Source organism: Ictidomys tridecemlineatus, chromosome 9 (assembly GCF_052094955.1).
Source record: "Ictidomys tridecemlineatus isolate mIctTri1 chromosome 9, mIctTri1.hap1, whole genome shotgun sequence".
In the NCBI taxonomy this organism is placed as follows: Eukaryota; Metazoa; Chordata; class Mammalia; order Rodentia; family Sciuridae; genus Ictidomys; species Ictidomys tridecemlineatus.
The window spans coordinates 4,458,741-4,939,449 of record NC_135485.1 but is presented as its reverse complement, the minus strand read 5'-3'; the positions used below and the strand labels follow the sequence as shown (position 1 = coordinate 4,939,449).

Genomic DNA, 480,709 nt, shown 5'->3' with positions numbered 1-480,709 from the left:
GAGAAAAATGGTCTACCTGCCCCTTGTCCCCATGACCACCCGGGCCACAGGAGCTGACGCCCCTCCTGAGCAGGCGCTGGACTTCATGCCTCCTTGCCTTTCACCCCTTCTCTCTGTAGCGATGACTTCTGGCTCTGGCTCTGGGTGGACACGGTCCAGCATTCGTCTCCTGAAGGCCATCTGCTCTGTCCTGACCTCCCCGGATGAGACCTCTCGTGAACTCCTTGTGCCTTGGCCACAGAGTCCCTGGGCCCGACTGCTCCTCCCTGGTCCTCTTCCCTGTGCCTCCCCGCCTGGCTTTCAAGCCCCCCAGGTCCCGGTGCCATCTCCCTCCTTAACGCACCCGCCCTGCCTGACGGTGCCCATCTCCTGAGAGGCCATCAGCAGTGCTTAAATGTTTGTCCCGGGAGTCCATGTGACGCCCCCATGGGACGGCCAGCTATGGACGCCCTCCTGTCTCCTCCCTGCTCCACTGCCACCCCTGGGCTCTTCCTCTCCCAGCCTGAAATCATCTCAAAAAGGTTTTGAAGCAAAAGCTAGGCCTTCGCCACGCCACGGCTCCTCTACTCACCCCAGGACAGCTTCCTCTTTCCAAGACCCAGATCACCGCTCTGCTTCCTAAAGACACAGAGGTGCACCTGGGGGGGAAACTCCCGACCTCATCTGGGCAGAGGAGTGCCACCCTGTCTGTCAGTCCATCTGTGCAGACCAGCGTGGCTGACAGACCCCCCCACAGGTGCAAAACCTGCAGCCAACCTTCCCTTCATGGGCAAAGCCAAGAGATCAAACCCAGTCACGGGAACTCGGCAGAGACCCACAGGGCCACCTGGGCTCTCGGCTGGATCCCATGTTGAAAACCTGGAGGTCAGGCCAGCACGGTCAGCCATGGAGGACAATCAATAGCACAGGAGAAGGGTCCAGGGTGAGCCCAGACAGCAACCCCCCGCCAACAGAAGAGAACGTTAAAATATTAAATTCATAGCCTCAAAGAGATTGAAACAGATACTGCAGCCATAAAACAACAGGGCAAGCCACTCTGGAAAAAAGAGAAGAACAGGAAGGAGTTTCCTGGAAATTAAAAATTATGGCCAACATAAAGCCTCCATAAAATGGCTGGGGAGACAGTGGAAGGAATTTCACAGACTGGAGGGAAGAGCAGGGGCCAGGTCTGACCATCCCTTCATGCTAGCCATGAGCGGTACTGAGCGCTGGTCTACACCCAGCTGTGCACACTCATTTCCCCGACCCCCGACAGGGCCAGTCAGGGTCCCCATTTCATAGAGGAGGAAACAGGATGAGATTGTGACGTGGCTGATGGAAGCCAGGGGACGGGCGAAGGTGGAGGGGACTGTTGGCAGGGCCCACAGCTCATTCCTCACAACGGGGAGGAGTCTGCAGGTGACGAAATAAGAAGGCTTATCCTCCTCGTCGTAGCCCAGGGTTGTATCTTAGTGTCGTTCGGTAGATGTCACGAAGTTAGGGGGCAGATCTAGATTCTGAGGGATTTTTGAGCATACATACTCTGGGGACCTTCTTTAAGGAACTCAAATATGGGTTGCAAGTTCAAAATTAGCTTCAGGGCCTTGGAAGGAGCCTGAGAAACTGAGGAGCTGGAGGCATACGTTGATTTCTGTTTATAGTCAGTTTACCTCCAACAAAGGCAGGCAAAACCCAATCAAGAGAACCAGGGAGGCCCAGGAGGGGCCGTGTGGGCAGAGCAGACAGACCAGGGACAGAACAAGCGGGTACCACCCAGAGCCACTCTGCACTTGCACACCCAGTCACAAACGCTCACAGACCTCACGTATAGGTTGGTTGGTGTCAGGATAAAGAGCGGCAGCCAGAGTCCAGCCCTGCTTCTGCAGGACACCCCGGGGGAGGGGCAGTGGCTCTGGGGCCGGGACTTCTCCTTCCTTCACCCCATTCAGGGCTGTGTGAACTTTTCTATCATATTTTTCAAAAGTTTTTATAATCACAAGAGATGATGCTGGAGACGTAGGGACACTGCCTTGTGCCCTCTGTCACCCCACACAGCAGACACATGTGGCGGGTGGGTGGGCTGAGCCAGGAACACTCAAAGCCCAGCACCCCGGCCTCCTGCACTGCCCCCCTGGACTGCTTACCGCCCAGGTCAGGGGCTTGCGCTGGCCCACTCCACACTATCCTCAGAGCAGCCCTGGTGGTACCCAGTCCTCGGCCCTCGGAACCTTCCAGCAGCTCTGGGTGCACAGCCCGTCACTCCATGCTTTGACGCTCAGGGCTCTGTCCCTGTGACCCTGCCCTGGAGCCTGCCCTGCAGAGCTGGGCCAGCCTAGGACAACCCTTGCCACCCTCCAAGGCTGCAGCCAGTGCCCGAGCAGGGCAGGAGGACAGAAGCCCAGCACCTTGACCTCCAGCCACACAAACCCTGAGATGTCACCTCCCACTCCTCACGGTCAGCAGGCTGAAATGCCACCAAGACCACACGCTCCCTGGGCTCTCCCCGCACCCCTCAGGTCTCTCAGGCGTCTCTCCCCCACCCCGTCCTCCCGCACCTGCCTCAGCCTCCTGAGTTCCCAGAGTGCGCCGCCCTCCCGGCTTCTTGAATAGTTGCTTGCACTGAATCTTTAGCTCAGGACCTGCTCCTGGGGAAATCCGACCTACGGTGTGGACAGCACCCGGGAGCGCAGCAGTGAGCCGACGGCTTCAGTCCCCACCTGGTGAAACCCCTGGGGACCCACCCACCCCCGGGCCCCAAAGAGGGCTGGGCTCCCTGAATTCAGAGACAAATTCTGGTGGCCTAAGCCCGGGCTGCTTCAGCCACCCTCTGGGGTCGGTCTGAGTGTTTTCCGAAGGTCCAGGGTGGAAATTTAATTCTGAGTTATCAAGAGGGTGGAAGCTCAGTCCAGCTGTGGAGGGTCGAGGGACTTTGGAAGGTGGCTGGTGAGATGAGGTCCTCAGTGGAGCCCCTGGTTGAGCCCTGGAGATTCCATGGGAAGAGGGAGCACACACCTCTGTCCTTGCCACCTTGGGACTCCGCCAGCAAGGCCACCACCAGACCCAGCCTTGGCTCTCCCCTCCCCGAGCCAAAATGAATGTCCTTTCCTTAAAATGCTCCCCGTCCAAAGTGTGAGGTGATGGGCAGCTCAGAGCAGACTGATGCCCACGGAGGGGCCTGCTCCCAAAGACACTGCCACCTTCCCACACAGCACTGGGGTCCACGCTGAAGGGCAGGCGGACAGCAAGCCCTGGAGTGGCCTCAGCAGCCTGGCCTCTGAGCCACTGCTGCTGGAAACAAGCCCATGGACACGTCACACAGCCCAGGCCGCAGGGCACAGCTGGTCCCACCCCACTGCCGTCTCTGAGGGTGGTCTCCTGGGCAAGGCGGCTGCTCTGCTGGCCCTGCCTTCTCAACGGTCTTCTGCTGCCATTGTTCTGGGTTTTCTCCTCCCTGAGAAAACGGCTGAGCCCCCAGAGGCTGCAGGACAAGCACCTGGATTAGAAGCAGAACTGCGGAGCGCGACCGAGTTCCTTATGACTAAATCACAAACATCACAGTGTGTCATTTGTCATCTCCCCGCTGCACTTTGGAATCGAGTCCCAGGAGGGTTCCATGAGATGCTATATGCTAAGCTCTTTAACCAAAGCCTGGGCTGAAAGAAACCCTCACAGCACCTCGCTCTGCCGCTGCGGCCGCTGCTGGGACCTGAGCTGCTCCTGCTGCTGCCCGTGTTGAGGCCAGAGACTGGTGCTGGCCAGCGGCTCCTGAGACTGGGACCTAGTCCTCCTCATTCAGGGACGAAGACAGAGGAGACCCAAGGAGACCCGTGTGACCTCCGCCTGGGGGCACGAGCCCACGCGGCCTTTAACGGTGGTATTTCCATCTCTGCCTGTCCCTCTCCTCTGTCTCTCCCAGGGAAGCCCCACCTCATCTCTAATCCACGGATTGCTCGCGCCCAGGAGGGTCCGGAGCTGGTTACTTTTTACTGACATCGACGAAGGCAGCTGGACTGCCAGCCCTCCAGGAGACAGCACATCGCTGTATGTGGTTTTTTGAGGGTAGATTAAGGCACAGTGGTCGTGCGTATTTATGGGGCGCAGCACGATGATTCAACACAGGTACACAATGTGCCACGAGGTGGACGGGCACTCGGCATTGCCATCCCCTTAAACATCTTCCCTTTCTTTGTGCTGGGGACCTCTGCTCTCCTGGTTCTTTATAAAAGAGGCCACGAATGGTCGTGGAGCGTTATCACCCACCGTGCTGCAGAGCACACCTGGACATCCACACCAACCTGGTGTTGGGAACACAGTAGGTGCTCAATTAGTGTTTGTGAAGTAAGATCGGAGCTAAACACAGGGTGTCCTCATGGGGCTGAGGGTCTGAATAGAGAACACTGATTGGAAACACGTCTTCCAGGACTTCTGTGGGATTCCCGATGGGGCGCTGGAGGCTCTGATGGGCCGAGCCTTAACAGCTCTACACAAAAAATGGCCCTCGGCCAGTCTGCTTAAATGCTTCCATTTTAAAGATCTGTTGGTTGATATTAATTGTCATTTCATATGCAATTCAGTAAACTGTCGCTGCCCGCCACGTGGAGGCCTGGCTAGGCATCAGGCCTAAAACTGCCTGCGAGAACCCCAGGGCCCCAAGGTCATCAAGTCTCCAAGGCTTGAATTTACAAATGAGGTTGTGCCTGCAGCTTCAAGAGCCTGGGGACCCGAGCAGGACTTCCTGAATCATCCTGGGTTGAGTGTGTGGCTTCGCTTGCCCCCAGTGTCCTGTCCCTAGGATGCCCTGTCCTAGGTGTTTATCTGGTAGAGGTGGGAAGTGTAGACATGGCGCTCTGCCACACACGGCAAAGGGACTGCCACAGTCGAGCACATTAACACGAACCTCCTCACACAATGGCTGTCCATGTGTGGGTGTGTGTGTGTTCGTGTGCATGTGCTTGTAAGTGTGTGTGTGCGCACATGTGTACTGTGTGTGTGCATGGGTGTGCATGGACGTGTTAGTGTGTGTACTTTGTGTGCATGGTGTGTGCACTGTGTGTGTGCATGTGTGTGTGTGCGTGTGAGAAGGGTCTGTCTGCAGCTCCTGGTCTATAGTGCAGGGGTGTTAACCTCGGTCCCTGTGCTGTGAGTTAGCGCCCAGGAGTCTTCATCCCTACGGCCAGCAGTCTGTGCCCTTTGACCTGCCGTCACTAGGACATTTCTGTTCCTGGATTTGCAGCCAATTCCCCTGATTGACGCTCCCAGGCATCTGACCGCCTGACGAGAGAAATTCTTGATTGAAAAATAGTCTTGGCTTCTCCTGGGCCTGATTAAACCCAGACTCAACTCAGAACGAGGCTTTGCTGGCTTACAGATGACAGTTGGGTGGACAGCGCACCCAGCAGGCTCTGAGGACCGCGCCTGGCCCCATGGCCCGCCCGCTGGCTGCTGCGCTAAGCGGTTCTGGGCATTTTGCCCACCCCCTCCCTGCCCTGAGGAAACCAGCCCTTCAGCACTCAGGGCACCCGTGTGTGGTCCTCGTGGTCACCCAGGTGGGCACCGTGTCTGTGTCAGTCCAGCCAGCGGAAGCTGGGGCACAGAGCAGCCTAGTGGTTTTCCTGAGGCCACAGAGCTACAGAGAGAGCGGGCAGTAGGTGGCCCAGCACCCAGGGCTGCGCCTCTGCCCACAACCCTGCTGCCTTGCGGTGATGAGTGGCGGACTCTGGGGGTCACTGTCATGCAGTGTGCAGATGGACTGGTCAGGGTTCCCCAGAGAAGCAGAACAGTAGGATGGGTTTGTACCGAAATAAATTGACCCTCAGGAGGCTCGGGGTCGGCGTCTGAGCCCAGGCAGAGCCCTCGTGCACTCAAGTTCAAAGGCCCCACTGCAGAGCCCCTCCTCCCCGGGTGCCCGGCCTCTTCTGAGGCCCTCACTGATGGACGAGGCCCCTCACGGTGGGCAGCGCCACCTGCTTGACTCACAGCCCACCGACAAGGGCTCTGTCACCCACAGGCCCCACAGATGCCCAGAGGAAGGCTCCCCCAAGTCTCCCGGCACCATGGCCCTGCCACGTGGACACGGTCAGCACCCACCACCACTGCCAGACTCCAGAGGCCCGGCCCAGGTCCGGAGTGTGGAGAGCCCTCCGCTCCTGCTCTGACGACAGAATCAGGGAGCTCCCGAGGTCACGGGCCACCCCCCCTGCCAGTGAGCCAGGCGCTGAGTCTTGTCCTCTGAGCCCCTGTCCTCATCCTCACTGCCCTTCGGCCACCCAGTGTGGCCCCTGCCACTCCCGGGGACCTTCCAGCAGAGGGCGCAGCAGCGGTGCCCCTGGCTTGTCTCGGCACAGCCCTGGGGACGCAGGAGGTGGACCCTGGAAGCCCTGGGCTGCTGGTCCTAGTGGGAAGTCCAGCCTGTGAGCGGAACAGGGAGGAGGCCCAGAGGACCAGCACCGCCGGGCAGCGTGCCCAACCCTGTCCTGATGGCATTTCGTCATCCTCACGACCCTGAGTCAGGAAGGGACTTGGCCTTCCACCACGAGAGGCGGACTAGAGGCAGCGGAGATCCCGCGCCGCAGGCCACAGTGGACACAGCAGGCCTCAGCGCAGACCCAGATCCTCTCACAGAGCCAGCATCGTGGTGGGGAAGATGGACAGAAAGCCAGGAAACAAACACTGCAGCCTGTGAGAGCCAGCGCACAAATAAGCAAGAGGAGGTGGAGGGCATCACGGTTTTCAAAAGGGTCACTAGGGAAGCCACAGCGTGGATGTTGGGAAAGGTCACTCCAGAGAGAGAACTCATCAGGTGCAAAGATCCTGGGGCAGCTGGCTGCTCAAGGTAAAGCAAGGGCCCAGGTGGCTGAACAGAGAGCAGAAAGAAGTGGGGTTCAGGGGCTTGTGGGGCCAGCACTCTGATTTCACAGGGCAGAGGAAGGAACTTTCTCTCTGCCTGAGACAGGAAGCTCTTAGAAGCTTTGAGCAGAGGATAAAAAGGGGAGGCCCCCAGGCCGTGGAGCTGAGCCCGTTCCCCCTCGGCACTCTATCAGCTGGAGTCTGCTCTTCCACGTTCAGGTTGCTTCTTCCTAAGAAAGCTGCCTGATACAGGGACGTAAGAAACAAAACAGGCTTCGGGGAAGGCCGGATGAGCGTGCTCTGCTTTGATAAGGTGGACAGGTCCAAGAGAGCCTCCCTGCAGAGGGGACACTGGAGCTGAAACCTGACCACAGGAATGAGCTGAGGGCTTGAGCTGAACACTATGGAGACAGTGTTCAGGAATAGACAGTGCAAAGGCCCTGTGGTGGGGCCTGGCTTGGAGGACTGAATAGCAAAGAGAAGACAAATGCTGCTGAATCATGAGGAGCACGGATGGGAGAGGTGCAAGATGAGGTCAAATGGCTGCTCTATAGAGAAGAGCCGGGGAAGGGAAGGCCTGGCCAGCTCTCCCCGTCTCCCTGTGGAATGATCCTGTCCTCAGGGCCCTGCAGAGGCTGTGAGGAGATGCCACTGGTCCAGGAGGGGCGGGATTTCCAGGTGCTGGCACAGCTGCGTCTGCGTCCCAGGTCAGCGCCCGGCAGGGGGCGCCCCCCTAACCCTGGGCAGGGTTCACAGACTCGGTGAGGGGCGCGTAGGGTCTGAGCACCTCGGGGCACCCTGTCCAGTGAGGGCCTGGGGTCTTCACTGCCCCCCTAAAGCCCGGCCCACAGAACCTACCTCAGCCACGGGGGCCAAGGGCATCTGGAGATGTCCCCAGTACCGTCACTCAGTGTGCACATTGTGGCTTCCCATGGGTGGCACCAGGGGAGTGACCTCTGCCAACTCACCCATCACCAGGTTGGGCTTCCCGTCGGCATCTCCAACCTCCGCCTCTGGAGGCTGCGTGGGGTCTCCAGACGGCTCCCGTGTGCGGGGGGCTTGGGCCGGGGGTCCCACTCCCTCCTCTCCCGACAGCTGGGCGTCTGCCGCTCAGGACTGTGGCGCCCTGGTTTGAACCGTCCCCATCCCCCGGGGAAAGCGAGGGTCTCTCTCCCTGTGTCCCTCTTCTCTTGACCTCTTTTGTCAAGGTGTCCCCTGGCTGAAGCTTTGCGTGACAGGCAGCTGTCAGCACCAGGTTAAAGGGACACTCCAGGCCCCCCGAGGGCTTGAGGACCCCTGTGGTGGCCACTGGAACCAGAGCAGTGCCCCGTCCCTGCTGCTGACCCCAGAGAAGACCACGGCTGCCCTTCCCTGAGCTGGGACCGCGGCTCCCAGTGCTGACGGACTCTGCGCCCAGAGCCTCGGCCCTGCTGCCCTCCTTCAGTGCCCTGTCACTGTCCCTGATGGCCAGCGTCCCGGTGCCCCCCTCCTCCAGTCACTCTCCATCCAAACCAGAGCTTCCTGTGGGTGAGGATGACCAGTGACGCCTGTGTCACCTGCCCAATCTGGGACCCCAGGGAAGCAGGGAGAGCGGGTCACTGAGGTCCATTGCCTCCGTCCCTCTGGGCAGTGTGACAGGCTGGGTGGGGCAGTGCCCTCCCTTCTCACCATCCTGGGGCGGCAGGTCTGGGGTGGAGGCTGGCTTGTGAGGCTCCGGCCTCGTTCCTGGGTCCTCTGTCTCTTCCTCCTTCATCACGGCACGGACCCCAGGGGGGCCTTGTCCCGTTGTCCAAGCCTGTCACCTCCCGGGCCACCATCTAATGCCATCGCATCAGCCATCGGGGACTTGACACACAGATTGAGGGCGGGCAGACTGAGGGGGGACGGAAACCTGCCTCCCGCAGCCTGAGTCTAAGGAGGGAAGCTGCCCGAGGCAGCGGGGTTTCCTGGGACAGCGCCCTGCACAGGGCCAGCCAGGCAGCAGGTGCTCAGGAAGCGTCCTCCCCCAGACACACGTCCATCTGTCCTCCTGGGTCCCTGTCTGCCATCCTTCCCACGGCTGTCCCACGGCAGCTCCACTGAGGACAGGATTCTTAGGAGACGTTCGTCCCCTCGTCCAGCCTGGAGGCCAGGCCCTGCAGAGATGGCGCCAATACGCAATGCCACCTGCCTCTGCGACACTCCTCTCTAAGTCAGCGAGGGTGTGGACGCCTCCCTCCTACCTCAGGGGCTCAGCGTCCCTCCCCGGGGGACTAGAGAGCCCCTGAATCGCCTGGTTCCCATCTAACGGGCTCCTTCTGTGAATTTCTTAAGAAATACATTTAATAATTTAGCAGCAATAAGGTACAGATTTCTCACATAATAACTCTCATTTGCAAGACAAAAAAACATAAAATTCAGACAGACATTGCACTGGGGGATATTTGGGATTTAAATCACAATAATCACAAAGAGTTATTGTCTCTAATACATAAGTCTCCATAGATGTTTCCAAAATCATGGGGAGAATAAAATCTCTAGAGAGAAAAGGAGCTAAGAAGTGAACAGACAATTCACAGAAAGAAAAAGTCTTGATTCTGATAAGATGCGTGACCCTGCAAGAGAAAGGCAAGTCAAGAGGACTCCTGGACCTCCAGCCAGTAACTTAGATGAACGAGCAGATTCCTTGAAGGACAGACAGCCCAAGTTTATTCAAGAAGAAACGGATGAGTTCTACATTCCAAAGAAATTGAATTTTTAGCTAAAAACTTTCTGATAAACAAACTCCAAGCAACAAAATTTACTGCTAAGTTTGCCCAAATATTTAAGGAAGAAATGATAACAATTCTCTTCATACTCTTCCATCAGTACCCGCCAGCAGTACCCTGCTTCCAAAACCAGACGGAAAGCTACAGATCAATATCCCTTATGAACATAGATATAAAAGTTAACAGAATTCCAACAAATAAGACCAATGATGCTATTTTTAAGAGGAAAATATATCACAACCACATTGAGTTTATCCCAAGAACGCCAAGTTGATTTTATTTTTTAAAATCAGCCAATGCAGTTCACATTACAATGCAATTCACTTACAGAAAGGTGAGGAAGGAGAACCATATGGCCATCTCCATAAATGAGTGAGCAAACCACTTGGCAAAATCCAGTATCCATTTTTTTACTATAATGATTAATGAAGTAGGAAGGGAAGGAAAAGCCTCCACATGGTAAGTAAAGGCATTGGTGGAAACTCCACAGCTAACAGACTGAAGGGTGAAGACCCAACTGAGGACTGGCCAGCTCCATCTGCTTCAACCGAACCTCTACTAAACCTCATTCTAGAGTTCCTAGACTGTGAAATAAGACAAGAAAAGAAATAAAGTGCATAGAGATTAAAATGGAAGACATCAAATTGTATTTATTCAAAGACACCCTGTCCATCTAAATAGAAACCTAACGGAAGATTCAAGAACACCACTAAAACCAATGAGGGAGTTAAGCAAGCTCTTAGGATGGTAGGGGGAGATGAGGGACAAGGAGGAGGCACGGGGAAAGGAGGAATGCAGAATGAAGTTGACCAAATATGCTGTGTACATATGTGAATATGCCACAGGGAATCCACCAATTGAAAGAAACAGACAGATAAATAGAAGGAAGAGAAGGGGTGGGCGGAGGGGAGGGAAAGTGGAAACATTGAGGATGAAAATGGAGCAAGTTATACTCCATCGTCTGTGAATATGTTTAAATGAACCTCATCATTATATACAACTATATCACACTGACAGAAACATAAAAATCTATTGCATTTCTATATATTAGCAATGAAAAAAAAACCCAGAAATTGGAATTTTGAAAATCAGCAATGGTTGGCAGATAACCCTGACACAAGTACACACTGCAAACCACTAGACATGCTGAGAGAATCCTAAGGGACTGAAGCAAAGGAGGGTTCCACTGTTCTCAGGAGTTGGGATACTCGATGTTTCCCCTGAGGTTGATCTACAGATTCACCACAATCTGAATGAAAATCACAGCAGGTATTTTTGTCAAAAGTGACAAGAAGTTCTTAAATTTATATGAAAATGCAAAGGATCAACTTACTTTGTAAGAGAAAAAAATCATATGTACAACACTACCTAATTTAAGACTTACCATAAAGCTACAGTAATCAAGACCAACACTGGTGTCAAATACACAAGATATCAATAGAGCAGAATAGAGAGTTGAGGAATAAATTCATTCGTAGGCATTTAATGACTGTTGACAAAGATGTAAAGAAAATTCAGTGGAGAAAGCCTTTTTAAAAAATGATGTTGTAACAATTGCTTATGAAGAAGAATCTTGATCCACAGCTTGCTCTATACATGAAAAAAAAAATCTCAAAAAGGATCATAGATGTCAACATAAAACCTAAAACCATAGAACTTCTAGGAGAAAAGATGGGATAAACTCTTTGTGACCTTGGGTTGAGCAAAGATTTCTTAGATGGTCCCCAAATGCAAAATCCATAAAGGAAAACGTTGACAAATTAAGAACTTCTGCCCTTCCAGAGACACCATTAGAAGAATGCAGAGATGAGCTTCAGATGGGGGGACTTGCACACCGTGTGCTGATGGAGGACTGAGTCCAGGATACACAGCGGATCTCAAAACTAAAGCATAACGAAGCAACTCAATAAAATATAACCAGCTGCATCGTCAAAGCTGTGTGGTTAGAGAACAGACGTGAAATTCCAACTTAACCTGCAATCAGAATGGCCTACTGGAATGACTGCCGTGTCCCGGGCTCTCACGGTGGTGAGGATGCGGGGGACCTGGAGCTCGCGCTGCTGGTGGGGCTGTAAGTGGCGTGACCTGCTTGGAAAATGGATGCAGATTCGTACAACATCTGCTCTAACGCGCCACACGAGCTACCCAGCCCACTCAGACGCATGGCCAAGAGAGGAGCCGGCACACGTCCACATGAAGACTCACACCAGGGTTCCCAGCTGATTTCCCTGAAGGGCCACAGCCTGAAGCAACCCCAATGTCCACCAACAGGGTCATGAACGACTACTGTATATCCACACTGTTCTGCAATAAAAGGGATGAACCATGGATACCTCCAACCACTTGGATGAAGCGCAAAATACTTACACCCAGAGAAACTCAGCAAGAGTGCAGGCTGGTGGATTCCATCTACGTAAAATGCTCTAAAATGCATTAGGCCCGGGGCTGCCTGGGTGGGGGTGGGAGGCCGCCTTGCAAGGAGGGCTTGGCCAGGCCACAGCAGCCCGTGTGGAGGAGGCGGGTGTCCGTGTCTTCATGGTGGCTGGCTGCACAGCGGTTGGCGGATTTCACAGGGCATCAGATATCAGTTCACCTCAGTGCCGCCCTTCAACCACCCCGACAGGCGATTTCTCACTGCCCAAGTTCAAGACCTGGGCAGATCGTGCTGCTGGCAAAGTTGCTGGGACCTTTCTTCCTGGACACTACCTGCCCACTGTGTGACCCCTCCCCTCTCTAATGGATTTTTACATTGTGACTTTAGCTCTTCCAGCTGCTTCTGGCCTCTCCAGACAGCTGAGTCTCAGTCTCCCTGAGCTGAGAGCATCCCTAGGAAGAGCACAGAGTGTGAAGGGAGGAATCGGGGCCCACACAAAGCGGGTTCCTCCCTCAGTGTGCCTCATTCTGCGGCCACTGCGCTCACCAAGGGCCCTCTGGGGTCAGGCACTGCTGCAGCACTCCGGGGCCGCCGTGGACAGCCCCTCACAGTCCCTGCTCCCACAGAGCCGACAGCCCAGCCAGCCCAGGCTGCAGACAATGACCCACCATCAAGTAAACAGGTGTGTGACAAACCGCACGTGTGCAGCAGACCAAGCAGGGGTGGGAGGGGAGGGGGGGGACAGCTCTTATTTCAAGGAGGGGCTTGGGCAGGTCTAGTGGAAGGTGGCGCCTGAGCAGAGGAGAGAGTGTTGGAGTGGGCTCTTGGGAAGGGCTGGACACCAGCTCCTGTCGAGCAAGGGGCCTCTCTTCCCCGGTGCCCTCCAGGATGCAGCAGTGGCTCCCGCTTCCCCCAGCCTGTCCACAGTGCTGTCAACCAAGCTGTGGAGGCTTTTGTCACTGAGAGCACAGAGGCCCAGGGCCTTGCGGTGCCCACTCTCAGCAGCCAGACCACGCCAAGCAGGTCGCTGCTCGTCTCTGAACTTTGATCTTCTACATATAACAGATGATGGGGAACTCACAGATTCAACAGGACGCGCCGGGCAGTTCCACGATTCTGGCCCTGTGCTGGGTGGGGGACGGAGGGGTGGAGGAAGGCCTCTCCGTGGCTGAGCCGACGTCTGGCACATGAACTGGAGGGTTGTACACTCCCAATCCCAGTGTGGGGCATTTGAAGTGGGCCCTTGGCAGGCGATTAGACGGGGGGGGGGTGGAGCCCTGGTGAATTCGGGTAGTTTCCTTATGAGCAGAGGCCAGAGAGCCGGCTGCTCTTCCCACCACCTGCTGACACAGCGAGAAGTCAGCAGGTGGCCACCGGAATCCTGAGCCGACCTTGCTGGCTCCACGATCCTGGGAGTCGGGCCTCCGGAACCGCAAGTCCAGGGCACTTCTCCACAGCAGCCCAAGCCGGCTGTGACATCGGGGAAGGCACATGGGCACACTCCTCAGCAGGGTGAGGCGTGTCACCAACAAGACACACAGGGCACCGGGACAGAGAGGGCAGATGGAATGGGGGGCAGACTGAACTGGAGGCCAGAGAACGCGGCCCCAAGGTAGGGCCACTGAAGATGATCCCTGAAGGTGGGCCAGAGAGGAGAGTGCGTGGCGCGTGTGCGCATGTGCCTGCCCAGGAAAACCAAGGGAGGGCCCAGGAGAGCTGCTGCCGCTCCCAGGAGCAGGCTGTGGGCCAGGGATGTGGAGGACGGGAAGCCGTGGCCCTGCTCAGAAGGAGGCCTGCGGGGAGCTGCCCCTGACTTCCTATGCTGCCAGGGGTGCGTGAGGAATGACCCACTTAGGCCCCACCCCAATACCACTGCCACCATCCCGTTTTATCGATGGGGAAACTGAGGCCTAATGGTTCAATCCTGTATTCAGACCCACAAGCTTGTAGGTGTTGGGCAGGATCAGAGCCTGCCCCACAGGCCTGCACCCTCACAAGACCACGGGGCGAGCGCTGGCCCTGAGGGGTAAGCATGTTGCTCCTCAGCCTCCACAACAGCTGCAGGTGCCCTGCTTAGAGGGGAGCAGAATCCCCAGCGTCACTGACGATCCTTGTGGGAACAGAGGCTCTGAAGCCCAACAGCTCTCAGCTACGCTGGGGACAGACTTGCAGGTAAGTTCTCATTTTTCTGAAATCCACCCACAAAATCTCTCTGCAGTCACCACCAGACTCCGGGGAAACACTTTTGGATACTGAACATGAACAGGGCACAGCCCACAGAGCCAGGACCTCCAGCCCCCGCCCCTCTGCACCTACCCACCGCACTGCACCACTCCCACCGTGGTTCCCGTCTGAGTCACACATTAGGACCAGAGTCGGACTCCCAGCCACTGACTTCCAGGGGCTCCCTAGGAACCCACAGAGACAGTTCTGAAGTGCCAAATGCCAATGTCTCGGCTTGGCACAGAATCACGAGCCACCACACAGCTTTGTAGGTTCAAACAGCAATTCTTTATTCCCGATCTCACACCGCCTCCACACAGGTTCAGGGGCAATCCCATCTCCCGCACAATTCACGTCCTAAATACTTTCTCTCCACGAGAACTCAGCGCAGCGGGAACTCAGGCAGCAGGCACGCCCTACTCCCAGCAGGAATAACCTTCAACCTGCAACTTCCCTAAACCCGGATTATTTTAAACCGGGAATGCCCTGAACCCAAATTGTCTTAAACCCGAATACTTCCTAAAACCTGCAGGATACACCCTAATCCTGGATCCACCCTGGTCATTGAGCAGGGTCACCTTTCTCAAACACGCATGCAAGGTCACAGCAAATTTCCAAGGCAAGTCCATTTAACATGGGGTACGCTGGCAAGGATTTCGATGCGTCATTCCTACTTGGCAATGGCCCTCAGCACTGAAGCCCGGTGCCTCCCACGGCAAAGGGAGAGCCCCAGGGGGTCCAAGTGCTTCCCCATCCAGAAGGGGGCAGAATCACGCCACCATCAACAGAGTTGGCAAAAATACATTTTGAATAAAATCCACTTTTTCAACCTAATAGAAGGTGATGTTCTACGGGGAGGAGGGAGAGAGGAGTGGGGAAGATGCTAAGGAGAGAATATTCCAGAAGAAGTACACGACAACCACCACCCCAGGCAAAGTTCTGGGTGGGGAGTCTGTGGGGAGCCCAGATGAGGTCACCAGGGATCCCAGAGAGGAGAGAGCCTGAACCGTGATTTGGCACGGTGGCTGCAGGAGGGGCCTGGGCAGGTGGCCTGGTGGCAGTGTCACAGTCCACCCCTCCCCTGCCTGGTGTGTTCCCGCATCACCAGGGGACCCTGAGGCTCCGGGGCCACGACAAGGGGACACCCCACAGGTGGTGGCATGTGCGCCCCTGCCACCAGCTGAGAGGGAGGCTGGCACACACCAAGGGGCAGGAGAATGGCACGTCCTAGGCACTCACCAAGGGGCCCTGGACCAAAATCCCACCAGCACAAAACCGGAGTGTCAGCTGCAGGAGGCAGCCGCTCTGAGACAGCCGGGGTTTAGAGGGACACTGACTATGAATCACCTGGTCACGGCTTGATTACGTTTCTTGCAAGAGGAATATCAGCCAGAAATGCAGATGAAGTTGTTACAGAAAAAGAGGCGATCACGTTTCTGCAGCCGAGTCTGTGAGGTGTCAAGTGCTGGACCCAACCCGGAAGGAAACGGAGCACCGGGCTTTCCTGAGCCGCCTCCAACTGAAATGCCCCACTCCCACCCCGCCCCACACGTTACTGTCCCAAGGAAGGCCTGGGACACCGTATTAGTTAATTAACCTTCAAAACAAACACTGCCCAAGGAGAGGCACCGACCAGAATGGAGGTGGTGCCCCAGCAAGCCCCTGGTCATTCTGGCTCCCTGCCCAGCTCCTGGTTTTCCAACAGGGAAGAGTCAATCGCATCATTGAAAAATGAAGTTGGAGCTTGAAGACAGATCACCTGGAAGTTCTCTTTGTAAATCCACACGGGATCACAGGGGGGTACGTGGAGGAGAGTGGGGTGAGGGTCAGAAATGCTGGGTGGGAACAGGAGTGGACCGGCTGGACGCTGGAGGCTGAGGTCCACAGGCTGAACTCATTTCCTCATCTGGCCGCCCCCCAGGTCAAAGCCGAGGGAGGGTCCAGCCCAGCCGCCCAGACCTGCCCTGCCCAGGCTCCCCCAGCTCCAGAGCCCATCTCCCCAGCTCCCCAACAACGTGAACCCCTGGGGGGCTTCCAGCCTGAGCTAACCCTGACCCTACAATCAGGTCCCTGTGACGTTTTCTTGGGGTGCTCCCAGGAAGGGGCTCCTTGATCAGTGTCCACAACACCTGCAGGGGCTCTGCGATGCCTGATCAAGGACCCCTGCTCTGCAGAGAAGGAGCTCCGCCCAGGAGGCGCCTGCCTTAGCCGCCACTCATCATGGAACAATATTCACAGTATCTCCTCCGCCAGTCCATCAAGGGCTCCTAGAAGTGGTTGAAAGGATGAGTAAGACTGGACTTTCAGAGGAGCCAAGTCAGGGTGCCGTAATGGAAAGGGGAAGGCTCTGGGGTCAGACAGGCCGAGTGAGAAACCTGGCTCTGGAACCTTCTGAGCTGGGCGAGTCTGCGTGATATTCAGTCCGTCCTCACAGGTAAGAAGGGGCTCACAGCCTGCTCCCCGCATTCCTCCCCTTACTCCCTGGGGAGGAGGGGTGCCCGAGGCCTTCTCCCCCTGCAGAAGAAGCTGGGCTGTTTCTGGGCGTCACCTGGGAATTTGGCAGAGAGGTTGAGCTGGGCCCCCCGTTTCTTTCCTTCCTTTCTGTCCTCTCAGAGAACCCCGATCTGCAAGAAGCTGGTTCAGAAGGCATCCCTACCACCCCGTTTGCAGCTGGAGGTCATGGGCCCACTTCAGGTCAGTGATGCCCAACAGATATCACTAGGGGCCAGGGGCTCTGGAAACCTCTTTAATGCGGACTGACACTGCTGACAGGGTTTGCTCTTTCCCTTTCTCCTTCTCTTGGCCTGGAATAAGGATGTGATGACTGGAGTTCCAACAACCATGTTGGGACCACAGGAAAACCTTGAGGGTGGAAGCCAGGCACTTAGGGCAGCCGAGTTACATTATGAAATGGAGTAACTCCTGCCCTAGCCTGGACTGCCCGCTTCTGTACTGCACAATTCATGAGAAAAAAACCTAAAAAACCTAAACACCCACTTATAGAAATCACCACTAATGCCTACAGGCGGAGAAGCTCAGTCCTTACCTGCACCAGCCACAGGTCACTCAATCTCCCCTTCACAGAAGCACAGAGAGCTGATAAGAACAGTTGTTCAGAGCTTCTCGCTGTTGAGTGAAGTGGGCTTTAGAGACTCCTAAACCAGGAACGCAATCACCAGATAAATACGGAAAATGAAAAACTGCTTCCTCTATTGCAAACTTCAGATTCTATATGACACTTTTGTGCCTTATGACAAAAACAATAGACATTTTTTCAACAAATTTGGAAGTCACTGAAAAACACGAGGGAAAAATACAAAAAAATCACCTGTGGTCAGCCCTCCAGAGTCAAGCAGCGCTGAGGTTTTGCTCTGCTTTCCCCAATTTCCTTTTAATCTGCACCTTAAACACTAGGCCTGCCCCTCCCCCTCCCCCTCCCTCCCCTCCCTCCCCTCCCCCTCTCTCCCTCCTCCCCTCCCTCCTCCCCTCCCTCCTCCCCTCTCTCCCTCCTTCCTCTCCTCCTCCCCTCCCTCCCTCCTGCATCCCCTCCTCCCCTCCCCCCTCTCTCCCCTCCTCCCCTCCCCCTCTCTCCCTCCTCCCCTCCCTTCCTCTTCCTCTCCTCCTCCCCTCCCTCCCTCCTCCCCTCCCCGCTCCTGCATCCCCTCCTCCCCTCTCTCCCTCCTCCCCTCCCCTCCTCCCCTCCCCTCCTCCCCCTCTCCCTCCTGCCTCCTCATCTAATCCCCATTCTTTTTTATGCACCAGCGTTTTCAGAAGCCTTCTCCTCATGACATTAACTATTCATTAACGTACCTAAAAACCTGGAAGCAACAGAAATCTAACATGGGATTTGTTTTGAGCTATGTTATCCCACAGGATCACTCCATCAACAGTGCAACCCACCACCAGCCGTGGCTGACCAGGAGCTTCCCGCATCCAGAGTGCCAGGCGGGTGCTTTCTGTGCATCCTCAACGCAATCCTACAAGGAGTGGACCCCAGATCCTTGCTCAGTGAATGCCCGGAGTGAGGAGGTGGGGACTCGTGCCGGCCCCAGCGAGGCCGAGGGGCTACCCCAGCCTCCAGCCCCGGCCCAGCTCCCACAGCCTCACGGCCTCTCTTCATGGTCATTGAAGGCACTTGGATTTTTCATACGCTGCCCCCAACTGGGGACACTTGGTCTGTCTTTCCTTGAAGGGTCACTGACACCGTCTTCAACTGGCAAACGGAAACCCTGAAGCTGTGGGAGGTTCAATCGCGGGCCTGGGTCAACACCCAGGAGGTGACAGAGCCAAGGAACCGGAGCTCTGACTCGGAAGGCCACGGCCCTCGAGGTTCTGAACAAAGGCAGTGCACGGGCCAAGTGTCAGGCGCAGCTGAACGCATCGAGGATGGAGCCGGCAGACCTGTGGGCTGTTCCGAGCCCTGACTTCTCCCAAGAAGCACCTACAGCCGCCCCTGAAGTCCTTGGCTCCCCATCCCCGAATCCAACCAACTGTGGACTTAAAATATTCCCAAAACTGGGTCTTTATTAAGCATGTTCAGATTTTTTCCCTTCTCTTTGTTCCCTGGACAATACAGTGTAGCAAGGATTCACCCAGCTCACTGTACTAGTGTGCAGAGTCATCAAGAGGTGACCCAGAGCTCTGGAGGAGGTGTGCTGGTCCATGCCATCTGTGGCAGGGACCCAAGCAGCCTGGACTTGGGTGTCTGCTGGTGCTGGACACATTCTCCTGTTGATCCCAAGGGGTGAATGCAATTTTAATTGTTTAGCTGTTTCTTATGGTATCACCATTTGTATTTCTAAAGGAACACATTGCAACTGCTCGATATTTACTACCCATGTGTTATCCTACACCTAGACCTTCTACTGCGGGAGACGAGGAGTTAGCTCTTACACACAAGGGTGCACACACACACACACACACACACACACACACACATACCCCTACCTTCCCTTCCCTTCTCTCACTATCTAATAATGCTATTAAAGCCTGATTTTAAGTAAATACTTGGCATTTGCAATATTATGACCAATAAAGTTTTATTTAAACCTGAGCCATTAAGGGTATTTGAATTAAATTTCCTTCATGGTAAAACTTTTTGTTTGCCTTAGGGTTAGTAATTGGTTCACGCTGTGCTAAATGCTAAAAAGGACTCCATACCCTCTGGAGATGCGCACTGAAACATTTATGCATGAAATTATAGGATGACTTGATCTGCTTCAGAATGGCCCCGAGACACGGAGGCTGAATTCAACCTCCCTCTGGAAACAGCTGGGAGCTAACCACGTCCCCGCCCCCCCCAGCACCTCGCTCTTCCCAGATAAGGACAGAGGTCCACTGGGCGGGCATCTGCAGGAAGGGAGGGCAGAGACTGCCCTGGGCTGCCCTTCCCGCACACAGCTGGGAGCCTGCAGACCAGGAGGGACCCCCAAACACAGGCCAGCTGCCTGATGGGTCGTGGATTGACCTTGAACGTCCTCCAAAAGCCCTGTGTTAGTACAGAGGTGAGATGATGAGATGATGAGGGCTGTAAGCTCATGGGGGGGGACTAATACATTGGATGGATGACCAATTTGAAAGGACCAGCTGGGTGATAGCTGTAGAAAGGTGAGTGTGGCTGCAGGAATCAGGTCACTTGGGGTGTGCCCTCTGACTGTAGTTTGTCCCCGACGTCCCTCTCTCTCTCTCCCTTTCCCTCCTTCTGCTTCCCAGCTGCGGTGAAGGAAGCAGCTGTCCCCTGCCAGGCCCTTCCCTCACGATGGGGAGAATGTGCCTCACCTCAGGCCCAGAGCCGTGGAGGCAGCTGACCGTGGACTGACACCATGAGCCCAGGCAAACTTTTCCTCCTCTGAGTTGACCTTGCCGGTGTCTTGGTCAGTGACAGAAAGCTGCCCCACACGATGGGTTGTGACTGCGGCCTGGCTCAGACCCAGGAGGAGCTATCCCGGCCTGCTGCAGGCCCTCCACACGCTGACCGACCGGCTGGACAGCTCGCAGCACCGAGGAAGAGCATCCTCACATAGTGACTGATTCCAAAGGATAAAACTCAGAAGAGCCAGATGGAGGAGGGCAGGGGCACGGGGAGGGGCGGGGAGAGCTCCCAAAGCCTGTCAGGGGCCACGGCCTCCAGCAGCCCCATAGCTCCCCAAGCTCCTTGTTCCAAGTCTCTGTCAAACTCCGTCTCCAGCCGCCCACCCCCTGCTGCTGTGTCCAGGGGCCTCAGGAGGTGAAGGCCCAGCCTTCTAAGCACTTGGTCTTTCTGGCCCCACCCAGAAGCTATCTAGGGCCCCTACATCAGGTGTGACTGAAAGGAGCCCACTTTGGAAATAGAAGACACTCCTTGCAAGAGACACCCAGGAAATGCCAAGATCTCCAGCAACTGGAACTGGAGACAGAGACTAAATATAAACGGGTGGAAATATGACTCTGCACTGAAGAAGGACATCATATATTACAAGTATTTCATAAACCTAAGATTTTATCCCATTTTTAACCTCTTTAAAAGATAACTGAAGAGGGCTGGAGTTGTGGGTCAGTGGTAGAGCACCTGCCCAGCACATGTGAGGCCCTGGGTTGGATCCTCAGCACCCCATATAAATAAACAAACAAAATAAAAGTATCATGTCCATCTACAATTAAAAAAATATTTTAAAAAGATAACTGAATACTGAAAGTAAAACAACACCAGAATATGTGGGAGTTATAGCAGAAATGGCAAAAAGAATCACATCAGCTTTCTGCTGCTGTAACAACAAAACTGAGGGAGCCCACTTATAATGCATAAGGGCTTATTCCACTCATGCTAGTGGAGGTCCAGTCCCTGATCAGCTGGCCCTGTTGCTTTTAGGCCTATGGGGAGGAAGCACCTTATGGTGGGAGCTGTGGAAGAGCAAAACCACTATGTGGCCAGAATTAAGAGTAGAATGGAAGGGACCAGGTCCACCATCAGCTTCAAGGGCATACCAATGACTGACTCCCCCCTAGGCCCCGCCTCTTAAAGGCCCCGCCTCGTCTCCCAATGGCACCAAGCTGGGAACAAGACTTAAGTACAAGGTCATTTAGGGACATTTAACACCCAAACTACAGCAACAGCAGATGGGGAAATGGACAAAACTGTTCTCACATAGTCTGAAGGAATGCAATGCCCCTGAAGGTAGGGTGTGAGTTAAAGATTCACGCTGAATACAAAGGCAGACACCAAAGAAAGCGGGTAGAGAAAATGTGCCAATGATGGGATCATGAAGACCTGAACTAATGTGACAGGAAGCAGGAAGGGAGGAGGCAGGGGCCAGCACCAATTGGAGTGGGTGGAGAGCAGCATGGCAGGCTGGGTGGAAGCCATCCGTCCCCACGCCCCAGCTGAAAGGTGAGGATGGTGACCACGGCCTCACACCCCGTGAAGAAGCCGAGGAGCAGGGGGTGTCCATCTCTGGGGGTCAGGAGTCCCCACAGGGCCGTTCCCTGGACATGGTGCTGTGAAGTGGGCAGAGGGCAAACGCCGTTGGGCTGGGCAGAAATGGTGGCTGCCGCCCACAGGTGGCCATGGGCCAGGCGTCTCGCAGCTTGAGCCCATCCAGTCACACCTCCAGAGGGTGCCTGAGGGTCAGAACACGGGTCACCTGAGCAGCATGGAGCCCACCTCCTCCCTCCCCTGCAGCTGCCCACCATCCGAGGAGGGAGATGGACTAGAGGCCCAGCTCACGGTTTCCACCTCCCCTCCACCCACCCTCCTCAGGGTCTCCAGAGTGACCTTCCCGAAGTGCAAACTCCACTGTGCTCTCCTGTTTGAAACCTTTCCAAGACCAAGCAATGCCAGCGGCTGTGCCACGCTCCCTGTGCCGGGCCCAGTGCAGGGTCCACCCACTGACTCTGTCAAGCAGGTGGGGAATCTGGGTCCGTGGATGCTCCATGGCTGCATGGTGGCCCCTGGAGGAGGAGCTTCCCACCCCACAGCTGGGAAGGTCCTGGGGGCCACTCGCGGAGGGTGGGCAGGCAGCAGGCGGCTGGAGGTCTTGGACAGGAGACAAAGGGGCTGCTGTGTTCAGATGGGGAGCTGCCCGAAGGCGCCCGGGGCCTCCAGGATGTCAGTAGAAAGGGGGCGTCTGTGGCAGACGAGGGCTCCAAGGTCAGGAGGCCCAGGTTCCACGGGCAGAGTGACTGAGGGCAAGTCACCCGAGCTCCCAGAGTCCCAGCTTCCTGGCTGTGAGATGGGAGTGGCGCTACCCGCCTTGCTGGGTATTAGTGGTGACTGAAGCTGGAAGGTTCTGTCGGCAGCTGTCAAGAAAGAGACATGTCATCCGTGATCCCTTTCCTCCCCTCGCTGGTGACAGGATCCGGCCTGGTCACCTCCACCCTCAGCAAAGACCCTTTGTACTGTACTCCTCCTACAGTGACCTGGCCAGCCCTGAGCAGACGTCACTGGCCAGGGCCATGGCTGTGAGAGGACACACCAAGGCACCACGTCCTCCTAAGACTGATGCAGGGAGCCCTGCAGGTGTCCCCTGACCCAGGCCCAGGGGAAGGACTGGATTTGGGCCTGGAGAGCACGTTGAGCAGCTTATTAGCTGATTCTGCCTCAAGATCTAGAAATCACTTCCCTCTGGTTTCTGGATCTCTTCACCTTGCACAACTGGAAAGACCACTGAGACGTGAACAGGCGGTGCATTCTGGCAGCCCAAGGGACAGGGCAAAGCCCTCTGCTGGACACCACGATGGGGAATCAGGAACAGAATCAGGAACAAGGGCCCCACGTAAGGCAAGTGGAGAGCTCTGTGTAAATGTATTTATTTTCAAAAGTTCCCTTTATAAAACCAGAATATGTAGCAAACACAAAATGTGAGAACAGCGAGGCCCGTCCTCAACACGGACCACGTCACACAGCCAGGCACAGGGGTGCGAGCTGGGGCAGAGTGTCCTCCAGGTCCCTGGTGACTCGGGACCAAAAGAAAGGAGTGTCCACATCCTCATGGTGCGGAAGAGAGCAGGCCAAATGGGAACCCATGAGACCGCGCTGAATCGTCACCGAGGCCAGCGTGAGCAGGGGACCCGTGTCTTCTGCGTGGGAACGGGTACTCTGCAGGCTGAGCGTTAGACAGCAGCACGCACGGGCCTCCCCTAGTCCAAGCCCAGGGCCCTGCTGGCCTTCTTGGCGTTCAGGAAGTTCTTCTTCCTCCTGGGAGGGATGTGCAGAGAGATCTCCGGGTCCTTGGGGTTTCTGAATATGAAGAGCTTCTCGCCTGTGTTTAACACGTCGAGGGCTTCCGCACCTAGGATGGGGACAGGGGCCGGTTCGCCAACGGGCTCCAGGGACAGGTGCGGCCAGCCTTCTCCGCAGAACGCCATCCTCTCCCTGATGGGGACATGCGTCTTCTTTAATATGCTAAGGAGAGAACAGGAGGTTGAGCTGACAGGTGGGACTCACTCTGACCTGCCTGAGCTCTGAGTTCTCCAGGAGATTCCCAGCCACGTGCCATTGAAAGACCCTTCCCACCTGTGGGCACCAGAGTGCCCCTGAAGTCAGTGGAGGCCTGTGGCAGCACTCCAGCCATACTGGCCTGTGACTCAAGATCTCAGGAGTCTTGTGGGCTCGTTCTCATGACATTGTCAGCTGGGGCTCAGCCTGGCGGGGAGTTCACACCCTGGAGATCGGCAGGGCCCCGGGAAGGCTCACCCCCCACCACCCCACCCAACCCCCCCTGGCCGACTCTCAGACATTTACAAGGAGACCCTGGGCCTCACTGTAAACCAGCTGAGGAAACTGGGTACTAAGCAAAAGTTCCAGGCCGGGCAGACGTCAGCAGAGGGTAGCACCTTAGGGAGGGTCCTGGGACAGGACTGCTGCAATCTGCCCCTGAGCCACCCCCGAGTCCCCAGCTGCTCTTGAGAGTGCTGTGGCTACTGCTGAGAGCCCGTAGGGCCTGAGAACCACTGGCGCTCTCTGCCCAAGCAGTGCAGGACAAGGCTGCAGCCTGGATCTGCAGGGGACATCACTGGCCAGTGGGGTGCTGGACCATCTGTCCCCGGCCTTGCAGCTTGTATGGGCCTGAACGAGGACTCCCAGGTGGCTCTGGCTCATATCCTACGTCCCTTCTCACCGTAGATCCTGGTGCCTCTGGGCAGGGCCAAGGCTACCACAGTGCGCCAGGCGCTGTGACCATCACCCTCATGTCACCTGCGGCACCCGGGTCAGTGCAGCCCAGGAGCGCTCCCAGGGGAACACGCTGGTCACACAGCTTCAATGTGGACTTAGTGGCTTCTCCTGACCAACCTCCCGACCTGATTTCTTTGGGACGACTTTCTGGTACCCCCATCACAGACAGCCCCAAGCTGTCACCATGGACGATCAGTGACGGGCTCAGCACCTCCACCTGAGCTCTGGAACGATGGAGGCAGGGGGCTCAGCAGACCCTCCCCCTGGACAGTCACTGCTCCCCGAGGACAGGGCGCCTGCCACTTTTTAAGCCCTGATGAGCTCACCTGATGTGACTTCCCTAAATCCCTCCTAGCTGGAATCCAGGAGACACTTGGTCAACAGGTGGTCACATCTAACCCACTGTGCCCCTCCGTCCCTCTGATCTCCAGGTGTGCAAAAACCACAGGCCAGAGATGCAGGCCTTGGGCACACAGAGCACGCACAGGCCTGGAGTGTTAGGCAAACACAGGGACTGTTAGGGTCCACGTCCCAGAGCCACCAGGTACTGGGTCTTGGGGTCCCTGGACTTCAGGTCTATCATCTTCATTTTCCGGAAGGTTCAATGCAATGAGAAGCGAAAGGGCTTTGGGAATAATAATGTCTGAACAGCTACAAGGAATCATTCCTTTTCTAATTATAGCCCTTAAAATAGCTATTAGCTAAAATAGATACAGAAATTAAAATGCTAATAATAATGTTATAACATTCTCCTCCTGATAGCTGCAGCTTATCTTCAGCTTCTAAACTAAGCCCAGGGAATAAAGATGTGTGGCCTTCAGGGAGGACCCTGCCCCGTCACCGGGCACCTCCCCACGCTCTCGGGCAGCATGGACGGCCCTCCTGCACCTGCGCCAGCGCCTACCTCGCCTTCCTCTGTCGGGCCCAGCGCACCTTCTCCAGGCCCCTGGCCGTCAGATCGCCTCGCAGCTCCCTCTCCAGGGCTTGCCACCAGGCCTGGTGTTTCCTAACAGCAGAGAGAGGCTCGGGTTAAAAAGGACAGCCTTCAACTCCACCCCTGGTGACCTCTGCTGGCCTCCGTCCCCCCGTGTGACCTCCGCCGACACAGGACCCCTGGTCTCCACGCCTCCTTTCCCTTGCTCAGGACACACCCATCAAGCAGGCTCTTGGCCTGGTCAAGGAGGAATCTCTGCCCTCGAAGGGCTCCCAGTCCGGGGGATCACAGCAACAGGGGACATCAGTGGAAGAAGGCAACACAGAGCTGGGGACATCTGAGCTCAGGGGGCAAGGGAGGCGTTCATGAAGGGCTGTGTGGCTTGTGGGGCCCGCCTTGGCCGGGGAGGCATGGCGGGTGTGGGCGGGGTTCCGTCTCTTGGTCCTTCTGCCTGAGACAGTGGACGCACCCGGAGCCGGGTCAGCGTGTCCTGAACATGCGCGTGCAACACAGAGAAGCACGTGGAAGCCGGGAGGGTGGCGGGCAGGGTGTCCTCAGACCATGGACGTGTGTGACTCCAGACCAAAGGCGAGGGACCTTGTCACACTGTCAGGGAGACTGAGAAGAGAGCTCGTGGGCCTGGGCCCCAGTCGGCAGAGGACAGCATGGGCCAGAGAGTCCAGCCCAGGGGCACTTTCCTCTGCGCCGTGCTCCCACCCGCCCACCTGGAGGTGGGCGCAGCTCGTCCCTCCCCACAGTGGGCCAGGGGCTCTCCTTGCCAGGAGACGTGTCTCTGACGACAGCACCCCACAGCAGCTGCCCGCGGTGCTTCCTGGGCCTGTCCCTCCGGGGCTGGACACAGCTCTCCCCACACCCACAGGTCCCTCAGCCACCGGCTCCTGTGCAGCCAGTCAGCTTCCACGGCTTGAAAGCCAAGGCCTCGGGGAGGGGCTGCCAGGCCCCGGGCGGGGGACCAGGAAGAGGGCCTGCCCGCCCTCAGGGACTCTGGGTGGCCTGGGTCGGGAGAATCCTCTACTCCCCTCGGCTAGGAGGGTAGACAAAGTGCAGGCACTTGCCACCCGAGTCCTCCTGCTGTCCCAGGCCCGCAGGCCCTCTGGACTTGCTGGACCGCAGGACACGAGGACCGCTCTTCCTCACGGCTGGCCTCACACCCTCCCTCCCCCTCCCCCAGCTCTGCCCATGTGTCCTCAGCAGTGCTGGCAACCTCCGGAGTCAGACCCCTCCTCAGCTCTGACCAGACAGCCCCATGTCAGGAAAGCAGTGTCCACGTGTGTGCCCACCATCGCCATTCCAGGACCCCCAGGCCCCCGCCGTCCAGCCACAGCCTCCTACAGGTCCTGGATGAGGCGGGCTCTGGCAGCTGGGGCCCTATCCTTGCCAACCTAGTCCACGTTTCCCTTCCCAAGTGACACTGCGGGCTGCCCCCAGACCCACCCCAGCCCCGCTTCCTGCCTTCCCTCTGTGGACCCAATTCACCCTCGACTCAGAACCTAAAAGAAAATATCTGCAGGGTTGTAACAGCTGAGGAAAAGTGGCCCCAGTGAAGACGGGGACAGCCACCGACCTAGGCTACGCCTGTCAGGAAACGCAGCTCAGCTACTGGGACAAGAATCGCCCAGGAGCATGGAGAGCTGCCCCCAGCTCAGGCCTGTGGGCACAGCGTCAGCACCGCAGGCGCCCGACACCCACACACAGGTGTGGGCCAGCAGGGCAGCTCCACGCCACAGTCTCGCCTGGGGCGGGGCCGGAGCAACGGGTTCAGTGGAAACAGCCCTTGGAGCTTCGAGTCGGGGTCTTTCCCCAGGCGGCCCCTCTGTGGCCCAGGCCTCTCTTGTATGCTGGGCAGCAGCAGCTCCCAGGCACCGCAAGGCCACGAGGGCCTCCCCACTGTCCCGGGCCGTGCTGCAGTGGGGTGTTCTGCCCGAGGGGTGTCAAACACGCTTCCCACCCACACATTTTCCACCAAGGATGGGTTTATGGGGACGAGAGTCACGACCTCATGGTCAGCACACACCTCAACCACACTCAACACACGCACGTGCACTCAGAAAGCCTGTGGAGGGAGAAATGTGACCGACGGACAGTGAGCCTGACGGACATTTTTTCCAGGTGGTAGGTCTGATCCCCTGCCCCAGGCCCATTACGGGTCACCCTCTCTCTGGTTTCCAGAGGCGGTCACCACAGGGCACTCACCTCCTCCTGCCAGGGTCGGCCTGCTCCCTGCCCTCGTGGTCTGCCGCGCGGTCCGAGTGCTTCTCACTGACCGAATCCAGCAGGGCTAGCAGCTGGGGCTGGGAGCCCGCGGGCAGCAGCACACTCAGGAGGCGGCACAGCGTGGCCCCGGGCACCATCGCCATCTTGCAGAGGTACGACGCCAGCCTCAGCTCCTAGGGCAGGCAGGGGAAGGGGAGCTCAGCCCGCGCCACCTCTAGACTTGACATGCGTCAATTTTAAATTTATTGCATTCTTAGGGCTTTTTGTCTAAGGGGAATAAATATTTTAGTAGTTAGTCTGGAAAACAGCTTCTAAATTCACAGAGCTGTCAAAAGAATCCATTTGGTGAGCACCTGTGGCACCATGGCATTCCTGAGGCTGCGTCCCTCCCTGTGACTGTTCTCGGCTCTGTCGGCAGCGCCCGAATCACACAGCAAAGGCCCTGGCCTACAGCAGGGACACTGCTCACCTTTCTCCTCCTGTTCCACTTCTGTGAGGCCACACGGCCCTGAGGACCATTCAGGCTCCAGAAACAACTAAAGTGTCCCTAAACCAGGGGACAGAGAGTGTCCCAGAGACACTGTGCTGCGTCCTTACCATAGAACACTGTTCTGCAATAAATAAAAGAGCTGGAAGGGCCTCGAGTCTAAGGCTGCTTGACTCCAGGCACACAGGTCTGCGGCCTGGACAAAACTCAGAGCTGGGGCCAGGGTGGGCAGCAGGGGGCAGCACTGGGAGGGCTCTGCCGGGAGGACAGTCCTGCATCCCGACGGGTGGGCCCTCTGTGCTCAGGTGACACAGAACGGTGCACGTGCTGACACCGATGTCAGCTCCTGACTGTGACGTGCTCTGGGCAACAGCAGCGGGAGACACGAAGCCCGGTGGACGCTGGAACGCCCCACGCTGGCTCCGCGACCTCCTGTGCATCCGCAGGATTTCAGAACAGAATCTTTGTGGAGAAACCAGCACAGACCTGGTGTTCCAGAAAGCTCCCTGGCGCCCAGCAGCACTGAGCAGAACAGAGAGGCGTTGGGCCGGTTTTTGTCTCTCTCTGCCTCTGCCTCCTCATCTGTAAAATGGGGATTATGACGACACTGTGGCACAGGGTTCGGTGAGGACAAATGGAGCTAGAGCTTGTCCCACTGTCCTGTATCACACAGGCACAGCACTTCTGGTCAGGGCAGGCACATCCCCTGGGACTTCAGCGAGGCCTAAGACTGCCACACAGCAAGGCTGGGTGGGGAGGGCATCGAAGGGCCAGGAGCCCAGGGCTGCCAGCCACATGTCCCTCTAGGAGGCGGTCATTCATGTGCACTAGGAAGCAGGGGAGGCCTGCAGAGGCAGAAGGACCCGGGGAAGTCCATTTGGAGTTTGTACCCCTCGGGCTCAGCCCGGCTTTCCTGGGGGGTGGTCAGGGGATCCAGATGTGTCCTTTTATATAAAACAGCATCAGGGATGGGGCGTGGCTCAGAGGTAGAGCACTCACCCACCATGCGTGAGGCACTGGGTTCCATCCTCAGTACCACATAAAAATAAATAAAGATATGTGTCCACCTACAACTTAAAAATGAATATTTAAAAATAAAATGAAATAAAAAAGCATCACATTTGCAGATACTCTGCACACGGCCTCTCATACCTTCCCATCATCACCCAAGACACGGGACACCATGGTGACCCACCGGACACAGCATTGGCTGGGGAATGGTGGGTAGGAGAGGCCCTCAGTGTTTGGTAGAGACACGGCCCTGCCCGACCAGCTGCACAGCACCTGTCCACAGCAATGCAACTTATTTTGGATCCACAGTTGGCTGAATGTGGGGACATGGAACCTGCCCGAGTGTCCCCTGCCTGCCACCTGTGCTGGGACCACTCATGACCTGCTCTGAATTTCCTGGGCCAGCTTCCTCAGCCCACTCAATGGCTGAGGACAGGCAGCTCTGAGGAAGAGGAAGAGGTGTGTGCAGGGGACAGAGGCAGGGACAGAGGCAGTCTGGGGTGGTGTCTCCTCACCTGGCCACACAGGGTCATGAAGGTGTCCGTCTCCATGTTCTCCAGCAGATCCTCCAGCACAGCGCTGTCCTGCTGCTCTTGTCTCCAACTAGAGGGAAAACAGGGCCCAGTGAGGCCATTGTGAAAAGAAGGGACACCATGAGGCCATCCAGGCTCCAAGTAAGGAAGAGGGATCAAAGCCACACCGCCGCGGGAAAAAGAAGTATATGGACATATGTATGCGCACACACACACACGCACACACACACGCACACGTACACAGATACATGAAGAGATGGTGGGAGGCCTGTGCCTCTTGTTGCCTAGGCCACTTCCAAGGACGGTGGCCAGGAGAGGGTGGCTCGAGGGAGGTTCTGTGGGCCCCTGAAGGAAAGGTCTGACTTTGACAGAGCTCTGTGACTCTCTCTGAAGGCTGGCAGCGGTCCTCAAGGCCTGCACCAAGAAGACCAAGACCTAGTCCATGTGCCCTGTGCTGAACAGACCCAGAGCCACTGTCCAGGGAGGGCCTGGCCCTGACCGCAGGACCAGCTGGCTTCCCTTCGCAGGAGCCTCCTGTCCTCCACGGGAGCAGCTCTGCTGGCCACATGGCCTGCCCACAGTCCTTCTAGTGGCCACACCCAGTGTGTCCTCAGGTGCAGCTCAACGCCTCCAGGGAGCACGTGAGCACTGCACCCCCCAACGCCCAGCCCACCTACCCACGCTTCCACGAAGCTCCTCGGCACCCGCTCAGCCCTTCACGGTCACCTCAGAGCCCGAGCCGTGCTCTGTTTACACAGCATCTCACCACCCGGAAATCATGCCCATTGAACTCCAGTCTGTCTCCTTCCGACTAACTCGAGTCTGTTTTCAGGGCCCATCACACTGCCCAGCCCAGATGGCCTCACGTTCCCTCCACACCAACGCCACGTTCACAGCGGAAGCGCCAGAACTATGAACCATGTTTTTCTAAGAGTCCCCGATACCACAGGCCAAGCTAACTGTCCAGTGTTAGTTGAAAAATAATTCAAAGAACAGAGAAAGACGACGGGAGCTCGGCTTTGCAGTCTTGATAAAGCGCCATGTTTACAGTGAGATCTGAATGAGGCCTGAGTTCTGCTGACGTCGGCCCATGGCTCGGTCCTGCACTAAGATGATGGAGAAGCCGGTGAAGAGGAACAAGACCTCTCTCTATTATTTTTCCAACTTCTTGTAAGTCTGTGATCATTTAAAAAGTCTAAAATATTAGTAAACCTCAGTGATATGAAAATAAAGTATCTTAGAAGGACATCAGGGAACAAGGAAGCCGATTCCTGCCCAGCTGGGTGGCTCGTGCCACGTGCTGGCTGGCACCATAGGCGGGAGGGTGAGAGGCAGGTTCCCTAGGCCTGCAGGGGACATCACCCCCGGGACTATGGGCCATGGGCTGTACCTCTGCTGGTGGAGATCCAGTAACTTCTGGCCCTTGCCCAGGGCCTGCTGCAGGACGGCGGAGACGGGCCTTTCAGAGTCCTCCTCCCCAGGCTCGCTCAGGAGCCCAGGCCCCCCAGCCACCCAGTGCTGCCAGCTGGCCAGGGCCTGCTGCTGCTGGGCTGCCTCCTGCTGGGCCAGTTGGTCCTCCAGCCTCCTCTCCAGCTCCTGGAGCTCCTGCACACAGAGGGGACAGGTGGTGAGTCCCACTACAAATGTAAATGGAGCAAGGACAAAGTCTGACCTCCCGGCACGCGCTGGAAGCCTGCTGGGCCCATCTTGCCTGGTTCCCCTGGTAGCGAGACCAGCTGTAGGATGTGCCTACCACCGTCACAGCTCCACCCAACAGCACGTGGTGCTCCTTCCTCTACAGGGACTTCCCGACTGCCGACCGACCATACCTCCTGGGTGGCAGGCTCCCTAGTCCCTGGGGGACAGGGATGTCCCTCCTCACATCCCACTGACACCCTCCACATGCCCTTTTTTGTAGCCACCTGCATCACTGTCATGCACCCTTTGGCTACAGCGTGGGCTCCCTGAGGGCAGGGGGAGCCTCCTGCTGCCCATCTGCACCGTGCCGGGCAGCTGCCACCTGTCCCTGGATCACTGCAGAGTTCCTGCCAGCATCTGCCACTGAAGAAGCCACGGGACGCAGCACCACGGTCCCTATCAACAGTGCCTATGGCACAGCGGCACACCAAAGGGCTGCTGGTCCCCAATGGCACCAACTTAGGAGGCTCCGTTTCGACTTCCGCCTTCGCCATGGTGTGCAGGCAGAACACACGCAGGGAAGACGGACGCTAACTCTGGAATTTGGATGGTGTCCCAGGCGGGTGACACGCAGTACAATGTTTTCTTGCCGTAGTGGACCGTGGTGGCGGCACGGTCCCCAGCCAGCCCCAGGTGCCAGGATGGACAGCAGCGCTCCAGTGTGTGCTGAGCTGCCGGGCAGGCCAGGGCTGCAAGTGAACTTGAGTCTTATTCTCAGTTTATCGTGAACTAACCCTGGAGGTCGGGGGGCATCTGTGGGAAGATCTCTGTCCTTCAGCGACCCTAGACCACACGCCCCCTTCTCTGAGTTTATGGATGAGGAAATCGGGGCAGAGTGGCGGTGATGTTCCAGGTGACGCACTCACTGAGAGGCAGAGTCGGGATCCGAGCCCAGGCCAGCGGACTCCAGGCTTGGGCTCTCACTGGGCCACGCTGCCTGACACCGTCACAGGGCACCTGCCTTCCCAAGTCAGCAGAAAATCTCAGCAGAGGAGTCTGCCAAGGAGGCCACGGGGTAGGTCGGAGGCCCCCAGGCCTTCAAGGTGCATGCGGGGGAAGCTGAGGTGGAGGACAGTGGCCCCTGATCCTCCTAAATATGTACAAAGTACTCTGATTTCTGCGGAGGGAACAAAGTTTGTATCAAATTCTCCAGAGTCTCACAGTCCCCAAGGCTCAGAAATACAACCCGAGAACCAAGACAGTGGGACAAATGGCCGAGAGGAGCCCTGAGGACACAGCGTGGAGAGACTGACCGCCTGGCCACGCACTCCAGCTCGATCCAGGGCCTGGGAACCTCTGAGAGCTGCAGAGCGGCACCCCACCCACTGGGGTCCGCCATCCTGACCACTGACCACGCAGCACCCTGAGGGGGAAGACGTAGCCCTACGTGGTTTCCCACAGTGTCCTGTTGAGCTGAGAGCATGGCCAGCAGCCTGTCAGAGGCCAGACCTCTGCTGGGAACAGTGTGGGATGGGAGACTCCAACCCGAGCCTGTCGGGGTCACCCGAGAAGTGGTGGAGCACAGAGGCCATCTTTTCTAAGGAGCTTGAAAATCCGGGTCAGGAATGGAAGGCAGGTGGACATGGCCTGCAGCTCAGCCTTCTCTCATGGGACCTTCTCCAGGGCTTCAGGCCTGTGCCCAAGCCTGCTCCCCCTCCGCACCTGCCTGCTGGGTTCCAAGCTCCGCCTGGGCCTACCTTCTTTAGAGCTTGCTCTGCTTTAAATACAAGGACCATGAATCCTGGGCTGTGGTGACCTGTCTTTCTCCCCAGCAGTGAGAACAGGGCCCAGCTCATGGAAAAAGTTAATAATAATAATAATAATAATAATAATGGCAGTTAACATTTCCTGAATGTCTACACTGGGTCAGAGCATTTATACAATTTATTTAATCTTCATAAAATGACACAAAATTGGATTTACCATTATCCCTTTTTATAGACAAGGTGACTGAGGCACACAGAGTGTAAGTGAAACTCCTGAAGTCACAGTGTTGGGCAAAAACACAGCTGGAGAGAACTGAGGTTCCTCTGGTCTCTGGTCCCATCTCTCAGTTCAGCGGCCTCAGAGAGCACCACCAGGTACCTGCCTGGTGCATGAACAGAGTGACAGCTGGTGACACCGATGAGTGGTGGAAGGAGGGATGATAGGTAGACAGGGACAGAAAGATGGATGGACGATAGATGGAGGATAGAAAGATGGTAGAAACAGATTAGGTAGAGAATGGATAGACAGACAGACCGACAGATGGATGGCTGGACAGAGGATAGAGTTCCTTTTTGCTGGGTATTTGTTGGGATTCAGAGTGAGTGGGGCATGTCTCTGGATCCTGAAGACTCAGTGTGGGGAGGGGGCAGCCCGTATGCAGAGACAGAGACAGAACACCATCCTCGGTGATCACAGATTCGAATGAGGCTCTGGGAGCACAGAGCGGGGACAGATGGTGCCACCGGAGGGCATCCTGGGTGGCTTGATGGAGGAGATCCCTGGGCTTGTCTTAGAATGTAGACAGGAGTTTGCAAGGAGGTGAGGCAGAAGTCTTCTAGGTAGAGGTCCCTCTAAGGAACAGATGCTTGAATGTATCTCAGGGCTCAGAGCAGCAGAAAGGTCTAGGGCCCTAAGCCCGGGGTCTGAGGGAGGAATGGTAGAAGGTCAGTGTTTTGTTTTTGTACCAGGGATTGAACTCAGGGGCACTTAACCACTGAGCCACATCCCAAGCCTCTTTGGGTGTTTCATTTAGAGACAGGGTCTCGGTTGAGCTGCTTAGGGCCTCGATAAGTTGCTGAACTGGCTTTGAACTTGCCATCCTCCTGCCTCAGCCTCCCAAGCCATGGGATCATAGGCAGGGGCCACTGCTCCCAGCTAGGAGGTAAAAGTTTAAATGTGGACCTGGCGGGTGGGCTGTGCATGATCATTTTATTTTTCATAAACATCCCTTTGGCCACAGTGTGGAGAGGAGACTAGAATAGAGAGGGGGCCAGAGGCATGATCTTAGGACAGGAGGCTGCTTTGCTGCTGTGGGCCTTGGTGAAATGACCATCCCTCCCTAAGCTCAGCCTCTTCCCCAGAAGAATGGGACTAGAAATGCCACCAGTGGAGGGAAGGAAGGGGCAAAAGCACAGTCAGTGCCTGGGCCTCATGCAGAGCTTGGCAGGTGCAGCCAATAGTGACGCTCTCTGCCTTTGAAGCCCAGATGGCTGGGAGCCATGAAGCCAGACCACAGAAGACCAAGTGCAAGAACTCAGGCAGAATCAGCAGAGGGCGAGTCCTGGCACAGGAGAACCAGGCGGAGGGAGGAGGAGGGAGGAGGGAAGGGAGGTGCCCATGGGCCTGGAGGTGCGTGCTCAGTTCAAACCGAATGCAGATACAGTGCGTACAGTTAGTCTGGGGTCACAGATCTGCTCCCCGGAAGTCCCTCCTGTTTAAATCTGCCCATCATCACCATTTTGTCCCGATCCAATTACACTTTGCATATGTTCCAATATCACAAAAGGAGTCTGAACCCTTCCTCAATGAGTGCACTCACCGTCACCCTCGCAGGAGTCCTTTCTCCCACGGCACTTCATTGCATACTTTTTTAATCCTCCTGAGTGTTTAAGAGCTTAAAAGCCCATTTCCAACAGGAGAGCGGTCGATGCAGATGATCAAAGGCAGAATGGAAGTCCAACATCTGGAGCACAATGGCCATCTCCTGCCAACTGCAGACTGAATGAAACAGCGGTCACCCATCACCTTGGCCTTGAGGATACCACGTCATCTCCACTCAGGACCCACGGCCTCTTCCCAACAGACCAGCAGTAGAAAGCTCTGTCCTACTCAAAGTCTCAAGATGGACAGGGTGTTGTGGTCTCAGTTACCAGTGGACACAGGTGATCTCGGCACCATGAGGGGCTTCCAGGCCGCACTGAGGTGTTTCCCGTGCAGGTAGAGGCAGCAGGTAACTGAACTGAGAGCCAGGGGTCCTAGTGTCTCGCTCTGCCCCCGACTCCCTGACCTTGAACTGTCCTTCCCTGGGAAGGCTTCATTCCCTCCATCTGGAATCCAGGACAGGGCTCCCTCCGTGCCAACCACTCCGAGTGCATCCCGTGCTGTGTGTTTGGGTAAGTGCTGGGCCAGGCCTCCTCCCGTTACCAGGAGTCCACCTCGAGTGGGTGTATATGTGGAAATGAGCGTCTGGGTTGTTTCCCCTGTTAGCCGTTAGGTGGATTTTCAAAATGGTGTTCTAGTTTCTCCTGAGAGACCAACCGTATACTCCTGGGGGAAACTCAGCCTGGCCACAATGTATTGATTGACTTCTTCTCATAGATGGACGGGTCATGTTCACATCTGGTGACTACAGTCACAACTGCCATTGTTCCTTCTGAGACTGCTCGTGTCTGGTTTCAGTATCAAGGTTCGCTGAGCAGCATAAAATGAGCTGAGGAATTCCATCTTCCTGATCTCAGGAATAATGTGCACCTGAGGCCAGCGGAAGACCTTAAGGTTTGGTGGAGTCCGCCTACAGAACTGTCTCGGTTGGGTGTTTTCTGTGAACAGGGAGGATGCTGAACCTATGCACCACTTTCTTTCATGGCATTAGGAATGTACATGTTTTTTCCATCTTGAGTCAACCTTTCAGACTTTTCTAGAAATTTTCTCCTTTCAGTTCAGTTTTCAGATTCTTCAACATAAAGCTGTGCACGGTATTCTCCTATTTTTAAAAACTGCTGCATCTACAGCTTCTTTCTAAACTCTGGCATTATTTACTTGTCCCTCACCTCTTTTTGTCATGGCAAGTCTTACCAGACATTTGTATATTTTATAAGTTTTTTTTTTAAAGAGAGAGTGAGAGATAGAGAATTTTTTATAATATTTATTTTTTAGTTCTCGGCAGACACAACATCTTTGTTGGTATGTGGTGCTGAGGATCGAACCCGGACCGCACGCATGCCAGGCGAGCGCGCTACCGCTTGAGCCACATCCCCAGCCCATATTTTATAAGTTTTTTTCCCCCCAAAATTAAACTTTCCACTTCCCTGTGGCAGTTCTGTTTTTATTTTTATTTTGTGGCAGTTCTGTTTTCATTTTTATTTATGCTGTGTTCCTTCCTCTGCTTTCCACAGGCCAATTACCCCAGTTCCCCCACCCCAGCTTCCTACATGGTCAGCTGTGGGCCTTTCTTTCCTAATGTAGCTTAGGGTATAAAGTTCCCTCCAAAACCTGCTTTAGCTGAATTCCACATTGTGATATGTCATAGGTACATTATTTTTCTGCTCTGTTTTTTTAAAATAATTTCCATTATTTCTTTGACCTAGGAATTATTCAGAGGTATGTTCTGAAGTCGCAAAGTATGGACTCTTTAGCATTCATCTTTTTTAGCTGTTTTGAGGCTGATTGCCCTTTGTTGAAAGGTAGCCAGAGTGACACGTGGTGATTACTTGTCACTGCTCCGGTGTGTGCCAAGGACACATTTTGGTTTCCTGTTTGCTGTGAACCCTGGGTGCACTCAGGGCGGCTTCTCGGATGCTCCTCTGCGTGCCCTCTGATCACCAATCATACTGAAGCGTGTGGGCCGAGATTCTCACCTTAACCTGACTTCTCCCTATTCTTCCACTCTTCCTTCTTCTTATTTTCTTTTATTAAGTTCACACAAGTCTAGAACCACTAATGCTCCAGGTGAACAACGTTTCGACATCATTTTTGTAGGACCTTTATTTTTTCAGTAAACTCACAAATCACGACATTCTGCTGACGCTTTGGGTCCCAAATGTCTTTGAAGGCCCTGGCCTGCTCACACAGGTCATCTCCCCTGGCTTCTCACTGTCCAGTGACTTCTTGCCCACAGAGAGCTCACCTCTGGCTGCACTCAGGCTTTAGAAATCCCGATGTGTCCTCTGCAGACACCCTGCTCTGCACCAGGACTGGAGACCAGGGAGTCCTGCTGGCTCCTTCGTCACCTGGGGTGTCCTGGCTGAAGGGCTGTACACGTCTGGTCCCTTCTCGTCTCCGCTCTGCTGAGGCCTTTCCTTAAATCTCATAGGGCAGCTGCCCCCGCACATGCAGCAGGCGGGAAGGCAGGGCCTCTGGCCCCCAGCCTGTCTGGGTGTCCTGTCCCACGGACACATCCCACAGCCTCCTGCCCGGGGCTCATCCCAGCCTGGGTTCCAGGTGTCGGTGGTGTCAGGGCAGTGCTGGCTCCCCATCTGCTCTCAAGGCTCCCTGCAGCTCTGACGGGGACACCCGCAGCCAGTCCCGAAGGACATCCTCCTGTGCTTGAGCTTTACGGGGGCAGCACTGGAAGCTCAGTGCTGGAACACCCAGAGACCCTACTGAAGCTCTGTCCTTAAGACACCTGTCACCACGCAGCGTTCACCATGTGGCCAGAAAACAGTCTTGGACTCTTCAGAGTCAACTGTGATTTGCCACCTTTTAAAGAATTTATGGGACTCCCATCTTGATGAACTCAGCTGGGACAGTCCATCCACCAAGGTGACAGTGCACCAAGTCAGGGAGAGACTCTGGCTCCTGTCACTCACCAGCCAGGCGGTCTTCATCTCTCTTTCCCTGAGGAGTGAGCGTGCTGACAACACCCACTTCACAGCAGGGCACAATGATCAACAATGTAACCCACAACAGAGGGCGCGGAAGGGCACTCAGTGCTAATCACACTTAAATGATAGTCTTCGGAAGCAGAATAGAGCTGCCGAGGCTCAACTGGCAGCTGGTCCGTTCACGACACTCGAGCACCTGCCTGCCCCCACGAGCTACTCCACACCTGGGAGGGCCTCCCCCTGCATGCAATTATCACAGTAATAAGTGACACATAAAATTCTGAAGTCCAGGCACAAAGGACCTCAAATTAGTCCTCAAAACAGTGATTACCATAGCTCTCATGTTATGGATCCCCTTCTTCACCCTGAAAGAGTGCAGCCTGCAGGCGTAATGACAATTTAGAATTACAAAGATAAACAATCCAATATACGGAGACATTCAGGATGCCCTTAATTGAAATATGCACTTTGTTCCCCCTTACTGCATCTTCATTCAAACATGAACTTCTGTTGTTTGAGAGAACACTAATGTCACTAAAATGTGGTCCCTGCCATTGACCAGAAGAGTCACCAGTTCCCCACAGTCTCTCCCCAGAGGCAATGCTCTGGAGCTGCCTGGGCTGAGAGTTGCAGGCTGCTGACCTACAATGCACCCCACGTGGTCCTCGGCCCACCCCAGGGCATAGACCAGCCGGGCGCTCATGGCCCATCTGCAGCTGGAGGAATTGGTGGCTTTAGAAGGTGCCGGCCCCTCCCGACCCCTCCTGCACTCACCGGGCTGTGGGACTGCAGGATCTGGCCGCAAGCCGCCTGGCTCAGTGTCTCCGACTCCCTCAGCTCCTCCAGCAGCAGACCCTGGATGCTGAGCAGGGCAGTGAAGGCCGACAGGGTCTCGGTGGCCCGGGCCACCTTCTGGAACTGCACAGCAACCAGCGACTCCGTGAAGCGTCCCTCCTGGGCCTCCAGCCGCTGCACCCTCTCCCGCAGCAGCTCCCCTCGCACCTGGGGGACCGGCAGCACCAGAGGGCAGTGAGCGGAGGGACGGGGAGGAGAGCCAGCAACCTCCCAGAGACCAGAGCCGTCCCACAGAAGCACGGGAATTCACAGGAGCCACTGAGAAGTGTCCAGCTTCTGAGGACCACACCTGTCCTTCATGCTGTACTTACCACCCTCCAGGGTGAGCGGGCATGTTGCCGTCCAGCTCAGGCCCTCCCGTTCACTCTCCCTGCGCAGCTCCCAGGCCCCTCCTCCCTGCGCAGAGCCTGGCACCTGCCTGACTGAAGTGCCCGCGCGCTCTCTGCCTTTGGTCTCCAGCTCCCGACTGGCCCTTGGGCACCCTCACTTCTGGGAGCAAGCGCCTGTCCTGCTCTTCTCTGCTCGTCCCCCCAGCTCCTCCTCCCCTTGGGGGCACCTGGAGCTCTATACGTGTCCTGCCAGCAGACCCGACCATGGCCACTTGGCTACAGTCCCTCAGCGTCCACCCGTCTTCTCTTCTGTCAAGGCTACAGGTGTGACATCAGTGCCTCTCACCTCACCCGAGCCCCAAAAGGCAGGCTGCACCCTGTGCGCCCCACTCTCTGCAGGAGGAGCAGAAGTGTGACCCGGAAAAAAAGCTGCACAGGCACCGTGGCTCCTTAAAGTCACCATAACCCAAAGAAAGGCGCACACCCAGCGTCCACGGGTGGGCACCTGGACAAGGAAAATGCGGTCCACCCGGCCTACGGCCTACACAGGAAGGGAATCCCGACCCTGCTGCAGCAGAGACAGACCTCGAGGACACCAGGCTGTGTGACATGGGCCAGTCCCAAAGGACAAGTGCTGCATGATCTCCCATCTGAAGTCCCTGGGAAGTCAGATGCATAAAGGCAGAAAGCAGAACTGTGGGCACCGGGGACGGGCAGGAGGAAGAGTGGACACTGTATGATGCATAAGCAAGACGGAAAGTTCTGGAGTGGGATGGTGACAACACTCATGTGCGAGGGTACCTGGTGCCTGCTGAGGGCTGAGCCTGGAGTGTCCCCAAAGGCTCCTGTGTTGCAGGTTGGGTCCCCAAGGCAGCAGGAATCAGAGGTGGGGCTTTGGGAAGGTGATGGGGTCCTGAGGGCTCTGCCCTCGTCATGGGTGGACCCACTGACGCAGTCACCTAAATGAGTGGACTGTTGGAGGTGGAGGAAATGCAGGAGGCAGGACCTCACCGCAGGAAGAGAGTCCTTCAGGAAATGTCCTTGGGGGCCATATCTGGTTCCCAGCCTCCCTCTCCCTCTTTCTCTGCTTCCCAACCACCAAGGTGGGCAGCGCGGCTCCACCACACCCTCTCTGCCATGACGCTCTGCCTCACCACAGGTCCACAGCATTGGAACCAGCTGACCATGGGCTGAAACCTCTGAGACTGGGAGCCAAAATACCTCTTTCCTCCTTTAAGTTGTTTTCTCAAGTATTTTGTCACAGCAATGGAAATCTGACTAACACAAGTGAGTTGTACATTTAAAAATGATTGAATAGGTGTGTTTTGTGTAAAGTTAATGTTTTAGCACAATAAAAAGATGAGCAAGAAATGAACAAGCTGTCTCCTTCATCATGCACCTGCATGAGCTCAGTTTTACAGGTTACACCGTATGGTCTCGATTTTCCCTCTTGGGTGAGCAAGCAGTGGTCCAAGTCTTACAAGGGCCAGTCTCCTACAGAGATGCAGGGCAGAATGAGTTGGCCACAGGGCTAGCTGGAGTTCTGTTTATGCAAATGTAAACTTAAAATGTGGGGGAACAATTAGCTCTTTGTATATACCATAAGAACAACATGGACTACAAAATTTAAGATATTCCAAAATCCTTTTTGCTTCTTTGGAAAGCTTAATTTATTCATTCCAGACTATGAAATTATGTCTCTAGAGAGGGTTCAAGTCCTTGTCTAAAAGGACTCCTAGGAAAGGACAGATTTGCATTTCTATGAGGTTATTAAGGACAGGCTTCATTAAATATTCAAGCATCTGAAATAATAATAATTCATTTGCTGAACAATATTATGCTAAATTCCCTTATTTTAAATTGGAAGTTTGACCAACTTCCTACCAGTTTTCCCTGCAGCACGTGGAGCTCAGAGGAGGAATCCCAGGTACGCCCTGTGACCCGCCAGCCAGCAGAGCCACGGGAACTCCGGGGATTCGTTAAGTCACGGTCCGCAGGTCTGGAAGCCAATGCAACCAGACGCAAGGGCCAGCCAGACAGAGGACGAGTCAGGTCAGCCTCAACACTCAGGGGAGGGGGTTCAGGCAGGTCTCCAAACAGGAGGCCCCCTGGGTTCAGCACACAACCTGCAGAGAAGGGGCCCCTCAGGCCAGGGGCGCCCAGAGAGAGGAGGAGTTAACCGCGCCCACCCGCTTAGTCTCATCCATCCCATAACACCCGGGGGAACAGGGGGCTGGAGGGAGAGTCCAGTGGCTGCCATGGAAAGTCAGGCCAGCAGAGGCCACATCAAGAATCCCCCGTCCACCAGCTGGAAGAGGGGGCTGAGCCATGCTCCGTGAGCACCGCTGCGGCTGGAGGGTCCCTTTCCAGGCGGATCCTCCCCTCAGTGGCTCAAGGTGCCCAGACAAGGTGGGAAGACAGAAGGTGAAGAAGACTCTCCCGCGTCCTCCATCAGGAGGAAAGCGGACCCGTGAGGTCCACTGCATCAATATGTGTTGAACAACACGACCTTGCCCAGTGATCCTCACTTCACTCCCGTTTAGATTCAGGATCATTCATTTCTACTCCCGGAAAGACACGACCTCTGGCCCTCACCACGATCAAAGCAAAAATGTCACACGATCCAGGGACGTGGCTGCCGCAGACCACGCAGTGCGGCTCTGCCTGGCCACCTGGAGTTTAAGGCTGGTCTGCCGTCTCTTCCCTGCAAGAAACCACATACCACCCAACCAGCTGTGTGACCCAGCCAAGGTGTTTAACCTCTCTGAGTCTCAGGTTTGTGTGTGAAAAGGAAACAAAAGTGCGGGAGGTACCTAGTGAGCACCAGATGAGCAGGAGCTGCCAGTCTCCCTCACTGCATCATGGCCGTTATCACCACCTTGACCGTTAATAAACAGGACCTCTCTAAAGTCGAGCCAGAAAAGACGGGAAGAATGGGTCACAATATTGAAGGACTTTCCCCCTCTAGAAGGGAGGTTGTGGTTGTCTGTTTCTGATTACAAAATCCAGTACGAGGTACAGAAAGGTCAACACTGGAGGTGGCTGATGACAAAGGGACTTACAGGGTGCACCTACTGTGTTAAGAAGGAAGGGAAGGGTGGGCGCAGAGGGAGCAGAATCTAAAAGCCAGAAATTGGACGACAGAGTGGAAAAGGACTGGATGGACGCCCGGAGCCAGCACCCCCCCGGGGGGGGGGGCAGAGAAGCAACAGGACCCACACCACAGGATCCCTGCCTTAGAAACTGCACCATCAGATGCACCTAGAAGTGCTGGTAAAGGAGAGGGCGGCCAGCTAACCAGGGAGCAGGCCCCGGAAGTCCCCCCACCCCACCTCCGTCCACAGCCCCTGCCCTTCCTGCCCAGCAGACAGCTGGGGTTTGCTCTCTGGGAGTCTGACCCGGGAGGAGGAGACCAGGCACGTCTGGTGGCAGAGGCCCCACGCTGGAGACTGGGCTGAGAGGCCTCCATCCCCAGCTCTCTCCCCACTTGGCTCCGCAGGAGCTGGGCAGCCAGGCTCTGCCGCGTAGGCAGGGGGCTGCGTGGCCCTCGTTCAGGAACCCAAGTAGCCTGACCAGGGTCTGAAGGCACTGACCTCGGGGGTTCCCCAACAGAATGGCCCAGTCTCGTCACACCAGAGTGACGGTCACAGTCTATGAGCCCCACCTGGAGGCCCAGAGACTCCCGACAGCTTTTTACTACCCCATTCTTAAATATGAGCAGACCACCAAGGAGGACCACAAGCCTGGCAAGACTTCTAATGAACCCAGAAGTATCAGTGAATACCCAGGAATTAAAAAAAGAAAATCATTCTCAGAAAGAGGTAGAACGTTAAATGAGTCTTAACAACAATAAACATGTTCTTTTTTAAAAAATGGGCTTAGGCCTGGGGATGTGGCTCAAGCGGTAGCACGCTGGCCTGGCATGCGTACGGCCCGGGTTCGATCCTCAGCACCACATACCAACAAAGATGTTGTGTCCGCCGAGAACTGAAAAATAAATATTAAAAATTCTCTCTCTCTCTCTCTCTCTCTCTCTCTCTCTCTCTCTCTCTCTCTCCCTCTCTCCCTCTCTCCCTCTCTCCCTCTCCTCTCTCACTCTCTAAAAAAAAAAATAAAATAAAAAAAATAAAAAATGGGCTTAAATTTTTTTTAGTTGACAATGGACCTTTATTTTATTTATATGCTCTACTGAGAATCGAACCCAGTGCCTCACACATGCTAGGCAAGTGCTCTACACTGAGCCTCAGCCCCAGCCCCAGCCCTCATGGTCTTTTTTAAGGAAGAGAGTATGGAGGAGAGTATGAAGATTTAGAAACTGAAAACACAAGAGAAAAACTCAAAGGTTTGTAAGACCTTTGAATGTCTCACAAGTAAAGCAAAGGACAAAGAGAAGGAAAACAGTGAAAGAGGAAAATGAAGGGAAAGAGGTCAGCATCTGGGTATTCACAAGGGGAGGGATCCTTAATACACTTGAAGGAAGTTTCCAGAATCCCAAGATGGGTTAGACTGAGGTCAAGCACAGGGCAGAACAGAAACATTTTCAGTCTTGCAAAAGTTCAAAGTATTAACTCCTTTCCTCAGAAACTAACAGAAGATGCGTTTCATTATAACAAAGAAGAAATGAGAAAAGAGAAGGCTGAAGAGGGTTGGCAGCATGACCCCAAGGGGGCAGCAGTGCAGAGGCACAGAGATATGTCCTCAGGGAGATGGGATTAATAGAGACGATGGTCCTGGTGGGAAGCCTGGCCAGCTGTCAAGAAGTGGACCCAATTGGTGGTAAGTAACCCAAGAGAAACTAAAGGATGATAGTAACTCCAAGAAAAACAGAAAGCTAACGCAGAAATGAAGAAGATCCCAGTCTGCTCTGTGATTCACCTAAGGATACCATTCAGGTGGTCGTGATAATAGAAAATGTAAAAGCTGATCTAACTATGTCGGGGCATGAGGGGTGCAGGTTGAGAGGACACAGAGTAAATCTTCACCTTCCACAAAGGAAGGCAAATAGGTCATCCTTTTTTTAAGTTTTTTTTCCTTAGTTGTTGATAGATCTTTATTTTATTTATTTATACGTGGTGCTGAGAATCCAGGCAAGTGTGCTACCGCTGAGCCCCAGCCCCAGCCCGCAAATCAGTAATCTTAAGGTGGAGATCCAACAGCAAGACAAGCGTATTAGAGACACCAAGGTCAAAATATCAAGCAAAAAGTTAGGAACTATTAACCTGAGGAGTCAACAATATGTGTGTGTGTGTGTGTGTGTGTGTGTGTGTGTGTGTGTGTGTGTGTGTTGGGGGGAGTGGCTCTTTTTTAGCCCAAGCTTTGTAGAAAGAAGCATTTGACTATTTACAGGAGGGTTGATGAAGACAAAAGGGAACATTTTAAATGAACAACCAATGAAAGTAGGAAAAGGGCAATCACGTCCAACCCCCCTGGGACAGCCTGTCATCTTCAGGAACATGAAAGGTAGAACAGATCAGAAAGGCGAGCTGAGGTCTGACCACCAGGCCCCGTGCCAAGAGGGGGGCAGCTGGAAGCCACAGACTCTCAAAAGGGAGCTTCAGGCGGGGAGCTTGCAGGGGACGAGGAGGACAGTGTGAGCAGAGCCCTGTGGAGCCTGGGCCGTCTCTGCGGATGGGGGAATGTCCCCTCCCCTGCCTAGATGGTCCCTGCTCACGGCACCTTTGTGTCCCAGCTTTAGGAGGCCCTGGCCCTCCATCCCCCGCTGCGGGCTCTGCTCTGCCACTCGCCCGCTGTGTGGCCTGGGAGGAGCCTGCAACCCCCTGAGCCTCACTTCTCCACCCAACAGAGGCAGCTGGTCCACCTGCCTCCCGTGGAGGGCGGCGGAGGCTCCAGGGCCTTGAAATATGGAGGGGCTGAAGACAACCTGCCGGCTGAGGGCTCAGCTGCCGAGCCGAGCCGCTGTCGAAGGCAGGAGGACGCTTGTGTCAACAGGGAGTCCCCAAGCTTTAGCTTAAGCAAGAAGCAGAAACGGACCACAGACAGATGACAGAGTTGGAAAGAAAGAGAGGAAGGAGGAGAAGAAGAAAGATAGGTCTATTTTCAATTAATGGAAAGTCAGAAAACAAGCCACGCAGCTGTGCCGCAGACCTGCTCCGCCGTGGGCTTGGCCTGACACTGAGGCGGGGGCAAGACACGTCCTATGTCCCCTGGAGCTTGGCCAGAGCCATCTGAGCAGGAGCTTCCGTCCAACAGATCTGGCCAACTGCCCCCACCGGGAAGTCTCCCAGGCCAGGTAGGCACCCCAGAGCCCCTCTGCCCACCGGGCACTGCAGTCCACAGCCTCCTCTGCTGTACTCTCAGGGAGGGTCGTGGGCCGACAGGAAAGAGCATCATGGACGGCAAGGTGACACGTGCACAAAGGGACCCCACCCTCCTGTGCCACAGAGCCTGCAGCTCAGAGACCAACCCATGTCCCGATAGGAAGTGCCCTGCTGTGGCCGCACGCTTGGGCCAGGAGAGGACGCCCTGCTCCAGAGCCAACCAAAGCAGTGGTGAGGAGCACAGGAGCAGCCACAGAGGCCTCTTACAGCGCTGCAGGTGACCCTGTCCCCCCGCCCTCCCCAGGGCCTGCATGGTGTCCACTTTACCTCGGGACGTCTGTGCTCTCTGGGGCAGTGCCCTGCCTCCTGGGGCCTGGCTCCCCACCCACCAGGAAACCTTAGTCTTTCTGAGGACAAAGGAAGTAGTTTTTCAGATGGGCCTAGGATACAGCCACGAGGAAGCCCCAATCCACTTCAAAGTCGATCCCACCCACACTTTTTCCTCTAAATGATGCATAAAATTAGAATCCAGGGATGAAAGATGGGTTAGAAATGCAGCTTCTGGCCAGGACGGAGCGGCAGTGAACAGATTTGCTTTCCACCTTAAACAACCAGGTTCTTAGGAAAAGTCTAGACCAGAAAACGGCAGGTAGCTCAGGGCCAGGTGGGCTGCACAGCTGCCCGCTCTGCTCAGAGGCAGCGGAGGGAGGCGGGAGCCCAGGGGAGCCCAGCGGCAACGCAGATTCAGGAAACCAGAGTCAAGTCTGGGGGCCGCTGTGTCCACAGTCTGCGGAGCAGAGCCCCCCAGAGGAGGGAGCTGCAGAGACAGAAGCCCACTGAGATCTGCTCAGAAGAGCTACCACAGGCCCAGGAGGAGCCGCCAGGAAGCCCAGGCCGGACGTGGCTGGCTCGGGTTGCCTCGTGTTGTCAGAGTGCACACCTCACACACAGGACTCATGTCACCAGGGCCCTCCCAGCCTTGCCTCAGTGGTGGGGACACGTTAGCCTAGTCCAAGGGCAGCCCTGGGCCCAACCTCACAGAGCGCAAAAGCAAGTCTTGAAAGGACACAACTGACCCAGAGGGTCACATCCGCTCTTGCTCTTGAGGAAAACCTCAATAAAATCCAGCGTCTAACGTGTACGATTCACAATGCCCCACCCCTGAGGAAACGACCCAGTAGGCAGAGAAGCCAGAAAGGGATCCAGAGGGCAGGGGACGGAAATGAGAGAGAAAGTGGGACAAGCAGACAAGGACCCCGAAGCAGCAAGTAGAGAAAGGAATGAGCCTAGATATCACAGGGGAGGCCCCAGGCCACAGTGACCACGGTGTCAGGCCGACTGCGCAAAGTCAACAGCACCACAAGGGATCTTCACAATCATCCTGGGAAGCAGAGGCTTCTCTATCCACACTGGAGAGACAAGAACACTGAGGCACAGAGAGGCCCGGTAGTGGCTCAAGGTCACACAGTTGAAAAGTGGCAGAGCTAGGAATCTCCAGCCAACAGTTTGGCTTCCGAGAGAGAATAAGGGAATTGGAAAGACTTATTTAGTCACATTTATTAATATCAGATAATATCATTGAAAACAGGTTATTATTTACAATTATAACCAAACCTATAACACATCTGGAAACCATCCCCAAACACACAGCACCTTATGGACACTGTCACTCCGCGACTTACTGCCCAGCCGAGTGTGAAGGGGGCTCACGGGAGGGAATGTGGGGCAAACAGGAAGTCACCTGTGTGGACAGCCTGCTTATGGGAGTAACTGCAAAACTGTTAAGGTCCTAGAAGAGCCGAATAAAATAAGAGACACCCCCGCTTCTGGACGGACGGCTACTCTAAAACTCACCTGCAGGGTAATGACAGAAATGCTAAAGGAACTTGGCTAACGTTTTCTAAAATGGGCACGCGGCCTTCCGGGTTTCCAAGACATATCTGTGAGTCTGCATGGAGCCACCAGCAGGTCGTCAGGGGGCCTGGAGTGGGGTGAAGCGCCTGGCCCTGACTGCCCGCTCGGCCCTCTGGTGCTGCCTGACACCAGCACTGCCAGCGTCCTCCATCGACCCGTCAGCTGTTCAGAAAGCGGGCGGTCAGGAGGCCCGCACCGGTCTGCCCGTCCCTCTCTGTCCCTCCCAAGTTCACCTACGGCCCTGGATTCTGGGTGGAGCTTCAGACTGGCCCGGTGGGTTTTCTGAAAGCAGAGGCGGACTTGCAGGGGTGAGGGACAAGCTGCGCCTCTGCACCCATGAACCCCAGAGGGGCCCGGCCCAGGGAAGGGCACAAAGCAGTGCTCCCAGCAGGAGGAGGGAGAGCCAGGAGGGCAGGTGGGAAGGAGAAGCAAAGGAACATGGGAGGAAGGGCGGGGCAGGGGGGACAGAGAGTCCCCAAGAGTCTTCCCAGGAAGGTGACACCTTCCAGCCCTCAGCTCGCTGCTGCACAGCAGGACAAGGGGGACGGCGGCCAGCGGTTCACCCCAACCCTGACCATCACTGTGGTGGGTGAACCATCCTCCTTCCCTCCCCAGACCCCACTTCCCCTCAGCCACTCGGAGGAGTCCAGACCAGGGAGTGTCAGTCCAGGGCTAAGGGTGGACTGGTGCCTGCAGATTCCAGTCAAGGAGGGGCCCAGCGGTGTCCCCAGCACACTCCGCTGTCCCAGGTGAACCAGAGACCAGAGCCGCCCTGGAGGCACCCCATTCCCACCAGGCCATCCTCCCCAGGTCTCCTGGGCAGCTGTCAGAGGACCTAGCGCCATCTCCACAGCTGCACAGACCCTGAGGACCTCCCTCCCCTGAAACGTGACCGTGAGGGTTGATTTTAGTGCCACCTGGCTTGTGCTAAGGGATGCCCAGAGTGTTGTTTCTGGAAGCGTCTGTGAGGGTGTTTCTGGGTGACAGCAGCATTGGAATTGGGGGACTGAGCAAATAAGATCCTCCCCAGTGTGAGCAGAGGCCATCCAGCCTCGGGAGAGCCCAGCGGAACAGAAGGGAGGAGGAAGGGGACCCCGGGCCTTCCCCTGAGCAGGGCCGTGGTTTCTTTGCCCTGGGAGACGTCGGCACCCCTGGTTCTCGGGCCCTAGACTCTGGACTTACACCGCAGCCCAGGCCCAGGCCTGTGGGCAAGACTGAGCTGACCACTGCCTCGGCTTGCCCAGCTCACAGGGGCGGATCGTGGGCTCCCGGCCTCCACACTTGCTGGAGCAGATCCCCGTAATAACCCTCCTGTCGGTGCCTACCTGGGTGTACATCTGGCTGGTTCTGTATCTGCAGAACCCTGACTGTGACAGTGACCTGGCAGCCCCTCAGCAAGTGGGGGCCGTGGCTGCCCTCCACGATCACTGTGCAAAGGAAAGGGAGCAAAGTCCACCTGCTGAGCAGGGAGGCCCTTTAAGCTGCTGTCAGGGAGCGCCTGAGGTGGGCACCTGCCAGGTGGGAAGGCAGGCTGCAAGGACACCTCTCACTGAAGGTCACCGCTGATGATGCCCTGGGTCACGTGGCCCGGGAGCTGCTCCCCCACCGGTCACCGTCCAGCCCTGTCCTCCCCAGTCCCGGCACTTCTGCCTGCTCCTCGTGACTGCTGATGGTCAACCCCTACACACCCTGAAAGGAGCCACTGACCGTGCCCAGAGCAGGTTCTAGGACCCTGCACAGGTCCAGGCATCTGTCTTCTGAGACGAGGTACACCTACCTTAAATTTTTTTTAATTAAAAACAAAACTAGGCGAGGACACGGACAGAAGACAGGGACAAACACAGCTGCTTCACACGGCGCAGCTGGGGGCACCTGAACACAGTCCTCTTGGGAGCCCCCAACACAGGGCAAAGCACAGGAGACACGGGCACAGGCAGCCCATGTGGTGTCCACTCTACGCGACCCCGCGGGAGCCCTCTCCTCCCGACCCACCAACAGTGCACCTGCCTCCTGCTTGTTCCACCTGCCGCGGCCACAGCACCTCGATCCTTCCCTGAGGAGCATTTTAAGAGAGAGACAATTCTAAGTGTTTCTCATCAGGGTCCCCAAGTAGAGAGCAGGAGCAGGACCACCTGAATCAGGCCAGAGCTCGGGGACACGGTACCAGGACGTCACTGTCTCCTCAAACACTCAGGGAGCCAATGAGCAGTGCCCGAAGCACTGCTGGAAGGGGGCTGCGCAGGCTGCGGGGAGGGGGGCGCCAGGTGTAGAGGGGGACGTCCTGGAGAGGACACCCAAGCACAGAGGCAACGCCTAAGGACAGCAGAGGACGGAGCTCCGCGTCCAGGAAGTGACCTGAGAGGCGACTGCAGGAGCGGGCAGAACGCAGCCTGGAGAGCAGGAGCCCGAGGGTGCGCCGGACACAAGGACCAAACACGGTGACAAGGAGGGGCTGGAGGGAGCGGGGACGTGGGAGCACAGCCCAGGACTCACGGGTAAAAAGGAGATGGGGAGAAAAGACGACGCAATGCCCCAGGACAGAGCCAGGCATACGCACAGCGGGACCAGGGCCACGAGGAGCAGAGCCTGAGGTGACAAGATCTCCCAGCAGACACCCGGGGAAAGAGGCTCAGACAGAAGGCCCAGGGAGCGGGGGAGGGCCCAGGGGAGAGGGGCCACATGTGCAGGACGGTGACTTCCAGAGCACGGTGCTTGGGACAGATGGACGGAGCAGCCCAGGGGAACTCCACACACCTGCCAACGGCCAGCGTCACCTGCTGGGTGCAGAGAGAAGCCACCAATGAAGCAGACGCACCCACCTTTTCAACCAGGTCCTCAGGGGCCTGTTCCTCAAAGAGGCGAATCTTGTCTTCGATGCACTTCTTCAAAAGGTCTACCTTGCTTTTACTCTTGGACCGCGGCTTCCTTGTCTTGGACTGTGGGTGGAGAGGGGTCAGAGAAAACACTGGCATCAAGATGGTCACCAGCAAGCTCATGCAGCCCCAGGTCGCCCCAAGCCAAGGGAAGACTCTGGCTCACAGAACTGGCAAACTCCACCTGAGGCCAGCAGGATGCGTCTCTTCCTGGATCGTGCCAGGTGGTGGCCTCGTGACAAAGCATGCCTGGGAGAAGGTTACTTTACATGGGCACTCAGAGAAGGCCTCTTGGTGGAGGTGACATTGAACTGAGGGGTGAAGAGACTACAAAGCATGCTGCAGGCAGGAGCAATGGCCAGTTCAAGATCACGTGCATTAAGGAGGCGTGGCCCCAGAGGTCTACAACAGCTAGTTCAAGATCACGTGCAGGATCAGCTGCACCAGACTCATCTGCCCTTGAGACACGCAGGTGGTCCCCCAAAAGCAGCTGTCAATCATCATCCCAGTACAAGAGACTCTTCTCCAAGCCCATTAAGCTGAGGTGAGCAACCCTCCTTGGTGCCACTTGCAGAGAGGCCTTTTGTACACTGAATCAGCCACTGTCCACGACTATGGGAGAAGAGAGGAGAGCCACATCTCAGGTCAGGTGCCTCCCTTCCACCCAGCACCACACTCAGGAGAAGAGTACAGAAGAGTGTGGCTGCAAACCACGGGCGGCTGCAGGTGGACACTGTACCAGCTGGGTAAGGGCATCTGCATGGCCTCAGAGCTGTCCCCAGACCTTGAGGTCAGGACAAACCTGGGTGTTCCAAGAACAGTAAGACCTACCATGGCTGGAAAGGAGAGGACGGGGAGAGGGATCTGGGTAGGGGACAGAGACACAGGACTCCACAGGGTCAGATCCTGTGGGGTAGTGGCCAGTCCCTGCCGTTGAGAGGCCATGTTGTCCTGCCTACCTGCAGCTCGGGTGCAGCCAGGGCCTGGTCCAGCTTCAGGACCTCTGCTTCCCGCCAGGAGGTCTGGAATCTCTGCAGCAGGACGCGGGCCCGGATTTTGGGGAGGGCCAAGCTCCTGTCCATCTGGGCGAAGCAGCCGTGGACCTCCTGCCTCATCCTGAGCAGCTCCTCTTCAGACAGTGAGAAGGCCCAGCAGCAGAGCCGCCTGTGGAGGGGATAGTGGCATGTTCCACCAAGAGGAAACGCAGGTGTGGGGTTGGGGCGGGAGCTGGGACTTCACGGCCCAGGAACTAAGTCTCTGCATGGGGGAAAGGCATGGCTCCTCTGGGCATTCAGTCGGCAAGCCTTTGGTGCCTAATGTATGCGCTGGGTGCCTGATGTATGCGCTGCTGGGCACAGGGTCCTGTGGAGCTGAGACCTAGAGCTCAAGGAGGCGCCCAGGAGGAGGTCTTCTGGCATTCACGCCCGTGACCACAACCTGGCCCCGCTGGAGAAACAGACAAGAAATGAAGCCCTGTCCACCGACCCCAGGCAGCAGCACTGTGAGCGAGCGGCACCCAGGACAGGTCGGGGCAGGGAAAGGGTCCTAAAGGATGGAAACTGGCAACTGTCATTTATCACAGACCTACTCCACGCCACAGACCGTGCCGGGCAGTTTACTGCTATGCACTGAATTATGTCCCTCGGATGGGAATCTAAGGTCAGCACCTGTGAATGGGGCCATTTGGAAACGGGGTCTTTGCAAATGAAGACCCACTGGAGTGGAGGGGACCCTCACTCTGACATAACTGATGTCATAGGGTGGGACAGGCGAGGAGACCATCACGCGGGGCAGGAGCCATGTGACAACAGAGGCGGAGGTGGGAGTGACGTGTCCACAGACCAATGCAGAAGCTCAGAGAAGGGTGAGGAACGGCCTCCCCAGAGCCTCAGCCGAGCATGGCCTCCTGCACCCCGAGTTCACTCTGGCCACAGAACCGGGAGACAATCATGTGCCTCTGGTTTGAAGCCACCTGGTTGTGGTGCCCCCTTAAGGATCCCTGGGAATCAGAGACCGTGACCTACATCATTGCTGACCCTCGACTGACACGAGAGGAGACTGAGGAACATCCCCGGCCAGGCCCGCAGCCACTCCCCAGGGAGAGTGGCCACACGCTCACTTTCCCAGCTTTGTGGGTCCCAGGGTGGACGTCTGGATGGAAGTCCCTCCTTGACTCGGGAGGGGCCTGACCTCTCGCTCCTGCTTCTGACAGGGTCTGTCTGTTTATTCATCCACTTATTTAATCTCTGCAGAGCGACCCGGGTTTCTCTGTCACTCTGTCACTGTCAACAGGCTGCGTGGGAGTGGCTCTGTGGGAACATTTGCAGAATGCTTCCCAGGGAGGCCAGGGCAAGCCTCACACACCCGGATCTCTACATCCCGGTCACCAGGGCAGTTCTCCTGGGGAAGTGCAGGAGGATTCAGGATGTCCGGGGCCCTCCGAGGAAGACAGAAGGCCTGAGGGTCACATCACAGGCCGCAGGCAAGGGCCCCGGGGCAGGGCACCCTGTCATGGGGTCCTCACTCCAAGGGCCCCAGTTTCTAGAGCACTTCTAGCGATGCAGCCCGCCCCTGGCCCTCGCCCCCTGCACGGCCTCTCCCACTGTCTGCCGGTGACCGTCCAGAACCAGAGCACCCTGCGGGCACCTGGGTCCTATCGTGCACCTTCCAGCAGAATGGCCCCTGTGGCCTGGTCCTGGTCCTCTGCTACAAGGACCAGGGAATACAGAAAGACAGGAGGCAGGTCTTTGCCCTGGCAGTTAAGGTCAGAGTAGAAACCTAGGAAAGAAGCGTCCAGACACACCTTCCCTGGCAAAAAACAGGCCCTTCTCAATCCCACCTCTGGCTGGAGAGGCTCACGGCACCCCGTCTTGTGTGCAGATGGGAGGCTCATGAACCGTGTCTCCAAACAATGGTGCCAAGCCATCGTTACACAACGCCATGGAAACTGAGGCCGCAGCCCTGGGACCTTGAATCAGCCACGCGTAGGAGCAGCTCACGCCCCTCTTCAATCCTTGGAAAAACCTTGAAGAGCCCCGACAGCCAAGCCAGATTTCTCTTTCCCCGTTGGCGGCTAACTCAGTGGCGGTTTTAGTAATGGTCCCTGCAAAATGGACCCAAATGAAGTTGAAGAAAATGGCCACCCAGTAACGGGAACGCCGCGTCTGATTCACGTGCTGCAGAGTCCAAAGCCCGTGGACGAGCAGAGGCCTGGGCGGCATCAGTGCTGCCAGGGCCACTCACGTGCTCGAAGGGCCCGTAAGGGTCTGATTTGTGTGGCTTGGAGAAGACAGCGTCTCGGCTCCCGTGTCAGGAAAGCAACAACTAATGAAGATCAGGGAATCCATGAAGCCAGGAGCACAGAGAGAGGTGGGAAGAGCGGAGTCACTCACTGAGAACCAGAGGACATCACTGTGCACGCACACCTGGGGACCGACTCCCCACAGCAAGGTCGGTGCTGGGGAGGAGGGCTGGGAGGGGAGGGGCATTAAGTCCTTCAGGTCAGCAAGATCCTGCAGATGCTCGACCACCTGACACCCGTCCAAGGGTCCCCACGTAGAGCCAGGCTCTTACATAAACATTCGCTTCACATGTTAACCCACCTGATAGCATCAAGTGCTATAAATTATTTAATACTGTCATCCCTGTTTTATAGGCAAGAAAGATGAGACCCAGAGAGGTCAAGTAACTTGTCCACACCCACACAGCACCACCACAGGTGGTGGGTGCTGGAATTTAAAGCCTGGTCTTTTGTTCTACACTATCTGCATCTCTTTCCACACTGGTCATATCTGGGGCTCCTAGGGTTTCCAATGTACACCCAAATCTTTGTGGGTCTAATATACCACTGATGCCTCCCTCCTGGGCTGAGCTAAATCTCAGTCTGCACAAAGAACCGGCAGTTGACTGGGGCAAGCAGAAGACTCCCCAACTAGAGCCGGCTCCAGCTGGTCCTCACACTGGGTCTCTCCGGGGGCTGGAAGACATGGTGCATGGTTCACGCACTGGTTTCCAGTTCCTCGGCAGGAGTGCGGGTCGGCTGTGACCAGCACTGTGTCCCACTCTGGAGCGGGAGTCCTAGTGGTTCTGGTATTAATAAGAACCAGTGGCCCAATGAGCCAGCCGATGAAGGAGCAGGGGAAATATGGTGTGGCAAGGTGTGAGAACTGCACCAGGGGCCAATGTCAGTGCTGCCTGGACTCTTGGGGAGACCACGGGGTGGCCATGGCCTCACCCAGCCTTCTCCCCACTCTGCCTCACTTCTTATGGAAGGGACAGGGGGCAGTCTACTTCTCCCTGAGCAGTGGGCCGGGCCCTGTCAACCACTGAACCACCCACACTCCCAAGGCACCCAGGGCCCCCGTCCCCAGAACCCTCCTCCCCTGGCCCCAGCGTCCACCCTGCAAGCTGTGAGTCTGGGTGGCTGAGCACCCTCATCTGCTGGGTTGGTGCCCCGTGCTGGGCCACCCTGGGCACCGCAGCCCGGGCTCCCTCCCTCAGCAGCTGGGTGCAGGGCAGCGGTGGGGGCAGAGGGGACCTGCAGGGCCACTCACAGGAAGATCAGGCGCTCCCAGCACCTCAGCTCCGCCTGCTCCTCCACCGAGGCCTCCAGGGCGTCCTCCTGCAGCCTCTGCCTCACGCTCCGGACGCCCTCCTGGCCCCGCTCCCTCTCCTCGGCCTCCAGCTGCGCAGCGCGGGCGGCCGACTCCTGGCCGTGCTCCTCCAGGATCTGCTGCAGGAAGAGCCAGGGCACGCTGCGCTTGAGCAGCTCCTGCGTCATCCCCGAGCTCTGCAGGCGCCGCAGGGCCTCGGTGGCCTTCTCCGACAGCGCCAGGGTCAGGGCCCGCAGGTCCTCCAGGGCGGCCTGGTCCAGGCCCTCCTGCAGCTCCTCCAGGGCGGCGCTGTGCTCGGCCACCATGCTCCTCCACTGGCCCAGGTACTGGCCGGCGTCTTCAGCAGCCCGGAGGGCTTCGCCAGTGGACAGCTGCTGTCTCCGCTGCTCCTTGTGCTGGCAGGAAGGTGACAAAGGACGATCAAATGGGGGCAGGGTGGTAGGCACAGCCCTCTGGGAAAACACTTCGGAAGTTTGTGGCAGAGGACACGGAAGGTTTAGCGACTCCCCACTCCTCCCTGACAATCTCACATCTGGGAAATTATCCTTCAGAAGATCAAAGAAACTATGTTGAAACTTCATGTTTGATGTTCACTGAACAAGACTTATTGAGGAGGTAAAGTCAGGAGGCCGGCCATCTGGATTTCAATCCTGGCTCCTCCATTACAAGCTGAGTGACCTGAATGAGTATCTTAACCTCTCTGTGCCTCCACATCTTGCTCGGTAAGATGGGGATGTGATGGGACCTCTACACTGTGTGGCTGTGGCGATTACGGGTGGCCTGATATGACACAGCCTCAGGAAAGCCCTGGTGCAGATCAGGCCAGGCCAGGACTGCACATGGTGATGTTGTAAGGGAAAAGCCAACGCGAGCGCCACGTGAGAGGGCTCCAGGAGGAGTCAGAAGGGGCCTGGGGAGGGGGGAGGCTTCGCCGTGCTCAGGTTAAGAAGTGGGAAGAAGAGGCCGGGGAGAAAGAGCCGAGGGCACGTAGGCCTCGTGGTGGGAAGCCTGACGGGAGTGAGATGCCACGGGTGTCCTTAACAGGCGTCCACAGCTGCTCTCGTCCTACTTGACCAGAACATGAGGCGGCCTGCCTTCTGCTGGCGGTTCCTGGTGACCAGAGAGGGTCCACTCCTTCCTTCTCCTAAGGAAGGCCCCTGGGAACACGAGAGCAGAGTCTGCTCGGTGACGCTCCATCCTCACCCTGGGCCACTCAGCCTGCAGAGGACCGGAGGCTCTCTCCTGGGGTCTGCAGTCCTTCTGCTAGTCACTAGCCCTGGCTGGACAGGCCTTCAGAGCTGGGGCTCGGGCCTGTTGTGGTCCTTTAACCTGCGGCTCAGAGAACAGGCGGCGCCCCGATGGCGTACACTGCAGTGACGGAGGCCAGTCCCAGGCTTCACACGGGGCCCAGCACTCGGTAATGAAAGGCATCATCGTCCTCGTCACTCACACCAGCCGCCACTTCCCTCCCCAGGCAGACACGGCTAGTCAACCACGGCCTCTGATGCGCCACCATGAAGCGGCACTCCAAAAAGTCACCACCCATCAACTGCAGATGGCACAGGCACTGTCTGCCCAGGTGCCCTGGCGGACCCAGGGTGGACGGCAGCCGTGACCTGGAGGTGCTGGCAGAGGTTACCCAAAGAGGAACGGCGCGGCACCTGACGTACCTTCTGAAGCAACTCTCGTCTTCTCTTGGTGACCAACTTCTGGTGGAGCTTTTTCTTTTCCTGCTTTAAGTCGTTTTCCAACTTCTGTTTTATAGAAAAGACTTCCGTCTGAGCCCGCTCCAGGAGCACTTCCATCTGGTCTTCGTCCAGGTACCCCGCCCTGCGGAGAGAGACCAAAGCCCGTGAACCCCGAGTGGCCGGGGCTGAATGTGCGGCTCCTCCTTGGTTTGGTTCGGATCAGAAAAGCCTTTACCCTCCAGGAGGAGCATCGGCGGCTGAGACGTGACGGAAACGCCAGCTGACCAGCTGACCAGCTGACTGAGCTCAGGGTCAGGTGGACGGGTGGGAAAGCTCAAGGCAGGACGGACTCAGCTGTGAGGGCAGGAACGGCGGGATTTCCGGAAAGTAGCCATCGCAGGGCCAGCGGGGCGGGGAATTTCCCAAGAGGAGACAGTGGACCAGGAATCCCGGTGTCAGCAAGGACAGGAAGTCCAGGAGACGAAGGCCAACGAGAGTGGCCAGATCACACAGGCTCGGGGTGCACGGGCTGCGGTCTTTCCAGAGGACGTCAGCCGTGAACAGGTGGACTCAGCCAAGGTCACAGAAATTGAACTGCCACTGTGGCGCGCTAAGCCCTGGGATCCGAATTCAAGAGCTGAGCAGTCCTGAGGGCTTCCCAGGCACCATCACTGAGGACCAGGGGGGCAGTCTGGCCCCTTCCCCTCCGTCCCTCAGGCGCCCCTTCACCACATGACACCTTCTGCCGCGACGTGAAGTGGCCCTCACCAGATGCCATGAGCCAGATAAAGCTCCCAGCCCACTGTCTACCCGGCCGTGGCACTCTGTCCAGCAGCAGAGGGCCCTCCCTAGGGGGTGGCATCATCCAGGACGCTGACTCATGAAGAGGAGAAGGCCAGGAGGGAGGAACGCGTCCCTTCAGCCTCACGCCGTAGAGCACACACCCCACCCTCCTCCGGCCCCTGCTGGAGCTGACACTGCAGCTCCGGGGTTCCCAGGCCTCCACCTTGCACTGACTACGCCCCCAGCTCTCCTGGGTGTCCAGCTGGCAGAGGGCAGGTGGTGGGACCTCCCCACCATGAGCACGTGAGCCAATTCCTACACCCAATCTCCCACGGTCTCCAGTTGCTTCTGTCACTGTGAAGACCCGACTGCGACAACCTTCTCCCATCACCACCTCTACTCCACTCTGTCTGCACCCCAGGGCTGGTCCCCAGCCAGCACAGGACAGACCCTCAATGGAGGCATCCTGAGGCTGTGACCTGGTAAAGGCACGGGCACTACACACTTCAGAAATCTCAATGTCAGTCCTTCAAAATAGAATTTAAAAATCAGAGGCAAGATCTCGATCCCCAGCCACTGCTCACCAAGGGCACCCAGCTGTCAGGCCTTCAACTCAAGACAAGAACGCTCCCTTCATTGGAGCGCAGATTAACCAGGCATGACGAGCCCACTGCAGGGATGATTCATCAGCATCTTGGGGTGGGGGCGTTCACATAATTTATACCTCACAGAATCCTCTTTCACCAGAGCAGGAAGCTGTGAAGTCCTAGTAAAATGACCCAAGTCACAGAACCAATTGCTAAGCCACAAACTGTGGTAAGAAAGCCAACCTCACGGTCACGTTCCTGTTCACTTTAGAGCTTCTCATATCCTAAAGAGAGCACATCTCATTGTTTACAAGTAAGCTGCCTGAAAGAAAAGCCAAGCAGGATGCCAGAGAGGGATATCCCACGTAGAGACCGCTGCCCACCACGTTCACCTGACCACGTGGAGCCCAGGTGCTGCTGAGAGAAACTAGCCAAACCAAGAGAAGCATCTCTGTGCCTTTACACTTCACGTCAAAGACAAATGCGAATGCCAGGGCGCACCAGGGCCCGTGTGGGCTGTTCCCCCACCACCCCATGGTCATCTTTTTCTCCAGAAAATGGAGCTGGAGATTTGCTCCAAAACATCCCAGGATGGGGGGACATGTAGCTCCACCATGACTGGCAGCAGGTTAGTACCTGAGGAAGCAGAAGGATGGGCACGTGGGGTTCATCACACGACTCATCTACCACGAGTGCTTTAAAAAACAGTATGACGCACGGGGTTTTTACAACTGAGGACTGTTTTTAAGAACAAGTAGAGTGATCTTTGCATATTATGAGCAAATGGAAAGAAGGGAGCACTGGACGGGGCAGGTTGCTTGGGGCTGGGCTAGGCTGGGGGGCTGGGCTAGGCTGGGGCGGGGCTGGTCTAGGCTGTAGCGGGGCGGGGCTAGGCTGGGGGCGGGGCTGGGGGCGGGGCTGGGCAAGGCTGGGGCGGGGCTCACCTCTCGTGTTTCTGGATGAGCTGGGTCAGCTGCGCAGCTGCAGTGCTCAGAAGGCCTTGCACCCGGGTCTCCGTGCACTGCAGGTTCTGGACCAGGTACTCCCTGTGGCCAAACCTTTTACTTAGATGATACCTCTTAGTAGCTTGGAAGAAATCCATCAGCTCTTCTACATTCTCCTGTTTAAAAAAGAAAAAAAAATTTTTTTTGAAGTATGTCTCATTAAACGTTAGAAAAATTGTCAGAACTTAAAATATTAATTTTCCTTTCAGAAGAAAGCACAGGAACAGAAGCAGTGATTGACACTTTTATCTTCCTTGCTCGGGACAAAGTCATATGCGAACCAGAGAGCTGAGACGTGCATTAGACCTGGCTGCCAAGGGCAGTCAGCACGGTGGCCCGCGCACCAAGCAGGACGCACGTTCATGGCTTGGGCTAAGCATCCTTCCGCCACTGCAGAAGCTCTGGTGAGTCAGCCGCCAGCCCACCCCCAGGGCACTCCACCGATGCAGGTGACACCTCAGGCAGGCATGGGGCACATGGTGGCAACACGACCCTTCATCCCAGCATGAACAGATCCACACGCAGGAGGGACAATGCCTGGCCCACACTGGGCTCTCCGCCGCCTGGTGCTGGACCAAGAGCCTACACGCCTCATCCCTTAATCTAGGCGGAGAGGACATCGTTACATTTCCAGTGAGGAAATTGAGTCCACGACACACGGCCGTGGGCACTGAGCGGGATGTGCAGGCCGCCCTCTGAGTCCACCCCGCTGTGCTGTCCTAGTGGGGCCGTCCCAAGTCCAGCTCCACCAGCAGCACTGGAAGGAGACCCACCTAGCTGCATCAGCTGGTCACAGAACAGCGCCTGTCCCATGGTCTTGTCCTCTTTTCCCCACCTACGGGAATACCATGCACAGCAGGGATTACCAGAGGGTCCCCACTGCGTTCAAGGGGAGACCTGCGATGCGTGGACCTTCTCCTTTCCATGTAAGAGCCGTGTCATCTCTGGGCACTAGCACCGTCCACACAGGGAGCAGCTGGGTGTCCACAGAGGTGGCTTAATACTGCCACTTCCTGGGGTTCCTGGCACCGGAATCATCGGGACATTCCCATTCCTCCTCCTCGGAGCTGGACCTGAGCTTGTAGGGGACCCAGCTGGCCTCCAGACTCCCTGAGGGCTCTGTGCCAGTCACCTCCTTAACCACGACATATCCCGGTGACACGTGCTCTTCTTAGTGAGGGCTCTGCACAGAGGGTCAGCACTGCCCGTCATGGGAGTAAGATGACAAGAAAACCCTTCCTATACGTAAGGTGGTGAGTCTGAGTCCTGCCCGTGGACCTGACAGAGTTCCTTCTGAATCTCACCAAAGGTTTATGAGCAAACACTTAGATCAAATGTAGAGGCAGTGTCTTCCCTTTCCATTCTGGGGTCTCCCCAGGGTGGCCCTCCCTTCCCCACATGCTCCAGGTGGTGACTTGCTGTCTTCCTGGGTGCCCGGGGCCATCTCAGCCCTACTCCCTGTGCCTCTACCAGGACCACACAACGCCCAGGCATGGGCATGCCGGTCTGTCTGTGGGTGGTCAGGGGAACGCCAAGTCCTGTGGCCCCATCGCTGGGACCTGCTCACAGGCACAGGTGTGGCTTCCACGTCCACACCTTGTCCAGTGGCTCTATTTTTCACCACTGCTTTGGCAACAGCCGTAACAGAGGCCAACGGCACACCTCCATGTCCCCTCCCTGTGCCCTGGGCCTGCCGAGGTGTCCCACGGCATGTTCCAGTGTGGGCAGAACCTGCACTTCTGCCGCAAGTAGAGAATTTTAAGGGGGAAATCAGCCAGCAAGCTGACCTTCTGGGACGATCTTCACTTGTGAAGCTAAAGCTGAAATAGCAGAATGACTGCTCCATCAGAACCACAGTTTTGCATTCTTCAAACGAACACCGTCATGGACCAAGGCACCGTGACACCATCAGCCCCTGCAGACTTGAGCAGGCCCAACGGTGCCCCAATCTCTGGCACCATTCAGAGTTGCTGCTGTATACACACAGACTGGCTCATAAACTGGAAGAGGCGGCCTCTCTAAGGATCGATGGCCACATTTCTAGTCCTAGTCAATCCACAAGATTTCGCAATAGATAGGGGTTTGCTCTCAACCACCATCACCACCACCTGGAGCAAGTCACCAACACCCGGGAAGACCTGGGAGCAGAGCGATGAAGGCCATCCTTGCGCACCAGTGACTGCGCCCAGTGCCTGCAGAGAGCCTCATGAGGCCTCGCGGGACCGTACACGGCAAGGCCGGCAGGCTGGGGAAAATGACTGGCCCGTCATCTAAGAATCGGGTTTGGATTAATAAGATCCACACGCACGCTTACACACCAGAAGACACGCACACCCAAGCACAGCCAGACACTGACCCGAAAGCCTGGGCTGGCACGGGGACGTGAGTAACGCCGACACACCATGTGCACGTCCACTCTGTCACAGACCTGCACGTCATACCAGCCGGGCAAAGCACTGCCTTCAAGGATCAGCTCCTGACCTCCTCCTCCGCCCTGTGAGCACAGGCCTGTTATTCCCACCTCACAGGAGAGGACACTGGGCCGGGGCAGCCGGCTCAAGCTCACTCAGCTGACCGGGGTGGCACTGGAATCCGGTCTAGGTCAACCTGGTCCACGGCCTGCGCCCCAAGCCACCATCCCCCTGCACACGGGACAGTCACCCCCACAGCAGGGGCCGAGAAGAGGAAGGAGCTCACAGGACAGAGCACAAACCAGAGGTGGGGCTTAACTCCAGGAGAGGAGCGGTTTAGGGAGGAGTTGGGAAATGACGCCTCGGTCACAGGGAGCCGAGCGGAGGCCTTACCTGCAGTTTAGAATAATCTTGCAGCAGCATTTTAGCGGCCTCTGGCTTCAGGTCCCCTTTCAAAATAGCACTTTTTATCTGGGCAAAAAAGATACTGTGCAACTCGTTTCTCTGGAAAATGGCCAGCTGCCTGTGAGCCTGTGCGAGGTCTTCCTCCTGGTGCAAAGCCAGGGCGCTCCTCAGGTGCTCCTGCTCCAGGCCGTGGAGGGTCCGCAGCAGGCCCCGGCACTCGGCAGCAGACTGCGGAGAGAAGGGGCAGCAGTGAGCCTGGTGCTCTGAGCACAACCAGCCCACGTGGACACGGTCACACACGTGGACACATACACTCACACATGTACATTTAATACATAAGGTGCACTCAGCAGTGCTGTGTGTGCATGCCATGCATGTGCACACGGTGCCCAGAAAGGCACACACATACATGTTCACAACCACAGATGCAATCTGCACACGCGCCTTGTGTGTGACAGTCACACAGTACACACACACACACACACACACACACACACACACCCAGAGGTGCACACAGGCACAAACCAGAACACACATGGAACTCACGTGTGTGCACGGGCACGCACACACACCCTGTCCCAAGCTGTCATGATAGGGCTGGGAGATGCCCTTCCAACCTGTCCCCACCCTGTTATCTGAATGATTTTCCAGAACAGTCACAAAGCAAAAAATTCACAGGGTGGAAACCTGCACATCAAGCTGCTTGAACAGAGCCTGTGACTAACGGAGTCTCAACGGCCGCACAGCTCGGCCCACGAGATCATCGCGTCATCTTTCATTCTCAGCTTAATTGAAGACAGAGATGCCAGCAGCCAGGCCTCAGCTGGAACCCTTCGGGTAAAGGAGGCAGAGGAGGTATCAAGAAGTGGCTGCTGGCCCACCTGTTTGTTGGGGGTCCCTTGTGAGGAAAGGAGGAAGTGCACCTCTGCTGAGCCCTAACGCAGCTGTTCTCCAGCGTCTCAACAAGACTCGAGCCCTAGGAGGGAGCTGCCCTAACCCCACACGCGTGGTCAGGATCCTAACAGGACCCCAGGACCCCCCTCTTCTGTAAATGTCACATAAATTCCCGTCCCTTGAATGGGAGTATAAATTTGAACATGATGGGATGGTCACTCCTGTGATTAGGTTTTACATGACATGGCAAAGATGAAAGTGTCCTGACAATACAATTAGGTCCCTAGACAGTTGACTTTGGGTTAATCAGGGGAAACCATCCTGGGTGGGCCTGATTTCATCAGGTGAGGTCCATGAAAGAGGGACTGCCCCCCCCTGAAGAGAGAGACCCTCTCTCACTAGCCTGGAAGAAGCCAACAGCTGTGCTATGAACTCTCCATGGCAAAAGGAAGCTTCCAGAAGCAAGGAAGTGAATCTGCCAACAGCTTGAATGAGCACAGACCAGGACCCTGAGTTCCACAAGAGACTGGAACCCAGCAGAGCCCTTCCCAGAGCAGAGGGGTCAGCGGAGCCACGCCAGGGTCCTGGGCACAGAGACCCTGAGGTCCCAGGGAGCACTGCTGAGGTTGCTCAGGGCGTGTTCTGTTGCAGCCACGGAAAACAAACAGCCTGCACCCCACAGAGGACCAGGGGTGCAGAGAAGCTAAGGGCCCCTCCCACAGCCCTCCCTGCTCGGCAGGACGCTGGGCTCCAGGCTCCATTTCTCAGCCACACGTGGGGAGGGAAGGCAGGGACGGGTGCACCTGCGTGAGGCAGGTGTGGGCCCTGGTCACGGGGAGGGGCTGTGCCCTGGCCAGCAGAGGCCGGGAAGGCGGGAGGGGCTGTGCAGCAGAAGCCAGGGCTGGGCTCCTCCGGGCTGAGTGGAGGCTTGGAAGCTCCGGGGGCCTTAGGTTCTCTGTCCCAGGAACATAGCCCCCCTGGTGGCAGACCGGTCACCTCTGCGTCCGCTCACTCACTGAGCACCTGGCTCAGTCTCTCCAGCCCCTTTCACTGATCTTCAGCTGGTTCAGGATCCAGGAGGAAGGGAAGCATTTACCCAGGGCCCCTCAGAGAAGCCCAGCAGTCAGCGCGCAGCAGCCCTGGGGCCGGGGAGACCAGAGGGCAGCCCACCTCCGCTGCCCCCGCATCCGGCATCCATCTCGACAGGAGGGCTTTGCTTCAGCCACCCAATCACAGCTCCACCTTTCTAAAAAGCAGGCTCTATAGAAAGGATGGACTCATCCTGAGTCCCTCTATTGCAGAGCAATGGCATTTACAGGCGACTGGATCTAAATCAAAGAATGCAATTCACCAACAGCAGAGAGAGGGTCAGGGCCCGACTCCGGGCATTCCGCTAGGGTGAGTAGCTGGGCAGGTTCAGGAGGTGGGGGCTGCGGACGCCAGTCTCCAGGCTCCGACTTCTCAGCCACACGGGTGGGGGACAGAACTGAATTTTACAAGCCCCAAACCTCAGTTTACTTTAATTAACAGGAATGAAGTATGGAGTAAAACCCACTTAGTTTCTCATAGCTGGGGCAAGAAGCAGTCAGACAGACAGACAGACACACACACACACACATCTTAAAACACAAATTTCCGTCCTGTTTAGCATTATATTTCTGCACCCTCATGCCATAGTGAACACTCCTTAAAATAAATATGGACAGAACCCCACGCCTACTTCCACAGGCACCGCCCCTCTATTGGGAGTTCAAGGCCTTGTGGAAATGTGTCCCACAACTAATGAAGCTCAACATCCTGCAGCAAAGATGAGAAGACTCAGCCAAGAAGCAAGATGCCCACCCCCAGGCCAGCCAAGCAGGGGGCTGTATATGCAAATGGGTGAGGAAACCTGTCCTGGAAGGCACCAGGGAGTGGTAGGGAGTGGGGCAAAACAGAAAGGGCAAGTCCTCCTGCAGGAACAGGAACAGCCAGCTCACCAAAGGGGTTTTGTGAAAATAAGGACCAATGTGGTCAAATTTTCTCATTCTTTAAGAGAAGCTGAAAATCTGTATTTTTAATGTACAGTTTTATATTTTAAATATTGTCCACAGATGTGTATTTTTAAAGGAGCATTAAAGTAGTGGTCATTTACCCTAATCTCCCTATTGAACTTTCTAATTAAAAAATGGACTTTTCATGGAGAGGAGGCGTGGACAGGAGAGGCCACTGCAGTTCTGATTTGAGAAACGGCCCTGCAGTGGGCTGTCCCGGAACAACCGCCTCGTCGTACGATGTCGAGTTTATACCACGAAAAAATGTAAAATCGTCCTCAGGAAATCATGACTACCAGATGACGCTCCTTGTACTCAATTTAGCAAGATAGGCAAACTGTGAAATCGTTTCATAAAGACAAATCCACCCGAGATGGTTAAGACGTACGCCTTCTCGCACACGAGGAGTCTTTCCCCGAGGTCTTCCCGGGGGCTGAGGGGGCCTGGGGGAGCCAGCGCAGGACGCGTGCCCGATTCCTGGCCTCAGATGGCTGGGCACGCCTGGGTGCAGGAGAGACAGGAGGGGACGCAGCCCCCGCTGCCCGCGTGGCTGCAGGAAGCCGGGCTGCGAGGCGCTGCCTCTCTGGGCCTCGGTTTCCCCACCTCCTTGTGCAGACGGTTCCCACTCTGCTCCCTTCTGGGGTCTCCGGGAAGATGACATTGAGCCATGAGCCACAGTGCACATGCCCACGGGGGGTGCTGTGCTAAGCACTGGGGTCCTCTCCCCTTTTCTGACATTTAAATTGATTTAACTGACACAGAACATGGCCCTTAAGCATGGTACTGGGGACCACGTGACGTCGGGACACACACACACAGTGTGATGTGGATGCACATTGAACACGGTTTCTCTATCTGAAGACAGGCAGATGCTGCTTCCAGCTTGGGAGTCACACAGGACCTCGTGGTCACCTACAGCCACCTATGGGCAGCGGCACCTGGCTCTGCTCCCAGGCCACTCAGCCCCATGGCCCGCCTCTTCCCATCCGCCCTGAAGCTCTTTGCAAGTGTTGACTGCCGTCTCGGGACGCGGCAGGCGTCCTTATCATGCCATGTCCAGGAGGGGAAGGAGACCAGGGGACCGGGCCCTGTGCTCTGTGGAGCCGTGCTTTGAAGCCATAAGGAATTGCACGGGCTTGGGAAGGTGAACAGGTCTTCCTCTGTCCTCACTAGAGTTCCTGACTTTAAAAAACTGACACCGTCCACTTTGCTCCCCTCCCCACCTTAAACTATCCTGGGTGGAAGGATGAACTTTCCTTTGTTTTATTTTCAAAGGCCTGCAGGACACGCCAGGTTGCTTAGGGAGCCTTAGTTCCTGGACGGGGAGCCCTGCAAAGACCAGGAGGAAGGAGCTCTAGGCCCTTTCACAGCACAGACGGTGTTTCTGGGAGCACACAGAACAGGTGACCTGCGAGACTCAGGGTGTCCTCCCTGGCACGCCAGCAGGTGGGGCGAGGGTGCGGGAGGCTGCTGCCAGCCCTGCAGATGGGAGCTTCAGGAAGCCTGGGGAGGGCCAGTGGGCCTCAAGCAGAGGCCAGCCCCGCAGCCCAGCAGCTGCCCTCCCACCCCCACAGGCAGATGCAGCAGCCCAGGCAGCCACTAGCCAAGCCCTGGAAAGCCAGGGACACCCAAGAGGGCGGGTGCCTGTGGCTGGCACAGCAGGGGAGCCACGTGCCACTGCAGCCCTGCGGCGTCCTGGCTGGCAGCATGCTGCGCGAGTCACGGGGCCGCCTGCAGGTCCTCGGGTGGTGTCTCCATGACCCACCTTCCTCCCTGCCAGAGCGGGACCCTCCCACTCCTAGCCCATGAGCCAGTGAGCTAGGGTAACGGGGGACGTGGGGCGCTCTAGCAGCGCCCGCCCCTCGACCACAAGCGTGAGCTTGGACTCGCAGCCTATGTAATAAACAGCACTTCATAAGTTAACGTGTGGTTTATGTGGCGAGATGAAGCGAAAGCAAGCCCGACATGCAACTAGATGAACTGCATTCCCCCACCCACCCCACAGCCAAAGGCGAACACGCGGGCATGTGGGGCAGGACGGGGCTGAGCTGGCACAGTGCCCCGGGGGAGCCCAGTCAGTGGCCTCTATGAATGCATACAGTAGGAGCTCAGTCAGTGGCCCAGGCCCTGGCCAAGCCGTGGTGTGGGTCCCACCTTTTCCCCCAAGTCCTTTCTTTTGGGCTTTAAGGTGAAATGGGCAAAGTGCCATAAAGGACCACACCAGCATCTCAGATTTCACAGCCACACCAGCCTGGGGCCCTTGGCCATTTGTTTTTTCTATGACTCTCATTCTGGGCCCATTCCAGGCCAAGCAGAGTCAGGCGGGCAGGCGGTCAGTCAGGCCTGCTTGCCAGCTAGTGCCCTGCAGCACTCTTCAAGCCCCTCCTGGAGCAGGTGTGATTCTCATGGGAAAATAGCTGAACGCATTAGCAGAGAGGGAGGGGCAACGAGAGAGTTCAGGGGCCCAAATCCCAGAACGGCACACTCAAGGCCTTCTTTCCAAGTGCCAGGGCTCAGGGGGACATGGTGCTGACCAGCAAGGTCGTGGACACAGCAGGGTCTGCAGGCAGGCTAGAGGTGGCTCAATGACAGCACACCCATCTGTGAACCATGCTCTCTGCAGATGGAGCCCTCTACCCTCCATGACCTCCCACGGCACCAGAAACGAATCTTTATGGTAACATGGCAGAACGGTGTCTCATCTTTTCATATGTGAGGATTCCTCATGACACTATGAACTTAATGCAAGAACCATGTCTCACTTTTCTTTGAAACATCAGTGCCTAGCCTAGGCCTGGGAGACAGTAAGTGGTCAATAAATACTTGCCAAATGAATTCTAGATGAGTGGATGGACGATGGGCGGATGGGCGGATGGATGGATGGATGGATGGATGGATGGGTGGAAGGAAACATGGATGGGTCGGTAGATGTTTAGATAGGTAGGTGGATGGGCAGGTGGATGGATAGAAGCGTGGGTGGATGGATGGGTACATAGGTAGGTGAGTGAATGGATGGATGGATGGATGGATGCAGTCATGGTTGGAAACTGGGTGATATGTGGATGGGTGAATTGGTGGATGGAGGCATGGATGGATGGGGTAGATGGATGGTGGATGGGGAGGGATGGACAGATGAGTAGACTGATGGGTGTACTGATGGGTGGGCGGAGGGTGGATGGACACGGGAGTGGGCTGGTGGGGGACGGGCAGGTGATGAAGGCGAGGAGTAGTGAGGTGCAGACCTCCGGGACCTGGCTTACCCGCTCGCTCACACGCTTCAGCAACTCCTCTACTTCCTCCGTCGCCAACATCTCCCGCTGATACTGGTTTTCTGTCTTCTTTTTAGTTTCCAGGTCACACTCAGCTGTCAAGGCCAGCATCTTCCGGTCATACTCCTCTTGTACTTCCTTTTCCAGGAGTAGAAACTGCTTTCTGAAAACAAGAGCCATCCTTCTCTCCGCCTGGGGGGAAAGGTGGCCGCCACTGGTCAGGCTCCTCAGCAGAAGGGCAATGATGTCCTTGCTGATTTGGGTGCGACAGGCCTCCAGATCTGCATCCGCCTGGTTCAGGGTGGCGATCTCCAGCCTGGGAGGCACAGAAGTCAAGAGAGCCCGTCACACCAACCACAGCAGGGCCACGGCCCACAGGGCACCAAAGCTTGACTCACGGAGGCCACAGCCTCCCTTCCTTCTCCCACTCCTTTTCCTTCCCCCCTTGGCTCTGCTCCAACCAGCTCCTGAGGGCCGGTCATGGAGTGAGCAGACCCTATTCAGCAGATTTGTCAGGTGCCATGCTAGGAACAACTGGGATGGGAGCCATCTCAACAGGGTCTCTGCCAACAAGGAGGAGACCAAGGGGAGGAGGCATAGCTGACGTACTGAATGGTGTAAAAATAAATTTTATTTTACTTTTTTTCCAATTAAAAATTAATTTATGACAACTAAATGTAATGCTATATCCTGGAAGGGATCCTGGAGCAGAAGAAGAGCATCAGATTAAAAATTAAGGAAATCTGAACAAAGCGTGGGCTTTAGTTAACAGCAGCATATCAATATTTGGTTCACTAACCGTAACAATGTACATAAATGAATAGACGTAATGACTGTAAGAAACATAAGAGGTTAATAACTGGGGAACTTAGGTGCAGGACTTAGATCTCAATGTTTCTGTAAATCTAAAACTACAGTCTACTTGAGAAGTAGCGACGAGGAACTTCCCTAGGCCACTAACGGTGAGCTCTGTGGGGGGCGTATTACACCTCACGGCAGCTGGAAGAAGATCCATGGGGAACGTCGACTCATACTCATGATTTAAAAATCTGGAAATCAGCCAGGCACAGTGGCTCACACCTGCAATCCCCGTGTCTTGGGACGTCGAGGCAGGAGGATGGCAAGTTTAAGGGCCTAACAACTTGTACCTTAGCAAGACGCTGTCTCAAAATTTAAAAATAAAAAGGACTGAGGACGTAGCTCAAGGGTAAAGCATCTCTGGGTTCCATCCCCAGTACCACAAAAGAAAATCTGGAAAATAAGGACGAACAGAAAAAGACTTTATTCAGTGTGCATCCACCGTGCAATCAGAATCACTGATGGCATTTTGCTACATTTTCTTCCAGTTTTTCTTCCTCTGAATATCTTTTCTACAAATGTAGACTATTTACAATTTTACCCACTTTTTTCCAGTTAACATTGTAACCCGCACCTTCCTGGGGTTTCTAAAAATTGTAACCTTCCTTGATAACGGAATAGGAACATTTCACCCTGTGATGGATGCCATTCAATGAGCCTCTGTCTACTGTATATTCAGGTTACTTGCAAATTGCAAGATCTAAAATAACCCTGAAATAGACAACTTTGTACAGAGCTTTCGATAGGCACAGCAACAGCCTTGGTACAGATTCCTACAGAAGGAATCTTAAGGTCAAATGAAGCAGTGTCTCCAAGTCCCTCGGAACATGTCCCAAACTGCTCCCCAGATAGCTCCTGACAACACATTCGGGATCTTCCCACATCCCAGCCAATGCAATGTTAAAAATCCTTCATAATTTGATAAGAGAAGATGGCATGCAGTTGTAAAAAAAAAATGCAAGGTATAGAAGACAGCTATTAGAGAAATTTCCAAGCACCTAGAAGCGGGGGGAACAGGACGATTCCCACATTACCCAAATTCCAACACTGCCCGTGTGCACTGACTTGTTTCATCTACTCCCTGCACTGAGCATTTTAAAGCAAATCTCAGATTTGTCATTCCACCTGTTGACGCCCCAGCACGCTCCTGTAACCGTCAGGGAGGGAGACAGACACAGAGAGACCCTGGAAATAGATGAGCTTGTGTCGGCTCACTGATCTGCCGACTCTACCTCCCTGGCTACTGGCAGAAGACGCCACCCAAAACACCCTGCTCTGTTGTATTATTTAGTCAAAAGCACTTTAGAGACATAAAATTCAATAAATGACAGTGGGTAGAGGAGCCCTCTGACCTTGCCACACCTTAAAAGCAGGTAAGGTTTGCACCTGGGAGACGCCCTTCCTGGACCTGAGCCTTCTGACAGACAGGCCTTGCTGACCGTGAGCTGCTTCCCCCTCAGCCACCCCGCCCTGCCCAGCTGCTTTTTCTCAACGTGCCACTCGTCATCCAGGGCGATGCGTTTGGCTCTGCTTCTTTGTCTCCTTCCCGGGGGGACCTTCAAGTCACATAAAACTTCTCCAAACGATTTGCCTTCCCGTGACTCGCTCAGGTCAACTCTCCCCCTCCCATATCACACTGTCGTATTGAAAATATCGAAAATAATTCTAATAATTAAAATCATGCCACGTCAACAGCCCGCGAGCCTGAGCTGCAGTCACCTGGAAACCACACAGGACAAGACCATCAAACATTCCCGGACAATGGAGGCGTGGGAGAATGGTGTCCACTGGTACCTCCCTCTGGACAGGTGGCCTTGTCAATGAACCTCGATGCCTGACGAGGAACTTCTTCCCTGAGCAAGGTGACACTTGGAACTGGGCCTGTCCCTTGTGGGACGCTGAGAATCCTTTGAACTCCAACAGAAACAATTCTTTAACATTTCAACAAGATATTTTTGGGGTTTTTTTTCCCCTGTTTAATTGTGACTTAATGGTTCATGGACATTTACACATATGCACATGTGTTGTTTTTTCACTTCTAGCATTTCTGAAGCTAGTTGTTCTTCACAGATGGGTAGGTTGAGAACTAGGATGTTTGATTGGTATATTTCAGTCTTCTTTTTTATTCATTTTCTTTTATGGTCATTTTTAATTTTTAAAATTTTTACTTTATATATATTTTCCTCTCACTTGTCTGTTTCCCTTGGTTCTTTTCCTCTTCTAACAGCCAATCCATATTGTTCTCCCTTTCACTCTTCCTTTAATTTTTTTACTTCTATCATCTCTCTTCCTCCCTCATAATCAATCATAAACACATCTGTTCTCTCACCATTCAAAATTGTAAACCCTTTTGCAAACTTGCTATTTTTATCACAGGCAATATCTAATCACATCATTTCTGCTTATTGTGACAATTAATATTGTAGGCATCTTAGCAGGAACTATTTGATTTAGTGCTCTAATTGTTTTCAAGGGTTGTTGTTATGACTTGTCTCTGCCAAATCAGTGAGGTACTAGAAACCTTCAAGGACACTGTAAGTCTGCAGGGTAGAACCTACTGCCTCAGATCCACACTGTCATATGGGTAGACACACAAACAACATGAAAAAGCAAGGGAACAAATCTCCACAAACAAACCAAGATACTCCAATAACAGAATTCATCAATATCAGAGTGGAAGAAATGGCAGAGAAGGGGTTAGAATGTACATGGCTAACACTGGTCTGTGAGGTACAGGATGATGTAAGGAGTGTAATCAGGAAGAAAATAGAAGTGAAAGATCCCTTCAATAATAGAAATTCTGGGGAAAAAAAAGAAAAGGAAAAAAAACAGAAATTCTCAAAGGAATCAATAAACCAAGTTAACAATTCAAGTGAAAGCATCTCTAACAGACTAGATCACTTAGAAGACAGACAATAAAGACAAAATATATAACTTAAAAACAAAGTTGACCATTGAGAAAAGATGTTAGGAGACCATGAACAGAACTTCCAAGAAATATGGGATAACCTGAAAAGACCAAATTTAAGATCTTTTGGGATAGATGAAGGTGCAGAGATACAAACCAAACAATCTTTTCAATGAAAGAATATCAGAAAATTTCCCAAAATTAAAGAATGAAATGGGAAATCAAGAACAAAATGTTTACAGGACACCAAAAATACAAAATTATAACAGACCTACACCAAGGTGCATTATTATAAAAATGCCTTACAAAATAAGGATAGACTTTTACCACAGGAAAAATGAAAGGTCATAATTAAAGGAAAACCAATCTGGATCTCAGCTGATTTCTCAACCCAGACCCCCAATGCTAGGTGGTCTTGGAATAATATATACCAAGCTCTGAAAGAAAATGGATGCAGTCAAGAATACTATACACAGCAAAATTAAGCTTCAGAATTGATGATGAAATAGAAACCTTCCATGATAAGCAAATATTAAAAGAATTCACAACTAGAATGCTGGCACTGCAGAACATGCTAAATAAGATATTTCATGAAGAAGAAATGAAAAATAAAAGTGAAAACCAGCAAAGGGAGAAACTATACTAGAAGAACACTCAAACAAAGGAGAGACTAATTCAAAGTAAAAACCAAAATAAATCAAAATTACAGGGAACAAAAAGCATTTTTCTATAATAACATTAAATGTAAATGGCCTAAACTGATCAATCAAAAGACATAGGCTAGCAGATAGAATTAAAAAACAAGACCCAACAATACACAAGAAACTCACCTCACAGGCAAAGACATTCACAGACTGAAGATAAAAGGATGTTAAAAACATATCATTCATAAGGATCTTGTAAACAAGCAGGGGTGGTTTCTATCCTCATATCAGATAAAGTGGATGACAAACCAAAGAAAATCAGAAGGGTCAAAGAAGGACATTTTATATTACATAGGGAATTATACATCAACAAGACTAACAACCATAAATATTTATGCCCCAAACAATGAAACATCTACATACATCAAGAAGACCCTTCTCAATTTCAAGAATCAAATAGACCACAACACAATAGTACTGGGTGTCTTTAACACATCTCCCTCACCAGTGGATAGATCCTCCAAACAAAAACTCAAGAAACTATAGAAATAAAAAAATACAATTAATAATTAAGACTTAACAGGTATACATAGAATATTTCATCCATCAATGAATGAGTACACTTTCTCTACACAGCACATGATCCTTCTCTAAAATAGACCTTACCTTAGGTTACTCTTAGCAAACACACACAAAAAAAGAGAGAAAATACCTTGCATTCTATCAGATCATAAGGGAATGAAATTTGAAATCAATGATAATTTTTTTTTTAAAAAAGCTACCCTAACACCTGGAAACTAAATAATACATTAGTGAATGATTAGTTGATATCAGAAGAAATCATGATGAAATATAAAATTACTCAGAGACAAATGAGACTAGCAATACAACATCCAAATCTCTGGGACACCATGAAGGCAGCTCTAAGAGGAGAGTTCACTGCACTGAGCTCATCCATTAAAAGGATAGAAAGTCACCAAATAAATAACCTGTCACTACATCTCAAAGCCCTAGAAAAGAAGAACAAATAAACACCAAAACAACAGAAGACAGGATATAATTAAAAATCAGAGCTGAAATCAATGACACTGAAACATAACAACCTCAAAAAAAAAATAGACTATTTGAGAATCAATCTAACAAAAGAGGTGAAAGACCTGTACAAGGAAAACTACAGAACTCTAAAGAAAGAAATTGAAGAAGACCCTAGAAGATGGAAAGGGCTCCCGTGTTCTTGGATAAGCAGAATTAATATTGTCAAATGGCCACACTACCAAAAGCACCATACAGGTTTAAGGCAATTCCCATTAAAATTCCAATGATTTTCTTCATAGAAATAGAAAAAGCAGTCATGAGATTCATTTGGAAAAACAAAAGACCCAGAACAGCCAAAGCCATCCTTGGCAAAAAAAAAAAAATGTGAAGCAGGAGGCATCACAATACAAGACCTTAAATCATACTGCAGACCTACAGTAGCAAAAATGGCATGGTATTGGCCCAAAAATAGACATGAAGACCAATGGTGCAGAATAGACACAACCACAGAGACAAGCCCAAATATATACACCTGCCTCCTACTAGACAAAGGCACCATAAACATACACCGGAGAAAAAAAATGGCCTCTTCAACAAACGGGTGCTAGAAAAACTGGAAATCCATATGTAGCAAAATGAAATTGACCCCTATCTCTCACCCTGCACAAAACTCAAAGTGGATCAAGGACCTAGGCACTAGAACAGAGACCCTGCGCCTACTAGAAGAAAATGTAGACACAGCTCTCCATCCTGTCAACTCCGGACCCACTACCTCAACGAGACTCCTAAAGAACAACAATGGTCCACACCAAACAGCTTCTTCTCAGCAAAGAGATTAATCAAAAACATGAAGAGAGAGCCTACAGAATGGGAGAAAATCTTTGCCAGCTGAACCTCAGATAGAGATCTCTAGGATATATAAAGAACTCAAAAAACTTAACACCAAAAAAATAATAATAATAACCCAATCAATAATGGGCAAAGAACTGAACAGGCACTTCACAGAAGACATACTGGTCAACAAATATATGAATAAATGTTCAGCATCCTTAGCAATTAGAGAATGCAAATTAAAATTACACTGAAATTTCATCTCACTCCAGTCAGAATGGCAATCAAAAGAATGCCAGTCACAGTCAATGTTGGTGAGGATGTGGGGGAAAAGGTGCACTCACACATTGCTAGTGAGACTGCAACCACTCTGGAAAGCACTATGGAGAGTCCTCAGAAAATCTGAAATGGATCAAGCATTTTGACCCAATTATCCCACTTCTCGATATATACACAAAGGACTTAAAATCAGCATACTATAGTGACACGGCCACATCAATGTTTACAGCAGCTCAAGTCACAATAGCTAAGCTATGGGACCAACCTGTGTGCCTGTCAGCAGATGAATGGATAAAGAAAATGGGGTACACATACACAGTGGAATATTAATCAGCCTTAAAGAATGAAATGATGGCATTTTCCAGTAAATGGATGGAACTGGAGACTATCGTGCTAAGTGAAATAAGCCAATCCCCAAAGCCAAAGCTCAACATTCTCTCTGACATGCGGATGCTAACACACAATAAGGGGGCGAGGGGAGGACAGAAGTTCCTTGGGTTAGACAGAAGGGAAGGAAGGGGGGTGGGGATGGGAAAGACAGTAGAATTAATGGGAATTAACTTTCCTGTGTTCATACATGAGCACACGACCAGTGTGACTCCACGTCATGGACAACCATGAGAATGGGAAGTGACACCACACTGACGTCTAATATGTCAGAATATGAATATTGTGAATGTATATCTTAAAAGGACAAATAAAAACAGGAAAAGAAAGAAATTAGAAAAGAAAAAAGAATGAAGGATCGGATAAAAGCCATAGTTGGAGCCACCAGAGCCAGATGGGGGGGCTCCTGGGTTAGAGGGGGACTTCCCAGGGTGGAAAGAAGAGACTAACCAGCAGGAGTGTCCCGGGGAGGCCTCACATGGACCAACAGCAGGCTGACAGCCTTACGTGTGGATGGGGGGGCCACCTTGCCCCCTGTGGGGTCCCCCAGACCCTGGGCTCTGGAGCATGGCGAGCCTTATTCTCCACTTCAGAGCTGCCATGTGGCTGGCCTCGGGGCTGCCCTGTGTTTCTGTGAGCCAAGGAGACCCAGAGTCCTTGTCCTCGGATTCCTCGGTGTACTCAGCCGGCTGCGTGGCTCATGCCAAACCCACGTGAGTGTGCGCAAGCTTAAAAACAAAAGTCCCCTCTACTCTGGGACAGAAAACAGACTTCACACCTTCAGGGAAGGCTCAGGTGGCAGAGAGAATACGGCTCCCCAGAAATGGCCATGTCCACTAAGGGTGCAAACAGAGTTAAGCTGCTCGTCCGCTGACCTCGACCAGGGAGATCAATAACAAGGTTTTTAAAATCAGAAGAGGGAGGGAGAAGAGGGGTCAGAGTCAGGGTGGGCCACGTGAAGAAGGCGGCAGAGGCAGGAGTGAGGACCAGGCTCTGCAGACAGGGAAAGGGGTCGGAGCCGGGCACACGGCCAGCCTGCCGAAGCTGGGGGACAGGAAGGGGACCTCCCCTAGAGTGGACACCTTGATTTCTGCCTGGTCAGACCCACTTTGTACCTGACCTCCAGAACTGCAAGATGATATGTTCCTGCTGTTTTAAGCCACCAAGTTAATGTGGTGAGTTATTATTATACTGAAGCAGAAACTCAAACCCTGCGTGACTGCTTCCTGCATCGTCATTCCTTACACTGATTAACTCACACAGGAAGGTGGCTGTGCTGTCCACAGACTGCAGGTGCTTTCCAGGCACTTTACTGGTGGTTTGCTGCCAAACCATCTGCCAGCTGAAGGGCTTCAGTGAAGGACTTGTTTCCCCCACAGCATAATGGAGACCTCCTCTGTCGCTCAGCTATCATGGTTTAGATATAAGGTGCGCCCCAAAAGTCCATGTGTCAGACAATCCAAGGATGTTCAGAGGTGAAATGACTAGATTCTGTGAGCTTCAGCCTCACTGGTGGACTAACCCACTGACATGGACTAACCGGGAGGAAACCCTAGGCTGCAGGAGATGGCTCCCTTGAGGTGGGACTCTGGGCTCTCTACCTTGTCCCTGGGTACAGCAGCTTTCTCTCGGCTTCCTGGTTGCCACGTCTCGAGCTGCTTTCCTCCACCACATCCTTCCACCAAGATGCTCTGCCTTGCCTGGGGCCAGAGCTATGTGGTCAGCCGACCATGGACTGAAGCTCTGAGACCATGAGCTGAAATAAACTCGTCCTCCTCGGAGCTGCCTGTCAGGCCTTCTGGCCCCAGCGGTGCAAAGCTGACCAGCGTGCTAAGAGTCTTGCACCTCGCAGCAATGGTGCAGGGACACTCTCTCTCGGGACACGGGCTGCACATCAGAGCCCACGGCTCACCCGTCCCATTTGCCTGGGAAGGGGCTCAGAGGCAGCTTGGGTGGCCTCAGTGTCAATCACTGTGGCTAAGCTGTCTGCAGTGTCACCAACAAAAGCTGTCAGTGTTCCAAAGCCACAAAAGAATGAAAACGGCCCATATTAACGAAGTCGACTCTCATCTGTTAATTTCCCAAATGGCCTCAGAAGAGGAAAGTAAATGCTAGAAATTCATCACCTACAGGGTCAGACTCACCGGTAGAGGCAGATTTCCACACCACCCCTGCGCCCCCTGCCTCCCAGGTGGCATTTTAAATTATTCAGACAGCAGTGAAATACGCCTATTTTTTCCATCACCCAAAACAGCCCCTAATGAGTCCAAGAGGCAGAGACACGGGAGCCGCAGGTGCTGGGCTCTGAGGCTGCACTTCTTTACTACTTCAAACACTGGGCACAGTTGGCAGAACTCACACGCTGCTGTCCTGGGGAACGTTAATTTTTTTTTTTTTTTCAGGTTACACAGACATCATCTTGTGACTGCACTTCAAAGACGGACATGTTTGCTGGGACGAGGTGTGCCGTGCTCACACTCTGCTCAAGGGACACCTCGCATAGACGGCCTGCTTCACCCGGGAGTCTGAAACGTGCTAAGCTCACCCGAAGCTTGGAAGCAAAGCCAGCCATCCACACCCGGGGACAGGCTCGCCCACGACAGCGTCCCCTGAAGAAACAGCACTGCCGAATCACCCAGGGGCCGGCTGGTACTTTGATCAGCTGCTGCTGGTAACAAAGAGAGTGACACTGGAGTCTTTTTTCCTTAGTTAGTCCATACAAAAATTAATCAAGTTCTCACCAGATGGTGACCAAGGTGTCAAAGCAAAACGAGGACACAGCGTGGAACAAAGGCAGTGATGACAGTAAATGTTGTTCCAAGGACTGGTTAATCTACATAAAGGGTCATTAATTTGGAAAATACCTAAATAGCTGCCACAGTCTGGCCGGGCACAAATAACTGAGCCGCCACGAAGCACTTGTAGGTTCAAACAGGAACTACTTTATTGCCCAAATTCTCACGGGCATTCCACGCGCAATCCCCGGGAACTCTCTCAGCCCTGCTCCTCGAGAACTCAACGGGAACTCTGCTGAGGCAGCAGGAGCCGCCCTATTACCGGACAGCAAGGGTCTATATACAACTGAATACACAGCCTGTTTCAATCCAGCACCATCCAGTCACAGCAAATATACACAGCTTAATTTAATTATCAGCATCTTAATGGCTCACTGGCGTCACCTCTCAACCCCTCCTTCTGGCAAAATGCCAGGCTCCATCCCGGGCCCTCCTGCCTCAACGGGATGCAGTGCAGACAGATGTGTGCCAACTCAGATGTGTGCCAACTCTCTGTCCCTGCCCTCGCCTGCTGGCCCGCACCCACAGGAGTCGGCTCTGGAGCAGACAGAGGGGGAAGGGAGCGGTCCTCTGTCCACTTCCAGCCCCCATCAACAGCCCTCCTCACCTGCTTTGAAGTGTGTGCCGCCCCCTCTCCTGGCAGGGGGTGTTTTATTGGGTTTGGAGCCTGGGCCTGAGAATCACCCAGTACAGCTCCGATCCCAGCTTCACCCCTCAGGAGACGGGGGCGCGCGGGGGAGTCGTGAACAGCGAGCCTCCTCCCCTGTGGGTTAAGTGAGAACAGAGTCGCCCCCTCAGTGAGGCGACTGACAGCGAGGCCTCCGTGCTGGGTGGGTGTGTGAGTCAGCTTCTTCCCTCTGGGACCCAAAGACTGACACACACAGTCAGAGGAGGAAGCGTTTCCTCTGGGGCCCATGGTCCCAGAGGTCTCATCCGTAGCCGGCCGACTGCCTTCCTCAGAGGTGAGGCAGGACACACGCAGAAGACCGTGGTGGAGGGAAGCAGCTGGGGTCCTGGCACCAGGAAACAGAGACTCCACTGCCAGGTACAAAGTCTATGCCCCAAAGGCACACCCCAGGGACCCACCTCCTCCAGCCACACCCCACCCCCTTCAGTTACCACTCAGTGAGTTCCCATCAGGGGCCGATTCACTGGTTGGGTTGAAACTCATTACCCAATCATTTCCCCTCCAACCCTTCTTATATCGTCTCACATGTGAGCTTGAGGGGGCACCTCCTATCAAAACCATAACAGTAAGCCTTCGTCCTAATGGCTTCATACGTCTCACAGCATTAAATCCTTCCAGCAATCTTACAAGGCAGGTGATCAACTCCCTGGTTGAAGAACCAAGGCACAGAATTTTTTTTAAAAAAGAGAAAGAGAGAGAGAGAGAGAGACTGTGTTTTAATATTTATTTTTTTAGAGAGTTTTAATATTTATTTTTTCGGCGGACACAACATCTTTGTTTGTATATGGTGCTGAGGATCGAACCCGGGCCGCACGCATGCCAGGCGAGCTCGCTACCGCTTGAGCCACATCCCCAGCCTGAAAAATTTTTGAAAATGTGTTCGGGGTCTCAGAGGTACTGAGTGGCAGAGCTGGGATTCGAACCCATCTCCTAGGGCTCCAGTGGCTCTACCCTCTCCCCACGGCCTCCTAGCGGCAGGCAGGAAGCACTGAGTCCAGTGCCCGGCACAAAACAGAAACTGATAAATGCTATTTTACATTGTTGATGCTGTTGTCATGTCTGTCACAGTCTTTCCTTGTGTCACTATGGGAAGGATGAAGGGGACAGGTACCAAATGGATAGATGGATGGATGGATGGATGGATGGATGGATGGATGGACAAACGAGGGGTAGAGGGTGGGTGGTTGAGTGCATGGATGGGCAGAAGGATGGACGATGGATGGATGGATAGATGAATGGATGAATGGACAGATAACATTTCAGATTCTCACTTGGAAAGACAGACTGCCATCTATCTGAAGATTCAATGGTGTCATCTGGTTTGAAAAATTTAACGATGGATTTGGAAATGAAATACACCTGCCTCAGCCGAGTCACCTTTCCCAGCAGCTCTCAGAGCTCCGTCCTCCCAGGCAGGTGGCCCTAGACTCCACTGCCCGGCCCTGCGGTGAGGAGCTCGCTGCCTCTCCAGGTGGCTGCGCCCTCCGAGCTCAGTGAGCAGGGTCTTCCTCATGGCCTTCCTCCCTACAATGTGCATTGTGGCAGGGTCCCCCACCCTGTCCACCGCCTGCTGACTGCGGTCATGGGAACACGAAGTACCTCAACCCGGGCTCGAGAGCCTTGAGTGGGTGTCTGAGACCCTGCAGGCCAACGTGGGCTTAGGACCGTGCCCAGGAGCATCAGGAAGCGGGGAGGGTTATTTATCAGCAGGTGACCCAGGACACTTCCCACAGGAGACCCTCTGGCTGACGAGTGAGTGGCCGTGAGAGGGGAAGAGGAGAGAGCTCAGGGAGGGACATGATGGGCTTGGTGCAGGGCCAGAGAGGAGGTGAGAAGGGCCGTCAGGACATGACCACCCAACAGCTACGTGAGAACTCTTTAAGTGGATTCAGGCTAAAGACAAAAGGGCCTTTCTTCCACCCCCAGCTTAGCTCTGCACACGCCCCCCCCCCTCAGATGACATCCAAGTGTCCCCTCCAATCCCGGGAGCAGCAGCAGTGCTGTCCTGGAACCAATGGGCACACGCGCCGCCACCGCCGGGCACAAGCTGCTTTCTCCTACACCCCACGCTGTGCCTGGAGCTGGGACAATCTCACTGATTCTGATGCTGAGGAAACGGGAACCCAAGTATGACTTGGGGACGGATCCATTCTCCACCGTCTGAGGCAGCCCCAGATGAACTACTGCTAGGGTGACCCCTTTGGCTGCCAGTGACCAGAAGAGGCAGTTGGGGACAGAGTGAGAAATGCACTGGATTTCCCAGGACCTCAACTCTGGGTGGCAGGTCCTCTCTGCTGAGCCCCTGTGGGGAGCTCACGCCCCTCCGCGGTGGGCATCTTCACTGATGATTTGCTGGGGGTTGATCATGTCAGATTGACTCTCTGCTGAGCTTTATGATCGCGATCAGTGTGAAATGGGGAATCAGAAGTGAAGTTTCAGCTCAGGTTCATCTTGGCCTCAAAGTTAAATCAACGGATACCTCATTTCCACCTCTTTCAGAATCTCCTAAAGTCAAAACTGACCTGTCCCCTGCTCTTGGACATGAGCCACAGGAGGAGTGGTGGCTAGGGAAGGGCCTCGGGAAGTGAACCGGGTGCCCTGACACCTGCTGGCCTCCTCCCCTGGAGGGACGCAGGATCCAAGGCTCTGGGTTTGTGTGTCTTGCCCTCTTCCTCCCTCAATCCCAGGGAGGGACACTGTCCTCAGGCTCCTTCCTCTCCAAGGCCACCTCATCAGGATGCTGTTCCCAAGTCACCCACTTACAACTCCCACGTCCTGCGAGATCTGCATCACCCCTCCCCACCTCCTGACGTTTCATCTTCCTGCTTTTTGTCCCCAACTAGGACAGCTTCATGGGGACAGGACACTGCTATGGTGCCTGCTGTAGGCACACATTCAGAGCAGTGCTGGACCAAGTGTCCCTGGATGGGTAAAGCTGGATGCCTGCATCTGCGGGGCCACACTGCTCCGGTAGTCTCATTCCCTTGCTCTTCCTCTGCTTGCTCTGCCTGAGCCACATCTGGACGAAGCCTCCCTGGCCTCCTCAGACAGGACTGAGGTCCCCTGTGCAGCACTCTGTCCCCTCCCCCTGCACCTCACACCCACCCTCAGGACCATGAGCCTGGCTTCCAGCAGCTGTGCGTTCCTGGGCCACTCTGCATCCAGAGGTCCCTGCAAACCGTCCTGGACAAAGGAAGTGCTCAGGAAACACTGGCTGAAGAGGGAGGGAGGGAGCGAACGCAGGACAGAGGCTGAGAAGGGAAGGGAGATGGCGACAGCCCACTCCTGTCTCAGCAGCTGGGGTGACCGCTCATCCACTGGGAGCTGATCTCCAGCTCCGAAATGCAAGAACGATTTGGGGGCTTCCAGGGACGTTCCTTCCTCCACACAGCATGGTCAGGAAGGCCCAGCCCTGCAGTGACCCTGGTGTCCATGAGTGTGAGCTGAACGCCATGGCTATGCGCATGCCCACAGAAAAAGGGGCAAACGACAAACCCAGAAGACAAAGGCTGGCCAGGAAGGGAGGCTAGACCCCGGGTGAGCATGAGACTGGCAGAGACAGGCAGAGAGACCCTGCTGACACCATTAGGCAACTGCTTCTCACTAGGCGTGTCTCGGACCAGCAGGCCAAGGGCGAAAGAACAAAAGAGCCTGGGGTGAGACACTTTCCCTGGGCTTCAGGCTCCTCGAGACGAGCACGACCACGTCGCTGCAGAATGTTTGGAAAGAATAAAAAAGGGGGTCTACCACCCGGCCGGCACAAAGCTCAGTGCGTGCAGATCAAGTTTCCCTTCAGCCGCACGCACCGCGCTGCACACTGACAAGCACAGGGCCGGGGGCGGTCTCCTGAACACAGAAACACTGGACTCCTATTTTCCTTATCTTCTTTGCCCGTCTGCAAACTCTAAGCTCAGATTAGATTTACAAGGCTCTTCTCTCAGTATAACAGTGCACTAGGTAGCAGGCAGGCCTGCGTCCCAGTCCGTTGTCACCCATGGACCTTAGCAAACCTGCCTGAACCTCAGATGTGGTCCGAAGGCGTGAGGGCCTGGCAGTGGTCAGGCCGGAGCAAGGCCAGAGCTAGACAGCAGGGGTGCACCAGGCCTCCAGACGCTTCTGGGATCAGCCAGTCCTGCTCAGTTCCTCCTTCCCCCCCAGTCCCAGGCTGTGTTTGACCTGAGCCACCTCCACCGTGGCAACAATCCAGCAGCCTGATGAAAAAGCAAAGAGCCCCCCCAACCCCAGTCGTCCCTGTAAGAGGCACCTATGAATAAATGATGTAAAAGCCAAATAACCAAGTAAAGAGGAAACGCTCCGTCAAAAATAAATCAGCAGGAGAAATAAAGATAAGGCTCTGACGGGCCGTGGAAATGAGGTGGCAATCAACTCACCTAAGCGGCAAGTTCAGAACCCAGCTAAAGCTCAAGCAAGAGCTACAAACAGGATAAACGTCTGCTGGAGGAAAAGGCTATTTTTAGCGGTAAGACTATCAGAGATCTCCATGCATACTAAGCCCCTGACATTCTGAGTGACATTCGCTTTCTGGGAGCTCCTAAGCCTGACTATAAGCCAAGATAGAAAGATTAAAAATAATTGACAATGCTACAATTTAAAAAAAAAAAGGACCAGATCCCCCAAACTAGTGTCCAACCACAGTGCCTGACACAGAGCTGGCCTTCAAGATACCAAGTGCCAGGAAATGGAAGGAATTTAGCCCACAGCTGAACAATCTCAGGCCCTGCGTGATAATCAATGTTAGACAGTCCTCATGCAAAGTCAGATTTGCTCCCTAGGAGCAATGCATCCAAACTCCAGGGCCGCTGAGTTCCTCATAAACACAGACATCCCACTGCATCTAACACCAGGACCCATGAACCACAGCAGCCAGCTGTAATCTCACATGACGCAGGGACACAGAAGTGGGCTCTTACCTTCCACCGATTTCCAAATCAAAGACAAAGGCAAGAGGGTTTATGCTTTGAAGTACCACTTAATCTGATCAAATGGTTACAGAGAACTACCTACTTGCAAATTAAGTATCCAGGGGCTAATTGCAAATCCAATCATTTTACTCTATTTTTCATTTCCGAGTTTTGGAGGAAAATGACTTTTATTTAGGAACCAAGATGATCATATCTGCTTAACACACTAAGTGACATTTATGAATCTCTGTCAGAACTTTTCTCCCCATTGCCCACATCCCCAACTTTGGACAGGGGGGAAAATGTTGCCTGTCAACCTTGGCATCCTACTTAGGGAATTAAGCTACAATGAACACAGGCATCTGAATGGACGCCCAAAGCTGAACGACCCAACCCTGTAAGAATGATCAACAGGCCCACTTCCCACCTTGGGCAAGGCCAGTCTGCACCTGGAGGCTCAGGCCAGGCTGTTCACAAAGGCACCTGGTCATTGGCGGGGGGGGGGGGGGGGGGGGGGGGAGGTACCTTTCAGGCAGGATGACAGTCGCTCTCCACTGAAGACTCCAAGTGGCATAAGTCACACAATGTAGGGCCCTTCTCCAGGCAGTAAGTAGTCACTCCCAAGAAGGAAGAGGCAGAGCTGCTCTGGCCCTGCCTGGATCCATGGCCATGGGTGACAGGACACTGTCCCCCGGCCATCATTTCCAAGGGGCAGGATCAAGGAGTCACTCAATTTTCAGTCCTCTAGTTTTCAATGTTTTTGAGAAAGTGCCCGTCACTTGAACACTTCTCTTTTGTATCCACCAATGTGACCCATGCTCAGCAGCAACTATCCCTGTAAATATGCTCTACCTGCCAACGAGTGTCCTCCAAGTCATCAAATGAGTCCCCCCCCAGCAGAGAGAGGAGGATGCTAAGGCTCATGGAATTTTGCAAAATCTAATGTGCCAAACGCTAAATAAAGAAAAGTCTGTTCTCTCTCACTTGGATGTATAACAATGGATAAACCTCTTGGGCCTAGTAAAGTCAGATTCTTCAACTGTCAAACATCAAAAATAAGAAGGCCTATCAAAGAGCATTATCCTGAGGACGAAATTAAATGAGGTGTGTGAAAGAGACTGCACATTTTAAAATTTAAAATAAATGTTAAAAAAATAAGACTTATCAGCATTATAATTCTAAATCCATAGAGATTACTCCTCTGTGGGCATTGAGTGCGTGAAACTAGGAATCTAGAACCTAGAATCGGAAAGGTTTCCTGTAAGTGGCCTCCAATTTGAGAGGTTCCACGTGGTCCTATTAGTAATGAAGAGCAGTGTCACAAGAAAGGGAAAAAAAAAGTCAGATATAACAAAATGAAATCCAACACGGAGGAAATGAAGCCCTGACTAGTAGTAATCTTGATTGGATTAAGGTAATCTGTAGGCACACCCTAGCTGCCTACAAGAACAATATCATCCTAGTCCTCAAATTATCACCTCAATTCTCACGTATAATGTCTGCTACATGATTAAAAATACTCAGGCACATGAGGAGAAAAGACAATATGTACAAACACTAAGAGGAAAACAGATAAGAGAAAATGAGTGTATAATAATGAACTTCTCAGAAATTTTAAATGAATCATGCTGACTATGTTCAAGGAAATAAACAATAAGATTTAAGAATTCTGACATACAACTGAGTGACTTAAAAAAGAGAACATACAAAGAAGTCATCTCAAAAGCTCCAGTTGATAAACCTGATCTAGTGACAGTCAGCTATGTGGCTGTGACCCATGAGTGTGGCCAGGAGAAATCCTGGGCAGTGTAGCACCCTAAGAGCCTGGGCCAGGGAGCTAGTCTGGGTTGAAAACTTGACCCTATTATTTACTAGTGGCCTTTGGGGAGGCCAAGATGGCTATGGTTAAGCTCCCTGGCCAAGGCTCCAGGAGGCTGTTTTTAGTGTGTGGCCAAAGTCATGAATACCCTGATGCAGTGTAGGCACTCGGGGGCGTGAACACCCTTACACAGTGCAGGCACTCGAGGGCGTGAACACCCTGATGCAGTGCAGGCACTCGGGGGCATGAACACCTGACACAGTGCAGGCACTAGGGGGTGTGAACATCTGACACAGTGCAGGCACTCGGGGGTGTGAACACCTGACACAGTGCAGGCACTTGGGGGCGTGAACACCTGACACAGTGCAGGCACTCGGGGGCGTGAACACCTGACACAGTGCAGGCACTCGGGGGCGTGAACACCTGATACAGTGAAGGCACTCGAGGGCGTGAACACCCTGACACAGTGCAGGCACTGGGGGCGTGAACACCCTGACACAGTGCAGGCACTCGGGGGCGTGAACACCCTGACGCAGTGCAGGCACTGGGGGCGTGAACACCCTGATGCAGTGCAGGCACTCGAGGGCGTGAACACCCTGACACAGTGCAGGCACTCGGGGGCGTGAACACCTGACACAGTGCAGGCACTTGGGGGCGTGAACACCTGACACAGCGCAGGTACTCGGGGGAATGAACCCCTGACACAGTGCAGGCACTCGGGGACGTGAACACCTGACACAGTGCAGGCACTCGGGGGCGTGAACACCTGACACAGTGCAGGCACTTGGGGGCGTGAACACCTGACACAGCGCAGGTACTCGGGGGAATGAACCCCTGACACAGTGCAGGCACTCGGGGACGTGAACACCTGACACAGTGCAGGCACTCGGGGGTGTGAACACCCTGACACAGTGCAGGCACTCGGGGGCGTGAACATCTGCCTGTGAGCAGGTGCCCACTTACCTTCCTGCTGGTTACCTAATAATGTGCCTTCTTTGTCTGGGCTGCATATATATCTAAAAGGCCCATGGAAGGACTCAGGGGGTTGGCTGGGTCTACTGCCCCACTGCATCTCACTTCTTCGGCCACCTGCCGGTATCCTGCATGTTTCCTGGGCCCGAGCCTCCACCCAAAGGTGTCCTTGGGGAAGTTACTGAGCCTCTCTCAGGTGCTCATCTGAGAGATGGTAGAAGCAATACCTGCTTCACAGGGTGGCTGTGGGGATTCCATGAACAGGGTCTGTCAAGTTCTTACACCAGAATCCACAAGGTGTTCTACGTACCAGGAAGTACAGCCTAAGCCTTCCTTAACTACAGAGAATGAGTTCCCTCCAGCTGCCACTGCAGCCCTGCTCTGGCCTCCCTCTCCAGATGCCTCTTCTCTACCTCTGTCCTCAGGCCCCACTTCCCACCCCAGGCACACTCTCCCTCCGACACCTCCCCAGTCACATTTGCTCACTTCCCGTCCTCACCTGTCCTGTCTCCCCTGTGCCTGAAATGCCCTTCCCTGATTAGCCCATTGGAGAGCTTCTACTCCAGCCTCAAGAATGTGCTGCACCGTCAGCTTCTCTGGGAAGCATTTCTACGGCTCTCCGAGAGGTAACTACTTCCCCTTCCGCACTCGGCCAGCCTGAGTTCCCCTTAGCAAACCCTGGGTCAGTCCTATTTGTGTCTGTCTTACCCACCGTGGGGGGGGGGGGCTTGCCTCTGACTGTGCCTCACAGTCTCTTCTCCTGAACGCCGAGTCTAGTGTGCAGTGCGAGCAGCGTTTTCATGTGGAGAGCAGGCCGTGCCTTGCTCTGAGTGCCTCCGCTGTGAACAGGAGAGCGGTTTCCAGGCTGTGCCTGACCCCATGCTGCTCCACTTCATAAAGCAGTAGTTGGCCATTCTGAGTATCTCTGCACCTTGTTTATGCAAGTCAACCACCACCCTCTGCTTAGCACAGCCACAGGCATAAACTAATAAAAATGTAACTGTGCTAATAAAGAGGGCCACCTGTGGACCTGTCGAAATAAGTCAGAAGCACACAGCTTCAAACCTACACCACAAAACCCAGACCAGTGAGCCACACACCAGACCAGCAAAGGAAGCAGCCCCTCATCTGAGACCCATCAGAGGAGGAGCACCCCAGGCTGGACACAAGGGCACCCTGACCTATAGCCTTGTCACGAGCCTGGTCCAGAAAAAAGCACCTCAATGTCAAAATTCTGATTCTCTGTCCCTGGGCCTCAGCTCAGTGCAGCTTTTCCAGACTTGATGTCACACATGGCCCACTCCAAGATGACACTGAAACTGCCATCAGTCTGGACCCTCACCTGGACCATCTATAGAACGGCTCACCTACAGTGACTCTCTGCATCCATATCTGCTCTCCGCCCTTGCTCGGGAGAACACATCCTGTAACCCCGAGGCCGCCTTCACCCTTTCTGTAAATACAAAAGCCTACATATGAACACACACACGTTGTACAGTGTGCAGTGTGACTTGAGGGTCAGACACAGAAGTGATCAGGAGTAGAGGATAGAAACTGTGATTGCCAGGCTTGTGGCTGTCAGCTGACCCACGAGCACGGGCTGAGTGGCCACTGGTGGAAGCAGTGTACCTGTGAGCTCACTGCTATTCAATAAATCCTGCCGTCACAGAAAGACGCAAGCACGACTGGTCCATGTTAACAGCACGTCTCGCTCACAACATGGGGTGGTGACGACCGAGTGATGCGTGACTGAGCGAGTGGCAGACGCCTGTTTCCTCCCCTCCCCGCAGCTCAGACGCTCTCGGCCTGGATGGAAGCAGAATGGGATTCGGGATCCTTACTCCTCTAAGGCCTGCAGCATGCTCCCGGGGTCCTCGGAAGTCAGGATGTCCACCATCTGGTCGTTGAGGGAAAGGTCCTCGTTCACTCCGCCCGCCGAGGTGAAAGGCGAGGGCTCCAACTTGCTCTCGGCTCGCTGAACCTTCAGGAGAAAGGCAGACGCAGCAACTTAGTGGGCCTCCGCAGGACCTCCACACGACGGGAAGTCAGCAGGGAAGGCTGGCGGTCGGCAGGCAGGGGACAGGGCTGGCCTGGCCACCCTGGGCAGGTGAACTCGGGCAAGCGCTGCTCTTCCTGGAGCCTCCACTGCTCAGTGGAGAAGTGGGATCATGATTCCGACGGCCTGCTCCCGAGGGCTGTGCGCCTACGGCACAGCAGAGCTGGGAAGGCCTTGGGGACCCACAGAGATCTGTGCCGGTGTTGTACCACCCTCACCACCATCGCCAGGGGGGGGACCCACACCTGGCAGTAGGACCCCGCGACACGGTTCTGGCACGTTTCTCATTAGAACATGGAATTGAGGTGGAAGTGACAGTAGACATCACTAACCCCAACGCTGATGGGACAGAGGAGATATTGTTTTGTCCCCAGGGTCGTTAATTCCACAGAAACGGGCAGCAGCTCTAGCTGACATCATTCTGGGAGCCTGGCACGTGTGATGACACAACACTCAGTGCCCCACTCGACAGATAAGGAAACTGAGGTTCAGAGTAGTGAACAGCACATGATGGCCACACAGCTCAAAGGAGCCAGGCAGCCCGAGTCCCAGGCTGCTCCACTGGAAAGGCACCCCCGTGTTACAGCACATTGTCTCCTTGGTTACCACCACTGGCAGATACATAAAGAAAACGTGAAGAAGGCTGGGGCTGTGGCTCAGCGGTAGAGCACTCGCCTGGCATGTGTGAGACCCTGGGTTCGATCCTCAGCACCACATAAAAATATATGAATAAAATAAAGGTATTGTGTCCAAATACAACTCAAAAATAAATGTTTTTTTAAAAAAAAGAAAAAGAAAACGTGAAGAGACTCCACTGCGTGGTGCTGGGTGAGTGCTGCAGGGCCTTCAGACTTCACCTCTCTGCTCTCCGCCCGCAGCTGCGCTCAGGCACAGCACGGCACATCCGCTCCCCTCGGCAGGTAGAGCTGGGCCTGTGACACGAGGTGCCATTACGTGGGCCGCCTTCCTCCTCACTTCTGCCACCAGGAGACAGAGGCCAGCCTCGCTTTGTGATGGCGCCTCTCCTCCAGGAGACGGAGGCAGAAAGACAGCAGGCCCCCTCGGCTGGACAGGACTTCTACCTCCAGGAAGACAGGTCTCCAGACACTGGGTCCTGGCCGGCGCTGGGCCACCTGCCGCTGTCCAGACTCACGGATCTCAGTTTCCCACACAGAGGAGGAGGGGGATGGCAGACGTTCCTTCCCAGGGGCTGCAGCTAGGGGTGGCGCTGAGTCACAGCGGCTCCAGCCCTCGATGGCCCTGCACAAACCAACCCAGAGCCCAGGGGGTGCCCTCCCACCCCCGCCACCTGGTTTTCCTTCCTGTCTGTCCACCCATAAACTGGCCAAGTGCTCACTCACCCCTTGGGCCCTGGAGGGGTGCCTCAAGCACAGGTTCCACCCAGGCAAGGGCCACACAGACACCACCTGGCCCCGCTAAACCCCTCCCCGACCCTGCAGTGGCCACCAGACAAGCGCCACCAGCCGACACATGACTCTTCCCTGGAGGATCCTGCTGGCCTTCAGATCCCATGCCAGGGCACAGTGTCATCCTTTCTCCTTGCCTCCTGGCCCCAAACAGTCACTGGTGGGACTTGGGGATGAGCACCCTGGGCTGCCTCGTGCCCTGGGCAGGAGTCAGCTGGTGCCATGTCCCCCGCCCTCCCCCCTCCCCCCTCCCCGCGTAGCTGCTTCCCACCTTCCCCCTCCCTCACCCCATGGGGATCACTTCCATGTAAACCCTAAATCCCGGCCCCAGGATGTGCTATGGAGCCCAGACCAAGAGACGGAGGGGTGCGGCCAGGCTACGGGACTGTGACGAGCGCTGGGTGGTGTCCAGTGAAGGCAGGGGGAGCCCAGAGAGCCCCTCACCTCCAGGAAGTGACCAGCGATAACTGGCAGGGGAAGCGGGTGCCTGGGGGCAGACTGCCAGGGAACAGCACGGAGCACTGGGCAGATGAAGCGTGGGCGCAGGAGTTCGGCCTCCCAGGACGTGTGTCCCAAGGAGCGGCAGAGCAGAGAGTGCAGGGAAGGGGCAGGAAGCCAGCCAGGAGCCTGGGCTCCCCCAAGGACGACAGCAAGCACCAAGGCCACCAGCAGGCAGTGTGGACCAGGGCCTGAAGTGGGTGGCGAGGACACACCTGCCCGCAGTGGGTGCTGGACTGCAGGGCCCTGAGCCCAGCCACTGGTGGAAACCAACCAAGGAGCCAAAGACAGAACCAGCCTAAGTGACCACGAGGGGTGAAGAGAGGAAGGAAAGGTGGCACACGCCCACGATGGAACAGAGTTCAGCATCAGCAGATGATGTCCTGTCACAACCTGGGTGACCAGGAGGACGTCACGCTGAGTGACATGAGCCAGGCACAGGAGGACATGTGCCACATGCCCTCCCTCACGTGCGGGAGCCTTAGAGGCTGATGGGATAGAGGCAGAGGGAGCTCGGGCAGCGCTGCCGGTGGACGGGGTCTGCTGCTAACTGCACAGCCAGAGGCTGCAGGCGACCGCACAGACAAAACAGAGGACGGACAGGATTTTCAATGTTTTCCCCACAAATAAATGTTGCGTGTGTGAGGCAGTGATGTGCTCAGGACCCTGATCTGATCACTGCACACTCTCCACAGACATCCAAATACCACGCTGACCCCATGAACTCATAGGACCATTCTGTCAATTAAAAATAAAACGAAAATAATTTTTTAAATGAATCACTCAGGGAGGGTTTTAAAAGCATTAGTGGTGAGGAGGCAGTCCAGGACGCACGGTCAGTGTCTGGAGGAGCCGGGGGTGAGACACCCACAGATCTCAGCCGGCTCCCATCTGGTGCGCATGGGGGCCACCAGCTCGGCATGAACCTCGTCCCACCACCAATCCACTGCCCCAGGAAGAAGCTCACCCGGCGTCTGGCCAGCACGCCTCCCTGCAGACACTGGTATCGTGCAAAGAAGAAGAGTACCGTCCAGCTCAGTGCCAGGGAGACCAGGAAGGCAGTGAAGAAGGCCGCGGCATGGAGACCATGGTTGGGTAGAACCTGCAGGAAACAGGGAGAGCGAGAGTCACCTGCGGTCACACTTCCCATCTGCCAAGGTCAGCAGATGACCAAGAGTCTCAGCAGAACACACAGGGAGTCAGGAGAGCCAACTGGGTTTGGACCAGCTCTCCCAGGGCCTGGCTGGTTGCCTTGGGGTCCTTGCTGGCCCTCTTGGAGCTTGAGTCCCTCCTGGTGTTAAGGCTCGCCACTCAAGAACGTTCATTTCCAAAGTCAAACACATACCAAACATCAGGCAGCACTGGAGACCTGGGTATTTCCTAACAGTAAGGGGCAGAATCTTGCAGGGGCCAGTACCTCAGTGCACTTGAGACCCTCACCCCAGGAGGTCCACCCATCAGGGTTGTAGCCAGGACACCGAGGAGAGGGGGAGGATGCCCAGGGCAGCAGACATTCCCACAGGAGGTGGGTGGGCACTAGGCCATCCTGCCACTCCACGATCTGGGCAGGAGCTCGCCAGGGCTCAGCATGACTGGCAGACAAGGAGCCGCACCACCCAGATGCCTGTCAAGAGGGACTTGGTGTGAAGCTGCGGGTATGCAGGCAGTAGACAGCCCCTGGCTTCGAGGTCAGAATCAGCGGCAGAGAGCCACCTCACTTGATGTCACAGTCTTTCCAGAACTGCCTGCACCTAGCAGCAGAGCACAGTAGGGCGTGACGGCCAGCAACTGCCACCCGACGAGGGACACCCTGATGGCCACACAGGCTCCAGGGCTTCCCCACCAGGTTGGCTGAGGATGGCGACCCCACCTCCTCCTCTGCCCAGTCCTGGCTCCTCCTTATCCCCCTCACTGGGGGCATCACCTACAGGTCTATAATGACCACAAAGATACAAAGCAAAATCAGAAGTGGAGGAGATGCACCCTGCAAAGCCCCAGGAAGACAGCACACGTGCTTCCAAGAGCCCCCTGGGTGCGGCACGAGGAGGTGCCCAATCCCAGCAGGGAGTGGGGCTGCTTGTGAGATGCTGGCTGCCTGCGAGGCTCAGTAAGACGCAGCGTCCCAGTTCTCACCCAGGGGTGGGGACGCAGGCCCCTCTGCTTGGCATGAACAGAGTTCCTGAAGGAAAGAAGGTGTTCAGTACCAACTGTGGATGTGTTTGTGAAGCCAGCCTAGTCACAGCCAGCCACGCTCACCAGCCTGGCGAGAGGAGGAACCCTCCTAAGACCCAAGGAATCAGACGCCAGCTCGGGCTGACCCTGCAAGCCAGCCTGAGAGCAGCCCCCAGCCCCAGGGGCCACCCTTTCTGCAACCTGGAAATACACTGAGCCCTCCTCTGTCTCAGCAACTGCTCCAGAGAAGCCAACCCAGGAGGACAAGTCTCATTCAAAACAGCTGCAGACAACAGGGACACTGACAGCTCAGGAGCCAGCAGACAAGTAGCCCACCCCTCATTCCTGCAGCCGCATGCAGGTGACAGTCAAGGGCAAGTCCTCTCAACAGACCAGGCCACCCCAGCCATCCTGCTGTCAATGCTGAGCCCCATGCAGGGGTTCCCCTAGACCCTGAGGGCAGCTGAACCAAAGCACAATGGCAGGCTCACCGCCCCGTGGCTCAGCCGTCTACCAAGAGGGAGGACAGCCACTCTGCCTCCCACTTGGACCTCCTAAATCAGGACTTTGACTAACACCAAAATGAAACCCAGGGTCTCCTACATTTGTGCTGGAGTATCCCTCTGAGCCCTAATTGTGTACCCACTGGACAAGAAAAACGTCACTAAACTGGATAAACATGAATAGTATTCCATGGAGGTGACATTAAAATATTGATAAAGAAGAGACCCCCCCCCCAGTGTCTCTAAAGAGGCCAAGGCACTGGGGTTGAGCTTACCAAGGGGTCTGCTCTTGCAGAAGGGGCAGCCTGTTTCACAGCTTTAGGAAGGAGGGAAGGATCTGGCACAGGCCCTGTGGACCGCCTAGACAAGGTGTCCGGGCGAGGCGCCAGGCTGAGCTGATCTGCTGTCAAAGCTGAGCCCACGCTGAAGTGCTAACTCCCAGGATCTATGCGGGATCTTATTTGGAAGTATGCTCTATGAAGATGTGATCCAGATGTGGTTGTGTTGAACTAGGGTGGGCCCTGAGTCCCCTGGCCATGTCCTCATAGGAGAGGAGATGGACAGACACAGGACACACAGAGAAGATGGGCCTGTGAAGACAGAGGCAGAGGCCAGTGTGCAGCTGGGAGCAGGCGAAGGCTGAGGGCTTCCGGGGCCACGTGAAGCCGGGGGCACGAGGAAGGTTGCTTCTCCAGGACCTTCCCAGGCAGCGTGGCCCTGCCAACGTCTGAGACTCCCGCCTCCAGCCTGAGAGAACAAGAGCCTGCTGACTAAGGGGCTGAGCCGTACAGGTCCCCCAGGGCTCCCAGGACACGGAGCCAGTGTGTGATTGACCTCCTGGCACTCAATGCCCAGCAATCCTGCAGAGACGCCCAGCAGACCAACAGATGAGCAAAGAGATTCAGTAACTCATGTCCTCGGCTGAAAACGCCAGTTGGGCTCTGCTGGCCACCAGTGTCCATGTTCTCCCCTCAGGTCACACCAACCACCGTCCAGGTTGCTGTGAAGTTCCTAGTCCCACTCTCCTAGTCCAGGGGAGAAGCTGCTTGACTGACTGGTGAGAACCACAAACAAGGACTGGGCCAGAATCACAGGCAGCAGGTCCTGTGCTGTGCACACACTCCACACCCCCTCTCCTCCCTCCCCGTCACCCTCTCTCCTCTTCCACCTCCACCTTCTCAATCCGAATCTGAGGTCCCACGTTCCTTTGGCCAGGAGACCGGCAGAGGTAACTGGAAGAACAGAGGTGCCAGGCAGTTCAGCGAGGCGGGGTCTGGCTGGACGTGGCATACAGCCAGGATGCACGTCCACACCGACAGAGCAGGGCGGCTCTGTGGATCCTACTGTCTTCTCACTTGCAAATTTTACTTCTGACACCAAACAACAGGCACATCTTGTAGGCAGAGCCTGCCTCCTGGGGTAAGACCACCTTAACTACCATATTCATCTATCTGCAGTGCTAAATCACACTAGGCCCTGTCCTTTCCCTGCCCACAACTTCCACCATGAAGATGGACAAAGAAGAGCTAGGTCTCAAGATGCAGCTTTCTGGGAAGGAGAAGAGGCCACCCAATCACCACCATCATCATCATGCTCACCACCACTGTTGTTATGGTGTGGATACGAGGTGCCCCCAAAAGCCCATGTGTGCAATAATACAGGGATGTTCAGATGAAAAGATCTGACCAGTGGATTAATCCACTTGTGGGATTACTATTCTGAAAGGATTCATGGGTGGTGTGGCTGGAGGAAGTGGGTCACTGGGGACAGGCCTTTGGGGCTTAGTTTTGTCCCTGGAAAGTGGAGTTCCCTCTGTCTCTCCCCTGCCCCTTCTCTCTGTTTCCTGACTGTCGTGAACTGAGTAGACTTCCTCTGCCATGGCATTCCACCATGATGCTCTGTCTCATTCGAGCCTAGAGCTATAGTCGGTCAACCATGTACTGAAGCTCTGAAACCATGAGCCAAAAATAAACTTTCCCTCCTCTAAGGCGTTCTTGTCAAATATTTTGGTCCCAGGGATGAAAAGTTGTCAGAGACAACCATCAACATTCATCACTACCACCATTATCCTCACCATCATCATCACCATTACCATCACCATCTCCATCATCTCTGCCACCATGACAACTACCACCATCACTATCATCACCATGACCACCACCATCATCACCATCACCATGACCACCACCATCATCACCATGACCACCACCATCATCACCATGACCACCACCATCATCACCATCACCATGACCACCACCATCATCACCATCACCATGACCACCACCATCATCACCATGACCACCACCATCATCACCATCACCATGACCACCACCATCATCACCATGACCACCACCATCATCACCATCACCATGACCACCACCATCATCACCATGACCACCACCACATTGTAGCTCAGTGATTCCATGGCTTTACATATTTTAATCCGTTTGATCCTCACAATACTATGATGTGTATGCTATTTTAATTCCAATTTCATAAAGCACGATACCAAGGTCTAAATAAGTTAACTAAATGGCCCAGGTTACGAGGTAGTAAGTAGTGGCTCTGACATATGCAAAAGACATAAATCATTTGTCTTTTGCATACACTACAAATTCTTTCCCAAGTTTCTCATTAATCTTTTTTAGTGCTCTTTTTAAATGTCAAGTTTTCAATTATTTCCAACTATTTATATACGCAAATCCATGGTTTTCTTTAGACCACATAATATTAGCTCATATTTACTTTTTACAATAATTTTAGCTATTTAGACTTTAATCTCATTAGGAAATTGATTTTTGTTTTTCTTCCAAAAGATCTAGTCATTTCCCCAAAATTTACACATGGCATTCTCCCTATGATTTAGAATGCCATTCTACTGCACACACTAGACCTTTCTCATCCTCAGTGCTACCCACAGCGTTACTGTAGTTCTGTGGTATTTTTAAGGTCTGATAGGGTATATTTTCCCATGTTACTCTTGCTTTTCAAAATCTTCCCATCCAGCCTCGTGAACTCAGATTTTCAGGCGAACCTTGACTTCATCACATTGCCCACAAAGTCTCATGGGAATTATTATTGGACTCGCAGTGGATGATTCTGGGTACCATAGCAACTGCTGTAAACGTCTCGATTGGACCTGAGATCCTTGCAGCAGAACACTGCGTCTGGGTCTCTGGTGCCTGGTCAGGTGCTGGCACCTTCACCTGCATGTCAGGGAGACAGGGCACAGGTGAGGGCTCTTGGTATCCGAGCCCTGCCCCCCAGGTAGGGCACAGTGTGATAGTCCTTTTCCCTCAAAGACTACTCACCCTGGAGGAAGACAGGGTCAGACAACATCTTGACAAAATGGAAAGAAATTCCTGAGGCCTCCTTTTCCTTGAGTGATGTGTCGGTTTTCACGTCAGGAGATCAAGGAGATGGAGGGTCCTCCGCATGTTGCAGGAAGAGCAACTTCCTGTCTTTACTGTGTTTTTCACCTGCCTGATGAAGACTCCAGGGGAGCTGCCGGCCTCCCTGGGCTCCTTTTCATGCACTTGCAGCTTCCTAGTGTAAGCTCAGCGTCTCTGCAGGTTCCAGGCAGCCCTGTGGGGCACACCTGGTTTCCAAGGGCCCTGCCCTGGGTGTCTCCCCAGTGGACTCTGGTTCCATCCAACCAGCAGTTGGCCTGGGCTTAACCCTGAAATCAACCTTCAGCTCCACACTTCAGAATATCCCTCCGTCTTTAAGCCTCACCTCCTCCAGGAAGCCTGCCAGTCTACCCAGCCAGAGCTCTCCTCCCCTGTTGGGACCCACAGGACAATTTATACTCAAGTCATAAACTCAGAAATTCAATCATAACTGTGCACCGTTTGGTCTTTTTTGTTTTTCATTTAATGTCTCAGTGTGATGTGGGGACAGTGGCGTGAAGAGGTTGAGTCCCCAGATGGCCCCAGACTCCATTGCTACTTAAGATCTTGCACTGGGCCAGACCCACTCTCTAGCACCGTGTGGGCACCTGAGCCTGGGGCCCTGGGAAGCGGCACACATTCTCAGCCATCGCAGATCACCTGGCAAGGCTGTCGGAGTCATGTCATACGTCAACAGTACCGACACCCCCTGCAGGTGTGTGCTGAGCACTGTGAACTGCCAGGCCCTGCACGGGGTGCCCACCTGCCATACACCTGCCTTGACAACCACCCAGGAGGTGGGTCCAAGGATCACTCTCATTTACGACTGAGGTAAGCCACCCTCCTAAGACCACAGTCAGTGGAGGGACAGGGACTCGAGGCCAGGCCTTCTGGTCTGAGTGCCCGCTGTGCCCACAGCAATGTAGGGTGCCATCTCTGTATTCCTCACATCAATAGGGTACTGCTTGAACGTGGCCCCCAGCCTGCGGGCACCTGGGCAGGGCAGGCTGCACCCCAGAGGGGCACTGCTCCTGCTTCCTCAGAAAGGCAGCCGTAGGCCCTGGGAGGGCTCAGCGCCATCCTCCCAGAGGGCTGGGCACGAAGCAAGGACAGCCGTGAAGTGGATGCAGCCACGCAGCAGCCAGCCCTCTCCCCAGAGCGGCGACCACCACTGGCGACAGTCAGCTCAATCAAAGGATGCTGACCTATTCAATGCCACCAGCAAGGTAAGGCACTGGGGACACAGGAGCTCACAGCCAACAAGGAGAAATGGTCACCAGTGTCCCTGAGGCCCACTAGACTGTGGGCTCGTCTCACTCTCCATCTCGTCTGCACAGGGCTCCAGCTCACTAGCAGGTGATGTGGCCTGCTGCCCGGTGACCTACCTGGCTTTGACTGTTGACCTCCACCCACTGGCCATGCAGAAGGGTTAAATTTCCAACACTGCTAGCCTCAAAGGGCTGCCTGAGGGGCTGGGCCGTGGCTGACCTCTGGGGACATGGGCTGGTGGGGTCCTGGCCTCTGGGGACACGGCCTCCCACCACTCACTGGTGAGCATGGCTCTGCTCTCAAATGCCCCACAAACAAGGGGGTTTGTGCCCAACCCTGTTTTCCTGCAGGAGCCTGGAATCCTGGTACTTGCCGGGCAGAAGGTGCCACGTGGCCAGCCCCCGACACCCTGCCAGCGAGACCCTCAAGCTTCCCTAGTGGATGCCACGCCCCACGTGCACCCCACGCCGCCCCGTGCGGTGGTCTTGGTGGCTTGTGGCTGGTTTGCTCCACCCCCTCCGCCTCTCCCCTCTGCTCCTCTTGCTTTGGGTCCTGCCCTGGAATCACCTGTAGCCCTGTATGACTCCGTAAGTCCTGCGAGTCCCACGAGAGAGCATCAGGCCTGGAGGTGGCCTGGGGACCACAACGCTCCAACCGTGGGACCCTGGGCAATCACCTGACCCGAGTTTCCCTGGCTGGGCAATGGGGTGATTTCAAGCCAGAACCCATCTCCCAAGATGGTGGTGAAGATGATGGGAGTCGGTGTCTGTCAGTTGCTTAGGACAGCTGGCACCAGCAGACACTCAGGAAGTGCTACTGGAGAGGGTGGGGGGTCAGGTAGGTGACCTCGGTGGGATAAGGACACCCAGGGCAGCACTGTTTTGGAATGTGACTGTGAGGGTGATTGGGGGCAGCTCTGAGTGGATCCAGGAGGGAAGACCCACCCTCAGTGAGGGCAGGCACCATCCACCCTCCTGCGTCCCAGTCAGAGAAAGAATACGGGGGGCACACACACACCCCTCTTCTCCTGGACATAAGAACTCTGGATCTCTGGGCCTGGATTGAGAGGACCAGCAGTCCTGGGTCCCGGGACGTGGGGCCTTGGACTGAGACGCATGCCATGCATGGGTTTCCTTGGTCCTGACCCTTCAGATCTGGACCGTGTCATGCTACCAGCACGCCAGGGTCTCCGCTCGCTGACGGCCTGCCGTGAGGTTTCTCTGCCTCCACGATCCCGAGTCAAGCTCTCTAACGAATCCCCTCCTGTAACACCTACACGCGTCCGTCCGTTTTTTCCCTCTGGAGAGCTCTGACACGCTTCAGGACACAGTGCTCTATGAACACATGGATGTGTGCCCCGGAAGCCACCAAAATGATGAACGGAAACGGGACAGTGAGGGTGGTGATCAGCAGAGGCAGGAGCCAGCTGCCAACCACAGGGCTCTGGGACGATGCGGGAAGTCACCAGCAGCTGGTGGCAACGTGAGACCAGGATTAGGGGCAGCACAGGGGGACAGGTGGCACCTTGGCCTGTCCAGATGGCGGCTGCCCCTTGGGGTGTCACCTGGGGAGGCCAGCCAGACAGCCATGGCCACTCGGAGGAGCCGCAACACCACACAGTCCCCAGCCTCCACCCCATCTGGGCTGTGAGGCCCACAGCTGGTTCCTCCCCTGGCTCCCAGGACAGGCCAGAGGCCGACACCGTGGCTGTGAGGGACATGGGTCACGTGTCTCTTACCGTTACCTTCTCTTCTGCTGTTATGGTAAGAAGGGCTTTCAGCTGTGTCCTGTTCTGGAAAAGAAAAAAAACACTCTGGTCACTGCTCCCGGAGTCTGGTCCGCAGGGTGGCACTGGTGTCATGTTCTGCCCACCAGGCACCCGGCCGACAGCTGGGCAAGGAGGAGCCCGCGGGGTCCTGCAGTCCCTTGCTGGGAAGTCTGTGATTTTGGATCCTGCTTTCTCCACCAAACGCTCACGCGCAAACCCAGCACCAGGTTCCTAGACCCAGGAGAGCCCGCAGCACGGCGTGTGGGAAACACAGGTGGGGGCCAGGCCTCCCAGAGAGGGGTGGGCCCAAGGCTGCCAGATGTGTGTCCAGGGGAGACCACCCACTCTCTGCCTAGGGTCACCTCTCACGGTGACACACCCTGTGGGCCCACCTAATGGCTTCAATGTCCCTCTGTTGAGAAGACACCAGACCCATGAAGGGTGAGTGTCCACACCCTCTGCAGCCATGGGGCACCCAAGAAAACCCACCACGGGACAGGCCTGCGGGGTGGAGGCAGGACCCCCCACAGCTGGAAGGGCACAGGCCAGAGCACAGCTCCATGCCCAGCAGGGGCAAGGCACAGCCCAGCAGGGCTCAGTGGGGAGGTGGGGGGAGTGGAGAGAGCGGTGGTGGGAAGACAGGGTGAGCGTCCCCGATCCGAAGTGCTTGAGTGAGAAGTATTTCAGAGTGTTTTCATATTAGGAATATCTGCATGTTCATGAAGAACCCTCTTGGGGCTGAGACCCAGGATAAATGCAAACTCCAGTTAAGTTCCGCAGACGCTTTCCGCACACACCAGAGAGGAACTCTGTACAACACAAAGTGCAACTGCATTTGACCAGAACCCGTGCCCTGAGGTCAGGTACGGAATTCGGCATTTGCGGTGTCATGTGGGTGCTCAACCAGTTTGTCAGCATTTTGGATTTGGGGGTCGGGGATGAGCAGTGCTCCCCTGTGGAATCCCGGCACGTCACCTTGGGCCTGGAGCTTGAAGTCCCGTGAGCCATGCGCACTGTGCAGCGGTCATCAGGGACACTGCTCTCTAACCTGACCTGTGCTCCAAGGCAGAAAACCCCCTGGCCCGTGGGCCCCCACTGTGACAACAGCCCAGGAGGCATGCAGCATGCCAGGTCCAGCTCGGGCAGCAGGCAACCTGTCAGAGGCTTTGAAAGAAACCAACTACCATGGCTCATTTTCTAGGGGCTTAGAAACAAATTTAAATATGAGTCTTAAAAGAAGGGACAACTAGAGGGCGATCACCCTGCCCTTTCTGCTTGAGCAGCCGCTGCTCTGGTGCATTTATGATGCTCTGTGGGTTTCAGGTCCCCTGAGCTGGACAGCTAAGGCTAAATTTGGAAGGCAGCACCTGGAGCTTTCTGCCCTGCTCTCGTCCCCCACAGCACCCCTGCCTCCTGTGCTCCCTGACACACAGGCCTAGGCAAACAGGAGTGTCCCTGTGCCGTGGAGCTCGGATTCAGACCCTAACCCCTGGCTTACTGCGTAAACTCAAGGCTGGGAAAGATGTTTTGAACCTTAGCACAAGTCAGAAGACACGGGCCAGGGGACTGAAGCGATGGCTTTCCAAAGTGGCCGTGACGTTTACATGACACACTGACCTAACTTTCTCCTTCCTGATCTGCCTTCGTCTAGATCAGTGACCTAACCCACTTGGATTTGGGGTGTGTGTGTGTGTGTGTGTGTGTGTGTGTGTGTGTGTGTGTATGCACCCGTGTGCAAGTGTGTACGTTTGACAAAGCATTTCTGACGCTTCTCCCCTTGCTCTGAGGGTCACACATGCCTGGCACCCAGCAGGCTCTCAGGAAGTGGAGATTATTTTCATTCTCTCCTCTGTTGCTCCCAGATGATTCTAAAGTGGCGGAAATAGACGAGACTTGGGGAATCTTCCCACTGCTCTCATCTTTCAGATGAAGAAACTGAAGCCTGGTGAAGTCCCACTGAGTGTCTGAGTCTGAGTGAGCACGCAGCTGGCACAGTGGCTGCAGCCCCGAGGCACCGGAGGTGGTGCTGGACAGGCAGAGTGACCCTCATGGGGAGCTCACGTAAGTCTCACTCAGACTCAGGATCTGATCATTTTCAGTCCCAAAGACACACTGACTCTCCATAGCATTTAGGAAAGCCCAGGAGTCACCCAGACTCTCAAGTCCACCCAGTGGAACAAGCTGAGAACAAGGGACGGGGACCTTGCCGACTTCCAGCACTATTCACTCAACAAACACTGACCAAGCACCTTCTACACTGCACTTCCAGAACAGGTCTGAGGCTAAGAGCTCAAGACAGCAGCAGGAGGGAGCCCGGAACTCAGCTCGTGAAGCTTGGAGCTCTGGAATCTTCTGGCGGGCAGGTAAGTGTGCTTTCTGCCCTGACTGTCCACAGAACTGCCTCGTGCCTTAAAGGCTCAGAAAGGGAGGAAACTGCAACCCAACACACACGCACACACACACACACACACACACACACACACACAAAGACTGCAGACATTGATTCAATGATTTCCTCCTACAGATGAAAAATCTGAGGCTCAGGGAAGTTAAAAAAAAAATGCCCAAGATTCATTAGCTCATTGATCTGTTCATTCGCCTGCTCTGTGTAGGGTTCTTTCTGGCACTGGACACAGCTAAGATGAGGACAGAGGAGTCCCTGGGCTCATGGAGCTGACATGCTAGTAGAAGCAGGAGACAAGGGGCAGAGTGAACGTCACAGACAAGGACAAGCAGTACAGACAGGAGCACAGCAGGGTGTGGCAGGGCAGGGACAGTCACTCAGACTCAGTACCCGCACCTCTGCTGCCCCAGCCCCGTGCCAGGTGCACAGGAAGCCTAAGGCTACACTGCGGCCCTGGCTCGAGGTCCTGATTTTCCTGCCAGAGGACAAGGAAGAGTCCAGTGTCATTTTATTTTGAGTGTCTGACTCTTTTGTCTTAAATTTTTATGTTAGCTGACTTGTTCCTATCCTCTGAAATTGTTGATGGCATTCCTTCTGGGCCATCTGAGCCTTATTTCTTATCTCTCTGTGTCCTATTTTTTGACTTTGTACCTAATTACTTCCTGACGGATGGATCTGTTCCGACAGCCTCACGGTTTTCTCGCTTCTGGTCTTTATCCTCCAGCATCTTTCATCTTGTCCAATTTTATCTGCAGCTTTTCTTTTCTTTCTTTTTTTTTTTTTCATTTTCCTGTTGCAGCAGAAATGCTGCCCAGGCTCTATGGCCTCAGGGATGTAGGAACTCCCGGAAGTTGCCAGTGGCTGCAGCCCCCCCCCCATCAGTGACCTGGGGCTGTCACAGTAGCACTCTAAAGCACATTTTCCACATCTATGAAAAGGGACTTTATCCAGGGACTAAAATCACAATAAAATGGCAGAAGGAGCCAAAGCATCCTAAGCTCCCTGAGAGCAAGGCCATGCCTCCTCCAGCTTGTACCAGGGTGCACAGTGTGGCCCAGGACTTCCAACCAGGGTGCTCACTGCACAAGCGGATCCACAAAATGGGGAGTGAGCAAAGGAGAGACCAAGGATAATGGTGTTACGGGCTGAATCACGCCCCGAAATGCAGATACAGAGGTCCTAAGCCTTAGTGCCTCAGGAGGTGACTCAGAATGTTACGGGGGCTTCAAAGTAAAATGAAGTCATTAGGATGGACTGTGGGCCACCTTTAGGGTGGCCTGGTATCCTCCTAAGAAGACAGACATAAACAGAAGGACAACCACCATGTGAGGACACAGGGAGGAAGCCCTCTGCAACCTGGAAGCGAGGCCTCAGGAGGAGCCACCCACCAGCCCCTGTTCTCAAGCTCGCGGCCTCCAGGACCTGCATCAACGTGTGGTTTTCTCTGGAAGCCATTCGGTTGGTGCTGGGTTTGGCAGACTCACACCGAGGGCACCCACTGGGGAAGTGCCCACAATGTGAAGAGTCAAGAGCAGTTCAAGCTGCATACCACTGACGGCACACCCTTAGGGTGAGCCTGGGTGAGGCACTAGGTGACTGGCCCAAGAGACAGGAGGTTACTGACCAGAAGCCACTGCCCTGGGTGAGGTGCCACTGAGAGCAGGCAGGCAGGCACTACTGATCTGTGCCCTTCGTGTCAGTGTTCCTAAAACCTCCCACCAGTGACAAGACAGAAAGCCAAGTAACAGAGGAGATACCGGTGAGGAGCTCTGAAAGGTGAGCTGGGCAGGAAGGGTCAGCCTCTCTCCGGTCCCCACAGCTTCCGAGTCCAGCCAGGCCGTGTAGGTCACCCAGTAGGAGTCTCCAACTGCAAGGACAAAGAAACCGGGCATCAGGGAGGTGCCGGCCACGCCCCCTAGGCAACCACGCCCACCAGGCCACGCCCATAGCAGGCCACGCCCTTCGCAGGCACCCCCTACACCCCCCACACAACGCACTGTCGTGCTCAGCAACTGGGTCTGTGGGCTCCACGGGTGGGGCGGTCTGGGAGTGGTCCGCTGGGCATGGGCTAGCCTCCCTTGCTCCTGGACTCCCAGCCATGAGCCGGTGCGCCCCACCCACGACACGGCCTGCACCCCTTTCTCCCTCGCGCTGCACCTCATCTTTCCCGTGAGCGTGGGAGTGCAGTCCCCACCCACTGGCGGCAGCCTTCTGCCCTCAGGAGCGCCCGGGCTCCTCCACACCGAGGGGCACTCTTCCCACCTAAGCCTACCCTCCGCCTTCGCCTTCATGCCCAACAGGACTGGAGCTCGGCCCTAACACAGCGTGCTTGCTTCCCAGTTCCGGGCGACCTCAAAACAGTGTGAAAAAGGAGGAATTGAGCACTGATCCTAGGAACCTCGGGCTTTTGTTGTTTTTAAAATCTTCAACAGGTTCATTTTACTTTTACATAAGGATGAGAGACTTATGAAGACAGGTGATAAAGGGAGAAGACCACCACAAACATTGTCCAGAAATGGCTGTCCTGGCCTGACCCTGCCTGGCATAGCCAGTTACACTCTCCATGCACTCCCAGACCTTGGCCTGGCTCATCCCCAAGTCCCTGGAGGCCGGTGGCTAGGGAACAGGTTATTTTCTGCAACACTGAGGAGAAACTGAGACTGATCTGTGTAGGAATGATGAGTGGACACTATCTTGTCCCTAAATGATGCTGGCTTTCATAAAAGAAAAGCAGCACATACTACCACTACTCATCATCATCATCATGAGGTCAGAGTATCAGAGGACTCAAATCTGCTGGTCATTTGATTTTATCATCATCTAATTATTCTTTGAGAAAAACAAAGTTGCCTGTCCCCTAAGTTGAAAATCACTGCCACCTTCCCTGGCACAGCGGACTTCACAGTAAGCGCTATCAACATGCTGACCGGAGGGAATGCAGGGTGCTGGGCAGAGTCTGGACATGGGCTTCAGAGCCACAAGAAGAACCTAACAAGAACAGAACAGCACGAGATGCCCACCAACACCAGGCACATCCCACGGCCTGGCCATCCTGGAGTTTTTCAGGGATTAGCTTCCTCAGCCTCACCATGACCTTGACCTCGTGTCCTGCTCAGTGCAAGGATGAGGAGATGGGCAGGAGGCATCCCCAGAGCAGATGAGATGGGCTCAGGTGAGGAAAGCGCTTGCAGTGGCCAGGGCTCCCAGCAGTGAAGAGAGGGACAGGTGGGTCCCTGCAGGGTCTGGGGGCAGGAGGATGGCTTTGGAGTAGGGGATCAGGTCATACTTCCTGGAAAAGGTCACCCCAGGACCAAGCCCCAAAGGATAGAGGAGACGTGTGCATTCAGAGTCAGAACAGGAGAGCTCTCAGGTGGGAAGCCTGGGCAGTGTGGGAGCTGGAGTCGGTGGCAGGTTTGTCTGGAAGAGCATGGACAAGGAAAGACAAGGGGAAATGGAAGACAGGGCCGGAGGTGTGGTGGGCTGGGGAGGGCTCTGCAGGAGCCCGCATCTTCCCCTTACAGGCGGAGTCCAGGCCACAGGATCTCCTCCACTCAGTCCACAAGGAGGCATGGGAAATGTGGGGATCTCAGGACAATGCCTGGCTCAGTGGAGCAAACCCAGGGCTGTCTGTGCTCTGCTTGCGGCCCCATGCGCCATTCTCTGAACACGAGCTTAAGAACTGGGGGACTTGTTTTTATATCTTTGAAGGATGGAAAACCCTAGGGGTCACTTTTAGGACATCAATGAAACCAGAGCCAGCAAAGAAGTCACAACTTTTGAATCAGCTCCACTAGTAGATTCTGTCAACAAGACTGTATTAAGAAAGATTCTGGGTGGGCTGGGGTTGTAGCTCAATGGTAGAATGCTTGCCTTGCATGTTTGAGGCACTGGGTTCGATTCTCAGCACTGCATATAAATAAATAAAGGCCCATTGACAACTAAAAAAAAATATTTTACAAAAAAAGAACTGGGCATGGTGGTGCATGCCCGTAATCCCTGCAGCTCAGAGGCTGAGGCAAGAGGATTGCAAGTTCAAAGTCAGTCTCAGCAAGAGCAAGGCGCTAAGCAACTCAGTGAGACCCTGTCTCTAAATAAAATACAAAAAGGACTGGGGATGTGGCTCAGTGGTTGAGTAACCCTGAGTTCAATCTCTGGTACCAGAAAAAAGAACCTGCTTCATCAACCAATGCCAGCTCCCTCAGGAACGGGCCCCTGACAGCCAGCCCAGACAGCAGCACCCCAAGCAAAACAGCCATTCAGCAGCGTCCCAGGGGAACATGCCAAACACCGTGAACCCGCTGGAGCAACCTGGACATCTCATGAATGTGCTTCCAAGGCCAATGACAACATCCTCCCACCTTGCCCAGCGCACACAAACCTCTGCCTTTCTGAGTGATGGCAATTTTGGTCATCAGGTGATGGGGGCACCAGAGTCATTGGACTGCATCACTGGCTGAAATTTTTCAAAATTCAAATTGAATTTGTAATTTTTTTTAAAACAACACAGGATTCTGCCATCACCTTGCAGAAACTTCTTTCTGAAAGCCTGGAATCCATCCTGGGTCTTGTTCCCGACCGACTCCCTGAGGGTGAGGCCTGTGATGTCATCCAGCACGAGCAGTTCTGAGAGGTTGGCTGACGAGGGCGTCTTGGTATTGTTCACGAACAGGTGAATGAGCATCGTCTGTGGTTCGCTCTGCCCCGACACCTGGGACAGGAGGAGAGGAAGGGAGGGCCCGTGGCTCAGGACCAGCCTGACCTCTGCACGTCAGGTCTCACGGGGACCCTGAGGATTTACCAGGCTCCTCTGGTTTCCAAGCCCCAGAGGGTGTTGACCCACACTGTCAAGCTGTGGCCTAGAGACAACTGCAAAGGAGTTAGGACCCTGAAGTGCAAGGAAGTCATCCTGCTAAGTGTCCTGGAAGGAACACTACCCCAAGGTCAGGCTGGGGAGAGGCACTCAAAAGAGCAAGCGACAGCTCTTTGTACTGAGTTATTCTAAAGATGCTCCCCAGCTCAGAGCCCAGGCAGAATGGCTATTTGGTCTCCCAGGAAAGACCTGAGCTGGTCATCTGTGTCCTGGTCAGTCTTCTCCATCCACGTTCTGCCTGCTGTAGGATATGTCCATGGCCCATGTGGCTGGTGGACTCGACAACCGTGCCCTGCTGCCCTCTAGCCTTATCTTCCACCACCCTGCACCCCCTCTGCCCAGCCCTGCTGAAATAGATGCGGGAGCTGAAGGGAAGGAAGCAATGTATGTCCCGAGCTGAGTGACAAACAAGGTTCAGAAATGCGTGTTTAGTATTCCACCACGTACGTGTACCTGCATGCACACAGGCGCGCTCTCTCTCTCTCTCTCTCTCTCTCTCTCTCTCTCTCTCTCTCTCTCACACACACACACACACACACACACACACACACACACCTGTGCATGTTAGAAAACACCTCTAGAAGGAATGTGAGAACACACTGCACTGAGTGCACCCAGGAAGGTCAGCCAGGTGGCTGAGGGCCCCGTGAGGGCAGTGCAGTGAGCAGGAGCCCGCAGGCCTGGGCTGTCCAAACCCTGCACGATCCAGAGGGCTCGCCTTTGACCTGCTTGAGGGAGATAACCTCTCAGGCTCCTGGAATATCCTGCCTGATAAGGAGGTTTTACACCTGGGGCCTGGGACCACACCTGCTCATGGAGGTCAACAATGTGATCCGTGGTGGGTGCCATGGGCCACACAGTGGCAGTGTGGCCTCCAGGGGGCAGAGGACTGAGCATAGAGGTCAGTCTTGCAAGGGCCCATGCCTGACTGAGCCCTGAGGAAAACTCTGGAAGCTGGTCTCCAGTGAGCCTCGCTCTTGGCCAGACTCTGTAGATGTTGCCACACACGTTGCTGGCCTCCCGGGTGACTGGGCCACACCACGGCACCGCACAAGGACACCAGAAGCACCTGCCTGGTCTTCCAGGGCTCCCCATTCGCCTCATTGCTTTCTCTGCAATACAGCACATCTGGGAGCAGCAGGGCTCCACTGCCTTCTGAGCCCTTCAGCAATCCCTGAGCCGAGGGTGCTCCTGGGGCCCAACTCAGGCTGGTGTAAAACTGTCTACCGGGGTTAGTAAGATGGAAGACCTAAAACAGTAAGCAAATTTTTGAAACTATCAAGAACCATATTTTTGTAATCTGAATATAAATATATATTTCTTCCCTATTCTAAATGATCACTGTTATTTTTTTTTTTTTTTAGTTCTTGACAGACCTTTATTTTATTTATTTATATGTGGTGCTGAGAATCGAACCCAGTGCCTCTCACATGCCAGGCAAGTGCGCTTCCACTGAGCCCCAGCTCCAGCCCTGATCACTGTTATTTTTATAAACAAAAATTTAAGTGTTCCCACCCACCCTCAGTCTCAGCACTGCCATCTAGGGATCAAACCCCTGCTGTCTACAGCATCACCGTGGGTCCAGACAAGAGCGGAAAAGCCCACGATTTACAGCCCGTGGGCCGACTCTACCAAGTAACCTGGGAAAAGTCCACTTCAAGCATAAGTGACTCGTGGAGACTCACCAGTGCACATTTCTGAAAAATTACTCCATTCTCTGAAGTCCCTTGAACTTGTCTTGAAATATCTCCATACTAAAATAAAAGAAAGAAATTGTTTGAAAGTGAAGACTATTCCACGCCACACAATTTAATAAAAGCACGCGATGGTAGACTTTTTAAAGGAGGATAGAGGGATTACTTCGCAGCTGCCGCCACCCAGGGAGCAGGTGCAAACCTCCCCCTGGTGTGAATCCTCTGTCGTGCACAGGAAGAGCACCGGGGAGAGATAACTGGGCTGTCCCAGTGACGGTCACATTTAGGGAGAGAGAGGGAGCACTTTGCTGGAGGAACAAAGCCTGTGACAGTCAGCCCAGAAGGGTCCTTCCACCCGCTGACATTCGTGAGGAGGTGCTGCCTCGTTACTCACCAGGTGGGGCGTTGCAGCAGACTCTCTTTTAAAGAGGTTCCTCTTGGGCCAGGAAGGTGCGAAGGCAAATAAGGAATGAGTCCACAGCCCTGGGGAGGCTGCCGAGGTCGGGACTGGGCTGGGGACATCAGTGTTCCTGTTGGGTTTCATTCCAAGTGGGACTTCTATGCAAGACAGCCAAGCGCGGCAGGACGGGAGCAAAAGGCAGTAAAGACAGCAGTTAAACTCTGAGAGGGACCTCACGGTGTGTGGAGGGCACTCGGAAGGGGACCCTGGGTGAGGGGCTGTGCTCATGAGTGAGTGGATGGAAGAGGGGATGGATGGGTGACTCACGCTCTTCGCCAGAAAAGCGGGGCAGGATCATGGGAAGCCCAGGGCTTGGGAGGGGTGTTTGTGAGCATAGTCTCCTTACCTGGGCCCTGTGCAGCAGTGTACAATCCCGGGCCCTGGCCACAAATCAGAACCACTGGACTATGGACACTCCCTGGGTGATTCTCACCGTGGAATAAGATAGTCCTGGGTTCCAGTCCTGGCTCTGCCACTCTTCAGCTGTGAGCCCTTGGGCAAGTCACCTAGCCTCTCTGTGCCTGTTTCCTTAACTGCTCTGGTCACTGTGCTTTGCCCCCAAAGGCTCATGTGCTAGATACATGGCCCCCAGCACTGAAAGGTGGTGGGAACTTCAAAAGGTGAGGCCGAGGTAGGGGCGACCGGTCATGACCTCCTCAGAAGGGACCAGTGCTGGTCTCAAGGAGCAGGTGAGGTCTCCCAGGAGTGGATTCCTCCTGCCAGAGCCAGTCACTCCTTATAAAGGGAGCCCAGTCCCTCTGGTCTCTGGCTTTCTGTTTTGCTATGAAACGTTGTCAGGTACACCCCTGCCAGGCCATCACATCGCTGTGCTGTGTAGCCTAGAAGCCCTCATCAGAGGCCCACCAGATGGGCTGTCCCCTTTTGGACTTTGAGCCTCCAAAACCGTGAGCCAAATAAACTTCTTGATCCAAGTACCCAACCTCAGGCACTTGATTGCAGCCATGCAAAAATAGACCAAGATGTTAACTCTCAAGAAGACAGAGTAACTCCCGCCTCAGAGGAACCCCCCGAGCCTCCACCGACTGCAGCACAAGCTCTGGTGGCCATCATCAGGAGGCCAGGCACAGGCTGGACACCAGCACTGGCTGAGCCAACCAACACAGGATGACTCCCTCGAGAATCTGCTCCACCTTGAAATATTCTGAGAGTTTATGAGCATTGTGTGCATAGAAATGACTCTTTCATCACCTGAGCTGGGTTCAGGAGTCCCACTGAGCAGGTGCTGCTTGGCTGCTAGTGGGCTGTGGGACTCTGGCCAGGGGAGCAGAGTTCTCTGAGCTTGGTCCTTCTCACCCGGGATGTGGTTAAGACCCCCATGGGGCGGGGTGCCTTGGGAGCCATTGAGCCACCACAGGTCACATGCTTGAAGTTAGAAATTTAACTAGATGGGCAGGTAGAAAGACAGACAGACTGACTGACTAGGCAGTGTGGAGACAAGTCACACTGTGCTGCCCAGGCTGACGCAAGTGATCCTCCTGCCTCAGCCTCCCAAGTAGCGGGCACTACAGGAGTGCCCACCACGCCTGGCAGGAATCTGTACTTTCACGACGACCCAGACTGTGCAGCTGTGCTTCCTTTAACATCCATCTCTGTCCAAACACAACTGCAGGGAGCCTGCAGACGCACCCATCCTGGCTCATTCTCACTGGGTCCACAGCAAGGTCTTTAATAGTGCGCTTTAAACCTACAGAATTTCAAAATGTAGGTAGGGAAAAATTTTTAAATTGAAAAAAAAAAAGATGTGGGATGGGCCCTAGATAAAATCAAGGTCTCTTTTTCCTTGGACAATGTCTGGTGGATTTGGTTCGCGAAGCTGCCGTGAGGATCAGGGTCCCCACTGCACAACTCTTCACACTGAGAAGCTGGCACCGGGACCCGACAGCCCTGGCCACAGAACCACCGGGCTCTTTCCCAGGCCGGCCGCTGAGTTGGCCAGAAAGGTCTGGGGAATCAAGTGGGCTCAGTGCTCTCTCCAGACCCCAGCCCCTTGGGCTCAGGGCCTCGGCTCGCCCGCACACCCACTGGACGTAAAATCTTATACTGGACATAAAGGACCTACATGAGTCTCAGGACTCATCTCTGGGCACCTGTTTGTGTCCCACTGGCTCCTCCCGTCCTCGGGAGCCCCCCTCAGGAAGGCCCTCTCTAGTCAGTGGGAATCCTGCTGGGTCTCCGGAGCGGGGGCCACCTGCGTCCCACCTGTCTGGGTCTCAGGATGCCACAGTTAGGCAGAGAGCCCAGAGAACTCCAACCTGGCCTCAGTGACAGGCTCTGGGACACACATGACCAACTGAGCCCACTGGTTTCCCTGAATTTACACGAGGACAGTGGAGGAAAGCTCTTCACTCTGCAAGGCCAGCCACGGGGCTCGGATCCCAGGCCTGCCACCGCCTGGAAAGGCCGCTCGGAGAAGGATGCCCGCCAGAGGACAGCAGCTGGGCAGCACCTGGGTCCCATGGGGACCTCGTCCCTGGGGCCAGGTTCAGTTACAGGAAGATGAGTTTCCTCTCGCGGACAGAGGTGTGATGGACTGGATATTGGCCCCAACGATACTCGGGTCCTCATCTCAGGTAGCAGGGACTGCGCAGAGGGAGTACACTGAGGGCCCTGTGAAGGGGTGAGAGCTGGGTCGTCCAGGTGGGCACTGAATGTCAACCCAGGGGTCCTAAGAAAGAGCCCAGGGGAGACTTGAGGGGAGGGGGTAACGTGGCCACCCAGCTGGCTTTGAAGAGGTGGGAAGGGCCTCTATCTGAAGAACTCCAGGAGTGGGCTGCAGGTGCCACCAGAGGCAGACCCTGCCCAGATCCCCCCAGGGCGCGGCCCTATCCACCCTCCACTTCAGCCCGGGGAATGGAGTGTGGCTCCTGGCCTCCAGAGAACAGTGTGGTTTAACAGGGACGAGCAGCTTCTGAAGCTGTCACAGCAGCACAGGTCACCAAGAGCCTGGCACTCAGCATGCTGTTTCCCTCAGCAGGCTCCTGCAGGTGGCATCCAGACAGCCCGGCCTGCCCTGATTCAGCACTGTGTCCTCAATACCACTCAGGCAGGCTCTCTGTGTTTTGTTCTGTGAGTTCAGGGAACAACCTGTTTGCCCAGGTGGGGGGACATCGCGAGGACCCACAGGGTGACACAGATGAGGGTGGGCTCTGGGTGCTGCCAATCAGGGTCAAAACAATGAGAAACCACCCAAAGCAAAACTCACCTGCCATCTTCAGATGAGAGCGCTCCACGTGCAGCCACGTCCTACAGAACAGGCCCTAAAACACACGACAGGCCCAGAGTTGTGAGCTGAGGAGCACACTCCTAGGGAGCGGGCCACAGTCACTTTCCTGAACAGCTCCCTGGAGAGGAGCGGCACCTCTCTTCCAAGTCTGGAAGCACCTGCCCAGACACACTGCACTTCTGGGAGCTGTCTAGGGGACAGCACGGTGTGGATGAAATGTCACAGACAGATCTGTGTTGGAATCCCAGGTCTGCTTCCACAGGCGGGGGCCTGGGCAAGCCCCAGGCATCGTGATCCCCAAGAACCCACAAGCTGCTGGGGTGGCAGTGAAACACCGGATGGGGAGTCGGAACTGGGTTCTAGTTAGAAGCTTTTACTCACTGGGTGTCCTGGGCCAAGTCTCAGCTTCTCTGAGGCCTGCTCCCTCTCTGAAAAGGGGTGACTCAAAGCTTCCCCCCAGCTTGCCTAGCCTCAGGTTGATGAAATCGTGTCCAAACTGCACCCAACCAGACCCTTCCACTCCATGTTGTGAACTCTGGACCCTGGAAAGGCCAGAGCCCTCTCTTGTATGCTCCTAAGGGCTGCCCTGGATGGGGCCCCTTCAGCGTGCCAGGTCCAGTGCTAGCTCTCCAAGCCTGCGGTACAAGAGCGCAAAAGAACCATGGAGTATCAGCCTCATTTTAAAGTGATCTCCCCAGACTCAGGGTAACTAGGGAACTCCCTCCAGGTCTCACGGGAACGGTGGTGGAGACTGGCTCTCACCCAAGCAGCTGCTCTGGACTTGGGCTCCCACCATCCGCTCCCGCTGGCTTCTGTGTAATTAAGGAGGATGCATGAGCAGGAGGGCTGAGCAGGACACTCAGGCCTGGTCTCAGGTCCAGTTCCAATGGCCACACGGGAGTGGGTGTCTTCACTTGTTCGTGCTATTATAACAAAACACCTGAGACTGGGTAATTGGCAATGAACAGAAATTGGTACCGGGGTGCGCTGTTGCTGTAGCAAATACCTAATACTAGGAAGCAGCTTGGGAACTGGGTAATGGGGAGGCTAAACTGTCACAGGCGTTCTCGAGGGGACTCGGGGGTTGGGGGCCATGTGTGTATAAACCATGGTTGGCTCAAGCCATTAAGGCAGGGAGGCCACTCTTTCGGGAACTCCTGGGTGTAACTCCCCAGACGCCTGGATGGAGCCGGCCCCGTCTTAGCTCACAGCCTTAGGATTAAACAGCCTCCCAGAGATGGGCGTAGCCCACCAAATGCCAAATGACCTGTCTACTGCCAGACCCCTGGCACACGGGCAGCAAGCCCCTAAACAAGACTCCTCCCCCACGGAAACGTTTATCTGTACCTCGTTCAATAAAGCAAGTACGGGCTTCTTCTTTACTAGAAGCCAGACCCCTCTGGTCCACTCAACCCGTCACGCTCCTGCTTTAAAAATATCCTTGCCTTTTGTCTTTCATCCTGACACATGACCTTCATAGCTTTTATCTTGCAGCCAGCCCATCCCTCCGGTGGGTGCCCATTCCCTCGCCCACACCGGACGTGAGCCAGGTTCGGCAGGAGGAGAGCTGTAGGGAAAGTAGGGACTCCCTGCCGATGAGTCAGGTGCCCAGAATGTGGGTAAGGATACAGACAGTAAAGCCAACCTGATGCAATCTGAGATGAACATGGACACGGGAAGAGCCATCCTTGTTATAAAGTGGCAGAAGTCGGGCCTGAATCTTGTCCTGTGATGCTCTGGGAAGGCAGAGCTTGCAGAAAGGCACAGGGGCATCTGGCAGAAGGAACCTCAGCAGAGCCAAGGGTGCACCTTGACTGCTTGTAGCAAAACCAGAGAGAAAACAACAAATGAAAGAGAATTTATAATCAGAAGAGCGGCCTTACTATCTGGGCAACACTCAGGCAGCCACGCCCTGAAGACGGAAAAGGGTTCCGGAGAGGATCCCAAGGCAGCGGCCAAGGGGGCTCCCGGAGAAAGATCCGTGTGGCCCTGAGGAGGCCACAGGCTGTTGATCAGGACAACGGAAGAGGGACCCTGACTGCATTCTGAGGATCCTCAAGACCTTCCAGGCTGCTCTCGCATCCCAGGGTCTCGGGGGCAGAAGTGCCCAGGATGCCCACAGGACCTTGGCGCTCACGGCCCAGGACACCTCAAGCCTGTTTCCTGAATCCCAGTGAGGAGCTGCCCCGCACCCTCTGGAGGCCACAAGCAGAGGCTTTGGCGGTGTCCACCTGGCACCAGCTGTACAGGGTGTGACACTGCAGGAGCTACAGAGGCATGGCTGTCCCCAGCTGGACTTCACAGGGTGCCCTGGAGGGGCTTGGGGCCCGGATGAGAATGGTCAGTGGGGTGAAACACCACAGGGACCCCATGAGAGCAAACAGCAGTGAACTGTGGGTGCAGGGCCGCCCCCAGACCCAGAACAGCTAAACCTCCTAGGCCAGCCTGGAGGGTCACCGGCGCCCAGCCCACCCGTGGAGGCTGCTCTGAGTGCACCCAGCAGAGTGGGGCCGGCCCACCAGGGCCTCCGGTGCCAAGGCCCGCCCTTGTGTCCAGAAGGCAGGGGACACACAGTCCAAGATAATTCTCCAGCCTGGGGCGTCAATGTTTCCCTGCAGGTGTGGAGTCTGGTCGGACCCCTGTCGTCGTCCTCCCCACTTCTCCTGTTTGGGAGGGAACGTCGATTTGGTGCTGCTCCACGACTGTTCTGCAGAAGCTCCTAACCAACTGGACCTCCGGGATCACGACGCCAGGGACTCTGCCTCAGCTCCCTGCTCTCCCCCAGCCTGTGTCTCACCCAGGTTGACGTAGGGGAGCTTCCTGGGAGACTTCGGACTCTCAGGTCCACACGTAGGGTTACGGGGGCAAGGAGTGCACCGTGGATGAGAGCGCTGTGTCCCTCCGACACTCAGGATGAAGCGGGCACCCAGGTAACAGTACTGAGGGGTTTAGGAGGTAATTAGGCCACGAGGGTCTGCCCTCACAGACATGGTGAATCCCCCTAAGACACGTGGAGGGCACTAGCTAGGCTTCTTCTTGAGCTTTTGGCCCTGCCCCTTCTAACACATGAGGACACCGCCATCTTGGAGGCAGAGACTGGACCCTCACAGGACATGGAACTTGCTAGCGCTTGACCTGGGACCGCCCAGCCTCCAGGACTGTGAGCACTCTTCCACTGCTACACATGGCCCCTGTGGTACTCTCTGGACCAAGACTCTGGGACACGCCAGCTGAGACCACACTGGACACAGAAGGGGCTGTGTGGCTACTGTCTCTGTCCCCTGAAGAGCCTTCCCTGTGTCCTGTCTCGTAGTCAGAGCAAGCCACCCTGTGTGGCTGTGGGTTCCAGGCCTGGTCCTTGTGGGCCTCCATAGCCCTGGACGCTCCCCTCTGGGGGCAGCCCTACTGGAAGGGCGTGAGCCCCACCATGTGGAGCCCCCGCCAGCTGTCCCTCATTCCACTCCACTTGCGGCATCTGTTCCCTCCTCAGCACCTTCCCTGACCACCCCATGGCTCTCCATCCACTCTGCTCAGCCCTCGGGGCCCACCACACACAGCAGTGCACTGCTGGCTACTCTCCTCCGACTCTGGGAATCCAGAGCAGGCATCACCTGGGTCTGCCTCGTTCTCCCACGCAAGCTGTGGGACAGAGCCAGTGCCTGGCAGGCATGCCGAGGCCAGTGTCTGGTGGGCATGCCGTGGGCAGGGGATGGGGGATGGCTGACTGGGAGGCCTCCTCTCCAGCACCCTCCCTGCCTTCTGCCTTCCGTGAGCTCCAGCAGGGCCTTCTGCAGTCAAGGAAATGTGCTAAGACAGAACTGTCCACGGAGCAGCCTCCAGACGCGGGGGCCATTCTGCACTTCAAATGTGGCTGACACACTGGCCATCTGGGAGACAGCTGAAACTGCCCGGTAGGAAGGGACAGATGCCAAACGAACCCTGAGCACTGATGCCCAGGTTTACTCCTCCCTTTCCTGTGGAGCCAGCCACTAACAGCAAGTGCCAGGGGAGCACAGGTCTAGATGGACAGCCTCCCCACACCTGGACCACTGTGGTCACAGCCTCCTTGTCTGTAAGATGGAGATGAGTCCTTTCATCAGAACTACCTAAAGAATTAAGTCAGATAATGCACCTAAGGCACTTAGCGTGGCCCAGCACACAGCAATCACCCGGGGAATGCCCCACACCACTTGTGCCCTCCCTCACTGCACTACTGTAACTATGTCATCACTGCCACTACCGTGTCACCTCTCCATCATCTGCAATAAAACTGAGAAGGAACCAGAAAAATTGCTGTCTTGTAAATGAGAAAAAAATGGGGCTTGGAGCTGGACCGAGCCTCTTGTCAAGAACAGATGGGGGCCGTGACTATGGCGCAGTGGTGGAGCGCTCGCCTAGCGTGGGGGAGGCACGGGGTTCAGTCCTCGGCACCACATAAAAATGAATACATACAATAAAGATTTTAAAAAGTGTTGTATCTGTTCAGAAAAAAATTTTTTTAAAACAAAAAAGGAGACAGATGACGTCTTGGTTACCGCTACTTCCTCTGGAGCAGGCGAGGGAGAATCAAAGACGCACAACGACGCCCTTGATCACTACCATGTGCTGCTTAGTAAATGGGGTCAACCCCGGAGAAGGCACAGACGTCCTGCTCTCAGGAACAGGAGGAGTGTAAACAACAATGTGCTGCGCGTCCCAGGCTCTCCATGGACAGGGAGGGGAGAGGAGGAAATTAGAAAGTCGTCAGGGTGCTGGAAGAAAACCGGGGAAAGGACAGAGTGGCTCCCAGCCTGAGAGGGGGACGTGGTGAGGGAGGGCTGGGCCTCTCGGGGAGCAGCCTTTGGGCTGGGGATCCCCTCCTGAGGGTGTGTGCCTGGAGCGGTCAGGAGCAGCAGAGGCCAGGGTGCCAGAGCAGGGTGACTTGGCAAGACAGACCTGGGTGAGGTCACAGTGCAACGGGCGATAGAGGGGCTTTCAGGCCACCTGGGAACTTGCCTCTGCTGAGTACTAGGGGGGCGGGGGAGGGCAGGTGGGCTGCCCTGTGAGGGTGGCAGGAGGAGGCTGTTTCCAGTGGGACACCCGCCGGGCTGCTCTGCTGACAACGGAGAAGGTGGGCAGGGGTGGGAGGGGGACGAGCTGGAAGGCTCCCGATGGTCCCCGAGGGCAGCAGCCAGGACCAACAGGGTCATCATGCAGAGTGAAGGCCACACCAACGTTCTGAAATGGAACCCTTGGGACCTGCTGGCTGATGGACATTGGGAGGAGCCAGTGAGGAGGCCGAGGGCAGTGCTGAGGCTGTGGCCCAGCACAGGAAGGCCGGGCACCAGCAGCAGCAGGGTGGCGAGGGGCAGTCCACGACGTGCGCAGGCCTGTGGCATGCCCCTGGGCCTCCACGGAGACTGGCAGGCGGATATGTGCTGGACTTCCTGGAAGTCACCCCTGGAGGTCAGAATTTGGGGCTGTCAGTGGACAGATCACCCCAGGCGTGCATGGCCACAAAGGACAGAGGGGTCCGAGCTCTGCCGTGCTGCAGCCTGCAGGTGGAGGGGAGCCCAGAAGCCCCCAGAGACCCCGTTTTACCTGACCAAGCTCTCAAGAAGTACTTGAGGATGCTTCTCTGTCTGGGAGAGCTGCTCAGAAAGCCAAGATCAGTGTACCTCGTAACAGCAATGTGGCAGCGCCCGCCGGCCTTGGCTGTTTTGGTGTTTCGGGCTGGAATTTCTTTCTCTTTTTCCATTAATTGATCCAACCTGAGACACACCCAGTGCATTCGCCTTAACCTCACAGCTAACCCAGATCACCGCTGTTTGATATTCAAGTAGAAGAGCAAAAACACAACAATACCCGCACAAACAGTGATGATGTGGGCCTCGTTCTGAAGTGTACATCTGTCCTTCCCTAAGTCCCTGGGCGTCAGGTAGGGCTTGCATACAGCAGTGCTTCTCAAACGTGCTAGTCTCAGGAACCTTCACACCCTCCACAAGTATGGAGGGCTCCCAAGAACTTTGCTTTGTGCAGACTATATTTATTTTTTTATTTTTATGTGGTGCTAAGGATGGAACCCAGGGTCTCGCACGTGCTAAGCGAGCACTCTACTGCTGAGCCACAACCCCAGACCAGAATCTATTTATTAATATTTAATTAATATTAATATTTTCTTTTTTTCCCTTAGCACAGAGAAATCATTTTTACTATATTTCAAATTAGAGTTAGAATATTTTCGAGTGTCACGCTGGGCACATACCTGTAATCTCAGTAACTTGGGAGGCTGAGACAGGAGGATCATAAGTTTGAGGCCAGCCTGGGCAACTTAGTGAAACTCAATAATAAAGGAGGCTTAGGGTTTAGCTCAGTAGTAGAGCACCCCTGGGGTCACTCCTCATTAAAAAAAAAACAAAACACTAATTCCCTTTTAAATAGGAATAATAATCCCATCGCACATCTACATAAGCAGCATATCTTATGAAAAATAACTACATTCTCCAAAATAAGAGTATGGATGGCAAATATGCTTCTGCAAATCTCATCTGAGTCTGGATTAATGAAAGAAGCTGAACTCTCAACTCTGCTTCTGGGTTAAATCTTCTCCTATACACATATTGTGTCACTTTCAAAAAAGTCCACTGTCCCCTGGTAAGGAAATGAGTGGGAAACGTACACAATGTCTCAGTATCACTATAAAAATTGCTCTGACTCCTCTGACCCCAGATGCAGTCCCTGGGCCCCACTTTGAGAACCACTGGGGAGTGAGAGGCAATCTCGGTGAGCATCAGATGAAGAAACCACAGAAGACGACACTCCCACAGGAAGGAGACAGGCGAGGGCCCAGACAATGAAGCAAATGTTCCAACCAAGGGACGCAGGGCATCACGGGTCCAAAGACAGTGGAATATGTCACAGTGCCTCCCACCTGGGGCTTCACCATGAACTTCTGTGCACACGGGATGTTCTCTCTTACTCCTTCCCTAGATAAACCCACTTATCCTTTGAACGTTAGCTGAACGATTTCATCTGACCACCTAACTGAATGACCCTCCTCCCTAGCCCTTCCTCATAGCTCCCCACCACTCTGTTCAAAGTACTTAATCACTGCGCGATTATGGACATACTTCCCCAGCCCCCGGCACACAACATGGCCCTCAGCAAAGATGTAATAATACGTATGAACATGTGTATGTCTGCGTATACACATGTGTGCATGTGTATGTGTGTATATATACATGTATGTGTGTATAAAATGAATGGAGGGAGGGAAGGTTTCAGACAATCACAACAGAAACAGCTTCAGGAACTAGGATCGTGCTCTGGAGAGAGTCTTCCACCACTGTGGGGAACCTGGCCCCAGGCCCCACAGAGTGGGGTGAGTGCTCACGGCAGGGACATCCAAGGCCCACAAAAGCCACAAGTTCTTTACTGTCCAGCTTATGGAAGGATTGTCTGAGACAGGTCCAGAGTGATGCAGGAAGGACTGGCACGGGCAGGGCCAGGACCCAGGTGAGGCAGGTGCTAGAGACACCGAGGGCACCTGGACACAGGTGCTCACCCGCAGGTTCCTTCAAGGGCAGGAGATGACTTGGACTCACTCTGGTCCTGCATGGCCTCAGGCACTTCCCAGAGGGCACTGTCCCTCCTCTCAGCAGGCCCACCCTCTGCACCTGCTCTTGACAGAGGCCGACATCCACCTCAATGTTCCAGCACAGGTTTTCCCAGAGCTTGGGCAAAGGAGCAGGGCTGGCCCTGGAGCCCACCCCACACCTGCAGGCACAGAAGAGCAAGAGGCCAGGGCCATGCTTTCTTGGGCCTTGTTTCCCTCCACAAATGGGCCAGATAATTTCTATTTCCCTTGGCAGAAGCGAGTGAAAGGACCCAGTGAAAATGTGCTGTCCTTGGGCTACCTACAGCTCCAAGTTCACAGACACAGTGCAGTGCCTTCCTGAAACAGTGAAACCGAGAAGCATCAGAGGCATTCTCAACCTCTGCAGCCATGAGGGAGCCCCGGGGCATGCATCAGACAGAGCCCCAGGACTGCATGCTGGCTCTGGGGGAGAGTGCAAGGACTCCAAGGGCATCAATGATCCAGCGCCTGGTGAAGGCGCTCCTGGAATCTCTGGGTTTGCAGCCAGGATTCATGAGACAGCCAGGAAGGAAGAGGGAAGTGGTGGGACACAGACCTTGGACAGATCCCCCTAGAGCCTGGGGGAAGGGATGGGACACAAATTAAGGAATGAAATCTAAGATGGATCTTCACCAAGGGCCAGAGGCAGACAAGGGACCTGATCAGGGGGAGAAGGCATGAGGCTGGTGACCAGCTTGGGGAGGAGGAGGGAGCTAGGGTGTCCTGTGCCTTTCCAAGTTTGGACACAGAGAAAGACCAGGGTCAAGGCCAAGTGGGAAATGGCCAAACTCACCAGCGAAAGTGTAGTGCGGTAAAAATACAGCCAATACCCCCGAAGCCCATGTCACAAGCTGCACCTTCCCAAGAAGAGCTGGCCACCGCTTTAACTGACGCACAGTGGCCTCTGGAGGAGTCACCATTAGGCAGGGTTGAATGTGCAAGGAAAGAGAAGTGAAGTGATTTGCTCCGGGACACAGAGCTCCTAGACCGCGGAGCAGAGCGGGATTCCAACCTGGCCGCTCGTCGTGGCCAAGTCCTCAGCGCCAACCCAGAGCCGCCCCCTCCCGTCGGGGTTCTCGCTCGGCGATCGGATCCCCTCTCCTCTTCCTAGTCCTCTGCCCAATATTAAAGGCTCCCGCCCCGCCTGCTGACCGTGGGCCTCGCGGGTCCCACCCGAGCCCGGGGTGGCGCTGCTCACCTGTGCTCTGCGCTCGAGCCCTGCCCTGCTGGGTGCCGAGGGGGTCCCTGGGCAGTACCCGACCTGGGGCCCCGCGGGCAACGCGCGGGGAGCCTGCTCGCCGAAGGGGTGATGGAGCGGGCCGGGGCCCGCGGGGAGCCAGCCTCCGGCCCCCAGAGCCAGGGCCGCGACCAGGACGCCCCCGGCCAGCACCCACGTGGCGCGCCACCCAGCGCCCACGGGACCCATCGCCCGACGGGGTCCCGCGCCCCCAAACCGGCAGGCGCCAAGGAGTCGCTGGGCTTCCGGACCCCAGGCCCGCCCCGCCGCCGAGCATGCTCAGTGCGAGCCGCCGCGGAAAGTTTTCTGGAACAAACACGGGCATCTGGACTTGGCGGGCCGGGAGGCGCCCGGGGTGTGGGAGGGAGCCAGGGAGCCAGGCTGGTGAGGCTGAGCGCTGCGCGGTCACGCCCGGGTTGCTCGCGCTCTGCCGGGTGTCCCATACTACCCAAATCAGGACTCCAGAGATTACCAGGGCTCCTCTACGAAAGCCCACCCGTTTCTCTGGATCCCAGCTCAGCCTCATCTCCTCTAGGAAATCCCTGCTACACCGGACTAGATCCCCACGCTTCCCCCACCCACCTATTAGGAAACCGAAAGGCCTTAGGGCATTTGCAGAGAGCCTGCGACGTCTCTATCAGAGGAGCTGGCAGGGAGCAGGCAGAGAAAAAAGGTGACCCGCACTTCCTGTTGGGTTCAGTATTCACTGGATTAGCCCCTGGAACTGCCCAGGGGGGCACATTCCCAGGGAGAGGCAGGTAGTTTCTGATTCTCTCAGAAAGAGGGCAGAGCATGTCTGGAGCCTGGAAGCCTTTGAGCAGCTCCTCTGAGCCCTTCTTGGGGACACGTGGAGACAAGGCTTTGCTTTGCTTTGCCCGGGGGATTGGGGTGGGGTGCAGTTTGTCTGCTTCCTGCTTCTTTTTCATCCCCTATGGGCACAGCTCACGCCTGATCACTGGGGAAAGAGTTCCTCTCCTGCCAGTTTTCTTGCTGGGCAGCCCCTGAGGCTGGCATTTTACCTCCCAAACACACACCTCCAAGGACAGGCCTTCTTGACCTGTTACGCATAAGGTGATGGGTTAAGGATCTGAGAGAGAGAGGCCAACATTCCCACAGTAGGTTTGCTGTCCTAGGTGGTACCTGGCTGTGTCACGAGTGAGACAAGGCCAAAGGCTAAATGCCAAGCATCCTATTGGAGCAGCAATGTTATATGGCAGTGAGTAATTTAAAATGACATTTTAATATTCAAACAACCTTGTAATAAAGTAAAGTGCAATGAACATTACATGATTCCCTTTTTTTTAGACAGGTCCTGCTGTGTTGCCTGGGCTGACCTTAACTTTGAATCCCTGGATGCAGCCATCCACCTGCCCCTCCTCCTGAGGACTGAGTAGCTGGGACTAGAGATGTATGCCACTGCACCAGCTTTTACATTTGGAAAACTGAAGCCTGAGCATCCCATGAAATAGCCAGCATAAAGCACAGGGTTCTTGTCCCTGAAGATGTGCCCAGGAGCCTTGGAAATTCTTCTGAGGAAACATTTAAGCAGCTAGCAGAGACTGTGTGCCCTGAAGCCAGACAGGTGCAGGGTTGAGTGTTGCACTCCTTAGTTGCATCTTGAGCAAGTCACCTCTCCTTTCTAGCTGTAAGTTTTTTCACCGTAAAAAAGATGAGGAATTTGGATAATAGTTCCCACCTTGCCCACCTGGAAGGGTAGAGGGAAATGATGAAACAGACTGGAGAGTTGAGCCTGATCTCCAGGGCAAGAAACTCAGCACAGAAGCCCTCTCTGTTGAAACAGATCCCTGGAGTACCTCCAGCCCTCCTCTCATGGGGAATCGACATAGGAGCCGGCACATGCACACATCTGGGAGCACTCATGTGCCCCTGGCTGCACTCTGGCTCCCAGGAGGATTGCTAGCAGGCACTCTGCATTCAGAAGGAGCAGGACGATGGCATCGCCTTGTGTGTCTGCACACAGCCTGGAGATCCAACCAGCCTGAGCCTCAGCAGGCTCATCCCTGCTCCAGAAAGACACTGCAGGTTCTCTGCAAATGCCCAGCAAATGGAAGAGCTCCCACTGTCTCAGAGCTAGTAGGGCCAGGGTGTGGCAATCTGTGTACACATTGCTTTAGAGAAAAGCACTGGCCGTAGGATACGGGATGAAAACGGGGAACTTCAGGGTAGCAAATTTGGGGTAGTGGTAGGTTGTGAGGCCCCAGGAAGGCCAGCCCTTAGAGGAAGGAGCAAGAGCTGAAGTCCAGTCTGCTTGAGGCTACTGAACTGCTCTGACCTTGAGCTTCCTCCTCTAGAGGATGGGCAGTGAACAGCACCCTTCACGGAAGGTTAGTGGGAAAGTTAATGAGATCATCAGATTAAATGCTTAGCTTATCTAAGCGGTCTATCAGTTTAAAGGAGCAAACCTCCCGGGTGCTTGGGGCACCCTTTCTCCACCGGAGCCCAGGTTGCCTGGTGTAAAACAAGACCCCCTCTTAAAAGTCCTGCGGGCTGGGAGCGCGCCTCTGGTGGGCATGCTCAGTGCACCGGCAGGGCCGGGGGCGGGGGTGCCTCAAAGTTTTGGGCGGACGGCCCAGGCTCCTCCCTCCTGCTCGGGCGGAGCTGGGAAACCAGAGAGGAGCAAGGGGAAGGCGACTTCACCCACCGGAAAGTGGGCGAGCGCCCCGCGCTCCTGGCCGCCCGGGCTCCGAGGGCCGCATCGCGGACGCCGTGGGCACCTTGAGGTGGGCCGCGGGCCGGGGCAGTGCGCGGCGGCGGGCGGGATGCGGCCGGTCCCCCGTCTGAGCGCCCCCGATGGCCCGCGGCGCCGCGGCCTGTGCGAGCGACGCGCGGCTGCTGCTGGGCCGGGACGTGCTGCGGCCCGCGCCCGCGCTGCTGGCCCTCGCCGTGCTGCTGGGCGCCGCTCTCGGCCTCGGCCTCGGTCTGTGGCTCGGCTGCCGCGCGGGCCGCCTGCGCCCGCGACATCAGGTGAGTTCAACGAGCCCGCAGCCACGGGGCGAGACTCTTGGGGCGCGGTCCTTCACGGTCCAGGGTCGGAGCCCAGGCTCTGTGTCCTGGGCTTTGGCGTGATTGCCGGCTTTGAGTTCCCCTTCTGCTCCAGGAGGGAGTTGGAAGCAGGGATTTTGGAGGGAGGGTACAGGGCATTGGCCTGGCGTCCTGCTGAAGTGTCTACTGCATCCTACTTTGCTGCATGATCTTAGCCTGCAGGCCTCTTTGGGCCAATTTTCTCCTCCAAAGGACCACGAGTTTGAACATAATGCTAGCAGATGTGCCCAGTTCAGAGGGGTGCGCAGAGGCCTGGATGTCTGCTCCTGCTTCTGCACTTCCTGCGGGGCCCTGTGAATTACCCAGCTTGATTCCCAGCTGCTGTAGCATTCATGGTTCAGTTCACTCATCCCTACAGCAACAGGTGGCTGAGAACCTTGTACAAGGAGCCAGTGGCCTAGGGACTCGGATGGAATTCAAGGACCAGGAAAGACCTTGCCCTTGTCAGCTAGCAGGAGAAAGACACATTGCAAGTAAACATTTGGTCATAACACATGGGTTCTGTGACAGAGAACTCAGGCTAGCATGCCTTGAGTGCCAGGGAGCCGCTGAGCTAGACCCTCTGCCTCAGTCTCACTGAGTCCCGAACAGCTTTGATTTCCATTAACGTTTCCATTCTGCAGATAAGGAAACTGAGGCACAGAGAGGTTAAGTAACTTGCCACAGTGAGCGTGTGAGCCTAACCCCGAAGCCACTGTGTTCTATGTGGATGAGGCTCGGGTGGCTGCTGAGAAGACCAGCAGATGCTGCACACCACAGCTGTGCTGATGAAGTGGGCGTTGTGGAAACACCTGGCACACAGTAGGTGTGGGTCAGTCATAGTCAAGGAGGTCCTCGTTCTAGATCCTTTCAGCTTCTGCCTCCTTGAGGAGTGAAGCGATAGGATTGGAGATGAGGTGATGTTGTTTCCCCCTCCCACCTGCTCCTGGTCCTTGTGAAAAGGAGACGTGTCTGGCCTGGGCACACAGGCTCTTTCCCAGTGAGCTGACCTCTGGGAGTGTCGCATTGCACAGGAACAAGGGCTGAATTGGAAACAGTGCAAGGTGCTGCAGGGAGTTGGGGGCTGTCTGCACCGCCCGTAGGAAACATTAAGGGAGTCTGGCTTCTTGTGTGGAGACAGAAAGGTCTAAGGAAGGGAGACTGCCAGGCCTGGCCCTGTGCAAGGTTTGTGGGCCATTGGTTCTTTATCCTCACTGGGGCCTAGCAGGCGGGGACCTATCAGCAGCCCACTTCACAGTGAGGTGATGGAGGCTCTGCAAGGTTGATACTTACTAGTCCAGGCTCACACAATAAACCAGCATGGGGGCGGGACCCAGAGCCAGAGCTTGAACCACCTGCTACCTGGTAAGGTGGTCGTTAGCATCCTGTTTGGTAGCTGGGTCAGCTGAGGCTCACAGTCTAACAAAAATGTGTGGGTTGGCACAGCGGGTCAGTTGAGGGTGATGGTGGCCAGGCTAGCATGGTAGCCACAGAGGAGGCTCTGGCTCAAGGGCAGAGCCACGGGCTCTTATGGCTTAAATGTGACCTATGCAAAGTCCTCCCCTGTCCTTCCTGCAGTCTTTTTCTAAAACACACATCCTACAGTATGGCTGTCTTGATGAAAACCCCGTGCCCCCTGTTGCCTCCAAGATAATGCCAGGCTCTTCGCACAGTGCGTTAGGTGGTGCACCTTCCCCTGCACCTGCCTAGCACATCTCTGCACCCACAGAGATGGCCCGGGAGGCCGCATGCCCTCTCCTGCCACCTGCATGCGTGTTCTCTTCTGTTCCGAGTCCCCCAGTCCAGAAGTTTACCGTGCATTACTCTCCTTTTCTTTTGCTCCTTTATTTATCTCTAGAATTTTTAACTTTGAGTCAAGTTACCCTTGCATGCCGTGTGAAGTGCTCCTTTGAGAGCAGCACCCCCGCCATCCCCACGTCTCAGAAGCCAGGGTCCTCAACTCTCAGCTGCTGCTTTTGGTAACTTATTCCCATTTCTAAATAACATGGCTGTGTTGCTGGCCTTAGCAGCACGCGCTGAGTTCCCTGGTGGGAAGGAGGAGGATTTAGCTCTCTTCCCCCTTCCATCAGTACATTCACCCCCAATCCCACCAGTCCTCTTATTGCGTGGCTAGAGGGGAGCTGGGGTTAAATAGTATTGGTTCCCTTACGATGATGTTGTAAGCATGACTCACTCTAAGTCAGGGATCAGTTATGGTCATAAATACTTTCCTTTCTTGCAGAACATTTTGTTTTTCCTGAAATTAACGTGTCAGATTTTCTGTTAGATTCCACGTGCTTATCTCTCCTTTGTTTGTTGTACATTTCTTTTCCAGACTTTGGAATACATAAGGCATTTGATCAGTTTTATCTTCTTGAGAAAAACATCCTGACATGCTCCAGTTTGAAATGGCTGCTCTCTAACATGTAGAGCAGACCAGCAGCATCAGCATCACCTGCAGCATGACAGGAGGGCAGACTCTGGGTCCCATCCTAGACTCACAGTATGAAAACCTCTAGGGTGGGTCCCAGCAAGCCATGCTTAATAATCCCTCACAGTAAATTTTCTTAGTGTTTGAGAAACAGCTGCTCTGGGCTTCCTCTGTCACCGTGGAGACTTCACAGGGCCACCCTAACAGGACTCCTTACCTCTCTCCTGGTTGGATCCAGGTGCAGGATCTGGAGCACTTGTCTTTCTCTGACTGATTTCCTTGTGTGGGTGGAGGGCATCCTGAAGTAGCTTTCTGAGATGGGGTAGATTAAACTATTTTGAGAACTCCTCTGTCTGAAAATGTCTGCATTCTTCCATCTTTATCCCCTATTTGGTTAGGTCACTTAGGTATAGAATTCCAGGTTGAAAATAGTATTCCTTCAGGATTTTGAAGGCGTCTTTCCATTTCCTTCTACTTCCTTTGTTGGCGTTGAGAAGTCTGATTCTGTTCTGATCTTTGGTACTGTTCATGAAGCCTCTTTTTCTTTGGCTCCTTGGTGGCATCTTGAAGAATTTTTTCCCTTGCCCCAGTGTTATGGTTTAGATACGGGGTGTCCCCTCACGTGTGAGACAAGGCAAGAAAGTCCAGAGTGAAAGGATGGGTTCTGAAAGCCTGACCCAACCCTGGGTCAGTCTCCTGATGAGGATTGGCTGGGTGGTGACGAGGCCAGGTGGGGTGTGGCTGGAGAAGGGGCTCCGTTGGCAGTGTGCCTTTGGGGTTCTATTTTGTCATGGTGAGGGAACTCTGTCTCTCCTGCCTGGTGGCCATGGGTTTCCTGAGCCACTTTGCTCCACGAGTCCCCTCTGCCGTGATGTTCTGCCTCACCTCAGGCCCCAAAGAATGGAGTCAGTGTATGAGCTGAGCCCCTGAAGCCGTGACCCCAAATGGGCTCTTCCTCTCCTTGTTGTCGCTGGTCTTTTGATCCCAACAGTGAAACAGCTGACTGAACCCCAGGGAATCAAACTGTGTCGGGACGGGCCTTGGTGGCATCTGTGCCGTCTGTTGTACGGTCCTTTGGTGGCTCTCTCAATCCAGGAGCTCCTTTTCCTTATTTGTTTGAAGATTCTTTCCTTTCGTATGTTCACTTTCTTCTTCCAAGAACTCCATCATGCTCAGCCTAAATTGACCTCTGATTACTGATCCCCCCCACCATATCCCATCTCTGGGTGTGTGTGTGTGTGTGTGTGTGTGGGTGGGTGTGTGTGTACTTTCTGGGAGACTTTTCTCAATTTCATGCTCACAGTTGATCTCCCTAGTTTAATAATCAAGCACTCTGTTTTGTTCTAGAGCCTGTGTTTACAGCGGTGCTTTCTTACCTTGTGAATGAGCTACCTCCTTTCATCGGAGGACAGTGCACTGTTTTTGTGCAAGTTTTTGTGCAGCCTCTGACTCCTGCTTGCTTTCCACATTAGTGTCTGTCCACAAACGGCTGGAGGTCCTTGTCCTCGCTGGTGGTCCTTGTCCTCGCTGGTGGCCCTTGTCCTCAGAGTCATTTTAAACAGGGAACTAAACAACTGATGCTCCTGGGGTGGGGGAGTTTCTCCTGGGGTGTTCCCTGTGGTCCAGTCTGGCTGAGTCCTTCCACTCAGAGCTCTTGCACTGGTCAGCTACAGCTGCTGAGCCAACAGTCCTGAAGTCTGTGGCCGTATCATCTGCCCTCTCGCTACCCCAGGACACCCAGACTTCTCCAGGTGCAGGGACCTCCCCAGACAAGCTGCACCTGTGCCTGGCACAGGGCCTTTGCACGGGCTCTTCCTCTCCCTAGAATGCCCTTCTCTGAGGTATCTCAGAGCCTCACTTTCAAGTTTCTTCTCAAAGCCACCTTGTCTCTCCCCATCGGCCCAGGCTCCACAGCTTTCTCTGTAGCCCTCCTCACCACACTCCATATTTATTTGTGGATCTGTTTAGCCCTTTCTCCTTTCTGTAAAGGCGGCTCTGTGGAGGGTTTACATTTGTTGTTTGTGACTCTGTTCCCAGGACCTAGAATAAATCCCAGACTAACACAAGGCAGTGCAAAGCGTGAGGTTTCTGCAGTGGAGAGATGGCGTTCACACGCAGCTAGTGGTCACGGGGGTTGGGAAGTGTCTCTGCTGTGTCTGAATTTAAATGCAGTCTGTTCCCCTTGCTCGCGGTGGTTAGGCTAAGTTCATGGAGATCGTGAATTGGTGCCTACTGAGCCTTGGTCCCCAGGGGAGGTGTGGTGAGGACCTGGGAGCCTCTGCTCGCGTTTCCAGTGGCCAGTCATCGGGGTGCTGTTCTGCCTGTTTCTGATTAGAGATCCCTCACTTAATACCTACTGTCACCTGGACCTCAGCCAGTGGCCCTTGTTTTCCTTCTGCCTCCGCTGGGCACATCACAGCCCCTGCCCGCCAGGGGGCACAAGAGGGCCCTTCAGCGCCACAGCTGGGGCCATTGCCAATAGCAAAAGTGACAATGAAACACAAGATGGGAATTTAAAAAATGCATTAAGAGGGCTGTGGAAAGGACACTTGTCTGCAGAGTGGGTGAGGAAGGGGCCCTGCCTCCCTCACCTGCACCGAGGTCTGTGGGGCAGCCCCCTCCTTCCCACTAGCCTGGGTGCACGTGCGGCGGGGAACGGAGAACACCCACAGGCATGGCTTGGCTTGACTTAGCAGCCAGGGAGTTTGCAGATACAGGATCGACAAGATCTCAGTTCACAGCAGGAATCGCTCTGTAATCTAAGGTGGCCCAAGGGCTTTTCTTTACCATCATCCAGTGGCATTAATGAAAAAGGAAAAAAGAACCAGGGAGGTTAATTTTGACAAGCACCTCCCCGCAGAGCCTCGTCCTCAAGGCTGTGGTCAGCAGGGAGCACCAAGCTGCAAGAAGCAGGGATGAGCTTTGCCCCAGGCCTGTCCTTGGGGTCCTGAGGGGCATGGAGGTGGGACTGTCGGGTAGGAACCCCTGGGCAGAGCCCGACTGACTTCGACATCCTGTGTCCATCCACCCCTCGGGGTTTTAGAAAGACGACACTCAACGTCTGCTCAAGAACCTGGAGCCTGGTGCACAGAGCCCCTCGGAGAGCGGCTCCCCATCCAGGAGGAGGAAGAGAGACGTGCAGCCGTCGAGGGACGCAGAGGCCCCAGATGTGAGTGCTGCCTGTGTGTCTGCCCGGGTGCCGAGGCGCTGCTGCCCACCCGGCAGGGATGGCGTGTTTCCCCACGGGCTTCTCCTTTGAGGGGTCACTTATGTATAAAATGCAGAGTTCTGGGCCAGCCTCTCGCACACGTGCTCCCAGAGGGGATGCCAGCTGGCTGCCCATCGCCAGGCTGCCCCTGCGTTCGGGGACTTTGTGGGGGGGGGGCGCGTCCTGTGCTCTCTGTGCTGCGTTCCCACCAGAGCAGTCTCGAGACTTCCCTGTCCCATTGTCACCACTCAGGAGTCCTGGGCCCAGAAGTGCCCTGGTCACCGTCCACCGGCTGCTGGGTGTCTGGTTGGCGGCCTGGCTTGCTCCTGTGTGGCGGGCACTAGGCTCCGCCCTGTCTGTGGCCTGGTTCCTTCTAAATGGACGTCAGTGTAGGGAGCGCGGGCCATGGCAGAGGTGTCAAAGGGGATTCTCCTGCTCCTTCCTCTCACCCTTTCTGAGCCTGCCCCAACCAAGAGCATCGCTGGTGAGCCAGGGGACAGGCTATGACATTTCCAGTCTGTTCCTGTGCCCAGGGAAGGACAGCGGGCTTCATCTCCTGGGGGAGGGGAAGACTGAACTGACATTGGTCAGCGCCTATGGGCACCAGCAGTTGTCCGTGTCCTCTCTGGGTGACATACGTGCTCCTGTGAATGACCTCACCCTTTTTCCAAATGAGGGATCTGAGTCCTGCAGCCGGGGAGTGGCCCGGCTTGGATTTGCGCCTGGGTCTCTCTGGCCCCTGCCCAGCAAGTGCTGCCATCCCCACATCCTTCTGTCAGCTCAGTGGCCCAGTGACCACAGGAGAGTGGCCGGGTGTTTTCAAACAAACCCACCGAAGCCTTGAAACCAACAGGGGCAGCTTCTGGTTACACTGAAGAATCGGTTTCCAGAAGGTGCCCAACCCCTGCACTTCTCAAGGGTTCCCGCAACCTGGCTCCTCTTGCCTGCTGGCAGAACCCTGAGGAAGGTGGGCTGTGTCCCCAGGGCTGACCCAGGCAGGTGGAGGAGACAGAGACCCCCTCTGTGACCCCAGGGCAGAGTCTGCCCTACGGGCGCACGCTGTGCGTCTCTGGTTCGTCTCCTGTCTCTGTGTCGGTATGCTCCTCGCTGCCCTGCCTGAGTGTGTGTGTGCACCTGAATCTGCGCAGCCTCTCTCCACCTGCACCTCTGGGCTGTGTGTGCTGGGGTGTCCATGTGACAGCTGAGTCTGGGGGCATGTGTGCCTCCCTATGTCTGCCTCTCCCATCTCCTCTCCTCCCTCTCTCCACTGCCTGCTCACCCCCTCACACTATGAAGATCGTGTCACCAAAAGGCAAGCCTATGTGCACACAAAACTTGTACACAACTGTTCACACCACATTATCCACGACATCTGAAATGTGAAACAACACAGAGGGCCACCGGCTGACAAATGGATACCTGAAATGCAGTCTGTCCACGCAGCGGAATATTATTTGGCCATTGAAAAGGAACCAAGCCCTGATATGTGCTGTAGTGTAAACAAACCTTCAAGTTGTCGAGCTAAGTGAAAGTCACAAAAGGCCACCTAGTACAGGACTGCATTGGTAGGAAATAAACAGGACTGAGAAGGTTATGGAGACAGTGGATGGTGGCTGCCAGGGACTGGGGAGGTGAAGCCAGGGTGGAGGCGACGGCCCAGGGCCCTGGTTTCTCCCCCTTGTGATGAGGATTTCTGCAGCAGCTGTGGTGATGTTCTGTGTGTCTGTGCAGACATGGAGCTATTACATCCTTCACCAGGGCGAGTTGTGGTGTGTGGACTACACCAAAGCTGTATACAGAAAACAGCCCTGCTCACACAGGGGCAGCTTTGGGACCTAGATCCTGCCCAGTGCTGGCTCTGTCACGTATTTGCTGTGTGATGTTGGGCAAGAAGCATAAGCCCCCGGAGCCTGGGGCTTCTCACTTTCACGGTGGCAATCAAGAAGGCTCCTCCCTGGGGAGGCTGAGGGTGCGGGTGGGGGCTTCGCCCCAGGATAGGTGTTCCCTGGGTGTGTAGGGCCCAGTTTCCTGCCCCTGCAGGGTCGGCTCACTTTCCTGCCTGGTGTTACTCGCTGACTGTTGAGCTAGTCCTGGCAGATGCCCGTGACCAAGCTAATAATTGCCCAGGGTTAAGTTAAAGATCTGCCTGTTCCAATGACTGCTTGCTGGGCTCCCTGGCCTTCGGTGGACTCCACATGTGTGGACAGGGCTGTCAGGGCACGACAAGCAGAGTCATGGCTGTTGTCCCCTACTGCACAGAGAAGGAGCTGTGCTGTGCCCCTCCGCAGGTGAACTCTGTTTAATGAGTAGCTCCTGTCAATCATTAAAGCCAGGCAAAATTCCAGAGAGCTCTGAGTCCACCCTAGGTCTCCGTCCTGTCCCTTGCTCTAGAGGGAGGGCGGGGACAGAGTCTTTGTGATGCGCTCATGCACTCGCTGGGAACACCTTTATGGTAGTGAAATGGCTTTTTCTACAATTATGCTTTAATTTTCTGAATAATTGCATTGCTTCAGCTGAAGAAGTTTTACTTTGTAAATCTGCATTACAACCAATTTTCTGAATAATTGCATTGACTCGGCTGGGCAGGTGGCCAGAATCCAGAGGACTCCCAGACTTAATAAGGAGAGCTTTAGAAGCTCAAGTTGGTGGGTTCCCTTTGGGTGGCTGGAGCCAGGCTGCCTCCTCCTCGGTTCCACACGCCAAGGGCTCCTGGGTCTTTCACTTCCTGGCCAAGGCTGTGATTGCCCCCCCGCCCTGTCCTCCAGGGCACTACCTGCCGCAGGTTTTGGGATGGAAAAGACAGACAGCTACACCGTGAAGCCACACCTGCAACCAGGACAGTGTTCGCCAGGCTCCCCGTCCCCGGGGCTCTTTCCACAGGTCTGGGGTCCTGCCCCGGCACCCTGTTCTTGCCCTGTTTTGCACACTAAGTGCAGTTCCCTGTGTCTGTGCTCACTCCCATTCTCCCCGCGTTCTTTTCATTCCTCCCACCTCTGTTTGAGGGGAGGTCAGAAGGCCCAGGGCTTTTCTGCCTCTGCATCTTTCCCTTGAGCAAATGTGTCCCCCTGGAGAACCAGCCTGGGCCAGCGTCCTGAGCACGTGACCTGTGCAGTCACCAGGCCCTGCTGGGAGGGGCCCTGGCCTTGGCTGCTGGGCTGTGCTGTCCCTCCCTCTGACAGCTTTCACAAGAACCCTCTCTCTGTTCTGCACTAGGCCCCCACTGTGGTGAGAGCAGGCTGGGTTCTGTCTGCTAGTCTCACCACTGTTCTTGGCTCTTGCACCATTTCATCAAAAATGCTTCAGCAAGGAGTGGGTCAGGTGCTGGGGTGGACAGCAGCCCTGCTCTGGCCCTCAGGTCAGAGGGAGGCCAGGAAGGTTTTCAGATGAGCAGCAATAGGAAGTGCATGTTTAAAAATCATTCGCTTCCCACATGGAGACTGACCTGGGAGGTGCTCACCCCTGAGCCTTAGTTTGCGCCTCTGTGAAGTGGCTGTGACCCTGGAGTCCCGGCCTCCCGAGCTGGCTGCTATCTGGCAACTGCCTGAGCAGATGGGCACACCGTGGCTGGCATGCAGTTGGCATGCATGGCGGGGAGCCAGGAGGGAAGCCGTTGCAGCCCTTCAGGGAAACGGGTGGCTAAAGGTGGGTCTGTGGACTCCCGAGGGCTTGGGGAGGGAGATTAGTGGGACTGTGGCTGGTCAGACCTGGGGAGTTGGGGTGCAGGGAGATGGGGTGCCTCGTGTCTGGGCATGGCAAGGCCACGCCTGGGGCCTTCTCTACTGAATTCCCACTTCCCTTTTGATTCCCTGGTTCTTGCTCTTGTTCTTCCCTCTTGCTATGTTGAAGGAACTAGCATGGTGTCAACTAATTGCACTTAGTGTGCAAAACAGTGCAAGGGATGCTTGTCACCTCAAGAGGACGAACCTGGAGCTGGGAGATTCGCATTCCCATCCTGGCTCTGGGGTTCATGAGCTGTGTGGCCTTGACCTTGGGCACGTAGCCTAACCTTTCTACATCCCGTCCTCTCCATCTGGGAAGTGGAGACGGTTACTCCTGTCAGATCCCAGGAAGCTTCGTGCACCACCCGGTTCTTGACCTCTGGGCCTATGTTTGTGAGTTGTGAGGTGCAGACAGGAGGCCAGAACCAGGGCCTCCACACATGGCTGCTCCCGGTAAAAGTGGAGACCATGGGTCACAGTGCAGCTCGCTCAGGAGCATCCCGTCCCCTCCATCATGAGCAGGTGGCCAGACCCTCTGTGAGCCCCATGGCAGGTGTCCAGTTGGGTGAGTAGAACAGTTGGAAGGAAGCTGGTCGTCTGTTCTGGGTGCTTCCTCCAGGATGCACAGGAAGCAACAAAGTGGAAGAAGAGGATCCCCCGAAGCACCTCGTTCCGGGGCAGGTCGCCCAGGGCCTGTGAGCAGTCCCCTGCGCCTGCCTTCACTCACTCACCCGGTGTCCCCAGCACGTTTCCCGAGCCAGTCTTCACTGCCTGGGCCGCGCACAGGAGGGCACGCCTACCGGCGGACAGGAGCAGAGGAGGTCGGGATACTTCCCAGAGAAGTCCTTCCTGCCACAGGGGATGGCTTGTCACCACTGCACCGGGGGCCCAGAGCTGAGGTTCTCCCCTGGTCCAGAGACTCACCTGGGAGCTTGTTCGTGTGGCCCTTGTGGGTGGGTCTCCTGGACCTGCTTACTGCCTGGGAAGACGGGGCTCAGACAGGTTGCTTAAGGGTCCAATCCAAGTCTTGTGTGAACATGTGTCATGGGTTTATACTATTGACCGTGCAAAAATTATTTTTTTCATTTTTAAAGAAGTTTAATTGGCTCATAATGATTATACCTACTCATGGGGTGCAATATAATTCAATATGTGTAAAGATGTAAGGTTCAAATGAAGGTCATCAGCATTTCCCTCTCCTCAGACAGGTATCATCCTGTGTTAAACTTAGCTCTCCTCGCTGTGTTCAGATGGGTCTCCAGCCATCGCAGGCTGTGCGCCTTCTCTGCTGCAGAGCACAGGCTGAGTCCTCCTGTGTAAAGTCATTCCTTGCTTTTGTTCTTTTCACTTATAGATTGTTCAAAATTATGTAGAAGACACTTTTAATTAGTCTCTGGTTATTCGAATCCTTACTGCTTTCTAAGCCAAAGAGTCAGAATTAAGTGATCATATATTTCTGTCCATATACCCTCCACCCATCCATCCACCTGCCCATCCGTCCACCCACCCATCTGTCCACCCACCCTCCATTCATCTTTCTCTCTACTTATTCATGCACACACATATATCTGTGCCTCCACCACCCATCCACCTTCTGTCTGTCTGTCCTTCTATCCATGCACCACCCACCCGTCTATCTATCCATTCTACCAAGAGAGACTTGCCGGGATCTGCAGGTGCCCATCACAGTCCCTCTGAGACCACTCCCCCACTTGGATCGTGGCATTTTGGACTCGTGGGGGTCTGTCTTGTTCTGCAGAAAGCCTCCAGACCACTTGTGTGAGCTTTTCTTTGCTGTGACCAAACTCCCTGACAAGAACACCTGAGAGAGGTTCATTTTGCCTCACAGTCCAGAGGTTCAGCCCATGGCCAGTGGCTCCGCGGCAGGAACGTCCTGCCAGAAGGGCATGCCTGGGGAGAGCTGCTCACTCTCGGCAGCAGGAAGCAGAGAGAGGCAGGAAGGGGCCAGGGACCAATATGGTCCAGAGACCTGCTTTCTCCGGCCACAGCCACCTGCCTAGGTCCTCACCACCTCCCAGTGGGCCTGGTCAGATTATTAATCCACCAGTGGGCTAGTCCACTGACGGTCCAATCACTCTCCTCTGAAGGTAACCACGCTGCCCCACTCGTGAGCTCTGGGGCTCGTGCCAGGTCTGAACCATGACGCTATTCCTTCTCTTTCCCAGGAGTATGAGCCGTCCTTCAACAGCAACATCACAGCATTCGCCCTGAAGGCCAAAGTCATCTATCCCATCAATCAGAAGTTCCGGGTGAGAGCTCTGAGCCTCGTCTTATAAGCGCTGTGATCTTGGTGACAATTAGGGCTTGGCGTGGGGTGGGGGGTCCAACGTGCAGCTGAGTCCCAGTCAGGGTGTTAGGCCAGCTCTTCCCCCACAGAGACCTTGAGGTTGAAAGCAAAACTTGACGGTTACTCCATTTATGACAGGATTGTCAGGGCTGGGGCAGGCCGCGTGTCAGGGAGGGAATGACCACAGTGCCTGTGTCCCCAGGGACACAAGTGGCAGCACAGTGGGGCAGCATCCCCCGCCTTCCCACACTGACACAGCCTGACGTCGACGCGGTCACCCCTCTCCTCCTCCCTCACAGAGCCTGGACTCAGGCCAGCGTGTCCTTCCCATGAGCGTCTGAGGGGCTGGCATGGGTTGTTTGTCACAAGCTGGGCATCTCAGCTTTGCAGTGGTGTCTCAATTCACCCATAAAGGGATTAAGTCCCAGGGAAGCTGCTGCCCTGTCCGTGGCCCCCCCGGCAGGACCAGAGTCCGCCACACCTGCCGACCTCACCCCCGTGACTGGCGCTCCCTGCTGGAGGAAGGAGTTTGCAGCCAGTACCTCTGCCACGCTCCAGGAGCCCGCGCCCCCTGGGGGCTCTGGAAGAGTTTCCTGGTCAAGTGTGTGTGAGTGTTAGGGGGACACGCTCCAGGGCACATTCCCACTCCCATCTCGGCCATTTACTACTGCTGGCCTCTCCCGTGCGGCGGTTTCCTCATCTGTAACGTGGGGATGATGGGTTCTAATGCCTCACCTGGTTGTTTTCAGGACTGTGGCATCAGCCACTCGGCACACGGCAGGATTTTAGAGTATTACATGCTTTTTTATTCCTGGTGCTGGGATTGAACCCCGGGCCTTGCGCACACTGGGCAAGTGCTCTGCCCTGAGCCACGTCCCCAGCCCACTAAACGATGTGCTTTTGAAGAGAGCCAGAGTGCCCTGGAGGCTCTGAGACTTCCCACACCACGGAAGTGACTCCTTGTTCAGTGTAGCATTTCCCAAACTGATTCTCCACAGAACCCTTGGGATGAACAGTAACAGGATAGAGTTCATGAACTGTTCCCTGGAACACACTTTGAGAACCACATCTTTCTTGCGCTCTCTGGTGGGTGGACGAAGGGCATTTATACAACAGCAACACCCACTGCTGAGTCTGTCCAGGCGGGACTGACCTGTGGTGAAACAGGCTGTGAAGACATGACCAGGAAGCTTTGGAACCCAGGACAGGACCCGGGGTCAGTTCATTCCAGCAAACAATGAGGGAGGGTGCTCAAGATGGGTGCAGAGCCTGGGGTGGCCCAGAAGCAGGAAACAAGGAGAGGTCGGCCACCAGAGCCAGCTGGCCTTACAGCTTGGGCAGTACAGTAGGGGACAGGGCTGCGCAGAGGTGTGGACATTCGCTGAACTCTGCAGCTGTGCTGGGCACCAGGCTGTGGCCTGGGCAGTACTGGTCATGGGTGGACTGCCTGGAGTTAGAGCTTGGGCCTGTCAGAGGGCAGTGGGGGCCACCTTGAGGGCCTGGGCCTGGAACAGCTCCTGCCTCCATGGGCTTCGTGGCCAGTACAGGTGGGGATCTGAGGCAGGGGAGGAGGGGAGGAGGGCAGGGAGGCCAAGTTGGCTGTTGGGTGTGGGGTACAAGTGGTATTTAAGGACAGAGCCAGGTTACAGCTGAGATGGGGCCCAGCACAGAGGGGACAAGTCCAGGGACAGAGAACATGAGTGTGAGCCAGGTCCCGGGGCAGACGCTCTGTCGGGTCACCAGCACCCTGCAGCCTGCCCAGCCAGGCCTTCCGGCGAGCTGCCCCGTCCATCAGGGAGAAGTTGCTAGACACAGGGGGGATGCACCGTTGATGCTGACAGTGTCTCTGCCCTTCTGCCACCCAGCCCCTGGCTGATGGCTCCTCCAACCCGTCCCTGCACGAGCACCTGAAGCAGGCAGTCCTGCCGCACCAGCCCACCGAGGCCTCCCCGGCCAGCAGCCTGGGCAGCCTGAGCCAGGCCGAGAAGGACGACGGCAGCTCCTCATCCAGCCTCCACTCGGCCAGCGACGACGGGTTCCTCGGCCGCAGCTTCCTGCGGGTGAGCAGCTTCCTGGAGGTGCTGGCCTGCGAGAGGTGAGGACAGAGAACGAGGCCGGGGATTCCAATCTCAGGCCACCAGTGCTCACACCATTGTCAGAGGAGGAGGGAACAGAGAGGTTAAGGGACTCGGCCACAGATGCACAGAGACCCAGCAGGAGAGCTGGGACCCCAGGTGGTCTGTCACCTTGTGATGTTGGCCAGCATTAGGGTTGGAGTCAGGCCTGAGCCCAGGGGACAGATGACGGGGGCCTCACTCAGTCCCTGTTGTGCTCCGTGCATTGCACAGTGGCAGCTAGCACTGATCAAGTGCCCCCGAGTACTGGGCAGAGAGTGCTCAGCAGCCAGGTCCCTGCTGTTCCCATCGGCCATTAGCAGCATCCAGCAGCTCATCGAGCGCCTCCTCATGACCCCGGAGTGTTGGGGTGAGTGCAGGAGGCAGGTGCACGCGGCCCGCTAGGAGCAGCAGGGCCGTGTTCTGGTCCTCACCGCTCTGGTCAGATGTGCTGACGTCTGTCCACCTTCTCTTGACTTCTCAGTGTGGACATCGACCTGTGTGTCTACAGCCTTCACCTAAAAGACCTGCGGAGCCTGGACACGGCGCTGAGGCAGGAGAAGCACATGGTATGTGGAGATGTCCATTTTCCTCCCCTTCTCTGTCCAGGGAGCGTGGACACCTTGAGGAACAGACTCAGGACAAGCGAAGCTGCCCTGGGGAAGGGCCCGGGGGTCAGCCTCCAAGTCTGGAAAGCAGCCGTGCCTGGCGGTGGCTGGGCCTCCCTTAACCAGGGTGCGTCTCCTGGTAGAGGCAGAGAAGGGGCGTTCCAAGGTCTGTGGGGTGACACTAGTGCTGAGAGTAACCATGAACACTAGTTTCACTGAACACTTACTGTGTGCTAGGCCCGGGGTGTATTAAACAGGTGATTACACTTAAGCATCACTATAAACCAGAGAGGTGGGGCCATTAGCTTCCCCATTTCACAGGAAACTGAGGCACAGAAAGATGGACTCACTCAGTCATAAAGCTTCAGATGTGGAGCAGAGACAGGAAGTTCAGTGTCCCACAGGTGGTGCCATCTGGGCCATGAGTGAGACAGTGGAGCTGGTCGACTGGGACAGCAGGACTGGCTCTGCAGAGGCGCCAGGCTCTGGCTGAATCTTGCCTGGGGTTGGGCTACTGGGAGCCAGAGAGGATGTCCCCTCAGCCTGGCACTGAGACCACAGGGGACAGAAGGAGCAGTGGTTCTTCCTTGAGGCATATTCTCTGGGCTGTTGAATGAGTCATAGAGAGGCAGGGGAGAGAAAGCGTCTGGGAAAGAGAGAGTGGAAGAGCAGCAGAGCAGTGGACTCAGACATGCAGATGCACCCACAGGCCTCTTGTCTGTACACTGGAGACGGCGAGGGTGCCCGCCCAGAGTGCACCTGGAGGAAGTCTGGCTCTGTGTGAGCAGGCTTGGCCTCATAAGCAATGCCAGTATGTGAAGCCGTAAATGACACCAGAAATCGGGACATAGAGGTTTCCCTGCACCCCGCTGCCCTGCCCCACATAGGTCCCTGGGTGCAGAGGCACCTGTGGCTGTAGCCTGCTTTCCCTGGGCCACACCCGCCCGCCTTGGGGGCTCTGTGCTCCTGGGGTGGGGGGGGGCTCCTATTCTGAGAGTGCCTCCAGCCAGCAAAGTGGTCCTGGCCAGCCCCGCCCCCCAGGGCAGCCTGCAGGCATGTGGGGCAGTTACTCACCACCAGGGAGGTGTGGCCTCTGCCCCCTGCAGGATGCAGTGGCAGACACCAGTGGCAGCCCCTGCCTTTGTGGAGCCCACTTTCTGGTGCAGTGGGGACAGCAGGAAACACATCCTACAAAGCACAGTGGCAGTCAGCATAGCACAGAGATGACAGGGTGCTGCCCAGGTGTGCAAGGGCCACCTGAGCAAGTGAGGGGGTCAGAGAACGGGCAGATGTCCCCGGGAAGACACACAAACAGAGTCTCCAGGGAGTTCCTGGAGATGTGCCCTGCACCTAGTGGGTGCTGCACAGAGGAGTCTCTGACACATGATTGACAAGCACACGGCCTCACTCAGTGGAACTTGCCCTCCTCCAGGGCAGTCCCCGAGGGCCTCCTGGGAAGCCATGCCACATCCTTTCTCCAGCAGAGATGGGCAGGGCTCAGGGTGATTCAGGCCAAGGGCAACTGATGCTGGGGACTCCCTGCTGGCCCTCGCTAGGGGAGAATGGGCCTGGACACGGACAGGAAAGACATGGGGACACGTTGCAGCTATAACCTCTGAAAGCAGAATGGCAGAGATGAAGGCAGATTCTGGGAGGTGGGGTGCTAGAATAAGGGGTGCGCCAGGACCAGGGGGTTTTCTTCTGGTGCTGGGACAGTCTGTGTCTCAACTGTGGAAGTGCTGCCTGGGTCTTTACCTGTGGTAACGCTGTATAGAACCACCCCCAAACACGCACACACACACACACACACACACACGCATGCACACGCACACACATATGGATGTACGTGGCTGGGGTGAAAACGGCTCTAGTTTGGTGTTGACATACTGAGCTCAGGGCAATCTCTTGCTTGACAGTGTGCCCCTGTGATCTGCAATGCCGTCCTGGGCATGAGCTCCTAGGCCTGTTTGTTTTTTGCACCTTCTCTTGAGTCTATCATTATTTCAAAATGGGAAGTTTTTAAATGGCCATCTTAAAAGCGACAGGACCAGGGTACGTGCTACTGATTACACTTGGGGTCAAAAAGATGCATTTGAGGCTAACATCTTGGGGAGAGAAGGTCACCTTGCACACCCGTGGCTTTCAGATTGTGGAAAGCCAGAACACGAATCTTGGTGCTCGTTACACGGGGAAATGGAATGAAGGATGTGAGAAGAGATCCAGGCTCGACCCTCAGCAGGAGGATCCCTGTGGCCATGCAACAGGGGGCACCTTGTCCCGCTTCCCAGCCCTAGGATCCTGTGTGTGACATGTCAAGACGTGCCCACCTGCCTGTTGCCCTGGCAACCTGGTGGTGACGTGTACTATGTGAGCCTGGCAGCTGAGGGTGTCTGGAACCGAACCCATTCAGAAACTGGCCCAGAGCTGCCTACTCCTCTAGCGACCTCACACTGAGGCTGCAGCTGGAATAGGGTGCTGTCTTCTTCCAGGGGCTCAACATCCACCATTCAACCAGCCACCAATGGAGATTAATCAGAAAAAAAGAACTGTGCCTATATCAGACATGTTGCTACTGCTCAACAACACAGTACAACTGTTGGCACAGCATTTGTGCTGTACTGGGCACTGCAAGTAATCTAGGGAGATTGTGGTAAGCTATGCATTGGTTAGTTGCAAATACAACTTACCAAGGGTTGGCTAGTTGCAAAAGAGATGACATAATTATACAATTATGCCCAGCAAAACAACCAAAAGATATTTGCTGTTGGGCTTTTATAGAAAAAAAAGTTGCTAACCCTGGGTCAAAAAATGCTTTATAATATGAACAGATCCATGTGACCTTTGACAAAGATGCAAAAACAGTTCAATGAAGGAATGAGAAACTTTGGGATACACGGTGCTGGAACAATTGGACAACAACTTCAGCCTCACATTTTATACACACTTGAACTCAAGTGGATCCTGCATGTCAGTGTAAATGTGTAAGGCTTTCAGACAAAAACAAAAGAGAAAATCTCCAGAGTCTCCAACACCACCAAGAGTTCTTACACCAGACACTAAAAGCTTGACATCATTAAGACTAAAGACTGTGGCTCTGCAAGAGACCTTAAGATGAAAACCCAAATTACAGCGCGAGGGAAAAGCTTCCAAGCCACGACGATCCCACTCCAGGACCATTGCCTAGGACATGAGGAACCCCGAGGGCCTCCTGGGAAATGAGCATCTGATCAGGACTTCACCAAGAAGGAGCTGGAGATCAGCACCATGAAGCCATCAGGGAAAAGAAAGTAAAACCACAGTGAATGTCGCCCCACGCCTGTCAGAACGACTGGACACAACACAGCCACACCACAAATGCTGCAAGGCCGTGCGGGGACTGGGCTGCTGGGTGGGCTCCAGTCACTGCCTCCTGGGCATTCGTCCCAGATGAGCTCACGTTTACCCCCCAACCTGTACATGCGTTCAAAACCCCATCTGGAAACCACCCCGAGGTTCACAAGGGGCAGATGGCCAAGCGTGGGGTGGACGGAGCAGCTCTGGGCTGTTGTGGGGGTCCCTGCTCCTAGGAGGGCTCTTTGGGGTTTAAGGGACATGCCTCCTTTGAGCAGGAGGCTGGAGGGATACTTTGTCCACCCTGGTTCTGGGAGACTCTTCTAATTCTCCCCGTGAGGAAGCGGCCTCCCTTTGCCATTTCTATTTCCCTGACACCTGTGGAGTGGGGACCGTGCGGAAAGTGGACACCTGATAAACACTCGAGGAATAAGTGAAGGTGAACATCATTCAGAAAGAAGATGGCCATCGTCATGAGGTGTCACCTGAGGTCTTTTCCTGCAGCCAAAAGCACGTGGAGGAGGGGGAGGGAGGGAGGGAGGAGAGCGGAAGTAGAGACGGACGGGAGGGAGGCCTGTGTCTAACCCTGTCTCCTGTTGTCCTTCCTTTTTGCCAATAGGTGTTTATTCAGATTTTTAAAATGTGCCTCCTGGACCTTCTTCCTAAGAAAAAGTCTGATGACGAATTATATCAGAAGATTCTGTCAAAACAAGAACAGGTATGTCTTGAACCTGTATTTCAGAGAGCTTAAAAAATAGTTAATTACTATATGATATTACAATAAATTATTTTTTGCTTTCATGTATAAAAATGATCTATTAAAATATAGATGTCTCCACGTCTTCATAATAATATCCAAAAGTATGTGTACAAGCACAAAAAGAACAATGCGTGTTATTAAAATTCAGGAGAACATTCAGAGCAGACAGAAGAAGAATGTTGGTCATATTAACTACTCAGGCACAATCACTGTTAATGTTGTTTTCTTGCATGAGTTTCAATATAAAGAAGTAATTTTTGAATTTATATTGTTTCATCCCACGTATAAAACTGTCTTTTCCTACAAAAAAAAAGAAGGCATGTGTTTATTGGTTATAGCTGTTTATTCTGCTTTGTATTCTGCTCTTCTTGGTCTTTTTTCCATCTGAGAAAACTTACATTTATTTTATGTGCAGCAAAAAGAGTCAGGGCTCGGAGTCAGGCTGGGTGAACTCGGAACCCTGGCTCCACCTTTTAGCGGTTTTCAAAATCCTAGTAATAGTGATATGTGAGCACTGCCATCACCTGTCATTACCGCCCCCATGTCACCGCCATCTTCATCACCATGGCCATCACTGCCAGCGTTTTCTTTTTATTACCACCACCAACACCATCACTGCCACCACCCACCACGACGTCATTGCTGTCACCACCGCCACCATCATGTGTATCAACAGCAGCATCACCATCCTCCTCCTCATCATATCGTGGCCACTCTTCACCATCATCACTGGGTGGTCATCAGCACTGTCATGTACTGTCACCACCACCATCTCTTCATCAACGTCACCAAGATCACCCTGCTACCTCCACTACTGTCCTCTCTGTCCCAGTGACCAGATGTTACATCATCTTCATCGCCACCCCCCACGACCCCCCCACGACCACCCCACTACCCTCCTCTTCATTGTCGTCCTTCTCATTACTACCACTGCCACTGTACTGTGTCATTGTCACAGTCGGCCTGGCTACCCACCACCATCTTCCTCATCCTCATCACTGCTCCCTGTATCTTCATCGTCATATCGTTGTTGTCATTGTCACCGTCATCGTCATCCCTGGTCCCACCATGATACTGGGGGCTTGGAGAGACTGTCTCCTCACCACTCTTCTGGATTCTACGGGAAGACTTCCTCCCTTGGTCCTGGGGAGAGGAGTGGCTCATCTTCCTCACTGCCGGCACCTTCACCGCCATCCTCACCCTCAGTACCACCACGAGCACCATCAGCAGGCAGGGCTGGACCTACATTATGCACCTTTCATGACAGTCCCACGAGTGACTGTTATTATCTTTGTTTTATAGCTGAGGAAACTGAGGCTCGGTGTGCTTAAGTGGCTTTCCAGTGGTAAAAACAATGATAATGGCAATATCTGTAATCATGTACGTAGGAATAAAGTAAGACACGCTGTCATGGAAGGAAGGAGAGATCTGGAGTCGCAGATCTCAGATCACCCTCTCCTGCTCACTCAGCCGTAACCCTGGGAAGCATCTTAGTTATCGCAGTGGCTACTGTTTACTGAGGCAGTCTGGCCAGGTGCCTGAAGGTGTGATTCAGTTTAATGCTCACAGCAGAGTTGAAACCTCTCGAGGAGGACAAGAAGTACTTAGAAATGTCAGTCGCCCTTTGGAGAGAAGCAGCATGACATATGAATGTGGAAGGGGGGACGAGCCTAGCACTGCCACTTCCTGCCCAGGAGTCTTAGGACAGAATGTCTGACTTCCATTTATCATGGTCCTTCCTCATCAGGAGGAAAGCTGTCACTTCCCTCTGTGGAGACGCTGTGAGGATTAGAAGTCCCATGTGGCCTCAGCGGGCCCAACCATAGTGTTCTGGCTCAGTGTGAGTTTTCCTGGTGAAGCTGGGCCCCCCCAGTGTTGGTCACATGGCAGTTAACACAGCTCTGCAGAAAAGAGACCCCTCCCTCGCTCCACGGTGGGGTTTGAAGGAACCATGATACAGGGGACTCCCGCGTTTCTTCCCAAGTTCCGGACCCATTCAGACAGAGCCAGACATTTACAGAGACGTGGCTTTGCTACTGATGGAGGCCAAGGTGGCGGATGGGACTTAAGAGACGCCGCAACCTCAGGTGGCTTCTTGCCACTGAACCCCAGAATCAGCCCCGTCACCTACCTCGTCACCAGCAAAGCTGACCGCTCCGGCTTCCCCACATGCAGGCAGGGCCTTTGCTGCGGGCTCGCTCCGTGCTGAGACCACAGCAGAGCAGTGTCCTCCCCGGACGGTCCGTCCCACAGAGACAGCCTGGTCTAGCTAAGCCAGGCGCTCACTTCCCGCTCGAGCCCCAAGGAAGACGCAGCAGTGTTGCCCAGAGGGGTCGCTGTAACCCTTCCCCACGGAAACCAGAGGAGTGGGAGAGAAACATTCCCTCCTGCCTCTGACGCCGTGATCTTTTCTAGGACTTTGTAATGACTGAAAAAATAGGATTTCATTGCTTTTAAAGGATGGCCGGTTATTTTTGAGGGCAGAATATAGAAGAAAAGAGTCCTTGATTCTTGATGTTCTGTGTTTAATGAGGAAAATAGATTTTTATCATCAGAACTGAAGTAGGGCAGTGCCCTGAACATTTCATTGCCAGTAAGAATAACGTGGTGAAGAATAAAGCACCTATGTTTCTAGAATTTAAGATACGGTCGATTTTGTCTTTATTTGCTTCCTTCCTATTCCTTCAGGATCTGGAGGAATTGGAAAAGGCACTTCAGGTCAAACTGTCGAGCACAGAAACGCCGGGCACCAGCGACTCTGGGTACGTCACCCTGGCAGACGTGGAGAAGAAGGAGCGGGAGCACAGCGAGCAGCTCCTAGATGACGTGCGTGCGGTGACCCTCGCCCTTATGAAAACCCTCGTCTCTGGGACGGTGACACCGGCTGGTTAGAGAGGGTGCTGGGAGCAGGTCTAATCCTTGCATTCTGGGGTGCTCTGCCCTGGAGGCAGCGATTCAGTTCTCAGGTTCAGACACAGAGAAGGGGTGATTAGGGAGCACAGATTTACAGAGAGGGATTTTAATTTAGATTTTAGACTGACCTTTTTACCATTCAAGGCAAGGATTGCTCTGGCCCTCAATGTCACAACTGCCCAGGGGTAGAGCAGAGGCCAGCTGCCGACTTCTCAACCCCCAGGCCGGCCTCGGGAAGCATGTCTCTAATTCCAGAGGGGATGGCTGCCTGAAATCACTCTTTTTTTCTTTCTCTCTTTTTTTGTGTGTGTGTGTATGTGTGTGTATGTGTGGGTTTCACCTCCCCCTACCACAAATCATATATCAAACGACATTTTCCTGGCTCTTGATTTTGGCCAGTCACTTTGCTGGGCACTGAGGACTCAAAACTCACTTCCATGTGGCTCTGCACAAGAGGTGTCGGGAGACCCACGGTGAGCAGAGGAGAACTTTGCGTTTCCCAGAGCTGTGACAGGTGCACAGGAAAGACCAAGACACCACAGGGCCGGGAGTCCTTTCACTCCAGGGCTTGGGGTGTATCCCTAGAGGAAGGGACTGAGAGGCCAGCTGGGGACAGTGTGGATGCTGGCCAGCGGGCATGCAGAGGGGGAGCCAGAAGGAGCTGAGAGCCAGGAGAGCAGGAACAAGCCACAGAGGTCTGGCTGGGGGTTTTTCACACACTAGGGAGGTGGGAGTCACGGAGTGGGAAGCAGGGGTAGCTTCGTCCTCCTCCTGTGTTTAAAGGACCACCGGGTCTGTGCAGAGGATCATGAAGAGCTGTTGGGCAAACCCAGCAGGACCTCCATGGGGCCAGTGTAGTCAGGACAGAAGTAAGCAAAGGCCCGAGAGCTGCTAGGTGATGCATTGCCGAGTGGCAGGTGGGAGGAAGCAGGAAGCGGGTGTCCAGCTCAGCTCTGCAGAAGTAAGGGTCCCAGAGCAGCCAGCTGGGAGGGAGACGGTAAGCCCCGCTGGGAGGTCTCCTGTGGGAGAGGCCAGCATAGAGGGGCTCTGAAGGCCCATGTAAGAAGATGAACGTCCCTGGAGCTGTGGAGAGGCGCTCAGCCAGGTACTCAGCCTGGATTCCTGAGTTGGTGACTCCCCAGCACTGAGTAGAACACCTGGAGAGAGTTCATAGTTTTCATAAGATTCTTGGTGGCGGCACCAACACTGGGTGCTGCCAGTACTTAAGGTGGAAAGAGAAGGACCAGGAGAGGCAGGGGAGGGGTGTGTGGGCCTGGGAAGAACTGCAGCAAGTCTCATCACAGATGTGCAGAGAACCACGAGAGTTTGGGGAGAAGCCAGTGGACAGCTTGGCCACAAGGGGGTGGAGGGAAGAGGCCGAGCGGAGGGCGTGGGCCGTGCCTGGGCGTGCAGGGGTGTGGCGGAGGGTCTGTGTTCGCCCACACGAGCTGGGCAGTGTGTCATCAGAGAGGTGAGGGGTGAGAGCAGCGAGAATGGGAGAGTGTTGGGGAGGTTGAGGTCCCTGCTGGGGGTGCATAGGAGGTGACCAGTGGCAGACGACAGGTTTCCTAGCTGCGGCCAGGCCCCTACGGTGGCAGGCTGCTTCACCAGGTGCCGGCTCTCTCCTGGCAGGGCCAGGCTGACTCAGAGCTCAGGGTCCCCAGGGTTTGGCCCCTCCAGCAGGAAGTGACACGTAGGCATCTGAGAGGCCCAGCCGAGATGGAGAAGATCCAGGCAGTGGGCTTAAAGGACCTGAACCAAATCCTGGCTCTGACTCTCCCGATCTCCAGGACCAGAGCCCCTTCCTCCTAGTGCGTGTTATCCAGAAACAAGCCTGTGAGGCGGGCAGTCTGGCCCAAGCCCGAGTGCCACGCAGCACAGCTGGGATCATCATTCTCAAAGCTTAGAGAGGCTCCCAGGTTGCAGATGAAAGCCCCCTAGTTTCTCAGCCATGTGTTGGTTTACACCCTGCTCCTGATAAGATGGAAGGCAGAGAGAATTCACAAGCAAAATGTCACGATCAGCATCATCTCTGCAAATTGTTCTTTCGTACTTTAAGGATAATAACTAATATTTAAATGGCCATTCATGTTTTTATCTCCAACGGTGTTTAATTCCTTTTAAAGACCGGGAAGCTCCCAGGAGCACATTGTTGCGTTTCCTGTGTCCCCAGCTCGTAGTCACAAACAGTGGAAGAGCCCTTAAGTGGGGTGAGCTCATAGCTTTCCTTCCTGATAGGCAGCTCACTGGTGTGCTCTGAAAAGCCACCTCGGAACTGACTGGCACCTGCCACAGGCCGGGGAGGACCCTCGGTAGAGTGCGATCATTCCAGGAGAGACTCGCTGGCGTTGCGGAGTGGCCCAGTCTCCGCCTGCGAGGAGGAATGAATTGCAGTTCCCAAACCCGAGCTGTGGAGCCCGCTTAAATAAGTTCTCCCCCCCGTCACTTCTTCTCATGCTCATTTCACAGATGGAAGCTTTCTGGAAACAGATGGAAAACATCCAGCACTTTCTTGTGGACCAATTTAAATGTTCCAGCTCCAAAGTGCGGCAGCTCATGACAACGCTGACAGAGACAATGATTGCAGCCGAAGGGCTCTTGTGCACGTCTCAGGACCTGCAGGCTCTGGTAATGTGGGGCCGGGCACTAGGACATTCAAGCTGGAGGTGGGGAATCCTGTGGCCCAAACACCTTAGGGAGCATTATGTTGAACACCTCCATATTATAAGTGGGGATGTAGCATCCCCAAGGAATCCATCCACCCCCCCATCCGTCGACCCGCACCTTTATCCACCTATCCATCCATCTACTTAGCCATCCCCTACCCATCCATCTACTCACCCACTCACTCATCCATCTCCTCACCCATCCACCCACCCATTCATCTACTCACCCATCCACACATACACCCATCTATCCACCCATATATTCACCCACCCGTTCACCCATCCATTCATTCCCTCATCTATCCATCCATTTACCTACCCACCCACTCACCCATCCATTCATCCTCCATTAGCAGAGTAATAGAAGCTCAGAGAGGTTAAGTTTTGTGTTTAAAATCATACAGGTCCAGGTGGCTGAGCCTGGATTCAAAGGTGGACCCGTAGATTCCTCTAAGCCAGTGGTTTGCATCTCAGCTACACATCAGAGTCACTGTGGAGTTTTAAACCCCAAGATGCTAGTGCCTCCACTCCAGACCTGAATCCCTGGGGGTGAGGCCCAGGCCTAGGCATCTTTTAAAGTCCCCCAGTGACACATAGGCAGTCAGCAGGGAAAGCTGACACTGTATCCATACCAGTGGGCATCATCCCTGCTGCTCTGCATCACCATCTGGGGGTTTTAAAACCTGGTGCCAGGTTGCACCGCAGCCTGATTAAGCCTGACCTCAAGGTGGAGACCACCTGGGACCAAGCATCAGGACTATTGCAATATTTCCAGGTAATTTCAACATGTAGCCAGGTTTAAGAACCAGCACTTAGGGCTATGGACACTCTCAAATTTGCACATTAATCAGGCTCCCAGGTGTGCTCTGTGGTTCAGGAACCTTCTGTGTTTTTCTCACCATGTACATGTAAGGTCTTTGGGCCGAGCGGGCGGGTGCTATGATTGGCCCAGGGCCTCCTGTGTGCTAGGCAGGGGCTCTACCACTGAGCCACCCACCACTGTCTCCTTGTTTCCTTGGCACCAATAAAGAGAGAGCAGATATTCACAGCGAGCAGGAACAGAGCCAACTAAGTAGCTATGTGACGAACCTAGGATCCTGCCCCAATGACATGGTGGAGTCCCAAGCTTCCCAGTTTGCCACTCATCAGCAGGTGAAGCTGATATGAGCAGATCATCATAACGATGAATGTAAAGGGTTACAGGCTATGACTGTGCAGAAGAGGGACACGTCAACTCCGTCCCCTGCATCCTGGTACCAAGAGGAAATATGTAGCCGGGCTCTCAGAACTCGTTCTTGATGAATTCTGGGAGAATCCAAGTTCTCAGGCTGGTGCCTGAGTGGCTCTGCCCAGGCATTTGGACCTGGAATGTGTCACATAGCATCACTCAAAACTGGAAGAGCCCTTAAAGTGGACCCAGAGGTTATCAGGTTCAGTCTCTTGAGACAGACAAGGGGGAGATGGCCGTGGATAATTATAGAAATGGTGGTTGTTCGTGGAGGATGAACTTCTCTGGCTCTTATTCCAAATGCCTGGCATGTTTTATTTAATGCTCTTAGTGGTCAGGTTAGGAAGCCGTGCCCAGGTCAGCAGCTCTGAGGGACGAGACAAGCTCCAGCGGCGTGGACTTTGACGGCTCCACTACAGCTACTGTTGAGAACAAGGTGGCCCCCGTGCTCCTGCACACTGGTCTCCATTCTCTTCTCTCCTTGAGTCTAAACCCAGAGGTGGCATTGACCTGCTCTGGCGAGTGCGGGTCTCTCCACATCCTCCCACTGCCAGAGGCCAGCCTCAGCACCAGCAGCCCTGCTTCCTCTGGAGAGCCGCTTGTCCTCGCGCGCCCCCTAGGGGTCCTGGCCGCTGAGCGTTCACAGCAGTGTGGGCCTGGGAATGAACCGCGGGTTCCCTGCATAGCTGGATAGCTGGGGGGTCTCTCTCCTTACCCCTTCCACACCTGGTTAGATCAGAAACCAGCAGGACCACGCAGTGGGGACACCGTGACTTAGGTGTGACCCTACCTTCAAGGTCTCAGTCCAGCCAGGTACTGCCCTTCTAGCTCAAAGACCTGAGTGGGCGGTGCAGGGAAAGTGAGGAGAGGACCGGTCAGGCAGGGAGCAGGAGGAGGCAGGGAGAGTGTCCCACGACATCACTTGCATGAGCAAAGCCCTGAGGAAGCTGAGGGCGGGCACCCATAGCCAGGAGCAGGGAAGAGTGCAGAACAAGTCCCCAGAGGCCTGTGTGCCGTGTCTAGGAGATTGGGGGGTTTGGGGCTCAGGGGTGACAGCCATGTTGGAATCTCTGGAAGACCCCCTGTTGGTGATGTCCGGGCAGAGCAGAGGCAGAGGTGGGAGGGGGGGGAGAAGAGACCAGAAGTGGCCTGCAGTGCCAGGCCAGTGGTGTCCCAGCCTGAGCTGGGTGTGACAGTGGGCAGGAGGGAGGGAAAGGCAGATCTGGGCTGAGTGGCGCCGTGGTCCCCCGTGCGTTCTGTGCCCCTGCACCTGACCAGCTCTGTTCCCGCAGACGTCAGGACCCACGTTCGCCTCTAGTCAGCCTTTCCCTCCGTCCTCTTCAGGAGTCCCGTCCTGCTAATGGATACTGTGGGAGGCCAGGCGGGAGCCTGCTGTGAACTCAGGGAGCGGGGCCACTCTTAAAGCCAGCCTTGCCATTTAGAATCCCCGAAACCCCAGGACTCAGCTCTTCGAGGCTCCAAACCCGAGATGTCTGTAGCTTGAATTCTTGTTTTTTTCCAGGGCTGTGGAGGCTGCGGGGCCACGTGCCCTGGGGGCAGGGTGACCAGAAGGAACATGGGTTTTCCTCCCCTGTGTGTGTAGGTTGGTCTCCTGCCCCTGAGGGCAGCCCTCTAGAGAGCGCTCGCCAGGTGCTAAGTGCATAGTCACCCGCGGGTGCCTCCGTGCCCCCTGCAGAGGCGTTTCCACCCCTACCTGGGCATCGGGCGCAGGAGGCTCCGAGAGGGTTCAAGGCCGGTGCTCTGGTGGTAGGATCGGAGCCCTAGCCTCCTCCAAAGCTGGACGGAGACTCATGGTGGAGCACTGAGGCCTTGACTGTTGCACGGGTTTCCCCTGCAGGACGCCCTGGAGAGAGCCATGGGGCGGGCGCACATGGCAAAAGTGATCGAGTTCCTGAGGATGCAGATCCAGGAGGAGACCAAGTGCCGGCTGGCCGCCATCTCCCGCGGCCTGGAGCTGCTGAGCGTCCAGGGCAAGCTGTCCGGGCGGCAGAAGGAGGAGCTGCTGACCCAGCAGCACAAGGCCTTCTGGGAGGAGGCAGAGAGCTTCAGCAGGGGTGAGAGGGTGGCCAGGCCCCGGGGGCCAGGGTGACACTGGCGTAGAGCTGTGGCCGTGTGGCCCATCATACCAAGTGCAGGCTGCCTTCCCGTCCTGCCCGGGGCTTGGCTTCCCTCTCTGGAGAGCAGTTAACAAGGCTCCTCCTGAGGTCAGGGTCACCTTCCCATCTAGTTCAGGAGGCAAAGGGGAGGGGAGGGCCTCGACCAGAAATGGATGTAGAAGTGCCCAGAAGCCAGCTACGCGCCTGCTGAGACCACCACCCTGCAGGCCTGGCTCGCCAGCCACAGGGGTGGGGGGAGGCCAGCATGGAGAGGGGGCTGCTGTGCCGAGCTGCATGTCCCCACACCCGCACCTGCCCCAGGGCTGCCCTGGGGGGGGGGCAGGGCAGGGGTGGAGCTTAGAAGGCATCCCGGCTGTCCTTGAGGTAGCACAGTAATAGGACCCATTTGTAGAAACCCAAGTCTGTCCCCTGCAGACACCCGGGGACCATCTCCGCCAGCAGCCCCAGCTTCCTTGCCCCCTTGGCAGAGTGGCCCACTCCAAGTCCTGGCTAGAGAGTCACTTCCTGTCCTGTGGCTCCTTTCAATTCCAGTGTTTGTCCAGAGAGGCAAAGACCTGGTCAAGGCGTCCCTGGCTCACCAGGCAGAGGGGACAGCAACGCTCATGCTGGCCCAGGAAGAGGAACGGAGGGGCTTCCTGGCCAACTCCCGCCTGAACTCGGACCCCGAGGAGTTTCTCAAGGTGACCTGCCCTGTCCCCACCTGGCCCTCGGGTGTGGGGGGTGAGGCAGGTATGGGCTCTGTTCTTCCTCGGGGCCTGGGAGGCACAGGACTCGTGAGGCGTGGTGGCGACTGCCTCCTGTTTGTCAGCCGAGTGGCCATAGCCTGGACCCTGTGCCCTGCCTGCTCCCCTGTCACGGAGCCACGGAAGTCGCAGGCTCCTGGCTGGCTGCTAAGGACAGGGAGGGGGAATCTGCAGGAAGCGCGGCTGTGGGTACATCTCAAGGCTCCTGGGGTGGTGGCCCTGTGTGGTGGCACCAGTGGAGTGTTGTACGGGTCAGAGGGGACAAGCCTGTGCCCATGTGTGTGTCAGGCCCTCACCCAGGATTGGCCCAGGGACAAGGTGTGGGTGCTGGGTCAACCTCCCCAGGTGTGGGTGCTGACTCTGCTGCCAGGTAGCAGGGAGCGTGGACACCTGCCTACCCGCCCCTGGCCTCGTGTCACAGTGTTGTTAGGGCTGAGGCAGGTGAGGGGCAGCCCCGGCCCGGCCGTCTCCGGGTCCCTCTGCCCCACATTAGCACTGGCCCAGCTTGGCTCAGATCTGCTCAGGGGCTGGCGGGACAGTGTCTGGTCCAGCCTCAGCCCAGAACCCAGGCACAGAAGTCACTGGGGGCCAGCAGCACCTCAGTGAGAGGCCTCAGGAGGGGATGCCCCAGAGAGCAGAGGCCCCCACTGCAGTGTCCCCTCCCAGGGCCATCTCGAGAGGGGTCCACCCTCTGTCCTTGCCCCACCAGAGCCTCTGTCACATCAGAGGCCTCCGAAGCCCTGCTGGCCTTCCCATTTCCCCAAGCTGTCCTGCCTGATAGCTGACCACACTGACCGCTCACGGTCAGTATCACCCCCTGCGGGATCCCTGGGGTAGTCCCTAGCAGCATGAGTCAGAGAAAGATGGCCCGGGACAGGAGGCCAGGACAAAGAGTGACAAGGGTGACCAGTGGACCTCTGCACGTGGGGAATAGCGAAAGCCAACTCTGTGGTTCCCTGGAAGTCAAATGTGCTGGTCCCGGCCTCAGCCACAGTTTGTAAGCCACAGAAGCTGCGTGACCATTCTGGGCCTCAGATTCCCTGTGCACAATTCGAGGTGAACATCCCTCCCATCTGGAACCACCAGGATAAGTTGAGAGTTTTTCTAGAAGAAATTAGGGCTGCATTTTCCACCAGACCCAGTTCCTGTTTTAATCACAGGCCTTTCACGAGGTCCTGGAGCGGCAGAGGCTGATGCGAAGTGACCTGGAGGAGGAAGAGGAGGTCAGAACCACAGAGGCCATGGCTGCCCTCTGCCAGGTGGGTGGCCTCAGCTACTGGCAGAGAAACCTCAGGTTTTGTATGGCAAGAGCTGCACATCCTTGGGCAGGGACCCAGGCAGGCTCAGGGTGACCAGGAGGTCACATCCCTGCTGGGTGCTCCTGGGCAGCTGGTCCAGCCCTGCCATCTGCTCACTGATGGAGCCCTGCCTGAGGGGCTGCCAGAGCTATGGGAAAGCTGTGTGAGGGCCAGGGCGAGTACCCCAGGGGGTGGCATGGTCGGGGGGAGGCAGGAGTCAGGAACTGGTCAGCATCCGGTGTCTTCTCCGTCCTGTTAATGTGGCACATTGGATTGATGCCGGTAATGGCAATTGCATGTGAATTTAGAACTTCTTCATTTTCTCTGGTGAATTTAACTGTTCCAACTCTCCCTTCTCTTTGGGACTCCATTAAACTTTTAGACGTTCTTGTTCCTTCTGTACCACCATCTACACCATATTTTCCATCCTTTAGGATCTCTTTGCTTTGTTTTTGGTAGTTTTTTTCTCCCAGTGCATAATTCTCTCTTCAGCTACATCTAAACTACATTTAAACCCATATGCTGAGTTCTTAACACTGGACAGTGTTTTTCAATTCTAGAGTTTCCAGTTGGCTCTTTTTTAACTTAACACTATTACTTTTTATAATTTCTGGGTCTTTCCTTAAAGGTTCAAAAGCAGACTTTAGCACAATGAGTACAGGAAGCATTGGTACTTGAAGTCTGGGTCTTGTATTTATACTTTGCACTACCTGTGGGCTTGCTCTGCCTGTCTACTGTTTGTGTGGCTTTAAGGTTAGAGCGTCCCGCCTCCTCGTGTTGTCTTGTCTTCTGGGTATTTTGTGTAGATATTCCAGGTTTGCACATTTACTTGTAGGAATGTGCCAGTATACAATGGTGTTCTCTTTCTCCAAAGGAGAGTTTCTCTGGCTTCTGCCGTATGGTCCGGCTTCTAATGACCCAGTGTCACCTTCATTTGAAATCAAGGCTTGAAATGTCCTGGACGTGCCAGTCAGGTTTTCATTTTGTAACAAACACCTGAAAACAAACAGCTTTTAAAAAAAGGAGACGCATGTCTTGGCTCCCAGTCCAGAGGTCTCGTCTGTGGTCAGTGGGCCCCATTATTCTTGGCCTTCGATGAAGCAGCACCTCACGGGAAGCTGGGAAGCAAGGAAGTAGGGAGAACAGTGTCCCACGGTCCCCTTCACGGGGACGTCTCCAGTGACTTAACACATGCCCTGAGGCCCACATCTTAAAGATGCCACCGCCTTCCAAGAGCACCAAGCCAAGGACCCAGCTTTAACACCTGGCTCTTTGGGGGCATCCCAGGTCCAAACTGCTGAGCTGGGCAGCCGAATGACCAGTTGCAGGTTGCAGCCTGGGGAGGTCCATGTGGACTGGTTCCTTCCACGTCACCCTGGTCTCTCCAGTGCCGTTTCTCCAGGTCCCAAGCCTAAGCATGAAGGGCCAGGTCCACATGATGGGCCACCACTCCAGCCTCTTTCCCCTGCAGCTCAGGCTGTCCGAAGGCCTGCCAGGCAGCTCAGCCAGCTCTGCTGGGCAGGCCCCGGGGAGAAGCAGTTATCCATGTAGCATATTAGCTAGGAGTATGAGTTCCAGAGTTCAGTGGCCAGGGCCCACCATCTGCACACTGTCCATTCTTTGCCTCTGCTTCCCCATCTGTGAAATGGTGGAACTATAACAGAGCCCCTGCATTAGACTGGTGTAAGGATTGAGTGAGATTCTAGATGAACAGGGTTGACGACATTCTTTGGCAGTGGTAAAAGTTCATCAATACTGATGACTATAATTATCGCTGGCCATTTGCCAGTTACTCTGCTGGACCTGCACATGAAGAGGTAGCAAGAGAAAACTTTGCACAATGGTCCCTGCTCATCTTCAAGTCTACATTTCAAGAACCCACTGGGATGCCCAAAACCTCAGATGATGAAGAATCCTATATATACTATGTTTTCTTCTATACATACACACCTCTGATGAAACTTAATTTATAATTTAGGCATAGTAAGAGATTAATAACAATAACTAATAATGAAGTGGAATAAATTAGGCTCAGTAAGAGATTAACAACAATAACTAACAAAAAAGTACGATTATAAAAACATACAGGAATAAACGTTTTATGATTGTACTCTTATTGCACTATCATCATCCTTCTCCTCACAATGATGTGAGATGACACAGTGTCTATGTGAGGAGCTGAGTGACACAGGCATTGTGACATAGTGCTAAATACTACATAAAGACTACCTGAACACAAGCACTGTGATTCTGCAACAGTGCATTTGATAAGAAAGACACTGATGGACTGACTGACTGGTGGGAGGGTAGCATATACAGCATGGATACACTGGACAAAGACATGATTTGCATCCCAGGCAGAATGGAGTTGGACAGCATGATATTTCATTATAATACTCAGACCAAAGTGTAATTTAAAAACTACACATTGTTCACCTCTGGAATTTTTCATTTGATAATTTTGACCCATGGTTGACCACAGGTAATTGAGACTGTGGAAAGGAAAACTTAAAGAGGGAGTATGGTACTTCAGAAGGTCTAGTCCATGAGAAGGATGATCAACCAGGGGTTAGGAGGGGTGTTAAGTGCTGGAGGGTGGCAGCAAAGAGAAGTGCCCAAGACCACCAGGTGGGTGATTCCCCAGGACAGCTCACACAGCTCAGCGCGTGGTACACCCATGGCTGAGATTTGTTAACAGTGAAAGGATTCAAAGCAAAACCAGAAAAAGGGAAGGGTATGTCGGTAAAATCCAGGGGGACTCTGGTATGAGCTTCTGAGTCCACTCCCTGTGGAATCTCATGGCATGGACCCCATTCCCAGCAGTGAACTGTGACAGCATGTGCCAGGTGATGTCTACCAAGGAGCTTGCCTGCGCCCTCTGCCCGGGGTTCACCACAAGTGAGGTGTGTAGCTCAACCACTTGCACCCTGTCCAACCTGTGGCCAGGGGTCTTGCCAGTGAAGGGAACTTGGAAATGAGCTTGGGAACAGATGAGGGATTCCTGGATAGGGAAGGGAGTGGACATAAGTCCTGTTGGTGCATGAAGCATTTGGGGACTGCAGCCAGCTGCTGGGTTGGGGAGGATGCGAGACACAGCTGCAGACCTGAGGAGGACCAGCCTCTGCTGACCAGGAGCTGTGGTCCAGGGAGGGTGGTAGTGAGATGGTGGTTCAGATGCTGGTAATCAGAAAGCTGTGGGAGCCCAGAGTCAGAAACGTCCATGTTGGTCTCCGTGGCCTAAGGAAGGCTCCGTAAAGAGAGTACTGTGTGCAGGGGAGCTGCAGAATGTGTGAGGGGCCTGCTCCAGTTGTGCGGGGCCTGCAGGCGGGGTGAAGGGCGTGCATAGCAAAGCCGGTGGTGAGAGGCCCCTTATGTGTGAGCTGACACGCAGCATGCGTGTTGATGAGCATCACACCCATGTGGTTTGATATGATATGGAAGTGGAGAGGGAGGCCAACATTGTAGAAGTGGCCATCTTTGTGCCGGGAGGGTGAGGAAAGATGTTGTCGGGAGACCTAGTGCCTTCCAGCAGAACCTGTGTGGTTTGGTGTCTTAAATGTGTTAAAAAAAAAAAAAAAATCGGAGTGTGAATTCACAGGGGCTAAACATACTATTATCTGCAGTGTGAGGATTTTTCATAACTTAAAGGAATGCATTTTCAGAAAGTGACTGGGGTCAGGGAGGTAGGACGAGGCAGCAGAGGACCCCTGGGGCTGGATTCAGAACTGCCTGGAAGCCCCGCTGGGTAATTTCCACCGTGAGGAAACGAGGGTCTTTCAAGTTAATTGAGCCTGGAGGCTCATGAAGATCTGAGGTTCTGACTTTCTGTGCCTGGAGGGGGAGGGGGAGAGGAAGGGGGAGGGACAGGCCTGTGAATCTAGGAGGGGACTTGGGAGGCCTGGGTGGGGGGTAGAGGAAATGCAGAGACTAAGGGCTCTGGGGGTCAGGAGGCAGGCTGAGGCTTGTGGGGGTGGGCAGAGGGCGGGAAGACTGGGCTTGTGCCTGCGTGTGTGCCCACGCGTGTGTGTATGTGCGTTGGTGTGTTCACATGTGTGTGTGCGCACTAGTGTTAACTGCAGGTGGAGACCTACGTGCATGCCTGTGTGAGAGTGCATGCGTGTGTTCGTGTGTGTTTGTGTGCACATACGTGCACATGCGATTGGAGTCTTCCCAACTCTGGGTCTCGCGGGCATGGGAGGCAGAGGCCCACAGAGGCGGGCTGGGCCGGGGCAGGGCAGGACGTGACCCCCTCCTGGTGTGGTTCTCTCTTCAGGAGCTGTACCGTGGCACCATGGGCACTTTCCAGGGCTGTGTGGACGCCCTGTTCCTGCAGACGCTGGGCGCCCGTGGCCTCCCCAGGGCGGAGTGTGAGGCCCTGCGGCAGGAGGTCCAGGAGGACGCAGCCCGGCGGCTGGGCAGGTCTGATCGCTTCCGGAGGCGGCAGTGGGGACTCCTGCAGGAGCTGCTGGAGCGAGACCAGCAGGTGGGCACCCTGGTGTGGGATCGGGGGTAGTTTTGAACCAGGAGGGATGGTGGGCTGGGTGTGGGCATCCCCAGCACGTCCTCAGGTGCTCCGCAAAGACCCTCGCTAGTCTTGGCCACACCCACCCAGGGGCAGTGTGAGAGCCAGAGCCAGCTCCTCTAGGCAGAGTCGGGAGACGGGTGTCAATCCTGAGGCTTCAGGAAGAAAGGCGGGCATTCAGTGGTGGGAGGGCAGCTCATCAGGCATGTCCACATCCCAGTGCCAAACCGTGGACCTGTGTGACCTCACATGGCCAAAGGGACCTTGTGGTTGTGATTAATGATCTTGAGACAAGGACGTCATCCTGGATTGTCCAGCTGGACCAAGGTCACCCCAGGGCCCTCGTGAGAGGGAGCAGAGCGTGAGGACCAGAGGAGGAAACAGGAAGGCGTGAGCAGAGCTCTGAGTGGCACAGCGTGAGCCTGGGGACACTGGCAGCTTGTCTAGAAGCTGGAAACGGCAGAGGACAGGTCCCCCACCTCAGGAGCTTCCTGCCCAAACTGGCCGTGCGGCACCTCGATTTCAGCCCGTGAAGACCCGTGTGATGACTCTGACCTCGGAGCGCCTGCTGCAGCAGTTTCTACGGCTCTAAGCCACAGAGGCGGTGAGCCACAGCAGCCATGGGAAACTCACAGTGGACATTTTTATTTTTAAAACATTAAAAACTGTTAAATGAAAGAAGGAACCCCTGACCTGGCCGTCCCCAGCCACCGGCGTTTCTTTCTCCCTTGCTTCCTGCAGCCTGGGGGCTGAACGGCTCAGGTGCTTGCTACCTCAGGACTCCAGGAGTCGGCAGTGGCCAAGTGACAGCCCTGACAAGGTGTGGCACCACGAAGAGCTTCTTGTCCCCAATGCCAAAGCCAGGTTGTCCCTAATGCCAAAGCCAGGTGGCTGGTGTTCCTGTTCTTCCTGCCTAGGACATGGACACTCCTTGCCCTGACTAGAGCCCTCAGCTGGGGCCCTCAGGAGTGAGCAGGGGACAGCTGGGGTCCCTGAGGAGTGAGCGGCAGCCCTGCCCTGGACCACCGCCCCGGGTGCTTGTTTCCACTGGGTGTTCAGTTGGGTGCCAAAGGCCACAAGAAGGGATGCCTGTGACCGGGGCTCTCTGGAGAGCTGCGAAAGTGCACGGGAAACACAAGAGCTGGGCGGACATGGCCTCCGGCAGCCACGGGGCAGCATGGGGCGGGTTTCCTGCTGTCTGGGTGGGTGGACCCTCTGATTCACCTCGGCCCTGCCAGCTGGTGGCCGTGTTGCCCTGCGCCAGGCACCTGCCCCTCTCCTGCACTTGGCTCCGAGTCCTCCGAGGACCACTCCCCTGGTTTGTTTGATCGCTCTGATTCAAGGCCCGGTGGCCTGGGCACTCTGGAAGGACTGTGTCCATCTCCAGCAACAGCAGTGCAGCTCTGGTCACCCTGACCCTGTCTGTGTCCTGCCAGGGATCTAAATGAAGTCAAGTCATCCAATTCACCAAACCCAGACCTTTCTGTTTCCAGTCTGGTGAGTGGGGAAGCCAGGCCCTGGAGAGCTGGCAGGTGAGTCAGTGTCCTCTGGTGCTCACCACGGTTGAGAGGGCCTGGAGACCACCAGGGCTTTACAGAAAGGCCCCTGACCTGGAGCCCAGGGTGTGAGTCAGAGCAGACACACCAGGCTGGAGATGGCCAGTTACTGACCTCCCAACTCTGCTATTGCATGGCTTACAGAATGTCTCAGAACCCCAGCTTGTGTGACAACTAGGACCAAAACACCCAGCAGGTTGCCATGAGCTAGTCATGTGAAGAGCTCTTGCAGAGCGTCCCTGTGGTCACCTGATGACGTGGGCACGGAAAGAATCCTGAATTTCATTTCCCACAATATGCCCACGATTCGGCCACCACTCTCTGGTCACATTATTTAAGTACCAGCTTACGACTGGCTCTTTTTTGTCTTTTACGAATTTATTGGTGACTTATGATAGTGATTCTCCCTGGGCTTGTGGGGAAGTTTCTCAAGAGGAGTTTTGCATTTGAGATGCAAGTGGAAGAGCTAATGCTTTCGTCAGCTGATTAAAGTGTGACCTCAGCCAGCTGGCTCAAGGTGTGGATGTCATAACTAATTCACTGATTGATCGCTTAATTGCCTTAAATTACCACCAGGCCTTCAGAGACCCAAGTGCTCTCCACCTGTCATGTTTCCTGGTTGATGAAAACAAGTGAGACGCGAACTCTCTGTTGCTCAGATGAGGATTCGTCTCGAGGAGACCCAACAAAACTATGTGTGGGAAACAAGCACACCCAGACCACGAGGGCCTCTTCCACATCATACTCTGTCCCACACACCACGGTGGCCCCATGACCTGTGCCTTATGGAAGTTGGTGAATTGTGGAATCTGTGGAATGCACAGTTGGAGCGGGTAGCGCATGGTGTTGTCAGAGCCTGATCCACTGGGGCACATAGGTTCTGGGCTTCTCCGGCACAATGGCCACCCAGGGGTCCACACCCTGCTCCCTTATACCAAAGTCAGGTTCAAGGCTAAAAGTACTTTGCAGATGTGATTATGTCGGGGGCCTTGAGATGGGGAGAGTCCCCTGCTTAGCTGGCCAGGGCCAGTGTAATCACAGGGGTCCTTGCAGTGGAAGAGGGAGCAGGTGTCAGAGCACGGTGGTGTGAGGAAGACACAGGCAGCCATCATTGGATGCCATGATGGAGGAAGGGGCTCCAAGCCCAGGACAGCAGGTGCCCTCCAGGGGCTGGGAAAGGCGAGACGTATAGTAATGATTCACCCCAGACAGATATCCAAAAGTCTGAGATAATCAATGTGTGTTGTTTTGAGCCACGACGTTTGTGGCCATGCGATACAGCAACCACAGGAGCCTAATACACCACTGCATGGAAATCTGTGTTTTTAACAAGGGGTGTGTGGCAGGTGTGGCACTTTGTGCCCGACATAAAACTCTCCAGTTAGAATCCTGGTTCACTCACCTGTCAGCCTAAAGCAGCCTCATTTATCACAGAGTGTCTGTGGCTCAGGCATGCCAGGCCAACTTGGCTGGATCCTCTCTCCAGGCTGCAACCAAGGCAGGGTTGGGGTTGGGGTCTGCTCTGAAGGCTGGACTGGAAAAGACTCTTATCCAAACTCACTTCTGGGGTTCTCGGCAGGACTCAGAGCCTTAGGAGTTGTCACTGAGGACTAATTACTCCCACATTTTTACTGGAGTTTGGAACCTGTCTTGAACTTGGCTGACTGTGAGGTCTCTTTCGGGTGGTCAGTAGGCATGTCATCTAGTGCAGCCCAAACAGCACCTCTGCCCTTCCTGCCAACCTGCCCATCTTACTCTCCCCTTAACTGGGCAGAAACCTTGCTCCTCTTTCTCTCACACCCTACGTCCTGTGGACAGAACACCCCACTGGACCTACCTCCAGCCTCACCCAGTGAACACTTCCTGTCATTTCTGTCCCAGCATGGTGGTCACAGCCACATGCCTCTTGTCTAGCTCACTGCAGCAGCTGGCCACTGCCTTCCCTGGATTCTCAATGCCCAGCCAGAGTGAAACTTTCAAAACACACCACAGCCACGCATCTTTAGGAGGCATGTTTATGAACTCACACTTTCACATCCCTGAAGTTGAAGTGCTTCTTAATTTAACTGGCAGTGACTTTTGTGTCTTAGTGATATCTAAAATAGTTGGGCACCTTACAATCCTCAGCACTATAGATGACAAAAGACTGAAAAACCCCCAGTGGCCAGTGGCCTCATCATGTCCTGCAGGACCTGACCTGTCAGACCTGGTGCCCTCTGACCCCACTTGCTCCCTGCCCAGGCTCCTCCATGCCTCACTGGCTCTGTGCTCCCCAGGTCTTTCTCCTGGGTCTTTCTCACAATGAGGCCTAACTAGTCTAGAGCCCCTCTCCTGTAGCCTGTAACATGTGGAAGTTTGGAGCCAAAAGAGCAAAGCCACAGCACGGCCTGGTAGCAATGTCCGGGGTGGGTACGGCGGCCCTGTGGCAGCTGCTGCTCTGAACGGAGGCACGGGCAGCCTACATGGGGTGATACCAGGAGGCTGGTGTGACACTGCAGGCTCCATCTACCCTGCCATCCCGGCCTTGTGGCCCTCGAGTCCTGCTGCTGGCCTTATCTGCAGACTCAAAAAAACAGCAGAGACCCCCATAGGCTCTAGAGATGATGTCAACTCACCTTTTAAAGAATCAAGATGGGGTAGAATTTTCTAGAATGTTCTGTTTGCCCTTAGATTATTGTAACTCCTCAAAAAAGGACTCAAGAGACTGATCTGAAGAGCCCATTCTGGGTGACGCCATGTCATTTGGTGAGATCGGCTGTGTTAGGAATCACACGGCCGGGAACTGGGTGGGCACAGGCACTTCAGCCCCCTGTGTTTTGTGGAGCGCGGTGGGAGCCCCGCCAGGCTGCTGGGCAGAGAGCTTCTGCAAAGCTGCGGAGTGGGACAGGTGACGGACTCCTCTGGCTGGCTGAGTCCTCAGGTTCGCCAGTCTTGCCAGAGGTGCACGTTTCTCCTGCAGATATGAGATGGCCAGGGAGGAGCAACGTGGAGCTAGAGGTTTTAACAGAATCCAGGAGAAAGGGGTTTTATGGCAAGATACAGACTCAACCCCACAGCTCAGGTAGCTGCTGGGCTCCCGCCCAGTAACCAACGCCTACGTTCTGTTCCCCGGCACAGGTATGGATGGAGGAGTGCGCGCTGTCCACGGTGCTGCAGGACCAGCTGAGGCACAACAGCCAGCGCACCTTGCAGGGCGTCCTGAACAGGCTGGGCGGCCTCACCGAAGAGTGAGTCGGGCGGTCCTGGGATCAGGGCTGGGTGTCCAGGGCTCTCAGCCCTTGTCCTGGGTCTCCTCCGCACAAAATGGGGCCAAGGACCCTACTTCTCAGGGTCATGTTTTGTAGGAATTCTTCTCAACAGCTTTTATGGGATGTGATTTACACATGTTATTTTAAGGATTCAAATCAAAGATGTTTTAGTAAATCTCTCCACATCCATCACCACAATTCAAATGAAGATTTCCATCTCCCCAAAGAGACCTCTCATGGCCATTTACAACAAATTACAGCTGATCCATTTTTATATCCACTTTTTAAATTTTTGCTCTGTTAGGGCAATAGGATTTCTCCAATTTGCTGAAAAATGTTTTCTTATTTCTCCTGATGAAAATGGCTGATATGTTTTCCTAGTTGCCCAGCCTTTCCCAGGCACCCTGTCTGTGTTAGACCAAGACACGGGGGCAGGGCTGAGGCCTGGTAACCCGGAGGCTCCAAGCCAGGGAGGGGCAGGTGAGCAGAGTGCAGCTCCTTGTATCTTGCTCCTCTGTGCTTTTGGTGATTCGGAGATCTCAGATGGCATCCTTGACCCACCAGTATCTGCGGTACAGTCAGCCATTACCCCTTCCTGAGCAGTGCGCATGCACAACCCGCTAGTCCTCTCCGAAGGTCACTCTTCTGTCGAGTGTGCTTTAGCTCTCTGCATTCCCGGTCCCACAGGGCATGGCTCTATCGTTTAGAGTTATTCACACAATCGCCCTTCCTGTGGCTCTTGAGTCTTTCCTCTTGCCGTTAAGTTTCCCTCTGGGATCATTTTTGCCTGAAGGCTCCTTTGAGTTCAGATCAACTCATAAAAATTTCTCTAAGGTTTTTTCTAAAAATGACTTACCTTCATCTGTAAGTGATGCTTTCCGTGGGCACGCTCTCAGCACATGTGCACTACTGTTGCGACGTGCCTGAGACTGGGTAGTTTATAAACAGTAGAGATTGATTTCTTCCGATTCTGGAGCCTGAAAGTTCAAGATCAAGCACCTGCAGCTTCTGTGCCTGGTGAGGGCTGCTCTCGGCTTCCAAGACGGCGCCTCTCTGTGTCTCCCATGGCAGAGGGGAGGGCATGAGAGGGGCAAGCTCTGATTCTGTTCTCATGAGGGCACTAACCCAGCCATGGGGTGGAGTACAGGGCCCCCCTCCTAAGGACAGCACAGGGGGACCCAGTTCCAACACTCAGATCATAGCACACATACAGTCTTACTTTGGTTATTTCTCAATACGTGTGTGGGAGATCGTGGTGCTCTGCATGCCACAATTTGACAATGGATCAGCTCTTCCCAGGGCTCACCCATCAGCGTTTATGGCCCCCCTTCCATCCTCTGCCCGCGCTCCTCCAGGGCTCCCGCTCCCTCCAATCAGTCACCCCTCCACACCACTTAGTGCTCCTCCCCCGTGGCTCGGCCTCAGCGGGTGCTTTCTCCGAGCTGTCTCCAGGTCACTTCCTCTTTGGCTGGGTCTTCTTTGCTCTGAGCCTGTGGAGCTCTGAATGTCAGCTGCTGTGCTGTGAGTTTAGAATGTTTCTGTTTCTCTACATACTTTCTGATGATGCTGAGATTCTTCATCTTATCCATTTCTTGGCCATATGAGTCATGATTATTGTCTTGCTTGCCTGATTATTCCAAAACCTGGTATCTTGTGGTTATTTCTCCAGTTCCCATTTCATTCCTTTTATTTTTGGTTAATTTCTGTCTCTTTGCATGTCTGGTTATTCTCATTGACTGCTGGATATTATTCATGACCAATTGTAGAGGGAACATAAGACTCGAATGATGCTGTCTTCCAGAGACGATTTGTCTTTCTTCCGGCAGGAATTTCAGATAGTGGTGGATGAGCTCCACCCACTGGGGAGTTTAGCTGATTCAGTGCTAGGTCCTTGTGAGGGCCGTTCCTTTCTAGGATGAGCCCCGGCCCTGGCCGATGGCCCTGGTGATTGCCAGGCCTCCCTCTGCCATGCTGACTGCTGATGCTCTCTCCAGCCCTTCGGCCTCTTCCAGCACCACACATTATAAAACCAAATGTCAGGCCTCTTTGGTTGACCCAGGTTTCTAACCTCTCGAGTCACTGGGGTGTGAACTCAGACGCGGCTCACGGCTTCAGTGGGGGGGGGGTGGTTCCACCCACTCCCACTTGGTGGGCGCCAAGTGGTACCTGGGGGCTTCTTGTGCGTCAACCCCGGCCCCCGCTGCTCTCCCCACAGGTCCACGCGGGGCATCCTGCAGGGGCACGAGCTGCTCCTGGGCTCCGCCCTCCGGAGGCTGGCCCTCCGCGGCAGCGCCATCGCCACGCTGGCCCAGATGAGGCTGTCTGGGAAGAAGAGCCTCCTGCAGGAGCTGCGTGAGCAGCAGGCGCTGGAGCAGGGCTCCTCCCACTGTCGGGACGAGCATCAGTGGCAGCTGCTCCAGGCCTTGGTGAGCCCAGGGCCCCCCTGAGCACGCAGGAAGTGCCCCATCCAGTCGCAGGCCAGCCGTGTCCGCCAAACCCGGATCCTGCCGCCCCCGTCATTGGGGGTGCTGTGTGAACCTGCTGGGGCATCGTAACGAGGTCACAGCCACAGTCCACATGGCAGAGCTGGAGTCTGGGGGGCTTGGAGTGGCAGGGCCAGCTCCTCCTGGGGCTGCTGCCCTCCATTGTCACATGGCCGTCCCTCCATGCATGTCTGGGTCCCGACCTTCTCCTCACTTGAGGTTACCAGGCTTATTGGATTAGGGCCACCCTAATGACCCCTTTATGTCTCCTTAAAAATCCTGTCTCCGAATCTGTCAAATCCCAGGGCCCTGGGGCTAGAACTTGAACATGTCAACTTGGGGAGGACACAGTTGAGCCCATGACAGTACCCCCCGTCGGTGCTCTGTGGCATCATGCCCAGTGAGGATTGCACCAGGAGACCTAAGCCAAGTCTAAGGGGGAACGAACAGTCAAGGGTGGGAGGAGGGCTTTGCAATGTCATGGAGGTTTCCATAGATCAAAGGGAAGACAACGGGCAGGCAGCAGACCCGGGTTTAAACCCAGCCGCTTGTCCAGCTCTCACGCCTGTGGCTCCTAAGCCCCAGGAGCAGCCAAGTTTCAAGCCACTGAGGCAGAGTTTCCCAGCAGCTGCAGCTGGCGTGGCCGGGCTTTGCAGCATAGGGCAGCAGCTGGGCCTCGTTGCAGGAGACGCGAGTCCTGGAGGAGGCCGGCCGGCTGGAGGAGGAGACGCAGCAGACGCGGCTGCAGCTCCAGCAGCAGCTGCTGGCCGAGGCCCAGGAAGCCGGGCAGCTCCTGCAGCAGCACTTGGAGCGAGCCATCGGGCAGGCACTGCTGGGGCACGCACGGAATGCCGCCACCAAGAGCCGGACCAAGGACAGGGATGACTTCAAGGTATGTGCCAGGGGCAGGAGGGACTGGGTGGAAGGGCCGGACACCTGGGCTGGTCCTCGCTGTGTCCTGCAGGGACCCTGCAGAGCTTGCAGCCACCCAGCCTTGGTTCCCCATCTGTAGGTGGGCTGCCCGCCTTCGAGGGAGTTGGGGCTCTGTCACACCGACGGCAGGTTTCGCTGCCGCCAGCCCCGTGCTGTCCTTCCAAGCAGTGCTACTGAGGTCATTGACTTGACTGTGGTTCCTCCTCTGCTGACAGTAATGGGAAGCCAGCGGTGGAGAACTGAGAAGGGAGCCCATCTACCCAGCACCTTCTCCAGTGCTCTGCCTGCCCTTCCTGGCCAGGTCTCCCACAGCCCTTGCACAGTAGGGTCATTCTCCTTCCCAATGCACAGATGGGAAAGCTAAGGCTCATGACTGGGCAAGACAGGTGTGAGTCCTCCGGATAGAGGGTGACCGGGTGGAGGCCAGAGCCGAGACTCCCAAGGCTGAGGTGGGTTTGCAGACCTTTGAGCTGTGGGGCTTGTGGTGGGACGTGGCGGCACCTCAGCTCCTCTTGAGAGTCCTTCCACCTGGGCAAATGAGTTGCCCTGCTAGTCCACTCCTGAGGTTGGCCCCACCTCCTGGTCCTTCAGAGGCTGGGGCAGTGCCCCGCAGGTGACATTGGGAAGGTCGCTCCCATGCCCTAAAATCCCCCTGCCCTACCTAGTGAGTGCTGCTGTGTGAACGTGGGCGGGGTGATCTGCAGGCGCATTTGGTCCTGGTGTCCAGAGTTCTGCTTACCCCAGAGGATGGCATGGTGCTGGGTTTCTAGAGGAGGTTGGCTGGCTCTCTGGGTGGATGGGCCATGTAGCAGGAAGGCAGGTGGGTGGCTGACCCAAGCAGAGACGGTAGGGGACTTCCTGCCTCCCAGCCACAGGTCCAGCTGGGCCCCGATGTGGATGTGGAAGCCTGCGGGGCGGTGGCAGGTGGCAGGACGGGGAGGCCCACTCAGCCCTGCTCCCCACAGCCCAGGTTCCGCACCTGCAAGGTCAGGCGCCTTTCACAGACGGTGCTGGGGAAGGAGCGCAGAGCGCAGCCTAAGCAGAGCACAGCCTGAGCAGACCGCTCAGTACTAAGTGGGCGTCATTTCTTGACCAAAACCCAGTCCTGCCCATACATGTCTGTCCATGAGGACACTTGAGGCTAACTCCTGCCTGCTGCCCGTCATCTGAGGAAGAAAAGGACGGTGACTTGGTCAGTGCACGACCAGCACATTCCCTGGGCAGGGCTCAGCACGTCCCTTCCTCTCTACTTTGGCCTGAGGGTATCACTCAGAAGTGTCATAGCTGCAAATGACAGGTGCCCTGCAGTGGCTCATGTGGGCAGAAGTCACACACCCAGGTGCATTCGTCCCTCAGCATCACACAGCACATACCCGGGCTCATTCTATAAACACAGGGCTGGGCCAAGCTCACAGTCTGGGACGCTGGCATCCTGGCTCAGGCTCTGGCCACGCCACACCCTGGCCGTGTGATCTCGTGGTGGGTGGCAGTGGAGGCAGTGCATTGTGGGGGAGGAACCCCGAAAGAGGAATCCATGGCCTGGGGAAGGAGCTGGGCTTGCTCCCTGAGTGCTGACCCTCTGGGAGGACTAGCTCAGGCTCCCACACGACCTCCCCAGTCCCTTGCAAGGACAGGTCCCCAGTGACCAAGGACCCTTGGCCTCCCCTCCTGTGGTTTCACAGCTCAGTGTTCCCACTCTGGGACCACACTTACAGACCATAGGCCTTGGGGACAGACCACGGGCCTTGGGAGACAGACCACAGCCAGTCGACAGTACCGCGTGATGAGAAATGTGGAGGGAGCGCTTCCAGCCAGCAGTGTCTGTGCTGGGACCCAGGACTGGGCTCTTTCCAACTCATGCTTCTGGCCGTTGTTGTCACTGTCATCATCATCCTCATTAGCGTCCCACATGACTGTTGCTGCTCCAGGTCTGCATTCCAGACAGGAGGAGGGAGGTGGCAGAGTCTCCCCCATCAGGACTCTGCCTGTTCAGAGAGGCAAGGCCCCCAGCAGACTCTGCCCGACTTTGCATCTTAGGACCAGAATGAGGCCATCGCGCCCATAGTAGGCCATCCTGACCTGGGATAGTAAGATTTGACCAACCAAGCGCCCTCTGCCTGCTCCCTGCCACTCCAGGTTGGGAGTGAGATGTCAGCCAGGCGGGGAGGCCAGCCCCCCACTGGGCACGGCAGCTGCACCTGTGACTTCCTGACCGCTTCCTCCTTCTCTTCTGCCCACAGGGGACGCTGGTGGAGACGGTGGTGGAGAGCGTCTATGCCACCAGCGCTGGCGTCGGCCCCCTGGTGCAGGCCTATTACCAGCAAGTCGGGAGGGTGATGCAGGACCAGGAAGAGAGGAAGCTACAGCTCCTGAAGACCCTGCAGGGTGCGCAGCTGGCCCCGGGACCAAGGTGGCCCACGTGGGGGGACGAGCGTGCCAAGCTGGGGCTAATTCTGAAGTGTCTTTATTTATTCACCCCTCTTCTTAAACCCAAAATGATTTTTTAAAGTCACGTAAAGAAACATACATGAATACAATAAGGTTTATAAAGCAGAGAGTCGGCGGCGGGCAGGACCCCGAGGTGACAGGGCAAGGTCATCGTCTGGACCAGCTGGGGGGCCTCCTTGGAGGTGAATGATTCTGTCTCTGGGTTCTTGGTGGCCAGAGGTGGAGCCACTCAAAGGCACTCCCATGCCCAGGGGTGAGGAGAGGGCAGCAGCCACTGTGACATTCCTGAGACCCTGAGACCCCCTCATAAAAGGCCACCAGGTGATGGAGCAGACAGTGTCCCCATTGCAGTGACAGCAGATAATGACATGCAGAGCCAGCTTCTCAAGGGCCATCCTCACACCCTCCCTCCTGCCGGCGGAGCTCAGGACAGGGCGGTGCTCCTAGATCTCGGACACTCTGCCTTTGGGAGCTGCTCTCGGCTGCCCTGTCCTGGGGACTCGGGGGAACCTGGCCCACACCCAGAGACAGGCAGAGGCTCTGGATTCCCCGTCATGGCTCTCCAGAGACAGCTGGGTTCCTTTAGCAGGAGACACATGTGCCTGTGAGCCACCGCAGGATGGGGGCACGGCCCCTCCCTCCCTGGCCTCAGCTCCCACTCTGTGGAAGGGGGCTGGGCTGGCCCCAGGCACCTCTGAGCTCTCCCTGCCCTTCCTGACCCCTGACCCTCACACAGTGAGCGCTGGGGACCCTGGAAACCCCTCCTCATCCAGCCCACCCTTCATGGGAGCCACAGAGGGTGGCCCGAGCTCATCCCAGGTCAGCCTCTCTGGGCTCCCACGCAGGTCCACGGCCTGGAGGGGGACCGGGAGGCAAAGCACCCATGACCCCCCAGAACTACTGCTGGGCATTGGGCGACTTGGCCAGCAGGACCTTGAAGCAGGTGCCCATGGCTGGAAGTGCAAACCTGCCCCTGCTGGGGTGGGGCGCTGGAATAACTCTGCTGGGGACAGGTGTGCACTGGGCTGCCCTCGCACTCCACCTGAAGTTTCTATCTTACCCTGTGTTTTCTGAGCATCTGAATCTGCAAACAGGAAAGGGCTGGGGGAAGGGCGCTGCTCCAGCTCCTGGGGGAGCCTAGGCCCGCCCAGCACCCCGGCTCCCTGCTGGGTGCGTCCACCTGCCTGTTCTCCTCCCTGCGCTGTCCCCAGGGTCCTCGCACACGCCTGCCTGTCCCAGCGCTGGGGCGAGTGGCGCACTGTGGGTGCAGGTGTGTCCTGCTCGGCCTCGGGCGCGGCCAGCCCAGCCCGCAGAGCTGTGCTCTCCCTGTGACATGACCCGCCTCGTGTCTCCCATGATCCAGGCCACAGAATGGACAGCTCCAAGCTGCGGAGGAAGCAAGAACTCGGGGACCCCGGGCTGGAGGACCACATGACAGGCGGCGCTCAGGGAGCCTCCCAGGCTGTCCACCAGAGGTGAGGCTCACGGTGGGCAGGGCGTCCCCCACGCAGGGATGTCCTCTGCCCCCCACACCCAGTGTGGAAGCCCCTGAGCCTCTGCCCACACCCTGTTCCCAGCGGCACCCGCACTAGCGCCCAGCACAAGGGAGGGTGAGTCAGGGTGTGGCGGCCACCCTGGTCCAGCTTCAGGTGGCAGCTGCAGCCCTAACGGGGCTCCTCCACCCCTGCTCATGCTCTTGGCTCCCTCAGGAGCAGACCTCGGGGTGGGGGTGGGTGTCCACCTGGAGGGACCCAGGGAGCCAGAAGGGAGGCAGAGGCAGGTGTGTCCCGTGACGGTGGCCGTTACCGTGGCCACAGACTCACAGGCGGAGGCCACTGCGTGTCCTCCCATGGTCTGTGGTCAGGAGGCCAGTTCTCTGCTTCTCTGGGTCTCGAGGGGAGGCAGGGCATCACCGCGGGGCTCTCCCTGGAGGCCGTGGGGGGGTTCACTTCTGAACTTGACGGGGTTGCTGTGGAACGAGGTCCCATTTGCTGGCTGGCTGTCACATGGGCCACCCTCACCCCCAGGGCCTCTCTCTGGTCCTTGCTCGGGCCCCAGGGCCAGCAATCAGCAGCAGTGACAGCACCTGGGGTCACGCCTGCGGGCCCTGCGCCTTCTTCCCACCTGGGAGAGGTTTCTCTGCCCTCAGGGGCTCAGCCGATGTGGACAGGACCCACCCGGTCACCCAGGCTCATGCCGGGACCTTGCAGCCTGTGGCCCTGGTCACACCTGCGGATCTCCCTTGCCATCTGCAAGGGCTCCGGGATCTGAGCATGTTTGGGGACACGGCCTGGGATGTGGCCAGCTCTGGGGACGTCGTGTGGCCCAGCACAGTGGAGGGGAGGCCTTGAGGCAGCGAGGCTGTGCCCACCCTGGAGCTTCAGAGAGCTGCGCAGACAGCGCTTTCCAGGGAGGCCACGGGGCCAGGGTCTCCACTCCCCTCTCCAGGGCTGGGGGTCCAGCCTGGAGGGCTGACTCGCCTGCCCGTCCAGTGCCCCGGCTAGGCCCCACACAGCCTTGCGGCCAGAGAGAGCCCTGGGCCACAGGCAGGTGCTTGGCGTAGGGTCCCTGGGCCTTGGGGAACTACTGTGGCATCAGCAGCCTCCTGTGGGCTGTGGGGTGGAGCCCCTGTAAGTGCCCGCTTTTTTCCTTGGCCACTAGGTGGGTACCAGGGCAGTTCCTGCCCTCTGTCCAGGAGCTCCAAGCCTGGAGGGAGAGTAAAGAATCAGTGATCAATCAGTGGGGGTGCCAGGGGGCAGGGCTGGACCACAGGGGAGGATCCCTTGCCTTGTCCTGCCACCAAAGGTGGTAGAAAGACAACAGCCATGCAGTCGAACAGAGGGAGCCTGTCACAAGCACTGTCTGGCCCCTCCGCACGTCGGCAGCCCGTGTAGATGACGAGCACTGCAGCACCTGGATCAAGCTGAGCCTGACACTCCCACTGTGAATTCTCCAACTGGTCATTAGCCGTGGTCAGCAAAGGCCCTGCTATTGCACTGCAAGGTCTGGGCTTGCCCCGACTCTCCACACCGTGCTCGGCAGTGCCCGGACTTGGGCACAGGAGCATCAGGGGGCTTTCCCACTAAACCTGCTACACCTGGGACTCAGGGAGCCGGAGGGGAGCCCGGGCACTAAATTGTTCACACATGCACACAGACACGCCCAGGGACTCAGATGGCTGTGGCCCAGGGACTCCACTATGACCCAGGTCATCTAATGGGGGGGGAGGCCCTGGCCCAGCCCCACCTGGTGTAGGGAAGAGGAAAGTCAGGCCTGGTGTGCTGGGGTGAGCGCTGGCGCAGCCTCTGCAGGGTGGGGAGGGCCTGCCTCCTTGTCAGGGGCTCCTGCCTTCACCTCCCGCCCTCCCCACCCTGGGCAGAGCTGGGGGGGCGGCCAGTCTCCCATCTCCCCGTCTCCCAACCCAGTGCCTCCTCAGCGGGCAGGAGAACAGCGAGGGGCCACAGGAGGTGGATGGGACAGATGGCGTGTCACAGAGGAAGGACGGGGACTGGCGGGGCAGTGGACAGACGGGGTGGACGTTGCAGCAGACAAGACATGAAGCCAGGTGGCTCTGTGTGCCTTGGGGGCCCCCATGTGGACAGCTGCTTGCCGATGCTGCAGGTGGCATCTGCCTTCAGTTCCAGAAACTCAGCCCTTTCCAAAAATCCAGCCTGGGAGATGAAGGGGGCGGGGGTAGTGGAGCCGGGGGTCTGAGTGAGCCTGTGGGCCGAGGGGAGGCAGGAGTCTGCGCCCCAGAGGGAGGTGGGCTCAGGATCAGAGGGAGCCTCGGCCCCAGCTGTCCCCCTGCCTCTCAGGGTAAAGGGGCTGCCTTATTCCGGATTTCTCTTTTTCCGGAGGAAAAAGCCTCCTGTTTCACAGGGAGGGGCCAGGGCCGTTCTGAGATTTAATCAGGATGCAGCCGGGCCCTGGCCTTTGAGGAGAATGTTCCTCCCTGGGTAAGATGGTTTGCTCCGGAGAAGAGGCCACTTCCTGCCCAGCCCTGTGGCAGCTGTGTGTCCACAGGCAAGCCGCGCCTCTCCGCCTCTCTGCCTCTTCCTCTCTGTCCTGCTGATGTCCCCAAGCCCACCCCAAGGATCGAGACAAGAGTGCCTGAGAATCTTGTCGACTCCTTGGTGTTGGGGGCCTTGACAATGTCCCCAGTGTGTGGCTGCTGGACACTGGGCCCATGCTCCTCTCGGGTACCCGGGGCCCAGGCGGTCACTAATCCCACGGCACGGTGGGCCCTTTGGGAAGGTTCACGTGGGGGCTCCGAGTGACTGTGGCCAGGGCAGCACTGACCTTCTCCCTCCCCCACCAGGCTGCTGTCGCAGCAGAGGCGGCTCCTGGCCCAGTTCACGGAGCACCAGCGGCTCCGCCTGGAGGCGCAGAGGCAGAAGGCCCGGGTCCTGGACCAACTGGAGGCCCAGCTGGAGACGCAGCTGCAGGTGAGAGTCTAGGAGCAGCCAGAGATCTCCCCACAGTGGGCAGCGATTAGAGGGCAAGGACAGGTGTGCCCAGGTTGTGTGGCGCTGGTGCCAGGCGCGAGGTCCTGTCCTGCTGCCACCACCTCCCTGCAGGCCACCATGCCTCCCACCCTGTGTCATCTGTGAACGGGCTCCACAGCAGAGCTGGAGAGGATGCCCAGTCGCCTGGCAGGAGGTGCCCACCCTGCCTTCTGCCCTGCTGGGGCCTCTCCAGGGCACTTCAGGAAACCCTCCTCCCTGCTGGGGACGCGTCTGCCAGCCTCCTGGACAGCGTCAGGCCCTGTTGGGGGAGGGGCTCGGGGAGGGGCTGCTGACCCTCCCCCACTTGCACATCAGGACGCGGAGCAGACCTTCATCTCGGAGCTGGCAGCGTTGGCCCGCGTGCCCCTGGCAGAGAACAAACCGCTCTCCAGTAAGCGCGGGCTGCCAGGTAAGTCATGGTGTCCCCGCCGCAGGGGCAGAGCCTCTGCACTGAGACCAATGTCCACCTCCCGTCCACCGCTGACCAGCTCTGGGGCCTCGGGCTCAGCCTCTCTGGGCTTCATGTCCGTGTCTGTAATGGGGCAGGCTCAGGGCACCCGGGACCTGGTTCTCCAGCCAGGGCCATCCCAGCCCCTGGGTCGGCTGCCCCCCAGCTGTGTCTCCGACTCTGTTCCTACCTGTTTAGTGGGAAGATGAGTCCCCTCCCCTGCCAGTGAGGGAATCAGGGACGTCCCAGGCGGTGGTAGCCTGGTCGTGGGAGGGTTGCTCTGAAGGCCAGCACACGGACCCCTGAAGGCAGACGCTCCGTGCCAGCTGATCTCGGCACCCTAAGTCCCGAAGGCCCCTGGGTGCAGTAGGAACACGGCCTGGCAGGACTGGTCAGGTCCCAGCTCTGCCACTGATCGGCTGTGCTGGCCTGGGAAAGCACGTGGCTCCTGGGCCTCGGTTTCCTCGTCCGTGGAGTGGGTACCACGCAGTGACGCAGCAGGGCCCACTGGCCACCGGGTGCTCGAGAACAGTCAGGCCTGGTTGGCCCAAGGCCGGAGGAGCTGTCCGAAGTCCCAGACCAGGGTCCTCTCTCTTCCGCAGAGAAGCCTCTACGGACCAAAAAGAAGAAGCCCCTGCCTCGGGAGAGAGGGGACCCAGGACTGCCCAGTGATGGTGACCCTGCCTCGGGGGACCACGCCTCAGGGCCCCTCAGGTACAGCAGGTCCCCATCTCTCACCTCTGCGCTCCCTCGCCACCCACTGTGCCTGGTGTCTGGGTGGGAGGCCGCCCCTTCTCCAAGGCCCTTGGAGGCCCAAGAACAAGGGGCGTGAGCGTGATTGAGGGCAGGAGCCGGGGCCACTCGGTGGCAGCTGGCATCACTGCGGCTATCGCTTTGGCCCATCTGGCTAGGAGGGGACACGGCCTCCAGGCCCTGTTGGCATCCAGCCAGAGCCACACACCCTGCCCTCCTCCTCCAGGGCCAGCACAGGCCGCCACCTGTGTGAGCTGCCGTCAGCTGGCAGCCCCAGGGTCGGAGGAACCAGTGTGTGTCACCGTGTAGACGACCTCGGTCACTGCTGACACCTCATAAGTGGCATCACTGAGCCTGGTGTCAGGCAGGGCACTGACCGCTGGCCTCTTCCCACTTTCAGCAGCCAAAGGCCAGGTCAGCAAGAAGCCGAGGCTGGTGTCCGCGAGGACGGGAGGCAGGTGCTGAAGAGGAGCCATCTGTAGCTCCAGGCTGCTGGGCAGGCCTGTGCCTGGGTGTGCAAGGCCTGTCCCCGCCACACCCCGGGGGACATGGGGGCAGTTGTGAGAGAGGACGGAGTGGGGGGAACTGGCCAGACGGCCACACCTGAGATGGTTGGGAGCTCCTCCTAGCCGTGTCCAGCCCGCTCAGCTCCCTGACCGGGGCGACTCCTCCTGAGAGGAGGCCGCCTGTGCCCAGCTCTACCCGTGTCCTGAGGCTACCAGAACCTGCCTCCCACAAGCTGAGGTCACCTGGAACAGCCCAGGCACTCTGCTCCCCAGCTTCTCCTCCCAGTGCTCCCAGGAGGGCCTCTCAGACTTGCTGTATTTCCTGGATCTGAGGCCATTCCCTGGTCCCTCCATCCCCCTCCACCCGCCAGTGGCTGCCCAGCATGCCCATCAGGACCACGTCCTTGCTTGGTACTTTCTGTCCTTCGACTCAGCCAGCACCAAGAACTGGTCACCAAGACAGTGTCTGCATCCCGGGGCCAACAACCCAGGACAGGCGGCTTCCTCAGCGCTTCCCGCTGTGACTAAAAGACCTGATGAGAACAATTTCATGGGAGAATTCATTTGGGGCTCACGGTTTCAGAGGCTCAGTCCGTAGACACTGGCTCCACCTCGGGCCGCAGGTGAGGGGGACGTCATGGGGAAGAGTGTGGTGGAGGGCAGCAGCTCACACGATGACCGGGAGGCAGAGAGACTTCGCTCTCCAGACACAATACACACCCAGCGCCCCTCCAGCCGCACCCACCTGCCGACAGTGAGCACTCACCAGTCCCCTCAGGTGGGTGATTCACTGATGGGCTTCAGGCTCTCATAACCCATCGGCTCTCCTCTGCTCCTTCCTGCATTGTCTCACAGTGAGCTTTGGGGGACACCCACCTCCAAACCATTACACGGACCATGGAATCCTGGTCCCCAGGCCTCTCCTGACCCATGTAGGCCCAATGTCAGGGACACCTGTCAACCACAGCAGGGCCTCTTCTTCGGAGCACAGGGAAGCACACAAAGTCTTCCTTGGGCTTCACAGGGGAGGGCTGAGTTCTTCCCCCTGACACAGACCCCAAGGAGAAGTGTCCCTGGGGGATGGATCCTGAGAACATCCAGAGGCGCCCAGACCAGCCCCACATACGCCATGGTGGGAGGCCTGCTCTTGAGAGGTTCCCTCAGTTCCACAGTGGACACTGGTGAGGTCACCCCTTGTTTGGGGTTGAAAGCTGCTGGTAGAAAAATGGGGTCACGTGTTTCAGACCCACATCAAAGCAGAGCCAGGGGGCCATGGGTCAGGAGCTGTTGCTGGCCCATCAGAGGAGAGATGGTCTGTCACAAGGCCATGCAGCAGGGAGCCCCAGGCCAATGGTGCTACCAACCAGCAACCCAGCTGGCTGGGCACCTCCATGACCAAGGAACGTGGTTCTCACGGTGCCCAGGCTCCACCTGCTCTTCACAGCTCTCCCAGACCTTGACCTCCCTGGATGCGTGTGTGACCGTCCTAACAGGTGTGCCCAGGTCACAGTGTCCTGCAGTCCTGAGTAAACCCATGGATGTGGAGAGCAGCTCTGCTGTGTCACTCTGGGCTGGTGGGCAGGTGCTGTCCTGTGCATGGTGGGGTGTTTAGCAGCACCCCCGGACTTGACCCATGAGACCACAGGACCAACCCCAGGATGTCTCCAGCACTGCCCAGTGTCCCCAGGGTCGTTGTCCATGGGCTAAGGAAATGGGTGCCTGTCCTGGTCAAGCCCAGGACGTGACAGCTGTGTTTCCACAAACTTCCAGGACATGATGGGCTCTGGTTTGGGGACTGGGTGGCTCAGGGACCCTGACTGGGGGATTTTCTGGGCTATGAGTTTTGCTTTCTCAAAACCTAAGTTAGACTCTGCTGGTGCAGGTGCGGCTCCTTCCTGGAAGCGGCTGCTGAGTCCTGTTAACTAACCGGGAGGTGGAGACCCTTGAGCCCTGGACGCGGGTGGGATTTCTAACGTTACCCAACAGTGCCCTCTGGTGGCCTGAGGAGACGCTGCGTCGGTCTGCAGGGTCCTTTGTGCCGCGTTCTCAGGGCACAGTTTGCAGACATCACTTCTGTGTTATCTGTCACAAGGGTCCTTGCACAGAGGTGCCCTAAGGCAGATGGTGCCTGTGTCCTGGATGCCCAGTTTGGTGGCAGGTGTGCCCAGTGCAGACCCCACCCCCACCCCCATAGCAGCAGGACTGGCCAATTAACCTGAGATTAATTAGGTCTTAGAAACATGGCAGGCCAACTGTGAGTGCCAATTTCAGGACATCAGGCTCAGCCACACCTTCCCAGCTGAGGAGGCTCCCGGCTGCTCCCCACCCCACCCTGCAGGTGGCCTTCATGGCTGCCTTGGGTCAGCAGATCCTGGATTTGTTCTCAGGTGTGGCTTCCTCGGCCCCAGGGGACGTGTCCTGCCCCACCCTACTGCCCACCTGTCCTGCTTGGCATGGCTTTGGCCATGTGACTCCACAGACTTGGGGACACCCTGAGGGGAGGGGCTGGAGGGGTGGGCTGAGTCAGGCACAGGAGGACGGGCAAGGAAGCCCCAGGATGCCCTCCACGGCCCTGGCCCCGCCGTGGTGGCCTCCAGTTCTCAGTATGGGATGCAGGTGGCTATGGTGGTGGATGGAGGTGGAGCTGGCAGGGGACGTGGGTGATAGCGTCAGGGGCTGGTCACCTTCTCTGACGGTGGTGACCTAGGACCTGAGCTGGGGACTCCAGGGTGTGGCCAGTGGGGTTCCCCTCCACAGACTCCTCTGGCCTGTGTGGTGCCAGGGCTGTATTTGATTCCTCCTGAAACCAGGGCCAGGAGGGCCGGCGGCCGCTGCTCCAGAAGTCTCCCCCTGCTCTTTTCTCCCCCCACCCTTTCCCCTTGGAGGAAATTCCACCTGATACATTCTTACACACACAGAACCCAGCCTTAGTGCTGGTCACCGAGGACCTGGACAGGGCAATGGCCATCCCAACCTCAGCAACCTTTTGGCACCCTAGAACCCCGGGCCTGGCCCATCTGGAGAGCAGCCCCGCCCGTAGTCTAGAAGCCACCTGTGAGTGAGACCGTCCCCCTGTGGCCAGGGGCCACGGCCTGGGTCCCCTCCTTTGGGAACCTCCGCAGATCTGCAGAGAAAGACGAAGCCCATCTGCTGAGTCCCTGTGGGTTCACGATGCTCTTTTCTGGCCCTTGCTCCCCTGGTGGACCTGACGGGAGAAGCTCTGGGTGAAGGACCTTCTCAATGCACATGGCGCGGCCCACGCCTTCCCTGGGAAGAGAACGTGGAGGGTCTCTGTGCTTTTGTGGGGACAGTAGCTCTGCTCAGCTGTGACATCTGACAAAAGGCTGAGCAGCAGCCTTTTGTCCATGCTGTGACTGAGGTGACCCGACGGCCTTGGGGTGAGCAGCGAGCTGGGCGGCACGGGAACCCGGGGGAACCCGGGCGCACGCAGTGGCGCGCACCAAGGAGGCCAGTCTGCCTCGCTTTTTCAGACTCCATGTTCTGTCTGGGGGTGAGGAGACACGCAAACCAACCCAGGAGGGCCGGGAGTGGCCTTCCTGGGACAGCAGAGCTGACTCGAGTGTTAAGGACTCCCAGCTGGTGGGCCTCATGTGGGTGACATGGCTGTGGGGAGATTGCCGCCGTGGAAATCGGCAAACACTAGGCCAGGGCCTTCCGGCCCCACCTGCAGCCACATCTGTTTTCCTGCAGGTCCCTGACCACCAGGTCACAGAAGGCCCCTGTGGACTGACACGTGTATGTAACATTTATCATGGTGATGGACGAGAGAGTCATTGCCACTGACTGGGGAAATGTGAGGGGTCCAGTAACACTGTGAGCTCTCGCATGTCACGGGAAAGAATGACCCTGGGGACCCGCCCCTCAGTACACAGGAGCATCCTCCAGGCGGGGCTCATAGGCCTCAAAGCGAAAGATAAAACCTCAAGAAGAAACCTAGAGGACTACCCGGTGGGCAGCTTCATGCCCGCCCCTCTAGCACCCAGGGCCAGGGCCCTGCTCCCCGGAGCCTGTGAGGCGCTGGCTGTGGGGAGGGAACCAGTGGCAGCTCCTGCAGCTTCCTGAGAAACTCAGGCCCCAAGACCCAGGAGACACAAGAAAACTGCGTGCCTTGAAAGCCCTGCTCAGCTCAGCCCCCAAGAACTGCCATGCCTTGCCCGAGCCCATCCCCTGTCCCCTGCAGCGGGGCCCCTTGGAGGGGCAGGTGGTGGGCTCCAGGACCAGAGGGTCAGGAAGAGGCCCCACCAGTCTTCTAGGGAACAGGATGTCAGGACAGATCCTGCTTCTGCTTCTCCCCCCGGGGGACTCGGCCTGAGGCCACAGGCAGGTGCACACCCCTGCCCCCAGCTGCACTCTCCAGAAGCTTCCTGTGCAGCCCTTGGACAGTCCAACTGGGTCAAGACCGAACACCCGTAACGCCTACGTCCATTCCTGGCCTCTCTGAGCCTTTAGCTTTGTCTCAAGAATCCGCCATGGGCCAGCGTCAGCACCTCTCTGGACCTCACCAAGGTATCCTCACCAAGTTGAGGGGCGGGGAGAGCAGGGCCACCCAAAGCCATGGCCTCCAGGGACAGTCAGGCTCGGGAGTTACGGGCAGGAGCCTGGGCTCTGACACTGGGATCTTGGAGAAGCCATTGAGGTCCGACTCGGTTTCCCCACTGTAAATGGGGTGCTAGGGTTTGGTACAGTTTGGGTGTCCCCAACGCTTCAGGTGTTGCCATGTAGGCCCACTGTGAGGCACGGAGAGGGCGGAGACCGTCCCACCATGGAGTGCAGAGCCGGGGCCATCAGGAGGTGATGAGATGGGAGGAGGGCAGGGACGCACGTGAGCTTTATAGGAAAAGGCAAGAAGCCAGCAAAGCGTTATGTCCTTCCAGTCCCTGGCCACGAGATGCCTGGCACCACCTTGGGCCAGCCAGTAGGAAGGCCATCGCCAGAGGCCCGTCAGCCTCGCACACCCCACTTGACTCAGGAGAGAAATCCTAAAGTTGATTGTCGGAGACATCCCATTACAGTAATTAGAAGAGACTCATTCACGAAAGTCACAGTCACACTGCACACAGCCCGACTCGGAGCAAGCGCAGACAGGTGCAGCCTGCGTCCTCATCGTCATCATCCTCTACTTACAGCTCGGGAGGCAAGCACCTTTGCCAAGCTTTTGCTCCTCCTTAGAACGTGTGTGTGTGTGTGTGTGTGCGCGCACGTGCGCGCATTTCCTGGGAATGGAGGGAAGAGCCCAGCCGCTGGCCATACCCTGTATCTTCCCATCCAGGGCTCTGTCTAGACTGAAGCCTTCGGAGACGGCTCTCCTCCCCCCCTGCCTCCCCCAGTATCCTGAGCATCGTCCACCACTCAGTTATCCCAGGGCTGCAGGACCCCAGCGCTTCACCCACCCCAAGCGAACACGCCAGCCAGGTCGGTGGGTGGTTTGTTTTATTTTTTCACAAGCTTTGAATTCAGAAATAAGAGCCACGATTAGTCAGTTATTAAGTAAAAATGGGGGTGATTGATTACAAAGGAAAACTGTACAAAACTTTAAAAATCTGACTGCCCCATGGACCTCCTGGAGGGACCAGGTGGCAGGCAACCCGGGGGCAGCCTTCGGTACACCGTCACTGGCCCCGTGGGGACGCAGACCCCTGTGAACCTGGCTGGGTCTCAAGCCCAGAGCTGGCTGAAGAACACACAGACTGGAAGGGCATCGTGGTGAGTCACAAGCGTCACAGAGACCGGCTGACGCAGGACGGGGAAGGTGTTTCTCGTGACCAAGGGGAAGGCTTCCCTGCCGTTCTGAGAGCCACAAACCTCGACGGGGTGGGCTGGGGCGGACGGGCTTCTCTCTGGTGGGCTCGGGCGGGGGCAGTGAGGACACAGCTTCATCTTGGGAGTCCGGGAACTGCCCCGAGGGCTGCGGTCCACATCAGTCCCTGGCGGTGTTCCCGCGGACACTCTCACGGGCTCGGGTGCAAAACTCAGCAACATGCACAGACTATCCTAGAACTGCTACAAGGGCGCAAAGGAACCACCGCTCAGGGCATTGCAGAGCCGTCGGAAGTGGAGGGGACAGGACAAGAGGGCGCCACACCTGTGGTTCACTAGGGAGGGGAGGAAAACACCATGCTGAGGTGACTCGGAGGGACGCGCAAACACACCACACTAGTACCACTTCTTCCTAAATAAAAAAGGGAAGAACATCATTCGGTTTCCCCCGTATCAGCACCAACTAAAACCGTGGGCTCCAGAAACATGGACAGGGAGAGGATGGGCACGATTCCAGAATCCTTCACTCGCCGTCCGCCCGTCCACGTCAGCCCAGGCTGGTGATGTTGGAGCGGCCGCCAGGGGGCGCCACGATGCGATGGCCAGTACGCCTGGGGTTGTTGTCATCTATCTGGGCACCTACAAGAGACAGAGTCATCACTTCTGGACGAGATCTGCTAACCTCAGCTCAACTTGACGATTCTGAAGGCTGAGTGTTCTGCACTGTACCCACCTGGTGCACACTGTGTTCTGTCTTGAAATGTCCAGGTCACCTCTGGGCAGCCTCCTGGGCCCCCAGAGCAGACCACTCTCTCCTCTCCCCTCTCCGTCCCTGGGTCACCCTCCTACAGCCCTGTCCACTTGTGCGTGAACAGGAGAATTTGACATTCTTGAAACAGGTGAACATCCACTTATTGTCAGCCTACTGTATGCAGACACAGGCTCAGTGCTTTAGCAAATATCACTGTGTTTGGAGCACATGACAATACAGGGAGGGTGTGTTTTGTCCCTCTGTAGAGGAGGAATTGAGGCTCAAGGTGCGTACCTTGAGGCATAGCTAGCGGCAGGGAAGCCAGGATTCAAGGCCTAGCTGGTGTGTCTCCAAAGTCCCCACTCCTCTGCATAGTATTCCCTGCTCCTAAAGTACTCCATGGATGGCGTGGAGGGGTGGCTACATAAGTGTGCATGGGCGTGTGCAGGAGCACATTCATCATCCAGAGCTGGTTTACCCCTTCATTTGTAATGGGCAAATCTGCTTGTGGGGAGCAGTATTTTGTTTTAAATCTTCAAAGCCAACTTCTAATATTATGCATTTTCTTTCAGTCAAACACAGATTTAAAACTCCAGCAGCAAGCCCCATTCCTGGCAATCAATATTCACTGAAAGAGAACAGTGAGCAATGTGTAGGCTGACATGTGGGAGCTGTGACGCAGGCCTGAGGTCCAGTTGGAGACTCAAGTTTTAATACAGATGATGCTTTGACCTTGGGTAATTTGAAATAAATCATCCCCCCCACCCCTTGGCCTCATCTTCTTTGCTGAAAAACAAGATCATCAGGCCAGTTGAGGCCCCTCCTGTGACATTCTATGGCCTCTCTGTGTAAGCCACGAGGAGCCAGGCTCAAGAGTACTGATTTTGTCTTCTCCCGTGGTTCCACTGGTGGACGCTTGTCTTCCTGGTAATTCGCAAATCTGCTCGAGGGTTAGGAATCAGGAGTCAGTCAGCACGGAATACACCTTTCCTCCTCATGACCCTCTGTGCCTCGATAGCTACACATCTGGGATCTGACAATACTCACTTGACAAAGGACAATAACAAACCACGCTACGTCTGTGTAACAAGACGCTCTGCCGAGCTGGGAGGCCCTCTGTGATTCCCTCACTCTGATTCCATCACTCATCAAGGTGCCAGGGTTTCAAAGAGGACCGAGAGCACAGCAGGGAAGGGCGGGTGTGGCGGGGCCCTTCCACAGCCTTCTAATCTCTTTGCTATCCTTATCTAAAAGGAATCTCCTCCGCCTGTCTACCTATAGTTGTCCAATGTCTCATTTCCTCTCTTGAGAACAGAGGTCCAGTCTGCCAGGTCCTCGAGACGTGTGCTGTCCTCAGTGGCTCTTCCCAGCATCAAAACAGTCCCTGCATGTGGACCGAGCACCCAGGGAGACCCTGGACAGGCACCAGGGTCCACACGGTGCATCAGTGACTATCTGTAAACCCTGGAACCTGTGTGTGGGCAGCTCTTCCCTAAGAGGCTCGTGGACAGGGAGGTGGCCTTGGGGCCCCGACGGCATCACCAAGGAGACCTGCTCTGGGCTGGGAGGCTCTGCCCCCACAGTTTAAACTGATAACTCATCGTCTCCCTCCGCCCTTCCACTGCTGCCAAGCTGGTCCCCTTTCCGGACAGGAGTCGCACGCTATGCCTCGTGAGCCCCATTCAGCCCATTCGCCACCTTGTTGTTTGTTTCCTGGGTACTGGGGAGGAAACCCTGGGCTCTGCACACACTAGGCAAGCGCTCTACCATGAAGCTACGGCCCAACCCCTTTTTATGTTGTGTTGAGACAGGTCCGCCCACTGCCTGTGTCTATAGGGCTCATGAGCGTTTTTACATCTTTAAAAAAATGGTCACAGTTTTAGTGGCTATTTAATACAACCACTGGAGTTTTGCCTGTGACTCACAGAGTCGGAAATATTTCCTATCTGGCCCTTTAACAGAAGTGTGCTAACTCCAGAGCTGAGTTGTGGCTGTCCATTTATCACCACCCTGGCTTCCTGGCACCCACACAGCGGGCGCTGACACCTCCCAGTCTGTGGACAGTTCCCCTCTTGGCTCCCAGCGTGCACGTGGGCGCCCTCATGTGGCCGGCTGGTGAAACAGCAGGCACATGCCCCAGGGCCTTAAGGAATAAACGCCCACGAGTCTTGATTTTGGAGCACTGAGTTCTGGGATCTTGACACCAAATTTTCTGGGACCTCAGTTTCTTCTCTAAATAGGAAAAAGATCATGGACCACACAGGCGATTGTGAGGATAAAATAAACCCACAGAAGATGGAACTGCTTCCTCGCCACGGCAGACTGCCCAGCCCAGCCCTGCGCCCACATCTCACTCACAGGGTGCAAACGCTCACAAACAAGGCCAGAAACAACCTGCTGGCCCCAAGGACCTCCCTGCCCACGCTGCCTGCCCAGGACAGGGGAAGGGTGCCCCTGCGCTGCTCGCCTGAGGAGCAGGAAGGTCCCGGTGACCGGGGGACCGCGCCTACCTGACAAGCTGAAGTTGGACTGGTGGAGGTTCCTGATGGGCGGCGGCTGGTGTTTGGAAGGCGAGGATTTGGCAGAAGGAGCCGGAGTGGCATATTTGGGTGTAGCTGGCACCTCGTACACAGGACCGTCGTACATGCCCCTGGAGACCCCTTGCAGGGCAGAAACCTAGACAGAGGGAGAGGTGACCCCCATGGTGAGCACATGCCCTCCTGTGTCCCCTGCTCAGACTGGGCTGTGCCCTGCCGCAGGACAGGAACCTGAGATCCCAGGCCTCATGTACGCGTGTGCACACACTCACCTGAGCCCCACTGGCCACACACACACACCACACTAGTGCACACACATAAGACAGCACCCACATGCTCCTGGACACGGGTATGCTCCCAGGCACGCGAACAGGCACTTGCTGGCTCTGCCTCGCTGCTTCCCCAGGTCCACATTCCCACCTGATGACAGCATCTGTGCAATGTGGTGTCTCTGAACTGGCACGGCCCCTCCTGGGAGACGCAGGGGGCCAGCAGGTGGATAGGGAGCATCCCTGGGTGCTGGGGGTCTGGGAGGAGGGGTCCGGACTGTTCCGTGGAACAGCAGTGGCAAAGCCACTGGTAATGCCATTGATAAAGACCAGGGAGAGGGGGAGCCCGCACATCCCCAGCACATTATGCACGATGCACGCACACACACGCATGTTCACACGCACAGACACACACAACTGGCCCTCCTGGCGCACAGCCTTTGCTGGCTCCTGTGGGAAGCAGGTTGCCATGGTGATGGGATGTGTGGCAGGGAGGGTCCACCTGGCTGTGAGTTTCCCCTCTGGGCTGCACAGAGGTGGGGACAGAGCCCACTCAGTGCCTGTTCCAGGACCTCCCAAAGTCAGGGCTGAGTCTTCAGGACGGAGGGAAAGGCAGACGCAAAACCTGCCAGGAAGGGGCGGAGGAGCCAGACCCAGAAGACACGGGGCTATTTATGCCCAGCAGATGGCCTGGCCCGAGGGCTGCCCAACTGTGTCCCTGGTGAGTCCTTCACGGCTCTGGGCAGCAGGGTTCTGAGAACTGAGGCTCCCGATACCTCCAGCAGGGGCGAGAGTCCCCAGAGGACGCAGGACGGAGCCCAGAGCAGCTCAGGAGTGTCCCTCCACAGCCCTCCCGTGCCCACAGTGCACACCTCTTTACAGTCTGCACGGCCTCATCTGGACCTCACTGCTGTCCTGAGACAAGAACCCGCCTGGATGAAGACAGGGAGGCACACGTCTGTGACCTCGCTCAACTCCCCAAGAAAGCGTGTCGCTCTGACCCATGCTGAGTCCCCCAGACCCGCTCACCTTGTTCCTGATCTTGACGCGCTGGTAGAGGTACTCAGGGAAGGGCTTCCGCGGGATGAAGCGGCCCACGCCCTTGTTGACGTTGATGTTTCCGTCTTCAAAGACGATCTTGCCCTGGCTGATGACCACCAGCGGCGAGCCGTGGCACTCCATGCCCTCGAAGATGTTGTACTCCACGGCCTGCGAGCCAAGAGCACAGCTGTACCCACTGTGGCTCCGAGGGTTTTCTCCACGGGAACCCGTCACGGAACAGCCAGGTTGCCTAACCTTAGGTCCCCAGCATTTCCTGGGGTCCTCCCACTCCGGAAACACCCCTGTCAGGGCTGGGCACTGTTCCACCCAGTCACACAGCGTGTGTGACCTGCACCTTGTCCCGGGGCACTGGGCCTGCTGGTGGCCTTGTGTCATCATCAGTCCTATGGTCCTGGGGCTTGGTGACTGAGACTAGTGTCCTGGGAGTTGGCCCGGGGCAGCTCCACCTACAGTGGGCGTTCTGTGTCCTTTTTTAAATTACTTTTTTAGGATCGCTTTCTAAAATTCAATTTACTAGATCAAAGGACTCAGGATGCATATCACCACACCATTTTCCAAAGGGGTCAGACCAGGTGACACCACCAGGGCCATGGGGAGGAGGCCGCTCATGTCACTCCGGAGCAGGGTGACGTCATGCTGTGGTTACCAGGTAGAAACGCCCCTTGCTCTCCCTCCTCCTGAAGGGAGCCTGGACCCTGCTGGCCACCGCCTCCAGCCGGCTGCTGTCCAGCGTGATTTTAAGTAGGTCATGTGTGGGGTTGAAAAAAAAGAATCAAGCAGGGCAAAGGGAATTCATGGCAGTGGTTCTCCAGCGCTGCTCGGAGGCCAGCGCCTTGGGGCGCTTCTCCGTCCCGAGACGTCTCTGTTCATGAACCCCTGCCTCACGCAGGTGCTCCATGACTTTTCAGGTGCGCCTCGATTTTTCTCCTGAGCCCAGAGACCGTCCCACATGCGCACGCACGCGGTCTGAAGTGCTCCTCCTGTGCTGTGCACCGCCACACCACCTCCCACGGACACACCCAGGTCCCACGGAGGGACAGCATCATTTCTGTTTCTGCTAAAGCCACAGTGAAATACCTCGCTGTACGTGCCCCACCCACAGTGTGCCCATCTCCAGACGTGGAGCCCAGGGCCACGGAACGTGGGTCTGCGCCCTGGCGGATCTGCCTTCCAAGAACAGGAGCACTGGGTCCCTTCCCCACCAGCACCCAGCCAGCACCCAGCCGGCTCGCCAGTTCCCAGTTCCACCACTTTGGTACCGTGAACTCCTGGTCAGGGTCCCTTGACATGCTAGTGCTGTAGGCAGGTGGGATCAGGCCTTTCTAAAGAGCAGACTCCGTTTCTACATCCCTCACGGGGCCACTGCTGTCTTTTAACGCTGCTCTGTGGACCAGGGTCTTGGTATTTTCCTGATTTCTAAGTACACATTAGATGGTAAAGAGTCTCTCCTGCATTATGTGTGGGGCACTGGCCACTGTCTTTTTTTTGGTGTGGGGGGGGAGTGGGGTACCGGGGATTGAACTCAGGGGCACTAGACCACCGAGCCACATTCCCAGCCCTATTTTGTACTTTATTTAGACACAGGGTCTCACTGAGTTGCTTAGTGCCTCGCCTTGCTGAGGCTGGCTTTGAACTCGCCATCCTCCTGTCTCAGCCTCCTGAGCCTCTGGGATTACAGATGTGTGCCACGGGCCTGTCTTGCCCATTATCTTTGGTTCTCATATAAAGCAAATTTTGGGGGGCCATATAGAAGGTTATTGGTTTGGGGCCATATAGAAGGTTCATTTTTATGTTGTCAGTGGTCAAAAAGACCAATGTATTCCTTTATAATTTCTAAGTCTCATGTCTGATTTCTTCTTCAAAATTATCATTTTTAATAGGGATGCTTTCTTTTTGTTCCTTTCAGTTTTACTTCGATCTTTGATGACTTTGGAGGTTTTTTGTTTTTATTTTATTTTTTTTTGTGTGATAACAAGTGCGGCAGAGGTCAAACCTTCTGAGCTGCTATTCTAACAGAATTGGCTGATAACTATTTTCTCCTAACTAATTTTAAGTGCCTCCTTCATTGGAAACCAATTTCTCATCTGTGGTCGGTCTACTTCTTGTCTCTCTCCCCTTTCACACAATTCCATGCTGTTGGGATCACGGTGGCTTTGTAACATGTTTTTATACCTGAGATGACTGACGGCCCTACATCAATGTCCCTTTGTCCAGAAATACTTTGATTTCTCTAACATCTACCATCAAGAAAAAATAACCTGCTGAGATTTCTGATGGGATTACTTCAAATTTATAGGCTACATTAGAAAGAACTGCCGAGCCCCTATATTGAAGCTTCTTAGCGTACAAGTCCTTGCATTTACGCAAGTCTTACAGCAGTTTTTTTTAATAACGGACCACCTAATGATAAACATTTTTTTAATATTTATTTTTTGGTCTTAGGTGGACACAGTATCTCTATTTTTCTGTGGTGCTGAGGATGGAACCCAGTGCCTCATGCATGCTAGGCAAGTGCTCCACCACTGAGCCCCAGCCCCAGCCCCTAAAGCCGTTTTTCTAAGATAATTTTACTTCTATCAGAAGTAGGAATTTCATTTCCATTCTATTTTCCAAAGTGGTTTTCAATTATTTCTAAGGAAAGCTATCGATTCTTCATATGGACTTACCATCAGCTGACAGACTCTCCCATAGATCTGAGGTCTGTGGGGGCTCACAGGGGGTTCCAGGCCACAGTGGCCCCTCCACACAGCTGGGAACGCGCGAGGCGCTCTGGGACGACCACTGTCCCCAGAGACAGGCACCTCTGCCTTTGTGTTCCAGCTGCTCCTCCAACTCTTCCCGGCTCCCAAGCGCCCCTGCTGGGCGGTAGTTCATAACCGCAGAGCACAAACAAGGACACTGCCGTCACCCAAGAAGCCGGCCACTCTCCCACCGGCTGACAGTGGCCACCTACACCTGCACCCAGAGGGGTCCACTGCTCCCACTCAGTCCAAGGAAATGACCCGCCAAGGCGGTGTTCAGGCAGGGATTCTATACTTTAGGACTGCCCAGAATTCCGCCTGCTGCCACTTCCTAGCCTAAGGCAGTCTGTGAACAAGTTTCAGAATTCGCATAGTACTAAGGACCATCACAGAAGGTTCGCCTGCCCATCAGAGAGCCCCAGGTCCCCAGAGCCCTCCTATGGTGCCTGTTGTGAGGGGTCTTCTACTTCCCTTCACAAGCGCCGTCTGCTGATGGACACTTGGACAGAATGTGGAGCGGCCAGGTGCCAAGAGGATTCACCTTAAACAGGAACCAAGTACCCAGCCAAGCCTTGGCTTGGATGAGCCCCTAAACATGCCAAGCAAGAGCAGCCGGTCCCAACGGGTCACACGGGCACGATTCCATTTATGAAGTGCCCAGAATAAGAAGATCCATACAGAAAAAGTAGGTTAGTGGTCGCCGGGGGCTGGGAGAAGGCAGAACGGGGAGCCACCATTAATGGGCACAGGGTTTCTTTGGAGCAAAGAAAACATTCTGGAATTAATAATGACTGTAGAACCTTCTACATATAGTAAACCCACTGCACCAGACACTGTATCTCCATTGTCAAGGTCTTGAGACCCACACTCTGTGGGCACGCAGACGCGCATGTGACCCTGTGACGTGCACTTGGAAGCAACCACATTTTGTACCAAGGTATAAACAACAGAAGTTATAGTCTTTTCATAGGAAAGATTTTAAAAAGTTGATCGCTGTGGTGTGTAAAAAGTGGTCTCTTTTTAGTTGGAAAGAGTAACATGTTTTTTAAAACCTAAAAATAAAGCTAGGCGCTGGCCCGGCACTTCTCAGCCCACGTTCTGAGCAGCACGCCCTTCCTGTGTGCCTGAGTGTCCTTGCCTCAGAGAAGGGGACATACAAAACCCTCGGCCAACTGTCCTGGAATCCCGAACTGTCCTGCTGTGAGGGAACTCGGGTCGGGCCTGGCACAGGGAGGGGATGTGTCCCCGAGTTTACCTGCTCTGGACCACACTTCCCAGGTGGGGAGCCCCAGGCACGTGACTCACTGCTGTGAGTTGGACAGGGAGGTAACCTCATTGGAAATGGGGTCGCTGGGACGTGACTGGTTGAGAGATCACCCTGGAGCAGGGTGGGCCCTGAATCCAATGGCTGGTGCCCGTGTAAGGAGATGCCTTGTGGGGACAGAGGCTGAAGGTGGAGTAAGGACACACCCCCATGCCCAGGAACATGGAGGACAGCTAGGGACACCAGACGCTCAGGGCAGGGCAGGGTCCTCCCCAGGCCTCGCAGGAGCACAGCCCTGCCAACAGCTTGATGCTGCACCTCTGGTCTCCAGAACAGGGAGAAGACATTTCTGTCGAGTAAGCCACCCCGTTGTGCCACTTACCAGGACAGCCACAGGGAACCAACGCACCTCCCCTGGCTGTCCCTCTTCTTACTTATGAGTGACACGCCGTGAGGACAATGAGACGATGCAGGGAAAGCACAGGGCACAGACCAACGGCAAAGTCACACTGGCTGGGTCACGACCAGGCTGGCACCCAGCCACTGACTGGCATGACCTTGCGAGAACCCAAGGCCTTCCTGAGCCGCCGGGTGTGCTCCCGACAGTCCTCACCACGGCCTGGGGGAGGCGGCATCCTCTCAGGATTAGGATCACCCTGGGCAGGAAGTGGCAGCTCCAGCAGTCGGGAGGAGGTAGGGGTGGAGGGTGCACGCTCTCGCCTGTGAGACCTTCTGGAACATTCTCCCACGGCCACTACAGTGTGCACAGCCTAATAAATGAAGGTACATCTGCATGCCCTGCATGGCCGTGGGTGTACAGAGCAGCACGCACTTCTCCCAGCAAGACGACCTCAGCCTTATTTCCTCCTGGCTCTGATGCAGGGAGCTGGAGGGGGAGCCCAGGGGGCACTGCTTATCTTGAGAATAACCCTGCGTTGGTGAGCTGGACAAGACTACGATCAACCACCCAAACTTCTGCTTTCCACGCGATGCCTCTAGCAGCTGAGCAGGGACCTGGGGCTACGCCACGAGCTGCTGCAAGTGGTTCCTGTGGCCTCCTTAGGAGACTTGCCTGTGCTGCTGTCTTGCCCCCATGCACCTGGCCTCATCCCTCGCCAGGGAGTCACCCGGAGGCAGGGAGGATCCCACGGCAGACCAACACTGTGCCCAGCTCTGCTAACGGCTTGTGCCTCTAACCGACTGCAGTGTGCCTCTGAGTGTGCCCCTGGACTGGAGACCACAGAGGGTGACTCAGACTGGGTGCTGGAGGCAGTACCCTACTCCCCCTGAGTGGGTGTGCTGGGTGAGCAGAGAAATCCAGGGCATGTAAGATGCAAAACAGAGACAACCCAAACCACAGGCTTGGGATGCACACAGAACACGGTATGCACCCTGAGGCTGTGCTCAGACACGGTGCCCTGGGCCAGCCCTTCCTGCTGCCGAAGCAGCAGGCCACGAGGCTAAGTGGGAGGTTCTCATGCACCTGGTCAGCTCCTTCCCAGTTTGACAGTGGAGTTGGAGAGAGGATCATGGGCCTAGTAGTCCCCCTCTCTGATCCCAGTGGCGCACCACATGGAATTAGCAGCAGCAGCGTCAGAGGGCTGAGAACGCACCTGTGGGCAGGGGCTGGGGGTAGATGACCCCGAGATCTCAGGAGCAGCCTGCTCAAAGCCCTCCCTCGATCTCTCCAATGGAAGGGAAATCTGAGTGACAGGGTCATGCTAGAGGACAGATTTGGAAAGTTCACCATTCATTTTTAACCAGACGCTTCTAGAACGATCGTGGGGACGAACCCCTCAGGCAGCCGAGGCGTGGCGGGGCCAGGACTTACCGACTTGTGACTCTTGGCTGTTATGGTCTTCACCTTGTCGGGGTCCCAGATGACCACGTCAGCGTCGGAGCCCACGGCGATCCGCCCTTTCCTCGGGTACAAGTTGAAGATCTTGGCTGCGTTCGTGCTGGTCACGGCCACAAACTGGTTCTCGTCCATTTTGCCTGTAGCCTAAAGGAAGAGCCCCCCGATAAGCAGACAAGCTGACGGGCGGGGGGAGGGCAGATCTGAACCCGCGACAGGGTCCGCACGGGCTGGCCGAGCTCTCCTCCCCCAATGAGAACACGCCGCCCTCCGAGAGGTCAGGCCTGGCCTCAGAGCAAACTGAGTGATGCTGCCGAGAGCCTTGTGACAGCCATCAGTGTCACCGGGCCCCGGGTTCAGTGAAAAGAAGACCTGAGTTCAGGTCACGGCTCACAGTGACCCGGCTCCCTCTGCAATGAGAACTCTCGACCCCCACTCGGCACCCCAGCTTCCAGCCCCACGTGCACACGCAGAACCTGCAGAGCCACCTCTACGGAGCTACAGTGTGGCTCACGACCAAACAAACCTTCCTCATCGTCAGTGTGACACCGGGAACGCAGAGGATCCGGAGGACTTGTGCTGCTGCTCTCTCATGAGCAGGTGTCCCTGTGCCCTGCACATCTGCCCTGGTCTCCAGTAAGGAGGGTTAAGAGTGCACAGCGCCCTGAGCCTTGCTGGGCCAGGCAGGGGGCTTCTAGAATGTTCCTAGGGAAAGGTGGGGGCACCTTACCACTGCCTTGTCCCAGACAACTGTCATCCGCTCCTCGATGCCGTTGACGCCCTCGGGGATCAGGGTGAAGTTGTCCTTGCCCACCGCTTTCTGGGCAGTGCTGTAGGGACAGTGGCCGCTGCCTGTGACCTGCAGGTCTCCACTGACAAGGACACAAGAGGGTGGGGTTCAGACCTGGGTTCACTCCCCAGGGCCAACCCCAACTTCAGTCACCAACGGAAGCCCCGGGAGGGACCTAAAGCTCAGGAGGCTTTAGGAGGAGACCTCTGAAGGACGCGCCAGAGGTGGTGAGCTTTACCTCTGTTGAAAGAAAACCCTGGGCGACTGAGAAGCAGGTGGACACACAGGCGGGCGGTGAGCCCAGAGCCCGTGCCAGCCTGTGTGTCAGGAGCCCCATTCACAGCCCTGGCCTCGCGTCTCTGCCCCACAGGACATTCACCCCTGCCAGGGACTGACTGCCCACCTGAGCCACTGGCCACAACAGAGGCTCGGGCCCCACAGCCTGTCAGGAACCACACTGTCCCCAAGGAGCACCACGCCCAGGCCTGTCCACGTAGTCTGGCCCAGTCTGTGCCTCCCACCCAGCCACTCTGTCCCCAAAGGCCCCTGGCCACACCCGGGCTCTCACCAGGCCAGCAGGGAGGTCAGGTAGTCAGGCGTGGTGGGGTCTGGGCTCAGGGGCGGGGAGGTGACAAACGCCGCTGCTTTGGCCCAGTTCTTGCTCCAGTAGTGGGTGCCGTCGGTCCCCAGGCTGGCAGCAATGGGCTCCCCGAAAACCAGGGGACCTTGGGAGGGACGAACACAGCGAGCATGGTTACCGCGAGCAGTGCCCACAGGACCGGCTGGTGCAGGGGGACCCTGTCATGGCCACCCCTGCCAGGCGCCACCCCGCACTGCCAAGCGCTCTACAGAGACTCAGTGGCCGAGCCGCCCAGAACACGCTCGGGGGCCGTCACCGACTTTGGCATCTGAACACTGTTATCTCCTTTCACAGAGGGACAGAGGCACAGAGGTCCTGGGGCCACGGGACCAGGGGTTTCAGGCCCACTGTGCGATGCCCCGCCCTCTCCCTCCTGTCTGTCCCTCTGAGCCTGGTCCCCAGTGTCACAGTGTTGACATGGTGGGACCTCTGAGAAGTGTGTGGGGCCGTGAGGGACCCGCCTTATGCACAGAGTAATGTCTTCCTGCAGAGCCTGGGCTGGTTCTCTGGAGGCCAGAAAGGGTCTCGTGGCACTGGACTGGATACCACGAGAACCTGGAGCTGGCCAGGACATGGCCTGACACCTACTCAGCACTTGGACATGCCAAGGCTGCTGCCAAGGCTTCACTCACTGGCTTGAAGGGCCCCTCTGAGAGGAGGAGTCAGAGGGTCAAAGAGGTGAAGGACACCCACTCTCAGAGCTGGGCAGCTGTCCTAAACCAACACTGTTCATATGCCGGCCATGCTGTTCTCAGGCCCCGGCCCTGGGAAACGACCTTCCTCCTTCCCCAGCCACAGCTGACCCTCTTCCTATCCCCGTGGACCCCGGGGGTAGGAGCCAACCATGAGGCCCAGCCGGGGGACTAGGAGGCCCACCAGCGTGACGTGCTCAGGAAGTGGACCAGGAGGTCAGGCAGGAGGCAGGGCCTCTACCACCAGCTTCCGGAGGACAGCTGCCAGCGCTCCACCCCCGGCCTCCTGCCCTGACAGCCAGGACCATGCCCAGCCCCAAGTGAGGAAGCCGAGGCTCAGGACATGCCAGGGACTTGCCCAAGGTCACCCAGGTGGCACCTGGCACACCCAGAATCACACCTAAAACTGACTGCACGCACGGGGTTCTGCCTGCCCCTCCCCATGTCCCCTCCACTCCTGAGTGAGCTGGAGGCCTCAGCTCCTGGCTCCTGTCTGGTCCTGGATGTGGCTGGGCCTGTGGGACACGCAGGGCCCCTTAGGAGGCCCGTCCACCGCATACCCTTCTTCCTGGCCAGGGTGATGATGTCCGCCGCGCTCTTGCTCATGACCTTGGTGATATACACGGGGCAGTTGATCCGGCCGGCAATGGTGATGGCCCGGAATACAGCCTCGGCCTCCAGCTGGGGACAGCAGACAACACAGGGTCACGAGAGGGAGGCGGGGGAGCCTGCCCCACCCCAAACTCCCAGGGCTCTGTGAACCCGTGTGCTCTGACTCTCCTCAGCCAACTGTGGCAGAGGGAAATCTACCAAGTCAAGGGTCAAGGAGAGCAGCTGGTCTTAAAAGAAGGCAGAGCGAGTCTGGGTGGAGGGTTGGAGGCCGACGTGAGCCCCTGTGTGTTTGGGAGAGTTCTGCACCCACTAAGGCGAGAGGCGGCAGACAGAATCGGAAAGCTCGGGAGGTGGTCTGTGGTATGCAAAGGCTGTGCCAAGCACATGCCCATGTCCACCCACCCCCTGCCCACCCTGCCCACCGGCTCATTCCCTCACCAAGTAAACCCGGGAGCACCCGAGGTCTCTTCAGTCTCCACACCCTCCAGCCCAGCCAACGCGGGTGGAGTCAGCCAACCCGAGGACTGGTTGGTTGGTTTTTGTGGTACTTGGGACCAAACTCAAGGCTATACCCTCAGCTCTTTTTATTATTCATTTTTAATTTCTAGAGGGGTCTCGCCAATTTGCTGAGGCCGGCCTCAATTTGTGATCCTTCTGTCTCATCCTCCCAAGGGAAGATCACATGCACGCGCCCTGTGCCCAGCTGTACTTCTTTTTCTTTTTAGGGTGGTGTGGCTCCAGGTGGGCCCTGCTGGAGTCTGACATTTGATGGGGCCCCACCTACTCTCAGGGACAAAGCCATTGGTCACAAGCTCTGATGTGGCAGCCACATTCAGGTGCTATGAAAGCTTATAAATTGTTCCTAATCCTGTCCTGATGTCCCCACGGGCCAGGACACACAGCTCATGGCCTGCTCACTACTCCTGTGTGTCCCCAGTGTGGAGAAGGGCCAGGGCTGGGGGAGGTTCAGGACACTTGTTCGTGACTTCCTAGGGGCAGGGAAACACCCTCAACCCGAGTCCCGAGCGGGTAGGGTGGCTGTCTCCTGGGGCCAGGCTTGGGGCCCGTGGCTCCCCGTCCCTGACACCCAGGGCACAGTCCTTGGCAGACTCTTATCCAGTTTGGACACTGAAGTGTGCGCAGGGCCCGTGTGGAATTCCTGGCAGGGCCTCTTCCTGGCCCTCGCTGACTGGCCTGCGGCCTTCCCAGGAGGGAAGGGAATAGGAGGAGCTGGACACAGGCTGGGTGCAGCGGGAAGGCCATCAGGATGAGCACCCAGCAACGCCGGGGACACGCCAAGTCCTCACCTCTTCAGGTCTGCTCAGAGCGTGGCCCTCGGGGCCCGTGATGCCCATCTCCAAGATTCGCTTTTGTTCCTACAACAGAAACAAATGAGTCAGCGATGATGGACGGTCAGAGCCGGACTAAGTTGCTCTTCTAACCCCCTGCTAGAGGGACAGGGCAGCTGAGGCCCAGCAGGCATCCCCTGAGGCCTAAGAGCAGGTGGGGTGAGCCACGGCCCTCCCACTTCATCCATCCTTTCACTTTGCAATAAGGCTGCCTGGCCCCACCCCCACACCTAGCTCCGCCCCACACCTGGCCCCACCCCCACAAGCCTGGCCCCACCCCCACACCTGGCTCCGCCCCACAAGCCTGGCTCCACCCCCACAAGCCTGGCCCCACCCCCACACCTGGCTCCACCCCACAAGCCTGGCCCCACCCCGACAAGCCTGGCCACACCCCCACCCCTGGCTCCGCCCCACAAGCCTGGCCCCACCCCCACACCTGGCTCCACCCCCACACCTGGCCCCATCCCCACACCTGGCTCCGCCCCACAAGCCTGCCTCCTCATGTGCTTTAATCTCCCAGGATGTTTGAAGGAAGCAGGGTGCTGTGGTGGGAGTAGGGTTTGTACCACCAACACTCGCATAGAGACTTGGTCCCCAACGCGATGGCGTGGTGAGGTATTGAGGTGATTAGGTCCCCAAGAGACATGAATGCTTTTCTTGTAGGAGTGGCTGCCGCTCTCAGGAATGGCTTCATCCTTGCAAGGAGGAACGTTATCAAGCGAGCCTCCCCAGGTGTCCTGCATGCGATCTGGCAAAGGCCCGGTCCCCATTCCAGTTTGCCACCCTGCACAGAGGGGCATGTGGCCCGCAGCAGAAGCTGAGTAGTTGCCGGCACCATGTTCTGGCTTCTCTTTGTACCCAGCCTCCAGTATTTTGTTACCACAACAGAAAATGGCCGAAGAGAAAACCAGTACCAAGAAGAGGGGTCACTGCTATAACGATGCTGGCAAATGTGGAAATAGCTCTGGAATCAGGTAATGGCCAGAGAGTGGAAGAGTTCTGAGGAGCCAAGACAAAGACACCGTAAACACTGTGTTTAGGTGACTGACTCTGTGAGGAATGGGAGCAGGGGAAGGCGGGGAAGGTGGAGCCTCTAGGGGACATGCTGAGGTCGTGCCTAGACCCCGTCCATGGGCACTGGGCGGTAACAGCCACTCCAGGGAAGCCTCACATGGAAATGAGATGGCCTTGGCCATGGAGCAAGGCCACCCTTGCTATGAGGGAGCAAAGCCGCTGTCTGATGGTGTCCGTGCCCCAGGCCTCTACCCAAGACGACCCAAGGCACAAATGAGAATTTCTGGCTGAAGAATTTTCTAAGCCAAATTAAAAGGAGCTGTGAGGTTCCTTAATCTCAACCACTAAGCTGAGATCAGGAAGAAGAAAAAGAAGCTCTTTAAAGACTTATCACTCTAAAGGGAAGAGAGCACAAAAACTTGGAAAATCACAGATTATGTGACGAACTAAAAGCAGGTTGGAGAGGGCAAGTGTGGCCCAGCTCCAAGACTGGCACCAGGAGAGGGGGGAGGTGCCCAGCCAGACCTCGGGAGGGATCTCAGCCAGATCTCAGAGATCTCCTGGGAGTCCCCTCAGCACAGGCTCGGACGCTAGGCCCTTAATGGCCGCAGGGGTGAGCCGTCCAGGGCAGCAGTGTGCCCAGGCCACCGCTCCAAAGGGTGCAGGTGGCAAGCCCCAGGGGTCTGCAGATGTGCAGAGTGCAGGCTCGGCAGGGTCACGGCGGCTCCCAGGGAAGTCAAAGACGAACCACCACAGGGCCCGGAGGAAACCGGCCCCGAGGACTGAGCGCCACAGAGGCTCCCCACAAGGCAATGCCCAGTGAGCCTTGGGATGGGCCTTCACCTCTGGATCCCGGCACGGAAGTGCCAGTGGGGACCTGTATCATGCCAACCCCAGGGAGCAGCCACAGGGCAAAAGGGACTGGTGTGCCTAGGAGAGGGCAGAGTGGAAGACTATCTTCCAGTTTAAGATTCATCATCTTCCCTGCCGGTCTGGATTTGCTCTGAGCCAATGACTCCTTTCTTGAAAAAAAAAATATACATATATATATACATATACACATACACACATAAATATGTATAATATTACGTGTATATTTTATATATACTTATATATGTGTATTACATATATATTTTAGTTGTAGTTGGACACAATACCTTAATTTTTTACTTACTTATTTTTAGGCGGTGCTAGGGCTCGAACCCAGGACCCCCAAATGCTAGGCAAGTGCTCTACCGCTAAGCCCCAGCTCAGCCCCCGTTACTCCTTTCTTTTGGAGCACTTCCACCTTGGGCCAGCAATGGAGAGGGCAAGTGTGCCACCTGTGTCACCACTGGATCTTGGAAGTGGAGGACTGGGTGTTGATTCTGCAGGCTCACAGCCGGAAGTCGCCTCGTTTTAGACTTTGGAGTTGATGTTGACACGTGAGGGCTCTGGGCTAGGGGACAGGCTGTATTTCGTAGGTGAGGGGGACACAGGCCGGGGCAGGGCCAGAATGCTATGGCTGGTTCATGGTCTGTCCCTCCACAAGTGGAGCTGAGGATTAGGCCCCAGTGTCATGGTGTTGAGAGGTGCGGGGGCCTTCCAGTGTGACCCGGTCACTCAGGGATCAACACTTTCAGGGGTGGGCTCCCATCTTGTCTCAGGGAGCCGCAGTGGTTATTGTGAGAGCGGTCTTTTATACAACAAGCTGGCACCTCCCCTCGGACTCTCCTGCATCTGTGCTCCTTCCACAGGCACCTGCTGCCCTCTTCCAGTTTTCCACCACACACAGAGAGTACACAGCTGTCCTCAGAGACAAGCAGATGCTGGCATCATGCTCTTGGAACTTCAAAACAGTAAGCCAAATAAACCTCTTTTCTTTATAAATTACCCAGACATGGGTGTGCTGTTACAGCAACAGAAAATCAATTGAGACACAGGGTTATAAGAAATGAGCTTCAAAGACCACTGTCCATCCTTCCAATCTCTGAGTCTCCCTGAAGGCTGTCCTCTGGAAAGAAATATGGGATTCTGGTATTACATGGATGTTAAAATCAGTAAGTTCTGAAGGGGAGCCCAGGTCCAAAGCTGGCCATCCCTAGGACTGTGGGCAAGTTGGCCACGCTCTCTGAGCCTCAGTTTCCTGCGCACTGGAGTTGACAGTGTTTGCATCTCAACTGTGGAGGTGAGGGGGAGATGGCCTCACCAAGCACCTGGTGACACCACTGCACAGGAGAGCGGAGTCAGCAGCAGCCCTAGTTTCCATCTAGGTCCCTCTCCCTGCATCTGTCTCCTGGCAGGAAAACCCCACCTTGAACTTCTCCTATGACCTTGAAATGCCTCCCCAAGCTGGTGGCCCAGATTCAACCTCTTGCTCCAGGTTTCCTTGCCCCGGGAACTCTTTAATGACTCTAGAAGACAAAACCCTTCTTTTTTTCCTCCCTCAACATTGCCAAGATGCCAAGTTCCCCTTGCAGTCTCTGGGTCGTCACTCCTGGACACACCCCTGCCACGACTCTGGGCCCACTGACCACGAAGAAATCACAGTCTCGACCGTGCCTCTACGGCCATTGAGCTCTGGTTGATTATAAGAACATAAATTAGAAACAATTTCAAAGTCTGACGCTGGGTGGATTGAGGCAAACTGTGGAATAATTGCAGCTACTGAAGATGGTGTTTATGAAGCATTTTTGGAAACTGTTTACAAAACAATTTTATGATACAGAGAAATCCCTACACTAAATAGTTTAAATGTCAGTTACTACTTCTGTTCAAAGGAGAAGAGACCAGGAGGGGAGGGGAGGAGGTGGGGAGGGGAGGAAGGAGCGAGGGAGGAACAATGGGAAGAGGAGGGGGTCTAATGGTACCCGGCTGAGCACAGGTGTTGTTTTCAGTTCTCTTCTGACCCTACTCAAGTGACAAAAGATGTACAGAGATCACACACACACATTAAGAAATGCAGAGAGAAGAGGAAGTTTTAGAAGCTGGCGAGCGGATGTACAGAGCCCTGGAGCTGGTCACTGCCCTGGGTCGGCTGGGAGGAGCGCTGGAAGGCCCCGCGGGCTCCTCACACGCTGGAGGGAACAGCGGGGCACCATGGAAATCTACAAAAGCCGGATCACAGAGATCCTGAGCTCAGCAGCCCCACTCCTAGGTGTATATCAACAACACGTGGACCCACGTTCAACAAGACTCTTCGAGAACGCTCATGGATGTTTTATACCTAACAGTCCCCAATTTCGAAATTGTCCAAATATCCAACAACTAAAAAATAAAATGTGACATGTTCATGAAGAAGCAGAAGCTAACTACACAGGAGGAAGCTAGCCCTGAGCAACCGAGAGCAGGCGTGAATGAGCACTGCCACCACTGGGTTCCATGTTCATGAAACTTAACATCAAGCCAAACTCAGACGTGTGTCGTGGGCAACTTCCACCATGGCGCCCGATGACCGCGCTTCGGGGTTTCACGGCCTGGGGGTGCCCTCCCTGTGAGGGTGGGCTGGACTTAGCACCTTGCCTTTAGTGAGTAGACTAAGGCAAAGGATGCACGTCACCTCCAGAGTTGGGTCACAAAGTCTCTGGCCTTCCCTTCTCCGTCTTTCCTTTGTTCATTCTGAAGACAGCCAGCTGCCACACCATAGCCATACACATGGCAAGAACCAGGCGGTCTCTGGCCTGCAGCAGCCAAGAGCAGGGGCAGCAGTCTGAGAGTCTGCAAGAAACCGAACCCTCAGCACCACCCTCTGCCAGGAGATGCCCCCACCTGGCCCAACACCTTGGTTCAGCCTGGGAGAGGTCTGAGCCATGGACCCAGGCACACTTGCATTCCTGACCCACAGGAAGAGGAGAAGACAAATGATGATGTTTCAAGATGCAGGCTGAGCGCTGGGTAAGTTTTTCTGCAGCCATAGGCAACGAACACAAATTTAGGGACCGGAGCAGAGCGTTAGAATAACATTTACCTAAAAATGTGCAAGTGGCTTTGGAACCAGGGAGAGGAGGTCGGGAGAATTTCAAGGACATGACAGGTGGCCTTGAGCAGACTGTTTACAGAGACGCAGACTTTGAGGACGCTGCCTGTGAGCTCTCGAAAGGAAATGAGGCAATGAAGGAAGGGGGCCCACACTTCGCAGCAGAGGCTCCGTCCGCGCTGTCTTCTGCAGCCCTGGGAAAAACCCGATGGGCCGGGTCTAGCTCAGGAGGTCTCCCACACAGTGTGGAAGGGACTGCCTGGTTCTTCTCACTGCTTCAAATGTTACATGGGAGAGACTAATGGGGAGAAGAACCGTGAACTCAGAAAGAACCAGGCCAGGTGGGGTGGTGGACGCCTGCAATCCCAGAGACTTAGGAGGCTGAGGCAGGAGGATTGCAAGTTTGAGGCCAGCCTACGCAACTTAGCAAGGGCCTAAGCAACTTGTGAGACCCTCTCTCAAAAAAGGGCTGTAGGATGTGGCTCAGTGGCTGAGTGACCCTTAGGTACCAAAACAAACAACAACAAAAAATATAAACAACTCATATCACGTACAACCACAAGAATGGGATCAAAATTGGAATGGGCTACACTCCAAGTAGGTAGATGTGTCACAACACACCCTACTGTCACGTACACCTAAAAATACTAAATGAAAAAGAAAAAGAAAAGAACTGGGACATTCGAAGGCTTGGGAATTCACGGCTCTCCAAAGGCAAAAGATTCAAATTAAGGAATGGCTTCAGAGCCCCTCTCAAATTCAGGATATTGCCAGATAAATAACTCCTGACACTCCGAGAGTGGGATCCCACAGACTTTGTAAGAATCCATAGAGATGAGGGCGGTGCCTCCAAGCACTAGTCAGAGAAAGAAATCCTCTGAAGAGCTCCGCGTCGGGGGTGCCCAGTGTCTCCTCAATCAAGCAGCAGGACTCGGGAAGGTCAAGGTGCACTCCTGGGCCCTGGGGGGGGGGGGCTCACCTGGGAGAAACGGGTGGGGTCTTTCCTCTGAGCCAGTGAACCCTGCCCAGTGAGCTTCCCAGGAGGCCACAGGGTTTTGAGGGAACTACTTTAGCAGAACCCTGGCAGCTCAGACGGCCTGGCCCAAAGGCCTGGGAACGGAAGGCAGGGGGCCCCAGATCTGCTGGGCAGGAAGCAGGAGGCCACACAAGCAAGGCCTCCCGCCTGAGAGGATGGAGAGGCGCAGGAATGGCCGGCCGAGGTGGAGCCGAGAGCCAGGAGACCTGTCCCTGGGTTAGGCTCCCCAGGCCCCTAGAGCAGAGGCCCCAGCAGGGCACCTCCCACCCCAGCCCAGCCACCCCAATAGTGCCGAGGCCCCCTCCTGACCCCAAGACAATGAGCAATGCCAGCTTCTGTGTGCATGGCCCTGGTACCCCCACACACCCTGGTACCCTCCCATACCCCCGCCCGCCCCTCTCTACCCGCCTTCTCTCTCATGAGAGCTGGGGAGAAGGGCCAGCTGCCCACCGGCCGTGTCCTCCTAAATCCCACAGCCAGAGGGACCCGCATGTGCTCCTGTCTCCTTCCCCCCCAAGTTTTGTGGGACTGCCACCTGTTTCCCACCAGGGACAGACCTCAGACCCCTGTAAGCTCACTGCACCTCTGTGAGGTGGGAGCTTCAGGATAAATAAGGCTTCATGGGTAAGGCCTGTCTGTCACCTCAGGCCACATGGCTGGGACATGCAGGACGCAGGGCTGCAACACTGCTCCACACCTCTGCCCCCTCCCGACCCCAAGACAACGAGCAATGCCAGCCTCTGTGTGCACAGCCCTGGCACCCCCACACGTGAGACCCCAATGCCCCCAGGTGTGCGAGGCCCCGGCACCCGTAGGTGCACAAGGCATTTTGTTGGGTTCTCACTTGCCCTCGTGCACAGCCCTCAAGGCCACGGATGGCTAGGTCATCCCCACTGCAGTTTGAGGAAACCGAGTCTCAAGAAGCACCCTGGCCTGCCAGCGGCCACACTGCTGAGAGTGTGGGTGACCGTGTGTCCGAGACGACATCCGTTCCTGGCCTGGCCTTTCACTGTCCAGCCTTCTCACTAATCAAGCCAGGAGCCCCTCCTGTGGACCCTTCTGACAGGGGGGTGGGGGCTGGGGCAAGGACAGAATTGGCACCACTCACCTGAGCTATCAAGTCTCCGTTTTCCGCGTGGACCAAGATCAGAGCTCCCAGCCCCTTGAGGAAGGTGAAGGCTTCGTAGAGCTGAGGAGGGACACGAGGGGTGGGTGTGAGAAGGGAGCACCGCGTGCACAGTGGTCCAGGCAGCAGGGGTGCTCCACTCCCCACTGGAGGACAGGCGTTCCCTTGGCCCTGACGCCTTCCAGACCCGAAAGCAGGAGCTGGGGTGAGGCAGAAGCTATGGCCTGGGGACGCCCCTGGCTCCTGCCTTGGGCCTCCCCCCAGCTGGCCCCTGGGGCTGCCTGTGCTCCTGAGGACAGCTGGTGCAGGGCAGTCCTCTTTGGTTTCACGGAGACTGTGTACCTGAGCCTGCTCAGCCTGCGCCGCAGGAGATGTGCGAACCTTTTCAAAAACTCCAGCTCCTGCCGTGCAGGGAGGGAACTCTGAACTCAGACAACAGAGGCTGGGCCAGCATCGTGCCAGTCCACCAAGGAGGCTTGCCCCTGCCTGACATCTCCCTACCCAAGAAGAGCCCGCCCTGCTGAGGACCAAGGCCACCAAGCTCCCTCTCCAGGACACCTGGATCTCAACTCTGTTCTCCATGAACAGGTAACACCCAGGAGCACCCTTCTGGATGCAGACAGCAGGTGGGGGGCACTCCTGGGGGCTCGAGGGGCTTTTGAGGACCCTGGTCCAGAGGCCACAGGACTCCATCCATGCCCAGGGCTTCAGTGGAACCAGTGTTGGGCCGAAACAGCTGAGAATCAGCTACCTGGTGCGTCACGAGCCCCTCTTTCCACGACAGAACCAACTTTCCCAGCTTTTGGAACACCCTCTGCAGGCTGCAAAGGCCTCCGGGCATCCTGGGCAAGTTATTTTCTAACCCCCCACGTGCTTATTTGAAGCCTGTTGTCCATTTAGCTCCAGGGCAATAAGGAGCCATCACCTCCCAACACCTGGGTCCTGCTGCTGTGCGTCAGGCACAGTCCTGACACTTCTCCTGTCTGCGTCACTCAATCCTCCACAACCTCCACTAGGCAGGTGCTATTATGAGCTTGAAGCCCAGAGAGGCTGGGAAAGCAGCTCCAGGCTGCACAGCAAGGGCCATGGTGGCTCTACCGTCCATGGCTCCCTCTGCCACACTAGAACGCAGGGAAGAGGGAAAGGAGAGGAAACCAAGGAAAGAGATCCCGCAGTGAGGAAGTCCAGGTGGCTGGTAAGCAGTCCCCTGTCCCTGCGAACAGCTTGTGGCAGCACCCCGCTCTGTTCCCGGCACCCACATAATGACCTGAGGCTGAGGCTTTGCACCTTCTGGATGAGAAAACTGAAACAAAGTGACGTGCCCAACATCTCGGTTGGCTTGAGGGAAGCCATCGTCCCCAGCCTTGCTTGAGCCAGAGCCAGCCGGGAGTTTCCAGGAAGCACATTTCCGGAGCCCCTCCGCCCGTGCGCCCAGCTCTGCAGGCTAATGGCACTGAGATGAGCCAATATGAGGAACCATCGACCAGGGCTCCTGTTCCACTCCAGAGTCAGGAAGGAGCCAAGACCTGAGGGGCGAATGCACTTAGTGCCACCGGCAGAGCCTGAGCCCCTGCCTCCCTGCCAGCCCTGTCTCCTCTGTCCTGTGCCAGGTGACAGGCTGGGGTGGCCCAGAGCTGCCAGGTGAAGAGGAGTGGGGCCTACCTGGCTGTCGGACATCTGGTAGAGGTCCTTATACGCCATGTAGACTTGGAAGGAGTTGACACCTGTTACAAGACAAGAAGGAAGAGAGAAAAGGCATGTCGAAGAGAAAGAAGCAAACTCTCCCACCGAACCACGATCCCCCGCAAAGCGGGCGCTCTCAGAGAGAAGCCGCCATGGGGACCGCTGTGGGGGCAGCCAACAGGGAGCCGAGTGTGCAGGTGAAGGAAGGGACGGGGAGGCAGGGGAGGGGGCAGAGAGAATGAGACCTCCAGACATTAGAAGTAGCAACGCCGTAAAGCAGAAATGACGAATTAGTAAGCTGTGGCCAAATTAACACCTGCACCCTGGCGCTTGTTCCCAGAGCGGGGATCTAGGGCAGCGCTGTCTGAGGTTAGAAACTTGCTGAGGGCCATTACCAAGTAGGAATGACGCATTGAAATTTCCTTGCCAAGCGTACCCCATGCTGCTTAGAGGACATTCGATGGGACATTGCATGCATGCTTTAATGAGGTGACCTTGCTCAAGGACCTAGGCAGATCCGGGTTTAGAGCTGATCAGGTTTGAGGAAGTAACCGGCTCCTTGAGTTTAAGGCGTTGCCAGTTTAAGATAATGGGTTTTAGGGAAGTTGGAAGTTGAAGATTATTGCTGGGATTAGGGTGTTCCTGCTGCTTGTTCCCGTTGAGTTCTCGTGAGATTAAAATGGGATTTGGAGAGAGCCTCGTGGAGTAGGTGGTTTGTGCGGGAGACGGCAGAACGCGTTTGCCCCTGGACCTGTGTGGAGGCGGTGTGAGAGCTGGAATAAAGAATTGCTGTTTGAACCTACAAAGGTGTGTGGTGGCTCGCGACTCTGGTGCCAAGCCGAGACATTGGCTTTGGCAGAAACTACCACTAAAAAGTCGAGGTAGGTTTGACTCGTTACAAATGGGAACCTACACGTTAGTTAATTCCTAAATACTTCAAAATAAAATAACAAAGAACCAACATGATAAATATACCAGCAGCGAATTCAACAGCTTTTTAAAATCAAGAGACAGTGGTAACTTTGGGGGGAAGGAGACGTCACTGCAACAGGAAGGAAAGAGCCTATGGGACGGCTGGCAGAGCCCCACTTGTCTGGGCGGGTGAGCTCGGAGCAATTCGTAAAGTCACGTGTTTCCTCTATCTATTCTATTAAAAAAGACCAAAACAAAAGCAAAGGAGCCAAAAAACAAAATCCAAAAGCAAGCTGTTATTTTTGGACAGTTTAAGGAGAAAGCTCATGCCTGGCGAATAAAGAAAAGATTCAGTCCTCAAGCAAACCTCCAGACTCCGCCAACGCCAGCTCTGCTCCAGGCTCCGTGTGGGCTCAGCTCCGAGGCAGCCGGAGCTCCTCCGGGCGGTCAGCTCGCTCACCTGCCCTCCAGTTCTCCTTTCCTCCTCCCCCAGCCACACAGTAACCCTGGCAACAGCCACCTTCATGCGATGGGACCCTGAATCACATCCAGGGCTGGGCACCTGGCAGACGCTAGGCTGAGCCAGGAGGGACTGAGTCCAAGGGACTCAAAGGACACCTGATGACCTCTAACCTGGAGACAAAGCAGGGACCAAGCCAAGAGAGGTCCAGGGGACAGGAAGGGACAGCTGGCTCATGGAGGAGAGGTCTCGGCACAGGGTCCTGGGCCCGTCTCCAGCACTGAGGCGAACCTGCTCCAGGGGCCCAGCGCAGCTCCAGGAGGACCTGCTGTCGTCCACACAGAGGGCGGCTGACGTCTCTGGACAAACGGGACTCTCCAGCAGGACCCAGTCTCCCTCCCAAGGTCTTCCCACAGCTTTTGACAAGATCACGTGCATCAAGAGGAGAAGCAGGAGCGCCCCCCAGGGGTCCCAGAGCCTTCTCCACAGAGTGCTTATGTTCTCACTCAGCACATCATTACTGAGTACCTCTGTGTGCACACTAGAGCTAGACACTCCTGTGGACCGGCAGGCTGGGCCTGTTCGCCTTCTAGTGGGAATGATGGGCAATGGGCAACGACATCAATGATCCTGCCAGGCCGGGACGCCCAGTCTGTCATGTCTTGGAAACTCACAGAGCTTTCACGGCAACGCCCATCGAGAGTCAGATCTACCTCCCACCTAGAACTGGGTGGCCGCACGACTCGCTCTGACCCACTTCACGAGTTCCTGGCACAGGCCACAAGGACTCGCCACTGGCCCAGCTGCCCCAGCAGAGGCCGAGGCACAAACAAGACAGGTGTGAACAGCAGAACTGTCCAACTGAGCCCCGACCAATGTGCCCACCCATGGAGTGGGAGCAAATGAACAGTTGCTGCCTTTCATTACCTGTGGATCCGCTGTGGTCTGGAGGTGAGGTGTCTCCCAAAAGCTCAGGTGTTGGGCAATGCAGGAATGCGGCTGAAATGATTAGGTTATGAAAGCTGCCTCACCAGTGGATTAATCCATTTAGTGGATTAATCATCTGAATGGACTTGTGAGTGGTAACTGTAGGCAGGTGAAGTGTGGCTGGAGAAAGTAGGTCACTGGGGCATGTCCACGGGGATCATATTATGTGCCTGGATCCCTGTCCCTCTCCAGTTCTTGGCTGCCCTGAGCTGAGCAGCTTTGCTGCACCACGCCCTTCCACCGTGATGTTCGCCTCACCTCACCCAGAGGAATGGAGTCAGCCAGCCATGGACTGAGCCTTGACACTGCGAGCCCGAGGGACCTTCTCCTCCTCTAACTTGTTGGGTCAGGCACTTTGACTTCAGGGGAAAGAGCAGAGTGACACAGACACAGCTCAGACACACAGCAGTACGCCGTTCAGCCTTGACGGAAAGGGAAACCCTGGCCTCTGGACACATGGATGGAACTAGAGGTCACGTGTTAGATGAGGTAAACCAGGCACAGAGAGACAAGCCCACAGACCACACCCTCAGGTGACCTTGCAGCAGTTACAGAGAACAGCAGTTGCCAGGAACTGGGGTAAAATGGTGAGATTTTGGTCAAAGGACACAGAACCTCAGACAGGAGGCATCCATTCTGGAGGTCTGTCACCCAGCGTGGGACCATAGTGGATAATGTCTTATGTACTGTAGAGTTGCCAAGGGGATAGCTCGTGACTGCTGAGCAGGTGAGGTGGTGGACATGGGAACTGGGCTTCCTGACAGAGCCGGAGAGGGCAAAAATCCTCCCAATCCTGATTTTTGGGGGGCCCGTGGTTGGTGATGCTGTATGAAGGAACGCAGCAGCCCTGCCCCCACCTTGGCGTCAGTCCTGGAAGACCTCCAAAACTGTAAGATCACACCTGTGTGTTGTTTAAAGTGTGTGGCTTTGTTGTAGTAGCAAAACAAAACTCATACATACTCCTGTGCTGCAGACTCACCTCAGCCTCAGTGTTTCCTGTCCTCAGAGCCCTGAAGACACAAGTTTTCTAAATTCACCAAGAGGCAGCAGACCAATATGCTCCTCCTTAACATGGACACCCTGGAGGTCTAGAGAAACACACACTGCCCGGAATGACAGTGAAAGTCACGACCCATGCATGACACAAAGCCCCTACCTGGGCCAGCCAATCTAGGCACCTGTCACATGTCCTCTTATTTCACCTTCAAAACCACCTTTTAATTGCCTCCATGTACTCACAGGGGAAGTGGGACACTTGAATGAGTGGCCCAGGTGAGACAGGTCCTGAGTGGTGGGGGCTGGCTCTCCATATTTTATTGAGTAAGAAAAAAAACACATAGTGCAGAATATAATGCCTATTAGAGTTCCGTTTATATAAAAACTATATATACAGTGTCTATACATATGCAAGTAGTATATGCGTAATTCAAACTCTTTGTATCTCTCTCTATAAATATAGAAAGTCAAATTCCAAATTATCACTTTTAATTTTAGACCCTTCCACGTTGTTTCGATGAACAAGTACGAATGCTGAGACGAGATCTACAGAAAGCACTGCAATACTCTGAGCCCCTCACACACCTGGAGGGCACCTGGGGACCCGTCAGGGCTCCTCCTTGAGGGCACCACCCAGGGGAAGAAAACGCCTCTCTGCCCTCCAGAGGGCAACACCACAAATACCAGGAGCCCAACAGATGTCCCTGCCCGCGTGGAGCGTGGCACCGTACCCCACAGGGACGTGCCCCCGGGATCCCGCCCCACGGCCAGGCAGTAGAAGCTGGCGTGGTGAAGTCCACGGGGAGATGTGGGAAACTGCTCAGGTTAGGTGGGAGAGCAAGACAGGACCCGTAAACGTGCTGGGATTTCGATTCTGCATGGTCACCACGGGGGTCACAGCAACCACAGGGAGGGACAACACCCTCTGGACAGAAGGTCACATGGCATCATAGACGGACCCGAGGGGTCTCACACACAGAAAACTACACAGAGAGACAAATGAGACAAAAGAGTGTGCGGAAGACCTCAGCAGCCACGCCCTGCAGCCACCGGCAGGGACTCCGCAGACACCCCGCGGGGCCAGGGGAGTGCGGGTGGGCACACAGGTGGTCCACCTGGCCAGAAGGGTCATGATCTGAAAGGTGACAAGACCTTTGACTTTGTGATTTCCACTTCTAGGAATCCAAGAAAATACTTAGAAATGCAAATACATGCTGAGAAATGAAGACGTTCACCGTAACACAATCCATAATAAACCCAATCTAAAGAAAGTAGCTGAGCAAAGCAGTCACTGCGTTCCTCATGAGGGTCATTAGAAAGTCGCTGATGCAGAGCAGCTCTGCTCCTAAGACCCCACGTGAGAAGGAGAGAGAGACCCCAAGACCAAGGCTGGAGCAGGCAAGGAACGCTGGGAAGCTGCGGGCCGCTTTCCTCCTCCCGACTTCCCCTGGTCGACAGGCTGAGGGGACCGTGCCTTCGTGAGAACACATGGCGCACCCCTCCACACTCCTCGAAGCCCCTCCACCCGGGCTGCCCCCTCCAGGCTGGGCTCTCCCCTCCAGGCTGGGCTCTCCTCTGCTGGCTCCTCACTTCCTGTCTGTGCAACCTGCCTCCCCCCATACCCTGGACCCTGCTGAGCAGGGAGGGAGCCACGGGGACACACACGCAGCACCTCGCAGAGCTCAGGGGTCTCAGAAGAGCCAGAAAGAAAACCAACATCCCCCAATCCAACAGCAGAAAATGTGCCCCCAGGAGACCCAGGGACCCGCTTTGGAGGAAGGCAGCAGTTCTGATGGAGACGTGGGGAGGTGATTGCGGAGCTGGGGCAGGAAGGAGAGGGGCATGTTACAGGCAGAGACAAGGACACCCCCTGCAGGGGAACAGCTCGAGCAAAGGCCCAGTAGTGCCAGGTCGTAGTGCAGGGGTGGCACCCAGGATGGGTCATGGCCCTTGCCTGCCAAGCCACAGAAACTGGGCCTGGGGACAGCCTGCCCACTGTCCCGGAGGCAGCGTGCAGTTCATGACCGGAGTCACAGCAGATGTGGAGAAAGGGTTTTAGCTCCACGTTTCCCCTGGATCCACCAAGAAACCAGGGATTCCAAAGCCCCGTTCTGGGGCTTTAACTGACCTTTGTCCTGTACCAGCACCTCCAGCTCCTCCCGAATACCATCGTACCAGCTTGTGATGTCCACATGGAGGGAGTAGTCACAGCAGGACTTGGTGTCGGCCGCTTCATGCCACTTCTCAAAGGAAGTCAGCAGGCTGGATCCGGGTTCAGGAACAACATGGTCGACTGGGACAGAGAAAAGTTGTCACGATGCTTAGGACCCACATTCTCCCATCTGCATCACCTCCTTCACCACCCCACACCCCATCAGCATCACCCCACCACTGTTACCATGACTACCACCACCCCATCAGCATCACCCCACTACTGTTACCATGACCACCACCACCTCCATCACCCCATCAACCCATCAGCATCACCCCACCACTGTTACCATGACCATCATCACCCCCATCACCCCCACCACCCCATCAGCATCACCTCACCACTGTTACCATAACTACCATCACCCCCATCACCCCATCAACCCATCAGCATCACCCCACCACTGTTACCATGACCACCATCACCTCCATCAACCCCATCACCCCATCAATGCCACCCCATCATTGTTACCATGACCATCATCACCCCCATCACCCCACCACCCCATCAGCATCACCTCACCACTGTTACCATAACTACCATCACCTCCATCACCCCATCAACCCATCAGCATCACCCCACCACTGTTACCATGACCATCATCACCCCCAAAGCCCCCACCACCCCATCAGCATCACCCCACCACTGTTACCATAACTACCATCACCTCCATCATCCCATCAACCCATCAGCATCACCCCACCACTGTTACCATGACCATCATCACCCCCATCACCCCCTCCACCCCATCAGCATCACCTCACCACTGTTACCATAACTACCATCACCTCCATCACCCCCACTGCCCCATCAGCATCACCTCACCACTGTTACCATAACTACCCTCACCTCCATCACCCCCACCGCCCCATCAGCATCACCTTACCACTGTTAGTTACCATGACCACCATCACCTCCATCACCCCCACCACCCCATCAATGCCACCCCACCATTGTTACCATGACCACCATCACCCCCATCACCCCACCACCATCACCTCACCACTGTTACCATAACTACCATCACCTCCATCACCCCCACCGCCCCATCAGCATCACCTCACCATTGTTACCATGACCACCATCACCTCCATCACCCCCACCACCCTCTCAGCTTCACCCCACCACTGTTACTATGACCACCATCACCTCCATCACCCCCATCATCTCCATCAATGCCACCCCATCTCCATGCTTATTGTCCCATCCTCATTATGGTCAGTGCTGCCACTGTCACCATCATTGCAAACTATTACCAGTGGCATCTTCACCCCCACCTTCAGGCTGCACCACCATCATGACCACCACCGCCATCACCACTCATCCAATGCTCACGACATGCACGACAGCAGCACAAAGGATTTATGAACACCTCGCTTAAGCCTCACGGTCATCCTAAGGAGTGAAGGGTAACAGCCCCATTTGGGCCAGGTGCAGTGGCTCATGCGACTCAGGAGGCTGAGGCAGGAGAATTGCAAGTTCAAGACCAGCCTCAGCTACTTAGCAAGATCCTAGGCAACTTAGCAAGACCCTGTCTCAAAATAAGAAAATAGAAAATAGGATGCGGCTCAGTGGTAAAGCACCTTGGGTTCAATCCCCAGAAGGAAGGAAGGGAGGAAGGAAAAACTGAGGCTCAAAGGGGGCCTAGGGCTTATCCAAGGTCCCATAACTGGCCAGAGGTAGGAGGAGCCTCCCTCGGAGACCTGACAGATGGTCTGATCTCTCCACTCGGCAGCCTTGGCCCAGACCGTCAAGGCCAAAGGTCTCTAAGGGCAAAGGAAAGGCAACCTTGTCCCTCTTTTTCAAATAACATCTAAAACCCAAAGTAGCTCAAAAAGGCGTGTCTTCAACCTCGCCTGCCGCTCTGGCTACCGCCTGCTTCTCTCTGCACAGGCCCCTCGCCCGGCCGGACGTCACGAAGAAGCCACAGAGAGCAGCCTCTGCTCCTCCTGCCTCCCTCCTGTCGCAGCATCAGCTGCTGGTTGGGCCTCCGCGACCCAGGCCTGAGGGAACCCCGAGCCTCCCTGTCCTCGGGTCACGGAGCGCCGTCCCTTCTTCCTCAGCTCACTCTTCTCTGTCCCCACGCTGGCACAACCTCTGCTCTTCCTGGCCTCTCCTCTGCGTCTCTGGGTTTCTTCCCCATCTCCTCAGACTCCCCTCTGCTCACGCCTTAGTGATCACACCCCGAGGCTGGTCCCAAAACCTCTCCACGCACCCCTCACGCAAACTCCTCTGCCTCGGAGCTGCAGAGCTCTGTGCCCGCTGTGCCCTGGCCACCCAACAGGGTGACTCAAAACCAAAGTGCCCCAGACCTCCTGCAGGGCCGCCCACCCGACCCCGGCTGTGGACGACACAGGGATGTAGCATCTCACGGTCCTACGGCCACAGGGTGAGGGCTCGTCCCGCCACCTCCCTCCCTCCCATCCCCATGTCCACCCATTATGATACTGCTGACGCTGCCCACGTGTCTCTGGACCAGCTCACTGCCGTCCACCACCTCGGCCAACCCACCCTTGTGTATCGGCACACTGCTGCGGGCACCTCCCGGCCAATCTGATCACACCACTGCCCGCGGGATCCTTCCACAGCTGCAGATGTAACCGCACAAAATTCTCCCACGAGGCTCAGCACTGTCCCCGTCCCTCCTCAGGTCTTCCTTGCAATTCTGTCCCTCCGTCTCTGCGGGGTGCAGAGGGCCTTCCCTGTCTCCACTGCGAGAGCTGTGTCCCCTAGGACTCTGTGCACCCTTCCTCCTCCCAGCCATCTGCTCCCCTCCCGCCCCCCATCAACTCCGCCATCTTCAGACCCTGGCCGGGATGTGGCCTCTTCAGGGCAGCCTTCTCGGAGCCCCAGCCCCGTTCAGGTTCTATGTCCCTTTTTGTCGCAGCCTAGTTACCATTAACAGTCCCATGTGGCTGAGCAGGGGTTCCTGAGAGGGCAAACCTCTGGAGGACAAGCCTTGGTCCTGCGCTGTCCATCCGCCCCACAGCCTGGCCTTCTGCGCCTCCCATGAGCATCTGCTGAGAAACAGGGAGGGGCTGGGAGCCCGCCCGTCCCCTATGGTCCTCTGTGTCTTCACAGTCCTTGGGCACACTCGAGGCCCTTGGAGCACACAGCAAACGGCCTTTGAGGGTGTCGGGGGAGGACCCCAGATTCAGGGCTCCCCCAGGATGTCACAGTAGGCGATGGGGGAACAGCAAGGGGGACCCAGGGATCCTGGCCCCTAGCCCAGGGCTGTGCACTGTACTACAGGATCTCACCTACGTCTCCCCAACACTCTCAGGGGTTCAATCATGAGGCCCATGCTGCAAACCAGGCTGAGGACAGGCCTCACTCCTACAGCGGGGGGCAACAAGTCCAAGCCTGTCCAGAGCCAAGGCCTGGCTCCTCCCACTGTCCCCCAGCAGGTGCAAGTGCCACCTGTTGGAAAGGGATCAGGACTTTGCTGGTCTGTGCCCTGAGGCTGCCCTCCCCTGTGGCTAGTGCAGCCATGGAGGGTGCTGCCAAGGGTCACCTGGGAGAGAGGAGACGGCAGGGTCCAGCCAGTTCAGGACAGCCAGGCAATCGCACAGAGTGACAGTTCAAAGAACACGTCTAATCCCCTGCCGCCTGCTTAGTCATTTCCCAAGGTGGGACCCCAGCAGAGGCAGCTTCTCAAGCAAAACAGAACAAAACCAGGCTGCCAGGGGCACAGAGGAGGAGCCCGGCTCCCCACATAGGCCACGGAGGCCAGGCGGTACCATCTGTCCCTGAGTCTCCACGCCCACCGTGGTTCACTGAGGGCAGAGGGTACTCCCAGGGACTGGGCTTGGCCACGTGGCTCACATCAGTCACAGAACATGGGCGACACTGGGGTGTGAGCAAAGAGACAAGGGGGCAGGAGGGAGGCGAGTCTCTGCCAGACCCTCGTGCACACCGCCGACGGTCACGGGAAGGGTGGTGCTCAAGACTCCGGGGCTGCTGTGGTTTGGAGATGGCCTGCCTATGTCCCCAAGGGTCTGTGTGTTGGAAGCTCGGATCTCAGGGTGGCCGTGTTGGGAAGTGTCAGGACCTCTAAGAGGTGGGGACTGCTGGAAGGTGACTAGGCCACTGGAGGCACATGCTCAGAAGGAATCGATGCTAGCCATTGCTCCACTCAACCAGGGGGACCCTCACCAGAGACTGAATCAAGAGGCCCACCCAATCTCAGATTTTCAGCCTCCCACACTGTGGGCTACACAAGCCTCTTTTCTTTATAAAGTACCTAACCCGGGGTATCTTGCTATGGCAATGGAAAACATTTGATACGCAGACTGTTACGCAGCACTATCACAGCATTATTTGCATCAATACTGATCGACACGCCCACTTCCTCACTATGTAAACTTGGGCAAATTACCTCAACTCTCCGAGCCTCCATCCTCCATCATTATAACACCCATGTCACGGTTTCCAAAACTCTGGCCATCCTCACACTTCGGGATATCATTCTTTATGTGATACCTTTAAATCCGTTTATCTTCTAAGCATCTAAGCGCCAACTTCAATCTCAGCCTAGGCAATGATAATAACCAGGATGTGCCAGTGATTTTATTTCAATACATTCCAAAATGGGTTCGGAAAGCTTTACTGACTGTATTGCTTTGTAGACACTGAGCTGCACTGGGGGACCACAGTGAGAAGGAGATGAAACGGCCCTGAGCTCAGTGACTGGTCTGCACTGGGCCCCAGGGTGCTGCTGCCCATGGTGATGGAGAACCCCCAGGCGCACTCGGGGGACAGGGCCTGCAACTCACTGATCATCGTGGTCCCGCCCACCAGCGCTGCTCTGGTGCCCTGGAAGAAGTCATCGGCGGCCGTCATCCCCTGGCAGGGCTTCTGCAGATAGGTGTTGACATCGATCCCTCCGGGAATGACCATCCGCCCGTTGGCCTCGATGGTCTTCACTCCACCGGGAACAATCAGGTTCTCTCCTATTTGCCTGGAGACAAACAACAGAGGGGACCTGGTTCTTAAAAGCAACTGGGCAGTCAGCTTAGCAGCTTCAGGCCCACTAAGTAAACACGCCTGAGCCAGGTCACCCAGGGCCGCAGGTGGGTGGAGGGCACTCAGGCAGGGCCTGCCCTCCTGGGGTGCACACTCAACGTAAGCACCTTGTTGGAATCCGGGAGGGCAGAGGGCCGGGGGCACAGGGAGCTGCTTCACCTGGCTGGTTCTCCAGGAAGGCTTCTCAGGGGGATGGAGGACTGGGTCCAACCAGGCAGAGCAGCCTCCCCATCACGGGATGCTGGGCTGTCTGAACAGCCAGACTCTCAGGGGGGTGGTTGGCTTTTGGCAATGGGGGCACAGAGTGGAGCATCACCTAGCAAGGCTGGGAAAAGTCCCCTTGGCTTATGAGCTTTCAGGGACACTGACGGGGGCTGAGCTGCATCCCCCGAATCCACAGGAAGCCCCAGCCCCAGCAACTCAGAGAGTGACTGACTGTACTTGGAGACAGGACCCTTGCAGAGGTGATTAAGTAAAATGAGGACATTGGAGTGAGCCCTAATCCAATCCATCTGGTGTCCCTAGGAGATCTGGACACAGACACACACGACTGCCTAAGGACGCAGGGAGACACGCCATTTGCAGGCCAAGGAGAGCCCTCAGGAGGAGCCAGCCCTGCCAACACTTAGACTCGCAGCCTCTCGATTATTTGTGAGAAACAGATTCCTGTTGTTGAAGCCGCCCATCCGGGGCCTTTCACAGTGGCCAGAGTGGCCAAGCACATGGCCCCTGGCTTCTCATTTCAGCAGAACTGGAGGAGCAAGGCCTCAGGAAAGCTACTCAAGCCCCCGGGCACGTAAGACAAAACTGAGGTCACCTTAACACCACCGCGAGGGAATCTGGCGGGGGAAGCCAGTGTTTCCAGACAGGCTGAGGTCACTTCTCTTCCCTGCTGAGCCCTGAGACTTCCTGCAGGAGGAAGGTCCCAGACAATCAGGGGCCTGGTCCCGTGAGCCCCTCGAGCCCTGCGGAGACTTACATGACACCCAGTGATGCCTGTTCTATTTGTTGGAACCAGAGAAAGGAGATGCCAGGGCACCAGCAGATTCTGAGCCAGAACCAGGCCAGGGACTCCACAGCTTCCAAAGCTACCACCTGGCTGTGATCTGAGATCTGAATTTTTATTTGCAAAAATAAAATCCAGGTATTCTGAACTCTTGGGGTAAGGCCATCACATAAAAACACCAGTAATAAAGGCTTAAGAAAATACTGCTGCAGTGACCAAGGATCAAGCCCAGAACAGAATTCACCTCCTGGGCAGAAGCAGCAGCCCTGGCCCTACAGGAGCCTGGGCAAGGCTGGTCCAGGCCAGCGGGGCAGAGAGAGGGCTCCAGCCACGGCTGCTTGCTGAGCTGGGCACATCCTGATCTCCCTGAGCTGGAAAGAGCCCAGCAAAGCACAAAGCCAGGCTCAAGGGGAGCCCCCAGGAAACTGTCCCACCAGCTCCACCACAGCTGGCGCCGCCCCCACCACCGCCCCTCCCCTGCACAGCTGGCTTGAGGTCATGGAAACTCTGGGTCCTTCTGCCACCCTCTCCAAACACGTGGGCTGGTGCCAGGAGCTGAAGGGAAGGGCCTCTGGAGGACACTGACCCTAACAAAGAGCGGTTGCCCTTCCTGGAGGCCCGCTGGGGAGCGGAGACTCCTCCAAGCACTCAACATGATGTCACCTGGGCTCCCAGCTAACTTCTAAAGAAGACAGGTAATGTACCCAGTGCTAACCCTGCAAAGGTGCAGGGCCACTCAGTGAGTCGGCAGGGACAGCAGACCTGAGGCTCAGTCCTACACGCCACTGCCCCAGAGACAGCTCGATGTGAATGGCACCTGTGACTCAGTCACCACGCCAGGGTCCCAGTGAGGGGCCCTGTCGTACCTCCACCAACCTCTCCAGTCTCCCACCAACAGCCCCACAAGGGAGGAGGTCCACTGGGCCAAAGGGGGCGCAGATCTGAGACAGGCACCTAGACTGGTCCAAGGTCACACAGCAAGTCCAGGTGGGCCTGGGAGGCCCCAAGTCTAAGAACAGGACCTGCCCCCAGGCTGACTGCCTCCCGGACACAGGAGCAGCACATCCCCTTCAGATGGGGACTGAACTGGCGGGGAGCCGGTGAATCAGGAGGAAGACGCAGTCAATGGCGCACACCAGCAACAAGCCCAGAAGAGGACAGAGGAAGCTCAGCTAGCCTCAGATGTGCCACCGCTGTGTCAGGAGGAAACCCTGCGTGACCAGCCTCTGAATCACCAAGCTCGGTGAACCAGGCAGAATCCTCCATGAATCACAGCTCACTGCACCCTAATAGCTGAATGGCTCTTGGAAAACTCGGCCAAGGGTCCCAAACAGAAGGACTCTTGGTGTTTACTAAAGTAAACAAAAACTGAGCCTCTGCCTGCCTGGGGTCAGTACAGGCCACTCCAGCCCTACTCTTCTCAGCCAGTAGGCTGCATGCTAGAAAGGACCCCCTAAGTCCTGCAAGGCACTCAGTCGAGGTCACCTGCTCTGCTTCACAGAGCAAGAAGAGGAATACCAAAGCTCAGAGAGGCCTTTAGCACTGGGGTGCAAGCAAAATAGGGTTCTGAGTCAGAGAACTGGACAGATACTGAATTTACAGAACTGCCTGTTTCCCGAGCAGCCTGGCCAGCCAAAGTCCTGAGGCTCCAGGTGCTCCTGCATACAGCAAGCACTCAAGAAACGCAGCTCAGCCCATGACCACTGGGCTCCACAGGTCCCCAAAAGGATAGAAGCACAAGTGACCAGCTCCAACCTCACGCAGCAGGTGGCCATGGAAATGGCCACCCCATCAGCAGCTGCCTGGTGACTTTGCCCTCAGGCCTTGGAGCCCGGGAGGCCAAGGGGCCCCAGCCTGGGCTGCTTCCTCTGATCTCAGCAGCAGTGCAGCAGAAGACCTCCTGCTCTGGACTTACCCGACCACACTGCATGGCTGCTCTGGGGCTCCAGTCAACCCTCACCTTGACCTGGGGGTCCAGATTCGCTTCGCTTTTCCTCGTCAGCACTCTGGGGCACCTACTGTGGACCAGGCCATGCTCCAGAGTGGGGAGGCCTCACTGCCCTGGCTGAGGGACAGACACCACGTGAGGGAGGCTGTGACAGATGGCAGCTCACGGCCACAGGGAAGGGGGAATGCAGCCAGGCCATCCCCGGGCAGGGAAGGTGTCCTGAGGAGACATCACGTGGAGCTGGCAATGCAGGGACAGGCGTTCCACGGAGGGGCTGGGGTGCACAGCTCCCAAGTGGGAGTGGGCTGGCCGTGCACACCACAAGAGTGAGCTAGGAGAGTGGGGAAGGAAGATGGCAGGGAGGAGGCTGCTGTCCAGGACTAGAGCAGGGGACGGGGAGGCAGGGGCTCTGAACCTTCAGGGGGCACGATGTACCCACTAACCCTGGCTTCCTTTACCCGCCCCCATCACAGCATGTGCTCCGCCCCAGCCCAGGCTGGCTTGTTACCAAGACTGCATCCTGTCTGACCTTCCCGTGCCCCCAGCCCCCTGCGCTCTCCTTCCTGCACCAACAGCCCAAGTCGGTTGCAGACAGTCTCCTCCTCTGCTCTTCTAGATGCCCAGGGAAGAGGCCGTGAGTCCAGGCCAAAGGGACAGCCACATCCCCATCACCAGCCAGTAAAATGCCGGAGGCCATGGAGAAACCACCGCCTGATGTTATGGGCGGAACTGTCCCCAAACCACGCCAAAGCCCCAACCCCAGTGTGACTGTTTGGAGATGAGGCTTCAAGGAGATAAAATTAAGCCTAAATGGGTCATCAAGGTGCATCCTGAACCCAACAGAACCAGTATCCTTATAAGGAGGGAGACGCCGGGGCAGCACAAAGAAAGGCCATCTGAGGACAGTGAGAAGGAGGCCCCAGGCCAGCAGGGAGGGAGGCCCAGGAGGGACCATCCCTGCAGGCACTGACCAGGGCTTCCAGGCTCCACACTGTGAGTTCCTGTTGTTTAAGTCACCGGCCTGCATCACTGAGTTACAGTGTCCCAGGGGGCTCCTACCCTGGGGTCAGCGATGGCAGGCTGAAAGGGAGCCCACAGGGAGACGTAGGGAAACGGCAGAGCCAGGATTATGAGAGCCAGCCGGGGTCCCTCTGGAGGCCCACTTCTCCTCTGATCCCTTCAACCAACCCAGGAACGGCAGGCGGGTGGAAGGCAGGGCTGTGCTCAGCCAGGGGCTCTCAGGGGGACACAGGCCCTGCCCCAGCCCACCCTGCAACTGGGCTCAGTGCTCAGCCCCCCCTGGCCCCTCAAACCCCTAATATAAAACATTACACCTGGGCTGGGGTGGGGCTCAGCGGAAGAGCGCTCGCCTAGCATGTGTGAGGCCCTGGGTTGATCCTCAGCACCACATATAAATAAATAAACAAAATAAAGGTATTGTGTCCAACTACAACAACAAAAATAATCTTTAAAAATATCCCCAAAACACTACATCTGCATTTCACGGCCTGAGTGTGAGCATTAAAGGCAACAGGCACCCTGAGGAGTATCAGCAAGCCTGGGACAACGGAGGGTCCCCCAGCACACCCGGGCCCCTGCTCTAGCTCACCCCGGCCCCTGCTCTAGCTCACCCCGGCCCCTGCTCCACCCAGTCTGACGTCCCCAGTCTGGAGCTCTGAAATATAGGAGCACAGCACGGCCACTCTGGCAGAACACCAGCCAGGCCAGGCCACCTGGAGGAGCAGATTCTTAGGTGTGTCCTGCTCAACCCACTTTATGAGCCCATCTTCCAAGTAGACATCGGCATAAAAGGACTGGTCCTCGTTGACGATCCGTCCACCTTTGATGAGGAGTCGGTCACTCTGTAAAACAAAGCAGAGTTTTAAGCGTCACTGGGGGAAAGTCAAGGGAATGGTTTTCTTTCAACTTTTAACAATAAAACTCTCAAATATCTTCAAAGGTAAAGAAAGGGCACTGAGCCCCCCCATCCCCCCACTTCAGCCCTCCTCCGCCAATGCTCCGCCTTCTCACCCACCTCCTTCCCTCCTCAAATGCTCTGCATTTTCCCCAGAAGTATTTCAAGACAAAACCCAAACATGGGATCACTCCTCCTTTAGATACTTCAGTACTTTCTCCAACCAGGAGGGGCCTCCTAAGGAGCCCTCACCACAGCCCACTACTCCAGCTGACCCCATCCACCTCCTCCTTCGTCTCCGCCCGACACACCACGTTCGGTTTTACTGGATTGTCTCAGAAATGTCTGTGTCACTGGGATGCACACCAAGTCCCCATGGTGCACCTGCCCCGTGGGTCGCTGCTGTCTCCTCCCTTCTAAATGTCATTCACTAGTTGAAGACGCAGCGTCATTTGTAGGACAGGAACTTCTTAAGGCATTTCTAATGACGGTGATCAACTCGTCAACTCGGAGACACTGTGCAACGAACCCCGCCCCTCCTGCACGAGCACCAGGTCCCTCGGACGCTTGTCTTCTTTGTCCTCCTGTCTGTTCCACAGCTGTGACTCTAGGACACACATCCACACACTCATCCAGGCGTGATCACTCCTGGCCCAGGCCCTGGGAGCCACGGGAAAACATGCAGAGTTGGGATCTGCTCCCTGGGCCTGGCCGATGAGAGTCATGGGATGGAAGGTGGCCCAGGAGGGGAAGGGCAGGAACAGAGTGAGGGGCCGTCACGCTTACCTGGGGGTGCAGGTAGGGCAAGCTAAAACCTACAAAATAAGATGGGCTGGACCAAACAAAGGGCTGAAAAGGGAGGCGGCCAGGAATGTCGAGTGACCTGCAAGGCCAGAGGCAGCGAGTCCAAGAACAGAAAAGAACAGAGCTCCATCCTTTGGGATTTTGCCATAAGCACATCCCAAGTTAGGGCATGGTCTTCATTACCACAGTTTTTAAAACTGCCAAACACCATATCGCATGGCTGCGTGATAAGTTAGTTATTGCCCCACTGTTTGGCCCTTAAGTTATTTTCTGTTTTCCACAGCGAGGTAGTCAGCTGCACCAAACCTCCTTGTGCACAACTTTTCCGTGGTTAGGATGCTGGGTCAGAAGCTTCACAACTGAGCCCAACAGCACGAACCTTATTTATGGCCCCTGATAAATGTGACTGAACTGCTTCCCCAAGAGTACTGCCCAATTTGCCAGGTATGGGAACACCAAGTGCCTTTGCTTATCATTAATATTTGTTAATCTCCATTTTCTTGGAGCTTAGATCTTTTCCAGTGTGGTTATTTTCTATTTTCATTATCTTCAAGTTGCTCTCAAGGCCCTCATCCCCTGTGTGTGGGGGGAGAGCCAGTAAATGTTAAGATTTCAGGGCAACCACTCTGCCGGGAATGAGAGGTTCCCCCCACCACGCGAAGCAGAGCTTGCCACAAAAACATGATAAAGGGACAACCGGGCTCAATTCCACCAGGACCCCTCAGGAAGCTGAGAAAATGCACTATGGAGGGTCCCAGAGGCCACGGTCCAGTGGTCTCAATGGTCCCCTGACATCTATCGCGAGAGGCCGGCAGAGATGCTCTGCAAGCCCAGAAGAGGCCAAGCCAGACTAAGCAACAGGGAAACTTTCTGAGAAGAAACAGTCTGCAGCCAGAACTCCCAGGTGGGTTCTGGTCTCAGTGTTATATTTTCCTCAGTGTGAAAGCCAAGGTCAGCAAGACCCCGGTTAGTCTGCCCTCCCACTATCTATCCCGGCATGGCTCTGCTCAGGGTCACTCACCTGAGAGCCCTCCCCTCACCTGCCCAGTCTGAAACCCCACACACGCTGCCCTCCAGCTGCTCTGCCCCTCACCCCCCATGTTTGCACAGCACTCATCACAGTAATCCTGACACACTACGTATGTACCTGTCCGGCTACCATGTGGCTCTTTCCACTGGATTCCAAGCTGTCATGTGTCACCGGGGGATGTGCCAGGCACAACCACACAAAGACCAAGCATGGGTGAACGGAAGTGGTTGGCACCACCCAGAGTTCTCTTCTCCCTATAGACGCCCTCACTAGACTTCTCTCCACGAGGGAAGGGACTCTTGCTTCTTCACCGCTCCACCTTCAAGACCTTGGACCTGCCTGGCCAGATGGGTGGGTGGAGGGGTGGATGGATGGACAGATGATGGACGAATGGACAGATGGTAGACAAATGGACAGATGGATGGACAGATGGATGGATGGAAATATTGAAGGATGGATAGATGGATAGATTACAGGCAGGATGGATGGATGGGTAGATGGCAGGCAGGATGGCAGGATGGAGACCTAAACTGGTTCTTGGAACATGAATGGGTGCAGATGAAGAGAAAAGGCCTCAGAGCCACAAGTCAGGGAAGAGAGTGTGAAATGGCGTGTCCTGCTTCCTGGAGAAAGGGGATTCCAGAGCAGTCACTCCATGCCCAACAACCTGCCCTGAATCCCTAACATGGAGCCAGCCAGGATCTGTGCATCGGCAAGGAAGAGACCCACCAAGCACACCTTCTCTGTGGCCGCTTGCCCTGAACGGACCGAGTGGGGCACTGATCTGACCTCGATAGAAATGCGGTTCCAGACAGGTGTGGCCTCCAATGTCACGCTCCTGATGCAGTTTTCCTAACTCCCTGCCCGTGTGTAGGCCACCGAGCCACATTGCATCACATTTCTAGACATTTTCATGCTCTGGAATTGATAACACCCACAAGCAGACGGAATCTCACTACACTCCAAGGTCAGACCCAGGGGCCCGCCGTTCTAAGGAATGTGTAATATCTCAGGCTGCACACCAAACAGAGGGAATGTCACTACACACAAATACAAAGACGTTAGCGATACATGATTTATATGTAAGTATTTTTACTTTAAACATAAAATTCACACATTTGCAAATAAAAAAGGGCTCATGCCCTCTGACCCAGAATCTAGTGCTGTCCATTTGTCCCCAGGAAAATAGCCCTAAACAAGTCCAGGATTTATACACAAAGGTCAGACCAGACTCAGTTACAATGGTGTAACCACATCACTACCCCTCAGCTGGTCAATACCTCATAGAAGTTTCAAGGACAAAGACAATAAGATGTCACGTGAAAAAGCAAACTGCAAAACTCTCCACTGGCAGAACTCAAGGGGAGTGGGTCTTTCTGGCAGGAACGGACACCTCCCCAGCAGGCCCTGGGGCCCCCACTTCGGTGTCCCTGGCAAGACAACGTACACACGTCCCAACACTCCCCGCTCTGCATGAGCTGGGCACTGCATGAGGGGTCTGGAGACCCCTTGACTTCACCTTACGTCTCCATCAACAGGCCAGGGACCCTCCTCGGAATGTCACAGATCTTTGCTGAGCAGCTGGAGGAGGTGGCAGACAGGAGGCCAGGGAAGAGAGAGGAGGAGATGGGACACTTGAAAAGAAAGGGAGTGAGAAGGAGGGTGAAATAGGGTAATGAAGGGGTTAGAAAGGAAGGAGAGGATGGGGGAAGACAGGCAGACAGACCATACATCTCTCCTGAAATCCTGACCCACTGCCTGGGCATGGACACATGCCAGGTGCAAAGCCTGCATGGCACAGGTGGTGCTGGAAGGACACCTTGCAAGGGTCACCTAAGCCCTGGTGCTGGGCAGCAGTGGAGTCTCCTGCCAGTGTCTTGTGAGTTGGAGGATGGCCCAGCAAGGTGGAGGCTCATCTCCAGACCTGCCCTATCTCCCAGCAGCCCAATGGGGGAAGAGCAGCTGTTGGCAGGTGTCGTTGGTCACTTCATTACATGAGCTGTTCTATCTAGCTCCGCTTAGGGATATCAGCCTTCAGGCCTTAGGCCTTCCTAACCAATCAATCAACAGCAAAACACACCACAGTCGGCCCCTGCTGGGGGCAGGGAGGGTCTGGATCACAGGGAAGCATCTGCATCGCTGTCCAGGCCAGCAAAGCTCTCAAGTGCCCTGGGCTCTGCTCTCCCTCCCACATGGTGGGAATGGAACCTGTCCCCGGCACACAGGCCCAAAAGGCAGCCCTCAGGAGATACACAAAATCCATTAAGGTCTAGGGGTCCTCAGAAGAAAATAAGACATGCTGCTCTCCAAACCAACACTCATCCACAAATCACTGGTTTAGCAACTTTGGCTATCTGGAAATAGCAGAGAACCAAGGGTGTCATTACAGATTCGGAGGAAGACAGTGACCGTGTCATCAAGGAGGGGACATTGACCTGAGTTCTGAAATATGGGCAGAAATTCATTAATCTGGAAAAACAGAGAAAGGGAGAATACTCCCGCAAAATAATAAATTATATATATATACAGTGTCCCCAGAGTCCAGGTGTGGTGCCCTGGGTGAGGAAGAGGTGGGCCGTGTGCTGTCCGTGGTACTGAAATGCACGGGCCACAGCACAGGGAGGGAGGCTGATGGTCTCTCACGCTCACCCAGCCTTGGAGCTCCTCACTGCTCCCCTGTCAGCTGGTAATTCTGAATTCTTTACGTCTCCACCAAACCCGGGTAATAACACTGAGACACTTCACAGTGGAGGTGCCAGGCCCCAGTGTCACCTTTCCAATCCCTAATGCTCCTCTCCCACCCCAGGAAGCAAGGGGAGGGCACGCCCCATGTCCTCTCCCTACAATGCCCCCTAATGCTGACATGGAGCCTAGGACCAATGCACTGGTGTCCACACCAGGTCTCAGAGGTCCTCCATTGGGGGACGCTGGCCCAGCCATCCTGCTAGTCAGATTCTGCCTCACACCACTGCCGCCTCCTGGGTTGCTCTCCTGGAGAGAGTGGCAAACACCACAGGCTGGCAGGAATCAGTTGGTTGGTCCCCTTGGACTGCCACCTTTGCTGCAAGCTCAGACCCGTTTCCATGACAACAGCAACCATGACACCAGGACCTCCAGTCCCGTCCTGCCTGCAGAGGTTTGGGAAATTTTCCCTGCAGATGGAGTGTCTGACTTTAAAATAACACACTTTGTCTCTGGACCCCAGGAGTGGGCCGGAGAAGGATGCTAACTACACTGATAGTGATATCTAGGCCTCCACCTATGTCTGTGTTTCTGTGCCTCTACTTCTTACCTCTTACCAAAAATCTGGACAGAAAAGCTTCACTTTAAAAGAGTTATGCTCCTCGAGCCTGGCAGGCACCAGTCCTGCAGCACAGGGTCCGCATGCTCCACCCTCAAGTCACACAGGAGTTACAGACAGGAAACTCAGAGAACTCGGTGAATTTCTCAAGGTAAGACCCAAGAGAGGGTGAGCCAGAATATGAACCTAGCCCTACCTGGCACCTACACAGTGACCACCCACCGGCCCCTGTGCAATGAGTGCTCTCGTGACTAGGCCTAGATGATCTGTCTGAGCCTTAGCTCTGCCCCTCTGAGATGGAGTAAGAAACACCACTGCCCACCACCACAGACCTGGCACAACACCCGCCCTCCTGGTAGGACTGTGGTGAATGTGGTCAGAGCAGGGAGGAGAGATAAAAGGCTCTGAAGGCCTCCAACGCCTCTTGGGGGTAAGATACTCCACCCAGACCCAGTTACCCAGTTGACACTGGCCGTGCCCCCGGCAAGCCAGGCCCCTTCACCCTTGTTACCTCACTGAACACTCAGTTAACCGAGATGCAACTGGCTATGGCTCAGGACACCGTGGGAGGCCAGACAGGGGTTCTGAGGGGCCTCAGGCCTCCCAATCCTATAAGGTGGGCAAGTTCACGGCTCTGCGCCACTTTCCCACTGTCATGCAGAGGGTTATCTTGGAAATTAAATGAATTAATACATGAATAGCACTTAGAAGGCCGCCTGATTTTTTAAGATCCTTGCAACCTGGGGAGACGGATCTCACCTTCACTTCCCTGTCACCCCTCACGCCATGTCTGAACCACTCTTTGCCGTAACAGAACAGCTGAGACTGGGTGACAATAAAACAACTGGAATTGTTCTGGCTCTTGGCTGTGGAGGCTGGGAAGTCCAGAGCGCGGAGCTGGGTCCTCACAAGGACCTTTGCGCTGTGTCATCCCCTGGCAGAAGGCAGAGGGCAAGAGAGCAAGAGGGACCAAGTCACTTTTATAGAAAGCCCACTCTGGTGACCAGCCCAGCCCATGAGGGCCACATTAGTTCCACTGTGAGGGTCACACATGACTTTCTGTCCCAAGAACTGTGGGGAAACATCTGCCCCACAGCACACCTGCAGCCCAAGGCTTTCCTGGTCTTGTTGTGTCCACCCTGGAAACAATCCCACAACTGCCTGCTCAAGTCCAGCCCCTGCTGCTCCTGCCCCAGGTCCCCTCACCACAAGTCTCCCTGCTGAAGGCCAGAGGGCCTTTGTGAAACACATCCAGCCAGCCTCAGCCCCGCCAGCTCTGCCCCAGCCTCCTCCTGGCCTCACCCCCACCAGCTCTGCCCCAGCCTCCTCCTGGCCTCACCCCCACCAGCTCCGCCCCCAGCCTCCTCCTGGCCTTGCTACCTGTCCTCGGCCTTGGCCCACCCTTCTCGTCCATTCACGATACCCCCAGCCTCCCTAAATGCACCTGCTCAGCCCTGAGCTTGTACCCACGCCTTCCTGCAGCCTGGTCACGTGCTCCACCCATTGACTTCCACCTCCCCATCATGTAAAGTGTCGTGACTCCAGGACCAGGGGTCACTCCGTGGAGTCTCCTTCTGTTAGCACTGGTCATGAGGCTCCAAGTTCCAGCTCACATTGACACCTACCTCCCAGGAGGCTGGGGGTCCTTGTCCTGAGGCCAGGACGAGAGCTAGTCTCACAGAGCTCTGAGCTGCCTGACCTCTGGTGCCTGACATCAGTGGGCTCCAGTTTCCTCATCTGTTAACGCAACTAGTCAAAGTGACCCACAGGAACACAGGATCACTTAGGATAACAGGTAAAAGTGCTCCCTACACTGAACATGGGGCTGTGAAATTCAACATTCTGTGCCACTTGCTCTAAGTTCAGGCATTTGAGGAAGCAGAAAAAAAAAAGTCCCCTCATTAAAGTTTCATTTTGAAAGTTTGATTCTGAATACCTTCCGGGGACTCGAGGAACAGCAGTGTGGAGGAGAGAAGCTGAGGGCAGGTGGAGGGCACTCCAAGCCCAGGGTGACCAAGAACAGAGCTGCCCCAGGGCAAGGCAGGCTGTCTGGTGAAGTGGTGATCTCCCTGTCCCCGGAGGAATGCAAGGAGAGGGCACGTGGAATCCCTGCCTGAGCAGGGGGTGGGGAGAAGCAATGGACAGTCCTTCCTGCCTCCTCAAATGCACAAGCAGAATATTTGACACAATTTAAAAGGTTCCCTTCCAATTTGAGGTTACAGAAAGGAGATGTGTGCTGATAAGTGATGAGGAATTAAGCCCTAAGGGTCCACGAATATGATGTCATGAAGAGCATGTGGCAGCACAGCCTGGGGACAGGCACAGACTTTCCTCAAGCAGATCACCGAGTCTTCTCATGGAATTGACCCCAGCTTGTGCACCAAGTCATCGGTGGTGGCCAGGCCCGGAGGAGGAGGAGGGGGGACACGGCAATCCAGCTCCTGGGGAAAACTGAGGCTGTGAAGCTTGAGACTCAGCCAGCTCCGCCCCTCCCCACTGCCAGAGCACCGCTGCAGGAGCCCCTCTCTCTTATTTCTTGGAGATCCAAAAGCCCTTCCTGCCACCTCTTCCCCAGGATGGTGACTACGAAATGCTAAATCCACAGACAGGGCCTGTTAAGGAAGGCAGCGCAGGCACGCCTGAAACCCAGGTGGCCAAAGGCACTGGCTTCATCCGCCCATTCACACGGCCCTGTGTCCCCGCGATGAGTCGCCCTAAGCAGGAGTGCCCCAGAGAAAGCTGAGGACAGACCCCCAATCCAAGTGTTCACGGTCAAGCAGAGCTGACAGACACAGAGACAAGCCAAGGACGCGGAAGCAGGAAGCCACCGTCCCCAGCCCCAGGAGGAGCAGGCTCCACGGAGGATGGGCACAGCTGACACCACAGCAGAGGCCCAGGGAAGACAGCCCATGGTCAGAGAGAAAGATGCCCGGAGCACGGCCAAGGAAGGAGAGAGGAGCTGCGGCCCACATGTCCACAGCCCCCCCACCGCCACCAATCAGGGGCTGTTTCCTAAACCATCTTTTCTATGAAGCACCCCTGCTCCCACCCCGTGCCATACCACCAATACCCACCAACTCAGAGTTGTCTTTTCCCAGAACAAAACCAACACTGGGCCATGACATCTCTCCAGCACAATGGTCTTCAGCCTTCAGTGTCTGGGGGACACTGCCAAGTGGTATAAAATTTTGCAACATCATCGAAGGGATTAAAGACCACTCGGCACCAACCCTGCCAGGCCACTCACGCCCCAGCAGCCACGCCCCGGCATTCCTGGGTCTCTGGGACCTCTGCAGCTCCTGGTGGCATGGGCTGGCTCCTCAGCACCACGGCGCTGTCCGCACCTGCTGCCCTCCTCTTACAGGCTAGAAGGCGCAGTCTGGGAAGGTTCCCTTCTCTGGTGGGAGCTTCCTGTTACTCCCAGCAAATTAGACTGGATGTAGCTCCTCTCTGCTTGTGAGAGACGCTGCCAAAACAACGTGTGGCTATAGCAACACAAACTTCCACAATGACCACAACTGGCAGCACATCTGCAGAGGACTTTCTCACTGTGCTCACAGCACACGGGCTGAGAAGCACGGGCTGGTGGGCCACCCTGCAGCCTCCTGTCCCTGCAGTGCCTCATCTACACGGGTCTCTAATCTCCACCTCTGGCCTTGCCCTTCACCCCATTCCAATCTGTATTCCCAGCTTCCTGCCCAGTTCAGTTTGGTGCTTCCCAATCTCTACTCAAGCTGAGGACCAATGCTGGGCCTTTTCTCCTTTGCACCCCCAACCCCCAAGCACCAATTTTACCCAGTGTCTGGATGTTCCAGAACATTCACATCTCATCTTCGTATCTCTCCAGAAAAAAATGTCTTCTCCCTATTGATTCAGGGCTTGATCGCATGTTGCTCTGACCAGTGGACTATAGCAGACAGCAGTCAGGCCATACCGGAGCAGAAGTTCCTAAACGCATTCCAGGTGCTGCCAATCTCTCGGGCTCTGCTGCTCCTTCGGCCCAGGTCTCAGACTCACTGCAGCCAGGGGCAAAGTTACAGCCAACCCACAGCCCACATGTAGCATGAGCAAGAAATAAACATGTGTCATTGATATCTTGAACCTGTGTGCTAAGAAACAAAGCTGACAGCGCAGTAATAACCATGACAGCTAATCCACATGGCAATTCCTATGTTCAGGCACTTCCAACCATCTTATATACACTGTCATTTAATGTTCAGGGAGAAAAAAAAAATCTATGGGTTATTATTATTCCTATTTTACAATCAAAATTTTGTTTAGAAAAAAAATTGATACAGAGAATAGGTGAATTTCCCGAATTACACAGCTAGTAAGTGGAGCAACCAGGATGCAGACTCAGTCCCTCTTCAGAATCCACACTCTTACCTACTGCCCTTGTCATGCATCCTCCAGGCTCAAGAACTTGCGATGGCTCCCTGTCACCCCCAGAAGACCATCAAAATGCCCTGTACCTTAGAAGTAAATTATCCAATCTAATTCTTTCACTGTAAAGAAAAGGAATCCAAGGCCCAGGAAGACTTGCCCCAGACCAAATAACTCACTGGAGTCTGAGTCACACTTAGAACCCAGGTATTATGTCCACTAAGTGAAGTCTGCCAGACTCCCAAAGCCCTGCAGAATCGCTTTCAAGCTCAACTTCTGATTCAGCTGTATGAAGCTCCTCACTCTCTTCTCATAACGTTTACCCCCAGCCGAGGCCTTGTCCACGTAGCTCTCCTTGCCCATCCTGCTACCCCCTACTCCCCAGCAACCAGCACCTGGCCCACTCCAACCTCTGGGCCCAGAGAAGCCCCCTCATTGATTTGCCAGTGCTGGGTCCTCTCTGCTCTGAATTCCTCTTGATACCTGGGCTCTGGTTGGGTTGCCCTTTGGCCACTCTTAGTTTGTTTCCTGTGGGTGCACATCGTCACCTAGATGGCAGGTTTCTTAATGCACTTTGCACAATTCAAAGAACACAGCAGATATATGGTTAATACCTGCTCTAGCCAAAACTCCAAATTTTCATTTTTCAGAGAAGGAGCCTGAGCGTGGAGAAAGAAACTCTGACCTATAGATATTTACTATGTGCCAAGCTCACTCATGTGCCATATTCCAAGTATCCCCTGGATTAAGGCTTGACCAAGTTCATTACAAGAAGCACATGTTTAAGATTAAGGTGGCACAGTTGTGAAATGGGAAACATCAAAACTCTGAGTCACTTTTATGTTCCCTCTGAGATGCTTTCAAACAATCTAATGTAAACAAAATGATTTTTCCCTTAATATGGCCATTTTTCTCCTCTCCATCATCAACTCAACACAACTGAGAGCATTTGCTTAATTACTGGCAGGTTCATTCTCTGCTCTTTCCAGACCCTCAGTCCTGTATTCAACTTGTGTCTGATTTCTCAACAGGCACAGCAAATCAAGCAATTGCAGGCATCTCAAACCCTTTGTGTAAAAAGCCAGGGATGACTGCACACCTACAGGACAGGGTGGTACCCTCAGGGCACAGCATGCCCCACAGGGATGTTTGCAGATTTGCACTTTAGAATAACTAACTCAGCCCAGAGTCAGCTCTACTGGATGGTCTTTCTTCCTGTCCATCTTCACTGTTTGATTGGATGTCAAACTTACATACACATTTACATACCAAAGATATAAACTCTAGTGCATAAATACACACACACACACACACCAGTTTCACAGGGAGTGAAAGGAAGAGGCAAAGCATGGGTGTGATTTTCTCAACGAGCCAAGCAGCTCACCTGCTCTTGCTACTTGAATGTGAACTTAAATGTCACAATCCAGTGCAAGAATCTCGATAAGCTGCAAACGTCTGTGAACCTCAGTTTACTCCTGGGGAAGCAAGGACGATGCGCCTGGCTGCCTTCCTCACAGCACTGTTCTCAGAACAAGGTGATGGTGAAATTCATGCTGAAAGCTGGACTACAGCAAGAGCTCACAGGGTGAGGCCTGACTGTTAACAGAAACCATAATCCCCGTGGTGGAAACCTGGTCTCCCCCCACCCCACAATGGAGCAGGCCTACCCCTTTGGTGCTTCTGTCGGGAGCTCAGAGCTTCTGCAGGCCAGGAAGCTATGTGCCTTTGTTTGCTGAGAGCCACACCCAGGATGTTCTTCTTGCTTAATGCTCAGTGGGCACAGAAACAGCTTCAGCTAAGTTAATCCCCGGCTATGCCATTTATTTAAAAAAATAAAAGCCACAAATGAAACAGAGCTTCATCCATATTTCAAGCAGTCCACTGGTCCTTGGGGGCAGGAGCCAAACGCCTGTGCCTTCCCCTCCTCCTCTTCTACCAGGGGACTCCCAGCTGCATCTGGGAGAGCAAGTGCAAAGCCATCTCCCTCCCACTTGCCCTGGAGCCCAGCAAGTGCCAAGCACAGACCAGATGCTTGCCATTATTATTCACTCATCAAATGACTGCGTAGAACAGGCTGGGGTGCAGCACTTGGAAAGCCATAATGGCCTCTAAGGAAAGGTCCTGGTCCCTGTCACCACATGTGCATTATCAACCAAGACCCTCAGGCAATTGAAGGATCCTGAAGAAACCCCATCCAAGTCTATCCTCTCAGGTTTGTTATTTTCTCCTTAAAACCACAAATCTCTCTGGCTAGGGAGGGCTATCCAGATGAACGTAAAACTAAAATTCTCAGCATCTCTCCTCCCCATGTTTATGGGAACCACGTCCTGAGGCTACTGGAAACAAACCTGAGGTTTTCCTTTACCCACAAGTTGACTGTTTGCTTTGCATGAAGAACCAAAGCAGCAGGGAGCCAGGCAGCAAATCCAAAGCCCTGGAGGGCCAGGTGGACCCAGAGCACCTAAACACTCTGCTAACTCCCCCCCACCTGCAGCCCTTGATGCTCTTGGGTCTTGTTGGAGGAGGTACCCACTGTGGATATCAGAACATTAATGTGCAGAGAGGGGCTAGAGCAAAAGGCACACCCAGAGCCATCTGTTGCAAAAGGCTGGGCAGTTCATCTCAGCAGAACCCACAGCAGGGGGCCCGGCACAGCTGAGTCCAACTGTACAGATCCCCAGCCCAGGGCAGCATTCCCACACACCTGCCTCAAAGACCATCTGGTAAACTTCCACCTGGGGCAGAGGGACCCAAGGTTCCTGCTCATGGGTCCCTCCACCACCTCACCTCCACCACCTGCCTGTCCTCCTAGGATCAGGGGCAGACTTCCCACAGCAGGCATCGCCTCAGAGGGACATTATGGTGCTTTCTTTGTGCTGCCTGGCCTGGGCCACACACTCCTTCCCCAGACTCAGCCAACTAGTGTTTACAGATTGGCCCTAGGCTTCTAGGTCCCTAAGGCAGAGCATAGAGATGGATAGGTGTCCCAATCCCCTTTGACCAGGCAAGAGCTGAGCTGAGCCCACCAGGGATTTCCCAACTCAAAGCTCAGCCCAGTCAAGCAGATGCTGGGCGTGCAGGGGAGGCCAAGGGTCCAGCCCCTCCCACCCTGTCCCCCTCCAAGGACTGCTGCTGGGATTCAATAAAACAGGGCTAGTCTACACTGGCAGCTGTGTAGGGAGTGACAGCCTCCTCCTGACCCAGAATTCTGCATAAATGAGCAGGCTTGGTCTCAGATCCTCAGCCTCAGGAGTCACCTGGGGGATTCCACTAGGCCTAGAACCCCGCCTCTCAGCACCTGGCTGCTCGGCCTGCCACCCAAGGTCCACAGTGCTGGTGGTGCCCATCACTCTGCAATGGCCTCCTCAACTCTGAGGCCAGGCCAGGAGTGGGGTGGAGGCTCCAGCTCCTGACCGCTGAGCCCTTGGCTCCCCATGGAGACAAAGCAAAGAGACCAGGGCTCCTTTGTTTCCGGCCACACCCAGGGACACAGTCTGCCGGCTCGGCCCACACTACGGTTCCCACCCTCCAGCAGCCCAGCCTCGGTGCGTTAACCCTTCCAGGGCCGCGGCCACCGGTGTCCGCCGAGGGGTTATTTTTAGCGGCGGGGAGGGTGGGCGCGGGCTTCCATCATGGCGCTGTCTCGCGGCCCGGACTTCCACCCCATCATTACGGGAGGGGAGTGGGAAGCGGCGATGGCGATTTATCTTCCTCCTGGCGGCTGTGCGGTGCCAGGGCCGAAAGGTGCAGGGGCTGCGCGCGCCAGGCTCAGCGCACCTCCCACCCAGCGGAGCCGAGGGAGGGGGCTCGGACCCTGCGCCCCTCCCTCTTTTGTTCAGCTCCGCATCCCCCCGTCACGCCACCCTCTGGCACATCCCGTAGGGGGAGGGGGCTGCACGCCCGCGGGGAGAGGGACCCGAGGCTCCAGCCCCGCCCCGCCATGTGGGGCTCCCCCCTTATTGTCCCCAGAGGCTGGGGGGAGGGGGCTGCCTGCCCAGGCCGGCCCCGCCCCACCCGTGGCGACGCAGGAAGCCTCGGGGGCGCCTCACCCATACCCCCGTGGACCCGGACCTGGCGGCGACCATCCCCAAGCCACAAAGAACCTCAGCAGGGCGGGGCGGGGCGGGGGCGCTTACCGTGATGTGCGGAATGCTCTTCTTGCCCTGGTAAGACATGGCCCCTCCGGCGCCCTCGGCCTGGCCGCTGGACCTCCCGGCTATCTGACTCTCTGTCGGGCTCTCGGCCCCGCTACCCGCGGGCGCAGTGACAAAGGCCCGGGAGGGATGGAGAGAGGGACGGAGGCTCGGCGCCCGCGGCTGCCCAAGCGCGGCTGCCCCGGCTGCTCGGCCCTCCGCCGCCGCCGCCGCTCCCGCTGCCAACACCGCCCGGCTCGGCGAGGAGGGCGGGAGGAGGAGGAGAGGCAGGGCGGGAGGAGGGGGCTGCAGACAGACAGCTCCTCCCGGCGGCGGGAGCCGAGCCCGATTCGCCCCTCTCGGCTCGAACCAGGAAGCGCTTCCCTTCCGATCCCCCTACTCCGCCCCCGCCCCCACCCGCCCAGCCCCGCCGACCCCCGCCCCGCACGCACGCCCTCGGCTGCGCCCCAGCCTCGCTCTCGCGAAGGGGAGGGTCTGGTTTTCAAGGTTCTTTTTAAGGCAAGAAACGGTCCTCAATGCACAGGCAGAGCCCTCGGGCAGAGCCACAGGTGTGTGGCACTGCATCTAGGGGTCTTGCCTGATCCTGTGTATAGGGAGGAAGCCGTGAGATAGGTGCCAGGACCCTCCCCAGCTCCAAGGAGCGTTCCTGGCCGCCAGGATCGCGCCCAATGACCGCCCCCCTCCGGCCACTCCTTCCGCAGCCTCTGTCAGTCCACCCTGCGCCACAGGCTAAATGGACCTAGCCCTTTTCCATCTCCAACTACAAGACTCTACTATAGCTATACCCTGTATATCCCCACCCTAGACAAAAGGCTACTCGTTTTTCCCACCGCTTTTCAATGCATTCTGCCTAAAAGAACCTACCCTCCCCATTCCCATCCCTAAATCAGCTTTCCCTGAAGGCCCCTAAGGGCCACACAGATGTAGCCACAGAAGAGAGAAAAGGCCACAATTCATGGCTGACCTGCTGAAGCACAACAGCAACAGCTCTCTCAACACATAGAGGCTTGGTTTTGGGGCCACGAGGTCACCCCCAGACAGTGAGTGCTTGAAAGGTTAGGCCATTACACTAAGTTTTCCATAGCTCCTGGGGACAGGCTGGGGACAGGAGGAGAAATAGGATGTTCCTGCCTCTCAGGAGTGTACAGCAGCCCAGGGGCCCAGGATCCAGATGTTGCTGGGGGGGGGGGGGGAGGTGGGCAGGAAGCTAGGACATAACTTGATGAACTTCATAATAAAGGAGAAAAGATGGAGGAAGAAACAAAAGGGAGACTCAGCAAGGCCTTCCTGCATTGAAAGGTTTGTGCCCCACACCACCAGGCAGGACAAAGCACCAACCTTCCTCCACTTTTGCTCATTTTCCGCCTGCAAAACCCAAACAGGCCCTGGAAGACACATCTTCTCTACTTTCCAGTTGCCACCCAGAGAGAGGTAGGCTAGGTTTGGTAAAGACTCTCCGTTTGGGGGCTTTAGCTGGGGCCAGGAGTCTTGATCTCCACACCATTGAGGTCAATTCCTAGTCCAGTTCCTGGGTCCACAGCAGGAGATCAGAGATTGGGCCTTAAAATGGGGGTGGGGCCCTAGATTCACAGAGGAGAACAAAAGTATTCCAAGAACACAGCCCACGATTTTCCCATTTCATAAATGGGAATTGAGGCTTAAGGGATAAAGTTAGCAAAGGTCTCTAAGGTCAAGGGCATTAAAACATGGCGTAGTCAAAATTGAACCCAGGCTGTTAACTGGAGTTTATCATTGTTGAGTTTGAGGAACTGTAGTTTTACTTTCTTATGCTACATTCAGAGTATTAGATGCACTGAGTATCTACCTATCATATCTGGGTAAGTATTTCTTGTAGGAAGAAGCAAGTGAAAAACTGGGTTTTAGTAACATTACAGAATACAAAATTATAAATAGGGTGAAATTCAACTCTACTAGGAAGGAACTCTACAGGATATGAATCTCTAAATCTTAAATAATTCTTAAATAATCTCATGTGCGATATGAGGATACTCGGATGCGGCTCTAGGTCCAGGTGCAACGCAGTCGCTGCAGAGCTGGGTCTGAAAGCCGGGCTCCTGCACACCAGGTCTAGGTGTCCCTGTGCTGCTACTGCAGCCTGGGTCTGAGCTGGGTTCTAAGTTCTCACTAATGACCCGAAACTGCGGGTGGGGGCCGACCCCCTTCCTCAGATTCCAGTGTTTCCTTCCTCAGAGCGAAGTCCTAGGTTCTGGCACCGGACATTCGGTAAGGGTCAGTCTGGAGATCAGAGTAGGAAAGCTGCGGAGATGGGGACAGGACCACGTGCGAATCAGGAGGCGGAGCCCCTGCTCCAGGCTGGCCAAACAGATGCTGCTCCCAAGCAGACTTCGCGGGTACCAAGCGCCGCAGCCACTCAGCCTTTAGCAGAGGCAAATGTTGCGCCTGCGCCACGGAAACCCCACCTCCCTCCCAGGAAAGCGCCGGTGGGCGGGGGAGGGGTCCCAGCACCGGCTGCAAAGCGCAGAAGCAACGAGGCCCGCCCCGGAACCCCGGCCTTCAGTAACCCAAGCCCGGCGGTCGCCGTTTCCGCAGGAATTTAAATGCGCCCCCGAGGGAGACATACTCCCTCCACTACTCAGACCCGACCCTTTAGGGCTTTTAGAGCCCTTCTGTCCGGTTCCCAAAAACTAGGAGAAAGGGCAAAGGGGACTGGAGCGGAGAGGGGGGAGAAACTGGGAGAGGTGACGAGACCCGAGTCCCCAGTCGCCAGGGCGCGGCAGCCCCGCGGCCCAGGCAGAACCCAGGGCTTGCTGGCGTGGCGCCTCGGGACAGCTCCCGGCCGAGCACAAAGCGCCTTCGCCTCCCCGACACTCCACACTCCCTCCCTGGAGGGAGCTGAGAGAGTCGGCCGCCCGCCTCTCCCAGAAGGAGGCGCCCAGGTGAAAGAGGGCCAAGTTCTCCGGCTAGTTCCCTCGCGCTGGCCCCGGCTTCCCCGTCTCCGGGTGGAGCTGGAGAGCCTGCATCCCAAGCAAGGTCGGCCCGCAGGAAAAGGGGCCGGCAGGGCCAGATAAAGACGGCGTGGGGAGGAGGAGACCGGACCCCACCCCCCACACTCTCCGGCTTAGACCTTCGCCGCGGATTCAGAACCGCGGAGAGCTCTCAAGCTAATGAATGGGCGGTCCCACAGGGATGTGGACCAGAGCGACACCAGCCACAGGCTGGCCCCTCTCTAATTACTCCAGGAAGCCCCCCCAGATTGCCGTCCGGATCAGTCTCTGCCTCTGAGTTCCCTTTATGCCTCTCATAGCGCTGGAAGGGGCAGGGTTGATTAAAATAATAATGAAACTCCACAAACACTTCACATCTACACACTCACTATCTGTGGCATTGATTGATTTAATTCTCACGATAAACCTGTCACTCAAGCCAGCCTGGGAACTTCTGGAGGGTGGGGCCGGTTGCTGAGCTGGGAACCCAGCAGATTCAGGCACTGAGTTCTGTCTGGACCAAGCCGACAGCTGGGGGATCTTCTGTTTTCCAGGCACTGGATCTAAGCCTCATCCGTCCACCCATCCCAAGGGCTGTGCGGTCCACACACCCTTCTTCCCCCAGTTCCCTGGCGGCTTCCCGCTTAGCCGGTATCCCTTGAAGGCAGCGGCTGCTTCGGGAAGGATTTTCCAGTTCTAACTACCCGACGATCTTAGACCTTAACTAAACCCTCACCCCAGAAACCAGGAGGGAAGCACTCGCGAAGGCCCTTTCCCGTTGAGGCCATGTGGCCAGGGCGATTCGCGTAACCTCCACGGGTGCAGGGGCACAGTAAGTGTTCCGCAATTACTGAGTGAGCAAATATATGGATGGAAGAACACGGAAGGGCGCTTTCCTCCTCTGCACAGAACGCGGACGAGGAGCTCTGGGTTAACTCATCCCAGAGGTTCCTTTGCGACTCAAGTGTCCATGCGGCTGCTTTACCTAACTTACTTCTCCTCTCAGAACCTCGCTTTTCCTTTCTGCAGAAGAGGAGCCTGGACGGCCCTCGGAGGTCCCTTAGAAGTCTCACGGACTATGCTGGCCAACCCGGGACGAGTCGCACAACCTCTCTGAACCCCTTGTATGATGAGGTGGGGGAGGGGTCGTTCCGTAGCTTTTCCCAGCCTGGTGGCAGCGGCCCCAGCCCAGGGTCCCCGAGGGCCCCGCCCCCCACGTCCGGTCCACGCGCTCCCCGAGGGTACCTGGCTATTGTCCCGGCCGAGTGGCAGGTCGCGGGGCGCAGGGCAACGAATGCTCAGGGCCGGCGGTCGCTCGTCGCGCTCGCCTGGTGAGCTGACGGCCGAGCCCGAGGGCTCGCTCACGTCGCTGGCCGTGTCCTCGCTGCCGCCCGGCCCCGGCAGGCCGACCGCGTCGGGCCGGCCAGCACTGCGCGGCGTGCGAGCCGAGCCGCGGCGGCCCACGCTGTACGCGTCGAAGTCGATGGTCTTGTTCTCGTAGGCGCCCTCCACGGCCGCGAACATGCCGCCGTACTTCTGGCGCGGGGTCTGCGCCGCGCTGCCCGGCCGCGCCAGGTACACGGGCAGGTCGTCCTCCGTGTTCCACGCGCGCCGCCGGTCCGCCATACCCGTCCAAGGCCGGCCGCCCGCCGCCCGCGGCCCGAGCCTCCTCCGTGCGCCTCGCTCCGCGCCTCGGTGCGGGCCCGCGGCTGCCCAGGCGCGACTGCAGCCCGGGGAGGGCGGGGCGCTCGGGGCGGGGCGCGCGGCGGGGCGGGGCCGGGGCGGGCCGGGGCGGGGCCTCCAGGCGGCTGCAGGCAGCTCAACCACCAGCTACAAAGGACCAGGGGGCGGGGACCGCGGCTGGGGCGTGCAGGGATGGTGACGTGCAGGAGCCGCAGCACAGAGGGCGGGCGGCCGAACCGCAGTGCCCTCGACGCACCCCCACTCCCCGCCCCCAGGCGGAGCGCAGGGCGCGAGCGGAAGGAGGGGTGTAGAGCATACACACACACACACACACACACACACACACACACACACTCTAGAGGCACACATAGGTTCTTACCCACACACCAGACAATTACACCACATTACCCCAAACACGTGAGAGATGTACAACATGCTGGTACACACAAGTCAATTTTACGCACGCTCCGTCCCAGACACTCAGGCTCGTTCACGCACACCGTAGACAATTTTGCACACATATACCCATATATGATTGGACACAATCCAAGCATTCTCTCTCTCTCTCTCTCTCTCTCTCTCTCTCTCTCTCTCTCTCTCTCTCTCTCTCTCTCACACACACACACACACACACACACACACACACACAACCAGAAATTCTTATTGTCAAATAACCCTATGCATCCGCTCCATAGTACTGAAATTAATTGCCCAGCCCGGGAGACACACGTTGGACACACCATTCATCCACTCAGCACTACTGTACTGATTGCCTGATAACACCTGGCACTGCCATGGGCTTTGGGGACAGGGCCAACAGAAGCCCCTGCCCACCGGGAGCTGACCTTCTAAGGAGGATGTACCCTGCAGTGGTAAGGGCAGAAGATGGTACCGCGGGGCAAGAGGGACAGGCCAGTAGCTCACTCCTGCAGACAGCAGGACAAAGACCTTCTCACACCTAAGCCAATGACTCACGCTGGGACTGGATGCACACTCCAGTGACATAGTATGACAAAGAGATTTTCCACCAGTACCAAAGGCCAAGGCGACTCCACACATGGCTCAGACTCCCGGTAGAACGCCCACACACATCCACACCAGAAATAAATCGGAAGCTTAAATAGAAACACTCTAGAGAGGAACACACAAAGAAATAGATCACCACACACATGCACCTGCTGTCTCCCAGACAGTCAAACACCCCCATCCAGGAGCACCTCCCCCCGTTTAGGGTACAGTCACCCTTGCTGTGCCTGGAACTTGCAGCCTGAGGTCCCTGGGTTCCTCTAACTTGGGCCATGGAGGGAATGGGGGTGTGGGGTGTACTCTGCTGGGTGTCCCCTGGCCTTTCTCGGGGGCCAGGCCATGTGTGCTTCCTCTAGGCAGTTCCCTCATTTCTCCATGATTTTCAAGCCAGGGACCATGAGTAGTCCCAGCAGAGACCCAGCCGTCCCAACTGTACTTCCTGAATGGAGAATCGACAGCTGCCCACCCTTTCACAGCAAGTCCAGACATGCAGAGTTGAACACAGAGTGGGGACTGCTGTGATGACAGCATCCCCTCCAGACGTCCTTGTTTCCTTCTGTGCTGGGAGCTGTCCTTTCAGCACCAAGCCAGAGGGGTTCACGGGTTGTTTCTGTGACTGTTGAGACCTATGGCGACTTTGGATCCATAGCCTCAGTTGACACCCCCTGCATTTACAGTTTCAACCCTAGAACAAGCCAGTCTGGGCTGCAAGGGATACCTTTCACTGCCCATGTGTTAGGAGAGATGCAGGGAGAAGCAGATGCTGAGCCAGGCCTGGATGCCAGACTCCTCCACCATGTGAGTATTTAGCAAATGTTTTTTTTTTCTTTTTAAACTTTTTTTTTATTATTTATTAATGTATTTATTGGAGGTATTTAAGATCAAACTCAGGGCCTTGTGCATGCTAGGCAAGTGCTCTGCTGCTGAACTACATCCTCATCCCTGCAAGTCTGTTTCTGTATTTGAGAGAGACTAATACTGGGAACACAGGTGAGTATCTAGAAAGCCCCTGCCTTCAACAACTGCATAATCCATGGTTGAGAGAGTGCAGTGTCAAGACTAGAGGGATATAAGCAGGGAGGTAGGCAAGAAAGCACAATAATGGTTCCCACTTTAGAGAGGTCTTCACATGCCAGGGGCAGGGGCAGCACTGCACCCAGGGAAATTCTCCTGTACCTCACAGCACCCTCTGAGTTTTACAGCCTCACTTTACAGATGAGGAGACTGAGGCTCAGAGAGATCAATAACTTGCCTCTGGTCAAGGGAGACTTCTGGGATTTGGACACTGCAGTCACGCCCGAGTCTGTGTTCACTTTCTCCTCTCCCCAAGAAGCCTGACAGAGAGGGGAGAATGGAAGTGTTGAAGTCAGAAGGGTCTGGATTTGGGGCTTAGACTCCTGGCCTTTGTGCCACCTTGGGCAGCTAATCATCCAACACCGAGCTAACCTACATTTAGGGCCCCACTGCATGTTGCAGGCTCTGTCACTCTCCATCAGGGCGACCTGGCTTCCTGGACTGCCCCCCCCCATACAAGGGTTTTGCACACATCAGGTGTTTCACACTTCATGTTCTGCTTTACACACCATTGGCTCCTTCAGCTGCCTCCTGTGGTACACAATGCCACCTCCACCTTCAGGCTGGGACACGACGGGTGACAAACTTTAAACCCATGGCTCAGGAAGGGACCCAGCTGGGACTCCAACTCTGGTGTGCAGACTCCTTTGCACAGCCTCTCCTGGTCCCAAAGCCAGGAACCCAAGCATGGTGGGGAGAGGGGGCAGACCCAGGACAGCAGTTAGGAAAGGCACCCCCAGCCTGCTGTGAGACCAAGGGAAGCTGTGTCTGACACAGATTCCTAGAGGAAGCACCACCCAGTGACAGCCATGGCCGCCCCATCCTGTCCAGCTGGTGCTCCAGGGGTGAATGACACCATGATATTTTAGGAGAGGCCAATCTGAGCTCATCCCCTCAGACCGCAGAGCCTTCCAGGGACCATGAGTAGTCCCAGCAGAGACAGGGACGTGTCAGGCAACAGCAGGAAGAGGACGAGAAGCCAGTTCAGCTCCATGGTGCACTTGGCGTAGACATACAAAACACAAAAGAGGTCTTAAAAAAAAAGCCTAAGTTGTAAAAAGAACATTTGCAGAAAAGTAAGAAAAGAGAATGTCTTTGTGACCAGCTATATACTGCTGTTAGTGAGTCATGAATTACCGTGTGCATTTTAGATGTAAGGAAAGAAGTTCAGAGAAGTTAAGCAAGCTGCCTAAGGTTGCATGGCGATGAGTGAGAGAAATCCAGGCAGCTGGATTCTAGAAGGTCTGCTTTTTATGTTGCTTTCAAATCAGTACGTCAGGGATTGTGGTCAGCTAGATAACAGCCCTCCAAGACAGCCACCTCATCCCTGGAACCCGTGTGTATTAATTCACATGGCAAGTGGGGACATTTTGTGGGCTTTAATAAGAACTCAGGGAGATTATCCTGGATTATATGGATGGAGCCGAGGGAGAGACGGGCTCTGTTAAAACAGGAGAGGGAGCAAGCAGAGCCGCATGAGAAGATGCTCATGCAGAGGTTGGAGTTAGAGTCGAAGAAGCTACGCTGCTGGCTCTGAGGATGAAGGAAGGGGCTGCCAGGCAGAGCTGGGAGGGCGAGGACATGGGTTCCCTCTGGAGCCTCCCCAAGGAACAGGGCCCCACCAACCCCTGACTTAGCCTGGCAAGACCCATTTCAGACTTGTGACCTCATCTGTGAGGTGATGGGTGAGTGTTGCTTTTAGGCGTTAGGTGGATGGATGGCATCTGTCAGGGCAGCAAGGAAATTAATGCAGGGATGTGACGGATCCTGCAGGGAATCCCCTCACGGTCTGTGCAAAGTGGATTCCCCTGGAGAGAAGATACTGCATTCCCCGTCAAGACCAAGAGAGTCCTGGATCCGTTGCCTCTTTGTGTCACGTCAGGACTCCCAACACTGTGGGAACCACTCATCCATCAAACATTCAAAAGGAAAAAAACACAACTCTGTGAAAAGCATACATTTTAATGTACAAAATTACACAAAGTATACATTTAACTAACATAGAAAAATACATCTGGGTAACAAGGGGGAATCCTGGCCTGCTTCACACAAGATGGAGCAATTGTTACAAATCTTGAAAACCTGGAAGGGAGAGATGAGCCCAAGTCCCAGGGATCAGGAATCTGAGAAGCAGCTCCTGGTGGCTGGCTCTGTCACATCCCTGCTGGCAGGCATGACGGAACACCCACTGGCCCAGCACCCGAGGAGGGTCCTGCTGAAGAGCATCCAAAAGGAAGGGGGTCTGCTCCTGGTGCTGGACCACCCGGTGAGCAGCACATCCCACCATGGGGGGCTTATCCCGCCATCGTCTAGGAGTCCTTGCACGTCCACGCAGCCACAAGGGGTGGACTTTCTGTGCATTTTGGATCTGGTGTAAAAACACACACTTTCCAAACTGATGTTGTGCTTCACAGATTTCCTGGGATCTCTGCCCAGGATTCAACTAGGAAAGAGTAAGGAGGCCCTGGAGGATCTGCCAAAACGAACCCACAAATCTTACTCATGATCTCTGCCAGTGATCCACTGGCTCTTCCCTGCCTGACCATCAAAAAGCAGGCAGTAAAAACCTGCGCTGTGGAAGAGATGGACGCAGTCCCCAGCTCGGGGTGGCAGTAGATGCTCCAGCATCCCTCTGAGAGGCATCTGCAGAGCCTGCTGTCATGGGGAAGAGGCAGGGCTCCTGGTGTCCTCTAACTATGCGCTCCCCCCAGGATCCCACACCCCCGGCCCTGTTCCTGCAGAGGAGCTGGGGACACAAGCACCATGCCCAAGCCTGCACGGCTGCTTGGCACATCCAGAGTTCAAACCCAGAGTACCTCCCCAGCCCCAGAGCTCACCCCCTCCTCTGTTAGGGGCAGACTTTGTCCTTGTCCCCATGAGAAGCTGTCACATCACTGGACAGGCAGCATTCTCCCCATCACTTCAGTGTCCTGCTTACAAACACCGTGTCATAGCACGTTCAAACACATTGACACAGAGTTGAAATGAAGTCTTCAGCTACTTTAACAATCTCAGTCATTTGTCTTTCCTTCCCTTTTTCTACCATCAGATAGAGGTGCTATCGGTCTGTGCCTTATCACAGCCATGGCCACGGTGTCGTTCATGACTCTTCACTGCACAGACACCAGGCATGGAGCGGTCATGGGAAAGATCAAATGGGATAAAAGGAAATGCAATTCTCCACCCCAGCTCTGCGGGCTTATTGAAAGCAGTTTTAGGTCCTGCGTATGGATTCTCTTCCTCTAGAAATTCTCCTGACACAGGGAAGAGGACTAAATATATCAGCAAACCCCAGGGGTTTCCTTTCTCATTTTTCCTTAAGGCACCAGAGAATTTCAAAGAGTTTATTTCAAAACTAAGAAGGAATAAAGTTGGCCGCTGGTGCGCAGGCTGAATGGAGACCTCGTCCTGTTTGCTTATACCACTGATATAACCGCTCACCAAATCCAGGTCGGAGAGGTTAGGGTGCGGCAGCTACCCCCAGGAGGCTCTCTTGGTGTCTCTATCACAGCATCCGCTGCAGTGTCTGGGCTTTATCTGGATTTCCAGATATTGTGCAGTAACCAGCCATCCAGAGCCCAGCCCCAGAGCTGCCCTGTGGAGCCAAGTCCCACCACGTGTCCTGAAATCCATTTCCATAGGGATTATCCTCCGCTTAAAAGGCCCTCTAAGGGCACAGTCACAAAGCCGACTCACGGCCAGAAATACTCCAAAGATGAGAAACTTCTCCCGCCAACTCCGAGAACACATTTTTTTTTTTCCCCAGCGAGGAGTAAAAATGAACAAGTCTAACACCAGAGAAACCCGCAGTGGCATCTCGGAATTTAATTAGCCGAGGGGATGGGAGAATTGCAAAGGACTGTGGGGCCATGGTCTGATGGTTCTGTCCCTGGCGTGTGTTAGATTCAGCAGGGAGCTCTTGGAAGGTGCCCTGCCCGGGGCCCAGGCGAGACATCTGATGCCTGGGTGGGGCCTGGATCTTTAGAAAAGCTTACAGGCCAGGCCAGTGTGCAGGAGTCACGGAGAGTCTCCACTGCAGGTCTTCACATCCCACCAATGGCCTGGGGGACGAGTGGCAGCGCTCTCCAGACACCCCCCACCTCCTTGCCCCAGAACAGCACGATCTCAACTCAAAGGAAAGTTGAGGGTCTAAAAGATGTCAGAATTGTCTAGCACCCCATTCTCAGAAGTTGACTGAGTTCTCAAAAAGTTTCACTTTCCAGACCTGGAATCTCAGCCTGGAATCAACTGGGAGCCGTGAATTTCTTAAAAGAAACTCAGCGGCCGGAGGGAGAAAAGACCCCCTCAAGTTTCTAAAGTCTGTTCAATAAATTGCTGAGTGAAACAAACAAAAATGAACTATGCGTTGAGAGGATTGCTCCCCGCCCTCTTCGATGAAGGCTAACCAGACTCCGAAAGGATCTCGGCACAAAGTGATTCGTGGAGTTCCATCCGCTTTCTGGAGATTCTCACAGGGAGGAGCTAGACAGGGCAGGTCATGGAGGGTGAAGCCGAAGCCCGGTCACAGAGTCTAGCCAAGAAGCAGGTGCGTTTCCCAGGTACCATGGAGTTCAGGGCTTCCCCGGATTCGACACCCAGGGAAAGCGTTCCTGGCACTAACACGTGTTGCCAGGTGGGGCCACGCGGACTGTGACCTGCTATGACATGAATTGCCTGGTGGCATTCTGAACCTGAGGGGCCTGCAGGTGGCCCGGCTGGGAATCCTCTGTCAAGACTCCAAATCAAGCTGGGGGTGCCGCTGAACCCCACTGTCTTTGGTTTCCTGTAGAATGAGGAAAGGTGGACATTGATCCTAAAGTCTAAGGCCTTGCCAGCGCCCACAGAGGGTGCTTCTGGACTTGTTAGCTCAGTGCCTGCTCTGCTGGCCTGCTGGGCAAGGGCAAGGGAGTGACCCCCCAAGCACATGGCCCAGGCAGTCCACAGAGCCATCTGCCCACGCTGCCTCGCTCCCGGCTGCCACCGCACCTTCAGCGTACCTATTTTAAGCACACAGCCTAGTGGTTCATGGGGAAGCGTTACCATGCCAACTGGCTGCCTGTTGCTAATCATAATCTATGAATGTGCTGTACAACCATCTGACAAGCAAGTCTTTTCTCCCTTTGCCTGGGGACTTTTTCCAAATTGTCCTAAGACAGATCATCACCATGGTCATAACAGCACACAGTAGGTGCCTAATAAGTTTGCACTGAATCGAGGACCTGAATAAAGTACCTGCACGGCACTTGGGTCTGACAGGTGCTTCTCTGCCCAGCGTGTCCACTGCTTCCACAGCACGTGCGGAAGCAGCTATTTCCCTACCCCCATTTGCCAGACGAGGAAACAGGGGAAGGGAAGTTCCTTCCCTGGCTTCAAAGTTAGTAAGTTGCAGAACTGAGATGGCAGCCTGGTCCCTCTGGTTTAAACCCTAATGATCTTCCCCTCTGCCAGGTGGTATCTGTCCTGTGGAGCGTGTGGACAGTCACAAGCACCTATCCTGTATGTTTATGAGAGACAAAATTCTTTTCCATCTACCTTTCCATTTCATTCATTCAAAGAGTTGGGGCTCTGCCAGGGTCCCCCATGTGCAGTGGCATGGACTACTCACTCCATGGGGGACTCCTGGAAAGGACAGAAGTAACAGTAACAGCATGAGTGGGCAGAAAGACCAGTGGTAGGCGATGGCTGGGGACTTAGGGGGAGCTTTCCATCTGGGGCTGGTGAAGCAGCAGGCGGGGCCCAGAACAGAGGGTGCCCCTATCCCCCAGCAACAAGCCCAAGGGCAAAGCCAGGCCCTGCACAAAGCCAGCTCAGGGGGCACTTACCAAGTGCTCAGCACCGCTGATCTGTTGACCACGGGAACTCCCGCTGCAGGAGGGTGGGGACTTGGAGTGCTTTGCCCTCTCCTATGACTCCAGGGCCTCCTGCCGCACCTGGCACCAGGGCTTGTTGGTTAAGTAAAGGGATAACACCTGGTAAGCGGCCAACCCTAACCCCAAGAACCTGTGGAGTGTGCTGGGGGCAGGGGGCACTAGAAGACAGATCTCTCTCATTTCTTTTTTTAACATTTGGAAAAACGTGACATTCTTTTAACCTAGGTGGCAGATTTCTGCTTGGGAAGGGAAGAAAGGGACCCAGACTTTATTGAGCATATACTAAGTGTAGGTACCTGACATTTCTCATTTCTTCTGGTGCTGGCGAGGAGAGTGATACGGCCCCCCACTTACCGAGAGAGGACTTTGCAGATCAGAATGGGGGCTGGCCTGCTCAGGGTGGGTTTTGAAATCATGCTCACAATTCCTAAAGCCAGGTTGTTCCCACAATGTCATGTATCTTGCCAGGAAGGAGATCTGGAGCCTTAGACAGGCCCCACTTGTTAGAAAGGAGCAGTGGTGAAGCACCTCCTGGTGCCCACTCCCACACACTAGGTCACCTGACGTGACCTGTGCTCTTATTCATGCTTCCCGATGCCCAGCTTGGTCTCTCTCCCTCTCTCTGCCCCCTCCTTCTCTCCTCTGTGCCGGGGACCACACCCAGAGTCAACACAGTCAACGTGTGCCCGTCTTCCATCTTCAACCTGAGGCTGGAGACGGGCAGCGTTCCTCTCCCACAGCAGGGACCAAGGCTCAGAACCATTAAGGGCTCTGCCCAGGTCGCTGGACAGGTGGCAGCAGGGCTGAGGGTCCAGCCCAGGCACGGCGATTCCGGTCCAGGACCACCCCTGGGGAATGCAGTTTCTGCACTGCCCGCCTGCGGAATGGGCCAGGCCACTGTCCTTCTCTGTGCCTCTGGATTCTCACCCACGATACAAAGGTGACAATAGACCCAGTGTCTCCAGGTGACAGCCGTGGAGATTTGTAGTTCATGGTGAGTTGAGGAGAAGGCATGAGGGACCCTGAGGCCCACTGGGCCAAGTGCCAGTCGGGGAGCGGGGTGCTGACCTCAGGTAGCCGTGACTGTGGCTGGGAAGGTAGGGTTCACAGTCAGCAGGGCTACCAACTGTCCGAGGCAGCCAGACATCCAGATTATATAAGAAATCTCCTGGCTCTTAAAGGTCACTTGCTCATTGTAATTTTAGAAACGTCCCCAGCAGCTTCCTTCACCACGGCCGTGAGGTGGAGGCCAGCCGGCTGTCCTGGGTGGTGAGGGAATAGACACGCGTGGTGCATCCCTAGGGTGGGACACTACTCAGCCTTGAGCAGGAAGGATGCGCTGACCCGGGCGTCACCACGAGCTGACCCACACACGTCCTGCACACGCAGTGAGCCAGTCACCCAAGGACAAGTACCGTGGGGTTCCAGTTGCTGGAGGTCCCTGGAGACAGGTCAGAGTGGTGTGGCTGGAGTCTGGGGAGGGGACAGGGAGCTAGTGACGGTGCTTCAGTTTGGGAGGTTTCTGATGTGGTGGGGGTGACAGGGGCACAATGAATGTGCTCCAGGCCCCTGAACCGAACTCAAGATGGCTCGTTAAGACGGTTTGTTAAGACGGTGAGTTTCACGCTGAGCTCACTTCACCATAACCAGCCCACCCAGCAAACGGAAAGGCGTGAACCAAACAAAACAGGCTGTGTGCCTGCTGCCCGAGAAGCGCAGGGTCTGTCACTCGCCCTCACTGACCACCGCCCCCAGTTCTGCTGCCACCCAAGACACCAGTGCTGACCCCAACCCCAGGCTGCCTCCTGCCTGGACTCCTGCCTCATAGCAGCAGCGGCCAGGAAATAAGTGGCTTGGGCCTCAACAGGCAGCTGGCTTTTCCTTGCATCTTCCAGGTGGTGCTTAGAGGTCACCTGTCCCCAGTCGCCACCCCCACTTCCCAGCTATCCACGCAAGCCGGCCTCACAGTCATGAAGCTCACAGGAAGGCACCTGAGGGAGAGGGCAGCCTTGGTCAGAGCTCAACTCCTGGGCAGTGACGCCCTTGCTGGCTGGAAACTGCTGGAACCTGGGTGCCGTGCTTGGGGTCCTTTGGCGTGTGTGGGTATTTGGGGACAATAGGTAGATATAAGTTGCTTGAAGTGACACGTGTGTGGAAAGGAAGAGCTCGCCCTTCTTCCCAGAGCAGGGAGGCTGTTCTGGGGCCTCCCCACCAGCCAGTGCCTGCTGCACAGTAGGACACCAGGAGGGCTGCAGCAGGCGTCAGAGCTACAGGGGGCCCAGGAGGCTGTGGTCACACCCACTGTACAGATGAGGAAGTGAGGCCCGTGGAGGCCAAGGGGCGGCCTGAAGTCACCAGCAAGTTTGAGACAGAGTTGGTGTCTGGCTCCCCACCAGGACCAGGGATGCCTGACCACTGGGGTCCAGTCTCCTTTGAGAGTCTGCGGAGACCCAGGGCCTCTCCCTTGAAGTCTCTGCACAGGTCCTCAGCCCAGTGGAGCCTCTGCAGGAAACATCAGTGTCTACGTGATCACTGAGGTCCCTTTGAAACCATTCCAGTACAGGTCCCTTCACCTACCCTGGGAGGGACCACGTAGAGCCAAAGATGCACCAAGTCCCTAAAGCCACTGGGAGGAGATGGAGTCGCCTTCAGGGCCCAGCTGTCCAGTAGGCAGGGGGACCCTCGAACAGATGATGAAGAGCTCTTTCCAGGAAGGTAAGTGACCAGCTCCAGGTGACGCGGCTTAGAGGGGCAGAGCCACAAATCCTCGGGACTCCAGACCCCAGGCTCACGCCGACCCCTGGTGCTAATGCAGCCTTCCTGTGTCACGCCTTTGGCTCCCTGCTGGTACCATCAAGGTAAGGTGTCCCCTCAGCGAGCTGAGCAGGCTTGGCTTGGAATGCCACTCTCTGGGAGGGATTGTAAATCCCTCGGTCACTTGGGAGAGACTGATTATTCCTGGGATGATGTGATTGCCTCTGTGTCGTCTTCCTTCCTGCAACAAGGAAAGCAGGGAGATGAGTCCTCAGAGGGACCAAACCTACTGCTGTGACTTCCACATGTGGCCATCCACCTGCACCAGCCTTGGGGTTGCTGGGGGCCGCCTCTGGCTCTGTGCGGTGGGCAGCCCTTACCTGATCTGCCTGCTGCTCTCTAGGAAAGGCTGTGTTTGGGATTCACAGGGGCGTCCTCTCTATCTGGGGTTCATGAACCCTGATGTAATATGGACATTCCATGTGAGCAGACATTTGTGCACTGGGAGTGGACAGGGGCTCTAGCTTTTCTGAGCTTTTCAAAGAGATCAGTGGCTATTAGAAGGTCGAGAGCAACTGACCCAAAGGAAGAGAGAAACTGAGGTTCTCATGGATATGTTCCCTCCTCCCTCCCTAGAGTCCTGTCATATGCCAGGCTGGGTGCCTCTGCGGCTCCATGTGCCCCCAAGCCAACAGGGCAGCATGGGAATCACAGGGTGTACGCAGGTCTCTGCTGTGACCATGGAGAACAGAGTGAGATGGCCATGGGTGCCAGGAAGGGACAGTGGAGGTAGGCGAGCAGGAAGAGGTCTCCAGGCCCCTGCACAGAGGCCCTGTGGGGAGGGAGGTCATGAGAGGACAGAGGTGAGGGGCAGCGGGGCTGCGTGGAGAAGTGGGAGGATGTTGGGCACATCCCAGGCCAGTGCCAGGACCCAGTTGTGGCATCAGAAGGAGGAGAGGGAGGTAGGAAAGGAAGGTATTGGGGTGGGGAGTGCCTAGAGACAGTGACCTCTGGGCAGTGTTGAGGACAAAGAGGAGTTTCCTGGACAGAGAACACAGCTTGGGCAGAAGCCAAGAGGTGTGGAACGGTGCAGGCCAGGAGGGGCTCGGCAAGCATGGCGGGCAGACAGGGTTCTGGGAGCTCGGTTTGCCAAGAGGAGCCTGCATGGACAGTGCCCGATTCATAAGTGCATCTGGGCAAGGTGACAACTTACAGAGAGGGACCAGGAAAATTAAAACCCGACCAGAGCACAGCATCCCCCTGTGATTCCACAGTTGCCCCCTGGCTGATTTCACTGGGGCAGGATTTACTGGGGTCTGCAGGGTTGGACAGTGATGGCCACGTAGCTTGTGGCTGCAGTCACCATGAGGACAATTGGTGAGGATGCCCACCACACGTCACCCCGTGGGAACAAAGTTGCTCTCACTGCACGTTTATGTGTGCAGGTGTTTTGAGCCTGCTTTTCTAAATGTATTTATATCTGTCTGTCTGTCTGTGCACCACATCACATGCATTTTTGGAAGGGAATAAGCAAGACAAAAATAAACACAATTCAAATCCTCAAACCTTATAGGGTCACTGGCACCACACGTCAGCAGGCACCCATGTCACTCGGGGGCTCTGTCAACGCTCAGATCCCTAGGCTCGATCCCAGCCTTCGGGGCTCCGTGTCCATGAGCAAACCTCAGAAGCCTGTGTTTCCAGGAGTGCCATGCTCCTGCGTGTGCCTGGGGCTTTGCCTTCACTAAGCTCATGCACTAAGTACCTGCATCCGGGTATCGCTGTATTGAGTGACGCTGCAGTCTGAGGACAAAGCAGAAGAGTAAAGTTGCTGTCACAAGAAGCAGCTAAGTGACACCAAACACAAAGCAATCATCATTCCTTGCCTATGTCCCACACACGGTTTGTACCTAGATTACCCAAATTCTTGCACTGACCAAGAAATCAATGCAACAACAGTTCCAGAATCAACGAATAGGGTCATCTCCATAACCCAGTGGGACACTTAGAGGATGATTCCTGACAAAGTTGTGCTCAAAAAATTATAACATACAAAACATACTCTGAGAAATGGTCAGCAGAAGGAGAGAAACATCACTTGAAGGGGTTACATGGAAAAGGGATTCTACAAAGGGCTTTTAAATAATGTTTACAACAGATGTATATGTTCTATAAGTAAAAAACAGAGTCATTGGTATAAGACCTCTATAGGCAGGTTAAGCAGCAAACTAGACACAGGTGAAGAGAGACTCAGTGAACTGAAGGCAGCGCTGAGAAAATCATCCAAAATTCAGCACAGAGAGCTAAAGAGGTCCAGGGAAGGGTTGCTGGAGATTGAGTGGAGACATTAGAGTTAAGACCCAATGACCAGGGAGATCCAGCCATGAAAAGAAATGAGGCTGAGGCTCCTAGGCATGGAGGCAGACAAGCACAGCAGGAGAGGTTGTGTGCCTGCTGTGTGTGAAGGTGCTGAGGCGAAGAGGACGCTTGAGACCAGCCCAGAAGTGGGGCTCCCGGGAGCCATGCTCCAGCCGGTGCAGAGGCCTTCCTGAGGGTGAGAGCTGACCTTCTGCACACTCACTCACGGGTTCCCTGCCAAGCGCCCACTGTGGGCCAGGCCCTGTGCTCAAGGCCATGGGGAATGCTGAGACGAGTAAAACCCAGACACCTGTCCTCAAGGGCCACTCCTTGAGTGCGCCAACAGACCAGCAAGTTCAATGCCCAAGGAATCCGCATGCTGGCTTAGAAGAGGAGGAGTGGGGAGTGGGGTCAGGGAAGGAGCCCCTTAGAGACCTGATGGAGGGAGGCATGGGATGGGCTTCTCAAGAGGGCTGGAGAGCTCTCTGCTCTGCAGTATGGGTGGCAGAGGGGACACCCACATCTGAAGGAGCACCCAACCTGTGCCCTCCAGGGTCCTCGCCAACCCCACGGCATGAGGCAGTCTGGAACCTCGGCAGGCATTTCTGCACCTGGGCAGGTGAGACCAGCCGCAGCCTCACCTGGCAGTCGGACGGAGGAAGCGAGCAGTGAGCAGGCAGCGGGGAGATCCCGGGCACGGAGGCAACCACATGATGGGGAGGGGGGAAGCCCTGGGGTATCAGAAAACCAGGCCAAAAACGGGGACAGTAGTCCATGTCCTACTTAGTTTCAGACCCTTGAAGACAAGAGCTCCTCCAGGAGAGCACACAGCCAACAGGAGAGCAGCACCGACGTGGCTGTCCCGACACCTCCGCTCACCCACCCCCAGGCCAGGCAGCTCGGGGAAGCATGGGACATGGGAAGGTCACACCTGGGGACCTTCATCACCACCTTTTCTCTCCCTCTGATCTGTAAGTCAAAGTGTAGCTGAGGATGAGCCGTGACAAGATGAAAAACCCCTGAAGTTCAGAGCTGGGGGCTCCGGTGCTCCCTCCTGCACTGCTGCCCCCACAGAGCCCTCCGCCATCTCTGCCTGGACCACTGGGACAGCTCCCACCAGGCTCCCTGCTTCCAGGCTGTCCCCATCCCGTGCACAGCTGCCAGAGTTACTAGAAAGAGGGTGATGTCATCCCCCTGCCTCTCTCTCTGCTCCTAGGACCACCCAGACTCCAGCAAGACCCACGGAACACCCTGCGACTGCAGCCAGCCCGCCTCTGCCCGCTGGTCTCTGGAATTCAGGCCTCTCCACATCCTGCAGCAGCCTCGGGGCCTCCCGCAGACCCAGCACCGCAGCCATCCCTCCAGCCGTGGTGCCAGGTGCCTGGGGTGGAAGGGCACACACGCCAGCCACCAAGGGCAGGCACCGCTGGCACGGGGGCAGGCTCCTGGGCCGTCTCCAGTGCCTTTCTCTTCTTGGGGTTCGGGAGCCTCCATTTCCACCGCACTTCTTCAGGCGCAGTTGCTGGGCCAGAAATGCCGTGCTCTTCAAGCGTCTCTCATCCAGTGTGAAATCCAGGTCCACCAAGTGCTCCAATCACGGTGCAGGCCCAGCATGTGCTCCCTGGAGCTCCCAGCCCTCAGGACAGAGGACAGCCCAGCATCACAGGAGACCAGAGCCCTGGAGAGGAGATCCTGGAGGCTGTGGCCGAGGAGGGTTATGAGGGAGCCCCAAGAGGCACCTGTTCTGGGGGACGTGACACAAAGGAGTGAGCCCAGGGCTCCAGAAAGGTAGACCAGCAGGGCAAGGCAGGAGAGCCACATGTTACAGGACACAGCCCCGGAGGACGCCTCCCTGTTCTGGCCGCTGCACCAGTCCTGGACAGGACAGTCACATGGAATCCTCATGACTCTAGGATGCATGTTTATCATGTTCCCATTTACAGAGGAGGATGCGGAGATGCAGAGAAATGTCCCCAAGGTCCCATAGTAGGTGGTGGCGGCACTGGGATTTTAAAGCAGACATGCCAGAGTCCAGGACCCATGCCCCGAGCAAGGCCCAGAGGGACAGTGTGGAAACAGCCCCATGTGCCCAGGAAACTGCCTGCAAGAGCCAGAGAGAGGCGGGTCCTGAGCAGGGACCCTCTGCTCATGTGATTCCCATTGACAGCACCTGGTTCCAAGGCACTTCCTGGGGACAGTCAGCACTTTCTGGCAGGGACAGGGAATCAAGTGCAAAACTCATGATTTTTTTTTTAAAATAAAAACCTTCAAAATTTAACAATCTACTTGGTTTTCTCCATCTGGTCACTAATTTTTATATTTCCAATGCTGTCTGTGCTTCAGATCCATGCTGGGCTATGAACACGTTTGGTGTGAATCTCAGAGTTTTAATTAGCATGCTAGCTGTTCCTATGGCCACATAATTAGATTAGGAAATGGACCTCTGCCCCAAAGACAAGTGACCTCACGTAATCGTCCCCCTCAATCACGGCTGAGCACGAACGTTCCTGGTTCTCCCCCAGAGCCCCCCCGCCTCACCTTCAGCAGGGTGGTGTCCCTATTTCTCCAGGGGTTTCAGCAAAGCCAATGGGTTCTGCCCCGTAGTCTACCTAATGCATGGAGTCCTCTGGCCCTTCTCAGAGCGAGGACCCTCTCTCCTGGAGGCTCCGTGCAGGATGGCTGCTGAACTGCCCTCGCAGGCGTCTCCTCGCGCTCAGCACCCAGCCAGGGAGGCCTGCTCCATTGGCAGCTCTAACGGTTGGGAAATTCATCCATGAATGGAGTTAAAATGAGACTTGCTGGGACGTGGGAGGCCCCCAGAAGGAACGCTTCACATGCCAACTGGGGGCCACTGGTGGAGCGGGTGTCTCTACAGACATGCCAGGCCGGGTCAGGCGACTCCCTGGCTGCTCTGTGGTTCCTCAGGATTGGGAAAGAATGCACAGAAGGGCCAGCTTGGCTGCGTCCTCTGCCCAAGGCAGCCCGACCTGCTCATCTGTCACAAGGTAAAAAGATACAGAGGTGACTTGCTGCTGTCAGACCCTGGCAGGGCACAGAGGAGGAGACTGCAGAGTCGGCTGGGAAATGAGCAGCCGGCGCTTGGACAAAAACAGACCTGAGTTTTCACGTTGGCCGATTTCCATGGTGTAAAACCTCTGTGGATGAGTGCCAGCCACTGAGGTGATGCCACTAAGAAGCTAGAGTCTCCCAAGCCAGGAGCAGCCAGCTCCAGTGCCCCTGTAGGTGGGGGCTTTGGTAAGAGTGTACGTGTGAGAGAGTGTGCGAGTTCATGAATGAGAGCGGATGCTAATTTTGCAAAAGCAATATGAGAAAACGGAATGAGCAAAGAAATATTTTTATAACTGCAGTAGATACAATGTTATGAAGAAAACCATCTGGGATTGATAGAAGAGGCATTTTTAGCAGTGACTCCAAATTACCTTCAAGGGAATGCAAGTGTCCTTACCGTTAGAGGCACAATGGGTGGAGCAGAGAGGTCACATGCCCAGAGGCGTGTGCACATAGGTGTGTGCACGCCAGTGTTCTAAACAACCCCTGGATTTTGTTTTAATCAGATATGGAAACGGCACAGACAACAGAGGCAACTGCCCTGGAAAGAGAGCTTACTTCTCACAGCTGCCCCGGGCGGGCAGCAGGCAGGGGGCCAGTGGAGGCTGGGTGGGCCGAGCTACCCAAGTGCCTGCTATGGCTTCTGCAGGAAGGAGTGGGCGGGGCGGGCAAGGTGAGCAAGCCTCGGTTGGATGTCCCAGTGATGCCGGGCTCCAGGCTCCAGCCCTGTCTTGACTGTCTGTGCCTGGTTGTGGGGTGGCTTGGAAGCGCTGGCTTGGTGTATCAGGCTCAGTTAAGGGATGACTAGGTGCAGGCCCATGACAGGAAGTGCTTCCCACCTCTAGGAGTCAGGCAGCCTGCTAAGGCTGGCCAATGGCACCAAGGTGGCCAAGGGTTGTAAATGCAGAAAATAAAAACACGATTTGTGCCACCAGCTTTGGGCCAGTTGCATAACTTTCTTGCTCAGTTCCTCCGCCAGTGAGGGGAGGATAACTTCCCCGACAGGGCTAGTGTCTAGAAGTGGATGCTCAGGCCTGAGCAGGGGCAGAGATGACATCTGAGGCTCCAGAGCTTCCTGGAGACAAGGTGGTGCCACAGTGGCTTGCACAATTCCACGCAATGACCATCGTTGGACTGTGAGTGTGGGCGGTGGGGGTGACGTGACAGGCAGAGTGTGGAAGGATCGCACACACAGAACTGAGATTGGCTTCCACAGCTTCCTGGTGGCGTGGGAAACTAACAACACAGACAGGCAAACACGGGGTTCTCCACACGCCCTAATCTGTGCTTCAATATCAAGATTGATGGAGGCCGTCTCCACGTTCCTCCTCCCACATCCTGGCTTAATTGATGGGCTTGCTCTAGAGTTGGGGGCCTCTGAATTTCATTACACTGGGGCTCCTGGGAGTATCGATCCGATTCAGAAATGAGGCAATAAATTGTGCTCAGACGTCATGAGCAAACCCACAGGCCCCGGGGAGTGGGCGGCCACAGGGCTTTCTCGGTGCATCGTCTGTTTCCAATTTGATTTTCACCACAAGCATAAAGGTCTGAATCAGCAAGAGGTATCAATGGCTTTGAAAATGTTTACTCCCTTTAAGAAAGTGATTCCTCTCCCGAGACTCCGTCTCCCAGAAACTGTCTCCCATGGAGGGAAGCAAAGATTTAGTCCAATGGTAATCAGCAAGTTATTTATTCTAGGAAAAAAGGGGGCAGAATGGCCCAAATGCTTAACAGCAGGCATCAAGGAAGTTCCCTCTCCTGTAACCATGAAAAACGAATTGTTGAAGACTTTGGGTAAAGGCCTACGAGATGAGATAAAAATGCAGGATACAAATCATCTATTGATCATGATCCTAAATATCATAAGGAAACTTACCCATAGGAATGAAAAGACGGCATGGGCCAAAAGGGTCACAATGGTTTTGTTTTTATGGATTTTAATGTTTTCCTTTTAATTGTCTTTCTCTCTTGTTATTTTTCTCTGCTAAGCACACATGGCGTAAGTTCAGTTCTCATAACATACATTTTCCAGGAGCTCCGTAAGTAAACCACGGCCTCCCTCTTGGAAATCCAGAAGACGGGTGTGATGACGCGTCTCCCTTTTCACTTGTTAGCCACACCCAGAGTCCAGCGTCCTCCTGAGCAGGGTGGAGGGATTTATCTGGATTCCCCCTGGCCACTGGTCAGTCACCTGTGCAGCCTGGAATCTGTGCACACAGAAGCACAGATGAAAGCCACTTCCATCCAGTCACACATCAGCTATGGGTGCTGTCTGGAGTCCCCATCCCCTTGGGGTGGGTAGATCCTGCTGTTTCTCTGTTTTGGCTCAGTCTCCACTGTCCACCTGACCAACACCTTGGTCCAGTAAGAGCCACTTCCTCTGAGCTGCTAAGTTCTGCACCTGACTACATCACCCTCAGTTCACAGAATGGCACCTGCTTCCTCTCCACTACCCCCCTGCCCCCTCCAGGTCACAGCCAGGTGGTTTTTCTAGAAGAGTCCATCCTGAAACACCCCTTTCCACCATGGGGGGTCCCCACCACCCCCTCAGGCTCACCTCCATCCTGCCCACACCCTAGGGGCCAATCGTGTGCAGCTTTAACCCTCCGAAGACAGGGCTCTTCATGCCATCCCGCACACTCCTGCTACTGGGGAAAGACAATTGGTTGGCCGATCCCATAGGTATTCCCAGTCCACTCTTTTCCTCGTTTCCTCCTGCTCCAGAAGTTGGAAAGGTGGTATTGGCTCTCAGTTGGGAATGGCATGGGGCATATTTATGGGCAGATCTGGCCAATGAGATACAAGGCAATGTCTGTAGAGTCATCTAGAAAAAAACATTGCTTCTCCCTTTCTCTTGGAACATAAATGTGAAACCTGAGGCTGCAGAAGCCACCTTGTGACCATGAGGCAATGACCCCTAAGAAGAAAGGCCAGCAAGATGAAGAGAGGGGTTCTGAAGGGTGGAGGGCAGCTGAAGGGTTGATGGAACCACCGAGCTGCTGGGCCACCCCGAGGCCAAGTCCCTCAGCTCCTTGATGAGCGGGGTCATCGGCATGTATTTGTTTGGGTCAAAGGTATTCTACTTCTTGCAGCTGTCCCCTGCTCGACTCCTCTTCCTCACACAGGGAAATGTGTGTGAAGCACCAAGCTCAGTGCCCAGAACAATCGCCAGGCTCAGTGCATGGTAGTCTCTGTCCCTCCTCCCCCGTGTCATCTGCTGGGAATACACCGCACCTAGAACTTGCATTTTACTTTACACACAATTAGCTCCTGTGAAAGAAACCAGACTGAGGACATCTGGGTAAAGTGGGGCTTCCTGGCAGGGCCATCTCCAGTACCTGAGAGGAAGGGTGGGCAGCTACCCAGGGCCAGCCAGGCCCTCACGGCTGTCCAGCGACCAGCACTGCCTAGAGCGCCATCTTCCTGCCTGTGGCCAGCCACGACTTTCCCCTCTCTCCCTCTACACGCGCCTCCTCTCTGCCACAGGCAGAGGGACATCCGGACAGGCCTGCAGTTATTCTGGGAGTCCTGAGCAGGGAGACTCGAGGTTTAAGCTCAAAGGATCTGGGAAGAGTTCCTATGGGCCTGGCACGGTCAGGTGTCTATCTGCCAATCAATCACCTGTGAGGGGCGGAGCTGTACCCCAGGGCTCCTCTGGGCTCCACCCACTGCAAAGAAGGTGGCTCTAGGACTGCGGCAAGACCTTGGTTGCTGTGTGGCTTCTCCTCTAGCCACCACCCTCTGCCTCCCAGCACAGAGAACAGGTCTCCTTTAGGGCAGGGATAGGCCCCTGGCAAGTCTACAAGCTTATAAAGCTGAAGGTCGTCCCCAAATGCAGAACCTGAGATCGGGAGGTACTTGCAGCTGGGTGGACGAGCCAAGATGGAGCTGGGCAGTGAGCCCAGGAGGGGCAGAAGCCAGTTCCGGTTGGATCCCAAGGTCCCTCCTGCAACAGTGGGTTCATGACCCCAAGAGCACCTCTGAGAAGTACACCGAGGCCTGGGGGTTTCTGCTTACAGGACAGGAGCGGGAGCCTGGGGTGGTCCAGGAGGGCCTGAGCTTGCCCGCACGCAGTCAGCCGAGAGTGAGATGCCCCAACTCCTGGCAGGTTCAGGCCTGAGTCCTCTTGCAGGTCAGGAAGGGTTTCCATGGAAAACTAGCCCAACCCGATGTAAAAGATTTCACCTAACAGAAGTGGATCCCACATTTCCAGACCACCCACATCCTGCCTATACCACCAAAGCCCCACATTTTCTCCATGTAATTCTTTAATCCTGTGATGACCCCATGTTACAGATAAAGAAACTGAAGCTCAGAGACACCAGACACCTTACCCCAAGTCACCCAGCTGGGAAGCAACAGAATCACACTGGAATCCAGATCTGCCTTGCTCCTCAGCCCAGCTGACCCCAGGGGCACGAGGCGGTCCCCACAGACTGCTGGCAGGAGGGCAGGCCAATGAAGTCCCCATCCTAGGAGCTGCCGGGAGGTGGCAGGGAGGTGGCGTCCTTGGCAGAGCTGTGCCCAGCCCAGCGTGCAGGGAGGACAACTGAGAGGCGGAAGTGATCCCTGCAGTAGCGACCTGGAGCGACTGTGCGCAGAGCCTTGAAAGCACACCCAGCCCCAGAGGCTTTAATTATCCAGCGCCCAGCGCTTCAGCTGCGCCCACCCCGGGTCTCTGCTCACTCAGGTCGGGGGTCATCGCAGCCCAGCGGCCCAGGTGCAAGGCGGCGGCACCACCCACCCAGCGCAATGAGAGGCGAGGCCATTCATCAGAGAGCAAAAGATGGCCAAGAAAAACGACTCTGGGTTCCCGAGAGTGAGGCGTGGAGGGAAAGGGCCACGTTCGAAAAACCCCACACTGTCACCTCTGGGGCCAGGAAGCAGCCCAGAAACAAGAGACCCCAAAACTTGACCATGAGAGAGGAAGGACGGGAGGTCTCCTGGCAGGAGCACTGCCACCGCCCGCTGCAGGGAGCCGAGCTCTGGCTGGGTGGGCTCTGGGCGCGCCTGGTGCTCTTCCCAGGGCGCTTGAAGGGGAAGGGGAGAGCAAAACACGTCTCAGCTGGCCTTGCAGATCGGCATTTCACATTTCAGGATGGCAAGTCCCAAGGGCACACTAGGAAGCTCCGCCTCTCCCCGCACAGCTGCCTCCAATCTGTCCCCTTTCCAAGCAGCTCCTGGGGGCTCTGGCCCCAGAATTTGCCTGGCTGGTGCTTCTAAGCCTGGAGACACTTCAAAGCCCCAGGTTGGGGAGCTTCCTAAAGCCCCAGTCCTTGGCCTCTGCGGGACAGACAATGGCGTTCCCTGCTCTGGAGGCCCCCTGTCCTTCAACTCTCCGGGGAGCTGGTGGGCAGCCAGGGTGAGCGCAGGGTCTGACCCCACTCCCTTCGCTCGGAGGGAAACAGACTCAGGCGCTGCTGCAGGCTGGCGCTCCTCAGAGAACTCCCGATTCTCCTGGTTGGAGAACATGCCTCCCTCTTTCCAGAGGAAGGCTGCCTGAGTGGCAGGCAGGGAGGCGGGTCTCAGCACTCCCGTCCTTCCCTCTGCTGTGCCATTTCCTGAGCCGAATGGGCTGCCTGTTCAGGGGAAGCCTGGGGATGGAGAGTTGGTGGGTCCCATGCCCAGTTTCCATGGATACCACAGTGCAGGAAGGTTCTGGAAGTCTGGATGGACTTACTTGGGCTAAGTATCACTCCTCCAGTGACACATTGATATTCACACGCTGCGCGGAGCCGTGGACTGAGCAGGTGGGGGCGGCCCCTTCTTAAAGGAAACCAGAAGCCTCCAGCTCCAGCAGCTGCAAGCCTACGGCCAGGTAGAGGCCAGTCCCAGGCACAGAGGCCAGGACAGCAAGGACAGCTGCTTTGTCTCCAGGGCCTCCTTCTGAACCAACCACCCTGACCCGAGGGGTCATGCCAACCCTGGTTGGCATCCAGAGGACTCTGGAAGGACCACACAGATGAAATGCTGCTGGAGGGAGGTGGGTAGAGACGCAACACTGCCTCACGGAGCCGCAGCACAGCATGGCGACAGGTCTGGAGCGGGGGCAAGGTGTGTCATTCTTACCATAGAGCAGTTAGGAGCCCACCTGCCAGGTGCAGAGCCCCTCGTCCTAATCACTGGCTGTGTGACTGTAGGTAAATTAATAAACCTCTCTGTTTTCACCTGTGTGGAGAGGTGGGCGCAGTGCTCTTGGCATCGTGGGGTATCGTGAACACATGCTACGTGTCGGCTGTGAATATGATCTTAGCCGAGGTAAAGAGAACAGGTACTGCGTTTGCTCTTTACTCCAAGATGGCAGAACAGTGACGACTTGTCCTTCTCAGCAGTCACCCTCTGTGAAGACTGCTCTGAGCCCCACAGGGACGAAATGCTGCCACCAGGTGGGCAGCTCAGCTGGCCCCAGCAAGCCTCCACTGGGAAGGGCAGGAGGCGCTGACCATCACCTGGGCCTGAGGGCTCAGGCCAGGCAGGACCTCTGAGGGATGTGCCCCACCTGCCTGGGTGACCCGAGACCTCGAGACTTGGACAAGCAGCTGGGGAAGAGCCCGGCCACAACGCAGGAGCAGTCTCGTCCCTGTCTGTTGCTGGGCCTTCCTTCCAGAGGAAGGACACAGAAAAGGAGCGAAGTCCCCGCAGGGACGTGGCCTGACCTGCTGTGTCACAGTGACGTCTTCTCCCCCCAGTCCCAGGCAGACTCTAGGAGATCCCACGTGGCTCACTGCCGTGTGGGCTCCTGCTGGGCACTCAGTGAGGAGCCAGGGCTGCTGCCCGTGAGCTGGGGAGGAGCCTGAGGCCCCGGGAGGTGGCACAGGAGAGTCCCTGGTGCCTGGGTCTGTACGCAGATGATGGTGCTGGCCGTCATCTGTCCGGTCGCTGCAGCCAGGGCAGGGGGTTTGGGTGCTGCAGGCTGGGAGTGGGGCGTGGGGTGGGGCCAGAGTGTTCAGGCCCAGCTCTGGGGGCGGAGGGGTGTGGACAGCAGTGGGAAAGCTGGGGCGTTGCTGCTCCCCCTGTGGTGTGAGGCGCTGCCCTTCTGAGGAAAGACCGCTGTCCGCAGAGCTGGGAGGCAGGTGGACGGGGCAGGAGTACAGTTCTGAGGGTGCAGCAGGGGCTCAGCTCCCGTCATACACTCACGGCAGCCACAGGTGTCTCGGATCCCACTTGACCCCACCTGAGAAGGTCCCCACGGGAACCACGCAACTGAGCAGTAGCAGCGGCTCTGCCCCCCATCCGGCTCCTGGCAACAGCAGAGAAATGAGGAGCCTAGAGGAAACGCAAACCCGAGGACACCAGGCGGCCACCGCAGCTCAGACCCAGCGCCCTGGAAGGAAGACGGGACAGCAGCGGGGCTCTGGGCCTCCAGAGCAGTTGGTGTCCAGGGCCAACCGCAGTGCTGACCACAGAAGACTATCAGAAAAGATTCGAACCTCATTCCCTGTTTTCTACAAAGCCCCTAATGAATGCCGCTGAGGGACAGGCCTGGCCGCCACGTTCCCCAGTCAGCTGTCACTGCTAGTGTCACTCGACACTTACCCACCCGACTCCTGCCAGGGTCTCGGCCCTGTGTGAGGTGTTGGGGGTACACAGGGACACAAGACCTCAGCCTGGGTCCCAAGGGCTGGCGCTGCACGGGAGGCGTCCACAGAGGGTGTCTCACCCATGGACTGCAGGTGCTTTGAGGACAGGATCGGGAATGTCCCTCTGCCCACCCTGGCCTGGCATCCGCAGTGGTGTCTGGCACAACGTGGCCACTTGTGGTGTGCTCCGGGAGCAGGCAGAGGACAGGGACCTGGGACTTTGCAGGGCGCAGCCTCCTCAGCCCTGGTCCTTGTGGATCGAGAGCCTCACTCTGCCTCTAAAGGGCCCTGGGAAGAGGAGCAGAGCTCTTCACCCCCACCACGCGTCTCTCCCAGCTGCCCTAAATTTTAATTAGCAATAATTGTCATAAACATTTTTATGGCACTTCAGCAATTACAAACCACTTTCCTCACATTATCTCCCCGGGATCCCAGAGCTGTGAGGAGGGCCCGCGACCCACTTTCCTGAACGTGGACGGGATTTTCCTGCTGCTGAGAGAAGGGCCTAGCGTTCCCAGAGTGTCCCTGCGAGCTGGTCCTTGACACAGGCTGCTGCTGTCTCCTCAAGGAAAGTCCCAGCGGCACAGAGACGGGACTGAAGACCAAGCAGGGAGGTGGTGCCCATGCAGAGAGGGCACCTGGGGACAGCTGCCACAGGAGAGGGCAGGGCCATGCGCGGGGCCAGGTGCTGGCAGCTGGGAGATGGGCTCCCAGGGACTGTCCCCCTACTCGGGTACATGTCTTTCCGTAGGTTTAGTTTTTATAAGGAGCACACATTAATTTGGTAGCTTAAATATTCATAATTGCCACAAAAGGGAAGCAGCAGGGGCCGACGTGACTCTGTTGACATGGAATGTCCGGAGCGGGCAAACCTGGCCAGCGGGGGCTGGCAGGCCCGTGCTGGGAGAGGAACGAGGAGGGGCTTGAGGGGAGCAGAGTTCCTTTTCGGGGTGATGAAATGTTCAGAAATGAGCAGTGATGGGTTCTCAGCATCGTGACCGTCCCACAGGCCACCACCTTGCACACTTGGAAGTGGCTGCAGTAGTGACCTGGGTTTTTTAAGGAGTAGACGACCCAGGGGAGCACCTGCACCCTCAGCTGGTCTGCCTGCATCCCGGAGCCACGGCAAAGCCAAGAAGCTGGGGAAACCGCGAGTAAATGCAAAGGCAGCCTCTCTTGCTGCTCCCCGCACCACCGGCCACCCGGCTTCTGACTGTGGAAGAACCACGTGCTTGTCGCTCACCCACACCAGCACCACTCACACTCACACTGCCCATTCTGAGGCACTGCAGGACCCGGGGGGTGGTGGGGGATGCCCACCCACCCCCTGCACTGGGGGAAGGGGGAGGCAGGCAGCAAAGATGCCTGCTGGCTGATGGCAGTGGACACCAAGAACTACAGCACCGCAGGCAGGGGACGTGGCAGGGAGCACCTGGGAGCCCCAGCCACCCGCAGCAGAGGTCATCAGGAGGCAGCCGAGTCACTGGCACTTGAAAACGGGTCCTGTGGCAAAAGAGCCGTGGCCACCTGTGCCTGGGCCACCAATGGGATCTCCACACCTCCAGGGCAGGGACCGCCAGACCTTGCCCTCCTCCAGCCATTTCTGCCCACTGACCACTCCTTGTCCACCCACTCAGCTCCTCCCAGTCTGTCCCTGTCTTTTCTGATCAGCTTAGCCATGGCTTCCTCCAGGACACTGTCCTCAGCTGCACATCCCTCCCCCACCAGCCTCCTCCAGCCTCCACCAGCCAGGTGCCTCCCTGGGCTCCCTGCGTGTGGACACTGCCACCCGTACCTGAGTGGACAGGAGGCCTAGCCCACTCTTCTCTGGGCCTCAAATGCAACACTCCAAAGGCATCTGCCACTATGGAGCTGAAATTACTGCATGGAACTTGCAGCATTAAGGAATTTAATGTTTATAGTCTCCTATAAACATAAGTGTTCATGATACACATGATGATTTAATTTTATTTAGGTAGGACTCATTAAGTAAAAAATAAAAATAAAAACCTTTCACAGAATTCCCCCCCAACGACGTTCATCTCGTATTTACTGAGTGCCCACCATGCGCAGGGCCAGGGGTACACGTGAGGGGCTTCATCCCGCGGACTCAAAGCAGAGCAGTGGGCAAAGGCTGGGGGTGGCCAGCTCGCCCGCCCTCCCCACGCACAGGTGTGCTCAGGCCCCTGGCAGCAGCCGAGTCCTGGTCACCCAGGCAGTGCAGGGCAGTGGTGAAGCACCTTTGTTTGCTCTGGCACCCTCTGGAAGGCAGCACAGGTGGACATGGGGACGTGGGTGGGAACCAAATGTCCAGGGCCCCCCGAGGGTCTGAGGAGGAAGTGTGGGCTCCAGCCCTCGCTGATGGCACCCACTTCCTGCCTGCTGCCTGGGTGCCTAGGGACAAGTCATTTTCCAGGGCCAGCAGCCATCCTTCCCATGGAGGAGGCCTATGTCACTCAGTGTCACAAAGCCTCATCTCTAATTGTATAGCAAATGCTTTTTTTTTTTTTTTTTTGATTCCAGAGTTTGAGCCCAGGGGCACTTAACCTCTGAGCCACATCCCCAGCCCTTTCTTATGTTTTATTCAGAGACAGGGCCTCACTGAGTTGCTTAGGGCCTCGCTCAATTGCTGAGGCCGACTTTGAACTCACGATCCTCCTGCCGCAGCCCCCCGAGCTGCTGAGATTCCAGGCATGAGCCACCATACTCCCTTGTTTCCCCCCACTATGCAAGTTTTATGAACCCCTTAAAGATATTCATGGAAACAGATAAAAATAAATAAGTCCATCTCCCCAGTGTGTGTGTTTTCAACAGAACCGAGTCTGCGAGGTCCCGTCAGCACTGTCTTCCCAGCAGCCTGTGACCATGGTGGCAGCAAGTCACTCATCATTCAGTAGCCACCTCCTAATGTGGTTCTGTCACACAGTAGGTGCTCAGTAAGTGTGTGCTGACTGCAGTCTCAATAGCCGGCCTTTCCCTGCGTGGGCATATCCTTTACTTAATGCAATTGGACGTCTCCCTGTTCCTAATCACTTGCTATTATAAATCACACCATGATAAATTGTGCAATTTGTCATATCCGTGTCAATGACCAACTGGAACCCCACAGGGAGTTATTTCCTGCTCAAATGGTGTGGATGTATTCTGGCTTCTGACTCGTCTGCCAGCAGATATTTTTTCAAATCAGTGTCTACACCACTGCTCGAGCTGGAAGCTCTGTAAATACGCCTTTATCCCAAACCCAACAGCAAGGCGGGCAGAATTGGCATTTTGTTTTGCTAAAGCGAGCGTAATCTCCTCCAGGGACAAAATTACATTTTCTTTTCTTTTCTTTTTTTTTAAAAAAAAATATTTATTTACTTTTTAGTTGTGGTTGGACACAATATCTTTATTTTATTTATTTATTTTTATGTGGTGCTGAGGACTGAACCCAGGGCCTCTAGGCAAGTGCTAGGCAAGTGCTCTACCACTGAGCCACAACCCCAGCCCCCAACATTACATTTTCTTGACCTTTATGCCCAGTATGAAATGTCTGCTTTTGAGAAACCCAGGAGAACCTGCTCTGCGGTGAGCCACATTTGGGGAAAGGAGACTTGTATTGGAAGCAGAAGGACAGAAGGAGTCACGCACACGCCTGGAATCCAGCTGCTCAGGAGGCTGAGGCAGGAGGATCACAAGTCCAGCCCGGGCAACTTAGTGAGCACTGTCTCAAAATAAAATTTAAAGGAGGGGATGTAGTTCGGTGTCACAGTGCTTGCCTAGGGACACAGGCCCTGGGTTCAATCCCCACTATCATCAAAATATAGAAAGATACATAGAAAAGGAAATACATATTTTACTTCTTGTAAGCAGAATGGTGAAAGTAAGGAGTTCGGGGACTTGGTGCGTGTATAAATGAAGCACACCTGAAACAAGTTTAGTGGGAACAGAACCCTTCAGGAGCCCAGCCCAAAGGTGCTTCCAGAATTCTGTAAATGCCACCACACAGATGGGAGAAAGCTGCCAGTGCGGGCACTCAACCCAGTCTGCTATCATCTGAGGAGAGTAATTAAGTGTTGAGATGCTGCATCATGAAGAGCTGCTGTGACAACAGCTGGCTTTAACTAGGAGCCACCCCCCGGGGGGGCAAACTTCCCAGGCTCTCTCAGAGAGGGGACTGCAACGGCTTTGACATGATAGGATGATATCCTCATGAAGGTTTATGGCCTTTAAATTCTGCTCCTGTGTCTATGGGACTCTGGTGACACTTCTAGCCACAATGACAGCCAGACAGTGATTTGGAACATGCTGGATCTTAGACAGAGCTGCTCTGGATGGTGGGGGTAGAGAACGAGAATCAGGGGACCAGGGCCAGGTGACATGTCAAGCTGTACCCCTGATGGGCTCTGGGACCTTGCCTCAGCCTTGGCCCAAGGTCCCTCCTCTTCTTAGCAAGGATGGCACCTTTCATTTCTTTGGAAAGTAGCAACTGACCATAAGGGACATCAGCACAGTGTTTTAGGTGCCAGGTGCTCATTTGAAAGCCCTCCGGGAAGCAGCCCTCACCTCCCGGTTCTTTCTCCTGTTTCACTCCAGAAGGACTCTGGCTTCCAGCGCCCGCTTGATAATTCCACATTTTTACCACTTAATCACTGTGGTGCATCCAAGCAGCCTTTCCCCAGAGCTTCCCGGTGGGAGCCCCGACCTGGGTAGCCACCCACAGGCTCCTTCCAGGACCCCCACCAGAGCGCACACACCATGCAATTTATGGGTGGCAATGCTCTGCAGTGTTGGTCTCCTTGGGAGCCGGTGGGCCCCCAGGTCAGATTTGTCCCTGATGTCCCTGGTGCCCGGGCAGGAAGGCAGGAGAGAGGTGGGGAGGGCAGGGAACACAGGAGGGAAAAAGGGAGACAGGCCGAGCCAGAGCACGTCCAAGCCTTGTGCATGTGTGAGCAAGCGAGGAACTCCCCAGGACTTGGACTAAGCCGGGGCCAGCAGTGTGGCAGTCCTTGCACTCCAGGCCCAGGAGTCCTGCTACAAGGGCATTTGTGTCTCATGTAGATCCCCAGCCCCATGTGTCCCCAGCTCCGGGTTTGTGAGGGCTTTTCTCAGTCATTCTCATATTGGGGAAGATGGAATCACTGATGGTCATACATGGTGCCCAGATTACAATGGTCTCACTTGCTATTCTTTGAATTCAGATGGTGTGAACATGATGCACATTCAGTGGAAACTGAACTTCAAATCTCAGCTGTGGACCCTCACCTGGGCTAGCCACCGCAGCCATGTCCTTTATCACAGTATCAGTTAGCAGCCACAAGGCAGCCATCAGTCAGCCCTGTGACCTCAAGGGAAATGCCTGGCCTGGCCACCGTGGGCCCTCTGCTAAGCCAGGATGGGCGGCAGGTCTGGCGGATCCAAGGCATTTTCCACTTGCAATAGATTGAGCTCATGATGAGCTACTGTCAGGGGAGAAGCATCTGAATTCTCAGTTCACAAAAGAGAAACACAAAGACCAGGGTGATTCCCCCGAAGCCATGAGAAGGATGAGAAAGAGAGACCGCTGCGTCTAGGCTCGCTGTTGGAAGTCTCAACACATCTTCCTCAGAACTTCACAAACTAAGTGTATAAAAACGGCCATGAAATCTGAAGAACACAATCAACAAGTTCCATATGACAGACATGAACAGAAGTCTCAAACCAGTCCTAACCAAATGTTAGGCATGCCATGACCAAACACCCAAACAACATTTGCCAGAAGTCTCCATGGTCTTGACAACTGAGCAAGTCCCCATAGTGGAAAGGTGGAAGTCGCAGGGACCACGTTCTCTGCCTACAATGCAACTAAAACACAACAAAATCCATGCATCGGGAATTTAAAAAATATGCTTCTAAATGACTCCTGCACCGAGGAGGAGTCACAGAGCCACTGAGGGGGTCCTCGGTCTCTGCCTCAGGGCTCTGTTCAGTGACCTGCTCCAACAGAACAAATTACAAAGTGCCAGGTGCCTGCGGGTGGCCACGGGAGGGGCAGCTGAGGGAGGGGAAGGGCGAGACTTCCCAGGATGGGATAAGACAGGCAACAGGGCAGCTCCTAACCAAGTTACTGGGTCCCTAGAACAAGCTTTTTTTTTTTTTTAATCCTCCCTGAGCCTCAGTTTCCTCCAATCCGACAGCTGGGCTGATCCACCCCCAGGTTTCAGATGACCGTTTTGTTTTCTCAACTTAATTTTAATCCACCCCCGTTTTCGATTCTGCTGTTTCGCACTGATCCAGCAAACGCTCTCATTGCAACAACCTGTCAGCCCCTTCATAATCTCCCGTCAGCACGCTCGGCCTCCCGCCTCTGCTTCTCCCGTCCTCCCAGGCTGCGGCTGAGACAGATGGCTCCCTGTGGAGTGGCGCCTTCCTCTGTCTGCTCGCCTTTATCTGCTTCTTTGATTTATGAAAAAACGGAACAAATCCATCACCACGGGCCCCTCAGTCATCGTCCCATCAACCCCTTTTTACCGACCTCTCTGCTCTCCACTCCTTTCCCCACCTGGTCCAAAAACGGTCTTCCTGGACCCAGAGCAGTCGTCCCCCTGCCTGAAGCTCCCCCTACAAGTTCAAGATCTGCAGCGGCCAGGTGAGACTCTGCACACCCACTGTGTCCCCTCCCTGGCAGAGTCCAAGGGCTATCCTTTACATCTGAGCATCTGCTCATCTTCCTCCTTCCCTGCACAGCTGGAGGACTTGGCAAACATCTGGAGGTGGAACCAGCCAGGTGTGTGAAGTCCCTCCAGTCTCGAGCAGTGGCCATCTCTGCACCAGGTGAGCTCGTCAGCTTTCCATTGCTGTGACAAAATACCTGAGATAATCAACTGGAGAAAAGGACAAGTTTATTTAACTCACAGTGTTACGGGTTGCCTCTCGTCACTCAGCCCCATTGCTCTGGGCCTGTGGCAGCACAGTCTGTCATGGTAGGAGCCCATGGCGTAGGAGGCCCGTTCAACTTGTGGTGGCCTGGAAGCAACTGAACAGGAAAGGGCCAGAGTCACAATGTCCCCTTCAAGGACACACCCCCAATGGCCTAACTTCCCACTGGCCCAGCCTCCTGAAGGTTCCACCATCTCCTAATAGTGCCACTGGCTGGTGACCAAGTCTTCAGCACGTGGCCAGTGGAGAACATTCCAGATCCAAGCCTGCAGCACTGACCTGAAGTGCTGGTCTTGCAGCTTGCCCATGCACAGCAGAAGACCCCGGGGACAGACCCTGTGTGGCTCTCCCCTCCTGAGTGGGGTTCCTTCAGTCCTTGCCACTCCAACCCTGCTTTGGACCTAATTGATAATTTCTGTATTTCCTACGAAGCAGCCTCTCCTGTTCTTAGCAGGAGAAGTCCCACCCGACCCAGCCCTGCATCCTACTTTTAACCAAAAGCTCATAAGCTGCAAAGGTTCAGAGGCAGAAGCAAGGAGTGGGTGGGTGGAGAACCTGTGATCAGGCCATTTAACAGTGAGAACCCCAGATGTTCTAGAGGACAGACTGTGGCTGTTCTAGTCCCCCAACCCCACAGGCTTCTCAGTCTCCCTCAGCTGTCGTCCTCCATCCTGGGAGAAGCCCACCTGAGGTGCACAGACTTCTCATGGGTGAACAGCAGCAGATCACAGTCCTGCACAGGTAGGGTTCTGCAGCTCACCTGGAACGTGGTTTACTGCTGCAGGTTTGCCTAGGACCCTGCCCTCACATTGACAGAAAGCTCCCATGTGCCCTTCTAGCCCCTCAAGGGCAGCCAGGATCCCACCATCCCGGTCCCCTCCACGGATCTGCAGACTCCACCTGAACATTCCTAGTGACAGCAAAGTCCTAGCCTCCCCAGGGGGCTACTTTGCAGTGGCTAATGTTGATGGGCAAATAACTGGGGCCTCAGAGGACTCCCTGCAAAGCTGATGCAAGGGGACCCCTCAGAGGACCCCTCCCACCCATGTGTGCAAAAGGTAGAATCTGGCTCTCCATGCCCTGAGCTGGCTTTGTCACGTGCTCACACCAGCAGAAAAGGGGCAGAAGTGACACTGGGAGCTCTGTGCCTGGGCCTCAGGAGACCTCAGTGCTCCTGCTCTCTCTCTTGGAACGCTGCTTTGGGATTCACGTGCACAAACCTGAGTGCGTCTCCTGGAGGCTGAGAGGCCGTGTGGAGGAGAGAACATCAGAGCTGAACAGACCTACTGACTGACAACTAGCATCAGCCAGCAGCCACGGAGCCTCTCAGCCTTCCCAGCCCCCTCTGGACCTGATGAGAGACCCAGTGAGACCAGCAGAAAACCATCTGCAGAGCTGATCCACAAGCCTAGCCCATGTGCATGTACACAGCAAATGGTGGGGTTTAGGCCAGGAAGATTTGGGGTGCTTTATCAGCTAATGATATCCAATAACCCACTCTCCTTGCAGTCAATACAATGTGGTTTTGGTGGTGGTGGAGGAGGAGAGCCACAGTAAACGGGGGCTTCCTCTGTAGACTCTGTGATGAGCCTGTTTAACGCCTGGACCATGGAAACCTTTGATCATTCTTACAGCCATCTCATAAGTGCTATTATCATCCCTATTTGCTACTGGGGAAAGGGAGACCCCAAGAGACAGGTTGCAGAGCTCACAGGTGGCCGGGTCTCGGCTGGGACTTGGGTGTAGGGATTCAGTTTGACACGACTGCAGCCATCTTGAGCGACACCCAGAGCTTCCCTGGTCAGGTTTCCTGCATAACCTCCCAGAAAACTAGAAATGGACAAAACAGTGTGGTGGTTTGTGAAGCTTTGTGACCAGGCCCTGGCACCAGTCTGAGCCCGGCCTTTGGATATTAGTGTCGGGTAAACCAGGCGTGTTCTGGCTTGCATGAGGCCACCTTTGTCCTGACCAATAGATACGCCCCTCCTACTGGTCCAAACTGCAGGGATTCAGTGGTCTTGCTGTTGCCCAGGACCACAATTCTGTCAGCAAGTCCCCCAACAACCCGCACTCCCTGCAGACCTGGGTTTGAGGGCCTCTTTGTCTCGGGACACCTCAGGGTGGGACTGGGTTGTTCTGGAGCATTGGGTGCACTGGTCCCTGGTCCTGTCCCAGGCCACTCCCCCACCTCACGCCCCTCCCCCTGCCTGCCCCCATGGGCACCCTCCCTGGCACTGCTCCTCTACACACACCTATCATGTGCACCATGCCCTTCTGGAAATGTAGGGTGCCGGCTTCCAGGACACAGAGACCAGGCCTCTGCCCTGACGTCTCTGGGGTCACACTGAACGCTGTGAGTGAGTCGTGTCCTGCAGCCTGGCTGGCTCCCCAGCATCACCCCCGTGCCACAGAATAGTAGTGTGGCCCAGGTTTTCCAAACCAAGACCTGACTCCTTTCCTTGTCCTTCTTAGGTCTTGGCTCCTGGGTCCAGTCCCAGAACCTCCTGGATGCTCAGTGTCAGCCAAGTGGCACTCAGCCTGGCTGCGTGCACATTTATGGGAGGCAGGACGTTTGCTATGCCCTGGGGACAGGACTGGCTCTGGGGAGCTTTGGGGAGAGGTGGCAGCAGGTTTGAGGTGATGGGGGACAGGGGTGGGTCGAGGGGACTGCAAGGGCCTTTCTGCACACAGAGCCCCAGGAGGCAGCAGCAATCGATGCCAGAGAAATCAATAGGTGCCAGCCTGGTTTCCAGAGAGCTGAGAGCAGGCACAGGCACAGGCGCAGAGTGGGCCTGGTTCAGGCTGGGAGCATGGAGGTCAGACAGGACCAGAGGGGCCGAAATGCTGGCTCTGCAAGGGCCTCGCGTGCTCCAGCTCTCAGTCAGTTGTCGCATTTGTGAAATGAGGGACAATACTGATTTTGTGGTGTCATTTAGAAGTTAAACATGGCTCCATGTGTGAAAGACCTTGGAAAATGCCCCCTGCAGTTTGGTAGACAGTCGGGCTTACATAGTAATGGTTGATTAATAGCCAAATAACAACATCAAATCAACAGGGAGAGCTCGCCGCATGCCAGGCCTGTCCCAAGCCTTTACATAGTTAATACAGGTGCACAGGAAGGTGTGCCTCCCCTCTCCTTATGGGGACATGCAGGCACAGAGAACTAAGCAACTTCAGCAGTTTGAGCACCCTCTTGCTGTTGGCCGTGCCAGGCTTGGTCAGGCCCTGGGTGTGGATGGTCCTCATTTTCTAGGCAGATCTGGAAAGCCTCTAGCCTGACCCACACAGGGCACAATAAAGGCTCTGCTTCTTTCCTCCCAACACCAGCAGCTATTCCTCCATTGTGGAGTGTCCCCAGAAGCACTCCCAGTGGGACTCCTAAACTGGTCACATCTGTTCCCAAACTACTCTGAACACAACAGAACCAAGCAATATCTTGATGATGTTTCTCTACATTCCCCTTGAAGATGAACCTCTGCAGTCTCCCAGGGTCACACTTGGCAGTCCCACGTTCAGTTTTGGGATTCCACTGGAGAGGGCTCTCTGCGTGGGTGTCCCAGCACCAGTGGGTGACACCTGGTACAGCCTGAGAGTCCCCCATTGGGGAGTAGGAGGGTCGGAGTAACTGGCCTCTGCCATTCCCCCCACCTGAGTGATCTTGGGGAGACTCATGCACTTCAGAGCCTCAGTTCCCTGATCTGAGACTGGGAACCCTTTCCCTGACCCTCCTCCTCACATGGCTGTTGGCTGAAGCAAGAGCACACGTCAGGAGACGCCCTCCGGACTGCAAAGCCACCCAGAAACAGCAGGGAAGGCCTTGAGCATCTTAGCCCAGCAGCCTGGAAGATACCCAGAGGCGGGGCCAGCGAAGGCCAGGAGACGGAGCCTGACCACGCCTCCCCCCCCCCACCCCCGGAAGGCACCCCATTGGGAGCCCCTTCCCTGTGTGAGACTGCACCAATGGGGTGTTCGTCTCCTCTCCTTACATGGCAAGTTCCTTGAGAGTGAGGACAAGCACCACAGCTGTCTAAATGGGAAGACAGTCCACAGGCGCCAGGTCAGATCGAGGGGGTCAAGGCCTGCTTACCACCAGGGAGGGCAACGCACAGCTGGCCTCTGGCGGCCTCCACAAGCCAAGTGTCTCTGACACGTGTGGTAGCCAATGGGACAGACCCCTGGACAGAAAGTCACAAGGCCCAAGCTTGGATCATCTGGAGCTCAGCACTGAGCTTGGCACCCTCACCTGTCCTGGACAGTTTCAGTGGACACACCAAGTCCCCTTCTGCTCCCAGCCTCCCTAGGCCTTCCTTGGAGTGATCCTCCCATCCCCCACTGGGGTCAAAGGCCCCTCTGGACCCACAGATCTCTGGGGGGAACGGCTGTTAAACAGCCGTCTCTCCACGTGCCCCCAGGGGATCTGCCCTGGCCTCTGCTCCCTGCACCTCACACACACTGGGCAAATATTTATGGAGCAAATGAGTGATGGGGGCTGGAGACATAGCTCTGTTGGTAGAGTGCTTGCCTCACATGCACAAGGCCCTGGTTCAACCCCCAGCACCACACACACACACACAAACACACACACACACACACACACACACACTCTCTCTCTCACACACACACACAGACAAGGCTCAATGGAGCTATGGGAAATGGAAGCCAGTAGGTCCAGCGGCATGGGGCAGGGGGTCTAGGGAGACTTCCCAGGAGGTGGGGGCAGAAGGGAGGACTGAGCTGCCCAGGCACCTGCTCTAGCTTCCTCCTTACAGAACCTGCTCTATGGGCAAGGACTGGTAGCACGGCACAGAGACCCTGCCCGAGGCCTCGTGGCTGGTAAGTGCAGTGGCTGGGTTCGCCCAGGTGTGGCCAGCTCCTGCTTCCTACAGTGAACCGTGGCGGGGGACCAGCGGCTGCAGCACGTGGCTCTGTGCACTCAGGTGCTCTGGGTGGCGAAGCAGACTCCAGTGCCCTCGGGGCCCCAGCCCCACAGCAGACAGCGAGCAGAAGCAGAGGCCTGTTCCCCCAGCAGACAGCTTTCCAGTTAGACAGCCGCAGTGGCAGCCAGCGCCATCCATCTTCTTCAGGGGCCATTCACGACTCCGCTTGGCACCGACTCCCCAGGGACCGAGTGATGCTAGTGCTCGGCGTCCAGCTGAGGCCAAACCTCGGGGGACTTGCTTCATTTTCTTCCAGGCCTTCTGCGTTTGATGAGCAGGTCCAGGCATCTGCTCCAGGAGGCAGGGATGGGGAGGAGGAGGGCCAGGCTGTGAGTGGGGAGCATCTGCGGCTTCAGTGCCTGGGCAGGAATCAGGAGCACTTTGAAGGAGGAGCCTGGGAGACGTAATCTGGTCCAATGCCTTCGCCTTGGGGAGGAGGAGACAAGCCTGGAGAGGGCTGCTGCCTGCCCAGGGACACACAGCTGGGGCACGTCCAGGCCGCCTCTCTCCTCATGCCCACGGCCTCTTTGTTCTCATCTCAGGGGCCTCTCTTAATCCTTCCGGAGAGAGTTGATGATTTTTTCAAGCTGGCTCTGTGCTGGGCCCCGGGGGACCCTGGCCAGCAGGTCTCTCCTGTACTTCAGATACTCTTGACCCCAGCTCCATCCACTCTCGGGCTCTAGAGGCTAACCTGTAGGGATGACCCAGAAGTCTGGCCCGAAGGAGGGTGTCGCCAGGACTCCCTTGGGCTCTGACTTCCCCTGGGTTCAGCCAGAGGGAGGACACACAGTGAAGAGCCCAAGAGAGGAACTGGAGGCTTCCAGAATTTATTCAACACCCAGCAGGAGAAGGTCTGGTGTGGCCAGGACCCCCACAGGAAATGAGACACCAGAGGTGTCTGGGAAATGACACCCTGCTGGGCTCCGGCCGGGAATGCGGGCAAGCCGGCCACGGCACCTCTGAGAACGCGATTTCCATCCTCCCGTGTCCTCTTCCAGGTGTGTGCGGACCTGCCTGCCCTGCTCGCCCTGGGGACAGTAAGTGGTCAGACGGGGGCCCAGGTGAACAGATTGGCTATCTGATAAAGTTAAAGAGTCATCATTTGAAGAATGACGATGGAACAATCGGGAATATTTATAAATTAAAGACACAGTGTCTCGTTTCACTCCACCGCCACTGGGTGCAGGGGTGGGAGTGGGCAAGAAGACGCCGCAGAGTCCCCTGGTGAAGATGCTTGAGCGGCAGCTCCTCTGTGACTCTGTGACTGTCACAGGAGGAGATGAGCTCAGAGAGGAGGCCCAGCCTTGCTTCCGCCCTTGGCCGGAGAGTGTCCCCGTCCCCCCTGGCTCACACGCCCTGGTGCTTGGCTGCTTTCTAGAGTTCTGGGCATTGGAAACAGAGGCCTGTGGAATGCCCAGTCCTAAGGTCCACCTTCAAGGTGTCTGCAGGACAGCTGGCCTCCCCCTGGGAAATGAGACACCAGAGAGGCCGATGGCCAAAGAGGCTCAGAACGGAGATTTGAGCGGGACCGTCCGGCGAGAGGGGGCTCACTCTGAGGGTGTGGGGCCTCTAGGGGCAGGTGTGCAGCTCTTCACCCAGAGACTCAGTCTCCTGGAACCTCCAGGGGAGAACGTGGTGGGTTCCAGGGGCCTGGGGAGGACGGGGAGGAGCCTGATGACTGGTAAGGAGAGAGGCCAGGCCCTCTTTCTTAGTAACAGGACAATACAGTAAAGCCACCTGCAGTGGGGAGGCGGGAGCCGGTGGTCACAAAGTCAGAGAACCAGAAAGGGAACCAGGACTCAGATTAGATCCTGGAGGGGCCACTGTGATCCTGGAGCTCACTAGAGGCAGAGCCAGGATGGTCCAGTGTGTCTCACTCTGAGGGTCTGAGAAGTGTGGATGTGAAGTGGAGGAAAGGTGTCCCTGCCTGAGATGAAACGCAAGGTCCTCATGACAGTGGCTCAGATGAAACGCCTGCAACCGAGGGACCAAGGCAGGTGGCATGCAGCCAACACCTCCGCCACCATCAGGGGAACTTCCCAGACCCAGGTGAGTCCCTCCCCCACCCTCACGCCCTCGCTGCCTGCCTCTCAGACCTCCCCCACCCAGAAACACCTCTTTCAGCAGGGACAGCTGGTGGCCAGGAGCAATGTGGTGGAGCACAGGGTAGGAATCCTGTTCTTCTTTCTGCACCATTTCCTTCCTACCCTCCGCTCCCAAAGCAAAAACGAAAAGGATAATGCTATTTTCTCACTGATAGGAACTTGTGCTAGCAACAAGGAGATACAGTGAAAGATGTGCTGGAAGCATCACTAAATTAAAATTAGCAACTAGTTCACGCATTCATTGACCCCCAGTGGGCACAGGCATTGGAGAAGCAGCTGCAAATAAACCAGCATTGGGGACAGAAAGACATGGCCAGGCCCTGGCTGGGCTCTGAAGCAGAAGGTGACAGGACCTGCCGATGGGGGGAATCTAAAGGCCACGGGGAGACCGGCAAGGTGGGAGGGACAGCAGGAGCTGAGCTCCTTCTCAGCCTTCTTTGCTGAGAATTCCTGCGGATGCCAGGGAAGCCAGCTAGATGGCACTGGGACTCCTGGGAAGGCTGGACGTGGGTTCTGCAGGCACGGTGGGCAGGGCCCTGGGGCTGGGGGACAGGCTACAGCCACCGGAGATGCAATGGCTGGCTATGACGGAGTCCCTTTAAAACTAAAAGCCCTAAACTGATCTTTTAAATTCCTGATAAAAGTCAGCTTTAAGATTTTAGTTTCCTTGCTCTGAAGTGGAAACTGAGGAACTGGCTCCAGAGCCTGGGCGGTCTCCAGCAAGGGCGGGGAACTGGATCAGAATCTACTCTCGGTCAGCACCCGCTGCAGACCTACACGGGCGCCTTTCTTCCTATAACAGCTGTTCATCCTTCCAGGGCCCCCTGTTCCTTAGAAACCAGGGGGCATGGTGATGCCTGTGTGGATTCTGGTGCCGGAGCATCCAGATATCCCCCCCAAGGTGGACAAGTGGCTTCTGAGCCCCGTCCAGACACATGGTGTCCCTGAGGCAGGGGTGGGCGATGCCAGCGTGCCAGATGGCAGAACAGAGAAGGTTGCTTTCCTGGCGGCTCCATGGCATGGAACCAAGAAAGCAGACAGACAGACAGCGTCTCTGCAAGTGAAGTGCCAGAGACCTTCAGGGACACTGCAAGTCCCAGGGTAGGAACTCTACTGCCTCAGATCCATACTGCTAGATGGGAAGACAGAACATGAAGAAGCAAGGGAACAGATCAAGCAAACAAGCCAAGACACTCTAATAACAGAAGCCATCCACGCCACAGTGGGAGGAACATCAGAGAAGGGGTTTAGAGTGTGCCTAGTTAAACTGATCTGTGAGGTAAAGAGAGTACAAGGGAAAACACAGGAAGTGAAAGATCCCTTCAATAAAGAGACAGAGATTCTGAAAAAAAAAAGTAAAACTCCTCAAAATGAAGGCATCAACAAACCAAATTTAAAATTCAGTTGAGGGGCCGGGGTTGTGGCTCAATGGTAGAGCGCTTGCCTAGCATGCGTGACGCACTGGGTTCAATTCTCAGCACCACATACAAATAAAAAGAACAAAGGTCCATCAACAACTAAAAAATATTTTTTAAAAATTCAGTTGAAAGCATCACCAACAAACTAAACCACTTGGAAGACAGAGTTTCAGGCAATGAAGACGAAATATATAATCTTGAAAATAAAGTTGACCGTGGAGAAAAGACATTAAGAGACCATGAAGAGAACTTTCAAGAAATATGGGATACCTGAAAAGACCAAATTTAAGATTTATTGGGATAGATGAAGGCACAGAGACACAAGCCAAAGGAATGCACAACCTTTTCAATGAAATGATGTCAAACTCTTTCCCAAAACCTAGAGAGTGATATGGAAAATCAAATACAGGAGGCTTACAGCACCCCAAATATACAAAATCACAACAGACCCACATCAAGGCACTTTATAATGAAAATGCCTAACATACAGAATGATTGAATTTTAAAGGCTGCCAGGGAAAAACAAGAGGTGACATCTCGAGGGAAACTAACTGGATCTCAGCTGGTCTCTCAACCCAGACCCTCAAAGCGAGGGGGTCTGGAACAGTAGTCACCAGCTGGGAAGGACAGCGAGGCCGCCGAGAGTGCTGGGCTCAGTAAAATAGATAAAATCCTCGGAACTGATGAGGCAGTAAGAACCTTCCACGATGACGGTTCACAACTAGGAAGCCTTCACTACAAAACACACTCAATAAGGTGTTTCACAAAGAGAAGAAAAGTAAAGGTGAAAATGAGCAGAGGGAGGAGCTGCCCTGAATCAGTGGGTAAAGAATTCAAGTTAAAACCAGAAATAAACCTAAATGAAAGGGAATAAAAATCTTATCTCAATAATAATATTGAAAGCAAATGGCCTAAATTCATCCATCCAAAGACGTAGATTGGAAGACTGGATTAAACAAAGAGGCCCAACAACGTGCTGTCTCCAAGGACTTGCCTCCTAGGTGAAGGTGAAGGATGGGAGAAACACACTCACACGGATCTCGTGAACCCGCAGGGTTTCTATCCTTGTATCAGACAAAGGGAACTTCAACCAGAGTTAATCAGGTGACCAAGAAGGTCGTTTCATATGCTTAATGGAATTCTAGATCAGGAAGACATGATAATATTTATGCCCCAAGCAATGGAGCATCTGTGTCCATCAAACAAACCTGTCACAATTTTAGGAACCCAATGGATTATTTCACAATAATACTGGGTGACTTTAACACAGTTCTCTCAATACCCTATAGATCCTCCAAACAAAACCTAAATAAACTATAGAACAAAAAATATAATTGATAATTTAGACTCAACAGACATATATAGAATATTTTATCCATCAAAAATTGAATAGACTTTCTTCTCAGTAGCTCATGGATCCTTCTCTAAAGTAGACCATAACTTAGGCCACAAAGCAATTCTTAGCAAATACAAAAAAAAAAAAAAGAGAGAGAGAGAGATAATATCTTAATTCCTACCAGATCATAATGAAATGAAATCAGAAATCAATGATAAAATAAAAAATAGAAGGTACTCTAACACTTGGAGACCAAATTTATTGAATGATGAATGGGTAGTAGAAGAAATCAGGGATGAAATAAGAAAATACTTAGAGGTAAATGAGAATAGTGACACAGCATATCAAAATCTCTGGGACTGATGAAGGCAGGTGCTGAGAGGAAAGTTCATGGTATTGAGCTCCTTCATTAAAAGAGTAGAAAGTCAACAAATAAAAAAGCAAACATTGTATCTCGCAGCCCTAGAAAAAGAAGAGCAAACGAATACCAAAAGCAGCAGAAGAGAGGAAATAATTAAAATCAGAGCTGAAATCAATGAAATTGAAACCAAAAAAATCAACAAACCAAAAAGTTGGTTCTTTGAAAAATATCAACAAAATTGATAAACCCTTAGCCAAGCTAACAAAGAGAAAAAGAAAGAAAACCCAAATTACTAAAATTCACAATGAAAAAGGAAATATCGCAATGAATACTACTGAAATAAAGATGATAATCACAACCTATTTTGAAAATTTATGCTCTAATAAAATAGAAAAGTTTGAAGACATTGACAAATTCCTAGAGACATATGACCTACCCAAATTGCATGAGGAGGATGTAAAATATTTGAATAGATCAATTTTAAGCAATGAAATTGGAGATGCAATCAAAGGCTTACCAAGAAAGAAAAGCCCGACTAGACAGATTCTCAGCCATGTTCTACAGGACCTTCAAAGACGGACTAACACTTATCCTCCTCAAATTACTCCATGAAATAGAAAAGGAGGGAACCTTCCAAACTCATTCTACGAAGCCAATATCACCCTGATACCAAAACAAGACAAGACACAACAAGGAAAGAAAATTTAGATCAATATCCCTGATGAACATAAATGCAAAATTCTTAATAAAATACTAGCTAATAACATACAAAAACATATTTAAAAGATAGTGCACCATGATCAAGTGGGGTTCATCCCAGGGATGCAAGGTTAGTGCAATAAATGGAAATCAATAAGTGTAATTTATCACATCAATAGAATTAAAGACAAGAATCACATGATTATCTCAGTAGATGTAGAAAAAGCATTAGACAAAAATACAGCACCCCTTCATGTTCAATACATTAGAAAAACTAGGAGTAGTTTTTTTTAAACCTCAACATTGTAAAACCTGTATCTGCTAAACCCAAGGCCAACATCATTCTAGAAAGAGAAAAATTGAAAGCATTCCCTCTTAAAACTGGAAGAAGATAACGATGTCCTTTTCCACCACTTCTATTCCACATAGTTCTTGAAACCCTAGCCAGAGCGATTAGACAAGAGAAAGAAATTCAAGGGAATCAAATGGGAAAAGTAGAACTCAAAGGATCCCTGTTTGCTGACAATATAATTCTATACTTAGAAGACCAAAAAAACTCCGCCATCACACTTCTAGAACTCATAAATGAATTCAACAAAGAGCAAAATATATAATTAACACCCATAAATCAATTGCATTCCATACACCAGTGATAAACCAATGGAAAGAGAAATTAGGAATACTACCCCATTCATAATAGCCTCAAAAAATAAAATATTTGGGAATCAATCTAACAAAAGAGGTGAAAGACCTCTACAATGAAAACTATAAAAAACTAAAGATATTGAAGAAGACCTTAGAAGATGGGAAAATCTCCATGTTCTTGGATAGGCAGAATTAATGTTATTAAAATACCCATACTACCACAAACACTATACAGATTTAACACAATTCCTATTAAGGTCCCAATGACATTCTTCATAGAAATAGAAAAAGCAGTCATGAAATTCATTTGGAAAAATAAGAGACCCAGAATAGCTAAAGCAATCCTTAGCAAGAAGAGTGAAGCAGGAGGCATCACAGTACCAGACCTTAAACTATACTACAGAGCCATAGTTACAAAAATGGCATGGTATTGGCACCCAGACAGACACGGCAACAAATGGTGCAGAACAGAGGACACAGAGAGAAACCTACATAAATACACTTACCTCCTACTAGACAAAGCGGCCATAAACATACATGGAGGAAAGACAGCCTCTTCAACAACTGGTGCTGGGAAAACTGGAAAATCCTTGTGTAATAAAATAAAATTAGACCCCTATCTCTCACCCTGCCCCAAACCCAACTCTAAGTGGATCAAGGATCTATACATTAGACCAGAGGCACACACCTTCTAGAAGAAAATGAAGGCCCAATTCTCCATCATGTCAGCTTAGGAACCGAATTCCTCAACACGATTCCGAAGTGCAAGAAGTAAAATAAAGAATCAAACAGGATGAATTCAAACTAAGAAGCTTCTTCACAGCAAAGGAAACAATCAAGAACGTGAAGAGAGAGTCTACAGGATGGGAGAGAATCTTTGCCACCTGCACCTCAATAGATAGAGCACCAATCTCCAGGATGTACAAACAACTCAAAAAACTCAGCACCAACAAAAACCAAATAATCCTGTCAGTAAATGAGCAAAGGAGCTGAGCAGACACTTCACAGAAGAAGAGATATGATCGGTCAACAAATACATGGAAAAATGTTCAACATCACCATCCATTAGAGAAATGCAAATTAAAACTACACTGAGAGTTCACCTCACTCCAGTCAGAATGGCAGTCATCAAGAAAACCAGTAAAAATAAATGTTGGCGAGGCTGTGGGGGGAAAGGCGCACTCGTCCATCGCTGGTGGGACTGCAGATTGGTGCAACCACTCTGGAAAGCAGGATGGAGATTCTTCATCCCCTCCCACTCCACTTCCCTTCCTTAAGGAAACTCGGAGGAAGATTTCAAACTTCCTACAAGACCAGAGATGGCCGATCAGAAGGTCCTCCTTTCTAGAGGCCTCTGTTCCTACCTGTGGGGATGCAGGAAAGATGTCCGGGCAGCTAGGCTGTTGTTCTGGGCCACGGTCCGGCTCGGACCAGTGGACCACCCTAAAAACCAAAATGGAGTGGCTGTGCTAAATCTGCACGTCACCACACCAAGACCCACAGTTATGCGCCTCTCTAGGGGACACCAGGGAGTTGGAGGCGGTTTCCCGGAGGCCAGTCTCCGCTCCGTGTGCTCTAAAGCCTAGGAAACCCAAAGCGCCTGACGTTGGCCAAAGGGTTATTTTTCTCTTATCCTGTTTGCATCCTATGAGGAAAGGAACGGCAGCCGCCAGTCGCTTGCCCTTGCTCTCTGCTCCTCCCAGGCCCCTGTCTGGGAAGCCAGCCTCCTCGGTGGCTCAGTGGGACCCGTGGTGCTGGCTGATTCTGGAAGCGCCAATACAGCCCGGGAAGATCTTCAGCCTGATTAAAAAGGAAGTTCAGGGTGACTCTCTGGGGTCCTCCTGTGGCCAGGCCTTGGGCCGCCCCACCCTTGCTGCAGGCAGGATGCTCTGCCTGCATTTTGGTTCTGCCTGGGAATCCTGCACCCTGTGGAGGCTGCCAAAGAGAGCTACGGACCCCACAAGGGCCCCACGCAGGCCCCAGGCCACGGTGTAGGAGGTTCCAGGGCCACAGCGTCCTGCACAGCACAGGGTCACGTGTCCATCCTCTCCCTGAGGCCCCACCTGCTCCTGGGACTTATTTTGGAAACTGATGGTCCGGCTCAGAGGCTGGCATCAAGAGCTGTGCCTGCCTTCTCTCTCCTGTGTGCTGCAGGAAGACCAGCTGCGGGGCTCCTCAGAATGCAGCCTGAGCCCCAGCCACCAGTGGAAGCGGTGTCTGGCAGCCCTGGCCCTGCAGCCCAGGAGAGACCACACACAGGGAAGTCAGTATGTTCAGGCTGGGTGGTCATGGGGAGAGGTTGCAGCTACAGTGGATCAGAGAGGGTAAGTGACCCCATAGGAGACACACAGCAAGGAAACAGAAGTGGACTCTGGGCTCTGGTCCTGTGCGCTCCTCTCTTCTTAAGCTGGCTCGGAAGGAATTGCAGGAAATTCCTAGGAAAAGACTCGGGATGCAGGCGTTTGGACTCTTTGGGGTCAAAGGGAGGAACCAAAGGTCTTGGCAGGCAGTGGAACCCTCCTCAGGCTCGAGAGCAGACACCATCCCGCCCTCCCATTGAGAACGGCTCCCCACACGGCCCTGGATGTTCAGACTCCTGAGAGATGAGGGCCCCCAGGGGCAGCACAGGGCCCCTCTGCCACAGGAGGCCTCAGGGCCTCTCCTAAGACCTGCCACATTGCTGCTGAGGCACCACTGTGTGCTGGGTCCTACAGAGCCTCTGGACAGTCACAAAGCCAGCCCCCTTCCAGGAGATGCCCCTGCCGGGCCCTGGCCAGAACAGCTGAGGTGGCCTCTGAATGAGCCTGTGAAAGGCACCACTTCCTCCAGCAGCACGGGCCCTTGGCAAGCAGAGGCACATGTTTTGCTCAGTACACAATCTGAACAACCAGACAGACACAGTGCCCTCAGAGCTCTTGACCTCGGCCGCCTGGCTGGGGAGGAACAGCGAGCTGCCTGGGCTGGAGTCCCCAGTGTTAAAAGGCCTGACCAATAGAGGCAGCAGCCCAGGCAGCTCAGCAGGAGCCTTCCCGACCGACGCGCAGACCCAAGGAGGGCGGACGCGCTCAGACCTGCCCTGAAGGCCATGGACAAAGCCACCCGGTCTGCAGCTGAGGGCGTCCCTCTGCCCCAGCCCCAGCCTCCCTCCCTGTCACCACTCCATGCGTCCCTCCCGCCCAGCTGGAAGGCCCCATGTGTCTCAGGGGAGGGCTGCACTTAACCTCACCAGCTCCCAGGGAAGTCCTCCACCATAGCTTGCTGACAGCTGGTCGATAAATTGTTCTGTGCGCAGTGGCAGGGCTGGCCCATCTGGCCGGTTTCCAGAGCCTCGGGGTCAGTCACTCAGAGTGGCCCAAGACCAGCTCCTGCAAGCCACATTCCTGCCTGTCCTCTCTCCTGCCCCCAAGGGCGGGCCTACAGACCAGGTGAGGAGACGGCAGGAGTGTGTCCCCTACCAGGACAAGGTGCCCAGGAATCGGCACAAGCTGGCCCAGTGGAGACGCCCCAAGGGCAGCTCTGTGAGCCGTCACTGTGGGGAAATGACTTGTTCCAGAGTCACCAGGTCAGGCTGCAAAGGTGGTCTTGCCTTCCCGGGAGGGACTCCCCTGGGTGGTCTCTCCGACAGGCCCAGAATGTGGGCAGAGGCAGGAGGGCGCAGTCACCCGAAATCCGAGGCTGGGGGAGCATCCTGGAGACAGAAACGGCCACTCTGCACCCCGCTGGCCCAGCAGGGACCCCGCTGGCCTCCTCAGCCCTGCTTGGTCCGTCCGGGCTGCTCCTCTCCTTCGCCGTCTCGCACTCCAGGCTCCAAGATAAAGGGGGATGAAGGAGCTGAAGAGGGGTCACTGCGACTCTCTGACCTGCCCGCAGGGGCCCTGCTGTTGGAAACGACGGACACGGAGCACGTGGACACAGAGGGGTCAGTTATATTTCAAGACTTTAGAAGTGACCGCAGCAGGCTTCCTGATCTGGGGCCCCATGAGGGGCGGCAGGGGTCCCGGGGTCCCTGAGTGGCGAGACCAGCGGCATCTCCTTTGTCACTCTTTCCCAGCGCCCGGGCAGGAGCAGCACTCGCTTCACAGTTACCCCCGTGCTCACTGATACCTGGCGGCAGAGCCACTGGCCATTAGGAGTGCAGGGTGGACACACGACCGCTCACAGCACCCGCAGCCCATGCGGAACGGACGCAAGCCCAGGAGCGCCTGTCAGTGGTGCCCCAACTTTCCTGGGAATGAACCCCCCTTTCTAGAATTGCTCTGTGGTCAGTCAGGTGACACGTGAAGGGGCGGGACTCCGTGTGCCGCCATGTTAAAACAGAACGTGGGGGCTCTGCCCATCTCCTGGGAGCCCCATTCCTCATCCTGGTCCTTCCTCGTCCTGACATGAAGATGTCCCCTCCTCCAGGAGGGGACAGTGGGCAGGCAGCCTGGCCTTTGGCTGGCCACTGACTTGTCCTTGCCAGCCCAGCAGCACTGCCCTTCCCTTGGCCTGTGGCTCCGGCAGGGCAGCCGTGGACTGCAGAGCGGCTGATGGGCATGTGTGTGTCTCTGGTGGCTCTGTGGGGACAGAGCCAACACCGCTGGTGTCTTTCACTCCTACTGAGCTGCCCGGATCAACAGATTTGGAGCGAATGGGCTGATTAGAAATTTCTGATGTCTTCAGTGTTTTCATGTAAAATGTATAATTACTAGAGGAGGAAACACCTTCTAAAACATGGGGGGGGACAGGGGGAGGGGCCGGGGGCAGAAAGTGAGAGTGCTCACCCTGGTGGAGCCGCAGCTGCCAGACCACGCTGGCCCCACGGCCTCCGCACCGCTGCGGCTCGGCTGGGTGGCCCTCCTGGAGCCGCTGTGGGCACTGGAGGATGTCCTTCAGCCCCTGCCCTTGTCCCCCTGGCCACAGCCAGCCAGCTATGATCTCCAAATGTCTCCGACGCGGTCACGCTTTGCCGTGGGGATGAAGGTGCCCGGCTGAGAAGCAGGGGCCTGGCGCGGGGGGTGGCGATGGCTGGCCTCTGCTGCCAGACTCCTCGACACTCCCAGGCACGGCACGGCTTTCCTCCCAAGCCTGATGGGGAACACAAGTCCCTACGCCAAAGGCAAAACCACTTGCCACTAAATGAGAGCTCTGATTGCCACCAATTTCTTAAAGCACCCTCGGAAGGTCCTGCTTCAAATATTTATGGAGTCTATGAAAAGCCCCGGAGAACGAGTGCTTCTGTTAAATTCCCAACTGCAGCGGTGATTTATTGACCTGGGAATTGCCGCAAATGCTTTGTCTGAGCTCTTGGTGAAGAGCCAGGATCCTCGCCGGGCTCAGGACCTCCGAGGCTGGCAGAAGGCTGTGGGTGTGGGGGCCAGGATGGGGCTCTCCGCCTGGTTCCACGGTGACCACTGCTGGCCCAGGTCCAGGATCCAGGGTGGGCCCCGAGGGCAGAGGCAGCTGGGGGCAAGAGCAGAGAGAAATGGTCTCCCCACAACGTGTTCATAAAAGCCCCTCAGACTACGCCTTCTCTCCAAGGCAGAGGTGACAAAGATGACCAGCTCCCACTGAGCATGCTGCACCTGGGCCCGGTGTCCCTCACCTTCTACTGCAGGGTGTGGCTGAGGAAGCCAGGGTGGGGGTGGGGGAGCCTGTCACACGCGCCATCCAGCAGGTGCCCGCCAGTACAACTGCTGCTGGCCCTACTGAGTGGAATCCTCAAGAGGCTTCTTGTCCCAGAGACAAGAGAAAACCAGCTTCCCGTCTGTTCTCCAGATGCCCGCCTCAGGGGCAGTCCTGCAGGGCCCCAGAACATGCCACCACAGTAAACGCCCCCAGCAGGCTGTCACCAGGCCTGGTTTAAAGACCCCCAGCACCTGTCTAAGTGCTGGGACTGACGTGGGTGTCATCCACCCCAGGCCCTTGGAGGCTGACTCCCCGCCCTCTGAACGTCCTCCGCCAGCCGCGAGGCGCAGGTGCTGTCCACCAGGAAGCGCACCCCACGTCCTCCGAGCAGCTCCTCCTAGGAAAGACAGGAAGTGACCTTGCTGGGCAGCAGGTGCGCCTGCCGCCTTCCCCTTCGCTGGGGTGTGGGGCGGGTCTGCGCCTCCCAGCCCGGCCCCCAGGATGGAGCAAGCAGCAAGCTCCTCGGCTCGCAGGAGAAGGGGGCAACCGTGGCTGTGCCCGCTCAGTGCTGTCTGCCTGAGGAGGAAGCTGACAGCAGAGGAGCCCTGAGCTCTGTGCCTCCCCAGGTGCCAAGCACAGTGGCCACCACCCCCAGGGGCACCCACAGTGGGCGAGGCACACAATGCACAATCCCGCTGCAGAGCTGGAGGGAAGGCGCACACGTGGGCAAGACGGGCACCCAGGAGGGCGGCGGCTGCACAGGGAGTGGGCGGGCTGAGCTGGGGAGGAGGAGGAGCAGGTTCTACCAGGTGTCAAGAACCACAGAGCAGTGCCACAGGAGGCCCCGTGGAGGCAACCCCAGCTGGCGCTTCACCTCGTCTTGATGATAATAACACTTGAAAGCATTTGGCACTACCTTATTCTGTAGGGAAAGAATACTCTAATAATTTCCTTTGGCCTGGTTGACCGTGACCTGGGACAGTGACTGAGCTCTTAGGATTTGCCATGATAACACACTCCATGTTGATTTGTTTGACCTACACTAAAAATAAAAAATAAAAACAACACAAGGAAGTATAATTACCCCACACACAGATGAAGAAGAAGAGACCCAGAGAGGCTAAGTGATTTGTCCAAGGCTACACAGCTAAGGAAGCTGAGCCAAGACTCAAACCCAGACCAGGTGGCTCCAGAGCTTCGTTGCTCCCCACAGCTGTCTACTGCTGAAGCCGGACGCGGTCCTGAGGGTGACAGGGTCAGGCTGTGTAGACTTTGGAGGGTTAGCCAGCCTCGCCGGCTGCAGGCTTCCCAGCCTGTGGGGAGGTGTGTGTTCTCAGCCCTCCTACCTCTTCTTCCTCTTTCCCCAAGCTCAGCCACATGACTGTGACCTGTGACAAATTTAGCTGCTACCCTTCAATACTCCGTGACCTGCTTTTCCTTGTAGGCCAGGATCCCCTGGCGTGATCACTAACTCATCCCTTCTCACCCGGGAGGCCCTTCCCAAGACAGCCTGGCATGTGGCCCACAGTCTGTTCCTGCCCAGGGCAGGAACTCTGTTCCCAGCTGCCCGTGACAATGACCAGGACCTAGAGCAAAGCCTGACCTGCCGTGCTGGGGACAGGCGCGGTGCCCAGGGCCTCCTAGGGAAAGAAAGGCGAAGGCCTCCCAGGGCCAGGCAGCCTGCCACCCTGAGACTGACATTGTCATCTAGCTACCAGCCAACCCAGGTCCCCGTGCTCAGGACAGATTCCATCACCAGATCTCCACCCCGGGGGGTGGTGCTGAAGAAGGCCCAGAACAGCTGACAGGCGTGGACCCCAGGGCCCTGGGGGGCACCTTGGCCTCCCGCCCTCCCGCACGCTGGCCTGTGTCCTGGAGCCCTCTCTGTGGGTTTCTGTCCTGTGTCTTCCCCACCCTGGGCTCCAGGGCAGACCTTCAGCCAGGGCCTAGTTTGGGCCCAGCCTGGCACCTTGGACTGGCCTCCTCTGTGCACCCCTCCCTCAGGGCAAGGGGGGGGCTGGGGCTCTCTTCACCTCCTGGCACCTCTCTGTTCCCTGGTGCCCCTGCTGCAGCCACCCTGGATGGCCTGCAATCCCCCACCTGCTCACCCGCCCGTCTTTGCCCGCAGCGCCTGCTGTGGATAACGCAGGGCAAACCCAGTCAGAGGGGATCTTCTACGGGAAGACCAAGGTGGAAAGAAGTTCTTACTGTCAGCTGATGATCAGCCTGAACCAAGAACTCAAGTGCAGTCCACCCCTCAGAAAAAGAAGACCTCTACGGAGGTAGCAATAGCTACCCTTGAGGATGCTTCTCCTGTAATAAATACTGAAATGCACAAGGTCATCCAATTGTCCCAAAGACCCCGAGAGCTAAGGATTGCTGTCTTTGTTTTTTATATAAAAAATTGACCATAGGGACAGGAAAGACGCCACAGGATTAAAAGATGGGAAAAGTCAACACCAGCAGGCTGGAGTAAAAAGATGAGGCGTACAGCTCTGTTCAGCGGCTCGGCCGCCTCCTCCACCCAGAGACAGATCAACATCCCGCTGAACTAGCAAGGGCCGGGCCGAGATTCGAACTCAGATCTCCAGGCCCCAGAGCTCACAAGTTAAGTAGGTTTTGCCTGGGAGCCTTCGAGGTGCTGCCCTGGAAGTGCCCCACTAGGGTATTTTGGACCAAACCCGCCATAAGTAGAACTAGGAAATCTAGACACAATGTAACTGATTGTGGGTTTGAAATGACCTGGGAGCTACTGAGGCCGTGGGAATATGAGGTGCTGAAATGGAAAGCAGGAGAGGAGAGAGCAGGCACCAAGGTCCCTTCTCCCCTCTGGCGAGGGCAGAGGGCAGAGCCTCCTGGTGAGCCAGACGGCTGAGGGGTGTGGGGTGATGGGAGCTCCCAGCAGCCCAGGGTGGACGGGGCCAGGGGAGGACCCTGACAGCACCATGGCTTTCGTGCCCCAGGAGTTGGAGTGAAGGGGACAGGGCAGAGAGACCCGGGACTGGGACTTGTCTTGGAATCAGTCTGGTGTGAGGGCTGAGCGCCAGGCCCACCCTGTTAGAGCAAAGAGGAGTCCTCTGTGGGTGCAGACACCGTCGGGCAGAACCTCAAATGAGGGCTCCACGTTTCCATGCATGACCCAGCTCGCGTTAGAAAATAACAAGGTGGTCCTAGCCTGGTGGCACCCAGGGCTCGGGAGGCTGAGGCAGGAGGATCGCAAGTTCAAAGTCAGCCTCAGCAAAAGTGAGGCACTAAACAACCCAGTAAACCCTGTCTCTAAAAAAAATACAGAAAAGGACTCAGGATGTGGCTCAGTGGTCAATTACCCCTGAGGTCAAATCCTGGTAACCCCCAAAAACAAAAACAAGGTGCAAAGCACACAATTTGACCAAAACCAAACATTTAAAAGTGGACAACAGAAAGCGACTAGGATGGGAAACCAGGGACCCTTGGGGTATTGGTTCGGTTTTATTTCCTGACCTGCGGTGGCATTATAGAAATGTAGCACTTGGAAAATAATTGCACTTTGATAATTGCACTATATTTTCAATAAACAACAAAATTACAAAAGGACTGTTGTCCTCTCACCTTTGGCGAATCCAGCCGAGCTGTCAGTGCTGGCCACTCAGCCTCGGGAAAAGGCCAGGAGTCTGAGCGCAACGGGCTTTGGAGGACACCGTCTGTTTCAGAACTCGGCAGCTGTTCCTGAACTAGAAGGGATGGTCTCAGTCAAGCCTCGGCCCCGGGATCTGCTTCAGAAGCACAATCTCTGAGTCCCAGGATAACATCCTTCATTCTCCCACTGTCCCTGGCCATTCCAGGTCCCCACCACCACGGCAGATGCCCTTGAACTTGAGTGTCATGCCCCTCCTAAGACTGTCCCTGCCTGGCGGCTGCCTCCCCCTGCTGGCCACAGACCGCAGTGCAGCGTCCGCCCAGCCAGCTCCCGGCAGGGAGGATGGCACCCTCCAGACACCTGCCCAGACACCTCTCCATCCGTCTCCTTGAAAGATGAGGAAGCTGAGCCAGAGGAGGGAGGGGACTTCCCTGAGGCTGCAGGGAAAGCTGGAGTAAGTGGGGCGCTGGGACCGGCTAGAACCTGTACCTCTCCAGGGTGAAGACTGTACCCCCCAGGCTGCTGGGAAAGAGAACAGACACAGAGGGCAGCCCCCTCCCATAGATTTGGGCTGGAAAGACGCATTCCCCGTTCTTTTTCCTTCCTCTCGTGTGTCTATACTCTGCTATGTGTAGGGCACCAAAAGGGAAGACCACAGTATCCTCCTTTTGAAGATAGGAGTCTGCAGCTCAGAGAGGCTAATTAACTCATCCCAGATCACATGAACAGACTTGAAGAGAGCGAGTTAGTCTTGGGGTAACACCATCCACACTGACCTGCTAGCAACAAGCCTAAACAAATCTGTGAGCTCCACTGCCTCCCGTGCTACTGGTGAGACCTGCCCCATCCCCACCTGATAGTAAGCACCACTAAAGGCTCAGGGAAATTTTGTCTGTTCAGGTAGCATCTTAATCTCTTGATAAAAAACAACAGAAAAACCACTCAGGCTGCCCTAACTCTGAGCAGCTGTGGCTGCCAATCACGTGCGGGTCTGTGTGCCCTCCACCTGTGGTCAGAGTGCTCCGGGTGCCGTCTTGCTTCCCTTTAGTAGAATATTGCAGCCCTCACGCTCCCACCGGGTACCCTTCAGCGCCTCTAGTGAAGGAGGTGAGTCACTGAGGATGCTGAGTCAGCCTGCTAAGGGCAGCCCCCTTCACCCTGTGGGTGCATCCCATGGATTCTCCCCTCAGCCCCTTCACTCTGTGGGTGCACCCCGTGGATTCTCCCCTCAGCCCCTTCACCTGGGGGTGCACCCCATGGATTCTCCCCTCAGCCCCTTCACCCTGTGAGTGCACCCCATGGATTCTCCCCTCAGCCCCTTCACCCTGTGGGTGCACCCCGTGGATTCTCCCCTCAGCCCCTTCACCTGGGGGTGCACCCCATGGATTCTCCCCTCAGCCCCTTCACCTGTGGGTGCACCCCATGGATTCTCCCCTCAGCCCCTTCACCTGGGGGTGCACCCCATGGATTCTCCCCTCAGCCCCCTTCACCCTGTGGGTGCACCCCATGGATTCTCACACAGACAACTATGCACTTGGAGTGAATTTCAGGGCCAAGGAGGGAAATGACACTTATGGTGAAACTCCAGGGCTAGGGCTCTTCTGAATGCTTCCATTGTGTTCTTAATTGTGGGAAGGGCAGGCCAAGTGTCCAAGGAGAGGGAGGGGTGGGCCTCACACCTTCAATAGTGTGAACCTGACAGTGGACAGACCCTTCCCACTCCACCGATGGTCCTGCTGGCCAGGATTTTTTTTCTGCATACACAGATTCATTGCAAACTGCACTGACCTCTTATAGCTGCTGTCCCCTGGGAGCCGACGTCCAGGTGGTGGCTTGTCTGGAAGAGAAGATGCCCGAGTGGTCATTCTGGCACAGGACAGAAAGCCTTGCTCAGAAACCCAAAGCCAGGGCTCTTAGGGCAGTTGCCCGCCCCGCACAGAGTCTGGGGTGGCATCAGCTCTGCTGGACGAGGCGGCAGGCACCTCCCTCCTGCTCCCAGGAGACACTCACAAGGAAACAGTTCATTTACTTATCAAATCTCTAAATGGAGCTGGTAACAAATGCTTTTAAGAATGTGCCATTAAAAATAAACTTCAATGTGGACTTCAGCATCTCCTGGGGCCCCTGATTCTGTCCCATGGGGATTCCCGTGGGGCTTAGCCTGAGTCTACCTCCTGCACCCACAGCCACACTGTCCCACAGGGTCTATAAGAGGGGCAGCAGTGGCCACTCAGCAGGTCACCCCGGTAGCCCCCAGTCAGTGGAACGAGACAACCGTGGGATCCTCAGGGCAGACTGCAGCTGGCTCCAGACCAGCAGCCCAGACCCTGCTTCCCCTGGGGCGTCTCTGGTGGAGCAGTGGCCTGCAGGATGGAGCCCTGATGTCCCCTCCCCTCTCCACTTCAACACCCGTCCAGAGCCCCCTGTGTGCTGGCCCAGCTCAGCCCCTGCCTGGAAGCCCCACGCTCCCTGGGGACCTTCTGAGTGTGTCAGGCCCTGAGTGGCCAGTCCCTCCCTGTGAGGCCCTCCCTGCCAGCTCCTGGCACAGCTCGGCCACTCGCCTCTCACAGAGCCCAGACCAGGCAGCAGCCAGAACTCACACAGACTGACCAACCCCCAGGGCATGAACGCTGCTCAGCTTGACACCCCAAGCCCACTGCTGTGCCTGGGGAAACCTCTGCTGGCCCTGTGCTTGGAGCACAGAGGATGCCTAACTCAGTGGACACCATCCTGAGACCTTGACTCTTCTCCAGGAGGGGCCGCCGTGGCCCCTGGGCTCTCAGGCAGGCCATCATGTGGGGGTGGGCGGGGACCACAGCCTCTGCCTTCCGCCCACTGCGCCTGGGCGGTCAGGCCTGTCCACTGCTTGTCAGCCTGTGGTTTTTCTTCAGTGGCTCATGGGCAGAGCACCACTCCAGCAGGGAAGCCTGGACTCCCTTCCGCCCCTCGGACGCGGCTGTCTTCAAGCACATGAACTTGCAGGCCCTACCTCTGTAGCTGCAGGTTCCCAGCCCCCAGGACCCCCCCAGCTGTCCAGCTGGAACGCCTTTGCTCCTCCCAGGCCTGGTCCAGAGCTTCCTCCTCCAGGGCACAGTGCACCTGGCCCCGGCTCTGCTCATCACGGCTGCTCCCAACCACTGCCCTCGCTGACTCGGGGTCAGAGCCAGGCACCCTCCCCGGGTGGCCACTCCTCCCCTGTGACAACGAGGTTCCATTTGCCCTCACATCCCCAGAAAAGCTGCACATGCACTAAACTGGCTGCTGCGGCTCTGCGTTCTGATGGGCCAGACAGGCACGCGACTCCTGCCGATTGGAGCATCCCAGGCCCAACCCAGCTCTGCAGTTACAAGTTCCGGGAGCTCGGCTGAGTCGGGGAGCTCTCCCAACCCACCTCCTACCCCGGGTTGCAGGGCAGGACCCCGGCCTCCATGTAAGTCCTGCTGAAGGGAGAGAGGAGCCCCCAGAGCTCCAGAGAGCAGGGCCAGCAGAGCCACAGAGCTTTCCAGGAACAATCCTCAACGGCAGGAGCCAAGGAGAAAACCGTTGCCTGAGCCCTTGGAGACCGGGCTGCGGTCGCCGGTTTCATGACTGCAGGGAGCTCAGGACTTTGAGGGGTTGCTCCATCATCCCAGTCTCCACACTCCTCTCCCAATGAGGCCCTGGTTCTGAGGCCACGTGGGTCTCCCTGACTGTGCCCACTAGGAAACAAGGTGTTCCCAGGAGGCAGGGGGACAGGGCCAGCAGCTCCCGACCAGGTCACCCTGTGTTTTGCCGAGTCCAGCCAGGGTCCCAGCCTCCCCAGGGCAGGGACAATTTTTTGATTTGAAGGTCACTGGTGGCTGTGACAGGTGCTGCCCTGAGCATTTGACATGGGTCTCATTCAAACCTCACAGAGTCCTGGTGAGAACGGTGACCTCTACCTGGCCTAAGAGGACAGGTGGCTTACAGAGTAAAGGAAGAGCACAAGGTCACAGCTTCTGCAGGATCTTGGCATGTTCACATGCAGGTGGCTCTGTGCCTGGAGAGAGGACAGCAAGCTTCACACCCCAGGAGCACAGGAGGCTGGGGGTGGGCCAGCTTGTCAGCTCCTCTACTGGACCCTCTGTCTGTCATGCAAGCCCCAAGCCAGAGCTGGAACAAGGTCATCCAGGTGGGAGCAGGGACGAGCTGCCACGCTAGCCAGGGCCCACTCCCAGGTGAGCCCTGCGCTCCTCCCACCTCCTGTGGCATCCAGGCTTCTGCCTCCCAAGTCACCAGGAGGGGACAATATAACCAGGTACAAACAAAAAAGGGTGTCACATTTGGCATGTGAATGTCCACAACTTGAGTCTAAGTGAAAGCTAAAAAAACAGATTCCCCTGGGGCCGGGGTACAGAGAGGAGGGGAGGACAGGAAACAGGCCCAGGAGCTGCCCAAGAGCTGCCCACTCAAGGTGAACGTGAAGGAGGGTGGAATTCACCCCCAGAGTGGTTTCAGGGGTACAAGAACAGAGGAAACCTACGGTCCCCTTGTTCCATCTCCACCTGAAACCAAGGAGTTGGCAAGACCCTGGTGTTGTCAGGGCTCAGAGGGGACCTCATGGAATTGACCCCAGATAGCCAGAGCTGGAGAGGACCAGCAGAGCTGGAGAAGGAGACTCAGGCGACGCAGCAACCTGGGATGCTGCTGACCAGAGACGTGGGTGGACAGCCGTCAGCAGATGACAGCACAGGTGGGCAACAGTGGTCAGGTGCTGGAAGGAGGGGTGTGGGTGCTGGACCAACTGAGGCTCAGATTCCACCCCCACCCAAACCAGGGAGAGAGGAGGAAAGGGAGAGAGAAAGTGCAGCAGGGGAGGTGCCTGCTGGCCCCGCCAGGCAGCCATGATTCAGGCCACACATCTCGTAAGGACAGAGCTCCAATAGCCTACCACCCTGTCATGTGGCCTTGACAGGTCATTGAAGAACCTCCCTCCCAAGGGAGGGGCCAGAAAAGGTGAGCCACCCAGCACTCTGGGCACCCCAGGGCTCGGCGCCTCCAGGGATGCCCATGGAAGACCTACCTAGAGGCCCACACGCCCTCCAGCCCCAGCCTTGGGAGCCAGGAGACACCCCTCTGTGCCCTGGCACATCCCACCCTGAGTCCACCAGTGACTCCCCAGCTGCAGGCAGCCCTCCTGGGCTCTCAGCCAGAGCCAAGGCCTCCATCAGGAACTCCCTCTGTGTCCTCTCTAAGGACAGTTCTTGCCCATAAAACAAGGTGCTCTGCACCCACTTCCTGGGCAGCTGCCAGCCGCAGCAAGGGGCTCAGGCTCCCCCGGGGCTCTGCTCGACTGCCTGGCCTCAGGCCTTCCCGGCCTGGACCACTGGCACTGCACCCTGCAGGGCCTGCTCCTCTGAGGGCAGTGGCCAGCCACATCCCTGCATGGTCTTCCCCAAACCACTCCCACCCACCCAACTCCTCCAGCAGCTTCCCCTCAGTGAAGAACTAAGTGCAGATGCGCCTGCAGGGTGGTCAGGGCCATGTTCTCCCTCTTCTGTGACCTCCCTCCTGGGCAATCTCCTTGTGTCCGGCCTCCACCATAGGCCTCCTCTGGGGATCTTCTTCTCCTTCTCCTCCTCTTCCTCTTCTTCCTCCTCCTTCTCCTCCTTCTCCTCCTCCTCCTCCTTCCTGCCTATACCTGGACAGATTCTGCACACTGAAGCCTGGCCTTCCAGCCCCAAGAGGGACTGCCCCCCCCCCCGAGGGCTTGGTAGGTGCCAGACCCAGACCTGCTGCCCAGTTCCCCAAGCCCTGCCCAGCAACCATCACCCAGCCTGCCCTGGGGCAGTCCTTGCAGAGTCCTGCAGATTCCCACGGCCATGTTCAAGCCCAGCTCCTTCTCTGCATATACGGAGGCTGAGTTAGATGGCAACTTAGAGGTGTGTGTCTTTGAGCAAGGCTGGCACCCCCTTGAGCCTTTTGAGAGGAATAACAGTGTTGTCCTGGTGTGGCCAGCATGATCTGTAAGTGTCCTCTGCCAGGGTCACAGAGCTAGACAGTGGCAGAGCTAAGAGATTCGGGAACCCCAGGCCCTGGCATCTGTCCATACAAGGACCAGGCTCTGACCCATGCAAGGCTTCAGCACCTCTCTTTCGAGCAGCTGAACTATCCCCATTTTACAGATGAGAAAGTGAAGGCTCAGAGAACATCCTGTGTGAGCTGACACCCGTCTGAACCCGGGCATGTTTCTTTCCCAATGCTCACCATGAGGCACCGTCACCCCTCCCTGGTCCGTGTGCAGGTGTTGGCCTGTCTGGTCTCCACTTCTCCCCAGGACCTGCACCAGGCCTAGCTCAGGCTCAGTAAGTGCGTGGCATGAAACCGCAGAGCCAGGTTTTGGGTCTGCAGACCATGCACTTGGGGGTGTCCTCTGAATAGTGCCAGATGGATCAGGAAGGACAAAAGCCACCTCAACAGAGGGAGTGAGGCTGGGCTCAGTCAAGACTGGACAGGAATGCAGAGGCCAGCGCAGCTGACATTGTGGAAATTGACAGTGTACTCTCAAAGGACTGGATCCTGGCTGGGGGGAGGCCCATCCAGCCCAGGACAACATCCTCACAGGAAATGGAGACGTCAGGCCAGTGACAGCAGCAACGCTCCCTGTTCTCATTCCAGGCTCCTAAGTGACCTTCTGCCTGTAAACAGTTACCAACTAACAAATGAACACACTGGTTATGAATTTGACTTTCTGGATAACTAGAGGAAAAGAATGTGCTGACATATTTATCCATCGCCTGCACCTCGCCTGCAAGATACTTCAGCCTGCAAAATCCCAGCACATGTCACAAATAAATACAATGATTCAAAAAATACTTGAACTTCTGCTAAAGTTCATTTTCCTAGATAATTAACTAATTAGTTAATGCTCTGACTTATGCCTCAGTGTCTGGGCTCAGTCCTCGTCAGTCAGCCTGGTCGCTCCCAGTGATCATTTTGGATGTTGTTGCTGGGCCTGCAGACTAAGGGGAAGTGGGGCCCTTGCTGCCACACGCCTGCTCTGCAGACAGTCAGCGGCCCCCCAGGGTCACACCTGCTGCATTCCACACTTCCTGGAACTTTGCTTCAGTTCTGCCTCACTCGACACAGTTATTAGGCCCTACTGAGTGCCAGGGACTATGTCAGGCACTTCATAATTCTACCCTCTTTCCTCATCCCTATGCCAGCTTCGAAGAGCATGAACTTTGGGGCAGAGAAGAGCACTAGACCTGGAGTCCGGGGCTCTGCATTCAAACTCTGGCTCTGCACCACGTCACCGAGGCCCTAGGCAGGCCTGGTGGGCCCCAGGTCTCCATCTCCTGGGCCGCACAGTGGTTTGGACTGGGGGGCATCTAGGACTCTCGGAGTCGGGGTGGGGTAAGGAAGGGATGGAGAAGACAGTCATGCTGGGGCAGAGCCAGGGGCACCAGGAGGAGCCTCTGCATGGGTGGTGCAGCCAGGAAGCCCCGCAGCCAGGGCTGGAGCAAGAGCAGCCAGGGGGCACCTCCCACTGTGGACTGCAAGAGCTGCACTTTGTCCTCACACCATCAGGAGCAGAACTAGACGGGTGGGGGCGTAGCTGGCTTGTCCCCAGGAACGGGCCGCATGTGTGTGCGTGGGAAGACCTGGCTGAGCACCCATGGGCACCCAAGATGCTGCTGTTCAACGGCAGGCAGAGCCCAGAAAGGGCCTCCTCTGGACCTGGACCAGTGAGAACTGGTGCCCCTCATCCCGTGAGCTGTGGTGAGACTCCTGAACTGGCGGCCTCAGCCTCCTCTTCTGTTGACCCTCAGGACAGGAGACCCTCAGCATCTGTCTCACTAGCTCATCACTCAACAAAAATTCCAAGCAGCTTCTCAGTGCCAGGCACTAGAGAGTCAGAACGCTACAGAGTGTCTCTGTCCTAGCGAGAGGTGCCAAGGAACTCCTCAGGCAACATGGGGCCAATCCCCTACATGTGCCACGTCACACAAGTCACATGCAAGGAGGACAGAGAGGGGGTGTGGCTAATTGTGGTCCTGAAGATTCAAGGCCACTGCCTGGGCAAGCACTCACGGGATGTCCTTGAAGGATAGATGGAGGCTGCTGATGGACCATGTCTCCTGTAGGAGGTGGCAGGGCCAAGGCCCAGAGTCATGGTGTATAGCAGTCACATGGGTGGCATGACATCATGATGTGGGACTGAGTTATGATCCCTCTTTGGGTCTATCCTGTACACTGTGCCATGGGCACTTTCAGCGTAAAGGACTGCCAGGTGTACCTGCTTACCATCCCAGAGCCCAGGCACTGGCCCAGGGGAACAGCCAGGTGGAGTTGGATGGAGGCAGAGGACAGGGCTGGCAGGGCTGGATGAACTGGGCAGGGCTGGCAGGACTAGCAGAGCTGGCAGGGCTGGACAAGACTAGGCAGGGCTGGATGGACTGGCAGGGCTGGACAGGGCTGGGCAGGGCTGGACGGGACTGGGCAGGGCTGGGCAGGGCTGGATGGGACTGGGCAGGGCTGGATGGGGCTGGCAGGGCTGATTGAACTGGCAGGGCTGGATGGATTGGCAGGACTGGATGGGGCTGGGCAGAGCTGGACAGGGCTGAGCAGGGCTGGATGGGACTGGGCAGGGCTGGATGAACTAGCAGAACTGGGTGGGGCTGGGCAGGGCTGGACAGGGCTGAGCAGGGCTGGACGGGGCTGGGCAGGGCTGGACGGGGCTGGGCAGGGCTGGATGGACTGGCAATGCTGGACGGGGCTGGCTGGGGCTGGGCAAGGCTGGACGGGGCTGTCTGTGGGAATGTACCTCTGGGAGTCCAGTGGTCAGGAAGGCAGCAGCATACTCCGACAGTGCCACGTCGTGGACCATGTTCTGGGCCATCTCAGAGAGCAGGAGGTCGACAGGCCCGTGTCTGCCCAGCTCCTGCAGTAGCCGGGTGATGAGGTGGTTCCTCCGTAGGCACTTGTGGACCAGGGAAGCCAGCTTGGCCTGACAGGAGAGGAACGTGGGCGCAGAGCTCCCGCAGGGCTGCACAGTGGGGCTGGGGGACCTGGGCGGGCGGCTCCCTGCTTCCCACACCCAGCTCTGCCTCAGCCCAGGGCAGCAGCCCCCTGCATGCCTCCTCCACCCAGCAGCCCAGCCCCAGGGCTCCCTGCTGCCCTCCGATGGGTCCAGGATGGAGAGCATGGACCTGGGCCCTATTGCTGAGGCCAGGCTCCCTTCCACACCTGGATGTGTCCCTCTGTGCCACGGGGCTGTCCAGGGCACCAGGAGACCTGCAGACACAGCCTCCACAGGGTGCTCCTTTGTTAAGCACAAGGGACCAGGGTCCTCGTTTAAATCAGTGGCATATGACAAATGATAAACCCAGAGGCGGGGTGGCAGCCCTGTGTTTTTGAGCTTGACAGTTTACTTTCCACGAATTCTCAGCAGGAATCACTGAGATTTCTATCTCACAAATGTACAGGTGAAGCTCAGATGGGACGGGGACTCTGGGAGGGACGTGACTCAGGGACTGTGCGGCCTGCATTTCTGATTGAACAGTTGAGGAAACAGAGGCCCAAAGGGCAAAGGGCTGTGGGGGTCCTGGTGTCACCATGTTCTGCTGACGCCCAGGCTCCTCCCTGTCCACCCGCCCAGAGACCAGAGGGAAGAACAGACCCTCCCACCCTTCCCGATCCAGGCCCAGATCCGAGGTGTCACCCTAGCCAGCTTCCAGGCCCCCAGCAGAGAACATGGAAGCCCGCAGGCCACAGAGCCTTCTTAGGAATTTGTCCCAGAGGCTCATGTCAGGATGGGTGGGGACGCTCCAAGGAAAATGCAGGTCAGTGTTCCTGTGCAACAACAGGAGAGGCAGCAAAGCCACCAGCAGGGCACTTTGAACTGAGGCCCTGGAGCACTCTCCACCGCCACGGCCTGGAGGGTAGGTCACAGTGCCTGGCACCTTCTGGGTCATGCCACCAGGCAGGACCCAAGCATGTGGGTCACTTGGCTGATAAAGGTGGCTGATCTCAGGCGTGGGAGGAAATATGTGGAACACTATCTCCAAACAGTGACATGGGGCATTTTCTCTCCTTCCCCCTTCAGTCTAGCATCGGTGTTCTGGGGATGGGAAACACAAAGGCGGTTTGAAGGAGGCAGGTGGCGCTGACGTCACGGTCCCCTCACCTTCAGTGGGGCCACAGCCACGTCGGCCTCATGCTGTTTTCTCTGGAGCTCTTCCAGCTGCGAAGGAAGCGGTCTTGGTCACATGGTGCCCCGCTCCTGGCCATCCCCGGCCTCCCAGGGCAGTGGACTTGGCTTGACCCCTGCCTCCTCGCCCCCTTTCCTTGCAGAGGACTCGTCCAGGAATGGGGCCTCTTCCATCCCCACTGAGTGGGACGGAGGCTGTGGCCCTGCAGAAGGCACTCTGCCAGGCCGCGGTCTCAGCGGCCAGCTCTGAGGCTGCTTCCATGGGGAAGGACGCCTGGTCCCGAGGCCCTCACAGAGCCCAGAGACTTCCAGCCTGGTGGCACCACTCAGCCACTCACTGACACCCCTGCCAGTCCCTCTGCCTCGGTTTTTTCACCAACTGGGGGGATGTCACTGTCCACTCAGGGTGAGGCCTGCAGCAAGGAAACTGTGGATTGAATGACAGAAAGACTGAGAGTCATCCTGGCCTCCGTGGGCACTCGGTGGATGGCAGCTCTCCTCATCACGCATGGGGGCTAACCTTGGACACAGTTGCTCTAAAGCGGCTCCTGGAGAGGGGAGTCAGGACCCTCTCTCAAATTTGGTCTGGCCCATGGTGCTCAGCTCCCAGAATAGCAGAAGTGACACCTGGCCTGGCCTTTGAGAGGACAGGTGTGTCCACTTTCAACCCTTTTCAGGGTAAGACACAAGGACAGGCCCAAAACAGAGGGCAGAGGTCTGGGTGTGCTGCCCCTGAGCCACCCCGCAGAGGTGCCAGGCACATGTGCATGGAGCCACCTTGGACTTTCCAGCCTAGTCCAGTGTCCAGTGAGTGACCACCGAGTAACCCCCACTTGTGCCCAGCTGAGTCCCATCTGAAATCCTGCCCCATAAGATGTGAGGCAGTGGCTACGCCTGAGCGCTTTCCAATAGTGAAAACCCCAAAAGAGGTCCCCAACCTCTTCTGGCCTCTAATAGTCCTTCAGCCTCCCATGCCCACGTGCATCAGAACATGTGTGTATATGTGTGTGTGTGTGTGTGTGTGTGTGCCTACAGAATTACACTATGCAAAAGACACGGCATTGTGTTTGTCGTTTGATGGAAAACCCTGGTGCGAGTTCCACAGGAACACGAGCAAACCGACCTCATCCCTTTCAAACATGAGTATTCTTCCACCATGAGGCAGAAACAAACCACTTCTTTGATTATGGGAATTTTTCTGCTTCCATTTCTTTGCTTAATAAACAAGACTTCATGGATATTTCTATAAGCCTGTTTGGGGATACCTTTTGGAATATATGCAAAATTTCAGCTTCAAGCAGACTGTCTCATATTCAAAAGGCACTTAATTTGCAGGATTCCATGAGACCTTCTCCCCACCTTGGTTTAGGAAATGGCATGAGTGTGTTGCTTTGGAATGAGTGTGTGGATGTTTGCAATTAAAAAGTAAGAAGATGAGCCGTAGATGAGGAGAAACTGCCTTTCAAATCACACATCCAATTGTTCTTCAGTTCTAGTGTTTTATGGACTCCTTAGGATTTTCTACGTGAAAGACTGTGCACAATTATTATCTATCAATTCATATTAATTAAAATTTGAGATAATCACAGAATCGCATACAATTGTAGGACATGATGGAGAGATCCCTTGTGTGTTCTGTCCAGTTTCCTCCTCAGTAACATTTTGTAAGACTGCAGTGTAAGGTCCAATGAGTGACTGCGTCAATGCCACCCCTGATCTTACCTGGGTTCCTGTGGTTTCACATGAGCATGTGCTTGGTCAATGCAATTTCACCCCATGGAGGCTGCATGTGGCCACCCCACCCTGATCCTGGCAGCTGCGACAGCGCAGGAATCCTCTCCAGGCCTTTCAGAACACACCCACCCTGTTCCCGTAGAGCAAGGGCTTGACCTTTCTTTATGTAAACTTTAAGGCTGTGTAAAAACCATATATGTGTGCATTTAAAAATTTTATTTATCAGAGGCTACTGGTTGGAGGAATGACAGTCCCCTTCTTTTCCCTCCTTACACCAACCTATATTTAAATATCTAATAGACATTACCAAGCCCCTGGGAGCAGAGTGCTCCCCATGGAGGAGGTGTTGGCCCCACCTACCTTGCCCTTGAGCTCCTCCTGCCGCTCCCGGTGTGCCCACCCCTGGTCTCTGAGCTGGCACTTCAGGGTCTGCACCTGGTGACGGAGCCGCTGGGCACACAGCCTGGGGTCCTCTTCAGATGCCTCGGCCTCTGTGTCCTGGAGCTACGGAAGGCACAGATCTGAATGAACTTAGGTTCTCGGGTACATTCCCCCCACTTTATGTGGTCTACCTATATTTTCCTCACAGAAAGAATAAATAGAACTTAGAAAATAAGGGGACAAATATTTTAAAAACCCCAAATCCCACCAGCCAGCAGAATGGTGGGTACCGGCCCTGCTCCTCCATGCCTTTCCACTGTCCCTCCTGTCCACGGGTGAGTGCAAGGCTCACACTGGGGTCCCGAGGAGTGTCGGGAGGGTCCAGGGAACCCCAGAACAACAACCGAGGACATTATTCTCAAAAACATGCCACGTGCAGTTTGTTGAGTCTGCTTTAATAGTGGTCCCTGGCCGCTATCCTCAAAGACAGTCCCATGAATGGAATTTCACGTCCAAGTCAAATCATCAGACACTGAATCTATTAAAGCTTCGTGTCTTTATATAAAACAGAAAATGCTGACTTCCATGAGCTCACCCTTCTTGGACGGAGCATGAGGGCCACGCTTTCCCCTGGCTGCAAAGGACCTGTGGGAGGACACAGCCCTGTAGGAAGTGGGCTAAACAAGGGACACCCACCCATATGGTCCTGGATTCTAAGTCCTGATTATTAGAATAACTTACACCCACCTACAGACTCGAGTTTCTATGTGTTCACACGCACCCACAGATTTTTTCCTTCATGAAAGCTAGTAAGCAACACATGTCCTTGACTTTTCTCCCTTGACTCCAGGCCATGTGCTTTCCCCTGTGGCCAAATGCTGCTGAAAATGCTATTGTCAGGATGTGGGTAGCCTTCTGTGGCCATGCTGGGTGCTGGGGTTGTTCTAACATTGAACAGGCCTCTGGATTCTTCCCTAGGATCATAGGAGGGGAGCTTCCAGGTCGAAGGGTGGGGCATCGGTCAGCTCAGGGTACACCAGGGTGGCTCAGGAAGGAGCAGCATGGCTAGCAGCAGCCAGCAGCAAGAAACGCCCTTCCCTGGCCTGTGGCAGTCCACCTGGACCTAGAGCAGCCGTGTGGGAGGCTTAAGGCCCACGAAGCTCCATCTTCCACCATTCCTGACCCAGGGGGAACGGGTGGGAGGGGATCCTGAGCTCTTCTGTTGGGCAACGAGAGAGGAGAGGGGAGAAGGGCCAGCAGGCAGTCCACCGTGGGTCCACGGCTGACGGGCCTCTCCGTGTGAACTGGGTCCACAGGAGCAGAATGGGATGTTGTTTTTTAATTAACAGAAATTCACGCTGCGTGGGCCTGAGACTCACAGGCTGGGCCCTGTCAAGAACAGATGGGTGCTCCGAATGCTGCCGTCCAATTCAGCTCCAAGACTTCAAAACAACTTGGCCTTTGGGAAGTTGGTGTCTCACTGTTGCCTCCCCCCTCTGGTAGTGACTTGGACAAGGGCTTTGTCCCCACAAGTCCTAGGAAAGAGTGCCCAGCAACCTCTCAAGAGAATGAGGGTCAGGGCCTGGCTGCATGTCACCCAGCTTGCTCTATAGGGCAGACATGTGAGCTACGCTCTGATTGTGCACTGAGCTTGCCTTGGTGACTTGTCCCTCAAGGAACTCTGGCAGGTGGAGAGACTGATACAGACACAAGCAATTAACACAGTGTGGTAAAGGGCAACCCAACCGGAGGCTTCAGAAGCCTGCAGGAGGCTGAGCACCAAGGTCCATGGTAGCAATGCCAGTGCCCCATTCCCACGGTGTCAAAGCTCCCACTGGGACTGGCTGCAAGCCACCCAGACGACGCAGTGAACACGGAGAGAGAGAGAGAGAGATGGGCATGAGTCAGCTCCAACACCCTCTTCCCCTAACCCAGGCCGGGGGTTGCCCCCCAAAACGAGCCCTAAGGGTAGGCAACAGTTGCTAGGAGGAAGCTGGGGTGCAGAGAGGGCAGGTGAGGGATGCAGAGAATCCAGGCTGGTGGCCCTGGGAGTGCGGTGGGCAGAGCTGAAGCTTCTAGAGCCTAGGGCCAGGGTATTGCTCATGTGAGTGGCTGGCTTTCGTACCTAGTATGACAGTAGCCTCAGGGGGGGTTTGGGCCCAAGAGTGGCATGGCCAGGCTTGAGACTAAGGGTGACAGAAAGGGGGACTTTCTTCACCCCTTCCTCTGTCCAACTCCAGTCCCACGGATTCTACTCTTAGTTACTGACCTAGGTTCTCAGCTGCTACGCCTCTTGTCTACAGAGCCCAGACTCCTTCTGTCCACTGCTTCCCACCGCCCACTGTCCCCTCTCCTCGCAGCAGTCACTTTTCATGCCTTGGGTCCTGTTGTTCTCCTGCTCAAAATCCCACTGTATTTAGAATGGTCAGCGGGAGCCTAGCAGCCTCCTGGGATCCTTCTTGGGACAGTTTCTCCAACTTCGCCTCCTCCCAGCCTCGGTTGGTCCACGGTGGCCCAGTCGCACCAGCCCCCTCCTGTTCATCAAACCTGGCTCCCCACTGCCGCAGAGCCTGGCCACTGCCTGGCATCCCCTGCCCACCGTTTCTTCCCAACCTTGGAAGCTGTGGCTCCACAGTCGCCTCCTTAGATCCCAGTCTGCCCCAGGTCAGAACAGCTGGTATTGGAAAACTATGGGATCGGGGAGAACACAAAAAAATAGTTCTGCGCCTACACTGGAGGGTGGCCAAGCAGGACCACAGCTCTCCAGAAAAAGGAATACAATAGGGCAAGTTCCCTCCAAGTTCCCTGGGTCTCTCTCTGAAATATTTTCAAACATTTATTAAGGAAAAGAACACCCTGATGATAGCATTTCTGGGTCGGGGACAAGGGACCGAGCTCGGGAATGCTGAGACAGCTGGGGATTGTGGGACAAACAGAAAACCCAGACACTGTCCTAGAAATGCCCTCAGGGCCTTGGCTGAATCACAGGCTGTGTGGTTTCAAGACTGAGACCCTTGCAGGGGACAGCCGCTGGGAGGCCTGCTACCCAAGAGAGCTCTGAGGTCACATGCCACCAAGATGATGGCAGCACTCTGGCCAAAGCAAGGAGAACAGCTTCAGTGAAGGCTCTGCACACTGAGCTGAAGCCACTGAAAGGCCCTGACCTAGAGAGAAGGCCACACTTTGGGAGTCACAGCAAGCCCTGGGGTAAGACGACCTGCTGATCAGCCAACAACCTGTCAAACATCCAGTGGCCAGCCAGAACAGAACCCCTTGGCCCTCTTAGAGGATGATGGTCATCAGCAATCTCCACAACCCCTCAAAGTCAAGCAAAAAAGTTCTTTCAATTACTAGACAGGTAAAGAAGCAGGTAAATGTTCACCAAGAAGTAAAACCACCAATAGGAGCAAGCAAAGAGATGGTTTAGATACTGGAGTTAGCACATAAGAAAGACCTGAAAAATAACTATGAGCTCACTTATCATATGAAAAGGTAGACAAAATGAATAAAAACATGGAGTGTGTCAATAGACAACCAGAATCTTAAAAAAAAAAAAAAAAAGAATAAAATGGATTCTCTAGGCCTGTGAAATACAATCACTGAAATTAGGACCTCATTGGGTGGATTAACAAAACCTGACACAACAGAACACAGGATTGGCAAATTAGAGGACGAGTCAATAGAAATGCAACCTGAACGACAAAGAGGAAAAAAAGAACCGTTTTCAAAAGATGTGGGATTCAGACAAAAACCCTAGATATCTAGGAGGAAAGAGAAAAATAAAGCAGAATAAAATATTTGAAGAAATAACAAGCAAGAATTTTTCAAGTTTGATAAAAGTCATGAATATTCAACTTCAAAAATCTCAGAAAAACCAACCAGGATCAATACAAATACCCCCTCACCCAGACATGTCCAGTCAAGCTGCCCACAAAACAAACCCACAGACAAAAAGGAAATGTGAAAAGTAGCCAGAAAGGAAGCAACACAAGTCTTTCAGGGTGAAAATGGTCACTTTAACAGATCCCTGGACAGGAACTCGGGAGGCGGGAGACAGTGGAACGAGACCTTTAAGGTTACAAAGGAAGGGAGAATGCGGGCCGCCTACAACCCCGCGTTTTAAATTGGGTGGTGAAAAAATTGCTTTCATAAAAAGAATTATGAAGAGTCAATCACCAGGAAGCCCTCAGCAAGCTCTTAAGGAAACCAGACCCGGGTGAGGAGGAGTGAGAAACAGCACAGCCGGGAAGACAGAAGGGCAACACGATCCGTGACCACTAACAGCTGCGAGGGGACAGGTGTGCCACACACGGGAGTGGGACCCAAATAAAGGTTCTGCATAATCCGAGATGTGGCAAAAATACAAATTTAAGAAATATTTAGGTAATCAACAGATACATTTGGAATTTCTTGGGTGATCACTAAAAAAAAATGAACTAGAATGCATGATACCGCAAGCTACTGAGAGGAAAGGGAATAATCAATAATAACTTAAAAAGAGACCAACACCAAAAGCAAAGTCCTGAAAGAAAGAATAAAAGGAAACAGAGTAGATGAGACAAATAGAAAAAATAGCAAATAGATTTTAAACATCACAATATGGCGGTGAAAAACAACATAACTGAAGGAAGGAATACACAAACACACACTCGGACTTGGAGATCTTGAAATGCATCTTGGTAAGTGACAAAGAGAACAGACCACACATTAGTGAAGATGAGAAGATGCAGTCATCCCAGCCTAGTTAGTACCACTAACTAGTACTCGCCAGTTGCAGGGTATTCATTGCTTATGAGGGCATGTGGGATAGTCAGCAAAATAGACCATACCCTGACCATAAAACAAGTTAAATAAGTTTCAAAAAGAGTAAAGTAATACAGTACATGCTTTCTGATAACCATGAAGTAAAACTAGAACTCAGTAACAAAAAAAAGCCAATAACTCCCCCAGAAACCTGGAAATTAAGTCACATGTTTCTGAATAAACCCTGGGTCAAAGAGATCACAATAGATATTAGAAGCTACATTACTTTGAACTGAACAGACACTGAGTCAAAATCAGTGGGAGGGGGCTGGGGTTGTGGCTCAGCGGTAGAGCGCTCGCCTAGCACATGCGAGGCCCTGGATTCCATCCTCAGCACCACATAAAAATAAATAAATAAAATAAAGGCACTGTGTCCAACTCTACCTGAAAAATAAATACTAAAAAAAAAAAAATCATTGGGATGCTTAGAAAAAATTAGGTCTTTAAATGCATCGATTACAAAAAATAAAAAAGAGTTGATAAATCAATGATCTGAGCTTTCTACACAAGAAGCAAGAAAAAGAAGAGCAAATTAAAGAAAAGGAAGATGTAAGAAGAAGCCAGCGAAGTAAAACACAAGCAAACCATAAAGAAAATCAGTAAAACCAGAAGTTGGTTTTCTGAAATGGGATAAATGGTAGGTGGGGGGAGAAGGGAGGGGCAGGAGGAGAAGAGATGGGAGCGGAAGGAAGGGCGCCCGAAGGTGGAGAGGAGAGACTGGATGAGAAGGCCGAGTGGACACGGGCTCAGCACTGACGGTCCCACAGGCAGGACCAGCACACGTGGGCATGGGGGTCCTTCCTGGGCGTCCTGCAGGGGAGCTCCTCGGGGCCCATGGAGGGCAGGCTGAAGTCTTACCGTAGGACACACGGAGATCTGGAGCCAGCCTCCTGGGAGAGTCCCAGCTCCACCCTCACCCGCTGGGTGACCTTGGGCAAGACCCTTCACTTCTCTGTGCCTGTGTTTAGTCACCTGTTGGATGAGGCTGGTGATGGCACCTCCCCCCAGGATGCTGGAGGAGTACCCGGGTCTGCAGGGGGCCCTGGAGCCAGCCAGCACCAGGGAGGCCAGCAGGTCCACTTACCTGGGGGCCGCTGCGCGAGGTCCTCAGGGCGTGCCCTTGGTGGGGACACCATGGCCTTTTCTCCTCTCCCTCCAAACGCGCTGCTCCTCCTCCTGCCCCGCCCCTTCCTCGCAGGACACGGGGGACGTCAGCATTTCTCCAGACCAGTGACGGAGCGGTAGAACCAGCGCCACATCCGGGATCCTGCAGGTCCAAGGCAGGGCCCGTCTGCCCTCCAGGGACGCCCACTGCCTCCTCCAAGGGTGGCCCGCAGGGGCTTGTGACCTGCACCCCTGTGTCCATGGTGCACACCTTGTCCACCGCCACCTTGGTGCTTTCCTGGGGTTGATGACGGCCTCCCAACGAGCGTGCCCTGTCCCCACTGGTGTGCAAGGCCACTTCCTGCTCCAGGGCTCGGACCCTGCGAAGAAGGCGCTCGTTCTCCCCATGGGAGGCCCGGACCATGCCTTCCACCCCCAGCCCCACACCCCTTACCAGCTCTTTATAGCTGACCCCAAGCTCCGAAATCAGTGCCTTGAGCTCCCTGTTTTCCAGGGCGACGTGCTCCCTGGGGCCACGGGATTCCCTAGCGCTCTGGGACATGGCCCTCCGGAGTTGGCCTAGATCCCTTTTCAGTTTGTCGTTTTCCTCCTCGAGCTCCGAGATCTTGCCGTAACTCTGCGCATTGCACTCTTCCAGGTCGGAAATGGTCTGTGCGTACTGGCCCAGCTCCCTCCTGAGCTGGGCCAGGTCTCCCTCCAGCACCTGGTTGGCCTGCTGGAGGCCGCACACCCGGGCTGCGCGTCGTGGGCCCTCTGCCTCGAGGTGGCAAGCTTTAGGACAGCATCCCTCTTGGTCTTCCCGAAGTGCAGCCCTGTCACATAAGACCCGGCTCCTCTCGTTCTTCAGTGAGGAAAGAAGCTGATGGAACGTGGCCCTGGCCCTCTCGAGGGTGTGCCAGGGTGTGGAGAGCGCGTTCCTGTGGACCTCTGCAGGGTCCAGGCTGGCTTCCTCCTGATCAGGGGACGTCCCTGCAACAGCTCTGCTGGTGTCCTGGGCCACAGTCTGTTCGAGGCTGGTGGCCTCTCCACTCTCCTCACCTCTGCTCTGCCTCCTTTGAGCAAAGCTCCAGTTCTCTCCCACCACAAGGGCCATCTCCCGCTGGTGACCCCAGCTGCCAAGTTTCAGGGTGTTCAGTTGCTGGAAACAGGCCTCCACGTCCTGCTCAAGTGCATCCAATTGGAGAGAATATCTATCCTGTCCTTTGCTCAGAGCCCGAGGGGGACCAGTGTCTTCACCCGGAACAGCCAGTCTGGGAGACTGCGGCAAGCCACACCCTGCCACCGAGGAAAGTGTCTCCTTGCCCTGGCACTGCCTGCAGTCCAGCTCCTGGGGCACAGGCCCATTCCCCAGACTGGAGGCTTCTCGACGGAGCCCCTTCTCCTCCTCCTCTTCTTGTCCCCCAACCCCAGGGCTTCCCTCTGGGGAACGCAGAGCACTTCCACACCCCGGTCGGCTGTCCTGCTTGCCTGGAACCCGCCTCTCAAGGGCTCTGCTCCTCCCTGCAGGGAGCTGACCACCAGCTGGCCATGAAGCGCTAGCCCTGTGAGCCTCTTCCTCTGGTGACAGTCCTCCCAGGAGGCCCTGGCCACAGCCTCCCACCTTCTGCCTCCTGCTCAGGGGTTCAGGCTCCTCTGGGGAGTCCCCCTGCAAAGGAGGCGCTGCACACTCCTGCCAGAGCCAAGGGCAGTAGGCAGTGGCCTGTGTCTCCAAAGACACACTCTGGTCCCCCACGCCCCCTGGAGAGCAGACCCCACTCCCCACACTCAGGTCCTCACAGCTTTCCTGACCTGGCTGGCATCTGCCACCAAGCTCTCCCTCCATCCTGCCCGAGCTCCTCGCCTCCCTGCGCCCAGCTCCCCCTGCTGGGGTCCCTCCTCCCCTGTTCCAAGTGTCTTTTCTGCAGCTGGACCGGTCCATGGGACATGGGTGATCTGAAGTGCATGGAAACCCCTGGCGGGGGGAGGCGTCGGGACTCCTTGTCTGGTGACAACACCAGCTGGGATGTGCCGCAGCACTGGGGGCAGGGGTGGACCTGGTGTCCAGCACTTCTTGGAGCTCCTCTGGGGGAGCTTCCTGGGACAGCAGTGGCAGCAGGAGCCCAGGGGCCCCAGCCAGCCCCCAGAGTGGAAGCGTGGATGTCTGCACCTGGAGAAAGGGCTCCTGGGCTTGGGCGGCTCTGAGACCCTCTGAAACCCAGGCCAGGTCCAGGGCGATGAGTGACTCGTCCATATGCTGCGCTGGGGAAGAACCACACACCAGGAGAAGAGTCTGTCCATCCAGGCTGGGCTCCACCAGAGGAGGCTGTGGATGGAAAGAGCCATCAGCGAGGAGCAGACCTCACCTGACGGTCTCGGTGCCACCTCCCCCGCTCTTCTCCACATGGCCAGAAGGACACCAGGGCCCTCGAGCTGGCCGCCGCAGGGAGAGCAGTCCTCTCCACCCAGGACCTGGGACGAATGTCTTAGCCTGAGGCTTCTCTAAGGTAATGATGATGCCCAGGCCACAGGGAAGGGGGGGATCAAAGAGGGGACTCCAGCCAGGGAGTCAGAGGTGGCCTGCGGAAAGTCACGGCAAGACTGAGACCTGCAGTGACTGGCCACGGCCTCAGGGCAGGTGGGTCCTGACCTCAAGGGCTGGGTGGGGCGGGCTGTGGCAGAGGAGACTGGAGCTCCGGCTGGGCACTGGGGCTGTTTCCCAGGTGCCGAGGGGACGGGGTTCCATGAGGTACAACTCTCTGTGTGGCCACGGGCCCAGGTCCACATGGGGCTCCCCTTCCTCCCATTCCCCAGCCAGGTCCCAGGACAAGGCAGTCCATCCCCTCAGGTCTCCCTCTCAACATCTCCAGAACGTTCCTCCACACGCGGAGCTCCCTCACCCCCTCAGCTGCCGCAGGTGGCCACCCTACGGGGCACACGCCAAGCCTCGGGCCTCACCTGTTCACGGGCAGACCCTGTGCGGCCCTCCGACAGCTCGCCCTCGCTCTCGGGGCCTGGCCCAGCTCCAGCGCAGATGCAGGTGCCGGGTCCCTCCAAGGGCTGGCCTGGAGCAACACGGCCCGGGTTGGAAAGACCCCTAGCAGCTTCCCCTGCTTGTCCCCAGCCACCACACCACCCACTGCCAGGAGAAGACAGAGATCCTCCCCAGGGATGGAGCATGTGATGGTTCCTGGGGTGGCCTGGTGGTCCCCACCCCCTCTGTCAAGGGAGGAGGCTGAGGCTCAGAGAGGCCAGATGACCAGCAGCCGCTGAGCAGAGGCAACCAGGCTCCAGGCCATACACCCCGCCTTGGGCCACAGACACAGCACTGGGCAGAGCCCGAGCCTCCAACCCTGGCATCCTCGCCTGTCAAGAGGGCCATAGATACCGCCTGCCCAGCCCTGCACGGCCGTCACGAGGACAGAGGGACAAACACAGGCGGGCCAGCTGGGACCTGGGTTCACTTGGCAGCTCTGTGTCCTGGGCCAAGGGGATGGCACCCCACCATGGAGGGAGCAGGCAATGCCCCCTGAGCTGCGCTTGGCCCTGAGGGGCTCTGATTGAACCGTGAACACGGCCTAGTGGCAGGGAACGTGGAAGTCACGCCTGGGCCTGTCATAAGATGCATGGCTCACTTGAGGGATAGATTAGGGACAGGGTTCCAAGGTAGCAGCTGCCAGCCCAGCCAGGTGTGAGCCTCACTCCTCACACCAGACCTGCCACCTGTGGGGACAGGCAGCAGCTCCCGGTCACCACAGGGCTTGTGTGAAGACAAGGCCCTGCAGCCACCCTGCTGACGTGACAGGGCCCCTGGCTGCCACCCTTCCAGGGTTGAGGGCATGAGTCTAACTGCCCAGATGTGGCAAAGTCAAAGACGCCTCACAGGCACTGCAGACTCTGGTCCGACTTTCCCCGGCTGTGTGACACTGAGCAAGTGGCACTGCCTCTCTGAGCCTCAGCTCCTGTCAGTAGAGGGGGAGGCCACCCACCCCAGTATCTGTGCACTGAGGGGCTGACCCTGTGATGGGGGTTGTTCAGGCTCCCCCTCCTCCATGCACCGCAGCACCCACAAACCTGCAGAGGCCTGACGTCCCTGGGCACCGTCGAGCCGGCCTTGGCTGCAGGGACCCAGTGCCCCATCCCTGGGCTGGCATGGCGAGTCATCCTGAGCGCGGCCCAGGCCACCCTGGAGGAAGGCAAAGGATTCAGGGATAGCAGGTGCCCTGGCGGGAGGGGGCCCTGCTCCCCTCTGCAGACCCGGGTGCCAGCCCCACCAGCCCCGCTGCTCCAGTTGGCACCTGGGCTCTTGCCATAGATAACAGGGATGGCATTCTGTCCTCAGAGGAGTCTGTCTGTCCAGGCAAGATGCCTCTGGGCTCCATGAAGGGACCCAAGTGTCCCAGCCCTCCTTCCTCCGCGGTTCTGGCCATTTCCCACCAAGGGAGGCCCAGAGGTTCTGCACAATCCTGCTCTTCAACTGTCAAGTTAGGAGGCCAAGCAGGTCCCAGGACCACCCAGGGACACTGATCTGGACCTCCCTCAGCCCGCATGCGGCAGGTGCAGGCAGAACACACAGGAAGGCGGGCAGCCGGGACCCGCTTGCACGCGGGCAAGTCCCAGTGTGTAGGTTCTGTCAGGCGCCAGGTCTGCTCAAAGCCAGGGGGAAACAGAAGGGAACAAATGCCCTGTCCCCTCCTCACCTGTCCCCAGATGGGAACACCTGCCTTAGAGGGCCCCTGCCAGGTCCTCTGGCTGTCCTCCAGCTTCCCTCCTCATTTCTCACAGCCACCAGGGAGACCCTCTAGGCACCCCCTGCCCTGCAAGCCTACAGAATCTGCCCTGTGCTGACAGAGAGCGCCAGAGGTCCCCAGGGCTGTCACAGCTGTCCTGGTCACCCATGTCCTGTGGGTCCCCTGCCCTCTGCACCCTGGCCCTTCTCAGAGCAGCCTCCTGGCCTGCCCGGCAGGGCCTCACTCTCCCCTGGTCTGCGGCTCTGCTGGCATGGCCGGCCTGCCGCCTGCTGGGCAAACCTGCCCTGTCCCGGCTCAGTTCTGCCTTCCTGCCCCACCCAGCTTCTGAGCCCTGGGACTGACAAGGACACTGGGTCTCCAGCCCACTGGTCTCCTCCCCCGCACTGCAAGAAGCCCCTGCGTGGCCTCCCGCCCACCCCGCGCCAGTCCACCTGTGCTCCAGCAGAGGCTGAGGGTCAGAGGTCAGGGCTGGGGCCGAGTGGGCCCAGGGGCCCTGGCAGGCCTGCCACTCCGAATCCTGCCCCTCCTCTGCAAACTGGCTTTGTAACAGGTCTGCCTGGGCGCACCCATGTCACATGAGACAGCAGTAAATAAGGGACTTGGTGGGAAGGGGCTCAGCCTCTCCTAAACTTCCAGCCAGACCCTCGATGAGGCTTCCTCTGGCCTCCCTTCCCTCCCCAAACTAAAGCCCCTGTGACCCTCCACATGGCCTCTCCCCCGCTCCAGCCTGTGATGCTTATTCATCTGGGTCACAGGATGCTCAGGCCCATTTCTGCTAAAAACCCAGGGACCTTGACCCTGGCCACATTGTGACATGTCCCAAGGACTCCCAGCAGAACCAACCGGAATCTCAATCCCAACCGTGGAAACCAGTACCGAGAGCCAGACCGGGGGTACTAGCCTGTGTCCCAACGAGTGGACCTGCAACTGTCCCCTCACTGCCTGTGTCAATATTTAATTTTTAGTTGTAGGTGGACACAATACCTTTATTTATCTTTACGCTGAGGATGGAGCCCAGGGCCTCGCACTCCACTGCTGAGCCCCAGCCCCAGCCCGTCCCCCACTGTCTCTATCCACTGGGCTCCCACTTGAATTGAATGCTCTTCTGCAAACCTTAAGCCATCATTAAGAGAGAGAACACAGGAAAGAAAGTGGATGAGAATCAGGAGAGAGAGAAGGGACGGGGTGGAGAAAGGAAGAGACAAACTCCCAGTGAGAAGGAGGAGGAGAGGGGCTGAGGGGAAGGAGGGGGTCAGAGATCACAGGTCCCATCTCTAGAAGGTGGACATTGTGCTCACGGCCAATCCTGCTTGGGTTGTGCTACAATACCAGGTGGCTCCAGTTCAATCCAACAAATGCTCACTGACCACCAGCTCCCAGGCAGGCCATGCTTTAGAGCTGGGGACACAGCAGGGATAAATGCACACAAATCCCTCCCTTGGGGGACCATCCAGAGGGTCAGAAGAGTGCATACTGAAGTTATCCACTGTCTAGCTTACCCCCTTCATTTCATAAATGATGAAGTCAACACACAGAGAGGGAGAGCAACTTGTCCAAGATCAAACAGCAAGTCAGTGGGAGAGAAAGCAGAGCTTGCCCCGGACTTTCCTCTCCTGCACTGCACTGCTCAGCCTGTCAGCCTTCCCACTTTCAACACAGAGGAAACACTTGCCTGTAACTTTATCTTATTTTATCCTTAATATGAATTTTTTTGAAAGATAAGCAAAAAGAAGAAACCAAGGAACACAAAGATCTCTGGACACAAACATTCGTGTGTTGGAAGGCACCCTTCCAGACACTAGGTGGAGACATTCCCTATGCACAGACAGCTTAAAATTCTATTTATTCAAAATATAATTTTTGGTTTTCTGCATTTTTCATCAAAAGTCCCAGAAGGATCGTTTCTCCCCGAGTTCTGGGGTGGTCCTGAGTGGCTTCCCTGAGATTCTGCTGTCCGGCCTGCCTGGCATTACCCAGCAGCTCCATCTAGGCTGTCCCCACTTTTTGCCACCTACAAACACGCTGGGAAGGACATCACTATAGCCGCTCCTCAAGCCCTCTGTGCCCCCTCTGCAGACAGGCTTGTGAGTCGGAAGTGCGAGCCTCAGGCACAGGTGTGGAGTGCTCCTTGATTGATGGCCTTCCCAAGAGGCTCTGCCCATCTGTACCCGCAGTGGCTCAGGCCCTGTGCAGCAGCAGGTGCCTTTGACATTTGGCAAATGCATAGAAGAAAATGGAGTCTCAAGGTTTTGCTTATTTGCATTTATTTTTAAAACAGTAACAATTCTCGTGAGCTTACTGTCCATTATCTCCTTTCATGTGGTTTGCAAACAGTGGCTTCGCTGTCTCCGACTGTTGGCACGGCCTCTTGGAGCCCTTGCCTGCTGCTCCAGTGAGTGGCAAGTGGTGGATGCCTCCTGCCCAGGTGCAAGCAGCTGCCTGCCATTCCCAGATCGTGAAAAGACGGGTGTGGCGGCTGCCACCAGGGGTCGCTCTACACACAGCGCAGAGGCGGAGAGACTGGAGGGAGCACAGGAGCACAGGGACCAGATGTGCTCTCACCTCCAGGATGACAGCGGACAACTGGGCATTTTAAAGAGGCTGATTTTGCATCTTTGCAGAGCCTCTCTGTGACCCGTGGGCCTGCACTGCCCCGGCCATCCTTGGCTGCAGCAGCCTGGCCACACAAATGCTCACACTGGCGTGTACATCTGCCGCCCCATGTTTTTTTTGAAGAGCAGGTCCCTGATCAGCTCAGCTCCCAACCCCCTGGCACTGTGCTAGGACATGACAGTGTTCCCAGGAAAAGCCCCGACAGCCCCTCCAGCGTCACTTGCTTTTAACTAACTTAAAAGTTGCTAATCTGAGAAGTCACACAGCTGGACAATCCGTTGTCTCCCATTAGCTTGCTGAAGAGGACACCTCTGTCACCTCTGCTGTGGAGGCCATGGGTTACTCTTCAGGGACCTGAGGCCATTGTCACCCAAATATAGACTCTTTACTTGGGCCCACAGACGTCCAACAGGGAACAAGAGGAAGTTGGTTGGCGCCTCTGTCTTCAGGTTGTGTTCGTCCCTGTGGTGTCCCAAACCTTGGGGTCAGATTCTGCTCAGTTCTGCATGGGACATATGATCACTGGAGAGGCGTTGTCTGGAACCATGATCCAGGGTTACCTTGACCTGGACAGATTTGCCCAGGCTCTCTCTCCCCGTTCGAGGACAAGGACAACTGCCAGGCGCTGCCAGCAGAAATACTAGACCATGAAAGGAGGGAAAGGAGGTGGCCCTCAGTCCCTGGGGGACTGCTGCCCAGCTCCAGAAAAGACATGGCCCTCCTCCCCTTTATTAGCCGACCTAGCTCCCACTCTCGTTGGTCCCATGTCTGTCCCCTCTGAGAGCAGAGTGCCCACCTCTCCAGCCCTGGGCCACCAGCGCAGCCTCCCTCTCCCCACATCCTGTCTGTGGCATGGGGTTTCCCATGAGGTGAGCCAGACCTGGGTTGTGTGACAGTAGCTGCCGCCATGTCCTCACAAGCAAGCATTCATACACACTTGCAGGTAGGCCGCCCTCTCCTGGCCAGGTCCCTTCGCCTGGGACCCTGAACAGAAGCTCCCTCCCCAGGCTCCTCCCAAGACTGGGAATGTCCTTGAAGTAGTCCATTCTTTGGGGGACCTGGGCTCCAAGCAACATGCTGGAAAGATTTTAACTGTGTGACACCTGGAAAATCAGGGACTCCTCTAGATTATGGGTTGGGGACAGGGACACTAATGCCTGCTCCAGCTGCCTCACAGCACCCAAGGGCTCCTTTTCAGGAAAGTGCTTTGTACATAGGAAGCAAACAGCACGTTCTCCTAATGACTGCCCTCCCGATAACTCACTCCTGGGCTCCCTGAGCACGTCCATCAACAGACAGGGGCGAGGGCTGCGTCCCTTTCAGATCCTGCTTCTTCCAGTTCCTCCGCAAGTGACTTTATCTCCTGCCTCGGTTTCCTCCTCTGCACAACGAGGCCCCTTGCTTTCCAGTTTCTATGTGTGACTTCCCAGCGTTGCCACTCGGCGGCGGGAAGGTTCCCCCCAGGCAGTGAAGCAAACACTCCCCCCTCGCTCACTTGTAGAGTCGCTGGTTCAGCCAGCCTTTCACATGTGGCCAGGACCTGGGATCCAGAGCTGAATGACCACTCTGTGGAGATGGGCACAGGCAGGTCAGCAGTGGGAACAGAAGGTCGAGGGGCCATAAGATGGTCCCACTGTGCCGACCCCCACGTGCTTTCAGTTCGCCTACGTCCTGCCTGGCTTAAGTGTATGGACACACCACGTCCCCAGCAGACTCCCCGCCATCTGCAGGAGAAAAGCAGGTCTGAACTGCTCATGGGAAGAACCCAAGCTGCCCTCACACAGACCCGTCCCACAACTCAGGGAGCTAAGGAGTGTTATGGTTTGGAGGTGAGGTGTCCTCCAAAAGCTCATGTGTGAGACAAGGAAAGAAGGTTCAAAGGAGAAAACAAAATGCTGGGTTCCGAGAGTCTTAAACCAATCAGCACTTAATCGGGTGGTAACTGAAGGCAGGTGGGGTGTGGCTGGAGGAGGTGGGTCATTGTGGGTGTGGCTGTGGGGCATGTATTTGGTACCTCCCCAGTGGATCTCTCTCTGCCCTCTGATCACCATGTGAGCCACTTCCCTCTGCCACACTCTTCTGCCGTGATGTCCAGCCTCCCCTGAGCCCTGAGGACTGGAGCCTACAGTCCATGGACTGAGACCTCTGGCGCTGTGAGCCCACTAATAAACGCTTCCTCCTCTACGGTTGCTCTGGAGGGTCTTTTAGTCACAGCAGCAAGAAAGCTGAGTAAACCAAGGGTAATGGCCAACACAGCCCTGTAAGAAAGGTTTCAATTACAACCGGTCAGCATGGGCCAAAGTGACCTAGAGAGGTCATGGCAGTGGGCACTTGAAAGTCTGATGTCATTGATGTCAGTCAAGAGTCAGCAGGTGGACCTGGGCAGGTATCTCTGGAAACTTCCCTGACACCCCAATAAAGGAGGCACCCCTGCTGTCCCTCTCCTCTCTGAGAGGACCCACTGTCTCCCTTGAGAGTGTCCCCTTTTCCCCTTTCCCAACCCTTCTAATAAGCTCATGCCTGCTACTCTGAGTGACACGTCTGAGATCTGTCCTCAAGGTAATCAGAACCAAGAGGTGAGATGACTTGTCACCCCAAGGCCGGAAGGCTACAGGACCCAGCCTGGGTCCACTTGGCCTCTGCCAACAGAGCCCCACCAGGCAGAGGCACTTGGGACCTGTCATCACCTGGCTGTAGCAAGGAGTTGGCCACCTCAGGCTGTGTCCTCTCATCAGCAAGGGACATGAGAGCCACCTCCTCCAGAAGTGAGACAAGCACTCCAGGAAATGTCACTCAAGCCATGACAAAACAGATCAATACAGACTGCCAGGCGAGCCCTGGGCCAGCTGAAACTCTCCTGCTGTCATTTGTCATGGGCCACTGTTTTGGAGAGCTGGACTTTGGAATCCTGGATGGCCCAACCACTTCTGTTGCTGAACGTGACCCGCCTCTCACTCTGCCTGTGCCCATCTTCAAAGGGCTCTCTGCCAACATCACAGGGAGACAGCCAGTGCCACCTGTGTCATCCAGCAGAAACCCACAGGGCAGACAGGTGGCCAAATGACACTGTGGTAAATAAGCCCAGAGAGGCCAGATCTGTTTTCAGCCACAGGACTGAGCAGGGCTGAGCCTCTTCCTTCCTCCCGCCTTGCTCTTAGTGATTATTCCCGGCCCCTTCCTGTGCCAGGTCGGAGCTCGCTCTGGGGACTAACAGGAACACAGGGCAGCGCCTGCCCTGGGAGAAAGGGTTTTGGGGCAAAGAAGCACCCTGCCCAACCACCCACGCTGCTCAGTGGCTCACTTGGCAAATGCCCTGGCACCCTGTCCAGCATGGCAGTGTGGGCATGAGGACCAAGGGGGATAGAGAGGCACCTGGGTCAGAAGGAGGAGGGCAGGAAACCAGAGTCATCACCGGCCACACAGTGATGGAATAGCACTAGAGTGAAGTCCTATCCCTCTGCCTATGAAAGCGACCTTATTGGGTTTGGGGTTTTGTTTTTTGTTTTTGTTGGTACCAGGGATTGAACCCAAGGGTGCTTAACCACTGAGCCACATCCCAGCCCTCTTTATACTTTATTTAGAGACAGGGCCTCACTGAGTTGCTTAGTGACTCATTGTTGCTGAGGCTGGCTTTGAACTCATGATCCTCCTGCCTCAGCCTCCCGAGCCGCTGGGATTACAGGTGTGCGCCACCAGATGTCATCAGGTTAAGGTGGAGTGACACTGGAGTAGGCTGGACTCTGACCTAACCGGGACTGTTCCTTAAGAGACACGAGAAGACAGACGCAGAGGGACGGGCTGTGAGAACACAGAGCAGAGCCTGCAGGGACGATCTGGGCTGAAGGGTGCCCACCTGCCCCCAGGAGAGAGGTCATGAGGAGCAGACTGTGCCCTGAGCCTTGGGAGGGAGCACAGCTTTGTTGCCACCCTGATTTGTCCAGAACTGCGAGCAGATGAAGGCCTGTTGCTCCAGCCACCTGAGGAGCTCTGTAATGGCAGCCCCTGGAAGCTGACACGCTGGGCCTTGCCAGTTTCCCAGGGGAGCCCAGTGACCTAATCCCCACCTGTAGCAGCAGCCCCACCCGGCAGGGGTGCCTCGCCTGCCCTGGGGCCCTCTGGGGCCTCTTGCTGGCCTCCTGGCCATGCTCTGCTGTCCCAGGCCTTCCTCCTGCTTCTCTTCCTCCCAGTGGCCAGACCTGTAGCCAGAGCCACCCCCACCCGTGCGGAGGGCTGTTCTCAGTCACAGGAGCAGGAAAAGCTGCCCTGGGAAAAGCCCCCGTGGGGAGGCTGGTGGATGCGAAGGGAAGGGCAGGGACTGGAATTAAACCCAGGCCCTCGCCCCTCAGCCGAGTCAGTGTGGGCAGGACCTATCTGTGAAGAGGGCCTGGGAACCCCTGCCTGGCAGAGGCACCTGAGGATGAAGTGAGGGACAGGTGGCCAGTACCCTCCTGTCTGACCTCCCAGCTCCAACAACCAGGTAGCTCTTCCTTGAAAGCCACAGCTGCTTTCTCTGTCCCTTCGTCCATGCACAGGCTGCTGTGACATGGGAGCTGGTGGCCAGAGGCCCGTGCGCCCCAGGGCCTGTCACCTGCTCTTCTGCCAGCCTCCAGCAGAAACCTCCTGTCAAGGAACAGCCCTCGGGGAAAGCAAATAAAAAGCCAAGAGTTCCGCAAGGTGGGCACTCAGGTGGTCCCAGCCCGCGGCCCGCAGGGGAGCACCAGCCAGGTGGAGGCGGGCTGAGCATGGCGTGGACGATGGGTGCCGAAACTGGACAGATCACTCGCTGTGTGCTGGGCACTTGGCTAAGAGCTTTCCCTGACCCTCCCGGATGCAACCTGAGCACCACTCCAGGAAATGTGGCATCTGACCCACTCACTAGGAGAACTGAGGCCAGGAGGCTTGGAAACTGGCCCCAGGAGCCACGGCTGCACTGAATCCCCACTACCCCTCCTCTGGGGTTCCCACCTGCCTCAGGGGCATCCCTCAGGGGCATCTCGCTCACTGCAGTGCTTGATTTCCAGGGGCTCCCACCCCGCAGCCCTGCTCCCTCTGCTGCTCGGCTGGTGACAGGCTTCTGCAGTGCACACACAGGCCTGGCTGGCTGCACCTTAGGGGCAGCTCAGGGAATTTTCAAGAGACTCTGGACTTTGCACCCAGCCTCCAGTGCAGCCCCCTGGGGCATCAGGACATTCCAAAGAGAAAGTGTGGAACATGGAGAAGATCATGCTGGCAAGGGGCTTGTGAGAGGATGTCAGGAAATGAGCCAGTCTAGCCAGTGAGGCTCTCCCAAGGCCCCTCGCGGACAAGCTCTGGCAGCAGCTGGAGTCCCACTCTGGGCTGGCCCTGCTCCCTGCTGACTATGAGGCTTAGTTGCTGGAGCCTGTGGCCAAGTCACTTACCCACCCAGGCCTATTTCTCCCTCTAGGTAGTGGGGGAAAGCCCCTGGCCCACAAAGCCCTGCTCAAGATTAAAGGAGAGACCCCCAAATGGACAAATCATGAACAGATACCTGCTAAGTATTCAGGTACCACTTTCTCTCAATGAACTACTTGGAAGAAACAGCAAGACACTGTGTACAGGATGAATGGAGGGAGGGGGAGTAAGGACATAAGCCAATGCCTAAGTCATGAAAATTACAGAAAGATTCTAAATGACAATTTCCATCTTTGCACGATTTATTTTCCAAACAGCCAGGTCCAATGTTAAATGCACACTTTTTCTTTCATCTGATAAGCATAACAGGGAAGAATGAGCAGGAAATGTACATGAGAGACAAGAGGAAGATGAAGTGCGGAGAAGGCAGACTCTGACCGCAGACCACAGCATGACAAGTGATCTGGGCAAGGTACACGTCACCATCCAGAAGAAACGCAGAGAATTTCAGGTTCCCGTGAAAAGATACATTTGGTTTTTTAATGAGCAACCCTCCTAGAGCTAAGGTTGTGCACACTGACCCGCTGGAGAAGGGGGCCAGACCTTTTGAGGGAGCAGAGCTAAGGCTTCCTCCCCAGGGAGGCGGCTGGTGCAGGAGGAGCCATGCACTTTGAGCTCAATCAGATTTGGATCCAATTCCAGTTCTATCCCTTAGTAGCTGCATGGCAACAGGTGAGACAGATGCTACTTCTCTGAGCCTGGGCTTCCTCATTCTCAGAACAAGGATCCTAAGATTTCCTGCCCCGTTCTCCTGAGCAGGAAAGAAAGGAGTGCCTTTGAGAATGCCCAGCGGTTGTCGCAGCCCAGAAGGACATGGAAGGTATGTGTTCATTTTTCCGTCACTCAAATGAATAAATAAGTGTCCAGCCTGCCCTCCCGAGCTTAAGAAGCTTGCCCAAGGTCGCACAGCGAGTCAGGAGAACTGGAAAGAGACCCAACCCCATGTGCTTTGTCCCGGGGTCTCCTGCTTGCTATTGCTGGGGTCTGGGGGTCACAAAGACCAGCAAACCCAGACTCTGCCCTCGAGGAGCTCACAGTCTAGGAAGGGGAAAAGGAATGTTCATACAGAGCTGCCACCAGGAACCATTGTCACCTTGATTCTGGAATAAAAGAAGGAGGGGTGATTGGCTTGGGGGGAAGGGCTGGGTCAGAAGAGACTAAGAGCACATGAGAGTGACATAGTGCTCCATGGAGGGGACCTCTTCGTGCACGGGGTCTCACACAGCACGGACCTATTAAATGCTGGAAGAATAGGTGAATGGATGGGGGAAGAGACCAGGAGGGGTGCAGAGTGGCAGGCCACTGGCCTGGCAAGCAGCTGGATGAGTGGACAGATGGACAAGAAGGTGGCGAGAGAACATGGAAATGATGGTGCATGGTGGACACTCTGGGGGATGCTACTGGGGCCTGAAGATGGTTTCATTCCAAAAGTCGAATGTTGAGATCACCACGTTGATGGATGGTGCTGGGAGGCAATTAGGTCATGGAGACCCCAGAGAGCCACACCCCTCCCACCATGTGAGGATGTGTGGAAGATGCCATCTCTGGACCAGGAACCTGACGCTGAACCTGTGGCACCTAGACCTTGCTCTCCCCAGCCTCCAGAACTGAGGAGTCGTTGTTCTGGGTAACACTTATCAGCCACCTTCCCATGGTGTCCCCCCACAGCAGCTCAATGGACTGGAACGATGCATAAACCAGGGACTGGCCAGTGAGTGGGTGGGCAACTGTGTGGATGGGTGGAAGGATAGCTAGGCAGAGGCAGGACAGTTGGGAAGATGGTGCAGGATGAATGACCACGGGGCAGAGTGGGTGGATGGTGACAGAGAGACAAGCAGGTACACAGATGGGTGGTGAGGCAAAAGTGGTGATGGATGGGTGGGTGAGATCTGTGGGTGGAGGCAAGTAAGTGAATGGAAAGAGTGAAGGATGGATGGACAGCCGGGCTGACTGGTTTGGACAGGTGTGTACAGCGGACACGGGGAATGAATGGGTCATGCCTTGACCTAGTGCCTGCACGGGAAAGTCTGAGGAAATAGAACAATCAGTCCGGCCCTGCGTTGTGCCCACTTACCAGGCTACAGCCACCAGCGGGGGCCTGGGCTCCCAGCTCCTCCCGCAGGCTCTGGTTTTGCTGGGCGAGCTCCTCCACCTGGCCATGCAGGCCAATCTCGGACAGCTGCAGCCGGTAGATGCAGCAGCGCAGCTCCTCCAGCTGCCCGCAGAGCACGCGCTCTGTGGCGCGCTGCTCCCGCAGCCGACGCACCGCCTCTTCCCGCTCACGCTCGCTGAGTTCTGCCCTCTGCTGCAGGGCGCACAGCTCCGCGGCTGCCTCCGGGGCTTCGCGGGGATTGGCAGGGACCTGCAGCCTGGGCTTGCCGGAGACTGGCGAGACTGGCGCGGGGGCCTCAGTGCCCCGCTGAGCCAGCAGGAGGCCCGCGGCGCGACAGAGGTGCCTCACATCCCTCTCCAACCGCTGCACCTGCGCCCGCAGGATGCGCTCCTGATCCCGCACCAGACCCAGTTGGCACCGCTGGATCCTCCGGCAATGCTCCAGGGCCGCAGCCTGCAGCCCTAGCGCCTCATCCCTGCGCCGCAGCTGCCCCCTCAGCCTTCGCAGCTGCTGCCGCTGCCGCCAAGCCACACTCTCCTCTTGCTGAACCTATAAGTTGGCGATGATGAGGCGTCAGGAAGCCCCAAGATCACCATTGCTCACCCTTGATCCTGCCTGGGCAAGGATTTTCCATATTTTATGCACAATGAAGTGTTCTTTTTTCTTTTTTGTTTTCGAATTAATTCCTTGCATTAAAATAATGCGTCAAAATATTATCTGGATTACTGAATTTTTTTGGTCAAGTGCACGCCATCCTAATCTGGGTCCTGCACCACTGAGAGCTCCCCAAGTCATTCCAAGAGAAGCGCAGTGGGCTAGAGGGGCAGGTGCCTCTGGAGGGAGGCTAAAACTGTTCAGCTGGAACTGTTCCAGGGGGACACCCCCACAGCACCTTGCAAACAGCTGTTGCCAGAGCACTTGGGTGTCCACACTTCCACCCCAGAACCACCCTGAGCTCCCCATCTCCCAACACCCAAACTGGCTCATGCCTGGTCCAGCCAGGGTCAGCTGGCCCCAAACCACCATGCCACAGCTACTGTTCCTTGTTGTAAATGCTCACCTAGTGGGACTGTCACTAGCCCCATGGGACACTCAGATTGATTTGCTTAATATCACACAGCTAAGATGTAGCAGCCAGGCCTGGAACACACCGTCAGCCTCCTACCTGACTCTAGTTCTGCTCCTTCTCCTTCCCACCTCCTGCTTGTCCAGAGAACATGCCTGTCTGCCCTTGCACCTCCCCTCTGCCCCACCCAATGCTGCGAGATGGACTGGGGTGCAGCCACCTTGCATACTGACAGTCCTTTCCTGATTTCAAGAATGAATCCAAGCAAAGGGGTGGAAGAGCTGGCAGCCTAAGCCAGAAGATGGAAACGGGAAGAGAACACCTGGGACAGGGGTGAGAGGCTATGTAAAAACTGGAGTTCCTGAAGGTGGGAATTCTGTAATCAGGGTTGCCTGGTGTTTCGTGGACAGGGCTCCATGGCCTGAGTGGGTGAGCCTTTGACAACTTCAGAGTGTCTGCAGGTCACTACAGAAATGAGGCCTCTTTGTATGCAAATGATTCCTGGGAATCTCCCTGAACTTCTGCCTCTCATCTGGACATGGGGTTTTGTGACAGGTCTGTCCTCGGCACATGCATACCACATGAGATAGCAGTAAATGAAGGACATGGTGAGAAAGGGCTTAGCATCCTCCTGAGGAAACCATGGGTTCCTCCAATCCTGCTCCCCACGGGGCTCTGTCACTCATCACACTGTGCACATCTGGACTACAGGGCTATGCCAGGGGTCCTAATGTCCAGGGGGCATAGCTCAAAGACCCCATTATAGTACTTTTCAGAGAGAAATCACACCCCAGCTGGTGGGGTCCCCCACAACTTTCCTGTCCCTTACAGTAGAAACTCCCCTGGGCTGGTGTTCTGAACCAGGGAGAAGAGGCTCCACTCTGCCCCTAAGGACCAGAGTGCAGGGCGACGCTCCTCTGGGCGGAGGTCTCCCTGGCTCTTCGAGGACCCAGTGTGCTTAGAAGACTCCTTACCTTCCCACCCCCACTTAGCTCTGTTAGTGGCTGCACCAGTGCCTCTCCACTTTCCTGATGGCTTCTCACTGAGAACACCTGGTTCACCTGCCCTTGATACATTCACATTGGTATGAATCAAAAAATATGCAAAACAACACACCCCTTGCACATGCATGCTTGTTGGTATTTCCAACTGTAGCAGCCCTGCATTCCCTTGGCTTGGCTGGAACAAGCATCAGAAAGAGGAAGAGAAACTCACCTGACTGACCAGCTCCTCCTGCAGTGCCCGCAGCTGCTCCTGGGCCCACAGTGAGGTGCTTCTTTCCTGGACCACGCAGGCACGCAGTCGGTCCACCTCCCGGAGCAGCTTCTTCTGTGACACCTCCAGTGCCTGAATCCTGTGGCATTGGAAGCAGGAGGTACCCGCTCAGCGTGGAGCAGCTCAGCCTGTCTTCACAGACACCTTAGTTTCCTTGTCATTGGCCAATTTGATGTTCTAACAAAATTACACATTTAAATCTTTCATACACACCTTGTTTAGGACTACCTACAATACTTGAAAGACATCATTTGAATAGTGAAGTACCCTCCATCAGGACTCTCACCCCATACTGGGGAGATACCAAAAGTGACTGGCTGGAGTTTATCTGGGTGGCTTCAATTCATCCTCCCAACATGAACAGCCTGAAGGGGATAATGTTCCCCTGACTTCACACATGGGGAAACTGAGGCTCAGAGGGATCAGGTAGCTTGTTTAAGGTCACACAGCATTATAGAGTCTAGGCTGTCTAGTAAATTCATGCTTTCAGGCCTGTGCTGTGTTGCTTGCATCCAAGCCACGTTCTTATGAGTCTTTCTAGGGAATGATCGACATTCAGAAAAAGCTCTGGAATAAAAGAAAATCCATCTCTGTATAATGTCCACTCTAAGTGAGAAGCAGGAAGCAGCTTAACCAACAGGAGCAGCTGAGCCATGCAGCGGCTTTAGGTCATCCGGAGGCTGTGTCACCAGCAAAGCAGCACCGGGCCTGGGCGTGAGTCTGACCCCAGGTCTGTAGAAGGAGATGCCCGCCCCCAGGATGGGGAGAACATTGAAGAGAAAGAGGAAGGGAAAGTCACCTGGCTGACCAGCTCCCCCTGCAGTGCCCGCTGCTGCTCCTGGGCCCGCAGTGAGGCCCACGGGGGAGGGGGGGGTGCTCCTGTCAGAGGCACTGCAGAGGCCAGAGGCTTCTAGGATAGAAAACCTCCATGCACACGGAGGCCTCCGCCAGCAAGCTCTGCATCCTCACTCCGTTACCGAGTTCACACTGCTGACCTCATTCAGGGAAGACTCTGCTCCCCGGAGTGAAGACCAGCCCTGCCTCCTGGTTCTGCCATTCAGCAGCCCTGAACTGGGTGTGTTCGCCACCACGACCCTACTTTATCTTTGAAATAGAGGTAATTCTATCCTGCTCACATGGTTCCTGGAAGGTTTAATAAAATGATGCATTATTAACAATAAGTCCAAGAGTCTCCTCTCCTACTCCAGCACTTGGGCCTTAAGGAGAAGATTATAGTCAAGGCCCTTTTGGCCTGAATGCCCCCCCACCCCGACACAGTTAATCAGTCAGGGTCAGGCTGGTGCCTTCTGATTGCTAATGAAAGGCAGTGAGAGCTGAGGGGGAAAGAAAAGGCAGCCTGCCCCATGAAACATGAGAATGTTGCATTCTGACCCTCTCCCTATTCCTAAACCAAGCAGAAGAAGATGGTCTCCCTGAGGCAGGATGACTCAGCCCCAGATTCACCCAAGCCTGGTCCCTGGGACCCAAGACAAAACCCTTGAAGTGAAAAAGAGGCTGCAGGTGCCATTAGGCCAAGACAGGAGAGCCTCCCTGGTTATCCAGGTGGCCCTGACTATGTCCTTGTCAGAGGGAGGCACGGGGAGAGTGGGCTTCAGGGAAGAAAGCTAGGTGACCACAGAAGCTGCGCCACAGAAGCTACACTGGGGGCTTGAAGATGAGCAAGGAAGGAGCTGTTTCCCCACAGCCTCTGGGGGAGCAGGGCCCTGCTGGCACCCTAGCTTGATGCACCTGAGCTCATTTCCAGCTTCTCACCTCCAGAACTGAAGGACAATCAGTATGTGCTGTCTTAAGCCACCGAGTGAATAGTCATTTGTTATGGCAGCCATAGGACACTTACAAGGTAGCTTGTTCAAGGTCAAGGTCACACAGCAATATAGAGTCTAGGCCAGTAAATTCATGTTTTCAGGCATGAAAGAAATGGACAATGGCATGTTTTTCACTGGTTACACCAACAAGTTTTTAAAAATATTGGTAGACAGTGCTGCAAAGAATGCAATGAAACTAGAAGATTCTGTCACGCAGCAGAATGCACTGGCCCATCGCAGCCGAGGGGACATCCTGACTGCCTGGCTAAGTCCCACCACCCTGCATGGCTGGGAGCGGCCTGGGGTAAGTTACCTAACTAACCAGCTGCGGTTTCCCCATCTATGGATGAGAACAACACCAGGGCCTCATTTTCAGTACTGTCCTAAGGATTGGCCAGGCTCATCCTGCCTAGGACGGACAGTGGCTGATGTCAAGCCAGAGCTCAATAAGGTCCTCACTGTCCTTCATCCTTGGCATCTAGATTGGAAACAATTACACAAAAGTGCTCACGCCATGAAGACAGAGCAGGGATTTCTTTCTCAAATTTCCAACAGTGCTGTTGTGTTATTATAAAGACTTTAAGATCCTATTTTGTGGAAATGAATCCAATGCATGCTGCCAACTATTTGCTGATCCCAGCTAGACTACACCTCTAAGGTATTTGGCCTGAAATCTGAGTTTGGAATCATGGTTCGAACCATGGATGATGAGCTTCGTCCCCTCAGCCCCAGTTTTTCCATTCAAAGAGGGAGATGATACCTTCCAGGCACCTGCGGCCCAGGAGGCCAAGAGGGTCCCTGGAGGGAGAGCAAGGGCTGTTGCTCCTCACCCCTGCCACACACCCAGCCTTTGTACCTCTGCCCCTCTTCTGCAAGATGGGCACCCTGTCTTTAAAGAGACTAGAGGACACGAGCCCCTCTCCCCCATGGGATGGTCAAGGACTCCCTCTCGAGGACGGCCTCATCCCAGGCCCAGCTGCTGAGGCCTCTCCTCTCCCACACCCACAATGTCCCTGGGGCTCTCATGCTCTCCCCCTCATGTGGAGGAACTGTGTCCATCCTCCTCTGGTGGGTGACCTCCAAGATGTGAATGCAGCTCACATGGGCTACACTGACAGGGTCTCTGGCCAGCACCCTGTCTTCCCCAGGGCTCAACCCCAGGACCAGAGTTATGAGTGACGTTATGTCCTCCTCAAAATTCACCTTTCAAAGTCCTAACTCCCAGGACCTCAGAATGCCACAGTATTTGCGGACAGAGCCTGTACCACCATAATTAAGTTAAAAGGAAGTTGTAGAGTGGAGTCATCAAATCCAATCTGACTATGTTCTTATCAAAAGAGATTGAGACACAGAGGGACACCTCGGCGACTGCACACCTGCAAGCCCAGGAGAGAGGCTGCAGGAAGAAGCAGCCCTTGACCTCACACTGCTGCTTCCAGAAATGTGGGGAAATCATTTTCTAAGCCCCCAGCCTGCAGTGCTTTGTTACAGCAGCCCAAGAAAACTGACCCAGCTGACCACCTGCCTCCAGTTCTTCAGGCTGCAGGATGGCAGTGAACGGGCGATTACATGGGGAACATTTGTGAATGTCTTCATATGAAACATTTTTTGGCTTTGTGTTTTGAAGCACTGGGAATTGAGCCTAGGGGTGCTCTACCATTGAGCTACACCCTCAGGCCTCTTTTTTTTTGTTTATTTTGAGATAGGGTTTTGATAAGTTGTCTAGGATGTCCTCAAACTTGCAATCCTCCTGCCTCAGCCTCCCCAGTAGCTGGAATTAGAGGTATGCGCCACCATGTCCAGCTTGTTTGAATGGTTTACCCAGAAGAAAAACAGTAAATTATATTTAAATACACAATTAATAACTTGAAACAAAGGCAAGAAACAAAACTGTGGAAGTACCACCACAGGCCAAGGCACCAGGCAGCCTTGGTTAGGGACCCAGCCACAGCCGCACTGCATGTCTACTCTGGGCTCCCTTCTGAGATGGCGTGGCCTCATTCTGCTGGCCAGGTGTCCAGAAGTCCTCAGGAGGCTGGGGCACTTCAGCACAGCACTTGCCTAGCTTGCGAGGCCCTGGCTTCCGTCCCCAGTGTGGAAGGGAGGGAAGGAAGGAGGAAAGGGAAGAGAAGAGAAGGAGGGGAATGAAACTAACGTATCCTGAGTCTCAAAGGAAGCGTCCATGAGCCACGGAGATGCAGCAAGGCTGGGGAGCAGCTGTAACTGCAGCCATGCGCCCTTGGCCTGCGCCCTGGTTGGGGGAAACGCACACACAGGCTACAGTGGCACAAAATTGTCCCCCCGCAGCCTCCCCTGGCCCACCTCCAGTCGGGCCCCTGACTACGGCTCCTCCACAGACACTGGGGCCCCCGCCCGAGACGGGGCTTCTCACTGTGGAGACAGCCCGCATTCTCTTTGAATGTATGTCTGCTTCCCAAATGAACCTCTGTCCATGCCAGCCTGGTGTGGGCTGAAGTTCTTGTCCATCACGTATGCCAAGTGTCCCCCAGTCCTGAGTGGAACCCCCTCCCCTTTGGGAACTCCTGGGACTCTTCTTCAGAGACAGGTCTTTTCCCGTGACAGAAGAAGAAATGGGTGATCAGAAGCCTGAGCTTTGGAGAAAGACCAGGCTTCAAATGTCCACACTCAGGGCCATGGCAGCCCCTTTAGGGAAAGGGCCCCCACCAAGGAGCTCAGCCAGAGAGAAACCCGTGTGGAGTTCCTGAGGCAAAAATGAGGGACAGACAGAGGGCCGGACCCTTGCCAGGCAGCCCAGGTCGGCAGCTCTGGAGCCAATCTGCCCCTGGGGCTGGGGAGCAAGGATCGGGGCCCAGGAGCCAGTCAGGCCCCAGCAGCGTTGGGGCCATGGAGGGAGCAGAGAACCTGTTGCAGCCGCAGCTGGAGCAGAAGAGAGGAAAAGCCCCCAGCCCCTCTTCCTCACTCCCTCGAGGCACCTCTCCCTGACTGGATTGGGATGGAAGCCCAGGTGAGAAGGCACAACCTATGCAGCTGCACAGTGGAGCACAGGGAAGGCAGGAGGAGGGAGGCAGATGCCCACACAGGCAGGGTGTGCACCACTCCTCAGCTGGAGAGATGGTGCAATGTGACATGGTGACACGCCTGTCATGCCCCAGGATTTGCCACACACACAAGAGCTCACGATGCATACCCACCTGCTCCTCAGCCTGGACTCCGACATCATGTGCGTGTCCACAGCTGCCACGGGCTTCTGCTCTGAGGATTCCAGCTGCTTCCCGAGCATCACCATGTCCACCTCTGGGGTCCTGGCCACTTCTTCTGGAGGGCACCCCTGTGCTTCACCACTCTCCTCCAGGTCCCGGAATATCCAGCATGTGTCGATCTTCACATCCACGTGCGTGACATCCAAGGCATCACTGCTGGGAGCTCTGATGACATAGCTGAAACTCTTTTCAGTTCGTCCCTGAGCTGTGGGCTCCATCCCATAAATACTTCACGGATCAAGATTTCATAATATTAAGTGAGTTTGCAACGTGGACTTTATGGAGAGTTCAAGGTGGCTCAGTGACTTTGGAAACATCCTTCAGGAAAGTGTCCTTTGAGGAGGGCAAGAACAGGTGGATTATTCATGAGACAGTGATGGGTCTCTCTCCACCAGCTCATCCAATATGAATGAAAGCCTCTCGCTTTACATGTCCCCAGCCAGACTCACCAGAGCAACAGAGTCCGAAAAACCACCTGGGATGAAATGCCCAACCTCCAGCACAAAAAGTAAGATGTCCTAGTAGGACCACAAGAGTGTCACAGATTCTCAGTAGCCAGTGAGGCTCAAGACTTTACCCCAGAATGGATGAAGCCCCCTCCCTCAGTGCCCTACTTATGAAGGACTTGAAATCTGCTAGGCAAAAGGGACAGGAAGTTGATGCTGCCTGGAGTCCTTCTCTGCCTCACCAGCACAATGCTGGTGACCAGCTAGGTGACTTACTGGGTGACATCAATAAGACCCTTTTCCAGATGGTGGAAGAGGGACTTGGGAGGGTGGAGGAGCTGTCCAGGCCCCACAGAGGGCTGGAATGTGGCAGAATCGGGACTCAGATGCAAGTCTGACTCCCAAACTGGCCTGGGAGCTACAACAGGCATGGGTGCGACAGGACCCCAGGGCAAAACAGAGGGGCCCTTTGGGAGCCCAGAGGTGGGAGAGGGAGCGAGGCTCAGAGATGCAGGAGGAATGATGAGCTGCTGCCAGGACAGGGGTGACAGAGTCCCCAGGGAGCCATCCTCAGGCCACAGCCCCATGGGAATGAAGTGGCTGGGTGTGGCTGGCCAAGGGGCACTCAAGTGTGGCTCCGGGCTGTATGTAGACAGGTGCTTGGGGACTCTGGTGTCTCTGAGGCACTGGTGGGTGCTGAGGTATTCAGAGCTAGGGAGGTGAACTGGCCTGACAAATGGTGAGGGATCCAGGCCTCAGGTTTACAGAGGCAGGAACAGGGCAGCCAGCCCTGCGGGAGGAGGCCAGGCAGGCCGAGCGCTGTGAGGACAGTGAGAAACTGAGCGCTTAATTCTCCCAGTAAAGTTAGGAGGGGGCTTCTCCCTCCTTTTTCTTGAGCATTTACTTTAGAACACTCATCAGGTTTTCTTCATCTCATGGCAACAAAGCCGTCCCTCGGTGGAAATCCCAGTTCTCCTTTGTGCACCCCTTAAGCTTTTCATGCCAGGTGACTCCTCTAGGACTCCTTTTGGCCTGGGGTAAGTCTGGCCTCCCAGGATGCCCACAAACACCAAAGCCCAGGATGCTCAAGGGCCTCTAAGGAAAAGCATAGGATTTGCGTAGAACCCGCGCACCTCCTCCACGGATCTTAAATCACCTCCACAGACTCCGACCCTGGCACGTAGCTGCTGCACTGAGTTGCCCGGGAATGAAGAAACAGAAAGGCCCGCGCTGCTCGGCACACAGGCCACAGCAACATTTTTTCTAGAGTCTTTGTCTGCCACTGGCCGAATCCACAGAGGAAGAAGGGCTGGATCCTGAGGGCCGGGTGCATATGTGAACCCTTCTGAGACTACAGAGGCCTTTTGCCGTTTTATGGTCCTAAAATGTCTTTCTCCAGGCCCCAGAACCACCTCTGTGGACCTGAACACCAGGAAGAGCACCCTCTGGTCCTGTGGCCCTGGCTCCGAGTCATCAAAACTCCTCCTCTCACAGAGACAGAGGTGAACACAGAAAGGTCCCCGTCACCAGGAGAATGTGGGAGGAATCCCGGGTAGCAGGTGCCTTGACCTGACTTAAGGACTAGCCATGGGTCACCATGAGAGCGCAGCATGGGTAAGGTTTCTGCCTCCAGCGTCCCCAGGGCCACTCAGGATGCACATCACCCCTGGCTTCATGCTCATCCTCCAATAAAGCTGTTTTCTTTCTTTCCTCCCCTTGCTGAGAGGGCATCTGAGCTGGGAGAAGCTTTTTAAAATTTTTTTGGTGGCATGTCCTCAGAAGAGGTGACATGTGGGTGGCCACGAGGGGTGCACAGGTGTGGAGCAGAAGGGGAGGGGTGGGGGCTGGCTTTGAGGGCCGAGTGAGCCTCTCAGGTCCTAGGGCTGGGCTGGGCCAGCCACCTGGCTTGGAACCCCATCTCGTCACCTCTCAGGTACGATCTGGACAAATTAATGCCTCCTGCAAGGGGGGGTAAACACTATCTAAGGAGGGGAGGGGCATCTATGCACCATGGAGGAATGGACAAGCCCCCTCACATATTCAGCAGTGCCCTCCACGCTCTGGGGTCCACAATGGCTGGGCACTGGCAGGGACACCCTGCCCTGGCTTGCTACACCACCTGCTCAGCGCAGGATCCTGGCACCTGACTCAGTCCCTTGGAACAAGAAACTGACCTCAGGCCCCTACCCCTGGGGCTGTATTGAGGGTTTCCTGAGTGCCTGGCCCCTGAGCCCCAGCTGGGAGGATCCCCCGCAGTAGGAGCACTGCAGAGGCTGAAGGCAGTGGAGAGCAGCTGAGAGAGCCCTCCCCTACAGTCCCCACCTGAGGACAGGGCACAGGCAGCTAAGCCTGAGGCCTCAGCCCAAGGGAGCATCTTTGGGCTCTTCCTGGATGACTAACCAAGACTCTCAGGAAAGGAAAACTTGGGCTGGGGGAGATGGAAGAGGAAAGTGGCTTACCGCCCAGCTGGGCTACAGGGTAGAGGCCTGAGCCCATGGATCCTGTCTTCTCTGAGGGTAGGTGCTGGGCAGCCAAGGGAGGGGAGCAGATGGTCATGGAGAGGCTGTGAGGGCCCCCACCCTTGGGGGCCTTGGAGAGGTTCCCCACAGCTAAGAATGATCACAGGAAGGACACAGGCTGTGGCTGAGACCCCAAGATAGGCAGCCCTGGAGAGGTGGGGAGGAAAAGAGAGGCTCTACCTACCACAGAATGGGCCACTAGGGCATGGGTTTGGGTCTGCAGAAGTCCCCAAGAATTCTTAGATAACCTGATGGAAGAAGCCCTCAAACTGGCTGGGTTGGAGTTTCCCATCCAATGTGCCAGACCCCTAGCCAAAGAAGCCCCTAAATTGGCTGGGTTGGGGTTTCCCATCCAATGTGCCAGACCCCTAGCCGGCTCCCGTTAAATGTAAGAAATAAGCAAAAATAAGAGTTGTTTGTACTGGGAGGGTCAGGTGTGACTCCTCCTGGGGACAAGCTGGTTAGGGAAGCTGCAGGAAAGCAGATGTGCATCTTGACACTGCAGAGGGAGGAGAGGGGGAGCAGGGATGCAGCTCCCCAGGGCACTTGACCCTGCCTTGCACTGGTCCCCCCTTAGAGGCCCAGCCCAAGGCCTCAGCAAGACCGTGGGGTGGACCAGGTGGGGTGGGAATCACCCAGAGTACAGCCCTGCCTCCTGTATGTCTCCCAACACCCAGCAGGTGCGCCATGGCAAAACTCATGTAGACCAGCTGGAGCTCGGAGCCAAGGGGCATGAGAGATGAACACCCTGTAGCCTCGGGACGGTCCCCACCTAGAACCAGAGGCCTGGATCCTGTATGTGGCTTGGCATTTCAGTCTTCATAGCCAGTCTCCTGGCTCAGACAGGGCTTCATTCCCAGCTCCACAGGCTGCCAAAAGCCAGAATGCAGCTCTGAGGGCCACGGCTTCTCTGCCCCAGGTCCTCACCGTGGCACCAGCCAACAGAGGGTGGGAGGCAGAGACCACTCTCTGTGTCCACAGTGGATCTGGGGCAGGGTTGGGCCATCCTTCTTCCTCTGGAGGAGAAAGTGACCTGGGTCAGCCACCCAGGCTACAACTCAGCATCCCAGGGCTGTGGAGCAGGTGGAGTGCACACCTGGTGGCCAGCCACGCTGAGGATCCTTGAGTACTGTAGCTCCTGTTCCCAGGCTGGGCCTGTCCCTGGCAGGGGCCTGGGAAGGCAACAAGAAATGCTGGCTTCTGCTAGGGACTGGGGACTCCCATGCAGGGCAGTCCCCACCCCTGCCTGTGTGGGCCTCATACCCTGGTCCTGAGCTGGCTCTGGGGGCTGCAGAGAATGGGCCCTGGCCCCATGGGTGGCTGTAGAGCCTCCTTGGAGCACTGCTCCCGTTGATGTGGTGGGTGCTGCACTTCTGCCAGGAGAGTCCAGGATCCCAGGGATCCTTGGGAGTCTGTCTGAGTATGGCCACAGATAGCCTCTGTGAGGCACAGCGCGGGACTGCCACTCCTGTTCCTCAGAGCCATGAGAACGTGGCCAATGTCTGCAGCAGGGAAGTGGGGGCTGGGAGTGACCACATGGCTCAGAGTTCAAAGCCAAGTCCACTCGCCTCCTGTTGTCTGAGTGAGATAGCTGAGCAGTCACAGATACTGCCCAGCTATAAGAGGACACAAGGACCACATCCCAGCGCAGTCCTGTAGGGATGCTGGACAGACACTGTGCTGTGGGAACAGAGAGCCTGGGCACCCCCAGAACCACCTTGTGGTTCTTGTGCTCCGCACTCTGCCCCCAGAGTCAGTGCAGGGACCTTCCTCTGCTCGGCTAGAGCAGGGAGGGCCTCTGGTCTTCACTCGTGCCGACCCCACACTCCCATCCTGGCCTCCATTTTCAAGCCAAAGTACCAGCAGTGCCTTGGCACCTGGTCACCAAGCGATGGTGAGTCACAGATGCTCTGAGGTTTGGTTTTCAACAAAGTGGGTGCTTCTCAGCTGTTCTCGGGTGCTTGCCTCCAGCCCTCGACTCTTGGATTTTATGTGAAGGGGCTTCCCCTTCCCATCTGGCTGGGTCCCCTAGGGTGCAGAGCATGGGTCCTGCCTTCTCCATCCTTGGATCTGGTCTACCAAGAACTCCAGGGCTTCTGTAGGTCCCCACTGCCAGGGGCCCTGCAGCAGCTGTAACTCCAGTCATTTCCCTTTTCTCCAAGGTTCTTCTTGCAGGAAATCTCAGGGTGGCACCTTTGGCATGGCTTCCATGCAGCTGCACCCGGCAGCATCCCAGCCTACCCACAGAGAGGCCGTCTTCTTTCCCTTCCACACACCTCTTCAGCCACCTCACCTAAAAGCAAGTGTCCTGCTTCTGCAAGTTTGGGGAGGATGGTCACATGATCAGGTGCGTTCCAAGGTGCCCCCTCCACCCTAGAACAACACTCAAGGCACTTCTCCAGAGCTTCCTCCAGGTCTCAACTTCTGCCAGAGGGCAGGGCCTCCCTATGTTGCCCCCCATCCTTCTTCAAGGAGACACAGCCACCTGGCCACCGGGCACCTCTCTGCTCAATTCAGGTTCCCTGGAGCAGGGCGTTCACTCTTCTCTGGAGAGAGTGAGAGAGTGGCTTGGCCTCAGACCTGGGGGGCACCTGTGTCCTCAGGGTGGCTGGAGCTGCTCTACCTGCCAGCTTTTTCTTCCTCCATGCCCCTTGCAAATTAAAATCAAGAAGCAAGACAGGTCCGAGCATGGCCTGGGGTGGACATGCTGCTCTTGGTCCCCACTCCACCTGGTCCTGGGGAGAGCTGTTCTTTAGATCTTCTGCCATGCCACACCTGCAAGAGTGGAAATCCTCGGTCCCTGAGGTCCACTTCTCCATGGTGGTGAGGCTCCAGTTCTCTCTCTCTGCCAGCTGCTACATCCAGCTGTGCACAGAGCCAGAGGACTTTGCTGACAGGTCCAGGCTTTGGGTTCTGATCACAGGGACATTTCAAGTAGTTCTGGCAGAAAGACTCCGTGATGAACACGGCACGATTCATGGAGATTTATATACACTGGGCAGAGGGGGCATCTGGGTCCAGCTGGGCACCTTCGCCGCAGCTGGGGGAGGCATACAGTGTGGGGACAGGGACTCAAGTTGGTCCCCAGACAGTGTAGTGGCTCTCCAGCCCCTCAGTTCCTGCTAATTGCACTTGGTTTCCTGGCTTCCAGGTCTCTGCCCCTCAGGCTCCTGAAGGTGCCATGATTGGGACCCAGCTGTGACTGAGTTTGACATGATCCCATTGTCCCACAGAGTCCTTTCAGCCTGGGCTAGCTGGGACGCAGCCACACGTTGAGAGGCCTCCCTTTAAAGCTGTTTTCAAACACATGTGAGTTCTGTTTTCAGTCTCTGGGCTTTGAATAACTTGTTTGCTGTTGAATTTTGGTGTGAGTAGGGTTGGGGCTGCCGCAGGACTCAGCTCATTCCATAAACTCTTTTTATATCCTGTAAGATTAAAAATAATTTGAAGTGAAACAAGAATGTAGGTTCAAATGGCTGGATGGTCCCTAACTTATCTGCCCCCACCTACCCTGTGCCATCTTGAGCTCTCCAGCAGAGCCCCAGGGGGTGTTCCCTGATGATCTAGGGGCATAGCAAGCAGGATTTGAATCTCCTGTCCTCCATCCCCACCCGTGCCCCTCCTTAGTGGACGAGGTGAGCTGTCTCAACCTGAGAGCATTCCTTTGTCCATTCACATTGAATGGACAGCCAGTATGTGCTATGCTCTGTCCCTGGCCCTAGGGTAGAAGGTACCAGACCTAAGCCTTGTGGGCAGCAGTCAGCATCAGGGGATGCTGCCCTGAGGATGGCAGGTAGGGCCAGCTGTCAGAGCTCAGCCCAGGTGTCCAGGCCTCTAGTCTGCACAGGGGGTACCTCTAGAGCTTGGGTCCCTCGGCCTGGGCTGAATTCAGGGCAGAACCCTAGAGTCCAGGATCCCTGGCAGACCCCAGGGCCAAAATGGAAACTCAGAACAGGAGATTTGGAAGGCTCAGATGTCAAAGGAGGGACTCAGGGTGACAGGTGCCCAGTGATCAGTTCAGGACCAGCTGCGGGGGTGGCTTCTTGCTTGTGGTTCTTGAGCACAGATAGATATCCATACCAGGCAAGGGGGCAAGGGTCTTCAGGGGGGAGAAGCAGGGCTCCCTGGGCATTTGGCAGGTAAGTCACAGTCTGGCCTCTTGGGCCACTGGTTTATTAACTGCCTGCTCCTGCAGTCCCCTGACCATGCAAGCCCACTCGCTCCACACTCTCTACAGAAGAGCCACAGAGAGCACCGGAACCTGAGGCCAGACTGGAAAGGGCCTTGGAATAAAACAAAACCCCCTCTGTGGATGAAACTCCACTAGGGCTTTCCTAGTCCCAGCATGCCTTCCCAACCTCCCTGCCATGGCGGGACTGCAGGAACCCCAGGGTCACCAGGACTCGAAGATCCCGGGTGGGACCCATCACAAGGCCCCTTCCAGGAACCCCCTCTCTCCAGCACTGTTCCAGCCAGAGATAGAAGGGTCCTCCTTTGTTGGAAAATCGTCATTTTTATGAGTAAAAAGGAAAGCATACCAACCCGAGTTCCTGGCTCACTGGAGTCGTCAAGGCCACAGAATGAATGCTAGTGAGAAAAACAAAAAAAGGAACAAAAACTATAACATAAGACCAAAAGAAAATGAGGAAGAGAAAAGAAAAGAAAAAAGATGTAAGATATGTGGTATGGATTTCAATGACAGCATCTTACAAGATCTATGACATCAGGTTGGGTTTAGAGACCGGAGCTGGAGACGAGCAGGTTCAGGAGCGGATGTCACCTGGGACGCCCGGCTTCCAGCACGCCATGACCAGAGGGCTACCCCTGCAAACTTCCCCAGCACTCTGCCAACCCAGGGTGCCAGGGGAGGGCTACACCCCGATCTGGGACTTTTGGGAGCTGAAACTGGGTGGGCATGACAGTGCAACCCTCTGGAGGTCATGATGGGTGACTCCCACAAGCACACCAGGCCGTGTTGAGGAGGGATGAGGTGTCATCACCCCGGTCACCCAGCGCAACCTGCAGATGACCCACCATCCCTACTAGGGTTTTTTCCTTCCAAGAGATTCACTGTTTTAAAATTCTTTGTGTCTTTTGATCAGTTGATTTAAAAAGAAAAATAAACAGCAGGAAAAACCTAGCCACACAGGAACAAAAAATCATACAGGCCATATTGAAAAAAATGTCTTCAACTCTTCATGACTTGCTTTGCTCCAATGGAATCATTAATCATTACAAGAAACCTACCTGACCATCACCAGGGGCTTTTGAAATAGTTATTTTTCCCCCTAAAAATCAAGGTATTAGCTCCACCATGTTATTTATTGAAAAAAGTAAAAATCCAGATAAACGGCCACCAGCTTCTTTAGAATCCCTGGAGGTGAGAGCTGCAGGGGCCATCAGATCACCTAGCCTCCTTGTCCACATGGGGAAACTGAAGCCGGGACAGGAAGGGCCACCCAGGGGCTGTGGCAGAGCATCTCTGGCCACTGACCAGGGTAGCCGGAGCTTCCCCCATCACGACAGCCAGGTGGTGGCCATGAGGAAATGCGGGTGACCTGCAGGCACCCTGGAATGCTCCTGGTCCTCGGCCTGACCAGGTGTCCTTCCCTGGCTGAGGCCTCCTGCTTGATACACAGCCTCTGAAAGTTCCTCTGGGACTAAAGGGGACAGACCAATGCACCTGCCTTGAGGAAAGAATGGAAAGGAGCTGGGCAGGGATGCCAGTGTCTCCCCAGTGTCCTCCCCAGGGGGCTGTGTTTTAAGCCTCTTCTCTGTCCTCTATGGCTCTGTAATTATTTGACCAAAGTCCTCCAGTCCCAAGGAGATGGGCAGGCCGGTGGGAGGGTTGCTGGGGCCCCTATCTGGCTGGGCCTTGTGCTAAGAGCTTTTCATCCTCTGTCTAATGTCATCTTTGCCACCATCATGGGAGACAGGGCAGCCTTCCCAGCAGCAGATGGGACTCCGGGCCGGGAGCAAAAGACACATTCCCCTGATTACAGGGCCTATCTGGGCCAAACCAGGGCAGAACCCAGATGCAGTGACCTACAAAGCCAGCTCACCCCAGGAAATCTCCAAGGGAATTATCCTGAGATCCTCTCAGGAGGCTGGACAGGAGTGGGCGCCTGCCATGGGGGCTCTAGGAATCCGCAGTGGACGCCTTCCCAGAAGGGCTCCAGCACCAATCCCTGCCTCCCTGCCGCCCCCTTGAGGACTCCACTGGCTGCACAGCCAGCCAGGCCCTGTGCTCTAGGCAGCAGGGCTCTGACCTCAGGCGGTCCTGTCTTTCCTGCCCACAGTGCTAGGCAGGGCTGCCGCCCCCTTCTGGACATCCTGCTCCCAGTGACGCCCAATGACGGCCCTGTTTGTTCCTGGGGGTTAATGTTCTCTCACAAGACAGGCGTAGGCCCAGAAATGCCCTTCTCCCTCTTCCTCCGTGCGCCTTCTTCCTATTGCCTTTAAGAGGGAATGGCCTCCTCAGGCCCACCAGCCTCAGACTCCCCCGCCCCTGGTCAGGCAGAGGCAGGAGCCCTGCATCCTGTCCCTGCACCTCTACCACGTTAGCTATGCCACTGAGGCCTTCCTCTGCGCTCACGTGTGACCATTCCTTTCCTCATCCCACAAGCACCAGAGGACCCCTATTCCCTGACTTGGATGAAGAATGAATAGAACTTGGCCCCTGTCCTCAAGTGATCCGTGGCCACCAGGTGGGTACATGGGAAGTGGCAAATGCCCCCACGAGCGGCTTTGCCTGTGTGGTCCCCCACAAGTCCCATGTGTCCACCAGGATCAATGGAGTGAGTTGGGTGCAAGTAGAGTGATCACAACATCTGGGAAGACCCCAGCTGCCCCTTCCCACCTGGAACCAAGGACCAGCTTCCCAATTCACTTCAACCTGGGTTTCCTCACCCATAAGACAGCCCTAAGTACACAGGGACCAGTGGGGCTGAGTGGGAAACACCGCTGGTCAGCAAGAGACCAGTCTCCTTCCCCCTGGAGGGAGAAACACATGCCAGACTTTTGGTCTATGGAAAGCGTTTAACATGAGTAAATCCAGGGATGATGGCCCAGGTCTGTGGTGGGGACAGGACAGCCCTGTCACAGTCTAACCCAGTTTATTCCAGATAAAAGAGGTTAGTTTGCTAGTGCTCCCACATGCTTCCCCGTGAGGTGGCAGAGGGATTCTGTGGATGACACCACACACTCACACACACATACACACACGCTGCAGAGGTTTGGGCAGCACTTTGCCTCTTTGACAGAGGTCCCTTGAGGGAGGCACAGATTTCTCTGGAAGTGCTGCTTTGGGAGGACTGGAGAGGGGAAAGCTGGAGGCCACACCCATTCTTTGGACATTATGAAACCACAGGGAAAGCTAAAGTTTCCCAGAAGCATCTCAGGGGCAGAGTCACAGGACCCATGAGCCCCGGACACCTACCTTTTCCTCCAGCTCCTTCAGTTGCCGCTTCTGAAGCTCAAGTTTGTCCTCCAAGTCCCGTATTCTCTGAAACAGAGATCAGGACGCATTATGAAAAGTAGGCTGTCCCAGTTCAAAACCTTACCCTTCACGTCTCATGGTGGCCCGGTGTGGAGGCAGCGAAGGGTGAAATATGCAGCGGGCAGCTCCGTGAGCACCCGTGCCATCTGTGACCACCCTGCTCCTCTCCAGCCAGTGCTCCCAAAGGAACGCCACTGACTCCAGTCATTACAGATGGATTCCAGCTGTTGGTGGAAATAGCAGCCCCAAGACAGACCTTTTAAATTTAAAAAATACAAAAGTCAAAACAGGACCAAGTCAGGCAGGGGCCTGGGGCCGGCTCATAAAGATCATGGATTGGCTGTAACTCCAAATCACAAATCTGTCCAACATTTGCTCAGCTGGAGTCTGGGGAAGGAGAAGGGTGGAGAGGGCACCTCTGGGCACCTGCCACCCCTCAGAACCCTACTTGGCACTAGGTACCAGGTCTGCTGAGACTTTCTCACTTCAGCACTGAGTTGCAGGAAGCCCTCTGTCCCCGCAGCCCAGACAGGGGACACTCCACTCAGTCCTGCACCTCCTGAGCCCCTGTGAGCCACCCACCCTCCCAGGTGGCTGTTCAATCACCCCTCGACCCTCAGGTCTGGCAAATACAACCTTCTCCAGTTTGTGGTATGATCAAGAGAGTTTCACCATCTCAAGTGGGCCAACCCCACCAGTGGCCCAGCTGGCTACAGCCCTTGTCAGCCCTGGATGTAGACAGAGACCTCATTCACTGAGAGAGGGCTGTGAGGGGTAAGGAAGGCCACTTAAGTCAACAAGACATGTGGCCTCCAGAGACCCAGAGAAGCCCTCTGTGCATTTGGAGAGCCCTAGTTCCCCACCCACGTCAGCGTCAGCAGGAGGTCTGCTGGTGCAGGTCACTGCCCCCCTCAGGGGTGCATTTGCAGTGAATCCCAGGGGATGTGAACACTGCTAGTCCAGGGACCCACTTTGAGAACCACAACTATAGGCATTCCTCTGCAACTATAGCTCAATATGTGCCAGGGAGACAAAGTCCCCACTTTGAAGAGCTTAGAGACCAGTTAGGGTTCAGCCAGCAGCAGCACATGAATACAGAGACTGTTCAGCAGACGAGCAATGACGTCACTGAGACTCAAGGAGCACTGAGGGTGGAGGTGGGGGGTGCTCTCTTACATGAGTGCCCGAAAAGGCCACACTCAGGTCACACTGGAGAGACCTGCAGGTGGGTGAAGGACGGAGCTGAGGGCTGAGACCCCAGAGGAGGCATCAAGTCTGGCAGGGCTCTGAAGGTCCACTGCTAGTGACAGGAAGCCCAGGCAGAGGGGACAGCTTGTACCAGGAGGCTGGGGTCCTAGGTAAGGGATGTGAGGAGGCCAGGAGGGATGGGATGTCCCGATGAGGTGCCCATTGAGCTGGGAGTATCCTGGGGAGCGACAAGGCTGTAGACAGGGCAATGATGTCATTTTGATTTCAGGAAAATCGGGACAGGCAAGCAGAGCAGGCTGGCCTGAAGGAGACATAGAACACTCTCCTGATGCAGGAGCTGGGAGGAAGACCTCGACCCCTCTGAAGATGGGACGGTCATCTGTACACTGAGGGCAATGGAACTGCTGTGTCCATGAATCACAGCAGAGCCTGGTGCTGGGAAGTACTCCAAGCGTGATTAAGAATGGCACCTCGGATTCTCCCACACAAGGTACGGTGTATGACCTCAGTCTGGTGACAACAGTCCCCTGACAAGTCTCACATAGTGTTGCAGGGTCAGAAGAGCATCTGAGAGTGAGCAGGGAGCTCAGCTCAGCCTGGCTTGGGTTCTGGGCCCCAACTTATTGGCTGAGGGACTTGAGTGAGTGCCCCAACTGCCCCAAGCCTGGGCCCCTTTTCTGTTGTGTCTGCAGTGACCCCTGACCCTAGGGTGAGATGAGGCCCATGCAAAGTGTCAGCAGCCCACAGTGTGGGGTGGGCTCCACCCACAACCTTTCACGAACCTTTTACCATATGGCAGGCCTCCCCCAGGCCCTGGGATAGGACTGCAGTGGGGCCGACTCTGTCCCCACTGAGCCCAGCACCTGGAACAGCGCTCGGCACACAGGCATTGGGAAAGTCAAAGCCAAACGGCAAGATGGCAAGCAGGGGAGCCCCAGGTGAGGTGGAGGGGCTCCAAGCGCCAGGCTAAGCGGCCTAGACTTTTGAGGGTCTTTGGGGAGGGTGGGGATGAGGGGTCCTGGTGTCGTGGAGGCCTCTAGGGCAGAGACACGGGGAGGGTGCTGCGATTGGATAATGTCCCAGCAGACTTCTCTGCAGGACAACAGGTGCTAGGAGACCCCAGAGGGGCGGGGCACAGCGAGGCCACACTGAGGCTTCACCTCTACCCCTGCTCAGGCAAAACGTGGGCAAAGCACAGTAATCCTGTTGGGGAAGGCACGCCAGCTATCGGGGTTCCTTTCCCTTCCTCTTTCCCTTAGTTCATAGGGCTTGGAAATGCACGTGTCAGCAGGGGGCTGGGGACAGGCAGACAAGTGACCCAATTTGGACTATATTCCATGGGACAAGTGTGTAGTCTATGGCCAGATGAAATGGGCCTATCCTGTCCAGAGCAGACAGCCAGAGCCAGGGTCCATGCCTAAATGGCCAGTGTTGGCCCAGCCCCTGCTGTGGGGTGCTGGGCACCTGTGCTGTGGTGCTGCCTGTGGCGTCACGTCCTGGGGAGTGGTACTGAATTGTGTGTGGCGTCTATGACGTTGTGTTTGCACCCAGCCTTGTGCCAGGCACTGGATTGTAGCAGGGATCCATACAGATTCTGAGGGAGCTGGTGTTCTAGTGGAGACACAGTGAAGAGAGCGGGCAGTGAGCAGGGATAGGAGCAAGACAAGTGCAGGCAGCTCAGGATGATGGGCAACCCCAGCGGCTATCTCAGGCCATGCTGCAAGGGGACAGGAGACCCAAGCCTCTCTGCCCCTGGCACCCGTGCCCTATGCCACATCCCAGCTTCCACATGTACTTCTAAGCCACCATTTTTCGTGTCCTGGAAGAAAAACTGAAAATCACTGTATTTTAGGTCTGAAATTCTTGTCTCATTTTCCCTTCGAACAAAATAAATGGGTTTTGCAGTATTATTTTTTGAAAAGACCAGATTTTTGAAACTATCAAATCAGAGTAGAATGGACACTTATAAGGAATGACTGATAAACCTGGGGTGGAGACAGGGGCAATGGACCTGTGCTGGCTGGGAGGGGAAGGCCACTGCTTCCCGCCGTTTTGGCCAGAGGGCCTCTGTTTTTCCATCTGTTAAACTGGGACGAGACCTGACTAGCTGAGGCCAACCAGGGGCTGGGCATTGCACACAGCAGCTCACACCTCCGAGTTTTATTGAAGCTTATGACAACTGTCATGTCAGGTTAGTGGTTTCTCCTAAAGCTCCTATACACACATGCAGGAGAGAATATGCTACTTTGAAAATTCTAGCTGTCAAAACCCACAAAGCACTCACGGAGCACAGTAAACCTGCCCCACCTCAGGGCCTTTGGGCACGCTGCTCCCTCTGCGGGCAACAGGCCAGCTCACCCCCTCCCTGCATCTCTGCCTTTGTGGCTGTCCAGCACCCTTCATGTCTATCCGTGGGCTGCTTGTTCCCCTGGCTGGAATCTCAGTGCCCTCTCCAGGAAGGCAGAGACTGTCACCCTCCATACTCACCTGCCAGAAGGGGCCCTGGCATGTGGAAGTGCACAATACACTTCCACCAACACCTTGTGTCCCTGGTTGCCATAAAGAAAACCCCTTCTTCCCAGGAACCCTACCTGGGTGCCCAAATCCAGGGAATCCTGAAAGGGAAGTGCCTAGCACACAGTCCCAGCATACAGGTGCACACCAAGTCTGCACATCTTTGAGGATGGCTGGGGTTCTGTGTCCTGCTGCTGCTACATGTGGTGACATTGGAATGGTGATGGCTGGTGAGCATCCCAGCAACACCAGTCACCTGTGTGATGCCCTGAAGGGCCTGGCCAAGCCTCAGCACCTGCCAGGGAACAGTACACCTGGAGGCGAGCTGCTGAGAACCACTAGTGCAGCTGGGGAGCTTGGCTCAAGGACAGAGGCCTCTGCTGCCAGGATTCCCTCTTCCCTGGTGTCCAGCTTTCCGGCCTGCCCTACAGACTTTGACTTGCCAGCCTCTACAATGGCCGGAGCCAGTTCCTTAAAATAAATCAATCTTCCATCTCTCTCTCTCTCTCTCTCTCTCTCTCTCTTGCTCTCACTCTCTCACCCACATGCTCTTTCTCTCATCCTCCCTCTCCTCTCCTCTCTTCTGTGGCATCTGTCCCCATGGGTAATCTAGATCTTTCCTATTGGTAGAATCCCTGACTAGTATGTGACCTTCAGTCACATGAGAGTCCCCTTAGCCTGTTTCTCATGTAGGAAATGGGCATTCTAGGGCCCACCCCCAGGGGCACCACGAGGTAAAGGGCCCACCAGATAGGTTCCAGGTGCCAGCGGCTGCTCTTCCTGCATTGTCACCCAGGAGCCCGGAGACCTGCCCGCTCTGTGCCAGCAGCACACTAAACCCACAGAGTGCAGCAAAACCTCAGAATATGCCGAGGTCTTCAGCTACCAGATCCACCTCTCAAATTAGCTGTCCTCTTCCTGGTCACAAGGGAGGGGAGACACCTGCCAGGCTATAGGGGGTGGCCCTGAGCACACAGGCCTCACGCCAGGGGGACTGCTTCATGCTGGCTGTCCAGCAGCGTACCTAGGATACCAGACGCCCCTGAGGGTCGGCCAGGCTAGAGTGCTGGGTATGCAGGGCGGCAGGCAGGGTGCAGCGGCCACAGCCCTACCTGCTGTGCTTGCTGCAGCAGCTCCATGCGCTCACGCAGGATCTGGCTGTCAAACTCGCGGCTCTGCCTCAGGATCTGCCGGCGCACCTTCTCCACAGCGGCCTGCAGGTCCTCACGCTGGCCAGCGCTCAGCGCCTCGCTGGCCATCCGGCCCGGCTCCTGCTGCAGGGCATTGTACAGCGTGGCCTCCAGGTCCTGGATTTTCTGCACAGCCCAAATCACAGAGGTCACTAAGGGGTGGACAGTCATGGCCAGGGGCTGCTACTGCTGAACACAGAGTGGGGGCCTCAGCAGGGAAGGGGCATGCAGGGCCCGGGGCAGCAAGGCCTCAGCCTGGCAGTGGGTCGTCACCCAGCATGCAGCACTGAATTACTCTGTAAATCAAGCTGCCTCACCTCAGTGCACTAGGGGAGAAGGGCAAGAAGAAAAAGCCAAAGAAATAACCCCTCAAGTGTGGGATTCAGAGGGGGGTTTGCTTCAGCTGGCTTTTATTTCATCTTTGGCTTCCAATTGACTCTCCTCACCTTGAGGATAAACCTCCACCTTCTAACAGGTGTCATGGGACAAGGTGTCTCCAGCGCAGGCATCTGGTTTTCAAGTGTGTTAGGAACACAACTCTAACCCAGAGCAGACAGTGAAGATGTCCTCGTCCCCACCTCAGAAGAGCAAGGTGCCCTTTGCTAGCAAAGTGAATGGACACCAGTGGCCAGCTGAGGACCCTGACAAAGGCCAGGTTCTAGCCTTTAGGGGACCCTTACTCTATCAGCTCCACGGCTGGCCACCTAGAAACACAGCTGCCTTGTTAGGACATTTGGGGATGGAGAGAGAAATTCCTCCTTTGGATCTCCCTAAAGCCCCACCCCACTCCACCAAGGGACAGCTGCTTCTCTTACAAAGACACCTCAGGTGGTACAGATGCACCATCTGTCACCATGGAGACCACCATGGTAAGGTCAACCGGGGCCCCCAATAGCTTGACTACCAGCTATGGCTCTGCAAATCCCCTTCCCCAGCTGTAGCAGGCCAATTTCCTGGTGAGATCTCAGACCCTTCGGGCAGTGACTGGTTCCAGCCACAGGCCTTATCCTTGCCCTCAGAAATTAGAAGGATGAGTCCATCCAATGGCACAGCCAGAGGCCCCAGTGGGCTCCACGGTGGGGAAGCTCGCTTGTGTCTGCTGGCTGAGACCTCCCTAAGAGACCTCATGCGGCCAGCCTCCAGGAAGCAGCCCTGCTGAGTCCAGAGGCCCACTTCACTCCACCCTCACAAAGCTGAAGGCTACAGGAGCCAGGCATGCGTCTGCCACCTGCTGTCCTCGCTCCAGCCCGAATGCACAGAGCTGCCACCTCCCTGACCATTAGAGCTCATCTAGGCCACATCAGATCGGGTCCAGGTATGAGATGAAAAGCCCTTGGGGGCACCCTGCCCACTTCAGGCTTCAGGATATATTTCAGGTATGGCTTTAGTGTCTACAGGACAGTAGGATCAGCACGCAGAGAGGAGTTCTCTGCAGAACTGCACTCCAGGGTCCCAGAGCCTTCCTGCAAGGGGCACTTAGACAAAGAAACATGGAGTCCGAGGTTCCTGAAGCATGTTTTGGGAAACATCAGTTCTGCATTCTGCAAGAAGCTCCTTGAAAATCACGTTCTGTGAACCGTGAGCTTGCAAGCTGCTCGCTTCTCTTCCTCTTGGAGTCTGGGTCCATCCTTCTGCACATGGAGGCTGGAGAGGTCCTTTGGATTTTCCAAAGCATCTCCTGGGCAGTGTCCTCAGAGCTGTTGGAGGTGTCAGGGTGGGGCAATGCAGTAGGACAGAAATGATAGGTCCTCCCAGGGTGTTCACCAAAGGACCAAGACTGGATGGAGTCACGGAAGACCAAAGCAGTTAAAGAGAGAGGCCAAGGCGGCCTGCAGCTGGGAAGGAAGGTCTCCCTTTACTCACTGCTGTCATTCCCTCCCTTGCTGGCTCAGAAATAGGAGCTGAGAGGCTGAATCCATCCCGTCGCTGTGCAGCTCCTGCTGGGGCCTGGGAGTCCCTCCTCAGTCTCCACAGGAAGGGCCCAGGGTCACAGGGAGGTGTACTGGGTTTGCTTCCAGAGTCTCCCGTCTACCTACACTAAGCCCAGGCTGCCGGAGCATTCACAGAACCCAGGCTGGACCATGTTTTGGTGTGCTGTTTGCATTCTCAGGGGCAAGCCCACTCTGTAAAATGATTTTAACTACAAGCCTTCTAAGCACAATGCAATGCTCCCTGAAGGGAGTGGCATCAGACTGCCACTCCTCTCCACTCTGGGGACATCCTGGATGTCCTCTCATTATCCCCATCCCCACAGGAGGATTCTCTCAGTGCCAGGAGCACATGTGTGGCTTTGGCTGTGAGGACATATAAACTGGACCTTTATCACCAGGAAGCCCAGAACCAATTTTTTGACCCAAACCCAATGTCATACAGGACTTTACAACTGGCTACTTTTGTTCTGCTCTCATCTGACCTCAACTCATTGCTCTGCCCCTGCTTCCTTTGGGATATTTTATTTTTCCTATTTACAGGAAAACTTACTTTTGGATTTTAAGCATAAATAAATATTCAAGTATAAACAAACACATAAAAAAACAGTTTCTTCTTGGGGCTGAGATTGTAGCTCAGTGGCAGAGTGCTCGCCTTGCACATGTAAAGTACTGGGTTCGATCCTCAGCACCACAAAAAATAAGCAAACAAAATAAAAAGATAAAGAAAGAAAGAAGGGGGCTGGGGATGTGGCTCAAGCGGTAGCGCGCTCGCCTGGCATGCGTGCGGCCTGGGTTCGATCCTCAGCACCACATACAAACAAAGATGTTGTGTCCGCCGAGAACTGAAAATAAATATTAAAAAAGATTCTCTCTCTCTCTCTCTCTCTCTCTCTCTCTCTCTCTCTCTCTCTCCTCTCTCACTCTCTCTTTAAAAAAAAAAGAAAGAAAGAAAGCTTAAAAATCAGTTTCTTTTTGTTCATATCAAACGATTACTAGAATTTAATAAGCTTATCTCAAGAAGCCATCAAGGTAACTGATAATTTTTGAAATTGTGATGGATTTGGAAAATCAGCCACCTGCAGGTCTTTCTAGTCACAATGTGAAGATGGTGTGATATCTCCCCTCCCCACAGCCCCAGTAAGGGCTCTAAATAAGGAAACAGCACCAACCCCCGAGGAGAAAGCAGCCTCTAATGTGGAGTCCAAAAAGCCAAAGTGTCAAACCCACTTCCGGTCCTACCAGGTAAGCCTGGTCGAGGGCTTGCTTCCTGTAGTCCAGCTCCTCCTCCAGGTAGCCCTTCTGCCTGCTGAACAGGTCCTGAAAAGAGGGAGGTGCCTGTCAGGGGGAGGTCAGAGCAAGAGTCCATGACGTGCGGCTGGGTAGAGCTGTCTGCTGCCCTTTCTGGACAGCAGCGGTCATGGAATTGGCCTCCCCTCTTCTTGGGCATCTAGCTATGGTGGCGGGACACCACCTCCCATCAAGTGCCCAAGCCCAGATTTCAGGAGTCTTTCCAGGCTCCTCTGGCCGTGGCCCAGCAGCCCCCCTTCCCTCCTGGGCTGTGTCCCCACCTCTTGGCGACTCTCCCTGCCACACCTTCTCCCCCACCCTCTGGGTTCCTTGACTCTCCCCGGGTGTGATCTGTCCAGAATGGAGAGCTCCTGGCTGGAGGTCATCATCATTGGCAGCCATTTCATTTTATAAATGAGGAAACAGGGCCAGAGGGCCAGTGCCTTGTCCTAGTTGCCACAGTTCACTGGTGGCAGGAATTGCACTCCAACTCCGGGCCTCCTAGCACCTGCCCAGGGCTCTTCCCTGCCACACGCTGCTTCCAGAGTGAGTCCAGCCACCTCCCTCCTTCACCTGCCATCTCTACTTGGATAATCAAATGGTTCTTGGAGAACTCAAGGCCCATATCTCCTGGGAAGTCTTCTCTGACCTCCCCAGGTCAGGTAGAATCACTCCGCCATCCACCATTGCTCCTGTGAAGACCATCCTGTCCCCGCCATGTGTCAGCTACCCCAGGTACCAAGCACTGTGCAAAGCTGGCTCTGTACCTGGTGTCCCTCATCACTCAGCTCAGCCAGCTGCAGAGTGGAACCATAAGAAAAAGTCCAGGTCCCCAAGCTCTCAAGGCCAACAGATTCAAGCTGCCTGTCTCCACTGCCACTGGGCCAAGTGCCTGGTGTCAGAGCTGCCTCTAAAGCCCTCAGGCTGCACTCCTATGATCTAGGAATCTAGGACCCTGTGGGCCTGTGAGCCCAGGATGTAGCAGAGGCACCAAAAAATGTTTTAAGTGAGCAATTGAGAATGAAAGGAGAAGTGGGTGGACAACAATGACTCAGGACTGCCATAGGGCAGGGGCCACATTTGGAAATGCACGCAGGTACATGATCATGGAAACGTGCGCCAAGTCCTCCCCAAGAGCAGCTCAGTGGACCCTCCCCCAGATGGTTGGGTCTTTTACCTTCTCCTTCTCCAGGTCCAGCATCTTCTGGGTCAGAGCTGCCTCGGTTCCCTCTATCTGCTTCAGCCACTACAAAATAGCAGGGACAGGAGGGGCACAGCCCAATGAGAACGGGAACCCCTTGAATATCTGAGGTTTCGTGGTCTGTTTCTGCGTCATGGAAAGGTGTTTGCTTGAGGATGGATCTGGTCAGGGATACCCACGCACACCAGTGTGTGTGGAAAGGACATCTGTGTACACATGGCCGGGCCCATGTGTAAGGTGGCGGTAGGTGTGCAGATGACCTGCATATGGTGTGGCAGTGTGGACTTGGCGTGGGTAGACAGGCGTGAGGAAGGCTGCAAGTGTGTACTCAGGAGATCTGCAGATGAGCAAGTGAGCTTCATGCAGCTGGTGTCACAGAAGCAGAATGTCACCTCTCCTAACCTCTCCTGACTGCCCCAAGGTAGGCAGCATTACCCTGTGTTGTAAGTCAAGCATGGAGGCTGAGTTAAGTACCTTGTCCAAGGTCACACAGGTGGGGAACCAGGATTTCAAGCCTATCTGCAGAAGTCCTAGGCCGCTGCCCTCCTCCCCAGCACCAAGCACTGTGGCATGTGGACTGGGCAGAGAGGGGGCATACACACAGCGGGTGTGCAAGGGCATGAGAGTGGGTGAGTTCCAGGGTGAGCCTCTGACTTTCCTGGGAATGTGGGATGGGCACCTGAATGGCAGGTAAGGGGTGGGAGACCTCTCTAGCTTCCCTCTGGGATCTAGGCTGAGAGTGAGCTTGCAGACAGATATAGGCATGGGTATGTCTTTATGGGGAGCCCACCTAGGAGGGAGAAGTCACTGACACCAGGTGATTGACTTGTGGGGAAAACTGTGGGGTGTCCCAGCCACAGAGGTGTACCTAAGGTTGGTGGCAGGCGTAAATGAGTGCCTTTGAGCCTGTGGAGGCCTGGTGACTATGCCTTTTCTGATTCTGAGGGTCCCCTTAGCTTCCTTGGGAAATTTCTCTGGCTGCACCTCCTCAGACCTTTGGCTCCTAAACTTTTGCTGTGCTGGGCGGGAGCCCTGCCCTTGGCCTTCCCCCAGCTCTGCCCTCCTCTACACTCTGCTCACTCGGAAGAGTCTCCATCCAGCTCTGATCCATGCTTGTGCCCCATGTACAGCTCCCTGCATCTTGGCTCACAGCTAGGCCTCAGAAGGTCCCTGGAGGGGAGGCCCCTGGGCACCTCTCTTCTGTGTAAGAAGACCCATCTGCTGCACTCCTCACCCAGGACCACCCACAGCTCGGCCCCCTCCTGGCCGCAGGCTCATGTCCCACCACCCTCACACACTAAGCCCTTCCTGAGCTCTGGCCAGCATTTCTCTCCAAAGCACACATAACTGTTGGAACCTCCCTGCACCTGCTCAGCGTCCTCCCAGACATCCCCTCACTCCTGACAACCCTTACAGGGCCCTGCAGGGTGTGTCCCTGCAAGGCTCACACAGGCTCCTATCTTCACTCAAAACTCCCCTAGTCACCCCAAACTACATTTAGCTCTTGGGACAAGCCAAGGTCTTTCTCACCTCAGAGCCTTTCAGGTAGCTCCCACTGCCCGTAACACCCCCCTCTCCCAGGCCCAGCCTCAGCAGGAGGCTCTTGCCAAGCTAACATCTACCCAGCCTTCTGGCCCAGGTTGGTCTCACCCCTCCAGGAAGCCCACCCTGTTTCCTGAGTCATGAGTCTTGTGCTCTTTATTTGAGCTCACCTGGAAGATGCTGTGGTCAGCTTCCCTGCCCCCTAGGTCCCCCATCTGACTCCTGTTGCATTTCCCTGCCCAGCATAGGGCCTGGCATGCAGCAGGTGCCTAATGAACATCTACCGAGTGGAGGAGGGTGTGGGCGGGCTGCACAAGGGAAGGAGACGGGACAGGCACAGTTAGGATCTCTCCTAACAATGTCAGAGCTTGTCCCCGAGCAGGCCCTGGAGCCAGCAGCCGCAGCGGGGGCCAACCAAGCAGTCCTTAAGCCCTGCCAAGAGCGGCAACTTCATGAGAATAGATATGGGCTTATTTAATATCCTAATGCAAGCAATCAGAAACAACTAGAACTAAAATGGGGAGCACTTCCTGTTTGCATCATTACCACAAGCTGCTCTCAGAGTACTCTGTAGAGCCCGCTGTCAGGTAATGGTTCTTGTTAAATATAGATGTATATTAGGTGCCTATGTTGCTTATAAAGGAAAATCTTTACAGGTCCTTTTTAGTCACCGGGCCAGTACCAGGAGGGCAGAGAAAGCTGGCCTTGAATTCCTGGCCCGTGGAGATCAGGAATACACCAGAGTACCTCCAGATCTTTACTGAGCCTCGCTAACACCTCAGAGACCCTCCAGGCTCATCATGGCTCTGCTCAACCCCCAGCAGAGAGATCTCACAGGGGAGGGGAGGCAAACCTGCCACTTGAGGGCTGCAAGGAGCTGGGTGTCCTCTTCCAGCAGTCACAGGTCCAAAGCCAGCTCCTGGGGCTCCTCAGGTGCAAGGCCAGGACCCGTTGCAGCTGGTGGGCTGATCTCCTCCCCTCTCTCCAGAGAGGGTCCCACAACTTTGACAGATTCAGTGATTAGACAGCTGGACTGTGGCTGCAGGCCCACACATCACTCTCTAATCTTTATGTTAGCAGAGGGGACATAGATTTTTCATTATTCCTATCTTTTTGAGTCCTTTGTCTACTTCTTGGTCAGTTTTGAAATTGAAGGCAAAGAGGCAGACCTGGGCATGATCTACATGCCTACAAATGTCTTATGCCTGAGCCTCTCTGCAGGGCACGTGCCATGTGCCAAAGTGAGTAAGCCATGGGGCCAGGACTGGGGAGCTTGCTGGCCTGCACCTTAAAGTCTGTGCCTAGTGCTAGCTGCTAGGAGTGGGGCACACACCCAGGGAGGATGCCATCCTATGCTGCTCCTGACCAGTTGAGGCTGCACTGCACTTATGTGCCTCCAAGAGAAAACTGAAGTGGACTGTGGTCTGTTTGGGTCCCAGTACTGCACTGAAGAACACCTTTTTTTAAACAAGATGTATCTGGTAGGAAGGGGCTTGCCTGGCACTTGTGACCAAGTCTTATCTGACAGTGGTGATGCAGAGACCCACATTTTCTATGACCTTCTCTGCATTGTCAGCTCTAGGGTGACCAATTTGTCCCTATTTGCCCCCAGCTGTCCCTGTTTTAACACTGAAGTTCCCAGGACCAGTACCCACCTCAGTCCCAAGCAAATTGGATTGCTGGTCACCCAGCTGTCCTGCTGGCCTTCTCAGGGGACCTGCCGACCCAGCTCCCACCCTGCCCAGGGCCTGTTTATCTTCTTGAATATTCCCCCAAGTAGTAATACACAGTAATTCCCAAACCAATTTGACCTTTATTCACAGAAAAATGGCCTGGTTGATGTCTCCAGGATCCTGAACTGAGAAAACAGCGGAGTTTGCACTCTAAGGACTATCCCAAATGGGAGCTAGGCAGCTCTGGGCAGCACCAGAGTTGGGATCCCATAAACATCAGCCACAGGCCCGTATTTTGCCACACCTGATGGGGTCTGTGAGGAGCTGGCAGGCCAGGGAAGCTGGCATCACTCTGGCATTTAGGGCACCAAATGAGGTACAAGGCTGACAAGCTTGGAAAGGTTCTGGTGGTCGGGGCAGCAGCTAGCAAGAAGCGGGAGGAGGCAAGAAGGGTACAAGCTGGGAGTTGGGAAGGGATGGCATTGCCTAAGTCTGCCACCAACCTTTAGTGCCTTTTACTTGTGTGTTGGGGGGAAGGAGTGTGGGTGATGGAAAGACACCTGGGGAAGAAAACCATATTTTAAGCTGGGAGTTGGGAAGGGATGGCAAGGGTCAAAGCCAGAAGTCAGAGTGCCCATATCCTCAGCTGTCAACAGGAGATGCTAATGTGAGACAAAGGCTGAGAGAGAAGGACACAGAGATCTAAGGTCAAGGCCTAGAGCGACTGATCCCTCAGGGTATGAGAGGGGCCTTTCAGGAAGGCTCAGGTGAGTGAGTGACTTAGTGCCCCAGCAAGGCCCTGAACCTCTGCAGCCTTGGCCTTCATGCAGCCGAGGGTTAGAAACAGCAGCCCACCAACGCCTACCACCCTAGCCCCACTGCGAACCAGCCACCCCAGTCCACCAGTCCACAGGCATTGCTCAAGTGCCTCTAGGAACTAAGCCCAGTGCTAGGGCTTAGCCACACTGGACTCTGCTTAAGTAGGGTGTCCTGGATCCTGACACGAACCAGCAGGGCACCAGGACTCTCATGCTGCATCTCCAGGAGATTGCAGCTGGCAAGTGGGGGACAAGATCCAAGCCAGGAAGGCCTCACAGAGGCAGCATCTAGCAGAGGGCACCTCCACCCCATGCGGGCCATTGAAGCCCTCATACCTGCAAGAACCTTCTCGGTAAATCTTGCAATGAGCGTTGAAGGAACTGAGCCAGTGACTCACCAGCACTTTACTCTATGGAGCCCTGCTACATGAGGCTGGACACGTTCAGTCTTGCTGACAATGGTGCACTGAATGTGCCCAACTCAGCCCAGGAACCCGCCTCCAGTCAGCCCACCCGACGGCCCTGAGCCATCCTCAGTCCTGTTCCCTGGAGGGAGCAAGCTCAGCCAGATGGAGAGATGGGAGCCAGAAAAAGCCGGGTTCCACACCTGCATCGCCCTTCCCGACCGTGTGACCAGGGGCAAGGCATTGCCTAAGTCTGCCACCAACCTTTAGTGCCCTTTACTTGTTTGTTGGGGGGAAGGGGTGTGGGTGATGGAAAAACACCTGGGGAAGAAAACTATATTTTAAATGCCCTTCCAGAGATTCTGGAAAGAATCTGGATTAAGAGCAGTAAGGCTTCACCAAAAACACTACTCGAAAGCAGCATTTTAAAGCTTCACTCATGTGCTTTGGAAGGAATAAGATCCACAGACAGGAAGAACTACCTTGAGCGGTGTGCACTGAAAACATTCTAAACCAGTGTAGAAGGCAGACAAGTCAGGAATGCGTTTTTTAAAATAAAAGGTCAAAAAGTTAATATCTTTAATATGTAAAGCACATAGGCAAGTCAGTAAGAGAAACAATTACAACAAAGACTTATTTGTTGAATGAATGAATGAATGAATGAATGAACAAACGAATGAACGAACAAACAAACCCAGAGGAAAATAAATCCTCAAACAAAATGTAATTACAACTCGCAAGAAAGAAGAACAAAATAGGCAATACACATCAAAACGTCCACTACCACTAGCACCCAGATAAATGAGAAGGACATGATGACGTCATAACGTTTCTAGCCATGAAATTGAGAGTTCTTTTCTGTGGTAAAACGCCACGCTGAGCATGAAATCGACAGGAGGTCACTGGTGCCCCTCTCTGGAAGCCACCTGGATATTGCCAGAGCCCTTCGATTGCCTCAGGATTCCACTTCTAGAGTCTGTCCTGTGGTCAGTTCTCAAATGCACAGAAATCTATGTGTGATGGTGTCCACCACTGAGGGCATGATGGCAAACAGAGGTAGAGTGGACAGCCCAGCAGCTGACGGCAGAGGATGTTCTCTACAGTGTAACCATAGGACAGAAGGAGGCAGAGCTGTCGAGATACATGTTTGTGAGCCATCTAGAATGTCTTGTAAAGCAGGATGAAGAGCTGGATGCTAAGTAAGATTTCAACTAAGCTAAGAAAACGGGAGTGGGAGAAAGCCAGAGGCAGCATACGCATCACCCACTGCTTCCTTGATGGGGTGTCGGTCCCTCCTGCAGTCTGGCCTTTTCTACCAAGGGCATGTGGTGTATGGCTTTCCATCAGAATGTGAAGAGGCATGCATATGCACATGCAGAGCAGACTGATCGACACACATGCTCCCAAACAAGCGAGACACCAATGTACAGTTTCTTGTATGGTGCTGGGTGCTGGGACAAGGTGTGAGCACAGAAATGCCGCTGGGTCTACCTTTTCACACAGGGCAAGCACAGTTCCAGCCTGGATTATTGCAACCTGTTCTTCATTTCTCAAATTCTAAAACAGAAAAATGGGCAAGGGCATTTTACACTGGATCCCAATCCACGGGCAGACAGTCAGCACCAGGCTCCACTCTGAGCCGTACCCCAGGGGTCAACCCCACTCACTAACGGGGTCAGCGATTCAAGGCAGAGAGCTCCTGTCCCTCTGGACTTCACAGTGAACAGCTGCCACCCAGAGGGACAGGAGCCACCTGCCTTGGGACTGCCTTTAAGATTTAAGACTTCAAGAATCTGTGCCCCATTCAAGCCAATCTTTAGGAAGGCAAAGTGTCACTTTCTGACTTCAGCAACCTGTGTGAGCCCACCTTCTCTCTGGGTACTGGTCCTTAGGCTTTTTCTCTCTCATTACTCACAGGCTGTAAGGGCAACCTCACTTTGAAATCCCACTTCTGACAGATTCAGACCCAACCACCCACAGAGGAACATAGCCATACAAAAGCCTTACATTGTACTTATTAGATCTCTAAAACTAGAGAGAAATTAAAACAAAACAAAAGCCACACAGAATACGCCCAGATCAAAACAAGAACACGAACCGGAAACGGATTGCTCATAGTTACCCCGTTATCGCCAAGGATATCTAGTTTCTTCATAAGTTCAGAAACATTCACATCCTGGAAAAGATTTCCAACGTTCATTTTTGTGTGAGCAGCAGAGACCATCCACACCAATTCCCAGAGCTACACCCTGCGTGTGGACGGACCGCGCCCGTCCTCTCCTGGTGCCTACAGAGGGCGAGCCCTGCCTCTAGCTTTTCCTTCGGGGAGAGAGGAGAGAAGGTGCAGCTGCAACTTATTGGCTGAGTTTTACACCAGAATAAACACCACTTTTGAGAAAGGCCTGTGGAATGTGTGGGTTGGAAGGCCACGGCCCGCAGGCCCTAGCAGGGCTTCAGGTATGTGGCAAATGCTGGCCATTATTACCACCACGGTGGCCACCTGCAAGATACTTCCTAGTGTCAGGCACTGTGCCAAGCACTTTACGTCTGTTCTTTATCTAACTTCATGGTCACTCTAGTTCGATGTAGGAGCACTGCCATCTGGAATTCATTGCCCAGAGACTGAGGCTCAGAGAGGTTCCAGGCTAGAGCCGGGCAGTGGCAGGCTGGGGTTTGCAGTAAGCCCATATCCCAGACATGGAGGAAAACAGGGTAACACCTGGTGACCCTTCTAAAGTGATCTCACTGCCTTTCAACACAGGGTGGAGGCCAAGGGCTATCTCATTACAATAAATTCTGCTCTTGGCCCCAGAATACAATCCCCCTTCACCAGTCTGGCACTCAGCGAGCCTGTGGCCTCAGCTCGCTGGAGGCCCCCCCCCACACGCTACCTTAACTCCTTCCTGGTGACAGAACAGCTGGAGGGCGCTGCTGTTGTTCTCGGGGAAGGTGGTGATTTGGAGGTTAAAGGCTGGCGACCTCCGCTCTCTCTCCTGGGGAAAAGATTCGGTTTAAAGACAGAACTCAATTGGATTATTTACCACTTGCCATTTTCCCATGTTATCAGCAAAAACCAACGCACTCCGGTGGGCAAAGGTGTGACTACAGCGCACACGCAGACCGCACAGGCCTCCTCCGTGAGTGGGACATCTTCGCCTTCCATGGCGGGAGACTGTCTCTGCACATTGGCTTACCTCTTACCACTCAGCTAGGAAGAAATGGTTAGCAGGGTCTCATGAGTCTTCTGGTTGCAAGACTGAAACCCAGGAAGTCACAGAGTTACAAAATTTGATAAAAGCAACTGCACCAAATTTCAATGGGCAACAAAAGCCACTAGGTGTGGTGTGTGTCATTCTGTGCCAGGCACCTCAGTGTGCTGACGGGTCCCCATGCAACCTTGAGAGCCAGACACAAACTTTTTTTTTTTTTTTGCAAACAGAGATGGAAGCTCGGGGAGGCCGAGTCCCAGGTCCTTTTCTAGTGAATGACAGAGTCAGGCCCAGCCCTGCCTTCACTTTCTTTCCAGTATAATCTGTTGGCTCTGCTCACAATTCTTTTTTGACCCACACTAACACAACCAATGATCTTAGTTCTGCCCAGCCTTAGATTTAATGTCAAATCTCAATTATGAAGGAAGTATTTTCCCAGAAGAAGAGCTTATTAGTCACACACCAAGTGACAAGTTTCAGAAAGGCCAGGACAAGCCTGGGTGTACTTATGGGGACAAAGTATACCGGTACGACAGGACCCTGGTCTCAAATGTGTTTCCTTCACAGAGCTGACTGTAGACCTCCAGCACAGGCTGAGAAGACCCTTTCAAATCACACCTTAAGTAAACTGCTTTTGTTTGATTCAAATTATAGAATGGTAATAATAACTTGCTTTGGGGCATTTTAGCAGAATCTAACTACAGAACCAATGGACTCCTTTAAAAATTCAACTTGAACTAAATTTCAATGAAGAACAAAAGCTACCAGCTGTGGTGTGTCTCTCTTTGCCAGGCACCTCACTGTGTCGACTGACCCCATGCAAACTTGTGAGGCAGGTACTATCTAAATAACCAAGCACAAAGTCAGCGGCATGTCTCAGCACGCTTCTGAAGGGAAGACGAAGGGGCTATTAATTCAGTGAATTTCCAGGAAGCCCCACCCAGCTAGCCTAGGCCTGGAACAGTCCTAGGAGCCAAGAACAAAAACCATGGTTCACTTCTTTGGACACCATTCTACCAGCAATACTTATTTAAATGGAGTCTCCATAGGAAAGTGATCCAAGAAGATCATAATGGATAAGAGTACAAGTCAGAAAAGTGGTTCCCAATGGCTCTGAATTCAGACGGAGATGGAAATCCTAGTAAACCAAGCTTATGGAGTTCTTTTAAGGAAGGCTCCTGACAAGGACATGTGCAGCTTTCTAACAATGGCAGAGGCACCAATGACGACCTCACAGGACTTCTGATTTCTGACACTTTTAAAACACTCAGGTCTAGGGAGAGTGAGTAGCAGTAGCACTTGGTGCTGAGGGACTCTTGGCCCAGGCCTTGCCATCATGACAAGGTCCAGCTGGTCAGTTCTAAGGCGAACAGAACTCAACTCAAGCAGGAGGAGAAAACAAAATCAGAAAAGCCACAGACACCGTGAGGCACTCACTTCCACTGAGGTTTCATACATGCAAGGGTCAGCTGGGGGAAGCAGAGCCGCATCACTACGAGAGCTCAGAGAAACTGTCACAAACTTAAGTGATGTTTAAGATGCCGATGACTTTTAAACAGAAACAAAAGGGAGTTATGAAGTATCGTGAGAGCAAGGCAATACAGTAACACACCAAGGCAAGAGTTCTCTTGGAAGCAATTAAACCATCAATATTCTTTTACTGAGTCCCACTTGGTGCACTGGGGAGTTCCTGGAGGAACACAATTTCTACCTGTGAGCAGCATTCAATCTCCCTCCAGCCACTTTGAGTTATATTTGGAGTTATGAATAATAATTTCTTTAGTCCAAATTGCTGTGGTGCCTGGGTCTGTATTTACTGAAAAATTTGAGCAAGTAACTCCTTTTCTTAACCGTCTCTGCAGACACATCCTCCTACCCTGCCTCTACTTACCTTGTATTTAACTTGCAAATAGAAAATGGGCCCAAACTGGCTTTAAACACATTAGAGAGTCAACAGCTGGCTGGGTCAGACTCTGCTATTTCAAAAGGTGAGATGTGCTGCATGCAAGATCATTTACAAAGGTGTGTTATTAATTGCAACAGTGCTTCTGTCCAGGTTTGCACAGTGCAGACCCAGTGACTATGCATGCAGGAAAGAAGTAGTTATGGCAATGAAACACAAATAAAAAAGGCAAAATATTGCAAAAACAAATTATTTTATTAAGTGCAAAACAAGCCGTAGGCAATAAATATATTAGCTCTGTACAGGTCCACAGACTTCGGCGAGCACCCTCTCCAGAACACGTTAAGGCAGTGAAATTATTCTGAACATACAGATTGAAAAGAAAAAAAAAGAAAGAAAGAAGGAAGGAAGGAAGGAAGGAGAGAAACGCTAACATGTCCCTTCACACATGCTTGGGAACGGCAGGGAGCTTTACATGAATTTCAGTTTGGGTTCAAAGAGAATGTCTGCTCCATTTGAGAGCTTACAACAGAGAGAGTCTCTTACTTCGAGCTCTAGCACTCTGAACTCTAACAGCTCGTTCTGATCCTTCGCATCTTGCATTTCGCTCTTCAGCTGGTTCTCCTCCATTTCCAGCCTGTAAATCTAGAGCAAAGACAGCTGTGCATTAACGGGCAGCAGCAGCTGCCACCTCAAACTAGGTCCCCTGATCGTGGGCTACCTCAATGGTGGCCTGAGGAGGACAGGGAACCAGCCACGGGGCAGACTTTGCAGCAAGCATCCAGGAAGGTGCAAACCAGAAACTGCTGACATATTTGCTGAACAAATGAATGATGGGGAAGCTGAGGCAAAGAGCCCCGGAGACCCTGCCCTGAGGTCAAGGGGCAGGAAGCAAGAGTGCCACGCCAGGGCTTCTGCTCCCAAAGGCTGCCCGGAGTCTTTCCAGCCCGAGCCCCCAGGGTTAGCCCACCTGGACGGCCCTGCAGGCTGCAGCAGAGCACGGCTGTCTGTCTCTCTGCCAAGCCTTCCTAAGAAGCCTGTGTGGCAGTGGTCACCCCCAGAGCACAGCAGTCTGGGAAGCAAGACAGCCAGAGACACAGACGAGTTACAACAGAAGTGTCCTGGGCCTTTTTCTGCCCAAGAAGGTATGGCAGAGCCCATTGCCTGGCAGCAGTGAGGGGCCACTGTGACAACACACGTGGTGAGGGCTTTGGGGAAGTCCTCAGAGTAGCACCCCTGATCTCCGTGTCCTCCCTCTTCCTGGTAAGGAGGAGGTCCACACAAGGGCTCTCTTCTGGGGCACATGTGGAACCTGTGTGGGTGTTTTCTGCAGCTCCCAGAACTTAGTAAGCACAATCAAGAATGCTGAACTCCCCTGACACAGAGGACTGCCTCCCATGACACTGACCGTCCTGCCCAAATGCCTCCAGAAAATGAGGCAGTGAGCTAGCAAACACCACACAGCAGTGGGCAGCAGGGTGCAGCTGACCTGGCCTCCCATGGGAAAAGGCCAGCTCACCCTGTCCTGCACTCAGATGTTTAAGGCAAAGCCCGCCAAGGGCCTGATGGCACTCACCTGTAGCATCCAGGAGAGGAAACCTATGGAGCAGACTAGTGGGTGCAGGGGCATGAGGGGTGGGACTGGGAGTGACTGCAACTGAGCAGGGAGTCTTCATGGGGATGAAACTCTTCTAAACCCATATTAGGGAAATGGTGGCACAACTCGTAATTAACTTTTTAAAGTGGGTGGGGAGTCATGCCCAGTGGTACATGCCTACAATCCCCACAACTGGGGAGGCTGAGGTAGGAGGATTCCAAGTTCAAGGCCACTCTCAGAAACTTAGCAAGGTTCTAAGCAACTTAGTGAGACCCTATCTCAAAATAAAAATAAATGGCTGCAAATATGGGTTGGTTAAGTGCCCCTGGGTTCAATCCGTAGTACCTAAATAAATTAAGTAGGGAGAGGCTACAGTCTTAATCCCAAAGCATCTGGTCTTCTCCCCATGCAGACTCCTAGGAGAGCTCCAGCAAGGCCTATGGTTAGAGAGGGCAGGTCAGAGGCTCAGCTCCCAGTAGGGTCAGCTGATCTGGGCTCAGGTGGTCTGAGGGCTTGCTCAATGACCAGGGCCTCTGGAATCCCAGAGCAATGGCAGAGGTAGCCAGGGTGTCCAATTTGAGAGCTGGGGCCAGCCCTCCCTACTTCTGCAGGGGACCTGGGAGTGGCTCCTCTGTCAGCTCTGAGGGCCCAGAACAGAGGACAGAGCAGAGGCCTCTTCTCAAGCGAGGTGCCCTGGTCCCTGGAATGTACCCAGAGCATGGAATGGGCTCACATAGGCTGGCCTCAGCCTGTGACCCTGAAGCAGGCCACATACCTTTTCCAGCAAGTCTTGGTTTGTTCTGATGAGCAGCTGCTTCTCCTCCACCCACGTGGAATCCTGCAGGAAAGCAACAAACGAGTCACTGCATTGGGGCAGGTCACCTTCCAAGAAAAGACCACGCCTGCATGAGCGCATCCTACCTCTAACCCTAACCCAAGAAAGAGCAGCAGCAGGGAGTGAGACCTTTCTCCCCTGGGTGGCTCCCCACAGGTGCGCGTCCACCCTGCCAGGTAAAGGAGCAGCTCCACACCTGAAGGCCAGCCTGTGCCCACAGCCTTGCCAGTCCACAGTCCTTCCATCACTTGCCCAGCCAGCTCCCATGTGAGTGGGCTGCGAGCACAGGGCACGGAGTCTCTCCTGACGCTGGGGCATCCCCAGCCAGGCAGAGCTGGCACTCAGCAAGCATCATGGGGATGGAGGGGCGAGTACATGAGGGCAAGGGAAGCCTTCTCCAGCTCCCTGCCTCTCAGCTGGTCAGCAGCAGGACTAGAACTGGGTGAGGTCCCTTCCCAGCAGGCCAGGCCCACCAGCGCTTGTATTCCAGGATGCTTTGAAGCCAAGGCCCAACCCAGGACCTGATCCCATGCCATGGAATGTCCAGAAAAGGCCCTGGCTCCTCCTCGTTCCCTTGGACCTAACATTGCTCATCCTGCACCACCGCTGACCCTCACATAGGCACAGTGGTGTCAGCTGTCCCTTTGCCTTCTTGTTCATGACAGGTTGTTTATGAAGGTGGCTGAAGCTTCCCCTCCATCTCTCTGCTACACCCTCTGCAATCCTCCCAACAAGATGTAGGGCCTACTTCTCCAATTTTAAAGCTGGACTTGGCTGTGACATGGCCTGACTACTGGGACAAATGTGATATAAACAGAGGCTTGGTAAGTACTCAGACAGGGGGCTTATCCTTTTTTCCTGCTCCCAGGCCACCAAGTAAAAAAGTCAGGTTTCCTCCCTGAGGCCTCAGCTGACACAAATGGCAAGAAGAGAATGAGGCCTTCTAGCCCCAGGAGATCTGCCTAACCACTACAGCCTCAAGACTGACCCCAGGCAAGATTAGCAGGACCACCAGCCAGCTGAGTCCAGCCCAAACTATCAATCCACAGAACTAGAAGTGAATAAGACACATTTGCTGTTCAAATAACTAAGTTTTGGAGTGGTTTGTTACATAGCAATAGAAAACTGATACATTCTCCTCTGCACCAAGTGCAGGGCTTGGAGTAGTGCAAGAGCTCTGATGAACACTGGCTGATGAATGAGAATTCATTTTGCCTCCAAATGGGACCCTTCTCTCAGCAGGCACTGAGGGCAGAACTGAGCACAAACACCATATCCAACACCACAGGATGGGAGGCAGAATGTCTTGCTATCTTCTGGGGCGATGGGTTCATTGTCTCTGCTCAGCGAAGGGTAGGACACAGAGACAGCAAGTGAGCAGCAAGCTTTTTGCAAAAGCAATGGAGACAGACTCTCCAGAGAGAAGGGGCCCTGGAGCCAGGAGTCTGGTGGGGAGTTTTGGCCTGTTCTTTTTATGGTTTCTGGAATTTCCTCCTCTCCTTAGCATCTCCTCTGTCCATGTACTCCTCACTATTGATTGGAGCACGCTGTGTCCACACATCTATTTTAGTTTTATATTAGATCCGACACCTAGGAGTATAAGTACAAAAGTCTCTGGCTGGTTGGGTCCCCCGCTTGTGTCGGAACATGAGTACCTTCGTCAAGCAGGAAGTTGACCTCATTAGAAGGTCCTCTCCGTGCTCCTTTGTTCTGGCCCTCTCTCGACCTCCTCACTTGCCATTGTGTCTGGGCTGCCTCTGCCCTTCTGCACCTCCCTCATTGAGCTGAGGCAAATTACACCACACAACCTCAGACTGGAGAAGGGAAACTGGGGTGAGTGGAAAGTTAGAGAGGAATTTGAGGAAGCCTCAATGTCAGACTTCTGGGTCTCCCTACTTCCTCTTACCCAGTGTGTTAAGTAGTATCATCAGCCCATTTTAAAGAAAAGGAAACTGAGGCACGGAGATTATGCAACTTGCCCAAGATCCTGTGACAAGTAATTGACAGAGCTGGTACTTGGCTCCAGGGTGTATGCTCTGCAACACCATGATGCCTCCAGGGAGGAGAGACCACAACTCCCTGGGTCCACTCCTGGGCATCAGGTGCCCTCACACCCCTACTCAGCCCTTCATAAAGGCTGCTGCTTGGTCTGCTTGGTGTCATACCTGAGTTCTGATGGCTTACTTTGAATCTCAACCACACCCAGAGCCCTGCTGCTAACTGGAGACTGTTCAGAGCTGGCCATCTGCTCTATACCTCTCCTGGAGTACCTCCTAGGGTCCCTTACACCTCTACCACCCCTCCAGTTCACACCTGCCTTCCTTTTCCCAGGCCCCACCAGGACCCAGGCCCCTCCTTAGCCCTTCCATGTGAAGATGGTGGCACAGACACCCTACTGGCCACACATACCCAGCAGGGACACGTGACTAACGGTTTGGGCCAGTGAATTATGCTGAGAGCAAACAGCCTCTTCCTGCCAAGTGAAGGGGAATCCTAGAAAGAGCAATTACAAGATGGCAGCCTCCCTTACTGGATCACTGAGGAGCCACATGGAGCAGATGACCCTCTGTGTATGGTGGGGCAGAATTGTGGAGGCAGGGATGCAAGCAGGAAGTCAGTGTCTTCATATTAAACCCCCAAGAGGTTCTGGTTGTCTACAAACCCAATAGCACTTTTCTAACAGCACAACCACCATACTGGGCTCTGGACCTATGCCACTCTCAAAGAGGCAGGGTTTCCACACTGAGCCTTTTCAGGGTCCTGAGTCCCCCAGGCGCACATACTGCCTCTCTGTATCCTGCGGTGGATTGGGCCCAGCCTAATCTAATGAAGAGAATGGGTTCTGGGAGGTGATGCTGAGCTGAGCAGTGTGCTAAGTGGTATCATTAGGACTCTGCCCAGGACTCTGCCACATTTTTCCATAATGCCTCACAGCAGGGAACCTCATTGCTGGGAGACCTGCAGTGGGTGGGGCTGCAAAAATTCATGGGTCCACTGCCTTCACTCTTGCAATGAGCCTCCCAGGCAGCAGCCACTCTTCTTCAGGCTCAAGTCAAAAAGGGTTCCGATCCCCACTCTGCTTTTGGAATTGTTTCCTATTTTTGCACATTTGGCAAACAAACGAAGGGAAGGCCAGTCAGACTTCCATAAAACGTGCTTTGATTTTTTTTCCCCTTCTTTTGACTTGGCAGCACACTCTAGCTGGATTCTATCTCGCCCTCCAGGAGCTTGCATGTGGCTCACAGAACACTGTCTCAGCACACAGGCAGGCCTCGAGGACACTGCCACAGGGACAAAGACAAACACGTGACCAGGCCTGCTCACCTGTCCTTTCTCAACCAGCAACTTCTCCAAGTCTTCGATTTTGGCCTGACACCTCAGCAGATCAGCCTGCAGCTGCTCCCGAGTCTAGAACATCAAAGACCAGGAAGTGAGCAGGTCCCCTCACACAGGTGACAGGAGTAGAACCCAGCTGCCATACAGACAGAGCTGGGGACAGGCTTGGGTTCAATAGCACATATTCAAACTTGGCCCTCCTGGTGGCACTGGGGGTCGACACCAGCTGCCAACACCAGCTGCCAACCCAGCGCCATGAGGAACTGAAGGTCTTGAGAGCTGGCGGCTCTAAGCTCCACCAGCTCGCACACAAGGAAGTGGGAGCCAGGCACACCAGGTCCCAGCCCCAGCTCTCTGCCCAAGGCCAGCATCTGCCCTTTCAGCAGTCACTAGCCACCAGGGCTTTCCTACAGGCTGAGTTGCTGAGTTGTAGGTGGGCCCTTTGCCACCTACAGAAAGGGCTGAAAACCCCAATGTCTGCAGGGCTAGGCAGGCATGTAAATATGGGAAGCTGACTGGGGCAAGAAGGAATGGTGGGGACTGTGGCAAACTGGAGGATGTGACCCCCAGCCCCAGAGAGACTGCCCCTCAGCTGCAGTCCAGTGCCCTGTGGGATGGGAGCCTGGTACTGCAGCACAAACTGTCTTTCAAGAGATGTCGGGAATCTGGACTTCTCTCTGAAATCTCCACAATTTGAAGTAGTTGACATTAGAAAACACTAACAATTCCACTCAAATAAAGCCCTGCAGTTCACCTGCTCCGACCTAGGGGAGAAGGACTGAGTCCTATCGTGGCCCAAGAGCTCCCCTCCCCAGTGACCTCACTGCCCTCACTCCTGCTCTCACCCCTCCCCAGAGGGCCACTGCTCCTCCCCAAATGCCCTGGCCCCATTTTGAAGTGGCTGCTCCTATCAGCAGCTGCCATCCACAAGAGGCCTGCCAGATAACACCCAATTTTGTCGCGTCCCCATAAAATGGCCCACAGCCACCTGCCTGGGACTCCCAAAAAGTGCTCAGAGCATACTCTGAGCCTGAGAAGCCTGGCCGCACCCCTGAGCTCTGCCAGGGACCTTCTGGGTACCTTTGAATTTTCTGAGCCTCAGCTTCCTCAGTCAGAAGACAGCGTGGATTGCTTCAGGCCACTGAGGGAGTGAAACGGGGCCCTGGCGTGGGCTCTCTAGGTGTCCCCCTTACTCTTAAAAAGGCAAACAAATCTTGATCTATGGGACTCCAAGGTGGCAGAAGGGCCAAGGGGAGGAAGTTTCTGGAAGAGGGACACAAGGCCTGGACTGAGGTGGCCCAAGGCCCTTGTACCTGTGGGCTGGGGAGCTCCCACAGTGCTCCTCAGGGATGTGCTAGGGTCCTTGGCCTGCAGACTACAAGGCTAGCCAAGTCTGTGGCCTTGTCTCTGGTCTAAAAAAAGCACTCTGCTGTGCATGGAGGAGCTGTCATGTAGACAGGACACGTCTGGCCACTCGAGGCTCCTGAGGTCCTGCAGCCTCACTGAAGAACACCTCCACGTGAGACCTGGTCACGGATGCCCATCACCCCAGAATCTCCTCCACTGGAAGGGACACGCAGGACCCAGCCCCACCCCGCTTGGTCAGCCTGAGGCCGCTGCACTCACCCGGGCCTCCCGCTCGGCGTCCAGCGTGCCCCCCACCTGCTCCTGAAGCAGGGCATAGGCCCGCTGCAGGGCCTGGTACTCCCGGGTCAGCTGGCAGAACCGTAGGTCAGCCTCTTCTCTGGTCGTGGTCTTAACACAACGGAGAAGAAAAACTACTCAACATGTGACTTAATGTAACTCTGAGCACCAGACAAAATCCAAGCCAGATCTCACAGCTTCTGCCCAGGGGTGCTCAGAGCTGTCACTGCCAGGAAGTAGTTAGAACCCCAGGGTGGAGGGCTGCAGGGAGATGCCTTCTCTACCATCAGTGCCCTTTCCAGGAGCTCCCTGGCCTTGGGAACCAGAGTCCTCTACGAGCAGGTCGGAAGGGCAAGGGTACCAAACACAGATTAGGCCACTCACACCTGGAGGGCACCTCCTCTGGCCCACCCTCCTGGGTGAACATGCAAAGATGCAGATACCCAGGGAGCGTCGGAGTGTGGCTTGCAGCTGTGCAGGACTGAAACCACACGGTGCCATAGTCAGAGCCTGCTAAACACTGGATGTGCACCCACATGCAAGGCCCATGGGCCACGAGATGGGTGATACAGTCACATATTTTATTGCTGAAAGAGGTCTGTCACTATCACTGGTTGGAAAAAGCCAGTCACAAAGGCCGTGTCTGGCTACTGCTGTTTAAGTTAATGCGGCAGGATGTAAAAAATGAGACTCAGCATTGGGACAAAGGCACCTGGCCCAAAACAAAGCCACCCAGACACCCAAGCAGGACACAGCCACAAACCACAGTGTCTCCAGCACAGCCAGCCCCAACCCCCGAATCACAGCCAGCACTTGCAGCTGAGGCTGGTGAGCTAATGCGGAGGACTGCGTCTTCTTCCCAGCAAGAGAAGGGGCGTCACTTGGAGAGGTGACACACATCTTCTGAAGTTTTGGTACAAAGTGGCAGAACAAAGAGGAGGGCCTCCCTGGGGACAGATGTGCCAGTTCCCACAGCTCACAGCAAGTTTTCCCGTGGCCACATGGACCCAAGGTGGAAGTGAGCCTGGAAGTCATAACAGAAGGGACTCCAAAGAAAAGGCCACCAGGAGGGAAAAGGACCCTGCCTAGGACTCTGTGGGAGACAGCTGCCCAGAGTCTGGGGTTTGAGGGGCAATGCCCATGCTGCACAGGGGCAGTTCCAACAGGAGGGACTTTGAAAACTCAGGGAAGTTGCTATGAGAGAGGCAGCAGCCACCTGCCCCAGCCAGAGGGCACTGCTTCAGGGGCCAGCTGCCCGCTGTGGCTGCCCAAACCCTCCTTCCCCAGGGTCCAGCTCAAGCTTGGGACAAAAGCCAACAGAAGTTGCAGGGAGGAGAGATGGAAGAGGGCTTGGCCAGCAGGGCAGGGAAGCCCATGCTGGACTGAGGAGCACTGCTGGACACGACGACTCCTGTCACTGAAGGCCCAGAACCCACGGGGTCTGCAAGACTGCGCAGCTCTCCCGAGGGGGTTCAGCTGCAGGCCGGGGGCCTCTGCAGGGAAGCCATGGACCTGCACGGGCACAGGTGGTCAGAAGGGCGCGGGCGACTGGGTGGGGACTTCAGTGGTTTCCACTCCCTTCACACCCTGGGGAGTTCAGGGGTTTCTCCTACCATGATGCTTTTGCTTTTCTGTCCCAAAGGCGAGGCCACTGCTTCCTGAGGTGGGGAAGGGGGAGTATGTGGTAGGGGGACAGGACATCACATAGCAATTTTAACTATAAAGGGGAGCACACCAGGGTGACATGGGCACAGTGTAGCTGAGCCCTGGCAGCCACAGATTCCTGGGTGAGATCAGCACTGGGGAAAGGAAGGGTAGCCCCACAGCCACTGGTGCAGGTGGCCCCTGAAGGACAGTGGGACCCCCTTCCCTTGGTCCTGGGGCTTTGATAACACAAAGTGAACCTCCCTCGTCTGGGTCTTAAGCTCCAGGCGAGGGAGTGGCCCAGAGAGCGTCAAGGTGGGAAGTCCTGCAGGAGCCGCTGCTGCTTGCTTACGTCATCCAAGTCCTCCTCGGGAGTGGCTGGGGTCCTGTCCGTCCTGTCTGTGTTGTAGGAGGTCTCTGACAGCGTTTCTGAGTCCACAGACTCCTCATCAAATCCAAAAAATGTCTCCACAACATGCTTCTGCGAGAGACAATTTACACAAAGTTAGAAGGAACAGATGAAGAGTCACCCCCTCCTGGTCCCATTGTCACCCCAGTGCATCTGGGCCAGTGGAGAATTCCAGGTGTGGCTGATGGGCTTCATTGCTGACAAGGTAGGAAAGAGGGTGCCAGGCTGTTGCGATGCTGACCTTCCACAAAACCTGAGTCCCAGTTCCTTCTGTCAAGTGGAAGAGAACCCACTCCCTGTGCCCCGGGAGGAGCCTGGCCCCCAGGACACTCAGCAACACCATGTTGTGGTGCTCTGTGGGGGGTGGGCCACAGAGAGGTCTGGTCCAAGAGACAAGCATGTGGCAACACCAGCAGCAGGCCCAGGTGGGGCAGTGCCCAGCCAGCCGTCCCCAGGCTGCGCTGACAGGCCATCTTCCTTAACTGTTGCAGAGAACATTTACAGAGTCAGGACAGTGTGAGGGCCCCTGCATCGTCACATAAACTCAGGTGGCACAGGGCTGTGTGTGCAGCCTCTGTTTCCCCTGCCCACTGCCCTCTCCCCACTCCTAACAGCACAGGGCATGGAGACTGGTTTATCCACTCAGCAAACATAGGCTGAGCAGCTCCCTGGGCCAGATACGTCAGATACGCCAGATACGTCAGGCCCAGGGATTCCTGTCCACAATCAAGTGAAGGCCCTGCCACCAGGAGCATCAGTCTACAGACACCAAGCAGCCATCCCCTGATGCATAGGGACACTGCTTTCTACTCCCACATAGCCTGAGAAGAACTTTGATTTGCTTTTGCAATCAATGAACACTTTTCATGAACTTGAAGAAGAAACTGTAACTGCATCTGAACCGAGCCCCAGGCTCCTCTGGACACAACCTCCTGAGAGCCACAGTTGAGGCAGGGCGCCCAACTCAGGGTGCTGTCCACTGCGGGCTTCAGTCGACACTGTGCAAGCACATGTGCTCCCACAGGGAAGCCAAGTGATGGCGACTACTAACGCCATAGGAGACAGTGCAGACGGCAGCAGAGGAGGCAGGAGGATGGCTCTGCACCCAGGGAGCAGGCAGGAGGATGGCTCTGCACCCAGGGAGCAGGCAGGAGGACGGCTCTGCACCCAGGGAGCAGGCATCTGCAGTGCTCTGCAGAGGGCCCACCACAGGCCACCAGAGTGCTCCTACACTGGATGAGGGTCTTTCTGCACAGCGCCTTCACCCACCTCCTGTTCTCAGTTTGTAACTGTGTGGGTGTACCTGCCTCCTGGACTGTGCCCTCGAGAATGCGCAGGTCTTGGTGGGTGACTGATGGGCTCCCTGTGCCTGCTCCTGCCACCTCTCACCTGGGTTCAGCAGCAGCAGTAGTCATCTTTTGGTTGCTCAGTCCCGAGCCCAGAGGGCTCCTCCGCTCCTCCCGCGCCCCTGCGTCTGTCTGCTCTTAGGGAGAAGCCCTTGGGTGCCTTCAACCCGGCGTCCCATCTCTCACCCCCTCTATCTGCCAGCACCTCCATCTTGGCCCAAGCCACCGTCACCTCTCATGGAAAGAAGACCTTTCCATGGCCTCTTTGCTTCTTTCTGCACTTGTGCCTCAACCTAGCAGGCAGAGTGACTATCACGGAACGAAGGTGTGCCGCATTGGTCTTGTGCTCAGAAACCCCTCGGTGCTCCATCATACTGAGTAAGACCAACATACCCATAATGGTACAGGTGACCTGCGTGATGTGCTTTGTCCTCCTCTCTCTTCCACTGCTCTGCCCAACCCTGCCAGCGCTCTCCTGCACTTTGCACAGGCCTACCACAGGGCCTGCATGGCCAAGACAGTCTCCCCAGAGTCCACGTGGCTCTCCCTCCACCTTTAACTCTGGCTCTTTGGCACAAACCACCACATCAGGAGCCCTCCCTGACCACCAGCTCCACATCCCTACCAGCCACCTCACCCAGCCTCCTGCCCCTGCCTGTTTCCCTACAGCAGTACCATCTGTTATAAGATGGACTTTGCCTGTGCATTCGTTTCTTTGTTTCCCCCTCTAGCATGGAAGTTCCGTGAAGCAAGGATGGGGTTCTCTGTCCCGCTTCAGTCCAAGCCCCCTCACAGAAAACAGTGCTTGTTCAATGAGCACACTCAGCACATCTCTGTTAATGCACTCAAAGCCGAAAGAGCTTGTTTATCCACAGATGGTTCTGTGTTAAGAGCTCCCTTACTCTTCTCATTCTTCAGGCAGCTAGCACCAGCCAGGATGCCACCCGGTTCCACCTCCAAGTGACCCAACAGGTAGGAGGGAACCCCATCAGGCTCCACCAACTCCCAATGGCATTCTTCTCCAAGGACAGCCCGCAGACAGCCATGCCTGACTGCAGCGTCAGAAACTCCCCCAATCTTCTGGACAGAGGTGGCAGTGACAACCGATGGTGACGATGGTACCTACTGCAGTGACACCTACGCAGCACTCAAAACCATCTGCACACATGCCTGGCCCCGAGCCCCAGGCTCTGCCATTCTCTGGACAGCGCTGGCTGGCTCATTTCTTGTAAACAAGACTAATTGCCAGGCCTCCAGGGATGGCTGTTTGTGGTTGTGCTGGCAGGGGACGTGTGCAGGGAGGGCTTAGGAGGTGTCAAGCCGCGCACCTCCACACGCTAGGACACAATGCCAGTGGTGACTGTCCACTGCTGGTACTGAGGCTGGCCGTGGGCTCTCCCCAGGAAGATCTGCTCCTAGAAGCCTGTGGGACTGCTGGTTAGGAGTTCCCTACCACGGACTGCTAACAGGGTGAGACCTACTGCTGCCGCTGACCCAGCTCAGCTGGAGCTGCCCTCACACACAGCCCAGCTGCAGACCCAAGTGGGGCCCACGTAACTGTGCCCAGAGACCAAGTCTCACAGAACTGCCGCCCTGAGGAAGCCAGAGCCCCAGCCCTCACGGTCAGTCCCTGTGACCCTGAGACAGCGAGACAAGCCTGGGACACCATGGTCCACACAGTTTCCAGAGGAGAGAGGCTGGGTCCTGTCCCTGCTGGGTGGTCTGTCTGCTTTCCCTACGTGTCCACATGGCAGGAAGCCTGGCTACGTCACGTCTGTCTGTGCCACTACCAACACAGAGAGAAAGACCCTCAAGTGAGAAGGGAACAAAGGGGTCGTCATCTCTGAAGATTGTGCAACTCGTTTTATGATATTTTCCCCAAATACATAGGAAATAATACAATGCCTGCTTCCTGAGGGCCAAGGTGACCCCCAAAGACACTGCCTCCTCACATGCCTGGCAGAGTGGGCCTTAACAAAACGGCCAAAGCAGGGTGTGGTGGCCACACCTATAATCCCAGCAACTCAGGAGACTGAGGCAGGAGGATTGCAAGTTCAAAGCCAGTCTCAGCAATTTAGCAAGGCCCTTAGCAACTTAGTAAGACTCTGTCTCTAATTTAAAAATAAAAAAAAAAAAAAACTGGAGATGTGGCTCAGTGATTAAGCTTTCTGGGTTCAATCCATGGTATCAAATAAACAAACAAATATTCTAAAGGACAAGACTGAGACCATCATGTTTCTGCATCTTGATTATTCTAAAATCCCCTCAGCACTTCCTCAAATGCTTCAGGACAGACCCCCATTGCTCAGTCTGCATGCACATGCTGTTTCCAAAGGGCTCACCCCTCTACCCTTCCACTCTCCTTACAACCAAAGGCATGCCTGGCTGAGCCCTTTCCACAAACTAACCCAGGCTTTAAAGTGTAGCCATAGCAAAAATGACTGCAAAGCTGACCCTTCTTCTCCCTGACTACCGAGCACACAGGTGCTCACACTTAGCAGATGTAATGGGCCAGGGTGAGGCAAAGGGGCCTATGATGGACAGCCTCTCCACAGGATCCAGCCCTTCTCTCCTACTCCTCCTGTCCTCTCCCACAGAACAGCCTGGAACATGTGGGGATTCAGGGCATAGCTGGGGACTGTCATGGAGGCTCCCCTCCTCACCTGCAGCCAGGTGCTTACCTTCATGCTTATATGTCATTTCCTGGCAGCCAGAGAAGTACAGGCACACCAGGGCACAGAGGCAGAGGAAGAAAGAGAAGTACAGCACAAATAGGACGTACTCCATGGGGCGAGCTGCTGCAGGACACGCCGCCTGTGGGGTTGGCTCAGCCAAAGGCCACACGGTCAGTGTCCATTTGCAGGCCTTTTCCCAGTCCTAAGAAAAGCGCGATCCAATCCTCTGTCAAAGCCTTCCCTCTATTCTCACATGCCTGCCTGTGTCTCCAAGGCTTCCTGCGGATCCCTCAGCAGCAGACTCCAGGACAGGAATACCCTGGAAGGTGCACCTTGGTAAAAAGATGTCTGAGCTGGGGCGGGGCCCTGAGCCCTGATGCCAGCCAAGGTAAGGAAGGAGCCAGTTTCCAGACTGGTCCATGGTGCGTTCATCATGAGGATAGCTTCCAACCAGCCTGTCCTTAGGGACTTTCCTCCTAGGACCCAAGCTCCCTGAGCCCAGAGCTGTCGTCAAGAGCACTGCATGGGCCCTGGGGCCCTGGGGCCATGGAGAGTCCCCAGGCACAGCAGCAGCAGTGGCAACACCAGAGAGCCTTCTCCTTCAGACCAGAGCCCCATGTGCAGTGGCGCCTCCTTCCTCACGTGCTGGGAGGTATCCCCACTGGCCAGCCCCCACCCTCATGCACCCAGATGTGCATACCCCTGGCCTCCCTGCAGTCACTCCAGGCATGTGTCCCACAATCTGTACACTGAAACAAGCCACTGTCAGGGAAACCACTGAACCAGAACCAAGTCCTCGGGGGCCCTGTCCAAGGGTGCCCAGGAGTGTCCTACACGTCTTAGAGAAGCTTTATTGGACACGACATCAAAGGCAGAGACCTTCATATTGAAAAAAGTGAACAGCATTACACAAGAAAGCAGAAGTTCTACTCCGTGACAGACACCAAAGCTCATTGGAAGGCAACACTCAATTCACAAGGAGCGAGCCTGCTGACTCACAGAGCTACCTCACCTCCAATGTCCACAGCGCCCCGCTCCTTTTAAAGTACCTACCGCATGCTGTATGATGGCATCACGTCCCGTGTTAGTACTGACCATCCCTATGCCTCACACTTCCCAGGGAGGCACCCTCCAGCCAGGATTGGGCCTGGGTCAGTGATGGGCCTGTGACCAATGCCAGCCCCAGGACCTCTGCTGGAACCAGGAGATACTCTCTTTCTGCAGGGGAGCCAGGCAGGCGAAAAGCAAGCCTGATGCTACTAGAGCCACTTGAGGGCCTACTTGAGAAAGAAGCCAGTCCAGAGAAGAGCAGAGCTGACGGAGAGGTGAGCACCTGGACTAGCCATGCCTGGAGCAGCCCCACCTAGATCTATCAGTGACATAAATTCCTTTCTTTGTTTAAATGACTGAGTTTTGGACACTAGGAACAAAAGCCCATATTGGCTAATGGGGAAGGGGAGTTAATCCTGGTAATCAAGTCTTCTAAAAAATTATCAAGTTCTGGGACAAGCTTAAAGACTGATTTTCTCACCTGGATCCTCAAGAGAAGCCAAGGACAATCTTTTCCTGGCAAGTGTCACCAAATGCAACAGCTGCCAAGGCCCCAGAGGTTCTTAGCTCTGCAGAATCCATGAGGTACATCCAGTTGACCTGGCTCCTAACCCTACTCAGGCTCCTTACTTAGGCTGACAAAAGGCTCCATGCCTGTCATCTGGCAGTTCCACAGTACCCAAAGCAGACAGTCCCCAGAGAACAGCTAGAGAGAAGGGGATCAGGAGGACTGAGGGACATCCTTTGGCCCTCACTACTGAGCCAGTGATGGGTAGTCTCATGCCCTGATCCCACCCAGAGGAGGTAGGAAGTCTGAGGACACCCTCTATTTTCTCCCAGTATCTAAACCACTGGAGACCTCAGGCATCAGACACAGTGCTGGCTCTAGCCCCACTCCTGACCTGCTCAGCAGGCCATGTGGCCCTGACACAACTCTCTGACAGTCCCTATCACTCCCTCCCTCAGCTCCAGCATCCCTAGAGCCCCAGAGGAAGCAGAAACAGAAATGGACAGTGACAAGATGTGGCTGCACACTCAGGACAGAAGGATCAAGAAGTTGAGAAAGCTCAGAGAAGGGGCAGCTAGCCCCCCTGGAAATGGGACTGCAGCCCAGTCTTGAGGGAGCCAGGGGCAGCAAGCAGAGGAGGTGAACAGCACTGGCCTGTCTGGAGGTAGAGATAAGGTGGCACGGAGAAGGCAGATACTGGCCCAGGATGCAGGGGGGTCTGGGGGCAGGGAAAAGGAGAAGGAGCCTGCAGGGTCTGCCTGGCACCTGACCCTCATTCCCATAGCTCTAGAGGGGAGGGGAAGTGCTGGGAGCAGGGTGCCACTAGGGAGCTCTCACAGTGGTTACAAAAGTGGGACAGAGCTTGAACCAGGGCGGCAGAAGCCCCTGAAACAGTAAGTGGCCTGGAGGGCCATGACTGCAATCTGGAACCTTTGCTCCAAGTTTCTCCTCAGAGGGCCTGGGGTCCCTCCTGACACCAGGCAGAGGGCCAGAATTCTACAAGCCCAGCCTCTGCCACAGCTCCTTGCAGAAGCTGAGGCTCACTACCATGCCCTCCCCAGCACTGGGTTTCCCGCCCTATTTCAGCAAATGACCTAGACCCAGCAGAACCTCCCATCTTCCAAGGTTCAGACGGGGTCTGAGGGACATGCAGTGGTTGGCTATTCTAGACAAGGTGCGCTTAGCAGCTCTGTGGCCAGGCCAGGCTTCTGAGCTCTGCTTCCACCCAGCTGGCTCCACTCTTCTCTTGTTGCTTAGTAACCTGCGAGCTTCTGTGAGGATAGGAACAGTGCAGACTGTGTGGGCGCTGGTGCTAAGTGCTGGGGGTGGCCCAGGACACAGCCCCTCCTCCCCACAGGTGTCCTAATGTCCTGTCTCCAGGACCCAAACCTTGCCCCCAGGGCTTTACCAAAGGGCTCCCCTGCAGGGAGGACACAGAGCAGTCCCAGAGGAGCTCCAAGCTTCTGATGGAGCCCAGACACCCACCTGGTGGCTTGACAGGAAGTCCTGCCACCAGCTTCTTCTCTTTGCTCAGAAATACATGGGCTGAGATCTGATGGTGGTTGTGGAATAGGGACTAGGTGACCAGGGACACAGCTGATCCACAGGGAACAAGCCCTCATCCCTTCTAGCTGAGGGTCACAGTGAAGACAGACAGGATGTGACCTGAGAGTAACCATTCTGCCCCTCTCAGAACACAATGCTGTGCTGGCAGCTCCAAGTAGCTGGGTACATAGGTGTGACCAGCTGCCATGAGCTCACCAGCTGCCAACAGAGCAGGGAGAAGCCGACAGGAATACGGCCAACCGCAAACACCACGAAGGAGATAGACAGCGAGACTACATGCACGTGATGGCCAACGCCAGGCGCCCTACACAGGAACAGGTGCCCACAGCCTGCTGTCCTCCTGTCCATGAGGCAGCAGCGTGGCCTCAGGTGTCACTGGACCTCAGGGGCATGGCTGTTTTTCAGGAACCAATACCCAGGTTCTAAGGGTGTACACACCTCACCAATGCCACATTGCCCTTGGCTGCAGCTGCCACACTGCTCCAGGCCTCCCTCTCCCAGTGCATCTGAGACCCCCAGCCGGCTTTCACCCAAGGCTTGTGAACCACGGCACTCGTGTTTAGCAGCTGTCAGATGCTGGAAGCTCAACTGAGCTGTGGCCTCTGTGCCTGCTGTACAGCTCACCACCTGGGTGGGGACCTTCTATCAGCCTCCAGTAGAGCAACCCCCACTTACATCCAGGAAATGCTGTTCAGGACCCTCCCGCAGCCCTGACTGGGGACTAATATGAGCCATGCTTAACTAGCAGTTTCCTAGACAGACCTGGGGGACTCCCACACCTGGCAAGGCCCAGTGAGACAGAGTCAGGACCCTCAGAGAGGCTAAGGCACCTAGGAAGATGAGGGCTGGCATCCAGGACTCTCCTCTAGCCCCATCACCCACAAACCAGGGCACAGGCGTGAAACTGAAGGAGGTCTCCTATAGGGGCTAACTACAGAGTCCAGGGAGGTTCATGAAACTCCTTCTGAAAGAGCATCAGAGGGCAAGAATGCAATTACCAGCCTTCCAGAAAATTCTGCACCTTTCAATGAATTCACCACAGTACTCTGAAGTGAAACCCCTGAAAAAGAGGGAAAATACTCGGAAGTCTGAAGGACAGAGGGCAAGGGAGCCATTTACAGGGCAAAGCTGCCGAGTGCCTGGAGCCTGCAGGAGAGAAGGAAGGCAGCTCTGGGGGATTACTGAACATGCTCAGGGCCGCAGAGATCTGGACAGCCACTCCGTCACCCCTTTACGACCCTGGAGTAAGCAGGAGCACAGGGGAAATGGCCTGCACTGAATCCTGAGAAGAAGAGAAGACAGTGGTGGGCCCAGGAAGCAGGTGAGACCTGAGCCAGCCTGGGAAAATTTCCATGCAGATTCCCAAACTCAGCCTTCTGGGAACATGAGGCTCTTCATTAAAATGACCACATGTTCTCTGGACAGCCCAGCACCCAGAAGACAGATGCCTTTTTCCAGGAGAGGTAACGTACTTACACAGCTAACAACCATTTAGGGTCACCTGCTCTGTGCCATGCAGTGAACAGGACATGGAGGGCAGGAAAGGCAGCCCTGCCCCTGCGTGCTGGGCACATGGGTAGCAAAGCATGCTTTGCTTCTGACCCTCTGTAAATTTCTCTTCCCGTCAGTGTATTCAGAAATCAGGAAAAGGGCAAAAAGAAACCCTTCATATTCAGGCATTCTGGTTTAGGTTAATCATCCCTCATCTGAAATGCTTGAAACCAAAATTTACTGTTTCAAATTTCAGAGCTTTTAGATTTTGGAATGTCTATATATTCCAGAAATATACACTGGGCACCATGGGCAGCAGGAGGTGCAATGCCCTAGTCGAAATCATGTTTCCCACCATTACACCCACATTCCACCCACCCAGAATCTATCCATGGGAACAATCCAGACTACAGTCACAGCTTTCTGCACAAAAGGGCTTTGCTTTGGCGACATTTAAAGAAGCAGAAAGTCCAACAATAGGGGAAAGGGTAACTAAATAATTGTATAGTCCCTGAATGAAATGTTCTGCAGTCAGACAATACAACAGAACAGGCCCAGAGGCTGGCTGTGCAGGCAAAACAGCCACTGCAGCTATCCCTAACCCGAGGCCCTGGCCTCAAGCATGCCCCAATGGCTGCATGGAGACAAACGCACAGCTTGTCTCCTTGACGAATTATGTAGCCACAGAAGTTCACATCCATGATGGCACTGTGTAATGTGGATAAATGCTTATAGTTAAGTCAATTCAAATTCGAGAGAACTCCAGGCATGGTGGCGTACGCCTGTAATCCCAGTGGCTCGGGAGTCTGAGGCAGGAGGATTACAATTTCAAAGCTAGTCTCAGCAACCTAGTAAGGCCCTGAGCAACTCAGTGAGAGCCTGTCTCTAAATAAAATACAAGGGGCTGGGGATGTGGCTCAAGCAGTAGCGTGCTCGCCTGGCATGCGTGCGGCCTAGGTTCGATCCTCAGCACCACGTACAAACAAAGATGTTGTGTCTGCGGAGAACTGAAAAATAAATATTTAAAAAAAAATTCAAAAAAAAAAAATACAAAAAAGGGCTGGAATGTGGCTCAGTGGTTAAGTGCCCTTGGGTTCAATCCCTGGTACAAAAAAATAAAATAAAATAAAAAAAGGCAAGAGCATTCCATAGCAGCAGCTTGAGGAACACAGAGGATGCCCACAGTCTACATGGGGCATGTCACTGTTTACCTCCCAGGTAACAAATAACAAGCTTTGCCCAAAGCACTATCCACTATGGAGCATCTAAGGCCAGAATGCAGAGATTGCCCCTTGGCCAGCTTGGCTTGGTGGTGGATGTTTGACCCAGTAGTCCTAGACCTGAATTTGAACCTCAGCCTTCTCAACCTATGGCTTCTCTTTGTTCCCATATTTACTGTCTACATGTCTCCTGTAACTACGAAATGGGAAGTATAACACCAGCCGCACCCACAGCCCACCTTCAGTGAACTCTTCTTCCTACCTTCTGCCTGCAGCGCTCATTCCATGCACTTTATTGGCCACCAGGGGGCAGTGTGAGCCAGATATTTTAGGTGGTCTACAGTACTGTAGCCTTCTACACCAAAGTTTACAATGCTCAGATTTTACATAAAGCAAGGGGTTATGGATTGTGTCCCCCCAGAAAAGATATGTTGAGGTCCTAACCCTGGTACTGCTGAAAGAAAACAGGGTCACTGTTGATGTAATTATGAAATTAACACCAGACCTTGTTGATTTAATCCACTGGCATCCTCATAAAACCTGTCATGTAAAGACAGAGACTCACAGGAGACAGCCACACAGGGAAAGAGCAGAGTCAGGATGATACAGCTGCCAGCCAAGGAAGCCAAAGGCTGCCAGGAAACACCAGAAGAGGAGAGGCAACAAATGGAAGGACTCCTGTGGACTTTAGAGGGAGGAAGCGTGGCCCTCCCAACACTTGAATAAGATTTCTGTTCTCTGGGACAATATTTTTCTGTCATTCTGAAAGACCCATTTTGTGGCACTTTGTTAAGACAGCCCCAGGATACTAACACATAACACTTCTCTTCAAAGACTGGACAGCCTTATCCACCTGGCCCATCTTCTATAGCTACCAGTATTCTGGCCCAGTTAGGCCCAGTCCCCACCACCCAGATGCCAAGGCCGCAGACTCTTGCCATTCACTATCACATCCACACAGCTGTTGGCCTAACAGAAGACAAAGCCGTCAGTGCCCCTGATTCAGAGAATGGAAAAGGAGGCCCATGTCTTGGTGACAACAGGTTCACAGGTTTAAGTGCAATCTATGCTTTTTTATTTGTTATTATTATGTGGACTCACTCCAGTCTGCCCTGCCACACCCCAGCCTGGGCCCTGGGCCTCTTGAGCATCTGAACCTCATAAGCCCAACTCAGCACACTTCTTACCTGGATATTTGGACACTATCACTATGAAATGGCAAGACCACTTTGCAAATAGAACCATTCTTTATTGTTCCAAACCCCACAAAGCTCCTGATCTCTGGTCTCTGAGAATGGAGTAGTGTGGTGTAAACCAAGCCAGAGAGTCCTTTAAATCCTTCAAAAGGTATTTATGCTTTCAATTTTGGGTGAATATACCCTGAAGCCTAAATGCAGAATTGCATCAGTAAGTTTTCCATGAATAAATTACCATAACTGGGTCACAGTACACAACTATAATTTATGCTGCTTTGAAAAATGGTGATAACAGGTTTCCCATCACCCAACACACAAGCCAGTGTCTTTGCCGCAGGCCCCTGTAGAAACGGCTGATACCCTCCCTTTCCATGGTCCGCCTGCACTGCAGGTCTGTGAAAGGGCAGTGACATTCTCAAGGCTCACCTTAGGTGGCTTCAGGCTTTTCCCTCGATGCCTCTTAGAGCGCAGGAGCCGTTCCCTCTCCTGGAAGGAAACACAACCATTGCTGTTCCAGCCGGCCTCACATTGTCATACCTAGCAATGCTACCAGCTCTCCAGGGCTGGGAGGGACACTGCCATGCCTATTGTCTACCTTGGGATAGGATGTTCCAGGATCTAAGCACCCAAGTCATAGCTGCTTCTTGGAACTAAGCTATGAGGACAAGCCATTCACTCAGGTCCTTATCTGGGAAATGCCTGGGTTCGCCAGCCCCGTCCTACCGTGCCTGATTTCGTCGTTGGGGTCTGCAGCTGTACAGCATGAAGCAGTGCACTGCACAGGGGCTCCCTGGCCTTGGCAAGTTCTACCTGCGACAGCAGCAAGTATGAGAACACCTGTGGCTTTGAACATGGACAGAGCTGAGATCAAATCCCCTAGAGCCTCCTCCTGGCCTGAAGACAGCTTTATTTCCCTCCTCTGTTTCCTCATTGCTATCCAGGCTAGACCCTGCTCTATGGCACTGCTGTAAGAAAGAACAAGAGACTGGGGTGTCTGGTGGTCTCTGTCAGTAGGAATGGTTCCTGTGAGGCGGGAGCAGCAGCAGCACTGTGCCCCACATAAAACCAGGGATTCGCTCCTAATCACATCTTCCTTCTCCCTCCAGCGGAACAAATCTGGTGCTTAGCTTCAGCTTTATATGGTCCACACTTCTGATCCTTAGGCTTTATCCTTATTTTCTCTAGTTTTGATTTGGTTTCTTCTTCTTTTTTTGACTTTATCCCTACTCACTGTTTTCTCATCCTAAGCTGCATCAACTCTTTTGTGTAATAAAGGAAAGATGGATGGATATTTGGATAGGTGGGTGAATGAAGGAAGGAAGAACTGAAAGAGGCAGAAAGAGGGACGGACAGAGAGAGTGTGACACTGGCCAAAGCCTTCCCTAGAATTCTGATGGCTTTCTATCCTGTGAATGGACCCACCATGTCTCCTGGGCAGGCAGCATATGCTCACTGCAGGGCAATAGAGGCCCTGCAGAATTCTCTGGATAGAACACCCCACCTACTTGAGGCAGACCCATTCCCATCTCCTTCCACAAATCTGCACCCCAATAGCTGTAAAACACACAGCCTTAACAAGCCCTTCAAATTCTCGTCTGACCACAAGGTTCAGGTTTGCTGGCTCAAACTCACAGACTGCAACAGCTAAGCTAAAACAATAAAAATGTAAAAACTGTTAATAATTCCCAGGCTTCTCAGGGATGGATCATACCCACTCTGTAAAGGCCAGAAGACTCACTGCTACAACTGACACTGCTTCTTAACAGCAGCAAACCAGGGAGACCACTGAAGAAACAAAAGTAGCCATGACACCATTCCCAGGTAGCAGCATCTCACCTCATGGAGACCAGGGCTGCTTCCTGGCAGAATACAGCAGGAATGTGCACACCACAGGGAACACAGCGGGTCCCCAAAGCTATGCTGCCTTACCTGGCCCTGATTACCCACTGCCCACCCCTAACACTGTGTGTCATATGGTGCCACTCACTTGGAGGCAGCTTACCAGCGAGAGGTCGTCAATGACGTGCTGCTGCTCCAGCACCTGGAGCCTCAGGAACTCGATCTCCTGTTCGTCCCTGGTTAGGCTGAGGTCATTGAGGGACGTGTGACGCTTCAAGGAGGCTTGAGCCGACAGCTTTTCTTTCTGTGACCAAGGGACAGAGCACTGCAGGATCACCCATGCAGTAGTTGGTTGTTAGGGACAGCATGGTGTGAGCTCAGGGCATGGAGACAGAAGGCCGATGAGAGGACGGGGGATGACAGTCACAGGCCCAGCCAAGCCTGTGATGTGGCTGATGATGCTCATGAGTGGGAGAAGGGGTAGGCAGGGCACAGGGATGGGGGGCACAGAGGGTGGTGTGAAAGAGCTTTGAAAGCTGGAAGGTTCTACTCAGCTATGATGGCTCATACTGTTTTACACACCTTAGAGCAACTCATAATCTGCCCTGACCACAGAGACCAGCCATCCTCCTGGGAGGGAAGGTCAGCACTGGATCAAGAGTAATTCCTGTGACTGCTCCCACTGACGGGGCTCCACTACAAGCCCCACTTTCTAGGGGCCCTCTGTGCACTGTCATGCATCCTATGGGTGGATGTCCACATCCTGCAATGCGGACTTCTTCCTTCCCATTTTATGGATGAAGAAACCGAGGCTCAGAGAAAACTGAGATGTCTCTAAGGACACAGCTGTCTGGCCCCTCCAGGCACAGATGCCCCCAGCAGTGCACATTCTAGAGATGTGGAGAGAACAGAAAAGGCTGTGGACTGACCCTGTTCATGAGGCTTCCTGGGAGCAAGGCAAGAGTAGCCCTGGAAATGTGGACTGTGAGATTTAGGGCTGGACCACCCAGACCAGAATCCCAGGGTGGTCCCGTATGACTGGGACTTACCATTTCCACGTTTTCCCTTGTGAGATTCTTGATTTTCTCCTCCATCCTCTGGATACTCTGTAGGAGGTCCTCGTTCTTCTTGTTCATCCGCTTGTTCTTTTCCACCAGTGGCTTTAGCTGTACCTCGGTCTCACGGGACCGTTTCAACTGTGGTGGGGACAGATAGAGATCAGGCCGCTTGAAGGCTTGGGGGTGGCCAAACTCCTGCTAGAGAAGTGAGCAGAGATTCAGCAGCCCACTCAGAGCTGCCACCACAAGGACCTACACAGTGTAAACACCGAAAGAGCCTCCAAATGCAGCATCTCACCCAGGCCTCAGCCACTGGAGTAAGGCAGGAGGAGGCCACAGCCTGACAGGGTGGCCCAGAGATGGGCCTCAGGCTTTCCACTGGCTGGTGGCTGTGTTGTGACCTCCCTCCATGGTCCTTCCCCAGGACATGACCCCCAGAGGTCAGAGATCACACACAGGAAATTCAATCCTACCTACTGTGCTCCTGGCTACCCCAGGCACAAAGCTAACGGCAGTTCAGCGTCCTTTAGCCAACAGATATACCCTGGGCTCAAGCGTGCCAGTTTCAGTGCTGGGGCCAGGAGATAGGCACAGCCATCTAGCCCTGGAGGAGCTCCCCAGGACCTCTGGGCAGATCATCCTTGTGATGTATAGGCTCTTGTTTGATCTCTGGGAACACCTCTGGGGCCCTCTTGGCCATTTGTTCTCCACCCAGTTCCTAGTGACTTTGAAGCAGGAGAGTCTGTAATCAGGTTTATCTTCTAGAACCATCCATGGCTCTGACCGCAGTGTGGAGGGTGGGCCAGTGAGACAGAGTGGTGGCGGGGGGGGGGGGGCAGAAAGGAGGAAAGGGACGGGGGGCTGTGCAGGGTTAGAAACACCACACTTCTTCCTCCGGGCAGTATCCCTGCTAACATTTTTAGCTGCATGATCATAGTTAAATTCTTAGCCTCAGTTCCTCATCTATAAAATGGGAATGATGGCAGCACCTGCCTCAGACTTGAAGTGAGAATTAAACACACAGTGAAAATTAGAACAAGTTAAATGCCATAAGGATCACACCCTAAGTCCTCCTCAGGAGCCTGAAACACCAGGGACCTTCTTGCTCTCCTTCCTTGAGCCCTTGGGACCTAGGACCTGCCAGCCCACCCCACACTAAGGATGAGAGCCTGCAATGGACAGGAGAGCAACATGGTCACAAGAAAGTGCTAGAACCACGGCTCAAGGTTGAGGGACTGACTCAAGACCCCTGCCTGCAGTTGCCATCTTAAGAGTTAGCATGAAGCTCTCTGGGACTGTCTGTTCAGAGGGTCTGTCAGCAGGAGCCCCAGGCTCAAGGCCATGCTGGAGAAGGATCGATTTCCACTTCAAACACCTCAGTGCTCTAGCTGCCTGGGGCCTGTGGGCATTTCCTAATCCACTTGGCAACCAGCACAGCTCCTCAGTAGTTTTTCTGTTCATGAATATTTAAGTGAAAAGTAGAGATAAATTAGATGTACAGTTTGATTAAAGCTGTATTAAATATGCCTTTAAAAACACTAGAAGAAAATGAATTGATTTTGATCCTGTTGAAGGTATGGAGTGATATTTAACACTTTTCATCTGTTTTTGTCATATATATTCTATAGACACACTTCCCTTCATCAAAATTAAACATAAAATTTAGGAGGTGTTTGTCAAAAAGTTTATGTACTGATACTCTACATAAAAATTTGTTCAGCAGTTTATCCAATGAATTTAAACAGATTTATAAAGTTGCTGTTATTACTGGAGTCCATATTCATTATTTTTTAAACATAGAAGCATATAAACTTTGATGCAAAAGAAAGTAAAAAGATAAAAATGAAAACTAACTATAATCAAATCACCTGCCCTCCCTCCCAAAAAACCCTTTCTGTAGCCAGAATGGTAACAAATTATTTTTGTTCTGTGAAATGCTTTTATCATTTAATTAGGAACAAATTTCCATGTCAATTAAATGTAGTCTACCTCCTCAGTCCTGATGACTGTGTAGAAGTCATTGCACAAAAGCTTCAAAGCCACCCTGGCCAGTGCCCCAATATGAGTGACTGTGCCTGGCTGTAGACATGCTGCAATGAGCATCCCCTCTACCTGCCTCACCCAACGTCTCCAACTGTGCTCTAGGGGTAAGTTCCTTCCAAACAACAGGTACTAACAGAGTTCTTCAATGTGTGTTAAATTTTTAATCAAAAAAAAAATGAGAAGGAAAGTAAAGACAACCAGGGGCTCTGCATTGACCCCGTGTCTCAGGCAGGTGTCGCGGCCAGGGCCCTTGCTTGCAGGGCGCTCCCTGTCCCTGTGCAGCAGATTACCAGTTCACTCCGCTCATCTGCCAACAGGGCGTTTCTGTCCTCCAGCTTCCGTATGACGGAATTCAGTTCAGCAATTTTTAGTTGAAATCGCCTCACGTCTCGCTCATCCATATGTTGATCCTAAAAAAGCGAAGAGACAAGCGTAGTGTGAGGAGGCCTCTATGGACGGAAGGGCTCCCCAGAGCACACAGCAGCAGAGGTCCTTAGGACAGCTGTGGGGCCAGGAGCAGGTTGGTGATGCCCCACACCCTGCCACAACCCTGGGGAAGACGTCCCCTCCAGAGGATGGAGACTTCCACCCTCAGTGGCCCCAGGGACCTCTCAAAGCTCTCTCACAAAGGCCTGCCCATGCCACCTGCCCAGTCCTCCAGGGCAGAGGCTAAAGCGCCTGGCCCTGCGGTGCTGAAATGCGGCGCTCCTAGCAGAGGTGGGTGTGAATGACCATAGGCCGGCATGCTCGGGGCCCCTCCATCAGGGCCCAGCCAGTGCCCTCAATGCCCTTGCAGTTGTCACTTTCACTGACTCGTAGGAATCTGACTTTGCCACTCCCTACCTTCCTGGGTCCCTTCCTGGCCCCACAGTGGACCCTTTGTGAGGTCTTCATTTTTTCTCTGCAACGGAGTCCTGAGACCACATTTGGCCAAAGCAGCCAGTCTTTACCTGGCCCTTCTCAGCGCCCAGCGCTGGCCTGGCACATGGGACGGGCTATGTGGGGAGGAAAGGGTACACGGATGGGCAGAAGACGCATGGAAGGAAAGTGGGAGCACGGGAGGGTGGGAAAGGTCAGAGAAGGCAGGCTAGCCAACAGATGATGGGCAGGGAGGAAGGGGTGGTGTTGGTCACCCCTGAAGTGCAAAGGCTTGTTTCGGGAGCTGCGCCTTACCTGGCCCCCCATGAGTTCCGCCATGTCCCCAATGCCAGGCGGGAGCTCCCTCTTTGGACTGCTGTGATGGCGCTCAGCCTCTTTGACCTGGACCAGCTGCTCATCCAAAGCTTCCTTCTGCAGAAGCAGCCTCTGGGCCTGGCCGGCTTGCACACCCAGCTCCTTCTCCAGGGCCAGAATCACCCGGTCTTTGCCTTTGATCTCATCCATCTGGAAAAGGAAGCGAGGGCAGCTAGGCATGGAGGGGGCTCATGACCAGGGAACCTGCTCCTTGCCAGGGCTTGAGGCCTAGCGAGGTCAAACCAGAGCTGCGAGCAGGCTTGACTTAACTGGGAACTCTCAGGACCACAGTGGCCCACGTCTATGGCCTGAGTCCAGCTCCTCCTTATTCCCCTGAGGATAGAGTGGACAGATCTCTGAGTCCAAGGACCTATACAGTCACCCTGGCACTTGCTGCTGGAGCTCAGCTATGCCCAAGTCCCCCCTACTTCACTTAATAGAACACGTAAACTCTGCTCAGCAGCACACCCCGCCCAACCTCTCTCTACAGCGAGCTGCTCTGCACGGCCACTGCTCCACTCGACCCCAGGTCTCCCACTCACTCACCAGCCACTTCAGCCCCCACCCTACCACCAAAATAGCTTTGGCCAGGGTGGCCAAGGCACTCCAGGCCTTCTGCCCACTGGATGAGTTTCATCCTCCTAGCCTCAACTTGAGCAGTGCCTTACAAGGTGGCCCTCTACCTGCCTCATGAACTTCTCCTTCCCTCACCTCTTCCACCAGGGCTCCTCAGTTTTGAGCCTCCTCACAGACACGACTTGCTCTGGCTGCCCCTGATGCCTACAGATCCTGCATGATGGGCTTCTTCTCCCTGTGTCCCTCTTGTGGACAGCCACGTCCTCACCATGTCATCAACTCCTCCCACATGCAGCTGACACTTAAATGAACACCCAGTTCTGACCTGCCCCAGAGCCCCAATATCACAGAACCTCTTGGTGGCTTGGCCTCCCTGCTTGGCCCTCCAGGAGCATACTCTCAGGCCTTCGAGGGTACACAAATTGTAAAAAGCCATCTGGTTTAAGATGATTTGTTTCAGTGGTCCCAGGAAACTAAGACAGGCATTAAAAGGGACAATTAGAGTTTCATTAATTGACCAAAATCACAATGGCCTGAGCTAGGTGATTATTTGTTGTCACAGCATTTAGCAATCAGCTCTGTTTAGATGGGTAAATCTCTGAAAGAACGCGCATAGCTCAGCGAGGATGGTGTCAAGCACATGCCCAGGAAAGGTTAAACTGTTGGGTCAACCATGGAAAGGACTCCACAAGCATATTAGAATATGAGTATGCCATCAATGCTGACCTGACATTGACTCATTGACCTTTCTCAGCTCCTACATCACATAAGACAGTCTAATTTACAAAGCAAGCCAATGAAAACTGATAAAACACGCTTGAGATCATAACAGGAGAGAAGTGGTGCCCCAGGTCCCAGGCTGGGAGGTCATGCAGCCACGAGCTGCAGGCCTGCCAACACCAGAGACCTTTCTTTGGAATACTTCAGGCTGCTCTCCACCTGCCCTGCGCAGATCTCTCCAGGGCTCAGCAGCCGGCATTGATGCAGTTTCTCCTTGAGCAGCGCGGAGTGTGCCCACTGCTACCCTGGTCATGGACCATCAGCACCCACCTGCTTTGGCTACATCCAATTCCTGAGTGGGAGGGCACTGACTCCCTGCTAAGACAACCCCCAAAGATGCTATGGATGTGATGCCAAGCCGGGAGCAAACAGAATTTAGGTGGAAGGAGTCTACTGATATAAACCATTCACAAGTATTTCCCTTAATTCAACAAATACCCAGCCAAGTGTTTTCTGTGGGTGATGGGAGGTTTCAGTGAGCAAACAGACCTGCTGCCCTACCCTGGGGCTTCTATTCTGCAGTAGAAAAGAGAAAACATAAGAAATAAGTAAATGCAGTAGTAGATCTGAGTGATTAGTGCCAAGAGAAAAAAAATAAAGTGGGGGAAACTCACAGTAGTGGCAGTGGGGGTGACCCAACTAACAGGCTATCCAGGCAGGACTCCAGTCTGCCCCTCAGTATCCACGTCCCAGCTGCACATGGCTTTGCCTGGGGCCCAGGTGTGCAACCCACCACCATCTCATGCTGACTTCCCTCAAAATGCAGCACCATGGCAATCAGGGCATCTGCAGGACCCCAAATTCCCAGCCTAGAAGAGCCCCAACTTGCCATCATACAGGTGGTGACAGCAGAAGCACCCCAACCATGATGGAAAAGGTTTCTAGGAAACATTCTCAACCAGTGGAGATGGCCTTGGAGAACAGATGGACAACGCAGAAGACACTCTGCAGCTGACATGTTCTAGACTGTTGTATTTCCCCTGCCGGAATCCGAGAGAGAGCTTCAGAGACTGGCCAAGCCACTCGCAGACGGCAGGCAGTCTCACAATGCCTGGACCCTACACCTGCCTCTCAGGCTGTGCGCTCCCATAAGTGCTGCCCCTGCCCTCAGGGGCTGTGCAAGTGCTAGACCATTGGCTCCTGAGCCCTCTTCTCACCGTGCTGGACATTCCCCCCGTCCTTGCACCCTTCTTTGACAATCCTAGTCTCAGCCCATGGGTGGGTTAGGAAATGGGTGGGGTGAGGCTGGAACACTCCAAGTTCCCAGGGTAGTCTATGATTGGCTCTGGCCACCCACATGGCCCACCGCTGACAGTCATTGGTTTGGGATGGATACCTGACCCAATCAGAGAAAGTCCTAGAGAATACATTTCTATACCCTCCTGCAAGTTCTTAAGAGCTAAGAACTAAGCTTAAGAGCAGTGGTCTCTCCCCAGCACAACATAAGAGCCCCTGCCTGGCCTGAAGGTGGCACAGCATGAGACAGCAGATCCCCAAATACCTGCATCTGGGGTGAGGGCACTCATGCCCTGGAGCTACAGTTGGTGAAAGCAAGATTCTCTCAAGGATGAAGATGGTTTGAAGTAGAATTTCTGTCCTCTGGAACCAAAAGAGCCCTAAGGGCCAGAGAATGGGAAAGAATGACAAACTTGCGGCCACTTCTCTCTCATAGGTGAGTGTGAGTGAAGGGCTTCACTGAACTTCAGAGAGGAATCCGCACAGCCTTCAAGACCCTGGAAACAGACATCGTTTACCCCGCTGCACACACAGAACTCAGGCCAGAAAGGTGAATGTGCCCAGGACCGACCAAGCTGTCAGCAGACCGTGACTCAAATTCAGGTGGCCTCTCCAACCCTCCCTTCTCCTCTCCTTGCAAGAACAGGATCCGGTCACTCTGGGCAGCTGGACCTACCAGGACGTGCATCTCAGTGGAAACCACAGTTTGGCCAGCTTCCAATGAGCCATCATTGAAAGTTATCCTGTGAAGAACTCCCCTTCATGGGGTCAAAGACTGGAGAAGAGGCCACCACCCCAACATCCTTCTCACTGTCTTCCCTGGCACCTGTAGTGAGGTGAGCATGCCTACCTAGAGAGTTAGGACATGGCTTCATTTGGAATAGGGCATTTGCAGATGGAATGAAGATATACATTAAGATAAGACTGTGCAGTGACTGGTGTCTGCACAAAGAGAGGACCAGATGGGGCTCTCATGGGAGAAGGCCACAAGAAGATGGACTGGAGAGATGCATGGACACTCCAAGGAGCACCATGCATGGCCAGTTGCCAGCAGAAGTTGGCAGAGACGGGGAGCCTGTCTAGAGCCGTTGGAGGGAGCATGGCCCTGCTGACACCTGGGTGCTGGACCTGGAGCCTCTGTCATTATAAACCAGCACGTCTGTGGTAATGTCACAGCAGCCTTAGGAAACTAACAGAGCACCATGCCAGACTCTCCAGGAGCTGAGGGCACTTAGTAAAGGGCCACTGTCCCATCCCCTGTGGCCAGGTATAGCTGAAAGAGGAAGTCCTGGACAAGAGGTTAAAGTATGTGTGACCTCTAAAGTGAAAGTGTCCTCAAAGGAAGACCCAACACCCTTCTTCATCTCTCCTCCTGCCACCAATCTGAAACAAAGATGACGGCTGGCACTCCATGGGGATGGAGGACCATGAGGACCAGTGCCACACCCCAGGACTTCTTCAAAAAGGGACCCTGGGAAATACATGTGTCCCTCACAACTCTCTGGAGCCCTAGAGAGCCCCTTGCCTACAGATCTCCAGACCCTGTAAATGAGTGGGGAAAATCCTCCACCCAGCAAGCCCCTGATCACCTGAGGGCATCCCACCTAAAAGCAGCCCCAGTGCTCCCAGCTGGTCTGAGGAGTGACCAGCGCCAGGGCATCACTGCCCCCTGTGGTCAGGAGTGCCCTTCCTAAGAGGCATGCAGTGTGCAGGGGATGTCAGAGCCTCGCCTGTCTGCAAGGAGGGGCGACAGGAAGCCGCCTTCCCAACGTGCTGTCATGGCAACAGCCCTGCCTGAGCAGTGAGGCTGAGCAGATGCAGGACAACAGGTGAACACACAGCGCCTGCTGCTCCGTCCACACAGACCATGGCGAAGCCACAAGAGCCACGTGTGCTGGGAGGCACCTGAACTGGGGACACTGCCTGGCCCTAAAATGGAAATAGCCTCTCGGCACTGATTCCTAGGTACACTGGAGATTCAGTCCTGGCGTCACTTGTGTAAACACATGCAGTTCATCCCCATTTTCTTTCTTTTACATATGCACTGTCCCTGTGATGAAAGAAGATATTTTTCATGTCTCCTACTACAGAAACTTGCTGCTAGATGCTTTAGCTCATTTAATTCTCATAACTCTGCAACAGATATGTGATTGCCCCCATTTTATAGATAAGGCATCAGAGGCTCTGAGATGGTAAGCAACTTCCCTGGGATTACACAGCAAACAAGAGGGGAGTTTAGATAATCACACCAGGACAGACTTCCTGCACCACTTATGCCCAGGGCTCCAGGGTCCCACCACCCCAGTGGGGGGTTCCACCCTCCTCCCTTCTGCTGCCCTCACTGGCCTGGGCAGCCCCAGGCCTCCTGATCTTCACCCCACACTGAGGCCCTTGACTCTGGATGGGTGATGGAAACACCCACCAGCAGCAGCCTACAGGCCATCTCTGCCCTGCTTCCCACCCGCTTCCCTTCAGCTGGCTTCTCTGACAGACAGTTCTGAGAACACAACTGTGTATCTTCCTCACTTCATCCTCCACGTCCCTATGATTGTCACAAATGCCACTGCTGACGCAGGAAGCAGAGGCCATGGGGGCGCATTCTGCACTGTGTCATCTCTCCACGCCCCCTCAGTGGAGTCCTGGATGTGGAATGAGAGCATCTCGGGCAGGAACACGCCTCCTGCTGAACCCTAACCAGAAGCCAGCGCGCCATACTGCACAGGCTCTGAGGTCTCAAGGGGACAAGACGGACCAGCCTCTGCCCTCATGGAACTCAGATCGTCAGAGAAACTAATTAAGAGGGAGAGATAAACATTTCAGATGAGAGGTGCTGGAGCAGCTCGGAGGCTGGCTGGGAAGATGGGCAACTGGGCAGGCCTCCCAACAGAGGGGTCCCTAGGTGCTTGGGCAGGTCTCCTTGCAGAGAGGACACTGGTATGGGGACTTCTCAATAAGAAAGGGCCAGCCATGCCAAGTCTGAGGGAAGGGCACTCTGATCAGACCACAGGGAGGCGCCCGTGCGAAGGCCCCAGGCAGCCCGCAACCTGCACAAGGCCCACCTCCGCCTTCTCTTCTTCGGAATCCTCCTGCTGCTCTTCCACAGAGGGGAGAGCGCCCCCTGCCTTGCTCCCCTCACCACTGCGAGCTGACCTCATCTAACAGGCACTGCTCCTCCTCTCTGGGAGCCAGGTAGTCCTAATGTGAGACTAATGATGAAATCAGTTGTTTTCTAATAAACTTGGCAAACTTTTCAGACACTGAGGAGTGAATGGTCATGTTTTTAGAAAGTTTCCACCTGCCTGCCTTGTTTTCCTAACCCTGTGGGCCTCTGCGCTCTGCCTTCTCTGAGGGAGGGACTGGGACAGGAACTCCTGCAAACCTTTGTCACTACAACCCCGAGGCTCTTCTCAGAACTCATTCAACATTGCCCTTAACACAGTATCATCTACAAACGAGTTCTAAAGATGACCAGTGGCCTGAGAGAGTACAAAGTCCTCCCCAGACTCTAGCCTATGAAATGGGGCCATGAGTGCTTCACCTCACAAAATCCCAGAAGGATGTGGGGCTGCACACATCACCACCCACTGGCCACAACAAGCACACGGGGTGCTCATTTTCATCACTGGGCAAATGGTGTTTGGTCAGTCAAGTTTGCACAGACAAAGCCAGGCTAGACCACACCTGGGAAGTTGGAGGGAAGCAACGTTCCTTTGATCAAGTTGTGAGAGCAAGAAGGTGAATTTTTTAAAAAATATTCTTAGGAGCTGTAGAGCTGTCTGGAGCCAGAGAAAATAACTAAAATGCAATGACTTTTATGGCTCCTTGCACTGGCAGGACAGAAAAGCAGAGTCAGGACTGGACCGTGGTGGCCCAAGTGCTAGGAGCGGAGGCTGTGACTACAGCTTAGTGCCCGCACAGGGTGGGGTCTGCCCTGCCAGTGCCTGTGGACGCTTGGTGCTTGCTGCCCTGGGTCTCCTGCGGGCCGTCCCCACACTCAGCTCAGGAGCCTCACATAGGCGGCCTCTTCCACACACTCTGTGGGGTCAGCTGGCATAGTCCAACACCACTCAGCACCCCTAGCAGGCTCTGCCTGGAAACCAACACCACAGGTTTTGAGCTAGCAAAGGTCCTGCCGCTCAGCTATCTCATTCCCATAGTCTGGCAGTGATGCCAACTCAGAGGAAAGCAGAGTTGAGAGTGGAGAAAGACCAGGCCCAAGCCTCCTCTAGGCCTCCATGCAGCAGTGCCATAGCCAGACATTGCTCTCAGTTTCCTGAGTCAATCAATTCTCAGATTTGCTTCCCTTACTGGCTCCATTTGATTGAAGGACAGGGTGAGGACAGTCTGTCCATGCTGCTTGTTAGGGAAGCGCCTCTGCACCACCCCTGGGGTTCACAAGGAGCCCAGGGTCTCCCTGCCTTCTCCTGGCCTTCCCATCCCAACCCTTTCTCCCCGACAGGCTCAGTTACTGGTGCTCAGCCATCCAGGGCCTGCACATGGGGGCCTCATGTCCTTGCCCTCCTGCTTCTCCTGGACCAGCAGGGGGCAGGACTCAGGGAACTGTGTCTGCTTCAAGATTCAGAGGCTCTATCAAATAAGCTGCCATCATGGCTACAAGTCAGAAGGCCATTCTGGCTCCTTTCAGAAAATGGCATTTTCTAGCCTTCTCTGTCAGTAATAAAGGAGACCATTTGCATCTCCCTCTGCTGACACTTGTCTTATTCTTCAACTGGTTGAGAATCAGCACAGAATATAAAAAATAGAGTGCTTGTACTAGGCCCTCAAGAATCCTAATGATGTTGGTAATTCATTTTTCTTTTAATATCTTATTTCAGTTGACTTATAACATAAATGCAGGAAGGAGTACACACAGATCAAGTTTAGAACAATTTCTGAGCGTACAGGTAGCCCTCACTTTCCATAGCACTCCTGTGATGGAGAGGTGTGCAAAGCAGAACTAAGTCCTCACACTGCATGGCTCTGCAGTGACAGATCCGATGTAGTCACCACAGGAACAAGCAAAATGAGGGCATGGTACTGATATGCGTGAGTCCCATTTCACATGGTACCATGCCAATTAGAACCGCCTGTATCTGAACACACAAAATATAGAATGTTCCTCACACCCCAGATAGCCCCTGCTTTCCATGTCCACCCATCCCCAGCTAATCCACACACCCTTGTTTCCAGCACTGGGGATGGTTTGACCACATAAATGAAATCTGTTATGGTTTAGATATGAGGTGTCCCCCAAAAGCTCAAGTGTGAGACAGTGCAAGAAAGTTTAGGGGTGAAATGATTGGAGTGATGAAAGTTTTAGCCTAATCAGTGCATTAATCCCCTGATAGGGATTAACTGGTTATACAACAGGTTATACAACTTGGCAAACTTATTAAGAGTGGATTTGTAGGTGTATAATCAAGTTGTATAACCACTGGGTGGTGACTGCAGGGAGGCAGGGTGTGGCTGGAGAGGGGGGTCACTGGGGCAGGCCTTTGGGGTATATATTTTATACTTGGTGAGAAAAGTCTTTCTGCTTCCTGGTTTTCCTGACTGGAGCCACTTTCCTCCTCCATGCCCTTCCACCATGATGTTCTGCCTCACCTGAGGCCCAGAGCAAGAGAATCATCTATCTGTGGACTGAGACTTCTGAAAATGGGAGACACAAATAAACTTTTTCTCCTCTAAAATTGTTCTTGTTTTAAATTTTGGTCCCAGCAGTGAAAAATCTGACTAAATCAGAATCATAAAGTGGTGGTTTTTAAGGCTGATTTTTTTTCTAGCATTATGTCCAGGAGATTCATTCATTCTCTATGTGTCAGAAAGTCCTTCCTTCACATTGCTGCCCAGCCTTTCAGGGACGGACCACATGGCATTCACCCTACTACTATGCTCACTGTTCACACAGCAAACTGTCAACCCTTGTACTTCAGGGTAGTGGGTCTCTAGAGTTGAAGTGTGACTTTGTATCCAATCAGACACGTGGATGTATATGTACAGCTGCAGAACACATCCACATTATTGAACCAGTTTAGCCCATTTATGTTTGCAACTACCGCCAAGACCCATTTCTGTCCCATGTGCTATTGTTTTATACATTCTACTTCCGCTTATGCTATAAACTCCAAAGTACATTGTTATTATTCTGCTTTTGACAGTCACTTGTATTCGAAAGAAATTAAGAAAAATAGGTAGCCATGTACTACCTCATTTACTCATTTCCAAAACTCTTCATTCCTCTCTTATAGAACCAAATTTCTATTTGGCACTGTTCTTTGCCTTGTGAACTTCCTTTAATATATTTGGTGATCTTCAATTTGAAAATGTACTTATTTCACTCTTATTTTTTGAACACTGTTGTGGCTGTATATGGACTTTTTCTGTTCATCACTTTAATATACGAGAAATCAGAGTTCTAATGACTGTACATCTGCTATGGATTGGATCTAGAATGTTCCTGAAGCCATGTGCTGAAGGCCTGGCCATCAGCCTGTGGTACCTGTTTGGAGATGGTGGAACCTTCAGGAGGCAGGGCCTAATGGGAGGAAGTCAGGAGGCTAGAGTATGTCCTCAGGGGATATTGGACCCTGCCTCCCCCCACACACCTGCCTCCTGGCCACCATGAGGTGAACAGGCCTCCTCTACCACATGTCCTACCATGATGATGTACTGTGACACCACAGGCCCAGAGCAGCAGCACCGAATGACCATGGGCTGAAACGTTCCTCCCTTCAAGTTTATTTATCAAGGGTATTTTGTCACTGTGAAGAAATCTGCTAACACAATACCCTTCTTGTTTGGTCCTATCAACCTTTTTAATTTAGCCGCCTGGTAGCTGCAGAGAGTTGTCTCATGTGCTTTTTTCCTCTGATAAATATGGGTGACTTTTTTAATACAAATACAGAATCTGCAATTAAACCTTCATCTATGTGATTTAAATTTTCCAGATTTCTGTTATTTTAAACATTTTAGGTATAATTTATATATCACAAAATCCTCTCACAAACCCACTTTTAATAAGTTTGCCAATTGTATAACCATCATTAGAATCTGTTTTAGGATGTTCCCATGACTCCAGTAAGATCCTTCATACACATTTCAAACCCTGGTCCGCCACCAATGTATGTCTGCAAACATGACTGTTCTGGACATTTCATATAAATAGGCCAGGCTCCTCATGGTCTTAGGGGTCCAGCCTCTCTTGTTTAGTTAGCATAATGCTTCTGAGGTTCTTCCACTGTGTAGCATGTACTAATCGTTCACCCCTTTTTATTGCTGAGAAGCATTCTATATGCACATACACCATATCTTATCAATTCAGCAATTGATGGACATTGGCTTGTTTCCATTGTTCAACTTTTAGGAATAATACTACTCGGAACACTTACATATAGGTCTTTCAACAGGCATATGTTTTCTTTTCTCTTGGATAGACACCTAGGAGTGGACCTACTGAGTTGGTAACTGAATTTATGTTTAAAAAACTGCCACTGATTACATGGGCTACTCCATATAACCATATGAGGGTTCCCACTGATCCCCATGCTAGTCAATATCTGCTGTGACCTGGGTTTTAAAAAATTTTTTTATTTTTTTAGCTTTAGGTGGACACAATATCTTTATTTTATTTTTATTTGGTGCTGAGGATCGAACCCAGTGACTCATGCATGCCAGGCGAGCGCACTACTACTTGAGCCACATCCCCAGCCCCTGTGACCTGGTTTTTTAAAAAGTACTATAGTCAATCTAGTGGGCATAAAAATGATACTTACTTTTTGTGTTTCCCTGATGTTCAATAAGTTTGAGACTCTTTTCATTGATTTATTAGTTATTTAAATATCTTTTTGAAGCACCTATTCAAGCTTTTTGCCTAATTTTCAACCAAGTTATTTTTCATATTGTTTTATAGTTGATGTTATAATCTAAACAAAAATTTTTTATGGTATACATCTTGAAAAATATCTTCTCCCAGTCTTTAGTTTGCCTTGCCTCTTACTAGTGTCCTCTGATGCACAGAAATTCTTTAGTGTCCAAGGTGCACTGTTTTCTGAATAATGGACAATATTGTGAGTAGTGGACTCAGGTGCTCAGTGCACCTCCATCCTGCTTAAGAAGTGTTCACCATCCAGACCATGAAAATAGTCTCCTGGCTGCTTCTTGTGTCTTCATTTTTGTCTATGGCCACTTTGAATAGACAAATCTTTGAGGATGAATGACACGGGCATCAATATTCTTTTCTTCTTTCCTTACAGATCATCCTGTTTCAACATTGTTTACTGGAAGATCATCCTTTCCCTACTGAACTCCTACATCAAGTGACCACTAATGAGTAGGTCTGTGTCTGGATCCTTCTGTTCCTTTGACCTGTCCATCCTTCTGCCTGTGTTGATTACTACAAGTTTGGAGTAAGCTTTGCTGTAGGTCTTATGAGACCTCAAATTTTTTCCTCTTCAAGACTGTGATTCCAGGTCCTTTCGGTTGTTATATCATTGAGAATGTGTTGTCAATGTCTACCAAAAAAACTCTGCTGGGATTTTGGAACCCACTGAATTGAACCTACAAATCAACTGGGGAGAACTGATATCTACATTAAGTATTCTAATAAATAAAAATAATCTCTCCATTTATTTATGTCTCCTTTAATTTTTCTCAGCAATGTTGTATTTTCAGGATAGAAATCTGATATAATTCTCAATAGACTAATTCCTAGGTATTTAATTTTTTGGTGCTCTATTTTAAATGCTACTTTTTAATTTTCCACTTGTTCATTGCTGGTATATAGAAACAAAATTTATTTTGGTGTATTGTCCTTGTATCTGCAGACTTTGATGAATTCACTTATTAATACTAGCAGTCTGTATTTTCCTATGATGATCTCAATGTGTCCCACCATGACAATGTGGATATGTCACTGCCAACATGATGGTCCTGAGAGGAGGGGCTTTCAGGAAGTGATGAGACTGATGACTTCACACAAGAGATGTGAGGGAGCTGCCTGCCCCTTTTGCCCTGCAGTCCCTTCTGCTGTGTGAGGACACAGCATTCAAGGCACCATCTTGGGAGCAGGGCTGCTGGACCCTCTCCAGACAAAGGACCTGCTGATATCTTGATCCGGAACTTCTCAACCTCTAGAACTGTGAGAAATATGTGATTTTCATTCATTAATTACCCAGACTCTGGTATTTTGTTATACCAGCAGGAATAGACCAAGGCAGGTCTCCTGGGTTTTCTATAGCACAAAGCATCAAAAACTCAAATGATGAGTTTTCCCTTTTTTCTTTTTTTAATATTTATTTTTTTAGTTTTAGATGGACACAATATCTTTATTTTATTTTTATGTGGTGCTGAGAAGATAACCCAGTGCCTCACACATGCTAGGCGAGCGCACTACCACTTGAGCCACATCCCCAGCCTACTACTATAGTTTTTAAGTTTTTTTTTTTTATATAGCAATGTAATTTTATTTTATTATTTTTTTTTTATTGTTGGTCGTTCAAAACATTACACAGTTCTTAATACATCATCTTTCACAGTTTGATTCAAGTGTGTTTGCCCTTTTTTCAATCTTTAAAACTTTTATTTCTTTTGTGGTTTTTGCATTTGACATCCTAGCTGGTACGATGTTGAACAGAACATTGATGATAATGGTCATTCTGTTTTGGCCTTGACTATGGGTGGAAAATGTTAAATATTTCATAATTATGTAGGTTATTAGTAAGTTTTCAGTAGAACAATTCATTAGGATAGAGAAACTCCATTCTACTTCTGATCTGCTAAGAGTTTATACCATGAAGCCGAATTTTGTAAAATGCTTTTTCTAGCCTATTAAAGTGCCTACCTATAAATTAGTGACTTAATTTATATGGGTCTTTCCATCCTTGATTATATTACTTAGTGAATTATATTCATTGATTTTTAGAATATTAAGCTAATTTTTATATTCCCAGAATAAACTCAACTTGATCATGATTTACTAGCCTTTCTAATATTGCTAGACTTAATTTGTTGACATCTTATTATTATTATTACATGTTTGTAAGAGCTAACCCAAGATGTTTTCATTTCTTGTACTGTTGTTGGATCTTTTTGTGGCGGAGGGGTACCAGGGATTGAACTCAGGGCACTCAACCACTGGGCCCACATTCCTAGTCCTAATTTATATTTTACTTAGAAACAGGGTCTCACTCATTGCTCAGTACCTTGCCATTGCTGAAGCTGGCTTTGAACTTGCGATTCTTCTGTCTCGGCCTCTCCAGCTGCTAGAATTACAGGCATGCACCTCCACCCCCGGTTGTCGTTAGTTTTGAAATGATGCTGGCTTTGTAAGAGAGGTAGAGTCTGTTACTGTCTATTTTCAGGAAGACTACATCCTATAGAATTCATTTTATTTCTTCCTTAAATACTTGGACAATTTTGCCCGTGAGGCCACCTGGGTCTGGGCTTTCTGTGGATGAACAGACTGTAAATTAGTGACTTAGTTTCCTTAACAGGTCTAAGACTACTCAGGTGCTCTGCCTGCCCTGTCCTGGGTCTTGGGGAAGTTGTGACTGCTTGCAGATGTGCCATCCGTCTGCAATGAGATCTTGGTGTACTCTCATGGTGTTTCAGGGTCTGCAAGAGCTGTGGTGTTCATCTTCACCTTTTTTATACTGGCAAATTATGGTCACGTCTTCCTTTCGACAGTACTGCTATGGGTTTATCAATTTATAAATTTTAATTAACTTACAAATTTTAAGCCTTTATTGATTTTGTTGCAGTGATTCTTGCTCTCTGATTTCCTTCATCATGCTTTCTGGGAGTTTTATTGGCTGTTCTTTCAATTTCTTCTTAAGATAGAAGCTTAGGTGTTTGGTTTCCAGCATTTCTTCTTTTTTATCTAGAATGTGTTTTACTCTCTGGGCTGATTAAAGGCAACCTACAAATTTTGAAATGCAGACCATTTTGATTAAAGTGGACCATGTTCCCTTGAAAAGAACCGTGCTCAACAGTTGGTTGCAATGTGGTTTTAAGTCAGTTTGGTTCACGTTGGTTAATCATGCTACTTAAATCCCACACATCATCATTCATTTTCTCATCTGCATGTTCCAGGGCTTGCTGACAGAAATCTGTTAATCTCCAGCTAAACTGTGGATTTGTCCATTTTGCCTTTTAGGTTTGACACGTTTTTCTTTTATACTTTATGAAGTTTTCTTAATTGACCCTTAATGACTAAGAACTGTCCCTGCCTAGCAACCTTTGAAGAGCAGCAGCTGTGGCTCCACACCACCTCATAGCCATGGTCTCAACAGGTCATAAGGTGACCAAGAACATAAGCAAGCAGAGGGCCTCAGTTTTGTAGAGGACACGATCTAAGGTGTGTGGCTCTGCTCAAGGTCTCCAGAACAAATGGACCCTCAAGTTCACCAAGAAAATGGAATCAGCACATTCATGCCAAGGAGGTAAGAAGAAATGGGCAATATCCTGGCCCAGGAAGAAAGCATGATGACCTTGCCAAAACAGAGAGAGGCGCTGTCTTTGAGGATCGTTAGGATCCCTTTTGCCCTGAAGTCTCTGGCCTCAACACAGTCTGAGTGGCTCTATCTTGGTCAGGGTCTGCATGGTGCTTGGGTCCCCTCCTCTGATGTCTCCACCTACCCTGAATCTTCCTGAAGATGCAACCTTGTAAACACTGTCCTTTGTCCAGTTGGAGAACCCCACTTACTTAGCTCTTCAGCCTCTTGCACCCCACAGGGTCAGTCAAGTGTGTTGCCGGGCAGGCTGGCCATGCCTGCTTCAGGGGCCCTCCCTCACCATGCTCTGTCTCCCATGTCAACAGAGCTTATCTATTACCTCTTGGCTCACTGGATTCTCACATCACCTCAGAACTCAAGAGAATATTCTATGGAGCAAACTGGCCTGGTCTGGTTTCCACTTTCATGAAGAAAGCACCCGGTGGTAAAGTTAACCCTGAGAGGTGGAAAAAGTCCTAGTCATCTCAGTCCCCAGCAGAATCTCTGCTTGAGACAAGACCCTCCTCCTCCCCCAGACAGATTGCCCTGAGAAAGGCTGCAGGGACTTTCAGTTCACCCCAGAAAGGCTCTTTCTTCTAGACCTCATAGCTTCACAGTTTCCCTGATTTCTTTAAAAATCTGATTATTTGCAACAGGTTTTTCCCCAGCTATTGCAACAGCTAGCTGGCAGGCAGACTCACCTGGGCAACCGGAGGTTTGGCCAGCTGATAGTTAACTAAAGTAAATTAGATGAACGCCTGTGCCTTCACACACATCCGCGACAACACTTTCTTACCATAGCCCTACCCTATCTGTAAGCCTTAACCTCCAGATGAGGACACCAACTCCGGGGGTTTGATGACCGTCCAAGGACCACACCCAATGAGGAGACTTGCACCCCAAAGCCTCCTTACTAGCCTGGGTTGGTGGGGACTTGGCTGCAACCCCAGACCCTTAAACAAAGTCAGAGTGTTATGGGTCCTCCAAACCCCTCAGGAAGCTGTGAGTGGGCGTAGGGGTGCAGGGCGACGTACCAGCCTGCGGATGTCGCGCTCGCACTCGCGCTTGATGCGGTGCACCTCCTCCTGGTGTGCCTGGTAGGCAGCGCGCAGGTCTGCCGCCTTGGTCTTGTCGGCCTGCATGCAGTTGCTGAGCGCCTCCTCTGCCTGCTTGCGCGCTGCCTTGAGCTCCAGGATCTCCTGCTGCAGCCGCTGACGCTCGCCGTCGAAGGCTCTGCGCGCCTCCTCACGAGCCTCAGCTAGCAGCGCGGTCTTGACCTTGTCAGCCGCGCCGTCGCGCAGCACGTTCAGCGTGGCCTGCAGCCTCTGCAGCTCGCCCTCCTTGATCTTGGCCGTGCGGGCTGCCTCCTGCTCGTGCTGCCGGATGAGCACCTCGCGCAGCGCCTGCAGCTCCTTGGTCTTCTCCTCGTGCAGCTTGGCCTTGAGCTCAGAGATGTAAGCAGTGTGCCGCCTCTGCTCCTGCTCACGCTCCAGCTTGGCCTCCTGCAGCCGCTCGCGCAGCTTGCCCACCTGCAGCCAGAACATGAGAGTCGGCAGGGACACGGGCAGGGAAGCCGGTGGTGCCCTGGCCACAGCCTCCCACGCCCCTGAGACCCTCCCAAATGCCCACCTCCAATGCCCCCTGGACCACTCAACCGTGCTGACCCCCCCCCCACCAGCCCCACCAGGATCTGTCCTACTAGGTGATTTTTGAGATTTTCCTTGGAGGGGGAACACCACCTGAGGATGTTGGAAAGGAGGGCCAAGCATGGAAACCCCTTCATCCTGGAACTCATGAGGAAGGACACACCAGCTCTCACCAGGCTGAGCAGATTCCAAACCGGAAAACCATTCCATGGCCCCTGTGAGAGACTCTGACCCAAACAAGAGGGGGCAGAGGTGGCGGAGAGGGAAGGGGGAGGCCAGGCTCCTAGGGAGGTGCGCTCTGGCTGGGGGCCTCTCCAGAGCACCCTTGCCTCAGGGGCCTGGGACTCCTGAATTGCTGGCTACAAGCCCCTTCTGAATCTAACCCTCCAATCAGCCATTTGAAACCCTATTTGTAAAATGTGCCCAGGGAGTGTTAAGAAAACCCTCATTGGTGCTTTTCGTTTAAATACTCTGGTTCCACAGAACCCTATATTAAAACCCCATTCCAGGTAAGGGCAGGCTTGGGACACTGCAACCAGCTGCCTCTGATGAATGGGCTGCTCCACAGAAAATGGCAGCATTTCCCCCACACCACACCTGGTCTATAGCACCCCGTGGTAAAGTTAATTATAAGTGAGTTTGACAATGTCATCTGGGTATCAATAAACCCTTTCTTATAACAGCAGGAAAAGAAGCACATGAAACCCCCCAGGCAAACCCAAGACCACGTCTCCTTCCATCAAACACACGAGGCAACCAGTGGCTCCCTGATCCCCTCACGTGAGCACTGGAACCAGTCCTCCTGATGGACTCAGTGCAGGGGCCAAGACATTAAATATTTCCCCGGTCATGGACAAAATGCTTCTGGCATTTTTCTTCTAGAAGACCACATACATGGTCCTCACCTCCCTGAATAGTGTTGACAGTGCTCTGGGGTCAGAAGAATAATACCCCTTTAGATCTGGATCTACTATGATGAGCTATTTCCCTGAGCAGATTACTTAACCTCTGTGATGGTCAACTTTCTGTGTCAACCTGACTGGGCCATAGCACCAACAGTCATTTGGTCAATTATCACCCTAGATGATGTTGTGAAGGTATTTTTAGATGAGATTAACATTTACACTAGTAGGCTCTGAGTAAAGCAAATGGCCCTTCAACTGCAGATGGGCCACATCCAATCAGTTAAAGATCTTGGGAGAAAAGACTGATGATTCCTCTGGAAAAAGGAATTCTGCCTCCAGTCAGTTTCAGACTCCCTGGACTGCAACATCAGCCCTGTTGGAGATTCTAGCCTGCTAGCCCACCTACACACTTTGCCAGCCCCCACGGCAAAAGACAATGCTTTAAAAACATCTCTCTCATTCTGAATATTATGTGTCTACCTGTGTATACATGCATATGCTTCTTTATTTAGAGTATCAGAACATGTGTGTGTATGTGTGTTCTAGTCTCTGAAGAACCATGACTACACAACCTCCCACAACCTTGGCTTCCTTTCTGTGAAGAGCAACATCAGCAGCTGCCTCAGAGGATGCTGAAAGGAGGGATGTGGAGAGTCACTGGGGGATACACGAGCATTGTCATTGTGCTCCAGGGTTTGCACGTCAGGTAGAGTCTCAGGTAGAGAGGGTGTGATCTGGAAGGCCTACAGTAATGAGGATGTGTGACTCCATCCTGCCCTCTGCACCTGCAATATCTGGCTCAGCTCAGCTGGCACCTCCTGCTCCTGCCCAGGCAGAAACCCTCCCAGGCTGTCCCGCCACACCTGTGCACAGAGCAGGATGGAGTCACACACCTTCATTACTGCAGGCCTTCCAGATCACACAGGGTACAGGCTCATTCTTCTGGAACTACGATGTGTATGTGTGCAGAACAACTAAGAGAGTGGATGGAGAATGGGGGAAGCTAGCTTCTCACTGTTGGGAGTAGGGGGCTTCAGACAAGAAAGAAGGGGCTGGAATGATGCATATGGCCGTGAGCTAGTGTTGGGACATCAGCAAGAACTCAGGTTTAAGTTCATGCAGTCACAGGTGCCACATGCAGAAACATTTACAGATAACGTGTACATACACATAGCACACCTCTCCTAGCTCTTGGCTGAGAGGGTCTAGAAGTGGGGCACTCCCATGGCTGCAAGCACACCAGTGCCCAGATCCTGGTGTCTAACACCATTCTCCCATAATTGGAGTCAGGGCTCCGGGAGAAATGGCAGATTCCAGGATGGGGGCAGGAAGTATGCAAGATGAACATCATAAAATAAGAGCTAAAAACACAAACAAAATCAACACAAAACCTCCACAATGATGGGGGTATCACAGGCACACAGGCACCACAGCCAAAGCTGGGACAGCCTGAGCCACAGAACAAAGAGGCTGTTGGTTTATATCCAGAATGCAGCCCACGTATCCATGAGTCCAGACTGACACACTAAAATGACTAAACACACAAGAAAAATGTAAAATAAAATAAGCAAAAAAAAGAAAAAAAAGAAATCATCAGGAGGTCCATAGTACTTACAACTCAAGCCTAAGTCCTACCCGGCCCACAGGACTGAGCCTTGTGCTCTTCTGATCCATCTCCTACCCTTGGCCATAATCATCCGGCTCCGGCCACACCACTGCCTGCTGCAGCCTGGACTCCTTGAGATACGCCTTTGGCATGCCTCTGTCTGTTCTTCCAGCCCACCCACCACACTTAGTGGCACCTCCCCTGAACCCTTTGCTGACGACACCTTCCAACAGGCCACTCCAGAACCCACTGCTGTCCACCCCTGCTCCTGCTGCTATTTCTTCTGGGTACGTCCCACTATTCAGTTAAAAGTATAAGAATCTCCTGGTGTTTGTTCCCGGCACAAGCCCCAGGAGAGGACCCGGAGTCACTGAATTGCTGCTTCTCAGAAAAAGATAGGTACACAGCTGGTACTTGATAACTGGTTCAGGACTGAGCTAAGGAAAAAGTGGAAGTTTGAACCACTGGTAGAGGTCACAAATAACAACAGCCTCCCTTACAGCCTCCACAACAGCAACAGGAGTTGTGGGCTCCCACCCCAGATGTGCCCTAGTTTCCTGCAAGCTGGCCCCTCATCTGGGGACCTCCCCTCACCTTCCCTCCAAACTCAGCATGGCAGGAAGGCTTCCTCAGTCCCAGGGTCAGCACCTCCCTGGGCTCCAGTGCCCAACACAATCTACTCCATCACTACTCAGGATACACCCAAATACCAAGCCTTCCACCCACCACCACAGAAGTCAGCAGCCTTTGAGGACAGGCTGAGGTCCAACTCACTTTTTCTCACTTCAGATAAGTGCCTGGCCCAGCACAAATCCAGACCAAAGTGTGCTGGTCACGGCGAGAATGAAGAAATGCCCAGCTGGTGAGGGGCTGTGGCCTGGCACACTGACCCTCTCTTCACATCACCCCAGACGGTGGGCCTCTCTAGGTCAGGAACACCGCCCCACTGGCCTGGTCCTTGACTGGCCTCAGAAGGCTCGCGGGTGTTGCTGGACACTCGGAACTGCGTGAACACCTTTCGCTTCTGCCTCCAAAATGGCCACTATGAAGCCTCCACAGGCCCTTTCACTCTGCAGGTTTCCTAAGAACTCTGATGCAGCGTGCCCGTGCTGTGCTGCCACTGGCTCCCCGGAATCCTGCACCACCCTAACTGAGGGCACGGGCTGTTCCACAGACGGGCTGTTCCGCAGTCACTGCCAAAGGCATGTCACCCAGCCCAGGCACACAGCATGCACACAAGGCCAAAGATGAACAGATACAGTTACCACACTCCCTTGCCCTGCAGTGTTCAATGGGTCCTTTGTTAAAATAATGACACTATAAATGTAACACTGAGTTATTATTAGATCATACAAAACTAACACTTAAATGTAATTGTAAAATTTACAGTTATGCTTTTGGAAACAGCCAGAGAGAGCACATTGCCAAATTCTTTCTGAACAGATATTCTCCAACTGACCGGATGGGTAAAGTCCTACAGAGGAGGCCACAAGGGGGCTGGATGGAGAACTTGAGCAGGCAAGATGCGTTCATGTGAGAATTTCCTCGTGTCCCAGAGGGAGGGGGGCAGCCTGGTGACAGGGGACTCCCACAGGTCTGGCCTTCACCTACCAGTACCACCTATAGCTGTGCTGACCTGGCAGAGGAGCTGAATTGGACCCCACCCCGTCCTGACACTCAGACCTCTAGGTGACTATATTGGAAACAGAGCCTTTAAAGATGTAATCAAATTAAAATGAGGCCATCAGGATGGGCTCTAATCCACTCCAATTTGTGTCCTCATAAGAAAAGGAGATAAGGACACCAACACGCAGAAGAAAACCATGTGGGTCCACAGGAAGACGAAGACAGCACAGCCAAGGAGAAGGGTCTCAGTAGGAGTGAGCCCAGGACACCTGACCTCAGACTTCCAGCCTGCTGTGGTGACACCATAAGTCCCTGTTTATTTAAGCAGCCCAGTGTGGCACCTTGTCCCTGCTGGCTGGCAAGGTAGACTCAGGCAATATACCTGAGCATGTCACCTCTCCCTCTGAGCCCTAACTTTCTCACCCACAGAGACAGGAAGCCACACCTGACCATACAGGTCACTGTGAGGCCATGACACCTCTCAGGTACAGGATGCTGTCTACATGGCAGGCCCAGATGTTAGAAACAGGCTGCCAAGTGAGAGCAGGTAATGGACAACCTCAGGCCTTATATTGACTGTCATACTCTTCCTCAAATGGCCCAGGAAAACAGACACATTAGAAGCCCTCCATTTTACAGATGGGAAAACTGAGGCAGGGGCAGTTACATGGCTTCATGGTTAGGCAGCAGACTTGGATGTGCAGTTTTCCCCACAGCTGCTGCTGCTGCTTCTGGACACACATACCAGCCCCTGCAGCCTGGGCACTCAACTCTCAGCTCTCAGCCCTAGAGGATCCCAGCAAGTGAACCCCTCCTGACTGGCATGGTGTGCACAGGTCAGCACCACCAGCAAACACAGCTGGAAGGGGCTACTTCACCAGGTCCAATCTCTTGAACACCCAGGAGTAAGGGGGTCTGCATCGACCCCTACACTCCCGAAGCCAGGCCTTCCTCACTCCCTCTCCAAGTTGACCCAAGTCTCTGCTCTCTATGCAGCCATCCTGACCTGGGAATGGAGCCAGGGCCAAGGCCAGGAGTGGCCCCCACCCCTACACTCAGCAGCTGCCTGGGCCCCAGTGCTTCTTAACATAGGCACCAATTGTAGTTCCCAGGCAGCCACCCCCTGTGCTCCAGGGACTTTGGCAGGGATTTGGTTTAACCTTGCAAAGGCCAGACCGTCAACATCTCAAGCCACCCAGGTACAGGCCCAGTTGTCTACCTTTTCCTGTGCTCACAGAGCCCCTGGCTGGCTCTGCCCTCAGATCACCCAAGTCAGAGCCATGCCAACAAAAATGACCAGGGCAGTGCCTGGGCAACAGACACTGACAGGGCTTTTTATCACACCTGAGATCTTTATGACAACCTTGAACTGGGCAGTAATTGTCATGCCGTGTGCAAGCTGAGGATGCAGAGGTTTGGAGACCTTAGGTCACTTGCCCAAGACAGTGAGGCCAGGTAGGGGCCAAGCTGAGGGTGAAGCCAGGTCTGTGGGATTGGAAAGCTGGGCTCCTCCCTTGTGGGAGTTACAGGCCACACATAATGGCTCTGCCCTAGCTGTACTCCCACAGTCTGCCATCACCCAGCAAGCCACTGTCCTGAGTGGCTCCAAGGCTCAGACATGCCCTGAGAGCACAAAACAGCTCATGGTATGGACCAGGCCCCTTCCAAGTTCTTCACGTGGTACTAAGTCCTGACAGCAACCCACTGAAGCACTATCATCACCCTGTCTTGCAGGGAAACTGAAACATGGGAAGTCACACAGCCTGACAGGTCCCATCTGGCACTCTATGTGGCTCTGCTGATATTATTCTGATGAGGGGTAAGTTGAGGCCCAGAGAGAGAGGGACCCAGGGGAGGGGCCCATCCTGCTCCAGCCTGCAAACATGCCCTCCCCACACGTCCCTGGCAATATCATCCTCTGAGTGTCACCACCCAGCCCTCTCACCTTGCTCTTTTCCTGCTGGAACTCAATCTGAATGTTGGTCAGTTTGGCCCGCAGCTCCTCATTGGCCATCTGTACTGCATCCGTCTCCATCTCGGGCTTCTCGCCCTTGCTCCGGCCTTTTTTAGACATGCTTCCTCTTGGGTTGAAACTCTTGAGATCCTAAGCTTCACGCCCGCCCACCTGCAGGCAAAGAGACCACCGCCCCCGTGCTAGCCAGTCGCGCAGCATTCAATTCATCCTCCATGTAAACCACCATCACTTGGGATCCTAGGGGAAGGAGGGAAAGTGAGTTAGCAAATGAGATGGGACTGGCATCCCCTGACAGCTACCACCTGTGGGCATAGCACCTATCCCCGCTGAAGGATGTCCTCCACTCACAGGTCTAACCCAGTGCTCCTCACTGCTCCACAATCACTTGGAAGCTGTTAAGAGCAGAGTTCAACATCCCTGATAATCCAACTTGAATCTCTAGCAAGCTTCCCAGGTGGTGTTTCCGGGTGACCACGTCTTGCATAACTTCATCCCAGCATAGCCCTCATCAGGACAAAAGTACCCGATCTTCACAACTGTAGATCATGGTCTCAGACCTCAGTGAACATGCATCACCAGAGTATTTATTTCCAAATGCAGGTCCCAGGCCACCTCAGAACTTGAAACAGGGAGTGGGAGGGTCTGTGGAGTCTGCATATCCCGCCCACACTCCCAATACTCCTGAAGCAGGGTCAGAGGACCAAACTTTGAGAAATGGGTTTAGACCTCATAAGGTTAGTGGTTTCTCCCCTACCAGATAGAGGGTATCACCAGTATCACAGACAAGAAAACTGAGGCACACACTGGCTGAGAGCTAGCCATGTCACACAGCTAATGAGAGAGAGAATAGTAGTACCCTGATCAAGGTCCACAGCTGGAACTGGGGGAGCAAAAGCTGTACCCTGACTCCCACCTCCAAATTCTGCACTAATGCGGCCACACTGCTGGGTCTCAGTAGTGCACCACAGTGCCACTTCCCCTCTCCGTGCCCTGCTGTGCTTTCCATGACAAAATGTATGTTTACTTACTTCCTATTTTCCCTAGGATGTAAGTTCCAAGTACATATACCTGGGTCTGTTTTGTTCCTTGCTGCCTCTTCTGTGCATGTAAAAGGCTCTGCATAAAGACTTGTGGAATGAGTGAATAAATGGCTCAGTAACAACAGGGAACAATCATGAGGCACTGAGTGTGTGCCAGATCCCAAGACAGGAGCCAGGGATCCTGTCCTGAAGTCCTTGGGACCCCTGACAAAGTAGGTTAGTTATTACGCCCTTACAGATGAGGACATGAAAGCAGAGAAGTAAAGTAAGCTACGTTCAGCCACACAGCTAGAGGGTGGTGGTGCTGGGTCAGATGGCCTGGAGAAGTCAAGGAAGATCATGCAAGAAGATTGTAAACAGAGAAGAAGAGCCAGGGAAGCTAACAGGAAGCTCCTCAGGCCAGAAACTGGCCACTGCATTCAGCAACAATGGAGTCAGTGAAACTTCAGTTTGTGGGTGGGGGCTGGGGAGAGGGGCATAAAGCACAGGACATGGCTTCCAGGAGGAGGTGCGCTGAGGCCTCATCAATGCCAGTGCATTGGGCAAGCTGCAGATGCCCAGTGCTGTAGGCCGCAGCTCCTGATGCAGCACAGCCTAAGCAGGCAGCCCTGGGCACAGGGAGCCATGCAGACTAGCCTGGAAGGCTATGACGGAGACCACCTGAAGTGAAGGCGGCTCCTCTCCAACAGGGACACTGCTTCTCAGTGCCCAGCAGGATCACCCAGGAGTCACCAGCATCCCCATCCATCACTCCAGAAGGAGGCATTCTGTCTGCAATTAGCATGACCTCCATCAGCTTTGAGTGCACTATAACTGGAGCTTACTCCACAGTTCATTCCTTGGCCCCCTGACCCACCTGCCTCCATAACCACAGCAGCTCTCAGAAACCAGCTTCTGCTGCTCAGGTGCACCTGCCACCCTTGCTCTGATGAGCAGGAAGAACTCAACAGAGCAAGTGGCACCTTTTTATTCCACCCTGGAACATGCTCAAGGAACTGACTCTAGACTCTGACATGACATCTGGCCATCCATCCCAAAAGCACAATGCTCAGTTCCCAAGAGTCAGTAAGTTACATCAAAGTCCTGATAGCAAACTCCAGACATTAATCTAGAGAAAGGTTAATGTCACAAGACCGAAAAGGGCAGGATACAAAGCAGAATATAATTTATGATTCCAATTTTCTATGATACATATATTTGTTCATTCTTTTTATTTGGTTACAAATATTTACTGAGCATCTGCAAGGTGCCAGGCCCTACCCCCAGGGATACAGTGGTGGCCACTTGATGGCCACATCTCCAAAAGGTTATAGGTGATATTTGTTTTCTTCTTTATACTCTTCTAGATAAATCCAAATTTCTATTTCTACTACTTTCAAAAGAAAGCAGTGTAGTTTTTTTTTTTAAAGGAAGGTATTATGATTTGGATAGGACGGGTCCCCCAAAAGTCCCTGTGCTAATGCAGGAATGTCTGAAAGGGAAGTGAATGGAATGTGAGAACTGTAACCTAGTCAGAGGATTAATCTATTTGATGGATTAATAATTGGAATGGACTATCTGGGTGGTAAGTGTAGACAGGTGGAGTGTGGCTGGAGGAAGCCGGTGACTAGGGCATGCCCTTGGGGACTGTATCTTGTCCTTGGCTCCTCCTTGCTCTCTATGCTTCCCACCTGCCACAAGCTGAGCAGTTCTTCACCATACACCCTTCCACCACGATGTTCTGCTTCAGCAGTGGAGTCAGCTCACCACAGACTAAACCTCTAAAACCATGAACCAAAATAAACCTTTCCTCCCCTAAGTTGTTCTTGGCAGGTATTTTGGTCACAGCAATGAAAGCTCAGAAGGCAGGAAAACACCTGCACTTAGTTGAGAGGGACACAAGAAAAGCACTGGGGAGAAAGCAGTTGGGCTGCGTGCCCGCGGCAGTGCCGTTGATAGCCCGCGTGAAGCTCCTCAGCTCCACAGGCCACCAGACATGGCTTCAAGTCCCAGGGCCTGACTATCTCAGGGTGGCTTGGAAGGAAAAGGGGGGGAAAGCAGCAGAAAGGCCACTCTGTGCCTGCTGTCCCCACACAACTGTCAGCCATGGGAGGGCAGGACTTGACCTCTATCTTGGTATGCCCACCTTTGCCCAGCCCAAAGTCCCAGCTCAATGTTCCCAGGACAAATAAACTCCCAGGAGCTGCCACTAAGACTAGAGCTCTCAACAGCATGTCCTCCATATATGCCAGCACAGGACTCAGTGCTGAGATGAAACTGAGCAGGAGCCCAGGCCGTCCAAAATTCTGGGCCACGCTGAGCCCCAGGCTACCAGCCCAAGCCACAGGATACCATGGCACAACCAGTACCACTTGACATCCCCATCATCAGCCCCAAAGCCGCTGACCATTCAAAGTCCTTGCCTGAAGGAGAATACAGGCTGCTCTTCTTCCCGGGCTGCACACCATGCCATGACCTGAACCGAGAGCACACGGTCCACTGCTGGCAATGAGCCCACCAGAGGCTCAGCAAGGCACCGTGGAGAGGAACTGCTCAAGGACACAGGAGGAAGAGTCATAGCCAAGAAGAGTCACTCCACAGGAGACACTGAATACCTAGCCCTCATGCTGGCCTGGGGATGCCACAGAAGACTAGAGTAGGTCCCAGCTGTCACAGAACTCCCAGTCGGGCCACACAGGCCACCTCCCGCCTCTCCCCCCATGGGACTCCCCTCTACACCCCCATACTCATCAGTGGTCATCCATCCCCTCTCCAAAGTCCCTCCAGTGACTCTGGAAACCCCTTCACACTCCCCTCAGGCAGTCCCACTTCAGAAAGCACTGAGTGATCTCAAGCCCAAAGGAAACCCAACATAAAAGTGCCCCTCAGAACTTCTGCCCTGAGCTCCTTCAATCCTCAGGACATCCTCCTCTGAGGTGGTATGCTAGTCCTTTACCTTAAAGGTGAACAAACTGAGGTGGTCAGTGATTGACCATGACCATACAGAAAAGAGCCAGGCTGTGGAGTCAGGCAGATGCAGTCGCCTGTGATCTGCGTAAGGGCTCTGACTTCTCTGCGCCTCAGTCACCTCATCTGAGGAACGGAAGGGCCTCTTTCACTGAGGCGCAATGCCCAGGCCATTGGTGTTCCACAAGCAGTGACTCCCCAGGGCAACAGGGCAAGGTTTTCCAAGTGTGTGGAGCTGGGGGACCAAGACTGCATGCAGCCATGGAGCTCAGAGGGGACAAGGAGGACAGAGGGAGGCAAAGGGAATCTTCACTGGCTGGTGTCCAAGCCATAGGAAACCTGCCTTCCCCACAGGGACCCAGCAGGTTGTGAACGTGCTTCTTCAAGGGGAAAGAAAAGTGAGTGGACCCGTGCCCAACCAAACCCAGCTCAGGTGAGCTGACGCAGGAGGCACGGGCCTGCCTGCGCTTCTCGCTGGTGCTGCTCCCCACACGCACCCCCCAAGCCCACCTTCCACCTGCCACATCCTCTCTGGATCCTTCCTGCTTCTCCTTAGCCTTGCCACCTCAGAGTGGATGGGTCCCTGTTCCTCCTTCCCCCAGCCATCCACAAGAGGGCACCTCCCAAAGCAGAAGTCAACCATAACCCACCCCTGCAAAGAAAATACTAACCATATAAACAACCATGGTAATAGCAGACCACCTGCTGTGGCCCCAGGACCCGAGGGGAATGCCAGCCCCACAGGGGAGTGCCTTGCCTTTCCCCATGCCCCTCGTCCTGGTGCCTGCTCAACTGTCTGCTTACCCTGCTGAACTCCTCTCTGCCATCTTGTCCTCTGGAGTCTCTAAACCAGAGTGCCTGGGCCAGTGCAGCTGCTCAGTCACATCCAGAGCCCTCTTAGGATGTCAGTACTATGAAAACATCATATACCCCACTTCCACATGCACCCCAATGGGCAAAGTTCAGGACACACAAAATCCTTCAACAGACACAGGTTTCCTTAGTCCTTGATACAAATACCACTATCCCACCCCATCCCACCTCCTGTGCAAAGCCAAGTACAACTAGATAAGAATGGCCCGTGTGTGGATGCCCATGCCAGTTGAACACCTTCAATATTTCAATATGGCCTCAGCAAAGTGGTAAGATGCTGAGCATCAAGGGCCTTGGGCCTTGCTCTTGGATAAACAAAGCTGTCTGAAGACCACAGATTCTGAGGTCCAGGGAGATCTTGGCTGGCTGCAGACACCCTTCCATCATTCGTTTCACTCAAGCCTCCCACATGGCAGGCACCATGCTGGGCACAGGGACTGCCCATGGGATGCTGATGGCCTGTCTTTCTCAATGCTCCTTCCTGGAGATTCCTGTCATCTGCTCTTTCAGTATCTCCATATATAAATCAAGATGAAATAATTTCCGTGGCAACATAAATATGGCCACAGAGGCTACAATGAGATTTCTCAAGGGTCACCACTTTTGTCCCTAGAAAAAGTATATAAGGTCAATACATTTTCTGCTTTGGCTGGCAGCTTCACCTGCCATCCACACTTGTCACGGTCACCCCAGCCACAGAATTAGCATGTTCATCTCTAAAGCTCAGGATAATGCAGAGGGACACAGATGACACAGCAACAACAATAAAAACAAAGGCAAAAGCACGGTGTGAAGAGGCAGGAGAATCGGAGGCAGATTCAGACACAGCAGAGACAGAGGAGTATCCGCCTGGGGCTTAAAACAACTGTGACTGAGAAGCCAAGGGCCCCAGTGAAGGAACAGACAGACAGGCAACACGAGGAAGGATGGAAATTCTCAAAAAGACTAAAAAGACATGCTAGAAACAAAAACAGCCTCACAGAAATGAAGCTCCCCTTGAGGGCTCATTAGTAGACTGCACACAGCGACAGAGAGAGTGGGCTTACAAGCATGTGGACAGAAGGTTTCCAAACTTGAAAGCAAAGAGAAAAATGACTGGAAAAACAGGGGACAGAATATCCCAGGACTATAGGATGACCACAAAAAGTGTGGCTTACACACAATTAGACAACCAGGAGGACAAGATAGAACTAAGGGAATATCTGAAGCAATGCTATCTGAGAGTTTCCCCAAATTAATGCCAGATTCCAAACACAGATCCACAAAGTAGAGAACCCCACACAGGATAATGCAACGACAACCAAACAATCCATACTTACGCATATCATTCACACCAAAGAAAAACAGAGATGAAGAGAAAATTCCCAAAGAAGCCAAAGAGGGAAAAGCACCTTACCAAAGAGAAGTACAGAAGCAAGACTACGAATGTCATCAGACTTCTCAAAACATCATGCAAGCAAGAGAGTGTAGTGTGAAATATTTTAATGTTTAGAGAACAACAACAACAAACATCAATGTAGAATTCTGTATCCTGTGGAATTATCCTTCAAAGGTGAGGAACCAATAAAAACTTCCTCAGATAAGCAAAAATCAAAAGAATGTGTTACACATGCCTGCCTTGAAAAAAGCTTTTCAAAGAGAAAGATGCATGGTCAAAAGCTCAGACCTAAATAGAAGAAAAAAACAAAACAAAAATACAAAACTTTAAAAAAAAAAAAAAACACCCAGATCTACATAAAGGGAGAAAGATCTTTAGAGAAGAGGTAACTGAAGGGAAAATAAGTTTTTAAATTTTTTTTATCATTAATTGATTTAGCAGGTAATAGTTTGTTCAAGGCAATAAGAGCAACAATGTGTCCGATGATTATAGGATGGATAAGTGAAATGGACACAGCAATGCTACAAAAGGGCCAGGCAGGATACTTTGTTATAAAGTTCCTGCACATCACATGAAGTGTCATGTTATTTGAAAGTGGACCTGGACTAGTTGTAAACGATATTGCAAACTACAGGGCAACCACTAAAAAAATAAGACGTGCAACTGATATCTTCAAAAGGACAGAAATGGAAATATTTTAAAGCCACAGAAAGCAGAAAGAGAATGGAAGACAGAAACAGTGACAAAGAACAGGGCAACCAACAGAAAACAGTAACTAGCACAACAGAAATCAACCCAACCCTAGAGGTTATCAGTGTAAATGTTGATGGTCTAAATGCAGAGACTGTCAGAGTGAATCAAAAGATAAGACCCAAATATTTGTTGTCTACAGAAAGCACTGAATTTTAAGACTGGCATGCACAAAGCCAGCCAACTTCTGCACATTCATAGTTAATTAAGGGAAATTAAAGCATGAATTAATTCCCAGCCACTGCTAATCTCTCAGTGTTGACACAAACTCTAAACTACAACCAAAAAAGCAAACCCTACTCCTTCTGATTAAAGAAAGATCATTGTAATAAATTCAATGAGATATAAAAATTATGCTCAAGAAGCACATTTTGAAACAATGCAGCCCAAGAGAACACAAAGAAATTATAATAATGTATCTAAATGAAAATCACAAAGACAAAGCCCAAGCTGGGAAGAATTCTGAAGTTAGCCAAGCAGAAACTCTTCTTACCCTGTGCTCCTACTGCCTTTTATGAGCAGGCCTCCACTCCTGCTCACTGCCTTTGCCAGCATCTCCCTCAATCATGAGGACACTGGGACTTGGAGCCACAATTCTCTGTGAGGCTTAAAGGACACAGGACATAAACATTCCATCTCCATATAAAAAGCTGTATGGTGTAGATAGGAGGTGTCTCCAAAAGCTCACAGGTGAGACAAAGCAGGAAAGCTTAGGGGTGAAATACCTGGGTTAGGAGAGCCTGGACCTCATCACTGTGTCAGTCCTCCACAGGATAACAGGGGATGGCAGAAGGCAAGCAGGGTGTGGCTGGAGGAGGGTCCCTGTGGGTATGACTTTGGGGTATCTGTTTTGTGAGCTGAGCTTAGCTTTTCTCTGCTTCCTGCTGCCAAGTCCCCAGCTTCTTTCCTCTAGCCATACCCTTCCACTATGATGTGCTTTCTTGCCTCGGGCTCAGAGGAATGGAGTTGGCCATCTATGGACTGAGACCTCTGAAACTATGAGCCTTAGATAAACTTTTAGTTCTCTACATTGTCCTTGTCAAATATTTTGGTCACAGCAATGATAAAGCTGACAAAAACAAAAGCCTACAGCAAATACTTGTACTCTGAGAGGGAGGGGAGGAGGGGAAAAGGGAATAAGATCAATGTTAAACCCTGCTCCTTAAGAAGCAAATAAAAGGATCTCAAAGAAACCAACCCTTCCCTGCCTGATGGAAGCAGATTCACTGCCCTCTGAAACTCTGTTCCTTCCCTGGGTCTATTTTCCAGCCACAATTTCAATGCCCCTAAGTAAGTGGTATGTGGTGGGCAGAGGGAATCTACTTTACCAAGTTTCTTGCAGAGATCAAAGGTCTGGCACGATTATTTCCCATCCCAACACTACATTTTTCTGGCCCCTCCACCTCTACAAGTGTGTTCCCTGGAATGTGCTCACCAAATCTCCCCTAGGGTTCCCTATACTTCCCAGAGGGTGGCGTCATATGACTTGACCTGACCAATGAGATATGTGAGCTGTCATGACTTGTGTCACTTCTGGGCTGCATTATTTAAAAGCCTGCATGACTCTTCCCTTCCCTGGTGCAGAGCCTTTAGAAGCCATGTGTTGACGTATCGACAGGTCCAGATCCCTGGAGACAGCTAGGCCCTGACTCACCCCTCATAGGAGAGGCCCAGCAGTCCTCCGCCAGAAAATGTGTGAACTAGAACTGACTTTTCTTGGTCCCTTTGTTACTATAGCTTACTCCTTCTGGATTGCTCTTCCTCCTCTTTTCCCCCTACCCATCTTCTTCACAATTCTATTGGGCCCTACCTCCTCAACCAGGCAAGGACACAGGGAGAAGATGAACATCTGCAAGCCCTGACACTTGATCTGATCCTTGATCTCTGGCTTCTACTCTCAGAATTGTGGGTAAACCCTTTCGGCTGTCGAGGCCCCATCCTGTGGGAATCTGTTATGGGAACCCAAGCAGACCAACACAAATGGGATGCAAGCTGAGTAGACTCGCCCCATCCCAGGGATGGACACCTGCCAGGCCCAACCAGGCACAGCCCTTAAAAAATAAAAAAGTCACCATATAACAGTACTCTCAAACTGATATGATCTTGTCTCCTGCATGGCATGGCACCCATCATCACCCTGGGAAGCTGTCTGCTGCCTCACTTTCTGTTTGAGAAAACAGCGCTGAGACCAGTCAGGCTGGACTTGAACTCCATCTTCAAAAGCCTGTTGCAGGGTTCCTCCCAAATCCCATGCCAACAGAATAGCCGCTTCTCACTAACATCCTCAAATTGTCACCTACCACCTGGAAGACTGGGTGTGGTGGGGACCTTGTAGTGAAGGAGCAGCCTTCAGCCTTACAGAGATGCTCTGAAGGCTCCACGCAGCCCTGTGACTAGACCCCAAACATCAATACCCAGGAGGACGCTGAAGCACTTGTGAAAAATCCTCTGGGAGCAGGAATTAGGGAACAAAGCTGCAATCATAGGCCTATCAGATGTGCTCAGTGTCAGCAAAGTGCAGTCTGCTTAGCCCTCTCTGGGCCCTGAAAGGGAGGCCTGTCTACCATAGTGTGTATGTGAGACAACAAGGCGCTACTCCAGTTCATGTGGCCAAAACCAGCTCCTGCCAGCGGCCCCTCACTCTGTGGTGTGTTTCTATTCTTCTTCTGTTTGATGGTGATTAGCACCAGTCAAGACCCAAACTAAGGTAAAGAATTAGAATTCTACGAAATGGGGGCTGGGATTGTGGCTCAGAGGTAGAGCACTTGCCTAGCTTGGGGGGGGGGGCGGGTTCAATCCTCAGCATCATGGGAATAGCCATTCAGTCCAGAGGCAGCTAGAGTGCTGGTGGGAACCGAGCCCTTCTCCCAGCAGGGCAGGAAGCGCCTGTGGCTCACTCAGGCCTTCCAGGGGGCAGCACTGCAGGGGAGTGTGCTCTCTCTCCCTGGCCATGTTCTCATGACCCAAGGAAATGACCACAAGGGGAATCAAACACATTCCCTCAACTGTAGGGACTGGAGATCTAGAAACCACATTTCCCAGACCCCCTTAGGACTGGGGTTCTGCACATGACTTAGGTTCTATCATTCTTTCTTACAGGCTTGAACCCAGGACAAAGGGGAGCCAGTTTGGGGCAAGACGCCATTTGCTGGTGTGAGCCGGTGTGGGGGGCTCTAGTGTTCTACCATGGCTTTCTCATCCCTAGCTTGTAGCTGAGACTGGGGTCAGCCCTGGGACAGGCTCCTGACCCCAGTCCCCAGGGGGGCAGAGGTGGCAGCTCTTGAGACGCCAGCCCTGGAGTGTTACCCTGGGGGTCACTCCTGGATCCAGCAGAGTCCTTGCCCTTTCACTTTCCAACCACACTGCATTACATCCCACTATTTATAGTAGCTCAAAAGAGCAGCTTCTGTTATCTGCACCTGAACACAAGCAAAAGCAGGGGTACCCCAGAACCTAAGTAGAGTTAGATTTAAATTTAATGAAGGAGCAGAAAACAACTATTTTATTCAAGCTCTCTACAAATAGACCCTCTATGCACCTACATGCCACTGGCGGAAGTTCCCATGCTAGAACCTTAGAACCACTGTGGAATAATGGGGAGTGCTCTCAAAAGCCAGCTCTGGCCTCAGGCCGAGTAAGAATCTTGACTCTACCACTTGTTGGTTGTGTGACCCTAGGGCAGATAACCTGTCCTCTCTGGGCCTCAATTCCCCCTGGAAAACAATGAAGAAATAATACTAATGTTTCCCTCACAGGGCTGCTGCAAGCACAGTGTGAGTCAAGGCTAAGGGGTTCCCTGAAGATGTGGTCTCTGTGGCCTTGACTCCTAGGCCTACTGAGCTCCCTCCTGGTGCTTCCTTCTATCCAGAATACAGCTCCCCACCACCCCTCCTATTTGTCCTCCAGTGAGGTAAGTACAACCAGACTCCCACACGTGTGCACACACACACATGCACACACAACAGCAAATGCCAGTTCTGTTTTCTTCTGGGCTTCTCTGAAGTATGGGTACACTTGCCTGAACTTTAACCTGCTTTGGGCAGTTTCACATGGGCTCAATGATAAGACTTCATTATTCAAACGGCTCCTACCCCAGCTAAGCACTACTGAAAATCCCAGCATCAAAAGGGCATTTCAATGACACTGAGAAACTTCTTGATATACATTACAGGTGAAGCTATGTCCCCACCAAATTCACGTGTTGAACTCCTAATGTGATGTGATTGAAGAGCACCTTTAAAGATGTGATTAAAGTAAAATGAGCTCAAAAGAGTGGAGCATAACCCAACAGGACTGGTGTCCTTAGAAGAGATTAGGATACAAAGGCAGAGAGGGTGTCATGCAGAGGGCCAGGCAGAGGTCTGGGTGCTGCCTCTACAAGCCAAGGGGCCCAAAGCCTGCACAAAGCACCAGGAGTAGGCCTGCAGAAGGCCCTCCCCACACCTCTGAAGGGACCAGCCCTCCTCTCTGGTATTGAACCTCTGGCCTCTCATCTCTTTCTGGTGCTTAAACCACTCAGTCTGTGGCACCATTAGACAGCCCTAGGAAACTCAGAAATTCATTAAGTAATGAGAGCAGGTAAGAAATATTGTCCCACTTTTCTCTGAGACCTATTTCATACATATAAAGAGAGGAAAAACCCCCAATGGAGCAGAACAAAGGCTAGCCACCACCTCCAGCTCACACCTGGGCTGTCCCTGGCTGTCTTTTCCTTTTTCCTTTTTTTTTTTTTTTGAAGGGGGGAGGGTTGCTATAATCAGCAACACACATCCTTCCACATAAGCCCAGTGCACAGGCGATGATGGGCCCCAGCGAGTGGCTGGCTCAGGGATACCACACCCACTAGGTGACTGGGGTGACTGCCAATGTGCCCCAGGAAATCTGCACTGGCAGCCTTCTCTGGAAGAGAGTGGCCAGCCTGCTCTGTCCACACCCAACACTGAGGTTCTCGAGCTCCCTTCAGCATGTGAGGTGCCTTCTGGTGGTGTGGACTGGGGGCCTCTGCTAGGGCAGCGTAAGTCCATATGCGGGGTAGTGGCGGAGACCAACATCAGTGACTCCCAGGGGGCCTTTGTCACCACTATGTGAGTTTTAATCTCCTTTTCATCTGTCTTCTCCAAGACATTTTCCACAATGAAAATGAAATGTATGAAATGCTTTTACATAGAAAACGGATTAGACATGCCCCAGACAACTCGGTAGAAGAGCACTGCTCCCACCTGGTGGAGTTCTTTGGTTATTAAGAAAAACACAAATAAGCAATGGCAATAAAGATCATTAATTTCCCAAGGTCAACTGCAGGCACCTGTCAGGGTCATTTGTGCTCAGAGCCATGCCTGGCATACAGCAGACACTCAAAAATGGCAGCTTCTTTCTTACCCTTTACAGAATCAAAAACAAAGGTTCAAAGAGGATCTTGCCCAAGACCCCCAACCTAAGGAATGCAGAGCCAGGTGTACAGGACCCATCCTACCTGCATACAGCAGGCCTGGGCCTGCCCTCACAGCCAAGGGGGCATACGTGAGGGTGGTGACCTAATCACTCATGGAGAACAAGCAGCAGCTACCGACATGGAAAGCAGTACTAAGCCCTCCCTGCATCGCTGCTTTGAGAGTGAACACTGATTACATTTCTCAGGAAATGAGGGCACAGTACATCACTCCCAATGCCTGGCCTCTGAATGCCCCTTCTCCATCATGCACCCAGGAGACAGTCCTTCCTCTGAACCACTAACAGCTTCCATACCTTGGTCCACAGAAGCCAGCAGGGAAAAGCAAGAGCTACTTCTGCACGGAGTAGAAAGCTTACCTAGGGGCCAGGGACAGCCCTCCTCTCCACTGGCACCGGACAGTGTTAATGGGGAGATCCTCATCTCTCCCGCCTTCAGGCTCCAAGAAGAGAATGCAGCACTTGAGGTAACGGTAAGGTCAAGTGTTATGTGGGTGTTAGCCGTCCTTTTCTCACCTTAAAGGTCAAGATGCTCCCTGAAGACACTTGGGAGAACACAGAAAAGGAAAAGGAAAGGCAGCTCCCTCCGGCCCTGCCCAAACGCTGAGCATGCTAACGCTGGCCAGGCTGCTGTTCGAGAGATGGTTTTTACTTGTCTTTTAGACTCAGGCCTATCAATCATGGTCTAGCTGCCTTCCCCATCTCATGTCATAAAACAGCACTTTGCGAGCCAGTCTGCGGAGTGGTAGCAGATACCCCCTTGTCCATTTCTTGACTCAGTCTGGGTCTCTCTCACCCTCTCCATTCAGTAGGGGATGACAGAGGCCTGTGGGGGGCCAGCAAGCCTTGCTCCCTTCACTTCTTGGCTATGGCTCTAGTGAGTGCCTCTTCTCCTCCTCTGTCTCCTAGGGTGGCACTGGAGGAGAGAAGACCTCTCCGCAGGGAGGGGAGAGGCAAAGGAAGAAGCTGCATCACCATGCCAGCCACAGTCTGCTTTGGACAAAGCACCAGCCCTTCCTGCCTGCACTTAAAGGGCAGCAAATCTAGTGTAAATTGGCCTTAAAAGCCTTAGCCTGTCAGCCATTCCTTTCCAGCTCAGGTGAAACTGTAATGCCAAAAAAAAAAAAAAAAAAGAGCTGAGCATTGTAGTCTATTAAACATATGTCATAGCAGACTCAAGAAAAACCCAGGCCTAATGGCTCCATGGGTGGATTATACCAAGGTTTAAAGAAGAATCAGTACCAGCCTCTTCCAAAAAGTGAAAAAGAAAGGCACCTTTCCCAAATCGCTCTGAGGCCAGTACTGCACCAATGGCTAAAGGCAAGTACCGTGAGAACAGAAAACCACAAACTAATAGACCCAATGAGTAGAGATGCATAAATCCTCAGGAAAACACTAGAACAGAAAACCCTGCAACATACAAAAATAAATATATACCATGACCAAGTGGTATTTACTCCAGGAACACAGAGTTGGTTTAAGATTGAAAAACAAATCCAGGTATTATACCATGTAAAAAGAGTAAGGGACAAAAACCTCACAATCATATCAACAGGGGCAGAAAAGACATGTGACAAAATCCAAGAGTCTTTCATGATAGCACTCAACCAACCAGGAAAGAAGATAAGTGCTTCCTCAAGCCAGCCAAGGGCTCATGTGGACCAGCCACAGCTAACACCATCCCCATGGGAAGAGATGGAAATCCCCCTAAGGTCAGGAACAAGATGAGGATGTCCCTCTCCCCACTTCTATTCAACACCAAACTGGAAGTTTTAGCCAGGACAATTAGGCAAGAAAGAAAATAAAAGGAATCCAGATTGGAAATGGAGAAGTAAAACTACCTCTATCTCCAGTTGATATGATCACGGTATGTAAAAAACACTAAGTAAACTACTAAAATAAAACTACTAGAATCAGTGAGTATGTTCAGTAATGTGATAGGATGCAGGCTTAATACATACAATCAACTGGATTTCTACATACCAGCCACAAACAACAGGGAAAACAAAATTAAGAAAACACCCGGAAAGAACCCAGAGGATGCAGGTACTATTTTACACTCCCACTGGATTGGCACGATCATTCATAACCAAACATGAAATCCACAACAGCATGCCCTCCAGCATCCCCCTCAACAGAACCTGCAAAGGCTGTTCCCCCTGACAGATGAGGAGCCCAAGGGTCATAGAGGTGAGGCCACTTATGGAGGCACCAAGATTTGAGAACAGGTGATTGGATTCCAACAGTTATGCCATGTCCCTACCCAGCCCTCCTGGCCCAGTAGCTCTCTGTTTGGCTGCACATCAGAATTTCCTGGGATGCTCTTACAAATACCACAACCTAAAACATAATCACAACATGGTCCAACAAATTTGCTTCCAAAAATCTCTGAGAGCAGGGTCTTCTCTAGCTGAGGACACTTCTCTAGCTGCTGCTCATCCCTGCTGTTGGAGTGGTGAACTTGTCCCAGAATTCAGTCCTTTCTCTAGCTAGCATCTGTGATGGCCCAATAAACCCTGTTCTTCAGAGACCTGTGGGCTCAAGAGTTGACACACAGACCTGCTAAGTGGTTCCAGTATGCTCCGAGTGGAGCACCAGCTAGAGGATGATGACCTGGTGGTGCTGGTGCACTGTCACAGACTGAGAGCAGGGTAGCTGCATCTCCTAGTGACATGGCCAGGAGACAGAATGATTCACAGTCTGGAATGCTGGCTCATGCCCAGCAGATTTTCCTGGTGCAGAGGAAAGGCACCATTTTGCATTTGTTTTTTTCTTAAGCAAATGAGGATTTTAAGCCTTGGCATCAGGCTCCATGAAATGCATGCCAACAATACTTTTTTCCAGCCCTTTGCTACACATGGGACACCACTCAGATGCCAAATGCTTTCTTTGGGCACAGACTCTGCAAAGAGAGAGTCCACCTTTTCATGATGGAGGAAGCCAATTTCCACATTTTTTCAACAAATCAATTCACCAGCATATCCCGAGTACCAGCCATGCATGGAGACCCAGGAGCAGAGGGAGGGATGCGCAGCCAGGGCCTGCAGAGCTCCCCTGCAGGCTGTGGGTCTGTTTTCTCCTTCACTTGCTTCTCACTGTCCCTGTCACTCATGCCCTCAAACACACTAGGCAGAGGTCCAGGTAGCAGGACTTTGTCTGCAGACATCACCACAGCATTCCCAGGCTTGGTCTAGAGGAAGCACATATTTGGTTTATGAGTAGATGTCCATGCATAGGCATGGAGAAAGGAGATAGGATTCTCCACAGGGCCTGGAGATTGGGTGGGGAGAAGGAGAGAATGTAGGAAGGTGCCAGAAGCCTGAGCAGGTGGTGGTGGTGGTGCTGTAGGGTACTTTAGGTCTGCTGGGAATGGGGGAGGTGAGGAGTCCAAGAGGCCAAGCAGCTGCTCATGAACACACAGAAGCAGAGGCCAGGATCTATACTCTTCTCTGATGGATCATGGCCTTAGAGAGGGACAAGAGAAGCTGGAGGGCTGCTGGGACTGACAAGTTGAGGCATACTTTAATGGGAAAAAAATGCTCGGCCCAGGGTACTAGGGGCCACATGTCCCACTGCCTCCTGCAGTCTGTACAGCCTCAACACTTGGAGCAGTTTGTGACACCCACTGATCCACCATGGACATAGGCCTCCTAATCCCCACACCTGTCACTAGTAGACACTAGGCCAGGCTGCCGAGAGAGACTCAATCTAAGGGGACTGCTTTATTGTTTTTGTTTTAAAAATAAGTAATGTTCTTAATTGTAAAAGTAAAATCAAGAACCAGGGTTTTAGCTTAGTGGTAGAATGCTGGCCTAGCATTTGTGAAACCCTGAATTTGACCCCCAGCACTGCAAAAAAAAAAAAAAAAAAAATATCCTGTTATGACTTGGATATGAGGTATCCATCAAAAGCTCCTGTTAATTCAGTAATACTGGATTATGACAGCTGTAACCTAATCAGTCCATCAATAGCTAGGTGGTAACTGTATGCAGGTGGGACATGGCTAGAGAGGTGAGTCACCGGGAGTGTGCCCTGTTGCCCCTTCCCTGTCTCTCTCTCTGTTTTCTGACCCCATCATGAGCTGAGCAGCTTTCCTCCACTGGGCCCTTCCAACATGATATGTTGCCTCATCTTGGGCCTAGAGCAATGGAACTGGCAGTCCATGGACTGAATCTCAGAAACCATGAGCCCCAAATAACTTTTCCTCTTCTAAGTAGTTCTTGTCAGGTATTTTGGTCACAGCAATACAGCTAATTAAAACACCTCCAAAAGGAACAAAAATGTAAAAATAAAAATAAAATCATGCTATCAAAATAATTTGGAGAGGTTCAAAGAAGAAGACAAAATGAATTTACAGCCTTCCCCCATTCAATACCCACCCCCAACAGCTATGGCTCAGGGGCTGGTATGTGCCTTTGAAGACCCTTCCCTCAAAGAACATGGCCAAAAGCGAGTGAACACTATGCCCAGGCTCCACTCTGCAGATACCCACAGTCTATGGCAGATACTGCCACTTCCCCTTGCAATGTACATGAGGGAATGCAGACTTTTGGTGAAAGAAAGTGACAGGGCCTGAGGCCACCCAGGAAAGAAAGAATGGATTTAGGGGTGGGGATATAGCAAGGACCCAAGTTCAATCTCCAGTACCCCTCACCCAAAAAGTAATGTCCATTTCATTTCCCCTCCAAAGAGCAAAACAATAGGGCTGGAGTTGTAGCTCAGCAGTAGAGCATTCATCTAGCTCGTGTGAGGCCCTGGGTTTGATCCTGAGCATCACGTAAAAATAAATAAAATAAAGGTATTGTGTCCAACTACAACTAAAAAATAAATATTTTTTTAAAAATCAAACGATAGAGCTATAAATGACCTAATCTAAAATTCCATATTTACATCACAAAGTCCAAGTTATAGAGAGTTCCCTTTCTGTCTGTAGGGTCTTTTTCTCCCACCCTAGCCAGGGACCTGCACCTCATACCGCCCGCCCCACTCCCACAGAGACAGAGCCCCTTTACCCCTGGCTGGGGAAGATGAGGCCAGGCGGTTGCATGATGGGCTCAAAAGCTACCACCCCAGCAACAGCACCCACAGCTGGCCAGTGAGATGATCCCACCCCTCAGAGCCACCTCTCCCAACCAGCTCTTCATTGTGCCTGCACCCCTCTCCCAGCAGGCCACTCTCCTTGGTCCCTGCCCTCCTCCACTCCCCTCCACTGACATACTTTTCAGAATGTCGCTGCCCCCTTCCCCTTCTCCACTTCTAAACCCCAAACCCTCCAAGGCCATTTTCACACTCTTCTTTCTACAAACACGCCACCAAGTTTATGGAGCACCTGCCAAGCCCTGGAGAGACAGGCAGCACTTCCCACCACTGCTTCCCTACAGCACCACATTCCACCACATCTGAGACAGAATGAGCCACTGCCAAGTGCAGGTGCCACGCTGCATTCTGGGTATCAGCTCCAGAATCTCCCTCATTCTTCCAGCCAGGTGCTGTCCCTCTCCCCACCCTCCCCCCATTATAGAGAAAGAGAAACTGTGCTCCAGAGAAATTAAGGGGCCTGCCCAAGACCAAGGGCTGGGAAGTAGCAATGCCGCCAGAGCTGGGTTGCACAGTAAGCTTCTCAAGGGCAGCATCCACAAGTCCACTGGCCTCTGCATCCCCAGGCCCCTGCTCAGGGCCTGACACAGCAGGTTCACAACACTGTTTGCTGAACTGAGTGCTTTCTGCATCCAGGAATAGACACCTGCTCCTGACGCTGCACTGTACAGTGCTCGGCCAGCTTCGACCTTGATGAATAGAGCCGGTACCACTGGCAGCGCCCACAGAGTCTGCCTGGCTTCCTCCCTGAAACCCAGATTCCCTCTGGGCCCCACAACACTGCCCACCTGTCCCCAAGTTCAAGGCCCCCAGTCAAGCCCTAATGTTACCAGTAGGAAGATGACTCTTTAAAAAACACCTTTACAAACACAGGCCTTTAAAACCAGTTTCCTAGGCCATCAGAGAAAGAAAAGATCATAGGGGAGGGAGCTACACACCAGCCTTTTAGCAAGATGGAGCATCATCTCCAAAAAGAAGACGCCCACTTCTACACCTGCAGTGGCCACCCTCAGGGTGCTCAGGTGGCACTCATTCAGCAGCTCCCTTCAACTCACCAAGAGCACAAAGTCTCAGCTTCTACTTGACCCTTTCAGCCCCACCTATTCCTCTCCCTATACCCCCACTGCCTCTAGACCATGGTCCAGGTGCTTTGGCCTGGCAGTCAAGGCCCTCCATCATCTGGTCTGGGCTCCTTACCTCTCCCAACAGGCCAAGAGTGAAACCAACATCCACCACGTACCGTACTTGTCCCCCGCCACCTCCTCACTCAATCCTCATGACAACCCTGAGGAAAAAAAAAAATCCCACTACTACCCCTATTTTCCATTGAGTTCAAGCAGCTTTCTCAAGATCTTAGCTTTGCGATGGCAGAGCCAAGACTGAAGATCACTGTGCCTGCTTCACCACCTCCCGCACCACCCACTACTGCCCACCTACCCCCAAGTGCAAGGCCCCCAGTCAAGCCCTGAGTCCTCCAGTCCCCCTGGCTCTAGCTGTCTGTCCTCCTGTCTTCCTGTCCCTCACACTCAAACTCCTCTGCAGGTCAGAGGTCAAAAGCAATGGAGGCTAAATAGCAAAGTGGTTCAGAAGTGGAGGGGACCTCAGGCAAATCCATTCTGTCCAGATCTGTTCTGTCATCTGTAAAATGGATTAGACAACCACATCTGGCTCACAGTGCTGGGAGGATGGGCGGATGGCAGTGTAAGCAAAGAGCAGCTGGCACATGACATCACCTTGCACTTCCTGTCACTCCTGGCCTGCAGCATTCTCCTCTAGGTCTGCTCCACTAGGCAGTTGAGCCACTTAATAGATGTCTCACAACTGGAAGGACAGAGTAGGGCGAAGAGAGAAGGAGGGAAAGTAAGGGAGCTCTGCGAACACAAGAACAAACACAGTTTCTCCTACCATGCCCTCACGACAACCACGGACTTGATGGGGGGTTGCAGTCCCCACACACAAAGAAAGCAAATAATTCTACAGTGGACACCAGCTGAGTGTCCTCCAATTCAATTCAATTTGGACACTGTCTACCTGGAGACAGTGTCAGACCCCACGGTTAAGGCCTCAGTCCCTCGTGACTACATGACTACTGGTGCTTCCAGCCGACAGCTATAAACCACAGTTCCCATGGCCCCCTCCTTGGGCTCAACTGCCTTGCTAAAGCAGCTCATGGTACTTGGGGAAACCCTCCACTCACATGTATAAGAGATACAGATGACATGCACAGGGCGACACACATGAGAGGGGAGGAGCCCTGGTGCCAGGTGCCTCTGTGGATTCAGCTATCCAGAAGTTCCCCTGTCCCTTTGGATTTTATACAGCTGTCATTGGTGGGCATGGCTATGTCACTGGCACTGGTGATAAGCTTTCCATCCCTTCCTGGGGCAGGAGTGGTCTTGGGGGTCCCAGGACTAGCCTCCATCCAAAAGCTAATTGGGGATGGCCAGCCACCTGTCAGTCATCACATACAAGCTACTCATCACTCTGGATATTGCGAGGTCTTCTGGTGTTGTGTTGCAGGAGCATGAATGAAAATCAAATGCATACTTCCAAGGTCAAAGGAATCAGGAAATCAGCTTGGGACTTTGAAGACACCAGCTGGCATACTCTGCTCTCAAGGAAGCCCAAAGGACACATTTCTTCTAATGTAGCCATGACACTCCACTGTGACTCCATGAACAGCCCTAACTTACCCAAGCTTCACTTTCTCCCCTCTGGGAGAAGCTGTGTGGCCGAGGCCTGAGCACCACCCTCCACTCCTGACATCCTGGTTCTCTGCATGCTGTGATCTGAGGGCAAGGTCCCACAGGACAGTAGGTGTCAGCACATCTAATCACAAGCAGCCTCTAGAGGAAAAAACACAGCACAGGATCCTGACTCTGGGAATGTGTGTGAGACACCAAGCCCCCACTTTTCAACTCCAGTTCTTCCTTCAAGACTCTTACAAAACTTCACTCTTGCAATAGGAGGCTTTGCAGTCCCCTAAGTGAGTCCCCATAGCAATTCTAACAGCCCACACCAGTTACCCACAGCAAACCTGAGGAGTCTGTAACAGGCCAACCCATGCACCCCATGCACACGCCCTCTCCCACCTGAGGACCACACAGTCAAATCTACTCTCACCCAGCCAACTGAGCTCTACCTAGATTCAACTGAGCCCACACCAGTTACCCACAGCAAACCTGAGGAGTCTGTAACAGGCCAACCCATGCACCCCATGCACACGCCCTCTCTCACCTGAGGATCACACAGTCAAATCTACTCTCACCCAGCCAACTGAGCTCTACCTAGATTCTCCTGGCACCTGGTTCAGCAGAGGCTCAGATACCTGTTCCACATCCAACAGCACCTGATTCCGCCCAGGCCATCCCTGCCCACTGGCCTCGCCCCTGCTTCAACTCAGGGCTTGAACACAGGGCAGACCTGGAGTGGGAAAGAGAGCCCCAAGCTTTGCATCAGGAGTCCTGGACTTTGAAGCCTATTCCTCTCTCAACCCATTGTGTTGACCCTAGCCCTCCCTAGACCTCAAATTATTTCATCTTTTGAAAATGGGACTTCAGACTGGGCAGAGTTGGACCAGAGCATCCAGGTGCTGCTATGACTCTTGCACGCGAGGCACACAGCATTTACTTTTTAAAATCAACTTTACTGAAGTACAGTTCACACTTTAAGCAACAGCTCAAAGAGTTTTGACAACGGGGATATAATACACGGTCAGGAACCCCCAAAGGTTCCCACAGGTCCCTTTGCAATCCATCTTATTTGCTTTAAAATTTTGCTTAAAATCACTGACTTTTGAAATATAAATATATATATATATGAATTCAGGCCAAAATATTTCATGAAATTGAAGACTTACTGTGTGAGTTCTAGTTGCCTTAACACACAGTAACACATTAACATAAAACATCTGTCCACGTGAGAACTGGCGTCCTCTCATGCAGTCTCACTAGGCAACACCTAATGAAGAAATGGCTCAAGGCCAAAAGTTCAGATTCCTCATTTTACTCAACAGAGTCTAGCCCAGGGCCTGTATGCAGCAGGTGCATACTAAAACTGACTGCCAAACCAGTCTGAGTGCAAAGACCATCCTTAGAGCCCCCAAATTCCCTGGATGATGCAGTCCAGCCTCCGAGTGGTAAGTCACCAGCCTATGCTCTGCAGAGCTGAAGGGACTGCATTTAGGGAGACATAGGCTCCAGGGGAAGAGATCGCTGGAGCAAAACTGGAGGCAGGTGGGGGCAGAAATGAACAGCAAATCCATGAAAGTACAAAGAGGAAACATATGACAACTCTCAGTTCTCAGTCTTCTGCCTGCATTTTAGTCTATCAAATTATTTTAATAATTCAGTCATTTTCACATCAAAACCACTGCAAGAAAAAACAACTAGGATGTGAGTCTGCCCGTCCAGATGGGGCCTGCAGAGAGCTGCACAGACTGGCCCCCTTCCAAGTTCCCATTTCACAACAAGCCACATAACTGAAAGGAAGCCTTCTATGCCCTGAGCAATAGGCAAGGGCTCTTTTAGATGTCCGCGGTCCTTTAAAAACATAGGAATAGAAATGAGTTGGGGAGGGATCCATTTAGCCTGAGGAGGCAGCACACAGATATTTGGAGGACTCCCAGAGTCCCATGACACGTTTCGCTGCATGCAGGGGGCACAGCCAACTTTGCAGCCCTGGCTAACAGAGTTCCTGTCAACCCAGTTTCTGACACCCCTCTACTAATTTATTTATTGTCCAGGTCTACTCTCAGTTCCCCACCCGAGCCATAAGGAACCATGAACACTGCCCTAAACATGCCACTGTGACTTTACATGTGCCAGTTGACCAACAGAGAGCCTTCCCTTCCTTCTCACTTGGGAAACTCCTATTCAGTCCTCAAAAGCCCATTCAACCACTACCTCCCATAGGAAGCCTTCCCCAGGAAATTTCTCACTCCACAACCCAGCACAGAGTAATGGAGAAGGGACACTAGCTGGGGTGAAGCCAGTTCCAAGGGCCCTTCCTTCTTTGTCCAGTATGAAAAGGGATCTGTTGCTCATCCCAGGCAGTGGGGAGTCGAGCAAGAGATGTGAGCAGAGAAACAACGCAGCCAGACCAGTGTGCTGGGAAGATATTTCTGGTAACAGTGTGGGGACAGGCTGAAATTGGATCTGGAGCAACAAAATTCATTCTCTGGCAGCAAAAAATCTGTAGAGTTTGACTATTCCTGTCCACAGCATCCTCCATGGAGACCCCAGCTTCCCAAGGAGGAAGTACTCTCACCCAGCAGAGGAAACAGTACTCCCTCTCCCACCTGCCTGGCCTTCAGTGCCAGCCACCACACCAGCCAGCTAACACTCTCCTGGCCTTGCCAGGTGCTGGCTCTGAGCGGATCTCTTTAGACCCCATACTAACAATAAGCTAAAAAGTAGCAGCCATTCTCATCCCATTTTGGGACTGAAAAATTACAGAAAGGTAAATGAACTTTCCCAGAAGTGCACAGTTACTACAGGGGGTTTGAATGCAGGCAGTCTGGCTCCAGGTCCCGATGGACAGAACAACAGCCAATTCCTAACTCACCCTTAGAAACCCACAGCAGCCCTACTGCCTGATGGACCCTAAGAAGCCAGGGGGTGTCCACCCACATACATGGCTGCTGGGACATATATGGACATGTTTTCATTAGGGAGAAGAAAAAAAACAATTAAATATCTGCTAATTATCCACCAATTGAATACACTGGAGAACTGTGACACATGGGATAACTAAAGATCTATCATCTCAAATGTTGGTCTACAGTCCTGCATTCCAGTCCCCTGGTGTACCTGTCAAAATGCAGCTTCCTGGGTTCCTCAGACCCACACAATGGCCATGTCTTGAGGTGGGGCCTGGCAATCTAAAATATTGCATGATATTATTGTTTGTTTTTTGATTTTGGTATCAAGGATTGAAACCAGAGGCACTTAACCACTAAGACACATCCCCAGCCCTTTTTATTGTTTATTTTGAGAAAGGGTCTTGCTGATCTTCTTAGGGCCTCTCTAAGTTACTGAGGCTGGCTCTGAACTTGCAATCCTCCTGCCTCAGCCTCCTAAACCACTGGGATTACAGGTGTGCACCACCATGCCTGACTGCACGTAAGTTTTTCTGCACAGTAACATCTGACACCATTGCTGGGGATGAATTTTTATTGCCATGGAAAAAAGATTGCCACGGAAAAAAGACCTCTGCGTAGCTTTGTCCACAGGACACACAAGCTGGCACTCAGAAGTGGCCCACCAACAAACACACAGAAGAGTGCTCCCACACTGCAGCCACCCTACATTCACCCTACCATGAGCATTTTCCACTTCTTGACCTTTCTGCAAAGAGAATGCCCACCATCATTTAACTGGCACTCAATGCCCTGTCATCATTTAATTGGCACCATTTCCTCCCTCTTTAGTGGTACAAAAGTACTGGTACATATTCCAATTAATGGCATCTCCAATTTAATAAAAGAGAATCCATAATTCTGATTAAAAATTTTAAGTCAGTGCCAACACAACTAACAGATTGTTGGACACGCCCTTTCTTACAATTTGCAAAAATAAACCAATGCCATCTGTTCTGAGCTTTCAGCCTCAGCCCTGACTGTCCCGGTGACCCATGGCTCAGCCACTGAGATGCAAATCCAAGAGCTGAGGCAAATGAAGGCTTTTACCTGTCTCACCAGGGGGACTCTGGACAGCACCACTGGGGGATTCCACACTACCTCCTTCCTCAAAGGCTGGAGGCAGCTCTGGGCTCCATCCAGATGACATCCCAACCCCACAGTCCCCAATGTGTCTTTTCTTGTGAACATCATGACCATGCCTGGTACATGGATGTTGCTTTGTCTGTAATAGCTATTGGTTCTGCTGAGACTGTTCAGGGACCTCACCTGTTGGCCAATGACAATAACCCTGCAATTTCCTATAATTAGTCCCATGGCTTGTAGGAGTTAAATTCTCTTTGGGATTGGAATAAAACAAAATCTGAGATGAAGATCTGGCCCATGAGCCAAATCAGAATACGTAATTGATGATTCTCTGAAAAGCAACAACACATATGAGTATATGGGGTTGTGATATCTAGGAAACGTGAACAGAGAGATATAGGAACCCTCACACTTTCAAATAAAACTTCAGCCTATACTTTCCATAATACTTTTCTTTTTTGACTAAAACTCCTCATTCTCCCAATCTTTCATGAGCCAGTGGTACAGCCCAGCAATTCAGAGGCAGGATGCGGAGGCTAGAAGGCCAGCTCAGCCACCTTCCCCAGGAGCCTGGACACTGCAGCCTCAGCTGCCTCGTATGCAAACCAGTGTCCACTCTCTCTGGTTTCACAGATGCTAGACAGGTCAGGCCCACCTCTCCACATAGCACCAGCTTGAAGCACCAGACACAGGGCTGAGTGAGGAGAGAGTATCCCAGGGACAGTTGTGCTGGCATCAGCAGTGCTGGGTCACGATGCAATGGCTTTCTGTGGGTCATTTTAACAATGCTAAGAGAGCCTCACAACTTCAGAAGACTTAGCTAGACCATATTTCCAGGGGTCCAGCAATAGAGGGTGGTGCTGTGAGGCAGGGCTCCAACTGTCAGCCACCAATACCCCTTCCCCACATGCAACCCTTGGCATGTTTCTCCTGCTCCCCCTACCTCCCTCCCCTCCCTGGAGGATGACAGAGTGGAGGACAGTCCATGTCATCATGCCCCATACACCCCAGCTTTGCCCTGTGGATTCTCCAGGCCTCCTACCTATGGTCACTGCTACAATGCGAAGCAAGGACAGGAGAGGGTTCCACTGGCCGGTGTGTTAGTCACCTTCATCTGGTCACCAAAGCAGAGCAGGTGTTTGGAAGCTAGGCAAAGGGTAGGATTTGGAGCCACAGGTAGAACATGGGAAGGAAAAGGGTGAGGATATCCCAGAAGGGCTAGAGTGGAAGGAAGTGATGGCCATCTAAGGCTATCTGGACCCCTCCAGAGGGAGGTCATCATCCTCAGACAGGAAGTCCATATTTTTAGTTTAGAAAAGAAATCTTGTCTGAAAACCTCAAGGTGGAAGTTTGTGCCTCTCTCCTTAGGGACAGAAATGAGATTGCTCAACAGGTCAATGAGACAGAGCAGAAAGTCTTGCAGCAGACCCGGGACCAACAGAGGAACTTGGCACAGAAGATGGAAGTTAAGAGCTGACCCACTAACACTGTACTGGGATAAGGGAGCAGCAACTTAGGAATAAACAAAACTGCACACCCACCTAGATCCATACAGCAAAACAGAGTGCCGGTGGAGTAAAAATTTAAATGAAAAGGGAGAAGCCTTAAGTTACCTGAAAACAAATACTTAAAGACTCCCAGGAAGGAAGGAAAGGGTCTAAGATCCTACAGGGTAGGTTTTTAAACCTCTATAGAGCAAACGCATCATGGAGAAAAACCTTGAGTGGAGGAAAAAAACACTTGTAACATATAATAACAGACCACAAGTTAATAGTCTTATTACATTAAGAAATTACAGAAATAAAAACTTTTATAGGACACACAAACAGAAAACTTAGTGTAAATAATGATGAAGCACTTATCAAAGAATAGCAAAGGGCCCATCCCCAGACAAGATGCTCAACCTCAAAAAAATGAGAATGAGAATTTTCACCTCACACACACCATCTATCCCCATTCTCACCAACACCACCAACCAAGATTTAAGATATTCATTCGCCATTGGCAAGGTTCTGGGAGACTGTTATTCTTCACCCCTGGTAAGTAGGAAGGGACACAAGTTCTCTAGGTGCCTTTGGTAGTTTCTGTGAAGTCTCTAAGTGTGGGTTGTTTTTGTTCACTAGCTTCACTTGTAAAATCCACCCAAAAGGAACAATCTGCACAGGCAGGCTCAGTAAGGAACTGGTTAAATAAGCATCAGCAGACCAAGCCATAGCGGTAGAAGCTGGGGGAGGTTCTCCACACCTGCTGTCTGAGTGTGGGCCACACGTATGATCCCATTTTGCAGCAGAAAAGCCTGCATCAAACACTCACTGGCATCACAACCCTGATGCTGAGGTTAAAACAAGAAAGCAATTTCCATCTGGGGCTAGGGAACCCAGGCTGGGTAAAAAAGAGAGCTGAGAACGAGACAGCAGAAAGCTCATGACAAGGGCAGGAAGTGAAAAGAGGAACTGAAGAAGCAGGAGGGGCTCAGGCCAAGCGGGCAGAGAAGAATGCGGACAGGGAACATGGCCCGCAGTCAGAAGTGAGCGCCAAATGCCAGGGCTGTGATGGAACTGGTGGCATTTCAGAGCCCCCAGAGGTGCTGGTGGGAGGTTCAGTGCCAAAGAGCAAGAACCTTCTTTCCTACCTACCAGCAACAACCAGTAGGTGGATAAAACTAGAAGGGGAGCCCACTGAGTGGCAAGGCCAGAGTCATGCGAGCATGGGCTCCACGCTGACACAGCCACTCAGGGCAGGGACACATGGTTTAGGACAGCAATTCTCAGGCTTTACCATGTGTGAGAAGCACGTGGTGAGCTCGCTGAACCCCTTTCCTGTTGCCCCTCCCCAGCGATGCTGCACCATGGGTCAGATGCATGAACATGCACTTCCACCCAACCCCGGTGGAGCAATGCAGCTGGTCTGAGGATCGCACCTTTGTGACCCTGGCTTAGGTAGGCTCTGAAGCCAGTCCACCAGGGTTTGAACCCCAACTCTATATGCACTAACTGTGTGGCACAGTGCCTTAGGATCTCACCTGGAAAATGGGGCAAGAGGTGGTATCTACTTCACAGGCTGTGACAAAATGGAGCAAGAAGTGGTATCTACTTCACAGGCCCCTCTGCGGGCATCAACAGATCAACACAGGTAAGATGCCCACAGAGGGCCTTAATACACCCTGGAATTTTGTACATTCCACCACAATACCACCACCACCAATATTACTACCACTACCTCCACCACCAATACCACTGCCAATACCACAAACAATACCTCAACCACCAATACCACCACCACTACCTCCACCGCCAATACCACCACCAATACCATCACCACTACCTCCACCACACTATCACCATCACCGCCATCAGCACCTCCACCATCCACCATAATCACCATACCATGGCTACCCACTCCACCCCAGCACTGTCATTACCATTTTCATTATCACCATCCTTTCACCCCATCACCATCCTATTTACCACCATCCTCACCAACACCAACACTATCACCCAGCCTCCACATCAGCACCATCCCCCACCTCCCCATCACATCAGCACCATCACCATCAGTCCCTTTACCTAAATCATAACCACCACCATCAAACCCACCATCTCCACCTGTACTACTCCCTCCTTATTACTGTAACCACCATCACTGTCACAAACAACCACCTCAACCAGTACCTCACCACTTCCACCATCCTTACTACCCACCCTCACCACCACCACTACCAGTGGGTGTCCTGCCCTCAAAGAACACTGGTCTGGGTGGAGAGAGACAAGAAACACATAGGAAGCAGGATGAGAGCCTGCTGAACACAACCCTCTCCATTCTCCTCAGAATATATTCGGTTCAGAATGCCCAGATCACAAGGGGAAACAGTGATGGGACTGGGAAGACTGGAATCTTAAATGTTGGTGACTCAACCTTATAAACCAACTAGACCAGGAGAGTCCTGAGGGCAGGACTGTGCTTCTCTTGTCTTAAGAGTCTTAACCCCACACCTCAACCCAGGAGCCAGGGCTCGGGTTTAACAAAAGCCCTGATTTTAAAAATCACTGTGTCACTCAGTATATGCCTCTATGAAGTGGGAATGGCACTTGTTTGAATCTGGTGATAGTATGCCCTTGCAAAGCCATGCATTGCCAAGCATTACAGATAAGTAATCTCTCCCCTGTTCCCTACATGACACTGATTGCTCCTCCCCGACCCCAGTGCATCCCACACTGCACACAGGAACTCCCAACCCACTCTTCTCCATTAAGGAGAAACATTGGCCCAATGCTTCTTATCTCTAGGGTCCCACAATCAGACCAGTCGCCCTGTGGTCTAACCTGGCCAGAGAGCTCAGGAAAGGTGCTCAGAGCCACAGATGCTGCCAAGTGGTATGACCAAGAAGCCAGCCTCAGCTGTACATCCCGCAAACTCAGCTGCCTCAAGGGCAGGGGCCTGTTTCCTCAGCACTTATGAGATGATCTGCAGATAACATTAATAAGTCCCAGCTGCAGAAAACAGGTCTCCAACGAGAAAGGAGCAGGATCATGAAAGACAGAACAAGACCAGGCCTGCAACCAAGTCCTGTGCTGCTTCACCCTGGCCTGCCCTCCTTCCCAACACCCCCAAGATGCCCAGATGGCCTGTTGTGGACCCTAGAGAGGAGAGAAGACCCAATCCTGACACACCTGTAGGTAGCTCAAGGCCATCCTGTCAGCTCAACCCACACATGGCATTAATGCTAGGGCAGAATCAGCCAGGACACCCAGGAAGGCAGTGACCATATTTCCTAAAGTGACCTTCGTCCTTGGATAATGATACCCTGGGACTTCTTACCAAGGACTAAAAGAAGAATATGGACAAGTTTCTCTTGCCTGCAAGGCTCGGCTCATGTGGCTGCCTCACCAGGACACCTCCCCTGCCCCTCTGCTCACCCAGAAGCCACTATACATCTCCTGGGCTCCCTACTCCAGGGCAGACAGGGAAATGGGAACAGCTGTTGTCCTTACCTTACCCAAGACCTGGCAGGAGGGGCAGCTCATAATCTGAGGATTGCACTGGAGTAAGGTCAGGGCTCAGAGCCCAGAGGCTTTGTGGAGGAGGTGAGCCCCTAGCTGAGTCTCCTGGAGGCTAACAAGGTTAACAAAGGACAAACAATGAGAAGAAGAAACAAGTCTCACCCCAGAAGATGGGTGTGCATGCCTGTGTGTGACCCCACAAGCAGGAAACAGGTCAGGAGGTCACCAAGCACTGACCACCCCATAGGAATAGGATCTGGGGGTGGAAGGAAAGAAGACCTATTGATCTCTTTATTCTCTTATCTATTTGAATAGCAAATACTGTTTCAGCAATTTTAAAAGGCAATAAAACTTTACACAGAGTGTAGGGGAAAATTGGTCTAATCTCAAATATTCTAAATGTGGGACAATTTCTCTAAAGAGGGAGGAATGAACTCTGTGAAAAGCTTTAATTTCCAGCTGGCCCCCAAGAGGCAGCACAAAGCACCTCTCGGTGGAGGCTGGCTTCCTGGTCATAGCACTTGGGCAGCACCCTTGGTTCTGAGCAGCTTTCCCAGCTCTCTACCCAGGTCAGACCAGAGGAGTAGAGTAGTCTGATAAGGGGTCCTGGAGACAGAGGTGCTGAGCCAATGTTTCCAAAGGTTTTACCTGAAGGGAAGAGGTTGGCACACAGCACCTGCTCACTGCAGGTCAGCATCTCCCTCCACCTTCAGGTGACAGTCACATGGAGGCACTGAGGACCTGGAACAAACAGGTAAACACAGCAACTAACTCCCCAAGATGCCTCTACCATGAGAAACACATTTCTAAAACTTTTAATTTTTCAAAATTTGAAAGCCCACAGAAAAGGACCAAGAATAGTACAGTGCAATGAACTCTCCAGGGCCTGCTCCGGGGCTCACCCCATCCACGGTCTCCACATCTGCCTTTTCCATCTGCACAGATGTTTTTGTACAGATACAACTGTTTCAGGGCTTTTTTTAAAGTATTTTTTAGTTGTAGATGGACATAATGCCCTTTATTTTATTTACTTATTTTTATGTGGTGCTTAGGATTGAACCCAAGGCCTCACACATGCTAGGCGAGTGCTCTACCACTGAGCCACAGCCACAGCCCAGATACTAAGTTTTATGAACCATCTGAAAGTGGCAGGCACCATGACTTCTACCCTAAATATCATGACTTTGATTTCTCAAGACCAAGGACACTACCAAATCACAAAACAGCCAGTCCTCCATTCCACAGCCTCCACATCTGTGGATTCAACCAACTGTGAATCCAAGGGAGTTTTTAAAAACTATTTATACTGAGCAAATATAGACCCTTTTTCTTGCCATTATTCCCTAAACAGTATAGTAAAACAACTCTTTACACCGCATTTATACCGCATTAGGAGCTGCGGGAGACCTAGAGATGGTTTAAGGCACACAGGACTGCCTGTGTAGGCTGTATGCAAACACTGTACAGTGCTATATAAGGGACCTGAATGTCCTCAGACTTGGTCTCTGAGAGGGTCCTAGAACTAATGCCTGTGGACACAAAAGGATGGCTACAAGTATCAAAAGCAAAAGTTGCTCTATTTTTTTAACCAATCAAATATCATTGCTCCATTTTTTTTAACCAAATGTTTCCTCTTGTCACAATTATGTCCCACCTAGTAAAATAATTGTTTTTCTTGACCCAGACCTCAGATCACTTGTCAAAGAGCAGTTGTACAAAGGACATGGCCAGATTTCTGCCAGGGTTACTCTGAACCACAAACTTCCCCAAAATAACTGAGGCAGATGACACCTCCCTGCCCACCGTCAGTCACAGCACACCTACCAATCCTTGGTGCACTGTCTCTCTCTGCACCTGGAAAAGTCTTAAGATTCAGAGCTCAGACTCTTTCCAACCAAAGTAACAGATGCCTCAGGACTCCCCCAAAAGAGGTTAACGGTTAGACGTGTATCTATTTAACAATCATCCTACCATCAGGGCCCTTGTCTTCTCTGAACTTCAGTTTTATCACCCATAAAACAGAGATAACTCTGACCAATGAGTCCACCAGGCTATAACTAGAATTCTTAGCAGCAGATGAGGTATCCTGCTCAGTAGACACACAATGGTAGTGTGGAAACTGTCAGTCAAAATGGAGTTGATCATGTCAAACACTCCTAAAATGGAGTCAAGAGGCTGTAAAGGTAGCGTCCTCATGCACATTTGCCTAGTAACAACAACTACCGCAACAGACTCTGCCAAACCCAAACCTACAGTTAAGGACATTTCTAATAGCCAGTCCTAGGGAAACTGAGCCATGCTACCAGATGGCTTATACCAAGACCCTCCCAGTGCAACAGCCAGGACACACTGCACTATCTTTATGTATGTATGAACGCTGTATGAACAAGTGTTCCAGAACAACCTGCATTGCTAGGTGGAGTGGTATGTACCTGTAGTCCCAGCTGCTCAGGAGGCTGAGGATCTGTAGAGCCCAGGGGTTTGAGGGGTTTTGAGGTTTTCAGGGGTTTGAGACTAACCTGAGGAACATAGAGATCCTCATCTCAAACACAAAACAGGGGCTGGGATTGTGGCTCAGTGGTGGAGTGCTTGCCTAGCATAGGCAGAGCCTGGGTTCGATCCTCAGCACCACATAAAAATAAAAGTATTATGTTGTGTTCATCTACACCTAAAAAATAAATATTTTTTTAAAAAACCTTACATGTGCTTTTCTTTTTTGCTTTTAAAAAGTTTCCTTTGCCTCAACCTCCCCAGATATGCCTGTGATCTATCTGAGCACACATATCCCAGATTGCAGCCCATCACACATTCCTGACTAACTCATTTCCTTGGAGAATGCTTCCCTCTTTTGCTTAGGTTAACAGTAGTTAGCATTATTGCCATTTACTGAGAATCTATTAAGCACCTGGGACTTTACCAGACACTAAAGAAACAAAGATGAACAAGGTATAGCTTGTCCTGGAGTGACCAGAGATCTAGAGATAAGAAGGAATATAAACCACTAAGGGCTTGAATTTGGCCTTCAGCAGAGAGCCATGGAGAAGTTTACATCTGCAAAGAAAATATCAGCACCCAGGCCTTTCACAGCAGTTGCTCCGGGATCAAAATGGAGAGCTGCCTGGAGAGAGCCCCCTGGAGGCAGAGAGAATGTGCACAGACTATGTCTTTGGTGGGGGAAGAAGAGGCCTAAGGTGAGGCACAGATATGAACATTTCAGGAGACAAAAACCATACCAGACTTAATGGGGGCAGGGAAAACTCCCAAAGCTCTAGGTCAGCCAGGTGGTACATTTTAACCCATTAGCCAAGCTCCTTCCCTCTCCAATCACTGGATTGCTTTTCTGCAGAAAAGGGAAGTGGCACTGAGCCATTTCCCATTACTCACTCAGGATGGGGCAATGGGGTCAGAGAATAAGGTCTGGGAGATCATATCTCCGTGTTTACCAATGAAAAAACTGAGGCTCACAGCAGTAGAATTCCTGGAACCCAGCATTTAAATACAGATCTGCCAGGCAGCATGCTGTACCCAGTGGGTGAACCTCAAAGCAGCATGTGTTAGTTGTGGGACAGGCATTCACTTTCCTTTCAGCATGGAGGTTTAAGTTGTTGCCAGAAAGGTTGCAAGGGTTGGTACCTGTTTTAAAATAAGCAGCAAGACTCAGACCTTTTGTTCCTGATGGCATGCCCACTGGCATCCTGAAACCACAAAGGAACTTGGGGTATGAAAAGGCATCAGTAGACAGGTATAGGTCTTACTAAAGAAAAAAATATTTAGCAAACACTGACTTAAAATAAAGGGCATCTGGTCAACCCCGCCCCCCCACACACATATATACTGTACATCTGGGACATGGAGGGTAGGTATGTCTAATCCCAAAGTACACAGGGAGGCAGGATTCGGACCCAGCCTCTTAACCCCAATCCTGAGCTCTTCTTACCCTGGATCTCATTCATACTTGGCCTAGCAAAGGCTATAAGCCTCCTCATCATCTGCTCAAGGACACCCTCTGTAATAGCCAAGGCTCCTGCACGTAACACCCACCCTGGACTTCCCACAAAGAGCCACAGAACCTAGAAAACAGAGGCTGAACTTCACTATCAGACCTAGAGTCAAATCCTAGCTCCAACCTTCAGCTGCCACGTGTCCTTATTCAAGCAGCTTCACCTCTGAGTCCGGAGGCTCTGGTATGGGCCGTGAAAATGAAGGCATCCTGCAGGGTCTGACATAAGGCAGCCCCTCCATGGTTGACGCAGGTAACTAATTAGTACTAATTAATATGCTGGTACTAACAATGGCCGCACCCCAACACTAGTGAGGCCCTGCGCTCCTCCTCCTTGCCCCAACCTACGTCAGGACCGCCACCTCCACAGCCACCTGAGTGCCCCGCTCCTCCTCCCTCGGGCGCTACACCGAGCAGACCTTCCTCCCAGCCTGGCCAGGCCTCCTCTACGCAGTCCACAGAGCGCCAACCCCAGTGACAGCACGGGCACTTCCGGTGAACCTGGTGCACTTCCGGCCCACGACTTTTAAAGGTGCCAGGCCCCTCCTCTTCCGTTTCCGGTCTCCTGGGACACGCCCGCCTTTCTCGGTTTGCCCCACCCCCCCCAAACACCCAAACTAGAAGTGTGGCCTTCTGGGTAGTGAGCCTGGGAGGCCCTGGCGGGGCTAGGTCAGTCAGTCTTCCCTTGACAGCAGGGCCGACTGCGAGCAGGTGAGCAGCTTTGCCTACCGCATCCTTCCATCACTTCCCAGGCATGCACTACCGACCTCACTCCCACCCAGACCCAGCTCACAGGCTGCCAGCAGAGCCTCTACAACTTGACCCAAGTCCCTTCCCATCACAGGGCTGTTCACAGCTGCCCCCACCCCGCCCCCGGCCCCACCTCACTCATTTGATATCACTTCACTGGGATAGAGAAGCTGTTCCAACGCCAGCAAGTAATGGGAAGCCTTCAGAATGGATCCGTGCATCTAAGAAGATCAGCTTCCAAAGCTGGCATGGTGTGTTCCCGGGGAAAAAATTAGCAATGTACGCTCAGGGGGTAAGGAAAAAAAAACACTAGAAAGCACTTTTCCAACATTTTTGGCTCTTTTTCATGAAATGAAGCCTTGTCGGTCAGAAGGACCCCATGCCCATACCTGCCTCCCACCTGCCTTTGCTGGAACCACGTGGAGAGGCCAGCATGTGTGGAAAGAGGGGCGGCTCTCACCCTAGCACAGACCTATTGACTCATCCTTTGATGACTATTTAACCTCTTCCGGTTTGGCTTCCTCCTGCCCTGCATGACTAGAGAGGTAAAGGGAAGAACTGCAGCAACCAGCCCCAAGCAGCATCAGTAGGTGCAAACAGCCCAGAGGCACAGTGGAGACCCTGCCCCATCCACCTGCCTCCTGAGCTTTTCTGAAACCCCACAGGCACTGTCAACAACTCTACAAAGCTACAAACCCACAGGAAACAAGGCTTCTCACCCACCCCTCCCTCACACACACACCCATCTCCTCTGCAGAAGATGAGCTGCCCACTGTGTCAGAGAAGGAGGGTAAGGAAGTGGCCAAGGGGTGACCCAAGTCATGCTGCACACACTTCTCAGGGCTTTACTCCTGCTTCTAGGTGCAGAAACAGCAGCTAAACCAAGAACTGCCATTTTTAAGAGCCTGCTTTTTGTCAGGCATTGTACCAGGCACACCTCATCTCAATATATTCTCCAAACCTCCTTGTAAAATAGGTAACAGTATTGTCCCCCGTCCAGAGAAGGAAACAACCAAACATCCAAAGCTTGCCAACATCCAGAGCTTTAAAAGGCATAGCCCGTAATCAGACCCAGGTCTGGCTAAGTCTAAGGCCACTTTCTGTTACATTTGCTCTCCCAAGGACCAGAACCATGCTTAGCATTTCACTGAAGACACCCAAGAACTTTGCTAGGGATGAACAGCCAGGTTCTTCCTGCACAGCAAGCCATGATGCTCCAAGAACAAAGCATATTGACAGAAAATTCAATGCCACTGAGTTGGCCCCAACATTTCCATAAAAAGTAGTTTCAAAATATTTCATTTCATGAAATATATCCAATATCATCAGAACTACCCACTTTGATTCTGCACCACAAACACAATCATTTTTGGATAAAATTGATACTCATCCCATTCAGCTCTCACATAAAATTCTCATCAAACAGAGAACGAGAGTTGTTTACCAACATTCAGCAGGACATGGAGAAGCTTCCTTAAGAACATTCTGTGTGGGTGGAGTTTTTCTTTTGTGTGTGTATTTTTTACTGTGAAATCCTACCAATGCTGAACAGGAAGGACACTTTGAGTGAGAAAGACCAATGCATATGCAGCAAGAATTAAACATGGTGATAGCACTGTCACCCTTCTGCTCCCAGACAGAATCCAGTACAATTCAACAAGCATGCACCAAGTATTAACAGTTGCCACTTACGTAGCTCACTACGTTCCAGGAACATACTAAACTTTCCAAATTACCTAGTATTCAGCAGGGGCTATGCCCACACTAAGGAATGCTCATCTTCATGCCCCAGTAGGATGGCATGAAATGCCCTGAGCACTTGACACAGTAAGCGAGTGGCAGTGGCAGTGGCAGGCAGCCTGGCTCCAATGGCTGTGTTCTTACCTGCTCCGCTATCTAGCTTCCAGGTGCCAGGTGTCATACTAGGCCTAAGGACAGAGCTCAGGTGGCTCAGACACTGCTCCATAGAGAGAATGTCAAAATAACTACATTATAGGACAAGGAGCTAAGCCAGCCATTCCGCACATCTGGGGGTGGTGAGACCTGAAGGGCTTTACACGTGTGATCTTGGTACCCACATGTTTATGAAGAAGCACCTATTTTCTCATTTTATAGGAAAGAAACTTCAGATTGAAGTGGGGTAAGGACTTGCCCACGTCCCCACATGAATACAAGGTCTCTGCTCTTTCAACTGCTACTTGCTGGCTCTTGGTAAACCCTGCATCATTTAGGAATCTTCCAGTAATGTTCAAGAGCCCCTGAAGAAGTCCTAGAAAAGTCCCAGCTATCAGGTCATTTCTGTCCCAGCTCTGCTAAAATGAGCCATAAGGCTGTCAAGGCACCACCAAGAACGAGCAGGGACAGTCAGTGACTTCCCGGCAATGAGCAGCTTCCTTTTGTGGTTTCCACATCCCCTGACACCAGCCCCTAAGTGTGGCTTGATACTCCGAGGCACCTCAGCAGACACCCACCAAGCACCTGCTGAGTGCACAAAGCCCTGAGACGTGGGGAGCTGGGGGAGGTTTGGGGCCCAGAGTTCACAGTGTCCTGTCTTCCCTCAAGAAAGCAGCTGTGGAAAGGGGAGGGGCGAAGGGAAGATGCTGAGAAAGGGAGGGAGAGACCAGGGTCTCAAGGTGCTCAGCGCAGGATGAGCTTGCTGCCAGGTTATTACCAGGTTACTCTCAACAGGTCCCGGCCAGCTCGGCAGGGAGGGAAGGAAGTCAAGAACAACCTTAGCAGGTGCCGACTTCCAAACTCCCTCAAGATACCAGCCTGGGGCTCAGTGTCCCAATGGCTCCCTATCCCCTGAGAAGCTCCGGACTGAAATGGGAGGACACAGCAACAAGCAGGTTAACTGGGAGACCAGGGACTCTGGGGCCCGGTATGGAGAAGGAGGGGAAACCCGAGTAGGCCCTGGCAGTGGTGAGACCAGAACACACAGGAAGAGGAGCTGGGGTCAAAGAAGGGCTGAGTGGCACGGAGGCAGGAGAGCAGCAGGAGCAGAAGCCGCGTTCACCCCTGTGCCTGAAACCAGACAGAGGCCCTGTCCGCCCCAAAACCAAACTGAAGGCACCTTCAGCTCAGACTTCAGCCTCCGGATCCATGAGAACCGGATCTCTGTTGCTGAAGCCCCAGTCTATGGTGGCTTTATTAGAGCCACCAGAACTGACTATGGCAGTCAGGAAAAGTAGAAGCCTCCAGAGATAAGGACACATGTGTCACAAGAAATTTATTCTTTGTCCTAAGCCAGCAGGACAATGGAGTGACACAGCCAGGCCTGGGCTTCCAGAAGCTATCGCCCTGGCTCAACACAACTGTCCCTCTTCCCAGGCACTCCCTGCCACTCCAGAGCCACTCCAAAGCGGGGCGGACAGGACCCCCAACTCTCCTAGGGGCTCAGGATCTGTCCAGAGACTTGGAGGGACATCAACTGCAGCTCTCCCCCAGCTCAGCTCAGCCAGTGGCCATCCTAGAAATGACAGTCTCCCAGGTCCAGGACTTAGTAACTGGAGGACACAGGGAGGCTGGGACATAACAAAGCGTCAAACATGACACTGACAACACACAGACACATGTGCCCTGTGAAGGGATGGTGGCCGGGGTCCGATGGAGCAGAGGCATCAGCACGCAAGGTGCAGGGCCTGCTTTCCATATGTTCCACAGAGCCTGGCTGCTCCGTGAAGATGCATGGGGGCCAGGGTCTGAGGCGGTGATCTTCCCCTCCCCCACCAGGTGTACTAATTGTAAACTCCAAAAGCATCATACTAATTCAAACGAGCTGCACACCAAATGCTAACTCTCCAGAGGCCCCACTGCAGGCACCTGGGCTGCCAGGTGACACAGTGGTGCCTGGACTCAGGGAATCACTTCCCCTGCCATCTTTAGTGACCCCTACTCTGAGTCAGCCAGGCAAGCTGCTCACGAGGCACTTCCAGTTGCAGGTGTGCTACGGGATGTCACTACACAGAATAGTCCCACCACCCCCACCAAGTGCACCAACAGCCAAGATGCTTCAAGAGTTCCAACTCCCCCCCTGCCCAGATTTTCTTCTAGAACTTAAATTCATCAAAGCAAAAGGGACTTTAAAACAAAAGTATTCCTTAGAGATAAAGAGCTGATCCTATAGCTAGTAAGTGCTGTAAATTTAAAGGCATAAGATAAAGGATAATAAACCATCACTTCCCCATTTTGAATACTGGGCAGGATAGTTTCACTTCAAAAAAAAATAACACTTCACTTTGCAGAAAGGCAAGGATATCTCATAGTTGTGTGATTATTGTTCCTGCTCAATAGGCAGAAGCCAGGTGTGCTGCAGGCAGCTGCAGACCACCCCAAGGCTTCCCAGGGGAAGAGAGCAGGACTCCAACCCAGGCCCACACCTCCTGACCCTGCTGGTGTCACACACATCAGCCTTCCCTCCTTTCTAGGAAAGGGGTGCAGCGCACACCCACCATCACATAAGGAGAGCACAAGGCAAGAGCCAAGAGGACTTCACTCTCCCACAAGAAAATGCTAGAAGCCAAGTTCAGTCTTCCCTCTCAGAAGCCTGTGCTTGGAGCCTGTGCTTCTGTGCTCTGGGAGGAAGGGCCTGCACACCTCAGGAAGCCAGAGTCCCGCACTGGCCTGCACTCAGGGAGAGGAGAGTGATTCCTGAGCATGGAGGGACCCAGCCACACTGAGTAACTGCAGGATAAACGGGAACCTGCCTGGGTGCCCTAGTGCTCAGACTGCAGGGGTTTCAGACGATGAGATCGGGCGCATTCAGCATGGTATGGCTGTAGACTGCAGGGATCTCAGGCGTTCTGAGAGGGATTGTTAAAAAACACACTGCCAGACCCTCCCCAGAGTCTCCGACCCATCAAACCTGGGTGGGACCAGAGGACATGTGGTCCTAAAATGCCCCTGGGTGATGCTGCTGCTGGCCAGGACCCTACTGTGAGAACCTCAAGAGCTGCTCATCACATACCTGAGACTCACACAACCAGGTGTCCTAGGCAAGACCCTTAACGGCCCAGAGCCAACTTCTCTGACTAAACTTTTGAAACTATACTGAATGTTTAAAACACTAGAAAAACTAGCGAGAATAGAAACATACCTCAACACTGTAAAAGTTACCTAGGTTAAACTGCAGGCCAACATCATCCAAAACGCAGAAAAATTGAAAGCATTCCCTCTAAGAACTGGAACAAGACAAAGATGCCGTCTTCACCACTTTTATTCAACATCATCCTTGAAACTCTAGCAATTACAGGAAAGAAATTAAAGGGATACGAATAGGAAAAGAAGAACTCAAAATATCACTATTTGCCGATGACATGATTCTATATTTAGAAGATCTAAAAAATTTCACCAGAAAGCTTCTAGAACTAATAAATGAATTCAGCAAAGTAGTAGGATATACTAGTAGAATATATTCAGCACCCATAAATCAAATGTGTTCCTATACATCAGTGATGAATCCACTGAAGGAGAAATTAGGAAAACTACCCCATTCACAAGAGCCTCAAATATATATTTTGGAATCAGTCTAACAAAAGAGATGAAAGACCTCTACAATGAAAACTATAGAACACTAAAGAAAGAAATTAAAGTCGGGCTGGTAGGGCACACCTGTCATCCCAGCAGCTTGGGAGGCTAAGGCAGGAGGATCACAAGTTCAAAGCCAGGCTCAGCAAAAGCAAGGTGCTAAGCAATTCAGTGAGACCCTATCTCTAAATAAAAATACAAAATAAGGCTGCAGATGAGGCTCGGTGGTCGAGTGCCCCTGGATTCAATCCCCAGTACTCCCCACAAATAAAAAGAAAGAAAGAAGACGACATTAATATGGAAAGATCGCCCATATTCTTGGATAGGCAGAATTAACATTGTCAAATGGCCATTCTACCAAAAGCATTGTGCAGATTTAATGCAATTCCTATTAAAATCCCAATGACATTCTTCATAGAAATAGAGCAATCGTGAAAATTATTTGGAAATATAAGAGGCACAGAATAGCCAATGCAATACTTAGCAAGAGAAGTGAAGCAGGAGGCATCACAATACGAGACCTTAAATTATACTACAGAGCCATAGTAACAAAACAACATGGTATTGGCACCAAAACAGATATGTAGACCAAGGTACAGAATAGAAGACACAGAGATGAACCCACATAAATACAGCTATCTCCTACTAGACTAGGCACCAAAAACATACATTGGAGAAAAGATAGCCTCTTCAACAAATGGTGCTGGGAAAACTGGAAATCCATATGTAGCAAAATGAAATTAAAGTCCTCTCTCACCCCACACAAAAATCAACTCAAAGTGGATCAAGGACTTAGGCACTAGAACAGAGACCCTGAGCCTAATAGAAGAAAAAGTAGGTCCAAATCTCCACCATGTCAGCTTAGGAACTGACTTCCTTAACAAGACTCCTAAAGTGCAAGAAGTAAAAATCAAGATTCAATAAAAATGATAAGTTGAAACTAAAAAGCTTCTTCTCAGCAAAGGAAGCAATCAATAACGTGAAGAGAGAGCCTACAGAATGGGAGAAAATCTTTACCACATGAGCCTCAGATAGAGCAGTAATCTGCAGGATATATAAAGAACTCAAAAAACTTAATACCAAAAATAAAATAACCCAATAAATGGGCTAAGGAACTAAATAGACAATTCATAGAAGAAGAAATACAATCGGTCAACAAATATGTGAAAAAATGTTCATCATCTGTAGAAATTAGAGAATCCAAGTCAAAACTACACTGAGATTCCATCTCACTCCAGTCAGAATAGCAGTTAACAAGAATACAAGCAACAATAAATGTTGCTGAGGCTGTGGGGGAAAAGGTGCACTCATCCATTGCTGGTGGGACTGCAAATTGGTGCCACCACTCTGGAGAGCAGGATGGAGATTCCTCAGAAAACTTGAAATGGAACCACCATTTGGCCCAGTGATCCCACACCTAGGTTTATACACAAAGGATTCAATATCAGCAAACTACAGTGACACAGCCCACATCAATGTTTATAGCACTCAATTCACCTTAGCTAAGCTATGAACCAACCTAGGTGTCCTTCAACAGTGAATGGATAAAGAAAGTGTGGTGTATATACACAATGGCATATTACTCAGCCTTAAAGAAAGATGAAATGATGATATTTGCAGTAAATGGATGGGACTGGGGACTGTCATGCTAAGGGAAATAAGCGAATCCTAAAGAACCAAAGGCTGAATGTTTTCTCTGATATATGGACGCTAATTCACAATGGGGAGAGGGAACCGGGAAGAATAGAGGTACTTTGGATTAGACAGAAGGGACTGAAGGGAGGGGAGGGGTATGGGGATAGGAAGATAGTAGAATGAGTCAGACATTATTACCCTAGGTGCACATATGATCACATGACCTGTGTAAACCCTACATCGTGTACAACAGGAAGAATAGAAGACATACTCCATGTACAACGTGTCAAAATGCATTCTACTGTCATGGATAACTAATTAGAACAACTAAAAAAAGCTACATTGAGGGGCTGGGGTTGTGGCTCCGTGGTAAAGTGCTTGCCCAACACATGTGAGGCACTGGGTTCTCACACCACATGTAAGTAAATAAAATAAAAGTCTATCAACAACTAAAAAAAATTTTTGAAACTACACTGAAAAAAATATGTACAGACTACAATTAACTATTCTAGTTCAGGCTGGCCATCTTTCACGTTACCTCAATGTGAGTCACGCCCCAGTGGTGCTGGGCAGCAAGAGCCTTCAGACACTGACAGCCTTCAGAATGCTCCTTCAGTGATGGAGATAAGCAGGGACCCCATCAACCACCTGCGGGTGGCTGAGCCATGGCTGGGGACACGGGAAGGAGAGCAAATAAGGGATGGCGCAGGGACTCCTGGCTGAGGGAGGGACAGCCAGTCTGGGCAGGCAGCCAGGCAGGGCAGAGAAGGCAGAGGAATGGCATTCCACAGGCCCGGGCAGCTGAGCCAAGGCCAGAAGCTGGAAAAGCTAGCGGCTGATTTGCCCAGAAAGAAAGGTGGTAAGAAGGAGTGAGGAGGCCGAGATGGGAAGGAAGAAGTAGGGCTGGGATGCCCCAGGCAGGGGCAGAGTAAGTGTCAGCTTGAGCCGGGCTCTGCGTGTGGTGCTCCTGGTGCTGCTGTCATTGCTTGGGACCAGAGAGCACACCTCGTGTTCTGCCCTCTTCCTTCTCTTGACTTTGTACGACAGCCCAGCATATGGCCTCCGGCACTCAAGAGGGTGTCTGTGGCAATGTCATGATGGATGTTCTGTGGACACTGGTTACATCTGGAGAGTTTGCAGCATTATTTAAGTGCCCTGCTTCCCTGTCCACCTCCCGTCCTTCACTGGGAATGGGGTATGAAGTTTCCAAGTACTTGGAAGTTTCTAGTCCTCCTTCATTCTGACACAGCTTTGCTTCACATAGTTGGGTGCTCTGTCACTAGGTGCAAATGAGTTTGTAACTGTCATATACTCCTCACAGATTGACTCTTTGATTGTTGTAAAATGCTGCTTTTTTTTTCTCTAGTAACTTTCTTGTTTGAAAATCCATTTTGTCTAATATCATAGCCCTCTGACGTTCTTGTGCTGTTTGCATGACGTATCTTCCGTCCTTTTACTTTGTCTGTTTATATCTCTAAAGTGTGTCTCCTGCAGCAGTGAATGGTCTGAATGCTTATTTATGTTCCCTTGAATTCACCTGGGGAAAGCTGATCACCTATGTGATGGCATCAGGGGGCAGGGCCTTTGGGAGGACTGGGATTAGGGCCCTGTAAGACTCCCAGAGAGCTAGCCTGCCCCTCCTGCCACAGCAAGCACACTGCAGACCCTCAGCAGACACTGAATCAGCTGGTACCTCGAGCTAGACTTCCCAGCCTCCAGAACTGTGAGAAATAGACTTCTGTTCTCTGTGAGCCACCCCGTCTAAGACATTTTGTTACACTGGCCCACAGGGACTAAGCCTGTAAGGGCTGGACATATGCTTTATCCAGTCGACAGGACCTGGTTTTAATTGGCTTGCAAACTCCATTCTCATTGGTGTTTAACATAGAGTTGGATTGACATCTGCCATTTAACTGTCCTCTTCTGCCTCACATAATTTCTGTTTCCCCGTTCTTCCTTTACTGCTTTCTTTTGCATTAAATGAATCAGGCACTATCTTTGGAATATAAGTCAGGGACAATGACTTCAGAGAGCTTTTTCTTTTTAAATCAGACACAAACTTACCTCTCTGACAATTTTAAGTTTCTTAAATGGCTCTTTTTCAAATCAATCATGATTTTTTTTCCTCTCTGGTTCCAGTAAAAGGGAGCAAATTGATCATTTACCTAATAGTCGAAGGACGCCATCTATATAAACGTCATTACCAGCGTCCTAGGTTGGAAGATCTGAGGTCTACAACTCCAGGTGGGATGGGGACATTGTTTGGGGATCCCCTTCATGAACTGTGGCAACAGTTCAGTGCTTCAGACCAAAGTGGAGAGGGCACATCAGGACTCACAACCAAGTCCTCAAGGTGGGACTCACTGTGGCTCTGCTTTCAAAGTCACTGGCACAGGCGCCAAGGGAGCTGTGGTAGGCAAGCCCTCTCTGCACCTGCTACAATGAACAGATAACACAGAATCCCCCCTGTCCTGCCCCAGCCCTGCAGACAGCAGCAAAACACCCTCGAGCCTCCTCGCCACCTGCCCTTCAAAGCCCTCTCTGGGTTCATCAACAAAAATGAAGGGAAGCGACAACCCAGGAGTCTGGGAATTGCAAAATACAAAATTTACAACTTGTGCTATAAGATTGGGGTACCTGAGTTTGGGTACTCAGCTCTCCCTCTTTAGCTGAAGCACCCAATTTCTCATTTGTATCTTCAGTACGAAGCAACTTGCATGTATTCTGAGCCATCCATGCAGAGAAATCTAGGAGTCCCTGTAACCTTGATGTGTTCTGTGTGACTTCCAGGAAGAGGGGCATCACAGCAGGCCACAGCAGGAGGGCACTGTAGGCCCAGAAGCTGAAACAGATTAGGCAGAGCGTGGAGGCCCAGTCCCTTTCTCAAAAGAAGATGTCTGGTTGACAAAAAGAAGCTCCAAGAGCAGGAGTCTGCGAGGCTCCCTGTGCAGAAATCCAATTACTGGCAGGCCTAATGAGCGCTGGCCCAGCAGCCCAGCCAGCTCCCGGAGCCCCGTCTTGAGAGCACACTGAGGTGCAGCGGGGAGCAGGAGAAAACCAGGCCAACTTAACAGGAGGATGGCCTCCCCTGAATGCGGAAACACAGTTTGAATTCTGCGGGACAGCTTTCTAACATTTTTCTAAACTGAAAACAGACTGCGCTAAGAGTGAGTGAAATCCCACCCAGAAAGGGAGGGAAGTTTTGAGTTTTCCAGATGCCTCCCGCATGTCACCCCTGGGTGGGCACGACAATTGGTGTTTCCACCCTGAGCGCTGCAGAGCTGAGGCTCAGACAGCTGACCGTCCCTAGAGGTGGCTGTCGCAGAGAACACAGTGAGGCTGCTGTGTGCAGGGGGCTCCGCATGCAGGAGGGAGGAGCACCGCTGTGTGCTCCTGCAGGGCCTCCCGGCTGGCAGCTGGGACCCTGACTGAGGGCTAGAATCCCCTGACTCCTGCCTGCGCCCCACCCTGCACCCAGCCCTGGGAATCCCACTGTGATTCAGACAGCATCTCTACCAGGCAGGCCCCCAGCACGAGAGTCAGATACCTCACTGGCAGTAATAATGCATTGTCCAGGGTGACAGAGGGATGCTCGGGGCAGCGGGGGCCCTGGACGTGCCTGTGGGGTGGGAAGTGGTGCAGTCAGGGAAGGTTTTCTGGAAGAAAGACGATGGGGGACCTTAAGTCCAGGGCCAGATGTTCGCCAAGTGGACAGGGAATGTGGACAGACAGATCCAACAGAGGAAACTGCACTCAAGAAGGCCTGGGGGACACAGGAGTCGGGGGATACAGGAGCTGCTTCAGGCGAGGCGGATGGGAAGGCAGTAGTGGGCCAGGCCAGGCCACACTGGGCAGAGGAAGCTGTCAGTGCACTCCGCTGCCCTGGGCCGTCCTCATCCCAATCCAGGCCCCTGGCAGCACCTGACCCACACTTACAGACTAAGCAAGTAAGGGGTCTCTCCTGGGGTCAGGAAGGAAAAAGGAAGCACCGTCCAGGCAGGCCCAGGGTCCACAGAGGTCATGGATAGGGGAGGGCAGAGGGAGCAGGCAGCAGGATGGGAGAAGGGGCAGCGCTCGGAGAAGGCGTGCTCAGTGAGAGGACAGCGGGACCTGAGCCGGGAGCAGGACAAGGGGACCTGAACGCCACACTAGGTGGCTGTGCTGTTGTGTTTTGTTTTTAATACTGTGCATATTTGAAGTTTATGAGAACATGATGCTCCTGCAGGCCTAGCAAGACAGTTGTGTTGTAAAGCCACTCGACGCATCTGTCACCTCATGTACTTACCATGCATGTGTGACCAGCGCCTCCAACATCTACTTATTTAACAAAAATTCCTAGTGGGTGGCAACTGTGGGCACCACCGTTCTGGTGTCGGACTGGACCTGCTCATCCCACACCCTTGTCCTAAGGGGTTGGCTCGCTCAGGATGGCCCCCCGCTGCCGTTGCACCTGGTATGCAGAGCTGTCACTGCTCCAGCTGTGAGGGGGTGCAGGTCCCATGAGGGCTGGACAAGATCACCCACTGCTGCCCTCCCTGACCCTTCAGGGGCCAGACCTGCCATGCCAACCCCCACAGGCAGCACCAGGCCAGACACCTATGGGCTGTGAGCACAAGGAGGGTGCTGATGTTGCATCTGGAGCAGCCCAAGAGCTCCCGTATTAAAAGCATGGTTCCCACTGAGGTTCAGAGGCGGGGCTGTTGGGCAACGACTGGACCACAAGGGCTTTGACTCAATGGTGGATCAATCCGTATGTGGATTAAACCATTTGGTGGCCGAGTGGATGACTGGGAGGCGGGGCCTGGTTGGAAGAAGTCACTGGGACTGTGCCCTGGAAGGGTTCAACTTCTCCCCGGCCCTCCTCTCCCTCTCTGCTCCCCCACTGCCCCAAGTTGACAGCTCTCCTCTGTCACGTCCTTCCTCCACAGCGGCCTGCCTTGGAGCCAGCTGACCATAGAATGAACCTCAGGAATCCTGAGCCAAAACAAACCTCCCCTCCTGTACGTTGTTCTTGTCAGATATTTTGGTCACAGCAACAAAAACCTAATACAGAAGACAAGGATGACAATGACAGTGCCCATCCTGGGCACCTCTCCTCCTAAAGCACATGCATCACACGATCCCACAGGACACCAGAGACCCCAGGTGAAGGGTCTGCCTCGATCGTGACTCCCCACTCCCCTCCCTGGCCTGGTGGAAAGGAGTGGGTTGGGGGTCCTTAGGAAAGGGTGCCCACGAGAGGGTAGCCTGAGCCATGCCTCAGAATCTGCCACCCTCAGCCACCAGCCCCAGGCTGGGCACAAGCGGCAGCCACGCCCATGTTGGAGGTACCAGAAGAGGTCTCCTATGTTGTGGGCTTGAGGTGGCCACTTGCAAGTCCTGATGCAATGAACACTGCAGAAGGATCGAGAAGGAAGCAGCCTGAGGCCCAGCACCCCTCAGTTATGCCAAATGGGTTGCCTTAGAGGCTGGGTGGCACACAGTGAGAGACCCAGCTGTCACCCAGCAGGACTGGGCTGTCCACACAGCAACTTATGTGCACCCTTCAGAGAACCAGCCAGGGCTCCAGTGACCAGCTCAGTCTCTACTGTGTGGACGGTGGGTCTCCCCTGCTGCTCGTCCTCACAGGCCCCAGTCCCTAGCAGGACTCAGGGAGGTGAGCTAGGGACAAATGTGCCTTGTCATTGCTGTCACCAGACTGAGCTCCTTGTTTATAGAGAAGGAAACTGAAGCACACAAAAAACTGTAACTCCCGAGCCTGAGGCTGCATACGGAACAAGGCAGAGCTGGGGTGTGGCCAGGCCAGCCACCCGGGGCCCTGCCTCAGCGGGCCCTTTGCTCATTTGCCAAAAATCCAGGTATCATCCCAACAAGTAACCAACACTGAAACCATGACTTAGTCCTTCATCTCCTTTTTTCATAGAAAAATCTTCCAACCAAGGGCGAATCTTTTACTCACAGTCCGCTGATGCCGACAAGCCAGGGTCCAGTGCTCAGGAGCCCCCCTAGCCAGAGGTTACAGTAACAGGACAGCACAGATCCAAGAGGTCCCTGGGGCCACCCTGAGACAAGTGTATGTCACCAGGTATTAGGAAACTCACAGTCATGATGACCAGAATTTCTACAACCATTACCAGCAGCACCTGCTGACAAGCATCTGCTGCTCCCAACCCCACATGGCCCGAGGTGGGGCACCCACACTGTGTATGCTAGCTCACGTTACTGACACCGACCCCAGAGCAGGGACATCCCCCTCCACAATTCACAAAAGGAAGTGAAGTACAGAAAGATTAAGTCACAGCCTCCATAGCACAGCCTACAAGGTGGAGTGGGGAAATAAAGTCCCCTCCACCCCAAGGAACAGCAACACCTGTTGCTGCGCACCTGCTCTGCACCACGCCTGGCGCTGGGAGGGGAGAAACCCGGGATCCGGTCCGGCCCTCCTGGTGCTCTATTCCAGCTCTCTCTCAGGGAGGGAGATGGCAAAGGAGGCAACAAAGTCGTTGTTTTGCATCATGATGATTCTCTACAAGAAAACAAGAAGGCGAGGGGGAGGCAAGGCAGAGCCCCTACCTGGGGTGGTCTGGGAAGGTGTCCCAGCAAGGGAAAATTCAAGCTGAGGTGGGAAGTAGGAAAAGCCAGCCCAGGCAGGACAGGGGAAGCACATTCAGCAAACGCGAGTTCTCCAGCCAGAAGAGAGTCCAGCATGTTCCAGGAACTGGCAGGAAGGCAGCCAGGGCTCCCTGCACTGTGCCAGCTGCCTCTCTCGGCCACTGCCTTGGCCCCTACTCTGTGCCTCCTGCCTCAGGGCGATCCCACGCTCCTGCTGGGAAAATGAGGCCAGAGAACCAAGCTCCAGGGCAAGCCAAGGCTGAAAGCTCTCAGCACAGCACCTGGCATGTAGGGCACATTGACCACTGCTCAGCAAGTGGCTGAACTGATGAATTAATGAGCAAGTGAAGAAGAAATGTTTAACACTGCATGTATTGTTTCACACACTAGTCACAACAGCCAAAGGTGGAAACAACCCACATGTCCATCAACAGATGAATGGACACACAATGGAATATTATGCAGCCACAAAAAGGAATGAAGGAATGAAGCCCTGATACCTGCCACAGCCTGATGAACCTGAAAACACAACACCCAGGTAATTAAACCAGCCATTAAAAACCATATACCATATGGCTCTGGTTGAATGAAGCATCCAGAATAGGTAAATCCACAGAGACAGGTCGTTGATCGAGGTTATCAGGGGCTGGAGAGAGGGGGCAATACACAGTCACTGCCAGTGGCACAGGGTCTGCTTTGGGAGTGATGAAAATGTTTTGTAACTAGTCAGAGGTGACAGTCGCACAAACTGTGAATGCATGAAGTGCCACTGAATCATACACTTTGAAATGGTTAACATTTCACTTCAATTTCTCAAAAGGGAGAAAGAAAGAAAAATAAAGAATTGCTTCAATAGACAACTCAGACTGAGACCGAATTTAAACACAGTCCATCCGACAAGCAGAGAGGAGCCCGGATCCAGTGGAGGAAGACGGCGGCGCCAGGCTAGCAGAAGGGGAGGCTCCGGCACCAGCTCTGCTGACCGCAGGCACGCACGCACTCAGTCCTCTCGGGAAGCAGGACACCCTAGGCTGACCCCACCTCCTCCACCCCGAGGAGGGGACCAGGCGGGTCCCAGGCTCCCGGCTCCAAGTGCAGCGAGCTGAGCCAGCACGTCCCTCTGACCTGGTCCGCACAAGAGCATTACGGCCACAATGGGCAGCCCGGCTGGCACACGGAGCTCCTTTCATTCCTAAAAGGTCCCTTCAGCCAAGCCCAACTGCAGGGAGAGGAGGGCAGGCGGCCCTCTCCACACAGCCCTCTCCACGCAGCCTCGAGGCATCCAAGGTCAGGTTGGGAGCTCTGGGACACCTGCTAGGTCCTGAGGAGGTTTTCACACCCCACAAAGGACAAAGGTGACACTCCAGCTACATGGAGAGGTGCAGATTGACCCAACAGCCACTAGGGTGCTTCCCAAGGGCCCAGCATCATAGCCACCATCCCCTGCAGGACACTCCTCCAGCCCTCCCTGTTCTTTGATCTGTTCCTCACAAACACAGAAATCGCAGGGATGGAGACTGAGCTCATCCCCACTGCTCCAGTGAGGAAACTGCTGTACGGGTTCTGAGGGGCACGGACAGCAAGGAGACGGCAGAGCCAGCATTCAAACCCACGGCTCTCGGCAAAGCTTTCTCTGCTAAACCCCGATCTGCTAGTGTTTGCTTTTTCCTACAAAATTCCCCACCCACCCCCAGCAGCAAGGGGCACTGGCCCAGGAGGATGGGAACATGGAGATGGCTGGTGGTGATGGTCACATAGCAATGCCACTGGACTGTGCACTTAAAAAGCATCACTATATTAGTGTTTACTAAATACTAAATACATAAATATAAATAGCTTAAATAATCGATGAGGTAATAGGCTGTAAAGAAATTGTTTGCAATTTTTTAAAATAAAAATCATTCTATGAACATGGTAAAATTTGATTAAAAGCTAAAAAAAAAAAAAACAAAACAAGACAAAACACAAACCTCCCGGTGGAGGAGAGAACATGGGTTTCTTGGCTCCAAATTCCTGGAACTTACTAGTTGTGGGACCCTGGGCAGGTGTCAGACCCTCTCTGAGCTCATCTGTTAAATGAGAAATACAGCCGTGTGCAGTGGCACACACCTGAATCCCAGCAGATCAGGACGCTGGGACAAAAGAGGTCCTCCAACTTGGGCACCTTCTGTATGCAGAAAGAACGGGCGAGTTCAAAGCCAGCCTCAGCAACAGCAAGGTACTAAGCAACTCAATGAGACCCTGTCTCTAAATAAAATATAAAATAGGACTGGGGGGGCTGGGGATGTGGCTCAAGCAGTAGCGCGCTCGCCTGGCATGCGTGCGGCCCGGGTTCGATCCTCAGCACCACATACCAACAAAGATGTTGTGTCCGCCGAGAACTAAAAAATAAATATTAAAAATTCTCTCTCTCTCTCTCTCTCTCTCTCTCTCTCTCTCTCTCTCTCTCTCTCTCTCTCTCCTCTCTCTTTAAAAAAAAAAAATATACTGGGGATGGTGCTCAATGGTCAAGTGCACTTGAGTTCAATCCCTGGTACCAAAAAAAGAAGAAAGAAAGAGAGAGAAATGCAGGTATGCCTCCCTCGGGGACTAAATGAACTCATTCAGACCAGGGACAGCAAACCCCTCCTATAAAGGCCAGGTAGGGAGTTTTTTTGGCTCAGGGCATCTGCCCCACCCCAACCTGCCAACATGGTGCAAAGCAGCCACAACCCTGTACACAGATGGGCATGGATGTGTTCCAATAAAATTTTATTTACAAGATCAGGAGTGAGCAGTAGCTTACAGCCCAGGCACAGACCTCCGTCCTGGCCAGGTGCTTCGCAAATGGTAACCCCACCTCGCATAGAGGGCAACACTGCCTGTGGCAATCCAGGAAATACTAACACCAAGGGCAAGAGCAACACTAACACATGCAGTGCCTCCCCTCACCTGTGCCACCCTCCAGTGCCACCTTCTGTCTTCTGCTTTCAGCTAGGGGCCTCGACCAGCACAGTGGTGACCTCGCAGCTCCCCCTGCTCTCTGCTGTCCTGGCTCCAGGAGCAGTTTTGTGGCAGGAGGCCCCTAGCTTCCTCCCCTGCCCTGCCCTGCCCTGCCCTGCCCTGCCCTGCCCTGCCCTGTGGCTGCCCACCTGGCCCTAGAGAGGCAGGAGCAAAAATAACACTTTCTGGAAATGGAGGTCCCACTTTCCAAGCCTCTCATCACAGCAGCCCAGTGACCACTACTGATTCTGCCTCGGTGACATGCTTCCATGAGGCCCCCCCAGGCTCTCCAGTGCATTTGTCACGGGGCCTGCAGGAGGCTGCTGTGCGCTGCAGGGGTCAGTGCTACCTGGGGCAGCAGTGAGGTCAATCAAAGGCCTCGGTGAGGGAGGCCGCTGCTGTGTCCCCTTGGCCCTGAGACCCGCTGCTTCTCTCTAGGTGCCCACACGCCCTTTACCTGAGTGGCACTGTGAGTTAAAACACAGAACTCGTGGCAGGAGTGGGAGGCTCAGCTATGACAGCTAATTACCTTATATAACCCTCACTCCTGCTCCCCAGAAAAAGGCACTGAGCACAGAGAGGGCAAGTGACTTGCTAGAGATCACAGAGCCCATGGGGTGTAAGCTGATCTTCAACAGCTTCCCCACCCTGCCCTGCTCTCTGGGCTTGTGATCATGAGTTCCAATGTTAGAAAAGGACAAAAGAGGTCCTCCAACTTGGGCATCTCGTGTGACAAATCTAAAGGAATCATCTTTTCCACAGTTCATTGCACACTTTCTCATCAACAGGACCATTGATTAAGTGTCACCTGTACCCAAGGACCCTATACTAATCCAGCCAAAAAGAGACCACTTATACAGGAAATGAAGGCTCAGAAAGGTTACTCCTCTGCTTAAGACCACACAGCAATAAGAAATAGGGCACAGGTGAGTCTACCTGCAGAAGTTCTGCAGACTGACCCCACCACCCATCCAAGGTGTCCAGTGGGGGAGGAGACCAGTCCAGGAGAACTGGAGACATGCTGCCGGCATCTCCACTCTCTCTAAAGGAGGACGTTTAATTAGAAGATTTGGATGGCAGCACCTGTCAATCACAGCTAAGTGGAGGGCAGGATCTGCCCTGCAAGGGCTCAATAGCCACACATGTCCCCTCATCTGCCTTATGAACCAAGAGAGCAGGGCTGGGTCCTCCACCTCCTCATGAAGCCTTTCTGATCAGGCAGAGGAAAGCCTGCCCATCATGCTCTCTCCCTGCAGAAAGTCCCATTGGTGACTGGGCTGTGTCCCTCCTACAGGGCAGGTAGCACCTCCCCAGGAAGAAAGATCCATGAAGGGGGATGGCCTCAGACCTGTCATGCCATCTCTATGAGTGCCATCTGCTTAAGGAAAAACCACACATGCCAGCGAGAAGCACAGTGAGAGAGGCAGCTCTGGCAGAACCAGGGAAAGCCAGAGTATCTTATCCCGTCAATGGGAGTTTTCCAGAGGCCAGAGGAGAAACTATTTCGAAGGAAAAAAATAACATGTATGGAAAAAACCTGTGAAGACACAGAAAGAAGATGGCACATGTGGCTGTGACAGGGAGGCGGGAGGAGGACAGACTGGCTGAGGAACCTGTGAGCTCATGGGGGCAGTGGAAGCCATGGATGGTCTGAGAAGGAGGAAAATGGTAATCATTTCACGTGTGGGGTCCACACTGTGTCGCTATGAGGGCTTCTTGCTGTGAAAAGCCTCAGGTGACAGTGACCCCCCAACTCTGGAGCAGAGATGTCCAGCACTGCAGACCTGTACAGGTCTTAAAGACAAACACTTTGCAACACCCCACACACCTCCTCTGGGTGGTGCCCAGCCTTCTCCAGACCTGAACGTCTGAGGCTTCCAGGGAGTTGACAATGCCCTGCAAAGCAAGGAGCCTAGAGGGGTGGGGGGCAGGAGGGGGGTCCTGACCAGGCACCCCATCCCCAAACCTGCCCTGCCCGCTGTCCATCCCAGTGAATGGAACGGGACCCTCATCCCCCACAAGCACCTGGCCCTGGAGAAAGGGCCAGCTCCTCCCACAGCCTCGCCCCCACACCAGCCTGTCGCCCTGAGTTAGGGGTGATGACATCCGCTGCTCCTGTCCTGCTCACCTCCCCTTCTAGTTTGGGTGGCACAGGCCATGCTTGGTAACTGGGCAGTGTCCGGCCCTGCTGTACAGAATCCCAAGAGGGGCAAGGGTCTCTCCCTGACCTTGGTCTGTAAAGAGTTCATCAGATAAAGGGAGGGTGCTCCCCAGAGGGAATGTTTGGAGCAAAGAAAGGCCAAGGCCAGTATGCCTGTGAGTGCACAGCAGGGGCGGGGCGGGGGAGGGCTAGCGATCAGATACAGTATCCTGGAGCTTAAAGAGCCCGGCAGAGGCTGGCCGAAGGCCCGAGGCTGACCAAGCCTCAGGAGAGGAAAGGCTGGGATGCGTGAAGAGAGGGGTTTCTAAGGCACAAGCCTCCGGCCTGGCAAGCGGCCTCTATAGGGTGACGAGGCTGGATCCTCAGAAGCCCACAGCAGCGTGGCTGGAGGGATGGAGCAAGGGGCCAGGAAGGCGAGGCTGCCACTCACTGACACAGACCAGGAGGTCGATGGCCTGAACGCTGGGCGCCAGGCAAGGTGACCAGCACCGCTGGAGCCAATTCTTGCGCACCATCCGGGAGGCCCAATGCGCCCAGGGCGCGCCGGCCGGGCAAGAGGGTGGGTACCAGTCTTTCTTCCCAGCTCTCCAGCCTCCTCCCCCGCGCCCACGTGGGCGGAGCAGCGCGAGGGTGTGCGTGGCAGGGGCCGCGGTGGCGTGTGCTGTGCGTGGGGTGGGGTGAGATGGGATGGGTGGGGTGCGAGCTGGGGTACCTCTGCGTTCCGGCCCTTTCCTCTGTGCCACCTAGACAGGGTCCGGGGGACTATGACCTACCGGGAGGACACCTAAGAGACCGGCCAACCACGCCCCCCCGCGCCTCTCCCGGGAGCACCGGGTGGGCCCCCCCTCCCACCCCTTGTCTCGAGGGCGGAATGGGGAGAGGAGTGGAAACACCGGTGGCGAGAGGGAGAAGGGAGGCTGGAGGCGGACCGAGATGGGGCGTTGGAAGCGACGTAGCGACTGGGAGATGTTTCGGGGGCTTCAAGAAAGGAGGGGGATGGGAACGGAACGGTGGGGGACCAAGGGGTAGGATGCACAAGTAGAAGGGGGTCAAACAGGGGTGGCGATGGCTGGAAGAGGAGAAAGTGGGCGATGGGGCGGGGCACCAGTCGCCTGGTCCCTTGCCGCCAGGTCCGCCCACCCATCCTGGGGTCTGCGGGACCCTCTGCCAATGCTCGCCTCTCGCCTCCCGGCGCACCTGCACCCACCTGTTCGGCGCTCCGGCCTGAGCCGGGCAGCAGCAGCGGGCGTAGTGAGCGCAGTCCCGCGCCGCATCCTCCAGCCGCCCCCTCCCCGCCCCAAGCGTTCGCCGCTCTCGCTGCCGCCGCCGCCTTAGAAAGGACTAAATGGAACAGAAAATGAATGCGTGCAAAAAAAAAAAAATCGTGAAATGCAACTGAGGAGACAGGGCAGGCGCGCGCGGCTCGGTCGGCGGGGGTCGAGGGCCGGCTACACGGGACCGGGTTCGGGCAGGCGGCCGGCGCGTGCCGCACGCTCGCGGCTGCAGCTCCCGCGGCCACCGGGCGCCGGCTCGTAGCACAGCCCCGCCCCTCCCCCGCGGCGCCTCTCCGATTGGCCCGTTTTTCCGCCAGTCAGGGAGGAGGGCGTGGCTCCCGCCTGCCCGCCCCGGGCCTACGCCCGAAGCGGTTTTGCCTCCTCTAGGAGAGGCGCGGCGCCCGAGCGTGCGCACTGGCTCTCGGGCCGGCAGGGAGAGCCGGGGTCCCAGAACTAGCGCCTTCCTGGGTGGGAGCGACACCCGGAAAGGGCTTTCCAGTTAAAGCTAAAGAGTCCAGGAAGCTCGTCCCTGCCCGCAGGGGTCACAACCGTGAGGGGGCGTGTATATTTAACGTGGGATCACGGCCATCCCAGACCACCCGTGGCCAGGGAAGATGCAACAATCACGTGTGATATTTCCCCCTTTGTACACCGGGGAAGTTTGAAGGTCAGAGATTAAAGCGAAATGATCAAGATGACTGATAGCAGGTGGCAGAGCCCGGATTCCATCCGAGGGAGTCCCCCTTTGCCAAGCAACAGTTGAATGAACAATGTGTTGTGGAGCTCAGATCTGGAGGAGGTAGGATTTGGCTGGGCGAGGAATCCATTCATTCACTGTGGATCCAGAGTATTTATCAAGCTTCTACTATCTACCAGGAAGTGCCTAAGATGCAGGGAGGCCATGGTGAAGGACAGAGGGGAAGCCACTGCCCATCTGGAGCTTACAGTCTACCAGGAAGGACACAAGGGGGGCTGGGAATAGCTCTGTGGGTAGTGTGCTTGCCTCATATGCAGGGCATCCATCCACACCAAGGGACCGGCTCAGTAAGCACCTTCATCTTGACTGAAGAGAATGGACATATTTGAGAATCTGAAAGAAGAGTAAGAGTCTCTGGCAACAGAGAAGTGAATGGGAGGGTGTGTTAAGACGAGTGTGGGAGGGGGCAGAGGCCAGCCCTTTTAAGCCTTGTGGGCCATGGGAAGGAGTTTGGAGTTTACCCTGAGACAGTCTTGCCTGGAAAGGGGTCAGTGGGACCACCATCCATTTTACATTTGTACACATACCAATCAGTTGAGCCACACTAACAAGCCCAAATCTCTCTGGCTGGCTTCCTGCTCACACTCCTAGCTAGCCACTGGGGCTCTGCTCACAGTAGTCAGGAGCCCATGCTGATGGAGCTCTGCTGAACTGAGTGTGCAAAGTCAGTGCAGCAATAGGAATGAAAGGTGACAAGTTATACTGCTTAAAAGCTCCCACCCCAAATAGACACACATCCCTCGCCCTCTCATCTAATTGACCAAAGGGAGCCACTTCCTGTCTAACCAGACTGGAGGGGTACTGCAGACCTCCAGGATCCTGGAGCATCTGTGCAGAGATCTGAGAGTATCACCAAAGGCTGCCTGGAGCGCAAGTGTAGATGCAGGGCACAGTGGGGGGGGGGGCCATGGTGGTGAAGGAAGGCTGAGCATCAGAGAGGTCCATGTGGTGGAACTGGAAGGAGTTACCCATGGACAGAGGGAGAGGCATCAGGGATGAGATCCATGTGTAATGGGCTGAACTGTGTCTCTCCCCAGTTCCCCAAAATTATGTGTTGGAGTCCTAACTCTCCTGTACCTCAGAATGTGACCTTACTTAGACATGGGTTCACTGCAGAGGTCATTAGTTAAGGGGTGACCTACTGGAGTACTTTGCTCCCTAATCCAAGCTGACTGGCGCCCTTAGAGCAGGGAACTTGGTGTGGGCATAGACACACACAGGGAGAGCAGGCCAAGGTCCGTGGCTCATCAGCTAGCCGAGGAGCTCAAGATGGGCAGCAAGCCATGAGAGGAGGGGTGGAAGTCCGGAAGAGACCTCCCAACCACCTTCCGAGGAAGCCACCCTGCTGCCCCTGGAAACTTCAGAACTGAGACAGTAACTCCCTTTTGTTTAAGCACCCAGTTTGTGGTACTTTGAAACATGTGTATCAGTTAAGGATAATGTACAGTCACAATTGTACAGTGGCTTAAATGAAACATTTTGTCTCACTTGAGAAACTCAATGATTTGTGGTCCTTCCCTGTATCTCTCTTTCACTCCTTCATATTTAGCATGTAATTTTCTTTCTCACAGGATCTTTGAGGTGGCGAGATGCCTGCCTCTCATCCAGCATCCCATCATTATTCCAGTCAAGAAGGGGAGAGCAACAGGCACACCCCTGGACAGCTCCTTTAGTGCTTTCCTGGAAGCTCCGCCAGAGGCCTCGTCTATCCCGTTGGCCAGAACAGTATCCCGGGGCTAGCCCTGGCTTCCAAGGAGGCTGGGAAATTTTAAAATAAATAAATAAGGGGGGCATGCTGCTGCCTGAGAACAACAGGACTCCTTTGGTGAGGAAGAGAGAACAGGCTACCAGCCCTGGTGGATCCAGGTTACAGAGGACCTGAAAAAAGAATGTAAAATTACAAGTACAAGTCTTGGAATAATAATTAGAATAATTATTATTAGAATATTCTAATTATTCTCTCTTTTTTTTTTTTTTTTTTGGTACTGGGGATTGAACTCAGGGGCGCTCAACCATTGAGTCCCATCCCCAGCCCATTTTGCATTATATTTAGAGACAGAGTCTCACTGTGTTGCTCAGTGAGGCTGGCTTTGAACTCTCGCTCCTTCTGCCTCCACTTCCTGAGCCACAGGAATTACAGGCGTGCGCCATCATGCCCAGCTCTGATTATTCTTTAGAATAATAATTTTTATAATAACAAAACACAACAATTTTAATGCTTTAAGTTGGCCAATATCACAAACATTACAAAATCCAGGAAAAAAAAATACATAATTTTACTAACTCTCTGACATGCACCTGTATGATTTCCTTTTTCTACATTTTTCAGCTTCATCCTTTTGGTTGCCTCCTCGTGGAATAATAATTTTATATTTTTCTAAGGACAAAGCAGAAAGACAAGGCAGAGTTCTCCTGTAATGCTGGGGAAAACAAAATAGGGTTAGGGTTAGAAAACCTGCTCCCAGCCTCCTGGCTCTTTAATGGCAGTGGCATGTGCTTTTTGGGAATTGTTTTCAAATTGGGAAAAACTACCTTCTTTCTACCATAAATGAATGCTAAGTTTTGGAAGAATTACATTTCCTCCAGTTTTCTTATTGTGATTTTAATAATTTTCACGACAAAAGGCAACTGTGCAGTTTCAAACCTGCAGAGGGTTCGCTCAGTGCATCCTAACCCTCAGCCCCCATCGCGGGCACCTGAGGAAGAAGATGGTGAGTGCAGGTGCCTGGGCTCCTGTGTCCTGCTGAACAAAGCCTAAGGTGCAGGGCCTAGGGACTGGCATTTGACTGAGTGCCCCAAGTGACTCCAGAGAGAACCGAAGCCGGTTGGGTCCCAGATCAGGTGATCCCAGGTTGCCCTGTGGCTCTGAAGGTCTGCAGACCCCTGTTCGGCACTGGGAGGATTGTGCTTTAAGCCTCTCGTCTCTTCCTCTGTCTGTATACTTCTGACGCCGGGCACCATAGAATACATTCCTGGCCTGATACCTGTGGGTTGGCACAACGGGTGGGAGGCACATCTGGAAGCCATGGCACCTCTCAGCCAACAGTAACTGGACTTGCACAGATTGGTTCAGACCATATAAACACACCCCACTGAACGCCAACCAAGGCACCCCGACTCAGTGTCCCTTCATCTGCATCCCCCAAATCTTCTCGGCCTCTCCAACCACTTCAGATACAAGAGGAGGTGTGATGACAGGAAGTCAGAGGGAAAGAGACTAGAGGGTGAGAGGGAGCCCTTTCCCCTGAGACCCACGTGTGCAGTCCTATTCCCCTGCACTTCCAGTGTTTAAGACGGGGTCTTTATAGGGGTCCTTAAGGTAAAGCGAGGTACTAGAGCAGAGCCTCTTACAGTGTGGCCCATGTCCTGGTAAAAGGGATCGGAACACTGACAAGCAGAGAGGACACCATGAGAGGACACAGGGACAATGTCCCCCTGCTGTCGAGGAGAGCAGCTTCCGGAGGAATCGGTGCTGCCTACACCTTGATCTTGCACCTCAGCCCCCAGTGCTCAGAGGGACTAGGCCTCTGTTGTTGAAACCATCCCATAAAGGACGCTTTGCTGAGGCAGCCCTCGCAGCAGACTGAACGAATTGCAGCTCAAATATCTCACTTTCCCAAAATACCCAAACCCCAGGACCATGTGACCCCATAGCTTCAGCCTTCCCCCTTGGAAGGGTCTGCTGTGGAGCTTCCCAGCCTAGCAGTGAGTCCACCTCTCCTGCCACTGGGTGGTCACTGCATGACCCTGGGGCCATCCTGGGAGACAGACACCACCATGATCTCCTTCTTAAGAATGAGTGGGGACCCTGGGACACAGCAGGCACACCCAGAGTGTGTCCTCATCCAAAGCTGCTCTGTCTGGATGTTACAGGAACGTTCTCTCAGCTCAGCATCAAGAACAATGGTCACATCAGGAAGACCCCTCTCTGAGAAGGTTGGAGCACTGTGTCCTGTGGTGGGATGGTCACTTCTGGGGGTGCTGGAGAAGGGCCTCTGGCCAGGGAAGAACCTGAGATTCCCGCTGCTTGCAGAGGAAATCTGCCCTTGGCTGCAGGAGCCAGACTGCCTGGCTCCAGTGCTGGCTCTGCCACATACTGGCTGGTGACCTTGAGCAAGTTATTGAGCCTTGGCTTTCCTCAATCTACTGATGGTGTTATCACTCAGAGGCTTGGGTTAATATGTGTGAATCTGATCAGTTCCTGGAGCTGCCATGATAACTTGCCACGCACCTTGATACTGAAAAAACCCACTTTGGTTTCCTTGCCCTTTTGCCTGTGCCCCCAGAGCTGTGCTTGCCCTGGGGCTCCCGAGGAGGCTCCTGCCCATTTCTTTCAGCTTCTGGCAGCTCAGCTGCTCCTGGGCTTGGACCTGCCTCCTCCAGTCTCTGCCACCATTTCCATGTGGCCTCCCCTGCATCTGCATCTCTTCTTCTGTCTTTTATAAGGACATTTGTCATTGACTTTAGGCCCCACCCAGATTATCCAAGATGATCTCAAGACCCTTAACTTTATAACATCTGCCAAGAAACTTTGTCTAAATAAGTTTCCACATCACAGACTCTGGGTAGGGATGTTTCTCAAGTCATTTTACATTTATAGTTATTTATCTAGAGCTGTGGTCATGCTATGGAGCAGGGGAAGTGCAAGGGAACCCTGTCACTGGAGCTAGGCGGAGCCTTCTTGGGGAGTGTTAACTTGCCAGAAAGGAGGAAAGGAAAACAAAGGAAAGAACGCCCCAGGGAGAACCAATGTGCCTGGAAGGCCCAGAGTTTGGATTTGACCTTTCGGCTGAAAGGAAGCCATCTTGAGGAAGGGCATGAGTAGGGCGTTAGTAGAGGACTAACCCAGGGGTGGTTAGTCTGCTTTTTCACCACTGTGACAAAAAAAAAAAAAAAATGTAGAAGAAAAAAGAAAATTGTAGAAAAGAAAAGTTAATTTGGGCTCATGGTTTCAGAGGTTCAGTCCACCATGAGTGGACTCCACAGCCTGGGCCCAAGTGAGGCAGAACCTCCTGGAGGAAGGGCGTGGCAGGGAAAGCAGCTCAGGACACAGCAACTGGGAAGGGAGAGAGAGAGAGAGAGAGAGACAGAGAGAGACAGAGGAGAGAGAGAGCGCTCCTGCTCACCAGGGACAAAATACAAATCTGAAGGGACACCCCCATGACCTACTTCCTCCAGGCACAGCCTCCCTGTCCATTGGTGGGTTACTCCACATTACGTTAAAGCTCTGATGATGTAACCATTTCTCTTGAAAATCCTTGTGTGTGTCACACCTGAGCTTTCAGGAGTCACCTAATATCTAAGCCATCAAGACAGTCACGTCCCATCAGTGACCAGGGTCTGCAGGTGCTCTGCCCAGGCACCGGGAACACAGCGGGGAAACAGCTATTCTGCCCTCGAGGGCTCTTGGGCCCTTGGGAGGAAGAGGACCAGTGCCATTGTGATGGGGTAGCCAGCCTGGAAGCGCAGAGAAAGGAACTCCCAAGGGCACTCCTGAACCCAGAGGGCTTCCTGGCGGAGGAAACACTTTGGCTAATGTTGGAGAAGGCAGGGGAGGCAGGCACCCTAGGCAGGGGGAAGAGCACATGCAGAGAGAGCAGAAGTGCGAAGCCCCAGACCTGGATTTCTGGCCCACTACCCTCTGAGGGCGGGCAAGGTGGGAAAGCCTGGCAAGGCCACACTAGCATACCTGGCACACAGGGCCTGGCACCACTGCAGTTGACTTGGCCTTTGTGAGCAGCTGGAAGGGAGGGCATAGACAGAGGTGTTGTATTGGACAAGAACAGGGAGATGGAGAGCCTGGCCACTAGAGCCTGTCCTCAAAAGGACAGAGCAGGGCTCTTTAAGTGGGCCCCCAGACTGGGTCATTGAAGTGACCTGTCCTGTAGGAACGCTCTCTTGGCAGTGGGTGATGGACTGTGCTTCCAGGGCAGGCGGGGAGGGGCTGGAGTGGAGCAAACCCTGGCTGAATGTGCTCAGTAGCAGGCAGATAAACACAGCCACAAGTAGCAGCCTGGTGAATCCAGGTAGGAGGAGGTTAGGAAACCTGCAAATCTTGGCCAGGAGACTTTCTCAGAGCCATTGACATTTCCGGTAGGATAATTCTTTGAGGAGGGACATCATACAAAGCATGGCAGTGTCCCCGGCCACCACCCAATAGATCAGTGGCATCCCTGAGGTGTGACAGCTCCATAGGGTGCCAAATGTCCCCCAAGGGCAGCGCCACCCCTGTTGAGAACCACTGTTGTAGAGTATATGTTCTAAGAGTGAAATGGCCAGGTCATGGGGCATGACTGTCTTCAACTTGGCACGATATCACTAAACAGTCCTCCCAAGCATTTATGTCAATTTATTATTCAATTACTGTGGAACCAGTGTTTGCGTCTCCTCAAATTCATATGCCGAGGGTGATGGTATTTGAGATGAGGTCCTTGGTAAGTCACAAGAGTGGAGCCTTCACAGATGGAATCCGGGCCCTTACCAGAAGGGGTGCAGGGGATGATCTCCCGCCCTGGGAGACGGCCAGGAAGAGCGCTGGCCAGCCCCACCATGCCGACTTCCACCCTCCAGAACTATGGGGAATTAGATTCTGTTGCTCAAGACACTCAGTCTGTGGTACGTCTTGTAGAATTGGGAGCTGAGTAGCTACCACCCACTGTCTATAAGAAACCCAGTAGCTCCGCGTCTTGGCCAGCGCGCGGTGTTGGCAAAATCACATTTTTGCTAATATGGTGAGGGGAAAACGGTTATCTCCGAACAATTCAGTGGTGAATTTCTCTGCGGCCCCACGGGGCTGAACAGTCATGTGTGGGTGTGGGTGTGGGTGTGGGTGTGGGTGTGGGTGTGGGTGTGGGGGGGTCTTCACATTTCCATTTCTACAAGTACAGCTCTCCCTGCACCTGGCCTGTTGGGCGGTGTTTCTTACCGATTTCAGGAATTCTTTACCCCTCTGGACATTAATGCTTTGTTGGGTGTCTGCTTTGCTTGTGTCTTCTTTTTCAGCGAAGCTCTTGTCATTTGACATTATTTTGGTTTCCCTCGGGTGAACAGAAATATGACTTTTAATATAGTTTATTTTTCTGTGTTTTCCATTATGATTTGTGCCTTTCATGTCTTGTTTGTCTTAAGGCAATAAAAATATGCTCCCATATCCTCTTCAGAGTGTTTCCAGTTTGATTTTGCTCTTTTAAGAATTAATGTCCCTGGAACGGGGTGGCTGGGACCACTGATCCTATTTCCTTTCTTCCCTCAGGGAATACCCAGTGGTCCCAGCATCATTTATTTAAAACCCCATCTTTCTCCCCGGGAGCTGCAGTCTAACCTGTGACATGTATCGAGTTTCTGTTCTGCTTCTCTCACTCCACTGGTCTGTCTGTCTGTCGCTGCACTAATATCACACTGTCTTACTTCCTTCAGCTTCTGCACGAGTCTTAATACCCATCAAGCTCCCCAGCCTGCTCTTCCTCTTCAGAGCACTGAAGCTATTCTTAGCCCGTTTCTCATCCATACAAATTTTGGAATTCACTTAGTAACTTTTGCAAAGAACCCTGTTGGGACTGTGATAGAAGTTGCATTGACTCTATCATAGAATCCGGAAAGAACTGTCATCTTGTAAGATCGAGTCTCCCCGGTTGTGAACCCCTCTATTTATTCAGGTCTTTTAAATGCCTTTCAGTCTGCAATTCAAGTTTTCTGTGTAAAGGTTGTGCATTTCTATCAAAAGATTTGTTTTTCAGTGAATTTATTTTGATGTGGTAAATGGTATCTTTCTTAAAATTATCAATGTAATCTAGATGAGAGATAGAGGATTCTGTGTGTTTGTTAAATCAAGACCATTAGTTGCATTATTCAAATCTTTCCTGTCATTATCAAATTTTGAAAACTCTTTGTTATATCAATAAAAGAGGTGTGTAGAGGGTCTGACAGTATGTAGACACGTCACACCCATTCAGATGGCTGCTAAGGTTTGCATGTTTGTGTCCCTAAAATTTATATGTTAAGACCTACTGCCCCAGCATGACAGTATTAAGTGATCTTTTGGGAGGTGATTTGGTCATATGGGATGAGCCCTTATAAATGGTATTAGTGACCTTATAAATAAAGCCCTAGGTGTTTGGTTGCCCTTGCCATACAAGTACATAGCAAGAAAGCACCATGTATGAAGCAGAGATGGGCCTTCGCTAGACACCAAATCTGCCAGCACCTCCAGATCTGTGGGCAATAGGTCTTTATTGTTTATAAATTACTCAGGCTACGACATTTTTGTTATAGCAGCCAAACAGAATAAGATGATGGCTAATGTTTTTTTTGTTTTGTTTTGTTGTTGTTTTCCAAAATGGAAAATATACCAGCTTCAGCAACTTAGCAAGACCTTAAGCAACTTAGTGAGACTGTATCGAAATAAAAAATAAAAAAGGACTGGTGATGTGATTCAGTGGTTAAGCACTTCCTGGGTTTAATTCCCAGTAGGAAGGGGAAAAAAAGAAAGAAAGAAAGTTACAAATGTTGGCAAAGATCTGGAGAAATTGGAACGTTTGTGCCTGTTGGTGGGGTTGGATGATGGTGTAGCACTTTGGAAAACAGTATGGAAGTTCCTTAAAAAAAAATAAACATAGAATTAACATATGATCCAGCAATTTCACTTCTGGGTATACCTAAAGAAATAACAGTAGGGATTTGAGCTGGTATGTGCCCATCTGTGCCCACCCGGGTTCATAGCGGCCTAGTCACAGCAGTCTAAAAATGGAAGCAACCATACGTACCAGCACGTGTACATATGAAGAAATAAACACGTGGTAGATACATTCAAAGAGGTATTCGTCACCCCTAAAAAGGAAGGACATTTTAACAAGTGCCGGGGCATGGGCACCATACACAGGTGAGATGAGCCAATCCTGAAGACAGTGATTCATGGTTCCACTTACTCGAGGTCCCTAGAGGACTTGGCTTCATCAGGAGAGAACAATGGCTCCCGGGGCCGGGGAAGCTGGGCAGGGAGTGGTGGTGGGGCCGGCCTTTCAGTCTAGAAAGATGGAACAGTGAAAAGATGGGGTCACGGCTCTCAGCCCTGTGTAAGGGCTGCAGTTCCCACCTCCTCACCTGGCACGGTCAGCTGCTGACTCTGTGACAATCTCGTGTATGTCATCAGATTTTTAATTTGTATCTTGATTTTCAATATGAATGATGAGCTCATCTTTTAATGTACTTATTTATTACTTTTATGTCTTCTTAGTGAAGTGTCTCTTTAAATTTTGGACCATTTCTTAAAGGGGATTGTTGGTTTTTTCTTATTGAGTTGTAAATATTTTGAATTTATGTATGTATTTATACTGCATCTATACCTATGTACATATGTGTGCATGTGTGTGCGTGCGTGTGTGTGTGTGTGTGTGTGTGTGTGTGTGTGTGTGATGTAATTTCTCCCCTTCTCTTGTTGGCCTTTTCATTGTTTAACCACATCTCATACTTTGGGTTTCATTTATAAAATATCTTACCCTAACCCCAAGCCAAACAATTTTCTTCTTTTTTCCTGATAGTTTGGCAGTTTTATGTTTTATAATAAGGTTTATCTTCCATTTTGTGGTAATTTTCATATATGGTTAAAGGTATGGACTGAAATTCATGTTTGGCTATCCAATTGCTCCAATATCACTTGTTGAAAAGTCTGTCTTTTCTCTACTGGATTATCGTTGCATCTCTGTCAAGAATCACCAGGCACAGGCTGGGATTGTGGCTCAGTGGTAGAGTGCTTGCCTGACATCTGTGAGGCACTGGCTTCCATCCTCAGCGCCACATATAAATAAATGAATAAAATAAAGGTCTATCAACAACTAAAAAATATCAGAAAAAAATATTGCTGGGCACAGTGGCGCAGGCCTGTAATCCCAGCAGCTCGGGAGGCTGAGGCGGGAGGATTGAGAGTTCACAGCCAGCCTCAGCAAAAGCGATTCAGTAAGGCCCTGTCTCCAAATAAAGTACAAAATAGGGCTGAGGATGTGGCTCAGTGGTCGAGTTACCCTAAGTTCAATCCCTGGTACAAAAAAAAAAAAAAAAAAATCAATTGACCGCATGTACTTGAATCTATTTCTGGACTCTTTCCCTGTTCCACTGATCTATTTGTCAAGCTGGATGCCAGCACCACACTTAGCTATGAGACCTGCTGATGTCTTATGTAACATCTTGTCTGGCTACTTTTAAGATTATCATCTTCTTTATGATTTCCAACTATGAAGTGGGCACTGGCGAAGCACACGTGGTGGTGGGCACAGGTGCGTAGTACTGGAGGGCACTGCCTGATGTTTCTTAAGCTGTTTGGATCTTTGTATTCAAACACATTGACCTTGATTTCTTCAAACACTCTTTTTGGCTATGGCTCGCTCTCCAAGGCCAATTACGTGTAATCTCTGGTGCTGTCCCCAAGTCACTGGGGCTTACCCTTCCTTTGTCTGTTCCCCTCTGTTTCAGTTTGTAGAGTTACTGATGCTCTATTTTCGGGTTCTCCGTTGCTTTACTTTTCATCTTCTCAACTTGTGTGTGCCTGTCTGAGGGATTTTTCATGTCCTGGATCGCATGCTTCAGCTCTGGAAGTTCCAGTTGTTCTTTGTTTTATCCTACTTTATCTTTCCATTAGTTTCATATTTTTCTCTAGAGCCTTCACTATATGAATCGTAGCTTCTCTAAGTCCTTGAATGCCAATTCCATCATCTAATATCTGAGTAGCTTTCTATTAACTTATTTTCCCTAGCCATGTTGACATTTTCATGTTTCCTTATTTGTCTAGTCAGTTTTTTTTAATTTTTTTATAGATCTAAAGTTGTGTATGGACAGCATGCCTTTATTTTATTTATTTTTATGCGGTGCTGAGTATTGAACCAGTGCCCCACACATGCTAGGCAAGTGCTCTGCCACTGAGCTACAGCCTCAGCTAACCAGCTTTTAGTAGACTCAGGACATTGTGAATTTTGTGTTACTATTTAGTTTTGTTTTCTTCCTTTAAAAAATATTTGGCTTCTATTAGATAGTTAATTATTATGTAATCGCATCAGTTTAATGCTTTTTTTTTTTTTTTTTTTTGAATCGGGGATTGAACCCAAGGGTGCTTACCCCTAAGCCACACATCCCTAGTTCTTTTTATATTTCTTTTTAGAGACAGGGTCTAGGTAAGTTGCATAGAGCCTTGCTAAATTGCTGAGACTGGCTTTGAACTCACAATCCTCCTGCCTCAGCCTCCCCAGCTGCTAGGATTACCGATGTGTGCCACCATGCCTTGCGGTTTGATGCTTTTGGAGTTTAGTTTTGGTCTCTGTTAGTGTGCGTCCTAGGGCTGCTTTCACCTTCGAGCTAGGTCAGCCCTACTCCTGAGGCGTGGCCACTGGGCAGTTTCTGCTAAGAGCTGTGGATTCTCAACAAGGTCTTTCCACTGCAGCTGACTGGAACCCATGTGTTCCTCCATGTTTCAGAGATCCAATAGTTACTCAATTTCTCGCTTCCATATGGGTTTTTCTTTGCCTGGACTCAAGAAGTGCCACCTAATCTGTGCCTGGCTTATTCACACAGAGATTCAAGAGGACCCCAGGGCAGAGTCCTAGAGCTTTCTGTGCCCAGCTCCCTCCTCTGGTCCTCTGCTTCTCGAACCCAGCTGCAGGGGCCTCCCTTGGCCTCCATCCCTTCTCAGCTCAGTAAAACCATCTCACTCTGCTTTGCTTCCTCCTCCTGCTTCAGTCAAGAAAGGGGCTCCAGCAAGGAAGCAGGTCATCAGAGATTTTGCCTGATTGGCTCCTCTTCTTTCAGCTTCACTGATCTGCTCTGTTTCCAATATCTAAAAACAGTTTTTATAAATGGTGTATCTGGTTTTTCCTCATGGACAGAAAATCCCTTAACTTTATTTTTTCTCACACCTTGAACAGATTAGTTTTCTCTCATTGGGTTTCTGTGATTGCTGTTGACAAGTCTGTGGCCAGTCCGTTTCATCCTGAGATACCACTGAATAGATGTCCCACCATTAGTTTACATCCACCAAGAAAAAAGAGCTGTCTCAGTTTCGACTGTGAGACTCCTTCTGCAGTGAGGCTGCACCAACTTCAGACGTGTTAAGCTGCAGGAAAAGGTGTATCTTAGAATTGGTGAAATAGGGTCCTTTTATTCTTTTGTACAATGTTTGTGTTCTTTATTTTACTGTTTCTGAGTCCTCTGATGCCTACTTATTTCATCTGACATATATGAAGATTATTTCTATTTATGCTGTTTGGCACACATTTTTTCCTAGATCTGAAGTTCGGTATCTTTGAACAATTATGCACAATTCTCAGCCACTATCTCATCAAATATTTCCTCTCCTCTGTTTTCTCTGTTTCAACCTTCTGGAACTAATTAGAAAAATGTGAGACTCTCATATCTATCCAAACCTCTTTGCTATTTCTCATTTCTTTCCCACTTTGAATTGTATTCTGGGTAATGTCTTCCAGTCTGTGTCCTCCAGTTAACTAATTGTCTCTTCAGCCAAGATGATCTGCTAAGTAACCCATCAATTAAGGGTTTTGTTTTATTTGTTGTATTCTTTTTTTGAAGGTCTGATCTTATTTATTTGTTACTGATAAAAATTCTTATTTTTGACTGGACTCAGACTTAGAAGTAGAAGCTCTCAGAGAAGACAGTCTACATCTCTTGGCAATCTGTTCCTGGCATTTTTCTTTGGCTTCTTTCATTCTCTTGGCCAAAAGTTTGGCATATTCTGCAGCCTCTTCTTTATTCTTCTTAGTACGCTGTTTCTTCAGAGCAATACACTGGCACTTGTGTTGCAGGACACGTGGAGTAACAAGACGCTGAATCTTTGGTGCTTTGGTCCTGGGTTTTTTACCTTCCTTGTCTAAGGGTTTTCTGACAACATATTGGCGGACATCAGCTTCCTTAGAGAGATTGAAAAGTTTGCGGATTTTACTAGCTCTTTTGGGTCCCAGTCTTCGAGGTACAGTAGTATCAGTAAGTCCAGTAATATCCTTCTCTCCTTTTTTTACAATAACTAAGTTAAGAACGCTCAGATTGGCATCCACAATGCAACCTCGAACAGATTTGCGCTTTCTCTCTCCAGTTCGCCTGGGTCTATAACATGAGTGCCCCTTACTCAGTAGTAAGCGAACACGGCCATGGGTCAAGACACCCTGTTTCATGGGGAAACCTTGTTTGTCGTTCCCACCACTGATTCAGACCACATAACCCTTCCATTCTTCACCCAGAGCATCCGCAACTTCTGTGGCCATACGCTTCTCATAAAAAGTACGAAGTTTGCGTTCATCATCCACTTCAATGAGTTTCTGACAGCCAGTGGCTGGGAAGGAGATGTTCAGCTTCATCTTGGAGCAGCTGATCGCCCACAAGGCGCCTCGAAAAAGAGGTGTTGTATTCTTATTACACAATGTTTGGTTCTTTTTCAAATTTTTCTGGTTATCTTATTTGACGTTTGGTCTTTGAACTTTATTCCATTTAAATTTTTAAAAAATCCAATGCGTTTATACTTGATTATTTTTTCTCTGTGAAGTATGTGCCTACTATCAGAAATGCTTGAGGATCTAAACCTGTTGTTTGCATTTATGCTGACTCTCACTTACATTGAGTTATTTCTTTGTGTGTTGAATAATTTTTATACTGAGCTCAGATGTGGCCCGAAGTGGCAGGCCTGGGTAGAAAAGTGTCTTCCATCAGGAAGAGAGCATTGTCGATCGTTTTTCAGGACTCCGGGGGCTCTACCACTGAGTAACTATTTAAATAGTGTCATGAGTGATCTTTATTTTCTTAATATTTATTTTTTAGTTTTAGGTGGACACAATATCTTTATTTTACATTTATGTGGTGCTGAGGACTGAACTCCGCCTCATGCATGCTGGGCGAGCGCTCTACCACTGAGCCACGACCCCAGCCCATGAGTGATCTGACTAAACCTTGAGGGAGTATAAATTTGAATCTCAGACACACATTGGAGGGATCCTCTGCTCTGATTCTCAAGAAAGACTGTGTCCATTATTTTTTACGTTTTTTCACCAGAAGCAGCAGAGATAAATAGATTCTGTCCTTCGTCCTCATCAGGACTCGTCCCTCCAATCTGAGGTTCCTGTAGCTGGTTAATTAGCAAGGTCGTATTTCCATGTTCATAGCCACTCTTTGTGCTGGGTTTTCCTCTTTGGGGGAAGAGGTTTGATCCTTGGACTTTCCTGTGAATTTAGCCATACATTTTAAGATTGTTGTAAATAATCCCTGTTTCCATGTTTTCATCAGTTGAGCAAATCCACGTGACCACACTGTGGGACCCCAAGCTTCCTTGTCCTTACAAGATACTTATTATTACATTTAGGTCTTGAGAGTCTACTTGTATTTTTGGAATACAGTGGAGTTCATTTTCCCCTTTCAGATGGCCAGCCCGTAGCCAGCCGTATGTATTATTAATTCATTCTTTTTCATCGAGCAGAGGTTTATGTTTGTCATACATTAATCTAACACGTTTCAGCTTAACTCTGGCTCCATCTTCTGTCCTCATCTATTTGTCCATCTGCATGTCCTTACCATGCTGATCGCTCCCAGTGGCGTTCTGTGGGGCTGATGCAGGACAGCACGAGTCTCACTTGAAGGTTCTTTTATTTTGGAACTTGAAGGTTCTTTTATCTTTCTCAGTTGTTCTCAAGGATTTACTGATTTATTTATTAATTGCTCATAATTGTGAGTAGGTGGATCTCAGTGTGTCTTTGCCACACTCAGCAGTACAGAATTGAGAAGATGTATGCGCAGGTAGAAGGAGCTTCTTGTGGTAAGTGTTAGGGCCTCTCCTGGGCCTTTTGCTTCCCTGAAGAAAGGCTTGGGTGCACTAGCCCTCTGGGCTCTCTCCTGAACACCCAGTGATAACAGCCATTGTTTTGGTTCTTACTGACCAGGTGATACCCATCTTATTGACCTGTTGTACTCATTCACCCCTTGCAGCGTCTCATTTGACTCTCAAACATCCCTGGGAAGCTTTAAATACTACTCTATTCTATTGAGAAGGAAACTGAGGAACAGAAAGCTTTAGTAACTCATTTGCTGAAGATGTTGGTTGGTTTAAAAAGTAAAGAAGGGCTGGTCACCGTGGCACATACCTATAATCCTGGGAGGCTGAGGCGGGAGGATTATAAGTTCAAAGTCAGCCTCAGCAATTTAGTGAGGCCCCAAGCAACTCAGTGAAACCCTGTTCAAAAAATATTTTTTAAACATCAAATTGTATGCTTTATTTATGTTTCTATGGTGCTGAGAACCCAGTCCCTCACAGGTGCCAGGCAAGCACTCTACCACTGAGCCACAACGCCAGCTCTCAAAATTTTTTAAACAAAATAAAAAGGGCTGGGGATGTGGCTCAGTGGTTAAGCACCCCTGAGTTCAATCCCTAGCACCAAACAAAACAACAACAACAACAACAACAAAAGTAAACAAGGGATTGAAGTGGAGAGCTTTGGGGGAGTATGATGTGGCTGAATCACGCTATAATGTAATTACTGTGGAGGGAGATCTCAGTAATAACAGCTAAGGTAATTGGTGAATGCTTCCTAAGTACTTTAGGAATATAAACTCATTAATCCCAGAATCCTCTTATCTGGGCCGGATTACTAGCCCCACTTAACAGAGTTAAGTGAGACCCAGAGACTCAAAGTAACCAGCCCATGGCCACTCAGGAGAGGTAGGTTGATGAACCCAGACCGTCTGGCTCCAGGGAACCAGGCGTCACATAGGCAACCTCAAAAATTACCACGGGAGTTAATGTGCAAACAGGGAAGCACTGCCAAGGTGGAGCTTGAGGTTTTTTTCTAAATGTTTAAACTTCCATTTAAAGTATATTAATTCTGTTTCTTTTCACCTTTGCTTTATTTATTTTTATGTTTCACCTTTGCTTTATTTATTTTTATGTGGTGCTGAGGACTGAACCCAGTGCCTCACACATGCAAGGCAAGCCCTCTACCACTGAGCCCTAGGCCCAGCCTCTTAACTTTGTTTTTTAATATGAAGGTGGTGGTTGGCTGGATTTTCTAATTTTGCCATAGCGATCATGTACGGTGTATTTTTGGGAATCTGAATCTATTCAGACCCATGTGAAGAATTTAGATTAGACGGCATCCTCCTCGCCACCACCTGTCTGGGAGCATTTTGTAGCAGCACTTTAGGGCTAGAATGGCCCAGGTGAGCAGCCGGCGGGGGCGGAGCTTCCAATCCCAGGCCCTGCCCACAGCCTGGCCCTGCCCGCAATCTGCCCGACTTTCAGGCCCCGCCCCTGGCTGTTTGCAAAGCCTGGAACCAAGGATTCGGGGCGCTACTCGCACCCCGCCCTGCGCGCGACCCGGTCCCGCGTGGCCGGAACCCGCGACCCCCAGCCGCAGCTCACGGGCCGCAGCCGGGATCTTTGGGGGCCCCGCTCACCAGGCGTGGGGTGGCAGCCCCGGCAGGCTGGCGACGTGCAGCGGGACAGCGGCCAGGCCGCGGGTCTGTGGCTGGACTTGCGTCTCCATTTCCTCTGTGGCTCGCTTCCGGCTCCCCAGCGTTGCGAGGTGGTTCCCGAGAGGGTTCAGGTGTCCCCGAGGCCCCCAGCCCCGCGGCCCGGTGCGGATGCCTGGGATCGCTCTAGGCCCGGGCACTGACGCGGGCCTGTGCCCTGGCCGGTGGCGCAGGTGCCTGGTACATGACTTGGGGCAGCGCCCCTCCTGCCCGCGGCCCAGAGCCGCCCACAGCAGCCAGTGCTAATGAGGAGCGGCGCGCAGCGGCAGGTGGGGACCCGCCGGCATATCCAGGCTGCGCACTGGTGACACCGCTGCTCAGAGTGGGTGGCAAAGCGCAATCTAGGCCACTCTCGTTCTAAGAGTAGCGCTTGATAAGGCGCTTTGGGCATGCCCTCAGCACAACTGCGCTCACCTGTCCCATGTGACACCAACAAGAACCTGGCGGAGGGGACTGTCCCAAAGCCCAGTGAGAACCTGAAGTAGTAGTTCATTGACCTGAGCCTGGCCCTAGAGGTCTTTAAGGGCACAAATTAAACTCAAACCACGATCGATGGGGTCAATGCGTGGCGCCAACCATGCAGATGTTGAAACTGAGCTGGAAAGGTCAGGTTCCTGCCCAGAACTCATTATGCAGAAAAACCCAATCCTGATCTCTTCGCTTGCAGCATATTTAAGGGGAAATCTAACCATGTGCCCCTGTTGTCAGAGGGCTGGTGGCCTTTCAGCCCAAAGTTGAATTCAAAGACAATTTTCTCAGGTTCCAGGTGGACCTTGAAGGTAGAGTAAGAGCAGTTCTTGGTTATTTTCTGGCCTTTTAATCCCATCACCACTCCCCCTTAGTAATCCCATCTCAGGTTGGCAGAGCAGGCCCCAAAGCCATCTGAGTCATAGGTGTGACCAGTGTACTGTCCAGTGGTCTAGAGGCCTGGGTTCCAGGTGCTGCTCTCTGAATTGGCCATCTTGGCCAAGTCATGAAGCACTCCTGAGCACTGACAATAGAGTTTTGGTCAAAGAAATCACCGTAGTCCTACGTCTGGTGGAACTGAGATATGGTGTTGTTTCTGTAGCCCCTGCCTGGGGCCGGGCAGCTCATTCTTCTATCTGGGGTATGAGTGAACCAGCCAGGGGCAGTCTACCAGTGGGATCCTCCTGCCTGGACCCCAGGAAAAGGGTCAACATAGGGAGATCTGAGGGTTGTCTCATTGGGGTGAGGGTTTGGGAGTGGGCTTGATCAGAGAGGATTTCTACTTGTTGGTGAGATGAAGAGAGCAGGCCAATGTAGAGGGTCCTATCTGCCCCTCCCCTGCTGTGGACACTTGGGAAATCATTGAACTCTGTGGACTTGTTTCTCCATCTGCAAAATGGATGTTTTCATAGTAATAAGAGTCAAGGTTGAGATTAAATGGGAGAAGATATATAAAGGGCCTGATGATCACACATTTCAATCCCTACCTTTCAGAGTTGATTATATGGCTGGATGAGTGTGAGGCTGGGGAATTGAGGCCTGGTCCTCCAGAGTCCTGAATGTCCTGCTGGGGTGCCTGGGCTTTCTGCCCCAGGCAGAGGGAGCTAAAGATGATGTGAGCAGAGGGAAGCAGTGGTACCTCGCCTGGGAGCCCTAGCCTGCTGGGGGTAATGACAGGGCCCAGCCCTGGAGAAAGGTCCCTCTGGACCACAAACATAGGAGCTGCTTGACCTGGCAAGCTCATTCATAGAGAGCTCAGCACACACATGAAGTGCACCTGTGTGAGACCAGGAGCGACCTCTGGGGCCACCCCGGGGGCTGCTAACACACTGTGGCCTATGCACACGGTGAAGATGGTACAGCCTTTACTGGGATACTGGCAGCTGGGGATGTGCTGGCACAGAAAGGGCTCTAGACCCAGAAAAAGACACACCTGAGGGCAGTGGTGTGCCATTGTCCAGGGGACAGAAGTGCAGACTAGTTCTGGACTCCCAGGAAGAGCCCCTGGCCAAGGCCGCCTCCAGGAAGGGATCTGGGAGCTTCAGGGCCAGGGTGGGGCCAGCTCTACCTTTCCACTGCCATCCCTGGGGACCTGAAGTTCTGAGCCACACGCATGAGTTATGATTCAAAGCACAGGTGAGTGATGGGCCCTGAGGTCTAGACCAAGCTTGGCCACACGGATACAGAAAGGGGACAGGCCAGGACATCCTGGAGCTCTGGGTTTGGTCCTGGCTGTTTGCCTACTTCCTCTTCCTAGGTGGCCCTAGGGAAAGCTGTG

The 480,709-nt window shown here is 54.0% G+C and overlaps 5 protein-coding genes, 4 long non-coding RNA genes and 1 pseudogene across 52 annotated transcripts; 4 read left to right on the top strand and 6 right to left on the bottom strand.

Moving 5' to 3' along the window:
* Positions 1–12,732: 12,732 nt before the first annotated feature.
* Positions 12,733–19,222, top strand: LOC144366605 (uncharacterized). Of its 3 annotated transcripts, none has more exons than XR_013425679.1 (5): positions 12,733–14,118; positions 15,875–15,969; positions 16,344–16,603; positions 16,783–16,863; positions 18,043–19,222. It is a non-coding gene; the product is annotated as an uncharacterized LOC144366605 (long non-coding RNA). The 3 variants fall into 3 exon arrangements; XR_013425681.1 differs by having other exon boundaries at positions 12,733–15,969; positions 18,043–18,198; positions 18,362–19,222; XR_013425678.1 differs by having other exon boundaries at positions 12,733–15,969.
* Positions 19,223–22,937: 3,715 nt separating this feature from the next.
* Positions 22,938–120,885, bottom strand: Evc2 (EvC ciliary complex subunit 2). Of its 8 annotated transcripts, none has more exons than XM_078021009.1 (24): positions 120,389–120,885; positions 113,221–113,389; positions 111,555–111,609; positions 108,266–108,429; positions 107,863–107,931; positions 105,829–106,015; positions 103,065–103,174; positions 98,874–98,927; positions 90,770–90,904; positions 87,663–87,802; positions 67,675–67,999; positions 61,476–61,715; positions 58,612–58,787; positions 56,280–56,439; positions 54,550–55,004; positions 50,956–51,160; positions 49,943–50,059; positions 38,522–38,749; positions 30,910–31,124; positions 29,502–29,589; positions 28,462–28,557; positions 27,468–27,661; positions 25,253–25,325; positions 22,938–23,548 (listed from the first exon to the last, which is right to left on the bottom strand). In XM_078021009.1, exons 1-24 carry the CDS (start codon positions 120,868–120,870, stop codon positions 23,042–23,044), a joined length of 4,644 nt encoding a protein of 1,547 aa, XP_077877135.1. In that variant the 5' UTR covers positions 120,871–120,885; the 3' UTR covers positions 22,938–23,041. The 8 variants fall into 8 exon arrangements, with proteins under 8 accessions (XP_077877135.1, XP_077877136.1, XP_077877139.1 ...); XM_078021011.1 differs by having other exon boundaries at positions 23,140–23,548; positions 25,224–25,325; XM_078021010.1 differs by lacking the exon at positions 28,462–28,557.
* Positions 84,668–87,656, bottom strand: LOC144366604 (uncharacterized). The gene is made up of 2 exons (XR_013425677.1): positions 85,205–87,656; positions 84,668–85,102 (listed from the first exon to the last, which is right to left on the bottom strand). It is a non-coding gene; the product is annotated as an uncharacterized LOC144366604 (long non-coding RNA).
* Positions 120,886–122,923: 2,038 nt separating the features above from the next.
* On the top strand, positions 122,924–174,881 carry Evc (EvC ciliary complex subunit 1). Of its 6 annotated transcripts, none has more exons than XR_013425667.1 (21): positions 122,941–123,412; positions 128,944–129,069; positions 135,014–135,097; positions 137,001–137,230; positions 137,734–137,818; positions 141,807–141,905; positions 144,636–144,773; positions 147,330–147,488; positions 150,613–150,829; positions 151,424–151,572; positions 152,796–152,894; positions 157,207–157,416; positions 162,129–162,238; positions 164,475–164,685; positions 165,428–165,634; positions 167,916–168,085; positions 169,487–169,598; positions 172,442–172,568; positions 172,944–173,037; positions 173,679–173,790; positions 174,230–174,257. XR_013425667.1 is itself a non-coding variant. In XM_021722209.3 (21 exons), the coding sequence occupies exons 1-21, from the start codon at positions 123,239–123,241 to the stop codon at positions 174,309–174,311; spliced, it is 2,970 nt and encodes a 989-aa protein (XP_021577884.2). In that variant the 5' UTR covers positions 122,961–123,238; the 3' UTR covers positions 174,312–174,881. The 6 variants fall into 6 exon arrangements, 4 of the variants coding, with proteins under 4 accessions (XP_077877127.1, XP_077877129.1, XP_077877128.1 ...); XM_021722209.3 differs by having other exon boundaries at positions 122,961–123,412; positions 167,916–168,060; positions 174,230–174,881; XM_078021001.1 differs by lacking the exons at positions 172,944–173,037; positions 173,679–173,790; positions 174,230–174,257 and adding an exon at positions 172,701–172,937 and having other exon boundaries at positions 122,924–123,412.
* A 4,888-nt stretch (positions 174,882–179,769) lies between these two features.
* Positions 179,770–333,296, bottom strand: LOC110597529 (dihydropyrimidinase-related protein 1). Of its 10 annotated transcripts, XM_078020995.1 has the most exons (26): positions 332,873–333,004; positions 329,067–329,468; positions 324,008–324,146; positions 321,688–322,275; positions 310,891–311,002; positions 309,775–309,881; positions 308,987–309,142; positions 306,800–306,982; positions 300,892–301,035; positions 298,774–298,830; positions 297,412–297,594; positions 290,415–290,463; positions 288,599–288,720; positions 218,809–218,897; positions 213,832–214,016; positions 208,973–209,137; positions 203,469–203,530; positions 201,789–201,869; positions 194,634–194,702; positions 193,275–193,395; positions 191,951–192,107; positions 191,323–191,464; positions 190,569–190,739; positions 184,700–184,879; positions 183,375–183,540; positions 179,770–180,752 (listed from the first exon to the last, which is right to left on the bottom strand). In XM_078020995.1, the coding sequence occupies exons 2-26, from the start codon at positions 329,351–329,353 to the stop codon at positions 180,661–180,663; spliced, it is 3,807 nt and encodes a 1,268-aa protein (XP_077877121.1). In that variant the 5' UTR covers positions 329,354–329,468; positions 332,873–333,004; the 3' UTR covers positions 179,770–180,660. The 10 variants fall into 10 exon arrangements, with proteins under 10 accessions (XP_077877121.1, XP_077877119.1, XP_077877118.1 ...); XM_078020993.1 differs by lacking the exon at positions 332,873–333,004 and adding an exon at positions 333,197–333,296 and having other exon boundaries at positions 306,800–309,142; XM_078020992.1 differs by lacking the exon at positions 332,873–333,004 and adding an exon at positions 333,028–333,116 and having other exon boundaries at positions 306,800–309,142.
* Positions 333,297–335,374: 2,078 nt separating this feature from the next.
* Positions 335,375–478,782, bottom strand: Jakmip1 (janus kinase and microtubule interacting protein 1). Of its 21 annotated transcripts, XM_040292679.2 has the most exons (23): positions 461,138–461,469; positions 427,234–427,386; positions 406,979–407,245; positions 400,285–400,779; positions 385,110–385,319; positions 384,227–384,346; positions 381,885–382,031; positions 380,999–381,160; positions 379,423–379,482; positions 367,888–368,016; positions 365,874–366,002; positions 364,236–364,319; positions 360,852–360,914; positions 359,026–359,124; positions 356,259–356,360; positions 355,490–355,543; positions 354,859–354,924; positions 348,907–348,975; positions 347,670–347,759; positions 344,434–344,637; positions 339,539–339,604; positions 336,643–336,687; positions 335,375–335,525 (listed from the first exon to the last, which is right to left on the bottom strand). In XM_040292679.2, exons 3-23 carry the CDS (start codon positions 407,105–407,107, stop codon positions 335,496–335,498), a joined length of 2,553 nt encoding a protein of 850 aa, XP_040148613.1. In that variant the 5' UTR covers positions 407,108–407,245; positions 427,234–427,386; positions 461,138–461,469; the 3' UTR covers positions 335,375–335,495. The 21 variants fall into 21 exon arrangements, with proteins under 21 accessions (XP_040148613.1, XP_077877131.1, XP_040148612.1 ...); XM_078021005.1 differs by lacking the exons at positions 427,234–427,386; positions 461,138–461,469 and adding an exon at positions 478,390–478,782; XM_040292678.2 differs by lacking the exon at positions 427,234–427,386.
* Positions 368,023–379,416, bottom strand: LOC144366599 (uncharacterized). The gene has a single exon (XM_078021008.1). The coding sequence runs from the start codon at positions 372,075–372,077 to the stop codon at positions 371,760–371,762; it is 318 nt and encodes a 105-aa protein (XP_077877134.1). The 5' UTR covers positions 372,078–379,416; the 3' UTR covers positions 368,023–371,759.
* On the top strand, positions 450,981–456,727 carry LOC144366603 (uncharacterized). The gene is made up of 3 exons (XR_013425674.1): positions 450,981–451,342; positions 455,178–455,325; positions 455,608–456,727. It is a non-coding gene; the product is annotated as an uncharacterized LOC144366603 (long non-coding RNA).
* On the top strand, positions 460,129–463,906 carry LOC144366602 (uncharacterized). The gene is made up of 2 exons (XR_013425673.1): positions 460,129–460,489; positions 463,533–463,906. It is a non-coding gene; the product is annotated as an uncharacterized LOC144366602 (long non-coding RNA).
* LOC144366598 (small ribosomal subunit protein eS6 pseudogene) lies at positions 470,992–478,374 on the bottom strand (annotated as a pseudogene).
* Positions 478,783–480,709: the final 1,927 nt, after the last annotated feature.

Excerpts from the sequence above, each read along its gene's own strand:
- Evc (XM_021722209.3), top strand. The coding sequence starts at position 123,239 with ATGGCCCGCGGCGCCGCGGCCTGTGCGAGCGACGCGCGGCTGCTGCTG. Across the intron at positions 135,098-137,000 it reads CCATCAATCAGAAGTTCCGG|CCCCTGGCTGATGGCTCCTC; the intron begins GTGAGAGCTCTG and ends TCTGCCACCCAG. Across the intron at positions 172,569-172,943 it reads AGCTGGAGACGCAGCTGCAG|GACGCGGAGCAGACCTTCAT; the intron begins GTGAGAGTCTAG and ends CTTGCACATCAG.
- Evc2 (XM_078021009.1), bottom strand. The coding sequence starts at position 120,870 with ATGGGACACCCGGCAGAGCGCGAGCAACCCGGGCGTGACCGCGCAGCG. Across the intron at positions 107,932-108,265 it reads CTGCTGCAACGCCCCACCTG|TATGGAGATATTTCAAGACA; the intron begins GTGAGTAACGAG and ends CTTTTATTTTAG. Across the intron at positions 98,928-103,064 it reads CCTTTCAGAGCTCCTCACCG|AACAGGACACAGCTGAAAGC; the intron begins GTATCTCCTCTG and ends TTTCTTTTCCAG.
- Jakmip1 (XM_078021005.1), bottom strand. The coding sequence starts at position 407,107 with ATGTCTAAAAAAGGCCGGAGCAAGGGCGAGAAGCCCGAGATGGAGACG. Across the intron at positions 339,605-344,433 it reads TGCTGCAGCAAGCACAGCAG|AGAATACGGGACTTGGAGGA; the intron begins GTAGGGCTGTGG and ends TCTCTGTTTCAG. Across the intron at positions 335,526-336,642 it reads CCAGTGAGCCAGGAACTCGG|GATATAAAAAGAGTTTATGG; the intron begins GTTGGTATGCTT and ends TTAATCTTACAG.
- LOC144366599 (XM_078021008.1), bottom strand. The coding sequence starts at position 372,077 with ATGGAGTACGTCCTATTTGTGCTGTACTTCTCTTTCTTCCTCTGCCTC.
- LOC110597529 (XM_078020993.1), bottom strand. The coding sequence starts at position 329,353 with ATGGAGCCCACAGCTCAGGGACGAACTGAAAAGAGTTTCAGCTATGTC. Across the intron at positions 311,003-321,687 it reads CCGCTGGTGGCTGTAGCCTG|GGTGGCCTGGGCCGCGCTCA; the intron begins GTAAGTGGGCAC and ends GCCTTCCTCCAG. Across the intron at positions 290,464-297,411 it reads TGACCACTGGACTCCCAGAG|ACAAGCCACCACCTGGACGT; the intron begins GTACATTCCCAC and ends CTTCTCTTCCAG.